At 39.7% G+C, this 552,555-nt stretch overlaps 2 protein-coding genes, 1 long non-coding RNA gene and 3 pseudogenes across 15 annotated transcripts; 3 read left to right on the top strand and 3 right to left on the bottom strand.

Moving 5' to 3' along the window:
• The first annotated feature begins 31,206 nt into the window (after positions 1-31,206).
• Positions 31,207-43,670, top strand: LOC147825238 (glutamine synthetase-like; annotated as a pseudogene). The gene has a single exon (XR_015440812.1). The product of XR_015440812.1 is annotated as a glutamine synthetase-like (transcript).
• Positions 43,671-76,081: 32,411 nt separating this feature from the next.
• On the bottom strand, positions 76,082-159,539 carry Bfsp2 (beaded filament structural protein 2). The gene is made up of 6 exons (XM_004834247.2): positions 157,770-159,539; positions 121,255-121,337; positions 115,307-115,463; positions 114,196-114,357; positions 88,807-88,938; positions 76,082-76,306 (listed from the first exon to the last, which is right to left on the bottom strand). The coding sequence occupies exons 1-6, from the start codon at positions 158,256-158,258 to the stop codon at positions 76,082-76,084; spliced, it is 1,248 nt and encodes a 415-aa protein (XP_004834304.2). The 5' UTR covers positions 158,259-159,539.
• On the top strand, positions 76,246-81,003 carry LOC106009010 (uncharacterized). The gene is made up of 3 exons (XR_001183189.3): positions 76,246-76,424; positions 78,277-78,393; positions 80,512-81,003. It is a non-coding gene; the product is annotated as an uncharacterized LOC106009010 (long non-coding RNA).
• Positions 159,540-160,462: 923 nt separating the features above from the next.
• Positions 160,463-526,359, bottom strand: Tmem108 (transmembrane protein 108). 12 transcript variants are annotated; one of them, XM_087186158.1, is made up of 7 exons: positions 526,191-526,359; positions 519,379-519,497; positions 319,853-319,938; positions 178,965-179,032; positions 177,647-177,858; positions 168,221-168,372; positions 160,463-162,341 (listed from the first exon to the last, which is right to left on the bottom strand). In XM_087186158.1, exons 5-7 carry the CDS (start codon positions 177,696-177,698, stop codon positions 162,219-162,221), a joined length of 327 nt encoding a protein of 108 aa, XP_087042284.1. In that variant the 5' UTR covers positions 177,699-177,858; positions 178,965-179,032; positions 319,853-319,938; positions 519,379-519,497; positions 526,191-526,359; the 3' UTR covers positions 160,463-162,218. The 12 variants fall into 12 exon arrangements, with proteins under 12 accessions (XP_087042284.1, XP_087042285.1, XP_087042286.1 ...); XM_087186159.1 differs by having other exon boundaries at positions 177,647-177,835; XM_087186160.1 differs by having other exon boundaries at positions 319,853-319,934; positions 526,191-526,346.
• On the bottom strand, positions 210,476-214,931 carry LOC147825237 (adhesion G protein-coupled receptor F5 pseudogene; annotated as a pseudogene).
• LOC147825236 (ATP synthase F(0) complex subunit k, mitochondrial pseudogene) lies at positions 472,461-472,940 on the top strand (annotated as a pseudogene).
• Positions 526,360-552,555: the final 26,196 nt, after the last annotated feature.

The following is a 552,555-nucleotide window of genomic DNA, read 5'->3' as shown; positions in this document are numbered from 1 at the left end:
TTGCATGTTTGTTTGTTTGTTTGTTTTCCACTCTGAGTTAGCTTCAGGGAATCTGGAAGTCTTGGTTAGGGCCACTGACTCCTGCATTCTGGGTCCTTTCCAAGCATTCCATGAACCCTCCTCTTATATGAGAAGCAGGACCTCAAGGATGTCACCATGCTTGTTTCCTCCTAAGCCCTGGAGAGCCTGATGACGTTGACAGCTCAGTTAATATTCTAGGTCCACCTGTCCAGAAAGTGTCTGGAGAGCAACTTGAAATAGTGGGAAACCATGGCTCCTGGAGTGAGACAGATCTAAATTCAGCTTGGCTTTGCCATTCAGTAGTTAGACGTTGGGCAAATTCTGAAGATTCTTTGAATTCTGCCTTCCTTGTGTGAAAAATAGGGAAAAACAAAACCTACTTCAAAGTGATCTTGGGGTGTTTAAATGAGATAATATATGGGTCTGGCATATTTATCACATTTCAGTGGATATGAAAGTGTGGCCCCCTCATCCCAGCTTGTTAAAAATGCAGATTCTTTAGCTCGCTAGACCTGTTAAATCAGTAACTGTGGGCTAGGACATAGCTCAGTGGTAGAGCACTTGCCCAGCATGTATGAGGCCCTGTGCTTGACTCCTAGCAACTCCTCTTCCCCTGCAAAAGAAAAGAAGCTCTGGGAGTGAGAGCCCAGGAATCTACGTTTTAATAAACCTTCTACTCTAGGTGATTCTGATGGCCACTGCATGAGCTACTCTTTTTTTGTTTAAGATGGTCTTGCTATACGTTATAGCCCAGGCTGTCCTCAAACTCTCAACCCTCCTGCCTCAGCCTCCCGAACGCTGGAATTACAAGCATGCACCACCACAGCTGGGCAGAGTAGACATTATTTAGCACACGGTAGAAACTCAATATATTCTAGTTTTCTGTCATTATATTTTCTAGCTATTCTTCCAGCTTATTATTGGCACTTACAATAATTAAATTCTTTAAGAGTTGAGATTCTCTCTGTCTAATCTTTTTTTCTTTCTCTCTTGAAAGCATTCTAGTGAGTGCTGGCATTGTATAGGAATTTAGAGAAATTAACTGCATTTCCATGTGCCACATAGGGCCAGAATTTGTCCTTTACTTAGGTGTTTGACTTGCACAGCAGCTTGCCTGACTTGAGTGTTTGGCAGATGAAGGGCTCTGTGGCTCCCACAGTGAAATCTAACCTTGCTCTGATCTCAGGGACATCGGGAGTGTGATGTCCTCCCTCCTTCAGGCTCAGCTGGGCCCCAGTAAATGTAAAGGCCTGAGCAATGTCATAGACCATTTAGTCCCGATTTAAAAAATGCAGTAAAACTTCATCAGTTCAAGCACCTGGAGTGGATGAGCAAGGAGAGTAAAAACCAATAAATAAATGAATGGAAATATTGAGTTGTACAGAAAATTCTTTTATTTAAAAAAATACAGTCTTATTTTCATTGCACTTTATGCTGTAAGAAATGAAGTTGGAGGTGTAGCTCAGTGGTACTAATATAGGAGAGCCTCAGCAATGCAAAAACCAAAAATGGTCCCCCTCAAACACCTAAAAGTCATGTACCTGTAATCCTAGCTATGCAGATAGCTGAGGCAGGACAATTGCTTGAGATCCCATATAAGGACTGCTGTCAGAAATGAATAATTTTCAATAATATTCTAAACATGCTGATGATATTATTAAATTATTACTAGTAGTAAGTAGGTGATAGATGTTTTCGTTTTTGTTTTTTGGGGTACTGGGGATTGAACTCAGGACCTTGCACTTGCCCGGCAGGCACAGCACCCCTGAGCTAAATCCCTGGTCCTGGTAGGTGATAGTTGAATGTTGAGTAGATAAATGTCTAATTGAATGAGGGATTCGTTGAGCAAACTATCAACTTGATCACAGCTTTATTTTTTTCAGTGCAAAAGCAAGTTTCAGGGAATGTTATTCATCTAGAAGTATGTGAGCCCCATAACCCTTGTTGAAGCCTTAATACATACAACTGAAACTTTAAAAAAAGAGATTTATGCATAATAGTCAAAAACTAGGAAACACTCAAATGCCTATCAGAATGTTAACACAGAGACCAGTACATCCTTACAAAGAAATAATGCTAAGCAATGAAAAGGAATGGATTATTGATACACAACACAACTGGATGAATCTCAGAATTCATTGTGCTAAACAAAAGAAGCCAGACGCAAGGGGTATGGACTATTAGATGTTAACATAGTATTCTAGAGAAGGCTGGGTTAATCTATAGTTAGAAGGCACATCTGTAGTTGCCTGAGACCAGGAATGAGGGGTAGGATTAACTCACAGGGACCCGTGGGAATCTTTCAAGGTAATGAAAAAGGCCTGAATCTTTTTTTTTTTCTTTCTTTCTTTCTTTCTGGTACTAGAGATTGAGCCCAGGGTCTTTGCACTAAGCTATTTCCCCAGACCTTTTTGTATTTTTTATTTTTGAGACAAAGTCTTACTAAGTCACTAAATGCCCAGGCTGGGCTTGAACTTGCAATCCTCTTGCCTTAGTTTGCCAGTGTGCTGGGATTATAGGCCTGCAACATCCATCACACCGGCCGGAAGTTCTAAGTCTCGATTCTGGAGGCGGTGGTAGCAAGAGTGCACACATTTGTTGAAACCCATAAAATATACACGCTGCAAACAGTTGTTTGTTGTCTGTAAATTACACCTCAATAAAGTTGATTGGAAAACAGGAAGGAACTAGTCAATCTCTCCTCCCAAGGCCTGGGAGGCCGGCGTTTGGGGCAAGTGGAGCCAGAGCTGGAGTGCGATGAAGAGAAGGCCGGGAGAGCCGTGGTCCAGCTGCCCTGGCCGGAGGGCCAGGCCCGGTCTAGGCAATAGGGCTGAACTCCCTGGGGAGGTCACAGCGGTGGAGGACTGCGTGGCCCAAAATGAAGTTGTTGCAGCAAGCAGAGCATATATTTGAAGCACGCTTCTCAGGCCCACTCCTATTTTGCTCTTAAACTAAATGTGAGCCTCTAATTTCAGCACCGACCTGGCACGTATCCAAAGCGCATTTAAATTCAATGCCCCGAGCCCCACAGGAACCATCCAGGGGCCCCAAACAATCTTAACCACTCGTGTCACCTTGAAAGGCTACCTTCCAAGCCATTTTCCAGACTGTGACAATCACAGACATCCCGTGTGCGCTCCAGACTCCTGAAGTGGAATTACGGCAGACTCACCCCGAAAGAATCTGGACGGAAGTCAAGGAGAGAACAGGCGTGTGGACGGGCTGCTCCTGTCTCCCAGCTACCGTCCGTTTATCCATTCATCTAGATCTTTCTCAAATAACATTTCACAATCAAATATCAAAATCAAAACATAGTTATTTGCCTCACTTGAAGCATATGAATAAGCATACACCTTCAGGCATGCACATGCCTGCAATCCCTGCTACTTGGAAGGCTGAGGCGGGAAGATCAGAAGTTCAAACCTGGACTGATCATAAACTTAGTGAGGCCTTCTCTTAAAATTAATTTAGAAAAAAAGGGCTGAGGATGTAGGGCAGGGTCAAAGTGCTTGCCTAGTATGCATGAGGCCCTGAGTTTCATCTCCAGCACTGTAGAAAAAAGAAAGCAAAACAAAACACAAACGCAGATAAAAATCACTATAAACAGCTGGTTAACATTTTGGCCTAAGTGTCTGTCCCTCTCCCCTACCAGGACACACACATTTATTTAAAATAAAAATATGATATATTTTTTTAACATTTTCATATTTTATTGGTACATTTTAGGTATACAATATAATGACATTCATCATTGGAAATTTGCACCTTTACATAATCTCTCTTGGTTCTTATTTTTCCCCTTTCCCCTGCCCTCCATTCAACTCCTCCATCCCTCCCTATATACAAAGACTTTGTTTCCATTTTTTCACTTTCTCATATTAATTCCATTCCCTTCTTTCCTTTCCCCTACCCCTCCCACTTCCCCTTCCCCTGTGCCCCTTTTCTTCCTATTTCACATTATCTATTATACCTTTTAGTCCTTATTTACACTTTCAGTTTTTCACACTAGAAAAACTATTCAGTATTTACACGTGTTTCTTGTTTATTTCACTTAAGAGTAGTGCCTCAGTGTGCATCCATTTAGCTATAAATGTCTCTAGTTTCTCATTTTTTTTCCGCATTAAGTTTATTGGTACATTTTAGGTATAAAATACATTTACATACATCATTGGGATCTTGTATCATTACATGAGTATCTTGGTTCCTATTTTTTTCCCCTTCCCCTGCCCTCCCTTCACCCCCTCCACCCTTCCCTATTTGCAAAGATTTTGTTTCCATTTTTTTTCTTTTCTTATATTTTTTCTTTTCCTTTCTTTCCTTTCTCCTACCCCTCCCACTTCCCCTGCTCCTTTAGACCTTTACTTCCTATTACACAATATCAATTATACATTTTTAAAATTAAAATATCAAGACCTAGGAGACATTATCACAGATTTTATAGAATTTAAAAGGATATAGAAAGCATATTTCAAAAATGTTTTGAAATAAATTTGACAACTTCTAAGAAGTACCTTGGAAGACAAATTAATGAAACTAACTGGAGGAAATGTAAAATTTGAATAGAACCTATTAAAGAAAGTATATTCCTAGCTTGAAAACCTACCTATATGACAACAACAGGGTTGTATACATTTTAACTGATGAATTATATCAAACATTGAAAACAGAAAAAAGAAGGAACACTTCTCCCCTCATTTTTGGAAATCAACATTGTGCTAATCCTAAATCTGGATAAAGATAATAGAAGAAAAAAGTATGAACATAGGTAAAATTTTGTTTAACAGAGCAAACTATTAGAAGTCAGATCTGGCAGGATGTAGAAAGTGGTTTTATTATAGGGATGGCAGTGTTGGTTCAGCATTGGAAGATCCACCCCCAAAAGTCATCATTTTAACAGAGAAAAGGAAAAAGCCATACGATCCTGTCACTAGTTGGACAAAAAGTATTGGACAAAATTCCATATATGTTCATGGTAAAAGCTATCAGGAGACTAGAAGTAGAACAGAACCTTCTCAACAGATAAAAGACATGTACTCTATACTTCTAGCGAAAATGCCTTATATGAATGGAGAAGATACAATGCTTTCTCCTTAAGGTGGGGAACAAGGGCAGATATGCTTACTCTTCATCTGTTCATTAAACTTTGAAACATAGGCCCAAACCAAAATAGTCTGGCAATAAAATGACTCAATTAGGATAGGATTGGCAAAGTAGAAGCAAAATCTTTATATGTAGATGAAATGATCATCTACAGAGAAAATACTAAGAAATCTCTAGGAGCCCCTAGAACTTGTATTTGAATTTAGCAGGATTAGAAAACACAAGGTATATATAAAAATTCAGGTCTATGTATACTTGCTATAAATGAAGAATTGGATGTTGAAATTTAAAAGTTATGTAGGAGTACAAAGGACCTAAAAAGTAAAAAAAAAAAAAGAAAAAAACAGTGTTGGAAGATGTTTAGTACCTAATTTTAAGACTTTCTCTAAATCTACAGTAATCAAGGCAGTGTTGGTATAAGGAAAGACATATAGATCATTGGAATAAAACAGAGAATCTAGAAATAGAACCACACATATATGGTCCACTGAGTTTTAAAAGATTATTTAACATTAACATTTTATAGAATATAAACTCAATTCAAGAGCTGAGGAAAAGATAGTGTTTTCAGCAAACGGCACTAGAACACCTGGTATCCGTATATAAAAAAAATTAACCTCAACCCTTTATTTCCATACATGAAAATAACTTGAAGGGATCTATGAACTTAAATATGAAAGCCTAAAAGTATAAAAATTTAAGAAGAAATTATAAGAGAAAATGTTTATGAATTTAGGGTAGGCAAGAACTACCTAGGATACACAAAACATGATGTATAAAAGAAAAAAATTGATAAATGAGATTCCATCAAAATTTAGAACTTTAAATGACATCATTAAAATGAAAAGTAGTCCTTAAACAGACCATATTTACAATGCATATAACCTATGACCAGAATATATAAAGAATTTTTAGAGCTCATTAATAGACAACCCAATTAAAAAGTAGACATAAGAAGATGATAAATAGCCAGTATAGCACAAGTAAAGGTGTGCAACTCTAGAATCAGAAAAATACTAATCATTAAAATAACAAGATTGAATTATACACTCATTAGGGAGATGAAGTTAAAAGTTTTAAAAGCCTTGTCATGACATTTTCTTTTTGTTGGATTCTTCCCCTTTGCGTTTACTTTGTCACACCCAAAGGATTTATTCTGCTGGGCTTCCTGGGGTTGTGATCCTTATTGTCTTTTCCTAGGATATTGTGTAAAATTTTTTGGAGTGCTGGTTTGGTATTCATGAAGTCCCTAAGGTGCTCTTTATCATGAAAGTATCTTATTTCTCCATCAATTTTGAAAGATAGTTTTGCAGGGTACATCAATCTGGGTTGGAGGCTGTTTTCCTTTAGGCCTTGAAATACATCACTCCAAGCTCTTCTTGCCTTGAGGGTTTTTGCATTGAGAAGTCTGCTGTGATTCTGATGGGCTTTCCTTTGTATATGATTTGTTTCTTTTCTCTCACTGCTTGTAGAATTTTGTTCTTCTGTTGGATTTCTGGAAACCTAACTGTTATATGCCTATGTGTAGATTTTTTTTGATCAAGGCTAGCTGGAGTCCTATATGCCTCACTTATCTGTATGTCAAGTTCTTTTCCCCTCCTTGGGAAGTTTTCTGCCATCACTTCTGTGAACATTTTTTTTATGTCATCTGCACTCTCTCCTGTTTCTTCATTGACTCCAATCAGTCTTATGTTATTCTTCTTTGCATCATCTAGCAGCTGCTGGATTGATTTCTCGTGGTCCCTAAAAATTTTAAAGAATTTTTTCTCTTCCTGGTCACTAATTGCAATCTTATCTTCTATATGTGAAATTCTATCCTCACATTGGTTCATTCTGCTGCACAGACTTTCGATGGAGTTTGTAATCTCCTGGAAATCTGTTTGCATCTGCTTTATGGATTCCATTTGTTTCCTATGTTGGGATTCCATAATGTTCCTCACGTCCTCTGTTTTTTTATGTGTGTCCTCTCCACATTTATTAATCATGTCTTGCACTATGAGCACAATCTTTGCTGTTATCTGAGTAATTATTTCTGATTTCATTTTTCCAAGATCCTCTTTTGTTTCCAGTTCAGAGAATCCAGGTGGTTGAGTTTCAGATTGTTCCATCTTATTTCCCTTTGGGGTTGCTGTAGGTAATCTGGAAGTCTATTTTTGAGGCTTGGTTACATGTCTTCTCATGTCCACAGGGGTGGGTGCTTCTGTTGCCCACGTGGCTCACCTTCTGTGCCCTAGGAGTGTGGAATGGCGGCTGGGGAGCCTCCCTCTGGGTTCTGGGAATGGCTCACCCTCTCTGCCCTAGGAGCATGGAATGGAGGCCGGAGAGCCTCCCTCCAGGTGCTGGGACTGGCTCACCTTCTCTGCCCTAGGAGTGAGGAATGGTGGTGGGGAGTTTCTCATTTTTTATAGCTGAATAGTACTCCACTTTATTAAAAACACACATTTTCTTTATCCAGTCTCCAGTTGATGGGCAATTGGGCTTCTTCCAAATTTTAGCTATTATGAACTGTGCTGCTATGAATGTGGGTGCCCATATATCACTGTGGTATGATTCTTTTTAATTCTTTGGGGAAGATACCCAGCAGGGGAATAGCTGGGTCAAATGGGACTTCCAGTCCTAGTTCTTGGAGGTATCTCCATACTGATTTCCACAGTGGTTGCACCAGTCTACACTCCCACCAGCAGTGGAGCAGTGTTCCTCTTTCCCCACAGCCCCGCCAGCATTTGTTATTGGTTGATTTCATGATAACAGCCATTCTTTCTGGAGTGAGGTGGAATCTCAGCTTTGTTCTCATTTGCATCTCTCAAATGACCAGTGATGTTGAACAGTTTTTCATATGTTTATTTGCTATTTCTACTTCTTTGTCTGAGAAATGTCTGTTCATTTCAGATGCCTATTTTTTGGATTGGGTCTTTAAATATTGAAGGTCTGATTTTTTTAAGTTCTTTATAGATTCTAGATAGTAGACCTTTGTCTGAGGAGAGCACGAAAATATTTTCTCACATTTAGGGTTGTGTATTCACTGTTTTGGTGGTTTCTCTTGCTGTGCAGAAACTTTTTAGTAAGAAGAGAGCCCACTTGTTGATTGTTTATGCTAGTTCATCGGCAACTGAGGTTTTGTTCATAAAATCTTTTCCTATACCAGTGTCTTCAAAAGTTCTATCTAACCTCTATTCCAGCTGATTCAGCATTTCTGTTTTAATATTTAGATCTTTAATCCATTTTGATTTTTGTTTAGTGAATGGTGAGAGATATAGGTCTAGTTTTTTTCTTTGGCAAGTAGAAACCCAATTTTTCCAGCACCATTTATTAAAGAAGCTATCTTTCCTCCAGTGAGGGTGTTTGGGTCCTTTGTTGAAGATGAGGTGGCTGAGTGTGTTTGGAGGTTTTTCTGCATCTTCTAATCTGTTCCACTGGTCCTCAGGTCTGTTTCTTTGCCAGTACCATGCTGTTTTTATCACAGTAGCTTTGTAGTATAGTTTCAAATTGGGGGTTGTAATACCCCCACCACGTCTCTGTTACCTAGAATTGCTTTTGCTATTCTGGGTCTCTTCTTGTTCCAATAATTTTTTGGATTGTTTTCTCAAGGTCAGTGAAGTATGCTGCTGGAATTTCAATTGGGATTGCACTGAATCTACATAGCAGTTTTGGAAGTATGGCCATTTTCACTACATTGAGCCTTCCTACCCAGGAGCAGGGCATGTCTTTCCATTTTCTGATATCATCTTCAATCTCTCTTTTCAGAATGCTATCATTTTCAGAGAAGAGGTCTTTGATTTCTTTCATTAGGTTGATTCCTAGGTATTTCAGTTTTTTTGGATGCTATTGTGAAAGGAATTGTTTCCCCTATTTCTCTCTCAGTGAGAGTGCTATAGTTTTCAGAGAGGAGGTCTTTGCTTTCTTTTGTTAGGTTGATTCCTAGGTATTTCAGTTTCTTGGATACTATTGTGAAAGGAATTGTTTGCCCTATTTCTGTCTCAATGAGTCTGTTGTTCGTCTACAGAAAAGCTATTGATTTTTGTGTGTTGATCTATCCAGCTACTTGACTGAATTTGGTTATTAAGTCTAGAAGACTTTTGGTGGAGCTCTTGGGGTCTTTGATATAGAGTATCATGTCATCTGCAAATAATGATAATTTGACTTCTTCATTTCCTATCTTTATTCTTTTTATTTCTTTCTCTTGTCTAATTGCTGTGGCTAATGTTTCCAAAACTATATTGAACAGGATGGGTGATAGTGGACATCCTTGTCTTGTTCCTGATTTTAGTGTGAAGGATTTCAGTTTTTGACCATTTAGTATGATATTGGCTGTTGGTTTTTCATAGATGGCTTTTATCAGATTGAGGTAGAGACCATCTATTCCAATTTTTTGTATGGTTTTTATCATAAATGCATGTTGGATTTTTGTCAAATGCTTTTTCTACATCTATTGAGATGATCATATGGTTTCTGTCCTTAGCTCCATTGATATAGTGTATTACATTGATTGATTTGCATATGTTGAACCATCTCTGCATCCCTGGGATGAATCCCACTTGGTCAGGGTATATGATCTTCTTGATGATCTTCTACATTCTATTTGCCAGTATCTTATTAAGGATTTTTGGTTCTATATTCATTAGTGAGATTGGCCTATAGTTCTCTTTTTCAGTTGGGTCTTTCTCTGCTTTGGGGATCAAGGTGATGCTTGCTTCCAGGAATGAATTCAGGAGTATTGTTTCCCTTTCAATTTCAAAGAAGAGTTTAAAGAGTAGTGGCAGTAGTTCCTCTCTAAATGTCTTGTAGAATTCAGCTGTGAAGCCATCAGGACCCGGGCTTTCCTTAGTTGGTAAGTTTTTAATTGCATTTTCCATTTTATCGATTGATATTGGGTTGTTTAGAATTTTTAGGTCTTCTTCATTCAACTTTGGTAATTCATATGTATCTAGGAATCTGTCCATTTCTTTTGTGTTTTCCATCTTATTGGCATATAGGTTCTCCAAGTAGGTATTGATGATTCTCTGGGTTTCTTCTGGGCCCGTTGTAATTTTACCCTTTTCATTCCTAATTGCCTGGATTTGGGCCTTTTATTTCCTTTTTCTCATAAGGTTGGCTAAGAGTTTGTCAATTTTGTTTATTCTTTTGAAGAACCAACTCTTGGTTTCATTGATTTTTTTGTATCATTCTCTTAGTCTCCATTACATTGATTTCTGCTCTGATCTTTATAATTTCTCCCTTGTATGAGCTTTGGGTTTGTCCTGCTCTTCTTTTTCTAGAAGCTTGAGGTTTAGCATCAGATTGTTTAATTGGGCTTGCTCTGTTTTCCTAATATGTGTATTCACTGCTATGAATTTCCCTCGTAAGACTGCTTTCATTGTTTCCTATAGATTCCGATATGTTGTGTTGTCATTGTCATTTATTTGAAGGAACTGTCTGATTTCTTCTTTAATTTCCTCTGTGACCCATTGGTTATTCAGAAGTGTGTAGTTCAATTTCCACGTGAGTATGAAATTCTTGCCTTTTCTTTTACTATGGATCTCCAATTTCATCGCACTGTGGTCTGATAATATACGGGGGATAATTTCAATTCCTTTGCACTTACTTAAATATGTTCTATGAGTGGGTGTGTGTTCTATTTTGGAGAACGACCTGTGTACAGCTACAAAGTATGTGTGTAATCTGATTTTATGGGATGGAACACTATGCAAACATATGTTAAGTTCATTTGTTCAAGAGTTTGATTGAGTTCTAGTATTTCATGCGTATTTTTTTGTCTAGTTGATCTATTTGTGACAGTGGGCTATTGAGGTCCCTCACTACTATTGTATTAGTGCTTATATGATTTTTCATGTCTGTTAGTATTTGTTTTATATAGTTGAGGGAACTAGTGTTTGGTGCATAGATATTTACGATTGTCATCTCTTCCTCTTGGATCGTTCCCTTTACAAGGATGTAGTGTCCTTGTCTCCCTTAATCAGTGTTGGTTTGAAATTCACTTGATCTGAAAGAGGATAGCTACTCCTGCTGTTTTCCAGGTTCCTGTCACATGGAATATTGTTTTCCACTAACTTTTAGTCTATGAATTTCTTTTTGAATCAAGTGTGTTTCTTGTATGCAGCATGTTGTTGGATTTTGCTTCTTGTCCCATTCTGCCAGTCTATTTCTCTTGATTGGTGAATTGAAACCATTAACATTGATGGTAATAACTGATACATATTGACTTATCATTGTCATGACTTTTTCTTTTTTTGGATTCTCCCCCTTTGCATTTAATTTCTTTTTTTTTGGTACTGGGGATCCAACTTGGAACCTTGCACTTGCAAGGCAGGCACCAGAACCACTGAGCTAAATCCCCAGCCCTGCATTTAATTTCTTGTTGTGCCTGATGGATTCATTCTGCTGGGCTTCCTGAGGTTGTGATCCTCATTGTCTTCTCCTAGGATATTGTCTAAAATTCTTTGGAGTGCTGTTTTGGTATTCATGAAGGTCCTAAGGTGCTCTTTGTCATGAAAGTATCTTATTTCTCCATCAATTTTGAATGATAGTTTTGCAGGCTACATCAATCTGGGTTGGAGGCTATTTTCCTTTAGGGATTGGAATACATCACTCCAAACTCTTCTTACCTTGAGGGTTTGCACTGAGAAGTCTGCTGTGATTCTGATGGGCTTTCCTTTGTATGTGATTTGTTTCTTTTCTCTAACTGCTTGTAGAATTTTGTTCTTCTGTTGGATTTCTGGAATCCTAACTATTATTTGCCTATGTGTAGATTTTTTTTGATCAAGGGTAGCTGGAGGCCTATATGCCTCACTTATCTGTATGTCAAGTTGTTTTCCCCTCCTTGGGAAGTTTTCTGCCATCCCTTCTGTGAACAGTTTTTTTTTTTTATGTCATCTGCACTCTCTCCTGTTTCTTCATTGACTGTGATCAGTCTTATGTTATTCTTCTTTGCATCATCTAGCAGGTGCTGGATTGATTTCTCATGGTCCCTTAGTATTTTAAAGAAATTTTTCTTTTCCTGGTCACTAATTGCAATCTTATCTTCTATATCTGAAATTCTGTCCTCACATTGGTTCAGTGGAGTTTTTAATCTCCTGGCAATCTGTTTGCATCTGTTTTATGGATTCCATTTGTTTCCTATTTTGGGATTCCATCATGTTCTTCAGTTCCTCTCTAGATTTATTAATCATATCTTGCACTGTGGGGACTATCTCTGCTGTTATCTGAGAAATTATTTCTGATTTCATGTTTTCCAGGTCCTCTTTTGTTGCCAGTCCAGGTGGTTGAGTCTCAGATTGTTCCATCTTGTTTCCCTTTGGGGTTGCTCTAGGTGATCTGGGTGCCTGGTTTTCAGGCTTGTTTACATGTCTTCTCATTTGGACGGGGGAGGGGGGGAGCTGCTGGCACCCAAGCGGCTCACCTCCTCTGCACTGGGAGCAGTGGTACATTAGCCTGGAAACCTCCTCTTCTGTGCTGGGAGCAGTGGCACCTAAAATAAAAATATGATCTTACCATGCAAGTGTTGGTTATCTGCTCTTCTACCACTTACTAACTTATTGGAAACATTTTCCAATGCTATTAAATAGTCCCAGTTAACCCTTCTGTTCAAAAGGATCACTGCATACTAAACAACTGCAAAGCTGCAGGATACCATCTGTGCCACTTAGGTGCTGATGGGTCAGTGTGGGTCACTCTGCCCCTCCCTCTCCATCTTAAAGCAGGCTGGTTCTGTCATGGTCTGAGCATGAGGGGAAAATGACAACGGGACACATGCAGGTGACACACTGCAAACCTCTACTGGTTTCATGTCTGTTCACATTCCAGGGCCTAGAGCAAGTCCTGTGTGTAAGCTGGAAACCAAGGAATAAAAGAAACTCCACTATTTGGGGATGAGGAGAATCAAAGGGTTACATGGGACAGGAAATGGGTGCAGGAAGATGGTTAAAATGGGGGCCAATTGCTGGGTGTGGTGGCTCATGCCTGTAGTCCCACACACAGGAGGCTGAGGCAGGAGGATCACTGTGAGTTCAAAGGTAGCCTGGGGTACATAGTGAGACCCTATCTCAAAAAAAAAAAAAAAAAAAGGAGAGAGGTGATGTGAGCAACAATGGACAATGCAACCCATAAACCCATAACAAAGCTTGTTTTCAATGCCAAGCTCCCATAGATGTTTGCAAATTTATTTATTTACTAATCATAAGGTGCTACATGCCAGCTAATATTCTCAGCACTTTATAGATGTTTAGTTTCCAAAAAAACCCTATAAAGACTAGTATTAACTCCATTTTACAGATGAAGAAGCTGAGGCCTCAAGAGGTTAAACAACTTGCCCACAGGGGCCCAGCTAGTAAGTGGAGGAGCGAGGATCAGCATCTAAGCTGCGACTGATGAATAGCACCTTACTGGACTCCTCTATTGAACTGTCTAATATCCCCCTCCCCATATCAGACTGTGACCAAGGATAAAGCACCTCGGCAGCCTGGCCCTGCAAGCACCAGTACATGTTTATTGAGTGAATTTAGTAATTATCCCATTGCTTGATATTTAAGTTGGTACTAATGTTTTCAGCTATTACATAGTTACAGGATTAATTCATATGTTGAAGCCTTATACCCCATTATCTCAGAATGTGATTCTATTTGGAGATAGGGCCTCTGACAGGGGATTAAATTAAAATGAAGCCTTTAGGGTAGGTCCTAGTCCAGTCTGATTGGTGACCTTCTAAGAAGTGCACATTGGTACATCCAGATTGACACCAGGGGCTGAGTACACAGAGGGATGAGCTTGTGAGGACAAAGCAGCAAGAGGGTGCTGTCACCTAGTGAACTGAGAGGCCTCAGAGGAATCTAGCCCTGCCAGCACCCTGACCTTGGGCTTCCAGCTTCCAGAATTACCAGGAAACCATTTCTGTTGTTGGAATCACCCAGTCAATGCCACTTTGCTGTGGCAGCCATAGCACACTAATATATAGGCTATTCTGTCAGAAACATTTTAGGTTTGTATATTCATCTAAATATGTTCATATACTGATCACCACTTGGGAGTCAGCCATGCCCATAGTGGGAGAGTATGTTCTTATTTAATGGAAAATGAATATCTATTTTCTCCATAAAACCACGTGCTGTGACAAGGACCATGGGATACATGTCTGTATTTTGAATGACTCTGGAATATTTGAGACATACTGCACATTCAGTAAACATCTGTTGCAGGAATTAACAGAGCCACACTTTCTTCTTCCTTTCACTTCAGCCAAAGCCAAGGCAACAAACTTACCAGGGGCTGCTGGTCAGAATGGATAGAGAGAAGTGAAGCTAAGGACTAAGAAAATCAGTCTACAGTCAGGTTTTCTGCTTATATAGCTCAAGTTAGAATAGTAGGCTTCCTGTCTATTTCTTCTAAGAGTGCCATGATTAACTAACCAGTGCCATAGTTATAAATGGTAACCATGTCCACCTTGCCTGTGAGAGTTCAGTGCTGCCACTTGGGCCCTGGCATCCTGGGATCCAATTACTTCCATCACATATATGTTTTTCAATTGAATAACTGTAGTTTCCAGTTATATTAGTCTATATCTATTGTTATAATTAAATAACTGAGGCTGGGTTCTTAATTTTTAAAAATGAGGTTTATTGATCTCATAGTTTGGAAGACTGAAAGTCCAAGATTGGGCAGCCCCATTGATTGGCCTCTGGTGAGGCTATTGTCAGATGGAATCATGGTGGGAGTGACTGTTTTGTTTTGTGCTACTAAGGGTGGTATGTGGGATGCTCTACCACTGAGCTACATCCCCAGACTTTTTTGGGGGGGAGATAGGTCTTACTAAGATGACCAGGCTGGCCTCAAACCTCCACTTCTCCTTCCTTAGCCTCCTGAACAGCTGAAATATACCATAGCACCTAGCCATGGCAGGGACAAGGGTGGTGGTTGTCGTGGTGTGTGGAGCATGTGTGAATGGGAGGGATGACAGGCATGACAGGAAGTCTGAGGCAGGCTGGAGTCCCATGAGAATACATTAATCCCTTCTTGGGAAAGGGCCCCAGTGACCTCCACTAGGCTCCACCTCTTAAAGGTCCCACCACCTCTTAACATTGCCCTGTTGAAAACCAGGCTTCCAACATATGAACCACTGGGGGAAAATCCACATGAAAACCATAGCTCTGGAAGTCCCAGTCCACAGAGAAGAGCTATCATGGAGCTCTTCAGATGTTGAGGCTCCCCTCACTAACTATTTCTCAAAATATTGGTGAAAGGTATGTCATGGATCCTCCCAGAGGGTGAGTAATAGTCTTAAGTGACAAATCCATACTCACATTCCAGTCTCTCTAAGTTTGAATCTCCTCTATGCTAAACCAAGGGAGAGCAAGAATCTCTAACTTACTCATGGTATTTTAGTTACTTTTCTTGTTGCTGAGACAAAGTACCCAACACTCACAAGTTAAGAAGGAAAAGTTTATTTTGGCTCACAGTTTGTAGAGGTTTCAGTCCATAATTGACTGGCTCCAAGGCAGGGTGGCATGGCAGACAGGAATTGCAGAGGAGAAACTGTTCATGGCAGGCAGAAGGCAGCAAAGCAAAAAAATAGCAAAGAAACAATAAGCAACAAGCCTTTCTGTCCCCTATATCTTATCCACCCTTAATCCTAACACCCTTAATCCTAGCATTGCACCATGAGTAAAATCCCAGTGTCACACATTCTAGATTTAACCACCTCTGAAAAAAATCCATCTATGACTGCATGAGGCTGTAGGGAGACCATCTTGACACAAACTGTAACAGTGAGCTGTGTTTTGGTCCATGTTTCAACCAGCCAACACATCAAACTATTAAAGCCTGTTCTAACTTCCCAAGTTATAACATTAAACACAGAATTTCTGCTTAGTGGGCTCACGGCAATAAATCTTGTCTGATTCAACTTTATGTTCCTCCTTCCATTATCCCACACTATTAATATCCATTCCCAAGGCACTGGGGATATAGCTCCATGGTAGAGTGCTTTGCCAAGCATGCTCCAGGCTCTAGATTAATTCCTCAGTAACACACACACACAAAAATTAATTCCCACTCATGTTACCCAGATTTCTGCTTGTAGAAATAAAACTCACAGTTCTGTTGGAGTGCAGTACACTTCCTTGTATGTTATTGTATGCACCTTTTAACAATAGATACCGGGGCAAGGGTAGGAGTTCAGCTGTTGTTGAAATTTAACCAATCACATGAACATTTGTGTATGACTTTCTGAAATTTCAGCCCTGTAACTAATGGACATAGAATTCTCAGAAGACTCCTGGGAGTTTGTAGATCATACACACTTTGCTTGAGCTGGAAATTCTAATCCCTGAGCTCATCTTTTTCTCTCATCATGTTGTCCAGCAATATAGGAGGAACCAACCAATGTCATTATATTTCTTAGTTTTCACAAATTTTTGAAAGTATCATATACAGAGTCACTAAAATCCTTGCCTCTTTTAAGTGATTGATCAGGAATATCCAGGGCAGATATTTTGTGAATCTCTATAAATGGCTCATACCATGGCCTATCATTACTCTCTGTCCTGCTGGAAATACAGTCCTTAGCATTTGTAAATACAATCAGATTAGAGAGTCAATTCTAGAAATCATAAAACCAATTTTAGGAAGCTCTTGCTTAAAATTCTGTTCCTCTAGAACTACTCCTGATACCCAAATTTGTATTAATTAGGGTTTTCCAGAGAAAGGGAACCAATGGGATAGATGCACTGCTTAATGACAGGGATAAGTTCTGATAAATATATCATTCAGTGATTTTGCTGTGTATCTCCTTACCCTACCATAACTTCTTACAGTTTGTTGTTGTTGGTTCTTTTTTTTTTTTTTTTGGTACTGGAAAGTGAACTCATGACCTTTGCATTAAGCTACATCCCCAGCTTTTTGTAGTTTTTTATTTTGAGACAGTGTCTTCCTAAGTCACTAAGATGCCCAGGCTGGGCTCAAAGTTGTGATCCTCTGGCCTCAGCCTCCCAGAGTGCTGGGATTACAGGCATGAGGCACCACATCCAGCTATAACTTTTTTACTTATAAACTTAAAATTGAAAACACTTTTGACTTGTAACATTTAGCTTTTCACATACATTGTGCAGCAGTACAAAAATTATTTTTTATTAGTGATTCTATAAGCTTTTTTCTATTTAATTTTTAAACTTTTTTTGCTATTAGTTTTTAACAAACACACATATTAGCCTAGGCCCACATAGGGTCAGGATCTTCAGTATCATTGTCTCCACCTCCATGCCTTGTCTCACTGGAAGGTCTTGGAGGCAATAATACCCCTGGAGCTGCCACCTCCTTTAATAACACTGTCTCCAGAAATCCATCCTGAAGGATCTACCTGAGGCTGTTTTAGAGGATAACTCTTTAAAATAATGGTTAAAAGTACAGTACAGTAAGATACAACCCATAACATGGTCATTTATTATCACTATCAGGTATTATGTACTGTGACTAATTGTACATGCTATACTTTTTTCATGCTATACTTTTATAGCACAGAAGGTTTGTTTATATCAGCAGCACCACAAACACATGAATAATATCTTGTCCTATGACATATGATGGTTGCATCACTAGGTGATAGAAATATTTATGTGTGTTCTATGCTGGGATTGAACCCTTGCACATGTGAAACAAGTTACTATGGAGTGAAAGCCTTGACCCCTTGTATCTTTACTTGTGTGTGTATGATAGGAGTGTTTCAACTCCATTTTAATCTATAGGACCACAGTTGTCTATGTAACACATCACTGACTAAAACATTGTTACGCAGTGCATGACTGCATATAGATACTTGAGGGAGGGGGCTTCCCGACCACCATCCGTCCTGCCACTCCCAGCCCAGAGGAAGGGGCTTCCAGGCCACTGTCCATCCCACTGTTCCCAGCCCAGAAGAAGGGGCTTCTGAGCTGCAGTCCCAACTCTCCCAGCTCAGAGGAGGTGAGCTGCATGGGCACCAACAACACACACCACCCCCCTGGTCCATTGAAATGAGAAGATATGTAAATAAGTCTCAAAACCAGACTTCCAGATCACCTACAGCAACCCCAATGGGAAATAAGATGGAACACTTGGATGCTTAATCACCCGGACCCACTGAACTGGCAACAAAAGAGGATCTGGAAAAAGTGAAAACAGAAATAATTTCTCAGATAACAGTGGAGATTGTGCTCATAGTGCAAGACATGATTAGTAAATCTAGAGAGAAGCTGAGGAACATGATGGAATCCAACATAGGAAACAAATAGAATCCATAAAACAGATGCAAATAGATTTCCAGGAGATGAAAAACTCCATTGAAAGTCTATATAGCAGAATGAGCCAATGTGAGGACAGAATTTCAGATATAGAAGATAAGATTGCAATTAGTGACCAGGAAAAGAAAAATTGCTTAAAAATTGTAAGGGAATACAAGAAATCAATCCAGCAGCTGTGAGATGATGCAAAGAAGAATAACCTAAGACTGACTGGAGTCAAAGAAGAAACAGGAGAGAGTGCAGACAACATCAAAAAACTCTTCAAGGAAGTGATGGCAGAAAACTTCCCAAGCAGGGGAAAACAACTTGACATACAGATAAGTGAGGCATATAGGACTCCAAATAGCCTTGATCAAAAAAAATCTACACATAGGCATATAATTGTTAAGATTCCAGAAACCCAAGAGAAGAACAAAGTTCTACAAGCAGTTAGAGAAAAGAAACAAATCACATACAAAGGAAAGCCCATCAAAGTCACAGCAGACTTCTCAATGCAAACCCTCAAGGCAAGAAGAGCTTGGAGTTATGTATTTCAAGGCCTAAAGGAAAACAGACTCCAACCCAGATTGATGTACTCTGCAAAATTATCTTTCAAAATTGATGAAGAAATAAGATACTTTCATGACAAAGAGCACCTTAGGACCTTCATGAATACCAAACCAACACTCCAAAAAATTTTAGACAATATCCTAGGAACAGACATTGAGGATCACAACCCCAGGAAGCCCAGCAAAATGAATCCACCAGGCATGATAAGAAATTAAAAGCAAAGAGGGAGAATGCAACAAAAACAAAAAGTCATGACAAGGATAAATCAATATGTATGAGTTATAACCATCAAGGGTAATGGTCTCCATTCATGACTCAAAAGAAACAGACTGGTAGAATGGGTCAAGAAGCAAGATCCAACAATATGCTGCATACAAGAAACACATTTAATTCAAAAGGAAACTCATAGACTGAAAGTTAAAGGGTGGAAAACAATACTCCATGCGACAGCAACCCCCAAAAAAGCAGGAGTAGCTATTCTCTTTGAAGATCAAGTAGATTTCAAACCAACACTGATTAAGAGAGACAAAGAAGGACACTACATCCTTGTAAAGGGAACAATCCAAGAGGAAGAGATGACAATCATAAATATCTATGCACCAAACGCTAGTGCACCCAACTATACAAAACAAATACTAATGGACATGAAAAGTCATATATGCACAAATACAATTGTAATGGGGGACCTCAATGCCCCATATCACAAAGAGACTGATCAACTAGACAAAAAATAAGTAATGAAATACTAGAACTGAAGCGAACTCTTGAACAAATGAACTTAACAGATGTTTATAGAGTCTTCCACCCCACAAAATCAGAATACACATTCTTCTCAGCTGCACATGGGTCATTCTCCAAAATAGACCACATACTTGCGCATAGAACATGTTTAAGTAAGTGTAAAGGAATTGAAGTTATCCCCTGTATATTATCAGATCATAGCACGATGAAATTGGAGATCCATAGCAAAAGAAACTGGAAAAAAATTTATAAAGACGTGGAAATTGACCCACACACTTCTGAATAACCAATGGGTCAAAGAAGAAATCAGACATTTCCTTCAAATAAATGACAATGACAGTACAACATATCGGAATCTATGGAACACAATGAAAGCAGTCTTACGAAGGAAATTCATAGCAGTGAATATGCATATTAGGAAAACAGAACATGCCCAAGTAAACAACCTGATGCTGAACCTCAAGCTTCTAGCAAAAGAAGAACAGGACAAACGCAAAACTCATACAAAGCTCATACAAGGCAGGTAATTATAAAGATCAGAAGAGAAATCAATGCAATGGAGACTAAGAGAACGATACAAAAAATCAATGAAGTCAAGAGTTGGTTCTTGGAAAGAATCAACAAAATTGACAAACCCTTAGCCAAACTTATCAGAAAATGGAAAGAAAAGGCCCAAATCCATGCAATTAGGAATGAAAAGGGTGAAATTACAACAGACCCAGCAGAAATCCAGAGGATCATCAATACCTACTTCCAGAACCTATACACCAATAAGATGGAAAACACAGAAGAAATGAACAGATTGCTAGATACATATGAATTACCAAAGTTGAATGAAGAAGACCTAGAAATTCTAAACAACCCAATATCAACCAATGAAATTGAAAATGTAATTAAAAACTTATCAACTAAGAAAAGCCCGGGCCCTGATGGCTTCAGTGCTGAATTCTACAAGACATTTAGAGCGGAACTACTGCCACTACTCTTTAAACTCTTCATTGAAATTGAAAGGGAAGCAATACTCCCAAATTCATTCCTGGAAGCAAGCATCACCTTGATCCCCAAAGTAGAGAAAGACCCAACCGAAAAGGAGAAGTATAGGCCAATCTCACTGATGAACATAGATGCAAAAATCCTCAATAAGATACTGGCAGCTGGGGATTTAGCTCAGTGGTTTCGCTGCCTGCTGCTGAAGGGCAAGGACCCAAGTTTGATCCTCGGTACCAAAAAAAAAAAAAAAAAAAAAAAAAGAATATCCTACACCCTGATCAAGTGGGATTCATCCCAGGGATGCAGGGATGGTACAACATAAGCAAATCAATCAATGTAATACACTATATCAACAGAGCCAAGTACAAAAACCATATGATTATCTCCATAGACACAGAAATCCAAAAAACTGAAATACCTAGGAATCAACCTAACGAAAGAAATCAAAAACCTCTTCTCTGAAAACTATAGCACTCTGAAAAGGGAGATTGAAGACGGTATCAGAAAATGGACAGACATCCTCTGCTCTTGGGTAGGAAGGCTCAATATAGTGAAAATGGCCATACTTCCAAAACTGCTATATAGATTCAATGCAATTCCAATTGAGATCCCAGCAGCATACTTCACTGACCTTGAGAAAAAAAATTCCAAAAATTCATTTGGAACAAGAAGAGACCCAGAATAGCAAAAGCAATTCTAGGTAACAGAGACATGGCAGGGAGTATTACAACCTCCAACTGAAACTATACTACAAAGCTACTATGATAAAAACAGCATGGTACTGGCAAAGAAACAGACCTGAAGACCAGTGGAACAGATTAGAAGATGCAGAAACAACGCCAGACACACTCAGCCATCTCATCTTTGATAAAGGAGCCAAACACCCTCACTGGAGGAAAGATAGTCTCTTTAATAAATGGTGCTGGAAAAATTGGGTTTCAACTTGCCAAAGACAAAAACTAGACCTATATCTCTCACCATGCACTAATCTAAAATTGAAATGGATTAAAGATCTAAATATTAAAATAGAAACACTGAACCAGTTGGAACAGAGGTTAGGTAGAACTCTTGAAGACGTTGGTATAGGAAAAGATTTTATGAACAAAACCTCAGTTGCCCATGAACTGGCACAAACAATCAACAAGTGGAATCTCTTCTTATTAAAAAGCTTCTGCACAGCAAGAGAAACCACCAGCAGTGTGAAGAGACAACCCACAATGTGGGAAAAAATCTTCACCTGCTTTTCCTCAGACAAAGGTCTCTATCTCAAATCTATAAAGAACTTAGACAGATCAGACCTCCCTAATTTAAAGACCCAACCTGAAAATTGGCATCTGAAATGAACAGATATTTCTCAGACAAAGAAGGAGAAATAGCAAATAAATACATGAAAAAATGTTCAGCATCACTGGTCATTTGAGAGATGCAAATGAGAACAAAGCTGAGATTCCACCTCACTCCAGAAAGAATGGCTGCTATCATGAAATCAACCAACAACAAATGCTGGTGGGGCTGTGGGGAAGGAGGAACGCTGCTCCACTGCTGGTGGCAGTGTAGACTGGTGCAAGCACTGTGGAAATCAGTATGGAAATACCTCGAAGACTAGGAATGGAAGTCCCATTTGACCCTGCTATTCCACTGCTGGGGATCTTCCCCAAAGAATTAAAAGAATCATACCACAGTGATATATATGCATCCGTGTTCATAGCAGCACAGTTTGTGATAGCTAAAACTTGGAAACAGCCCAAATGCCCATCAACTAGAGACTGGATAAAGAAAATGTGTGTTTTAAAAAAAAATAAAATGGAGTACTACTCAGCCATAAAAAATGAGAAAGTATAGACATTTATAGCTAAGTGGATGCACATTGAGGTGATACTCTTAAGTGAAATAAATAGGACACACATGTATAAATACTGAATAGTTTCTCTGGTATGAGAAACTGAAAGTTTAAATAAGGACTGAAATGTATAATAGGTAATGTGAAATAGGAAGAAAAGGGGCAAAGGGGAAGGAAGTGGGAACAGTAGGGGAAAGGAAAGAAGGGCATGGAATTAATGTGAGAAAATGGAAAAATAGGAACAAAATCTTTGTAAATAGGGAGGAATGGAGGGGTTGAAGGGAGGGCTGGGCAAGGGTGAAAAATAAGAACCAAGAGACATTATGTAAAGGTGCAAATCTCCAATAATGAATGTCATTATATTGTATACCTAAAATGTACCAATGATTAGAATGAATAATCAGTAATGCAAAATAGGAAGAAAAGGTCCAAAGGGGTAGGGGTAGTGGGAGGGGCAGGGGAAATGAAAGAAGGAAAAGGAAAAATGATGAGAAACGGAAAAAAATGGAAATAAAATCTTTGTAAATAGGGAAGGGTGGAGGGGGTGAAGGGAGGGCTAGGAATGGGGAAAAAATAACTAATATCCATCATGTAAAGGTACAAGTTCCCGATGAGAAATGTAAATGTGTTGTATACCTAAAATGTATGAATAAAAGAATTTACATTAAAAAAAAGAATCATACCACAGTGATATATGTGCACCTGTGTTTATAGCAGCACAATTTGTAATAGTTAAAACTTGGAAACAGCCCTAATGCCCATCAACTGGAGACTGGATAAAGAAAATGTAGTTTGTTTTTTTATAAAATGGAGTACTACTCAACCATAAAAAATGAGAAATTAGAGACATTTATAGCTAAATGGATGCACATTGAGGCTCTACTCTTAAGTGAAATAAATAGGACACACACGTATAAATACCAAATAGTTTCTCTAGTGTGAGAAACTGAAAGTGTAAATAAGGACAAAAGTTATAATAGATAATGTGAAATAGGAAGAAAAGGGGCACAGGGGAAGGGGAAGTGGGAAGGTAGGGGAAAGGATAGAAGGGAATGGAATTAATATGAGAAAATGAAGAAATGGAAACAAAATCTTTGTTAATAGGGAGGGATGGAGGGGTTGAAAGGAGGGCTGGGCAAGGGTGAAAAATAAGAACCAAGAGACATTATGTAAAGGTGCAAATCTCCAATGATGAATGTCATTATATTGTATACCTAAAATGTACCAATGATTAGAATGAATAATCAGTAATGCAAAATAGGAAGAAAAGGTCCAAAGGGGTAGGGTTAGTGGGAGGGGCAGGAGAAAGGAAAGAAGGGAAAGGAAAAATGCTGAGAAATGGAAAAAATGGAAACAAAGTCTTTTTAAATAGGGAAGGGTGGAGGGTGTGAAGGGAGGGAAATGGGGGAAAAATAAGAACCAAGATGCATCATGTAAAGGTACAATTCCCAATGAGAAATGTAAATGTGATGTATACCTACAATGTACCAATAAAAGAATTTAAGTAGTAAAAAAGAAAATACTTGAGGGAAGATTTGTTAGGGAAATTGGCTTATGCAGTTGTAGAAGCGGAGACATCCCACAATAGGCCATCTGCAAGCTGGAGAACCAGGAAGCCAGGACATGGCTCAGTCCAAGTCCAAAGGCTTGAAAATCAAGGCACCCAGCTGTGTACCTCTCAATCTGAGGCCCAAGGCCTGAGGACCCAGAGCTCTGATGCCCAATGGCAGAAGATGGATATGGCAGCTCCAGAGGAGCATGCAATTCATCTTTTCTCTCCTTTCTGTTTTTTCTAGAACCTCAACCAATTGCTGATGCCTTCCCTCAGTGGGTAAGGACAGATCTTCCTTCCTCAACTCTTGATCCAAATGCCAAATTCCTTCCAGAAACACCCTTACAAACACACCAGAAATAATGCTTCACCAGCTACCTAGATAGCCCCTAGTCACACGACACTAAAACTAACCATCACACTACCCATGACCCATTCAGCTATGGCACAGGTCACTGAGGACCAAGTGGCTCCCAGGCCCATCTCTGCAGGTGGTTCTTGGGGGTGGAGGGGGAGTGAGGCCAGCTACACTGACATTCCAGAAGGTGTTTTCCACAATGTGCAATAGTGAAGTGTCAACTGAAGTCTTGAATTTTAAAATCTTTCAAGTAATCTGGCATCATATAAGGTGAAGAACAGTAAATACCATGAATTCAAGTGAAATTCCTAAACCAACAAGGATAAATAAACATAAAGGACTGTGCAGTAGAGTGTGGTTAACAAATACCGCATTAGGGGATTAAGTAATTGAATCTTGTGAGATTTCTGTAGTCAGTTTAACTAAGAGAAAGAAGGAATATTCAAATTTAGGGAATCAAGCAGGGGGCCCAGAAAAGTATTTGAAAGCTGTGAAAAGAAAAAAAAGCAGAGAAATAGAACATGAGAACTCTCCAGGTGGGAGTCAGCATGGAGGAACAAGAGAGGGCCTGGGACTCCTGTCTGGGGTGTCGATTGTCCCTGTGCATCTCCTGATTTTGCTACACACAACCATTCTATTTGGATAATCAGGCAGCCTTCCAGAGAAGGGTAATTCCTTTCCATTTCAGTTCAAGAATTTCCCAGAAAGCTTCTGGACTGCTGGAATTTCTGTTATGAAAATCAGAAATCCCAACAAGTTGGGGGCAACATAGTTATTAACCTCATAACACATGACTAACATAAACTGGAATATATCATTTAAAAAACAAGATCATCAGAAAAAGAGAAAGATAATGATTATAATTCCAGGTTAGTCTTTCTCGTGAAGGTATCAAAGGAAGCTAAATGTGTTTGTGTTACCCTTTTGTGTGTGTGTATGTGTGTGTGTGTGTGTGTGTGTGTATGTGTGTGTATGTGGTGCTAGGGATTTAACCCAAGGCACACTAGACAAGTGCTGTACTTGAATCCATTGCTTTTAGAGATTGCCGGTAACTAAGCTAAGATAGCTACCCAGAAAGAGATCAAAAAAAGAACAGTGAGTTTAAGGTTGCCATTCCACAAGACTCCAGATGGTTCTCAAAATATGGTCTGAGGTTGGGTTTGTGGGTGCCTACCTATAATCTCAGTGCTCTAAAAGGCTGAGGCAAGTTTGAGCCTAGCCTGGAAAGCTTAGCAAGAGCTTGTCTCAAAATTAAAAAGGCTGAGGATTTAGCTCAGTGCAAAGGCTCTGCACACACACACACACACACACACACACACACACACACACACACAAAAGAAAAAGAGAAAGAAAGGGATAAAAGATCCAAGAAACTCTGGTGAAGAGTGCTATCCCAAGGGTTTTTAAGGGAATCAATGATATTAAACTCTTTTTCATAGTAATTCTAAGACCTGCTTTGCCCTTTCCATTATATGTATATTTGTACTAATGGTGTAAAAGCACTGTTGGTTAATCAAGAGAATGATTAATCAAGACAGTGGCACCAACTGTCCTATGGTTCCAGTGGTCATTAGTGCTTTCCCAACATGCACTTGCAGTGGAGAGAAATGTTAGTTACACTTAAAGATTCTTGAGGAGCATTAAAAGTTATCGGTGCATTTAAATCCAAACCCCTGGGCCCTGCACTGTGGCTGGTGTGGGTGTGGAGATCCAGGACAAACATTGCAAGTTGATGCCTGTGTTCCAGATGTTAACACGGTCAGAAGCTTAACTTCTGTGTGGATTGTGAACTTTAATGATTTGGAGACCATCTTCTGTGAATTCTACTAGCTGAGGGCTGCATGGGAAGCACCCTAGGAGACCCTCAAGCCATGCAATGAGGGAGAAATGCACTGGTGGAACAGAATGGTAGTTGCTATGATCTCCAGGGACAGCATAGGATTCTGCTCCCTTGAGAGTCTTTCTATAGACAACAGATGATGAGTGACTCCTGTCCAAGGATGTGCCATAACCCTGGAGAGAGTGCTTGGTTGGCACCATTCTGGGAAAGGGTTGATTGAATTTGGGACACAGAGAAGCTGCAGGATGGCTTCACTTCAGGGTTTCCAGTATTACCCTCCCACAATGACTGGGTGAGACAGCTATGGGTGGTCAGGGAGTGGGATGGAAAGAGACCCTCTGAGGGGTTTGAGCTAATGGATATAGGTCTCACTCTCCATGGACAGAGGTCAGATACAGCCTTAGTTGCTATGGATTTGAAAGTCTCAGCTTTGGAGCCCTTGCCTTGCTTCTACTGCCTGCTGGTGCCTGCATCCAGCATGGATCTGGGGTCTGATCTATCTTTATCTACCAACATGAGCAGAGACATGTCCTGCTTTGGACACTGCCACAGCCTGGGAAAAGCAGAGGGATCTTGGTGAAGAACAAGAATTGCTAGACCCCCAAATTATTGTAGATCCCAGAAGAAAACCATGTATTCAAAATCACAAAGAAATTTCTTTTGCTTTTTTCCCTTTGTTTTGTGTGTGTGTGTGTGTGTGTGTGTGTGTGTGTGTGTGTGTAATTTTTTCTTTTCTTTCTCTTTCTTCTTCACTAGTTCATTGGGGTTTAGGGAATTTTCCTTTGTCCTTTTTCCTTGCTTCTTTTTAAAATTTTTTATTTCTTTACTTTTTCCTCTTCTCCATTTTAATTTTTCTGTCTATTTTTATTCTCCATATAATTTCTTATTTCTCTTTTCTTATTTTTCTTTTATCTTCTATTTCTCAACAGTTTTTTTTCTGTTACCTTTATCTAATTCTATAAACATCCTTCTCCTCAATAGGATCCTTTGTTCTATTTCTCTATCCTCCTCACATCCTACAGTGTAAGGTTCAAATTTTTCTTATATTTGCTCATTCCCAACCTCTTATATCTTTAATACTATAACCATTAAGATTTATTAATCTTTAGGTAGTTAATTCTATAAAATTACTGTTGAGTTCTTTTCTAACAGCGGAGATATAGCTGTTGTATTTAGTACATATTATCTGTAAGTCAATACTGGGTTCTCTTACTGTTTACATTGTAATTGTGGATTTCTTTTCTAGGGTTAAATGAGGCACATAATTGGTCCTCATGGTATGTTAATATCCAGTTTGTTATGGATGATATATTGTGGCTGATTTGCTTGCTGTTGCCAGGATCACATAATTGTTGCTATTAATGGATTTTCTCCACAAACTAACACCTAGAGTACCTTTGTGACATTAACAATACTATGGTGCATTCCCGGAGAATTCAATGCTGAGCCAGTTGCTCTACATCCTCCCCTTCCAAATTAACCAAGATGGTGGGATCTTAGGGCAGAGGCAAAGGACTGTAGCTAGCAACACCCAAAGTATATCACTGAAAAGCAACTAACTAAAGAAATCTTTATACTAGCAACAAAGTATTTTCACTGTACATCAACAAACCTCAGCACAAAACAAAAAATAATAGAAACAAGGGAAGACAAGGCAACAAAATGCCTCCCCAAACTCCCAACTTCTGCCAAGCCAATCCATTAAGGATATAGAACCCCAAATAGCCATGACCAAAACAGAACCTCTTCATGCTACATCATAATCAGTACCAGAGGTCCTTCACAGGGACAAATCTTAAAAGATGTTAGAGAAAAGCAGTGAATCACATATAAAGGTAAACCCATTAGAATCACAGCAGACTTCTCAACACAAACCTTAAAGGCCAAGGAGGGCTTGGAGTGAAGGGTTTCAAACCCCAAAAGATAAAAACTTCCAACCCTAACTTATATATCCTGCAAGACTTTCCTTCAAAATTGATGGAAAATTCCATGATAAGGAGCACCTCAGGAAATTCATGACTGCCAAAGTGGCATTACAAAAATTCTTAAGGATCTTGTAGAAAGAGACAGTGAAGCCAGCAATGCCAATAAGGCGAATAGAATGAATACACCTGGCAAGATGAGCAGCTAAGCAGAAGGAAAAAAAAAAGGAAGACAGTGACAGGACAGAAATATAATGCAATGATAGGAATAAGTCAATACCTTTCAGTGGTAACTCTCATTGCGAATGGTCTCAATTCTCAATCAAAAAACAGATTGGCAGAATGGATAAAGAAACAAAGTCCAACAACATGCAGTACACAAGGAAGATATTTCATTAAGAAAAGAATTTCACAGATTAAAAATTAAAGGATAGAATAAAATATTCCATGCAACAAGAACCCGGAAAAATGTAGGAGTAGCTGTCCTGATTTCAGACAAAGTGGATTTCAAGCCAAAACTGATTAGAAGAGACAAAGAAGATCACAATATATTTGTTAAGAGAACAATTCAACAGGAAAAAATAACAATTATAAACATATATGTATCAAGTACCGCCACAGCCAACTTCATAAAACAAATATTAATGGACATAAAAATTAGATATAATTGTAATTGGGGACCTCAATATCACACTGTCACAAATAGATCAAGTAGCTAAAAAACAACAAAGTATATCAGAGTTGAACCAAACTTTTGAACAAATGGACTTAATAGATATCTAAAGAGTGTTCCAGCCCAAAACAGCAGAATACACACACATTCTTCTCAGGAACACTTGGGATTTTCTCCAAAGTGGACCACATGCTGGTTCATAAAGCATGCTTAAGTAAGTGCAAAAAATAGTAGTTACTAAACCAGATCCAAAATTTAGATCAAGCTGGTCATGGTGGCACATGCCTGGAGTCTCAGCTACTCAGGAGGCTGAGGCAGGAGGATCACTGGAGCCTATAGTTTGAAACTACTCTGGGGAACATAATCAGACCTATCTCAAAAAAATAATTATAATAAAAAGTTTTTTTGGTACTGGGGATTGAACTCGGGACCTTGCACTTGTAAGGCAGACGGCAGAACCACTGAGCTAAATCCCCAGCCCCTAAAATTTTTGAAATAAATAAAAATTTACAATAAAGGCTAAAAGTAGAGGCAGATTTTTAAAATGCCAATCAAGCAATGTAAATATGCTACCTGGATGATTTTAAGTCACTCTGACTAGACAACAGACTTTATCTAGTTTTCATTATTTTAAACTTTCATTTATTTGTGTATTTCCTTAATTTAGAACACTGTTATATATTATGTGGGGGTTTTTCATTTTGTTTTGGTTTTGGTTTTATTGTGTGCATGCTTGGGATCAAACCCAGGGCATCATGCTGCTAGGCAAATGCTCCACCACTCAGTTACATCCCCAGTACTTGTTTTAATATTTTGAGGTGCTTCAATCCATTTTTTTAGGAGTTTGTGGGCTATAAATTACAAAGAAATAAAAAGGAGCAATATATTTAATCCTCCTGACATTCCTGTAACTGGCTGACAGGGCCAGGGATTCATGTTTTGCCAACTGTGAAACTTGCGCAGCCTGCTGCTATAGAAAAAACGTGAGAATTGGAGATAGATGTACTGAGGTTCAAATCTAACCTCTATCACTTCCCAGTGGAACAATTTAGGGCAGGCCATTTAATCTCCCTGAGCCTGTCTGCCATCTGCAGCACAATGAGGTATAGCCCTTACCCTGCAGACTGCTGTAAGGACAAAATGAGGTCATGCATGTAAGAATTTAGCACAATGCCTGGCTGTCATGGCTTGTGTCTCGATATCTCCCCAAAGACTCATGCAGTCATAGGTGGGGCTTTTTCAGAGGTGGCTGGACCTAGAGTATGTGACTGATTCATGGTGCCATGCTAGGATTAAAGGTGCTAAGATTAAAGGTGTGTGATTACTAACTCAGTCCACTGATTGGTTTGGCACACTTGCCTAGATAGAAAGAATATAAAAGGGCAGAAAAAAGCTGCTACTGTCCCTTGCTTGCTTGCTTTTGCTGTCTTCTGCCTGCCACAAGCTGTTTCTCCTCTGCGATGCGCCTCTACCATGCCACTCTGCCTTGGAGCCAGCTGATTATGGACTGAGACCCTCTACAAACTGTGAGCCAAAATAAACCTTTCCTCCCTTAACTTGTTTGAGTATCTTGTCTCAGTAATGAGAAAAGTTAACAAAGACACTGGCACAGTTGTACTTATCCTAGGAACATTAAAGAATTAGAAGGGTCGCCTGGGCTTCTCTAGTAACTTGGTGAGGGAAATAGGATTCTAAAACTCAGCTTCAGGAAAATAATGCATTCACTGAAGATGTGAATGCAAGTCCCAACCTTTTTGGGCATGAAGATGACCTTTGTTTTGTTTTGTTTTTAGACAGGCTTTCTCTAGGTGGATCAGGCTGGTCTTGAACTCACAATGATCCTCCTGCCTCAGCCTCCGAAGTGATAGGATTACAGGAGTGAGCCCCCAGCCTGGCTAAAGATGGCCTTCCAATGTCAAAATTTCCATGAGGGCCTCCTCTCTACCCACAACTGTCACACTTATGGCCTAAAGACAGGCCATGTAATTGCTCAGCTCTGGAGTCCCTGGAATTCTGAAATTAAAGGCTGAAAGGAACATTTCATGACATTGGATGGAGACATCCCCGAATAAAGAGGCTAACACATCATTATATATTCTCGAATTATGCTGAGGAGGTGACTTTCCTCCTACATTTGAGGATGAGCCCTGGTAATGAAAGCAGCATGTAACCTTTTTCACTAGGACTTTCCGACAACTAGCTGTACAACCAAAGCCCAGACAATTTACAGTGGAGGACACTGAGCTCAGAAAAGGACACTCAAGACACTCAGAAAAGTGAGCTTGACAAGAGCAACCAAAGCTAGGCCCTCGATCTGCCAGTTCTGAGCCCTTCCTACTATGCCATAATCCTTACCTTTGTGAGTGTGTTTTTTATTTATATATTTTTTTATTATCAGTATGTGTTTGTGATACATAATAATTACATTCTGGGGAACTGGTACATGTACATACAGCATCTTGATTATTTTTACTTTCTTCCTTCTCCCATCCTCCAAATCCCTTACCCATCTCCGCAAAGCCTACCTCCCTGTTTCCTACCATCTCTCTTTTATTTTGCTCTTTAAATTATTTATAGTTTGGGTTTCTCACATAAGAGAAACCATGTGATATTTACCTTCTGTGCTTGATTTATTTCACTTAGCATTATGGATTCAAGTTGCATCCGTTGTCCTATAAGTAACTCAAAATTATCCTTTTAATACCTGAGTAGTATTCCATTATGTGTATATACAACATTAGTTTTGTTTTTATTTTGGTACCAAGGATCGAACTCAGATCCTTGCGCTTGTGAGGCAGGCGGCAGAACCACTGAGCTAAATCCCCAGCCCTACAACATTAGTTTTATCCATTCATTCTATTGATGAGCATATAGGCTGCTTCCATAATTTAGCTACTGTGAATTGTGCTGCTATAAACATAGGTATGTGTGTATTATGTAACATGATGACTAACTCAGGAAGATACCCAAATGAGGGTATAGCTGGGTCAAATGGAATTTCTCTTTTTAGTGTTTTGGGGAATCTTCATACCAATTTTCATAGTGGTTGTACTAGTTAGCTTATATTTCCCACGTACAATATAGAAGGGTTTCTTTTTCTCCAAAACTTTACCGGCATTTGTTGTTTTTTGAGTCTTTGATGATGACCATTCTTTCTGGATTAAGATGGGATCTCAGTGTTTTGATTTGCATTTCTCTAATGCCAAAGGTGCTGAACATTGTGCCCTTTTCTTCTTGATTTTCCCCATTATCTGAGCCCTATGCTTACAGCCTGGATTTTGCAGCTTCTTGGTCTGAACTTCTTTGATTTGAGAGTGTTTTCTTTCCCACAGCCATGCATCCCTCCCTGGAGGCGTGTGCCCGCTTAGCATTTACTACTGCTCTTGGGTACCCAGTGTTAGTCTGGGCTTTGACTATCAGGGGCCCCCCTAAGTGAAGGTTATGTGCCCTCTTCATCATCAAAACTGGTCCCTAACTGTAGAAGGAAAGCCAGCCCCTCAGTTTTACTTGACATCATCAAATACTCAGTGTCTTTGTTTAGTATCTTTGTCTGAAGTCTTACAGATTCAGAGTGACTTAAAATCATCCAGGTAGCATATTTACATTGCCTGATTAGCATTTAAAAAACCTGCCTCTACTTTCAGCCTTTATTTTAATTTTTGATTTATTTTTAAAATTGTATTATAATTATGTTTTTGAGATAGGTCTGGCTATGTTCCCCAGGGTAGTTTCTAACTATAGCCTCCAGTGATCCTCCTGCCTCAGCCTCCTGAGTAGCTGAGACTCCAGGCATGTGCCACCATGTCCAGCTTGGTCTGCATTTTGGATCTGCTTTAGTAACTGTTATTTTTCTGTCTAGTCTTCTTGACATTCACATTTTTCCCTATCATGCAGTTTAGGGAACCCAAAGAAAGGCTTATGTTTGATTAATCAAGAAGAAAATAGGTATGTGCAGCCCTAGGAGACTGAGAGGTTCCTGGGCTCATGCATTTTCCTAAGCATGTTTTCCTGCCCTGTCTTAAGACCTGCTGAAGAAGGATGACAAGTCCAGACTTATTCAAGACAAAATCATATAAAATCAAAGTTCTTGCCATATTCTTTCCAGGAAGCAAATGCCTTTAAATACTAAATCAAACCCTGGCATCTTCTTTCCAAAGTAACACACATTTCCTTTTCATGTTATTTCAGTGGTTAAACAGACATAAATCTGACAGTTATTGGGTTGGACATATTTATGTTGGCTCATGTCCCTATCCTGTCCTTGTACTCAGGACCTTTATTAAATGGTCTTATAAAGGAGTGCAGGGTTTTTTTTAAAGCTGTGGGACACAATATATCGAGGGGTCACAAATTCTATATATTTGGCTGTGAGCAGCATTTTACTCAATGAAATAGACCCAAATAAAATAGAGTAGAAAATATCATGTGCAAATTACCTGTGTAGTTAGGATAAACACTGCTGCATGAAACTTTTGACTCAGTTCTGTATGTGTGGTATGTATTGCATATCCTTACTGCAGTGTGCTACAAAAGTTATTCATTTATTTTTATTTTTGAGACTGGGTCTCACTGTGTAATTCAGGCTGGCCTTGAACTCACTATGTAGCCCAGGCTGGCCTCGAACTTGTGGCGATCCTGCTGCCTCAGCCTTCATAGTGCTGGGATTACAGGCTTGCTCCACTATGACTGGTTATTCATTTATTTTTTTTATGGGTCATAAAAAATGTTTAAAGAACACTGATGTAGCAGTCAAGAGCATAATCTTTGGAACTGCGTAGCATGAATTCAAATCCTGGCTCTGCCACTATCTTGATATAGGACGGTGAGACAAGTTACTTAAATTTTCTGTGAAATAGGTATCATGATAGAATTGACCCAGGGCCAATTCATCCATGAGTCCCTGGAGGCAATGGGCAAGTGACTAAAGCCTGAGATATTTTTTAGAGATCTACTGAAATGTTTTAATGCTCTTTAACATAGAAGGAAAAAATGAAACTTTAGCATTGAAGGAGGTGCTTTGATTTTTTTTTTCACAAAATGAATTTTATAGGGCCCAAAAAAATTTATGACAGGTTTGGGGGAGGCAGATAAGAGAGGTCTTGTGTGCTGAGTCAGGAAGGCCAAACTCTGTCCTGAGGGCCATTGGGAGCATCTGAAGATTTGAGGTGGGGCAGTGGAACGTGATCTGAACTTACAGAACTGTCTGTTGCTCAGTCATGGGTATGCACTCTGAGGGGACTCACAGAGGAATGGTTGGAGTTTTGAAGCCGTAGGATAAATGGAAGATTATTTCCTATATGAAACTGAAGCACTGGGGGAGGAAAAGTTAATTATATCTAGGAAGCAACTTAAAATTTACTCTTATCCTAGAACAAGCATACATTTAGTACACAGTAAGACAGAAATAATGATAATCTAGGGCTGGGGATTTAGCTCAGTGGTTCTGCCGTCTGCCTCACAAGCACAAGGTCCTGAGTTCTATCCCCGGTGCCAAAAAAAAAGAGAAAAAAGAAATAATGATAATCTTCAGGATACTGATAATAATGGCTAAGAAATTATGAGTCTGGCTGGGCTCCTTTGCACTAGGATCCCAGTCCTCTTGAGTCCAGTCAAGGATATTTCCTTAAAATTAGGGGGGTTTTGGTGGAAAAGTTGAAAGCTCTGGAGCAAGCAGGGCACCAGGACAAAATCTTCACCATGTTGGCCTCACAGTGCCTGGGCCCCCTTTGAATTGAAAAGTTTTTTCACTGGCAGTGCCCTTCTGAGGGCAAGTCGTGAGGAATATACTTATCGAAATATGCTGTGCTGGATTGTTCTATTGTCAACTTGGTTGAACTGGGAACTACATTTCCAGAATGCCTTTTCTTGTATGGCTTCAGATTAGAGTTGGCCAAAAAAGTAACCTGCACAAAATAGGTGGAGGAGAAGCAGCAGGCTCCAGTCTCGTGGTTCGTCATGGCCAGATGCAGTGAGATGCAGAGGGGCCCAGCAGGCCCCAGCTTGTCATGCACTCTCTTCATGTGCTGGCCCTGAAGACCAGCAAAGCTTCAGGCCCACCCCCAGATGCTTGGCTGTGCACCCACAACCAGTCCCGTCAACTGCTTCTGACAGATTTCTCTACCAACTTGACTTTGACACAAGGATATACTTCTCAGACCAATAGGATACTCACTCTTCTTCAACCTTCTCTTCCAAGCTCCTCCTACCATTGTGTAAGGCAGTGACAGCAAAACTTCTAGAGATGAGTGCCCCAACTGCAAGCCCAAACCCACTTCTCTATCACAAAGTCCCAACACTGCAATGAAACCTGAGTGCTCAGCTGCTGGGATGATGATGGGGTAACTTGGCTTGAATGCCAACAGAGAGGGCAGTGTGTGTCTGCTGCGGCACGAGAGCCATAGGTTTCCCACCACCGGGGTAGGGTCTAATTCCAAATCTCTTTTCTCTGAGCTCCTTGTATTCTGCTTCTTGGATTAAGCCTGGATGGACAGAAATAATTTCCGCGGGGGGGGGGGGGGCGGCGCAGGGCCGCCGTTAAAGGCAGCGGGCTGCGGGCAGCCTGCAGAGCGGAGAATGGGAGAAGCGCAGGGCTTGTGAGCAAGACATCAGCCTCGCTCCGCTCACCTCGCTCTCGCGGCTGCTGTGCTCCTGCTCACCGCCAGGCGCCTCCTGGTCCGACCGCTCCGAGTACCCGAGTACCCCACTCCGAAGCGCTCACCCGGAACGGTTCAGTGTTTGGACCGGAGAGAACCCGAGAGCGAGAAGCACGAACTCGGCTCTAAAAAGAGGAGCGCTAGAGAGGGCAACCCTAACAGTACGGTTCACTCTCTGAACTCTCTGTGGCTGGGAACATCTTCCACTATGGCCACCTCGGCAAGTTCCCACTTGAACAAAGGTGTCAAGCATGTGTACATGTCCCTGCCTCAGGGGGACAAAGTCCAAGCCATGTATATTTGGATTGATGGTAGCAGGAGGACTGCACTGCAAGAGCCGCACCCTGGACTGTGAGCCCAAGTGTGTAGAAGAGTTGCCTGGGTGGAATTTTGATGGGTCTAGCACATTCCAGTCTGAAGGCTCCAACAGTGACATGTACCTTATCCCTGTTGCCATGTTTCAGGACCCCTTCTGCAAAGACCCCAATAAACTGGTGTTCTGTGAAGTTTTCAAGTGTAACTGGAAACCTGCAGAGACAAATTTAAGACACACCTGTAAATGGATAATGGACATGGTGTGCAACCAGCACCCCTGGTTCAGAATGGGGCAGGAATATACTCTGATGGGGACTGATGGCCACCCCTTTTGTTGGCTTTCCAGCGGCTTTCCTGGGCTCCAAGGTCCATATTACCATGGTGTGGGAGCAGAGAATGCCTATGTTGGAGATGCTGTGGAGGCTCATTATCGGGCCTGCTCGTACGCAGGAGTCAAGATTACGAGGAGGAACGCTGAAGTCATGCCTGCCCAGTGGGAATTCCAAGTAGGACCCTCTGAAGGAATCTCCATGGGAGACCATTTGTGGGAGGCCCGTTTCATCTCGCATTGTGTATGTGAAGACTTTGGAGTGATGGCAACCTTTGATCCTAAGCCCATTCCAGGGAACTGGAATGGTGCTGGCTGCCACACCAACTTCAGCATGAAAGCCATGTGGGAAGAGAATGGTCTGAAGTCCATTGAGGAGGCCATCAAGAAACTAAGCAAGCGGCACTAGAACCACATTTGTGCCTATGATCCCAAGGGGGCCTGGACAATGCCCGGCACCTAACTGGATTCCATGAAACCTCCAACATCAACGACTTTTCTGCTGGTGTAGCCAACTATAGCGCCAGCATCTGAATTCCTCAGACTGTTGTCCAGGAGAAGAAGGGTGACTTTGAAGACCGTCGCCCTTCTGCCAGTTGTGACCCCTTTGCTGTGACAGAAGCCCTTATCTGCACATCTTCTCAGTGAGACTGGCGATGAGCCTTTCCAGCACAAAAACTAAGTGGACTGGACTTGCAGCCGTCGAGCCCCTCCTAGTTCTCTGCCTTCCTCCAGCTCTTCCCCGTCTTCCAGTTGTCCTACTTGTCCCCATTGTAACTCAAAGGGTGTAATATCAAGGTCTTTTTTTATCCCTCATGCTCAGTTAATCTTGCTTTCTTTGGCCAGGATAAGAGAGGTCAAGTTCTTAATCTTTTCACACACCCCTTCCTCTGTCCCTATCACGGAAATGTTCTAATGCATTAGTTGGGACACAGCTAAGGAAACTAACCACTTTCCCCCTCAAGTATGCTTGTCCAGTAGGTGCTCCAGACGGAGCAGATATGTTCGTGAAACAGCAGGGGAGGAGATTTTTATTCTTCAGGGTAGCTGAAAGGGGAAAAACCTGATATGGGTTAAGTGAGGATCTCTCTTGATGGGAAGCTCTATTTTCAAAGATATAAGTAGAAATTAGAGAAGGAAGAGCGGTTGGGGATCAGGGAGGAATGCCCTTCCTTGGTTTCTTGCTGCAATGCTCCCCTATTGGGGCTCCCCCTGCCACCTCATGAACACAAAGCTAAGTAAACTGACGGATATCCCTACCTTCAAAGAAGAAAAGGTCCTTACCACTTGGTCCTCCATTTATAACACAAAGAGTATTATTTTTATATTTAAATGTAAAAGCAAAAAAGTATATATGGGTATGTGGATATGTGTGGGTTTTTTCTAAAAGGAGGAAATCATCCTGGTCACTAGGTACCAAATTGGGTTTAGAAATAAGGATCTCCTTTAGGGTAGGGGTGGTTAATGTGGCTCTTAGTCCTTCCTCATCAAGCGAGGTTGTTCCCGCCCTGCCCACCTTCAGCAGAAGGAAGACACTGGACAGTTAGACCCTTGTGGCTGTATAACTGTTCACAGCTGAGTTTAGAAGTGTAAGTTGGCTGGTCAACTTGAGCATGTCACTGATGGACAGGTACAGGAGTTCTGTTCTGGTGGGGCTAGCATGTCACTAAAACAGGCCTTTTGATATATTAAATTTTTTAAAAAGCAAAACAAAGTGTAGATTTTAATCAAATTTCTAGGGGTTTTAAGTGTAATTTTACAGAATTGCCTGTTTGCTTCTACTATCTCCTTCCATTCTGCTCTTGGAGTTGGGGACAGGACTAGAGTTAAAACACTTGTAATTTTGTATCCTAATGTCTTTTCTCCCAGTGCAGAATATTCTTGTTTCTTAGGAGTTGTTTCTTTTAAAGTAAACCCCACCTCCATTCCAAAAAAAAAAAAAAGAAAAAGAAAAAGAAATAATTTCTTTTTGATGCTGCATTCATCCTTGAGGAAAGAGACTGTTAGAAAATACAAAGAGCAGTTAATTTTAAAGTGGTGGCTGGGTTTGAGAAGGCAAGCCTCCCTCCTGAATAGCAGTGGGAGTTAATAAGCCCAGAAAGCAGTGTGTACTATGGGTCGGGAAATCTAAGGGTGCAGAGAAGCCGGAGAGCCATCAAAGGGAAAATACTTTCTTCTCTCTGCTTTCTCCAGGACTGCCTCCGAGGACAGCTTACGCATTCTCTTCTAGCTGTTAGGATGGGTTGTAGAACAAAGCCCTGAATGAGCTAATCCTTTCATCCCCAAGAGAGAAACAGAATTAGAGAAAAAGTCCAAAGGCCCTGGAAAGTAGAGTGAGAAGAAAATACCACAATGGGTTCATTAGTGTAGACAGGACTTTAAAGATTTCCTCTTGTCACATTGACTTTATAGGACTATATCTTGCTTTAATGTCTTCTTATTTGAGACTATAGAAGAAACACTAACATGTAAATTTCTCCTTATTTTTTGTTAAAATGATTACTGAGAATTTTGCCTGTTCCATTATTCATGATCCCATAGATAAAGATCTATATACAAATTGTCCTTTTATAAATCAAAGAGAGGAAGAAATTTTGAGTTTTCTAATACTTTAGGATACATTCCTTTAAAAATCATTCCCCTGGGCCTTCATCCGGAGCTTCTCTCTACCTGAGGCTCCTCTGCTGTGTTCCTGTTCCTGTCCACAGCACAGTGAGGTCCCTGGAGCAGCTTGGAGCCCCGCCTTCATCTGGTGCTCTGCCTGCAAGGCCCAATTCCATCCCCCTGCCCCCGCCCACCTTACAGCTCTTCTACTACCTAGTCTCTCACTACAGAGGCACAGGGGATTATACTTCACGTAGTTAAATGTGATAGATGAATAACTACCACAAATTGTCATTTTCTAAGCTGCGCTTGATGCTATGGTATTGCTGATTGTAACATCTGGCCTAACCTGTTGTGATTGCTCTAATCAGTTTTCCTTCCTGGTATAAGGAAAATAAAATAGCCTCAGAGTCATTAGAGCTTCAAAACCTAAACACAAGCCATATCTGGAAGACACCTCTGAAAAGTAATCATTCCACAAGGGTTTTAAACACAAGCAACAAAGATAACTGCATTAAGCAATTTTGAAATATCAACCCAGGAATTAAACCAAGGACAGTACTAAAAACAAAAATGAGAAGACATTTAAGCAAGGCAGAAACGCAGGTTTCCACCTCACAAAAATGAAATTCTGGGGGAAATGAGATGGAAAAGTTGGATAATCAACCACCTGGACACCCTGAACTGATAGCACAGGAAGTAACAAAGCAGATACATGATGCTCTAGAAAAATTCAAAGCAGGAATACTCTCCCAGATAAATACAGAGATGGTGAGTAGAGTGAAAGACATGATTAGAGGCTCTAGAGCAGAAACAGATAAGAAAATAGATGAGATCAGAAACATGCTGGAAGCCATGAGTGCCCAGCATAAGAAAGAAATGGAATCCATGAAACAGATTCAAACAGATATTCAGGAAATTAAAAGCTCCACTGAAAGCATGCAGAGCAGCCTAAGAGAATCTGAAGACAGAATATCAGATATAGAAGACAGGATCACAGTTAAGGACCATGAAAACAGAGATTTCTTAAAGATAGTAAGGAACCATGAGAAATCAATACAACAGCTGCTAGATGATGCAAAGAAGAATAACATAAGACTGATAGGAGTCCACGAAAAAACAGGAGAAAGTACAATTGACATAAAAAAAAACTGTTCACAGAAGTAATAGTAGAAAACTTCCCAGACAGAGGTGGAGAATTGGACACACAGATAAGTGAGGCATATAGAACTCCACCCAGTCATGATCAAAAAAAATCTACACCTAGGCGTATAATAGTCAAGATCCCAGAAACCCAACAGAAGAACAAAATTCTACAGGCAGTTAGAGAAAAGAAACAAATCATCTACAAAGGAAAGCCTATCAGAATCACGGCATATTTCTCAACACAAACCCTCAACTCAAGGAGAGCCTGGAGCGAAGTATTTCAAGCCCTGAAAGAAAATGACTTCCAACCTAGACTGTTGTAATCTGAAAAATTATCTCTCAAAATCGATGAGGAAATTAGATACTTTCATGACAAAGAACACCTGAGAAATTTCATGAACACCAAACCAGCACTCCAAACAATTTTATGCAATATCCTAGAAAAAGACAATGAAGGTCACAACTCCATGAGGGCCAACAGAGAGAAGACACCACCCAAGGTAAGGCACTAAAGGGAAAGGGGGAAAATTAAGAAAAGAGCCAACAACAATAAAACACCATGGCAAGAATGAGTCAATATCTCTCAATTATAACTATCAATGTTAATGGCCTCAATTCACCAAAGAAAAGAAAAACACTGACAGAATGGATTAAAAAGCAAAACCCAGCAATATGCTGTATACAAGAAACACACCTAACTCAAAAGGAAATTCATAGACTAAAGGTAAAAGGATGGAAAACAGTTCTCCACATAACAGGATCCTAGAAAAAAGCAGGGGTAGCAATCCTATTTGCAGACAAAATAGATTTCAAACCAAAACAAATTAAAAGATGGTCACTACATCCTTCTGAAGGGAACAATCCAAGAGGAAGAGATGACAATCCTAAATATTTATGCCCCAAATATGAGTGCTCCCAACTATACAAAACAAATATTAATGGACATGAAAAACCAAATAAACAATAACATAATTGTAGTGGGGTACCTCAACACCCCTCTATCACAAATAGACAGATCATCTAGGAAAAAAATTACAAATGAAATTCTAGAACTGAATCAAACTATTGAACAAATGGACTTAATAGATGTTTATAGAGTGTTCCACCCCATAAAATCAGAGTACACATTCTTTTCAGCTGCACATGGGTCATTCTCTGAAATAGATCACATGCTAGCTCATGAGGCAAATCTAAATAAATATAAAAGAATTCAAGTTATCCCCTGTATTTTATCAGACCATAGTGCAATAAAATTGGAGATCAATAACATAAGAAACCACAGAACACCCACAAACACATGGAAATTGAATAACACTCTGCTGAACAACCAATGGGTCACAGAGGAAATTAAAGAAGAAATTAGACAGTTTCTACAAGTAAATGATAATGCCAGTACAACATACAGGAATCTGTGGGGCACAATGAAAGCAGTTCTATGTGGGAAATTCATAGCAGTGAATGCCTGTATTAGGACAACAGAGAGAACTCAGTTAAATAACCTAATGCAGAACCTCAACCTCCTAGAAAAAGAAGAGCATAACAAACCCAAAGCTTGTACAAGAAAGGGAATTATAAAGATCTGAGCAGAAATCAATGCAATGGAGACTAAGAGTATGATACAAAAAAAATCAATGAATTGAAGAGCTGGTTTTTTGAAAGAATAAATAAAATCGATAAACCTTTAGCCAACCTTATCAAAAAAAAAGGAAAGAAAAGGCTCAAATCCATGCAATTAAGAATGAAAAAGGTGAAGCCACAACAGATCCAGCAGAAACTCAGAGAATCATCAATACCTATTTTGAGAACCTGTACTCTAATAAAATGGAAAACACAGAATAAATGGACAGATTCCTAGATACATACAAATGGCCAAAGTTAAATGAAGAAGATATAGAAATTCTAAACACTCCAATAACAATGAGTGAGATTGAAAATGTAATAAAAAATTAACCAACAAAGAAACGCCCAGGTCCTGATGGGTTCACTGCTGAATTCTACAAGACATTTAAAGAAGAACTATTGCCATTACTCTTTAAACTCATCAAGGAAATTGAAAGGGAAGCAAGGCTTCTTTCCTGGAAGCAAGTGTTACTTTGATTCCAAAATCAGGGAAAGACCCAACCCAAGAAGAGAACTACAGACCAATCTCCCTAATGAACATAGATGCAAAAATCCTCGATAAGATACTGGCAAACAGAATACAGAGGGTCATCAAGAAGATCATACACCCTGTCCAAGTTGGATTTATCCCAGGGATGCAAGGGTGGTTCAACATCCATAAATCAATAAATGTAATACACTATATTAACAGAGTCAAGGACAAAAACCATATGATCATCTCAATAGATGCAGAAAAGGCATTTGACAAAATCCAACACCCATTCATGATAAAAACACTACAGAAAATTGGAATAGAAGGTCTTTATCTCAACCTGATTAAGGCTATCTATGGAAAAACCGACAGCCAACATCATACTAAATGGTCAAAAACTGAAAACTTTCACGCTAAAATCAGGAACAAGACAAGGATGCCCACTATCACCACTCCTGTTCAATATTGTTCTGGAAACATTAGCCATAGCAATTAGACAAGAGAAAGAAATAAAAGGAATAAAGATAGGAAAGGAAGAAGTGAAACTGTCATTATTTGCTGATGATATGATACTTTACATAGAAGACCCAAAAAACTCAGTCAAAAGTCTTCTAGACCTAATTGACAGATTCAGTAGAGTAGCTGGATATAATAAGGTCAACACTCAAAAAACAATAGCCTTCTTATATGCAAATAGCAGAGCCATTGAGAGAGAAATTTGGGAAATAATTCCTTTTACAATAGAATCTAAAAAATGAAATATCTAGGAATCAACCTAACAAAGGAAGCAAAACACCTCTACACTGAAAACTACAGCACTCTGAAGAAGGAGATTGAAGAGGATATAAGAAAATGGAAAGATATCCCTTGTTCCTGGGTAGAAAGAATGAATATAGTGAAAATGGCTATACTTCCAAAACTACGATATAGATTTAATTCAATACTGATTGAAATTCCAACAATATACTTCACAGAACTAGAGAAAACAATCCAAAAATTCATTTGGAAACAGAAGAGACCTAGAATAGCAAAAGCAATTCTAGGCAACAGAGACATGGCTGTGGGTATCACAATCCCCAACTTGAAACTATACTACAAAGCTACTCTGATAAAAACAGCATGGTATTGGGAAAGAAACAGACCTGAGGATCAGTGGAATAGATTAGAAGAGGCAGAAACAACTCCATACATACTCAGCCACCTCATCTTTGACAAAGGAGCCAATCACCCTCATTGGAGAAAAGATAGCCTATTTAATAAATGGTGTTGGAAAAACTGGATTTCAACCTTGCAAAGATTAAAACTAGACCCATACCTATCACTGTGCACTAAACTAAGATGGAAGTGGATTAAAGAGCTAAATATCAATACAGAAACAGTAAACTTGCTGGAAGATAAGTTAGGTAGAACTCTCAATGACATTGGCATCGGAAAAGACTTTATGAACAAAACTTCAGTAGCACAGGAACTAGCACAAAGAATCAACAACTGGGACTTCATTTTATTAAAAAGCTTCTGCACTGCAAGAGAAACTACCAACAGAGCTAAGAGACAACCTACAATATGGGAAGAAATTTTTAGCAGCTGTACCTCAGACAAAGGTCTACTATCTAGAATATAAAAAGAATTGAAAGGAGTTCTGCATGACTCGCGACCTCAGAGGGTCTGACTGGACCTGCAGAAGACGGAGGATGATTCTCCAGGGGTGATCGACAGGGAGTGTAGATTCTGGGTCATCTTAATATCCCCAGTGTATCTCAAAATAATGAAGGAGAAGGGGGCAGAGAAGCTCAGCCGGTCCCAGCACCTGGAAGGAAGCTCCCCCGCCTCCATCCCAGGCTCATAGGGCAGAGAAGGCTCCTAGGGCAGAGAAGCTCAGCTGGTCCCAGCACCCGGAAGGAAGCTCCCCACCTCCATCCCAGGCTCCTAGGGCAGAGAAGCTGAGCCAGTCCCAGAACCCGGAAGGAAGCTTCCCCACTGCCATCCCAAGCTCCTAGGGCAGAGAAGGTGAGCCGCGTGGGTGCCAGAAGCACCCCTTCCCGTGGAAATGAGAAGACATGTAAACAAGTCTCAAAAACAGACTTCTGGATCACCTACAGCAAGCTCAGAGGGAAATGAGATGGAACATTCTGATACTCAACCACCTGGACTCTCTGAACTGGCAACAAAAGAAGATCTGGGAAAAATGAAATCAGAATGACTCAGATAACAGCAAAGATTGTGCTCATGGTGCAAGACATGATTAATAAATCTAGAGAGGACACAGATGAAAAAATAGAGGATCTGAGGAACAGGATGGAATCCCAACATAGGAAACAAACAGAATCCATAAAACAGATGCAAACAGATTTCCAAGAGATTAAAAACTCCATCGAAAGTCTGCACAGCAGAATGAACCAATGTGAGGATAGAATTTCAGATATAGAAGATAAGATTGCAATTAGTGACCAGCAAAAGAAAAATTGCTTTAAAATTGTAAAGAAACATGAGAAATCAATCCAGCAGCTGCTAGACTATGCAAAGAAGAATAACATTAGACTGATTGGAGTCAATGAAGAAACAGGAGAGAGTGCAGATGACATAAAAAATGTGTTCACAGAAGTGATGGCAGAAAACTTCCCACAGAGGGGAAAAGAACTTGACATACAGATAAGTGAGGCATATAGGACTCCAGCTAGCCTTGATCAAAAAAAATCTACACATAGGCATATAATAGTTAGGATTCCAGAAATCCAACAGAAGAACAAAATTCTACAAGCAGTGAGAGAAAAGAAACAAATCACATACAAAGGAAAGCCCATCAGAATCACAGCAGACTTCTCAATGCAAAAACCCTCAAGGCAAGAAGAGCTTGGAGTGATGTATTTCAAGGCCTAAAGGAAAACAGCCTCCAACCCAGATTGTTTTCCCCTGCAAAACTATCTTTCAAAATTGATGGAGAAATAAGATACTTTCATGACAAAAAGCACCTCAGGAACTTCATGAATACCAAACTGGCACTCCAAAAAATTTTAGACAATACCCTAGGAAAAGACAATGAGGATCACAAACCCAGGAAACCCAGCAGAATGAATCCACTGGGGGTGACAAATTAAACGCAAAGGGGGAGAATCCACCAAAAAGAAAAAGTCATGACAAGACTTCTAAAACTTTTAACTTCATCTCCCTAATGAGTGTATGATTCAATCTTATTATTGTACTGATTAGTATTTTTCTGATTCTAGAGTTGTCCACCATTCCTTGTGCTATACTGGCTATTTATTATCTTCTTATATCTGCGTTTTAATTGGGTTGTCTATTAGTGAACTCTAAGAATTCTTTATATATTCTGGTCATAGGTTATATGCATTGTAAATATGGTCTGTTTAAGGACTACTTTTCATTTTAATGTTGTCATTTAAAGTTCTAAATTTTGATGGAATCTCATTTATCAATTTTTTTCTTTTATACATCATGCTTTTTGTATCCTAGGTAGTTCTTGCCTACCCTAAATTCATAAACATTTTCCCTTATAATTTCTTCTTAAAGTTTTATACTTTTAGGCTTTCTTATTTAGGTTCATATATTCCTTCAAGTTATTTTCATGTATGGAAATAAAGGGTTGAGGTTAATTTTTTATATACAGATACCAGGTGTTCTAGTGCCATTTGCTGAAAACACTATCTTTTCCTTGGCTCTTGAATTGAGTTTATATCCTATAAAATGTTAATGTTAAATAATCTTTCAAAACTCAGTGGACCATATATGTGTGGTACTATTTCTAGATTCTCTGTTGTATTCAAATGATCTATATGTCTTTCCTTACACCAACACTGCCTTGATTACTGTAGCTTTAGAAAAAGTCTTAAAATTAGGTACTAAACGTCTTTCAACAATGTAACAATGTTTTTTCCTTTTTCTTTGTACTTTTCTAGGTCCTTTGTACTCCTGCATAACTTTTAAATTTCAGTTTCTAATTCTTCATTTATAGCAAGTATACATACACCTGAATTTTTATACCTACCTTGTGTTTTCTAATCCTGCTAAATTCAAATACAAGTTCTAGGGGCTCCTAGAGATTTCTTAGTATTTTCTCTGTAGCTGATCATTTCATCTACACATAAAGATTTTGCTTCTGCCTTGCCAATCCTATCCTAGTTGTGTCATTTTATTGCCAGACTATTTTGGTGGGGCCTAGGTTTCAAAGTTTAATGGACAGATAAGGAGTAAGCATATCGGCCCTTGTTCCCCACCTTAATTAGAAAGCATTGTATCTTCTCCATTCATATAAGGCATTTTCGCTGGAAGTATGGAGTACATGTCTTTAATCTGTTGAGAAGTTTCTGTTCTACTTCTAGGCTCCTGATAACTTTCACCATGAACAGCTATGGAATTTAGTCCAATACTTTTTCTCCAACTAGTGACAGGATCATATGGTTTTTTCCTTTCCTCTATTAAAATGATGACTTTTGGGGGTGGATCTTCCAATGCTGAACCAACACTGCCATCCCTATAACAAAACCACTTTCTACATCCTGCCAGATTTGACTTCTAAGAGTTTGTTTTGTTAAACAAATTTCTATCTATGTTCATACTTTTTTCTTCTATTATCTTTATCCAGATTTAGGATTAGCACAATGTTGATTTCCAAAAATGAGGAGAGAAGTGTTCCTTCTTTTTTCTGCTTTAATTGTTTGATATAATTTATCAGTTAAAATATATATGAGCCTGCTGTTGTCATATAGGTAGGTTTTCAAGCTAGGAATATACTTTCTTTAATAGGTGCTATTCAAATTTTATATTTCCTCCAGAGTTAGTTTCATTAATTTGTCTTCAAAGGTGGTTCTTAGAAGTTGTCAAATTTATTTCAAAAAACATTTTTGTAATATGCTTTCTATATCCTTTTAAATTCTATAAAATCTGTGGTAATGTCTCCTAGATCTTAATATTGTAATTTAAAAAATGTATAACTGATATTGTGTAACAAGAAGAAAAGGTCTAAAAGAGCAGGGGAATTGGGAGGGGTAGGGGAAGGGAAAAAAGGGAAAAGAAAAAATATGAGAAGAGGAAAAAAATGAAATGGAAAGAAGGTCTTTGCAAATAAGGAAGGGTGGAGGGGGTGAAGGGAGGGCAAGGGAAGGGGAAAAAAAATAAGAACCAAGATACTCATGTAAAGGTACAAGATCCCAATGATGAATGTAACTGTGTTTTATACCGAAAATGTACCAATAAACTTAATGGGAAAAAAAATTGAAAAAAATCAGACCCCCAAATTCAAAGACCCAAATCAAAAATGGGCATCCAAAATGAACAGACATTTGTCAGACAAAGAAGTAAAAGCAGCAAATAAACAGATGAAAAAATGTTCAACATCACTGGTCATTCGAGAGATGCAGATGAAAACAACTCTGAGATTCCACCTCACCCCACAAAGAATGGCTGCTATCAAGAAATCAACCAATAACAAATGCTCGTGGGGTGTGGAGAGAAAGGAACCCTTCTCCTTTGTTGGTGGGAGTGCAGACTGGTGCAACCACTGTGGAAATCCATATGGAGATACCTCAAAGAACTTGGACTAGAGGTCCCATTTGACCCAGCTATTCCCCTACTGGTTATCTTCCCCAAAGAATTAATAGAACTATACCACAGTGATATATGTGCACCTATGTTTATAGCAGCACAGTTTGTAGTAGCTAAAGCTTGGAAACAGCCCAGGTGCCCATCAACTGGAAACTGGATAAAGAAGATGTGGGTTTTTTTAATAAAATGGAGTACTACTCAGACATAAAGAATGAGAAACTAGAGTCATTTATAGCTAAATGGATACATATTGAGGCCATCCTCTTAAGTGAAATAAATAGGACACACATGTGTAAATACTGAATAGTATCTCTAGTATGAGAAACTGAAAGTGTAAATCAGGATGAAAATGATTAAAATGAATATTTGATAATTTGAAATAGGAAAAGGTCCAAAGGTGGAAGGGTGGTGGGAGGGGAAGGGGAAAGGGAAGAAAGGAAAGGAAAAATTAGAGAAAGAAAAAAAATGGAAACAAAGTCTATGTAAATAGGGAAGGGTGGTGGGGGTGAAGGGTGCATAGGTAATGGGGAAAAAAATAAGAACTAAGATACATCATGTTCAGGTACAAACACCCAATGATAAATGTAAATGTATCCCTAAAATGTACCAATTAATATATAAATTAAAAAAACAAAAACAAAAACAAAAAAATCATTGCCCTGGCTGACAGGAGACCCAGGGATATATTTTCTGCCAGGAATACAGGGGCGTTCTTTAGTTCAAGCTGATATTATCATTCTGTACTTGATTCCTTTGAGTTTGTAACATTCTTTGGAAAAGTCCCTTTGTGGCTGCCCAAGGAAATTTTGTCTTTTATGAATTAGCTTTTGTTTTGAAAACATCCTAGAGAGAAAATATTTTATTTCTGAAGGTTGACATCATTTTTTCCCATCCCATCCAAGAAACCAACATGAATCTTGACTAGGAGGAAGATGAATGAGAAGGGGGAGGTCATGTTTGCAGTTGGAACACAAATGAAATTACACTTGCACATGGACATAAAAAATACAGTTGTAGCTCAATGGTAGAGCACTTGCCCAGCACATACAAGGCTCTGGGGGTTTAAGACTTATTACCATAAGCCAGGCATGGTGACACATGCCTGTAATCCCAGCACTTTGGAGGCTGAGGCAAGAGGATTTCTGAGTTCAAAGCCAGCCTGGGCTACATAGTGAATTCAAGGTCAGTCTGAACTACATAGCAAGACCCTGTCTCCAAAAAAAAAAAAAGAAATGAAAAAAAAAAAAAAAGTTTGTTATGAAATACAACTAAAATGTGGAACCTGTTAAGGATTGTGCATTTGTATGGGGCTCTCAGAAAAAGCTCAGGAGATGGCTTCCAAACAGTCAATAAATCATTTTCAGAGTCACGATGAATCCTCTTATAGGTTACTATAAAATGCAGGGCTAGTTCTATTGGGTTCCTCAGCTTTTTTATTTTTAAGTATGGCTCAGCTACTAAAAAAACATAAAAAATACAAAAATTGTTTTCCAATAGAATCATATAGGTAATTTTATTTTTCAATTTAAAATGTAGTTATATTACTTGTGCTTAAAATTAAATTTATAAAGAAAAGTTTGTGTGACAACAAACTAAATTCCCATTTGAAAGGTTGAGGCCTATAATTTAATCACAAGGGTTCTGTCCTCAGGCTATAGAAAAGTGGACTAAAATCAAGTATGTACAATTTAATCTGAAGCCCTGAAGGGAATTCAGACTGACTAGATCACGTGAAAACAATGTCAAAGAAAATTTTTTCTTACTTTATTACAGAATGAAAAACCTGGATAGAATAGCCTAGTGCAGGGCCAGGGATGTAGCTCAGTAGTGCCACGCCTGCCTGGCAAGCACAAGGTCCTGAGTTCAGTTCAATACCCAGTACAGCAAAAAAAAAAAGAAAAAAAAAAGATATAGTATTATGTAAACATGTCCTAGTACTCCCCCACTCTATGTACGCACACATGATGTACACACATAAGCATATATACGCAACAGCACCATGAAAGCAAAGATATTTTTTATTTGGTAGTGTTGTTTGAACCCAAAACACTATCATGCAGTAGTACTTACTGAAGTATATATTGCATAAATGAATAGAATGCCAAAGGCACATAAAAATACCAATATAGAAGAAATGACCATTCTCAAGCAAGAACATATTCTTCATAAGTCTTTTGCCCTATAAGAACATACAGAATATTAATTTAATTTAAGAAGATCTATGAGATGATAAACTAAGAAAAGAGTATGGGTTGAAGGTATTATAGAACTAAAGAAAATCATTGATACCCTTCTGTAATCCCAGCACTTGGGAGGTTGAGGCAGGAGGATCGCTGTGAGGTCAAGGCCAGCCCAGGCTACATAGTGAGTTCAAGGCCAGCCTGAGCTACATAGTGAGACCCTTTCTCAAAAAAGCAAAAAAAGAAAAACATTCAAATAAATAATATAGTTAGACATTGAATAGACATGGCTGGAAGTCAAATTTTGGTGAAGAATCTTGAGATTATCACAGTTAATACAGAGAAAAGAGAGAAAATGATTTTATAAATACAGTAATTATAGAAGAGAGTGAAGACAATTCTTTGATGGTATTGAAGTAGAGACTCTAACAAATAGAACAGGAAAAAAAATCAGAGATAAACCAGGCATGATGGTGCATACCTGTAATTCCAGCATGCAGGATGATCAAAAGTTCAAGGACAGCATGGACAATACAGTGAGGCCCTGTCCCAAAAAAGAAACAAACAAAAAGTCAGAGATAAAAATTGAAAAGTTTGCTCTGAAATGAAAGGATTTCCAGGCAGAAGGGGCATATCATATATTTGGAAAAAGTGAATAAGAATGATCAAAATCAATGTTTACATGGTGATTTATTGCCCTCTCCCCTTTTTAAGACAAAGTCTCACTATGTTGCCCAGGTTGGCTTTAAACTCCTGGGCTCAAGCCATCCTCCTGCCTCAGCCTCCCAAGTAGCAGGCACTATAGGGGTACCACTGTGCCAGGATAATTAAAATTCATTTAAGAATTTGAAAAAATGAAGAAAAGTGATTCAGATGCCTGTCTAGGAAGAAGCAGTGGGATAAAGAATTAGCCTCAGATTTAAAGCCAGGAGACCATGAAGCAATGTCTGTCAAGTTCTGTGGGGGAACAGCCTACCTCAGGGTCATCATGTCTGGTCAGGTTCTTATTTAAACATAACAGAAAGACGTAACAGAAACTGGTAGACATCATAAAATATGAAAGAAGTTGGACATAGTACTCTTCACTCTTGCTTGGAAAACTCCTGAAAGATGCAAACACTTAACCAAGAGGTGCACAAAATAAAGAACCCAGGGGGGAAAAAGCAGCAATAGCATTCATAGTTCTTTTAAATGTAGACTAAGACTAAAGAACTAGAGGAATTATGGTTACAGAAAACAATATGACTATTATAAACCTTGATGAAGTAAAAATGATGAATTAAAAACAAAGATAAACAAAAAAGGGAAAACTGTAGCTGTGCTAATAGTGTTTTATAGTATAAAGAAAATTGATAGTTTAATATAACCTTAAAAGATATACTGAAAATCAGTACATAATATTCCTACCTCTTAATGGTTCTCATTTTCTTTTTCTTTTAAAATCTAGGCTCAGCACAATCTCATGGAAGCTAATATTTCCTAAGGTGAAAAAAAAAAATCAAAAGTTCAATATTTCAGCCAGGCATGGTGGCACATGATTGTAACCCCAACACTCTAGGAGGCTGAGGCAGGAGGACTGTAAGTTTGAGCCCAGCTTCAGGAGCTTAGTGACTTAGTAAGACCCTATGTCACAATTTACAATAAATAATAAAGAAAGGCAGGGGTGGGGGGGTATAGCTCAGTTAGAATGCCCTGGGTTTTTGCTCCAATACTGCCAAAAGAAGTTTAGTATTTTAATTTCATCTCGTTTTTGTGTTTTTTTAAAACTCAGAAGTCAATACTAAAACTTGGTTTTGTCAAAAGCAGCATGAGTAGCAGAAGCCTAATTGCACATAATGGTCTGTGGCTGCCTCATTCAAGATATATCTCTTCTCATGGCTCCTTGCCCCCAGAGGCTGGGAAGATGACCATCAAGCCCTCACTGGGTACTTCTGGATAATGAATCCCCTTCCCTTCCCTTTCCTTTTTCCTCTCCCCTTCCTTCTTTTTTTGCATTTCTGAGGATTGGACCTAGGGCCTTCACACTGAGCTACATTCTCAGCCCTTTTTAAACTTTTTTATTTTGACACTGTATCTTGCTAAGTTGCTAAATGGCCCAGGCTGAGCTTGAACTTGCAACCCTCCTGCCTCAGCCTCTCAGGGTGCTAGTGTAGTAGGAGGCAAGGCCATAGCAGCATGGCTGGAGCAGCTGGATGCAACCAACCGATGAGGAGTCTTATTGACCATGGGCACAGAACAGCAGCACCTGAGCCCAACATGGGCTCAAGTTGAGCCCTGCACCAGTACCAATCTTCTGATATGAGAACACACGAACCTAGCACCTCAAGTCAGTCCTCTAGCATGAGCTCAGGTGGGGCCACCTGGATCAACTTTCAGAGAAGGCATAGAAGGCGCCAGCAAGTGACTTGGGGCCACTGCTCTCTTGTTCTTGCAGTGGTCTCTTCTGCTTGCAGAACGTATCTTCTGTTTTTCCTTCAAAGTGCCCTTTTCTCCCTGAGCACTTCTTTTTCTTATTTCTACCCTAAAATAAATAGTAATCTTTGGCATCCACCAACTGTCCTGGCCAATTCATTGATGATTGTGACAAATAAAAACCTGGAAGACATAGTGGTCCCTACCTCATCGATAACACTGGAATTTCAGGCTTGCAACACCACACCTGGCTTTCACTGTTTCTTATTTTACTAAACTTTTCAGTATGGCTGAAGATTTCTATAATGAGCAAGCCTTTTAGATTTTTATTTTGAAATAATTTTAGACTTCAGAAAAGTTGCAAGAATAGTGCATAGAATTCTCATATTCTCTTTATCTAGAGATCCCAAATATTATTTTGCTGCCCTTGCTTTGTAATTCTCTGTATGTTTTCCCTTCTTTTTTCCCGAGTCCCTTGGAAGTAGGTTGCAGACATGGTGTTTCCTTTATCTTTAAATACCTCAGGTATATTTCCTAAAAGCAAGGACATTCTCTTACAAAACATAGTACAATTATCAAAATTAGTAGATAAGCATTGATACTATTATCTAACTTAAAATTTTTTAGTCAAATTCCATCATTTCAGATGCATTCTTTATAATAAATAGAAAAGATTTCTTGGTCCAGGATCCAACCAGGGGCACGAGTTGTCCCCAGCTGCCAAGTCTCTTTAGTCTGAGCAGTCCTCAGCTTCTCCTGTCTCTCATGAACATGACATGGCTCACATAGGACAGGCCAATTATTTTGTAGCTCCCCCCTTCATTTGTGCTTGTCTGATGTTTTTTCTTGATTAGAGTTAGATTTTGCATTTGGGGCAGAGATATCATAGCAGTGATGTTTGTCTTTCTCGGTGCTGCATCAGGAGACCTATGCTACCAATGTGCCTCATTACTGGAGCATGCATTATTTTCATAAAAACAATGAGGTCATTAGTCAGAAATAAAATATATGTTAAGGGTTATTTTTGCACTGCCCCAGTGACAACGCTTGCAGAGTGTAGAGACATATGCATCTGTGCTCACTACAGTAATGCCCTGCTTGGAAGGAGCCTCCTCTGCTTATGGAAACCTCCTCTGATGAGGTGTTTCTGTCTTTTATGTGAATATCTGTGAGGGGACCTGTGTCACATTCTTATGGGGTGTGTGTGTTGCACTGAACTTGGAGGAGAGTTTAATAAGTGGGTAACACACAACAATGCATGTATAGAGCCAGTCACAAGAGGCAGTGCAGCATCCCTCAGTGAGGGACAGGGGAGCTGTTACTCCCTCATTCAATGAGTGTGAGAGGAAGGAGCCATCCCTAGAACTGAGGAGGACAGAGCTGTGCAGAGAGGCGGCCTGAGTTAGGCACCTGCCAGCCTGTGGGGACTCTGCCCACCCTGCCTTCCCTCCAGTTTCTGATACAAACACACACACACACACACACACACACACACGCACACACGGGGGTGGTGGTGGGGGGCATTCTTCATTGTAGGAGAAAGCCAACTGCAAAATGTAGAGAAAATGATAAAATGATGAATTTGAAAATCATCACTTGGCAACATAATAGTAATAATAACTGTTTCAGGGAAGAATGCTAAGAATAAAACTAGTGGAGAGAAACTATGATGAGCAGTAGTTTTCACATAGCCTCAAATTATATTTGCATGAGATTCGAATTAATTCTTCTTAATTACAAAGGAAAACATTAGTCACTATGGTGGGGAAGCTTGGCACACCACCTTAACCAGGTAATCCAAGGCGACATCATCAGCAGTGGGACAGATTGGCATCGTGTGCCTCTTGAACCAAAAGGGTACAACCTGAATCTAATCTGAGGAAATACCAGAAGAATCCAAGTGGCAACACAGTCTATGGAATAACTGGTGGACTGGATTGTGTTTACCCCCAAAATATGTTGAGATCCTCATCCCCAGAACTTCAGACTGTGGACCTTACTAGAAATAGGGACGCTGCGGGTACAGTGTTCAAGTGAGGTCATATTAATTTAGGGAATGCTGTGATCCAACACAACTATGTCCTTCTTAGAAGAGGAAAGGACAGGCAGAGACTGAGGTTCTATACTGCTAACAAAGGGGCTGGAGACTGCAGGGACTGCCAGAAGCTGGGACGGAGGGGAGGAAGCCATCTGCCCACAGGACTCAGAGAGCAGGGCCCTGCCGACACATTTGGACTTCTCATCTCCAGAGAGCAAGAAGATAAGCTTCTGTGGTTTCAGGCCACCCCGTTTGTGTAATTGTTATGCTAGCCCTAGAAAACTAGTATCTGTGCCTGTCAAAATACCAGTCTCATCTGGGTGTGATGTGGTTCTGTAATCCCAGAACTCTGGGAGGCTGAGGCAAGAGGATTGAAAGTTTAAATCCAGTCTGGGCAATTTAGCAATTTAATGAAATCCTGTCTCAAAAATAAAAAAGGGAATGTAATGTAAAGGCCCTGGATTCAATCCCCAGTATTGAAAAACAAGAAGCACCAATCTTATGAAACACATATGAATAAACTGTGGCACTTTTTACACTCAAGCCATCTAACAAGACATGAAAATTGAATGTAACCCATGACTCCATTTTTCTTTTGGTCAACCGGACATTATTGAGAAATCTGATGAAATCTAAATAAAGTTTTTAGATTGGATAATTGTATTATCACTGATGTTTGTTTGTTTATTTATTTATTTATTTTGGTACCGGGGATCGAACTCGGATCCTTGCGCTTGCAAGGCAGGCAGTGGAACCACTGAGCTAAATCCTGGCCCCTATGTTAATTTATTGATTTTGCTAATTGTACTGTGGTTAAAAGAATTCTTTTCTTTTAAAGAAAAATTCGTTGAGTTATCTAGGGGGATAGGCACAACAGATCTGCAATTGACTTTCCAATGCTTCAGAAGTCCCATCTAGTTATTTTGCAGATAGCAACAAACTGATTGCAAAGGCAAAAACCCTCAGAATTGATATCACAGTACTGAAGAACAAAAACCAAAGGACTGACACTACCTGACTTCAAGACTCAATATATAGGAATCCAGATGATATGATTGGTGAAAGATCAACAAATAAATCAATGGAATGAAATAGAGTCTAAGAAATAGACCCACACAAACACAGTGAGCTTGTCATTGACAAAGGATTAAAGGGAGCACAACGGAGGACAAATTGTCCTCAACCAATGGAACCAGAACAGCTGGACATCAATATGCAAAAGAAATGAATCCAGATACAAGCCACTACCTACACCTTCCACAAAAATTAACTCAAAATAAGCCACAGACCTAAAGTATAAAACTCCAAGCCTGACTGGTGGCATATGCCTGTAATCTACTCAGGAGGCTAAGGCAGGAAGAGCACCAAAAGTTTGAGGCCAGCCTAAACTACACAACCAGACCATGTCTCAAAAAAAAAAAGCATAAAATTCCTAAAAGATATGATGGGAGAAAACCTTGGATTTAGCAATGAGTTTTTTTTAGATAAAATACAAAAAATATGATCAATGAAAGAAAAACTGGACAGCTTGGGTTTTTATTAAAATTAAAACTTCTACTCTGCAAAAACAAAACAAAAACACTGTTAAGAGAATGAAAAGACAAGCCATAGACTGGGAGAACATATGCGTAAAACATTTATAATAAAGACTTGTATCCTAAATACAGAAAGAACCCTTACAACTAGTCAATAAGAGACAACCTAGTGAAAAATGGGTCACAGATTTGAACAGTTACCTCGCCAATATATTATACATAGACTGATGGCAAATAAGCTATATAGATAGCAAATGAGCATATAAAAATGCTCAACATCATATGTTATTCAGGAATTGTAAATTAAAACAATGATATACCACTACACACTTATTAGAATGGCAAAACGAAAAATAAAATACAACAACCTATGACCCCAAACAAACAAAAAATCTGAAAACACAAATGCTAGTAAGGACATGGAGCAACAGGAAATTTTACTCATTGCTCAAGGAATACAAAAGGTATTTTGCATTGGCACTTCTCATTTGAAGACAATTTAGCAGTTTCCCTTTTTTTTTCATTGGTACATTTTATTGGTACATTTTAGGTATACAATTCGTTTACATTTATTGTTGGGTGTTTGTACCTGTACATGATGTATCTTGGTTCTTATTTTTTTCCCCATTATCTGTGCACCCTTCACTCCCTCCACTCAGAACTAGAGAAAACAATCCAAAAATTCATTTGGAACCATAAGAGACCTAGAATAGCTAAAGCAATTCTAAGCAACAGAGACATGGCTGGTTGTATCACAATCCCCAACTTGAAACTATACTACAAAGCTACTGTGATAAAATCAGCATGGTACTGGCAAAGGAACAGACCTGAGGATCAGTGGAATAGATTAGAAGATCCAGAAATTTAGCAGTTTCTTGCAAAGTTAAACTTAGTGTTGTATCTTTCAGCAATCATGCTCCTAGATATTCACTTGAATGCATTGAAAACTTATGTTTGCACAATAACCTGCACACAAATGTGGATAGCTGCTTTGTTCATAAATTTAAAACAGTGAAGATGCCCTTTAATACATGAATGGATAAAGAAACTTCAATATTGAGCTAGGCACAGTGGTGCACCCCTATCATCCCATCTACTTAGGAGGCTAAGGTGGGAGCATTGTGAGTTCAAGGCTAGCCTGGGCTACACACTGAGACCCCATCTCAGAAAACAAAATAAAACAACAACAAAAGATACTGGTACATTCATACAAAAGAATATTATTCATACATTAAAAGAAAAGCTATGAATTCACAAAGGTCTAGAAGAACCTAAGTGCATATTGCTAAGTCAAGAAGCCAGTCTGAAAAGGCTATATTCTATATTTTTCCAGCTGTATGATCGTATGCAAGAAGCTAAACTAAAGAGATCAGTGCTTGCCAGAGGTTAGAGGACTGGAAAGAAATGAATGGGGGAGAGCAGAGATTTTCAGAACAGTGAAACTGTTTTATACGATACACTCGTGGTAGGTATATGACACTATGTATTCAACAGGGCCCAGAGAACTGTACAACAGAGTGAACCTGTCTTACTTACATTTTTCCTTGCTGAGACAAAATACCTGACACCAACATTAAAGGAAGAAAGTTTTATTTCAGTTCACACTTTATAAAGGTTTTAGTTCATAATCAACTGGCTCTAAGGCAGGGTGGCATGGCAGAGGTGCATCACAGAGGAGAAACAGTTCATGGCAGGGTGAGCAGTAGACAGCAAATCTGGGAGCAGCAGCAGTGAACCTGCCTTCTTTCTGTTTCTTTATATTCCGTCCAGGCTACAAGCCTATTGACTGGTGGCCACCCACACCTGTCATCCACATTGACTTCCATTTTTAACAACCTTAATACCATTGTCACACCCTTAATCCACATTCACAGACCTTTAATACAACCACCTTCCAAACTCCTCACTTATGACTGCATGAGGCTTTGTTGGGGCATCTAGATACAAGCCATAACATAACCTTAACACAAAATATGAACTTCTGTTAATAACAATGTATCAATATTGCTTCATCAATTGCAACAAATATACTGCAGTAATACAAGGTATTAAGGGGAGAAGCAAAGGGATGAGAAAAAGAATTTAGATGTGTTATATACATGTGCCAATCCCCATGAGAAATGTAATCATTATGTACTGCAAACATGCACTAATAAAAATAAAAACTGAAAAAAAATAGTAGGGAAAACTGTACAGGAGGGGGTACATAGGAAATCTCTACACAGTCTGTTTAACTTTTCTATAAACCTAAAACTATTATAGACAGTAAAGTTTACTAATTTAAATTATTTAACTTAATGAATTTTGAATAATTTTTACATTTTAAATTTTTGTTGCAGGCAATGTCTGCCAGTCAAAATTCCTAGAGCTACATGAGTATAAAAGAAATATAAATATTTCAACTTAAAAATAATTTTTTAAAGTTTGTAGTACTTACACTTCTAAAGTAAAAAAATTTTAAAACTGCATTAAGCATTTTGGAATGGACTAGGTATCTCTTTATTGAGAATGTTAATATTTTTGTAATCTGAGTGAAGACTATATGGGAAGCCTTTGACTATTTTTCAATTCTTCTGTAAATCTGAAATTATGTACAATAAAAAGTGCAGAATAAAACATCTTGTAGCCTAGTGGATCACTGAGTTCATGGTTCATAGCAGCACACCCAAACCTGGTTTGTGTTACTTCTGAAATCAAGCTTTGAGTTTTCTTCATGGAGGCTGGTGTGAAAGACAACCTGTACCCACACTGGAAGGTCTGTCCCAGACCACTGGGCCCCCAGAGGCTCCACCTGTGTGCTCGGCCTCTGAACATTCTCAGGGTTTGTCTCCCACTCTGGCATGAAGATACTTTACTGAGGCACTAGGTGCTAGCTGCTTTGGGCTCACTGAGCTCAAACAGCACGAAGCGGGCAGGTCTTCTATGCAACCTTCCAGATTACAGTCCGACCAGTACAGACAAACTAACTCAGTCCTGATGCATGACAGTAAAGACGCTCTGTCCTGCCACCGAAGGGCCAGGAGGTGTGTTAGTCAGCTGTCTGCTACTGCAACAAATACCTGAGATAAATTAAAAGAGGAATGGCTTATTTTGGCTCAGTTTTAGTTTGTGACCGATTTGCCCCCTTGCCTTTGTCCTGAAGTGGCACAGTAGGTCACAGCAGGAGCTTGTGGCAGAGGACTACTCACCTGTGGCTGGGAATCAAGAGAGAGAAAAAGGAAGAGGATGGCACCCCGCAATCCCCTTTGAGGACATGCCCCCAGTGACCTAAAAGCTCCCAGGAGGCCCCACTCAGAGTTTCCCCCTCCTCCCAGTAGTGCCAAGCTGGACTAGGTCTTTAACACAAGGACCTGTAGAGGACCTTCCAGATCTAAACTATAACAGGAGGATCAGGGAAAAAAGCATTTTTGAGGGCAGGAGTGCCACTCCAGATGCCAGGGGCTCTGTGGGTTTGCTCCAGTAAAAAACATTGCCTCTGAAATTACTGTGATTCACCTTATGGCTTGATTGCTCTGCTAAGCTGCAGCCACTCTCTGTGGCCTCTCTGACTTACTCACTAACCAAACAGATGAGTTAATTGTGAAGATGACAGGAATTGGCACCATGCACCTTTCAAGTCTTTGGTAGTGGCACTAAGGTGGCACATTGTATGAGCCTGATACATGGTAGCTTTCATCATTGTCATTGCATTGTGTACATCCCATCTCCTTGGCACCTAACACGCATTGACATGTGACTGTTTTCCTTTTTGAAGAACATTTCATGGGTCCTAAGAAATGCATTGTTTCATACTTTTCCATCTCTGAAACCAAGATACAATAACATTTTATGATATGTTGTTATTGCTATTGAGTTGGACTAAGTTTATTCTTAGAGGATTTCTATTTGTGCCTGCCATCACTTGAGCAGAGATGGATTTACCGAAGAAATGCAAGCTTCAGAGACTCTCACTTGCAGATAGGTGTGGCTCCTGTCTGTAATCGCAACATTAGGGATACTGGGGCAGGAGGATAGCAAATTTGAGGCCAGCCTGAGCTACATAAGTGAGACCTTGTCTGAAAAAGACTTTCTCTTCCAAGGGCCTGGAAGGGCCCCAATCTCAGCTTTCCAAAATCATATGTATCTGTGAAATGTGCAAAAATAAGGCATTTCATGTTCTTTTTCTTAAAGAGAGCCCCAAATTATATAAGTTTGGGTTGTATACCTGGCAAGGAACTCAAAATAAAACGAGACTATTTTAAATGAAATTCTGTGTCTGAGTTTTGTTTGCTTATTTGTTTTTGACTGCACAAGTAGTACACACAAGTCTCCATGAGAACCAGCTTGGGATTCAAATTATCAGGAGAAATATTTTCTCTTTCTCTGCACAGTGGCAAAATAGAAACATGCAATTTTTCTTACCATTGCTCTCTGCATGTCCCTCTCATTTCTTTGTATTTTCCCTTTATCCCTGTAGGGGGAACTTTAGTGTCTCAGCATTACCTGGGGCCTAGCAGACTTTCATCTGAAGTGGTTTTGTTTCTAGCAGCCCATTCAGCAATGGCACATTATATAATCACGGATGTCTTAATTCTATGGACATAGTATGTCATGGAGTACACAGATGCTCCTTTGAGAGAAGAGACCACCCCTCCATATGGAATTGGGCAACTACAGGTTAACTGTGTTATTAGACAACTATGGGTTAACTAGGTAACTATGCTCTTTGTAGAATGTACCTGAGAAGCCGTGACAACTTCTGTACTCTGTCACCAAAGGAGCGTATGGACTCAGAAAGTCCTGCCAGAACTCTTTGCTCTCCATTTCTCCGCTGCTCTGCTTTGTGTAAATACTGCTTGCTATATTCCCAGGGAAACTTCAATGGAATTAAACCTCGTATATGTAAAAAGAGGTATATAAGAAAGTGCAAACTTCTATTTGGGTCTCTCGAGACTGACAGGAGTCACTTGCTGAGCTGCTGGTATCATTAATAGATGCTTTTGCTCCTATCTTCTTGTTAAAAGAGTTATCTGTGCTAGGGTCCTCATTCTTTCCTGCTTCACCTTCACTTACGATGGGGTTTTATTCCAATAAAGTCATCCTAAATTGGGAATATCACATATCAAAAACCTGCACCTAACCTACAGAACATTATAGCCTAGCAGTACAGTCCACTGTGGGGTCCTGGCAGTTCGCCCTCATGATCAGGTGACCGGCTGGGACCTATGGGTTACATGAAAGCATATCATTCTTCATATTGCTAGTCAAGGAAAACATCAAAATTCAAAGTTCAGATTCTACTGAATTTATATTGCTTTCACACCACATTGTAAAGCTGGTAAAGTCGAAAAACTGTGAAATTAAATCATGGGATAGTCTGTACTCTGGCTGGTTGGTGGAGTTCAAATAACACTGCCCCCTAGAGCTTCATGTTGTAATCTGAGGGTATTAGTCTGGTGATTACTGATAGGGAATTTAAAAGTTGGGAAATATTTGGGGACGTTGAAATAGATTACTGGCCTCATGCCTTTATTTGCATGCACTTGAGGAAAGAATAAGTCTTCAGCCCAGAGGTGGGGTTCCTCTTTGACTGAGGATCTGAAGTGGTTGGGAGTGGGCACTTATGAAGCCAGACTGAGGGAGGAGAAGTTCACCATGAAGAGAGAAGAAACTGGCATAGTGGTGTGCAAGCTGAGTGGGCCTCGCTGTGAGGTCATGCAAGCCTTTTGCTTCAGCTCAGCCTTTCCCAGGGATTCTGTAGTTAGGAGATTAAGGAAAGAAGGGGTTGGCATAACACCAAAGTCCTGTTATGGGAGACTCAAAATCTCTGCTGGGAATTGGGTGTGGTGGTACACACCTGTAATCTCAGCACTCTGGGAGGCTGAGGCAGGAAGATCTCAAATTCAAGCCGAGCCTGGGGAATTTATTGACTTAATGAGACCCTGTCTCAAAAAAAGAAATAAAAAAGGGCTTGTGATGTAGCTCAGTGCAAAGGCCCTGGGTTCAATCCTCAGTACTGCAAAAAAGCTTCCAAGAGTAGGTTACAAGAAGCAGTACAGTGGAGTGAGAGGACTATCCAAGCTTCGTAGGCTTGGAAAGGTGATGGAATGGTGGGTTTTTTTAGGCAGGAGCCTATCTACTAAGAATTTCAGACACACTTGGGGAGAGGAATCCTGAAAATATGATATTAATTGTTTCCATATGCTGGTCAAACCCATTGTACATCCCATCCACCCCTACTCAGCTCTAATTTGTACCATCCAAAATGGCAGCCACAGGCCACATGTAACTACTGGGCTCTTGACATATGGCTGTATGACTGAGGAACTGAATTTTTTTTTTTTGGCACTGGGGATCGAACTCAGGACCTCATGCTAGCCAGGCAGGCCCTGTGCCGCTGAGCTAAATCCCTGGCCCTGAGGAACTGAATGTTTAATGTTAGTTTTCTATAATTTAAATTTAAATTTAAATTTTAAAAACCAAAGTGGTATAAAATATTTGAAAAATAAAAATACTTGAAAGATAAAATTTGAGAAATGTGAAGTTTTTTTGTATTGAAAACTTAAAAGTTGACTTTCAATATATCCAATAGCTCTGTGAACATGTTTAGACTGAGTGGACACAGAATTAATTTGGACAGGTGTGGTTCTGAAACTAATGTGCTTTCGCTTCCAAATCAAATTAACTTCCCCCGAAACATAAACCAGTTGTGTCAATTTGGATATGAACATCAAAATAAAAAAATTTAGAAGTCCTAAATTCAGCTATTAGAACATTTTTAAGTATGCTTGGAATAATTTGGATACATAAATCTACTTTTTCAAGTATAAATTTTATAAATCTAAGTATGTACTGATCAAATAATGCTGATGACTTAGCCTATGAATTAAAATGGGCTATAAGGGTAAACATGCAAGTCAGATTTTAAGACTTACTACCACCAAGATAGAAAATATTTCATTAATAATTTAAAAATTATATTTAGGTGGGCATTATATTAAGGTTACTCATGCCTATAATCCCAGGATTTGGAAAGCAGAGCCAGGAGAACTGTGAGTTCAAGGCAAGCCTGGACTAATAACAAGATTCTGTCTCAGAAAAAAAAAAAAATCCAAAACACAGACAACCCCCCCCCAAAATTAGGATATATTGATGCAATTAAGTATAATGTTAAAATTAGTTTCATCTGCTTATTTTTTCCTTTTTAAAATGTGACTACTAGAAAACATAAAATTATGTACATTGTTTGCATTCTGTTCCTATTGCACAATGCTACTAGGTTATTTAAAGGCAGGTCTGCTCTATGTACCTTTCATCTCCATGACACTTAACAGGTATTGACATATGACAGGGGTTGCATAAATATTTATTGAGGAAGAGGATTTAATCTTGGAGGGAGTTTTCCACTAAGGCTAAATTCCCTAAATAATATTTACGTCTACCATGTCACTTCCTCAGGACAATTTATGACCCTGGATGTTTCTCTTGCCTCTTTTCTCTGGTCAGCAGGAGCTAACTGAAGAGGGCCTGCACCTACTCAGTCTATTGATTTCCTGCCTCCTCTTTTGTTTTCCTCTGAAAGCCCCCACAGCACCACTCATGACCATACAGTTGTAGCAAGTTGTCTTAATTATCTTGTCAAAATTGCCACAGTCTTTTTAGTTTAAAATTGTGAACCTTTCTGTACACTTTCCTGTCCAGAATGTCAATAACTTTAATTGCAGAAAACAAAACAGAGTACCGACGATATGTCTTGTTGAAAGAAATTTGGGAGTGTGTTGTTCATCCATTTGCAGAGCCCCTTCTAAAATGCCACGCAGCTCTTCTGTTCAATCCCAGGACGACACCGGAAGCCTGACTCCCTGTGGTGTGAATTAACTTCCACTTGCAGGAGGAGAGGGAGAAAATGGAGATTTCCTTGTGGGCCTGACAGGGAAGATTGGGTTTCTGTCACCTCCACAGCACATCCTATTGAGGCTGGGTCTGTTCCACTTCTTGCTCACTCTTTTGTTTGGAATAACCGGTCTATATGATCTCATTAAGCCAGTCCTTTCAGCGGAGAAAATAGCTTGCTTTACTTCTTCCTCCATTAGCAGATGAACTTCTTAGACATGATTGTGCCATTGTGTCAAGAGACAGTTTCTAATGAAGATTGGCTAAGGACACAGGCTGGGTTGCCTCTTCCCCTCCTTGTATGTTGGGGTATCCCAGCTGCAAGTGCCAGCCAAACCCTCCATGTATCACTTGAGGGCAGATAACTATGTAGGGAAGGTGAAGTATGGAGTATTCCTGCCTGATAATATTAAGGTTGCCAGATAATTTTTAGTATAGTTCATGTAACATGTGGGCTATACTTATATCAAAAAATTACTCAGTGTTTATGTAAAATTCAAATTAAACTGGACATCCTACTTTTTTTGTATATCCTTTTATTGGTACATTTTAGGTGTACAACGTAATGACATTCATCATTGGAGATATGCACCTTTACATACTCTCTTGGTTCTTATTTTTCTCCCTTCCCCTACCCTCCCTTCAACTCCTCCATCCCTCCCTATTTATAAAGACATTGTTTCCATTTTTTTGTTTTCTCATATTAATTCCATTCCCTTCTTTCCTTTCCCCTACCCCTCCTACTTCCCCCTCCCCTTTGCCCCTTTTCTTCCTATTTCACATTATCTATTATAACTTTTAGTCCTTATTTACACTTTCAGTTTCTCACACTCTAAACTATTTGGTACTTACACATGTGTGTCCTGTTTATTTCACTTAAGAGTATCACCTCAATGTGCATCCATTTAGCAATAAATGTCTCTAATTTCTCATTCTTTATGGCTGAGTAGTACTCCATTTTATAAAAAAACCACATTTTCTTGATCCAGGCTCCAGTTGATGGGCATTTGGGCTGTTTCCAAGTTTTAGCTATTACAAACTGTGCTGCTATGAACATGGGTGCACATATATCACTGTGGTATGACTCTTTTAATTCTTTGGGGAAGATACCTAGCAGGGGAATAGCTGGGTTGAATGGGACTTCCAGTCCTAGTTCTTTGAAGTATCTCCATACTGATTTCCACAGTGGTTGCACCAGTCTACACTCCCACCAGCAGTGGAGCAGGGTTCCTCTTTCCTCACAGCCCCACCAGCATTTGTTGTTGGTTGATTTCATAACAGCAGCCATTCTTTCTGGAGTGAGGTGGAATCTCAGCATTGTTTTCATTTGCATCTCTCAAATGACCAGCGATGTTGAACATTTTTTCGTATGTTTATTTGCCACGTCTACTTCTTTGAGAAATGTCTGTTCATTTCAGATGCCCATTTTTGGATTGGGTATTTAAATTTGGGAGGTCTGATTTTTTTTAAGTTCTTTATAGATTTGAGATAGTAGACCTTTGCCTGAGGGACCACTGGTGAAAATTTTTTCCCACATTGTGGGTTGTCTCTTCACACTGCTGGTGGTTTCACTTGCTGTGCAGAAGCTTTTTAGTAAAAAGAGATCCCATTTATTGAAACTTTTCTGCTAGTTCACGGGCAACTGAGGTTTTGTTCATAAAGTCTTTTCCTACCCCATTATCTTGAAGAGTTCTACCTAACCTCTGTTCCAGCCAGTTCAGCATTTCTGTTTTTATATTTAGATCTTTAATCCATTTCAATTTTAGATTAGTGCATGGTGAGAGATATAGGTCTAGTTTTAGTCTTTGGCAAGTTGAAACCCAATTTTTCCAGCACCATTTATTAAAGAGACTATCTTTCCTTCAGTGAGGGTGTTTGGGTCCTTTGTCAAAGATGAGGTGGGCTGAGTGTGTCTGGAGTTGTTTCTGCATCTTCTAATCTGTTCCACTGGTCTTCAGGTCTGTTTCTTTGCCAGTACTGTGCTGTTTTTATCACAGTAGCTTTGTAGTATAGTTTCAAGTTGGAGGTTGTAATACCCCCTGCCATATCTCTGTTGCCAAGGATTTCTTTTGCTATTCTGGGTCTCTTCTTGTTCCAAATGAATTTTTGGATTGTTTTCTCAAGGTCCATGAAGTATGCTGCTGGGATTTCAATTGGGATTGCATTGAATCTATAGAGCAATTTTGAAAGTATAGCTATTTTCACTATTTTGGTCCTTCCTACCCAGGAGCAAGGGATGTCTTTCCATTTTCTGATACCCCCTTCAATAACTTTTTTCAAAGTGCTATGGTTTTCAGAGAAGAGGTCTTTGATTTCTTTCATTAGGTTGATTCCTAGGTTTTTCAGCTTTTTGGATGCTATTGTGAAAGTTGTTTGCTCTATTTCTCTCAGTGACTCTGTTGCTTGTGTAGAGGAAAGCTATTGATTTTTATGTGTTGACCTTGTATCCACCTACTTTACTGAATTTGGTTATTAAGTCTAGAAGACTTTTGGTAGAGTTTTGGAGGGTCTTCTATGTAGGGTATCATGTCATCTGCAAATAATGACAATTTGACTTCTTCATTTCCTATCTTTATTCCTTTTATTTCTTTCTCTTGTCTAATTGCTGTGGCTAATGTTTCCAAAACTATATTGAACAGCAGTGGTGATAGTGGACATCCTTGTCTTGTTCCTGATTTTAGTGTGAAGGATTTCAGCTTTTGACCATTTAGTATGATATTGGCTGTTGGTTTTTCATAGATGCCTTTTATCAGATTGAGGTAGAGACCATCTATTCCAATTTTTTGTACAGTTTTTTTATCATAAATGCATGTTGGATTTTTGTCAAATGCTTTTTCTGCATCTATTGAGATGATCATATGGTTTTTGTCCTTGGCTCTATTGATATAGTGTATTACATTGATTGATTTGTGTATGATGAACCATCTCTTAATGCCTGGGATGAATCCCACTTGGTCAGGGTGTATGATCTTCTTTTTTTTTTTTTTGGTACCGGGAATCCAACTCAGGTCCTTGCGCTTGCGTAGCAGGTGGTGAAACCACTGAGCTAAATCCCCGGTCCCTGATCTTCTTAATGATCTGCATTCTGTTTGCCAGTATCTTATTAAGAAATTTTGCCTTTGTGTTCATTAGTGAGATTGGCTTATAGTTCTCTTTTTGAGTTGGGTCTTTCTCTGCTTTGGGGATCAAGGTGATATTTGCTTCCAGGAATTATTTTGGGAGTATTGCTTCCCTTTCAATTTCATTGAAGAGTTTAAACAGTAGTGGCAGCAGTTCCTCTCTAAATGTCTTATAGAATTCAGGAGTGAAGCCATCAGGACCTGGGCTTTTCTTGGTTGGTAAGTTTTTAATAACGTTTTCAATTTCATTGATTGATATTGGGTTGATTAGAATTTTTAGGTCTTCTTCATTCAACTTTGGTAATTCATACATGTCTAGGAATCTGTCCATTTGTTCTGTGTTTTCCACCTTATTGGCGTATAGGTTCTGGAAGTAGGTATTGATGATCCTCTGGATTTCTGCTGGGTCTGTTGTAATTTCACCCTTTTCATTCCTAATTGCATGGATTTGGGCCATTTCTTTCTTTTTTCTGATAAGTTTGACTAAGGCTTTGTCAGTTTTGTATATTCTTTTGAAGAACCAACTCTTGACTTCATTGATTTTTTTGTATTGTTTTCTTAGTCTCCATAGCATTGATATCTGCCCTGATCTTTATAATTTCCTGCCTTGTATGAGATTTGGGTTTGTCTTGCTCTTCTCGTTCTAGAAGCTTGAGGTGCAGCATCAGGTTGTTTACTTGGGCACGCTCTATTTTCCTAATATGCATATTCACTGCTATGAATTTACCTCATAAGACTGCTTTCATTGTGTCCCATAGATTCCGATATGTTGTATTGTCATTGTCATTTAATTGAAGGAACTGTCTGATTTCTTCTTTAATTTCCTCGGTGACTCATTGGTTATTCAGAAGTGTGTTGTTCAATTTCCATGTGTTTATGAAGTTTTTGCAGTTTCTTTTGTCATGGATCTCCAATTTCATTACACTATGATCTGATAATATACAGGGGATAAGTTCAATTCCTTTGCACTTACCTAAATGTGTTCTATGAGGGAATATGTGATCTATTTTGGAGAATGACCTGTGTGCAGCCGAAAAGAATGTGTATTCTGATTTTGTGGGGTGAAAACACTCTGTAAACGTCTGTTAGGTTCATATCTTCAATAGTTTGATTAAGTTCTAGTATTTCATTGCTTGTTTTTTGTCTAGTTGATCTATCTATTTGTGACAATGGGGTGTTGAGGTCCCCCACTACTATTGTATTAGTGCTTATATGGTTTTTCATGTCCATTAGTATTTGTTTTATATAGTTGGGTTCACTAGTGTTAGGTGCATATTTATGATAGTCATCTCTTTCTCATGGATTGTTCACTTTACAAGGATATAGTGTCCTTCTTTGTCTCTCTTAATCAGTGTGGGTTTGAAATCCACTTGGTCTGAAAAGAGGATAGTTCCTCCTGCTTTTTTTCAGGTTCTCGTCACATGGAGTATTGTTTTCCGCCCTTTAACTTTCAGTGTATGAGTTTCTTTTTGAATTAAGAGTGTTTCTTGTATGCAACATATTGTTGGATCTTGCATCTTGACCCATTCTGCCAGTCTATTTCTTTTGATTGGTGAGTTGAGACCATTAACATTGATGGTTATAACTGATATGTATTGAGTTATCATTGTCATGACTTTTTCTTTTTGTTGGGTTCTCCCCCTTTACATTTAATTTCTTGTCATACCAGATGGGTTCATTCTGCCTTGCTTCCTGGGGTTGTGATCCTCATTGTCTTTTCCTAGGATATTGTCTAAAATTTTTTGGCGTGCTGGTTTGGTATTCATGAAGGTCCTAAGGTGCTCTTGTCATGAAAGTATCTTATTTCTCCATCAATTTTGAAAGATAGTTTTGCAGGGTACATCAATCTGGGTTGGAGGCTATTTTCTTTTAGGGCTTGGAATATGTCACTCCAAGCTCTTCTTGCCTTGATGGTTTGTGTTGAGAAGTCTGCTGTGATTCTGGTGGGCTTTCCTTTGTGTGAGATTTGTTTCTTTTCTCTAACTGCTTGTAGAACTTTGTTCTTCTGTTGGGTTTCTGGAATCTTAACAATTATATGCCTATGTGTAGATTTTTTTTGCTCAAGGCTAGTAGGAGTCCTATATGCCTCACTTATCTGTATGTCCAATTCTTTTCCCCTGCTTGGGAAGTTTTCTGCCATCACTTCTTAACAGTTTTTTTTATGTCTTCTGCACTCTTTCCTGTTTCTTCATTGACTCCAATCAGTGTTATGTTATTTTTCTTTGCATCATCTAGCAGCTGCTGGATTGATTTCTTGTGGTCCCTTAAAATTTTAAAGAATTTTTTCTCTTCCTGGTCACTAATTGCAATCTTATCTTCTATATCTGAAATTCTGTCTTCACATTGGCTCATTCTGTTGCACAGACTTTCAATGGAGTTTTTCATCTCCTGGAAATCTGTTTGCATCTGTTGTATGAGTTCAATTTGTTTCCTATGTTGAGCTTCCGTCATGTTCCTCAGCTCCTCTATTTTTTTAATCTGTATCCTCTCTAGATTTATTAATCATGTCTTGCACTATGGGCACAATCTTTGCTGTTATGTGAGAAATTATTTCTGATTTCATTTTTTCCAGATCCCCTTTTGTTGCTAGTTCAGGGAGTCCAGGTGGTTGAGTATCAGAGTGTTCCATCTTATTTCCCTTTGGGGTTGCTTTAGGTGATGTGGAAGTCTGGTTCTGTGGCTTGTTTACCTGTTTTCTTGTTTTGATGTGGGGGTGGGGGGTAGGGTGGGTTTGTTGTTCCTGGCGCCTGAGCGGCTCACCTCCTCTGGGTTCAGAGCTGTGGCACACCTACCCGGAAGGCTCCTCCTGCCTGGGCCTGTGGCACATGGATCTGGAGGTCTCCTCTGGGCTTGGAGCCGTGGTACGCCTACCTGAAAGCTTCCTCTACACTTGCATCCTACATTTTTATTTGCTAAGACTGGAAACTCCAAGTAAAATCCTAGATTTACCCTTAAAGAGGCAACCCATCCTCTTTCTCTAAACAGGTGAGATGATGTAAGGCAGTGGTCGCAACCCTTAGGTGTGTTATTGCATTTTTCTTTTAAGACAAAAGATGTCAATATACAAGTTGTTTTTTCCTAAACTAAAACCTCAGTATTCAGGTTTAATCACAGTGTTGGCACTTTGCAATAAATAAGTGGCTTTTGGGTTTGTAGTTTGGCATTCAGTCTCTGAAAGGTTTGTCATCACTGATGTAGGGGTTTATAAAAGAATATCTGTGGGGCATTTTGATAGAATGAGACCAGCATGGTGCTGAATCATCTTGCTGAAAAGCAACTGAGAGTAGATCTGGATGTGTCTGTCTCCTTCCCTCCTTCCTTCCTTCCTTCCATATTCTTTTGCGTTACTAGAGGTTGGGCCCAGGGCCTCATACATGGTAGACAAGTGCTCCATCACTGAGCTACATTCTCAGTCTGTGGATATCTACCTTCATGCCTTTGATAAGAAAATGAATTACATGGAGTCAGGCAAACTATAATGTGATGCTCTACCTGTTTTGCTTTGTTTATCTTTTTCTTTTTTGATCCTTTTATATGCACATCTGGATTCCTCAGCATGACTGTAAATCCAGATGGGGAGAAATGTATCCTTTATTGGTGTCCTCCAAATCCACCAAAATGCCTTGGGAGTAGTACCTGCCAAGAAGCGCTACAGATGGCCAGGAAGATAAGATTTTTTTTTTTTTTTACTTAAATTCTTTTTGTTTGTTTGTTTGTTTGGGTACCGGGGATCAAACTTGGTACCTTGCGTTTGCAAGGCCCCAGAATCACTGAGCTAAATCCCTGGCCCTGCTTAAATTCTTTTATTGGTACATTTTAGGTATACAATACGTTTAAATTTATCATTGGGTACTTGTACCTGTACATGATGTATCTTGATTCTTATTTTTTTCCCCATTCCCTGTCCTCCCTTCACCCCCTCCACCTGTCCCTATTTACAAATACTTTGTTTCCGTTTTTTCTTTTTCTCAAAATTTTTCCTTTCCCTTCTTTCCTTTTCCCTTCCCCTCCCACTTTCCCTACCCCTTTGGACCTTTTCTTCCTGTTTCAAATGATCAATTATTCATTTTAATCATTTTCATCCTTATTTACACTTTCAGTTTCTCACACCAGAGAAACTATTCGGTATTTACATGAGTGTCCTATTTATTTCACTTAAGAGTATGGCCTCAATATGCATCCATTTAGCTATAATTGTCTCTAGTTTCTTTTTCTTTATGGCTGAGTAGTACTCCATTTTATAAAAAAAACCCCACATCTTCTTTATGCAGTCTCCAGTTGATGGGCAATTGGGCTGTTTCCAAACTTTAGCTATTACAAACTGTGCCCCTATAAACATGGGTGCACATATATCACTGTGGCATGATTCTTTTAATTCTTTTGGGAAGATACCCAGCAGGGGAATAGCTAGGTCAAATGGGACTTCTAGTCCTAGTTCTTTTTTTTTTTTTTTTTTGTAAGGGGGCTAGAACTCTGGTCCTTGCATTTGTGCAGCAGGCGGCAAAACCACTGAGCTAAATCCCCGGCCCTCTAGTCCTAGTCCTTTGAGGTATCTCCATACTGATTTCCACAGTGGTTGCACCAGTGTGCACTCCCACCAACAATGGAGAAGGGTTCCTTTCTCTCCAAACCCCTGCCAGCTTTTGTTATTGGTTGATTTCTTGATAGTAGCCATTCTTTCTGGGGTGAGGTGGAATCTCAGTGTTGTCAGGAAGATAAGACTTAAGGACACTGGTAGAAAAGAATGTGGGATCTGAAAGTCAATGGATGTTCTTAGCAACCTCACTGGGGTTCATGCTGTGTTCCAGAATGGTCAGAGGCCAGCAGAGCTGCTTGGCCTGGAAAGGGAGCCCCACTGTGCTCAGAAGAAACCCACTGGCAGCCCTCCTCTGGTCTACTCCAGAACAAATGCTCTGTCCTTGACATCAACACTAGGCAGCAGCCTCCATGCCACCTGGCAGTGAACCACTGCCAAAGTGTAATTGTACCAAGCTGTTGCAAGGAAGCCTGATTTAAATAAGGCCCTGGCAGAGTGGGGCCCAGCAAAGCCTTTTCATACCTGTTAATGAACCCTCGTTAGAAACAGCAAGAGCCTGTGCTGGGAACTGGGAGCCCCTGTCTGCCATGCTCTCCCTGCCAAAGGGTGATTAACTGAGTGACAGACAGCAGCAGCTCCGTGCAATTACCTGACCGAGGGGACTGAGGGCTTGTGGCCCTGCGCAGCAGGCTGTGCGAGAACTCAGCAGAATGTGCACATCCACGTGCCCCTGCTTCCAGGTTCTGCAGCCACAGATGCACCTCCTTTGGATAGCTGACCTTTGTGGGAGGGGAGCTCACCTTCCAGCCCTCTGGCTGGATTTAAGTTAGGGATTAGGTCTTGGCTAGGAGGCAAACAATCAATGGTTAACAAGAAAGAAAGAAAAAAATAATAAAAACAACGTACCTCTGTACCTCTGTGTCGTGGGCTCCCATGGAGCTGGAACACCGCACTTTGTCTTTTGGCTGAGTCCCTTGTACCCAGGTGGTGCAATTATGGGCAGCCTCATAGTGTGTTGCTGCAGGGAGGACTTGGCTGCTTTGCTGAAATGGAGCATTAAGGGGTGTCTTGCTTATTTCCTTGCCTCGAATAACAAACTGAATTGGTGCTGTGCAAACTGTAAATAGCTGCTCTGCCCATGTGACTTAATAACAGAATTCTTTTGATACTGCAGGCCAGAAAGGAAAACCAGTTGGAGTAGTTCCAACCAGGAGACCCCATTTCTTGCCTTGCTTCTCTTTTAAACTTTCTTAAGGATAAACAAGGTTTCTTTTGTTTGGGTCAGCCTTGGTTATTCAGAGCCTCAGCCATGGAGGTCTTCAAATGTGCCTATGTAGGATCTGTCCCCATCTGGAGTCTGGATCTGCAACTCACAAAGACAAAGACTTGGTGTGGATATGTTGATCTATGTGACTCGTAGGCTGACAGAAACTTGAGGGGAGAATTAAGAAATTAAGGCTGGGCTTCTTTTTAAAAATTAAAAAAAAAATTGTGTGTGTGTGTGTGTGTGTGTGTGCAGTTTTAGAGGCACTGAGAGCCTGTGGTGGGACACAGGTGGTAGTTTCAATTTTAATCAGAAGGCAGAGTCACCGAGCCAGAGTAGGTGGCAGATGCATGAAATATATTGGGCTGGCCTGAGATTTGAAAGGGCTGGGGAAAGGATCCTGGAAGAAAATTCGGTGACTGAAAGCAGGGTGAGCAACCACTACCTAATTAGTCCCCCACAGGCTTAAAGTGAAGTTCCCTTTATGCTGATTGAGGTGCTCTGCCAACAGCAGGTGAAATGTGTGTGTCTGCACGAAAATGCACATGCAGAGCATGTTCAAGAGGTCTTCACAGGCTGGGATGTCTGTAAATATGATGCAGATGTGATAAGGCAATAGAGCATCTCCTTCCCAGTAAAACAAAACAAAAAAATTGGCCCCATATTATGCCTGCCATGAACACAATTTTTGCCCAAGCAGCACTTGTATGATGCTAAATCCAAAAACAGTTGACCCTTGGATGACAAAGCAGATGGCATCACACTCAAAGACCCTTTCAGAAGTCTTCAGGAATGGCTTGGTGGTCTGGGCAGGGAGCATGGTGGTAGAAGGGTGCTTAGCATGCTTTAGGTTCAGGTTTCCATCCCCAGCGCCAAACCAAATGAAACCAAAGACAAAACAATTGGGAAAGGTGGCATGTGCCTGTAATCCAAGCACTCAGAATGCTGAGGCAGTAGGACCACTGTGAGTTCAAAGGCAGTCTGGATTACATAGCAAGACCCTGTCTCAAAAAATCAAACCAAGGGCTGGGGATTTAGCTCAGTGGTGCAGCTGCCTGCCTTGAAAGTGAAAGGTCCCGAGTTTGATCCCACATATCAAAAAAAACACAAAAAACAAATAAACAAGCAAGGACAACAAAATAAACAACCTGAAGGTTCCTAGAGCAAAGGCCAGGCAGAGTGATATTCAACTCCACCTGGCAGAGAGTTAAACAAGGTGAGCAGACTGGAAGCTGTGCACAAAGCATTTATTTGGATAGGGACAAGGGAGGTTGCTTAAATTACAGACTACTTAAATGAACGGCCCTCTCCACCTCAGGAAGCTTTTCCACCCCAATGGAACCAGCTGGGGAATCCAGCAGGGCCTGAAGCTCCTCAGGCAGTGTTATGGTCAGTTGGTGAAGAAGGCTGCATTTTCTTTGAGAAAAGAGGAAGTTTCTTCATTAGCTGGAAAGAAGCACATGTGAATCAGAAGCAGTACGCGAGGAAAATCAGTAAAAATATCATTAACAGGATTACTGGAAAGGCAGATGTCTCATGATAAAGAAAGTGGCCTTCGGAACAAGACAGTTTTGGATTTTAAATCCCAAAAGAAAAACGAGCCAGGTGTGGTAGTGCACACCTGTAATCCCAGCACTCTGGGAGGCTGAGGCTGAAGAATCACAAGCCCAGCCTGGGCAATTTAGCAATTTATGGAGATACACACACACACAGACATGCACACATGCACTAAGAAGAAAAGGGCCGTAGCAAGGATTTTCCTGTGGTCACTAGCTCTTAGACTAATGAGCTGCAGGTATTACCTTCTTAGCTGTGTGATCTTGGGCAAATGACTTTAGCTTTCTGAGACTGTTTCCTGCCTGTGCAAGGGGTGGGGCTGGGGGGAGGGTGAAGGCAAGCAGGAGGCGGGATTGAATACTCACTAAGCACAATAATTACCTAACTGCCTACTTTTCGTGTTTGTTTAAAGTGACTTTTGCATATTTACTCAGATGTTCATAGGCATCTGAAAGAATTAGCTTTGTTAGGAACATCTGGCTTTTATAAGCAACAGAAAGCAATTCAATAAAAAGACAGTTGGAAAGAAGCTGGATGACATGATTCTCACTTGAAAGAAGGGGGAGATGTTTCCCTGTGGCTCTCTTGCCTTTCTTCCTTCCCAAGATAGATGTTACGCTCACAGCCTGAGACCTGGGCTCCAGGCCCCATTCTCCTCCTCCATGTGTGATAGTGGACAAATCCTTCCCACCTGGGCCTCTGTACTCTCTCTGGAAGCATGAGGGGTTGGCCTACGTGATCTTAAGATGTCTCCTAGACCTGCTATCCTGTTTCTTACTCCACACATGCCAATATAGAACTATAATAAAAATAAAGGCATGAGTTTCTGGAAAGAGTTTGCAAGGCAGCTAAGCCCCAAGGCTGATGTAGATGCCTCTGAATCCCCATCTATTAAAAAAGACTGCATATATGTGCTCATATATTCATATGTGTGTACATGTGTGCATTTGTATATGGTTATGATTGACTGGCTGGCCAACCCCTCCCCTGCCTCCACTATGAAATCTGGACTAGCCAAACAGCTCCTTTCCCAGCATCCACTGCAGGTAAGTATGGTAACACAAGCAGGTTCTGGTGAATGAGATATAAGAGAAAGCTTGCTTTTCTTCACTGATTAAAGAAGAATCACTCAAGGGAAAGCCTTTTTGCTATTGACTCTTCTCTCCCTCTTCTTTTGGCCATGAAGATGTGATGTCTGGAGCTGTGGCGGGCAGTGGGTAACCATGGGTGACAAAGAAGAAGACAAAAAGCCAACATGTTGTATGTTAGGAAGATGAAAAGAAATGAGCTCGAATCTTTAATGAGATCACTAGCCTAGATCACCTATTTTTGAGACCCTGAAATAAATGTGGTTTATAATTATGCTCAAAGTGTGGTCTGTAGAAGCAGCAATGTAGGTATCACCAGAGAAATAGTCTCGTGTCCCACCTGAGACCTACTGAAGCAGAATCTGGATTTACAACAAACACAAACAAACAAACACACACACACACCCAAATCAAATAAGTGAACTAACCTGCCCAATTGTCCGAGGTGCATATTAAAGTTGGAGGTATATGGAACCATTAATTAGGTCCTATTATATGCAGCTGAAACATTGCGACAGCTATCATATGTCTTAGGTATATATATATATACGTATGTGTATACACAAATGTGCACATATCTACACTACACACCTATATATGTGTATGCGGGTAAATATGTATTATTTGTATATGGATAGAAAAATCCCAGGTCGCAGCTGGGCTGTGGGAATGAATATAGAGGGGTGGGGTGGGGAAGGAGAACTTGGGGGTGATATTCTTTCTCTCTCTGTCTCTCTCTCTCTCTCTCTTCACTTTTTGCATAGCTGGGGATTTAACCCAGGGCCTCGCTCAAGCTAGGCAAGAGCTCAACCATCTAGCCACAACACCAGCCCTCCTTTTCATCTTAATGACTTCTATACTGTTTGGAGAGAAATAATTTATTGACCCTCACAAATAAAGACCCTCTCTATAACTACCGAGGGAGGGGCGGAGCCTACCCGCTGTCAGCTCGGTCCAGCAGCGCCAAGTAGGACGCCACGTCCTTCTGCAGCTGGGCCCTGTGAGCCAGGAGGTGCGCGCGCTCGCGCTGCTGCTCCTCGGCCTCCCCGCGGACCTCGCGGAGCTCCGCCTCCAGCCTGCCCACTACGGCGCCCAGGTTCTGCAGCTCCATGTTGTGCCAGTGCTTGGCGTCGTGCAGCGAGTTCTCCAGGCCTCGTTTCTGCAAGAGAGCCAACTTGTTCACCCCAGGGCCCATGGCTGGCCCTCCAGGGAGAGGTGGGCAGAGCGGGGTCTGCAGTTTATGACAACGACGACCTCGTCTTTGCTTACATATACTGGTAGGGTTCAGGGTTGCAGGGCTCCTTGGAAAAATAAGGGCCCCTTCCCAGGAGGGAGGGTGGGGTTGGGGGAAGGTAGAGAAAGAGTGAGAGAGAAGACAAGACAGAAAAGAGAGGGGAGAGGAGAGAGAAGAGGGAAATGAGCAGAAGCCAGGAGAGAGGGGAGGGAGAGGAGTTTTTAGAGGTTTCTCACTCTGCTGGAGAGTGCCTCAGGCACCTCTTCTCATGATCTCTTCCTCCTGGGGGACCTTTACCCCTCCACTGGTGAAACACCATCTATCTTTAGGCTAAAATATAGACTCCAGACTCCAAGATCACCAGAGATCACCATAGTTGGAATGGATACTGCTGGCCCTTACATGCTCAGCACTTGTGCCCCTGGATGCGCCTGCTTCGTCTCTAGCTGGCTCAGGATTCAGTGTCCTCTAGGCTGATGGTGATTCCTGCACTGTTGCCTCCAGCACAGCTCCTTCTGGTTTTTCAAATCAAGGTGTCCAAAACGGAGCTACTGCCTTCCTTCTGAGCCAGCTGTCCCTTCCTAGTCTGTGTTTCACCTGGTAAATGTGCTGGAGGTAGAAACTGGGGAAGGATTGTCCTTGGTCTTCCTTCCCTTCCAAAGACTGTCCTCACTCTCTCTGTGTATTCTGAGTCCTGTCCCTTGTATTTCCTGTGAAGCCTTCACATTCGAGGCCTCCTCTCTAGACACAATGGCACAGGCTGGAACACTTAGCACCTTTCACCTAAAGTCAGCTCAGTGGCCTCTTAGTTCATCTCCCTGCTTCTGGTTCTCACTCTTCCCACACCCCACACAGCAAGCCCAATGCTTTGTCCAAAGTCCAATCCTGGGCCTGTATCTCCTCTGCTTAGAGTTCATCGGTAGCTCCCCGGGACCCTAGCATGGCACACAGCTTCACTCTTACCCTACAGCAGAGCCCTCAATGCTTCCAGTCTTGGAGTTTATTGGGCTCATGATGTTTCCTACACATGCACCAGCTACCATCCTTCTCTAGCCCTTCCATCACATGCACCTGGCCCACTCTTACTCATTCCCAGATCCAAGCTCAGGGACCACCTCCCCTAAGCAGGCTTTCTTGACACACTTCCACCCTACTATCACAGTGAACTATGCATGCTTAGGGGCATGTAGGAAACAAGTCTCTGTAACCTTAGTGCACCAGAAAGGACCTGTACAGAATAGGAGGTCTGGTATACATAGGTTGCCCAGGCTGAAGATGCTATGTATGGTTACATTTATTGCCCTGTCTCCCCATTAGACTGGAAACCTTTTTCTTCTCCTCTTCCCACATACCATGCCCTGAAATCTACAGTTGGTCAATAAACACCTTCAAAGACCTGTGTGCATCCATGTTTAATATTTTTACATAGTTTACATTATGGTAGACTTATATAGTTTAATGTCTGACTTTTTAATATAACATACAGACATAAAAATATTTTTCTAAATTGGATTCAATCAAATTCTGATGGAAAAAGTTTCTGTGTCCTGCTGTCCAGAAGAATTTTTTGAATCCTTTTGATCACTGTGGCTGAAATGGAGGATTCTTGGTCACGGTGCCATCTTGAATCATGGTAGGTTTGAAGCAGAGGTCATTATATTATCTTACTTAAGTCTTCTAATTCCATAGTATATGAGAATGTTAAGTCAGACTCTTAGTATAGACCATTTTAGGAGGAAAAATATCATTATTAGAAAATAAATCTAGATCAGTATATGGTCCAGGGTTATTGTTTGACTGTGGGATCTGCAAACTCCTCTATAGCAGTGAGGATGCGGAGACTTTGGGAATCATTTGTTTCAATCCTCTTGGGTCTTCTTCCTTTGTTTGTATAGGAAATTGCTTCATTTGTGAGTAGTTGTTGATGTTGGACTTATAACACTTGTGATTTGGAAACACTTCATAGAATTATGGTTGGATCTTCCGTCTATGGCTTTTGCTCCATATTTGAGGTGAGTGCTCCATGCAGCCTGAGGATTTTCCTTGATGACTTAGGACACACTGCCCATCGGGGGACTCAGGGGAACTCCTGTCAGAGGAGACATCCCACCCTTAGAGTCCACGTCTAACTTCCATACCTAAGTTCCTGATGTTCTGGCAGAAAGAAAGGATGCCTGCTTATCTAGACATGTATGAGCTTGAGTGACTGGTCAGGCTACTGCTGCAGCTCTCATAATCCTGGCCCTTTTTACATAGAGAGTATCAGCAACAAACTGAGGTCATAGGAACCCAGTTACTCCCCTGGTCTCTGGAGATTTGAAGGGGCTTTCTTGAATTGCTAAGTCCACTAGAATGTAAAATACTGATCTCCTGTGACTTCTGGGCTCAAATTCCATTTCTGATTTGATAACTAAACACAAAATTCAATAGTCTCCAAGCACCCTACTGGTGCCTGGCTTCCAAGACAACACCATAATGGCAAAGGGGGCTAAGTCAGATTGACTGTAGGAGGCTTGCATGAGCTGTGGGGGCCTCGTGTGTGCACAGCTTGCTCTGATTGAGGACCACAGAGATGCAATGTACCAAGAATGTTACCTATTCTGGCTCAGTCTGTGCTCCTCATCTTGACTGCCAGGGCCAGGAACAACAACTGTGGCTTAGTGGAACCTGCAGGGGAGCCTAACCCCGTTCTGAGTCATGAGCACAACCAGAATGCCGCTGCTCTCATCTTTTGGTTGGTTTGGTTGGTGAATTCTTTTTCCATTTGTCCCAAAAGTTAGGGTTTAAGCAAGGTGACCAGATGACTGATAATGTCAACTTGAGGTTAGTGAGCTAGTGATTAAATTTTATATGATAAATAATAATAGATGATATTATTGCCTGCTCACTCTATACCAGGAAGGGTGCTAAGGGCTTGACACACATTACCCAGTTAACCCTCCCAGGGACTTTTAAGAGGTAAATTCTATTCTGCTCTTATGGTAGATCACATTCCCAAAGGCAGCTGAAATAATTATCGCCATTCCACATGCTCTTTCTCAATGTGACCTTGCCACTGTTCCATCAAGAGGGGGAATTTATTTTCCTTCTGGTTGAATCTGGCTGGTCTTGTGATTGATTGGACCAAGAGAATGAAGTATAAGTGACATTCAGTGACTTCCAAGCCCACTTGTTAAGAGGCCTGGTTTTATAGCTTCTGTGTTCAGTCTCTGAGGGAAGCTAGATGTCACATCAGAGCTCCATTACTATGAGACTCCCTCAAAATGTGGGAATCCCAGCTGGCTATGGGGAGAGGTCACACAGGGTGTCAAAAACAGGTGCATGATTGAGGCACCACTCACATGAGTTAAAGAAGCCATTGTTGGGTGTCCCGGCCCAGGAGACACTGTGCAGAACAGGAGAAAAGTTGTCCTCACTGAACACTGCCTATATCATAGAATGAGAGAACAAATGAACCACTGTTGTCTTAAGCCACTGAGACAGCAGACAGATTTGAAAACCCAAATAGGTCCTCACTGGGACAAGTGAGAAAATGAAAGCTTAGAGGAGTCCCATAGCCAGTGAGTAGAGGAGCTAGGGTTTGAATCTGGGTACCCCATTTCCATAGGACTGCTGTGCCTAAGAGAGTAGGAGTCAGATGTAGGTTCTGAGGTGGGTGGAGCCCTTCCAGAGCCCTGTCTTCAACTCTGCCCATCTCTGGTTGCCCCTCTCCTCTGCACCCACCATAAAGTCGGCCTTGTGACTCCCACAATGGAGTGATCTCCCCACCTGCCACCTGCTTGCAGGCAGAACCATCTGGTTCCTATGGTTAAATCAACTTCTTCCTTCACTGATGTCACATGGACTCCTTGGGAGCAGGGACTATGTCTAATTACTCTTATGTCCCCAAGCACTGGGCACAGTTCTTGGAACACAGTAAGTTCTTCAGAGTGATGCAGTGGATAAGAACAACATGCTTTCAGGAATTCTCTTATCAGATCTTCACAGACACACTGAGAAATGGGGTGGACTGTGACCATCACCGCCATTTTGCAGAAGAGGAAAATGTGGTTCAGGGATTTGCCCATTGAAACAGGTGATAGACGAGCCAAGCCCTTCTGACTCTATTACTCTTGCTTTTCTCTCCTCAGATCCTTTCCTCATGCCCCCTTGCACTGCCCCAGAGCCTATCATCAGCCTCAGTGAACTCCAGATCTCAGCTGGACAAGCATCACACCAACCAACTCTTTCACACACTCTGCTGTGCACCAACAATGCTTGTGGTTAGAATGGTAGAAGTGACCTCCTTGGAGGAGACCCTAGAAGGAGTAGTGCCTCATATCTACCTAACAGACTTTTAGTCCATGCCAGAGAACAGAGGGTGGATGGCTGTATAATCATATAGTTGTCCCTTGGTGTCTGTGGAGGATCAGCTTCAGAAACCTATGGGTACCCAAACCTGGATGCCCAAGTCCCTTACAGAAAAGGGTGTAGTATTTGCATATAACCTATGCAATACTCCTGTAGAGCTCTTATAAATCTCTTTAAACTCTCTCTAGAGTGTGGATACCCAATACAATGTAAATGCTACATAAACAGTTGTATTTTTAGGGGATAACAATAAAAATATCTGTACATGTTTAGGACAGAGTAATTTTTTTCTCAAGTATTTTTAATCCAAGTTTGGTCGAACACACAGATGTGGAACCCGTGGCTATAGAGGGCTGACTGTAATTACTTTAACTAGTAATGATTAATAATTGCAAGAGACAACCTGGTTCCACACTACAAAGACGCAGAGGACACCGGACCACCAGACCACGGTACAGGGTCCTGCTGCTCCCAGCCTAGAGGTAGGGGCATCTGAGCTGCTGTCCCACTGCTCCTGGTCCAGAGGAAGGGGCTTCCTGGCCACCAAACCCTCCCGCTGCTCCCAGCCCAGAGGAAGGGGCTTCTGGGCCACCCTCCCTCCCATCACTCCCAGCCCAGAGGTAGGGGCTTCTGAGCCGCCATCCTACTGCTTCTGGTGCAGAGGAAGGAGATTCCTGGCCACCATCCCTCCCACCCAGCCCAGAGGAAAGGGCTTTTGGGCCCCCTTCTGTCCCGCCACTCCTGGCCCAGAGGAAGGGGCTTCTGGGCCACCATCCCTAGTGCCACTCCCAGCCCCTGTCCCACCTCTCCCAGCTCAGAGGAGGTGATCCTCGCGGGCACCAACAGCACCCCCCCGCCCCCCCAGTCAAAATGAGAAAACAAGTAAATAAGTCTCAAAACCAGACTTCCAGATCACCTACAGCAACCCCAAAGGGAAATGAGATGGAACACTCTGATACTCAACCACCTGGACCCACTGAACTGGCAACAAAAGGGGATCTGGAAAAAATGAAATCAGAAATAATTTCTCAGATAACAGGAGAAATTGTGCTCCTAGTGCAAGACATGATTAATAAATCTAGAGAGGAGCTGAGGAACATAATGGAATACCAACATAGGAAACAAATGGAATCCATAAAACAGATGCAAATAGATTTCTAGGAGATGAAAAACTCCACTGAAAGTCTACACAGCAGAATGAGCCAATGTGAGGACAGAATTTCAGATATAGAAGATAAGATTGCAATTAATGACCAAGAAAAGAAAAATTGCTTCAAAATTATAAGGGAACATGAGAAATCAATCCAGCAGCTGCTAGATGATGTGAAGAAGAATAACATAAGACTGATTGGGCTCAATGAAGAAACAGGAGAGAGTGCAGATGACATAAAAAAATTCTTCACAGAAGTAATGGCAGAAAACTTCCCAAGCAGGGGAAAAGAACTTGACATACAGATAAGTGAGGCATATAGGATTCCAGCTAGCCTTGATCAAAAAAAATCTACACACAGGCATATAATTGTTAAGATTCCAGAAACCCAAGAGAAGAACAAAGTTCTACAAGCAGTTAGAGAAAAGAAATCACATACAAAGGAAAGCCCATCAAAGTCACAGCAGACTTCTCAATGCAAACCCTCAAGGCAAGAAGAGCTTGGAGTTATGTATTTCAAGGCCTAAAGGAAAACAGACTCCAACCCAGATTGATGTACTCTGCAAAATTATCTTTCAAAATTGATGAAGAAATAAGACACTTTCATGACAAAGAGCACCTTAGGACCTTCATGAATACCAAACCAGTACTCCAAAAAATTTTAGACAATATCCTAGGAACAGACATTGAGGATCACAATCCCAGGAAGCCCAGCAAAATGAATCCACCAGGCATGACAAGAAATTAAATGTAAAGGGGGAGAACCCAACAAAAAGAAAAAGTCATGGCAATGGCAAGTCAATACGTTTCAGTTGTAACCATCAATGTTAATGGTCTCAATTCATCAATCAAAAGAAATAGACTGGCAGAATGGATCAAGAAGCAAATTCCAACAATATGCTGCATACAAGAAACACACTTAATTCAAAAGGAAACTCATAGACTGAAAGTTAAAGGGTGGAAAACAATACTCCATGCAACAGGAACCCGAAAAAAAGCAGGAGTAGCTATCCTCTTTGCAGATCAAGTAGATTTCAAACCAACACTGATTAAGAGAGATGAAGAAGCACACTACATCCTTGTAAAGGGAAGAATCCAAGAGGAAGAGATGACAATCATAAATATCTATGCACCAAACACTAGGGCACCCAACTATATAAAACAAATACTAACGGACATGAAAAGTCATATATGCACTAATACAATTGTAGTGGGGGACCTCAACACCCCACTGTCACAAATAGATAGATCAGCTAGGCTAAAAATAAGTACTGAAATACTAGAACTCAATCGAACTCTTGAACAAATGAACTTAACAGATGTTTATAGAGTCTTCCACTCCACAAAATCAGAATACACATTCTTCTCAGCTGCACATGGGTCTTTCTCCAAAATAGACCACATACTCACACATAGAACATGTTTAAGTAAGTGCAAAGGAATTGAAGCTATCCCCTGTATATTATCAGACCATAGTGCGATGAAATTGGAGATCCATAGCAAAAGAAACTCAAAAAATTTCATAAACATGTGGAAATTGAACAACACACTTCTGAATAACCAATGGGTCACAGAGGAAATTAAAGAAGAAATCAGACAGTTCCTTCAATAAAATGACAATGACAAAACAACACATCAGAATCTATGGGACACAATGAAAGCAGTCTTATGAGGGAAATTCATAGCAGTGAATACGCATATTAGGAAAACAGAATGAGCCCAATTAAACAACCTGATGCTGAACCTCAAACTTCTAGCAAAAGAAGAGCAGGACAAACCCAAAGCTCATTCAGGGGAGGAAATTACAAAGATCAGAGCAGAAATCAATGCAATGGAGACTAAGAGAATGATACAAAAAATCAATGAAACCAAGAGTTGGTTCTTCAAAAGAATAAAAAAAATTGACAAACCCTTAGCCAACCTTATCAGAAAAAGGAAAGAAGAGGCCCAATCCATGCAATTAGGAATGAAAAGAATGAAATTACAACAGACCCAGAAGAAACCCAGAGAATTATCAATCCCTACTTGGAGAACCTATATGCCAATAAGATGGAAAACACAGAAGAAATGGACAGATTCCTAGATACATATGAATTACCAAAGTTGAATGAAGAAGACCTAAAGATTCTAAACAACCCAATATCAATCGATGAAATTGAAAATGCAATTAAAAACTTACCAACTAAGAAAAGCCCGGGTCCTGATGGCTTCACTGCTGAATTCTACAAGACATTTAGAGAGGAACTACTGCCACTACTCTTTAAACTCTTCATTGAAATTGAAAGGGAAACAATACTCCTGAATTCATTCCTGGAAGCAAGCATCACCTTGATCCCCAAAGCAGAGAAACACCCAACCAAAAAAGAGAACTATAGGCCAATCTCACTAAAGAACATAGACCCAAAAATTCTTAATAAGATACTGGCAAATAGAATGCAGAAGATCATCAAGAAGATCATACACAGGGAGGGCAGGGGAAGGGAGAAAAAATAAGAACCAAGAGAGTATGTAAAGGTGCATATCTCCAATGATGAATGTCATTATATTGTACATCTAAAAGGTACCAATAAAAGGATATACAAAAAAACAAAAAGAAGATCATACACTCTGACCAAGTGGGATTCATCCCAGGGATGCAGGGATGGTTCAACATACACAAATCAATCAATGTAATACACTATATCAATAGAGCCAAGGAGAGAAACCATGCGATCATCTCCATAGATTCAGAAAAAGCATCTGACAAAATCCAACATGCATTTATGATAAAAAACTGTACAAAAAATTGGAATAGATGGTCTCTACCTCAATCTGATAAAAGTCATCTATGGAAAACCAACAGCCAATATCATACTAAATGGTCAAAAACTGAAATCCTTCACACTAAAATCAGGAACAAGACAAGGATGTCCACTATCACCACTCCTGTTCAATATAGTTTTGGAAACATTAGCCACAGCAATTGGAGAAGAGAAAGAAATAATAGGCATAAAGATAGGAAATGAAGAAGTCAAATTGTCATTATTTGCAGATGACATGATATATATAGAAGACCCCAAAAACTCCACCAAAAGTCTTCTAGACTTATTAACCAAATTTGGTAAAGTAGCTGGATAGAAGGTCAACACACAAAAATCAATAGCTTTCCTTTACACGAACAACAGGCTCACTGAGAGAGAAATAGGGCAAACAATTCCTTTCACAATAGCATCCAAGAAACTGAAATACCTAGGAATCAACCTAACAAAAGAAATCAAAGACTTCTTCTCTGAAAACGATAGCATTCTGAAAAGAGAGATTGAAGATGAAATTGGAAATGTAATTAAAAACTTATCAACTAAGAAAAGCCCAGGTCCTGATGGCTTCACTGCTGAATTCTACAAGACATTTAGAGAAGCAATACTCCCAATTCATTCCTGGAAGCAAGTATCACCTTGATCCCCAAACCAGAGAAAGACCCAATCGAAAAGGAGAACTATAGGTCAATCTCACTCATGAACATAGATGCAAAAATCCTTAATAAGATGCTGGCAAATAGAATGTAGAAGATCATCAAGAAGATCATACACCCTGATCAAGTGGGATTCATCCCAGGGATGCAGGGATGGTTCAATATACACAAATCAATCAATATAATACACTATATCAATAGAGCCAAGGACAAAAACCATACGATTATCTCCATAGATGCAGAAAAGGTATTTGACAAAATCCAACACACATTCATGATAAAAATACTACAGAAAATTTGAATAGAAGGTCTTTATCTCAACCTGATTAAGGCTAGCTATGAAAAACCAACAGCCAACATCATACTAAATGGTCAAAAACTGAAAACTTTCATGCTAAAATCAGGAACAAGACAGGGATGCCCACTATCACCACTCCTGTTCAATATTGTTCTGGAAACATTGGCCATAGCAATTAGACAAGAGAAAGAAATAAAAGGAATAAAGATAGGAAAGGAAGAAGTCAAACTGTCATTATTTGCTGATGATATGATACTCTATATAGAAGACCCCAAAAACTCCACCAAAAGTCTTCTAGACTTAATAACCAAATTCAGTCAAGTAGCTGGTTACAAGGTCAACACACAAAAATCAATAGCTTTCCTCTACATGAAAGACAGACTCACTGAGACAGAAATAGGGCAAAGAATTCCTATCACAATAGCATCCAAACAACTGAAATACCTAGGAATCAACCTAACGAAAGAAATCAAAGACCTCTTCTCTGAAAACTATAGCACTCTGAAAAGAGAGATTGAAGATGATATCAGAAAATGGACAGACATGCCCTGCTCCTGGGTAGGAAGGATTAATATAGTGAAAATGGCCATACTTCCAAAACTGCTATATAGATTTAATGCAATTCCAATTGAGATCCCAGCAGCATACCTCACAGACCTTGAGAAAACAACCAAAAATTCATTTGGAACAAGAAGAGACCCAGAATAGCAAAAGCAATTCTAGGTAACAGACACATGGCAGGGGGTATCACAATCCCCAACCTGCAACTATACTACAAAGCTACTGTGATAAAAACAGCATGGTACTGGCAAAGAAACAGACCTGAGGACCAGTGGAACAGATTAGAAGATGCAGAAACAACGCCAGACACACTCAGCCATCTCATCTTCGATCAAGGAGCCAAACACCCTCACTGGAGGAAAGATAGCTTCTTTAATAAATGGTGCTGGAAAAATTGGATTTCAACTTGCCAGAGATTAAAACTAGATCTATATCTCTCGCCATGCACTAAACTTAAATCAAAATGGATTAAAGATCTAAATATTAAAATAGAAACACTGAACCAGTTGGAACAGAGGTTAGGTAGACTCTTGAAGACATCGGTGTAGGAAAAGATTTTATGAACAAAACCTCAGTTGCCCGTGAACTAGCACAAACAATCAACAAGTGAGATCTCTTCTTATTAAAAAGCTTCTGCACAGCAAGAGAAATCACCAGCAGTGTGAAGACACAACCCAAAACGTAGGAAAAAATCTTCACCTGCTTTTCCTCAGACAAAGGTCTACTATCTCGAATCTATAAAGAACTTAAAAAGATCAGACCTCCCAAATTTAAAGACCCAATCCAAAAATGGACATCTGAAATGAACAGACATTTCTCAGACAAAGAAGTAGAAAGAGCAAATAAATACATGAAAAGATGTTCAACATCACTGGTCATTCGAGAGATGCAAATGAAAACAACGTTGAGATTCTACCTCATTCCAGAAAAAATGGCTGCTATCATGAAATCAACCAATAACAAATGCTGGCGGGGCTGCGGGGAAAGAGGAACCCTTCTCCACTGCTGGTGGGAGTGTAGACTGGTGCAAGCACTGTGGAAATCAGTATGGAGATACCTCAAAGAACTAGGACTGGAAATCCCACTTGACTCTGCTATTCCACTGCTGGGGATCTTCCCCAAAGAATTAAAAGAATCGTACCACAGTGATATATGTGCACCCATGTTCATAGCAGCACAGTTTGTGATAGCTAAAACTTGGAAATAGCCCAAATGCCCATCAACTGGAGCCTGGATAAAGAAAATGTGGGGTTTTTTTTTTTTTTAAATAAAATGGAGTAATACTCAGCCATAAAAAATGAGTAATTAGAGACATTTATGGCTAAGTGGATGCACGTTGAGGCAATACTCTTAAGTGAAATAAATAGGACACACATGTATAAATACCGAATAGTTTCTCTGGGGTGAGAAACTGAAAGTGTAAATAAGGACTAAAATGTATAATAGGTAATGTGAAATAGGAAGAAAAGGGACAAAGGGGAAAGAAGTGGGAGGGATAGGGGAAAGGATAGAAGAGAATGGGATTAATATGAGAAAATGGAAAACTAGGAACAAAATCTTTGTAAATAGGGAGGACTGGAGGGGTTGAAGGGAGGGCTGGGCAAGGGTGAAAAATAAGAACCAAGAGAGACTATGTAAAGGTGCAAATTTCCAATTATAAATGTCATTATATTGTATACCTAAAATGTACCAATGATTAGAATGAATAATCGATAATGCAAAATAGGAAGAAAAGGTCCATAGGGGTAGGGGTAGTGGGAGGGGCAGGGGAAAGGAAAAAAGGGAAAGGAAAAATGATGAGAAGTGGAAAAAATGGAAATAAAGTCTTTGTAAATAGGGAAGGGTGGAGGGAGTGAAGGGAGGGCTAGGAATGGGGAAAAAATAAGAACCAAGATGCATTATGTAAAGGTACAATTCCCAGTGAGAAACGTAATTGTGTTGTATACCTAAAATGTACCAATAAACGAATTTAACAACAACAACAACAACAACAAAAATAATTGCAAGAGACATGCCTGCAAGCCACCGTGAGTATGAGGAGCTTACTAGTGGGTTAGATTGGGTTCTCCAGAAGCACAGTCTGAGACAAGGATCCTGGACCTTGTAAATAATTAAGGGATTTTTTTCTCAGAAAAAGAAGAGGACAGAACCATGGAAGGTGGGAAGCAAGGATTCAATCTCCACTGGAACCAGCTACAGCTTTGGAAAGTGAACTGTTTGCTTTGAAGCAGTGGGCTAGGCCTTTAAGCTCCCTGTCAATCACTCACAGCTTGAGGGCTGCAGAGAGGAGGAGTCTGACTTCTGGGGCCAGGAGTCCTCTGTTGGGCTGAGGACAATTCTGGGGAAGTGGGGTAGCTGTAAAGGGGCAGCTGTGGGTGTCAGCAGTCAATGTTCCAGCAGTGGCCAGTAGGGGATATTTTGGTAGGGCAGTACAGTGCCTACTATACTTGTTCTGACCCAGTACCTCGTGATCCTTCGGAGTCTGTAGACATTTCAGGCCCCCAAATCATACCCTGTGGGATGGGGATCCTCTGAAAAGTATAACTTATATGAATTTGACAGTTTGAAGTTAAAATTAATACAAGAAATACCAGGGCTGCTCTTGACCCACTCACCAGAGCCCGTAGGGATTCCATCTCAGCCTGGAGGCTTTGGACTTGGCATGAGGTGTTGTGTAACTCTATTCTGAGGGCTGCAGCCAGCTTCTCTTCCTGGGTCTGGGACACGCAGGCCACCTCCGAGTCCTGCTGTGGAAAGTCAGGTCTCAGGGTGAGCAGGGATGAGCCCAGGGCCTGAACACTTTCCTTCCTTCTCAGCCTTTCTAATCTATTGTTTCTAAGCAGAGACCATGTGTCCGTCAGATTTAAAAGCCTCCCTTTTCTATAGGCCCACTCACCAACTTGCATACAAAAAGTTAACTTATTTTGGACATGCAATGCCTGCAGACATAATAACATTCAAAACGTTTCCTAAGGACTATAGAGTAGGAAATGTCCTTTCCTTCCTGTGTGCTAATAAAACAGTTGTCCTGTTTCCAGTTTCTTATACTTCCATCCAGAAATATCTCAGGTACAGTCCTGTGTTGATTAGCGATGGGGGCACGTTCTGAGAAATGTGATGCTAGGCTATTTAGTTGCTGTGTGAACAGCACAGAGTGTGCTTGTAGAAGCGAAGATGGCTAAGGTGTTGCTAAGTGACATAATCTGATGGACTACACTCCATATTCAGTCCATCACTTAACAAAACATTATGTGGTACATAGCTGTATTGATAAATAAGTATTGCTGTTGGGAGCCATTCTACATAATTTTTGGGGAAAATCATTTCATAGTTGATTTTTTTTTTTTGTACCGAGGATCAAACTTGGGACCTTGCGCTTGCAAGGCAGGTGGTGGAACCACTGAGCTAAATCCCTGGTCTCATAATTGAATTATGATTAGGGGTGTCTGAGGCCTAGTCTTCTTGCCTGCAGGCTGGCTATGGCATGCAGAAACATAACTCATTTGCCTCCAGCCACAGCTGAGGCCTTAATGGTCCCAAGATACTGTGATGCTCAAGGGCACGATTACATCAGGTGAAGACATCCTGGTTCTTTGAGAACCAAGTAGTAATAAAGAAAAGGAGAAAGGATTCACCTGGGGAGGGACTGATTAGGCTTAACTCATTCTCCCTACTGTTGTAAGAATGGTTTTACTCATCTCACCGTTTTATCAACATAAGATCCTCACTGACCTAAGAGTCTTCTCAGCATAAGGTGTGCATCAATTTAGGATTACTACCACCCTCTGAGTCATCTGATACTCCCTCCAGTTATTGTATGAACCCAATAAACAGTGGCAAGCTGGGAGTGTCTTTGTCTTTGCCTGCTCTGATGCACTGACCTGGTGGCCCGCCATGTACTTTGAAATTATGCAAGTCTCTATTGTCTTTCTTTCCTTAGCCCTTGCCATCTCCCTTTCTAGGCAGATATATCACCCCTCCCTTGCTTTGTTATAGTAATTAATGTATCTTAGTAATTGTTCTATACCAATATATAGCAATTGATTACGCTCTTTTCAGTGGGTGCATTGCATTGCCTAGCTTGGAAGCACATAATATATTTAGAAGGCCCTGGTGATGGACACTTAGGTTGTTTCTAGACTTCTCTTATTACAAACATTGTGCAGAGAATGACCTTACATCCCTCATTTCTCACTCGAGTTGTGCTTCTGAGAGTTAATTCCTGTAGTGAACCTGCTAATTTCAAAGGTAAATATTTGTAATCTTGGTGAATATTTCCAGACTGTTCTTAAGAGAACTTGTAACCCCCGCAGCACTGAAAGGTAGTACCCATTGCCCCACATCATCCTCAAACAAGGATCACAGTTAGTCTGATGGTCCCCCTTTCCTTGAAAAAACCAGTGTAGCTGCACTTGTGAAAGTCTGTGCTTTGAACCTTATCTGAGCAGATGGACAGAGGAAGATGGACAGATTCTAATTCCTCTCCAAACATTTAGGGGAGCAGGTCCTCTTTGCTGGGAAAAGGTGAAAAATGAGAGATCACTCTTTCTTCAGTGCAGTCTGATGGAATATCTCCTAGCCAATGATGTAGAAGGAAAAAGATCTGTTTTCTCTCCTAGGTTACTTGTTTTCTGAAATTACCATTTTTGCCACATATGAATATCTATTTATAGAAGAATGGAAGGGCTGGGGATTTAGCTCAGCGGTTTCACCACCTGCCTTGAAAAGCGCAAAGTCCCTAGTTCTATCCCAGGTACCAAAAAAAAAACCAAAAAACCTAAAATAGTCCAATCTAACTGACCAGCTAAGAGCCCCCAAGTCAAGAGGGTCATATCTCAGTCATAGTATTGTCAATTCTTGTTCCTTGAAGGGTGCAAACAGCTTCACAGAATGACTATAGACTTGGGAGTGGCTGCAGGAGAGCAGAAGCCCGGCCCAGCTCTGCCTGGGCCAGCATTCACCTCCCAGAGGCTCACCTGCCCACAAAACAGTCATAGCCGGCAGTGATTGGAGACTGGTAATCACAGGATGACAGCCTTCCCAGTCTACCTTCCCGGCCACTGTGTGGCAAAGCCCATGATGTGGAAGCTTTCAGAAGCTTAAAATCATGAACGCATTGCCTATATAAGTTTTTTTTCCCCCATTAAGTTTGTTGGTACATTTTAGGTATAAAATACAGTTACATTCATCGTTGGGATCTTGTACCTTTACATGAGTATCTTGGTTCTTATTTTTTTCCCCTTCCCTTGCCCTCCCTTCACCGCCTCCAACCTTCCCTATTTGCAAAGACTTTGTTTCCATTTTTTTGCTTTTCTCATATTTTTTCTTTTCCCTTCTTTCCTTTCCCCTACCCCTCCCACTTCCCCTGCTCCTTTAGACCCTTTCTTCCTATTACACAATATCAATTATACATTTTTAAAATTACAGTATCAAGATTAGGAGACATTACCACAGATTTTACAGAATTTAAAAGGATATAGAAAGCATATTAAAAAAATCTTTTTTGAAATAAATTTGACAACTTCTAAGAAGTACCTTGGAAGACAAATTAATGAAACTAACTCTGGAGGAAATATAAAATTTGAATAGCACTCATTAAAGAAAGTATATTCCTAGCTTGAAAACCTACCTATATGACAACAACAGGGTTGTATACATTTTAACTGATGAATTATATCAAACATATAAAGCAGAAAAAAGAAGGAACACTTCTCTCCTCATTTTTGGAAATCAACATTGTGCTAATCCTAAATCTGGATAAAGATAATAGAAGAAAAAAGTATGAACATAGATAGAAATTTGTTTAACAAAACAAACTATTAGAAGTCAGATCTGGCAGGATGTAGAAAGTGGTTTTGTTATAGGGATGGCAGTGTTGGTTCAGCATTGGAAGATCCACCCCCAAAAGTCATCATTTTAACAGAGGAAAGGAAAAAGTCATATGATCCTGTCACTAGTTGGAGAAAAAGTATTGGACTAAATTCTACAGATGTTCATTGTAAAAGCTATCAGGAGACTAGAAGTAGAACAGAACCCTCTCAACAGATGAAAGACATGTACTCCATACTTCCAGCGAGAATGCCTTATATGAATGGAGAAGATACAATGCTTTCTCCTTAAGGTGGGGAACAAGGGCAGATATACTTACTCTTTATCTGTCCATTAAACTTTGAAACCTAGGCCCAACCAAAATAGTCTGGCAATAAAATGACACAACTAGGATAGGATTGGCAAGGTAGAAGCAAAATCTTTATATGTAGATGAAATGATCATCTACAGAGAAAATACTAAGAAATCTCTAGGAGCCCCTAGAACTTGTACTTGAATTTAGCAGGATTAGAAAACACAAGGTATGTATAAAAATTCAGGTCTATGTATACTTGCTATAAATGAAGAATTGGATATTGAAATTTACAAGTTACGTAGGAGTACAAAGAATCTAGAAACGTTAAAAAACAAACAAACCAGTGTTGGAAGACATTTAGTACCTAATTTTAAGACTTCTTCTAAAGCTACAGTAATCAAGGCAGTGTTGGTGTAAGGAAACACATACAGATCATTTGAACAAAACAGAGAATCTAGAAATAGAACCACACATATATGGTCCACTGAGTTTTGAAAAATTGTTTAACATTAGCATTTTATAGAATATAAACTCAACTGAAGAGCCAAGGAAGAGATAGTGTTTTCAGCAAATGGCACTAGAATGCCTGGTATCCCTCTATAAAAAATTAACCTCAACCCTTTATTTCCATACATGAAAATAACTTGAAGGGATCTATGAACCTAAATATGAAAGCCTAAAAGTGTAAAACTTTAAGAAGAAATTATAAGGGAAAATATTTATGAATTCAGGGTAGGCAAGAACTACCTAGGATACAAAAAACATGAGGTATAAAAGAAAAAAATTGATAAATGAGATTCCATCAAAATTTAGAACTTTAAATGACATCATTAAAATGAAAAGTAGTCCTTAAACAGACCATATTTACAATGCATATAACCTATGACCAGAATATATAAAGAACTCTTACAGCTCATTAATAGACAACCCAATTAAAAAGTAGACATAAGAAGATGATAAATAGCCAGTATAGCACAAGGAAAGGTGTGCAACTCCAGAATCAGAAAAATACTAATCAGTACAATAATAAGATTGAATGATACACTCATTAGGGAGATGAACTCAAAAGTTTTAAAAGCCTTGTCATGACTTTTTCTTTTTGTTGGATTCTTCCCCTTTGCATTTAATTTGTCACACCCAATGGATTCATTCTGCTGGGCTTCCTGGGGTTGTGATCCTCATTGTCTTTTCCTAGGGTATTGTCTAAAATTTTTTGGAGTGTTGGTTTGGTATTCCTGAAGTTCTCTTTTATCATGAAAGTATCTTATTTCTCCATCCATTTTGAAAGATAGTTTTACAGGGTACATCACTCTGGGTTGGAGGCTGTTTTCCTTTAGGGCTTGAAATACATCACTCCAAGCTCTTCTTGCCTTGAGGGTTTGCATTGAGAAATCTGCTGTGATTCTGATGGGCTTTCCTTTGTATGTGATTTGTTTCTTTTCTCTCACTGCTTGTAGAATTTTGTTCTTCTGTTGGATTTCTGGAATCCTAACTATTATATGCCTATGTGTAGATTTTTTTTTTATCAAGGCTAGCTGGAGTCCTATATGCCTCACTTACCTGTATGTCAAATTCTTTTCCCCTGCTTGGGAAATTTTCTGCCATCACTTCTATGAACAGATTTTTTTAATGTCATCTGCACTCTCTCCTCTTTCTTCATTGACTCCAATCAGTCTTATGTTATTCTTCTTTGCATCATCTAGCAGCTGCTGGATTGATTTCTCATGTTCCCTTACAATTTTAAAGCAATTTTTCTTTTCCTGGTCACTAATTGCAATCTTATCTTCTATATCTGAAGTTCCATCCTCCCATTGGTTTATTCTGCTGTGCAGACTTTCGATGAAGTTTTTAATCTCCTGGAAATCTGTTTGCATCTGTTTTATGGATTCCATTTGTTTCCTATGTTGGGATTCCATCCTGTTCCTCAGATCCTCTATTTTTTTATCTGTGTCCTCTCTAGATTTATTAATCATGTCTTGCACCATGAGTAAAATCTTTGCTGTTCTCTGAGTAATTATTTCTGATTTCATTTTTCCCAGATCCTACTTTGTTGGCAGTTCAGAGTCCAGGTGGTTGAGTATCAGATTGTTCCATCTCATTTCCCTTTGGGGTTGCTGTAGGTGATCTGGAAGTCTGTTTTTGAGGCTTGTTTATGTGTCTTCTCATTTCCATGGGGGGTGGGGGGGCTTCACCTTCTCTGCCCTAGGAGCATGGGATGGTGGCGGGGGAGCTTCCTTCTGGGTGCTGGGAGCAGCTCAGCTTCTCTGCCCTAGGAGCATGGGATGGTGGTGGGGGAGCTTCCTTCCAGGTTCTGGGACCAGCTTAGCTTCTCTGCCCTAGGAGTGTGGGATGGCAGCAGGAGAGCTTCCTTCTGGGTGCTGGGACTGGCTCAGCTTCTCTCCTATAAGTTTTTATATGTTAAAAATAGTGGCCAACAAATGAGTTTGTAAAAGCCATTAGGAGTTGGATACTACTAACACAATTAATGTGTATTAGGCATTTACTCTGATCCAAGCACCATGTTAAGAGCTTTAAGTCCATTTTCTCCTTTAATCTTTATAACATATGAAGCAAATGTCATCATTAACCTTGTTGTACATGAGAAGACTGTGGCACAGAGACTGAGGGATTTGCTGAAGATCATGAGGCTGAGGCTGGGATAAATGCCCAGAAGTAGACCCAGAGCTGCACTCTTAGCCAGGGCACAATGTGGTCACCTCCTCCCTGCCACCCATTTAAGACTCCTGAAGTTGGAGGTAACTTCCCCTAAATTTAGGTGGATCACTTCGTTCTCAGGCATTAATGTGCATCAGCATTATTTTACATGGGGATCTTGTGAAAGTGCAGGCTCTGACGTTGGGGATACTGAGAGGGGCCCAGGAATCTGCATTTCCCACTCCCAGATCATGCCTGGTTCTTGGAAGAAAAATTCTAGATTGCTACAGAAACTTACAAAATCACCTCGCTTGCCACAGATAGAGGATAACTGAAAAATTAATAAAATTATAACAAATCAACATTAAAAAATTCTAGCAACTGTTGCCTGCCAAGCTGCCAAGTCTCCCATTTTGTTTTCTCTTTGTTGAGAGGTGAGATTAATAAGAATAATAGAATTGTTAAAGACCCATCAACACCAAGTAGAGGCTTCCTTCTAGTTTAAAATTGGAAGAGAAAAAGAAATTCATTGGACCACTGTGAGTTCCCGTATCATTTAATATTTTATTCTTTCTTAAATCAGTTTGGCACACGCATTACTTGCCAGTCAGTATCTTTAACTCACCTAAAGTATTACACATCCTTTCCAATGGCTTTTGAGATTTATGCTTTCTGGTTATTATGATAACTCTATTTCTATTTCCATTTCAATCCACTGCCTCCAGATTTCTCCTCACAGACCAAATTACATGCCCTGAGGATAAGTAGGTAGGACTGTGTTTTGATGCTCAGTAGTTGTAGGGTGTGTGATGAGATTCAAATATATTGGTCCCCAGGGTTTAAAATCTGCTTGAATCTTGGCTTTACTGTGGAGGAGCTGAGCATCTCATATTTGCACTTTACCTATATTTCTGGGGCAGGAGGGTATGTTGACATTTAGAAATATGAGAAAGATTTTCAAATTTCAATATCAAGTCATAGCCACTTATTTGAGAGTGTAGCTGTTGGGAGTACAAATAGAAGAAGAAAAAGGGAAAGAGCCATCTCCAAATCTGACCTGCTTTGCTCATTATCATTGGCATTCCTGCAAAAAGCCTTGGCCATGACCCTGACCTTGTACTGTGAGAGGAGAGTGGGCTCCTAGGAGCAGGCAGACTGTGGAAAGAGTAACCATGCTCCCTGGTCTTTGAAATAGCAGGCATATCTTGAAAGATGATGTATCCCCCCTTCCTTTCTCCATCCCTCCTTCTCTCCTTCCCCCTCCCCCAAGTACTGGAGATTGAACCCAGGGAGCACTGGGCTACATCCCCAGCCCTTTATTTATTATTTATTTATTTTGGTACTGGGATCAAACTCAGGACCTTGCGCTTGCCAGGAAGGCGTGGCACTACTGAGCAGAATCCCTGGCTCAACCTTTATATTTCATCTTGAGACAAGGCCTCACTATGTAGCCGAGGCTGGCCTTGAACTCCTAATTCTCTTGCCTCAGCCTCCTGACTGCTGGGATTCTGGGCGTGTGACACCATGCCCAGCTCTAGTTCTGCTACTTTCTAAATGTGTGACCTTGAATAAGCTACCTAATCTGTCTATCCTTCAATTTCTGCCTCTGTACAGTGGGTAAAATCATAATACTTATCTAGATGAAATGAGAACATACCTGTGAAGTGCTTAGAACATATGTGGTAAGTGCTTACATGTGTGACTGGGACTGCTTTTCTGGCATGTCTCATTCTTCCTTGTAGAACAGTGGCCTTTATCTATTCCTGCCTCCTGCTTCCATTGACCAACCTCCACATTAGACTCTAGGCGCCTTGTGTGCAGGGACAGCTTCTTCTTTTACCCAACTCAACACGGCTTTTTATATCCAGAACATGCTCAACAACATTTGTGAAGGTTGAGCGTGTACCAGGCACATGCTCAGGACTCTAGAAGAAGAGGAAGATCTACTGGGAATGGAATTAGACCAAATCTCCCTTTCATTAGCAAAATCAACTACCATTATTATTATTACATTATTACTATTACTATTATTATTATAGTGGTTGTAAATCACTTTACAGTCACAGTGTCACGTGCTATTTAGTTGAGGAGACCTTTTTTTTTTTTTGGTACTGGGGATCGAACTCAGGTCCTTGTGCTTGCGCAGCAGGAGGGTGAAACCACTGAGCTAAATCCCTGGCCCTGAGGAGAGCTTTTGACAGGCAGCACACACACTCCCTGATCGTGCCTGGCCTGATGCAGGGTTTATTTGGAAGAAGCCTGGATGCCATTCAGCCTGTGACATGAGGCCTCCTGAGTGGGAATTACAAAGCGCATGTCTCTCTCACAATCTGAAACTTCAACACTGGCAGGATAGCTGGCCTGGCTGGGCAAGGCCAAGTTTCTCCCTGGGTTTATACAAGAACTGCCTGTCTGTTGAAGCTGCTCCCTTTCAGGCAGAAGACCAAATCCCAGCCTCTGTCAAAGGCAGAGGAAAACACAGATAAGCAAATGGCTTTGTGGACTCCTGCCCGCCTTGGTTGAAACTAAACACACTCTGTTGACAAAAGCAGCAGAAGCAGCTCAGCTATATGTTTAATTTTGGGGAGAAAAATAGATTTTTCTTCTTAAAGTGATTATTGGAGAGTCTAAATTATAATATTTTTGTTCCGGTTTATTGAAATCATCCTGTCCCAAAGAAAAAGGAACTCACCAGCTTCATCTCATTCTAGACTAGTAATTGTGGAACGTGAACCATCCCACTGGCATTCCTCAGGGATTTCAGTTGTTTTGTCTTTGAAAATCTATTTTAGAAGTAGAGTCCCTGTACTTTTTTGAATGTGTGGTATTAGGAATTGAACCCAGGGCTGTCACAATGAGCTACATCCTTAGCCCTTTAAATAAAAAATAATAATAATAATAATTTAGAGACAGAGTCTTGGTAAGTTACTAAGTTGCCCAGGCTGGGCTTGAACTAGGGATCCTCCTGCCTCCACCTCCTAGAGTGCTGGAATTACTGACACCACTACACTTGACTGTGTCCTTACACTTTTTGTGGGAAGGATAAAAGACATCTAAGAGGGCCGGGGATTTAGCTTAGTGGTTCTGCCACCTGCCTCAAAAGCACAAGGTCCTGAGTTTGATCCCCGGTACCAAAAAAAATATCTAAGATAAGCTTTGAGAGCCATAGAATCAGGGAGCCAGGGAAGACCATCCTTTGAAGCCAAGAACTTTGTATCCTCAGCATCAAAGCTGGCCCTCACCTCTGCTTTGTGTTTGACAAATGGATTTTGAATAAACAAGAGCGGAGCATCTTTGGTTGAAGGTGTAAGAAGGAGGCTGCAATGCTGGGTGATCCCCTGTGTAGGCACCCCCATAGATGCTGGTTGTTGACCAGTTGAGAGTTTGAAAACACAATACAGAGGAGGAGAGCCTGAGAGTGCCCTCTACAATGTCTGTGTGTTGTCTTCAGTAGAGTAAGGAACTGGGCAGAGAACAGGCAATACCCACCTCCACAAGAAAGTCTGTTCACATTCCGCTTTAAAAACAGCTCTGCCTCGCCCCACACCACCCCAGCTGCACGAATGGGGCTGCAGCACCGAGCAAACAGTGACTATAGCCATACACTGGCCTAGCTGCCTCCCGTAACAAATAACTCCATCTCAAAATAAATAAATATAAAAATTAAAAAATGTAAAAGGGCTGGGGATGTAGCTCAGTGGCACCACACCTACCTGGCAAGCACAAGGCCCCGAGTTTGATCCCCAGTACTGGGAAAACAAAAACAAAACAAAAAAAACCCCAAATAACTCCATCTCTCTGGCTAACGATGTGTTTTGAAAGCTCCCTAGAATTACCATAAATTAATCAAGACAGGAGACAATCTAGGAGCACATGTGAAACTTACATTGAGAGAGAGAGAGTGAGAGAGTGAGAGAGGACTCAATGCACAGAGCCACTACAAACCATTACAAAAACATTTAAAATCTAATAAAAATGGGCAAAAGATATGACCTGGTAGTATACACAGAAGCCAGTCTATGTGAGATCATCATAAAAATATGATAAGCTTATATTCTTATAATATGAGAAATGCAAAATAGAGCTATACTTTATTTTTAAACTAAAATATAAGTAAAGAGCACAGAGTATTGGGAGGATGTGGGGAAAAGGGAGTTTCAGATATTTCCAAAAGGACTGTAAATTGTTGCAACACTTATTAAGGATAATTTGGCAATTTTTTTCAAAGTTACTAAGCATATCCTTTACAGGCCAGTAATTCCATGTCTAGGAGTTTATCTAACAGACAGATTTCAATATTTGGAAGTGAGGGATATACAAATCCAGTGGTTACAATATTAATATTAGGTGATTGAGAGCCACCTAAATGCTCATCAACAATCCACAGGCTGAATAAATTCAGGGGCATCCATGAGCTAGAATGAGGGCTAGCAAGCTAAAGGATCAGCTAGTATTTCAGGCTTAGCAAGCTGTGTGGTCTCTGTCACCACTGGGCAACTCTGCTGATACAGTGCAAATGCAGGCATAGATAACGGGTAAAGGAATGGTCGCAGTTGTGTTCCAATAAAATTTTATTTGCAAAAACATGCAGTGGGCCATTGTTTTCTGCTCCTTGTGGTATAATATCATGCAGCTCTAAAGCATTATGTTCTTAACAGTATGAGAAAGCGCAAGAGAGAGAATATATACATATTTCCTTGTATATAGGCATAAAATATCACTAAAAGGATATATTAAAAAATAACATTAATTCACCCCAAAGCAAAGAACTAGGTGACTGGGACATGGGTTTGGTGTCACTTTTTACTTTTACATATTTTGAATTTTGAACAAAGTAAATGTATTATCTATTAAAAATAAAATAAAAGTAAATAAAAAAAGATCGAAGCAAACTTGTCTTTTTGGTAGAGCCCTCTCTGTGATGTGTGGAAATATGGAAATGCTAGGTGATTCCCTTATTTCCCGGAAGAGCCAGCCCACCTGCACACTGGGAGAGCTGGATTACAGACATAGCGAGGGCTTCTGTCCTTTCTATCTTCCTTGAAAGGAGCCCTCCCAGTTGGCTCACATTAGGCTGCCTTGCAGACTAGAGTTAGAGTAGCAGAAAAACCCATTTTAACCAAACTGCATAGATCCTAGAAAATATTCACTCTTTTTGGTAAAAGCAAGCCAGGAAAGGCATAGATAAAATAAATTATATGAAATATTTGCCTTTATAGGGCAAATTATTATATGTGAGTATGGATAACAGAAATGTGCTCTCCAATATTTCTAGTGTCTTCACAGGTAAATCTAGACCTATGCTATCTAATATGATGGCCACTAGTCGTACCTAGCTTCTAAAATAAAAATTAAATAAAATTAGATAAAGTCAAAAGTTCAGTTCCAGCCACATTTCAAGTGCTATATGACTGCATATGGCCAGTATCTGCATTCCTGATTACTGCACAGACTGTGGAAAATTTCCATCTTGCAGAAATTTTTAGTACACGGCTCTGCTATCAACAATCAGAAACATTGCCATTCATTTCAATCTACTGAACCCTCTTCATACTTAATAGTCTGTCCCTGAGACTGGTGAAGGCACAATGTAGCTCAGATACAGTTCCTGACCTCAGATGCCTCAAGCTGCCCTGCTGCATGTATGAACCTCCAGTGAGAGCCACAGCAAGGGAGAGAGCTGTTTGTCACAGAGTTCCTGCCCCTTCGGGACTATTCAGGGGGACTGTTCTCTCTTAACCATGTGGCCACTAGTTTGTGCTGTTAACTGAATAAGGCTTTTGTGGTGGCACAAGCATCCAACCACAGCAAGCAAGGGAGAAATGATAGAGGCTTTGAGAAACGGGACCTGAAGGGAGCTTTGGCAAAGAGCAATGAGAAGAGCATTGCAGAGAGGAGTTTAGGAAGGCAAAACAGAGCTTGCCCTGCTGAAAGCCAACCAGGAAGGATTAGGGCAAAGGAGCAAAGGCTTCTTCAAGCCAGGCTGGGAAATAGGACAAGGAGGAAAGATCTGTCGTGCCCTGGAGGAGATGGGCTGAGGTGGAGCAGATTCCTATCAGAGGGGTTTGATGGCAGGAGGTCGGGAGGGAGGCCATTTGAGTTCTCTGCTTTGGTACTGGGGCCTGGTGTGGTGGGCAGTCTTCTGAGACAGCCCCACAACCTATCCCCTTTGGTATCATCCTGAGGTTAGTTATGTTACATGACATGGGTGAAGGGATGGTGAAAATGTAATTCTGGTTCTAAGTTAGTTTTGACTTGATCAAAAGGGAAAGCATTGGGTAGACCTGAATTAATCAGATTAAAGGCTCTTCCATTGGCCTTGCAGGAGTAAACTGCCTGTGGTGGGGGTGTTTAGTCCAACAGCCATAAGGACTGATTTCTGCTGACAACTTGAGTGGGCTCAGAAGATGTGAAAGACTTGACTGTGTACTGTAAGGCCCCAAGCAGAAGACCCTGCCAGCCACGCCCAGACCACCAACCCAGGAAACCATGAGATCTAAAATGTGTGCAGTTTTAAGTCCTTAAATTCTCAGTAATTTGTTACAAGCAGTAGACAACTATCACAACTTACTACCTTGGAGGTCACTCCAGGGCCATCGATCGGCAAACACAAGTGGGACAGGTCAACCTTTTGAATTCCAAAAAGCTTCATTCTGAAACTTTGGAAGCCTTTCAATTATAGGGTAGCTTATTTCCAGAGGTTCACACATTACAAGAAAAAGGTCAGTTGGAAGGAAATATTAGGTTTTGGCTGGGGATTTAGCTCAGTGGTGTTGCCGCCTGCCTTGCAAGCAGGAGGTCCTGAGTTCGATCCCTGGTACCAAAAAAGAAAAAAAAAATTAGGTTCTTATCATGGACTTGTTCTGACATGAGAGAGAATCAGTACATAATAGTCATGAAGTGGCTTTTGGCTACCCAGAACATCATTCTTTTGTGGATCAAAATGGCTGCGTTCTGTGAAAGAAAAACTTAGCAGGAATAGTGGGGAAACTAGAAATCTTCTCTTTTTATTTCCTTGTTCTTGTCCTTCCCTCCCTCCCTTCCTTCCTTCTTTCCTTCCTTCCTTCCATCCTTTTCATCCCATTAAATATATCTGTAAAATGGGAGTCAAAATAGCTAAAAATAGCTGCTTTTTTTGGTGGTGCTAGGAATCAAACCCAGGGGGTGATGCACACTAGGCAGGCACTCCACATCCTCAGCCCAAGCTGATACTTTCGAGGTCATGGTGAGTACTGGCTGACTAGAAAGAATGTCAAAGGCTGGTGCCTTGAGGCAGGAAGGTCACAAGTTTTACCCCAGCCCAGGCAACTCAGTGATGTAGTGAGACCCTGTCTTAAATTAAAAAGCAGACTGGGGATGCAGTTCAGTATGAAACCCCTGAGTCCAATCTCCAGTAGAGGAGGAAGAGGAGAAGGAGGAGGAAAATCAGGAGGAGGAGATGAAGAAGAAGAAGAGGAGGAAGGAGAAGGAGGAGGAGGAGGAGGAAGAGGAGGAGAAAGAGAAGGAGAAGAAGCAGGAGGAGAAGGAGAAGAAGACAGGTCTACTGTCCTCACTAGGTTATCAGCTTTACTTTCGAATTTTAGGCCTTTTAATAATGATTGATGGGGTGGTTTCACTTGGAAGAAAGGCTCTAAGATAAGGAAATATGGCCAAAAGCAGGGCAGAGTGTAATTGTGTCAGGAATACTCTTTTATTGGTACTTCCACAGAATGGAAACACTGTGGCATCTGAGTCCTAGGAAACAGAGTAATGACAGCAGACCCCTCAGTGACTTTCCAAGGTAGCCTTTTTAAAGTCAGCTGGTGGCTCTCCTTGGGTCAGCCAAGCAGCGTGAAGCTCCTAGGCTGTGTTCTGGTTCCTGCGCATGGCACGGTGAGGTCCCGGGAGCGGCTTGGAGCCCCGCCTTCATCTGATGCTCCACTTAGCCACCTGGGCACCTGCAAGGCCCAATTCCACCCCCACCCCCACCCCCGCCTTCTGGTTCTTCTGCTACCTGGTCCCACACTACAGAGGCACAGGGGATTATACTTCACATAGCTAAATGTGATAGATTAATAATTACCACAAATTGTCATTTTCTAAGCTGTGCTTGATGCTATGGTATTGCTGATTGTAACATTTGGCATAACATGTTGTGATTGATCTAATCAGTTTTCCTTCCTGGTATAAGGAAAATAAAATAGCCTCAGAGTCATTAGAGCCTCAAAACCTAAACACAAGCCATATTTGGAAGACACCTCTGGAAAGCAATCATTCCACAAGTGTTTTAAACACAAGGAACAAAGATACTTGCATTAAGCAATTTTGAAATATCAACCTAGGAATTAAACCAAGGACAGTACCAAAAACAAAAATGAGAAGGCATTTAAGCAAGGCACAAATGCAGGCTTCCATGCCACAAAAAGGAAATTCTGGGGGAAATGAGGTGGAAAAGTCAGATACTCAACCACCTGGACACCCTGAACTGATAGCACAGTAAGTAACAAAGCAGATACATGAGGCTCTAAAAAAATTCAAAGCAGAAATATTCTCCCAGATAAATACAGAGATGGTGAGTAGAGTGAAAGACATGATTAGAGGCTCTAGAGCAGAAACAGATAAGAAAATAGATGAGATCAGAAACATGCTGGAAGCCATGAGTGCCCAGCATAAGAAAGAAATGGAATCCATGAAACAGATTCAAACAGATATTCAGGAAATTAAAAGCTCCACTGAAAGCATGCAGAGCAGCCTAAGAGAATCTGAAGACAGAATATCAGATATAGAAGACAGGATCACAGTTAAGGACCATGAAAACAGAGATTTCTTAAAGATAGTAAGGGACTATGAGAAATCAATACAACAGCTGCTAGATGATGCAAAGAAGAATAACATAAGACTGATAGGAGTCCACGAAAAAACAGGAGAAAGTACAATTGACATAAAAAAAAACTATTCACAGAAGTAATAGTAGAAAACTTCCCAGACAGAGGTGGAGAATTGGACACACAGATAAGTGAGGCATATAGAACTCCACCCAGTCATGATCAAAAAAAATCTACACCTAGGCGTATAATAGTCAAGATCCCAGAAACCCAACAGAAGAACAAAATTCTACAGGCAGTTAGAGAAAAGAAACAAATCATCTACAAAGGAAAGCCTATCAGAATCACGGCATATTTCTCAACACAAACCCTCAACTCAAGGAGAGCCTGGAGCGAAGTATTTCAAGCCCTGAAAGAAAATGACTTCCAACCTAGACTGTTGTAATCTGAAAAATTATCTCTCAAAATCGATGAGGAAATTAGATACTTTCATGACAAAGAACACCTGAGAAATTTCATGAACACCAAACCAGCACTCCAAACAATTTTATGCAATATCCTAGAAAAAGACAATGAAGGTCACAACTCCATGAGGGCCAACAGAGAGAAGACACCACCCAAGGTAAGGCACTAAAGGGAAAGGGGGAAAAATAAGAAAAGAGCCAACAACAATAAAACACCATGGCAAGAATGAGTCAATATCTCTCAATTATAACTATCAATGTTAATGGCCTCAATTCACCAAAGAAAAGAAAAACACTGACAGAATGGATTAAAAAGCAAAACCCAGCAATATGCTGTATACAAGAAACACACCTAACTCAAAAGGAAATTCATAGACTAAAGGTAAAAGGATGGAAAACAGTTCTCCACATAACAGGATCCTAGAAAAAAGCAGGGGTAGCAATCTTATTTGCAGACAAAATAGATTTCAAACCAAAACAAATTAAAAGAGACAAAGATGGTCACTACATCCTTCTGAAGGGAACAATCCAAGAGGAAGAGATGACAATCCTAAATATTTATGCCCCAAATATGAGTGCTCCCAACTATACAAAACAAATATTAATGGACATGAAAAACCAAATAAACAATAACATAATTGTAGTGGGGGACCTCAACACCCCTCTATCACAAATAGACAGGTCATCTAGGAAAAAAATTAACAATGAAATTTTAGAACTGAACCAAGCTATTGAATGATAGGTCTTCCACTACCTCAGCAGCCATTATGTATAGTAGCTGCCCTCTTCCTATGGTGCCTTGCCCCCTCCCCTGTGTGACATCATGCCAAGATGGTTGCTCCCACCAAAGAACAAACCCTTCTTCCCAGCATGCCCCTGGTCCCACCTAGAGAGTAACCTAATACTCGCTCACCTCCTACCACCTAGTAACGTCACCAGCTCCTCCACTCCCTGATCACTACCTCACTCAACCCCACCTCAGCCCGTATGAACCACACCCCTGCCTCTATAAAAAACTCTCCCTGCCCCGGCCATGTTGCTTTTGTCTCTCCTTTGTTCAGAGACAGCCCGGCAGATCTATTCCCCTAATAAAGGCTTGTTGTGGCCTGGTCTGGTCTTGGTCTTCGGCACTTTTACCTGACATTGAACAAATGGACTTAATAGATGTTTATAGAGTGTTCCATCCCATAAAATCAGAGTACACATTCTTTTCAGCTGCACATGGGTCATTCTCCAAAATAGATCACATCCTAGCTCATAAGGTAAATCTAAGTAAATGTAAAAGAATTCAAGTTATCCCCTGTATTTTATCAGACCATAGTGCAATAAAATTGGAGATCAATAACATAAGAAACCACAGAACACCCACAAACACATGGAAATTGAATAACACTCTGCTGAACAACCAATGGGTCACAGAGGAAATTAAAGAAGAAATTAGACAGTTTCTACAAGTAAATGATAATGCCAGTACAACATACAGGAATCTGTGGGACACAATGAAAGCAGTTCTATGTGGGAAATTCATAGCAGTGAATGCCTGTATTAGGACAACAGAGAGAACTCAGTTAAATAACCTAATGCAGAACCTCAACCTCCTAGAAAAAGAAGAGCATAACAAACCCAAAGCTCATACAAGAAAGGAAATTATGAAGATCCCAGGAGAAATCAATGCAATGGAGACTAAGAGAACGATACAAAAAATCAATGAATAGAAGAGCTGGTTTTCAGAAAGAATAAATAAAATTGATAAACCTTTAGCCAACCTTATCAAAAAAAGGAAAGAAAAGGTTCAAATCCATGAAATTAAGAACAAAAAAGGGGAAGTCACAACAGAACCAGCAGAAATCCAGAGGATCATCAGTACCTACTTTGAGAGCCTGTACTCTAATAAAATGGAAAACACAGAAAAAATGGACAGACTCCTAGATACATACAAATTGCCAAAGTTAAATGAAGACGATATAGAAATTCTAAACACCCCAATAACAATGAGTGAAATTGAAAATATAATAAAAAATTTACAAACAAAGAAACGCCCAGGTCCTGATGGGTTCACTGCCGAATTCTACAAGACATTTAAAGAAGAACTATAACCATTACTCTTTAAACTCATCAAGGAAATTGAAAGGGGAGCAAGTCTTCCAAATTCTTTCCTGGAAGCAAGTGTTACTTTGATTCCAAAATCAGGGAAAGACCCAACCCAAGAAGAGAACTACAGACCAATCTCCCTAATGAACATAGATGCAAAAATCCTCGATAAGATACTGGCAAACAGAATACAGAGGGTCATCAAGAAGATCATACACCCTGACCAAGTCGGATTTATCCCAGGGATGCAAGGATGGTTCAACATCCATAAATCAATAAATGTAATACACTATATTAACAGGGTCAAGGACAAAAACCATATGATCATCTCAATAGATGCAGAAAAGGCATTTGACAAAATCCAACACCCATTCATGATAAAAACACTACAGAAAATTGGAATAGAAGGTCTTTATCTCAACCTGATTAAGGCTATCTATGGAAAAACCGACAGCCAACATCATACTAAATGGTCAAAAACTGAAAACTTTCACGCTAAAATCAGGAACAAGACAAGGATGCCCACTATCACCACTCCTGTTCAATATTGTTCTGGAAACATTAGCCATAGCAATTAGACAAGAGAAAGAAATAAAAGGAATAAAGATAGGAAAGGAGGAAGTGAAACTGTCATTATTTGCTGATGATATGATACTTTACATAGAAGACCCAAAAAACTCAGTCAAAAGTCTTCTAGACCTAATTGACAGATTCAGTAGAGTAGCTGGATATAAGGTCAACACTCAAAAAACAATAGCCTTCTTATACGCAAATAGCAGAGCCATTGAGAGAGAAATTTGGGAAATAATTCCTTTTACAATAGAATCTAAAAAATGAAATATCTAGGAATCAACCTAACAAAGGAAGCAAAACACCTCTACACTGAAAACTACAGCACTCTGAAGAAGGAGATCGAAGAGGATATAAGAAAATGGAAAGATATCCCTTGTTCCTGGGTAGGAAGAATCAATATAGTGAAAATGGCCATACTTCCAAAACTACTATATAGATTTAATGCAATACCAATTGAAATTCCAACAATATACTTCACAGAACTAGAGAAAACAATCCAGAAATTCATTTGGAAGCAGAAGAAACCTAGAATACCAAAAGCAATTCTAGGCAACAGAGACATGGCTGGGGGTATCACAATCCCCACCCTGAAAGTATACTACAAAGCTACTGTGATAAAACAGCATGGTACTGGCAAAGAAACAGACCCGAGGATCAGTGGAATAGATTAGAAGAGGCAGAAACAACTCCATACATACTCAGCCACCTCATCTTTGACAAAGGAGCCAATCACCCTCATTGGAGAAAAGATAGCCTGTTCAATAAATGGTGTTAGAAAAACTGGATTTCAACCTGCCAAAGATTGAAACCAGACCCATACCTATCACTGTGCACTAAACTAAGATCAAAGTAGATTAAAGAGCTAAATATCAATACAGAAACAGTAAACTTGCTGGAAGATAAGTTAGGTAGAACTCTCAATGACATTGGCATAGGAAGAGACTTTATGAACACAACTTCAGTAGCACGGGAGCTAACACAAAGAATCAACAACTGGGACTTCATTTTATTAAAAAGCTTCTGCACTGCAAGAGAAACCACCAACAGAGCTAAGAGACAACCTACAATATGGGAAGAAATTTTTAGCAGCTGTACCTCAGACAAAGGTCTACTATCTAGAATATAGAAAGAATTGAAAAAAATTAGACCCCCCAAATTCAAAGACCCAATTCAAAAATGGGCATCCAAAATGAACAGACATTTGTCAGACAAAGAAGTAAAAACAGAAAATAAATATATGAAAAAAATGTTCAACATCACTGGTCATTCAAGAGATGCAGATGAAAACAACACTGAGATTCCACCTCACCCCAGAAAGAATGGCTGCTCTCAAGAAATCAACCATAACAAATGCTGGTGGGGTGTGGGGAGAAAGGAACCCTTCTCCTTTGTTGGTGGGAGCGCAGGCTGGTGCAACCACTGTGGAAATTCATATGGAGATACCTCAAAGAACTAGGACTACAGGTCCCATTTGACCCAGCTATCCCCCTACTGGGAATCTTCCCCAAAGAATTAAAAGAATCATACCACAGTGATATATGTGCACCTATGTTTATAGGGGCACAGTTTGTAATAGCTAAGGTTTGGAAACAGCCCAAGTGCCCATCAACTGGAAACTGGATAAAGAAGATGTGGGTTTTTAATAAAATGGAGTACTACTCAGCCATAAAGAATGAGAAACTAGAGTCATTTATAGCTAAATGGATGCATATTGAGGCCATACTCTTAAGTGAAATAAATAGGACACTCGTGTAAATACCAAATAGTTTCTCTAGTGTGAGAAATTGAAAGTGTAAATAAGGATGAAAATGATTAAAATGAATAATTCATAATTTGAAATAGGAAAAGGTCCAAAGGGGTAAAGTGGTAGGAGGGGAAGGGGAAAGGGAAGAAAGGAAAGGAAAAATCATGAGAAAAAAAAAAGGAAACACAGTCTATGTAAATAGGGAAGGATTGTGGGGGTGAAGAGCGCATAGGTAATGGGGGAAAAATATGAACTAAGATACATCATGTTCAGGTACAAGCACCCAATGATAAATGTAAATGTATTGTATACCTAAAATGTACCAATTAATATATAAATAAATAAATAAAGTCAGCTGGTGGGCTGGGGAGGTAGTTCAGCGGTACAGCACTTGCCTAGTTTGTGTGTGGCCCTGGCTTCCATCCCCAATGCAGCAAAACAAAACAAAACATTAAGGTTAACTGGTTGTAGACTGGGGAATGTGTTCCATGGTGTGCTACTGTGACATAACAAAAGTATATATTTTATGTATTTGGTCTTTGCTCTGGTTCCTAGTCAGAGCTCCTAAAATTTTTGTAATTTCCTAAGTGATAAGAGCCATAGGAGCTTTCACTATAATTGGTTTGTGTCTCCAACTCCTGAAATAGCTTCAGAGTGAAAAAAAGTGAAGGAGTGTGTCTTTTCTGGTCATTTATACAAACCCCTTTCAAGCACACCTGAGTTGATGTGAAGGAGGTGTCTTTAGGAACACCTGTATGGATGAAGAATTGGTTGCTAGGGGAACTCACTCACTGTGTGACCTGGGAGGCAAGAGGGACTGAATCGATTAAAGCAGACTTAATCTTCGCTGGTGATTCAATTAGTCATGTCTAGGAAATAATGATTGTATGCACCCCTGCAGGATGAGGCATGAAGAGCCTCCAGGAGGGGGAAACAGGTGGAGGTTCTGGGAGGGGGGTACCCCCCAGGGGGAAGGGAATGCTGTACCCTTCTCAACACCTCACCTTATATATCTCTTCCATTGGCTGTTCTGACTTGTATCCTTTATAATGAACAAGTAAAAATAAGTAAAGTCCTTCCCTGAATTCTGTGAGCCATTCTAGCAAGTTATGGCATTTGAGGAGGGGGTTGTGAACAACTCCAATTTACAGGCAGTGGGTCAGATTTATGGAGGGGCCAGACTTGAGATTGTCATCATAAGGACAGTCTTGTTGGACTGAACCCTTCACTTATGAGATTCGATGATAACTCCAGGTAGATGGTGCCAGAATTGAACTGAATTTTAGGATACCCAGTTGACATTTGGATATCTGCTTGATGTGGAAGAGACCTACACATTTAGTGTGTTAGATAAAAATTATAGGCAGTCATTGTTTTGCAGCAAACTGCTACACTGGGCCTCAGCAGATCAAGTTAAAAATCAAAATGGAGTCACTCATGCTAACAATTCCACATCATCACCAAGCTGAGGCTAAGATGTTTGACTCTCTGAGAAATTAGGATTAGAGGGCTAATGACCAAATTTTTCATAGAGGTAATCAATTGGCCTGATAATAATGGCCCCTTAGCTTTAATCCTTACACAAAAAAGATCATCTGAAGTACCTGATGCTTACCAACTAGTTACAGTACTTTTTTTTTTTGGTACCGGGGACTGAACTTGGGACCTTGCGCTTGCGAGGCAGGCACCAGAACCACTGAGCTAAATCCCCAGCCTTAGTTACAGTACTTTTATATTGCTCTGTCTCCCTGTCCTGACTTTACAAGGAAAATAATTTTGAAATTACCAATCTGCTTTTTTGCTTTTGTTTCTGCTTTCTTCAACTCTTTTCAGTCTATAAAACCAACCTCTTCTGCTTATTGTAACACTTACTCTGTTTCACAGAATAATGTATTGCCCGATTCTGGAATAGAAAAGACAACTAGGATCACTATACTAAATTATAATTTTGTTCTTTGACAGGGGTAGTGCTAGAAGTGTGTGAGAGCATAGAAAAATAAATAGTTTTCTTGCGTTTGTTTTTTTTCCTCTTTTACATGGCTAACCAGGAGGTCCAGAGAGTGGCAGGACATGGTCTGAATTTGTGAAGCCTCCCTAAATACCCTGCATTAGGTAACCACAACAATTACCCAAGAAAGAGCCATATTTTAAGGTACTCAGGATCAGCCTCGCCCTCCAACCACTGAGCCACTGAGCTGTGCAACTCTGGAGACTAAAACACCTGGAGCTCCGAGGATCCTGACATCCAGAACATCTTGGCTGGAGAGAATATGGTTATAGATGGACCCTAGCCAGAACCTCTGGATAATCCTTTAATGATTACGAACATGAAGAGTTGGCAGATAAGTTGTCGCAGGTGCTGATGGTACCTGCTTCCATCCTTTAGGCCTTCAAAGTACTATCGCGCTCCTTCCCAGATTCCACATATCTGCCTGAGAGCTTTCCCTGCAACCCGAGAAAGGTCACTCTGCTAGCAGACGGCCGAGGACCTATGGGGCTTGGTGTTAATACGGGAGCTCCCTCACCTGGTGCCTCTGCATTCTATGCCTTTTCCAGAACGCCCCTGGGCTTACAACCCCCCCACCCCTCTTGCCCAGGGGTAGCTGCTTTCATAATGCACGCTGTGTCGATTCTCTTCTTGGCTTTCCCCGTACTGGCATTTTCTTGGTCCTCCCATCCCCTCCCCACCCCACCCAAATAAAACACTTCCACTCCAATATTTGCCTCAAGACCTGCTTCTGGAGGAACCTAAACTAAGACATAAGTTAATTATGTTAATTAATTTCCAGCCTCCTTGGGCTGAAAGGTAATTAAATGCATGTTTGCATTTTCTTTACAAAAGCTTTTGAAAGCAGTTTAGGTGTCAAGCCATTTCCTATTTATGCTTTGCTGCCAAGAAACAGACAAGAGATGCTCAGGACAGACAAATGTCAGCCCCCAAGGGCACAACTGCATCTGACAAAACTATTTATTGAAGGAATTCTGGTCATCAGTTCTGATCTCTGTTGATGATCAGAGGAATTCACTCATTCTGCAAATATTTTCTGAGCTCTTTCTCTCTGCAAGAGGCCCAGACAGCACTGGCCAAACTAAAACAAGTACTGTCTGTTTCTCTGAGATGTAGCTTTCAGATTACACTATTGAAAACACACTAATGAATCTGTTGAGAATTAATGTTTGAGTTACTGTGGGGCTGGTGATGATTCTCAAAGGGGTGAGGGGTGAATATTAATGATCAGGTTTTTTTCACACTGTGCAAGATTTCTTTCTGGTAATTAGAATGTCCCAACCCCTTCCCAAAGAAATGATTACTACAGTGTGGTATACCCACCAACAAGGTTGCCAACCAGTGGGCCACTGGGATTAACTTTGAGCACAGGGGTAGGAAAGAAATAATGTAGTCCAATTTCAGAAAAAGGTCCTTAGACCAACAGCCAGGAGAATTGAACTTGGTGCTACCCAACAGCTGTGTGAACTTGGGAAGACAATTGTCATCCCTGAGTCTCACTTTCTATCCCTTTAAAATGAGGAAATAAGGTTAGATGGTATTCAGTGCTGTTAAATATTCAGAAGTCTCTTCAAAAAGAGTCAAAGTCAGAAACTCAGCCCAGTGAGTTGGTGGATGCCTGTAATCCCAGCACTCTGGGAAGCTGAGGCAGGAAGATCGCCAAATTTGAACCCAGCCTGGGTAACTTAGTGACTTAATGAGACCTTATCTCAAATTTTTAAAAATTTAAAAAGACCAGTGGACATAGCTTAGTACAAAGGCCATGTGTTCAATCCCTAGTACTAGGGAAAAAATAAGACAAAATCAAATCTATGGCTTGGCTTCACTTCACCTTTGTGTCACTCTACCTCCCACCATCTTGGGTGGAGAGGGGAATTCATTTTGTTAACTTACTTACTAGGCACCACTTGCTATAAAAAAGTGTAGTGATCTGTCTTAAGGAATTGATGATTACAAAGAAAAAACTTATTGAAAGGGTACAGTGGATGGAAAAATGGGAGAGTAAAAGATCTTTTATGGACTGGTGGAAGTTGGGGTCTAGAGTTGGGGAGGGCCCTGCAAGGATGGTCCCTGCTAGTGCTTAGGGGGCAGGGGATTGAAGGACATGGTAGAAGAAAGCACAGAAAAGGCTGTACTATTTCCTTTGGTAGCTTTATGACTGTCATGGCTCTCCAGCCTGGCTGTACATTAGAATCACCCAGAGACCTTAAAAAAAATCACAAAGTTCCCGTGCTCCTCTGACTTCAGTAGTCTGGAATGGAGCCTGGGCACTGGCATTTTGGAAAATGCTCTGAGATCATTCCGATGTACAGCTAGGATTGAGAACCACTTACTGACAACCAAGAGCTTAGAAGCAACCCTGTTGCCTTTTCTCAAAGGTCTACCTTATTTTCTTCACTTCTTCACATTCTTCTTCCTCTTCTACCCCATTCATCCTCTACCTTAAAATTCCAGAGCCATGAATGGGTGGTAGATGGGGAAAGGAAGAATAGATCCTCTGGATTCTGTTTTCCAGTAATTCCTTTGTTAATTATGAGGTTTAGTGAATGTTGTTTGTTCTCCCTGTGAACATAATTTATACTACAGTACTTAAGAAAAACTTGAGAGATACTTAAATACCCCACTGTACATATGAGGAGTTGGCAAACTACAGCTCTAAGGTCTAATCTAGCTCACCTTCTGTTTCTCTAAATAAAATTTTATTGCAGTAACACTCATTTGCTCCCTGTTATCTCTGGCTGTTTCACACTGCAGTTGGGAGAGCTGAGTGTGCAACGAGACCATCTGGCCTCTAAAGTCTAAAATATTTACTGTGTGATCCTTCACAAAAAAAGCCTTTGGTCTCTGGTATATACCATTCTACCATCATTTCCCACCTTTTAGCATGAGCATTTCCCCATGTTATTGTAAATGCTTCATAAATGTCATTTCTAATGGCTGTTTTATATTTTATTGAACATAGTATAATTAGGTTGTACCTTACTCCTTTTCCTAATACTAAATATTTATATATTTTTGCCCCCCAGGTTTTTTGCTCTTATAATACCTCAGTGTGTATATGTGGATATAACCATTTGTATTTTCTTTTCCCTTTTTTTATTGTAGTGCTGGGGATGGGACCTAGGCCTTGTTCATACTAGGCAAGTGTTCTACCACTGAGCTACATCCCCAACCTTTGCATTTTAATTCCCCCTTTAGGATATTGTCCAGATTATTCAACTAGTAGGTAGGGGCATTTTAACACTCTTGATACATACCACCAAGTTCTGTATTCAAAGGTGCTGTACTAGTTTGTGCTCCTCAGTAACACAGTCAAGAATCTACTTTTCTACTTGCTGGCCAGCAGCATCCTTTTAAACATTTTCTGCTTTCAGATAGGTAAACATAAGGTTATTATTTTAATTTGCATTTCATCCATGTCTAACAAAATTGACCTTGTTATTAAATAGTTACATTTCCTCTTTTGCACAATGACTGCTCTTGTCTTTGTTTGTCTTCTTCTGTGTAGGGCAGGGTGTGGGATGCTGGTCCTGCTTCTTACCTTGGCTTGGAGCAAAGCTCCTGTCTCTGCCTGGTTTTTTTCCACATCTCTTTCCCACTGAATTCTGATTGTTTCAAGGATGTCATCCAGACCGGTGCCAATGGGAACATCCATTTGTTCCAGCTCAGACCCTGCCAGCTGTTTGTACAACATCTTCACATCCTGAAAACAACAATACACACCTTAGGTGAGTTCTGAAAATACACAGACATTGAGCCAGCTGAAGGCCAGCTCAGTGGGCAATAACTGGGGTTCTCATTCTGCTACTGTCGAGTATGGGCTCACAGAGACTGGCCGCGTCCCTGATCCTCTTCCTGGCATGGATGCTAGATTCTCTTTTTCCAAGGATGCATTTCTTAGGTTGGTTTTCACAAGCCCTGGCCCAAAGCAAAAATCAAAATAAACAAATAAAAACAAAAATAAAGTAAGCAACAACAGCAAACCAAACTTGGGTATCAGATCAAGCTAGGCTAAAAGAGATTTAAGATAATTTTGGAGTCCCTGAAGGGTTACTGCTAATAGAGATAGGGAAGAGGAGGAAGTGGGCTCACATATGTTGGTTAGCTGAAGGGCAGATACAAGGAGGAACTTCTGGAAGCATTGTTGAGTGGGTTTTGGCTCTTTCAGTTAGAAGCACATTAGACAACAGCACATGTGAAGTGGGTTAGAATCAGTGCAGTCCTGCGGGGAACTACCATGTGACTGTGAAGGAGTCTTTCAGTCATGTTACCCAGGGATCTAACCTAACTGCATTGATGAGTGTGTGGAAACCATAGCTTTGGTCTGCATGCAGTTATTCTGTTCATCCTATACAGAGCTAAAGAAAAGGTAGAATGCCTTTGGGAGGGAGAGACTCCTTCCAACCCAACACAGGATCCACCACTCACTTCTGCTCAGACCTGTTGCTGCCCCCTGAGGTTCCAGCCCATCTGAGTTGGAGACTTCTGGACCCACTACAAGGGCTTGAGAATATTTTGCTGGCATTTTTCCCTGAAGGTCTCAGCAAGGAATGAAGAGAGGTTGAGAGGATCCCATAGCCTATGTTGGGAAGGAGAGCCAGACAGAGGAGCACTCACTCATGTGGCCACCCAGCAAGCCCCATACCACCCACCTCTTCATAGCTCCTTGACAGAAAGTCATGTTCTTCTTTCAGACTTTCTATTTGACCCTCCAGATCTGTTTTTGTCAAATTAGTTTCATCAATGACTTTATACAGAGAGCTAATTTCCTCTTCCATTGCCTTTCGAAATGGCTGCTCATTTTCATATCTGCATAATAAAGGAACTTAATCAGCATAGGTGGGTAACACAAAAGGAAAAAAAATCAGATTATAAATGTTACCAAAAGGCCAATATTTTGGTAGGCAATGAACATTAAGTCACTGTTCCAGTAGCTTTGAGGGCTGCAGTTTGTCACAGTACTGCAATTGTCACAGGTTGATTTATTAACAGGAAAGTGATTGTAATAAGCTTCTGATAAACTGACTTCATGGGTGCAGCCTCCTGGGGCACTGGGAACACACTGCTCTAAGGAAGCCTTCTCCAGGAGTTCAGATCCAGGTCAGGGGATCCAGCATCTTCATCACTATCCTAAATTGTCCTGCTTTTCACCTGAGGACCCTTTAACAATCATTACTAGGGACCTAGCTAAGTGCCAGCTGGGGATCCCAAAACAGGGAATGTGTTGGAATTCCAGACTGCAAACCCGAATGCCTTCAGAGACCACTTGGGGAATGTAGGTGAGGGGCCAGGGCAGGGTCTGGGCTACAGGGAGGCTTGGGGATGGAAGCACATGATAGAGCTCATACTTCATCTATAGGAGGTGCTGCTGCTTGACTCCTACTCATTACTACTCTGTGGGAAGGACTTAGACCAGGGGGCCAGTTCTCTTTAAGAGAAATGGGAAGCATGGATTTGTATTTGAAATATCTGGAGTTTAAAGTATTTACAACTTTTGAAGAGATTAAAAATGGTGGAGTAAAGTCCAGCAGCAAAATATAGCCTCTCTGGGATCTGGAATGGAGACACCTGGAAAACAACAACCTGGTGAATAAAAAAAGAAGTAGGTCTCCAGAAATTGGGAGGGAGATGACAGGAAAACTAGAAACAGAGAAGCTGGAGAAACAGTACAATACAGAGAAAGGAACAAAGCAGTTGAAATGCTAACCCTGGCTTCCAGAGAGGGCAATCAGCTCTGTTACACAAGGTAAGCCTGGAGAGAGTCAGCAACCAGGGAAAAACAGACCAGGATGGCAGTACTACCCCTAAGTAAAGCCCATGGTTACTATAAACTGCAAAAGGTCATGGAGTTTTACTATGAAAGTAATTCCCACAAGGCACACTAGTGTTGGGAAAGAAATCCAGTGCAGTGCCTTCCCTATTTGAGAGTATTTAATCAGGAGCCATTTTGGGAAGTGGTTGTTTAAAACTGAGCTACAGAATAACTACAGAACAGCTACACTTCAGGGTTTCTGGGGCCCCCCTTCCACAGTGACTGGGTGGAAGATGGCCACAAGAGAGAGTTGTGGAGAAGGCATGACTAGACATAGACTCCCTGAGAAGTTTAAGCTTAGACAAGGAAGGACATGGGGTCTTGCTTTGTGTGGTGAGAAGTGAGGCTGATCATGGTGGTTTTTGGAGGGGGCTGGATCTGAAATTACTGACATTAAGTCCAGTGGCCTGCTTGACACCCTCTCCCCAGCCCTGATACCTACACCCAACACAGTTCAGTGGTCTATTTGTTTCCCCACCTGCCAACATGATCAAGGATACACCTCAGCCTGAACAGTTGACAGCTGACACAGTCTGGGGTGTACAGACAGAAGGGCCTCTGGAGTGTGTGTGTGTGTGTGTGTGTGTGTGTGTGTGCGTGCATGCGTGTACCTCACAAACCCACAGGTCATAAAGTTAGGTGGAGAAAGCTGTGATTTGGGGCCCACAGAGGGACACAGAAACAGGAAGCAGCTGGAATGAATACAGCCCTAGGGCAGACACCATTGACAGGAGAGGCAGGGCAAGATTCAGCATTCACATTAAAAAATGTGAGTGTCAGGGCTGAGGATTTACCTCAGTGGTTCCCCAGCCTGACTTGCAAGTGCAAGGTCACGAGTTCAATCCCCATACTGAAAAAAAAAAAAAAATTGTGAGTGTGGGAACAAAATAGGTCTTGGTAGTGATTCACTATCCCTCCCTCATATCTGGTAGATTCCAATAATGCAGATTCTGGAAAGAGACCACTCATTCAAACACATGGAGGAAATTTTTTCAGACTCATTTCTTTTTTATCATTTGTTTTTGGGGGGATTGGTTTTTCCTTTTATTTCACTTTCTGTTTTTTCTTTTTTCTCTTGCTTGTTCTTTTCTGTTACTTTTATTTAGTTCTATTGATTTTTTTTTACTCCTTAATAAGATCCTTTATCTCACTTTTCTCTTCTCTTTTCTTTATTTTTCAAATTTTACTTTCATTTCCCCTTCTCCACCCCTCCATTTTTACTAGTATTACTTTATTTTTTTTTGGTACCAAGGATCAAACTCGGGTTCTTGAGCTTGCAAGACAGGCAGCCAAACCACTGAGCTAAATCCCCAGCCCTACTATTATTACTATTAAACTTTATTATTTTTAGATAATTGGTTGACTTTGTGCTATTATTGTAGAATTCTTTTCTATTGTGAATGGTGATATAGTTGTTGTACTTACTAGATATTTATGGTATGTCAATATTTGATTATTGCTGAAGATCTTTTTCTGTAGTAAAGGTGGTACAGTGGTAGCTTTTATTGATTCTTGCAGTATATCAATATTTAGTTTGTCTTTGACTATATTATTTTTGCTGATTTCCTTACTATTGTCAGATGGCATAGTTGTCGCTATTAATTGGTTTTTACTGTATGCCAATATCTGGTTTGTCTTTGTCTCACCAACAATACTGCAGTTCATTTTCAGAGAATTGGGTGCTGGGCTAATTATACTGTACTCTGCCCTTCCCAAATTAAGGAAGTAGTCAGATTTTGGAACAGAGGCAAAGGCCTATAGTTAGTCATGCCTAGAGTATATCACTGGAAAGCAGATACTAATTAAAGAGAACTCCATACTAGCAAAAAAGTCTTTCCACTATAATCAACCCTCAACTCTCAGCATGTGCATACACACACACAGCCTGATAGAAACACAGGAAAAGAAGACAACAAAATGCTTCCAAAAACTCAAAGCTGATTCATGGGGCAGCAACAGAGAAGAAATTAAAAAAAGCCAAAATGGGGCTGGGATTTAGCTCAGTGGTTCCTGTGCCTGCTGCGCAAGTGCAAGGTCCTGAGTTTGATCCCCGGTACCAAAAAAAAGCCAAACAGCTGAATTATATGAAGTGATAAAAGAGGAGGGAAAAGAGCTCAAAGATGATATAACTAAATAGATAATGGAGTTATCCTCTTTCTTCAAAAATAAGACCTAGCTGGAAAACAATCAGTCTTGACAACTAGAGACCAAAAAATGCCAACCCCTATCAGCCTATTTTTGCTTTACCTGATAACACTATTCTCTTACTCAGTGGCTATTCTGTAAGGCAGGTAAGGCAAGGGTATTAAGGAGTATTAAGGGTATTTAGAAAAGGCTATTACTTTTATTAGGAATAATAGGTAAGACAGGGCTGACATTTTGATCTCTAGTTTTCAAGGGTCATTGCTTTCTGCCTAGGTCTTATTTGGGGGGAAACATGGAAGTCAACACAATGATCAGTGAGCTTACAGAAGATACTAATAAAAAGCTGGTTGAGCCAAACAAAATGACACAAATAAAATGAATGACCAGTTTAGCAAGGAATTAGAGTTTATGAAGAAGTACCAAACTGAAACCTAAGAGATAATTCTATTGGAAGTATGGGCAGCACAAGTGACCACTGTGGGGACTGAGAGTCAGAACTAGAAGACAGCTGAGGCAAGTGACCATCTACTCAGAGATACCTTAAAAATAACAAGAGAACAGGAAAAATGGATGCAACAGCTGCCAGAAGGCACAAAGAAGACTAATCTAAGATTAACTGGAATTACTGAAAGTCAGAAGACAGCATGAGTGGCATAAGAACCTGTTTATAGAAAATAGCAGAAAACTTTCCAAGTATGGGGAAAGAATTTAACACACAGCTCATCAAGGCATGTACAGCCATGATCAGAAAGAGCTTCTATGATACATCATAACCAAAATCCCAGAAATCCAACACAAGAACAGAAACGCAACAAATCACTTATACAAGTAAGCCTGTTAGAATTACAGCAGATTTCTCAACACAAACGTTCAAGCCCAGTGAAGTTTCAAGTCCTAAGAGAAAACAGCTTCTAACCCAGACTGATATATCCTGCAAAACTAACTTTCAAAATTGTTGGAGAAATAGGTCTTCACATGACAAAAAGCACCTTTTTGACCTTTAAACCAGCACTCCAAAAAATTCTCGAAGATATCCTAGAAAGAGAATGAAGTCAACATGCCAAAAAGTCTAGTGGAATGAATATACTACATATGGTGAGCAGTGAAGTAGAAGAGGGAAAAAGGAATCAGCAATAGAAAAATAATGCAATGACAGAAATAAACTGATATCTTTCAGTAATAACTCTCAATGTAAATGATGTCACCTCTCGAGTCATGATACAGATTGGCAGATTGCATCAAAACCCAAAATCCAATGGCATGCTGTATATAATAAGAAATACATTTAATTCAAAAAGAAATTCATAGACTAATAATCAAAGGATCAGAAACAACATTCCATGAAATGAGAGCCTGAAAACAAGCAGGAGTACCCATCTTATTTTCACACAAGGTGAACTTCAAGCCAAAACTGATCAGAAGAAACAAAGAAGGTCATTACATATTGGTTAAGGAAACAATTCAACAGAAAACAAAAACAAATATATATATATATATAGAACACCAGCACACTCAACTTCGCAACACAAACACTAGTGGACATAAAAGATCAAATAAACACCAGCAAAATCAGTGGATGACCGCAATACCCCATTATCACAAAGAGATCAACTAAACAAAAAATTAACAAAGAAATACCAGAGCTGAACCATCCTTTCAAACAAATGGACTTAATAGACATCTACAGAGTGTTCTATTCTACTAGTATAGGACACACTTACTTCCCAGCAACACAAGGAACTTTCTTCAAAATACCCTTACATACTAGTCATAAAGACTACTTAAATAATACAAAAGAATCAAAATCATCCCATGTATACTTTCAGATCACTTAAACTGGATAACATTTGCAAAAGAAGCCAGATAAATTTTACCTGGTTATTAACACATTCCTGAACACTCAGAATAAATCAAGAAAGAAATTAAACAATTCCTAGAACCAAACAATAATGACAATACAACATACCAAAACCTATAGGCCACAAGGAAAGCAGTTGTAAAAGGGAAGTTGATACCTGTGAGTTGATTCAATCCTAGTCTGCAAAATCTCTAGTTTGCAACAGGATGTTCTTTCTAGGAACTCCTTGACATCTTGACCAATTGTTACTGGAGCCATTCCTTTCCTTCCTTGGCTGTGTCACTCAGCCAAACTCCACAGCTTACCATCATCAATCCATGAAAGGGAGCGACCTCAAACCTCTCATTCCAGGAAGTATCTTCAAGTCTTAGAATTATAAGGGACTTTAGAATTTAATATTTAACTTGTACCCTTCCCTGGTCTCTGCTTGCATATTTCCAGTGCCCGTAACCTCGTCCTTTTCAAAGCCACCATTCCATTTCTGGAATGCTCTAATTATCTAAATTTCTTCCTTCAAGAGTTTAAGTCTCCATTTCTGGAAAAGTCTGAGTTCCAGCCTCTGGAATACCCCAGCGGCAGTCTAATCATTCCTCTGGCAACCCTATAAATGTCTACAGTGCCACCTCCATCCATAAGCCTTCACTTTCTCACGTAAACATTTTCATTCCCAGACTCGCCTTTCACGAGGTGTAGGTGAATGACGCAGACTGTGGGACACTGCACTGTGGGCCTTGCCCAGGAGTCTGGGGGTGTGAGGGGTTGTCCCTGCTGGTGAAGATCATTACCTCTCTTTAAAGTCATCTGCTTCTGCCTGGATGGTCTCTGTCTGCAGCATGAGCCGAGCGTTCTCCAAGACAGCCTCACCCACCTGGAATGACACCAAGGAGAAAGGTTGCTCATTTGCCACTGTCACTTGTGCTAGACACAGACACAGTGGAGCTGAAGGCATCTTTTACACACAAGTATTTTTAGAATTAGTCTCCCTCTTGGAAAAGGGGGAGGGGAAGGAGATTAAAAGGTATACGATTTGAAGATCTTTTAAGAGATTTTAGGGTTAGAATTTTGGAACAAAATTGCTATTAAAATACAGATCTGTTCATAGCCTCTGTCACAGCTATGAGCTCTTGACAATCCAGGAATGATTTGTGACTCCTTAAATGAAGTTTCATTGGCTTTACTTAGCAGACTGGAACACATTCTGGTCATGGACGCCTTTGAAGCTGTTCAAGTCTAGACTAATGGTGTCTGGTAGAACTTCCTGTGACGACGGAAATGTCCTTTGTCTATGCTGCCATCTGACACAGGCCATGCATGGCTGCTGAGCCTGTGAGATGGGGCAAAGAGGACTGAGGAACTGAAAATTTGATTTCATTTAACTGCCATTAATTTACATTTAAATGTCTACCACTTACCATATTGGACAGTGTGGTTCTAGAATTTCATCTACCCTCCAATGTCCATGTAAATATAAACATTGTACATATAATTTAGGGATTTCATAGAGACTTGAAGAGTGGTTTTCAAACTTGGCTCCCCAAGCCCCTTGGGATCTGCCACAAGTGGGGGTTGGTAGAGATTCTCTTGTCAACACACACACACACGCACACACACACACACGAAATTTTAAAAAAAATTTAAAATTATTTATTTTTATTTTTGGTGGTATTGGGCATCAAACCCAGAGGCCTCACACTAAACAAATGCTGTACCACTGAGCGATATCCCCAGACCTTTTTAAAAATTTTTATTTTGAGATAGGATTGCTTTGGCTAAGTTGGCCAGGCTGGGCTCAAACTTACAATTAATTCCTCTGCCTCAGTCTCCTAGGTAGCTGGGATTACAGCATCTACCATCATGCCCAGCAAAATTTTATTTTTAATTGATAAATAACAATTATATATATTTAGGGGTTATAATCCAATGTTCTTAATACACATTTTACATTGTAGAATGATTAAATCAAGTTAACTAACATACTCAAAATCACTAATCATCAGGGAAATGCAATTTAAAAGCACAATGACATATCATCTCACATAGGATGGCTCTTATCAAAGACATGAAAGATAACAAGTGCTGGTGAGGATGTGGATAAAAGCAAACCCTTGTATACTGTTGGTGAGCATATAAATTAGTTATAGCTGCAATGGAAAATAATATGAAAGCCCCTCAAAAAACTAAAAATATAACTACCGTTAAGATCCAGCAACCCCACTCTTGGGTATATAACTACAGCTGCATGTTCTTTATCAACCAGGAGGAGGTCTACACGCACCAGAGATGAAAGACAGGAATGTCATGGGAGAGGGAGAGACCCTACCTTGCCTGGTCCCCAGTGTGCCACAGGGCCAGGCTGGAGCAAAGATGAGTTTTGCTAGTTGGAAATTCAAGGAAATGAAACAAAATTAGGATGATCACTTTGGAACAAGGGGAAAGGTAATTGCTACTTTTCCCAAAAGTGGGACTTAGCTCCACTGCTGTGCTTCCTGGCTTTCCCCCATCAGAACCTTTATCCCACTGTTTTGAGACAACCTCACCCCAACTCCACCTCCCACCCACCCCACCCCAGCCAAGGGGCAGCAGATCTTCCATTGCTGTGCCCCTGAGGCCTGGCTGGTTTTAAACATTCCTTAAATATCTGTTGAAAGAGTGCATGAATAAATGAAAGACTTGACCATGAGTGACTAGTTCCCAGCTTTCCCCCGGCCCAGATCAGGAGGCTATTTCCCAGAAACCATCAAGAAGGGACTTTAAAAATGGATCCATGATCTTATTTGTATTCAGACATGGTGAGGCCAACAGATTAGGGGTAACTGACTTACGAACTAGTTCCCTTCTGGGAGAATGTTCAGAAGCAGATATGTTCACAAGTCCTACAAAGTGAGTCTTATGGGAACCCTGTGAAAGTTCGCAACTCGTGGGGATTTAACATTCATTACATTTTCCTAGAAGGCGGTGCACTACACCACACTGTCCACAGGGGGCAGCAGCAGGCTGGTCAGGAGGCTAAAGGAGGGAGCGGAACATGCGCACAGAAGCCTTGACTGTGTATTTCACGGAAGGAGTGCCTGAAGGAGGGTAAGTTTCTAAACAGGTTTAGGATTGGCTTGTTTGAATAAGTGCAGAAGCCTCTGGGCTGTAGGAGTGATCCCGAGTTCTCAGCTGCTTGATTCGGCCATGATGAAGGCCGAGGAATGTCGCTCAGAAGAGGAGGTAGGGTGGGAGCAGGGCCTCAGGACTGGTTATTTTGCATATTAAAGGTGCACACAGGCAGGTGGTTTGCGTTCTTTAGGAATTAGCTAAATTCCTAATTCTGGGACCAAATTCTGAGGTCCCTGATACCAGAATATCAAGAACACAGCAGATCAGTAAATCTAATTAGTAGAGTTGAGTATAATTACTACGAAGAGTTCCCATCACACATGGCCTTCCTTCTTGAGGCCTGGCTGGGCCTCCTCTCCTCCTGTTTTACAGAGCTGCCCCAACCACAGTCAGAAGCCCCCTCTGCCCCAATCTTTCAGCAGTGCCACTTTGTCCACAGTGACACTCTTGACAAATTAATTCTCCACCCAAGCATTGGTTCCTGGGTCATAGCCAGTGTCCAGATTGTAGGATCAAAAACCACACTGTGCAGAAAACTGCTTCAAAGCGACATAGACTAGGAGCCCTGAAAGGGAAGTACAGGCAGATGTGGGGCCCTAGTTTAATGAAATTCCAGAGGACCCCCCTCCTCCCCAGTCGGGGATCAAACTCAGGATCTTGCACTTGCAAGGCAGGCGCAGTGCCACTGAGCTAAATCCTCGGCCCTCCAGAGACCCCTTTTAAGAAAAATAGATAACAACCAAAATCAAATTAGCGACTGGGCCTTGGACAGAGTATTGCAGGTGAGGGACCCTGAAGCTTTAAGTTATCCACTTTGGTATGGATTAGTTTTATTTACTTGTTTCTACTTTTTAAACTCGGGACCCAAGCAGTAGACAGAAAAAAAAATACCCAACCTAACCCAACTCCGGGGTGTGTGTAGGATGCAGCTCCAGAAAGGCAGAGTGGATATGCAGCTATGCAGGTCCTGCCTTGCAGAGTCAACGTGGCCACCATTTGGATCAACTTCCTTTGGGGCTGTGCTCCCAGAAAGCTCTGGCATTGCTTTGTCCAGCTGCAAGGACATGGAGTGTGTGATTTTGTAGCATTTTCTCAGTTGACTGCAAATGCTTAATAAATAAGAGGATGCCTTGAGCAATCTGTGAAGGGGCTGGGCAGGAATTGCAGAGTGCCCGAAGGTGAGATGAGGCGAGGGGCCCTACTTCAGTGGCCTTGCTCCTCCCTGACCTCTGAGTGCTCTTCTGGGAGGAGACAGAGCAACTTTTGGGGTAATCTGGATGTTGTCCATAGATAAGGTGGCTCTGTCCAAGTATCTGTCCTCAGAGGCCTGTGCAGCCCCGGGTTGGGGGAAGCTGGAGGTTGTCCTGCTTTTGCTGTTGTTTAGTAACAAGCAGGGGTTTATTCCACCCTCAAGCAGGGACTAATTATAGGTCCTGACTTGTGAAAGTACAGCTTGCTGGGCCTGCTTTCCCATCATCTTTCCAGGCAGGGATCTGAAAATAAACCAATAGCCCCCACTATTCAGCCCGGGACAGTTTCTCTGTTCCCTTGCTGTCCCCAGCCAGGCAGGGGCAACCCTTGTTCTGGGGTCTGTGGTCCTTCAGGTCCCCAGCTGGGAGAAGGCAAGGCAGGCGGCCTGGGGAGGGCTCAGGTCTTCAAGGAGGTGACTGGGGACTGGGATGGCAGCCCAGGGCACTCAGGTCAGAAGTAAAGCATAGAGCCTGCAGAGGACAAAGAACATCTTTGTCTCTGCCTAGGAAAACTTTCATGAACTCCTCCGCAGGGCGAGGAAAGGAAAAGAAGAGGGAAGGGAAGTCTTCTTTAGGAACCACCTACTGATGGGCGACATGCTTAGGCTGGCTTGCCCTGGCTTGAGAGAGTGGATTGTGAGCTAGTCATTAAGCACAGCCACCATGGAAAATTACATGGTGTGAGTTTACAATTAAATAAATTATTTTAAAAACAAAGCTAAAAAATACTCAAAATACAAAGGTAATAAATTCTCATCACTAGGGCCAGGGATTTAGCTCAGTGGCACTGGTGCCTGCCTCGAAAGCGCAAGGTCTTGAGTTCGATCCCTGGTACAAAAAAAATACTCATCACTTAGAATTGTTTTGGTATGTTTGAGTGTTATCTCCGCTTTTGACATCATTTTCAACTGTATGGTAGAAACCCTATATAATACTGTGCTCTGCACATCTCTCCTCACCCTGCATTCGGTGACAACATATTAGTAGCTTGATGTCAGCCATGGTGAGAGTTTTCATACCAGGGAAGTTGGCAAACACTATAAACTGAGATTTTTATTCATGGAGAACAATTGATGAGCAGATACAAGCTCACCATGCACCATATCGAACTAGATACCCCTACTTAACATTCATGACTTTACAGAGTGTTTGTTGCACCCCTCTTAAGCTGCTGTCAACACTTCCACTTGACCTTCAAGAACATTGAGGCTCAGAGAGCTTAAGTAAATTGTCCAAATCTCATAGCTGGGAAGTGGCAGAACCAGAATGTCAACCCACGTAAATGTGGCTTAGAAGTGTGAACACTTTTGTCCTTAGCTTTGAGAGCTGAAAGGCACATCAGAATCAAGAGAGAGACTCTGTGGGGGATTGTTTTCTGTTTCTCTGCAGTACAGAACAGTCAGATTTTCTGCTTCCTATTTGAGCTGCATCTTGAGGATAGAGATATGTTCTTCCTTACAGAATGCGAGGATGCTGACCAGACCAAACCATACCACACCAACACTGGTTCCCATTTCAAATCCTTCTGTTTTCATTTCACATCCCTGTAAGCTGAGGAAAGCTGGGGGCAGATCTGTGGGTCCAACCAGGAGGGCCCAGAGGGCTTGTGGTGCTGTGTACTTCACTTTCAAGCCCCAGAGAAGAAAGAACATTTGTATTTTAAATGCTAGAGATGCACATTAACTATCTGGTCCTCTCTGATTTACAACTGACGCAGATGCAAATTAACTTTGCCTCCTGGGTCAGTGAGAATCTTTTTCCAGGGGAGGCTATGCAAATGCTACATGTTATGATGCACATCACTCTCTGATGCTGTGAATACAAGATTTTTTTTTTCCAGCACTGGCACTCGAACCCAGGGACTTGGCACTGAGCTGCAGCCCCAGCTTTTTTTTTTTAACCTTTTATTTTAAGACAGGGTTTCCCTAAGTTGCTGAGTTACCGAGACTAGACTAGGCTCAAATTTGCAATTCTTCTACCTCAGCCTCCCAAAGTGCTGGGATTATAGGTGAAAGACCCTAGTTAGCAAGACAGACTCCATATTGCTGCTTGACCCACCTGCCTGCCTTTTAGATGAACTCAGAAGGAGGAAGCTTAGAAACCTCCTCCCCTTAAAAGGTCCCTTTAGAAATAACAATTAATCAGCTATTGTTTTACAAATGTTCTAACAGCCGGACATTCTGCTTCTGTACCTTTTGCTTGCTTTACTAGTTCTATCCCATGGGGGGCCTAGAAACTGCTGGCCTCAAAGGTGTATAAAACATGTTTGTCAACCCCCAGTCGAGGCTCGAGTCCGATGCTCAGCTCGGGTCCCGGCCGGTAATAAACTCCTGTGTGGATTTAATATCGGTTTCTGGTTGGTTCTCTCTCACTGGGTGCAACAATAGGTATGTGCTAACATACTTGGCTAAAACACGTGAGTCTTTACTCATGACCCTAGAATCATTCTTGCCCTCCTCTTAGTGGGAAAAAGTGTAAGTGAAAGTATTAGTGGCCTCAGGGGTAGTCACTGGAAGGTGGGCAGGCTGGCAGCATGTCCTGAGGAGTGCTTTGAGGTCCACCAGGAAAAGCCTTCTCTTCCGACTCTCCTTTTGCACAGAGTCTGAAACACCACCATCACAGCTACACAGTTTAATGCCAGGCCTCTGTTAAAAAGAGACTTGGAGCAGCATTAGTGTGAATTGCTATGTGACATCAGGTGGCCTTGAAAGAACAGAACTCAGGACCAGTAAGTTTTGACGGAGAGAGAAACAAGAGATATTTCCAAAGCATAGCATGCTGTCCAGGGCAGACACCCTGGCTGGAGCTCAGGGGAGTGGGTGTCGAGTTGTGGCAGGGGTGGTGCAGGAACGGGGAAGAGGCAGCTGGAGCTCGGGTCCCCTGCTCCTCCACAGGAGGCCTACTTTACAGCGGTGGTTCTCAAAGAGTGCTCCCTGGAACTGGGGAGAAGCACAAGCGCCAGGCCCATCTCAGATGCACGGATCAGGGTTTCTTGGGGGCGGGGAGGGGTCCCAACTAAGAACTGCTTTGTACAAAGATATAGAACAATATAGCAGCTACCACTCACTGAATACTTTTCGCCAGGCAGTCTGCGGGGCAGGAGCTTCCGGCACACTCCAGCCTGAGGCCTGATGCTTTCCCGAGGCCTGTCTCCAGGCCCGCCCACCACAGTGCGCAGCCGCCCTGGCCCTGCCTCATTCCACCACCTCACACCCCTTCCCTTGCTGCCGAGAAGTCCCCCTGTACTTTCTTGTTTATCTCAAATGTGGCTTCCTCTGTAAAGCTTCACTCTCCTTCCTTTCATGCCCTCATCTCTTCTGCCTGGAGTCATTGCTTACTGAATGGCAGGCTTCGTGCTGGTTGTTGGGGGATTAGCAGCTTTTGGAGGAGATGAGGTAGGCAAGGGCCAGACCCTGGCAGGAAGCCTGGGAGACGATGGGAAGAAGGCGGGACTCACTAGGAAGCCCGTGAAAGGTTTGGGTCAGGGCACAGACCCGCCCTCTGTGTTAAGTGAGCTTCTCTGACCCAGGGTAGGGGAGGACTTAGGGAGCCCGGCTCTTCCCTGCGAGGGGAGCATAGGGAAGGCCAGAGAAGCAGGTAGGTTTGACCTATGCGGGGGTGGGACAGACAGTTCTTGAGGATGGAGTAGTTGTGGGGACAGTGAAGGAAAAGAATTGAAATAACCCTTAGGTGTTCAGACCGAGCTACTGGAAGCATGGTGCAGCCTTTGCTGATTCTCCAGCCTGCTCATCCCAGCATCTGAGTTACACCCCACCCTGTGGCTTGTTATCTTCATCTTACCATGCTAGTGTAAACACTTTGTTGGCAATGACAATGTTTCTTCCTCCTCCTCCTTCTGGTTTTGTGTTTTGTTTTGTTTTGTGTGGTACTGGAAACTGAATCCAGAACCTTCACACTGAGCCATGTATATATACATACTTTTTTTTTTTGAGCGTCTCACTAAGTCACTAAGTTGTTTAGGCTGGCTTCAAACTTGACATCCTCCTGCTTCAGCCTCCCAGAGTCCTGCTATTATAGGTGTGTACCACCATGCCCTCCATATTTCCTTATTCTTGAAACCAGCTCCTCCATTCACCATCTTGGCTCAGTTCCTTGGAGCAGGTAACACTAAGATTTGGGTTCCTCATCCTTAGAATGAGGATCATAACACTCCCTATCTCCTGGGGCAGTTGTGAGAATTCAATGAGCCAGTTTACAGAAAACACTCAGCAGACTGCCTGGCACAAGAAGTCCATGAATGGTAGCCATTATTGTTATTGTTGTTTGTCTTAGTACAAAGCAGTTGTTCAATGAATGTTGGATGAATTAGATTGGTTTATGTGGTCTGGTACTGTTCCCATTCCTTTTTTCATTCTCCTTTCTTTATTTTTTTTTGGCTGGGGGAGGAAGAGGATATAACTTGCTTACACAAGGCCCATGCTCTGCGCTGAGCTACAGCCCCAGCTCCCCACTCCACTTTTTCTGAATGCACAGGTGGTTGAATGAAGACTTCCATCTAGTGGCTTGATATGTATTTTTTTCAGTTTTCTCTGTTCATAGTCATTTGAGAAACACTGGTCATTTGTGTTATGATGAGGATTATATCTCTTCCTTCTGCTGTCTGCATTGGGGATGTATTTATTAAAATAAATGGAGCTGGTGGTAACAGACGAGGGATTTGACCATTATTGTGTTTGAAAAAGGCAAAGTCAAGCAGCATTTTAAAAAAGGTTATCATTTAGGCCCCAGAGTACAATTAATGCTTTACTTGGAGTTAAAGATATTGGCATCCAGTGGCTAGAGCTCAGGCTTGAAGAGGAGGTGGGCAGGACTGGGCTCCTGGGAAATTAAACTCAGCTGGAGCAGTGGCAAGATGTGAGATTCCCTTGGGAACCCTTCTCACATTTATTTGACTTTCAAGTTGAGAATGGATGCTCAGCATGACTTGCTTCCAGCAATAAATGAGCAAGGAGCCACTGTCTGTCCCTAGCACCCCAGTGACACTGCTGTTACCATGATGGCAGAGACTGTCACATTGCCACACCACGGATGCTTCCCTGCACTCACCTTGACACTCCAGGTGAATTTGCCATAGAAAATGCACTTTTCTCTCTCAGCTTCCGTGACACCACTCTCACTATTTTACTGGTTATTTTGTATCACCATTCTGTTTCACTAGGCTGTCTCTCTTAACAGACCTTTAAATGTGTGAATGTTTCAAGTTTGGGTCTTAGGCTTCTTCCTATTTCTCAGTGACCCAATCTATTCACGTGGATTTAAATGCCACTGTATGTGCATGACTCCCACCTTTCGATGGCGCTAGCTCTGAACTCCAGATTTGCAAACCCACTGTCTCTTTGGGATCTTCACTTGGCTGTTTCACAGACATTACAAACAACATGTCCCCCAAATGGAAATCTAGAGTTTCGTCCTCAAATCTTTCCTTTCGCCAGCTCCCCTGACTCCTCTCCATCTCAGCAAACTGCACCAACACCTTGGCCTCTCACTTTCTCTCGTCTCCACATTGAATCTGAGTCCAGTCTGTTCTAGTCCACAGTGCATTTCAGACACTTCTACTTCTCTCCACCTCCTCTGATGGCACCATCACCCTCTCCTATGCACCATCCTTCTAACGCCCTCTTCTAGTCTTCTCTCCTCTAGTGTATTTTACAGCTTACTTCCAGGATGATTTTCTTACCTCCCCAGATCACATCATGTCACTGTGATTAACCCAGCTTTTCAGAGATGTCTCTTTTTTTTTCTTTTCTGGTACCGGGGATCGAACTTGGGACCTTGAGCTTTTAAGGCAGGCGCTGGAACCACTGAGCTAAATCCCTGGCCCTCAGAGGTGTCTCTTATACTTGGAGTAGACCTAGGCTTCTGATACGCTTGTCTACCTTCCTATTACTCACAAGGCTCCAGCCATACTGGTCTCTGGGCTTTCTAGATCACAGTTGTCTCCTTCCTGCCTCAAGGCCCTAGCATCTGCCAAGTTTCTCTGCATGAGTAACTCCTTCATCCTGATCACCTTAGCCAAAGTAGAGCTTCCTTTGCTCTGCCCCTCTCTGTCTTGTTGGTGTTCCTTAAAACATTTACTATGGCTTGTAATTATCATTAGTTCTTGTTTGTTGATTGACTTGGGAAACTTTTTTCTGTCCTGTTTGTTATTCCAGACACTAGCAGAGTGTCTGGTACAGTGGGTATAATTAAGGATTCAGCAATAGTGGTGCCTCTTTTTGGAGAACCAAAGTAAGGAAGACCTGGTTCCTGCCCTTAGCTAACACCCAGGTCCAAGGAGGAAGACCTGTGGGCTAAGGCTGGGGCTCACTCTGGAAGGCTGGAGACATGGACACTTCTGAGCCTGGACTGCAGTGAGCCTTGTCCTGCTCATCACGATGTGCTCTGTCCCTTGGAGAAGGGATCAGGGGAGCCTGGACGGGAGGAGGCAGAACTGTTGGACAGTGTCTTTTGCCATTGTCAGGCAAACAGGAACATGTTGGTCCCTAGGAGTTGCCCTCTGTCATGATGAGGCCAGAATTCTGTTACCCTCACACTCCCTGGAGCTCACTAGGCACCCCACCTCCAGTCACCTAGGAAGCAAAGCACCAGAGCTGGGCGCTGAAGAGGTTTACCTAGCACTGCGAATTTACAACCTGGTCCTGGATGCATAAGTCAGGAGAGCTTATTGGGAGCCAACTTTCCATTTTCTGCAGATGTCCCAACTAAATTTAAGTTTTGAGTACAAGGCCTACCAAGATCCTGGGGTGTCTTTTTGGACAGCCAGGTGGCCTTGCCTACGACCCCTCTCTCTCTGCTTTTCAGCCCCCATCTCCCTACTGGAGTGTACTTATAAGACACAGATTTGAAGTTACAGTTTATTCAGAGGTGTGCTCCCAAATAAATCCTTTCATGTCTCCAGGGGCCTGTGAATTCTTTAGCCTGGTTTTCAAAGCCATGTGCAATTGAAGCTGTGGTCTTGACTCACATTTTCTCTCTTTATCACTCCCCCGGACATGAACTAAACCAATTTTCTGCATAGGCCCAGCTTTCAGCTTCCAGAACTTGACTCGTGATGCTGCCTCTGTGTGCTGTGACCTAAGCTCTCACCCTGCCTCTGTGCCTTCCTCTGCCAGATTAGCACCTGTTCCTCCTGCACAACCCAGCGTAGGTTACCCCAGAACCCTCTGACCTGCCCACACCTCCTGGGGGTACAGCTCAGTCTCTGCAGTCATCATGCTATGTTTTATTATGATCTTTTTCTGTCTTTATCCACCATTGGCCTTTGTGTCCTTGGATCAGGAACAATCTCATTTCTGCCTTCTCAGCACCCAGTTCAGTGCCTGGCATATAGCTACTCAATAAAGGTTAACTGAATTGATGAAGCAGGGTAACTAAAGAGAGAAAATTAATGCAAAATTACCACAAACATAAGACAGAATTTAATTAAAAATATAGAACTGAATATAAGATGCCTCAGCAGCAGAACAAACTTTTAGGGTCAAATTTTCTTTGTAAAATCTAAAGTAGAAATCCAACAAATCAAACCCAAATTCTTGAAAGGACTTACTACATATTCTGTGTAGTAAGCTCTACATGGGTGTGATGTCATTGAATCCCTACACTTGCTGTAAGTGGTTGCACAAAATGAGCCCACAGCAATTATTTCCATTATGCAGATGGGGAAAGTGAGGCCCCGGGAGGCTAAGTCACTTGCTCACATTATGAAGTGGCTCATCTAGAACTTGACCCACATCTGTCTGACTTCACGCTTCATGCTCTATTTAATTTTTTAAAGAAACCTTTTTATTATGGGGAATTTCAAACACATGTTTAGCATATTAAAATAAATAAAGACTAGAATAATGACCCCCCCCTTTCCATTGAGATCTCATGTTTAATTTTTAAAATCTCTATACTAACCAACCTTTACCCCATCTCAGAGACTTTTGTGCACGTATCCCTTGGAATATATGCAAATATTTTGGCAGTTCTTGGTTACTTTCTTGTTTTTCTATTTTAATTTAAAAATCATCAAAATGAGACATACACTTGATTTTAAAAACTCATAAAAAGAAACATTTCCCTGTCAGGCCCCTTCCCTTCCCCACGTCCTGCTCCCAGCTTTTGTGGCTTCTCTTCTCCCTGGAGCCCAGCCCTGTTTCTCCATCTTTCCAACTGCTCCAAGTATTAGCTCTGGGCATCATTTGCTGCCTCCTGGCTGACAAACGCAGATCTAGCTCAGCCCTGGGCCACCTCCCTTCCTCTTTTGTTGTACCAGTTATACAGTTTTTTTCTCACACACTCTGTCTCTTTTATAATCAAGAGATGTTTTATTTTCTAAGGTCAAAAGGGAAGACAGAAAACCAGCTTAATTACTAAACTACTGCACTGATGCCTCTGTGAAATATAGGTCCTTTCTGCCAAGAATTATGATTTAGGTGCCCCTGGCTGTCAGAGCTTTGGGCAGATAGCCAAACTGTTATTTTACTTCCCAATGGGGCATCCTTAGGTCTGTAGAATAATGCCAGCCATTTGATTATTTTTCCCAGTGCTCCACCTCCAGGCCCAGCCTCAAAATCCATGCTCAGCCATCTTGGCTTACCACCACACTTAAATCATGAGTCTCACGGTAAATAGCTCCAATTCTTCTCTTGTAAAATGGAGCACCTTTATATCAGTTCTACCTGGTGCATACTAATCCCTTAGTAGATACTTGTTAAATCAATGAGTAAGTGATATATGCTTAAAGAGCCAAATACGTGAAACAACAAGAAACCAATTTTTAAGCATCAGATTGGCAAACCCTTTAAAGGCAAACAAGACCAAGGGAGATGAGAATACAAAAAACATAGAGTTCCCACACCTTGTTCCTGGGAAGGGAGAGTTGTGTAGCCATTTGGGAGGGTAACTGGGCAAAGCCATATAAAAGCTGTGGGTTCTACTATATACTAACCTAGAGCAGGATTAGAAACCTCTCTAACAAGGGCCAGACAGTGAATATTTTAGGATTTGTGGGCCATACATCTCTGTTGCAACTACACAGCTCTGCCTTTTCAATGTGAAAGCAGCCCCAGACAGTTAGGAGGCCAGTGGGCAGGACTGTGCTCTAATAAAACTCTATTTACGAAGTAGAGGCACCTTCTGGGGCCTGGCCCACTTTGGAGCTAATCTCTATATATGTGCATGAAAAAAGAAAATTTGTGCCTCCTCCTACTTGAGATAGAGCAAAGTGGAAGCTACCTAAGCCTATCCACAGAAAAATTCATACCCAATGGTGTGTACACAACAAAATGCTACCTTTTATTAACGTGGATGAATCCCAAAACCAGAAAGAATAAAGAAAGCAAGTTGCAGAAAGAAATAGTATGGGACGGTCAATCTTACATGGCAACCTGACTGGGCTACGGTGACCAGACACTTCTGGATGCTTCTCTGAGGGTGTTTTTGCATGAGATTAACATCTACACCAATGGGTTTTGAGTAAAGCAGATTGCCCTACATCATGTGAGTTGGCCTTATCCCATCAGGTGTAGTCTGGGCTAGAATAGAGACTGAGGTTCCCAAGGAAAACTGGAATTCTGCCAGCAGACACCCTTCAGAGTGAACTGCATCAGCTTTGTACTGGCCTCCCACCCAACTGACACCTTGATTTTGGGCTTCTAGCCACCATAATTGTGTGAACCAGTTCCTTAAGGTAAATATCTTCCTCCCTTGAAATGTAAACACACACATTCTATTGATTCTGTTTCTCTGGAGAACTCTGATTAATACATAGCATAATAGACTTTATAGAAGCTTCAAATCACACAAAGTAATCCTATACATTTATAGTAAAACTGGAACGACACTCATGGGAATGAAAAGTGCCAATTTTAGACCAGCTAGGACCTCAATGGAGGGGAAGTGAATCAGGATAGAGCACAAAGGGGTTTCAGTTGTATTGACAATCTTTGAATTCAGGATAAAATAAAGTCTGTAGCATATAACATGAAGAGTCGACAATGCTGAGTGTTAGGTACCCTCTCTCTATGTCAAAATATTTCATAATTAAGAAAAAAAATGAGGTGACATAGCAAAATCATCTGGAACAAAGAAAACTAGCACAGTCTCCTGGTATACTGAGAGAGAGCTGCTGGAACAGGGGTGTGGGAAGGGGAGACAGGCAGGAAGGAGCCAGCAGGGTGTGTGGAGCGAGGGCCTCCTAGAGCAGCAGCAGTGGAGATGGAGATTCCCATGGACTCCGGGTGGCAAAGAGAGCACAGGGTGGGTGGCTGCAGAGTTGCTGGTAGTGGACAGGTCACAGGGATGCACTGCCCTGGCTCACCAGGATGGCTTTTCTGTGTACCAAAGGTGGCCCTGCAGAAGCAGTCATCCACAACTTGCCTCTGGTAAGATTTGTTTCCTGGGCACTTGCCAATGTCAGAGGAATTTAGGCTGTGCAGAAATATGTTCTAGCTTGTTGAGACTTAAACCACATTACAAGCACTGCTTTCCCATGTCAGGCGTGGCTGTCAGAGCAGATACTGTGGGACTCTGACAGATCTTCTTGGGTTCTTTAACCATTTTTGTGTGCCCCAAGCTCTGACTGCTTTCACCTCCCATAGCCAGCACTTGGTTGAGATCAGGGTGACACTGAGGCTGAAGCTGGGACTTGGCCTGAGATGTCCCCTTGTTTGTGCCCCTCTCCTTGTCTTGCTTTCCCACTCTGTTTGTTGCAGTATTCCTGGGGTAGAGGACTGGGAAGCGCAGGAAATGTTCACTCAGTCTGTGTGAATAACGGCAACACAGAGGGGCTGCTGGGATCCAAGTACTGGATTCGGGTTGAGAACCAAGGTTCAAGACTTGACTCTGCTGTCCACCAGATACCCTATTTCTCTTCTCTGTAGGAAGGACTATTATCCTCTAATGCTTTCTCTTTGGGGAGGCTGTGAGGATTTTGGGAGACTCAGCAGAGGGGAATGTGCCAGCTTCCTTGAGCTGCTGCACAATGGTGCCTGGTGGACAGTGGCAAAGCCAGGGCATCAGGAGGACATGGGAACTGCAGTCAGGACTGCCCTTGGGAACCCTCATCCAATGCCACCATGGAGGCTTACGAGCACAGAGACAGTGCAGCTGGGCTTTCTCCAGCATGTGGACAAATTGTTTCTCTGGTTGGGCTGTAGATGACCCAGCCCAGGAGTCACGTTATCTGGAAAGTTGCTCTCTGGAGACACCAGCCCAGGGTAGTACAGCATAGCCCCTCATCCTGAGGGCACGTGGGAAATGGGCCATGTGAAGAGGAGGAGGTGAACCTGTGGCGTGCACTTCACACTCAGGGCAGTGCATGCTCTCCTAGATGGGTGGAGAGGCCAGCATGGTTAACAAGGTGGCTCCTCTCTTCCCCTGGGGGTTAGTGCAGGAGGCAGGGGCTAAGTGCTGTCACCTCTGTACAATGCTCCTCCTTAGGCTTCTAGGCTGCCTCAACACAGGGATTTTATTGTAGAGTTTCAGAGTACAGAGGGCTCTTAGACATCACGGAGGATGAGAATCAAGACAGAGGAAACTTCCCTTCCTGATCACAAGATAAAGAAAAGACATGTATTCTAAGGGGAAGTTCAGTTGCCTGGAGCAGAGACTGTGAAGTCGGCCCACTGTCCTGGGAAGGTGTGGTGCCTGACAGGCAGACCTGGGTCCACTTCCTCCTGCCAGGGCAGAACCTGAGGGAGGGGCTGGTTGATGTGGATGTCCCAACTGGGAAGTTTTTAAAGAATCCAGAAAGTGTCCTCAAGAGAAATAATCCAGTTTAGACTTTAGCCAGGTTCGGACACTGTGCCACCAACTTATTATATCTGTTAGGGGACAGTTTTTCCACCGGTCCTTTCTTCCTGCCAGACCTCAGCTGGGTTAAAGATAGCAGCAGGCAGTGGGGTGGAGAGAAGAGCAAGAGTCAGCTGACCTCACCCTCCAGACCCTGGGCCCCACCCATCTGCAGAAAGAAAGAAGCTGAGAGCTTGCTGTGTTGAAGAGTAGAGGGCCATAGCATTGTAGTCACTGAATCAAGACTGTGTCTTGGGACTTAGAGTGAGTGTGGAATTTTTAGTTAACTACTAGTGGCCAGAAAATCACGGGGCCACTCGGGTTTTCATCCAGGCCAAGGGGCATCTCTGTCTCCCACTGAGCAGGGTTGAAGGGTCTAGGGAGAGGTCCCTAACAAGCCAAAGCTGCTTTTACAACTAACCCTCATGAGCCCGCTGCTCCTGCAGCTGACTGACATCTGCTGCACCCAGCACCACCTGTGCACGTGTTGGATTCACCATCCTCCTCAACTCCCAGGGCCTGGAGCCTGAGGATTTTGACGTTTTTTTGGTTCTGCAGATTGAACCCAGAGCTTTCTCTCTGGGCTACCTTCTCAGCTCTCCCCTTACTCTTTTATAAAAGTTTTGAGACAGGGTGTTGCTAAATTGCCTAGGCTGAGCTTCAACTTGTGGTCCTCCTGCTTCAGCCTCCCAAAGTGCTGGGATTATAGGCATGTGCCACCATGCCTGGCTGAATTTTGATTCTTTAGCGTTTGAGTTCTTAATGGCACACATTGTAGACCCACATTCAGTGGCTCATGAACAGAAAAAATGAGCAGAATAAAGGTGAATTCTATGCCAGCCCCATACTAGCTACGGTGACAAATGTCACACTTTGAGGCTGCTGGTAAGGAAAGAGGCAGGGCCAACACATGCCACCAGCACTAAACATTCTGTGCTTACATGTGACACTAATTACACACACAGCTGAGGAGCTGTAGCCTAATCTCCGACAGTGACAAAGCCTTTCCCCACTCCTGTTATTTTCCTTTAAGCTTCAGAAGGGATGTCACTAAAATGGCAGGTATAATTATCTCCTTCCTTTTCAGAAGAGGAAGCTGAAGGTGGGAGAGACGCAGAATCTGGGCAGAGTGTTTGGTAATGTGAGAGAGGAACTGAGGACACTTGACCCCAAACTGAAACCCTGAACCACAATACAAAATGCAACTGAAAGTTCATTTTGAAAGCGTGTGTGTGTGTGGGCGGGGGTGGATTTCCTCTGTCACAATAGAGCCAGCAGAGAATAGGGACAGACGTGCTAGCTAATCTACGTAAAGTCTTGAGGCAGAGTGAAATTTTACGGTTGGTTTATAACCCTTGGGAAATGGGGAGCTGCTGTGGAAATTCTGACGTGAACAGAGCAACTCCAGGGTGGCCTCCCAAGATCACTATGTCTCTGGCAGTGAGGTGATTATAAGAATCCAGGACTTGACATAGATAACATTTTGGAGGGAGTGGAGCAGGTATCAGGACACGAGCTATGCAAGGTAGTTCTTGGAGCAGCCAGCAGGCGGTGCCCCTTGTCAAGATAGCCAGGTCAGAGCCTGTTCCCTGGGACTCCCCCATCTCCAGGGGACCCTCCTGAAACTCTAACTTGGCCTGGAGGCCAGTTGGGATTGCTACCCCAAAGTGTGAGGCTCTGGAGACCCATCCCTACATAGCACTGTGCAAATGCAGTTCCTTTCCCTGAGGTACTTCATATGTGGCTGGGCAGTTGGTGGCAGGAGGGCCGCACAATACATGTGGTTATTATTGTTTTAACTATTGCAAATAGTGGCACAAATTACTTCCACATGGCCAGATGCTATAATAGGTACTCTAAGTAAATTATTTAATTCCCACAACAACCCTTAGGTATGACTATTACTCCCATTTTACAGATCAGAGCATTGAGATTCAGAGAAGTTAGATTTGTTTGAGGTAAGGAGGTTGGTCAATGGCAAAGACAGAATCTGCACTCAGTCCTTCTGGACTTACAGCTTTAGCTTACAGCATTAATTAGCTTAGAGCTTACAGCATAATCCACTGGTATAATCTGCCTCAGTTTCCTTCCTTTCATCTTCCCTTACCTTCCTGCCTTTCTTATATTCCTCTTTGTGCCAGCATTGGGCTAGGCATTTGTCAGATCCAGGAATTATCAGGCCATTTCATTGCTCTTGAGGGTTCTCAGTGTGGCAGTGGTGGGTCACTGGGGCTGTGACAGTCCTGTGTCCAAGAAGGGGAAGGAGGTCTCAGTGGTATTTAGCACCAGCTACATGCTGGCACAATGCTGGGGGCTGTCCAAGTTGGGCACTCCAGCTACTTATTGCTTTAATTTAATCTGGAGTTTTGTGAACTTGGGTCAAGTCTGGGCTTTACTTACTGTCAGTGACTCCGTCTGGACAATTTCTCCCTTCACTGTCATTTAGCATCCCCTGGGATATAGGCTGGCAGTTGCAGGAGCTGACAAATTGCTCTTCATCAATGCTGGGGCCTAGGCCATCGCTTGATTCTTAGGCATGAAGAAGGTGGCCACCATGTTCTGAACATCCCCAGCCCTGGCCAGCCACCAACTAAACCACCAAGAATCAAGGAAATGGGCTCATGGGAGGCCACTTTTCTCTAGGCTTTGTTCCTTGCTTGAAGATGCCGAGTACTGGCAGAAAGGTCTGTGGCTGGAGTCCTGAGAGGTCTGAGAATTCTACTGTCTGATTTTACAGATCAGAAGAAAAAGGATTGTGTCAGGGCAGACTAGCAACCAAAAGGAGGGCCAGTAGGGAGGCAGCTGTACCAGGTCTCCTTGTGTCTACAGAGGGTCTGTCTCACTTGCCTGTCACTCATGGAAGGGAATCTGGCCTATTTCCTGGTTCTGCAGAGAGATGCCAGTGAGATCCAGTCCTTTCATTTAACTGTTGAGCAGAGAGGTGGAATAACTTGTTCAAAGATCATGCAGTAACTTAGTGACATTTACCGTGTTCCCACTGTGTGAGCAGTACTCTCCAGGGCCTTCTGATCTACGGCCTACCTTTCTGAACCCCACCTCCCCCCGTGGCTTGACAGGGATCTCATTTCAAGTGGAAAAGGAAGTGGGTTAGGTGCAAAAGTACTGGTATTTCTGGAATTTTTTTGGTGTGGCATTTCAGGTAACAGGAGAAAATATTGGAAATCAGGATTACAATGTGAAAAATAATAGCTACTGTTATGGGTAGAATTGTGTAGCACTCAAAAAATATGTTCAAGTCCTAAACCCCAGCACTGTACCTGTGAATGTGATCTTCTTTGGAAATTAGGTCTTTGCAGATGGAATTGAGTTAAGATGGATCATTAGGGTGGACCTTCCTCTAATGTGAATGATGTCCTTTGACAAGAGGGAAATCTGAATGCAGACAAGAAGAAGGGGTGAAGGCTGAGATTGGGGTGATGCCTCTACAAGCCTAGGATGGCTAGCCATTGCCAGGAGTCAGGGGAGCTGCACAGAGCAGATTCATCCTTGGCACTCTGCTGACACCTTGATTTCCAACATCAATTCTCCAGGACTGGGAGAAAATACCTGTCTGTTCTTTTAAGCCACCCAATTTGTGGTACTTTGTGCTGGCAGCCCTAGGAAGCTAATATAGCTATGTCTTACTAATTTATTATTTTGCCAAGCACTTCCATTTGTTCATTTAAGTATTGCTTATTGAGCACCTATACACGATGTGCCAGGCACCATCCTGGGTGCTAGAGAAACAGCAGGGGACTTACTTTCTAGTCCATAGGCCATGATCCTATGAAATAGGGCTTATTTTCCCTCACTTCATCGCTTACACCCACAACTACCAAATGGACTCTGAGGGGAGAGAAGGAGAAGACAGCAGAGTGAGCCCTGTTCAGCCCTTGTGAGGCCTTGGAAAGGAACAGCACAGCCTCGGTAATGGCACCTCAGCCCTGGCTCCAGGGTCCTGTGAGGTGAGAGGTCCCCAGCAGGTCAGTCCCATCTCCTCAGTCTGCCCAAGCTGTGGACAGGGAGGCAAAAGGAAGGATAAGGAAGTGGATAAGGAAGTCAAAGCATGGCCTGACGATTAGTAGCCAACAGAGAGCCCATAGTGCAGAGTATGGGCTGTAATCAGACAAGGACAACTGGAACCATGCAGGAAGGTGAGGCAAGGCACACTATGCCTACATCTGAACAGAGAGGCGAGGACGCTCTCAGCCAGACACTCAGAGTTCCTGTCTGGCTGACACAAAGCTGAATGAGGGCTGCTTCCATTTTGATGGCCACTCTGTTGCTCTAGTCCTCTTGCCTTCTGGGGAAATATTAGTAAGAGCACCAATCGCCAGGCTGCCCCCACTTCCTGTCAGCATCAAATGCAGGGCGAGCACTTACTCCCTTACACTGTGCCTAAATCACGCAGCACAGCCCCAACGCCCCCAAGAAGTCCATCCTGACCTGCCCTTCCTGAGGTGCCCCTAGCTTTCCCAGTATGCTTCTCTTTTGCTGTAGCAAGCTAACAAGCCTGACTTTGACTGCCTGTAAGTATGTTCTCTTCGGTCTTTGCTGCTGGGCTTTAACAGGCACATGCCTCACCCCATGCCCAGAACCCATGGGTGGATGGGGACTGCACCACAGTAGGTGGCCTCTCACTTCTTGCAACAAACTCTTGGGCCTCCAAGTCACCTATGGAGCTGGGTGCTAGGGCCACAGGGATGAGAGCATGGCAGCCTTTGAAATTCCTGATGTAGGTGTCACTTTGGGCAGAGGCGGCTCCCAGGCAGGCAGGTGCTCACTGCCTGAGGTGGAGTGGCCTGGGGCATCTGGAGCCACACACCATAGGGAGTCCCTGAACTCTCCTCAGATAGAAATATTCTTCCTGGAGGGCCAACTGCTCAGCACATTTTTCTGAGTGATAGAATCATTGAAAAAGAAAACTAGAAATCCCAAGGCAGCCTGCACCATTCCCTAGCAGGCAGCAAAGGTATTAAACTTTCAAGTTTCGATCTTGAGCTGTCTGAAGCCAACCCAGCCTTGAGTGTCATAGTTACAGAAGTTAGTTGCAGTCAGAGCTGCGCTTGGGTAAAGATCAATCACCCTTTCTGACAGTTTGTTCCAAATTAAAAGAGGCAGAGAAGGGGAGGAAAAGGGAGCAACATCCCCCGCCCCCGCCCCTGCCCCCGCCCCAGCCTCAGCTCCCCTTGGAGAAGGGCCTTTGCTGACTGCAATTCAGACTGCCCACCATAGACTCAGTAGGGACCACCATAGACTCAGTAGGGAAGTTCCTCGGGTTTTATCAATAAACATGGTAGGAAGTTTTTAGTATGGTTTCAGGGGTCAAAACAACATTGAATTGGTCTTGGCTGGAGATGAACTCCTGGTTGGAATTGGTCCTTGCAGGGAACAATCTCTGCAGGCCTCAGTTTCTTTGTAAAATGGGGGTTATAATATGAATTGTGTCCTCTCCCCAATTCACATATTTAAGTCTAACCCCTGAGAACTTAGACTGTGACTTTTAGGAGATAGGGTCTTTAAAGAGGTAATTAAGTTAAGATGGGGTCGTGAGGGTTGTCCCTAAACCAGTGATGGTGTCCTTGGAAGAAGAAATGAGGACACAGATAGATATGGAAGATAGGCATACATGTGAGGGCTTCGGGTGGAGGAAGCTGCCCATCTAGGAGCCCCAGAGAGGCCTCCCAGGAAACTATCCTGCTGCCACCTTGATCTCTCACCTCCAGGACAGTGAGAAAAATTTCTGTTTTGAAGGTGCCCAGTTTTGGACCTTTGCTCTCACAGCCTGGGCTGATTAAGCCCATCTTCTCAGGTGACCCCATACACTGCTGAGAGGATAAAATGACAGTCTTTGCTCTTGTTAAAACTTGCAGGTGTCCTGCAAACAGGAGGCCAGCAGATCACAGTGATGGTGTGGACAGTTTGATCCTCATGAGTCTTACCAAAGTCCAAAGTCCATGGTCCAGGGGGTGGCTAGATCTAGGAAACCACACTGGAGTTCAGGAGCCTGCTTGACCACCAGCCAAGCTGCTCGTCCGCAGGCAGGATGCTGTGGTGACTGCTGCCAGCCCCACAGACACCTGTAAACTCCCGAGACGCCCCAGGGGCTTCACCTCTTTGTCTCATTTACTCCTCACAACCACCCATGGGAGACTCTTGGTCTCCTCTTCATTATGCAGACAAACAAGCCAAGGCTCTAGGAAGTTAAAACAGGTCCACATTTCCTTAGCAAATAAGGAATAAAAAATTCACTGTTAGGTAACCTTTCTCCTCAGAGCTGGCTAGGAGCAAGAGTGAGGAATGAATATGATGAAAACAGTGAAATCTAGAGCTGACATTGATGCCTACTGTGTTCTGGCCAACTGGGCTGGGAGGAGAGGGGACTGGGGAGGGGGACTGAACTGAAGGGAGGGGAAGGGGAGGCTGGAGTAGCGAGGGAGGCTCAGGCTGGGAATGGGTAGCTTAAGTAGAGGCAGGGTACTTTGTTTTCTGGATGATTGATCCAGACCCTGCCTAACTTCATTTCTCTCTCCACTCTGCAGTATTTCCCCTAAGACTTACCCAGCTGGTTATTACTTGGCTCTTGAAATAAATAAGTAAAAATTACAAATTGTTTTCCAATAGCAGGCCAGGGTGGTGGTTTTCACTGCTTTTCATTACCTCCTCGTAACAGTTGAAATAACTTCTAATTTCTGCTGAATAATGCATTTGTGATAGTCAGCTCATCTAGCTCATTTAAAACCAGATAAATGAGCCTTTATGTGCTGTTCCCCAGCCACATGCGATAAACTGGTTTTATTTGCCTAAATTGAGTCCTCAACTCCAGCAGATAGCATAAACCCTGTGGAGCCGCCAGGGACCCTGTGCCTAGTTCTGCTGGCTTCAGCCTATCCCTCAGGGCTTCCTGGGCTTGGTCCACCACACGTGTCCTCACACTGTGCCAGCTGTCTGGATTAAGTTTTAATTGAGTTCTGGAGAGTGCGGCCTTTTATTGAGTGGGCCTGTCCTCCCACTCTGCAGTATGGATGCCTGCTTTAGCCCGGTTGTGGTTTTGAGAGGAGGCTGCTGAAATAGGTCTTCTTCCCTCCCTCCAGGAACCTCTGTGGAAGGTTGCTCTAGCTTCTCTGCAACTCAAAGGCCGCCCAGCCCCAGACCTGGCAGGAACTACCCACACCCCGCCCCTAGTGATAAGGCATTGGCCTGAGATTTATTACTATTTTATTTAAGGTAAAGTATTCTAACAGTGCTAATGTGTGTACATCCCAGAGCAAGCCTGCTGCTGCCTTGTCTCAGCTACACAGCCCTGCCCCAGAAGCACCCACTCCTACTTCCCCTGTGCATGCTTTCGGGGAGTCTCCACTCCCACCTTCATGTTTGTAAAACAGAGTAGCAGAGCACAGACAGATTTTGCAGCTTGACGTTTTTACCCAACCCTGTAGCATGGTGCTGGTTCCACAGTAGTATATAAGGAATGTCCTTGCTCTTACAGCTGCAGAGGATTGCCCCGTGACTCAGCAGTACCATGCCTTGAGGTGGTTTCTCATCTTCTGGTCTGGATTTTGGTTTCTTTTCTTTTCTTTGTGTGTGGGGGGGGGGGGGGGGTACCAGGGATCAAACTCAGGACCTTGTGCTTTCAAGGCAGGCATGGTGCTGCTGGGCTAAATCCCGGCCCACTTCTGGTCTGGATTTTAAAGAAGCTGCCTGACCCTATTTTGAGAGTGCTGAATTGAGGCCTGGAGGTGTCTGGCTTCACGTTCAGTGCTCACTGTCCAGCTATGAGTGCCCAGTCCTACTGTGTGCAGCGGTACACTGCCTGTTGCCAGGCTCTAGAAGTGGAAGTGAGCCAGACAGAACTGCAAGCCTCTTCCTCAGACTGCCCTGCAGGGGCCATGCCTCATCCTGCCCCAAACCTCAGCCTTGGTTCACTCTGGGCGCTGCCTGAAGGGCCATCCCCTGGCATGTTCTTTGGGACCCCCATTAACTGTCTACCTCCTGGGGATTCTTGCTGAGAACCAGTCAGTGCCTGGCTCCCTCTGGAAACATGTGCAGCACATGTGTTTTGAACAACTCATGAATGCAAGGAAGTAAACACAGTGGTTTCTGTTAACTACTCACTTTTTTTTTTTTTTTGTACTGGGGGTCAAACTTGGGACCTTTTGCTTGCAAGGCAGGCACTGGAACCACTGAGCTAAATCTATGGGCATCTATGAATTTTAACTGGGCACTGATTACACAACCAGGCAATTTACATACATTATTTCTTTTAATATCCATAGACCGACCCTATGAGGTAAGTCTTTTATCTTCACTTATATGACAAAAATTTCAGACATATTAGAAAGAATGGTCTAATGGACCCTCATCATCCAGCTTCAGTGATTACAAACGTGTGGTTTGTTTTGGTTATAAATGCTTTTAATAAAACACATAACTTTACAACTATGATCACATTTAAAACTTAATTCCTCAATACCATCAAATATCAACTCTCTGTTCACTTTTCCTCATTTTTTTCTAATGTGTTTTTTAACAGTTTATTTGGCTAGTGATCCAAACAATGTCCCTTTCCATGGACTAATAGGTCAGCTTGTTCTCTTGATTTATGTTTCTCCCTCTGCCTCTCTACTTTCCCTTGCAAATTTTTTTGGGGGGGTTCCAGGGTGCCTTGCAATTTTTAATTATTGAAAAATAGTGGGTCTTTTATCCTATAGTTTCTGAGAGTCTGGACTTTGCTGATTTCAGCACTGTGGTTATCCAGACCCGGTATTTTCTGTAAATTACTAGTTTTATCTTGAGGATTAATCACATTTAGTTTTAAATTCTTTGAAGATTACTTCATACATAGTGTTGCTGCTCTACCAACAGGTATATAATGTTTTCTGGTCTCCTTTTGTGATAATGGAGCCATTTGATGGTTGTTATTGCCTGGAACCATGTTTTTGTTATGGTTCTATTTTAATACTAATAGTTATAAAGATAAATTAATACTTATTCTTTCTAGTTTATCAGTTGTAATTCTTCTATACAAAGATACTTCCTGTCTTTATTTTTCTCAGCTGATGTATCTATAGGTCTTATAGGAAAGGCAAGAAAATCCTTGATTCTCTCTCATTATTTACCTGTTTTCAAAATAAGCTGGTTCCCCAGAAGATTCCAAAGGGATTAACTAGTATTTTTTAATATTATATTGAAGTCATGGATTAAAACATTTTCAATCCACTGAAGTTAAGATTGTTATTGATACTTAACCATCTTTGGATAGTGGGCACTTGTTGAAATTGGTTTCTGTGTCTTTTGACATGACCCTAGTATTCTTTATAACTTCCTTGTTGTCTGGTTGATGAAATATTTCAGCTCATCTTGTATATTGCCTGTTCCAAAACCTGGATTCAGCCATTTCTCCAAGGAGCGCTGATCTTTTGGTGAAAGATGATTTTGTCAAAATCTGAGGTAAAAAATGTTCATTGGCACTTGGTTGGCCATTGATTCTCAATGTTTTCATTGTTCATTGATCTTTCCAGTGGTCACATTTGAAGATAGGGATATATTTATTTTATGATCACGTATATGATGCATTAACACTGATAGTTCCTATTCAAATTCAGGACTAAAAAACTGTCACTGAACTAAATCTATCTTTCAACTATATCTCCTTTTACTCACACTAAAAGTCTGAGTTTTTCATAACTCAAATATAATTACTTGTTTACATTATCCTACAGCTTATATGACACATACAAACACCAGTGTCAGAATAACTGTGCCAACCCTACCACCAATAATATGACTACTGAGAATTTAAATTTTTGAGTTCTCTTATGCATCTCCACTGGGTCTGTACAGTCAAATTACTGTGGCTTAAAAAATAACTTGGAATAGTTTTCTGTATAACTATGCCATCAACTTGATATATAGTTGGATTCATTTGTTTCCTTTTATTTTTAATTTTAGGATTTTCTTAAGATTTAATTTTATCATTCTGTAAAATATTTTCACAGTTCATCTCCATCCAACATGATAAATGTAAAAACTAGTGTCCGTTCCTTCTCCCTTCCACCCCATTTCCTTCCTGCTTCTATAAGTGATCATTTAAAAACATTCTTTTCATTTTTCACTGTGAACAAATATCTATGTATATGTTCATGTCTCTTTCCCTTTCTGAGATAAATGGCAGAATGAAACACACTTCCCCACACTGCCTTTTAGCTCAGTGATATATCCTGGAGAGAGATCATCACTCCATAGTAGTTACAGAGCCATTTCTTATTCCTTTTGTGGATTATCATAGTTTACTCAACTAGGCTCTTTTGAGAGGTGTTCAGATTGTTTCCAGCCTTTTAGTTTTACAGATAGGTATGAAATGAGCAGACTTATACATATTTCTTGCTCATATTTTTGCCAATATGTCACTGGGAGAGATTCCTAGAAGTAGGATTATCAGGTCAGGTCGAATATATATATATATATATATATATATATATATATATATATATATATATATACCATTAGTGTAGATATTGCCCAAATCTTTTCCATAGGGTGGTAATATTTTCTATGAGCATTGTGTAAACATGCCTGTTTCCCCAGAGCCTCACCAGCACAATAGAGGGACACACTTAATATTTTGACAGTCTGATAGGTGCAAATGGTATTTCAGGAAGGTTTTAAAAATTTCTTTCAGTAGGGGTGCAGCTGAATATCTTTTTATGCCATTAGGAGCCATTTTCATGTCAAGTGTTCATAGCCCTAGCCTATTTAAAACTAGAGTATTGTTGGCTTTTTTTCTCAGTTTCACATTTTAAATGGTACTTATAAAATAGGATATTAACCTTTTGTATTCAGAGTTGCAAACACTGTTTCCAGCTTTTTGCTCCTCTTTTAATTTTGCTTATGGTGTTTTTGTAGTGTGAAATTTAAAAATTTTAGCAAAGGAAAAATCTTCTTACATCTAGGTTATAAAGAAATTCACCCCTCTTTCTTTTTGCATGGTTTCTTTTTAAACATTTAAATCTAGGATACATTTAGAATTGATTCTAGGGTAAAACGAGAGATAGATTCGATATTACTATATTGCTTATGACTCCTTGTTAGAATATCATTACCTCTGATTGTGTATCCACTCTTTCCTTCATTGGTTTCAAATGCTTCCTTTATCAATACTCAATTTCCATATGCCAGAGAGCCTACTTTAGATTTTCTATTCTGTTCTATTGGTTGTCCTATCTTTATTGTCCCATTACTAAATTTTTAATTATAGAAACATTAATATGTTTTAATATCTGGTAGAGTTACCCCTCTCCACCCCACTGACTCTTCTCCTTCTTGTTTAGTTTTGTTTTTCCCTGGCTCTTAGATTCCATTCTTACAAATGAAATGTATAATGAACTTTAGAAGAGAAAGATGGCATCCTAAAAACTTAGGATTGCATTAAATTTATAAATCAGGGAGAACTGCTGTCTGTATGCTATTGAGTCTATTTGGGCACATAGTATTCTTTCCATTCATAAAAGATTACTTTTGTGTCTTTCAGAAAGGTTTAATTATTGTCTCATATAGATGTTGGACATTTCTTAAGTTTATTCAGAGACATTTCATTTTATTTTATACTATTATAAATGAAATTTTCTCTTCAATTTTATTTTTTTTGCATATACGGTATATACAGTAAAATCTTGGATTGCAAGTAATTGTTCTGTGAGTATTCTGCAAGATGAGCAAACATTTCTAATAAGTTTTAACTTGATTTGATAAATGAGTGATGTCTTGCCACATGAATATTCTGTGATACTGAATGTCACATGATCATGATTGAGCCAATGATTCTTCTCTTTCTCTCACTGTGGGATTGTGGGTGATCATCTCCCAACAACAAGAGATGAGTTTTGAAGAGATCTCATCTGTACAGGAGGAGGAGAAAAAGGCAAAGGAATCCCTCACTTAAATGAGATTAGGGAGCTGTGTAAAATGTATGAAACCGTGCAAAATTTTGTAGGAAAACACCACCCAAATAAGACTGTAGCAGTGTGAGCGATGAATCTGTTGAACAATGCAATATCACATTTTCATGAAATCCTCAAAAGGAAGTATCATTGGATAGGTTCTTTGTTAATGTTGCATGAAAAGAAAGAGTCTATTGAGCCAATAGATACCATTGATTCCATTAGTGATAGTGAAAGTCATGCTGCACAATAACCCTCCTCTCCCCTGTCTTCCTCATACTAGCCATGAAGGTTTTCAAAGGTAAATACAGGATAATTTATTTTTCTTTACATTTTGTATTTTCTTTATTATTTTGAATTATATTACAGTGTTGTAATCATTTTTACTTGAATATTTCTAGGTTGTGGAACAAACCGTCTGAGTTTCTATTATTTCTTATGGGGGATTTTGCTTTGGTATACTTTGGATTATAAGCCTGTTTCCAGAATGATTTTGCTCACAAAGCAAGGTTTTACTACATATATGTACATATATCATTGATTTTTTTCCCATTAAGTTTATTGGTACATTTTCTGTATAAAATGCAGTTACATTCATCATTGGGATCTTGTACCATTACATGAGTATCTTGGTTCTTATTTTCTTTCCCTTCCCTTGCCCTCCCTTCACCCCCTCCACCCTTCCCTATTTGCAAAGACTTTGTTTCCATTTTTTTCTTTTCTCATATTACTTCTTTTCCCTTTATTCCTTTCCCCTACACCTCCCATTTCCCCTGCACCTTTAGATCTTTTCTTCCTGTTACACAATATCAATTATACATTTTTAAAATTATAATATCAAGATCTAGGAGACATTACCAAAGATTTTAAAGAATTTAAAAGGATATAGACAGCATATTTCAAAAATCCGTTTTGAAATAAATTTGACAACTTCTAAGAAGTACCTTGGAAGACAAATTAATGAAACTAACTCTGGAGGAAATATAAAATTTGAATAGCACCTATTAAAGAAAGTATATTCCTAGCTTGAAAACCTACCTATATGACAACAGCAGGCTTGTATACATTTTAACTGATAAATTATATCAAACAATTAAAGCAGAAAAAAGAAGGAACACTTCTCTCCTCATTTTTGGAAATCAACATTGTGCTAATGCTAAAACTGGATAAAGATAATAGAAGAAAAAAGTATGAACATAGATAGAAATTTGTTTAACAAAACAAACTCTTAGAAGTCAGATCTGGCAGTATGTAGAAAGTGGTTTTGTTATAGGGATGGCAGTGTTGGTTCAGCATTGGAAGATCCACCCCCAAAAGTCATCATTTTAACAGAGGAAACGAAAAAGCCATATGATCCTGTCACTAGTTGGAGAAAAAGTATTGGACTAAATTCTACAGCTGTTCATGGTAAAAGCTATCAGGAGACTAGAAGTAGAACAGAAACTTCTCAACAGATGAAAGACATATACTCCATACTTCCAGCAAGAATGCCTTATATGAATGGAGAAGATACAATGCTTTCTCCTTAAGGTGGGAAACAAGGGCAGATATGCTTATTCTTTATCTGTCCATTAAACTTTGAAACCTAGGCCCAAACCAAAATAGTCTGGCAATAAAATGACATAATTAGGATAGGATTGGCAAGGCAGAAGCAAAATCTTTATATGTAGATGAAATGATCATCTACAGAGAAAATACTAAGAAATCTCTAGGAGCCCCTAGAACTTGTATTTGAATTTAGCAGGATTAGAAAACACAAGGTAGGTATAAAAATTCAGGTGTATGTATACTTGCTATAAATGAAGAATTAGAAACTGAAATTTAAAAGTTATGCGGGAGTACAAAGGACCTAGAAAAGTACAAAGAAAAAGGAAAAAACATTGTTACATTGTTGAAAGACATTTAGTACCTAATTTTAAGACTTTTTCTAAAGCTACAGTAATCAAGGCAGTGTTGGTGTAAGGAAAGACATATAGATCATTTGAATAAAACAGAGAATCTAGAAATAGTACCACACATATATGGTCCACTGAGTTTTGAAAGATTATTTAACATTAACATTTTATAGGATATAAACTCAATTCAAGAGCCGAGGAAAAGATAGTGTTTTCAGCAAACGGCACTAGAATACCTGGTATCTGTATATAAAAAATTAACCTGAACCCTTTTTTTCCATACAGAAAAATAACTTGAAGGGATATAAGAACCTAAATAAGAAAGCCTAAAAGTATAAAACTTTAAGAAGAAAATATAAGGGAAAATGTTTATGAATTCAGGGTAGGCAAGAACTACCTAGGATACAAAAAACATGATGTATAAAAGAAAAAAATTGATAAATGAGATTCCATCAAAATTTAGAACTTTAAATGACATCATTAAAGTGAAAAGTAGTCCTTAAGCAGACCGTATTTACAATGCATATAACCTATGACCAGAATATATAAAGAATTCTTAGAGCTCATTAATGGACAACCCAATTAAAAAGTAGACATAAGAAGATGATAAATAGCCAGTACAGCACAAGGAAAGGTGTGCAACTCTAGAATCAGAAAAATACTAATCAGTACAATAACAAGATTGAATTATACACTCATTAGGGAGATGAAGTTAAAAGTTTTAAAAGCCTTGTCATGACTTTTTCTTTTTGTTGGATTCTTCCCCTTTGCGTTTAATTTGTCACGCCCAATGGATTCATTCTGCTGGGTTTCCTGGCGTTGTCATCCTCCTTGTTTTTTCCTAGGGTATTGTCTAAACTTTTTTGGAGTGCTGGTTTGGTATTCATGAAGTTCCTGAGGTGCTCTTTACCATGAAAGTCTCTTATTTCTCCATCCATTTTGAAAGATAGTTTTGCAGGGTACATCAATCTGGGTTGGAGGCTGTTTCCCTTTAGGGCTTGAAATACATCACTCCAAGCTCTTCTTGCCTTGAGGGTTTGCATTGAGAAGTCTGCTGTGATTCTGATGGGCTTTCCTTTGTATGTGATTTGTTTCTTTTCTCTCACTGCTTGTAGAATTTTGTTCTTCTGTTGGATTTCTGGAATCCTAACTATTATATGCCTATGTGTAGATTTTTTTTGATCAAGGCTAGCTGGAGTCCTATATGCCTCACTTATCTGTATGTCAAGTTCTTTTCCCCTTCTTGGGAAGTTTTCTGCCATCACTTCTGTGAATAGTTTTTTTTATGTCATCTGCACTCTCTCCTGTTTCTTCATTGACTCCAATCAGTCTTATGTTATTCTTCTTTGCATCGTCTAGCAGCTGCTGGATTGATTTCTCGTGTTTCTTTACAATTTTAAAGCAATTTTTCTTTTCCTGGTCACTAATTGCAATCTTATCTTCTATATGTGAAATTCTATCCTCACATTGGTTCATTCTGGTGTGCAGACTTTTGATGGAGTTTTTAATCTCTTGGAAATCTGTTTGCATCTGTTTCATGGATTCCATTTGTTTCCTATGTTGGGATTCCATCCTGTTCCTCAGATCCTCTATGTTTTTACCTGTGTCCTCTCTAGATTTATCAATCATGTCTTGCACCATGAGCACAATCTTTGCTGTTCTCTGAGTAATTATTTCTGATTTAATTTTTCCCAGATCCTCTTTTGTTTCCAGTTCAGAGAGTCCAGGTGGTTGAGTATCAGATTGTTCCATCTCGTTTCCCTTTGTGGTTGTTGTAGGTGATCCAGAAGTCTGTTTTTGAGGCTTGTTTATGTGTCTTCTCATTTCCACGGGTGGGGCGGGGGTGCTTCACCTTCTCTGCCCTAGGAGCATGGGATGGCATCGGGGGAGCTTCCTTCTGGGTGCTGGGACTGGCTCAGCTTCTCTGCCCTGGGAGCTTGGGATGGCGGTGTGGGAGCTTCCTTCCGGGTTCTGGGACCGGCTCTCCTTCTCTGCCCTAAGAGCTTGGGATGGTGTCAGGGGAGCTTCCTTCTGGGTGCTGGGACCGGCTCAGCTTCTCTGCCCTAGGAGCTTGGGATGGCCCATATCATTGAGTTTTGGTGTAACCTTCTAGTTTATTATCTCATTGTTTGTTGTATAGTTTTTATATTTGTCCTTCTGGGTTTTCCAGAGAGACCAAATTCTCCCTCTTTCTTTCCAATTCTTATACCAATTGCTTTCTCATGTATAATCATATAAACTGCTACCTCTGACCAATGTTACATCATAGTAGAGCTTGTGGGTCTCCTTTTCTCTTCCCTAATTTCCACATTCCTCCAGTGTGTCCTCCTTAGTGATATTTTATCATGTCAGAGCTACCTCCAAACATCTTCCTTATTCAAATGAGAAACTGAGATATGAAAGTCACTAAAAAACCTGGCTGGAGGTCATATAGTAGGCAGATGGCAGGGCTAAATTTGACCTTGGGGCTGTCTGGCTTCAAAATCTCCACTCTTTGCATCACACCTCCCTGTTTTCTATTACATGGATCTCCTGACCTCCATTTCTCAACATGGACCTTATATTTTAAGCTATTTTAAGAGATTTAAAACTGATTGTGATATATGGAAAAAGGCCCTGAGTGACAGGCACCAGTCTCTCCTGCACTTTGTTTGTTTGTTTGTTTTGGTACCTGGAATCAAATTCAGGACCTTGCCCTTGCCAGGCAGGAGTGGCACCACTGAACTATATCCCAGGCCCTCTTCTGCACTTTCTTTAGCCATTCTTCTCTTTCCCAGACACCTTCTACTCACCAAAACAAGAGCCCTGGAAAATCAGAACTGTCTTTCTTAGAAGGCAGATTAGTGCCCATCTCTAGAATGTAATCAAGACCCTCAGGAGTAGCCTCAAGCTTCCTTTCCCTTCCATGCCATACTGAAAAAAGCACTGGCTGCTTCTCTGTCCCATTTATGTGTAGCACCAAGGCAGGGGGCTGTTTCAAACAAAACTTTGTGTGGCCCATTTGAGTACAAAAGGGCCCGGTGTTGCTGCTAGAGCTTATTATCAGCATCACTCACCTGCCTGCCAAGAAAAGAGCAGAGAGAAAGGTGGAGAGGAAAATGGCCACTGCCCTCCAAGCAAGGACAGGTGCCTGAGGCCACCAGACAAGAGATTTTCCATCTGGTGTCACTGCTCAGGAGGAGAAGGGCCTGGGTAGTTGTAGCTCAGCTGGGGAGCTTAGACAGAGAAGCATGGGCTTGAGAAGGAACTTCATAGGTGTGAACCCGGGACTGGCTATGAATTTGTGGGTTCCAGTGTAAATAAAAACGCAGGGGTTCTTGTTCCAAAAGCAAGAAAACAGCACAAAGTTACTAAAACACAAGGCCTTTTCTTTTCTTCCATTCTCATTCTCATTCTGTCTCTGTCCTTCTGTCTCTGTCCCTTTGTCTCTCTATCTCTGTTTCTCTCAACTTAGTATTTCAAACTCTCTGTGCACAGGGTTCTTGGGGAGACCCTTGTAGGCACCCAGGGCTTTGTTCTATGATTCATGGCTGTGTGCAGCCCCCTACCTTCTGGGTTCCCCTTCTTGCTACCCACAGGGCTGTCTTGGTATTCCTAGGGCAGGTGGTTGGGGATGGTGACCCCTGAGAGTTGTTATATCCTCAGTGCCAACCTGTACAGGTCAACTTGTCCTGCGTCCTAGTTGCTACCATCCAAGTGGGGTTAGAAAAGGGTAGTCAGGAGGGGCCTGAGGGTTCTAGGGGAAAAGGATGGGCAGCTGAAAACCCATCCCAGGGAAACCAGAGGGAGGGGAGCCCAGGCAAGAGCCCCCGGAGCATTCTCCATTGTCCCATCAGACTTCACTTACAAAACACAAATTCAAAGATAAAACTATTGAGAATTTCAACATAGTAACTGCAGAGTATTAAATCCCAAGAGTGTCCTTTCTGAGGAGAGGCCTTATCAGGCTGTGCTGGTGGTACCCAAGGCAATAAAGGTGACCCTTGCCAGGCTCATAAACTGAAGTGGATGAGAACGAAGGATTCCCCCATCCCAAGACTGTTTCGCTCACTCTAACCTGGTGTGTGGCCTCTCGGCCCCCTGGTTTTGTGCTGCTTTCCATGTTGTAGCTTTGTGCATAATGACAGCAACTTTTCTTTGTCCCCTCTTACCCCTCTTCTTTTTTTTCCTGAAAGCCTGTTTGTCTCCTTGCAGTTGGTGGGGCACAGGAGACCTTGAGGATATTCTGGGACAGAGGTGGCCCCACTTGGTGGTCCCAGAAACTTCCTGGCTTAGCTGAGATGGGTGAGTGGGGGCAGCACTCATGAAGTGGCTGGGCAGTGGATGTGGCTTTCCTCTAGGCCTGGCAGGCAGGAAGGTTTACTGGAAAAATTATGTATTTTTCTCAAATGTAGTATGGAGAGTTTTCTTTTGTTCTGTTTGATGGAATAGAGTTTAATAATGGCTAGAAGGCTAGTCTGGGCCATACAGAAGTAATACCATTTTAAAGGTTGGTCTAACTATATCTTCAAGTCCATGTTTATTTTTGTTTGTTTGTTTGTTTTTGTTTTTTTGGCACCGGGGATCAAACTTGGGACCTTGCGCTTGCAAGGCAGGGGTGGAACCACTGAGCTAAATCCCTGGCCCCCAAGTCCATGCTTTTTAGAAAAGAAAAAATGTGTGTATTCTTTTTTTTTTTGGTACCGGGGTTCAAACTCAGGTCCTTGCACTTGCTCAGCAGGCAGCAAAACCACTGAGCTAAATCCTTGGCCCAAAAGTGTGTATTCTTATCTAGGACTTAGTTTATAGGGAAATAAGAGGAAAATGACCCTCATTTGGTATCATGACTACCAGCAGCATAGACTGAATATCTTGGGTCCAGCCTTTGTTCTGCTATTGAGGTATGTTATAGCTTTCTGGTCTGTAGTCCATTTATCTTTGGATTTTCTGGGTTTTCCAGGCATTGTTACACCCACATTGTAGATGAGGAAACGGAGACCTAAGCAGTTGAGCAAGTTGCAAACACTCCTGTAGCGAGCTGCAGCTGGAGCAAGTTGCTATCCATTGAGTACAGACTGAGTTTGTTGCTTTACTTTCTAACTCAGGCCAAGATGCCTAATTCCTCATGGCCTGTCTGTGTGCATCTGACTGCAAGCACCTGCCCAGAAGATGGTGAGATCTGGGGGTATCTAGGACATTCTGGTGGTTGAGAGGCGTTCACATTTTGCATCAGAACTTCAGTGGAGACCCCTGGAGGAATGGCTGGCCCTTAGGTTGACAGGCCTTGAGGATCTGACTGTTCTAACACAGCTGTCCCTCCCTCATAGCCCACATGGATGCAGGTGGCATGGTGGCAGCAGGAAGCCGGAGGGGACAGCATTGTACATCATGTGTGCTTCGTGGTCAGCCTTGCCTGGATGACAGTGAAGAAGCACTGTGGGATAAAACAGGGGCAGCAGGGGCCAGTGTGGAGTCCCTGCATGCATCTATTTGGCTGTCCCAGGCCCCCCCGCCCCACGAATGGTCTATTCCCTTGGGGAAGGCTGCATGCTGGACCCCAGCGGATAAAGCATCTGAATTGGCACTTCCTGTCTGCATTAGAGACTGATTTATCTCAGGGGGATCCCAAGACCAGCACTTGGAGAGGGAAGAGGGAGAGCAGCCAGCCACACATGGACAGACTAGCTGAGATGGCAAAGCTGGCAGGAGGGAGTCCAGCCTCGGGACCACAGTCTGCTGGCCAGCATGATAGATGAGCCTGGTGCTGGGACAGCAGAAAAGTAGCAGTGTCAGGCCATGAAAGGCAGAAAGATGAAGCCTCTGTATCCTGCCCTAACAGGGTAACTGCCAGCTGTGTGTGGCTATTTCAAGTAATGAAGATTAAATAAAAAATTCAATTCCTTGGTCTCATGAGTCACATGTCAAGTGCTCAATCACCATAAATGGCTGGTGGCTGCCAGATTGGACAATGCAATGTAAGACGATTCCATCACTGCAGAAAGTTCTATTTGAATCTAAGCGGTCTTGTTAATATTTTTATATTGATTGTGTGGTGAAATGGCATTTTGGATTCAGAGTATTAAGACATGGTATTAATATTAACTTCACCTGTTTCTTTTTACATTTTTTACTGTGGGTAGTAGAAACTAGTAAATTTTACTGGTGTGGTTCATATTTCTATTATAGATGGGTACTGGGATGCATCTCTATTTATTCATTGTTTTTATTTTTAAAAAATTTTTATTTTTTAAAAATTAATTTTATCGGTACATGTTAGGTATACAATATAATGACACTCATCATTGGGAATTTGCACCTTTGCATAATCTCTCTTGGTTCTTATTTTTTCCCCATTCCCCTGCCCTCCCTTCAACCCCTCCATCCCTCCCTATTTACAAAGACTTTGTTTCCATTTTTTCCTTTTCTCATATTAATTCCATTCACTTCTTTTCTTTACCCAACCCCTCTTCTTTCCCCTTTCCCTTTGCCCTTTTTCTTCCTATTTCACATTATCTATTTATGCCTTTTGATCCTTATTTACACTTTCAGTTTCTCACATCAGAGAAAATATTCAGTATTGTTCATTTTTTAAAAATACCACATCAGGGCCAGGGATTTAGCTCAGTGGTTTCACCGCCTGCTGCGCAAGTGCAAGGACCCAAGTTCGATCCCTGGTACCAAAAAAAAAAGAACTAAAAATACCACATCTATTCAGCGACATTCAGTTAGATGATGTCTGTAAAAACCTTTAGCCAGGTATGGTAACACATGCCTGTAATCCTAGCTACCCTGGAAGCTGAGGTAGGAGCATCTCAAGTTCCAGTCCATCCTGGGCAACTTAGCAAGACCCTGCCTCAAAATAAAATAAAAAGGGCTGGCGGTATAGCTCAGTGGATCACGACCCTGGTTTCAACCCTAGTACTGCAAAACACAAAACAAAACCAAACTCTTTCTCAACAGTAAAGGAGACAGAGGCAGCCCAGTTTAATGGGACAAGTACAAATTTGGAGCAGGAGAGATTCAGGTTCAAACTGCAGCTCCCTTCCCCTATTGGCTTTGTGATCTTGGAAACATTGGATGCGGTAGGTTTTCATCTGGAAAGTGTAGTTAGTGAGTGATTTGCCTCTCAGCCCTGATTTGAAGGTTACCGGAGGCAGTGTACATACTGCACTAGCCAGCTCCTGGGAATCCTCAGTCAGTGCCGGCTGCTGTTGTTCCCATTAGACCATTAGCATTTTTAGTAGGAAAGTGTAGGATGATCTGTTCTTCTACAGACCCCTCCCTTCAGCATCCCCTCCCAGCCCTCTGCCTAGCCCATGGGCCCAGCCTGGGTACTCACCTGCTGGCAGCTGCTGGCCCAGGAGGCCCGGAGGCTGCCCCAGCATCCTGAGCACTTGGCCTTGCTCTCCAGGAGAATCCGTAGTTCTGTCTCCAGCTCCTGGCTGACTTGCTCAAGGGCATGCACCTTGGCTATGTATCCCACCAGGCAGCCCCCTAGGTCCTCACCGGCAGCGTGGTCAGTATCCAGGCATGGAGCCGGCACCATGGCCAGGCCTGAGCTCCGCAGGCCCTGAAGGAAGACGCTGCTGATGCCCAGGGCCCGGCGAGTCACATGAGCACCCAGGCCACCTATGCACCCACTGGGTGCCATTCCTACATAGACCCCAGGGGCGCGGACAAGGCTGCCCACAACATTGGTTCTGGAGGCTGGGGGCCTCTCCAGAGGGGATGCTGACCGTGGGCCCCGGGAGGATGCCCTGTGCCTCTGGAGGGGCATGCTGGGGTTGGCACTGGGGAGCAAGCCCACCACCCCCCGCTGATCACTCATCACTTCTGCCTCTCTGGTGTCCAGCAGGCTTGTACAGTCCAGTGGGTTTTGGTTTCCAACCCCAGCATTCCTGTGGCCTGCTCATGGGCCTCTCTGGAAGCTCCTCCACCCCCAGTGCTCTTTGTATGCTACTTTCCATGCATTTCCATTGTTCACTGAGCCAAAAGGGAGACAGGTCCTGGCTGGGCTGTGTGCAGAGAGGCACTCATGCATCCTGTGATGCGAGGTATTATGCCCGGGCACCCAGATTGTTCTGCTGGTGTGGGGGAGGCTGGACAGTGCAGGCTGTGGGGATGGATCAACTAGGTTTGTGTATTTTACTGCCTAAGAGAGAGCAAAGTAGGCACCAAGCAGCCCCATTTCACAGATGAATAAACTGAGTCACTAGTGTGATGATCATTTTCCTCAACACTCAGATCACAAGCCAGGATCCAGTATAAGGGTTTCAGTGCTGCTCTCTGCATCCCTGTGTGTGCTGGTGTGTGTGAAAGTATGAATGTGAAGGTCATAGAGGCTGAGATGGACATGGACCAGCTGTGGCCCCAGGGACCTGAGCCTGCTGCTTCCTTCCTCTCCCTTAGCCTCTGCAGTGGTTCCAGGTTCCTCCCCAGCTCTTTTCTTCCTTTCCTTTCTCATCTCTGCCCTCTCAAACTCCGCCCTTCAGCTGCTTGACCTTGGCTGTGTCAATTCACCTCTCCAGACCTCACTTCCCTTGCTGGCCTGAGCTTGAACTCTCAGATGCAGCAGACATCAGATCCCAAGCAAGTTCAGGCCCCACACTGTTGGACATCTGCTGTGCTTTGTCCCTCACACCTCTGCTTCCCCATCTGTCAGAAAACAAATGAAAAGAAACACCCAAGAGTGTTTTTGGTAGGCTCCCCAGAATTGCGGCAAGTTAGGATTTGGTGAGACACGCTGGGTTTTAATTCCTGCCCCCTGCCTCCACTAAGTCATATTCTTAAGGGTCACACCCCCATCACTTCAGAAAGATTCCTCCAACCTCAGGATGACAACATGGACCTAAAGGTACAACATGGACTGCACGTAAGCTTTACTCCAGAGAAACCAGGCAGCCAAAATCCAGAGCTGAATATTTATCATAAATCCTGTACTGTGGGTGTGTATCTCAAACAAGAGATGGGGAAGGGAGCCAACTATGAATGAGTATTGAATCCATCCCAATGCTGTGCATGATTCTATTCTTTATTTCACTGAATTCTCAATTCAACCTCAGGAGATAGGGAAATATAGGGTTGACATTATATTGCTGTTTGGGCCGTGTACTGCACAACTTCGGAAATATTACCACATATCTCCAACTGGCTATTAACCCACTGTGTGATATAGACCTTGAGAACTGCAGTGATCCCATATCCAGAAAGTAGCTGAGATAAGGAAGCCTCTTCTGATCCTGTCCTGCACTCAACCACCCACAGAGCAGGGCACTGATCCAAGGTCACACAGGCCATATTAAAAAATCTGGTCACCTACTAGAATACTCTGTGTGTCCTTTCTTCCTGTTGATTAGGACACTACAACCCTCCCTCGCCTTTCCCCCTTTATGCATTGTCTATTTGATATGGCATAGGAGGTACTTTATAATATTAATGTGGGTTCTTTGATTAACAGATTAAGAGATCAACTAGATTAAAGTCTGATAGTAACCTGGTAAGTCTATATGTGACATCACTGCAGTGAAGAAGAATGGTACATGGTGCACTGGAGAATATGACAATAACATCCTTTTAATATAGGTGACACTGCTGGGCTGAGGATCTGCATTATGGTCAATTCCAGGATGTAGCATTCATGGCTAAATGAAGGACTCAAGCTACTCAACTGTTGGTAATGGTGTCATGCTTAAGCACTGTTATGGCACAGAATAGTAACTCAATGCTTAACTTTAGGTTTCTCCACCCAAAGATATTTACCATAAATCTACCAAACCCCGGGGACAGGGAAAATGTCTCCAAAGATCTGAAAAGAGGTGATTCTCATTTGGAGGAGTTACAAACATGTCCTAAAGGATCTGTTTCACTAAATGATAAACTGCTAGTCCTATTATCTCACCACACTCATAAAACCCAGCTTAATGTTAAATCAGATTAAAAAATACACACGGACATAAAATAGTATTGGTACTGTTTAAAAGGTGGCTTAAAAGTTATTTTAAAAATGAAAAGAAGGCAAAATGTATTAGCATCTTAATCATCTGGGTAATAAAATAAGTTTATTTATATATACATGGTAGCTGAATTCTGTGGATATGGAAAAATAAGTCATACATCCACAAATGTATATATAACATATGTATCTTTGATTACATATGTTATATATAAATTTTACTTTACAAACAGATTTCTTTCTATACTCACACATTGAAATATTCAATGCAATAGCTAACAGAAACATGATAAAGTTAAGAAGATCAGACAACAACATGTTAGAAAACAAATTTCAGCAACATTTAACCTGCTTCTTTGTGAGTTGAAGTCTTTGAAGAGAGATAACAAGAAAACTCATGTTTACTTCAGTTCATACAACAGTGAGAACACACATTTTTGAAGGCCATCTTTCTTTTTGAAAAGGAAAATATAGGAAGAAAGGAAAAATCATGGTGAGAAGACCACAGCGACAAACACAAACATACAAAGCAACATTCAAGTTTGATTCCCAATCTGACTATAAGAACATCTATATTCAAAATATACTATCAAACTATTTTTTTTAAGAGAAAAGAAGCATCAAAGCAGTTATCTTTTCTCCTAGACACTATTAGGGAAAAAATAGAGACGTGGCTGTGTCTGGAAGCCCCTCTTGTGTTGTAGGGAGTCAGACCCCTGTTGGCTGGCGGAGGCAGCCCAGTCTGGGGAGGGGACAGGAGAACAGAGCTGATGGCCAGTCCATGGGCTGACTGAGGCTGCCAGGCGGGATGGAATGGTGCTTTTCCCGAATGACTTGCTTGGGCAAACTTGTTCTTTTAAGACTGCAGGGGGAAGGTTTCAAAAATTACAGCTGTATGCTTGTTTCTGAGATAAACCATTCCTCAAAGGCACAATACCATTGCCTTTGCAGAAAGCAAAGCTAAACCTTGTAGATAAACTCTTGGCCCTTGAGGAAAGGCACACATTCTAAAGCTCTGGGGCTGGGATCTGTGTCTACACCCACCCAAGAGAAGGCATGGGGCTTCAACACAGATACGGGTATCAGAGGGGATGGAGAAAGGGGCTCTTCAAGGGAGCTCTTTAAAAATATTTTCTGCTGAAGGGGGCAGTCCTGTTGCTATTAAGGTGGCAGTCCCCTGTGAGTGATGTTAGGGGAATGCAGCTTTCAGATGCCCCACATCCCTGTGGATTCCTGAGGGCTGCCTGTTCCTGTCTGCTGGCCATAACTTATGTGGAATTGAAGCTGACAGTGTGACACTGTGAGGCTGCAGGTACTCCTCCTTGGGGGATGACATGTTCCCTTTTTCTGCTTTGAGCATCAGTCTGTGTCTTCTTTTTAGGTGGCCCAATTCCCTTCACTGTTGTGCCCAGGAGGGAGGAGATGGCCCAACACTGAATCTAGAGGAACCAGAGCTTGCAGAATCATGCAAAGGACAGTGCACTTGACCTTTTTAACTTTCAGCTTCTACAGGAAGTCCGTCTCTTCCCTCACCTGCCCTGGGCTGCTGGGGCCCCAAAGTGCTCAAGGACAGTTATTAAGAGAAGCAATCAATGCCACTGCTTTCCTTAGAAATACCTTTATTTTATAAAGCCACGGGTCATTCTGGAAAGTTTTGTTTTGTTTCATTTTTAAACCACACTTATAAAAAAGGTGTTGACAATTCTTAGGAAAAGAAGCTGAAAATGTTTCTCATTAAGTCAGGGTTACACAAAGGTTATATTTATAATATATATTTGTGTATTTATAATTTTTAAAGATGAAAAATAGGGAATGGCAAAGCGAAGGCTGCTGCAGTTAGATCTCAGACACTTGGTCATTTCCCACAAACAATGTTTCCTGACAGAAGGGGTTCACCAGGACCATCCCAGTGTCTCGGTAGTCGCCATTGGCTGGGGAGCGGGGCTCAGAGAGCTGGTCCTGCAGAGAGAGGGAGGACACCACATGAGCTGGGGAAGCTGTGAGAGGTGGCTGTTCCTAAAAAAATGCACACACAGGGACATGTATTTTGGGTTGCTTGGTCCCCATTTTCATCATCTCCATGGCCAGAGCTGAGGTGCAGTCTGCTCTGCTGTTCTTTCATGTTTTTATAGCAGCTTCCTCCCCCTGAATTACCCTGCCTTGAGTTGCTGGAGTTAGTGCTGCTGTCCTTGTTAAAGTCCAAGAGAACTTGCCCTGCAAGACACCTATAGCACGTGGTTTGCTGCCCTGCTGGGTGAAACTGGTCCACTTGGACCCCAGGTTCTACTTCCTGCCTCTTTCTCATAGATCTCTGGGAAACTCCTTTGCTTGTCCTTTCTGAACGTGCTTACAGTTCCACTTCTCTCCTTTCCTGTCACCCACGGGCCAGAGTCTGACAGACCTGTCAGACCTGAAGGTTCAATTCCCCTTCCCAAATCTTCCCCAAGCCTGTCAGAATTATTGCATTTTCTGTCACACTAGTGGTGCTGAGCTGAGTGTACTGGAATCTGTGTGACTGCACAATAGATTCAGCCTGTCTGCTCAACCTCAGGGTCAGAAGAGCCTAGAAAGTGGCAGTTCACTGCTTAGAAGCTAAGCTGGTTGCTTTGATTGAAACTACCAGGGACTGTAAGTACTTGTGGGGTGCTAAATGGCTGAACCCAGATTCAGGCAAGGTATTCATTTAAGGAAAAAAAAAAAGGAGAAAGAAAAAGCCAAGGTAGGGAAATAGAAAGGAGGGTAAATAGGAAGGAAGGTAGGTTATGAAAGAAATGGCACCTTATTCCAACACTAAGCAACTGAGGTTTCAGAATCTCCAGGACATTTCGGGACAAATGAACTCAAATCAACAACAGGCATAGTGTGCTAAATTATGCTATATTTGCTCAGAAATGCCTTCATTTTAAGAATCCATGATTAATTCTCTGAACTTTATTTCTAAGCAAAACATAGGCAAAAGATAATTTTTTTTTTTTTGGTACTGGGGATCGAACTTGGGTCCTTGTGCTTGCACAACAGGCAGCGAAACCACTGAGCTAAATCCCTGGCACAAAAGATAATTCTTGAGAAAGATTTATTGCTTTATGCCTCAAAGGAGAGAAAAGAAGATATTCCACCGTTGATAAAATGTCTTTTTAGGAGACTGGAGTTTCCTTCAAAGGCTGTCCTGAGCTTAGCACTCATGAGGAGGTGGATCTGGGGCCAGTCTTTTAACAGGGAGAAACAGGGCAGCACATCAGAGAAGGACAGAAATTCCTTTTCTCTACTGTGCACTGGGCTGAACTGTGGGGGAATTCTGGAGGCTCAAGTTGGCTTGGCTTACAGTTCTCATAAAGCAAGTGTGAGCCAAGTGAACTGCCTATGTTTCATAGCATAAAAGAGATATTTAGAAAATGAAGAAGGCAAGAAAGGAGAAAAAGAGGAAGAGGAAGAGGAAAACACAAGAGAGAAAAGTCCCTAGCAGCTCCTGGGCAGTGCCATCTTGTCTGTCCAGCCCAAGATTTGTGCTTTGCTGTTTCATCAGCACAGAAGAGTGCAGGGAACCAGAGGAACTTGCTGAGGCAAAGCACTTGGCAGCCTCTAAAGCTGGTGGCTAAAGACAGCCAATGGGCACATATCCCGGGTTGCAAAATACAGTGGCATCTGCCCCCAGGCCCTGTGGTCACCCTGAGGATGGTCAGCAGTGCAGATGTCCTCAGTCTGCATCCTGCTTCCAGGATGTTTGTCTTTGCCTGTACACAGCATGAACTCAGAGAGTTGGAACAGAGTGTAATGTTTCTCTAAATAAAGAGGAGTAGACCGCTGGGAGGCAAACAGTGCTCAACTCTACTCTGAAGTTAAGCCAAGCTATTTGTTGTGGGTCCTGTGGTGTCCTTGTCCTTCTGCTCTGGAGCCCATGCCTGGCTGGGAGCCCTTTCCACCAGGCCCTCGGCTTATGCAGGATGGCAGTCCTGGTGCGCCATCGTCCTGGAACCATGGCTGTCTGTGGTACTCTGTGAGCAAGGACTTTCACAGTGTGCCCACCAGCACTGCTTTTTGGCTTTGGCTTTCATTTATGATTTTCAAAGAAAGTATCAGTGGTGTTAAAGTGGGGCCACTCTTGCCATGTTCCAGGTTTTCACTTACTGTGCCATAACATGTGTTCTGTCTCCACTTAAGGTTAATGCTACCATGAATCCTGTTCCCTCTGACTGTCCTTTGGTTAAAGTTTTTTTTTTTTGAGGGTACCGGGGGTCGAACTCAGCACCTTGCGCTTGCAAGGCAGGCGGCGGAACCGCTGAGCTAAATCCCCAGCCCTTAAATTTTTTTTGAATGATATGCAGCAGGGGAATATCTGGTTCAAATGGAAGCTCTAATCCTAGTGTCTTTTTTTTGTTACCAGGGATTGAACTCGGGACCTTGCACTGGAAGGCAGGCACTGGAACCACTGAGCTAAATCCCCAGTCCTCTGGTTAAAATTGTTTATTTTTTAAATTTAAAAATTTTTTTTTAAAAAATTAAGAATCTACTGTGTGTTAGGCTCATTGTGGGAAATAAAATTTGTGGTTCATTCTTTTGATACACACTTACCAAGTATTTGCCATGTGTAAGGCACGGTTCTAGCTGCTGGGAATGGAGCAGGGAACACAACAAATGAGACTCCTGACCTCAGGCAGGTTATATCTGGGAAATACAGTGAATGCTTAAAGTTTAAAAAATTTATTACAGTAAAAAACACTGTTATTAATCCCCTCAAAATACTGCCCTTCACTTCAAACATGCTTATCACATCTTTCTTGCCACTTTCTGAATCAGTTCTGGAAGTCCTCTTTCATGAGTGTCTTTAGTTGCATTGTTGTGGCTGCCTTGATGCTGTGAATCTATTCAAAATATCTATATTTTGAAAAGTCATTTTGACTTTGGAGAAGAGCAAGAAGTTCCACAGTGTCAGATATGGTGAAAGACATACTATATTATTTTATGAGCCTACCTTTCTGTTGGACGGCACTTGGCAGCGGCATTCGCAGTATTTTTGATCATACCTCATAGAGACATTCATGAAAGAGGACTTCCAGAACTTCAGAAGGTAGCATGATGATAGGATAAGTGGGTTTGAAGTCAGGAGGAGTATTTTGAGAGGGATTAATGGCAATGTGTCTCTCACTATAATATTTAAAAATGAAAACAATCACTGTAATTTTTGATCACACCATGTGCTCTATCAGGAAGTTCATCAGGGGATAGAGAAGGACGCAGTATCTAGTGGTGAGAAGTGCTCTGAAGGAAAAAAAAACCTGGAGGGGATCAGAGAATGAGGCAGGGAGTTAATCAGTTTGGAGCAGTCAGGGAAGGGCAGGACGTGACGTTGGAACACAGACCTGAAGGAAGTGAGGGACTGAGGCATCCAGGAGAAAAGAATTTCTGAAAGGTGGGAGAGCAAAGCTGTGTGGGAGGAAGAGCAAAGAGGACAGCATGGCTAGGGGTGTGGAGTATTCGACAGAGAAGGGGCAGCGCCAGCTCAAGAAGAGTGTGTATGGAAAGAAGATTCGAGTTTTATTTACAGTGAAGAGGAGCCCTGTGAGAGTTCGGAGCCATGGGTGACACACTGTCTGGCTACTGTGTGGCTGTGGGGCCTTGCAGACTGAAGAGACAAGATGGTAGCCGGGAGCTCTGTGCGCAGAGCTTAGCTCAGCAGTGATGATGTGAGAGAGGAGGCTGCTCTGGACTGAGACAAAGCACTGTCTTCAGAAGAACCAATGGCATCTGCTGACAAACTGGCCACCAGGTGAGTTTTATGCCTGAGGGCGGCAGGCAGGCAGAGGGGAGTTGAGCTCATTCTTGGGCATGCTGAGGTCTGTTAGGCTCCTGCTGGGCAAGTGAGTATGGCGTTCAAGGGAGAGTCAAGGTTCCAGAGAGAAATTCAAGGCCAGCAGTGCAGATGGAATTTAAGTCATGCAGCTAAGTGGAAAGGAAAGAGGAGTCATCGTGGGACTGAGCCTGGGCATTCCAGTGATTAGAGGCTGGGGGACAACGAGGACTCAATAACTGAAATTGAGAAGGGGCTGCTGGGAGCAAGAGAACCAGAGAGGCTGGGGGCCTGCTACTGGGGTGGGGGTATGGTCGGCAATGTTGCTGTCAGGTAGAGTGCTCAGAACTGACTGCTGTGAGCAATGTGGAAGTGACTGGTTGTTCCACTGTGGAAAGAGCCATGCTGAATTATTATCAGACTGGCAGCCATGGAATCACAACCCTAATAAGCACTGTGATGAAGCAGCAGAGGGAGCTGAGGCCAGATGGCAGGAGAGCCAAGTCCAGCCCTGAGGAAGTGGCATTTAGGCTGGGCCCTGAATGATGGGTCTGGACAACACAGCAGGAGAGGAAGCAGCCCATCTACAGACCTGGAGTGGGAGTGATGTCACTTGGTGGCATGAAGGAACAAAAATAAACCCAAGGTGGCAGAAGCTTAGCAAATAAATGAGGGATAGAGAGAGGTATGATGCAAGGCCAGAATGTTGGGAGGGGATCCAGTCTGTGAAACACTCTGAACTTAACTTCAGGGCAGTGGGAAGCTGCAGAGGGCCTCTGAGCACAGGAGCGATATGACCACATTCCTGTCTGTACAAGCTCACTTCCTGGGCTGAGCTGCCCGGAGGATGGGCACAGACTCTTCTTGGCTCACCTACCTTACCTATGTCTTGGTCCTGGATCATCTCAACTGCATCGAAGTTGAACTACCTAGTTTTGGTTTGTCTTTCTGTCCAGTCACCCTTCCACCAAACCACCTTTCCTTTCCTTCCTTATCCATTCTGTGATCAATATGGAGCACCTTGACAGGCCGGGCAGCATAACCCTAAAACTACGTTGCCTAAAGTGGAGAGCTTTCAACTGACCCTTTGCTGCTCCAAGCGGCAGTCCAAACTCCCTGACACCCCATACAAGGTTGTGCCCAATCTGGCCCTGCACCCCTCTCCCTGGATCTGCCCTGCCCTGCAGCCCCTCTCCAGGAGAGAATGGAAGAGCACAGCTAGTAGTCAGGCCTGGTCCTGCAGGCCCACTCACACCTGGCCTGCCAGCCATCACAGGCAAATGGTCCTGTGTGGCTCCAGTGTCACATGCTGCCCCTGTGAGGCTACTTCCTCAATGCAGTGCCTGTGGATGCATTTATCTGCCCAGCACCTCTCCTGGGAAGGCTCCCTCCCCTGGGTTTCCAGCTCTGTGTCTGTTACTGTTCTCCATTGCCTCACATTTGTTTTCTGAGTGATGCTGGGGTCTATCTCCCAGCCACATCTGAGTATCTGAGTCTCCTGAGCAAGCTCTCAGTCACAGTCTCCTGACAGTGTTTGCCACAAAACAGGCCCTCAGTGATCAGGATTTACTTGTACCCAGACACCATAAATCCCAAGAAGAGTGCTGCCCAAACTTTAGCGTGCAGAAAGCACTTCTTGTTAAAAAGTCAACTCAAAACTGAGTGTGGTGATGTTTGAATGTAATCCCAGCATTTTGGGAGGCTGAGGCAGGAGGATCCCAAATTGGAGCCCCGTTGGGGCAATTTAGTGATCTAGTGAGACCCTGCCTCAAAATAAAAAATAAAAAGGAAAAAAAAATAAAAAGGACTGGGGACCCAGCTCAGTGTGAAGGTCCTGGGTTCAATCCTGTTACTTTCCCCCAATACAGACCCTGACTCAGGGGGCTAGGGCAGGGCCTGCAACCTCTGGCTGTTATGGCTGCTGCTGGCCCATGGACCACTGAAGTGCAGGCCTCAGAGATGAATGGACGGGCTCTGGCTCTCCTTGGGGCCTGTGTTTTTCCATGTAGCTGGGCCAGCACTTCCAGGGGGACCAAGGGCTGGGGCTCATCACCTCTGAGGTCTCCAGGGACTGGATCTCCCGTGGTAGCTCCACAGCGTGCCTGTTGAAGTAGTCCATGGTGATGGCGTTGTTCCAATAGCTCAGGTTATTCTCGGGGTTGGCTGTCTTCTTCCTCCTCATGCAGCATACTGTCAGCAAGACGGCTGTGGAGAGGAGAGGCCATGTCAGAGGAGGGCAGAGAGTGACTAGCTGAGCCAAGGTTGTGGGTGACAAGTGCAGGTCTCCAGGTGAAACTAAGGTGATACAGCATTCAGCCACTTACCCCATCATTTGTTTGTTCCTTCAACTAAATATCCCTCCACGATGATGCTTGCTTTGTGCCAGAACTATTAAAGGTGTTGGGGAGAAGAGGGCAGGAAAAAGGCCAAGCCTGCTTTGTTCCATAAACTTCCATCCTAGTGCATGTATGGGCGGGTGTGGAGGGACCAGTCAATATATAACGAAATAAACAAGGCAAATTCAGATGACCATTTGATGTAAACAAAATAGGACAACATGAGAGACAATGAGGGGAGCTGGGGAGAGATGGTTTAGAGGCATCATGGAAAGCTTCCCCGAAGGGCTGACTGCACAGCAAGGAGACTGGAATTTGAGGGAGAGCCAGCTGTGTGCAGGATGAGGGGTTGTTCCTGGAGGACAGCATGTGCACAGGGATGGGGTGGGGATGAGGAGAGGTACATGGGCAGGGCAGGAGCACCCTGGAGTGGGTATGGGGAGAAAGGGAGGAGATGAGACCAGAGTGTGTTAGGAGGCTGCCTTCAGGGGTCTCAGGGGGAAGGGATTTGCTTGGAATGGTCACTGCAGTGCTGCTCCTTCAGTTTGCACCCAGAAAAGGCCTTGCTCATGGGAGGAGGATCCCTGGAATCTGGCTACAGAGAAGGTGGGTATGCTGTGGGGTCATCTTGGCTGGAGTGGGAGGCAGAAAGAGGGGCAGGGCATAGTGAGCCTCATAAGAAGGCCCTTGACTTCCACAGAGTCTATAATGGCAGGGGCTCACTGAGCAAGATCCCTGGTTAAACAGTGTCTCTCTGGCCTGTCATCTATGTATGTGTATATGTGTGTCTGCAAAAGCTGTAGTTATACAGGACTTACGCTGCAGGCACATCAGAACTATTAATTCATTTAATTCCCCACCTAACCCCAAGGGGTCAGGACCATTAGGGTCCCTATTTTGCAGACCGGAAGCCTGAGGCTCAGAGAGGTAGTGACTTGCCTAAGGGCAACCCGGATACCTGGACTCCAAGTCTGAGCTCTTATGCATCTGTGGCTCTGCCTCAGACTGACTGAAAGCCCAGCCTGCACAGGTGGCCCGAGGACTCTCCACAGCTGGACTAAGCACACTGTGATGTGTGACTCCCTCTGTTCACCCTGACACTCACAGCTCAGGACAGAGGGCTGTGTCTGGATTTTGTTGATGAACTAGGGTGAACAGAGCACTGTCCAGGAAGCCTCCTGAGATCTGAGGTGACCTGTACAGATCACACACAGAATGGTGATGCCACAAGGTGACAGAAGCCCCTTGGGGAGAAGCAAGTGAGGATGGAGAACATCCTCCCCAGGTTCACCATCCCTGGTGATACCTGGTGTGGTGTGGGGCTGGGTGGACAGGGCTTTATCTGTGCTGGGAAACAGAGCCGAGGCCTGGCTGTTGGGAGGGGCCAGTGCCACCTACAGCAGCCTGAGTGTTTGGCCAGCATCTGGGTGCATGCTGAGGCATGGGGTAGCTGCAAAAGCTGGCACTTGTGTAGGCTGAGAGCCTAGAGCTCAGGCTCTGAGTGCTGATGGGGACATCCTTTCAGCTGTGGAAAGAAAGGAGGCAAGCAGAGGGCTGCAGAGCTCAGCTTGGAGACCTGCTCATATAGGCCACCTCCTTGTTCTGCAGGGGATACTGCCACTCAAAGTACCCAGCTGACTTGCTGCAGGTCAGAGGTTGGTGAGTGGCAGGGCCGACACAAGACCCCAAACCCCCTCTCTCCTTTTTCTCATGTCTTTATTCTTCCTTGTCACTACCTGTCACCCTGCTTCTGGGACTTGGATGGTGACATAGCTGGGGAGTTCAAGCTGGTAAGGCAAGCCATACTGAGAAGACAACATGTGGGAAGTGTGCAAAATACTGTTTCCTCAACTCCAGCTCCATTTCCTCTGTTGGGACCAAAGGGCCATTTTCCAACTAAAGCCTCTAAGAGCACCTCCCATCAGAATGCTGCCACAGACCCAAAAGCTGGGCTGGCAGGGCAAGAAAAGTCTTCCTGAGCCAGGGTGGTATAGTTTGCATACCTCTCTAAGGAAAAGCATCTCTGTGCCTCTCATCTATTGAGCAATTATAAACAAACAAAATCGATAGGCATGGTGGCATATGCTTGTAATCCTAGCACTCAGCAGGAGAATAGCTGTGAGTTGAAGGCCAGCCTGGGCTACACCAATCCAAGGCTAGTCTGAAGTATATAGCAAGACCCTGTCTCAAATAACACAAAACAAAACAACCCCCCCCCCCCCGCAAAACAAAACCATAAGAGACAAAATCAAAGTGACAGATGTGTTCTTAGGGACTGCCTATTCAATATGATGAGAGGCATGTAGAATTTGGAATCAGAGTCCAGACAATAATCTGTTACTTGAATGACCTGAGTAAATGACTTAAGCCCTGTCAGCCTCAGCGTCCTCTGGGAAGATCAGATGCAATCATGCATTTAGCAGCACTTGACACAGTTCCCTAGCACACAGTAGATGCTGAGCCAAATCATCCCTTCCTCATTCTACACCCTACTTCAGAGTAGGGAACAGAAACCTAGATGGGTGAACTTGCCCTGGGCCACACTGCTAACCTGGATGGGTAGAGGGTGCAGAATCCATGTCCTCTGACCCTCATCTGGGGATGTCTCTACAGCCCACAGAGCCCTGGCTCTGAAGCAGGGCCTGTCCAGAATGCCAGACACAGGGATCCTGCTCTTCTGGGAGGGCTGAGCCCAGTACAGGGTAACCTGGGAGGGGGAACAGGAAGCTTACCGCATACTGTATTTTTCTCAAGGAGTTTCCAGTGCTTCTCAAGCACCATCACATTTACTTACTGGAAGCCACTGTGCTACAGCAAGAGCATAGGCTTGGCATCAGAAAGATCTGTGCTCAAGTCATGGCTCAGCCTTGGAGTACACCTGGCAAGGCCTTTTGTCTCTCTGATTAATCTGACTTTATAGGATTGTTATGAAAATTGAATAGATTATGGATGCAAAATGCCAAACACAATGCCTGACACACCATAGGTGCCTAATTAATACTAGTTCTCTTCCTGTTCTTCCAGCATCCTCCACAAGAGATATAGAAAGAAAAACTGGGCTGCATGACTGTCAGGGGGCTCAAGGCCAAAGCTCTACCTGTAGTTTAGAAATTGCATTATTTTAGTGGTTTGAGCTTTCATGGAAGACAGAAAAGCACAAGTCAGAATTATAGAAACAGTAATATATCCTCAGGACCTAGGCACTTTGCAGCCTTATTTAACCCATACAATAACCATCTGGGAAAGGTACTGCTACTCTTTGCATTTAAGGAAGAGGTCACCAAAGGTTGTGGAAATTAATAACACTGATCATTATCATCCAGCTAATTACTACAATTTGAACCAAGTCTTGGTGACTTTCAAGTTAATACCCATTGTCCTATATAATCTCAAACACCGAAAGGAAGGTACATTAGGTGGAAAGAAGTTAGAAGTGGCCAAACTACACAGCTGTATGCAAACCCAGAGTGCCAGCCACTCCCCTCTCCATTTAGTAGAAAGTCTCCAATTACTCTGTGTCTCCAAAGACCACAGCCACCAGGACTCCAGAGGAAATGAATGGTTATTCCTACTTCGAGTTTTCAAACAGGGCTGAGAGTTAGGCAAGCTCTCTTAGCTTCCTAGGAATATTAATAGAAAATTGTTCATGGTTTGTCAGAAATGTAATGGGAAAGAAGAGGGAGGGTAACTGGTTTTAAGATGGAGCCCTGGGTACTGGACTCATATTCTGGGAGGGGCATGCTTTGAGGTGGACGGAAGTCACTGTGTGATGATAAATAGAAATGAAACCCCACAGGGGTGAGGATGCAACCCTTCCAAACCTGCTGAACTGCTCTCTACCCAGCTGGTTTGAGCAGGAGTTCAAATCCTAACAGCAGTAAGATATATAATGATTGCTACTCCATCACTGCCTCTTACTGAGCACAGTCTTCATGGCAGACCCTGGGATAAAATTTTACATGCATCATCTCTGATCTTTTTTTTTTTTTTTGTGGTACTGGGAATTGAACTCAGGATCTTGCACTTGCAAGGCAGGTGCGGTGGCACTGAGCTAAATCCCTGGCCTGCATCACCTCTGATCTTTACAAATTATCAAGGTGAATGCTGCAGGTATGTTGAAAACACACATCTCGCTGCATGGAGCACAGCAGAAAGAAGCCTGCATGCCAGCCCTCTGGATGCACATGTGCTGAGGCCACAGCTCCCAGGCTGACCCCACCATGCCATGACTGACTGGCAGGGCTAGTATAGCAAGCTTGGTCCCACGGGACACATGACTCCTCTGATAGTTCACATAGTTTGCAATGCAGTCTAGGACTCTTCCTCTCTGTTTTCTGCCCTTCTGTCTCTTCCCATGGGTGTCAGACCTGCACTGAGTACTCTCTGCCTACTCCAGTGCTTTCCTGGACACTTCACAGGTGTTTCCCCCAATGATTCTCTTGCATGCCCAATCCTATCTTGGTGCCTGCCTCTTGAAGGACCTGAATGGACAGTGGGCATTAGTCCCAGCTCACAGATGAGAAAGTATTGGATCAACAGTTAAGCAACTTTTCTAAGTCCCACAGCCAATGAGTGGCAAGATCTGGGGTTAAGCACAAGTGTGTTTGCATCCACCAGCCAAATATTTCTAACACAGCAGAGTGACCTTCACAGGTTAAAGTTAAGGAAGTAGTGACATATTTCAGTTTGGTTCCCTCACTTTATAAATGAGAAACCTGAGAGCACCAAGTGAAAGATTAGTCCAGGGCTTCCAATGCAAGGGCAGAGGTGGGTGTGGACTGTCATTTCCCTCCTTTGGATACTGAGGGAGGAGGCCACAGGGAAGCTGCAGAGTATGGAGTGAGCCACAGGCCTGGGGGAGCCAGGTTGGGATACTTAGTGTCTGGCTCCCCAGCCTAGCAGAGGACTAGAGAGGACCCCAGCAGGGGCACTCACTGTGGGGAGAACAGAGAAGAGCAGTCATAATGTGGGCATGACACTGTTATGGCCAGCGTGGGATCTGCTGGACACCTTGCCTTGCCTGAGGCTTCTTCCCTTTTCCTTCTATTGGCCCTTAAGCTCCCAGGAGACAACCTCCCAGCCACACTTCCTTCTGGTTCCAATCCCTCCTTTTCATTGGCAAGAGTCACTCTGACTTGTTTTCTTTTTTTAGGTACTGGGGATCGAACTCAGGTCCTTGCACTTGTGTAGCAGGCAGCGAAACCACTGAGCTAAATCCCCGGCTTATGTTTTCTTATAATTACAAAATTGTTTAGGGCCTGCCTATGAATAAAAAGTACATATATGTTTATTCAGAGCTCACTGAAGAATTAACACAGCCAAGAACCATGGGGACAATGAGGCATTATGTCTTGGAATGGTGCACCAGACATGCTCAAGAATGGATGTGATGGCACAGGAGAGTCCAAACTGATGTTCTGTGGAAACCCACAGCACTGGCTAGTAGGCAAGGATCAAAACAGTGCCAGGCCAGAGGCTTCTGGCAGTAGGTTCTGTGCATCCTGATGGTGGCAGCAGAGACCAGTGCAGGAGCCACATGGTTCCCTTGCATAGACCACTGTGGCCTGCATCCAATCAATTTCTGTTCTCAGCACATCTAAAACACTTAGCTGAGAGTGTCTGGCAGCACTCTGGAGACAAAGCATTTTTTAGCCCTGGAACAAAGATACCCTTCCAGCTACTGGGTGGGGCTTGTGATCTGGAAGGGCAGCTGGGCAGTTGACCCTCTTCTCACTCAGGCAGACCTGGGCTTTGTTATGCTTACCCTTTGCATCCACAGAAGCATGGGAATCTCACCCTGACCAGCAGCCCCAGCTGGAGAACACAGGGCTAGGGCTGGGGGGGGGGTGGTTTCTAAACAGCCAGAGGAGAAGTCTACACATGTACTTTGCAACTAGCCCAGAATACCGGAAATGTCTCGAAAGATAGCAAAGGATGGCATCTTCCTTTGAGGTCTGTAGAGTGGCTTGAACATAAATGGAGCCACTGGGTGTGCTGCAATGTGGGTTCCCAGGTCTGGAAGAGGTCTACTTGCCTGATCACTGGACAGGGCTGGGCTATGAAGGTAGCCCAAACATATGGGGATGTTTAGGGAGAGAGCATGGGGTTTTGCAGCTGGACAAGTCTTCTATTGTAATGTCCTTCTCATTAGAGCCTTCAGAGGATTCAATCTCACAGGAGTTGAGGCTACAATCAAGGCCCCAGAGCTGACGTGGAGGCAGCCAAGACCAAGGCAGGAGTGAGGAACCTCCTGTATGAGTGGTGGTGAACCTATGGCACATGTGTTGTTTTTCTTTTAAGACAAAAGATGTTAGTGTATGAGCTGTTTTTTTCTAAGCTAAAACCTCGGTATTTAGGTTTAATTGTGGTATTGGCACTTTGTGATAAATAAGTGGGTTTTGGGCTGCAGTTTGGGCACTCATCTCTAAAAGGTTTTCCATGACTATCCTATATAGATGGTAGAAATGCTAAAGGGCCCTGCAGTTCCCAAGCAGTTATAAGAGTCCAGTTTGAACAAAGTTTGTATCTTGTTTTAGAAAATAGTATCTTCTACCCTTACAGTGCCAAACACATCTTGAAGGTACAGTTCTGAACCATGTTCTTGCTCTGTCTTGGCTTACATTTGTATCCACTGTGGAGGCAGCTATTGGCCTTTCAACTTTGCAGCAAGATGTGATCTAATTTCAAACTCATCTCTCAAAAGGAATAGGGGAGAAGTAGGATTCATTTCAGAATAGACAAATCCAGGTGGCCATGGCCTGTGGGAACTGGCTAGGTTTATCCTGTGCTGTCCAGCTCAGGCAGGGCAGACCTGGGTGGATATAGGGTATGGAGAGTTGGAGGGGAGCCACAACACACGTCTGATTTCTTAGTGTCTGGCAACATGCGTGGGCACACAGTGGGCACACAGGAAATACTGTACTCCATGGAATCAAACAGATTTTGAACTTCCTGATTTGGGCTGACACGCTGTATGACTGGGCCCCTGGGCAAGTCACTTTTACCTGGTGACTTACTCCCCAGCTGTAAGGTGTGAATGTTGACCAGAGCCACCTGGCATCTTGGCCAGGGTCTGCTTGCTTGTTTCTGTTTTTATTTTCTATAGCTAGTCTGTTTCAAGAATAGAATGATGAAAAGTATTGGAAATTCTCTTTGTAAACTAGAGAATTCCATGTACATGTAAGGAACAGAAAACTAGAAAGCTATGTTTCATGTTGTTACTTCTCAAATATGACCATTATTAATAATTTATTGGCCAACTGAACTACATTTCTCATTATCATTCTTCTGCTTTAGAAGCAGGCAATCACAGTTTAAAAAAATGTTTTCATGAGAGACAGTAAAGCTGCTTTCGTTAAAGATGAGACATGCAACTTGCAAATGGATTTGCTTTTCCCGAATTGAGTCCATGAGCAGAAGCAGGCTGCCCAAGCCCAAGCATGGAAACCTTGATTTTCTCAGCAAGCTGGGAGAAGTGGCTCCTGCAAAGAATCTAGACTCCAGATTAAAAAAAGATCTGGTTAGAGAATAATGTGGAGCAGAAATCATATTAAAGGCTTAAACCTCCCATGCTAACCCATGGCACAAGGAAAGGCTGGGTGTCCTGGCTTCACAGCCTCCCTTGTGGGAAGCCTCTGGGGCTTCATTTATCTTGAGATCAGGGTGGGCCAATGGTATGACTTAAGCCAGTAGAGCCAACAGGCCTGCTGCCAGCACAGGCTGTCTGAATGTGACGAAAGGATCCACTCTGGCTTCCTCTGCCATGACCTTGCCTGTGCTGGAAACTAGACTTCCTTTTGGGCACCAGGGATAAAGTGGTGGCCATTTGCGGGTAGATGGAGCAAGACCAGGGCAATGCAGCCCTTTGAAGGAGATCTGAAGGGATAAGAAGGGCAGCTTGGAGGAGGAACACTGCCTGCTCTTGAGAGCCATTCTGCTGCTTCAGGGGTGTTAGAGGGACTAGTTTTATGTGGTTTCAGAAGGTGCAGCTTAGGACCATTGGGAGGAAATGACAAGGAGGAAACTTCAGGTCCCAAGAGAGCTGGATAAGGTCCAGGATCAAAGGAAATGGGCTGTCCAAGGAGTAAGGGGTATGGGGGAATTCCATCCCTAGCAGGGTTCAAGGAATGGCTGGATAGTGACCATCTGGGGTGTAGTGGGGCTGAGTACAGTAAGATGGCTCCAAGATTACCAGAGAAACTGAGAAAGGAGGGTCAGGTCCATGGCAAGACAAAAAGGAAGCCCTAAGGTTCTGAAAGGTTATGTCAAATTCTTTATGGGGACATCAGGGAAAATGCCTTTTGGTGCCTCACTCATAGAGGGACAGGTAACAGCAGGAGGTGCTGTTGGCCTGGGAGAGCAAAATATATGATAAAGTACACAATGCATCCAGCTTCATACCACCTAGGAACAGATAAAATGGGCTGGGGGTTGTGTGTGTGATGGGGAGGTAGCTCAGATTCACACAAGCTTCAATTTAGCTGCAAGATCTGTTCTTGCCAAGGCCAGTGGAACTTCTCACTACATAAAAAAGCTTTATATCCTCTTTCTTCTTAGGGGAAGAGGGAGGAAGAGGAGAGATGGAGGAGGAGAGAAAAGAAGACACAGAATGAACATGGAGAAGTAGGAGAGAATAGGAGGACTTTGCTAGTTGGAGGCCATAAATCTGGAGGTGTCAACTTCTACCTGTGGTGTCTTGGTGCTGTGTTGCGCTAGGCAGTGGCAGGCAGTGCTTGAGGCAGGCTGGTGTCATGACAGAAGCACTGGGCTGGAGGCCAGGGCTGAGCTCGCATCCCAGCTCTGCCTCTAATTCTGACCTATCTTTTCTCTAGCTTGACATTTCTTTCTGCAAAACGTAGGCCTGGATTAGCCCACCTATAAGGTCCTCCCCAGTCCCTGGGGTTTGGGGCTTCATGACTAGTGAACATTTCAGCCTTGGTTTGGCAGAGACTAGGACCAGGGACAAGGACAACCCAGGACTGTCCTGTTAAATTGTGTTGTAGGACTCAATGAATTTTTGTAGTCCCTTGGTGGGGACTGCTCAACTCCAGGGCACAGGAATATGGGGAAGAAGAAATGTAGACATGGTAGAGGGAAAGGAAGGAGTGATGTGAGGGGGCATAAGGAGACGGCAGGGCACTCACAGCAGGAGGAGATGGGCACACTGATGGCTAGGATCACCCAGGCAATGTCCATCTTGCTCAGGCAGATGGTGGCTCTGTGGTGGGGCTTGTCCCCTTCGGCCACATGGGAGATGTTTGCTGCTGTTCCAGGCTTCCAGGTCCCAGCAGGGACCAGGCGGTTGAGGAAGTTTCCTGTGGCTGTAGACACCACTGTGGAGAGAGGACTGGGTACCCTGTCGGTCATGAAGGGGGAGGCTGCAGCCTCCTCCTCAGCTAGAGAAACAGTGCTTTCTGAGACCCCAGGGGGATGGGCTGGGGCCTGTGGAGTTGTGGATGTTCCCTGAGGAATCCCCTGGGAAGGGGCTGAGACAGTGGCATTGAAGGCAGCCTGGCTTGGCCCTATCACAGCTGTAAAGACCTTAGAGCTGGCAGACAGAGGTCTGTTGGTGACAGAGGTGACAGTAAGCCAAGAGTCACTGAGGCTGGGGCTGTCCTGTGTGTCACTGTGGGGGTGCTGAGAAGGCACTGGGGTGGCTTGTGAACTGATAGGAGCACCTGCAGCTGCAGTGGTATTCAGCTCCCTTCCTGGGCTGGTGAAGATGGAACCACCCCCTTGGTCTGCTGTGCTAAGTCCTGGCTTGTCCTCTGCAGGTACAAGGAGGGTGGTGGGTGGCACCCATGAGGTACTTCTGGGTGCTGTGGTTGCAGCCACTGTCTGGGGCTGTGGCAAAGAGAAGTATGGGGTCCTGGGGGAAAGAGTAGAGGGATCTGACTCCAAAGAGCCTGTGAAGTTGCCCTTGTAGATCTGAAAGATTTTCCCCAATGGGCGCTTCTGCCCCAGGTGTGTGGAGCTCTGATTTCGTCCCCGCTGGCCTTCCTTCCTCCCAGAGTGGCCACCAGGTGCAGGTGGGACAGGGCGCAATGAGGCCCCAGTCCCCTTTCGGGAAGAGCCTGGGAGTCGTGGGGGCCTGCGAGTGATAGCCCGAGGGGCTGCTGTGGTGGGGTGGCTGGTGGTTCCTGTTGGCTTTGTTAGCAGGATGGTGGGGGCAGCATCCCCTGGTGGTCGGCTCTCTGAGTGGGAGGCTATGGTTGCCATAGTAACTGGAGGGGAACCTGTGGGCAGGGGGCTTTCAGAATGGGGGATATTTGCTGTCACTATGACAGTAGAAGTAGTGTTTATAGGAGGGTGCCTGTCTTGATGGGGTATTGTTGTTGCCATGGTAGCTGTGGCCTGTGAGGGTCCATCAGGAGCAGGGCCCAGTGTCACCACAGAGGAGTGTGTGGTCTGGCTGTGGGGTGCGGTCACCATGGTGCCTGGGGGACTGCCTGAGGGGAGGACCTGAAGAGATTCCGGTTCCTGAATAGCAAGTACCAGCGCTTCGGTCAGTGCCACGGTCAGGAGGAAGCCTGGAAAAGGACACAGAGAAGAGATGTGAAATACCCAGGGAGCAGCTAACAGGTAGGTTCTCCTTATCCACGACCTTGAACACTCTGGGAACTCAAGGAGGATATCAGGCACATTCTCAAGGCCCACACTGGCACCTGGCACTCTATAAGACACAGAATCTTTTGTGGAGTGGGGACATGCCTAGTAGGTTGGTGCTAGAGAGCTGGTCAGGAAGAAAAACCAGAAGAGAAGTCAGACTGGTTGGTCATGTCCTTCCCCAAATGCCTCTTGAACTCTAGAAGCCCTCCACCAAAGCACAGCTTCTCAGAGTGCAGGATGGTTGCAGCTTCTACACCTACCTCTTCTGCAACCAAGGTTGCAGGCCAGCTCATCCACAGAGGAAGTGTGAGCCACCCAAAGCCAAATGAGGAAGGCTACCCAATTCCTGTTCCCTTTTCCCAACTAGAGAAAAGTATGGAAGGTCTGACTTTCATTCATTCAGACTCACTCAGCAAACAACCAAAGGAAGTTGACCTTCTCCTCTTCCCTGGAGGATACAGAAATGAACAGGGGAGACTCCAGCCCTGGATAAGTTTGGACAAATCCACAAACAATGCTAAAATAAGGCAGAGATGTCTCAGTGTGATAGGAGAGTGGCAGGCAGAAGGGAGCATGGGTCCAGAGAAGGGCAACCAGATTTGGTGCCCTAAAACACATAGTACAGAGTCTGGATTAGCAGATGCATTCTATAGATGTCACTGGTATTTTAGTGTTTGTTGTTATTCACTGCTTTTCCTATGATATGCATGTGGCTGAAGTATGTGGAAAACTCTCATTGGACATACCCATTCTTTCTGAGTAGGAGTCCTTTTGAATATTATTAAAAGAAGAGTTTGCATGATAGTCAATGTGTGTACTTTTGTTCAGAAAATGCAAAAGGATAAAAACCTACAGATTTAAAAACACATAAACATGTATGGTTTTATTAGTCACAGCATCATGTACCAATATTTAAAAAGTACCTCACGCAAACACATGATGTAGGACTCACTCAGATCATATACTTGGAGACTGGTCATTCTAACACATGGGCTCAGAAGGGCTGGTCTGCTGAGAAGTGGCCAGACAGTGCTCTATGGCCTGGTTCTGACTTGTTTACTCCTCTTCGTTCATATGCACTGCCTTTTCTGCCATTCTCAGACTTTCCTTTGGCCCCAGTGAATCCCCAAGACTAACTCACTTAGAGCTCTTCTCCCTCATCAGATCTGAGCAGGACAAATGGCAAAAGCAGGTCCCTGGCTGGGATACCCACATACATTGTGGGATGGCCAGAAAGGCTGTTGATAGGAGAAGGCAGGGCCTTGCCTGTGACTTTCAGGATCCTGGGGAGCTTGTAGGAAGCATGATGGGGAAGAGATCTGCTGCTGGTACAGCTGTGACCCAAAGCCCAGCATCACCATTAGGTATGTAGCAGAAACTTGCAGTGACCTTGTGTCCCTCACCTGCACTTCTAAATGGTAGGGAAGCCAAGGGACTTGGGCTTGGATATATGCTGCAATGCTCACCATCTCTGGGATGAATGGCTTGTCCCAATAAATCTACTTTTCCTAAGCTTTCATCCATGAGCCAGACCACACATCGACAGTGTGCTCTGCTTATTCAAGTCAATAAAACATACTCGATTCAATACTCAGCCATTTGGCAGACTGCGAAATTGGGGCTCAGGGAGGTTAGATAACTTGTGCAAAGTCACACGATAGCGAAAGTATGTGAACCCAGGGCTGTTTCTAAAATGTGTGTTATTCCTGGTCAACTACTAACAACAATGCAAGAGGAGGAAGAGGACTCAAAATGCATTCACAGAAGGAACAGTGTGCTTTATGTTATGATCAGTTCAGGGTTATTCTAGCCCCTTTGCCCCCACACCTTGCCGCTTGGCACCACAGGGATAATCTAAGGGCTGGTGGTAGCAACCTCTGATGTCCTGAGAAATGTTCCCTTACAAGCCCATTGGTTCAATATAAATGTTGTTAAGAGTTGAAATTTGTTTGTCAGAGCCCCAACCCCAGTATCTTAGAATATGACTTTTTGGCAACAGGGCCTTCAAAGAGGTAAATAAGGTAAAAATGAGGCAATGGGGTGGGCCTTCATCCAATCTTACTGGCATCGTTCTCAGAAGAGATTTGGACGTAGACCATGACACTGGGAGCGTGGGCACATGACTTTGTACAAGAACAAATCAACAAGCAGGTAGCCATCTGCAAGGGGAGGGGAGGAGCTTTAGTGGACCCCAACCCTGCTGTCACCTTGGTCATGGACTTGTGGCCTCCAGAACTGTGAGGAAACAATTGTCAGTGGCAAACAAACACATAGATCTCATTAGGGGTTCTCTGAGAAAGAAGAGATAGAGACAAGGGCTTGTGGGTAAGAAGTTTATATTGGGAAATGATCTGAGGGTCAGCTGTGGGGTCTGAGATGAGTGAAATAGGAAGAACCAATCCAAGGGGAGCCATGAGCTGGGTGAGGTGGCTATCAAAACTCACTGGGAAGACACCATCTGCCTGAAGGTGTCCCCCTACATTTCCTAGTTTTATAGGGCTGTCAGAGAAGTGCTGGCCTGAGGTGCTGGCAGGTTATGCTTGCACCCAGCTGGTGGCTGCTGCAATGGATGGAGTGAAAACAAAGGGCCCAGAGGATCGCTGGGGTGGAGCATCAGATGTGTCCCATATAGTCAGGGCCCAGAGATGGAAGATGCAGAAGACTTTGGCAGCAGTCAAGGGTAGCGTGAAGGTTTAGAAGAGAGACCCCATCCCCTCCCAGAGACAGGTTTGTGGTGGCAGAGGTGCCACCTGAGCCTCCAGGATAACTCCTGCAGTACTCAGAGGCAGAGGGGTTTTTAAAATACTAAGAAATTTGGGCTGGGGGTTTAGCTCAGTGGTTTTGCTGCCTGCCTCAAAAGCGCAAGGTCCCGAGTTCGATCCCCGGTACCCCCAAAAAAGACAAAAACCAAAAAACAAAACTAAGAAATTCCTTTCCACTTTCCTACCTGGGGCACTGCAAATCATACCAGCTGGACCCATGAACTTACAGAGTCAGTCATCTTATCTGCCCTCTCTGCTGCTGCTGTTTATGTCTTCACTTGTTAGCATCCCTTGATGTTATTTTTTTTTTTTTCCCTAGGAGGAAATTAACCTCTCAGTCACTTCTTTAGACTTTGAAGTTAATCTTTGAAAAAATGAATGGGAACTGCCATCCTAGGTGCCATAGTTTTTACCAGCAGAAGAACATTTGGATGTCACAGCGAGAGGCCCTAAAGTTCATCTAAGCCAATCCCTTCCTTGCATAGGGACGATTGGAAGGAGTGAAGTGACTTGCTCAGAACATGCAGCTGGCTGGGGAGACAGCCTAGATCACACTGCAGCCAATATTTCAAAATAACATCATTTGTATCATAAAATTGCTACAAGGTTCACTGCTCAGACATCTCCTTCAATCTCTGTCACCTTCATTATAGAAATCAGACAATTTACCTCTCCTTGGCACAAAAGGTTAACAACAGAATGGGACGTACACTGTCACAGTAAATGTGCAAGGCCTTCAACTCTGGCTCTCCTAACACATGCAAATTTTCATTCAAGGCCTTTTGTGCTGGCCTACATACTCCCCTCCCCACAATCTGGAGCTACTGCTTCTGTGCATATTATTTGCATAAATTTGCATAACGGCCTCTGGAGGCCCCAACTTCAAACATGTATGAGAAATTAAAACTAAACTTTAGCTTGTCATACTTAAAATGTGGAAGTGACTTTTAAAACATGTCAGAATATAAGGACAAGCATGTGGGGTGGAAGCCCACAGACTGATGGGTGCCCAGATGTTGTAGGAAGGCTGCCCCATCCCCAGAATTCCAATGCATACATGATCTCAGGAGCCAAGAGAAGGAGAGGGCCTCCTCCTCCTCTTGTGTGTTTGGTGGCTGCCCACAGTCCATATTGGATATGGCATTTGCATCTGGCAAAGGCAACTGGTAAAGAAAAAATATCTAATTATTGTATAATGCACAGAACACTCTCTGTATGTCACAGGCTACTCTAAAGTCTAAATCACATATGAAATAAATCTGTAGTCCTCCTGGCAACCTGATGGGGCAGGTGCTATTATTAGATCCCTTTTGCAATTGAGGGAATGAATCCAGAGAGGCAGAAGATCCTGTCCATGGGGTGTCCTGGGTACACAGCTGGGTAATTGTAAACTGGGGTTTGAACCCAGGAAGCTGGGCCTCAGTCTACAGCCTGAACCACTTTCACTCACCATTCTGCTCTGCCACCCCTTCCCTCTGCATCCCTCCCTCCAAGGATGCTCTGCATAGTCAAGAGTCATGATCTGTAATTTTTGGGAACTGATTTTCTATTTTGGTCTCTTATCTGTTTTCTTCTATCTCTACTCCAGGGATCCTTATGACACACTTGGGGTGCTTTTCACAATTCATTAATTTATTTGCAAGTACAGTAACTTGAGGGAGGTTATAGTAGTACAATAAAAGGTCTGGAAGCACATACTTTAATTCTCTTTTTTTTGGTACTGGGGATTGAACTTGGGACCTTGTGCTTGCAAGGCAGGCAGCAGAACCACTGAGCTAAATCCCTGGCCCCTTTAATTCTCTTTTATCCCAATCCTGATATCCCATGCATACCTTTGGAAGAAGAAAAATAATATATATATATATATATATATATATTTCTTAAAGTTACTATTGTAAGTAATTTTCCTTCCACATTAAATTATGTTTCTATTGCCAGATATATGTCCATTGTCTTTTTAAACTTTTGTGACAGAGAATCACTGGTGTCTGAAACATCTGTCACTAAATAAGACACCCTGGCTATTCCAGACACTTGGTATGGTGATTTTAAGTCACATCTGCATGTTCCTGGCCTCCTCCTTCCCATGGAGTCTGTTTCCCCTTCCTTTGAGTCTATGTGGGCTTGTAACTGCCTTGAACAGACTGAGGCAGAAGTGATGCCATATTCCTCCCAAGACCAGGGCAGAAGAGACCACGTAGCTTCTCCATTTCTCTCAGAAGGTTTTGGCCTCTGTGTAAGCAGCACAGCTTCCCCGAGGCAGACACATGGAGACATCATGGAGTACATGACAGGAATGCCTGAGAAAGCCCCACCAGGTACGAGGCATGACAGAGAAGAAGCCTATGACATGACCCTGGCCCGGACCACTGTAGGACTGCAGTCATGCAAGGTACTCCAAATGCTTTGGAGCTGCTTTGCTGAGCCCAGTCAACACTAAGATTCATATATGAAATAAATCATTTTGTTATTGCTTGAAGGGTCTTTTGGATGATTTTCTTTTTTTAAACTGGAACATACTTGGTGCAATGGTTTTTTTTTTGGTCCTTGTGCTTGCGAGCCAGGCAGCAGAACCACTGAGCTAAATCCCCGGCGCTTTTGTTTTCTGAGACAGGGTCTCGCTATGTAGTTCAAGCTGACCTTGAACTCACTATGTAGCCCAGGCAAGCCTCAAACTTGTAGCAATCCTCCTGCCTCAGCCTCCTGAGTGCTGGGATTACAGGCTTGCACCACAATACCTGGCCATGGTGCAAAGGTTTGAATGTGCCCCCCCCCAAAGACAATGAATTGTTAACTGGATCCCCAGTGCAGCACTTTTAGGAGGTAGGGCCTACTGGGAGGTGTTTGGGTCAGGGGGCACAGGCCTCATGAATGGAGTAATACAGTTTTGGAAGGAGTGGGTTCATTATTATAGAAATGTGTTCTTTATAAAAGGACGAGTTGGGTTTCCTTTTGTCTCTCTCTCTCACCCTTCTGCCATAGGACGACATAGTAGCAGGCCCTCACCAGATGCCAGTCCCTTGACTTTGGAGTTCCCAGTTTCCAGAACTGTGAGGAATTAAAATATCCCATCTGTGGTTGTTATGGTTTGGGTCTGGATGTCCCCCCCAAGCCTCATGCAGTCATAGGTGGGTGAATCTAGAGAGGGTGATGCTAGGATTAAGGGGGTGTGATTACTAAACCACTACACATGAGTGACTGGTTTGGTACCATCTTAATCCCAGTAGTCTGAATAAAATAAAAGGAGCAGAAAGACTCCGTTAAGGTCTCTTGTTGCTTTTTTGCTTCCAAGAACTGTTTCCCTTGTTACCTTGGCTACCTTGTGTGCACCATGTTGTTTTTCCTCTGCCATGACTGTTGGCCATCCCTCCTTGGAGCCAGCCGATTATGGACTGAAACCTCTACAGACTGTGAGCTAAATAAACCCTTTCCCCTTTAAGTTTTGGTGCCAGGTATTTTGTCTCAGTAACGAGGGAAAAGTAACTAATACAGTGGTATTCTATTATACTAGTGCAAAATGGACTAAGACACTTAGAAATTTAGCTTCTGAAGCTGGTGCTTTAAGAACAAAAGGAAAGAAGGCTGCTAGCATACCAAATCTGGCCATCAGGGGGCTGTTGTCTACATGAGCAATAACATGCAACCTTCTAGTTTCAAGATTGTCATCTTGTAACTGGAAGGGAAGTTAGGAGTGGTATTTAATTCCTTCATCTTACAGATGAGAAGGTAAAGGTCCAAGAGAGTGAAATGATTTACCCTTGCCACACACCTCCACAGGAGTAGGGTGGAAGGGATCCAAGCCCATTCACTGCCTGACAATCCAATTTATGTCCTTAACCCTGTTATCTTTATACTTACAGTGGTCCCAATGTTCTAGTGTGCTCTGTCCTCTGAACTCCAATGATTCCTTTTGAAGATTAAATAAAAACTTCTAGTTTATCAGAAATAAATACACATCATTGACTTCAGTGTGAGCTGGGTGACTGCTCCTAAGAGGCAGCCCATGCCTGTGACTTTGGCTTTTTTATGAATCCAAGGCATTTTCAGTACAAATCTTGCAGCTTCCTTCTCCACAGGCAGTCACATTCCAAACGTTCCTTCCCATCAAGTTCTGCTCAGGCTATACCTCTAGTCACAGGCCAGAAAGTTCTGCTCTGTACTCAGAGTTAACTGGAGTCATGACCTGATGGGTTCCAGAAATGTCCAGGGGTCAGTGGTTCAACCGATGGACTGATAAGGTGCATGACTGAGAACTGTTTCCCAGAATACAATCCCTGAAGCACATGCAAGGAAGAAAACCACATGAGAGGGCCCTGTGTGCCCAGATATGGCTGTGGTCTCTGACCAACATGAATTCATCCTGTGCTGCAGCCCTGCAGACTGACAGATCATACATTCTGTTACAGACATGTGCGTGGACGTGTGCACATACATAAGCATGTGTGTGTGCACAGTCATACACTCTTGCTCTCAGTCTCTTTTGTTCCCCTACCCCCTCACAATTACACAACACAGTTCCTTTCCTGGGAGCAAGAAACAGGCAAGCATGACAAATTTGTAGCCCAAATCCCCCATAATCTCCAAGCTAATTTATGGTTAAGTCATTTGACTAAGTCTACCACATAGTGGTACCAGAGTTTAAATTCAGGCTTCTCTGATCCTGGCTGCCCAAGATATCCTGGGGTCTGAGATTTTTTTTTCAGTATTGGCAATTGAACCCATGGCCTTTGCACTGCACTACATCCCCAGCCATTTTTTTTGAAACAGAGTCTCACTAAGGTTCTAAGTTGTCCTGGCTAGGATCAAACTTGTCATCTTTCTGCCTCAGCCTCCCAGAGTGCTGGGATTACAAGTATGCACCACTAAGCCAGGCTCTGAGAAATTCTTGATCCAGAAAAATGTCCTACTTGAGCAGAGGAATGTTTGATAAAGATAATAATATTATTGTCATCATTGATAACAACTATTATTATTGATAACCACGATTTAAAAAATCTTCCCTCAAATGCAGCAATTTGCGGGGCACCTAAGCTCCCTTAATATCTTAAGCTTTAGCTTTTTTGCCTTAGTTAATTAATTCAAATTGGGACAAACATTTTTTACTTAGAACTCTTCTTTAGATGGCTTCCTGGGCCTTGAAGACCTGTGTACTTGTAACCTCTAAGCTTCCTCTTCCCTAGCTTGCATCTCTTTGGAGGAAACAGCCAGGGTCTTGTGTGTTTCCCTGTCTGCACTCTATCTAAGCTGTGAGGGCTAGGACTGTGTCAGGTTCAATGCATATTCCCATTTCTGGTCTAATATCTGACTACAACAAATATTTGCTGAAAAATAAGACACCTTCTTAAATTACTGACTGGTCAGCTGTGGCAGCTTGTACTTTCCAAAAATGACGATCACAGTAGTACATCACAACCCACTCATTCTCTCTAAATGTGACTTTGATCCTCTTATTGTCAGGTGACATCTATGTCCCTCCTCAGAAATCTGAATGGGTCTATGACTATGGCCAAAGAGATATTACCTGACTTCCGAGTCCAGGCCATCAAGGTGGTACAGCCCCTTCCTGGTTTGCCTGGTGCTTATTCCTGGAAGCCAGCTGGCATGCTTCATGCCTGAGCAACCCCCGGAGGGAACTGAGGAGGCCTCTGGCTTTCAGGCCCTGTGAACTTTCAGGTGACAGCCAGTGTCAATTTGCTGGTCGTATGAGTGAGCCATCCTGGAAGCCTCAGTTAAGTTTCCCAGCTGAGTTTGAGCAGAGCCAAGACAAGTGACCTTCTCCTCAAACTACAGATTTAAGCAAAATGAGGGATTATTATTTCAAGCTACTACATTTTAGTAACTTATCAGGCAGCAATGACAACTGGAATACCAGACATGCAGAAGTGAAATTCAAACTCTTTCAGTGACCATCCTGGATTTAAACATCGGGGACTTTTAGTGTTGGGGCTCTACAGCTGATTTTGGTTTTCTTACTGTCTCTTTCATGCTCAGACTTGAGGTAAGGAAACAGCTCAATTCTGGGCTCTTTGTACAGCACCACCTTTTCTCTGATATATAGGTATGGTTTCCACAAAGGAAGAAAGCAACAAGTATATACTAGGAGTGCCACACAGCTCCTGGCACATGGGGGACAGAAGGAATAAAGCTGGGGGCTGGTGTATGGTGTTCACAAACTGAAGGCATGGTTGCTTCTTTCGAGAAGCTGCTATTTTAGAAGGGAATAAAGTCAGCTCTGATGGGAACACATGCTCACACCATGAAGGTGTCCTCTCAAAGACTCCCCAGATAAACACAAGTGAGAGTCAGACTTAGGTGGATGAAAAGGTCAATTCAGGTTCTAATAAAAGTAACAGCATTGGCAACATTCAGGGAATATCTCTTGACAGCATAGCAAGTAACACAGGTACTCCAGGCCAGGCTGCTTGGTACTCTCCTGAACTAGCAAGAGGCTCTTAAAACTCTTTCAGAGCCAGAGAGTGGTCAGATGGGGAAAGGGGTTAGAGAGGAGGAATAAGTTCTGATGATCTATTTAGCACAGTAGAGTGACTATAGTTAATAGGGTGTGCATTTCAAAATAGCTAAAGAGAAGATTTTAAATCCTTACCATAAAGAAGTGAAATATTTAAGTTGATCAATGTTTTAACTAGCCTGATTTGATCATTCCATAACATATGTATCAGGACATCATATTGAACCCTATAAAGAAACTGTGAATCTAAAATAAAATAAAACTTCAAAGAAAACATTCCATGGGCTGAGGATGCAGCTGAGTGGTAGAGTGCTTACCTAGCCCTGAATTCTGCCCCCAGCACCAGACAGACAGACAGACAGGCATGCGCGCACACACACCCACACACCCACATGGAGTTCTATACTCTATAGTAGAGAACTTGACAAATAGTACCTTAGCCAGGAGCCAGGTGATCAAGGTCAGTATCAACTGTGGTAACATCTTGTTGGATATATATATATATATATATATATATATATCTCCATCTCTCTATATATCTCTATCAATCATCTATCTATCTATCTATCTATCTATCTATCTATCTATCTATCTATCTATGTATAGCTATAGGCACTTTACCTTTGCAGTTTTCCTCTCTCAAGCCTATAACCTCTGCATAATTATAAGAAAAATATCAGAAAAATCATAAATTGAGGCACACTTTATAAAATATTGGACTAGAAATCTTCAAAACTGTCACAGACAGCCAAGAGAAGCCAAAAGAGACATGACAACTAAATGTAATGTAGTTTCCTGGGTGGGATCCTGGGATGAGAAAATGAGGGAAATGTGAATAAAGTATGGACTTATTAATAATAATGCATCAGTATTGGTTCATTAATTGTGACAAATGTACCATAGTATATAAGATGTAAATAACAGAGGAAACTGGAGACAAGGTATCTAGAAATCCTCTGCAACTTTTCTGTAAATTTAAAACTATTCTAAAATAAGGATTTTTTTTGTTTTGTTTTGTACTGGGAATTGAACTCGGGACCTTGGGCTTTCGAGGCAGATGGCAGAACCACTGAGCTAAATCTCCGGCCCTTAAAATAAAGAAATTTAAAATAAATGGTCCATGGACAGCAGGCCCAATGTAAAGGCCATTCCATGGGCTGGTTTCTAGAAGATCTGACTTTCCCAGAGAGCTGGAGTGAGATCATATACCCACAGACGGGGCAGTCAGGGGGGAAGTGAGAACCTCACTGCCCTAATGCCACCTTCCGGCACGTCTTTCTTAACATCGTGGGTAGGTCTGATCTAAACTACTGACTGATGTGTTCTGGAGCCTACCTAGAGAAAAGAAATTTCTGCCATTACTTTTGCCACATCTACCTGTATGCCCTGATTCTTACATTTTTGATATTCTCACTTAAAGCAAATGTGTAGAGTTTGAAGATGAAATGGTTTGGAGACTAATAGCCGGAACATAGTTTTTGAATGTGTCCAAATTCCAGTTGAACAGCCAGGGTAAATGTCACCAATGTAATGCAAACACCATAATTTGGGTGCCTGCTCTCTCTGGGACACTGGCCAGCTCTCCTGGAGCACTGTGCAGGCCGCTTGATATTCTTGTTCAGTTCCCTGTCATGCTGGTTGCAAGGCTGTCTGGTTCTGCTCTCCTCAGTTGCCAAGGGTTCTCTGCCTGCTCCAGTCTGCCTGGAACAAATAGCTCAACTGGACATAGTTGTTAAATTGCCAAATTCCCCATTTCCAGGCAGGATGCTCAGACCTCAAGGTATAAATTAGGCTTTGGGCATTAGTTGAATTTCTCAACTGAATTCCAAAACTCAGCCTTTCCACCTGTGCACATTTGGGACTTAAAGCTTCTCCCCCATCTTCCCTCTTCCAGTATGCACCCCCTCCCACAGCCAATACTGACATTATCATTAAGGCTAAATGGATCACCAATGCTAAATTTCCATTTATTGAGCATCTACTTTGTGCCAAGCACTGTATTAAGTACTTTTCATTATTTCTTAAACTTTACAAAACCCTATGTGCAAATCTTAAACATCTTCCATATAATTATAGGACTATGCACCCTCTACCTTTTATATATTCCCTGCTGTGATATAAATCTTTAGATTTAGGTAGCTGAAAGATTCATCGTGGACTTGGAGTTAACTTTCTGGAGGAAATTTTGACAAAACTTATCTTACTCATGCCAAGCTGAGGAGGCAAGAACAATACACACAGTACAAGGAGAGAACAATAGAAGACAGTGTATAATTCAGGATTATGTTGGGTGGTTTTTATGAATAGTACCACAAAATCTGGAGGAACCCAGGAAGACTTCCTGGAAGGGGAGAGACCTGAGTCCTCTATTACCTCAAAATTTGCTCATTTCTTTATTCATGTATTCAACAATCATTTATTTATTTATTTATTTTGGTACCGGGGATTGAACTTGGATCCCCTTGTGCTTGTGAAGCAGGCAGTGCAACCAGTGAGCTAAATCCACGGCCCCTCAACAATCATTTATTGAGTGCTAAGCTGAGTGTAGCTTTGCGTTTTCCAGATAAACTAGTACCCTGATCTCAGCCAAGAGTAGCTGCAAACATTTCATTCCCTATTATGGGGGAATGAATATTGGGGAATGAATACTGGTTAGGAAAATTCTGGAAAGAAAAGTTTATATATGGATGGAAAACATTTTATAGTTGTTATGTTTGGAATAGGAACATTCATTATTGAGCATCTATCATGTTTGTTAATATTTTACTCCTGAAAACTAATTTAATACAAAAACTTATGTGAGGTGTCTTGTTCCCTAAAATGAAGGCTCAGAGAAGTAAAAAGATTTATTCAAGGTCACACATTTAAGGTGGAACCAACACACATATCTAAGTATATGTGCAGCATGATAAAAAACTATAGTGAACGTTTAAATTTTAAAAACATTTATTACAGTAAAAGACACATTGGTATTAATCCCCTTCAAAAACTCCCCCTCACTTCACACACAGTCATCCCATTGTAATAAAAATAAACTGCATAATGGCTTTAAGATGCTAATTTTGAGGGGTGGTTTTGTTACACAGCAAACAGAATTCCTACATATCTCATTAAATTTACATAAGAACTTCTTGTACTAGGAATTATTATCATAGTTAACTTTCACCAGACAGGGTCTAAAGAGGTTCCCAAAGTGGAGGCGAGGAACCTCAACTCACTATACCCACAGAATAAGTTCGCTGACTCCTGTTGCAGAAAAGAATTTTCATGATTAGTTTAGGAAGAGGCACAGAAAAGATGTATTTAGAAAAAACTACACACTCAGAGTGTGGGCATTCAGAGAATGAGACACATTCTCTGGGTGTCTGAGTGTGGGGCTGGGCAGATACACGGTGATTTTGGAGTGGGTCCATTCATAGGTGATAGCCACCACAGGTGATAGGGCGGGCAAAAAGGTATGGTCTATTCATGGCTCAAGAGGTCAATTTACAGGTAAAGTGGAATGGCCAAGGCTTACTGAGTCTTTAAGGACCTTAGAAATTTTTGACTGGGTTTGTGTCTTGATGCTAGAGTTTTAATTAAAAATGCAATTTAAAAATTATGATCCCAACTCAATCTTCAACACAAACAGGTTAAGTAATTTGCCTAGGATGTCATAGCTGGTGTGTGGCACTGAGCTGTAGGCTTTGAGTGCAAGCTTCGTGACTCATGCCTTAGCTAGGTGGCCACACTGTCTTCAGTGGGCCTGCTCCTTTGCCTAGAAATATCTTTTAGATTCTGCACGGACATCTGGAAGTGGAAATGACCACTAGGCCTTTTCATATATCACAGAAAAGGAGACTTATCCTTAAATGTTGCCAGTGAAGGTGGATTCTTAGGCCCAGTATGAAAAGACACAGTATGTTCATCTGGGAACAAAGAACACTGGTGGCTCTCAGTTTAGATGAGATCTCTGATGTCCTAGAACTCTGGTGGATTTTTTAGAGGTTGGCCGGTTGGCCTGTTTAAAAAAAAAAAAAGTGTTAAAAATATTGTTTTATATCAGGAAATGTGTTCTAAGGGTCAAATAGTTTCTTTTTTGCTGTTTGTCCTTTTTCTTGCAGTACTAGGATCACACCCAAGGCTTTGTGTATGGCAGACAAATGCTCTACCTCTGAGCTGTTAGTTACAACCTTCAAATAACTTCTTTATTGTTTTTTACTTTGGAGTGCAGTTCACTTGTGAGCAGGAGATAGCCCATTTGGGACAATCCTTCAAGGCTGAAATGAAGTCAGATGTGCTGCTTATAGTTTCACCAGCAGTTACACCCAAAGGGACTCTAGAGCAATACTTGGGACTGGGAAGGTCCTGGACACAGAGGGAACACCATCAGAGACAGCCCAAGGCAAGCAGGAGACAGGGTCACCCGCTACACTCACAGTGAGCAAGGGCCTCCAAGAGGGTCTCCCGACCAGTCTGTCTCCTTCTCCCCCCCTCCCCTGTGGCTTCCCTATCTACAACTGTAGTGATCCAACCCTATATCCAAATTGATTGATTAGCCTTTCCTTTTTCATTACTCCCTTCTGAGTGGCTCCAGGGGACATTCTTTAAAAATTAACTTTATTGGGCCAGGGATTTAGCTCAGTGGTTTCACCGCCTGCCTTGCAAGCGCAAGGGCCCGAGTTCAATCCCTGGTACCAAAAAAAAAAAAAAGTTAACTTTATTGAGGTATGATTTGTATGCAATAAAATTCACCATTTTAAATATAGATTGCTTAGTTTTAACAAATGTGTACATTTGTGTAGTTACTACCATAATCAAGATACACAACATTTCTATCTTCTTATAACATTTCCTTATGTCCTTTATTCTCAAATCTTCTTCACCATGACTCTAAGCAAATCTGATTTACATCACTATAGATTCATTTTGTGTGTTCTAGATTTTTACACAAATGGAAAATTAGGTCAAATGTTTTGTGTCTGGCCTTAGCATGACATCTGTGAAAGTTATCCACTTGCTGTGTGTATTAGTGGTTTATTTTTTCTTCCTGCTGAGTAGTATTCCATTACAAGGATATGCCAATCATTCATCTGGTAATAAGCACATTTGGGTTGTCCCCAGTTTAGGGCTATTATGAACGAAGCTGCCATGAGCATATGTTTTCATTTATCTTGAATATCTAGAGATAGAGCTGCTGGGACATATGGTGAGTGCACATTTAATTGTGTTAAAAACTGCCAAACTGCTTCCAAGTGATTTAACATTTTACATTTCTCTCTTAAAATTTAATCACAATGACTGACAGATTGACTAACTGATTGGGTAATAAAATGTATTAGCGTAATCTAAAAGTAAACATGCAGAATATAATATAGTGAGTTATCTCCTTCCTGGTTTCCTCTGGAGGAACTGGAGCAGTGTCACCAGTTCCTCATAGGCCTTTTCAGACACTGTTAAAACATCCCCAAACACTTAACTTACATTTCCCCTTTCTGCTTTTTATACAGATAAGCATGCCCTAGACAAACCTTGTTTTTCTCATAATAGATCTTGGATAGTGTTAGGGAGACATTTTCCAAAGCATGTTCTAAAGAGCTCTACCCCTTAGATGCTGTACAGGAAAAGGGTTCCCAGTGGAAAAGCTACTTCCTCCTTCCTCTTAGAAATTCATAGCATACATTAGCTCATTGAAGGCTCTAAGAAGTCTTGGGATTAAAAAGCACTCATATAAATCAAAAGCCACCAAACTTGTAAAGGGCCAACTAGTAAATATTTTCAGACTTTGTGGTTATGGTCCCTGTTTTAATTAATCTGTTCTTCTAGTGGGAAAGCAGACACAGACATTATATAAATGAATGAGTGTGGCTGTATTTCAAGAAAACTTTATTTACAAAAAGAGGTGGCAGGGGCCAGGGATTTAGCTCAGTGGTTCTGGCGCCCGCCTCACAAGCTGAGGACCCGAGTTCAATCCCGGTACCAAAAAAAAAAAAAAAAAAAAGAGGTGGCAAACTGTAGTTGGCAATTCCTGATCTAGAACATGGCAGGATTGGAGAAGGGCTCTGGTTAAATTTCAAGATGTTTTTCAAAGGCCTACTAGTGGTGCTGCTTTCTCGTTACATGACCCCACTTCCATCCCTACACCAACAAATCTGCCATCTCACGGTTCAGAAGAGGAATGAGAATGACAGACAGGAGTGGCAGGAAGCAAAGGAGGCTGGGGGTAGGGATGGAAGGAAAGGCAAGGGGGACTGGGGGGGTGGTGTCCCAGAGCAGAGGCCAAAGACAATAAAAATGCCAAGAGCTGAGTAAACAACTGCTCAATTTGAGACTGCTTTTCTATCCTCTTCTCTTTTTCCCTTTATGCCTAAAGTATAACCTAGAACACTAGAAAAGGGCAACATGCTTCACATTCTCATTAAATAAATGCCCCATGACTTAGGTAGAGGCTTTTGGATTCTGGGCATTAGCACTCCTATCTGTGAGACCATAGATTTCTTCAAAATGTCCTCATTCTAAGATTCCATGAAATTTTTGTTTTCCAAGTCAAACCTTAGAGGATGTGTGAACTTGTGGCTAGATAAGGGCTAGACCTATGTGATTCTGGGGGGAGAATTTTAAGAGTTCTCATCTAACAACTGGCCAACAAACGTAACAGTTACCAAGGAATACTAGCTCTTCTGTTTTAAGTAACCATATTTCATCAGACATAAGAAGCAAACAATTGTTTCATATACCAGTAAGAGAGAAAAAAATACTGCCCATTAAACTATGACACAATGCTTTCCTACATATGCAAATTTTTTGTTTTTGCACTTTATTAAATTCTTTTACTGGTACATTGTAGGTATACAACACAATTACATTTCTCATTGGGAATTGTACCTTTACATAATGCATCTTGGTTCTTATTTTTTCTCCATTCCTAGCCCTCCCTTCACCCCCTCCACCCTTCCCTATTTACAAAGACTTTATTTCCATTTTTTCCATTTCTCAGCATTTTTGCTTTCCCTTCTTTCCTTCCCCCTGCCCCTCCCACTACCCCTACCCCTTTGGACCTTTTCTTCCTATTTTGCATTATCGATTATTGATTCTAATCATTGGTACATTTTAGGTGTACAATATAATGACATTCATCATTGGAAATTTGCACCTTTCCATAGTCTCTCTTGGTTCTTATTTTTCACCCTTGCCCAGCCCTCCCTTCAACCCCTCCAGTCCTCCCTATTTACAAAGATTCTGTTCCCATTTTTCCATTTTCTCATATTAATCCCATTCCCTTCTATCCTTTCCCCTAGCCCTCCCACTTCCTTCCCCTTTGCCCCTTTTCTTCCTATTTCACATTACCTATTATACATTTTAGTCCTTATTTACACTTTCAGTTTCTCACACCACAGAAACTGTTTGGTATTTATACACGTGTGTCCTATTTATTTCACTTAAGAGTGTCATCTCAATGTGCATCCACTTAGCTATAAATATCTCTAATTTCTCATTTTTTATGGCAAAATAATATTCCATTTTATAAAAAAAACACATTTTCTTTATCTAGTCTCCAGTTGATGGGCATTTGGGTGGCTTCCAAGTTTTAGTTGTCACGAACGGTGCTGTTATGAACATGGGCACACATATACCACTGTGGTATGACTCTTTTAATTCTTTGGGGAAGATCCCCAGCAGTGGAATAGCAGGGTCAAATGGGACTTCCAGTCCTAGTTCTTTGAGGTCTCTCCATACTGATTTCCACAGTGGTTGCACCAGTCTACACTCCCACCAGCAGTGGAGCAGGGTTCCTCTTTCCCCACAGCTCCGCCAGCATTTGTTATTGGTTGATTTCATGATAGCAGCCATTCTTTCTGGAGTGAAGTGGAATCTCAATGTTGTTTTCATTTGGATCTCTCAAACGACCAGGGATGTTGAACATTTTTTCATGTATTTATTTGCTATTTCTACTTCTTTGTCTGAGAAATGTCTGTTCATTTCAGATGCCCAGTTTCAGATTGGGTCTTTAAATTTGGGAGGTCTGATCTTTTTAAGTTCTTTATAGATTCGAGATAGTAGACCTTTGTCTGAGGAAGAGCAGGTGAAGATTTTTTCCCACATTGTGGGTTGTCTCTTCACACTGCTGGTGGTTTCTCTTGCTGTGCAGAAGCCTTTTAATAAGAAGAGATCCCACTTGTTGATTGTTTGTGCTAGTTCACGGGCAACTGAGGTTTTGTTCATAAAATCTTTTCCTACACCGATGTCTTCAAGGGTTCTACCTAACCTCTGTTCCAACTGGTTCAGAGTTTCTATTTTAATATTTAGATCTTTAATCCATTTTGATTTTAGTTCAGTGCATGGCGGGAGATATAGGTCTAGTTTTAATCTTTGGCAAGTTGAAGCCCAATTTTTCCAGCACCATTTATTAAAGAGGCTATCTTTCCTCCAGTGAGGGTATTTGGTTCCTTTATCGAAGATGAGATGGCTGAGTGTGTCTGGCATTGTTTCTGCATCTTCTAATCGGTTCCACTGGTCCTCAAGTCTGTTTCTTTGCCAGTACCATGCTGTTTTTATCACAGTAGCTTTGTAGTATAGTTTCAAGTTGGGGGTTGTAATTCTCCCTGCCATGTCTCTGTTACCTAGAATTGCTTTTGCTATTCTGGATCTCTTCTTGTTCCAAATGAATTTTTGGATTGTTTTCTCAAGGTCCATGAAGTATGCTGCTGGGATCTCAATTGGAATTGCATTAAATCTATATAGCAGTTTTGGAAGTATGGCCATTTTCACTATATTAATCCTTCCTACCCAGGAGCAGGGGATGTCTGTCCATTTTCTGATATCATCTTCAATCTCTCTTTTCAGAATGCCATAGTTTTCAGAGAAGAGGTCTTTGATTTCTTTCGTTAGGTTGATTCCTAGGTATTTCAGTTTTTTGGATGTTATTGTGATAGGAATTATTTGCCCTATTTCTGTCTCAGTGAGTCTGTCATTGGTGTAGAGGAAAGCTATTGATTTTTGTGTGTTGACCTTGTAACCAGCTACTTGACTGAATTTGGTTATTAAGTCTAGAAGACTTTTGGTGGAGTTCTTGGGGTCTTCTATATAGAGTATCATGTCATCTGCAAATAATGACAATTTGACTTCTTCATTTCCTATCATTATTCTTTTTATTTCTTTCTCTTGTCTAATTGCCATGGCTGATGTTTCCAGAACTATATTGAACAAGAGTGGTGATAGTGGACATCCTTGTCTTGTTCCTGATTTAAGTGTGAAGGATTTCAGTTTTTGACCATTTAGTATGCTATTGGCTGTTGGTTTTTCATAAACGGCTTCTATCAGTTTGAGGTAGAGACCATCTATTCCAATTTTTTGTAGGGTTTTTATCATAAATGTATGTTGGGTTTTGTCAAATGCTTTTTCTGTGTCTATGGAGATAATCATATGGTTTTTGTCCTTGGCTCTATTGATATAGTGTATTACATTGATTGATTTTTGTATATTGAACCATCCCTGCATCCCTGGGATGAATCCCACTTGATCAGGGTGTATGATCTTCTTGATGATCTTCTTCATTCTGTTTGCCAGTATCTTATTAAGGATTTTTGCATCTATGTTCATTAATGAGATTGGCCTATAGTTCTTTTTCGGTTGGGTCTTTCTCTGCTTTGGGGATCAAGGTGATGCTTGCTTCCAGGAATGAATTTGGGAGTATTGCTTCCCTTCAATTTCATTGAAGAGTTTAAACAGTAGTGGCTGCAGTTCCTCTCTAAATGTCTTGTAGCATTCAGCAGTGAAGCCATCAGGGCCCAGGCTTTTCTTAGTTGATAAGTTTTTAATTACATTATCAGTTTCATTCATTGATATTAGGTTGTTCAGAAATTTTAGGTCTTCTTTGTTCAACTTTGGTAATTCATATGTATCTAGGAATCTGTCCATTTCTTCTGTGTTGTCCATCTTATTGGAGTATAGGTTCTGGAAGTAGGTATTGATGATCCTCTGGATTTCTGCTGGGTCTGTTGTAATTTCACCCTTTTCATTCCTAATTGCATGGATTTGGGCCTTTTCTTTCCTTTTTCTGATAACGTTGGCTAAGGGTTTGTCAATTTTGTTGATTCTTTCCAAGAACCAACTCTTGGCTTCATTGATTTCTTTTGTATCATTCTCTTAGTCTCCATTGCATTGATTTCTCCTCTGATCTTTATAATTTCCTCCCTTGTATGAGCTCTGGGGTTGTCCTGTTCTTCTTTTTCTAGACGCTTGAGGTGCAGCATCAGGTTGTTTAATTGGGCATGCTCTGTTTTCCTAATATGAGTATTCACTGCTATGAATTTCCCTTGTAAGACTGCTTTCATTGTGTCCCATAGATGCCGATATGTTGTATTATCATTGTCATTTAATTGAAGGAACTGTCTGATTTCTTCTTTAATTTCCTCTGTGACCCAGTGGTTATTCAGAAGTGTGTTGTTCAATTTCCACATGTTTATGAAATTTTTTGAGTTTCTTTTGCTATGGATCTCCAATTTCATCCCACTATGGTCTGATAATATACAGGGGATAACTTCAATTCCTTTGCACTTACTTAAACATGTTCTAAGTGTGAGTATGTGGTCTATTTTGGAGAATGACCCATGTGCAGCTGAGAAGAATGTGTATTCTGATTTTGTGGGGTGGAAGACTCTATAAACATCTGTTAAGTTCATTTGTTCAAGAGTTTGATTGAATTCTAGTATTTCATTACTTATTTTTTGTCTAGTTGATCTATCCATTTATGACAGTGGGGTGTTGAGGTCCCCCACTACAATTGTATTAGTGCATATATGACTTTTCATGTCCGTTAGTATTTGTTTTATATAGTTGGGTGCACTAGTGTTTGGTGCATAGATATTTATGATTGTCATCTCTTCCTCTTGGATTCTTCCCTTTACAAGGATGCAGTGTCCTTCTTCATCTCTCTTAATCAGTGTTGGTTTGAAATCTACTTGATCTGCCAAGAGGATAGCTACTCCTGCTTTTGTTCTGGTTCCTGTCACGTGCAGTATTGTTTTCCACCCTTTAACTTTCAGTCTATGAGTTTCCTTTTGAATTAAGTGTGTTTCTTGTATGCAGCATATTGTTGGATTTTGCTTCTTGACCCATTCTGCCAGTCTATTTCTTTTGATTGGTGAATTGAGACCATTAATGTTGATGGTTATAACTGAAACGTATTGACTTGTCATTGCCATGACTTTTTCTTTTTGTTGGGTTCTCCCCCTCTACATTTAATTTCTTGTTGTGCCAGATGGGTTCATTCTGCTTTACTTCTTGGGGTTGTGATCCTCAATGCCTGTTCCTAGGATACTGTGTAAAATTCTTTGGAGTGCTGGTTTGTTATTCACGAAGTTCCTAAGGTACTCTTTGTCATGAAAGTATCTTATTTCTCCATCCATTTTGAAAGATAGTTTTGCAGGGTACATCAATCTGGGTTGGAAGCTGTTTTCTTTTAGGGCTTGGAATATGTCACTCCAGGCTCTTCTTGTCTTGATTGTTTCTGTTGAGAAGTCTGCTGTGATTCTGATGGGCTTTCCTTTGTATGTGATTTGTTTCTTTTCTCTAACTGCTTGTAGAACTTTGTTCTTCTGTTTGGTTTCTGGAATCTTAACAATTATATGCCTATGTGTAGATTTTTTTTTTTCATCAAGGCTATTTGGAGTCCTATATGCCTCACTTATCTGTATGTCAATCTTTTTTCCCCTGCTTGGGAAGTTTTCTGCCATTATTTCTGTGAAGAGATTTTTTTATGTCATCTGCACTCTCTCCTGTTTCTTCATTGAGCCCAATCAGTCTTATGTTATTCTTCTTTGCATCATCTAGCAGCTGCTGGATTGATTTCTCATGTTCCTTTATAATTTTCTTTTCCTGGTCACTAATTGCAATCTCATCTTCTCTATATGAAATTCTGTCCTCACATTGGCTCATTCTGGAGTTTTTCATGTCCTGGAAATCTATTTGCATCTGTTTTATGGATTCCATTTGTTTCCCATGTTTGGATTCCATCATGTTCCTGAACTCCTCTCTAGAGTTATTAATCATGTCTTGCACTAGGGGCACAATTTCTCCTGTTATCTGAGAAATTAATTCTGATTTCATTTTTTCCAGATCCCCTTTTGTTGCCAGTTCAGTGGGTCCAGGTGTTTGAGTATCAGAGTGTTCCATCTCATTTCCCTTTGGGGTTGCTGTAGGTGATCTGGAAGTCTGGTTTTGAGACTTATTTACGTGTTTTCTCATTTCGACTGGGCGGGTGGCGCTGTTGGCACCTGCACGGATTACCTCCTCTGAGCTGGAAGAGGTGGGACAGGGGCCGGGAGCAGTGGTAGGGATGGTGGCCCAAAAGCCCTTTCCTGTGACCTGGGAGCAGCGGGAGGGTTGGTGGCTGGGAAGCCCCTTCCTCTGGACCAGGAGCAGTGGGATGGCAGCTCAGAAGCCCCTACCTCTGGGCCGGGAGCGGTGGGAGTGATGATGGCCCAGAAGCCCCTTCCTCTGGGCCAGGAGCAGTGGGACAGAAGGTGGCCCAAAAGCCCTTTCCTCTGGGCTCGGAGCAGCAGGAGGGATGGTGGCCGGGAAGCCCCTTCTTCTGTACCAGGAGCAGTGGGATGGCGGCTCAGAAGCCCCTACCTCTGGGACAGGAGCAGCGGGACTCAGTACCGTGGTCTGGTGTCCTCTGCGTCTTTGTAGTGTGGAACCAGGTGGCTGTACAGAGGAGCGGTGGTGGTGGGGGGGTCCAGTGGATTGTTGCCGGGGTGCCGGCTGATTCAGCGTGTTCCGCGCGACTCGCGACCTCAGGCATATGCAATTTTTATTCTACATTTTTTGAAAGAACTCCTGTAGATTTGTCTAGACAGTTGGTCACACATCTCTGCTGTCCTCCCTTTTAGCATGTGATGTGTAATTGCCAATCATTTTGCAAGCATCTCAGTAACAAAACACAGCTCAATTCCAGCTGCTTTGGTCCCATTTAGAACTGGTTGTTGTTTTGCAATATGGAATGGAGACAATTCTTATAATGAACATTTACTCTACAAATATACCATTTCTGGCCTGGTGCTCTGTGTTGAGGTCCTTCAGCTGACACAGCTTTTTGTTTCAAAACTGCATCACAGAGGATCTTTGTGAAGACTCTTTAAATAGCAGTTATATACACATGGCACCAATGATTCATTTCCCGCAAAAGGTGAGATGATGAGGTGAACAATTAAGGCTGTCATTTGCCCACACATTGGCCATGATAACCACATCCTAAGTGCAGTCTGGTGGAGAGTGACTGTGAGATGCATCCTGGTTTCAGAGATATTGAAATGAAAAGAAGTTTCTCTAACAACATAAACCCAGATGGACATGTGCACTTAATTAAGCAAAGTCCTGATTTTGAACTTCAGGAGGTTAAAACAAAACAACAAAGTCAAGTGACTTAAAGTAGCATGAAGTGTTTTTCTTCTTTATAACCATTCCCAAACCCTCTGCAGTCATATTCAGATACTTCCAGCTGAATGGCTGCACAGTGGAACTCATCTGGATATAAACAGATCTAATGATGGATATTTTTTGTGTGTGCTGGGGATTAAACCCAGGGCCTTGTGTATACTGCACACTTGCTCTGCACCGAATTATACCCCTAGTACCTGCTGTCCTACTTTGTTTTTGAGATGGGATCTCACTATGTTGCCCAGGTTGGAGTCAAAATCCTGGGCTCATGTGATTCTCCTGTTTCAGCCTTCCAAGTAGCTGGGACTACAGCTAGCATTAGTCTACCATGTGGACCATGTGCCACCATGCCTAGCTTTTAACTATGGAATTCTTTAGGTATAATTTCGTATGACCCATAAAACTATATTTTCACAGTTGCCTACCCTCCCTCCTATCCCATGAGCTCAAAAAGGATCTTGATTTACATAATGAATTATGCATGAGCGTGAAGTGTTGATCATTTTAAAGGAAGAAAATCAGAATTGAACTATAGCTAATTTAAAAAAAAATATGCTTAGCACATATGCCAAGAGAATGTGTAAAGAAAGAAGCCAAGTTAGAAATTTATATCCATGTTAAAAAATGGTTATATGACATTTAAAGTAAGATCCGACAAGCTCTTGCTACCAGCTAAGGATACCGCCTGGCTCCTTAAACTCTTCTCTGTGCTGGGCTTGTCATGCTCTGCTTGGCAGGGAGTGGGTGCAGGGACCCAATGGGTACACACTGGTTTGGCAGGGAAGCAATGTGCTGTTGCTGGGAGCCTCTTTCCTTGGTCATGGGTCTTGTGTCTGCTCAATTCAGATCCAGGTCTGTCTAGCCCCAAACCCCTGGTCTTCACATCTCATGCTTAGTCACAGAGGTCACGCTAGAATCTAATATGAAAGTATTTTTTTACTGAACAACTCACTGAAGTAAACAGCTTCCTGGCAAAACTCCCCTGGAGATGAGGTTGAATGATGTGATGGTCTGGATGCCAGCTCACCCTTCTTTGCCCCTGTGACGTGGCTGCAGAAAATGCTTGAGTAGGTCTTTTTGACCCACATGAGTCTGAATCTCCAGATGTGCCCGGCTGGGTAAGGTCCTCAGGGCAGAACTTCACTGGCACACACCCTATGTAGTGTCTGCCACACTCTCACTGCACACAGGCCTGACACGACAGCATTTGTTAGCGATGTCTGCCTTTCATGCTTTCAAAAAGGCCTCAGGGTATTTTATGACAGAATAGGCACCAGAATTACATCTTGTAACAGAAAGTATGATCAAGACTTTCTAGGGGAATAAGAAGACTGAAATGAGCTGCAGCAGTGATGGAAACAAGCACAGCAAAGAGAAGCAAGCATCACCAGTAGAGTTCCCTGCTGCTTGCCTTGCCTCCTATGGTCTCATTACCAAGCAGCCTGAAAGGACACCAGGGAATCTATGGACACAGCAAACAAATGCTTCTAAAATGCCAAGGAACAGGGTTTGGGAGAAAATATGCCTGCCTTGTGCTTATGAAGGAAATTTTGGGCAAACAGACTATATGATTAAACTGGATGGCAGGTAAGAACACACTATTCTTTTTAAGAAAGAGAAAAACACAATGGGGAAGATAAGGAGGTGGTTGGCTAGCTCTCAACCTGCTCCTGTGTGTATAAGTTTATGAAGTGATTATTTCTTCCCACCATTCCACCTTTCTCCCAGTTCAGAACTTACATCTCATACTTCTGTCAGTTCAGAAACATGAGAGTGATAGAACTGGGGCAAGCCACACACCCATGTCAAGTTAGGTTAAGGTCCTAATTCATTGGGTCACAGGTGGGGTGACAGTACAAGGCAGAAGCAGATGCAGCAATGCTTGGCATGGGTCTCCTGGCTTCCCTCTGGTCAGTGGGAAGGACCTTTATGGTCTCTCAATTCACACTGGATACTGTTCCTGTAGGCTCAGATTTTAACACTTTCATTTTATTTATTTATTTATTTTTTGGTTCCTGGGATCGAACTCGGACCTTGTGCTTTCGAGGCAGGCGCTGGAACCACTGAGCTAAATTCTCGGCTACACTTTCATTTTAGAAGGAGACTAAATATATATAAAATCAGTTGAAGGGATACTTACAAAGAATAGGCTTTCCTGACTCTTAAGACAAAAATCAGCACTGGACTTCTCTTCCTATTTTCAACTTCATGAGTTGAGGGTGGTGGGTGAGGGCAGGATTATCAACCCTGGTATCCCAGAACAACACCTTTATCTCCAGCTTTCTGGCATTCTGGAAGGAGATTTCCTTCCACCCTAGCACGTCATTCTGCTGCTGAAAAGTCTTATTGACTTCCTTCAATTTAAAAAGGAATTTCAATCTCAAATCACACATGTGGTAAGTGGCTGTGACACAAGAAGAAATATATACTTAATTGGCCTCTATCCCCTTTCCTCACATAGAGGTTTTCTTGGGTTGGTATACAAATGAAATGACTGGTGGGTGGGGCTCCTGGAGCACCTCAGGATGGGGGCTGGCTGTCAGGGGAAACAACCAAGTGACAGGAGGGTTGGAACTTTCAGCACTGTCCACTCAACCCCACCCACAGAGGAGAGGAGAGGTCTGGAGGTTTCTCTCAGGCTGCAAACCAAAGGTGAAATACTTTATTTCTCAGAGCTCTGGGAAAAGCAGTAAGCATTTCTGAAAGGAAATGCCAGGCCTACAGGCAAGGGAGATCATACCAGGACCAGAGAGATACTGGTGTTTTTTCCTATTGCTTATTCTTTCCACCCCAATAAAATCTCAGATCCTGTTTTACAACTCCCTCTTATCTGATTTGAGAGCTACAGTATAGTTGTGGAAAAGACACACGTTTTCTAATCAGAAGGCTTGGGGAATGCTGGATGACAATGACATTAGATCTCTCTTTTTGGTCTCCTGCTTGAGGAGTGAGTCTGGGTACCAGTATTCTGGGAGCAAGCTGAAGAAGAGGGCCAGGTTCTCAGCTGTCAGTGTATAAACTTTGTTTTATCACGTGACTTCTGGATAAAGTGACAGGTGTTCCCCATGGACCCCTGAGTTTTATCATCTGCAGACAGCAGTTGCCAGTCTACTTCGGATAAGGAAAGCATACATTCTTACCTGTGGGCAAGGTGGGAAGGCTCTGGAGATCTAACTGCTTCTTGCAGGAACTTTCAACCAATCCTCTGGCCAGCAGTCCTTTCAACCCCCATTTCCATAGATTCCTCAAATGACTGCCAATTCCCAAGTTGTGGGGCATTCTACAGTGTTAACTGAGGTTGCTTCTATTTCTTCCTCAGTCCCAATTTAGGACTCAATTTTATCAGGTTCTTCAGTTGTTTTATAGCTTCTCAAATTATATCAATATGGTTGCTCTCCTGTGGTTCACTGGTTAAAAAATTCCTTTATTATTCATTAAATTAGGCTTTGATTAAATGCTGTGCCATATTTTGCCAGCATTCAACTCTATACTTGAATGTTTCCTATATGTCCCAGTGATATAACTAAGGAAATCACTTCAACTCTAAAGACTTCAGTTTTGGTCAATTTAAAGTGGAAAAATAATATTGTTTTCATTTATTTGATTATTAGTTAAACTGGACTCTTTTCTAGAAGTTTATTGCTCATCTCTGTTCTTTTGTTTCCTTATGATCACTGCTTACCTACCCCCATAAGTACTAGTCTTTTAGAAATTTATCCATAAGCAAGTCTTATATGTGAAGGATATTTGGGTTTGATTTATTTTGTTGTGTCAAGGGGTTTTGTTCTGTGTTGTTTGTGACCAAAGGAAAGTCTGCCCTAGTCCTGGTTTTGGAAACATTTACTAATATTTTCCTGTATTTGTTCTATAATTTCATTTTTTACATTTAACCATGTAGTAGGTATGGGTGCCACTCAGACCCCTCCTCATGACTGAGACCCTTGTTCCCCAAGAGTGCTGGCTGCACTCTTCACAGCTGAATCCCTCTCCTGGAATTTTCCTCAGGCAAAGGGAACTGACTTACAAATGATTATAGCCCTAGGTATCCAGGGTAAGCTCCATGTTCAACACCTGGTCCATGCCAAGGCAGAAGGTCCTACTTTCAATTTTGGACAACTAATAAGAATTGTCCCAGTAGCAGCTCCACAGCTCTCAGGAATTCCCTGAGCTCTGAGCTTTACTGGGCTCCACCTCCTCAGGCTCACAGTACACCCGGCCACTCAGTGGTAAACCTTCTATGACAAACCCCTCCTACACCCCAGGCTTCCTGGGGGAAGCAAGAACAAACAGTTCTACCCACTTGTAATTGACTTTGATATACCATGCACGGTAAATCTCTACCTTATTTTTTCTAAATATTAAACTAAATCTCCAAAATATTGGATTACCCTTTCTGCAATTTTTGGATCAGTACTTTTGTTATATTTAAAAATTTTAGCAAAAGAAACTGCTACAATTTCATAAACACATGGAAATTGAACAACACACTTCTGAATAACCAATGGGTCACAGAGGAAATTAAAGAAGAAATCAGACAGTTCCTTCAATTAAATGACAATTGCAGTACAACATATCGGAATCTATGGGACACAATGAAAGCAGTCTTACGAGGGAAATTCATAGCAGTGAATGCACATATTAGGAAAACAGAGTGAGCCCAATGAAACAACCTGATGCTGAACCTTAAGCTTCTAGAAAAAGAAGAGCAGGACAAACCCAAAGCTCAAACAAGAGAGGAAATTATAAAGATCAGAGCAGAAATCAATGCAATGGAGACTAAGAGCATGATAAAAAAAAACAAAAAAGCCAAGAGTTGGTTCTCGAAAGAATGAACAAAACTGACAAACCTTTAGCCAACCTTGTCAGAAAAAGGAAAGAAGAGGCCCAAATCCATGCAATTAGGAATGAAAAGGGTGAAATTACAATTAACCCAGCAGAAATCCAAAGGATCATCAATACCTCCTTCCAGAACCTATATGCCAATAAGATGAAAAACACAGAAGAAATGGACAGATTCCTAGATAAGTATGAATTACCAAAGTTGAATGAAGAAGACCTAAAAATTCTAAACAACCCAATATCAATCAATGAAATTGAAAACGTAATTAAAAACTTACCAATCAAGAAAAGCCTGGGTCCTGATGGCTTCACTGCTGAATTCTAGAAGACATTTAGAGAGGAACTACTGCCACTACTGTGTAAACTCTTCAATGAAATTGAAAGGGAAGCAATACTCCTGAATTCATTCCTGGAAGCAAGCATCACCTTGATCCCCAAAGCAGAGAAAGATCCAACTGAAAAAGAGAACTATAGGCCAATCTCACTAATGAACATAGATGCAAAAATCCTTAATAAGATAACTGGCAAAGAGAATGCAGAAGATCATCAAGATGATCATACACCCTGACCAAGTGAGATTTATCCCAGGGATTAAGGGATGGTTTAACATACGCAAATCAATCAATGTAATACTCTGTATCAATAGAGCCAAGGACAAAAACCATATGATTATCTCCATAGATGCAGAAAAAGCATTTGACAAAATCCAACATGCATTTATGATAAAACCCTACAAAACACTGGAATAGATGGTCTCTACCTCAATTTGATAAAAGCCATCTATGAAAAACCAACAGTCAATATCATACTAAATGGTCAAAAACTGAAATCCTTCACACTAAAATAAGGGACAAGACAAGGATGACCACTATCAACCACTCTTGTTCAAAATAGTTTTGGAAACATTAGCCACAGCAATTAGACAAGAGAAAGAAATAAAAGGAATAAAAATAGGAAATGAAGAAGTCAAATTGTCATTATTTGCAGATGACATGATACTCTACATAGAAGACCCCAAGAACTCCACCAAAAGTCTCCTAGACTTAATAACCAAATTAAGTAAAGTAGCTGGATAGAAGGTCAACACACAAAAATCAATACCTTTCCTCTACATGTCCGCTACAGACTCACTGAGAAAGAAATAGTGCAAACAATTCTTTCACAATAGCATTCAAAAAACTGAAATACCTAGGAATCAACCTAACAAAAGAAATCAAAGACCTCTTCTCTGAAAACCATAGCACTCTCATTGAGAGAGAAATAGGGGAAACAATTCCTTTCACAATAGCATCCAAAAAACCTGAAATACCTAGGAATCAACCTAACAAAAGTTAAAGACCTCTTCTCTGAAAACTATAGCACTCTGAAAAGAGAGATTGAGGATGATATCAGAAAACAGAAAGACATCCCCTGCTCCTGCTTAGGAAGGATAAACAGTGAAAATGGCCATACTTCCAAAACTGTTATACAGATTCCATGCAATCCTAATTGAAATCCCAGCTGTATACTTCATGGACTTTGAAAAAACAATCCAAAAATTCATTTGGAACAAGATGAGAGCCAGAATAGCAAAAGCAATTCTAGGTAAGATATGGCAGGGGGTATTACAACCCCCAACTTGAACCTATACTATGAAGCTACTGTGATAAAAACAGCATGCTACTGGCAAAGAAACAGACCCAAGCATCAGTGCAATAGATTAGAAGATGCAGAAACAACTCCAGACACACTCAGCCACCTCATCTTTGACAAAGGAGCCAATCACACTCATTGGAGGAAAGATAGCTTCTTTAATAAATGGTGTTGGAAAAACTGGATTTCAACCTGCCAAAGATTAAAACTAGACCCATACCTCTCACCATTCACTAAACTAAGATCGAAGTGGATTAAAGATCTAAATATTAAGACAGAAATACTAAACTTGCTGGAAGATAAGTTAGGTAGAACTCTTGAAGACATTGGTGTAGGAAAAGACTTTATGAAGAAAACCTCAGTTGCCCCTGAACTAGCACAATCAACAAGTGGGGTCTCTTCTTATTAAAAAGCTTCTGCACAGCAAGAGAAACCACCAACAGTGTGAAAAGACAACCCATAATGTGAGAAAAAATTTTCACCTGCTGTTCCTCAGACAAAGGTCTACTATCTAGAACCTATAAAGAACCTAAAAAAATCAGACCTCCCAAATTTAAAGATACAATCCAAAAATGGGAATCTGAAATGAACAGACATTTCTGAGACAAAGAAATAGAAATAGCAAATAAACATATGAAAAAATGTTCAACATTACTGGTCATTAGAGAGTTGCAAATGAAAACAACACTGAGATTGCACCTTACCCCAATAAGAGTGGCTGCTATCATGAAATCAACCAATAACAAATGTTGGCGGGATTGTGGGGAGAAAGGAGCTCTTCTCCACTGTTGGTGGGAGTGCAGACTGGGGCAACCTCTGTGGAAGATACCTCTATGGAGATACCTCAAAGAACTAGGACTAGAGGTCCCATTTGACCCAGCTTTTCCACTGCTGGGTAGCTTCCCCAAAGAATTAGAAGAGTCATACCACAGTGATATATGGGCACCCATGTTCATAGCAGCACAGTTTGTAACAGCTAAAACTTGGAAGCAGCCCAAATGCCCATCAACTGGAGATTGGATAAAGAAAATGTGGTTTTTTAAAATAAAATGGAATACTACTCAGCCATAAAAATGAGAAATTAGAGACATTTATAGCTAAATGGATGCACATTGAGGTGATACTCTTAAGTGAAATAAATAGGACACACGTGTAAACACCGAATAGTTTCTCTAGTGTGAGAAACTGAAAGTGTAATAAGGACTAAAAGGTATAATAGATTATGTGAAATAGGAAGAAAAGGCTCAAAGAGGAAGGGGAAATGGGAGGAGCAGGGGAAAGGAAAGAAGGGAATGGAATTAATATGAGAAAATGAAAAAATGGAAACAAATTCTTTGTAAATAGAGAGGGATGTAGGGGTTGAAGGGAGGGCAGGCGAATGGGGAAAAAATAAGAACCAAGAGAGATTATGTAAAGGTGCAAATTTCCAATGATGAATGTCATTATATTGTATACCTAAAATGTGTCAATAACATAAAATTAAAAAAAATTTAAGTATACTGTAAACTATTTCGAGGCTATCTAGTCTACTACTATAATCCATGTTCTTTTTGCATCTAATATTTTAATTTTTGGCAAAGAAACTTCTCCTTACAGTACTTTAAAACATCTTTACTACCCTTGCCTGTTTATACTTCCAATTGAAGTTTGATTGCAAGTCCTGCAGAGTAATAAAAAATTCATTATTAGAATTTTGATTTTGATTTCATTAAGGCTATAATTTGGAGAATTTTTACAATACTAAATCATCCCTTGATATAGAATATGATGTCTTTCTCCATTCATTCAAATCTCTTATGTCCTTTAAGGAATTATTTGTGGTAGTCTTTATGTCTTAGCCACATGGTTAAATTTGAGCATTTTCTTGTGTTGCAATTAGAAAATAGCTTTCCTTATGTGTTCTGCATGTTCACTGTGGGTATACAAAAGAACTACTAGTTTTTTTGTAACTTATTTAGGGAAGTATAATTTGCATGCAGATTGGGAACAAGGCAAAGTGTCCCCTTTCAGTTCTAGTCAACATTGTACTGGAGGTTCTAGCCAATGGAATAAAGCAAGAAATGGAAATAAAACAGACTGAGAAGGAAGATATAAATGTCATTGTTGAAGACATGAGCTTTCAGTGTAGAAAATCCAAAAGAACTGACAAAAACTGAAAACCCAAGAAGTAATTAGCAAGGTTAATATAAAAAAGCCAAATGTTTTCCTATATACCAGCAATAAACATTTGGAATTTGAAATCGAAAAAAACTCCATTTATATTAATACTCTCTCCCACAAAAAAGAAAAAAGATAAAGGCCGATGTAGGAAATGATATCCAGCAGAATCTCTAGGAGAGACCCAGGTCTGGGGAGTCCGGGGACATGAGGATGGAGAAGGAAGTCAGGTGGTCACAGGTGCAGGAGATTCTGTCCCTGTCCATGCTGTTCACGCGGCATCCGTGGCTGTCCCAGCCCCCAGTGTTGTTGGAGAGGCTGAAGTTCCAGAAGACACAGATTATTTGCCCTCCTGCTCCGTGGTTGTTTTTAAAAGTCATGGAGATCTCGAATGGCATGGTGATGTTGTGGCTGACGGTGGTGGTCATCACTAAACTGTTTGCAAAAGGCTTTTTCTGAGCGTCTTGAACCAGGATGGCTTTGAGCACTGGGAAAGCCACAGTGACCACCGAGGACTCTGGATGCAGGTTTCCCAGCTGACGCTTTTCAATGGTCACGTTGGCCCAGAGGTCGGACTCTGGGAAGTGAAAATTCCGCCGGTAGATGTGGGACTTCCCGGGTTTTACAACCATGCTTCCAATCTCCACGTTAGGGTGGTGGAGGACCACCAAGGAGCTGTCCCCTGGCCGCAGGGCTTTGGAAAACCGCTCCACTGAATGCAGCAGCTGTGAGCTCTGGCTGGTCTGGTCCTGCTGCAGAGCCTCCCAGGAGCCCAGAACAGACTTGCCCAAGATGACATTCACAGTGGCCAGCACGTCCTTCATCATCTCTGGGTCCCCGTGCGACGGAACTGTCGAGAGCAGGTTGAGGATGTTGATGACGGCGCCCAGGCTCTTGGGGGACGACTGGATCTCCAGCTCCTCCTGGCCGGTGCTGACGGAAAGATTCTTCAGGTACACGGGGAGGTTTTGGTCCTGAGAGGGGCTCTTGATCAAAGCCTCCGCCTGCTGGAGCAGGCCATTGATGGGAGCGGAGATGCAGCCCTTCCGCTCCACCTGCCACTGGGAGCCCATGCATCTGTAAGTGATGGTCCCACTGATGGTGCTGTCAGGGCTCCTGGAAACATCTGAGAACTGGCACAGCTTCTGGATGACCTTCCCAGGCTCCCCAACCCCAATGGCGGGGTCTTGGCATGTGATGTTTTCCCCAGGAACCAGAGTGAGCTTCATGGAAGAGCTGTGAACCGAACTGTTGGCAGCGTTGGTAAAGTGACAGAAGACATCGACATTTTTGGGACACTGGGAAACTGAGTCTGCTGTGGAGCTGTATTTGTAGCACACTTGCTTTCCCTTCACTTCTTTGGCAGCGGGAAAGAAGGAAGACTCCATTTGGAACATCACTTTATAGTCCTCGTCCTCCTCCATGCAGCACCTGAAGTGATGGGAGCCCGTGCACAAACCACTGGCTTCCAAAGGGTCGACCATAATGTTTGGCTCCAGGGGGAGCGGATGAACAGTGACATCTTTGGTGGCCACACTGTATGTGTTCTTATATTGGAATATGCAGCGGTATGTTCCATTCCACTTCCTGGTCGATGTCTCCACCGTCAGCACTGACTCAGCTCCTTCAGGATGGCGCCGTGTGGCATAGAACATTTTGTGTATCTTAATTCCAGCAGAAGTATTCCAGTACACCTCATCATAGTTACGCACATTACTGGTGCATGTTATAGAAAAGCTTCGTCCCTCAGAAACAGAAATTGGCTCTGGGGTTATTATTAATTTGGCTGGCTGCTCCCAGGCTCTCTGGGTTGCTAGGCTGCTGCTGGTGGCACTGTGAATTGTATTCCCTTCTGTAGTGTGCCTCAAGGGCTCATGCTCTTCCCCTTTGTGGGTGGAATTATCTCCCACAGGGGTGAATGTCACTTCTGTGGCCTTGCAGACCCTGGCTCTGTAGCTGCTGAGGAACTCGCACATGTAGGTGATTGTGTCCAGGCACTGGGTCGTGTTGGCCTGCAGGATATACCTGCCACAGCCGGAGTTCAGGTCCTGGTCCTCGTGTCCTGGAACGCTCGCGTTGCCTTCCTGCTTCCACTCGATGGCTGTCCAGTTCGGTTTCTTCTCACTGCAGCAGTTCAGCGACACAGGATAGTTGTCACACTTCACGGCTGTTGTTTCATTTGCCAGGATCTGGATGGGCGTCACATTGATGTATTTTTCGGTCCCAAATTCAAAGATATCCATTACCAGTTTGCAAGCGTAGAGACCCTCATCTTCCTGGGTGAAGTTGGTGATGGTGAGCCGCGACATGGAGGTCAGCTGTACGGTGGTGTAGATGAAGTGTCTGCTGCCATTCCAGAGCCTGGCCAGGCTAGAGAGCCCTTCTCCATAGAGCCAGGACACGTTGGAGGACAGCACTTCATTTTCACACTCCAGTGTCACAGTGTCCCCTTCAAAGATGATTGCTGGCATGACAGATAACTTGGTTTCATTGTTCACCCCCTGGAAAGAGTTCTCATCTGCCTTGTAGGTCTGGTTGAGGCTCTGCAGCACCAGCTCGTTGGCCTTCTGGATTTGTCCAGCGGGGAGCATTGTAGTCTTGACTTCGAAGCTCACAACCACACTGCTGTTGCTGAACTCTGTCACAGCCACTGATCTGAAGCCTGGTAAAATCCTGTACCCCTCCTGGAACGCTCTTTCCAGGTCTGTCTTGTAGGATCAGTAGAGGGCAGAGGATGTGTTTAAGAGGTCTTCCTGAAAACTCACATTCAGTCTGACTTTCATTCTCAAGGTAAGAACTGTTGGGGGCTAGCAGAAAGGTCCCTGGGGAGGGAGTTCTTTCAGGCACCTGCAGGGATTCCCTGAGGAGACACCATCATGCTCCTGACAGCATTGTGGAGGCATCTTGCCTGAGGCCACTCATAGCCTGACTCACAGGAGCACCACACTTCATTTCCGGTGGCTGTGCAGACTGTTGTCACCTCTATGCTCAGAATGGCAGTCACTGGGTCAATGTCGGTTACTTGAATTGGAAAAGTGAGGTCGCGCAGCTGAGCTCTGAGAGACTCCAGGAAGGACACATTCTCAAAGCTGAGCTCGACATCCACAGTGTACTTGTCCACCACAGGAATGCTCAGCACATCTGGACACCTGGGGCTCAGCAGCTCCTCACTCTCTAGATCCTCTTTATAGTCCTCTTTATGGTCCTCTTCATGTAGCACCAAAGGATGAGCCATGGACTCCATGAACTCTATGGAATCCATGGTATCCAGGACCGAGCTCAGCACCCCAGAGAAACACACGACCAGGAGCACCAGGCACAGCGTGGACCTCCCTGGGGACTGCATTCTTCACGGTGGAGTTGGTGGCAGTTTGTAGAGGTTTCAGTCCACAGTTGGCTGATTCTAGGGCAGGGTGGCATGGCAGAGGGGCATGGCAGAGAAGCTGCTCATGGTATGACAGTAGGAAGCAGATCCTATTTTATGATTTTTTGGGGGGTGGTACTGGGGACTGAACCAGGACCTTTGCTCTTTGCACTGAGCTTCATTCCTAGCACCATTTTAAATTCTGAGACAGGGTTTTACTAAGTTGCTAGTTTCCCAAGCTGGGCTTGAACTTGCAATCCTCCTGCCTCAGCCTTAAGTGGTGGGATTATAAGCATGTGCCACTACCTTTGGCTTGTTATTCTGATGCTTCTTTACTCGATTGTTTTAAAATTATACTTACTGCTAATTACATTACTCTATGTATGTCAAATATGAAACTTTGAATCTCTCCTTTACCTTTCAACCAACTCCATATAAAAAAGGAAATTTATTGATGTAGGTATGTCTCACTTATTTGTTTCTAAAAAACTGTGCTTATTTAAGCAATTTGTTCCAAAGAACTACCAGTAGAAACACAAATTGATCTTCATTATTTCACTAATATTTTTAGCTGGCTCTGGTGCCAGGGACACTGTGAATTAGTGATGCTTAAAATGTCATTTAAAAATAAAACTTGAGGATAAATCAGAACCCAGTAGACTGAACTCTATTTAATTACCATGAGGTATCTTGGTCATAGTTTCTACCGTCAATGTTCCCCTTAATGACTTATAATGGTAAATCAGATTGCTTCACTACAGCTTCAGACCAGCCCAAGGAACGGGGAGAGTGACACAACTTCTCACTCAGGACCTTCATTTACCTATTTCACCTCCTCCTGCCATACAGATCTAGTCATTGTCCTCTGCTGATCCCCTGTCCACAACTTTGCACTGGCTACTTTCTTACATCCATAATGACCTTTTCCATCATAATTATTTTCTTTTAAAAAATTTTTATTTTTATTTTTTTCCCATTAAGTTTATTGGTACATTTTAGGGATAAAATACAGTTACATTCATCATTGGGATCTTGTACTATTACATGAGTATCTTGGTTCTTATTTTTTACCCCTTCCCCTGCCCTCCCTTCACCCCCTCCACCCTTCCCTATTTGCAGAGTCTTTGTTTCCATTTTTTTCCTTTTCTCATATTTTTTCTTTTTCCTTCTTTCCTTTCCCCTCCCCCTCCCACTTCTCCTGCTCCTTTAGACCTTTTCTTCCTGTTACACAATATCAATTATACATTTTTAAAATTACAATATCAAGACCTAGGAGACATTACCACAGATTTTACAGAATTTAAAAGGATACAGAAAGCATATTACAAAAATCTTTTTTGAAATAAATTTGACAACCTCTAAGAAGTACCTTGGAAGACAAATTAATGAAACTAACTCTGGAGGAAATGTAAAATTTGAATAGCACCTATTAAAGAAAGTATATTCCTAGCTTGAAAACCTACCTATATGACAACAGCAGGCTCATATGCATTTTAACTGATAAATTATATCAAATAATTAAAGCAGAAAAAAGAAGGAATACTTCTCCCCTCATTTTAGGAACTCAACATTGTGCTAATCCTAAAACTGGATAAAGATAATAGAAGAAAAAAGTATGAACATAGATAGAAATTTGTTTAACAAAACAAACTATTAGAAGTCAAATGTGGCAGTATGTAGAAAGCGGTTTTATTATAGGGATGGCAGTGTTGGTTCAGCATTGGAAGATCCATCCCCAAAAGTCATCATTTTAACAGAGGAAATTAAAAAGCCATATGATCCTGTCACTAGTCGGAGAAAAAGTATTGGATTAAATTCTACAGCTGTTAATGGTAAAAGCTATCAGGAGAAGTAGAACAGAACCTTCTCAACAGATTAAAGACATGTACTCCATACTTCCTGAGAAAAAGCCTTATATGAATGGAGAAGATACAATACTTTCTCCTTAAGGTGGGGAACAATGGCAGACAAGCTTACTCTTCATCTGTCCATTAAACTTTGAAACCTAGGCCCAAACCAAAATAGTCTGGCAATAAAATGAGACAATTAGGATAGGATTGGCAAGGTAGAAGCATAATTTTTACATGTAGATGAAATAATAATCTACAGAGAAAAATACTAAGAAATCTCTAGGAGCCCCTAGAACTTGTATTTGAATTTAGCAGGATTAGAAAACACAAGGTATATATAAAAATTCAGGTCTATGTAAACTTGCTGTAAATGAAGAATTGAATATTGAAATTTAAAAGTTATGTAGGAGTACAAAGGGCCTAGAAAAGTACAAAGAAAAAGAGAAAAAAAAAACAGTGTTGGAAGACGTTTAGTACCTAATTTTAAGACTTCTTCTAAAGCTACAGCAATCAAGGCAGTGTTGGTGTAAAGGAAAGACATATAGATCATTGAATGAAACAGAGAATCTAGAAATAGAACCACACATACATGGTCCACTGAGTTTTGAAAGATTATTTAACATTAACATTTTATAGAATATAAACTCAATTCAAGAGCAGAGGAAAAGATAGTGTTTTCAGCAAATGGCACTAGAACACTTGGTATCCGTATATGAAAATTAACCTGAACCCTTTATTTCCATACATAAAAATAACTTGAAAAGATCTATGAACCTAAATATGAAAGACTAAAACTATAAAAGTTTAAGAAGAAATTATAAAGGAAAGTGTTTATGAATTTAGATTAGACAAGAATTTCCTAGGATATAAAAAACATGATGTATAAAAGAAAAAAAATGATAATTGAGTGAATGGAGATGATCATGTCTTGCTGGGGCAGAGTTTGTTTTAAAAAAGAGAGAATGGTCTCATTTTGGCCAGAAGTTCTTTAAATAGAAACACAAAAACTGTTAGGTTATGTTCTTCCTGGATGGTAATAAAAGTTGTAAGTGTAAAAGGTTGTAATGTAGCAAGAACTGAGCTCTGTGGACCTGGAAGGCCATTGCACAGACAGCCTCACATCCAGCTGTGTTACTGTCAGGAACCTGGGAGGCTCAAGGGAGCACTGCATCATCTACCATCTTCTGGTCCACCCCATGGCTTCATATGGGATCGTGACCTCTTGAACTAATCAAATTGGGTTTTAAAGATAAACTTAGTGTCTAGGTACCTATGTATGCAGGTGCTGGTATATTTTAAGACCCTTCTGAAGAAAGAAAAAAACCTCAACCCTATACATCTTAAAGCCATTCTGTTTTAGCCATTATCAATCAGATTCAGTCTTCTTCCCATCCTTTAAGCTGATTAGTCACACTGTGCAATGTGTTCTACAACCAAAAATCTGTTAGAAAAGCAGCACAAGCGCATGGACAAGTTCTCTTCCAGTCAATACATAACTCCACAAAACATGCAAGGATGTGCTGTAGAACCTGTAGGTGGCAGCCCTCTAGGTGTGATAATGATAGCAGGACAGGTACATATTTGGGAAAGAAGAGACTAGCTTGAAGGAAAAGGCTAAAAGAAGGCATGTTAGTGATAAAGTGATAAAGATAATGAATTGGAAAAGATGAGAGATATTTAGATTTTTGACAACTTTCTATAGATAACAGTTTAGGTAGTGAGCCAAACAAAAGAACCGTCCAAAACAGACTCTTAGAGGAAAAGCTAAAAGTGAGAAACCCCATGAAAATAAACTCCTGGGCCAGAGTTTATATTAAACAGAATCAGTGGGCTGATTTTTAAATGAGAATGGGATTGTCAAGGAATACCAGTGACGCCATGTAAAAATGTACATACAACATGATCCTAAACCTCTGTAAAAGTAGTAATTTTTCAAGATGCTTGAAATTTTTTTGAAATAGTGTAAACCTAGCATTTGTGGATGTTGTTAATATGAAATTGGTAATCTGAAGATTCTAGAAAAATGAAACTAGCAAAGGAGCTTGGAATTCAACCTTTGGTTACATGAATGGGAAAGAGGGCTCTTTCATTAAAATTATTTGGAAAATGTTGGATTATATAGTCATATACTTTTTTTTGGAAAAGGGTATAGAGCAGAGCTGGCAAACAGTTTCTCTAATAAATATTTGGACTTTATGGATTGCTCCATTCAACCTCACTGATAATGTGTGAAAGCAGTCATAGATAATACACAGAAGAATTGGCATGGATGTCTTCCAGTAAAAGTTGTTTTTGTAGTGGCAGAAGGTAGGCAGGATTTGGTCTATGAGCCACTGCTTGCTGATCCCTGGCACAGGAGTAGTGCTTCCACAAAAATATTCTGTGATAATGAAAACTATTTGCACCATCCAACATGGTAGCCACTAGCTACATATGATCAAGTGAGTTGGAGGTCACTTTAAGTGTAGCTAGTGTGACTGGGGTGCTGAGCTTTTTACTTGATTAAAGCTAAATGTTTAAGCAGACATGTCCAGATGAAGGGCACCTCTCCCCCATTTGGCCAAGCAGACCAATTCCAGATGAGCAGTGCTCCTCCCCCATGCCTGCAGCACCCTTCCCCCATGGAAGCAAGCAGGCCTGTGCCAGACAAGCAGCATCTCTCTTCACAAAAGCAGACCTGCACTGGACAAGTGGCACCCAACCCCCACACATGCAAGCAGGACGGTGCTGTTCAAGTGGCAAACTCCCTTGCACATGTAAGCAGGTCCTTGCTGCACATGCAGTGCTCTCTCATGTGAGGATATGACATCTACTCCAAGCCATCTTTACATATTGTTTCCCTATGGCACCGAGCAGCAGAGGTGACAAATAACCAGCCTACCTGATCCTGAATGAGGATAACACCTAGGAAGAGAAGGGAGCAACCAGACCCCAGGAATGGGGATATTAAGTCCAACAGCCCACTCCAACCCCTGACCTGTGGCTTACATCCACCAGAGACCAGAAAGCTGATCATGTTCTCCATCTACCAATGGGAGCAAGGACATGCCTTGGCTTGGACAATAACCACAGGCTGGGGGGCGGGGAACGGACAGAGTGGCTCAGGTGCAGAGAGGGCACCTCAAAATCCCATAGGCTCTAAAGCTAGGCATAGAAAATCATGACTGGCTGGAATCTAAGACAGCAAATATTGGAAGAAAACCACTCATGCAGTAACATAGAATTTTTTTCTTTGACAATTTTTTGTTTTGATTTCTCTATTTTGTATTATTTTTATCTTTCCTTCATTGGTTTTTTTTTTGGTGGGGGAGGAGTTTGAAGTTTTTTTCTCTGCCTTTTTCCTCTTTTAGTTTCTTTTCTCTCCTTTTCTGTTTCCCTCTCAACTCTTTCTCTTTCTACTGATCTTTTATTTTTTGTTGTTGCTCTCTGCTTACCTTTTTTTTTCTTGTTTGTTCTTTCCTGTAATGGTTCTCTACCATTATTAATTTACTTTTACTCAACAGGACCCTCATCTCACTTTTCTTCTGCCTTCTCATTTCCCATTGATTAATTTTCCAAATTTGGCTTTTTTCATTCCCAAGTTCTCCATCTGGTATAACTTTACTAGTATAATAACTAAGCTTTATGAATCTGTAGGTAGCTAGTTAACCTTACACTATTGCTGTTGAATATGGTTCTATGGTTAGTAGAGGCGAAGTTGTTTCATTAGTAGATATTTACTGTAGGTCAACAGTAGGTCAATATTTGCTTTGTTTTAGTGTTCATTCTATAATTATACATCTTTCTCCCATGGTTAAGGGTGGTACTTTATTGGTTCTTAAGGTTTGTCAATATTCAGTTTGTATTTGGTTTTATAATTGATGCTGATTTTATTACTACTGCCAAGGTGATATTGGTGTTGCTATTAATTGGTCTCAACCTCCCATCTCAAGTAAATAAAGGTGGCTGGAACATGAGACAGAAGCAAAGACCACACCCAGAGGAAAAGCAGACATTAACTAAGGAGGTCTCCATATTAGAAACAAGGTTTCCCATTATAATCAAGCTATAATAAGCCTCAAGACATGCATATACACGTGTGTGCGCGCACACACACACATACACACACACACCAAATAGAAACCTGAGAAGACAAGCCAACAAAATGCCTCCCAAAACTCCCAACTCCCCCAAGCTGATCTATGGAGGACTGAAGAGGAGGAAACCAAAACCCAGACACTGAAATTACTTGAAATTATACTGGGGAGATAACAGATCAATGAGGCATTTGGCAAGCACACGGAATATGTAAGTAATAAAATACTGGGGGAAAAAAACCCCAGTGAGTCTACAGAACACACTAATTAAAAGCTAGCAGAACTAAACAAAATGATGCAAAACATGAATGACCAAAAAAACCAAAACCAAAACCAAAACAAAACATGAAAGACCAGCACAGAAAAGAATCAGAGTCCATAAAATGACTCAAATCAGAAATGTAGGAGATTAAAAATTCTATTGCAAGTATGGGAAGCAGAAGTGATCAACATAAGAACAGTGTCAGAACTAGAAGACAGGGCTATTTTCAGTGAACATTTAATGAGATATACTTTAAAAACAAGAGAACATAAAAAATAGACCAATAGTTCCTAGATGATGCAAAGAAAAGTAATCTAAGATTAATTGGAATTACTGAACAATCAGAAGACAGCACATAGCAGAAAACTTTCCCAATAAGAGAAAAGAATTTAACACACAGATAAGTGAGGCTATAGAACTCCAACTAGCCACAACCAGAAAAGAACTTCTTCACAATACATCATAGTAAAAATCCTGGAACACAATAAAATCTTAAAAGTAATTAGATGAAAGCAATGAATCACTTATAAAGGAAAACCCACTAGAATTACAGCAGACTTCTCACCACAAAACTTGAGGACCTGTAGAGCTTGGAGTGAGGTGTTTCAAACCCTAAAATGAAACAATTTCCAACAGAAAGTGATATATTCTCCAAAATCAGTTTTCAAAACTGATGGATAAGTAGGCTATTTTTATGATACAGAGTGCCTAAAGAAATTCATGACTATCAAACCAGCACTCCAAAAAATTCTCAAGGGCACCCTAGAAAGAGACAATAAAGCTAACAATGACAGAAGGTCTAACATAATGAATACATCAGGTAGGGTGAGCAGTTAAAAAGAAGGGAAGGATAGGGAATCAGCAACAGGGAAATAAAGCAATGACAGGAAAAAGTCAGTATCTACTACTCTCAATGTGAATAGTCTTAATTCATTATTCAAAAGATACAGATTGGCAAAATCATCAAGAAACAAAATCCAAGGGTATGCTATATACAAGAAACATATTCAATCCCAAAAGAAACTCATAAAAATCAAAGGATTAAAAACAATATTCCATGCAATGGGAACTCAATAAAAAGCAGGCTTAGCTACCCTATATTCAATCAAATTGGACTTCAAGCCAAAACTGATCAAAAGAAAGTCACTAAATGTTGGTTAGGGAAACAATCCATCAGGAAGAGATAACAATTATTAACATATATGCACTGAACAACAGTGCTCCCAACTTCATAAAACAAGTACTACTGGACATAAACGACCAAATGAACATTATCACAATAATAGTGGGGGACCTCAGTACTCCACTAACACAAATAGATCAACTAGACAGAAAGTCAACAAAGAAATGTCAGACTTGAACAAAACCTTTGAACAAATGGACTTAATAGATAACTACAGAATGTCTCGCCCAACAAAAACAACAGAATATACATTCTTCTCAGCAGCACATGGAACTTTCTCCAAAATAGATTACATACTAGCCAGCCAATAAAGCAAGCTTAAGTAAATGTAAGTAAAATAGACCACATATTGGCCAATAAATCAAGCTTAAGTAAATTATACCATGCATATTATCAGGTCATAATGCAATGAAGTTAGAAATCAGTGACAAAAGAAAACAATGAAATTATGTAAATGCATGGAAACTAAACAATACATTCTTAATGGGTTACAGAAGAAATCAAGGGAGAAATAAGACAGTTTCTACAACTCAACAATAATGCCAGTACAACATTTGAGAATTATGGGACATAATGAAAGTAGTCCTAAGAGGAAAGTTTATAGCTGTGATGTGAATGTTCACATCACAAAAACAGAGTGGGCCCAAATAACCTAAGGATGTGCCTCAATGTCCTAGAAAAACAAGAACAATCCAAACCCAACACTATTACAAGGAAGGAATTATAAAGACGAGAGCAGAAATCAATGAAATCAAGACAAAAAAACAAAAGAATTAATGAATTGAAAAGTTGGTTCTTTGAAAGAATAAACAAAATAGACAAACCTTAGCCAATCCAATCAAAAAAGGAGAAAAAAGACTCAAAAAAGATCCAAAACAATGCAAGTAGAAATGAAAAAGGTGGAATCACAATGGATACTGCCTAAATAAGATATTAAGAACTACTTTGCAAATCTGTATGCAAATAAATTGGAAAATTCAGAAGAAATGGAAAGATTCCTAGGTACAAATAAATTACCAAAACTGAACCAAGAAGACTTAAAAAAAACCCCTATGAATAATCCAGTAACAGGCAATGAAATTGAAACAATAAAAAACCTAACAACTGAAAAAGCTCGGGTCCAGATAGGTTCACTGCTAAATTCTACAAAAACTTCAGGGATTCCAATACTCCAAGTTTTTTTTTTAATGAAACCAAAAGGGAAGGAATAGTCCCAGTTATTGCTGGAAGCTACCATTACCCTGATTCCAAAATCAGACAAGGAAGGATTCAACTCAAAAAGAGAACTACATTTTAGTACTTATTTCCACTTTCAGTTTCTCACACCAGAGAAACAAAGAATGTTATCATTATGTATGTCTAAAATATACCAATAAATGTTTTGCTATAAAAAATAAAAAATTTCAGGGTTAAAAAAAGAACTACAGTATAGGCCAGTCCAATAAATATAGATGTAAAGATCCTCAACAAGATATTGGCAACAAATTGTCAAAGAAATCATGTATTAAGATCAAGTAGGTTTCATCCCAGGGATAAAGGATGGTTTAACATACACAAATCAATCAATGCAATATATCACATGAACAGAAGCAAGCACAAAAATCACATGATCATCTCAAAGAATGCTTCATGATAAAAACACTGAAGAAACTAGGTATAAAAGGATGTTAATCTCATAAAAGCCACTTATGACCAACCTACTGCCAACATCATATTAAATGGGGAAAAACTGAAAGCTTTCCCTTTAAAATAAGTAACAAGAAATGGATGTCCAAGATCACCACTCCTGTTCAACACAGCACTCAAAACATTAGGAAAGCAATTAGGCAAGAAAAAGAAATAAAAGGGAAATGCACAGGAAAGGAAAGGAAGAAGTCAAATTATATTATTTGCAGATAACAAGATCCACTACATAGAAGTTCCAAATACCCACCAAAAGATTCTTAGATACTTAATAACAAAATTAAGTAACATAGGGGATAAAAATCAACATACAAAAATTAATAGCATTACTATATACTAATAATGAACCCACTGAGAAAGAAATTAGCAAAAAGATGCATAATAGCACCAAGAAAAATTAAATATTTAGGAATTAACCTAAGAAAATGAAAGACCACTACAGTGAAAACTATAGCACTTTGAAAAAGGACATTGATGAGGACATCAGAAATTGGAACCATATTCCCTGTTCCTAGATAGGAAGAAACAATATAGAGAAAATGACCATACTTCCAAAATTGATATACAGATTTAATGCAATCCCAATCAGAATTCCAACAGCTTTCTTCACAGAACTGGAGAAAACATCCTAAAATTCATACAGAACCAGAAGAGACCGGAATAGCAAAAGTAATCCTGGGTATAAAAAGCAAAGCAAGAGGCATCACAATCAGAGACTTGAAGTTATATTACAAAGCTACTGTGATAAAACAGCATGGTACTGGCACAGAAACAAACATGAGGATCAATGCAACAGAACAGAGGATGCAGAAACAACCCCAAGCACTTTGAGAACTATTTGATCTTTGACACAGGGGCCAGAAACATACACTGGAGGAAAGATAGTATCTTTAATAAATGGTATTGGGAAAACTGGCTATCCACATGCAGAATAGTGAATTTAGACCAATCTTTCTATTGCACTAAACTAAAATCAAAATGGATCAAAGAACTAAATGTTAGAACAGAAACACTTAATCTGTTAGAAGACAAAATAGGTAGAACTCACAGCAGTAGGCAAGGATTTTCTGAACAGAACTCTGGTTGCACAGGAAATAGTAACAAGAATCAACAAATGGGATCATATCAAAAGGTTTCTGCACAGCAAAATAAACAACCAACAGAATGAAAAGATAACCCACAGAATGGGAAATTTGTCAGCTATCGATGAGACAGAGGACTAATATCTAGAATACATAACGAATTCAAAAAATTAGGCCCCTCAAAATAAAAGACTCAATCAAAAAATGGGCAAGTGAAATGAATAGACACTTTACAGAAGACATACAAATGGCCAATAAATACATGAAGAAATGCTCAACATCTCTGGCTATTAGAGAAATGCAAATTAAAATGACAGATTCCATCTTACTCTAGAAAGAATGGCCATAATCAAGAAATTAAATAATAAATGCTGGTGAGGCTGCAGGGAAACAGGAATCCTTCTGCACTGCTAGTGGGAGTGTAAATGAGTACAACCACTATGAAAATCATTATGGGGATTTCTCAGAAACTTGAAACTAGAATTTTCATTTGACCAGGTATTTCTCATCTAGGTATCTTCTCTAAAGAGTTAAAAACATCATTTTACAGTGATACATGCATATTCATGTTTATAGCACGACAATTTATATAATAGCTAAATCTTGGATGCAGTGTATATCTCCATCAACAGAGGAGTGGATAAAGAAAATGTGGCATTTACCCACAGTGGCATACTATGCCACAAAGAAAGATAATTTTGAGTCATTTGTAGGAAAATGAATGGCCTTGAGACCACAATGTTAAGTGAAATAAATCAGACACACAACCTTAAATATTACAATGGTTTCTCTTATATGAGAAACTCAAAGTATAGATGAATTCCCAAATAAAAGATAATAGGAAGTAGAGAGATAGATCTTTCTCAAAGGAGAAGAGGGTTAAGAGATGGAGGGAGGGGAGAGGGACAGGAGGGAATGGGGTTGAAAAAGGGATTGAAATGTGTTATGTACAGGTACTAACTCCACACAAGGAATGTAAACATGTACTGCAAACATGTACAAAAAGAAAAAGAAGGGTATCAAGAGATGGGTGGGAGGGGGAGGGAAGGAAGGGAAAAAGGATGAAAAAAAGAATTAAAATATATTATGTACATGTACCAACTCCTCACATGGAATGTGAACATTATGTACTAACAAAAAATGATCTGAAAAACTAAAACTAAATGTTCATAGCTGCATGTGACTAGTAGTCAATATTCTAGACAGTGCAGAACCTTTTAGATAGTGCAGAACTAGAGGCATGGCCTTCTACAAAAACCACCAACTCCCAGAAAAGAAAACCTCACTCAGCAAGAAGTGCTGCACACACAGACAGCATGCCAGGACTTTGCAATCAGGGCATGTTTGGCCGTTCAATTCTGGCCTTACAGGGGGTTTGATGGATTAGGGTTAGGGGACGGTAGGGTTCTGTGACAAATCCTTAGAGATGTGATGCCTGGGGTGTTACAGCAGACAGACTTTCTTGCTCAATTTATTTTCCTGAAATAGTCTGTGAAAGCGGCATTAATGGTCATCTGCTTTCCTAATGTAAAAGTGGCATTTGGCTACAGGAACATGCTGTGCAGCATGAATAATCAGCTTAAAGGCTATGAAGAAGACTGAATCCAGGTAGTTGACAATGGCTAAAATATGATAGCTTTAAGGTTTACAGGTTTATTTTTTTCTTCTCAAATTATCAGTATCTGGCTCTAGATTTAAGCTTGGGACTATATAAATTTCCTAAAAAGGCCAATTACCACAGTGTGAGAAGGATCTTGTTCTGACGTATTACATTTCCCTGCCTACTGTGAGAGTCCAAGCTGAGGTGGGTTTTTTTTTTAGTTTCTGATTTACTGCTGGTATCACCTGCCACACATTCCAACTCTCCCAGATTCCCTTTTTGGTAGCATGTTAGCTAGCCTTTAGAGCTAGCCTCTGTGGTGGGAATAGATGTGCCAATTTGTATTTGGATCTCAGGAAGTTCTCTGTTGTTTATTTTCATCATAGTTGCTGTGAGAATCAGATAGAGACTTTTCCAGATATTCAGCATCTCTTTTCAACAGGATTGCTCCCAGAGGGATTTCTAGGCTGGGTTAAATCTGTCATCTCACACCTTGTCCTTCTCGATAGAAGGAGTGGTTATTCCAGTGGCAAATTGGACACTTTGACCTCCTATATGTTCCTATATTATCTAGGAAGACCATGATCCAAATGTTCCTATATTATCTAGGAAGATCATGATCAAAAGACTCCAGCCAGGAATTGAATGCAAAGTTTCAGTAAATATTTTTTATACAAACTGACTTCTGGTCTGGCTTCTGGGTTTTTGAGACCTCCCCATCCTTCACTGCTAGAATTCCCCTGGCAAATATTAATAAGATTGCTTCTTCTGAGTTTTTGAGGTCTAATTAGGTTTATCCCCAGGGAAGTCTGTGCATCAGGGAACACAGTGGAAGTCTTGCTTGGGGAAACAAGAAGAGAAGGGTTAATCATTATGAGTCCTGGGTGTGTGTGTGTGTGAATATGTCATTTGCAATCTATAAATAGCACTGATACAGGAGCTGAGGGCACATTCTATATCCTTATGTTCTCCAGAAAGTTATGACAGACCAGGAAAGGCAATATTTTGGCTGTTCAAACCATATACTGCATAGGATGTTTTGTTACTGGTTTTACAAAATAGAGTCACTTGTCTAATTTTTCTGCCTCTATTCAAATTTTCTGTTAGGATGCTAAATTGGCCTATAAAATAATCATCAGCAGGCCCTACCTAAGTCGTGAGTCACACGGAACACGCCAAATCAGCCTGCTGCAGACAGGCAGCCACCTGGTTCGACACTACAAAGATGAAGAGGACACCAGACCACCAGACCATGGTACTGGGTCCTGCTGCTCCTGGCCCAGAGGTAGGGGCTGCTGAGCCACCGTCCTACTGCTCTTGGTCTAGAGGAAGGGGCTTCCTGGTCACCACCCCTCCTGTTGCTCCCAGCCCAAAGGAAAGGATTTTTGGGCTGCTTTCTGTCCCGCCGCACCCAGGCCAGAGGAAGGGGCTTCTGGGCCACCATCCCTACCACTGCTCTCGGCCCCTGTCCCACCTCTCCCATCTCAGAGGAGGCAATCCTCACGGGGGCCAACAGTAACCCCCCGCCCCCCCAACTGAAATGAGAAAACACGCCAATAAGTCTCAAAACCAGACTTCCAGATCACCTACAGCAACCCCAGAGGGAAATGAGATGGAACACTATGATACTCAACCACCTGGACCCACTGAACTGGCAACAAAAGGGGATCTGGAAAAAATGAAATCAGAAATAATTTCTCAGATAACAGGAGAAACTGTGCCCCTAGTGCAAGACATAATTAATAAATCTAGAGAGGAGCTGAGGAACAGGATGGAATCTCAACATAGGAAACAAATGGAATCCATAAAACAGATGCAAATAGATTTCCAGGACATGAAAAACTCCATTGAAAGTCTACACAGCAGAATGAGCCAATGTGAGGACAGAATTTCAGATATAGAAGATAAGATTGCAATTAATGACCAGGAAAAGAAAAATTGCTTCAAAATTATAAGGGAACATGAGAACTCAATCCAGCAGCTGATGGACGATGCAAAGAAGGATAACATAAGACTGACTGGAGTCAATGAAGAAACAGGAGAGAGTACAGATGACATAAAAAACTTCTTCACAGAAGTAATGGCAGAAAACTTCCCAAGCAGGGGAAAAGAACTTGACATACAGATAAGTGAGGTATATAGGACTCCAAATAGCCTTGATCAAAAAAAAATCTACACATAGGCATACAATTATTAAGATTCCAGAAACTCAACAGAAGAACAAAGTTCTACAAGCAGTTAGAGAAAAGAAACAAATCACATACAAAGGAAAGCCCATCAGAATCACAGCAGACTTCTCAATAGAAACAATCAAGGCAAGAAGAGCCTGGAGTGACATATTCCAAGCCCTAAAAGAAAACAGCTTCCAACCCAGATTGATGTATCCTGCAAAACTATCTTTAAAAATTGATGGAGAAATGAGATACTTTCATGACAAAGAGCACCTTAGGAACTTCATGAACACCAAACCAGCACTCCAAAAAATTTTACACAATATCCTAGGAACAGACATTGAGGATCACAACCCCAGGAAGCAAAGCAGAATGAACCCTTCTGGCACAACAAGAAATTAAATGTAGAGGGGGAGAACCCAACAAGAAGAAAAAGTCATGGCAATGACAAGTCAATGCGTTTCACTTATAACCATCAACATTAATGGTCTCATTTACCAATCAAAAGAAACAGACTGGAAGAATGGGTCAAGAAGCAAAATCCAACAATATGCTGCATACAAGAAACACACTTAATTCAAAAGAAAACTCATAGACTGAAAGTTAAAGGGTGGAAAACAATACTCCATGCGACAGGAACTGGAACAAAAGCAGGAGTAGCTACCCTCGGTGCAGATCAAGTAGATTTCAAACCAACACTGATTAAGAGAGATGAAGAAGGACACCACATCCTTGTAAAGGGAACAATCCAAGAGGAAGGGATGACAATCATAAATATCTATGCACCAAACACTAGTGCACCCAACTATATAAAACAAATACTAACCCACATGAAAAGTCATATATGCACTAATACAATTGTAGTGGGGGACCTCAACACCCCACTGTCTCAAATAGATAGATCAGCTAGACTAAAAATAAGTAATGAAATACTAGAACTCAATCGAGCTCTTGAACAAATGAACTTAACAGATGTTTACAGAGTCTTCCACCCCACAAAATCAGAATACATATTCTTCTCAGTTGCACATGGGTCATTCTCCAAAATAGACCACATACTCACACATAGAACATGTTTAAGTAAGTGCAAAGGAATTGAAGTTATCCCCTGTATATTAACAGACCACAGTGTGATGAAATTGGAGATCCATAGCAAAAGAAACCACAAAAATTTCATAAACACGTGGAAATTGAACAACACATTTCTGAATAACCACTGGGTCACAGAGGAAATTAAAGAAGAAATCAGAGAGTTCCTTCAATTAAATTACAAAGACAATACAACATATCAGAATCTATGGGACACAATGAAAGCAGACTTACGAGGGAAATTCATAGCAGTGAATACGCATATTAGGAAAACAGAATGAGCCCAATTAAACAACCTGATGCTGAACCTCAAGCTTCTAGAAAACAAAGACCAGGACAACCCCAGAGCTCATACAAGGGAGGAAATTATAAAGATCAGAGCAGAAATCAATGCAATGGAGACTAAGAGAATGATAAAAAAAATCAATGAAGCCAAGAGTTGGTTCTTGGAAAGAATCAACAAAATTGACAAACCCTTAGCAAATCTTATCAGAAAAATGAAAGAAAAGGCCCAAATCCATGCAATTAGGAATGAAAAGGGTGAAATTACAACTGACCCAGCAGAAATCCAGAGGATCATCAATACCTACTTCAAGAACCTATACGCCAATAAGATGGACAACACAGAAGAAATGGACAGATTCCTAGATACATATGAATTACCAAAGTTGAACAAAGAAGACCTAGAAATTCTAAACAACCCAATATCAACCAATGAAATTAAAAACATAATTAAAAACTTATCAACTAAGAAAAGCCTGGGCCCTGATGGCTTCACTGCTGAATTCTACAAGACATTTAGAGAGGAACTGCAGCCACTACTGTTTAAATTCTTCAATGAAATTGAAAGGGAAGCAATACTCCCAAATTCATTTCTGGAAGCAAGCATCACCTTGATCCCCAAAGCAGAGAAAGACCCAACCAAAAAAGAACTATAGGCCAATCTCACTAATGAACATAGATGCAAAAATCCTTAATAAGATACTGGCAAATAGAATGCAGATGATCATCAAGAAGATCATACATCCTGATCAAATGGGATTCATCCCAGGGATGCAGGGATGGTTCAATGTACACAAATCAATCAATGTAATACACTATATCAATAGAGCCAAGGACAAAAACCATATGATTATCTCCATAGACGCAGAAAAAGCATTTGACAAAATCCAACATGCATTTATGATAAAAACCCTAAGAAAAATTGGAATAGATGGTCTCTACCTCAAACTGATAAAAGCCATCTATGAAAACCCAACAGCCAATATCATACTAATTGGTCAAAACCTGAAATCCTTCACACTCAAATCAGGAACAAGACAAGGATGTCCACCATCACCACTCTTGTTCAATATAGTTCTGGAAACATTAGCCACGACAATTAGACAAGAGAAAGAAATAAAAGGAATAAAGACAGGAAATGAAGAAGTCAAACTGTCATTATTTGCAGATGCCATGATGCTGTATATAGAAGACCCTAAGAACTCCAACCAAAAATCTTCTAGACTTAATAACCAAATTCAGAAAAGTAGCTGGATAGAAGGTCAACACACAAAAATCAATACCTTTCCTCTACACAAATGACAGATTCATTGAGACAGAAATAGGGCAAATAATTCCTTTCACAATAGAATCCAAAAAACTGAAACACCCAGGAATCAACCTAACGAAAGAAATCAAAGACCTCTTCTCTGAAAACTACAGCACTCTGAAAAGAGAGATTGAAGATGATATCAGAAAATGGAAAGACATCCCCTGCTCCTGGGTAGGAAGGATTAATATAGTGTAAATGGCCATACTTCCCAAACTGCTATATAGATTTAATGCAATTCCAATTGAGATCCCACAGGCATACTTCATGGACCTTGAGAAAACAATCCAAAAATTCATTTGGAACAAGAAGAGACCCAGAATACCAAAAGAAATTCTAGGTAACAGAGACAGGGTGGGGGTATCACAATCCCCAACTTGAAACTATACTACAAAGCTACTGTGATAAAAACAGCATGGTACTGGCAAAGAAACAGACCTGAGGACCAGTGGAACAGATTAGAAGATGCAGAAACAACGCCAGACACAGTCAGCCCATCTCATCTTTGACAAAGGACCCGAACACCCTCACTGAAGGAAAGACAGTCTCTTCAATACATAGTGCTGGAAAAATTGGGTTTCAACTTGCCAAAGATTAAAACTAGACCTATATCTCTCAACATGCACTAAACTAAAATCAAAATGGATTAAAGATCTAAATATTAAAATAGAAACACTGAACCAGTTGGAACAGAGGTTAGGTAGAATTCTTGAAGACATTGGTGTAGGAAAAGATTTTATGAACAAAACCTCAGTTGCCCGTGAACTAGCACAAATAATCTACAAGTAGGATCTCTTCTTATTAAAAAGCTTCTGTACAGCAAGAGAAACCACCAGCAGTGTGAAGAGACAACCCACAATGTGGGAAAAAATCTTCACCTGCTTTTCCTCAGACAAAGGTCTACTATCTCGAATCTATAAAGAATTTAAAAAGATCAGACCTCCCAAATTTAAAGACCCAATCCAAAAATTGGCATCCAAAATGAACAGACATTTCTCAGATAAAGAAGTAGAAATAGCAAATAAATACATGAAAAAATGTTCAACATCACTGGTCATTTGAGAGATGCAAATGAAAACAACACTGAGATTCCACTTCACTCCAGAAAGAATGGCTGGTATCATGAAATCAACCAATAACAAATGCTGGTGGGGCTGTGGGGAAAGAGAAACCCTGCTCCACTGCTGGTGGGAGTGTAGACTGGTGCAAGCACTGTGGAAATCAGTATGGAGATACCTCAAAGAACTAGGACTGGAAGTCCCATTTGACCCTGCTATTCCACTGCTGGGGATCTTCCCCAAAGAATTAAAAGAATCATACCACAGTGATATATGTGTGCTCATATTCATAGCAGCACAGTTTGTGATAGCTTGGAAACAGCCCAAATGCCCATCAACTGGAGACTGGATAAAGAAAATTTGGTTTTTTTATAAAATGGAGTACTACTCAGCCATAAAAAATGAGAAATTAGAGACATTTATAGCTAAGTGGATGCACATTGAGGGGATACTCTTCAGTGAAATAAATAGGATACACATGTATAAATACCAAATAGTTTCTCTAGTGTGAGAAACTGAAAGTGTAAATAAGGACTAAAATGTATAATAGGCAATGTGAAATAGGAAGAAAAGGGGCAAAGGGGAAGGAAGTGGGAGGGCTAGGGGAAAGGATAGAAGGGAATGGGATTAATATGAGAAAATGGAAAAATAGGAACAAAATCTTTGTAAATAGGGAGGAATGGAGGGGTTGAAGAGAGGGCTGGGCAAGGGTGAAAAATAAGAACCAAGAGAGATTATGTAAAGGTGCAAATTTCCAATGATGAATGTCATTATATTGTATACCTAAAATGTACCAATGATTAGAATCAATAATCAATAATTCCAAATAGGAAGAAAAGGTCCAAAGGGGTAGGGGTAGTGGGAGGGGCAGGGGGAAGGAAAGAAGGGAAAGCAAAAATGCTGAGAAATGGAAAAAATGGAAATAAAGTCTTTGTAAATAGGGAAGGGTGGAGGGGGTGAAGGGAGGGCTAGGAATGGGGAAAAAATAAGAACCAAGATGCATTATGTAAAAGTACAATTCCCAATGAGAAATGTAATTGTGTTGTATACCTAAAATGTACCAATAAAAGAATTTAACAAAAACAATCAATAGAAGGGGCCTGTTAAGTCTAGATCAAATCCATATCCAAGCGTTTCTCTATTTCAGCATTTTTCATTAGTAGTGAGCCATTTGATGATAGTGAGGTTCTCGAAATAAACCACATACCCACACTAAATATATCTTATTAGTGAAGTGCCTTACTAGCCCACAGCCTAATTCTTTTAGGTCTATGATTTTTCTACATCTAAGGACTGAGAAACACGTGCCTAACTGTTTAACTTTTTATTATACACAAGTGTAAGCTTGTATAAAAGTAGGGAGAACAGTATTTTGAACTCTCCATGTAATAACAATTATCAACTCCCATCTACTTCCCTCCTTTCTTGCATTTTGTGAGGTAAATTCCAGATATCATCTAATTCTAACTATTCTTTAGGGGTCCCTCCCATCCCCTTTCCTGATATGTAATACTTTTAGGTAAATTCCAAGCATCATTAGGGATTCTTTCTTCCCATTAGCCTGATAATGCTTTATTATAAAATGACTTATTCACCAGTGTCAGCAGAACTTAACACATTAATTTTAAAAAAGGTATGATTTTGGCAGCACAGAAAGCATGAATTAGAATTCAGGAAGGCTAACAAAGCAAGCTCGTTCTCTAGGAAAGGCTGAGAAGACACAGTAGTTAATTTTAGTAAAAGCAATGAACAAAGCAAATATACAACTACCAACAAAAAAGAAAAAGAAAAAAAACTCAAGATACATTATACTTGACTAGATACTTTCTAAAACCAGATGGTTTTACTCCCCAAGACTGACTTCTATGTCATTCTGGAAAAAGATATTTTTTCCCCAAAGAAAACTAATTATAATCCACATATCAAATAAAACATATTGTCCCCTTTCTCTTCCTTCCTCTCTTCTCTATACACACATCCACACACACCCATACATAGCCACATATACACTTGAAGACTGTTTCCCCTGTTTAATCTTTTCTGCCAGAGAATTCAGACTCAGGAGAGGGCTTCCTCTCCACCTCTCCCTGCCCCCTTCCCAGAACCCATCTGCACCTCTCCAAACAACTGGCTGGTATCATCCCTGCACCACTGGCCACCGCACTGCAGGAGAAGCAGAACCAGCCAGAGAGAGCATTTTATCTAAAGGCAACTTACTTATTTCTAAACAGTTGTTATCATGAGCGAAGTCATCCAGCACAATTCAGTGTAGGTAAACAGCTGGAGGTATTTATAGCATGCTCTTGATTTCTTTTCCTTTCTCCTGTTGTGACAATCCCCTCCACCAAAAGCAAAACTGCCAAATGCAAAGGATGAAAAGACAGGAGGAAACTCACTCCTTACAGAACCTGTACTGCCTCTGCTTCAGCATCAAGTACCATGATGCAGGCAATTTTAGACTTAACCCTCTCTAGGTATAGAGAATGTAACCACATATTGTCCCCAACCTTTTTCCCAGGAAAGCCTGATCCCAGCCAAGAAGTGTGATTAATAAGCACCAAAGTATTCACTGTGTAGTTTGTTAGGTGAAGGATGAACAGAAGGTCCTGGGTCTTTACTTTGCAGGTGACTTTTTCTCTTGCCCTTGTGTGCCTGCAGGCTGTGATAAGAATTATCCAAACTTTTACTTTGGTTAACAATCAATTGATCAATAAGAGGAAGGCTAACTATGCAAAGGAAAGAGTAAAATCTCTTCTAAAAAATGTTCCTGTATGATTTGCAAAGCTGCTCAGAATTGAAACTTCAGGGCAAAGGAGTCATTGGAGGTTAGTTTTCTGCCACTTAAAGGATGTTCCTCCTCCTTTTCACTGGAGATTTCTTCTGACCTGAAATTCTGTCTACAGAGACAAGCCCCAGCAAAGTTCTGCCACCAGCAGCCAGGCTGCCACAGACTCTGGACACCAATGGACTTGGTGAAATGTCACTGAGGTAGGATAGAAGAAATAAAGGCAGACAGAAAGGAGACAAGGAAAATCATAATTATATTTATTATGCTTTCAAGAAAAATTGCAGCTTCAAGACACAAAGTTACCCAAAGTTACAATGCCAGGAAACTCACTCAAAAAAAAAAAAATCCTTAAGGATCTTAAAGATACAAGAAGCCTATAACTTGGGAGCCTATGCTTTTCACCTGTAAATTGAGCCTCCATCTTTTCCTTCTACAGACTTCCATCCTCAAGGAATCAGCACTGTTTGAGTACCCAAGACCAGGATGAGGTTTTTTTTTTTGGTACCAGGGATCAAACTTAGGACCTTGCACTTTCAAGGCAGGCAGCGGAACCACTGAGCTAAATCCCCAGCCCTGAAACAGCACTGTTAAGTGGGCAACATATTTCTGAATTTCAAACACATGCAGGGTCATACACTCAGGACAAATGATCACCCTTCCACTGTCTTAAACAGTTTCTTCTGACTTCATGTTAGGCTCAAACATTCAAAACGAGAGGGAAGAGAGCTCCTTGTTTGAGAAGGCACACATACAACTTTATTTCTAAGTGTAATTTTGAAATCTCCCAGGACTAGCACTCCTGGATTCCAACAGGAGACACTGCCACAAAGTCAGAGACCACCTGATAAAAGAAAACAGAAAGCTAAGATGAAAAATTAGTTTTTGATAAAGATGGTATTGTGAAAGAAGAAAAATAAGGATTCTTCAACAGATGATATTGGGATGAGTTAAGGATGTGGAAAAAAGTAAAACAAAATATGTATTTGTCTGTGTACATGTGTTATGCCTGCCTCTCTCCTACCTGCCCTTCTTCCTTCACTGGGTCTCTTGTTCTTTGTTTTCAAAATAGTTGTGGCTCTTCTCTTGCCTTCACTTGACATGACAGACTGTGGAATCGTCTGACTGCTCCTCTCTCCCAAACGTATCTGGAGATGTGGAACTTGTCTTGTGTCTGAGGGGAAGGGTTCCTGCCCCGTCTGACTCTCTGTAGCCTTGAATTTCTGAGATGGAGTAGCAAGACCATGAAGAGGGCAGAGAAGGTGTCAGTGCTCATCCTGTCCACACTGACCTTAACACCAGACTATGAGGTGGTGCTTCAAACACTTCAACAGAAGCAGCAGCCCTCAGGCCCTTCTGCTGGTGGACCTTTGCCAGGAGGACTCATGTCATAGTGCAGATGCACCTGGCAGCAGTACAAAGCAGGTGTGCAAAGCACCGTGAGGGTAGCCTGGAGAAAAGTCTGTCCTAACAAGCAGTCAGGCCCATTTGGATAATTGGTATTTTCACACTGTCTCATAATAACCCTGGTCCAGGATATTCAGGGCAGGGATGTGAATGAACCAAGAAGAAACTTTAACATGGATAGAAAATGCGGTTTGCTTCAAGGAGACCCAGGGCTACGAAAATATAAATTGGAGTTATTTTTCCTCTTGACTTTTAGCACTAGTTGGGAGTCGCTCATTACAAAATAAAATTTTTTTCTGAGTGGCATTTTTCTTCTAAGCAGGGACTTTGCTCAAAGGAGACAAAAGCACCCTCCTTCGGGCAAACTGTCCCATACTCAAGGAGCCCATCCAGGTGCTCTTGTGCAGTGAGAGACATGTATAACTGCACCTGGTGACTTCACTTCTGAAATAGCCACATTCCAAAGAGACATCCAGTCACCCCTTTCACATTCTGAGCATCAAGAGAGCACCTGAGGGTGTTGGGGGAATAAACACTGGGCATCTGAATAATTTCTTTCACTAAATGCTCTTAGTGGGCATTATAATTGTTATTTCACAGATAGAAAGGTTAAAACATTTATCAAAGGCTCCATAATTGTAAGTGATAGAGATAGAATTTGAATCCAGGACTCTTAACCACAAAATTATGTTCTTCCTATCTAACTATCCTGGCTCTGTCCCTTAGGGAGATAAACGTGATCTAGAAAACCACCAGCTACTCCCTCTAGAGACCACTTCTTCCCCTGATTCACTGCTGGGTCTTAGCAGTTCAGTCCATTTGGGAGCTCAGATACTTGGGAGGGATATTTTGGCTCAGCAAGGTGAAGGTCTTTGCTTGGGATTATGCAGCTATTAGTAGACAAGGTCAGACTTTGAATTAAGGCACAGCTGACTCCAAATACTCCTTCTTTTCATTATATCACACTGCCTCCTGGGTTCCTTGAGTGAATTAGTCCTTGGAGCTGGTAGCATACAGACTTAAGACTCAAACAGGAGTCTCTTATGGGCAGGATTCCAAAGTCCAGGTCAGCTCTACAAGTGAGGGAAGGAACAGGCACTGGCATATGTGCTTAGTCCTTGCCCTCAATCTAATGGAAGAGACAGTAACTGAGAAAGTGCAGTTAATTCCACACTCACCACTGTGGAGATTTTTCATTTGCTCCATATGGAAAATTTTAAGCATATACAAAACTGAAAAGAAAAGTACAAAATTCCTCATGAACTCAATACCTAGTTACATTAGTGATCAACATGTGGCCAATCTTGTGTATTTATATTATCTCCAATGTTTTATTCTAAAATTAATCCCAGATGGCATGCATTTCCTAGAAATGTTAGTATGTATCTTTAAAATGACTCTCTTCAGAGATCTAGGAGCCAGCTGATTGACTGTGGTCTGCTCTACACCAACCCTTCTCAGCTTGAAGCAGCTAGATTGAAACTATGTCCATTCTCCCTAACCATAGTTAGGGTTAGCTCTTTGGTGGGGGTGGGGGTGTTATAGGCAGCTAAGTTAGATAGAAATTAATACACAGTCAGAGAGGTACTGGACTCTCAAGGAAGTCAGTGAAAAATAAAGACATCAGATCTGTGGCGGGAGGGCACATCTGAAGAAGGCCAGGGCTCAAGATAGAGATACAAAGCCCAGGCCCAAATGGCTGGCTAAGGATAAACAGTAACTTGAGATTATACTGTAATTAGCACAACTTGGTCCAGAAAGACTATATAAGCATCAGTTGCCCAGGTGGGTGATCCACTAGGGCATCCAGACTCATCCCTTCTCAAAAATGTCTTTGTTCTTTCCATGTATCATGTGCTATGTGACTTGTTTCCCTATTGGATCAATATTAGTTTAACAGCTATACTTGTCATGCTATATGTTGATTGTAGCTTGACCCATGTTGTACCTACATTGTGACTTTGCTGTATAAACTATCCTTGACAAAGGGCCTCAGTGGCAACCCACTCTTGAGGGCCCTCCAGTCTCTCAGGAGCTATCAGTAAATCTTCCCCACTCATAAAAAAAAAAATGACTCTCTTCAAAAACCTAATCACAGGCCGTTACAGGGCTTTCAGCCCAGAGGAAGGGCCTTCCGGGCTGCTGTTCCACCACTACCAGCCCAGAGGAAGGGGGTTCTGGGCTGCCATTCCACTGCTCCCAGTGCACAGGAGGTGAGCTGCCCCCCACCCCCCAGTAGAAATGAAAAGTCACGTAAACAAGTCTCAAAAGCAGACTTCCAGATCACCTACAGAAACCCCACAGGGAAACGAGATGGAACAATCTGATACTCAACCACCTGGACTCCCTGAACTGGCAACAAAAGAGGATCTGGAAAAAATGAAATCAAAAATAACTTCTCAGATAACAGCAAGGATTGTGAACATAGTGCAAGACATGATTAATAAATCTAGAGAAGACACAGATAAAACAATAGAGGAGCTGAGGAACATGATGGAATCCCAACATAGGAAACAAATGAAATCCATAAAATAGATGCAAACAGATTTCCAGGAGATTAAAAACTCCATGGAAAGTCTACACAGCAGAATGAGCCAATGTGAGGACAGAATTTCAGATATAGAAGATAAGATTACAATTAGTGACCAGGAAAAGAAAAACTGCTTAAAAATTGTAAGGGAACACGAGAAATCAATCCAGCAGCTGCTAGATGATGCAAAGAAGAATAACATAAAACTAATTGAAGTCAACGAAGAAAAAGGAGAGAGTGCAGATGACATAAAAAACTGTTTAAAGAAGTAATGGCAGAAAACTTCCCAAGCAGGGGAAAAGAACTTTACATACAGATAAGTGAGGCATATAGGACTCCAACTAGTCTTGATCAAAAAAAATCTACACATAGGCATATAATTAATTGTTAAGATTCCAGAAATTCAACAGAAGAACAAAGTTCTACAAGCAGTTAAAGAAACAAAACACATACAAAGGAAAACCCATCAGAATCACAGCAGACTTCTCAATGCAAACAATCAAGGCAAGAAGAGCTTGGAGTGACATATTCCAAGCCCTAAAGGAAAACAGCCTCCAACCCAGACTGATGTGCCCTGTAAAACTATCTTTCAAAATGGATGGAGAAATAAGATACTTTCATGACAAAGAGCACCTTAGGAACTTCATGAATACCAAATCAGCACTCCAAAAAATTTTAGACAATATCCTAGGAACAGACAATGAGGATCACAACCCCATGAAGCCCAGCAGAATGAACCCATTGGGCGTGACAAGAAATTAAATGTAAAGGGGGAAAATCCAACAAAACGAAAAAGTCATGACAATGATAACTCAATATGTATCAGTTATGACCATCAATGTTAATGGTCTTAATTTACCAATCAAAAGAAACAGACTGAAAGAATGGGTCAAGAAGCAAGATGCAACAATATGCTGCATACAAGAAACACACTTACTTCAAAAATAAACTCATAGATTGAAAGTTAAAGGGTGGAAAACAATACTCCATGGGATGGGAACCCAAAAAAAAGGAGGAGTAGCTGTCTTCTTTACAGATCAAGTAGATTTCAAACCAACACTGATTAAGAGAGATGAAGAAGGACACTACATCCTTCTAAAGGGAACAATCCAACAGGAAGAGATGACAATCCTAAATATCTATGCACCAAACACTAGTGCACCCAACTATATAAAACAAATACTAACCCACATGAAAAGTCATATATGCACAAATACAGTTGTAGCGGGGGACCTCAATACCCCACTGTCACAAACAGATAGATCAACTAGACAAAAAATAAGTAATGAAATACTAGAACTCAATCAAACTCTTGAACAAATGAACTCAACAGATGTTTACAGAGTCTTCCACCCCACAAAATCAGAATACACATTCTTTTCAGCTGCACATGGGTCATTCTCCAAAATAGACTACATTCTCGTGCACAGAACATCTTTAAGTAAAAGCAAAGGAATTGAAGTTGTCCCCTATATATTATTAGACCACAGTGTGATGAAATTGGAGATCCATAGCAAAAGAAACCACAAAAATTTCATAAACACATGGAAATTGAACAGCACACTTCTGAATAACCAATGGGTCACAGAGGAAATTAAAGAAGAAATCAGACAGTTCCTTCAATTAAGTGACAATGACAATACAAATATCAGAATCTATGGGACACAATGAAAGCAGTCTTACGAGGGAAATTCATAGCAGTGAATGCACATATTAGGAAAACAGAGTGAGCCCAATTAAACAACCTGATGCTGAACCTTAAGCTTCTAGAAAAAGAAGAACAGGACAAACCCAAAGCTCAGACAAGGTAGGAAATTGTAAAGATCAGAGGAGAAATCAATGCAATGGAGACTAAGAGAATGATACAAAAAAATCAATGAAGCCAAGAGTGGGTTCTTGGAAAGAATCAACAAAATTGACAAACCCTTAGCCAACTTTATCAGAAAAAGGAAAGAAGAGGCCCAAATCCATGCAATTAGGAATGAAAAGGGTGAAATTACAACTGACCCAGCAGAAATCCAGAGGATCATCAATACCTACTTCCAGAACCTATACGCCAATAAGATAGAAAACACAGAATGGACAGATTCCTAGATATATATGAATTACCAAAGTTGAACAAAGAAGACCTAGAAATTCTAAACAACCCAATATCAACCAATGAAATTGAAAACATAATTAAAAACTTACCAACTAAGAAAAGCCTGGGTCCTGATGGTTTCACTGCTGAATTCTACAAGACATTTAGAGAGGAACTGCTGCCACTACTGTTTAAATTCTTCAATGAAATTGAAAGGGAAGCAATACTCCCAAATTCATTCCTGGAAGCAAGCATCACCTTGATCTCCAAAGTAGAGAAAGACCCAACCGAAAAAGAACTACAGGCCAATCTCACTAATGAACATAGATGCAAAAATCCTTAATGAGATAATGGCAAATAGAATGCAGATGATCATCAAGAAGATGATACACCCTGGTCAAATGGGATTCATCCCAGGGATGCAGGGATGGTTCAATATACACAAATCAATCAATGTAATACACTATATCAATAGAGCCAAGGACAAAAACCATATGATTATCTCCATAGACACAGAAAAAGCATTTGACAAAATCCAACACACATTTATGATTAAAAACCCTACAAACAATTGGAATAGGTGGAACTGAAATCCTTCACACTAAAATCAGGAACAAGATAAAGATGTCCACTATCACCACTCCTGTTCAATATAGTTTTGGAACCATTAGCCACGGCAATTAGACAAGAGAAAGAAGTAAAAGGAATAAAGATAGGAAATGAAGAAGTCAAATTGTCATTATTTGCAGATGACATGATACTCTACATAGAAGACAAGAACTCCACCAAAAGTCTTCTAGACTTAATAACCAAATTTAGTAGAGTAGGTGGATACAAGGTCAACACACAAAAATCAATAGCTTTCCTCTACACCAATGACAGACTCACTGAGAGAGAAATAGGGCAAACAATTCCTTTCACAGTAGCATCCAAAAAACTGAAATACCTAGGAATCAACCTAACAAAAGAAATCAAAGACCTCTTCTCTGAATACTATAGCACTCTGAAAAGAGAGATTGAAAATGATATAGAAAAATGGAAAGACATCCCCTGCTCCTGGGTAGGAAGGATCAATATAGTGAAAATTTTGTTCCTATTTTTCCATTTTCTCATATTAATCCCATTCCCTTCTATCCTTTCCCTGAGCCCTCCCATTTCCTTCCCCTTTGCCCCTTTTCTTCCTATTTCACATTACCTATTATACATTTAGTCCTTATTTACACTTTCAGTTTCTCACATCAGAGAAACTATTCGGAATTTATTCATGTGTGTCCTATTTATTTCACTTAAGAGTATCGCCTCAATGTGCATCCACTTAGCTATAAATGTCTCTAATTTCTCATTTTTTTTTCGCTGAGTAGTACTCCATTTTATAAAAAAACCAAATTTTCTTTATCCAGTCTCCAGTTGATGGGCATTTGGGCTGTTTCCAAGTTTTAGCTATCACAAACTGTGCTGCTATGAACATGGGTGCACATATATCACTGTGGTATGATTCCTTTAATTCTTTGGGGAAGATCCCCAGCAGTGGAATAGCGGGGTCAAATGGGACTTCCAGTCCTAGTTCTTTGAGGTATCTCCATACTGGAGAATCTCATTTCTTATAAAAATCACACTATTCATACCTGCCAAGATCTTCAAGAGTTGGCAAAAACCTTCTTTGGGAATAATGTTTATTGCTTCCTTAGCAAAGGTGGTAAAAGCAATGGTGATAAAAGGTGGTATTTCTGCTGAGAGCCTGTGAAGCATTTGAATTATGGGAATGGTACACATATTTAAAAACACCCCTCATCATAGTAAGTGGTAACAACAGTGCTTTTATTCCTGGGGAATATGAATCCCTTTCAATTTCCCTATTGTAGGATCATATGGGTAATAATAGGGCTGTAAAGAAAATTAGTCCAGGTAGTCAAAACATCTTTCAATCACTCAATAACATGGCTGTAGTTCCCATTGGAATAAATCCTCTCTCTGACTGCTCAAAGGGGTTTACAAATCTTCCTATCCCAGTCACAATGGCATCTTCAGTGTGTGCCTCTCATCATCTATGCCAAACACTGCTCCAGATCCCTCTTTCCACACAGGGAATTTTCTCCAGCCCATAATTTGACCTCCCTAGACTCTGTTTTCCAGCTTGGTATCCAGCTGTTTCTCCACTGTTTGTGCCAGCTTGCTTGGACAGTCTGTCTGGTTTTTTGATTTGGCATCTTCCCAGCACCCTTCCTTTTGGCTCTCCCCTTGATCTTGCACACTGCCAACCATGGGCCAAGTATGTCCACCTCAGGTCTGATTCAGTCCCTGGGGACCTTGCCAACTGGGCCTTGTATTACAGGAGGAAACATCTGACACTGGGACTCTGGCTCATGCTCAAATCATTCTAGAGGTACTGGTAAGGCACAGGGTTTGAGCACAGGGTTGTGTATGTCTTTACTGACAATGATGTTTGTATATTAAAAAACTTTTTTCTCAACCCCTACCCCTTATCTTATAATGGCAAATCCTCAGTTCCTAATGTGAGACCTCTTTAGAGGCTAAGTACCAGACACAGTAATGTCAGCTGATAGCTTAGCACTCTCTCACTAGGATGGAATAAACCTAATGGCCACAGGTCCCTAAGTGATGATGCCAGAGATGCAGGCTCTTCAGTGTATACCTTTATAACTGGTACCCAATTTTTAAAATAGATTTTTTAAAAAGTGCCTTCCTTAATTTTCACTGTAAGATACATTCTTATAAATATGGATGGAGGACACCTATAGAAAGAAGAAGCACTGAAATGATTACGCACAATCCCACCACTCAAAGGCAACTATTCAACACTTTGGTATACTTCTTTCAGTCTTTAATTTTTCTGGTAAAAATGTGAGAAGCATATTTCTTCTAAAATTTTTTTCAGTTCTTTTCTCCACCTCCTCCATACATATGTTTCTTTTTATTCTCCCTGTTTTGTGTGGTTCATGGAACACTAATTAAAATGGGGACTCCTCCAAACAGGCGATTATCAGAAGCAATATTAATCCTTTCACTGGCCTCTCTTTTCATCATTTGTGTGAGTTATAGGAAAAGCTACTGAGCTCTATGCTGTCCCCTAAGCTTAATAGTAGGGAAGTCTACTCTGGGGACATGTGCTAGCTAAAGCTGTAGATCATATGTGTAGTCTTTTAAATCTCTGCCTAGATTGATGATATCATCAATCTTTACTCAATTGTGTATGTTTTCATTTTATCTTTATGTGTAATATAAAACTGAAAGTGATCTTACAAACAAATGTTCATTTCCAAAAGCTCTGAAATTAATCCTGCTCTCAGCTACTCCCTGGCTCCTTCTTTCTTTCTTTCTTTCTTTCTTTCTTTCTTTCTTTCTTTCTTTCTTTCTTTCTTTCTTTCTTTCTTTCTTTCTTTCTTTTTTGTATTGGGGATTGAACTCAGGACCTTGTACTTGAGAGGCAGGTGGCAGCACCACTGAGCTAGATCTCCAGCCTTACTGGCTCCTTATTTCTGAGAGAGACCTACCTCTCTGCTTTTGAGACAGCCACTGTGGCTGTTTGGTTTGGTGGAACCAGCACATTATTGAGATTTCCCACTAGTGCAGATAGGAGTCTGGAAGACCGGACAATGAGGTTGTGTGACTCATGCTCCCATCTTGACTGATTCATCAAATCTGTTTCTGGAAGCTACCATAGACCCAAGTACTAGTGGGTCTAGAGGCTCAGGTGACCAGGCAAAATATTTCTTTTGGGAGATACTTTGGCACATGCCTTGCTCCATAAATCCAAGTAAAATCCTCAGGGATGTCAATGCTTCAAAATCATTAACATGATGACATGCTCAAAAGACTAGAAGAAGGACCTTGTCCAGAGACCTAAAACAGGATTCAAAGGCTCAGATTGGCTTCTCTTTGTTATGGTTGCCTATCAGTTATTGTGTGACCAAAAGAAATTCACTGAACCACTGGCTTCTACTTCTTCACCCATCAAAACAGCATATTAATTCATGCCTTTGCCTGTCTCAGTAGAACATAGGATGAGGACAACAATACTTAACTTCTGTTAAACATTTTGTGCCAGACACTGTCCTAAGCATTTAATCAATATTACCTCATTTAGTTCTTACAACCTATGAATAAGGTGCCATTATTATTTCCACACTACAGATGGGGAAACTGAGGCACAGCAAGATTAAGCAAATTTAAGATTATATAGTAAGAATATGGTGATGCCAAGTTGTCACTACTGCCTTATAAGGGATAGCTCCAAGAGTACCTTAAAAGGGCAAAAGACTATGGAAACCTAGACTGTTACTGTCATCAGTATTTTTCACAGAGAGATATATCAATAGTAATAAGTGTTGGGGTTGAGCTGAGCCATTTATAAGCACCTGATCATTCCAAATCCTAAATTGATGCTATGTGTCCTTGCCCCATGGACTTATAAGCAAAGCTATCCATCTACTAATTACCAAGATGGATTTCATGCTAGAAAGCACCAGTAAATTCCTATTAGTAACAGACCTCTTGGGACTAGGTGGGGAAATGGCTTTAGTGTGCATATTATAGCTCTCTTTTTACCTGGAAAATGCTTATCACTTCAGAATCAAAGGTGACTCTAGAATTGAGGACCTGCTGTACAACCACTCTTCCCCAAAGGAGATATGTTACTTGGGAAGTATCAGTCTGAGAACTAGAGATGAGTCTAGAAATTTCATTCCTTTATTGAAATCATAGTTAATAATTTGAAAGTGTTTTTGAAAGCAACTGATTATCCTATTTGGTTGTGCCTTCAATTAGTATTTACATAATTTAATAACAAAGCTGTCATCCTCTCCTATTAACTGGATGCTGAGATACTGATGGGAGTTGGCATGCATTTGGATTTATCATCATTCTTATTTTCCCAAGCTATTAAAAATATTTTTTTCTCCAAGTACAGTATTACTCTTTTCCAATAAAGTCTGAGCTATTTCTTTCCTTTCAAACAGTTCATTTATCTTGATTTGATGGAATAGAAAAAAAATCTTTAAAAATTCTTACAGGAACACAGATCCATCCATTTATTCATGAATGAACATGGCAGGGATCAAATCAGGGAAGTCTTTGACTGGAGATATTAATAGAACAGCATAAAGAAGTCAATCTTGTATTAGAATATGGTGAATAAGAAAACTGATATCCAGTTGGTAGTAGCTTTCTCTAATTCTAATCATCCACGCATTGGGGAAAAGCCTTAAATACACACTGAAAAGGTCTTCAGGCTTTAATGCCATTATAAATGCTGTCTTCACAGTGGGTAGAAATTACTTGTAGTGCTGAAGGGGAGGGGCAATTCTACAGGGACACTGAAAAAAATCTAAACATCCCATCCAAAAAGAAAGCAGACAAGAAATTCAAGGAGGAAATTCTAACTACATAGTGGAGAAATCGAACATCATCTTGATTGGGCAATGAAAATAAACATCAATGAGGGGCAGATGGACAGCATGTGTCTGCAGAAGTGTAGCCCTGAGAAGGACACACTACTACTTATGTGGTCTTCAGACCTGGGAAGCACAACATGAATGCAATCAGGAAGAAACATCACATGAATAAAAAGCAAAGAACATTTACATGTCTTTTCAACTAATTATATAATAAATTTATGCACTTAGTGAAAGTTTCTGAAATTTTTTTGGAAAATATATTTTCAAAACTGTCAATGTTACAAAAGGCAAAGAAAGGCTAAGATGCATTTCTGATTAAAGAGAAATGTCAAATAAGTAAAGTGTATGATCCCAGACTGTATCCTGTCCAAGAGGAAAATATACTGTAAAGGACATTCAAATTTATAAAATAGGAATATGGAAAACTGAGATGATAGCATTATAACAAGGTTAAATATAGTGAAGCTGGTAAGTCTACTATGTTTATGTAGGAGAATATCATTCTTAGGAAATGCACACTGAGGTATTTAGAGGGTAAAGAACATGACATATGGAGCTCATTCTCAAGTGGTTTAGAGATAATTATACATACACATTAATTAGGAAAATGAGCAAAATGTTAGCATTCAGTAAATGAATAATGGGTAGGACAAATATTGCATGATTCCATTTAACTGAGAAATCTAAAAACAATTAAACTGAGAACCAGACAGTAGAATGGGGCTAGAAATACAGGAAATGGGGAGTTGTCAACTCATGGGCATAAAGTTTCAATTACGCAAGGCAAATAAGTGGTGGACTCTGCTGTATAACATTGTACCTATAGCTAACAATACTATATTGTGCACTTAAAATTTTATTAAAAGAGTAGATCTCATATTAAATGTTCTTACTATGATACATTTAAAAAATGGATATATGTCTATTCTTTGTACTATTTTGTAACTTTTCTATAAAGTTGAAATTATTTACACATAAAAAGCTGTTTTAAAAAGTCACTTGATTAAGATATTAACTGTCCCCAAACTGACTTATAAGTTTAATGAAACTCCTATCCAAATTCTAGTAGGCTTTTAAAGTAGAAATTGATAAGCTGACTCTAACATTGAAGTAGAGATACAAGGGACATAGAATAGCCAAAACAATTCTGAAAAAGAACAAATTATGACTTATACTACTGAATTTCAAAACATATTATATAATTAAGATTACATGGTATCAGTGTATTGGTTGACATACAGATAATGAAACAGAGTTGAGGGTCCCAAATAAATCCTTATATTTATGGTCAGTTTATTTTTGACAAAGATATTGACAACTCAATGGGGAAGAGGAAATAGTCTTTTCAACAAACGCTGCTGAGGCAGTTAGATAACAACATACAAAAATAATGAACTTAGATTCTTACTTCACACATTGCATAAAAATTAACACTAAATGTTAAGAGTTAAAACTGTAAGACTTTTGGAAGAAAATGGGAGAAGTTTTTTGTGGCTTTGGGTTCTGCAGAGATTTCTCAAAAATGACACCAAAAGTATAGCCTACCAAAGAAAAAACTCAATTACTTGGATCTTATCAAAATTTAAAACTTTTGTTGCTTTAAAAGGCACCACTAACAAAATGAAACTATAAGGTACAGGTGAAAATACTTGTATAATATAGATTTGATAAAGACCTATACATAGAATATATATAGAACTCTTGTAACTTAAGGATAGAAAAACAAACAACCAATTTAAATATGTGCAAGGGATATGAACAGACATTTCATCATAGAAGATGTATGAATGGCAAATAACTACTACAGGAAAAGATACTCATTATTATTCATTAGGGAAATGCAAATTAAGACCACAGTAAAAAATAACTTCACATCCCATAGAATAGTTATAATAATGAAAACATTACAAGTTGGTGGTGATATAGAGAAACTGGAATACTCACACATTGCTAGTGAGAATGTCAAATGGTACTGGCAACCTGGAAAACAATCTAGTGATTTTAAGACATTAACCACAGACTTACCATTCCTTAATTTCATTCCTAGGACTCTCCTTAGAAACTGAAAATATGTGTCCACAAAAAGTTATCTTCATAAATGTTCACAGCAGCATTATTCTTAATAGCAAAAAACTGGACATAATCCAAATTTCCATCACCTGGTTATGGATGAATCATATGTGGTCTATCTGTACAATATAATGAATGAAATATAGATAGAGGTTTCAACATGGATGAACCTCTAAACTTTACACATAAGAAGCCAGATAGAAGAGATTGTATGTATTATAAAATTCCATTATTTAAATGTGAAGAAGAGGTAAATTTATATAAAAAACAAATAGTTCAGTGATTGCCTAGTGTTCAAGGTGGGATTGAGGTACTATAAATGGGCATAAGGCAACTTTTTGGGGTGACTGGAATTTGTAAGAGGACTGTGGTGATGGCTGTACAACCACTGAAAAATCACTGATTTGTGTACCTGTGATAGGTGAATCTTAAACATGTAATTTATACTTCAATAAAGCTGTTTAAAATGTCAGTGTAACTAAATTTGGAAGAAAAGCATGACACCATATGAGGGTTCCTGTCAGGCCATTCTTGCATGATAGTAGCTAATAAGGATGTCAACCATGGCTATGGAGCGAAATGACCACAGTCCTTTTATCACATGTGGGAAAGGTGAGGAATTGAGTGTTTCTTGAACTTTTATTTATGCACCAGGTATTATGCTGATTCTTATATATTATTCTATTTAATCATGGTGATATCCATTAAGTTGGGAAGGATTCCCATTTTGTACATTTGGCCTCAGAGACGTTGTTAGGATGGCACAGCCATATTAATATGGCTTGCTAAAACTGAAACTCATAGCATGAGCTGGAAATGAAAATGACAGGTTCCACATGGCTCTGCCGAGATATGTAACATTAGCCCAGGAAAAGTAAAGTCTAGTGGAGACAAGAATACTTATAAAGTCAGAAAATATATCAATAGAAAGAGACTTCAATTTCTTGTTCAGGCAAGTTACAGCAACTACTCTATTAACCATTTCCAGTAGAATAGAAAAAAATCTATGACAAAGTAAATTAAAACTGAATGCCTTTGATAGCTCATGATAGCAGAAAGTTTTCATGATTTCATGAGATCTGATCTACATAAATTAACATTGGGTTAGTAACAGTATTAATTTTATAAGAGTATGTATGTGGATGTGTTTTATGAGTAGGGCAGGCTTTCATTTTTCATGAAGACTGCATAATGAATGAATAATGAATAAATAATGACTAGTCTCCCTCAGTGCTTAAGTTTCTCAATTTTAGAAGAACATTAGAAGGGTACTGATTCAGCAACTTATTCAATTACACTTTATTTTCTACATGTAGTGACAAGTTGAGGAGGCCACCAGAAGAAAGTTGCTTATGGCATTCTTTGATAAGATTCACTGCCCATGATATCTGTTGTCATTATGAAACATCCCTTTTTTATTAGTGGTATGTTCGCGATACATAACAAATACATTCATAGTGGGGAATTGTTACATATACATTCCACATCTTGATCCCTTTTATTTCCTCTCCTCTCTCTCCCATGTATCCCCAGCACTCCCTTTGAAAGATGCCAAACTGGCCCCTTTCTACCCTTTCAGTGCCATCTGTCCCCTCTAGTAACCCTGACTAATATGGCTGATCTATGGCAGAGTATGGCATTAGCATATAAGTTCTCAAAGAATGGTGGTTACCATCACACCAACAGTATTTTGAAAATGACAACTCTAAGTAAAATATAATCATGTAGAATGATTATTCTTAAGCTATATGCTACCACTATTGGCTCTAAAGAATATCTTTTTTGACATTTAAGAGTTATATTATAAATCAAAGATAACTGTCATAGAAGAATTGCCTATAGAATAACTTTATTGTCAAATAGGCCTTTGGATGGGCCAGGGATGTGGCTCAGTGCCGGGTGTGGCTGTCTGGCAAGTGCAAGGTTCTGAGTTTGATCCCCAGTATCAGGAAAAAAATAGGCCTTTGGTTATGATCATATTTCTAGGACCACTCCAGCACTTACTAGCAGAAATCAGCAAGAGGCAGCTTAGAAACCAGGCAGATAATGTGACCATCTTCAACCACACTCCAAAGTTTGGGTCTATTAAGGAGCACAAATCTTATTACCATACACCTCACCTTGAGAACAGGCATGATGCATGTGTGGGAGTGCTCTGGATATATCCAAATGATCTAGAGGGTGCATATTAATTAAAAATTGGTATAAAACTCTAATATTAAATATGGATTACAACAGAAAATTCAGATTTTTAAGGAGTGTTTTAAAAAATATGTCTCCAGTCTTCTGTGTATGTGTGCATACAAGCTGCTGTGGTCCCACTGATGTGTCAGTTTGAGTTTTAGTAAGATAAGCAGAGATGCCTGAAATCATACATTCAAAATTCAGATGGTGAAAGTGGCAAGATAGTGAGTTAATTGGAGTTAAGAGCCAGGACCTTATAGTGTTCTTGTTCCCTTGGTAGCCTCCATCCTCAGCCATTTGACAGCTGAGAACACAGAGGCCCAGGAATGCAGTGAAGTTCTGGGACTCATCTATTGCTTCAGAGACACAGCCATGCAGAGCCAGGTCTGTCTTCCTCATGGTGACTGGGTGGATGTGCTCAGGCTCCTGAACTGCCCACATGCTGTGTACAAATCAAGACAATAAAAGGCAATGACAACAGAGGAAGAGCACATAATGCAAATCCTCAACCATGGTTTTACCTAACATTTGTGCACTTGTGATGGGCTTTGCACATTAGGACTATGGAATCAAATGCAATAATGATGAAGTTAGTAGGCTTACGGAGACTATGAAACTGAAAGGGAGTATGTTAAATGCTTTTCTATTCCTTGTCTTTCCCCCTAATCCCACCCAAATCATCACTTTTATCAGTAAATATGAATTGTTAAGAATCCCCCAAAGTAATTATTAACAAGTGAGCCAGTGGGTGCTTGTAAACCATTTTACAAATACAAAGGCTCTGCAAATGTTTATTCTCATTACTGAAACTAATTCAACAACAGCACAATACAGTATTCCCAGATAATGGTTTCTAGCAATGCTCACTGCACATGAAAAGAAATGACACATTGCATGCCTGAACTCTGGTAAGCCTGTGAAGTGAGCCGAGAAAAATGTATTTCATCTTTTCTGTGCCGAGACAATCAAAATGACCAGATAAAAGTTCTGTACTGCATGGAGTTATTCTCTCAAGCCTGTGTCTCATGGGCTACATGCTGCTACTATACAAAGTGCTTCAATGTTTGAAAGAAGAGGCTTTTCCTATGAGGTGAGGCATCACACTTGGCATTACACCTGATCATAGGCTTGTGTGCTGTGTACCTGGCAACAAAGAGATATGAAATAAGAGATAGGAGATCCTTCTAATGGTACTCTTTAAGGTTCCTTACTCCCGTGAAAACCAGCCCCCAAACATAGATACTTCTCGTGTCACAAGACAGACAGTGGACCTTTTGCTTGTATGTGTGTGTTGAAGTCTATATTAATTATATTTTATTTTTTTGATATTCTTTTGCTTTGCATTTGGGGCCTTCTGAACTTGGGAAAGGACTGCCCCTTTCAGGGTTAATTTATTCCTAGAGATAGTAAACTTAACTACAAGGACATCTTTGATGCCCAAACTAACCAATCTTTAGTCTACACTCCCATCCACCTTTTATTGGCTCCAGAAGGATGAGACACTGTCAGCCTTGTCACCGGGCAACTGGAACCACCCCATAACATAGAGTCCACTAAAACTATTCACACTACACCTTCTCCCCTGCTTACTTTAACTCACACATTCCTTCTCAATGAAAACCTCTCTTTCTCCTTGTTCCCTCTGTTTCCTGAATGACCCTGGTGCTCCCCATGTGGCCTTGCATGGCATGTGGCACTTCCTGCTCCTGAGGATCTATGAGTAAAAATTCGTCCCTCCATGGCAATCTTTTCCATGTCTGTATATCCTACCATATGCTATAGTTTAGATCTGGAATGTCACTAAAATTCTCATGTGTTCAGAGGTGGGGTTTTTGGAAGGTGATTGGATCATGGGAGTGCTACACTCATGACTGGATCGATCCATTGGTGAATTCATAACTAAATGCACTGTTAGGAAGTGGGGGCTGGTTGAACAGGTGTGTTATTAGCGATATACCTCTAGAAGGTATATCTCCCTTCCTAGCTCCTCCTTTCTCTCTGCTTCCTGCATGCCATGAGGTGAGCTGCTTTCTCTTAGCAAGCCTTTCCATCATGATGTTCCTGCCTTGAGACAGTCAAGCAGAGCCTGAATCCTCTGAAAACTGTGAGCTAAAATAAACCTCTCCTTTAAGTTGTGGGTGTCAGGTACTGTGGCTCAGTGGTGAGAAAGCTAACATACCATATCTGATTAAAACAGATTCCAGGCACATTTTAGAAATAAGTCCCTTATCCAGTTTATCCAGAATCAACAAACGAGGGTAAGGATAGCAAAGCCGATTCTTCTGAACACATTCTCAATTTCCCTTTTTGCCTGGGACTTTTGCTCCAAGTCTAGCTGTAGGTTGCCAGGCAACACCATTAGTTATACTGTAAATAGACGTTAGACATTAATTTCTTAGTTTCAAGTCTTATTTATTTAGGTATTATATATTCTTAAAATGTAGTCAGAATCACACTCACTCCCCAACCCCCCCCCCCCCCAAATTCTTGCTTTTTTGAACAAACACATGGAAGCTTTCAATGGCTTGATAAATGGTACAGTAAGCTACTAAGCAAAGGAAAGTGTGCACCTGTGAAGTATTCTAACTATGCCATTAACACACTTTGTTGAAGCCTCTTTGGCTCATTGCAATTTCCCTGAACACTTCAGAGGAGGACTCAGCTATTTCTATTTTCTTCTCACTCTGACATTCCACCTTTCTCATCTTTGGTTTTCAGATTCATCATTTCTACGTGATGTGAAGACAGTTTTAATAAAATGTGCTAATGGGATATGATAATGACATTTATAATTGGGGAAAATGGAAACAGATGTGTCGCTGTTAAAATTGGGATGGTCTAGGAGAGAAAATATGTGTCATAAGGAGAGGTATATGACCTAGCTTTCTCAAATGGAAATCATCTTTGGTTTTTGATATTGTTACCATCCTAGACAAAGAACAGGGTACCTGATCAATATATAAGAAAAAGCAAAGAAATACTATATGAGTCACTAAGGCCTCTAATAGTTTTGGTACTCAAAAAGTTATCCAAAAACCTTAAGCACGATTTAACAGATACAATCATGGACCAAGGGGGATCAGGAGCATAATCTCCATGAGTTCCTTCAAGCCAAGCCATCTTTTAAACAAACGTGCCACAGAAGGAAAAACCTATGTTTGCTATGCAAACATGATGGATATCAAGACAAGACTCCCTCTCCAGGAGGACTGCCAACCCCAACCCCACCTATGCAGAAACTGTGGAGAATAAGTCTTGGTTCCAAAGAAACTTCTGCGTTTAGGATGTCAAAACATTCAGGCTGAATAAGAATGACAATCTCATTAGGTGGTTGGTTAATTTTGCCACTAAAAAGTTATGCTGTTTTTATTTCTATGCTGTAATAAATAAAAAATAATTTGTTTCTTCTGTTTAAAGAGTAGCTTTATGACTGCCAGATCAACTAGGAGACATCAACTGAGTACCAGAAGGCTGCAGGATGTCAGTCTAGCATCTTCACTATACTGTGAGCTTTGTAATTTTCCCCTTGTTGTTCCCTGAGTACCCTGGTCATGAATTAAGCACTAATGAACTCATGAGAAAGTGTCCTTTCTGCCTATAATGTAGGCATTTCTCTTGGAAACCTATTCTAAACAAATAATCCAAAAGAATGAAAGTCATGGGCAATAAGATAGTCTTTGTAGTCTTTGGGCAGATTACTTAATCTCCCTGAGATCTGATTTCCTCACCTGTAATATGGGCATAATAGAGTAGCTAGGAGTATGAAGTGAATTTTATATTTATAAAAATCATGAGGACCAAATGAGTAAATATTATAATACTTACATACTTGATACACAGGGAGCTCTATTTAAGTATTTGGATATTATTTAAGTATTTGATAAACAAAGCTTTTCTAGATGAAGAATTTTGTAATTTATAAAGACCATTATCAAGGCTTTACAGCAATAAGAAAAATGCTTGTAATATAAAAGTTTCCATGAAAGTCCTAAGTAATCTATGTAAAATATAAATGTGGAAATTGATTGAGGGACTCAACAAAACGACACTAGTTATGCTGGGATTGAGGGATTATTCTGTTTTCCAGATATTTTTTATAACATTTGTAAATTTCAAAGAAGTTTTGTGGGGCTTGGAGAGGGCTTATGGTAGGGGTAGGAGGAAATGTTCTTCCTGGGCTTTTAACTGAGAATGAGAATGGTCCTTCCAGAAGAGCTTAGAGAGTTGTCTGATTTACCTAGAGTTAACAGAAACCTACTTAAAAGAGCACCCTCAAAGAGGGAGAGAGGGAGGCAGAGGTTCCACAGCCAGAGTCAAGAAGAGGCACTGAAATCAGAGGGGCTGGCCCTTCCTCTCCTCCTGCCTTAATAGTCATATGGACCATCAGGATGGAAACCTAAGAGTACGCTGGCAGGGTAGATGGCCAGAGAAAAAAAAGATAAAAGAGGTCAACACATTTGAGATAAGATGGGGATGAAATTCTCTCATTCCTCAGGGAGCTGGGCACAAACAGTGAAATAAGTAACCCCAGGGAAAAAAAGCTGTATCAATGCTAATGTCAACACCAACAGCCACATCAAGCACTCCCTCCTTTCTCAGTTCTCTGATCTATTTTATCAGCCTTCCCCAGGATGGTTGCTTCTTCCTCAGATAAAGCAACCACATGGATACAGGGGTATGGGCTGTCTTCATACAGTCCCTCTCTCCACTTTCTCCCTCCTTTTTTCCTTCATTCTTATATGTCTTAGGGATAAAAAGAAAATGTAACATCAAGAGCCTCCAGCTGGAATAACTGGACAGTGTAACCCAGGAAGTTTAAATGAGGTCCACGGAAGCAGTTTTTGGGTGGGGCCAAGAATTCTTCATTTTTAATCTCTCCTCACCCCTAAAGTGAATCCACATTATTTGTGGGAATCATAAATTAGCTGCATCATTTTTAATAAGAGGAAATGATTGGTCCAAACCCTGCTATATTTCTTTAATTCTTCGTCACTTTCTATTTTTTTCTTTACCTTCACACTATTTCCCCTACCTCCCTCAAAAATCTCTCCCTATCTTTCTGAGCTGGAACTCACATTTTAACTACAGAAATGAAAACTTCAGTTGAGAGAAAGGAGGCTGGTAATCTTCTGTCACAAATAAACATGCTGGCATTGTTCCAGCATGGTCCAATATCCTGACATTTGTCTCAGACAGAGAGAAGTATGCCTGAGCCATGCACACATCTGTCCTGGCAACTGCAGCAGGGACACAAATGAAACACTCTAACTTAAATTCGAATGAGCAATAAGCCTAATGAGCATTATTAGTGTATCTGCATGTATTTAAGAAAAAGCCACTGTTAGCCTGATATTGTTCTGACCTCCTTCAGAGAGTTAGAAAATCTGAGAATTTAAGCTCAAATTTGGTCCTTGTTCTGTTGTCTTCATCAGATATCTGAGAACTAGACACCACTTCTCAAAAAGTAGGGATAGGGCCAGGGATTTAGCTCAGTGGTTCTGCTGCCTGCCCCACAAACGCAAAGACCCGCATTTGATCCCCGGTACCAAAAAAAAAAAAAAAAAAAGGAGGGATAGCTGACATCCCTGGGGACCACATTCTTGTTGGCTCATACTCTTTATTCTTCCTCCAACCTGATGAGAAAGCCATGTGCATCAATATTGTAACTTTGAATCAGCTCATCACACTTTGCATTCAAATTTTCTGACAGTCATGCTGGACACTCCTGCCAGGTTTGCTCCTGACCTTTCTGTGCCATCTTGCTGCCCCTCTGTCCAACAATGACCCTGAATCACCCCTGTCCTGCCCTACCAGCCCTTTTTTAATGGGTCACTTTGGCTCAGGTATGCTCTTCTAACATGTCCTTCTCCCCATGAAGGGTGGGACCAGATTTGGAGTATCATTAAGCCCAATGAAAAACATTATTCTATTAGTTTTTTTTTTTGCAGCCTAGCAACCTAGTATTATTAGCTTAATATTTACATGATACATCTTGGTTATCCTGGCTACTTGATATTTTTTATTGTGGAAGCAGGCAGAAATATGTGATTTCTTTGTGTAGATAGAAATCTCCATGAGAGTTCTAAGCAGTGCACTGTGTGTGTGTGTGTGTGGGTGTGTGTGTGTAATTTCTGCTTAAGTGATGAAAGTTATTTCATACTTAATGAACTCAAAAATGCAAGGGCAAAAAAATTGCAAGGGCTTTGGAGGCAGATGCTCTGAGATTTAAATCCTGACTCCAATGCACTGAGAACTTTAATGTTTTTTATTACTTTAGCTTAGTTTTTTTTTGGGGGGGGGTGCCAGGAATTGAACTCGGGACCTTGAGCTTTCGAGGCAGGCAGTGGAACCACTGAGCTAAATCCCCAGCCCCTACTTTAGCTTAGTTTTAAGGCATTTTTAACATTTACTAAAATTATTTTGAAAAACTTAAGAGAAAACCAAGAAAAAGTGGTTTTTGTTAATAGCCATTAAGGCTGAATGCATATATTAGACATGCTATGCTAGGAACAGCAGGAGTGAAGACAAGACCAAGAATTTTGAGGGAGATAGTTAACTCGGACAAGAGTCCTTCTCAGTCTTAAAATTCTGTTTAGTTCTTTCACTTTAATAATGAGAAATTTTTCCTCTAAAAAGCCCCATTATCCTTTGGGCACCACAATGTGTTTTGATTCAGAGGCATTGGTGAAGTGTGTATCTATACACATGGTTTTCTCCTCCTTAGGGGCCCTGATACAATCCTGGTACTGCTCAGCATTGAGTGATAGTTCCAACCATCACTTTGGCTTGTAATTATTATTTCCTATGTAACAGACAAGGTAAAGTGGTATAGCTTAGTTGTACACTCTGCTTTCATCCAAAAAATGAAGAGGCTTTTCTATATACCAGTAATAATAATAATAATTGATGTTGACATTAGACTTTACATTTCACAAGATACTTTCAGGGCATTTCATTTCATGCTCACAACTTTCCAGGCCGGCAAGTGAGTTATCACCATCTCCATTTTCAGATAAGGAAACTGGGAGCCAAGGAGTTACCTAATGGGCCCACAGTAACATGGCCACACAATGCTACACAATGCTGAGTGGGAAAAAGACCAGAGCTCGGGATGCTCAGGTCCCTGTTCTGTGTACTTCCCTATCCCTCCCCCTAGAGAAGCTGTTCTTCTAGATCTCAGTGCCATGTTCTCAAGGTTCTGGGCTGTCTAGTTTATACAACAAAAATTGTACATGACTTTACCAATCTCTAAACTTGTTCTTTTAAGGAAACAAACATTAGAAAAGAGCTTATGATCTATATATTAATAATACATGATCTTAGAATCTTAAGTTTTATTTAGCTCATCATTTTACCATAATTTGTTACCAAAAAAATAAAAGTCTAGCAGCAAGGTGCTACTTTATGAATTAGTGGTTGGACACAGCCTTCAAATTGCTTGATAGATAAATCTCAAATGCTTTTCCTCATAGTAATACTCCTAGGATTTGTGAAATTTGACTTTGACAAGGAATGTATATTAGTAGGGTGGTTCTGTTCTTATTAAATTGAAATGGCACATATATTTGTTTATTTAAAAATTCCTGGTGGCACATGCTTGTAATCCCAGCACTTGGGAGGCTGAGGCAGGAGGATCACCAGGTATTTGAGGACAGTCTGGATTCCATAGTGAGTTCCATAGTGAGTTCAAGGCTAGCCTGAACTACACAGTGAGACCCTATCTCAAAAAAAAAAAAAGAAAAGAAAGAAACAATTCCTAAGGAAAGAGTACAGACATACAGACACTTAAGATCTCATAAATTTGAAACTGCTACAATTGTGAATGAGTCAACATTGCTAAAGGAAATGGGCTGGCCTACCATTTCCTAAACTTCCCTGCCTCAGTAGCAGCCATTTAATAAAAATTGATGAGCATTAAGTTTTAATTAGTTTCCATAGTGATAGAGATTTAAAAAAATCATCAAGCAAGCTGATAAAAATACACCTCAATATTGCTACTTGGGAATTAGATTGAATCTATCTGTAGATAAGTAAATGATCACAGGAAGCAAATCTCTCATTTTTAGAATACTTATTCCAATATTTAAATTAAATTGCCTGGTTTCAAATAATTATATTTGAAGAAAATAGAGAAAACATCCTGAGATGAATCATCATGGGTGATGGCTCTGTGACATAAAGCTGTATGTTTTTATGGTCTTACAGTTTTAACTTTTCAACTCTAAATTAATTTTTAAGAATGTAAAACAACAAAAAACACAAAAACAGTGGCTTTACTTTATAACCATGTTTTTATTAGATATTCAAAGAAATTTAGAGCCATGTTGCTACCAGTGCCAAACAGCCCTAAGAAATGTTCTCGCTGGACAATAAAACTTTTCTTTCTTATGTTTAATACTGTCACTTTTCATCTGACTAAAGATGGCCCACATTTTTATAAGAGGACAAATACTAATGCTTATTAAACAAAAAGGCACTTCTAGTAAATTAAATTCATTCAAAGCATATCAAATAAGGCACAGAGGAGCAAACACTCCAGAGAGTGGGAAGTTAATATTCAAACATAACAAATCTAAGACCTTCTGCATACTAGTCTAATCTATCTTTAGCAAAGGATGGCAGCATTCCAATCTGTAGCTTATCTTGGTACTGTACAGAATCTGATTTCCATGTTGCCAGCTGCTGTTGGAAGCAATTCTAAAATTCAAGTTGACAGTCTTAGCTCTTTTGCTGTATTCTAATTGAGGTGATGGGCCCTGCTTCCAACCTGAACCAGACCAGAACACTGTGATATAAGAAGAATCTTTAGTTACATAAAATTCTCCCATAATCGAGATTTGGGCATGTCCTGCTCTCATTCTATTTAAGTGGAGAATGAGGAAATAGTCTCAAGCTATACAAAAGATGCTCAGGCTTGATGGGCTGGCTAGTGAAACCACTCAACATCCTTCTCAGGAAGGAACTAAAAATAAAAGGTCCTAATTTGTTGGGTGCTTGAAATCTGGCTCTGGCTAAAGGCAGGAAGTTGGCAAGATGAATCCTCAAGATTCATTCCAACTCAGGAATGTGTATTAAGCTAATCTTTGGCCTGAAATATATGTACTCAAAGCTGGACTGTGTCCAACCTTGTTCATTTACTAGCCAACATTTGTCAAAGACTTCCTATGTGCCAGGCCCTATGTTAAGCTTAGAGACAGATACAAGGAAGAAGGTTTCTGTCCTGGAGTGCTATAAGGACTTTCAGGGAGGGAAGTGCTACATTCAAAGGGAGGAGCCCAAAAGAAGTTATGAATGACTTAATCTGTGGTCTCACTGCTGAAGAAAGTTGAAGGTTAGGTCCTTTGATGAATGGCAGATGGACAGATGTAAACTCTGCCAATAAGAGTTAAGATGTCCTAAAAGTTACCTACTAGCAAATTGATTGTTCTTTGTGGCTCAGAAAAAGCAACTTGCCTTACATCCTTAAATTATGCAAGATTCTTTTTCCTTCTTGTTCTTAAGAAACACTCTGCTTATAGTATATAATAGTTTTAACAAAGCTCTATTCACATAAAATCTCACCCATTATTCCTGTCTGCAGAAAGTAAAACATACTCTCATACCAATTTTATAGGAAGGAAAACTTAGACCTAAAGAGTGTTGCATTTAGCCAAATTATTTGATGTACTTTAAGCAAGAAACAAGGATTGGAAGCCAGGTGCCACTGATTCCAAGCCTACAGCTCTCCACAAAGCTCTGCTTCATCAAACTGATGGTAAGCACAGAATTCCACAGCAAGGAGTTGTGGCTAGGGCACAGGTCCAATAAAAGAAGGAGAGGACTTTGGTGCCTTAAAATTTGGGACAGATGCTTAAAAAAAACTTGACGAAACTACTCCCAGGCTTCCCATAGTAGGCAGGCTAAAAACAAAACCACACAAACCCATAGCTAACTGCAAGGCATTTGGGATTGGGTTCCTCCTGATTGACATTTTTAAGGGCCTGAGTTCCAAGTTCCAGCTATATTGTTTTTCTTCTGATGGTAATCTGTGCCAAAGCAAAGAACAAACAGGGGTAACTGTGGTAGGATCAAAGAAAAACAGACCAACCCAAACTCTAGTGCTGAGCCTAATGAGGATTGGGCAAAGACTCATCACCTGGTAAGGCTGAAACAACAGCTGGTCTGGGAGCTCAGCAGTGCAACCTTCAAAGAAATCGTAAGAACACATATTTATAAAACATCTGTTTCTTCACTCAAGTGCTTTCGAGGAACTGACTGAAAACCTGTACTCCACTGAACCTGCCATACACTCCCTCACTCATATTATATTCCATGTGTAAAAGCACTATAGTTTTCCCTTTGCCATTCTGCTAAACTAGTCACCCTTCAAGAATAGCACCAAATGTTTTCTAACACACATTTGTGGACCTCATTCTAAATGTACAGTGTAGAATTCTGTTGTTATCCAGCTCCTGGGGAAATTCAGATATACACTCAGGCCTGGAAACTACTGCAGATCCTGCCCTGCCAAATGCCTTCAAGGATGATTTACAGTAGGATTAGCTCTGAGGTTTTTTGGGAAGGGAAAAGATGGTATGGAGAAAATCTAAGTCAGCACCTTGTTGAGAGCCAGAGCTGGGAAAGAACAAGACAGAAAGGAAAAGCCAAGACAGAAAGAGCTCCAGGTCTCGCCGGGAACCCTATCTGTGAACTGAAGTGGAAGATCTGGGTTTGATGGCTTCATTAGGGGTTCATTAGGGTTTGATGGCTTACTAGATTAGGAAGCAAGAAAACAGGCTGAGGTGGACAGGACATCTAAGGGGTTTATAATCAACAAATCTTCTAATTTTCTCAGGGGTGAGGATCAGGGAAAATCCACAGCTCAGGGAAATCCATAAAGGTCATAGTTATCTCATAAAAAAAAATCAGAGGTGGTAATTTAAACATTTTCTCCTTCTGATATTTCCACTTACAAGGTTTTCCAAGGGCACCAGAAAGAAAACCCACTGCTTGTTTTTACTGATGCTTCTAATCGCTATTAACATTTTCATTATTGGTGTTTGTATGTTACACATGGTTCAATTTAAAAAAACCTCTTAGCCCTGTACTCCCATCTTCATAAACTATCCTATACAGGTGCAAAATACTGTTTAGTTGTTATTGTGTGAGCAGCTAGTGCTGATAAAATGTGGACTCCATTTAAGACATCTAAGCATTTTACCTAGTGTCATTTAGCATCTGGACTCCTGATAATACAACTTATTTGGAAAAATCTGCAGGCCCTTCTTCATTTTCCATTGTACCTGAGGTACAGTACTGAGCTGGTGAGTTTATTTACCTCTGTTCCTTCACCTTCCAAGTTCATGTTCCACTGAGTAAAATAAAATAAGGTAAACCACAGAGAATAAGTTACACACCATTTTTCTTTTGCTTGTCTATTATCTGATGTAGACCATGACTCATCAATTTTCTATTTGTTGTATAACTTTCAGGTTCTGTTTCTGAATTGGTTTATTCCTTTTTTTTTTTTTCATCAAGAGATAGCTAAGTGGAGAGAAGGTAAGCCAGTTCCAGTGCCCAGGAGGAGGCTTCCCTGCTGCCATGCCACGCTCCTAGGGCAGAGAAGGTGAGCCAGTCCCAGCGCCCAGGAGGAGGCTCCCCTGCCACCATTCCGGGCTCCTAGGGCAGAGAAGGTGAGCCACGTGGGCGCCAGAAGCACCCCCCCCCCCGTGGATATAAGAAGACAAGTAAACAAGCCTCAAAAACAGACTTCTGGATCACCTACAGCAACCACAAAGGGAAAAGAGATGGAACAATCTGATACTCAACTACCTGGACTCTCTGAACTGGCAACAAAAGAGGAACTGGAAAAAATGAAATCAGAAATAATTTCTCAGATAACAGCAAGGATTGTGCACATAGTGCAAGACATGATTAATAAATCTAGAGAGGATACAGATAAAAAAAATAGAGGATCTGAAGAACACGATGGAATCCCAACATAGGAAACAAATGGAATCCATAAAATAGACGCAAACAGATTTCCAGGAGATTAAAAACTCCATCGAAAGTCTACACAGCAGAATGAACCAATGTAAGGATAGAATTTCACATATAGAAGATAAGATTGCAATTAGTGACCAGGAAAAGAAAAATTGCTTTAAAATTGTAAGGGAACACGAGAAATCAATCCAGCAGCTGCTAGACGATGCAAAGAAGAATAACATAAGACTGATTGGAGTCAATGAAGAAAGAGGAGAGAGTGCAGATGACCTAAAAAAAACCTGTTCACAGAAGTGATGGCAGAAAACTTCCCAAGCAGGGGAAAAGAACTTGACATATAGATAAGTGAGGCATATAGGAGTCCAACTAGCCTTGATCAAAAAAAATCTACACATAGGCATATAATAGTTAGGATTCCAGAAATCCAACAGAAGAACAAAGCTCTACAAGCAGTTAGAGAAAAGAAACAAGTCACATACAAAGGAAAGCCCATCAGAATCACAGCAGACTTCTCAATGCAAACCCTCAAGGCAAGAAGAGCTTGGAGTGACATATTCCAAGCCCTAAAGGAAAACAGCCTCCAACCCAGACTGATGTACCCTGCAAAACTATCTTTCAAAATTGATGTAGAAATAAGAGACTTTCATGGCAAAGAGCACCTCAGGAACTTCATGAATACCAAACCAGCACTCCAAAAAAGTTTAGACAATATCCCAGGAAAAGACAATGAGGATCACAACCCCAGGAAGCCCGCAGAATGAATCCATTGGGCATGACAAATTAAATGCAAAGGGGGAGAATCCAACAAAAAGAAAAAGTCATGGCAAGGCTTTTAAAACTTTTAACTTCATCTCCCTAATGAGTGTATAATTCAATCTTACTATTGTACTGATTAGTATTTTTCTGATTCTAGAGTTGCACACCTTTCCTTGTGCCATACTATTTATCATCTTCTTATGTCTACATTTTAATTGGGTTGTCTATTAATGAGCTCTAAGAATTCTTTATATATTCTGCTCATAGGCTACATGCATTGTAAATATGGTCTGTTTAAGGACTACTTTTAATTTTAGTGATGTCATTTAAAGTTCTAAATTTTGATGGAATCTCATTCATCAATTTTTTTCTTTTATACATCATGTTTTTTGTATCCCAGGTAGTTCTTGTTTACCCTAAATTCATAAACATTTTCCCTTATAATTTCTTCTTAAAGTTTTATACTTTTAGGCTTTCTTATTTAGATTCATAGATCATTTCAAATTATTTTTATGTATGGAAATAAAGGGTTGAGATTAAGTTTTTATATACAGATACCAGGTGTTCTAGTGCTGTTTGCTGAAAACACTATCTTCCTCTGCTCTTGAATTGAGTTTATATCCTATAAAATGTTTATGTTAAGTAATCTTTCAAAACTCAGTGGACCATATATGTGTGGTTCTATTTCTAGATTCTCTGTTGAGAAGGTTCTGTTCTACTTCTAGTCTCCTGATAGCTTTTACTATGAACAGCTGTAGAATTTACTCCAATACTTGTTGTCCAACTAGTGACAGTATCATATGGCTTTTTCCTTTCCTCTGTTAAAATGATGACTTTTGGGGGTGGATCTTCCAGTGCTGAACCAACATTGCCATCCCTATAATAAAACCACTTTCTATAATAAAAACACTGCTAGATTTGACTTCTATTAGTTTGCTTTGTTAAAAAAATTTCTATCTATGTTCATACTTTTTTCTTCTCTTATCTTTATCCAGTTTTAGGATTAGCATAATGTTGATTTCCTAAAATGAGGGGAGAAGTGTTCCTTTTTTTTCTGCTTTAAATGTTTGATATAATTTATCAGTTAAAATGTATATAAGCCTGTTGTTGTCATAGAGGTAAGTTTTCAAGCTAGGAATATACTTTCATTAATAGGTGCTATTCAAATTTTATATTTCCTCCAGAGTTAGTTTCATTAATTTGTCTTCCAAGGTACTTTTTAGAAGTTGTCAAATTTATTTCAAAACATTTTTGAAATATGCTTTCTATATCCTTTTAAATTTTTTAAAATCTGTGGTAATGTCTCCTAGGTCTTGATATTTTAATTTAAAAATGTATAACTGATATTGTGTAATAGGAAGTAAAGGTCTAAAGGAGCAGGGGAAGTGGGAGGGGTAGGGGAAAGGAAAGAAGGGAAAAGAAAAAATATGAGAAAAGGAAATAAATGGAAACAAGGTCTTTGCAAATAGGGAAGGGTGGAGGGGATAAAGGGAGGGCAGGGGAAGGGGAAAAAAATAGGAACCAAGATACTCATGTAATGGTACAAGATCCCAATGATGTATGTAAATGTATTTTATACCTAAAATGTACCAATAAACTTAATGGGGGGGGGAAGAGATAGCTAAGTGGCTGGTATTTCCTTTGCCTCTTTCTTTTTTAAATTCCCTTGCCTCCGTTTTTACCAGACTGTCACTTTAGTGAGGCCTTTCCTGGCCACTTGGGCTAAAACTTCACCTCCTCCCTGCCTAGTATGGTTTGGATCTTAAACATCCCGCAAGGACCCATGTTAAAGGCTTGGTGCCTGATGGTACTACTAAGAGGTAGTGGAACCTTAGTAGGTGGGGCTTTGTGGGCCCCTGGCTCTGCCTGTTTTTTTCTGCTTCCAACCTGCCATGAGGTGAGCAGCTTTGTTTTGCCATAGGCTCCCCGCATGATGCCTTGTACTGACACAGGCCAAAAGCAATGCAGCCAACAGACATGGGCCTAAACCTCTGTTAATTGTGAGCCAAAATAAATCTTTCCTCCTTTATAAGTTCATTACATAAGGCATTACATTTTATCACAGCAACAGAAAGATAACACATGCCCCCACCCATTCCTGTCCCCCTAGACTGTCTTTGTCCCCCCTTTTGTTTTTGGTACCAGGGATCGAACTCAGGACTTTGCACTTGCAAGGCAGGGACCGGAACCACTGAGCTAAATCCCCGGCCCTGTCCCCTTCTTAACCCTTATCATAACCCAGGATAATGCATGTGCCTTGTTCATCCTGTCTACTATCTGTCTTCCCCAGCAGCAGCCTCATCAGGACAGAATCTGGTCTGCCTTGTTCACTTCTGTACTCAAGTGTAGTATGATGCCTGGAACAGTGAGTGCTGAACACATACTGGATGAGTGGATGAATGTTTTGCTTTTAAAGAACAGGCTGAGCTAGCTCAGGGAACAGATATTCAGAAGTTTCATGTTTTAGCTTCTATACCTTAGGCAGAACCAAACACTTGATTCACAGGTCACTTAGGTTCAAAGAAACTTAAGAAAAAATTATGCCCTAACGATTTAGTAGCCACTTGAAAAATATATAGAAATTACAAATTTTTTTTACTTTTGTAATTATTTTCTAATGTTCTATGAACACTGATTTGCACTGCACAATTTCTCAAACCTCAGCATCAGATGTGACACCACAGCTCTCAGTTCTGGTTTCACACTTGTATTTTACATGGTGCTTGGTTTTAAAATCACAAGTGCTGAAAACCCACCTTCCCAAAGACATCCTACCTCAAGGAAAGCAGTGTGATCTACATGGAAACTCTGAACTTCTGCTAGTAGTTCATGTGGTGTCTGACTGATGTCTATTTTGCTGCACTGTGTCCTGTAGCATCACATATAGCTCACTGTGGTATCCTCAGAACCTTGGTACAGTTTCAGAACCATAGGTGTGATGGCTGAATGGATAACATCCTTTGGAGTTGGGTGAAATTTCACAATGCAAGAAAAAGAAAATAATAGTGCCTACATCAGTTTTTGTTTTGCTTTTGATTATGAGGAAATTTCAAAATATATAAAAGTACTCAGAATAAAACAATCAATCCTATACCCCATCACTAAGCCCATGAACCATTAAGTCATGGTCATCCTTGCCTCAATCATATCCCCATATACTTCAATCATATAACTGGGACATACACCCTAGATATCCCCTGTAAATATTCCTATATGTAAAATATGTAAAAATTTAATAGTAAAAACACTTCTTAGAGTTTTCCTTGAGAATTACAGGAGTTAATGTATATAAGGCATTTAACACAGTGCTGAGCAACCTGGAGTATTAGGTGTTATGTGTAAACACTCAATGCCTCTTCTCCAGGGATGCTTCATCACACAGGCAGAAGGTGATGGGTTTCATGTTCACCTTGCCTAAAACATAGCCATGACCACATGGATCAGGTGTGGTTCCTGTACACACTGCCAGCAATGAGCACACCACCACTGTATAGTCAATCCTCAGTGTCGTTGAGAATTGAGTGCAGGACTATTTCCCCCATTCCAACATCCAAGGATGTTCAAGTCTCTTCTGTAAAGTGGCATAGTACAGTGGTAGTGGTTCATGAACACTTCTGTTTATAAATAATTTGGTTTGCAAACAGAAGTGTTTGGCAAAATTTTTTGTGTGAATTCTGCATCGGATGATGAACGATTGCCAGCCATCTTTCCTGCATAAACATGAACGTGGACACCTTTTCCAGAATTGTGGAAGGAATTGAGTTCGTGAACCAAGGTACCACTGTATTTGCATATACATACATCCTTCCGATGCTTTGAATCATTCCTGGATTATTTATATCTAATACAAAGTAACTGTGATATAAATAGCTATCCTCTATTGTTTAGATAATAGTAACAAGAAAAAAGTCTGTACATGTTCAGTATACAAATTTTTTTGTACACTGAAATATTTGAATATTTGAAATATTTTTAATCTGAGGTTGGTTTAAGCCATGATAAGAAACCTGTGGATATAGAGCTAATTGTATTTTGGCAAGCATTCTCTCCACAAGGAGCTTCTATTTATCCATCTTAGATAATACATGATTTTCAAATAGCATTGGTTTATTTTATTTTAAATAAACAATCAGGGCCAGGGATTTAGCTCAGTGGTGCCACTGCCTGCCTTGCAAACACAAGGTCCTGAGTTTGAGCCCCAGTACCAAAAACAAACGAACAAACAAACAAACAACCAGGCCACATCAAATTTAGCTTGCTTTCTTTGTTGTGGGTAAAAATATTCTTTGGGTATGGGGGAAACTGAAGGGTATGTTTCTCTTCCCTCCTGGCCCTTTGGATATGGTGTTTTTCTTAAGTGTATCAATGTTGCTTATGTGTTACAGAACAATCTTGGAAGGTATAGGAAAGATGACTTTGGGGCAGGAGGTCCAGCCTGAGACTGCTCTGTGTACATATTTGTGCCATAGCTACTAATTTATCCAGTTGTTCAGGCATGAAATATACATGGGGCCAAAGACAATTGTTATTTTCTATTAAGTATTTCAAATAATTCTCCCTTCCCCCCTGGGGCTTGATTAAAATGTGACTTAAACTGTTCCTGTCCTGGAGTCTCTGGGTCCATCATCCTGAACCCAAGCTAAGTGCCCTGGTGAGAGTGAGATGATGATGGGAATATTAAGCACGCCTCTGACTTTCATGCTATGGCAGCAAATTTCTCCATTCAGCAGTCTTAAATTTGTCTGCTCTTGAACCTAAGTGATTAGGTTTGTTCAACAAAGTTAGCAAATTATCGATCTGTATATTTAGAATGTTTGGTTTGCTAATCTGAGAGAAGCCCTAAATAAAATTCTTTGAGTTTCATTTAGCCCAAGGGCAAAATTTACAATTAAATCACCTAAAGCAAACATCTACTTCTTTAAGCTGATAAATATATCTTAGACTGGGAAATTGTTTTGAAATCTTATCAATCTAATCTTTTCTCTAGCATTCATTTTGTAATCATCTGTCATTAGTGTTACTTCCATGTAGCTCCTCCTAAAGATGACTACCAAGTTTATACAAAGAAGCAAAGGAAAATATTCTGGCAAACAGAGTAAACTGACTAGAAGTAACTCTGTTAACCTCCATGACAACTTACAGAAGGTAGGCACTCAATAAAATCACATTTATCAATAGCTTGTTCAGGGTATAAATTCACACATGATACAGTATTATCTCCTTGTACTCCACAGTGCTTTGTTTAAACAATTTTTACTGGGTTAATAGAATCACTGACTGAGTCAGTCATACCCATAGAGATACAGTCAGCTTTGATTAATATTTTAAAATGCTTTACAAATAAGATTTTGGGAGAATTTTTGTTTTTTTTGTACCAGGGATCAAATTTGGGACCTTGCACTTTCGAGGCAGGCGGCGGCACCACTGAGCTAAATCCCCAGCCTGGTTTTGGGAGAATTTTAAACCATGTCTTTCTCAGTGATCTGCTCATGAATTCCTGAACCTACATAAAATTGTCTAGGACAAGTTAGTTATTAAAAAAACCCATGAACCTTCTTGCCAGCCACACTCAATTCTAGTAGAAGTACTTTGAGCCTCTTACTTGTCTAACTTCCCTGCTTCTTGTTGTTTTTCTTTTTCAGTGCTGGGGATAGAAACTGGGCCTCATGCATGCCTGGAAAGTGCTCTGCCACTGAACTATGCCTCCTGCCTGTTTTAAAGTAAAGAAAAGCACAGTATTCAACTGCTGGAAGTAGAAACAGAATACTCATATGTGGGTATTAAGCAGATGCACATCCAAGAAAAATACAAGTTCAGAAAAGCAGACGGCAGAGACTACATAAAAATCAATCTAATCCTATTCATATCGGGTCTGCCTCTTGTTATCCTGGTAAGAAAAGCTTTTTCAATTATGGAGACTATGGGATTTAGTGACAAGATCTACCTGAGTGTTCACTTGATATATAAGCAAGCTCAGGGCCATTTAGTGGCCAATGTCCCGAAGATTTCACAACTGCTACCTCTGCTGCTATTCTAATGTAGCCTCAAGCTATACAGGTGGAAACGTGGATTACATTTGGGAGTACCTTTCACTTTTGTTAAAACACCAGGTATGATAATTACAGGTGACCACAAACTCTTTGCTACCCCTTCCTTTGAAAGGTGATGTCTAATTCCCTTCCCCCTCAAATCTGTGCTGGTCTTAATGACTTTCTGGACCAAGAAAACACAATAAAAGTGACTTCTGAGGCTGGGTCATAAGATGCTCTGCAGTTTCTGCTTGGCTGTCTTGGGACAGTCTCTCTGGGGCTCTGATCTGCTATGTATGAGAACCCACTAACCTGAGACCAGTGTGTAGGAGAGGCTGCATCCAGGTGATCCAGCTGACAGGCAGTTCCAACTGGGCTGTCTTCCCATCATCAGTTGCAGACATCAGGTATGTGAGTGATGTCATTCTGGAACTTCCAGCCAGAGCAGCCCATCTGCCAGCTGAATACTGCCAAGTGTTCTCAGGCAATGTCATAGGAGCAGAGGCAGCATGGCTGTATCCTGCCTCCCCACCCCCAACCCATTAAACTATGAGATAGAGTAAAATAGTTGTTGTTTAAGCTGCCAAGTTTTAGGATGGTTTGTTACACAGCAGTTGTGAGAGTGATTTGTGGTGTCAATTTGAATAGATTAAGAAATGCCTATCAGATTAGTGGAGCACAGTTCTGGGTGTGTCTGGATGACTGGCTTGTAAGCCAAAAATTAAAGAAGGAAGACCCACTCTAGATGTGGGCAGCATCAACCAATCGTAGTCTGGATGGAATAAAAAGGAAAAGAATGACATCTCCCATTTTGCCTCGTTAGAGGAGCTCTGGTCTTTACAACTGCCTTTGGATGTTTGTCTCAAGTTCCTTCAGCCTTCCAATGAAGAGCCTTTGGCTTTCTGATAAGGACTCATACTTGATTCTGCAGTGAGCTCTAGGCCTTCAACGTTGCACTGGATCCTCTGGATCTCCAGCGTGCAGATGGCCCTTTTGCATGCTTCCACCCTTGATTACACAGGCAGCTGCTGTACACCTATTTTGTAAATCAATCAATCTCTCTCTCTCTCTTTCTGTATTTTTCTCTTCCTCTAGTGAACCATAACTGATACAGGCAGTCAGTAACTGGAACACCAGATATATCACTTTGCAGCACCAGAGAAGACTACCACTTCTAGAATTAGAGCCAACTGGTCACAAAGGAGAATGGCCAGTGTACTGCTAAATGGTTAGTGAAATGGGGCAACCAAGGGTTATCAGAGTTATAGTTGCCTGGAGAAGACCAGTGAAATAATGATGTGTTTCTCATCTTTTTTTTTTCCCCCATTAACTTTATTGGTACATTTTAGGTATAAAATACAGTTACATTCATCATTGAGATTTTGTACCATTACATGAGTCTCTTGGTTCTTATTTTTTTTCCCCTTCCCTTGCCCTCCCTTCACCCCCTCCACCCTTCCCTATTTGCAAAGACCTTGTTTCCATTTTTTCCCTCTTCTCATATTTTTTCCTTTCCCATTTTTCCCTTCCCCTACCCCTCCCAATTCCCCTGCTCTTTTAGACCTTTTCTTCCTGTTACACAATATCAGTTATACATTTTTAAAATTACAATATTAAGATCTAGGAGACATTACCACAGATTTTACAGAATTTAAAAGGATATAGAAAGCATATTACAAAAATCTGTTTTGAAATAAATTTGACAACTTCTAAGAAGTTCCTTGGAAGACAAATTAATGAAACTAACTCTGGAGGAAATATAAAATTTGAATAGCACCTATTAAAGAAAGTATATTCCTAGCTTGAAAACCTACCTATATGACAACAGCAGGCTCATATACATTTTAACTGATAAATTATATCAAACAAAGCAGAAAAAAGAAGGAACACTTCTCCTCTCATTTTAGGAACTCAACATTGTGCTAATCCTAAAACTGGATAAAGATAATAGAAGAAAAAAATATGAACATAGATAGAAATTTGTTTAACAAAACAAAGTATTAGAAGTCAGATCTGGCAGGATGTAGAAAGTGGTTTTGTTATAGGGATGGCAGTGTTGGTTCAGTACTGGAAGATCCACCCCCAAAAGTCATCATTTTAACAGAAGAAAGGAAGAAGCCATATGATCCTGTCACTAGTCGGAGAAAAAGTATTGGATTAAATTCTACAGCTGTTCATGGTAAAAGCTATCAGGAGCCTAGAAGTAGAACAGAACCTTCTCAACAGATTAAAGACATGTACTTCATACTTCCAGCAAGAACGCCTTATATGAGTGGAGAAGACACAATGCTTTCTCCTTAAGGTGGGGAACAAGGGCAGATATGCTTACTCTTCATCTGTCCATTAAACTTTGAAACCTAGGCCCCATCAAAATAGTCTGGCAATGAAATGACACAACTAGGATAGGATTGGCAAGGTAGAAGCAAAATCTTTATATGTAGATGAAATGATCATCTACAGAGAAAATACTAAGAAATCTCTAGGAGCCCCTAGAACTTGTACTTGAATTTAGCAGGATTAGAAAACACAAGGTATATATAAAAATTCAGGTCTGTGTATACTTGCTATAAATGAAGAATTGGATATTGAAATTTAAAAGTTATGTAGGAGTACAAAGGACCTAGAAAAGTTAAAAGCAAAAACAAAAACAAAAACAGTGTTGGAAGACATTTAGTACCTAATTTTAAGACTTCTTCTAAAGCTACAGTAATCAAGGCAGTGTTGGTGTAAAGGAAAGACATATAGATCATTTGAATAAAACAGAGAATCTAGAAATAGAACCACACATATATGGTCCACCGAGTTTTGAAAGATTATTTAACATTAGCATTTTATAGAATATAAACTCAATTTAAGAGCTGAGGAACAGATAGTGTTTTCAGCAAATGGCATCAGAACACCTGGTATCTGTATATAAAAAGTTAACCTCAACCCTTTATTTCCATACATTAAAATAACTTGAAGGGATCTATGAACCTAAAAAAGAAAGCCTAAAAGTATAAAACTTTAAGAAGAAATTATAAGGGAAAATATTTATGAATTCAGGGTAGGCAAGAACTACCTAGGATACAAAAGACATGATGTATAAAAGAAAAAAATTGATAAATGAGATTCCAGGCAAGAACTACCTAGGATACAAAAAACATGATGTATAAAAGAAAAAAATTGATAAATGAGATTCCATCAAAATTTAGAACTTTAAATGACATCATTAAAATGAAAAGTAGTCCTTAAACAGACCATATTTACAATGGATATAACCTATGACCAGAATATATAAAGAATTCTTAGAGCTCATTAATAGACAACCCAATTAAAAATTAGACACAAGAAGATGATAAATAGCCAGTATAGCACAAGGAAAGGTGTGCAACTCTAGAATCAGAAAAATACTAATCAGTACAATAACAAGATTGAATTATACACTCATTAGGGAGATGAAGTTAAAAGTTTTAAAAGCCTTGTCATGACTTTTTCTTTTTGTTGGATTCTCCCCCTTTGCATTTAATTTGTCACGCCCAATGGATTCATTCTGCTGGGTTTCCTGGGATTGTGATCCTCATTGTCTTTTCCTAGGGTATTGTCTAAAAATTTTTTTGGAGTGCTGGTTTGGTATTCATGAAGTTCCTGAGGCACTCTTTATCATGAAAGTATCTTATTTCTCTATCAATTTTGAAAGATAGTTTTGCAGGGTACATCAATCTGGGTTGGAGGCTGTTTTCCTTTAGGGCTTGAAATACATCACTCCAAGCTCTTCTGGCCTTGAGGGTTTGCATTGAGAAGTCTGCTGTGATTCTGATGGGCTTTCCTTTGTATGTGATTGGTTTCTTTTCTCTCACTGCTTATAGAATTTTGTTCTTCTGTTGGATTTCTGGAATCCTAACTATTATATGCCTATGTGTAGATTTTTTTTGATCAAGGCTAGCTGGAGTCCTATATGCCTCACTTATCTGTAGGTCAAGTTCTTTTCCCCTCCTTGGGAAATTTTCTGCCATCACTTCTGTGAACAGTTTTTTTATGTCATCTGCACTCTCTCCTGTTTCTTCATTGACTCCAATCAGTCTTGTTATTGTTCTTTGCATCGTCTAGCAGCTGCTGGATTGATTTCTCATGTTCCCTTACAATTTTAAAGCAATTTTTCTTTTCCTGGTCACTAACTGCAATCTTATCTTCTATATCTGAAATTCTATCCTCACATTGGTTCATTCTGTTGTGCACTTTCGATGGAGTTTTTGATCGCCTGGAAATCTGTTTGCATCTGTTTTATGGATTCCATTTGTTTCCTATGTTGGGATTCCATCATGTTCCTCAGATCCTCTATTTTTTTTTTATCTGTGTCCTCTCTAGATTTATTAATCATGTCTTGCACTATGAGCAAAATCTTTGCTGTTATCTGAGTAATTATTTCTGATTTAATTTTTCCTAGATCCTCTTTTGTTGCCAGTTCAGAGAGTCCAGGTAGTTGAGTATCAGATTCCTCCATCTCGTTTCACTTTGGGGTTGGTGTAGGTGATCCAAAAGTCTGTTTTTGAGTCTTCTCATTTTCCCAGGGGGGCGGTTCTTCTGGCGCCCATGTGGCTCACCTTCTTTACCCTAGGAGCTTGGGATGGCGGTGGGGGAGCTTCCTTCCAGGTGCTGAGACCAGCTCACCTTCCCTGCCCTAGGAGCTTGGGATGGCGGCACGGGAGCTTCCTTCCAAGTGCTGGGACGGGCTCATCTTCTCTGCCCTAGGAGCTTGGGATGGTGGCAGGGGAGCTTCCTTCTGAGTGCTGGGACTGGCTCACCTTCCCTGCCCTAGGTGCTCGAGATGGTGGCAGGGGAGCTTCCTTCCAGCCTAATTTCCGTCAGCACACAGCTGTAGTCTCTACCAACCTCTATCTTAACGCAGCTCCACACTGCACTCATTTAATTCTGAGATGCTGAGTTTCCTGTGTACCTGAAGGCACCAGATATAAGGCACATGGGTTATAATTTTCAAAAACAGAGAATGCAACATCAGACATCACTCATCATTTTATCTTTCTTTGATATTTCCAAAGTCACATTAGGAACTTGCAGTATCTCATTACTATCATTATAAACATCAGTTATTAGCAGACGGTACTATAATTGTTGAAGGTGTAAGAAATTAAGCTTCATCTGTACTGACCCTGTGACAGAGCTTGAAAGATATTTTTTGGAAGGGTTCCCTGGTTTTAGTCTTATCTGTCTCTCTTTCAAAAAGCAGACTATAGAGGAAAGGTCCTGATTAAGTGAAGCTTTCTGGTTGGCCAGATTCTGAAAAAATAGTACTTTCCTGTAATTAAACTATAAGGAGTCAACTGTAATTAAATTGCAGAGTATATGAAAAATCTGTCTCTTCTCAGAAATAGCTGAGGATGAAACTGAAATTACAGTATAATTAGAACCTGAAATGTGGAGGTTTTCAGGTGGTTCTTGTACAAGTTGGAATACACGGGTTTATATTTCCTCACCTCTTTGTTGTACTATATTTCCTCACAGCCAGTGGGTCAGAGAAATTAATATATCTCCACACACAGAATACTGGGTTATTAATCTGAGAAAGAAAGAATTTTTCTCCTTACCTTTTATTTGCTTATATACAGACATGAATACAAATCAACACTACTTCATTCTTAACAAAAATCATATTTAAGTTTTGTAATTCCCACAAATGACTATATTTTTAATATTAAAAATCCAAATAATACAGAAAAAACAAAAATTCTTGCTACTTCTCCTATCTTTTCCATCACTTCTGTTGGTAGAGAAAACCACTGCTCTTCATGTATGTGTCCTTTCAGAGCATTTTTAATTTATCCATATCTTTTGGGAAATATTTCATGTTAATATTGATAAGTTTTACTCCTTTTAACTGCCATACAGTATTCCCTTGAATAGGTTTTTTAATAAGCCTTTCCTCCTTCCATGGGCATTTTGTTTTGTCTCACTTCATTATTACAAATAATGCTGCAATGTACTTCACCTTTAAAAAAAAAGGCATGGAGATGGGGCAGTAAATGTATCCTTTTTTTTTTTTTTGGTACCAGGGATCAAACTCGGGTCCTTGGGCTTGCACAGCAGGCAGCAAACCCACTAAGCTACATCAAGCTACCCTAAGTTGGGAAACTCCTTGCCTAGGGAGCAGGGATCCCTACAATCTCCCTAGGAAATGCCTTTGAACAACTGGTTTTGGATAGTGTTGGTCACTATCATTTTTAAATTTAAAATAATTATTTCAGAAAAGTTACAAGAATAGCACAATGAACTTCCGCATCTTTTACACAGATTCACCAGTAATGAACATGTGCCACATTTTTTTGTGCATGTGTGAAAGTACTATTTTTTCTGAACCATATGAAACAACAACAAAAAACTCTTTATATTTAAAAACTAGGAACAAAGGCATTTCTTACATAACTGCAGTACAATTATGATCAGGGTTACAATGTCATTTTAACAATGACATAACTACTGAGAAATAAATGACCTATATTCAAATTTCATCAGTTGTCTCAATGTCCTTTATAGAGACTTATTTTCTGACCCAAGGTTCAACCCAGGGTCACAGTGTGCTACTGCTTGTCACATCCTGTTAGTCTCCTTTCTTCTCGAACAGTTCCTCAGTTGGGATGCTGCCGCCGCCTTATCATCACAGCACCAATGCAAAGGATGGCACTCGAGTTCTTGGGAGCCTGGGTGGACTTTGTGAAATGAGTGGCTAACCTGGCTCCACACTACAAAGATGCAGAGGACACTGGACCACCAGACCACTGTACTGGGTAAGTTGGAGTCATCTTCACCTCCCATAAGGACCGGGTCTATCTTCAGGGAAAGGGAAGCTGGAACCTGCAATACAACTCTGCAGAGTTCAACCCTACAGGAGGACAGGGAGCTCAACTTGGGACTTGCAGCCAGAAATCTGCCTGAATCTCATGGGTCTGTGACTAGCTTGCTGAGACTCATTGACTTGTATCTGCACACTGCTACCCACATTGTCTGTTGCGACAGTAGAAACATACCCTGAAAGAGGCTCTACATCTTCATTTTTTATTCCTAAAATTAGTATTATTAGTTTTTTTCTCTTTTCTTTTGCTCCTCTTATCTTTAATTTTTTCCTACTCTTTGCAAATATTTGTTTTTCTCTCCCTTTTTTCTTTTCTTTTCTTCTATCTTTTCTCTTTCCTTTCTCTCTTACACTCACTCTCTTGCTCTCCCACATTATTCATCTTCCCTTTTTGTCCCTGTTTTGGTCCTCATTTGGAGTTCTTTATTTTACTATTCTTCTCTTTTTCCTTCTCATTGGTGTCCTCTGTCCACACTGCTAACCTTCCCCTATCCTTCTTCCCATCTGTCCCTCCCTCCCCAACCTCTTCTAACTCCCCATCCCAAAGGGTAAAGTTGTTATATTGAAGAGTTTATTCACTATATGTTGGATTGTTCCTCAATCTTGATTTAATTCACACAGCTAAAGGTGATAGATAAATAACTATCACAAAATGTCATTTTCAAAGATGTACTTGATGCAATGGTGTTGCTGATTGTATCACTTGGGCTAAGGTGTGGGTATTGATCTAGTCAATGAATCTTCCTAGTATAAGGAAAATGAGATAGCCTTAGAGTCATTAGAGACTCAAAACTTAAAGACCAGCTATATCTGGAAGACACCTCTGAGAAGCAATCATTCCATAAGGGTTCTAATTACAAGCAACATACCTACAATAAGCAATTTCAAACTATCAACCCAGGAGTTAAACCAAGGATGGTACTAAAAACAAAAATGAGAAGACATTTAAGCAAGGCACAAACTCAGAATTTCACCTCACCCAGAGTAAATCCTGCGGGAAATGAGATGGAAAAGTCCCATAACCAACCACCTGGATACCGTGAACTGATAGCACAGGAAGTAACAAAACAGATGAATGAGGCTCTAGAAAAATTCAAAGCAGAAATAATCAACCAGATATCTACAGAGATGGTGAGCAGAGTGAAAGACATGATTAGAAGATCTAGAACAGAAACAGAATAAAAAAATAGATGAGCTCAGAAACATGCTGGAAGCCATGAATACCCAGCATAAGAAAGAAATGGAAGGTCCTGAGTCGCGCAGAAGATGCCTAATCACCCCGCTGCAGACAGGCAGGTCTACCCACACCTTACCGAGGTCCCCGGTTGCGTGGAACATACGCCGAATCAGCCCACTGGAGACAGGCAGGTCTGTGCACACTCTACGGAGGTCCTCAGTCCCGTGGAAGATGCCTAATCACCCCGCTGCAGACAGGCAGGTCTGCCCACACCCTATCGAGGTCCCAAGTTGAGTGGAACATGCCGAACCAGCCTGCTGCAGACAGGCAGGTCTGTGCACACCCTACCGAGGTCCTGAATCATGCAGAAGACACAGAATCACCCCGCTGAAGACAGGCAGCCACCTGATTCCACAATACAAAGACGCAGAGGACACCAGACCACCAGACAAAGGTACTGAGTCCCACTGTTCCTGGCCAAGAGGTAGGGGCTTTTGAGCCGTCGTCCCACTGCTCCTGGTCCAGAGGAAGGGGCTTTGCAGTCACCATCTCTCCGGCTGCTTCCAGCCCAGAGGAAAGGGCTTTTGGGCCACCTTCTGTCCCGCTGCTCCTGGCCCAGAGGAAGGGGCTTCTGAGCCACCATCCCACTGCTCCTGGTCCAGAGGAAGGGGTTTCCCGGCCACCATCTGTCCGGCTGCTCCCAGCCTACAGGAAAGGGCTTTTGGGTTACCATCCCTACCGCTGCTTGCCGTCACTGTTCCACCTCACCCAGCTCAGAGGAGGTAAGCTGTGCAGGCGCTAACAGCCCCCTGCCCCAGTCAAAATGAGAAAACACGCCAATAAGTATCAAAACCAGACTTCCAGATCACCTACAGCAACCCCAGAGGGAAATGAGATGGAACACTATGATACTCAACCACCTGGACCCACTGAACTGGCAACAAAAGGGGATCTGGAAAAAATGAAATCAGAAATAATTTCTCACATAACAGGAGAAATTGTGCTCCTAGTGCAAGACATGATTAATAAATCTAGAGAGGACCTGAGGAACATGATGGAATCTCAACACAGGAAACAAATGGAATCCATAAAACAGATGCAAATAGATTTCCAGGAGATGAAAAACTCCACTGAAAGTCTACACAGCAGAATGAGCCAAAGTGAGGACAGAATTTCAGATACAGAAGATAAAATTGCAATTAGTGACCAGGAAAAGAAAAATTGCTCAAAATTATAAGGGAACATGAGAAATCAATCCAGCAGCTGCTAGATGATGCAAAGAAGAATAACATAAGACTGATTGGGCTCAATGAAGAAACAGGAGAGAGTGGAGATGACATAAAAAAACCTCTTCACAGAAATAATGGCAGAAAACTTCCCAAGCAGGGGAAAAGAGCTTGACATACAGATAAGTGAGGCATACAGGACTCCAAATAGCCTTGATCAAAAAAAATCTACACATAGGCATATAATTATTAAGATTCCAGAAACACAACAGAAGAACAAAGTTCTCCAAGCAGTCAGAGAAAAGAAACAAATCACGTACAAAGGAAAGCCCATCAGAATCACAGCAGGCTTCTCAACACAAACCATCAAGGCAAGAAGAGCTTGGAGTGACATATTCCAAGCCCTAAAAGAAAACAGCCTCCAACCCAGATTCATGTACCCTGCAAAACTATCTTTCAAAATGGATGGAGAAATAAGATACTTTCATGACAAAGAGCACCTTAGGAACTTTGTGACTACCAAACCAGCACTCCAAAGAATTTTACACAATATCTTAGGAACAGACATGGAGGATCACAACCCCAGGAAGCAAAGCAGAATGAACCCATCTAGCATGACAAGAAATTAAATGTAAAGGGGGAGAACCCAACAAAAAGAAAAAGTCATGGCAATGACAAGTCAATGCGTTTCAGTTATAACCATCAATGTTAATGGTCTCAATTCACCAATCAAAAGAAATAGACTGGCAGAATGGGTCAAGAAGCAAAATCCAACAATATGCTGCATACAAGAAACACACTTAATTCAAAAGGAAACTCATAGATTGAAAGTTAAAGGGAGGTTGGAAAACAATATTCCATGCGACAGGAACCCGAAAAAAAGCAGGAGTAGCTATCCTCTTGGCAGATCAAGTAGATTGCAAACCAACACTGATGAAGAGAGACAAAGAAGGACACTACATCCTTGTAAAGGGAACAATCCAAGAGGAAGAGATGACAATCATAAATATCTATGCACCAAACACTAGTGCACCCAACTATATAAAACAAATACTAACGGACATGAAAAGTCATATATGCACTAATACAATTGTAGTGGGGGACCTCAACACCCCACTGTCACAAATAGATAGATCAACTAGACTAAAAAATAATGAAATACTAGAACTCAATCAAACTCTTGAACAAATGAACTTAACAGATATTTACAGAGTGTTCCACTCCCACAAAATCAGAATACACATTCTTCTCAGCTGCACATAGGTCATTCTCCAAAATAGACTACATACTCACACATAGAACATGTTTAAGTGCAAAGGAATTGAAGTTATCCCCTGTATATTAACAGACTATAGTGCGATGAAATTGGAGATCAAGAGCAAAACAAACCGCAAGTATTTCATAAACACGTGGAAATTGAACAACACACTTCTGAATAACCACTGGGTCACAGAGGAAATTAAAGAAGAAATCAGACAGTTCCTTCAATTAAATGACAATGACAATACAACATATCGGAATCTATGGGACACAATGAAAGCAGTCTTACGAGGGAAATTCATAGCAGTGAATACGCATATTAGGAAAACAGAATGAGCCCAATTAAACAACCTGATGCTGCACCACAAGCTTCTAGAAAAAGAAGAGCAGGCCAACCCCAAAGCTCATACAAGGGAAGAAATTATAAAGATCAGAGCAGAAATCAATGCAATGGAGACTAAGAGAATGATACAAAAAAATCAAGGAAGGCAAGAGTTGATTCTTGGAAAGAATCAACAAAATTGACAGACCCTTAGCCAACCTTATCAGAAAAAGGAAAGAAAAAGCCCAAATCCATGCAATTAGGAATGAAAAGGGTGAAATTACAACAGACGCAGCAGAAATTGAGAGGATCATCAATACCTACTTCCAGAACCTATACGCCAATAAGATGGACAACACAGAAAAAATGGACAGATTCCTAGATACATACGAATTACCAAAGTTGAATGAAGAAGACTTAAAATTTCTGAACAACCCAATATCAATGAATGAAATTGAAAATGTAATTAAAAACTTATCAACTAAGAAAAGCCCGGGCCCTGATGGCTTCACTGCTGACTTCTACAAGACATTTAGAGAGGAACTGCTGCCACTACTGTTTAAACACTTCAATGAAATTGAAAGGGAAGCAATACTCCCAAATTCATTCCTGGAAGCAAGCATCACTTTGATCCCCAAAGCAGAGAAAGACCCAACTGAAAAAGAACTATAGGCCAATCTCACTAGTGAACATAGATGCAAAAATCCTTAACAAGATAATGGCAAAGAGAATGCAGAAGATCATCAAGAAGATCATATGTCCTGATCAAGTGGGATTCATCCCAGGGATGCAGGGATGGTTCAATATACGAAAATCAATTAATGTAATACACTATATCAATAGAGCCAAGGACAAAAACCATATGATTATCTCCATAGATGCAGAAAAAGCATTTGACAAAACCCAACATGCATTTATGATAAAAACCCTACAAAAAATTGGAATAGATGGTCTCTACCTCAAACTGATAAAAGCCATCTATGAAAAACCAACAGCCAATAGCATACTAAATGGCCGAAAACTGAAATCCTTCACACTAAAATCAGGAGCAAGACAAGGGTGTCCACTATCACCACTCTTGTTCAACATAGTTCTGGAAACATCAGCCATGGCAATTAGACAAGAGAAAGAAATGAAAGGAATAAAGACAGGAAATGAAGAAGTCAAACTGTCATTATTTGCAGATGACATGATACTCTATATAGAAGACCCCAAGAACTCCACCAAAAGTCTTCTAGATTTAATAACCAAATTCAGTCAAGTAGCTGGTTACAAGGTCAACACACAAAAATCAATAGCTTTCCTCTATACAAATGACAGACTCACTGAGAGAGAAATAGGGAAAATAATTACTTTCACAATAGCATCCAGAAAACTGAAATACCTAGGAATCAACCTAATGAAAGAAATCAAAGACCTCTTCTCTGATAACTATGGCACTCTGAAAAGAGAGATTGAAGATGATATCAGAAAATGGACAGACATCCCCTGCTCTTGGGTAGGAAGGATTAATATAGTGAAAATGGCCATACTTCCAAAACTGCTCTATAGATTTAATGAAATTCCAATTGAGATCCCAGCAGCATACTTCATGGACCTTGAGAAAACAATCCAAAAATTCATTTGGAACAAGAAGAGACTCAGAATAGCAAAAGCAATTCTAGGTAACAGAGACATGGCAGGGGGTATCACAATCCCCAACCTGCAACTCTACTACAAAGCTTCTGTGATAAAAACAGCATGGTACTGGCAAAGAAACAGACTTGAGGATCAGTGGAACAGATTAGAAGATGCAGAAACAATGCCAGACACACTCAGCCATCTCATCTTCGATAAAGGAGCCAAATACCCTCACTGGAGGAAAGATAGCCTCTTTAATAAATGGTGCTGGAAAAATTGGGCTTCAACTTGCCAAAGATTAAAATTAGACCTATATCTCCCACCATGCACTAAACTAAAATCAAAATGGATTAAAGATCTAAATATTAAAATAGAAACTCTGAACCAGTTGGAACAGAGGTTAGGTAGAACCCTTGAAGACATCGGTGTAGGAAAAGATTTTATGAACAAAAGCTCAGTTGCCCGTGAACTAGCACAACCAATCAACAAGTGGGATCTCTTCTTATTAAAAGGCTTCTGCACAGCAAGAGAAACCACCAGCAGTGTGAAAAGACAACACAAAATGTGGGAAAAAATCTTCACCTGCTCTTCCTCAGACAAAGGTGTACTATCTCGAATCTATAAAGAACTTAAAAAGACCAGACCTCCCAAATTTAAAGGCCCAATTGAACAATGAGCATCTGAAATGAACAGACATTTCTCAGACAAAGAAGTAGAAATAGCAAACAAATACATGAAAAAATGTTCAACATCACTGGTCATTCGAGAGATGCAAATGAAAACAATGCTGAGATTCCACTTCACTCCAGAAAGAATGGCTGGTATCATGAAATGAACCAATAACAAACGCTGGCAGGGCTGTGGGGAAAGAGGAACCCTGCTCCACTGCTGGTGGGAGTGTAGACTGGTGCAACCACTATAGAAATCACTATGGAGAGACCTCAAAGAACTAGGACTGGAAGTCCCATTTGACCCCGCTATTCCACTGCTGAGGATTTTCTCCAAAGAATTAAAAGAATCACACCACAGTGATATATGTGCACCCATGTTCATAGCAGCACAGTTTGTGATAGCTAAAACTTGGAAACAGCCCAAATGCCCATCAACTGGAGACTGGATAAAGAAAATGTGTCTTTTTTAATAAAATGGAGTACTACTCAGCCATAAAAAATGAGAAATTAGAGACATTTATAGCTAAGTGGATGCACATTGAGATGACACTCTTAAGTGAAATAAATAGGACACACGTGTATAAATACCAAATAGTTTCTGTGGTGTGAGAAACTGAAAGTGTAAATAAGGACTAAAATGTATAATAGGTAATGTGAAATAGGAAGAAAAGGGGCAAAGGGGAAGGAAGTGGGAGGGCTAGGGGAAAGGATAGAAGGGAATGGGATTAATATGAGAAAATGGAAAAATGGGAACAGAATCTTTGTAAATAGGGAGGAATGGAGGGGTTGAAGGGAGGGCTGGGCAAGGGTGAAAAATAAGAACCAAGAGAGACTATGGAAAGGTGAAAATTTCCAATGATGAATGTCAGTATATTGTATACCTAAAATATACCAATGATTAGAATGAATAATCGATAATGTAAAATAGGAAGAAAAGGTCCAAAGGGGTAGAGGTAGTGGGAGGCACAGGGGAAAGGAAAGAAGGGAAAGGAAAAAATGCTGAGAAATGGAAAAAATGGAAATAAAGCCTTTGTAAACAGGGAAGGGTGGAGGGGGTGAAGGGAGGGCTAGGAATGGAGAAAAAATAAGAACCAAGATGCATTATGTAAAGGTACAATTCCCAATGAGAAATGTAATTGTGTTGTATACCTACAATGTACCAATAAAAGAATTTAATACAAAAAAAAAAAAAAGAACCAAGATGCATTATGTAAAGGTACAATTCCCAAAGAGAAATGTAATTGTGTTCTATACCTAAAATGTACCAACAAAAGAATTTGATAAAAAATAGTGACATTAAAAGTATCATTCTTTGCAGATGTATTTTGTTTCCCTAACTAGATTATGAATAATGAGGGCAGAGACTACAATTTACACTTCTTTATAACTCTCACTGGCTCTAATGCATTCATTATACATAATAAATAAATGTGGACTGGTTATATTGTTGCTGTCAGTTTTTGTTTCTATACTGTTATATGTCTTTATTCTGAATCAAATATAAAATTGGTAGTGCTGGGCATGGTGGTGCACACCTATAATTCTGGCACTCTTGGAGGCTGAGGCAAGAGGATCACAAGTTTGAGCCAAGAGTAGGCAACTTAATGCAATTGTCTCAAAATAGAAAATAAAATTTTAAAAAAAGTTGAGATATAGCTCAGTGCAAAGGCCCTGGATTTAATCTCTAGTACTGAAAACAATTAAAAAAAATAATATGAAGAAAGGAGAAAGGAGGTATATTTAGTTGTATTTTCTTTACTTATGGCCACAGAAAGTTCCTGCAGTTGGTGGGTAAGCTTGTCTAGGAGGGCCTGCTACTCTCATTTCCTCTGATCATATTTCCCAACAAGTGTAGCTTCATCAGCCTTTAATTTTTGAAGAGTGGTTTTATTTTCATCTATTGCCTGTTTTAACTGAATACATCTTTGGTAAATATCTTGGCTTTTATTAGGTTCTAGAGCTCCTTTGGTTTTCAGAAAACAAACCATCAACCTGTAGCTTCAGCTCCTGGCTGCGGCACCGCACCACCTGCAGGGGATCTCAAGGCTGCCAGGCTAGCATCTCCCTGGCCACTACACCTGGCCCGTGGTTGCCCTGATACTCATGTTTATTGCAGTATAATTCACTTTAGTAAAGATGTGGAACCAGCCTAGGTGCCCATCAACAGATGAGTAAAGAAAATGTGATATCTATATATCTAGATATATAGATATAATAAAGTATTATTCAGAGATAAAAAAAGAACAAAATTCTGCAATTTATGGGAAAATGGATATATCTGGAAACTATTGTTTTCAGTGAAATAAACCAGACTCAAGAGAGGTCAAATTTACATGTTCTCCGTAAAGTGTGGAATCCATAATAGATGACAAGAAAGTAGAAGGCAGGTGATTATTAGATGAGAAGAAAGGGAAAGGAAGAGAGAGGAAGTGTAAGAGTGTATAATGGGGGGTGCTTTGGTTAATATCTAGATGTTTCCCCAAAGCCTCATGTCCTTATAGATGGGGCTTCTGAGAGGTGACTGGATCACAGAAGTATGATACTCATCAGTGGATTAGTCCATCGATGAGCTTATAGCTAAATATGCTATAGAAAGGTAAAGTTTATTTGGAGGAATGGGTCACTGAGGTTGTGGCCTGGAATGGTATAACTTCCTCCCTCCTCCTTTGATCCTTCTCTCTGCTTCCTTATACCATGTCATAAGCAAGCCTTCTCTGCCATGCTACCCTTCCTTGGTGCTAACCAACTATGAACTGAAACCTCTGTAAACTGAACCAAAATGAAACTTTCTCCCTTTAAATTGTGGGTGGTGGTCATTGTGTATCATGACAAGGTAAGTCACTAAGACAGACTTTGGTACTAGAGAAGTGGCATCATCTCTGTGGCTACCTGGTTATGTGGGCAAAAACTTTTGGAAGTAGTTTGCTGGAGGAGTTGGAAAGGTTTGGAAATGTCATCTAGACAAGAAACCCTAGAATGCTGTAAACTTGAACTCGATGGGAGATTCTGGTCAGATCTCAGAAGTCCAGAATGCAGATAAAAAGGCAAAGTATAAAGACCAGGCTCAGGAGGGTTCAGTTGGAAATACGGACTCCATTGGCTGCTGGACTCCATATCATGTGTGCTATGCTTTGGCAGAAAATGTCTACATTTTGTTCATGTCCTGCGACTTTGTGGGAGAATGAGATTAAGGGTGGCAGACTAATTAATCTGGCAGAAGAAATTTCAAGGCAGCCAGACATTCAGGATATGGCATGGGTACTATTGTGAACTTTTGGCCTGTTTTACCTTGAGAATTGAGAGCAAAAGGCACAGCTCAATGATTTTCAAAATTTTGAGTTTTGCCAGAAAGGAAGCTCCAGTAAAGTCAGAGCCTACAAAAGATGTAGAGGACAACTTGGTTGCTAAAAAGATGAGCACTAAAAAGAAGCCAAGTACTTTGGATCTGGACAATACAAAGGATGCCATGAGGGCATGGAAAGAATCCAAAAGACCCCACACTTTGGCAGACTCAAGGGTGGAAAAGTGAAAGACTTTGCTTTGAGAAGAGAGCCCCAGGGCACAATGCTCCAGAATGGCAGCAGCTTATGGAATGGGAATTGATTCCTCAGGATGCAATGCATGGTGCTCAGCCATGCAGACACTCAGAGGCCTTAAATCTCACAGAGATTTTGGACTTGGACTTTTTAGCAAAACTGAAACTGTTGGAGACTTTGGTAACACTTAGAAATGGACTAAATGCATTTTGCATACAGGGATGCATATGAGTCTTTTGAGGACAGGAGTGGAATTTTATGGTTTATATCTAGATGTCCCTTCTAAAGCCTCATGTACTCACAGGTGGAAATTTTGGGAGGGGATTGGATCATGAGGGCATGATACTCATCAATGAATTATTCCACTGATGACTTTATAGCTAAATGTGATGTTGGGAGACAAAGCCTGGTTGGAGGAGGTGGGTCATTAGGATGTGGTTTGGAAAGGCATATCTCCCTTTTGCCTCCCTTGATCTTTCTCTCTGCTTCCTGCTGCCATGTCATAAGCAAGCCTCCTTTGCTATGGTTCCCTGCCTTGGAGCCAGCTGACTATGGACTGAAACCTCTATAACTGTGAGCCAAAATAAACCTTTCCTCATTTAGATTGTGGGTGTCAGGTATTTTGCCTCACTGATGAGAAAAGTAACTAAAATGGGGATAGATATGAACAAAATACATGCATTAAAAATGAGTGTCGGGCAAGGGGGGATGGGGTGAAAACTATCAAAGTATTTTAGATTCTTGTATGAATCTGCCATTAATTTGTATAACCAATTAAAAAGAGTAAAAAAGTAAATAATGAGAAAAAGAGAAGAGAGTCTATCTTTATGCATTATATTCTCTGCAGTGGCTTCATAGGAAGTGCTTATTAAATGCCCATAAAAATTTGCTTTGGAAAAGGATAGCTTTTCAATGCAGTCCTTTTCTGGGAATTTAAGATTTGATTTGTTTGCTTGATTTTAAAAAGATATGCCCAAGATCTAGCACAGTGCCCAGCACATATAGGCACTCAAATATTTGTTGAATGAATGAAATCAATATATATCTCTATATGTTAATCTCATTCAGTGACCGTTTGGGTTACAGAATGGCAAATAATGAACTGGCTGAGATCCAATAAACTCACCAGCTCACTAGACATCTCAGGAGGATTACACAAGTCAAAGATTAGACTTCAAATTAAGTAAAACTAAGAAGGAGACAAAATCCAAGCAATGATACAGGGATATGCTATATTATTTTTAGGTTAGTAAGTAGCTCAATGTCAAACAATTCTACTTGTAAAGATGACATAAAATAGGGTGAAAAAAGAAAAAGAATATTAAGTGTTGAGAAGATGGAAAAAATTTTAAAGACATCCTTCCTTCTATAGTTAAAAATCATAATAATGCTTTAAAAACACTATCTTTGGGGCCGGGGATTTAGCTCAGTGGTTCTGCTACCTGCCTCGCAAGCGCCAGGACCCGAGTTCGATCACCAGTCCCAGAAAAACAAACCAAAAAACCCCCACTATCTTTGCTATTCAGTACAACCCACATAATAAAAGTCCCCCAAAGCATATTTTCAAATTGAAAATATGCAGCTGTATCATGTGATTTTCAAAAATACTTCATGATCCTAATGATTAACATGAAGCTGGTCTCTGTTACTTGAACAAGCGGACTTGCTAATATTGACAAAAAAACCACATTAGAAGTTTATCATCATGTAGAACAATCCTGACTAGAACTAACCAGAGCTCTACATTACTGGATTATTAGGTACTTCTCTCCTCACACTCCAAGAAAGCATAATTTTTGAAGCTTGAAAAATATATGTAACTGAAGAGGACCTCAGAACTGCATGCCTTGCCCCACGGCCCTGAGCTCTCCACAGCACAGGACATCAGAGGTGACAGCCAACACTGACCTGATTGAAGAAGAGACCAACACTCAGGAGAACAGTTTCACTTCATCACTTCACCGCAGAGACCGGGTGAGAGAGATAGCCTTGGGAGATAGGCTTGCAGAGGATGAGACCAAAATAGGCATCTCCTGAGATGCTCTGGGAGACCTGGGCTCAGACCAGTAAGATCATGTGCCTGTATTCTATTATGGGAGGCCAGGATTGGTGGGAGTAATCATTGGAGGGGGCAGTCCTGAAGAAGAAGGTATGTAGTCTAGGGGTATGTTTGAGCTCCTATAGTGCTGCCGGTGTCCAAGAGAAATTAGTGGTCTGAATTACTATAGGTCAATATAAGGATGACCTAATTGTTTTCACTAAAATCATAGTCCTCTTTGATTTGGTTAAAGGTTATTTATAAATGGTTCCCAGGGATTGTCAAAATCCAATTGGAATTTGATGCCACTGTTATCACTGAATTTACCACTGTAGCTAAGGCAATGTATTAGTGATTGGCAACTGATTTTCTTTCTGTGCCGATACCTGGATTGCCTGGGGTTCTTAAACAATTTTGTCCCTGCAAACCCAGCACAAAAAAGAAATAGAAACATTAAAAGATAAGGCAACAAAATGCCTCTGAAAACTCTCAACTCCCTTAAAACCTGTTCAGGGGCATTGAAAAAGAGGAAATCATAAAGTACAGAGCAGATGGGTCTGAAAGAGTATCATTGGAGGTAAAACAGTTCAATAAGGTGCTTATTTAAAGAAGATATAACTAATCAGATAATGACCCTAATGAAACAAATGATCAATGAGTCTAGAGAAGACACTACAGAACAGCTAGTGAATGAAAGAAAGAGACACAAAACATTAATGTTCAGCATAGAAAAGGATGGCAGTCCACAAGAAAGTTCCAAACAAAAATCCAGCAAATTAAAAACATGAGTAAAAGTATGGGCAACAAAAATGATCAACATGAAGACATAGTGATAGACCTAAAGCATAGGACTGTGGTCAATGATTACTTAATTAGAGATACCTTGAAAAGAACAAGGGAACATGAAAAATGGATCCCAGCTTCTAAATGACTCAAAGAGGACTAATGTTCAACATCACTAGTCATTTGAGAAATGCAAATTAAAATAACACTGAGATTCCATCTCACTCCAGAAAGAAATGACTATCATCAAGAAATCAACCAATAGATTCAACAGAGAGCTTGCTGAAAGAATGCAGGGGAAGAGAGGTGGGCACTGTAACACAAGGGAGGAAGGGAAGCTTCAAAACAGATTTAACATTGAGAAGCACACAGACAAGTGTGCTAGTGGACGAAGCAGAACCCGGACCCAGTTTGCCTTCGGGTTCGCATGTCCCTCCTGGTTGCTGGCGGACTGGCTTTTTCTCCTCTGCTCACAGCCACCTGGAAGGCCGGAGACCGGGGTCTGGGATGCTCAAACCAGACAACTGCAAGATGCTGTCACAAATGTGGAGAAGCATTTTGGGGAGCTGTGCCAAATCTTTGCTGCTTATGTGTGGAAAACTGCCAGACTGAGAGACAAAGCAGACCTCCTGGTGAGTGAAATTAACATGTATGCCTCTACAGAGGCCTCAAATTTAAAGCAAGGCCTGAAAAACTTCGCTGATGAGTTTGCCAAGCTTCAGGATTATCGACAAGCAGAGGTTGAAAGACTTGAAGCCAAAGTGGTTGAACCTTTGAAAGCTTATGGAGCAATTGTAAAACTGAAACGGGATGACCTCAAAGCAGTGTTAACAGCAAGAAATAGAGAAGCTAAGCAGTTAACTCAGTTAGAAAGAACCCAGCAATGAAACCCGTCTGATCGACATGTAATTGTATCCTTTGATGTTTGGTCTTTAAAAAGTTTTGTAAGGTAACTGCTCAACTCAACCAGAAACCACATGAGGACTGGCACATTTAGGGGCATTTGAGGTTCCAGAACACCTCCGCTCCTGAGGGGAATCCCTTGAACAATGATTTGGGGCTAGGCCAATTGCCTGGTCTACCTTTGGACCAAAGGCAGAAGCTGAATTACACATAGCTTCAACAGATGTTACCCAAACAATTTGTCATCTGGAGAAAACTGTTGACAATTTTGAAAAGCAGAAAATAAAGGATATCAAGAATATATTTTCAGAATTTATCACAATTGAAATGTTATTTCATGGCAAAGCTTTAGAGGTAAAGCTGCTGCCTACCAAAATATACAAAAGATTGATGAGGATGAAGATTTAGAGGTTTTCCGAAATTCTCTGTATCTACTAGATTATCCATCTCATTTAGATACTGTAAAAGCAAATTCAAAGTCACTTCTTCAGAGATCACTGTCAGCTAAGGGTGTATCTGGAACAGGACAGGTATCTACCTGTCTATTAAGAAAAGATCAACATGCAGAAGATGATGAAGATGAAGAGGTAGACTTTACAGAAGGAAATTAATTTTAAGTTAATTTCCACATGTCCATTTTCATCTTAAATGACTTGAAAACTTTATACTCACTTGATAAGGAAAACCTCAAAACAAAATCCTCCCATAAATGCAAAAATGAAGGAAATTTATGCTGACCAAAAAAAAAGAAAAAAAAAAAAGAAATCAACCAATAACAAATGTAGGCAAGGCTCTGGGGAAAAAGGAACCACTCTCCACTGGTGGTGGGAGTGTAAATTAGTACGATCAATATGAAAGTCAGTATGGAGATTCCTTTAAAAATTAAAAATAGAGGTTTCATTTGACCTAGCTATTCCTCTTTTTGGTATCTTTCCAAAAGAGTTAAAAGCATCATATCGCAGCAATATATGCACATTCATATTTATAGCAGCTCAATTTGTAATAGCTAAATCTTGGAAACAGCTCAGATGCCCATCAATGGATGAACAGATAAAGAAAATGTGGTTTATATGTACAGTGGAGTACTACCTTGCCATAAAGGAGGATAAATGAGACAGCTGTAGGCAAATGTAAGCACCTTGACACCATACTTTTAAGTGAAACAAACCAGACACACGTTTAAATATCACATTGTTTCTCTTGTGTGAGAAACCAAAAGCATAAATAAGGACCAAAATGGATAGATATTGGGAAGGAGGAAGAAAATGTTCAAATGGGAAGGGATACAAGGGAGGGGAGAGGGCAAGGGAAGGACGGGAAAAGAAAAAAAGAGAATAGAAGGAAAAAATGGAAACAAAACTTTTGTACATAAAGAGAGGAAGAAGTATTAGAGGGAGAGGGGGGAATGGGGAAAAATGAAGAATCAAGATATATTATATATGGGTGCAAATTCCCTATGATGAATGTGATCACTATGTATATCAAAAGAATACTAATAAAATTAATTTAAAAAGTAATTGGAAAATAAGAAAACAGCATAAAGGGCATGAAATTCTGTTTATACAAGTAATAGAAAAATTTTTAGACATACAGATAAATGAGGCATATAGAACCCCAAATAGTTATGATCAGGAAAAAAACCACTCCATGCCACATAATAATTAATACATCAGAAATACAACACAAGAACAGAATCTTAAAGACTGCTAGAGAAAAAGAACAAATCACCTATAAAGGAAGACCATCAGAATTATAACAGATGTCTCAACAGAAACCTTAAAGGCAAGGAAAGCATGGAATGAAGTGTTTCAAGCTCTTAAAGAAAACAACTTCCAATGCAGACTATTATATCCTGCAAAATTATCTTTCAAAATTGATGGAGAAAGAAAATATTTTCATAATAAACAAAACCTAAAGAAATGCAAGACCACTAAACCAAGACTCCAAAAAATTCCTATATCTTATAGAAGGAGAGAATAGAGCTAATAATGCCAAAATGTCCAATAAAATCAGTGCATCATGTAGGGCTAGCACTTAAGTAAAAGAGGAAGAAACTAAAACAGTAACAAGAAAATGATACAATGACAGAAATAAGTTGATATATATCAATTATAACTATCAATGTAAATGGACTCAATTTGCCCATCAAAAGATACAGATTAGCAGAATGAATCAAGAAACAAAATCCAATGGTATGCTATATATCAGAAACACATTTGACACACATACAAAATTCAAAGACTAAAAATCAAAGAATGAAAAACAATTTTCCATGTAACAGGAACATGAAAACAATGAGAAATAGCTATCCTTTTTTCAGGCAAAGTGGACTTCAAGCCACAGCTGATCACAAGTGGGGAAGAAAGATATTACTTATTGATTTATGGAACCATTCAACAAGAAGATATAACAATTATAAATATATATGCACCAAACCACAGTACACTCAACTTGATAAATTATAATGGACATAAAAAATCAGATAAACATCAATAGAATAACTGGGAGATTTCAATACCCTACTATCACAAATAGGTCAACTAAACAAAAAAATCAACAAAGAGATCTCAGAGTTGGACCAAACCTTTGAACAAACAGACTTAATAGATATATACAGAGTGTATCAGCCAATAACAACTGGATATACATTCATTTCAACTGTACATGGTACTTTCTCCAAAGTAGACCACATACTAGCTAATAAAGCATGCCTAAGTAAATGCAAAAGAATTAAATTTTTGCCATGCACATTATTAGACTACAGTGTAATGAAACTAGAAACCAACAGGAAAAAAGCCACAGAAACTATGCAAACACATGGAAACTAAACAACACACACTCTTGAATAATCAATGGGCCACAGAGGAAATTAGGGAAGAAATTTAGGAAAAAAGACAGTTCCTAGAATTAAGTGGTAATTCCAGTGCAACACAACAGAACTTATGGGACACAATGAAAGCAGTCCAATGAGGGAAGTTTATAGCTATGAGTGCCTACATCAGAAAAACAGAATGAGTCCAAACAAATAACCTAATGATACATATCAAGGTCTCAGAAAGAAAAACACAATTGAAACCCAGAGAATATACACAGAAGTAAATTACAAAGATCAGAGCAGAAATTAATGGAGACTACCCCCAAACAAACAAACCCCAAATAATCAGTGAATCAAAGAGCTAGTTCTTTGAAAGAATAAATAAAATAGACAAGCCCTTAGCCAATCTTACTAAAAATAAAAAGACAGAAATTAATGAAATTAGAAATGAAAAAAGGTGAAATTAGAAATGAAAAAAGTTAAAATCACATGGACAGTGCAGAAATCCAGAAAATTACTAGCAACATACTTAAACATATGCCAAACAATTGGAGAGCTTGAAGAATTGATGTTCCTAGATATATATGAATTGCCAAAACTGAGCCAAGACTTAATAATCTTGAACATCACAATAATAGGCAATGAAATTGAAGCAGTAAAACACACAAATGAACAAACAACAAACAAAGGCCCAGGATGGATTCACAGCCGAATTCTACAAGAACTTCAAAGAAGACCTAACACCAATACTCTTCAAACTTTTTTGATGAAATTGAGAGGGAAGGAGTACTTCCAAGTCCTGTTCTCCAAACTGGACAAAGATCGAACCAAAAAAGAGGACTCCAGGCCAGTTTCTCTAACAGACATAGATGCAAAAATCCTTAACAAGATACTGGCTAACAAAATCCAATAAATTATTAAAAAGATCATACACCATCACCAGGTAGGCTTCATTCCAGGGATGCAAAGATAGATCAACATACAAAATTCATTAAATGTAATTCATCATATAAACAGAAGGACAAAAATCACAATAGATGCAGAAAAAGCCTCTAACAAAATCCAATATTCATTAATCATAAAAATTCAGAAAATAGGTATAGAAGGTCTTTATCTTAATATGGTAAAAACTATTTATGACAAACAATGTCAACATCATATTAAATGGGGAGAAACTTCAAGACTTTCCTCTAAAACCAGGAATGAAACCAGGATGCCCATTACCATCATTCCTGTTCAACACAGTCCATGAAAAACATTAGCCAGATCAACCAAGCAAGAAAAATAAAAGGGATATATATAGGATAAGATTATGTGAAAATATCATTATATGTAGATGACATGATCCTTTACTTATAAGACTCAAAAAACTCCACTAGGGCTGGAGATTTAGCTCAGTGGTTCCATCGCCTGCCTTGCAAGCACAAGGTCCCAAGTTCGATCCCCGGTACCAAAAAACCCCAAAAAACAAAAAACAAAACTCCACCAAAAGACTCCTAGAATTAACAGTGTAGCAGGATACAAAATAAACACACACACACAAAATCAATAGTGTTTCAAAACACTAATAAAGAACTCACTGAAAAAGCAATCAGGAAAACAGTAACACTTACAAAGCACTATAAAAATTAAATACAATGGCATCTTGGTTTATGCACTTAATTTTTATTTATGATTTTAGGGAAGATGGGTGCATTTGTGTTTGTGTGGGGAAGATGGCCATGGTTGTGTTTGTCACTGGATGTGGAGTTTGCAAATGGAAGTAAAATCTTGCCAAATAGTTTTGTTTGCACACAGAAGTGTTTATGAGCTGAGGTATTACTGTACTTAGGTATTAACTTAACTAAGGAAGTGAAAGACCTGCACAATAAAAATCACATCACTGTGAAAAAGGAAATTGAGGACATCAGAAAATGGAAAAATACGGTGTGTTCCTGGATAGGCAGAATGAATACAATAAAAAAGGCTATACAATGGCACCATGGTCTACAAACTTAATTTGTTTTATGGTTTTGGGGAAGATGGGTGCATTTGTGTTTGTGTGGAGAAGATGGCCATGGTTGTGTTTGTCACTTGATGTGGTGTTTGCAAATGGAAGCAAAATTTTGCTGAATGCTTTTGTTTGCAAACTGAATTGTTCACAAACAGAAGTGTTCATGAACTGAGGTATTACTATACCTCCAAAACTGATTTACAGATTTAATGCAATCCCAATTAAAGTACCAACACAATTTCTCACACAGCTAGAGAAAGCAAGCCTAAAATGTATATGGAATCAGAAGAGATCCAGAATAGTACAAGCAATCCTGGGTAACAAAAGTAAAGTGGAGTCCATCATAATCCTAGACTTGAAGTTATACTGTAAAGCTGCAGTGATTAAAACAGCATGGTACTGGCACAAAAGGGCTTGTGGTTCAATGAAACAGAATAAAAGAAGCAGAAACACCACCAGGTATAATAAATGGTGGTGGGAAAATTGGATATCTACACACAGAAGATTGAGTGTAGACCCAAATATCTCACCAAGTACTAAACTAAAAGCAAAATGGATTAAAAATCTAAATGTTAAAACAGAAATTATCTGCTAGAAGATAAAATAGGTACAACTCTTGAAGATATGGGTGTAGGAGAAGACTTTCTGAACAGAATCACAGTGGGACAAGAAATAATACCCAAAATCAACAAATGGGATTATATCTAATTAAAAAGTTTCTGTGGAACAAAGGAAACAAGCAACAGAGTGAAGAAATAATCTACAGAATGAGAAAAATAATTTTGCCAGCTATCTCAGACAAGTAACTAACATCACGATTACACAAAGAACGTTAAAAAGTTAGACCCCCCTAAAAAAAAAAGTCCAATCAAAGAACGGACAATACAAATGAACACACTTCTCAAAAGAAGTACTAATGGCCAGTAAATACATGAAAAGCTGTTTATCATCACTGGCCATCAGAGAACTACAAAATATAACTACACTGAGGTACCATCTTACCCCAGAAAGTATGTCTATGATCAAAAAAATCTAATAATAACAAATGCTAGAGAGGATGTGGGGGAAAAGGAACTCTTCTGCATTGTTGGTGGGAATGTACACTAGCTAGTACAACCACTACGGAAACCAGTGCGGAAATGTCTCCAAAAATTAAAAATAGAAATTTCATTTGACCCCACTATTCCCCTTCTAGGTATCTTTCCCAAAGAGTCAACATTATCATATTATAGGGATATATGCATGCCCACGTTTATAGCAGCACAATTTATAATAGGCAGATGTTGGAAAGAGGATACCATACAGGTCCATCAACAGATGAATAGATAAGGAAAATGTGGTATTTATACACAATGGAGTACCATTGTGTTCCATAAAGATAAACTTGAGGTATTTGTAGGTAAATGAATGTACCTTGAGAATATAACATTAAATGAAATAATACACAAGTCCAAATAGCGGATGGTTCCTTTTAAATGAGAAACACACACACACACACACACACACACACACACACACACACACAAAGAGCAAAGCAGAAGAGAGATAAATAGGAAATAGGGAGAAGTTCAAATACTTCCCCAAATTATATATTCCATTGTTTTAAAAAATAATTCAATATATATGCTAATTTGTTTTATTTATACTACTAGTTTATCTTAGTTCACTAAAAAGAATGTTTTGTGTTATTATCTATTTCTTTTTGGTAAGAGTCTTTTTGGTTTATGTCTTGTATTCTGAGTACAATGAGCAGATTCATTAATGACTTTTGGAGTCAGCAAATATAACAATCTTTGGTATTCAACTGACAGTCTGATGCTCATTTGATTCACTTTAAGCTTTTTGTTATCTTTCACTTCTTAGGATATCTTTGGCTTTTGATACTCACTGGGTGTCCTGCTGAAATTCACCCCAACAGTCCCCTTATGCAGTTAGCCAAAACAGCCTTAGTGATCAATCAATGGGATTTCGTGAGATATTTGCAAATCATCAATTGCCAAGCCACTGAGATTTTTCAGACAACTATATAATTGACTTGAGGACTTCTGCTCTGTTACAGAAATTGTATCAAATAGCAAATAAAAAAGACACTGTTATGATGTTTAACTGTGGGACTGGGGGTGGCTCAAAAAATTCTCTGTTCTCTGAACTCTAATTTTTTCTTTCTCTTCCTCTTTCATCTCCCTCTCTAACCTTCTACTTCCTTGATCTAATTTCCTAGTATCATCTTTCCAACTCCGGATTCAACTATGACCCCTTTTCTGATTCTTTATTCTCTTTGCCTGTATTTCTTAATTATTTACCATGAGACCTTAGGCTCCTTCAAGATGGTTTTTTTAAAAAAAAATCTTTTCCTTTCTGGCTCATTGAGCCATACTATCCTTCTCATGGGTAAACAAAATAAAAATAAAACAAAACAACAACAAAGCCCCAAACAGAATTTTCACCAGACCCATAACCATATTTTATATTTTTTCTCTGGAAGTATTGTAAATACTATAGAAAGTGTAGCTATGTTGGATGGGCTTGGGAGCAGGGCATGGTGTCTCTTCAGCAATGAACAATGTGAAAGAAGAGCCAAGAAAGTACAAGAGGTGAGGCTGGAGGAAACTAACCTGGCTGCAGACAATGTAACTATTGACAACTTGGTAAATTCAACCATGATGTCTACAAGGGTGTGGAATATTAAGACTTCAGTTGTAGTCTGAGTCTAAGCTTAGACAAAACATAAAAATTCAGACACAAGTCTGCTTCTCTGTGATAGCTCTAGGTGACCAGCCTGTGAAGGGACACCTTCAGTGCTGAGAGCTTATGAAAAGAAAATTCAGTTCCCTTGGGGAAGACATTGTCAGGGACTCAGCAGGCAATCCTAAGGTAAACTCAACAGTACAGTTCTAATGTTCACAGAAAACTGGAGTGCTAAATGGAGAAACCAAGGCAGAAGTCTGATGCAGCCCTTGAATATACTGTACTGTTATCCTAGGGAAGGCCTCAGAGACGTATGTGAGGAGGGATCACTGCTGTAGGACCCAGGTGCGGCAGTGAAACTTCAGTTTACATCATTTCTGCTCAGAGTGGTCCCCACTCTAGTTTATTTTACAACCCCTTCAGAACCTTTTCTATAATTAACCATAGCATGACAGAAACAGTTGAAAGGCTAATAGTCTTTCTCCTTCACTGTGCTGATGCACCCCAATGGCTTGCCATGGTTATTTACTTAATTCCTTGCCACCGCCCCCCGATACACAGTGAAGTTGCCCCATTACTGTCTCATCATATCAGGTTGAATGAGGCTTGAGTTCCATGACTAGAATATCAGACTCAATACAAATTGTTGATATTTCATTTGATGTTGTGAACGAGATGGCAGTTACACATGTTTCCTATGTGGCCTTCCCCACTCAACCTTCCCAGGCCCAGATGGTATCCAGAATAAGCTGGATGAAGAGGAGGCCCATCAGCAACCTGAATCAGCTCTGTTCATCTGATAGCCCCTTCAGCAACCATGCATGGGTAGGAGCCTTCAATCAGGAGCAGGAGAAGATACAGTCTCCTTTGAGGGCTGGATGAAGACAAATTTAATTCAAGAAACAATTAAGTGGATGTTATGTTGGGAGCCAAATTTCTTTCCTCATTCTTTTTCACAGTTGCTATAATAATCTATGACTTCTAAAAATATAGCCATAAGGATGGCACAACCAGAGCTTGCTAACCAAAAAATAATGAGACTAAATGAACTGCAGATTCATCAATTTATAAAAGGAACGGCCTGATGCCTTTGGGTTGTAACACTGCTTTCCCAAATAATATCCAGCCAATATCTGACTTGAGAGCCAATACCCCTATCCTGCTACTGTTTGTTTCATTTCTTGAAACAGATTGGGCAGAGGGAGAGGGTGGAACAACAATCAAAACTACTAAAACAAAATAAGGCACATGGTAAGGGGAGGCTGGAGGAGTGCACTGGCTGAAGTTGCAAAAGATCCAAGAAGAAACTGATGGCACAAGTGTTTTGAGGGGGTCGTGCCATCTTCCAACTGCAAGCATTGTGACTTGGGTGAAACAAGGGAGGCTACAGGGCTCTGGAAAAGGCACTGGACTTAGAGTAAGAAGACTTGGGCCCAACTTCCAAATTTCTAGGATCCTGAGCATGAATCTTGGTGTTTGGGATTGGATTTCCATAGCCTTGGGGGTATCATGGCAAATTTTTGAAAAGGCATATTATGGGGCTGTGTAATGCCTACATTTACTTTTTAGGAGTATTTCTATTGAAGAATTATTAATTTTAATTTTATGAGTTTTATTATATTAAACAATGTGTACTTAACAGGAAAATAAAATATCAATAAAATATTAACTTTTTAATATGTAATGAGTGTATAGAATAAACATCAACATTTTCAACATCAACTGTTTACCTGTTTACAAGATCTAAAAAATAACAGCAGAAATAAATTCCTATGTGAATTACAATGCTATACCACATAAATAATCTTTGGTTCAATTATCACATCTAAGGCAGTCTCCACTCATGACAACAGCATATTGCATACAAAAGTCTCGCTTACATTGATAGCACTGTGCTTAGCTTTCCTTTCTTGTTTGGCAGATCATGCTTGTCACCTCTCTTGTCTTCCTCTTTTGTCAGAAGCTTCCTATTATTTTATACAATATCCACTTAGCAGGAAAATGAAAAATCAATAAAATAAAATATCAAATATATACTGAGTGTTTAGAATAAACATAAACATTTTCTATATCAACTGTTTGCTTGGTAAATCCAAAAAATAACAGCAGAAATAAATTCCTATGTGAACTACAATGAAAACACAAATAAAACTTTACCAGGGCTGGGGATTTAGCTCAGTGGTTCTGCCGCCTGCCTCACAAGCGCAAGGTCCCGAGTTTGATCCCCGGTACCAAAAAAAAAAAAAAAAAATCTTTACCAGAAAAATATTTACTTCAATTTTCATATGAAGGCAGTTTACACACATGGGAACAGCATGTTCCATACACAAGTATTGGTTACATTGATAGCACATGTATTTTGTTTTCCTCTCTTCTTTGGTAGGACATACTTGACATCTTACTGGTCTTCCTGTTTTCATAAGAGGTTCTTGTGATGTTTCAATTGTCTCTTCATCAGTGTAGTTTTTTTGGCAGATACATAGTGTTCTTCCTCTGTTGTAATTGATCATTTATCAATTCCAGTCCCAATCCTCTAAGAAAATTTCTCCATATTTTGTGCTTGTTATTTTCTTTGTAAACTATGAAACTATTTATGCCTAACATGTTTAGGATCAAGTAAAATACATCCATTGTCCAACACTTTGTGTTTTAAGTGACATCATAGTTGGTGCATAACTTATCAACATCTACTCTGTCTTTCATTTTATTATAAAATGTGACCATTTCTGGCTTCATTTGTGCTGAGGATTCGCTATCAGTCTTGGTCTGTTTGTTTGATTGTTTTGAGACAAGGTCTTGCTATATAGTCTACGCTAGCCTTGAACTCACTATGAAGCAGACTGACCTTGAATTTAGAGGATCCTTCTTTAGTCTCCTGAGTGCTGAGATTACAGGCATGCACCACCATGCCCAGCCTCACTATCAATCTTATCACGGTGCAATGTTGATATTACTTTGTTTTTTCTTTCCTATATAGCAGGCCAACGTTATGTCTTTCTGAAATCCAAAGATTGCACTATACGTTTCTCTATTGTGAATTTGAAACATTTTTTTCAGGAATCTTGGCTTTGTTCTTGCTAATAGCTCCTGCACTGGCCAAATGTAACATCAGTGGGTAACTAAATGAACCAATTGTTGAATGTAACATTTGGGCTACTTTTTGAATTAGTGCAACAAGTCTGTTCATAAAGTCATATGGTTTATTACTGCAAAACTTTAAGACCTATTGGCTGAGTTCCACGATAAATTTCTAAATTCAAGGTGTAAAATATCTTCCTATCTACCAGGGTATATATTTTTATAAGATATTTGTAAGGTTTACTTGGCAAATATTGCTGAAAGCTTCAACAACTACAAAATGATGCATGTTGATTGTCAATTGTCATGTATTCAGATGGTGTATAAATTGCCTGACAGTTTGAAGCAAAGCTTTCAAAAGATGAGTGAATAGTAGTCAAATTGTCGGATTTTTTTCTTCCTTAGCAGATCTTTTTGTCTTCAAAATGTAGGCAATTTTGAAGGAAACCAAATCTCTTGAATGACATTATTGTTCTAAAAATCTCAATGCCACATCACTTTTTCATAAATCGTTTAGATTCTGACAATTAGATGATAAAGTCCTGCTATCAAGGCTTTTAGTTCAGATAATGAGGTATCATGATAAATATATTTTTAAGTATTAATACTGATGTTAATGGAAAGTTTTCTTGTATTTCATTATTAGTGTATTTCAAAACATCTTGTAGCCTATCATCTGTTACAAACAATTTCCCACACTGAATCGCAGTGTTGACATTCTGTCCAATAGGTATCACCCCTACTAAGAACCTAACGAGATTTTATGGCCTAGTTCTAACATTGGATCACTCAGGTATACATGACCATTTTGTAGCATTTTGACTAGTGAAATATTCATTTATATTACTGTTTTCTTCCTTATCTGAATCAAGGTCTTTATTCTATATTTCTCTGTCATATCTGTCATATACTGCTAACTTCTTTGGCTTACATGATCGAAGTCATCATTGGTAGCCAAGTCACCTGATGACTCACTTTCAGCCCTCTCCCAAAGTTGTAAAAGTGGATTTCTTTGCAACATTGTACTGAATTGGAATAACTCTACAAAAAAAATCAAAAGAAAACATTTAGTAAAACAAATTATAAACACACAAAAATGTAACAGTGCATGTGGGTTAAGCTCACCCATTTACACTTTGACACACATGTACACATCTTGCTCTTTGTCCTATCAAGTCAAGTGGGTGACACAAAGATTGCTTCCTGTATTCTCCCAGTGCAGCTACTGAGATGCACAGCTGGGTACCATTATGCTAAAGTACATATATTCATTAGAAAAGTATACTGTGGGCATATGTGACCCAGAATGAAAAATTGAGTTAATAGTAACATGGTGTTAAAATGATGCCTATCACCTGGGTTGTTAGCCATCACTGGCATACAGGATGGGAAGTAACTTTATAAAGAATAAAAACCTTGTTATTGCCACCCTCCTTTGGTTGTCATGTTAATTGTTGGGAAAGATCCTTGCCTTTCTCCAAGTCTGGAATCAGTTAAAACATACATAGAGGAATCATAAAGTAGATCAAAATACTATCTTTATTACAAGATAAGTTATGTTTAAGAATACAGTTTGACCTGTAATACTGCAGTTTAGATCTGGATGTCCCTCCCAAAGCTCCACACATTCACTGGTGGGAGGTGATCAGATCATGGAAGCATGATACTCATCAGTGGATTCATATCAGTGGATTCATCCACTGATGACTTTATAGTTAAATGTGATGTTGGGAGGTTAAGCTCGGTCAGACGAGGTGGGTCACTGCGGGCATGGCCTGGGAAGGTATATCTCCCTTGCTCCCCCTCTCTTCTTCCTGCCATGCCACCTTCCTTTGGAGCCAGCGACTATGGATTGAAACCTCTACAAACTGTGAACCAAAATAAATATTTCTTCATTTAAGTTGTGGCTGTTAGGTATTGTGTCAAGTATTTAGAAACAATAATCAGACATAAGAATTATGAGAAAGTAATTAAGACAAGTGGCTTATTATATCCTAAAAATACTGTCCTTTTTCCATATTCTGTACTTGTTTTCATGATTATGTTATGAGCTTCCAAAGAGCAGAAATAACTGTATCCTGAGAGTTTTCCCAGAACCAAACATACATCTGGAAGCAGAGCTCATGTCTTTTCATTCCTAGCATAATGCTGGGCACACAGTAGTTTCTTTTTAAAAGTGTGTTGAAAGGTATCAAATAGCTTGGTGCCACTGAAGGGTTATAGAGAGGGATTTAAAGTATGGCCATCTTCCTTTCTTAAGAGCTTGCTCATTTGGGAAAGAGTTCTACCTGCAAATTATTGTAACTGAAAGTTTTACTTGAGGTAAGTTTCCCCTTGATAAAATTCAGCTTTTGTTTCTTTGTTAGGCCTCTTGGCTATCTGAGTATTTGTGCCCTGGATATCTCAATTAGAGTTACTGCTAATGGCCTTAGCAGAGAAGCTGTCACTTAGTAATTAACTGAGAGGCATGACGGAAGCCTGTGACATCTGATGTTTCAGAACATAGTTTTAACCCTTGTTTTTCTCTCAAGGGACACATACATCATGGAACAATTGTTTTGGAGTTGCTGATAGTTCACAGCATGGTATCCAGGATGAGACGGCATGTAGGGATCTTCTGAAGGAGTGAGGACTTCAAGCCTCTTCCAAGAATGCTCTTCCTTCACTCAGGGATTTGGGAATGATCTGAGCAAGCCAGTCCTCCTATGCACAGAGGCTTGTGTTGTATGTCTGTCAAACAGCACTGACTTAAACCATTCTAATTCTAATTAGAGATTCTAATTCTCTCTAGTAGAGTCTCACCTGACAAAGTGGACCACAACTTTCCCTCTCTTCCTCTGTCCAGTTAATCCGACTTTAATGCCATGCTTGTTGCCAGGCACTTTGTGTGTGTGGTACTGGGATAGAACCTCAGGCCTTCATACTGAACTACATCACCAGCTCTTTTTCTTTCTTTCTTTTTTTTCAATTTTTTGAGGCCAGGTTGCCCAGGCTGGGCTCAACTTCAGCCTGCCAGAGTGCTGAGGTTAAAATCATGCACCAGTAAACACTATTGTAGTCTAGAAATACAGTGTGCTGGCTCTTAGCTGAATTCCACAGGGACATGTAGGCAATATATGAAGTGCAAGGAAAAACATCAGGTAACCCTGCAAGCTATACAGATATTAAACAAGGGAAATGTGATGTGCAGGGTGGGTGGTGTGCAGTGCTGGGTGGGAGGGAAACTGTAGGAGGAGGCTGTGAGGCTGGGATGGGAACAGCAGGGGCCAAGCTAGCCCATCTGGTGGAACAACCAGCCAAAGGAAGAAGAGATTGAAGTGTTTCAGAAAAGAAAAGAAACTAAGAGTAATGGAATGCAAGCTGGGTAGAAGGCAGGCGGAGAGGACATGGTGGCAGGCAGATCGACTAGGGGACTGCAGACATGTGTTTAAGCCTCTTCCCTGTCTTCAGCTGGGTTTAGATCTTGGCCACATGCCTTATCCACTCAGAATGGTATCCATTTCTTCATCTTTTAAATGCAGTAGCAAGTACTAAAGGATCGTCCTTTCAGCTCTGAAATATATGATTTTATGACTTCTCCATATAGTCTAAGGAATACAAATCCTGTCCTATACAATGAAAGAAACATGATGCAAATGGCAACAGTAGCCACAGGAAAGTAATACACATGCTTATGTTATGGAAGGGAAACCAATGAAAATGACAGGGAAGAAATGAATAGCTAGGCCAGCCACAGCTTACAGGGCTTCCTGGGTCATATTCTGATACAGACAGAGAAAAGGCAAGAAATTCACCTGCATTTAGGACCCTTGCAGTTGATAAAGGATCTCTAACTGGGAGGAGAGAGATTCAAAAACTTCTGTGGGAGGGGCAATGAGAAGAACAAGCCAGCCGATGGACATGACCAAAAGAAAGGGAAGGGAAGTGGACTTTAAAAATTCTGTTCAACCTTCTCTTATTCAAAAAAGTCTCCCAGAATTTTACCAGATCCTGCCAAGCAAGACAATACACTTATGTTTATTATTATTATTATTATTATTGTTATTGGTACTGGAGATCAAACTTGGGTCCTTCTGCTTTCGAGGAAGGCGGTGGAACAACTGAGCTAAATCTCCAGCCCTACACTTATGTTTATTAATGTGCTTTCTACTTGGTAAGGACATTTAGATTACTGTTCACACTTTTTCCTTATTTTAAAAATAAGAGCTGGGCATGGTGGTGCACATTTGCAATCCTAGCACTCAGGAGGCTGAGGCAGGATGATTGTTGCAAGTTCAAGGCCAGCCTGGGCTACACAATGACTCCAAGGCCAATCAGAACTGCATATGAGACCTTGCCTCAAAAAAACCAATAAGTTGGGCTGGGGATTTAGCTCAGTGGTTTCGACCTGAGTTCGATCCCTGGTACCAAAAAAACCACAAAAAACAAAAACCCAATAAGTAAGTAAATAAATAAAAGAGTTGTTATGCTAGGAGTGTTGGCACATGCTTATAAATCCCAACACTCTGGAGTCCGAGGCAGGAAGATCGCTTCAGAGTTTGAGGCCAGGCCTGGGCTATACAGTAAGACTCAAAAACAAATAAGAGTTACTAAACAAACAAGAAATAAGTTAAAGACAGAATTAAAACAACAACCCATATTTGAAAGACATTTTACATATAAAATATTTTTGTATCTTTCTCACAGTTCTCATGGTAGCTATTATTCTCATCATCTACATGTTGCAGTTGAGGAAAAAGAGGCAGCTCTGGGAGCGAAATTACTCTATACAGACACATAATGAGTAAGAGAAGAGAGGAGAGTTCAAAGCACATCCTTTAAGTTCAACACTTATGTTCCCTCCCATCATAGTTTCAGCACAAGTACTTTCATACAGAAAACTGGATTTACTCATTAATAGTTAACATTTAGATTTGCGTAAGTGAATAGCTCTCTTAAATGTGAGCATGACTTCCCTCATCAACACTTCCTGCCAACCGTGTAATAGAATGTACTCAAAGTCATAAAACTGAATTCCTCTAAAATATGTTATTCTTCAGTCTTTACTGGCATTGCTTACAATGAGAATGTCTTATTAAGGCTTTATCTGCAAGGGAACTATTGACTTATGCAAATTCAAAACTGCAACCTAAAATGTATAAGGCATTAGATTGACATGACACCTTTAGAGACCTGTATGCCTAAATTTCCTAGGCTATGGTCACATTTCAAAGTCTTACTTCCTCATATCTTCTGCATGAATTACTTTCCCTCACGACTACGAGGCCTACTCTCCCTAGAGAACATTTGCAAATCTTTTCATAATGGGGGGGAAAAAATCTAGCCTTCAATTTTTGATCTGCAAAAATCAGAACCAAACAAAACTCTACATACAAAAAAACCTTACCTAGCATGAAGTGAGGAAGAAATAGTCTTATAAAGTCAAGTACTAAATAAAATGCAGTGAATGATCAAGGCTAATAGTTATTCTTGTCTTTTACCTCTGCAGCCTGACCCCTCTTTGTGTCCTCATTCTCAAAGCAGAGTGAAAACTAACTCTCCAGTGTGCCTTGAAGAATAACTGGAAACTCAAGCTCTAACAGTTTCTAATTCCACAATATTTGTTAATGATTTTGCTGTCTCCTTCCCCAGAACCTTCTCTCCTTCCTAATTGACCCTGCTTTTACTCCCAGAAGTACCTCTCCACCTTGCAGCCCATGATGCAGGGAGGTTGAAAGCATCCCTTATTCCAGGACAGCCTTTCAAAGTCTGAGACAGTAATTCTGAAAGTGTAGTCTCTGGTCCAATGTTTAGCATCACTGGAAACCCAAAAATGTAAATTCCTGGCCTCATCCCAGATACACTGCATCAGAAACTCAGGGAGTGGATCCAGCAGTCAGTGTTTAAAGAAGCTCTTCAGGTGATTCTGCACACTAAAGTTTAAGCACGCATGTAAGTCAGTGGTTCTCAGCTCCAGATGCACATCAGAATTACCAGATACCCTGGGCTCATGCCCAAAGACTGTGATTTAATTGACTGGGGTTGGGGCAGGGCAAAGAGCAAAGCTTGTCAGGTGATTCTGATTTACAGCCAGGTTTAAGAAATGCTCATCAAAGCCAATCAGACCAATCCATCTAAAACACCAAAGTGTAGTATCCATGAAATGGATGTCTCTCATTTGCAAAATACCAATGGATGACCGATGTGTCATTACCATAATTATGGGCTGATGAATTGGTTTTTGCTACTAAACGGATCATGCTCTTATTTTCTCTAAAGCAAGAAGTCCTTAGTGGCCTCAAGAGTAATGAATTTGCGAGCGGGGAAAGGCAGCCCAACAGCAGTTTGGCAGTGAAGGCATAGTCAAATAGGTATGTTTTGTATGAAAATAGATGACAATTACTTGAAAAAGCTAGGATTTGAATCAAGCAGTCTTAATCCAGAATCCAAAGCCTTAGCCATAGCTGCCACATTGCTATCTCCATGAAGGTTACAACCAGACTGTGTAAAAGGCAAAGGATGATAGTTATTCAAGTAGGATAGTTATTCCTCCTTTCAAAGGAGGGATTCGTCTCATCACCAGTTCAGACTGGGGAGGTTCACCTGAGATTCAGACAGCCTAAGAGACACAGAATTGCGGACTTGATTAAACACCTTTTATGCAGCTGCTTATCTGTTTAGCTGCTCTTGTGACTCCAGCTACTATATACTCATGGCAGTGCCCTGGCCCAGCCTGCCCAGGCTCCCAGTAGTCACTGGCTGGTTAGTCTCCCTTCTTGCAGCAGTCTTCAGCTACACAGTTTATACTTATACCAAAACACACAATAGTAGCCATGTGCCAGCAACGACCTTGTTTACATGTTATTTACACCAGCCAGCATTGATCTTGGCTGTATCAGTTATTTACAGAGGCTGACGAGATGTGCTTATGCTGAAATCTTGCTTGACTTGAGCTTAATGTCTACCAAAAACCATCCTGCCTGAACCAAAGTGTAGCTATCTTGTGCTTTCTCATTTCCCTATACAGTAGATGAACTGTATAGTACATGAACATGAACATGAAGAAAGGTGAAGCTCCCTCATCTCCTCAACCTAGGAAATGTCCCTTTCCCCAAAGAATGACAGTATTTTTATGATTGTCTATATCTAAAAAGGCATTCATTTCTGGAGTCAACATTTATTTGCACTGAGATACCAAGTCAGTTACAATTTATATCAATTGTCCCTATTTAATCTTAAGGAAAATTTCCTCTCACTTATTAAGAGAAACAAACCAGGGAGACAGACTATAGGAGCCAACCTCAGTTAATGATGGCTAGCTCCTCTGATCTGTTTTCAGCTTCCAAAATGAAATATCTTTATTTCATGGGGCCCACCTGGAGTGGGAGGTGGGGCTACAAATGGATTTGCTGAGTCTTGATCCTCATGGAGAATTTAGTGGCAGAGACTCAGGAACTTTATCACCCATCTAGCCATGATCCAGCCATCAATTGTGTATTTTATCCATGCATATGTTTCCATATCGTAAGATGTGCCCAGTGGTGTGTGATAATCTAAGCAACATTTTTCTTTCTTAGCAGTTCAAAAAATAACAGAGTATCTTACTGAGGTAGAAGATGAGGGTGTTGCAAACCAGCTGAGCAAATGGATGTGACGTGTCAGTCACAGAGACATAAAACACATCCTCAGATCACAATTTTTAAGCCATGTACCTGGGACCAATCAGAAAGTGATATCTTCACTTCTTCTGGCATGAAATCAAGCAGGTTTTTGATAGGAAGGCCAAAAAACACACTGGCCACTATGAGCTTCTCTCAGTGGCCACTTCTCACTACCTTACTACCTTTTTTCATGTGTCTTGTCCAATTCTTTTTTCAGGATACCAAGAACCTGGAAAGGACATCTGGACACCAGAATCTGGTAACAACAGAATTAATGACATCTTGGATTTGATGAAATATGGTACATTGAATTAAACATTTACTGAATCCCATTATGAGTCAACTTCTAGATTTAGACTAGAGACAAAGGAATAGATGATAAAATGGAGACCTCATGCCTCCATGATGACTGCATGGAATATGAAGATAAGAAAGCAAGCACATACTTACTCAGAGCTAAATATTTCATGGGGGAATCTAATGCCAGTTATGATGGTTGAAATACATGTGGCTATCTACTAGGTGGAGGTGTGCACGTGATTTAAAATGAGGAAGAGATGAGAGAGGGGCTGGAAAGCTAGTGGGGGACCAGGTTGTTAAATGCTAACCTAAGGAATTAAAAGTTTTTCCTTTAGGTCAGTGTTTTCAAACATTTAATGACCCTTTTATATTCTTAAATTTTATTGAGGACTCCAAAAAGCTTTTATTTGGATTATAAAGCAGGGAAACAAAAAAAAATATTAATTCATTAAAAATAACAAAAAACTCAATACATGTTAGTAACATGCTTTTCATGAAAAATAACCATAATTTTCTTATAAAAATAGGTGGAATGCCACTGTGACCTCAGCTACTTAGGAGGTTGAGGTGGAAGGATAACAAGTTTGAAGCCAGACTGGGTAACTTAGAGAGACCTTGTTTAAAAAGGTGGTGGTGGTGGGGCTGGGGATGTAGCTCAGTGGGACATTTGCTTAGCATGTGTGAGGCCCTAAATTCAATTTCAAGCACTGAAAAAAAATGGCATTGTTTTATATTTTTGTAAAACTCTTTAATGTGTGGCTTATGAAAGGACAGCTGGATCTTACACCAGCTGTCACATTCAGTCTGTTGAGATATGTTGTTTTGGTTGAAGTATATGAAAAAAAAATTAGGCTTCATAAAGATGGATAGTTCTTGAAAAAGGAAGGGCTTCAGACTTCTTGAAAAGGTCTCGGGGATCCTCATCGGTCCTTGGACCTCATCATGAGAACTGCTATTTTCAATAATGCAAAACCACTGCAAGATTATCAGCAGATGGCAGGCAGCTAATTTTGCTGCAATTCTAGGATGAATTAGAAGGAGGGGGCCTGAGACCAGGACAATAAGCAGGGACGAACACAGGAAATCCCTGTCCAAAGCAGAAATAATGAGGAAGCAGAGAACTGAATGGATTCACGTTAGAGTCAGCAGGAACTGATAATGGAAATGTAACCAGGATAGGGCAGAAAGCAAGTTAAGCATGACTTCAGGTATTGGGGGTTGGGAAATCCACAAGAATAGGGATGAGACAAGAGGGCATATAAGCCATGAGAAGATGGTTTCTGGTGTTAGATGGACAAAGAGGAAGGAAATGAGCCAAAATAATAAATAATCTGGAGTCCAGACCTATAACTCAGGGAAACCTAGACAAATGGACAGGCCTTAAGAAACACTGCCTGTTTAAACTGCTGTTGATGTGGCTGTTTAAAATAATAGAAAAATAATTTTGCATTAAAAAGGTAAAATTAATCTCCTTAAATTGCAAATATCCTTGAGAGTTAAGAGAGGAGCTCCTTAACTCTTCCCAACCAATGAGCACACTTTGGCATTAATTAGTTCAATCAAATTGCCTTCCATCTTCATGGAACATAAGATAACTTCAGATCACAGACCACAGTAGGACAACTGGCCTGGGAAGGTACTGTGTTGAGGACCTTGGCTCTACTAAAGAATAGAATAAGCATGGAGGAAAAACAGAAGATATTAATCCCTTGTGGATGATATTATAACATGGATATTTCTAGTGTAAAAAGTGGCTGGAAGGAACAAAACCACTGAGTAGCTGGTGGGCCAGGTGCCCCTAGTATAGGGCAGGGTGTGGTGGCATACACCTGTAATCCCACCACTCAGGAGGCTGAGGCAGGAGGACCACCACAAGTTCAAGGCTAGCCTGAACTACACAGTGAGACCCTGTCTCAAAAAAACTAAAAAGAAGGGATAGTGTTGAAAAAGTACCAATGATAGTTTTCCCCCTTTAACACATTCACGATGAGGCCATAATTTGTATGTCTCACTGCCAGGCAGCTCTGAACCATCAGTGGTACATGCATGACTGTCCCATTGGGTGGTATTTCAAGCTGGCAGAAGCGTGCTAAAATATTTTCAAGGGTTTCTGCTCAGTTCTAGAGATTAGGTGAGAAGCAGATTACAGAAAACAGGTTCCAAGTGGAAATGACCTCTACACCCAATTAATTTCTCTTTATGCCTTGAAGAGACTACAGAGGCAGATAATACGGGTGTGTTTGTGTGCACATGCATATGCATAATTCAAATCTGAGGCTGAGACAATCTTCATGTCTCAGATAACAATAACAGGAAAGGGGGTACACTTTTCTTTTTAAATTCTACAAGGTAGGGGCCCAATCCACACCAGGAGGTTCTTTTCTCCTTCTCCTCCTGAGTGAGTCAGGGACCTTCAGGCACTTCTCTGACTGAGCAGAGGGTTATTTTACATGGTCAACAAAGAGCAATATACACAGAGCATGCATCAGTGAACAAATAGGATACATTAATAATAATACAGAGCATAATTAAGAAATTCAAATGTTTGGGCATAGAGCAAACATTTAAGTTACTAAATGTAATTATTCCCTAACTCTAAGTATTCAACTCTGATATGAACAGACATTGGTACACAAAGACTTTGTAATTTTCATAAGATCATAATTATTGTCTTAGTTTTAACAATGAAGTAATAAAAAATTTCCGTACATAGTAAATACAAACTGTGCTCACTCACGACCCAGACTAAGTGCCTTCTGGAGAGTGACATGTTCTTATAGGTTTGCAAGAATGTGCCTTTCCATTACTACTTTTTTAAAAAACAAAATGGTGATATGGCCTGGGAAAGGCGGGCTGGATTGTGTTGATTCCAACCTCTGTAAAATGCAGTCAATAATAATTAATGCCCCACTTGCCTCATAAGGTTATTGTGGGGATCAAAGGACAGGAAGATGCTTCATGACCCAGACGATCCCATATAAATGCATCCATCACTTCCAGACAGGAAGGCCAACAAGGGAACTGGTGTGAGACCTGGGTGACTCCATTTTAAAATTTGGCCCCTTCTTAGAGTAAGGTGGCCTGGACATAAATTCTAGTTCCAAGAAAAACCACAAGATGTACTTTGGCCACCTGCCTGTGATAATGTTCAGCAGTTCCCTAGCAACTAGCCTAGCAACAGCTAATCAGTAGCTGCCTCAATGTCCCAGATGCTCTTCTCGATGGCATGCAACAGCTAATCAGTAGCTGCCTCAATGTCCCAGATGCTCTTCTCGATGGCCTGCAACAGCTAATCATTAGTTGCTCCAATACCCCAGTATCCCAGATGTTCTTTTCGATGACTTGAGCAGCCGTTTGCAGTTCAGCGTGCAAGGCCCAACCAATTAGGTTTAAACTTTCAAAACTTGATAAATGCTAGCCAATTGTGTGATTTGCGTGTGATTTGAAACCCCGCACCTTTTTGAAACTCCGCGCCTTGCTGTGACCTCTATAAAAACCCCTGGTGTTTTAGAGTCGGGGCTCTCAATCCTGACCCACTGCACTGGTGTCGGATGAGAGTCCCTGCTCGAGCTTGAATAAATGACCCTCGTGTGTTTGCATCGGAATCGGCTCCTAGGTGGTCTTTGGGGACCTAGCGATCTGGGCACAACATTTGGGGGCTCATCCGGGATCCCCAAGACCCCAGGATCCCCGTACCGGAGGGTCGACGCCGGCCGGTGATTGTCTGGTGTCTGTTTGTCTGCAATTTGGTGGGCCCAATTCTGCATAGGTCGGCAGATGGACTAGGCGGACGCGCTGCGAGGGCCGCCGACCCGGGATTCCTGGAAGATGTTCCAGATCCGTCTGGAGGGGGCAGAAGTGCCCCATGAGTATGAGTCTGTGAGACTCCTAGGGGGACAGTGCGGGTCGCTCCCGCAGTACGGCGTGAGGCCGTCGTCCCATTTTTGGTGTTGGCTCCAATCGGTCGGAGGACGGTTTTATCTTGCTTTTTGTTCTGCTGTTGTGTTTGTTTGTCTGTTTATTGTGGTGACTTGGACTGTGACGATGGGGCAGACTGCGACCACCCCCCTGTCCCTCATGACAGACCATTTTAGAGAGGTTAGAGAGCGTGCTCATAGTCTAAATCTAGAAATAAAAAGTCTAGACTTGTCATTCTGTGTAGCTCGGAGTGGCCTTCCTTTGAGAGGGGATGGCCCCCCAAGGGTACTTTTGATTTACAGATCACACGGAGGGTCCATGGAGCTGTTTTCCATCCCTACACCAGACATCCTGATCAGGTTCCCTACATTGTCACTTGGGAGAGTCTAATCTGCGACCCACCCCCATGGGTCAAGCCCTTTTTGCCTCCACAGAAAGAGCAGCCAGAGGTAATCCTGACAACTTGTGAAAAGACTCCCAGAGAGCGCGATGGAAAAAGGCAAACTGAAACTGAGCCGACCACGCCACTCTACCCAGTCCTCCAGGGAGGAACTGAGGAAGATCTCCTCCCCCCCTTACTCTCTCCCTTCTCCCTCACGACAACAGGCAGAAAAAGAAGACCCGGCCCCAGCCAGAATTGGGGAGGGAGGCCCAGCTCCGGGTGCCGGCAGCGGGGATGGCCCCACCCAGAACACTCGCCACCAGCTTGCCGTCTCACCGGCAGGGCCGGAGGACTCTACCATTTTCCCGCTGAGAGCGATAGGGCCCCCTGATGAGCATGGTAACCAGCCTCATCATTACTGGCCCTTTGCCACCAGTGACCTTTATAACTGGCGTACTCAACAGGCCAAATTCTCTGATAACCCTAGGGATTTGATTAACCTATTAGAAACTGTTTTGTTTACTCATCAGCCCACTTGGGATGACTGTCAGCAACTCCTCCAGATCCTGTTTATCACAGAGAAGCGAGAGAGAATCCAAAATGAAGCCAGGAAATTGGTTCCTGGTGACAATGGTCAACCCACCACTAATGTTGACACTATCAACACTTCTTTTCCTTTGTCCCGGCCCAATTGGGACTTCGACACAGCAGAAGGTAAGGAGAGGCTCCGGGTCTATCACCAGGCTCTGTTGAGAGGTCTCAAAGCAAACCAATTTGGCTAAGATAGGGGATGTACAACAGGGACCAAACGAGAGCCCTGCAGCTTTCCTAGAAAGAATTCAGGAAGCATTCCATAGGTATACTCCTATGGACCCAGAAGCAAATGAGACAAAGGCAGCCGTAATAATACATTTTGTCAACCAGGCGGCACTAGATATTAAGAGAAAGTTACAGAAAGTAGACAGTTTAGGGGAAAAGAGTATTCAGGACTTAGTGGCAGTGGCAGAGAGAGTGTATAACAACTGGGAAACCACAGAGGAAAGACAGGTGAGAACTGACAACCACCAGACCTGAAACCTGGCTCAGATCCTTCTGGCTGCCACAGCGGGAGAGACGAGGGAACGTGAACGTCACCTGAAAAAAAAATTGGAGGGGAAGGAGGAGGTAAGGGGGAAGGCAGAGAGTGCCCCCAGTTGAGGAGAAATCAATGTGCTTACTGCAAAGAGGAAGGCCACTGGGCTAAGGAGTGCCCCAAAAGACGACAGGGAGGCCACTCAAAGGCCTCCACCCTCGCCATGGACGAAATAAGTGATTAGGGGGGATGGGGCTCGGAGCCCCTCCCCGAGCCCAGGGTAACCCTTAAAGTGGAGGGGGATCCCATTGAGTTCCTGGTAGATACCAGCGCTCAACATTCAGTCCTGCTTAAACCACATGGCCACATATCTGACAAAACCTCCTGGGTCCAAGGAGCCACAGGCATGAAAAAATATTCATGGACTACCCGAAGAACGGTAGACTTGGGAGTGGGCCGGGTAACCCACTCATTTATTTATGATTATACCAGATTGCCCCTATCCTCTACCTGGAAGAGACTTGCTCACTAAATTAGGAGCCCAAATCCATTTTCAGCCCTGGGGCGCAGAGGTCCTTAACCAGGAGGAAAAGCCCATCCAAGTGTTGACCATGAGCCTAGAGGACGAGTATCTGCTGCATCAGAAACAGTCCCCTCCTGATCCTGGCATGGAACAATGGCTTGCCATGTTTCCGTGAGTATAGGCTGAGACTGGGGGCATGGGGCTGGCCGCACACAGGACACCTGTGTTCGTAGAGATAAAGCCAGGAGCAGACCCTGCATGAGTTCACCAATATTCCATGTCCCTAGAGGCCTGCAAAGAAATAACTCCACACATCAGGAGGTTGCTTGCTCAGGGTATTCTAAGGCCCTGTCAATCGGCCTGGAACACCCCCTTCTTGCTGGTGTGGAAACCCCACTTGGATGACTATCGACCAGTGCAGTACCTCCGTGAGCCTTCCGCTGGCACCCAAAAGCCAGCACATCTTCGCGTTTGAATGGAGCGACCCTGAGCAGGGCATCAACAGACAGCTGACCTGGACCCGACTTCCTCAAGGATTTAAAAAGCTCCCCCACCATTTTTGATGAAGCTTTGCATGAGGACTTGGGCTGGACAGAGGCTTTCCCCACCAAGCACGAAACTGCACAGACTATGGCCAAATAGCTTTTAGATGACATCTTACCAAGGTATGGTTTTCCTGTTATGTTAAGATCAGACAATAGACCTGCTTTTGTCTCTAAGGTGAGTCAGAGTTTAGTGCAGGTCCTGGGGGCAAATTGGAAATTACATTGTGCATACAGACCCCAGAGCTCAGGACAGGTTGAGAAAATAAACAGGACCCTAAAAGAGACCTTAACTAAATTAGCTTTAGAGACTGGCGGTGACTGGGTGGCTCTCCTTCCCTTTGCCCTCTATAGGGTACGCAATTCAGCCTATAAGATGGGACTGACTCCCTTTAAAATTATGTTTGGGGTGCACCCTCCCATTATCCCTAACCTCCAGTCTGAAGTGCTCACTGAGCTTGCTGATCAAGAGCTGTTATTTTCTTTAAGAGGTATTCAACTGATTCACAAGGACCCAGGACAGGACCAGAACCCAGACGAACCACTCTGGAAACTCATGGTCCAAACTTTCCAAACCCTAAATGCCTCTCAACCTGATCTTACTCAATCTTGTTGGTTATGTTATGATATTAAGCCCCCTTACTATGAAGGGATAGCCTTTCTGGGGAATTTTACTGAATCAGATAGTCCTAGCCAATGCAGATGGCAGCAGAAGGGTTCAGCTAGATTAACCCTGCAGTCGGTGGTTGGATGAGGCACATGTCTAGGTGATGTGCCTCTCACCCACCAACAACTGTGTAGCCAGACTCATTCAATGTCCTCAGAAAAATATTTCGTACCCCCTTCAGATGGTTGGTGGGCATGTTCTACTGGGCTCACCCCATGTGTACATGGAGGAGTACTCAATCAGACTAAGGACGTTCGTGTGCTGGTGCAATTAGTACCTAGACTGCTGTATCATTCAGAGGAGGAAGTTTATGCTCACCTAGCTCATTTAGTGGGGGCCCCCAGTCAGGTAAAAAGGGAGCCCATAACAGCAATCACCCTGACAGTTCTCCTAGGCCTGGGCTTGGCAGGAGCAGGAACTGGGGTCTCCTCTTTAGTCTTACAAAACAAGCATTATAATGATCTGAGGGCTGCCATAGATATTGATATAGAGAGACTTGAAAACTCCATCACACACCTTCAAGAGTCATTAACCTCCCTAGCAGAAGTGGTGCTCCAGAATAAAAGAGGCCTAGATTTAATCTTCCTACAACAGGGAGGGCTCTGTGCTGCCCTGGGGGAAGAATGTCGTTTCTACATAGATCATTCAGGTGTGATCAAAGAGTCCATGGCAAAGGTTCGAGAGGGCCTTGCCAAGCTCAAACAGGAGCGTGAGCAAGCCCAAGGGTGGTTTAAATCACTGTTTAACTCTTCTCCATAACTGACCACCCTAATTTCCACACTGTTAGGTCCCCTGCTTATTTTGCTGCTTTTTTTGATATTTGGACCTTGCTTACTTAACCAACTGGCTTCATTCATTAAAGAACATGTCAGTACAGTACAAGTATTGGCTCTCAGGTCACAGTATCAGCTTATATCAGAAAACCCAATAGAGTTAACCCTCCGAGACCCATGATTGGGCCTTGATAGTCTCATGAGAAGGGGGGAATGTGAGACCTGGGTGACTCCATTTTAAAATGTGGCCCCATCTTAGAGTAAGGTGGCCTGGACATAAATTCTAATTCCAAGAAAAACCACAAGATGCACTTTGGCCACCTGGCCTGTGATAATGTTCAGCAGTCCCCTAGCAACTAGCCTAGCAACAGCTAATCAGTAGCTGCCTCAATGTCCCAGATGCTCTTGATGGCCTGCAACAGCTATTCAGTAGTTGCCCCAATACCCCAGTATCCCAGATGTTCTTTTCGATGACTTGAGCAGCCATTTGCAGTTCAGTGCGCAAGGCCCAACCAATTAGGTTTAAACTTTCAAAACTTGCTAAATGCTAGCCAATTGTGTGATTTGCATGTGATTTGAAACCCTGCGCCTTGCTGTAACCTCTATAAAAACCCCTGGTGTTTTAGAGTCGGGGCTCTCAATCCTGACCCACTGCGCTGGTGTCGTATGAGAGTCCCTGCTCGAGCTTGAATAAATGACCCTCGTGTGTTTGCATCAGAATCAGCTCCTAGGTGGTCTTTGGGGACCTCGCGATCTGGGCACAACACTGGCACTCCCTGTAGTCTTCTATATGCCCTGTATCTCACCCTATACTACCATAAAATGGCCAAGTCCTGTCCCATTTTACGTCAGAGGTTCCCTAAGGTTAAATAACTCACCTAAAGTAAGTTACCTAGAACGTGGTGGGGTTAGGATTTGAACTCTGGGCTCCTGGTTTGAGAACCCATGTTATTAGCACTAGCTTCACACCTAACTGATTATATGGTTCTTTAAAGAAAAATGAAAGACATCATTTTGTTTTTAAATATCCATGAAGGTTCTTATTGCCAGTCTCATCCCCAAGCTTCAGTTGTTCCAAGGTATCATATAAAATGTATTAATCTTCCCCAGAGGGCTAAAGCTGGTGGAATGAAATGCTCAAAACTGTGGAGTGGAGCCCACAAAATGAAAACAGGCACAGAGTCAGTTCTAATAAAGGGTTTTTTTCAGTCCTGGGATTTAACCCAATAAAAATAAAATATTAAAATCTCACTTGCCCATGTGTGCCAAAGACTATATCCCTCAGCCCTCTACTGACACACAGCCATAATGACTATTAACTATGACACTGATCCAGAGAGAGGCTGGGTTGTTTTTTAAAGTTTCATCTAATAACAATAAAAGCATGTAAAATTTACTGATAATGGGTTAGAGCCATCCCTACCAGCCAAAAGGCGTGGCCATTCCTTTGATTTTTCTTGTATGTGCTGGGGACACCATGACAGGATGAAAAAAAGGGCATATAGGCAAGGGTCAGAGTAGCCTGGATGTGAACTACAGCTCCATCACTCATTGCATGGGTACCCCGAGCCAGACCTTAACCAATTCATCTGGAACACTTCTTCACTCTGAAGCTCAAAGCACTGGAACAAATGAGATGACTCATGGAAACAGATCAGCAAGCACTTGTGAGCACAGGAGGTCCTCAAGAGAGAGGGGCTTCTATGCCTATTCATGACAACTCACAAACTGGCTAATGTTAACTAGTAATTGTCTTTTTTTTGAGCAGAGATATTTTCTGTGGTAGATTACAGATAATTACAAATTGTCACTACTCCTTCCTTAGAGAGGTGGAGGTTAATTCCTTTCACACTGAATCAAGGCTGATCTTAGCAAATTCCTTGGCCAGTACAATGTGGTATATAAGGAATTGCTGTGGTTTGGCTGTGATTTGAGTGTTCCCTAAAGTTTCACATATCGAAATTTAATCCCTACTGTGAGGTACTGAGAGGATGAGAACTTAATCTGGCTGTGATATTTCCAGGTAAAACTTTTGAAAAGTGATTCAGGTTAGATAAAACCATTAGGGTGAAGCCCCCAGGACTGAATGCTGGTAACTTTGTAAGAAGAGGGAAAGAAACCATACCCACACACACACCTTCCTTGTCTCACCATGTCATGCTTTGTGTTACTCTGGGACTCTGCCAGCAAGAAGGGCATCCCCAGATGTGGCCCCTACACCTTGCATTTCCATAAGAATGAGACCAAACAGTCTTTATAAAGTTGGACTGCCTCAAGGATTTCATTATAGTGATAAAAAGCTCACTAATGTCATATTGTTTGTTCTAGAACCTTCAACCTAGCCTCATAGTGGCAAGCTGCCTTGTTAAGAAGTCTGGCTGCCTGGAGGTCAGCATTCTGTGAGAAACCTTAAACTTTACATGTGAGAAGGCCTCAGGGAAAGAAACCCTGGGCCAGCCCCAGGTGTTCCAATCCCCGGCTGCTGGAGTCATTCCAACCTGGGTCCCAGATGCTGTATAGCAGATAGGGGTGTCTTCCAAGCCCTGCCCAAGCAGCAGGTTCATGAGCATAATAAATGGTTGTTATTTATTGCTTAAGCCATGCAGTTTTAGAGTGGTTTGTCACATAACAATGAACAACCGGAATAGTCAGGGGTTTTTTTCTAAATTAAAAAAATTTTTGAATTATTTATAATAGCATATTAGATTTGTATTGATTCTTTAGTTTTCAAGTCTGTTTTGGAGATGACAGAAACACTGTCTTTGTGGACAATGTTAATATAGGTATAACATAATAATTAGCTGCCAATAAAACACTTGAGTTATTACATTATGTATGCATGCCAGTACTCAGGGTGATTTAGTGAGGGTTGCTACCTATCTCCTAACCAGCAAAGAACTACCTACTATGAGCTATGTGCATATCCCAGCAAGCTTTACAAACAAGGAAATGAAATATACTTGATTTCTATAGCTGTTTCCAGCTCTTCTGATGTTTGGAATCCTTTCAACTTTTATAGTTGTTCAGTTTAGAAGATGGACCTTGCCATACTATAAAACTTATCTCTGAGCTTTAAAATAACTCACCCAATGCCTCTCAAATAATAGATGACCTTAAAACATTATACAAACTTTGGGGTACACAGTCAGCATAGGTGAACTTAACAAACATTTTGCTGTCTCCCAAATGTTCTATGCTGTTTTATCATTTCTTGTTTCTCTGACCACAAAGCCTGCCTTTCTTTCTCTGAAGGGTATGCGCATGTGAGAAATTCTATTTATCCTTCAAATGTCCCCTCTCCCATCAAGGCAGAGTTATCATTCCTTTATGACACTGCTTCTTCAATCTGTAAAGCTTTTTCACTAACAAACAAGCTTATTGTAAAAAAAAAGGCAGCAAACCCACAGTCCTATAGAGCACATGGAAAAAGAACATAAGAGGGTCTCCAGAACTCTTGGAGACTTTCTACTACGCTGAAATAGCCTGACGTGATCTGTGTTTCAGGGATTAGAATTCAGCCGAAGAAATGAGTCAATTAAAACACTGAGTTAGAATGCTATCTGTAGATAAAGTGCTTTGCACCAGAGGTACAACAATACAACCTGAATTACTATATTTAAAGGGCTGACTAGATGGTGATTTGCATATCAATCTCTTTTCATTTTCCTTTCTCAGTAAAAGTTAACAGGGTGCTGCTTACTCTAAGAAAGATAGCTCTCAATTTACTTTAGCAGGTAGACAAACACAATAGGCTTCACGTTTCCAAATCCATAGCTTTGGTATGACCTGGAGTTGTCAATCTTTATTGTTCCAAGTGGGTCAATAGGAACATTAAACTCACAAATCACTATTGGTTTTTACATCTGTTCGATGACAATTCCAATCCCAAAGGCTGTATAGACAATACAATCTCCTACCATGTTAGCAACATGTAGAAAGTCATAAACTCTCACTTTACTCTCATTTACCATTTTACTCTCAAATATGAAATGAAATCACATTTCAACCACTCATTACTTGAGAATAGCTGTGTATAACATTTCAAGCCATAGGTTGTATAGTTACAGAATGATAACAGGTTCTATGTGACAAAATGCAATGTACAGTTTCTTCTTCATAAGCCACCCTACAGAAGTTCATACTGGAAGACCCTGTATTCTACTATAAAACCAAGAGCAAGAACATTTCTGACAGGCATTTTCAAGTTAACTATGCTCAATGCATCATGTTAGAATTATTATAATGGAATCTATATTGCAACTGATGTTCAACACATTAGAATGACTTAATGCTTGGTATTCTATCCAGATGAAGCAGAGGGAAAATTTACTGTTCTTTTTCACTGACTCAAGCCTGGTCTTCTTCCAGAAAGTGTATATTTCTAGCACTTTGCAAGCAGTAACACTGGTATATTCTAGGAAAGAAAACATGTTATGAACTTACTTAACAGTTGGCAATAGAGGGCCTGTAAACTTCTCTTCATGGTATCATCTGGTCCTGCTTATTGTCCAGTTTATTCATGATTCTGTCTAGGAAAACAGGAGAAGAAAATTGTTACATCCAGGGAACAGAATTTATAATCAGAAAGATCTCCACTCAACATGAGCCTGGTTGTAAAGCCTAAAACACTTTCATCTGGGGCAGAAAAGTCTTGAGATAGATACACCACAATCAGTTTAATTTACAATGGTCTACATTATAAAATTACCACTGATCAATTGGTCACATCCTGAAAGCATACATTGCCCAGAAGGAAGCTCGTGCACAGGTACTGAGTGAGACTCTGGCTTGGGAAGTGTTGAGGTCTTTCCCCAAATCTCTTCAGAATCTCTAGATTTAAAAGGAAAAACAACAAATTTCTTTTCTAATTGATATCTGCAAAGATGGTCACAAAAATAAAAACAAAAGAACTGGAAAGCTTCACCATACTTGAAATTGTATTATTTAAAACAACTTTTAATTATTTTTTGATTACAAAACATACAACTGGTATGGAATACTTAGAAAATAATAATAGAAAAAATATATAAGAATAAACAAAAAAGTACAAATTACCAATTATCCTGCCAATAGGAGACAACGATTGCTCAGATTTCAGAGTGCATCTCTCTAGCCTTGGGAATGTGCACTTTATTAGTCTGTGTCATTTTATGTATTGTACATTTCATTTTTCTCTAGCAGCAAAAACATCTGTATTGTTACTGTTGTTTTACCAACCTTATTTTAAATGGCAAACTATTTAAGTTCCTAGAAATGGAAATACAAGGATACATTTTACATCTTTTGAAATAAATATACTGCCAAATTTCCCCCATCAACAGCTGTATATTAGAATAATTATTTAGACTACACTCTACCCAATGATGGAAATTATTATTTCTTTTCATCTTTACCAGGAAAATAGGTAAATATTCCATCTCATTGCTTTAATTTGTAGTTTATATGTTTATCAGTCAGTTATATAAAAAAATTAATTTATATTCTGTGATCATTCTCTTCTGACATGGCAGGTTTTCTTATGACAAAAGTGGAACTGATGAATCTTTAAAAAATTTTAGAGACATAATTCACATATCATAAAATTTAACCTTTCAGGTATAGAACGCTCATTGGTAGTACATTCAAGTTGTTCAACTATATCACCACCTAATACCAGAACATGTTCATAACTCTTTAATGCTAATTAGTAGTCACTCTCCCATTTCCCTCTCAATCATTAACCTAGTGCCTATCTTTATGAATTTGCTTATTCTGGGTAGTTTATACAAATAGAATTATTCTTGTCTAGCACTTTTTTAAACTTAGCATAATGTTCTCAGGTTCATCTATGTTGTATAACATGCTGGATTTAATTTTAAAAAAATAGAGATGCTACACACCCTCTCCCCTCTTATCTCTTTCATGGCTAGAAATGTCTTCTTTACAAATACTTGCTGCATTTTCTTCTGGTATTTTTACTTTCATTTATTACATTCTAAATCCTTTTATATTCTTAAACTTGTTTCTGGACTTTGTGTTATACTTTATTTCTGTTTGCTCATTCCTCCATTAGAACAGTAAATGTTTAAACTCTTCATAGTTGGTTTTCCATTATTTCTCTTCTTTTTAGAGTTGTCTTGTTTCAGGTTTCATTATACCACAAGTTAACTTTAAAGGGGCCGAGGATTTAGCTCAGTGGTTCTGCTGCCTGCCTTGCAAGCACAAGGACCGGAGTTCGATCCCCGGTACCACTACCCCCCAAAAACAACAAAAAAACCCCAAATTAATTTTAAAGATCATTTTATTAAGTTACAGAAAAAAATCATCGTGATTATAGTTGGATTTGTATTTTCTTCTGGGGTAGTCAAGGACTTAAAAACCATTTTTGCTATAAACCATGACCCTTCCCTTAGGCCTACATGTGTCTAATAGGTAACTAAAAGCAGAAAAAAGTTTAATTTTTTTTATATCTTTTGTTACTGTGAATCTTGGGTCAAATTTCTTCTCAGCTTTTCATAGGGGTATGTTGATTATTTAGGGAGTGTTTTTCTAGGACCTGGCAAGACAGGATTGATTAGTCCTGAAATTATGGATCTTGTTCTCTTTCAAGACTGAGGACACCAAGATAAGAGGTTTAGAGGGATATTCAGCTATACCTAGAAATCTCCAGCCATTGTCCAAAACCTGTGATTGTTGCAGAAATCTCGGAAAGAAATACACAGACACACAGAATTTGGATAAAATAATAAAATTTCTTCTCGCAAGCAGGCAGGAATGTCAGAAACCAGTCTGGTCAGTATCCACGCCCTGTTTGTTCAGCATTTCCCTTTTTATATCCTTTTTAGCCATTATCTCAGCCCTAGTGGTCTTTGATATGTAAATACAATTCCAGTTCCTATTTACAAGTCACAGGCACAAGAGAGGCCATATACATTGTAAATTCACCCTGGCTTGGTAACTTTGTTAGGTTAATGAAGTTACTGGTTAGAGTCAGATAATCCTCACCTTAAACAAGGAGTTAAGGGAAAAGCAAATCTTAAAAAACCACATTACTTATTTTGCTTTTACAACTACCTTAATATTCAATTTATTAAGTTATCTAAAACTTTTCCATATCATGATCACCTGGATTTCAGGGAAGACAGAGTCTCACATGACTGAGACCATCACAGACAGAGACAATCCTTTCCTGGGAAGGAAACCAGCCCTCAGCAATCAAGATTCCAGAACTCTGATACCACGACTGGGATAATGATCAACTGGACACCAGTCCATCAGCTAGTCCTTAAATGCTGGCCTCCTGCCTTCATGAGTTGGCCATTCTCAACCCCTGTATCAGGGTGTGCCCCCACAGCTACCTAAGCCTGAGTCCTTTCCTATTATCCCTCTAACTTCCCAATGAAAGCTTTTTTCCCTGTAAAATTATGCTTTCTTTTTAATTTCCATTTTTATTAAAACAAGGACCCAAAGCTAACCAGCAACAGTAACAAAAGAACAAAACAATAATTGTAGTTTATTTTATTTAAGGGGAACATGAGCTCCTCTATCATCTATGGAAACGCTTAGAAGTTTTTGAAAAAGTGATATTTTCCACAATACATTTGAGCCTTTAAATCTGGAGGACTTAGGATCATTTGGGTTACTAAAGGCTATCCCAACTAGAAGCATGATATGGTCTACTATTTATTCAAAATTCATCTTTATTTAGATCCTTCTCTGGCTTTTTGTAGTAGCTTTCTTTCACTTAAATTCTACACATTTATCAAGTTCATTCCTAGGAATTTTATATTTATTTTTGCCACTGTGATGGAACTTCTGTTTCTGTTATATTTTCTACTTCTCTCCATATGAAAATGACTGAGCTTTGTATATTCATTTTGTGATCTAAATAAACTCACTCTTTTTGTAAGGCTTTCTTAGCTGAGTTTTTTGGGTCAACTGTGCTGCATTGAAAAGGCAGTGGGCCATAATTAGATGATATCAAAAGCCCCTTTTCAAACATATAGCAGGAAACATTAACTGCATCAGTATGGACCCCTCAGGAAATACTTGAAAAGTTCTAAGGATTATAAGTAGTTTCTGGAATGAAGAAAAAACAAGCCAGTTTTACAGAACCAGGCCCTTACTACTTACTTATAATCCTTGGAACTTTTCAATTATTCCCCATCCCAAACCCCCCAGGACTCAGACACCAAGGCTACCCACCTCTTGGTTCACACACCAGGCCAGATTGCCCAAGAATTCTAGCAGTGTGCCTTCCCACAGACCACACCTGGATGGCCTGCCCAAAATCTCTGCACAGACGGGTGAAGCGCTTTCCCAAAGAAAGATAATTGCAAAATGTAGAGGAATAACCTCATTTCATCAAACATGCAGATACCATACACAGCAACAAGGACAGGAACCATCAGAGAAACATGATACCATCAAACAACAAAGCACAAGAAATGACTCTAAAAATGGAACTTTATGAACTACATGACAAATACCTCAAATAATTACTTTAGCTAAACATGACAGACTTCATAAAAATTTAGAAAAAAAAAGAAATCATGAAAACACTAATGGTCAAAATGAGAACTTAATAGGATGAAGTTCTAAAAAATTCTAGAGCTTAATAATATGATGGATGAAATGAAAAAATGCAACAGATTATCAACAGCAGAACTCACTGGGTAAACAAAAGAATTTGTGAACTTTACAGATGATTTGAAAATATAGCAAGGGAGGAAAAAGAGAAAAAAGAATGAAAAGAAATGAAGATGTGTGTATGGGGAGTATAAAAAATTCTCAAATTATAGGAGCGTAAGAAGAAAGGAGAGACAAAGGAACAAAATACTTATTTTTTTTTGAATATCCTCTTATTGGTACATTTTAGGTGTACAATATAATGACATTCATCATTGGAAATATGCACCTTTACATACTCTCTTGGTTCTTATTTTTTCTCCCTTCCCCTGCCCTCCCTTCAACCCCTCCATCCCTCCCTATTTACAAAGACTTTGTTTCCCTTTCTTCATTTTCTCATATTAATTCCATTCCCTTCTTTCCTTTCCCCTACTGCTCCCACTTCCCCCTCCCCTTTGCCCCTTTTCTTCCTATTTCACATTATCTATTATAACTTTTAGTCCTTATTTACACTTTCAGTTTCTCACACTAGAGAAACTATTCGGTATTTACACATGTGTGTCCTATTTATTTCTCTTAAGAGTATCACCTCAATGTGCATCCATTTAGCTATAAATGTCTCTAGTTTCTCGTTTTTGATGTCTGAGTAGTACTCACTTTATAAAAAAAACCATTTTCTTTATCCAGTCTCCAGTTAATGGGCATTTGAGCTGTTTCGAAGTTTTAGCTATTACAAACTGTGCTGCTATGAACATGGGTGCACATATATCACTGTGGTATGATTCTTTTAATTCTTTGGGGAAGATACTTAACAGGGTATAGCTGGGTCAAATGGGACTTCCAGTCCTAGTTCTTTGAGGTATCTCCATATGGAACAAAATACTTATGACTTAAAGGAAGAATAGAAACATTTCCGACTCTGAGTAAAGATATAAATGAAAATGAAAGACAGAGAGGATACTGTAAATATCGAAAGAAACAAATCACATATAAAGATATTCTAATAAGGTTAACACCAAGTTTCTCAGTAGAAACACAGGTTAGATAACAATGGGATGATATATTCAAACTACTGAAGGGAAAAAAGTATGTCAGCCAAGTATATTATTCTTAACAAAGATATCCTTCAAAAATGAAGGTGAGATAAAGACTTTCCCAGGCAAAATCTAAGGGAGCTCATTGCTATCAAACTTTTCTTATGAGAAATGCTAAAAATAATTCTCAAATTAAAAGAAAATAATGCTACTTAGTACTCAGAAAACATACGAAAGTGTATGTGAAAATCACTTACATCTTTAGTATGAAGATTAAAAGACAAACATTTAAGAATAATAGCTACAATAATTTGTTAAGAGATATACAATATAAAAAGACATAAATTGTGACGTCAAAAAGTAAAATGTAGAGGGAGATTAAAAGTGTAGATTTTTTTATAGGATCAAAATTAAATTGTTATTAGGCCAAAATAATCTATTATAATTATAAGATGTTTTATGTAAGCTTCATGGTAACTAAAATGCAAAAACCCATAGCAGCTACACAAAAGACAAAAGTAAGAAATCAAAGCATACCACCAATACATATTAACTAGTCACAAAAGAAGGTAAGAGAGGAAGGAGGAACAAATCATCTATAAAACAGCCAGAAAACAATAAAATGTCGATCGTAGTTCTGTGAAAGAAAGGTATAATAGATAATGTGAAATAGGAAGAAAAAGGGCAAAGGGGAAGGGGTAGGGGAAAGGAAAGAAGGGAATGGAATTAATATGAGAAAATAAAAAAGGAAACAAAGTCTCTGTAAATAGGGAGGTATGGAGGGGTTGAGGGGAAGACAGGGTAAGAGGGAAAAAATAAAAACCAAGAGAGTATGTAAAGGTGCAAATTTCCAATGATGAATGTCATTATATTGTATACCTAAAATGTACCAATAAAAGGACATATAGTTAAAAAAAAGAGAAATATATATATTGCTCTCTTACCCAGTTTCTGAAACAAAGCTTCTAAAACTTGCAATTTCTTTTCTTTTTCCTTAAATTCTTTTATTGGTACATTTTAGGTATCCAATATATTTACATTTAGCATTGGGTACTTCTACCTGTACGTGATGTATCTTAGTTCTTATTTTTTCCCCATTCCCTACCCTCAACTTCCCATCCACTCTTCCCTATTTACAAAGACTTTGTTTCCATTTTTTCCTTATCTAATAATTTTTCCTTATCCTTCTTTTCTTTCCCCCTTCCCCTCCCACTTCCCCTACCACTCTGGACCTTTTCTATCTATTTCAAATTATCAGCTATTCAATTTAATCATTTTAATCCTTATTTACACTTTCAGGGTCTCACTCTAGTCCTATTTATTTCACTTAAGAGTATCACCTCAATATGTATCCATTTAGATATGTCTCTAGTTTCTCATTCTTTATGGATGAGTAGTACTCCATTTAATAAAAAAAAAAAAAACCCACATCTTCTTTATCCAGTCTCTAGTTGATGGGCATTTGGGCTGTTTCCAAGTTTTAGCTATTACAAACTATGCTGCTGTGAACATGGGTAGACATATATCACTGTGGTATGATTCTTTTAATTCTTTTGGGAAGATACCCAGCAGGGGAATAGCTATTCAAATGGGACCTCTAGCCCTAGTTCTTTGAGGAATCTCCATACTGATTTCCACAGTGGTTGCAGCAGTCTGCACTCCTACCAACAATGGAGAAGGGTTCCTTTCTCCCCACAGCCCAGGCAGCATTTGTTACTGTTTGATTTCTTAATAGCAGCCATTCTTTCTGGGGTGAAGTGGAATCTCAGTGTTGTTTTCATCTGCATCTCTCAAATGACCAGTGATGTTGAATATTTTTTCATGTATTTGCTGCTTTTATTTTTATTTTTTATTTATTTATTGTTTTGGTACCAGGGATTGAACTTGGGTCCTTGCGCTTGTGGAGCAGGCAGTGAAACCACTGAGATAAATCCCTGGCCCTATTTGCTGCTTTTAATTCTTTGTCCGAGAAATGTCTGTTCACTTCAGATGCCCATTTTTGAATTGGGTCTTTATATTTGGGGGGTATGATTTTTTTTCAGTTCTTTATATATTCTAGATAGTAGACCTTTGTCTGAGGAAGAGCTGGTAAAATTTTTTCCCACATTGTTGGTTGATTCTTAGCTCTGTTGGTCGTTTCTCTTGCAGTGCAGAAGCTTTTTAATAAGATGAGATCCCACTTGTTGATTCTTTGTGCTAGTTCCTGTGCTACTGAGGTTTTGTTCATAAAGTCTTTTCCTATGCCAATATCTTCAAGAGTTCTACCTAACTTATCTTCCAGCAGGTTTAGTGTTTCTGTTTTAATATTCAGATTTTTAATCCACTTTGATCTTAGTTTAGTGCATGGTGATAGATATGGGTCTACATTTAATCTTTGGCAGGTTGAAATCCAGTTTTTCCAACACCATTTATTAAAGAGGCTATCTTTCCTCCAGTGAGGGTGGTTGGCTCCTTTGTTGAAGATGAAGTGGCTGAGTATGTCTGGAGTTGTTTCTGCATCTTCTAATCTATTCCACTGATCCTCGGGTCTGTTTCTTTGCAAGTACCATGCTGTTTTTATCACAGCAGCTTTGTAGTATAGTTTCAAGTTGGGGAAACTGCCATGTCTGTTGCCTAGAATTGCTTTTGCTATTCTAGGTCTCTTCTGATTCCAAATGAAATTTTGGATTGTTTGCTCTAGTTCTGTGAAATATATTGTTGGGATTTCAATTGGCATTGCATTAGATCTATATAGCAGTTTTAGAAGTATGGCCATTTTCATTATATTGGTTCTTCCTACCCAGGAACAAGGGATATCTTTCCATTTTCTTATATACTTTTCCATCTCTTTTTTCATAGCGTTGAAGTATTCAGTGTAGAGGTCTTTTGCTTCCTTTGTTAGACTGATTCCAAGGTATTTCATTTTTTTGAATGCTACTGTAAAAGGAATTATTTCCCTAATTTGTCTCTCAGTGAGTCCGTTATTTGTGTACAAGAAGGCTACTGTTTTTTGAGTGTTGACCTTGTATCCAGCTACTGTACTGAATCTGTCAATTAAGTCTTGAAGTCTTTTGGTGGAGTTTTTTGGGTCTTCTCTTTACAGTATCATATTGTCAGCAAATAATGACAGTTTAACTTCTTCCTTTCCTATCTTTATTCCTTTTATTTCTTTCTCTTTTCTAATTGCTGTGGCTAATGTTTTCAGAACTATATTGAACTGGAGTGGTGATTGTGGGCATCCCTGTCTTTTTCCTGATTTCACCATGAAAGTTTTCAGTTTTTGACCATTTAGTATGATGTTGGCTGTTGGTTTTTCATAGATAGCCTTAATCAGGTTGAGATAAAGACCTTCTACTCCAATTTTCTATAGGGTTTTTTATCATGAATGGGTGTTGAATTTTGTCAAATGCTTTTTCTGCATCTATTGAGATGATCATTTGTTCTTGGCTCTGTTAATACAGTTTATTACATTTATTGATTTATGTATGTTCAACCATCCTTGGACCCCTGGGATAATTCCAGCCCCGCCCCCTAGTGACCCTCAAGCAGATGGTGAGGACCTCAGCATCATGGATTGGGGCTCTCTCCCATCCAAGCCCCGCCCCCCAGTGACCAGCTTAGCCACGGGGGCACCTGCAGCAACCCCACCACCACCACCACCTCTGGCTTCCTAGCTGTGCTGGTACCTGGTTCCACGCTACAGAGGCACAACGGTCATAAAGACCATTGTCCTGGGCTCTGGAAGATAGAGCAGAAGTGAACAACAGAAAGAGGGCCTTTCTCAGGCTCCTTGATGAAAACTGAAGTCCCCTGGAAAAGTGAAGAGAATCTCTGCAATAAAAGGCACATCAGACCACCTTACTTGGTAAGTTGGAGGGATCATCACCTCCCATTGGAACCTGGACTATCTTCAGGGGAAGAGCAGCTGGAACCTGCAGTAGAACTTCACAGAGTTCAACCCTGCAGGAGGACAGGGACCTCAACTTGGAATTTGCAGCCAGAAATCTGTCTGAAACTCATGGGTCTGCTACTGGCTTGCTGAGTATAAGTCATTGACTTATATCTGCACATTGCTACCCATGTTGTCCATTGTAACAGCAGAGACATACCCTGAAGGGGGCCCTTCATTTTTATTTTTTTATTTGTTATTTTCAAAATTACTTTTTTTGCTCTTATTTTTATTTCTTTCTACTTTTCAAATTTTTCTTTTTTCTTGTTTTTTGTCTTCTCTTCTCTCTCTCTCTCTCTCTCTCTCTCTCTCTCTCTCTCTCTCTCTCTCTCTCTCCCATTCTCTTGCTGGCCCACATCGTTCTTCATCTCTCTTTTTGTTCCTGTTCTGGTATTACTTTGGATTTCTTATTTATTTTTCTTTTCTTTTCTCCATTATCATTAGGTTTAAAGGAAAGGAAATACAGTTTCTAGCCTCCCTATTGCTGTTAGGTTGTTCTGTTCTCATCTTTGTTCTTTCATTTTGTCTTTTCCTCTTGTCTTTAACAGTTTCTTAAGAGTTTGTGTGATCTTCCTGTGTCCTTTGGCCTTACTGCTAACCTTTCCCTATCCTTCTACCTACCTGTCCCTCCCTCCCCAACTCCTTCTAACTTCCCATCCCAAAGGGTAAAGTTGCTATATTCACGAGTCTATTCACGATAAACATATGTTGGGCTAGTCCTCGATTTTCATTTAATTCACACACTTAAAGGTGATAGATTATTAACTACCACAAACTTTCATTCTCTAAGCTGTGTTTGATGCTATGGTGTTGCTGATTGTATCACTTGGGCTAAGGTGTTGGGATTGATCTAATCAGTTGTACTTGCTGGTATAATGAAAATGAGATAGCCTCACAGTCATTAGAGACTCAAAGCACTCTGAACAGCAATCATTCCATAAGGGTTCTAAATACAAGCAACAAAGATACTTACAATAAGCATTTTCAAAGTATCAGCCCAGGAATTAAACCAAGGACAGTACCAAAAACAAAAATGAGAAGACATTTAAGCAAGGCACAAACCCAGACTTCCCTCCTACCAAAGGCAAACTCTGGGGGAAACGAGGTAGAAAAGTCTGATAATCAACCACCTATACCCCCTAAACTGATAGCATAGAAAGTAACAAAACAGATGAATGAGGCTTTAGAAAAATTCAAAACAGAAATAATTTCCCAGATAACTACAGAGATGATGAACAGAGTGAAAGACATGATTAGAGGCTTTAGAACAGAAACAGATAAAAAAATAGATGAGCTCAGGACCATGCTGGATGCCATGAATGCCCAGCATAAGAAAGAAATGGAAACCATGATCACTCAACATAGGAAAGAAATGGAATCCATGAAACAGACTCAAACAGATATCCAGGAGATTAAAAACTCCACTGAAAGTATTCACAGCAGATTAAGTGAATGTGAAGATAGAATATGAGATATAGAAGACAGGATTGCCCTGAATGACCATGAAAACAGAGATTTCTTAAAAATAGTAAGGGACCATGAGAAATCTATCCAGCAGCTGCTAGATAATGCAAAGAAGAATAACATAAGACAGATAGGAGTCCACAGAAAAGCATGAGAAAGTACAAATCACATAAAAAAACCTGTTCACTGAAGTAATAATAGAAAACTTCCCAGACAGAGGTAGAGAATTTGACATACAGATAAGTGAGGCATATAGAACTCCAACTAGCCATGATCAAAAAAAATCTACACTTAGACATACAATAGTCAAGATGTCAGAAACCCAAAAGAAGAACAAAATCCTACAATTAAGTTATAGAAAAGAAACAAATCACCTACAAAGGAAAGCCCATAAGAATTACAGCAGACTTCTTAACACAAACCCTCAAGTCAAGGAGAGCCTGCAGTGAAGTATTTCAAGCCATAAACGAAAATAACTTCCAACCTAGACTGTTGTATCCTGCAAAATTATCTTTCAAAATCAATGGGGAAATTAGATACTTCCATGACAAAGAACACTTGAGAAATTTCATTAACACCAAACCAGCACTCCAAATTCTAAACAATATCCTAGAAAAAGACAATGAAGACCACAACTCCAGGAGGCCCAACAGAAGGAAGTCACCAAGCAAGGCAAGAAACTAAAGGGAAAGGGGTAAAAATAAAAAAAGAGCCAACAACAGTAAAACATCATGACAAGGATGAACAATATCTATGAATTATAATCATCAATGTTAATGGCCTCCATTCACCAATCAAAAGAAATAGACTGGCAGAATGGATTAAGAAGCAAAATCCAACAGTATGCTCTAAGCAAGAAACACACTAACTCAAAAAGAAATTCATAGGCTAAAAGTAAAAGGATGGAAAACAGTTCTCCACGTGACAGGAACCTGGAAAAAAGCAGGGGTAGCAATCTTATTTGCAGATAAAGTAGATTTCAAACCAAGACTAATTAAGAGAGACAAAGATGGTCACTACATCCTTGTGAAGGGCACAATCCAAGAGGAAGAGATGACAATCCTAAATATACGTGCACCAAATATGAATGCCCCTAACTATACAAAACAAATATTAGTGGACATGAAAAACCAAATAAACACTAATACAATTGTAGTGGGGGAACCTCAATACTTCACTATCATAAACAGACTGATCATCTAGACAAAAAAAATCAACAACAAAATTCTAGAACTGAACCAAGGTACTGAACAAATGGACTTAACAGATGTCTACAGAATGTTTCACACCACAAAATCAGAATATACATTCTTTTCAGCTGCACACAGATCATTCTCCAAAATAGACCACATGCTAGCTCATAGGACATGTTTAAGTAAAAGAATTAAAGTTACCCCCTGTATATTATCAGACCACAGTGCAATAAAATTGGAGATCAATAACATAAGAAACCACAAACCCCCACAAACACATGGAAATTGAATAACACCCTCCTGAACAACCAATGGGCCACAGAGGAAATTAAAGAAGAAATTAGACAGTATCTACAAGTAAATGACAATCCCAGTACAAGACACAGGAATCTATGGGACATAATGAAAGCAGTTCTAGGAGGGAAATTCATAGTAGTGAATATCCATATTAGGAAAACAGAGAGAGTTCAAATAAACAACCTCAAGTTCCTAGAAAAAGAAGAGCATGAGAAACCCAAAGGTCGTACAAGAGAGGAAATTATAAAGATCAGAGCAGAAATCAAGGCAATGCAGACTAAGAGAATGATACAAAAAAACCCAACGAATCAAAGAGTTGGTTTTTTCCAAAGAATAAATAAAATCAATAAACCTTTAGCCAACCTTATCAAAAAAAGTAAAGAAAAGGCTCAAATCCATGCAATTAAGAATGAAAAAGGTGAAATCACAACAGATCCAGCAGAAATCCAGAGGATCATCAATAACTACTTCCAGAATCTGTAGTCTAATAAAATGGAAAACACAGAAGAAATGGACAGATTCCTAGATACATATGAACTGCCAAAGTTAAATGAGGACCTAAAAATTCTAAACACCCCAATTACAATCAGTGAAATTGAAAACATAATTAAAAATTTACCAACAAAGAAAAGCCCAGGTCCTGATGGCTTCACTGCTGAATTCTACAAGACTTTCAGAGAAGAACTATTGCCATTACTTTATAACTCATCAATGAAATTGAAAGGGAAGCAATACTTGCAAATTCATTCCTGGAAGCAAGTGTTACTTTGATTCCAAAACCAGAGCAAGGCCCAACCAAAAAAGAGAACTACAGGCCAATCTCCCTAATGAACATAGATACAAAAATCCTCATCAAGATACTGGCAAACAGAACACAGAGGGTCATCAAGAAGATCATAAACCCTGACCAAAATTTGCAATTTCTTCTGTGACAGAGGTGCTAGGAGAATCTTCTGTTCTAATAGCTGGTTTCTGCACCAGTTCATAACATAGAACTCCTAAGACGTGTAATTTCCAGAGCATTAGGGATATTTGACACAGAGCTCTTAAATCCCCTGGAATTTCCTAGGTGACAGGAATTTCTTTTGCTATAAGAGGTGACATTTGGTAGGCTCCTGAATGTGGCTTGGTCACCAGAGAGACCAAGTCATGATTACAAACTTGGTGCTTTCAACTCTACCCTCTACTTTTTTTTCCAGTACCAGGCATCAAACTCAGGACCTTGTGATTGTCAGGCAGGCATGGTGCCACTGACCTAAATCCCCAGCCCTACTCTCCATTCTTCAGAGAGAAGAAAGTGGCTGTAAATGAAATTAATAAGTGATCATTCCTATGTGATGAAGGCCTGAACTATGGGGTTTGGTAAGGTCCTAGGCAGGCAAACACAAACACACACTGAAATGTTGGCTTACTCCTACACTTGGACCCTTTGAGACCACAATTTATGTGGTGTAATCAAAATATATGATACATGTTTAAATTTAAAAAATTTATTACAGTAAGACACATTGCCACATTGCCATTAACCCTCCACACAAAATAATCCTCCTTGGTGTTAACATACTTAGCCCATAATTTTTACCACTTATGGTAGCAGTTCTGAAAGTTCTCTTCATGATAGTCTTTGTGAGGTATGACCAAAAATATGGTGAATGTGGCTACCATGTGCTATCCAATGAAAAGGCAGGAATAAAAAAAATATTACAGTGTGTCCTCATTTACCTTGTTTACTGGATTTGGCATGGTGCAAATGCTGGCACTTCATCAAAGTCAAAATGACCGTGATAGGTAAATGTTTTGAATTAATTCAGGACATCAAGGTATCCACAACAGTACAACTAAAGACACTCATAAAAGATGATTTCCAGAATTGTTTCAGGAAGTGGCAAGAATAAAAAGCTTCTGCTCAGCAAAGGAAACCACCAAAAGAATGAAGACACAACCTGTAGAATGGGAAAAAATTTTTGCTAGCTGCTTCTCAGAAAAAGGACTAACATCCAGAATATATAAAGAACTAAAAAAAACTAGATTCCTCAAAATTAAAGATCTAATTAAAAACTGGGCATCTGAAATGAATGGACACTTCTTTGATGAAGAAATATAAATGGCCAATAAATACATGAAAAAAATGTTCAACATTGGCAGCTACTGGAGAAATGAAAATTAAAACAACACTGAGATTCCTTCTCACTCCAGAAAGAAAATGGCTATCATCAAGAAATCAATCAATAACAAATGTTGGTGAGGCTGTAGGGACAAAGGAACATTTCTTCATTGTTGGTGGGACTGTAAATAAATACAATCACCATGGAAATCAGTAAGGAGATTCCTCAAAAAACTAAAGATAGACATTCCATTTGACCCAGCTATTCCCCTTCTAGGTATTTTCCCCAAAGAGCTGAAGACACCATACCACAGTGATGTGTGAATACTCACATTTACAGCAGAACAATTCATAATAGCACTGCCATTTGTATTCCACTCTGCCATAAGGAAGAATAAACTTGAGTCATTTGTAGGAAAATGGATGTACCTTAAAACCATAATGTTAAGTGAAGTAACTCAGACACAGAAGCCTAGATATGGCATGGTTTCCTTTATCATATAGATAGATAGATATAGATAGAAAATAGAAAAAAGAGAGAAAGACAAGGTATTGTGGACAATGTATCTAAACGTGTACCTTTACTTAGTATAATTGTATTAGATATTTTATTTGTTCTTTGGCCTATTAGTCTGGTTTTCAATCTTTATATATCACAATTAACTTCAAAAAGTCTTGTAAGATAAATTACAAGTGGATCTAACAAAGATATATAGAACATTCTATCCAGCAGAAGCAGAATATACTTTTGGGGGTGGTAATGGGGATTGAACTCAGGGACTTCATACTGAGCTATACCTCCAGCACTCTTTTTTTTAATTTTAATTTTTATTTTGAGACAAGGTCTGCTAATTAGTTAAGTTGCCCATCTTGGTCCTGAACTTGTGATCCACTTAGTCAAAACTAAAATGTAATTTGTCAGTGTTCTTTTACTGACAAGAGTTCTGGGATTATAGGCATGCCCCTTTGAGGCCTGTAGTCTAACCTCTGATTTGTCCTGGAGAAGGTACCATATATGCTTGAGAAGAATATGTGTTCTGCACACATAGAATCTTCTCCAGGAAAGATAAGGGGTTAGGCTACAAATCAAGTGTGAACAATTTCACAAGACTAAAATCATATCAAGTATATTGTCTGACCTCAATGATATTAAACTAGAAATCAGTAACAGGATAAAATTCAGGAAATTTACAAGTATAATTGTTTACAATTAAACAGCATGGTCCTGAACAATGAGTCAAAGAAGAAGTTAAAAGGAAATCAAAATCTATCTTCAGAAAAATGAAAATGGGCATATAATATACCAAAACTTACGAGATAAAGCAAACGAAGTATTAGAAGGGAAATTTAGGTACATTCTAGATGACTGAATAAAGGTACCCAGCACTCACCTCCTCCATAAAGAAGCACCGGAGGTACAGGTGGATAGCTGCATTTCCAGGCAAGTAACCATGGAAAAACCCTAGAAATCAACAAGAGAGACTGGAACCTTGTAAGATTTAGAGACCTGGGACATCAGCATAGTAAGAGATACAAAGTTCTGTAATATTTGAAAACCTGCCTCCACAGCCTGAGGAGGAGGAAGAGTCTCCCTTTTGCAAGGATAAAGGTGAAACGGATATTTCATTATACTTTATCAGTATAGATGCTAGCAATACTAGCTACTGGAAAGTTTTACAATCCTCTTACAGAATTCTTAGATAAGTAACCTAAAATCTTCACAGTAGCAAACCAACATCTCAAAAATCTATCTTCAAAGCAACTGCTTTACTAAGGACATGCCACAAAAATGGTAGCGATACCTGATCCATCAGATGCACAAATCAAAAGCTCAATGAGATCTAAGAGAATAAAGATAATAGCTAACATTATAACTATCAGTATTGTTATAATGTTGAGCCTCATACATGGTAAGCAAGAGCTTTACCACTTAGCTACATCTGTAACCCAGAAAAACAGGTGAAATTAATGCAAGATATGAATAAGAAATTCCACAGAGAAAGAGTCTGAAAATTAACCAAACAGAAATTTTGGAAATGAAGAGCTCAAAAAGTAAAATGAGAAATATAGTTGAAAAACCTCAACAATAGACTAAATCAAGGTGGAAGTAAGAATATCTGAACTTGAAAGTTGGTCTTTTGAAAGAACCCAGGAGGGAGAGAGAGGGAAAGAGAGGGAAAGAGAGGGAAAGAAAGGGAAAGAGAGGGAGAGAGAGAGGGAGAGAGGGATATCAAGATCTATAGGGCATTCTGATGGCTTCACTGCTGAATTCTACAAGACATTTAGAGAAGAAGGCTGCCACTACTGTTTAAACACTTCAATGAAATTGAAAGGGAAGCAATACTCTCAAATTCATTCCTGGAAGCAAGCATCACCTTGATCCCCAAAGCAGAGAAAGACCCAACTGAAAAAGAAAACTATAGGCCAAACTCACTAATGAACATAGATGCAAAAATCCTTAATAAGATACTGGCAAACAGAATGCAGAAGATCATCAAGAAGATCATACACCCTGATCAAGTGGGATTCATCCCAGGGATGCAGGGATGGTTCAATATATGCAAATCAATCAATGTAATACACTATATCAATAGAGCCAAGGACAAAAACCATATGATTATCTCCATAGACGCAGAAAAAGCATTTGACAAAATCCAACATGCATTTATGATAAAAACCCTACAAAAAATTGGAATAGATGGTCTCTACCTAAAACTGATAGAAGCCGTTTATGAAAAACCAACAGCCAATAGTATACTAAATGGTCAAAAACTGAAATCCTTCACACTAAAATCAGGAACAAGACAAGGGTGTCCACTATCACCACTCTTGTTCAATATAGTTCTGGAAACATTAGCCACAGCAATTAAACAAGAGAAAGAAATAAAAGGAATAAAGATAGGCAATGAAGAAGTCAAATTGTCATTATTTGCAGATGACATGATACTCTATATAGAAGACCCCAAGAACTCCACCAAAAGTCTTCTAGACTTAATAACCAAATTCAGTCAAGTAGCTGGTTACAAGGTCAACACACAAAAATCAATAGCTTTCCTCTACACCAATGACAGACTCACTGAGAGAGAAATAGGGCAAATAATTCCTTTCACAATAGCATCCAAAAAACTGAAATACCTAGGAATCATCCTAATGAAAGAAATCAAAGACCTCTTCTCTGAAAACTATGGCACTCTGAAAAGAGAGATTGAAGATGATATCAGAAAATGGACAGACATCCCCTGCTTCTGGGTAGGAAGGATTAATATAGTGAAAATGGCCATACTTCCAAAACTGCTATATAGATTTAATGCAATTCCAATTGAGATCCCAGCAGCATACTTCATGGACCTTGAGAAAACAATCCAAAAATTCATTTGGAAAAAGATGAGACCCAGAATAGCAAACGCAATTCTAGGTAACAGAGACATGGCAGGGGGTATCACAATCCCCAACCTGCAACTCTACTACAAAGCTACTGTGATAAAAACAGCATGGTACTGGCAAAGAAACAGACTTGAGGACCAGTGGAACAGATTAGAAGATGCAGAAACAACGCCAGACACACTCAGCCATCTCATCTTCAACAAAGGAGCCAAACACCCTCACTGGAGGAAAGATAGCCTCTTTAATAAATGGTGCTGGAAAAATTGGGCTTCAACTTGCCAAAGATTAAAACTAGACTTATATCTCTCACCATGCACTAAACTAAAATCAAAATGGATTAAAGATCTAAATATTAAAATAGAAACTCTGAACCAGTTGGAACAGAGGTTAGGCAGAACCCTTGAAGGCATTGGTGTAGGAAAAGATTTTATGAACAAAACCTCAGTTGCCCGTGAACTAGCACAACCAATCAACAAATGGGATCTCTTCTTATTAAAAGGCTTCTGCACAGCAAGAGAAACCACCAGCAGTGTGAAGAGACAACCCACAATGTGGGAAAAAAATCTTCACCTGCTCTTCCTTAAAGGTCTACTATCTCGAATCTATAAAGAACTTAAAAAGATCAGACCTCCCAAATTTAAAGACCCAATCCAAAAATGGGCATCTGAAATGAACAGACATTTCTCAGACAAAGAAGTAGAAAGAGCAAATAAATACATGAAAAAATGTTCAACATCACTGGTCATTTGAGAGGTGCAAATGAAAACAACACTGAGATTCCACTTCACTCCAGAAAGAATGGATGCTATCATGAAATCAACCAATAACAAATGCTGGCGGGGCTGTGGGGAAAGAGGAACCCTGCTCCACTGCTGGTGGGAGTGTAGACTGGTGCAACCACTGTGGAAATCAGTATGGAGATACTTCAAAGAACTAGGACTGGAAGTCCCATTTGACCCCGCTATTCCACTGCTGGGGATCTTCCCCAAAGAATTAAAAGAGTCATACCACAGTGATATATGTGTGCCCATGTTCATAACAGCACCGTTCGTAACAACTAAAACTTGGAAGCCACCCAAATGCCCATCAACTGGAGACTAGATAAAGAAAATGTGTTTTTTTAATAAAATGGAATACTATTCTGCCATAAAAAATGAGAAATTAGAGATATTTATCGCTAAGTGGATGCACATTGAGATGACACTCTTAAGTGAAATAAATAGGACACACGTGTATAAATACCAAATAGTTTCTGTGGTGTGAGAAACTGAAAGTGTAAATAAGGACTAAATGTATAATAGGTAATGTGAAATAGGAAGAAGAGGGGCAAAGGGGAAGGAAGTGGGAGGGCTAGGGGAAAGGATAGAAGGGAATGGGATTAATATGAGAAAATGGAAAAATGGCAACAGAATCTTTGTAAATAGGGAGGACTGGAGGGGTTGAAGGGAGGGCTGGGCAAGGGTGAAAAATAAGAACCAAGAGAGACTATGGAAAGGTGCAAATTTCCAATGATGAATGTCATTATATTGTATATCTAAAATGTGCCAATTATTAGAATGAATAATTGATAATGCCAAATAGGAAGAAAAGGTCCAAAGGGGTAGGGGTAGTGGGAGGGGCAGGGGAAAGGAAAGAAGGGAAAGGAAAAATGACGAGAAATGGAAAAAATGGAAATAAAGTCTTTGTAAATAGGGAAGGGTGGAGGGCATGAAGGGAGGGCTAGGAATGGGGAAAAAATAAGAACCAAGATGCATTATATAAAGGTACAATTCCCAAGGAGAAATGTAATTGTGTTGTATACCTACAATGTACCAATAAAAGAATTTAATACAAAAAACAAAAAAGATCTATAGGGCATCATTAAATGAACAAATGTCCATATCTTCAGAATTTCCAAGAGTGAAGTGGAAAAAAATAAGGGAATAAAAAATTAATTTAATGAAATAATATCAGAAGTATTAACCAATCTTGAGAAAGATACAGATATCTCTATATAGGAGGTTTATAAGGCCCCAAATAAACATGACCTGAAAAGGTCTTCACTGTGGCACATTATAATCAAATTGTCAAACTATCAAAATACACAACCAATAAAAAATTCTAAAATCTTCAAAGGAAAAGTACCAAGCCAATTTTTCTATAAAGTATCCCCATTAGACTAACTGCAGATTTCTCATCAGAAACTGTTTATGTCTTTAGAAAAAAAAATGACTGTTAAGCAAAAATACTATATCCAGTAAGGGTATTATTCAGAAATAAAGTGTTTCCAAGACAAATAAAAACTGAAAGAACTCATTATCATCAAACCAGCCTCACAAAAGATATGTAAGAGATTCCTATATTCAGAAGTAAAAGGAAGATAACTATCACTATGAAAGCACATGGAAGCATAAATCCATTAGAAGAGATACTCAAAAGAGAAATAGAAAAGAATCAAATATTATCAATACAGTAAACCATCAAACCACAATGATGAACAAGAGAGGAAGAATAGAACAAAAAATATTCAAAACAACCAGAACAAAATCATTAAAATGACCAGACTCTTTACCTATCAATAATAACCTTGAATGTAAACAGACTAAATACTCTAAATGAATAATGATACAGGTTGATTAAATGGATAAAAAGAAAACAAAAATTCAACAATATGCCTACAAGAAACCTACCTGACCAGTAAATACACACACACACACACACACACACACACACACACACACACACACACTGAATGAAAGTAAGGATTAAAAATGATATTCCAACAGATAGATATGCAAGCAAGCAGAAATATAGCATCTGACAAAGTAGACTTCCAGATAAAAACTATAAAAAAAGAAGAAAGAGGGCAATATATAATTATCAAGGATAAATTCAACACTCAACAAGAAGATATAATGATTCCAAATCTATGCATACCTAGTCAGAACACCCAAATTTATAAAATAAACACATTAGATCTAAAGAGAAAGATAGGCTCCAATACAGTGATAGTAGGTGATTTTAATGTTCCACTTTCACCAAAAGGTAGATCATCCAGTATACATTTGTAGAACATTCCATCCAACAATTGCAGACAACACATTTTCTTGATCTGCACATGGAACTTTCTCTAGAGTAGGCCATATATTTTTGTGGTTTACCACAAAACAAGTATTAATTCTAAAAACTGAAATCACACCATGTACTATTTCTGGCTATGGAGTAAAGTGAGAAGTCAACAACAATAGAACTTTTAGAAATTATACAAGTGCAGGAGACACTATAACTCACTTCTGAACAAACAGTGGGTCACCAAGAAAGTCAGATTGAAAATTTGAGGACATTAAAACAAATTAAAATGGAAAACCAACCTACCAAAATTTGTAGGATGCACCAAAAGCAGTACTAAGAAGGAAGTTTGTAGTGGTTAGTACCTACATAAAAAAGATTTCAAATAAATAACCCAATGATGCAGCTCATCTTAAAGACTTTTTAAAAAGCAAGAATTAACTAACTACAAAGTTAGTAGGAGGAAAAAAAATCAGAGCAGAAAAAAAAAATAAGAGAGTTAAAAATAATACAAAAGATCAAGGAGTTGGTTCTTTAAAAAGATAAATAAAATAGACAAACTTTTAGCTAATTAGCCATTAAAAAAGAGATGACCCAAATAAATGAAATTTGAGATGAAAAAGAAACCATTACAATTATGATTCCAAAGAAATACAGAGGGTCATTAGAGATTGTTATGAAAAATTATATGACAACAAATTGGAAAACACAGAAGATATGGCCAAATTTTTGGACACATATGACTAACCAAAATTGTACTACAAGGACACAAAAATGTGAACAAATAACAAGTAATGAGATTCCATCAGTAATAAAAAGTCCAGTGCCAGATGGCGTCACTGCTGAATTTTTAGCAAACATTTAAAGAACTAATACCAGTTCTTCTCAACCTATTCCATAGCACTGAAAGGGAGAAAAGCCCTTCAAACTGATTCTATGAGGCTGTCATTACATTGTTACCAAAACCAGACAAGAATACATAATAAAAGAAAACTATAGACCAATATCCCTGATGAAGATAGATGCAAAGATTCTTAACAAACACTAGAAAACAGAATCCAACACACATCAAAAAGACTATTTACTGTGAACAAATCGGTTTCATCTCAGGGATGCAAGGATAATTAAACATATGCAAATCAATACATATAATACACTGTCATCAACAGAATGAAGGATAAAAATACCTTGATACAGAAAAAAACATTTAATAAAAATAAAATTCCCATCATGATAAGTCATGAACAAATTAGATATAGAAGGAACACACCTCCATGTGAGAAAGGCTACATATGACAAATCTATAGCCAAGATCACACTAAATGGAGAAAAGCTAAAAGCATTTTCTCTAAGATCAGAAAGAAATCGAGGCTGTACACTCTCATTTCTCTTATTCAATATAGTACTAGACATTTTAGAGCAATTATGCAAGAAGAAATAAAAGCCATCCAAATAAGGAAGAAGTCAAATTATACCTATTTGCAGATATGATTCTATACAGAAATTTAAAAAGACTCCACCAAAAGAAAGATAAATTTAGTAAAGTAGGATGATATACAATTAATGTCCCCAAAACAGTAACTTTTCTATGCACTGATAACAAATTTGATGAGAAAGGAGTCATGAAAGTGATCCCATTAACAACTGACACACACACACACACACACACACACACACACACAAACACACCCCCAGGAATAAACAGCCAAGGAAGAGAGAGACCTCTCCAATGAAAATTACCAAATATTGATGAAAGAAATGAAGACATAAAAAATGGAAAGACCTTGAGCAAAGAGAACAAAGCTGGAGGATCACAATACCTGACTTCAAGATATACTGCAGAGCTACAAGGACCAAAACAGCATGGTACTGGCATAAAAACAGATGTGTAGACTAATGGAACAGAATACAGATATCAGAAATAAACCCACTTATGCCTTTGCAGCTATGTAAGGTGCAAAAAAGCATACACTGCAGGGCCAGGTATTTAGCTCAGTGGCACCATACCTACCTTGCAAGCGCAAGGTCCTGAATTTGATCTCTGGTACTGCAAAAAAAAAAAAAAAAAGCCTCTTCAATAGATGGTGCTGGAAAAACTAGGTGTACATGCATAATATTGAAACTAGACACCCAGACTCATCTCTCTTACACTTCATAAAAATCAACTTAACATGGGTCAAAGACCTAAACTTTTAACCTAAAATTGTGAAACGATTTGAACAAAATGTAGGGGAACTATGTTAAGACACTACTAAAGGCAATGGTTTTCTGGTAGGATCCTAAAAGTACAGGAAATAAAACAAAAATTGATTAATAGGATTACATCAAACTGAAAAGCTTTCTCACAGCAAAGGAAACAAGTGACAGAATGAAGAGACAACCTACAGAATGGGAGAAAATAACTTCCAACTATGCATCTGACAGGAAGTTATTATCTAGAATAAATAAGAACTAAAAAAATCCAAGTAATCCAACTAAAATCAGAACTGATCTGAATAGACACTTCTCAAAGGAAGGACTACATAAGGCCAACAACATACAAAAAATGCTATCACTAACCATCAGGGAAATGCAAATCAAAACTATAATGAGATACCATCTCACCCCATTTACAATGGCTACATTCAAAAAACCTAACAAATGCTGGGAAGGATGTGGAGAAAAACAATCACATATACAGTAATACCTTGGTTCTGTTTGCAAACAATTTGGTTCATGAACAGAAACATTAAGCAAAATTTTGCTTTTATTGGTAAACTCTGCATTGGACGACAAACATGACTGCGGCCATCTTCCCTGCACAAACATGAATGGGGTCATCTTTCCGGTTCTGATGTGGTTGTGGCTTTCTCTAGCTGACTTTGTAGTCACAGACAGACCTGTGTACATTTTCTGGGTTGCTTTTTTGTGTGCTTTTCAGCACACAGAATAATGTACTGTATTATTCAATCCAGCATGTCTCCAAAGAAAGTACAGTGCAAGTATGGTGGTAAAAAGAAAGTGCAGAGTGGTAATGAAAGTAATCAGAATGTGCAGAGTAATAATGAAGGTAACAAAAAAGTGCAAAGCAAGAATGGAAAGAAGGTTTTGAAGAAAATAACCATTGAATTAAAGAAGGAAATTGTAGCAAAGCATTAGTGTATTATTTGTATGACTGATCTGGTCTCAGAGTACAAGATGGCAAAGTCGACAATCTCAACTATTTTGAAGAATAAAGATACCACCAAAGGAGTAACAAATGGAGTAACAATGTTAACCAAGTAGAGGACACAAGTGCTGGAAGAGGTAGAAAAACTTTCTTGTGGGGTTAAATGAAAAACACAGCTAACAGGTGACAGTGTTAGTGAAGGTATGATCTGTGAAAAAGCCAGGAAATTGCAGCGATTTACTGCAAGAAAACCCTTCTACATTCATGGAACAGAGTATGAGCAAGGCCAGACTGCCTGACATGTGGAGGGCCAATGCAAATGTCACAAGGCGTTTGTTCATGGAATGGCTGCATGAGGTGTTTACCATTAAGAAATATCTTTCTGACAACTAACTGCCTGAAAGTTACCTTCTTCTGATGGACAATGCCCCAAGACACTCTCCAGCATTAGTGGATGATATGGACACTGAGTATGACTTCATAAAGGTCAAGTTCCTCCCTTGCAACATGACACCTGTTCTGCAGCCCATGGACTAGCAAGTGATCTGCAACTTCAAGAAGCTGCACACAAAAGTACTCTTTACCAGGTGTTTCAATGTCACTAAAGAGGCATCCTTGATTCTGAAAGAGTTCTGAAAGTGATAGGGAAAAGTTTTAAAGTAAGGTTAGTAGATTAGCTATTAAAGTAGTTGTGAAAGCAAAATAGATAGTATATCCCTTTAAAAGCTTGCCTTAGCCCATTGCTTTTGTTGTTTAAAGTGAAGGTTATATAGCTCCTTTGATGTGTAGCTCCACTATAGATAACATCCTAGCTCTGAAGAACAAAGTGGGAATCTTTGAACAAACTTGTGATGTATGTGCCTTAACTGTCATGTGTTTAGGACTGTAATCAGTGACAGAAACCACCTGTGTCTAACCATTAAACAGGAATTGGAACTTTATTTACTTAACAAAGACCACTAGAGATGAGATAATGACTGACCAAAGTATAAAAGGTGATGGACAAAGAACACAGGGCGCAGACTCCGACCAGACAAGTTTCTGGCAGTCCTGCCTGCTCGCGAGTAAATTTTTATTTTACCCAACTTCTGTGTCTCTGTGCATTTCTTTCCACAATTCTGGAACAGAAGAAACATCCCAATGTCCTCCACTGTATCAACCTCACTGACAAAGCATAGGAAGATGTCACATACCAGACCTTAAACTCAGCCCGGAAGAAAATCTGGCCAGAATGTGTCACTGAACATGACTTTGAAGGGTCTGATGCACAGTGAGTGGAGGAGATTGTATCCATGGGCAAGAGTAGGGTCTGGAGATTGACGGTGCAGACTCAGAGGAGTTTGTTGAGGACCACAAAGAGGAGCTGATGATGGAAGAACTTGCTGAACTCCAGAGTGAGCAGCAAAAGGCACTTGTTGAGGAGCATTCCACTGAGGAAGAGGAAGGCAGGGAGGTTAACAGTGATGAGATAGAATCCATCATGGAAAAATGGAATGAGTGCTAGGGTTTCTTTGATAAGCACTACCCTGACATAACTGTAGTGAATAAAGTGTTGAATCTGATGAATGATAATGTGGTCTCTCACTTCGGGAGGCTTATGCAGTTAAAAAAAAACAAGGGACATTAGACAGATTTTTTTTGTCAAAATTGACTGCAGCTAAGAGACAAGAGGAAATCCCTGAAGATCTCCCCAATGTCCTTATGGAGGGCAACTCTCCCTCCATACAATAACTTGCTCCCCACCCACCTTCCTGTCTTCCATACCAGAAGTCGCCTCATGCAAAGTTAGTATTTTCTCTCTTCATACTGTACTGTACTGTACTTTGTTTCATATTTTTGTGGTTAAAAATATATATGATTTAGAAAGGATTAATCTTATTTATATTGAAACTTACGAGAAAATCTGATTTGGCTTGTGACTAAAATTGGTTCATGACCATGTTCATAGAGGTCAGAATAGATTAACCACATTTACATTGATGCTGATGGGGAACTTTGATTTGGTTTTTGACCAATTTGGTTTGTATCCATAATTGTGGAACAAATGAAGCTCATGAACTGAGGTACCACTGTACACTGTTGACAGGAATATCAATTAGTATAGTTACTATGGAGAAGAGTATGGGGGTTCCTCAAAAAAACTAAAAAGACCTACTATATGATTTGGCCATCCCATTTCTGGGTATATATACAAAAAATAAACAAATAAATATCACATGTGTGCTCATGTTTATTGTGACATTATCCACAATAGCTAAGATATGAAATCAGCCTAGGTGTCCATAAATAAATGACTTGATAAAGAAAATCTGTGTATATACACTGTGAAATATTATTCAACCCAGAAAGAATGAAATTTTGCCATTTTCAGCAAAATGGATGGAACTGGAGGATATCATATTAAGTGAAATAAGCCAGACATCACCACATATTCTGTCATACATGGAAGCTAAAAGCATTGACTTGAAAATAGGGTAGTGATTACTAGAGATTGGAAAGGGTATGTATGGGGGGAGGGTGGAAAACGGAGGTTAGCTTTTATCAGTACATATTATATGCATGAATGCAAATAATATGTGTTAATAAAAATGAAGAAAGTTCATAGCAATAAACGCCTACATCAAAAATGAAAATCTCAAATAAATAACATTACACTTAAAGGAACTTGAAAAAGAATAATGTAAACCTAAATTTAGCAATAGGAAGGAAATAAAGATTAGAAAGGAGATGAACAATTAAATACAATAAATTGGATAGAAATGGATAAATTCCTAGACATATACAACTTACCAAGATGAATCATGAAAAAATAGAAAATTTGAACAGAACAATAGTAAGGGGATTTAATTATCAACAAAAATTCCCATGAAAGAAAAGTCCAGGACTTGATGACTTCATTTCTCAATTCTACCAAACATTTAAGGAAAAACTAATACCAGCCCTTGTTAAACTCTTCCAAAAAAATGAAGAAAAGAGAAGACTTCCAAACTAATTTTTTAACTCAGATCCCAAGGCAGACTAGGACATTAAAGGAAAAGAAAACTATAGGGCAATATCCCTGATGAACCCCCAAGTCTTCAATAAAATACTTGCAAATCAAATTCAGTAGCATATAAAAAGGATTACTCTTCAAAATCATATAGAATTTAACCGAGAGATGTAAGGATAATTCAATATATATAAATATATACATGTGATGCACACAAACCAGAATTAAGGATTAAAATGTACATATAGAAAAAGCATTCAACAGCATCTTATGACAAAACCCTCAATAAGGAATATGAGAAATATACTCAACAGAATAAAAGCTATATATGATAAACCTATAGTATCATACTTAGTGAGGAAAAACTAAAAGCATTTTCTCTAAAACCAGAAACAAGGATGCCAATTCTTACCACTTCCATTCAATACAGTACTGGAAGTCCTAGTTAGAGCAATTAGGCAAGAGAGAAAAATAAAACGGATGCCAATCAGAAGGAAAGAAGCTAAATTATAGATGTCTATAAATGACATAATTCTAGATATAAGGAACCCTAAAGATTATACCAAAACACTGTTAGAATAAATAAATGAATTCAGTACAGTTGCAATTACTGATCTTTGCAATACACAAAAATCAGTTGCTTTTCCATACACTAACAATGACCTATCCAAAATAGAAATCAAGAAAACAAGTCAATTGTAATAGTTACCAAAAAGAAAGCTTTCATGGTACATTGTGAACATGCTGAATAGCAAAATTTTTTATCAACCAGTGCAAACTTACCCAGATGAAGATGAACAAAATGACCAAGGTGATGTCCTGCCTTGTTTCAGCTCTTACACTGTACAGAAATGTTTTTTATTTCTGTGTGCTTTTATTGTTGATTTTGCCATTAAAAATGGCTCCTAAGCATCGTGCTAAGGTGCTATCTAAAGTTCCTAAGCACAAGAAGGCTGTGATATGTCTTATAGGAAAAATATGCACATCAGATAAGCTTTGTTTAGGCATAAGCTATAGTGCTGCTGGCTCTGAATTCAATGGTAATGAACAAACAATGAGTATTAATCAAGATGTCTTTAAACAGAAGCACATATAAAACAAGGTTATGTGTTGATCAGCTGACAAAATTGTGAGAGGCTTACAGGAACCAAACCCTGTCTTTCCCTTATGAGAAATCGTTCAGTATTTGCTAAGTTAGTGTTCACAGTGACTTTACAAAACATAATTACCAAGAGTAAGGAGAATATAATATATTTAAGTTGAGCTTTAAAATATTTTTGCAGGCAAGGAATGATGATCAGCAATCTAGGCCAATGGCTAGACCTGGACAAAACAGAGCACTGGCCCTCTATCTCCCCGGGACAAGTCTGATTAAGCTGGTGGCCAACATGTTTTGGAATGCCACAGGGAAAATAAATGAAAAAGAGAGGGGCTAGCATCTTGTTCTTTAAAGGGGTGGGAGGCAAAGTGGCATACATCATAGAGCTGTGAGGAAGTCTGTGGAGGAGCATACTCCTCTGTTTTAGAGGTGGGGACACAGACATCAGGACATTAAGGCCTTGGGTTAAGATCAACATGACCAGCTATCCTTGAGCTAATTCTTGGCTTTCCTGATGCTTGGGTTCCTTCTTTACAAAGGGGTTAAAAATGATACTAGATATCCTTGCTGCAAAGATTTAGGCAAGGCACATAAAGCCCTTGGTCCAGTGCCCAGCACACAGTAAGTGCTCACTGTGGGTTAGCAACTGTCACTGAATAGCAGAATGTAGATGTAACAGATCAGGCCGGAGGCACCAACTGTTGCTTTATTTTGCTTTTCATGAGTCAGAAGTGAACATAAGGTTTTGGGCCATATCCCAAATAGTCCCTTTTGTTAAATCCAGTGTCTTATTTAAATTTGATTTATAAATTACTCTTAGGGGTATAAATTAAACATTAACCTTGTTTATAATTTATAGCTTTGTCTTTAAAGGGGAAAAGAGGTATGAAGCAGTTTACAACTAGATACAACTTTTATAATAGAATTTTAAACATGTCAAAGCACAATTTTATATACATATATATATATATATAGAGAGAGAGAGATCCAAAATTATGTGGAAAAGGGCGATTAATTTCATCTTAAAAACAAATGGAACAATGTGCTTTCCTTTATTTTTTCTAAAATTGAAGGCAAAAGGATAGCTAGCATAATTTATTTCAGGCTATAAAAACACAAATGCATTTTGATTTTGTTCATAAATACAAACCTTTTCTATCACTAATTTTGAACAAAAATCATTAGATCTTTTGATAATTGCATCCTCAGTAGTAACTGTATAGAATATGAACAGAATATTCTTGTTATGGCTACTCCTTATCTACTCACAATATAAGCTAAGGTCATTGGGTCACACAGTAATTCAGAGAAGGTATCTCAATGAGGGGAAGAAGTGAGAAAAACAAAGCAGGTTACCACCTAGTAGACTTGTTGTGTGACCTGAGCAGAGTTACTTAATTTCTTTCAACTTTCTCACCTATAAATGGGGTTGATACTTAAAACAGGAGGATTGCTTGGAGAATGAAATGAAGCAAGATGTTTTCAGGTGCCTGATATACTGTGTGTCTCTCCTTCTCCTGAACTAATGGTGTATGGGTATGGTGCTTTTGGTTATGTGAGGGTGGGGAGAACTGGGAAAATAGAAGGAAAAGATATTCTGCAAGTTACCCCAGCCTTTAGCATCTTGTCATATCATGAGCAATGAATTACTGCAGGAAGGCAGAAAGCTTCTCAGGGTCACTTACAGCAGAAGCCATACACGAATGTGGCATGTATCCCTAGAGCAGAGCTTGGTTGTAATGGCATTTTTAGTCAAATTCTTATATAGCTGCTTCACATATTAACACAGGAACATCCTTCACTTCCACACAGAAATAGGTGTTCTCTCTTCTTCTTGAAATCTGAGTCCTCCTCTCTTTCAAATTTTTGTACAAGAAATATTTCACTTTCCTCCAAACCTATGATCAACCATGTAGACACAATTATAGTGACTGTCCCTTTGCCTCAGTTATGGTAGTGTTAGGGAGTAGTGAGGACTATGGTGAGCTAGAAAGTAATAGGAATGTAGTTTTTGTGGTTCCAGTCAACTGTTAGTTGGAAAATAGATTTTTTTTTCTTATTTTCTTAAAGTCATGAAAAATTCTTCCAAAATTTTCCCCTAAATTTTTAAGAGAAGAAATCCACCTAGACATTTAGACAGAACCTCCTATTTTAAAAGTCCAGATAAAGGGGGTGTGTAGTCTCTGACTTAAAGAGGTCTCCTGCTGCAGAACCTGCAAGGGTGCTTTCCCAGCACTGAGGAGCAGAATATGTGCCAGTGGAGTAACAGCACTGAGGGAGGAAGCATTCCTGAGTCCTCTGGCCACACTGGTCCCACCTCTCCAATAATACACTTAAAGGAAAGAGAACATCTTCAGCAGAGCTCTTTCCCTCTGTCCCCTTCATGTTTCCCTCTCTGAAAGACAGAACATAGAGGAAGCTGTCAGGTCCACTGAGATGCTGAATTCCAAACAGCAAGGCAAAAACTGTTCATCTTCTGCTACGGAAAAGCCTATAAAAGGGAGTCAATTAATGCGAATTGTGCTGGAGGACCGAGAAGTAATTGCTTCAAGAAGGGGGATGAAGTCTATTTGCATTTGCTTGGGGAGGGTGCTCTGCTGTCCATAGTCACTGAAGTCAGCAATGGGTAAAAATAGTATCAGGAGTTGGAGGCTTATTAGAATGACACAAACCTTCTTCTGGCATTAAAGTGTATTAGGACCATTTATCTCAATTGAGAAGACAGGAAAGTGCTTATGTGAGGTAAAGCATATGTAGTACACTTCCTCTTTTATGGTTTTGGTGATACAGACTGAATATTGAGGTCAGGGAATTAAATGATATTGTAGAAATGCCAAATACTAAAGAAGTCTGCTCTATCATCTTGACTTCAGTGTTTATGGAAAAGATTACTTCTTGTCCACAGCAACTTACTCATTTTTCTCTTACAGTGCCTGAAAAATATCTTCAGAAATTGAATTCAGGGACCTAAAAATGTTTTTCCTTTAAGGGGTAGGCATTTGTTCTGAAAGATATGCTGATGTTTTCACAGCAGAAAGGGAGGAAAGGCCACATAAAATAGGCAAAACTCTTACTAGAATGTTTTACATATGGAAGGAAGAAACCCAAGAGATGTGCTCTGAAGAAGTAATACATTTTAGTGTGTGAACTTATTCACAATATCATAGTCATTGGTCAATTTTAATTGTGACCCTTAACCTCAGACTCTCTACTCTCCTTTTCCCCTCTCATCCTACTTGCATCCATATACAGGATTCTTTAGTTCCTGAACTAGGATGAAGATACTTAATTTGTGGTCTTACTTTAATCTTTCAAATTTCATAATTTACCTGAAGTTGTTCTACAGGAGAGTGGTCTGTGGAATAAATAGCTGGAATAAAAAGAGTGTAATAAAATGAAAAAAATCTGGCCAATAGTGGTTTGAGCCAATATGAACAATTACAGCCATCACCTGAAGAGTCTGAAGTAAGCATTGGTTAGACCTGTGCAGAAAAGCTCAGTCCCCACAGTGAAGTTCGTGATGCTTCAGGCATTTCTTATGCATTTCATTTTTATGTCTTGTGCCAGGAGAGAAGAATAAAGTAATACATTTAACTGCAGTTGTGAAGGCTTAAATGGCTTTAAATGATTAGGTTAATAATTCTACCTTGCTTTGATGACTGGACCAACTAGAAGAAATACCAAGAAGTATGAAGACTGATAGTTCTACAAACTGGCTGATAGTCAGAATCTATTTTTAAAATAGATCCTAGATCTTTCCCTCAAGAATTTAAATTTCCAAGTTCTGGGATGGGGCAATTTTGCCATTATTATCAGCCAGCCTTAGAAACCAAAGGATGGGGCAATTTTGCCATTATTATCAGCCAGCCTTAGAAACCAAAAATAGAATCTAGATGTTCTAAGTGAACATCAGAACACAGGAGGATCACACCAATGTCCATGTCACACCTCTTCCTAAATCAAGAAAACTATTTTCAGAATGAAGGAGAGAAACTTCCAAGTGAGTTGGCTGTGCAGCTGGGTGAAGAACCTACGTACCTGGTCCATTCTCAGAGTACTAGAGCTGTAGTGAGGCCAGACTCACATTTATTCTCTTTCCTGAAAATGGCAGTTTGATGAGAGATGGGGGAAGTAGGATGAGAAATGAAATCACATTTGCATGTTATATTCAAAACAGAAAAGGAGTGAGTCAGTGTTTCTCAAATATTTAGATTCACTGTCTCTCCTGCAATTTCAGTTTCTAGCAACATGAGCTCCTGGTGGTTTCTCACCCAACCTCTAACTCTGATGATCCTCTTACTGTCCCTGCTCCTGGCTTCACAGGAACATGTGGAAGAGTGAGGTCATAATGACTGACAGGGAGAGAGACGGGTTCAGGGAGAGAGAAGACTGCGTGGGAAGCCAAACACAGACTGAGAGCTTGGCATGAACTAAAGCCACAAAGCTTCAAATTGCTTATCCAGAAGGTAGAATGAAAGCTCCTTTCTATAAAGACTACATTGTGAGGGACATAGACTGTGGAGCTGAGGCTGCCTATCTCAGTGAAAGCAGCAAGGGAGAGCATCCCTTGCCCTGCCATGGACCACAGCCAATATACAGATAGAGCAGAGAAGGGAGCTACAGTACATACAACAGTGAGCCAGGAGGTCAACTTCTTTGAAAAATACTGAGTGCTGCAACATAACAAGCACCATGCCAGTAGCAGGGACTAGTTCTGTGGACAAAAACAAGTGAGACATGATCTTTGTCCTCAAAGAGCTTAGTTTAGCAGGAGGAGAGACTATCTTGTCAAAAATCACACTACAGCTAGCTTTGGCCCTAGTACCTGTATTAGAAAACTACTGTTATTGCAAATTATATTAGAACAAATTAGAAGATGTGTTTGCTCCTGGAGTCTCCCTATTTGAAAATATAGGTGTAATTCATATGCTGCAGGGTAGTTCTAAGAATGAAAGGATACCACCACACGGAGCACTACATGTACAGCAGAGTAGAAGTGCAATAAACTTGTCCCACCTCTTCTGAAGAAGGAAAAATGATGTATCCTGGAGAGTGGCAGGACAAGGTTTTTGAAGGAGATGGAATCTGAGCTAAGACATGAAGGTTATGGGGGATTCTGACAGGTGGAAATGGAAAATATAAAAGCAGAAGGAGGACAGTGAGGCAGGAGGGTGAGGATGAGTATATGAAACATATGATGTCCCACTGGCTGCTATAAATCCCTCAACAGTGCAACTTGGGATGTAATGTTACTGGCTCTCTGGGCAAAGTTCTCGTTTGCTGGGGGAGGGTAGGATATATGCAGGAGAGGACAAGACCAGCAGGGAAGCCTCAGGTAGTTGGGAAGCAGGGAGATGAACCCTGGGCCCCCAAAACTCAATCTCCCCAGATCTATATAACAAAATGTCTACTAACCATGAGATAGCTGGAGAGCTACTATTTCAGAAGACCTACCCTGCTGCAGGACTCAGAATCATCTCCATGGATTACATAGTGTTATACTGTCACCGCTAGGTGGCGCCAACCCCAAATTTAGACCTAGATAGGTTTGCAGTTGCAGCTGTATCCTCAGAACTTGAGGTGGCTACGCTAGCAGAGCCCTCATCATTTCCTTAACTTCACAGCAATGTGAGCACATGGTTTATATCAGTGGTTCTCAAAGTATGGTCTTCACACCTCTAGCAGCACCAGGAACTTGCCAAAAATGCAAATTATCAGGCTTTCCACATCCACAGTCAGAAACTCTAGGGGTGGGAAGTAGAAATCTGTGCTCCTACAAGGCCCTCCCTCAGATACATGATAAAGGTGCAAACCCCTGCTATATGCATGAATTTCTGGGCCCCATTTTTTCTGGTATGGAAATGTTTTACTGCACAACTGTGACCTTGGACATACCATTTACCTCTTCAGAGGACCAATAAAATGAGGAAAGGGGTAAATGGAAAAGAAATACTTACCTCCAAGATATTTTTAAAAAGTATAATGTAGTATAATTTATCAGTTCACCAGTGGAGCACGTTTATAGTTCATTAGTTCAAACAGATTGGTGGTGCTGGCATTCATTGCTTTTATTGAGAGTATTTAGTGTGGCATGCTGAATTATCATGGCTAATTTAGAAATGTCACTCATCTTTACAATTTGACTTCTTTCCTTTCCTCCTTTCCTTCTGTTCCCTGCTTCTTCCCTTCTTTTTTCCTTCTTCCCTTTCTCTTTCTCTCTTCCTACCCTCTCCTCTCTCCAGATTGAACCCAGGGTCATTTCTTTTTCCTTTTTTCTTTCAGACAGGGTCTTGCTAGGCTGTTCAGGATAGGCTCTAACTTGAGATCTTTCTGCCTAAGCCTTCCAGAGTGCTGGGATTTTAGGCATGTGGCACCACACCTGCCTTGATTTGATTCTTATGCGAGTAATATTAATGCTCTATGAGTAATCTCTCTGTGCATGTATGTGTGGAGAATTAAACACAGAATCTGTGGGAAGAAAATCAACAAAATGACTCCAGTGTACTTTTTGTCTCTATTGTGGTAAGACACAACCAGTAAGAACTAGGCCTTTTACTGAATTAAAATTCCAAACATAGGAAACCAGAACTCATTTAAACAATTTAATCCTAGAACCACTTTCAAATAAACTTCTTATTCAGAACCTAAAAGATTTAACAATGACAATCAATACAGGTAAATCAAATGAGTAAGACATTTCTGCACTGGCACATCAGCAGTCTAAAATTTGGGAGTGTATAAGGTGAAAAATAAAGAGTTATGCCTCAAGGAAATCAGACTGGTGAAGAGCCAGGAAGTTTAAAAACAATTAGTCATGTGTCTTCAGTGTTTTCAGTGCTGTTCCTCCTTAAGCCACTGATACATACTGACATTTAGAAGCAGGGTTCGTAAATTAAAATGTAAATAAAATTTTATTATTGTATGTTTGTAATGCATAGTGATTACATTCATCTTGGGGCACTGATACATTTACATATCACATCTTGATCATTTCTATTCCTCCTACCCCCAACCATTCCCTTAAAATGTAGGTTTTGGGAAGGCAGAAAGAATTTTTGCCTGTCTCAACTGTGAAGGTGTCTCTAATGCTTGGAGTAGGGTCAGACATATGGTAGCTATTTAGCATAAATGCATGAAAAAACTGACATAGGTGGTGCTGTCCAACAGAACTTTCTGGGATGACAGAAATGTTCTATAAGTTGTATTCTCCAGTACAGCAGCTACAAGTTACAGGAGGCTACTGAGAACTTAAAATATAGCTGGTTTAACCAGTAACTAAACTTTAAATTTTAATTAATTTCACTTTAAACAGCTACATGTGGCCAGTGAGTGTCATATTGAACAGTACAGTTAATAGAGGCTGTGGAAAATGTGTATGTGGGGAAAAACAACAAAGTAAAGTAAAAACAATAGTGAATGTGGAATGCAGAGAACGGACCTATCATCTCTGACCCTGGAAATTGGCTCTGATAAGAGCATATTGGTGGGCAATGCTGGATTCAACTCCCTAGAGGCTGTGGCCACAGCTGCTGAGCCAGAGAGGATTGAGTTTCATATTCAAGAGGCTGTAAAATACTAGGACTCCTCTTTCATCTGAGCTTGCTTTCTGGGTTGTGCTATCTATTCAATTATTTTTATCCATTCAAATATTTTCCATAGATAAGTACCAGCTCATTTTCATTTTTTAGAGAACTTTATATCAAAGATTGATTACTGGGATTAAGTTAGGCTTTAAGGTTCCAGGGGTTTCCCCAAACAGATGAAATCTTAGGGGAAAGGACATGCCTTGAAAAATGCAATGATTAAATGAGGGCCACTTAATTTTAATTTTAAAATCTGCCTTTTCTTCTTTAGCCAAACTAGTGAAGACTATTTGTCTTAAGGCCTGGAGTGCCGACATCTGGTAAAATCAGGAGAGTCTCAAATGGTCTAACAACAAGTTCTCTTTCTTACGCTTCTCCACGGATAAGATCCTCTAGCCAAACTGTTTATCAAAGGGAACAGGCACAGTTCCTGCTAGCCACTGGGATTATTCACAAAAGCCAACTGCATCCTCCTGAGGGAGCCAGGGGCACCTGGTCTTCTTGATACTGCAGAACTTGCTACCCACAGCTCCTGGTCATTCTTGCTGTTCCCAAGGGTAACTCCCATGGGGCCTGCGTAATGCACAGAGCCATTCTCCTTGAGCTGTGGGTATGTGTCACTAACCAATGGCAGTGGCCTTATCTATCCAGTGTCCAGTCTGCGTTGGTGGTATAGTGGTAAGCATAGCTGCCTTCCAGTGTCAAGTGTGTCATGTTTGGTCATCCCCACCCCCATGAGCTTCATAACCCCTCCCTCACCAATGGGGCAAACTGGAAGTAACTTAAACAAGTTATACTTTTCTTTCTTTTTTTTCCTGGCAGTACTGGGGATTGAAATTAGAGCTTTCACATCAAACTACATACAACCCCAACCTTTTTTTATTTTTTATCTTGAGACAGAGTCTCAGTAAGCCACTAAATTACCCAGCCTGGGCTCAAATGTGAGATCCTCCTGCCTCAGCCTTCTGCAGTGCTAGGATTACAGGTATGTCCCACCACACTTAGCTTACATGGTTTTATAGACTCTGTATAAACAGTTCATCAGTAGCTGATGGGCCATTCTTTAGGTATATGTAGGACTATCCCACCCTTCTGAGCTCTCACCTGCACTTCAAGGGCACTACATTGCTCAGAGGCCCTGTCCATCAAGATTGTTATTAGATCTTACCAATGGGAACCACTTGCAGGATGTCTGAAAGATGAAAGAGAAAAAGTAAGCCATCATTCTTATATAGAAGCTGAGGGACAGTGGTAGACAAGAGATGGAAGGTTTTGCCAGAGGTTCCTAGGACCACTAACGAACCACCCACATCAGTGCTACTGGCAGGTGAGGCTTTTAGCAACCACTCCTCTATGAATCTTCTATGTTGAAAACAGTGAAATTTCCCGCAGCAGATATTCCTATGCCCTGGCGTGTGTCCCGGTGCCACTTCTGATTTCAAGCCGTACTACATAGGTTCATCAGCCTCAACTCAACATCATGCAGGTAGCATCCCAGCTCAGGTGCAAGCTACACATTTCCACTCCTGTTCTAGGGTTCCTCTAACATTGCAGACACAGTGGGAATCAGGTGGGTTCACACATGTGTGCACTCAAATGCAGGGAGTTAATATTCTTAGGAGCAGCTCTTGGAGCCCAATAGGTAGATCTTCCTTATCTTTTACATTTTGGAAAGACAATTTTAGAATCTGCTTCTCAGCAGATTCTTATAGGATCAAGCTTCTACTTTCCTAATGCAATATACCCTTCCATTGGCCACTCCTCCTTTCCTCATTCTCTTATTGCTGATCCCTACTATCATTTTCCAATAAACTCCCTGCTGTCTCTGCCTCAGGCTCAGCTTTGGGAGGATTCAAGCTAAGATAGTGGCCTTCCAGGCTATCATTCATCCAGCTTCCAAAAGTTGCATGAACCTTTGCGTCTTATACTAAAATATTTCCTATTCCTCATACCTAGAGTGGTTTCTCTTTTCCTGACAAAATTATAATACAGTTCTATGACATTCTGTATCATTTTTATATTATCTATGGCTCTGTGGATGGATACCCAGGCCTCCATCATTTTACTTTGCTATGATCAGTATAATGATTACTATGGAAGACAGTACTAGTTGTCTCACCAATAACTATTTTCTCAATTTCCCTTAGTAACAAAATCCAACTTTGGTTAACTGGGCAAATGTATGTAATCCAAATCTTAATTTCCCAGTCTCCCCTGAAGTTAGGGTAGACATTGTTTTGGCTAAAGAGCAAAAAGTAGAAGTTCATATGGGATGTCTGGATAAGTTTTGTCTCTCTTCCTTGGCTCTTTCTGTTTTTCTAGAACAATGATAGGTGATACATTTGCTATCCTACAACCACAAGGAGACAGTGAGGACCAAAGTCACTGAAAAAGCCTGGGACATCAGTGGCACCACAGAACTGTCTTAGTAGTCCTGAGTGTTGGTATACACGCATCCTGTTACATAAGGATAAATGACTATGTATTTTGTCACTGTTGTAATGATTTCTATAACATGCTGAGTCTAACTCCCTACCTCATATACAGCATTTTTATTTTAACTTTAGAATTATTTCCTCTGACTAGACTCTCAAAAGGAAATCACCATCAAAAGAGGTGCAAACATACATAAATTTATAACACATGTTGCAAAATTACTTTCCAAAAGGAATTCATTAATCTATGTGGCCACATTATCCTTTGAAACTAACTGTATATTATGGAAAGGGGCCTTTCTAATTATCTTGCTAACTGGTTTCCACTTTGATTAGTCATCTAATATACTGCCGGTAGGTTCCAAGCTCATAGGCTACACAGTGGTAAGAAGCTTTGTGGGGGCCCTGCTCAAAATAACTCAAGTATTTTGTCCACTCAGAAAAGCAGTACATAGGATGATATCCCTACAGTGACTGCGTCACAGGCTGATGACTAAGATAGTCTCCTTCAGAAATAATTTTGTTGCTCCAACCAGACTACAGTGGTCAGGAAGACACAGGGACACAAGGATGCAAAACAGTGAAAAGATGACAAGACCACTACTGTGACCAATGGCCTACCAACAGCAAAAGGATTGGCTGGGTGAAGAGTACCTCATCACTCCAATTAAAGGAGAACTATTAGGTAGCAAAAGACAAGGAAACAGTTCTGATAGCTCCAAAGCCACTGTAGCCTGAGAAGAGAAACTAAAGAAACAGTGGTAAGGAGAAACCCCAGCAAAACATGGTAGAACCTATGCTTCTGTGTTCTAAGCTCAGTACCAGCTTATATCTGAGCTCCTTTCATCCCTCAACGGCCAACTCAAAGGAAGAAAAGTCCTTGGCTGAGTCATCATCTGAGCCATCCTCTCTTCATGTCAGGGACTCCTCACTGTTCCACCAATCATTCACTGTTATTAGTTGATTCATTCACTCAATTACACTTTTTCTGCATGCCATCTCCCCAAAAGTGGTATGATGTACCCCCTGGAAGAATCAAAGACCTTACCATCTAGGAGTGGTAATGTTTGTGAAGGGCTAAGAAAGTTTGGGTTACTTTAAGATCATAAAGCTAGCTGGTGGCAAAGCCTTCATTCTGACTTCAGGACTTTGACCGCTAAATTCATGGCCCTTCTATGAAACCATGCTGCTTCCCTCTAGATAAAAAGAGATTCAGAATTTCCTAAAAATTAGTTTTGAAAACTCAAACCTACCAAATGTTCATATAATTGATAATCATACAGGCTCCTGGTGAATGCCTTTCATTCACTGAATGGTCTATGAAGATTTGTTTCTTCTGGGTCTCTATATAGCGGCTGAAAAGAACATCTTTCTTTGATTTAATTGATTTTTTTTAACTTTAGGGGCAAGAACATATATTCAAAAACATTTTAATATTTGATTTGACAAAATTTTACCTCTTCTTTAGCTTCCCACTCTAGAGATCAAATCCGCAGGTTTATTTCCTTTATCATACAAAAGGAAATATTACTTTGCATAGCAAAGTTCAAACCCTTTCTAGAAAGGGCTCTTAGTTCAGGCACGCATTCTACTCTGAGACCAAGTAACCCTTCAGGTATGGATTCCTGAGAAAAATTTCTCACTGATTTTTTACCTTTCTGCTGAGGCTACTGACTTTTTTCTGATGACAACACACATATACACACACACATACACACACACGGAGCATAAAATTCCTTTTCAATAATCTAGACAAGCTTCTTTTTACCTACTATATCAAACTTCCTTAGCATGGTCCCATTTCATCTTCTATTGCTTTCCAACATATTACATTCTTCTTCCTCATCAAGCTGGCATCCTTCACTACTTTTTTCCCACTCACTGCTCACTTCTACTTCAGTATTAATGCCCTTCAGGGAATGTCCTTTTTCCTTTCTTCTAGCCATTCCAATATACAGTCTCCTCTGATACCCACTGGATCAGGATCCACTTCAGGTGCCAAAATCCATGGATGCTCAACTCCCTTATGTAAAGTGGCAGAGTATTTACATATAACCTACACACTTCCTTCTGAATGTTTCAAGTAATCTCTAAAGTACTTATACTATTAAATACAAGATAAATAGTTGATATACTGTATTTTTTAGATAATAATGACAAGGAAAAGGGCCTGCACACGTTCAGCATTTTTCTGGATATTTTCCATCCACAATTGACTGAATTTCCAGATATGGAATCAGTGGACACAGACGGCCAATTGTATGTCCTTCTAGACTTACTTCCTCCAAAGCCTGTTTTATTCCTTCTAAGCCTACACCCCTCAACAATCATATGTATATTCTTTATAGATTTGAAAACCCTAGAGTTGCATGGGGCTTTAGAGCACCTAACTTAACTCTGACCAGGATGATGCAGGAGTCCTCTGCATAGCACTTAAAACTGGACCCTCCCCCTCCCCCAAAAAAAGATAGGTTGGGGAAAAGTTCATCATATTAGCAAAGACAGACATAAAAACAAATTATTACAATGTGTGTGTGTGTGTGTGTGTGTGTGTGTGTGTGTACTTTAATCCCTCCACTCCCACCACCCAAACCAATTTTCATGTCTTTTGGGCTAAAACCACTCTATTGAGAGTAATGTACACAGTATATAACAAAGATGATATCAGTGCCTTGCCATAATGACACAGAGGAGAAGCAAATATATGGAATGTTTTAAAGACCGTGAACTCTGTCACAAGGGACAGTGTCACTGTGCACTGAAGGAGCAATCTTACCTGTGGATCTAATAAAATGCCACAGCTTCTGTAGCATTTCACTTTCCAAACAAATTTCCCAAAGCACCATACTTTTTAGTGTATTATTTTGTCATTTTTTCCCCTTTACTACCTCTTAGTCATTCTTGCCTATATTGCACTTTTGTTTTAAAGTCTGAGTCACTCTACCATCATTCTAACCACAAGCACAATAGCTTGACCCTTTTTATTTCATGATAAGGAAAATAAATTTCAAGAGGGTGTATTTAATCTTTGTGCCTTTTCAGATGAAATTAAACTACATTGGGTCCTCCCTTCCTAACTATCCACTGTGTCTAGTTTCCTGGGTCTTTTTTTTTTCTTCCATAAATTCTTTTATTGGTACATTTTAGGTATACAATACATTTACATTTATCATTGTGTGCTTGTACCTGTACATGATGTATCTTGGTTCTTATTTTTTTCCCTATTATCTGTGCGCCCTTCACATAGACTTCGTTTCCATTTTTTTCTTTTCTTATAATTTTTCCTTTCCCCTTCCCATCCCACCACCCCTACACCTTTAGACCTTTTCTTCCTATTTCAAATGATCAATTATTCATTTTAATCATTTTAATCCTTATTTACACTTTCAGTTTCTCACACTAGAGAAACTATACGGTATTTACACACGTGTCCTATTTATTTCACTTAAGAGTATGGCCTCAATATGCATCCATTTAGCTATACATGTCTCTAGTTTCTTGTTCTTTATAGCTGAGTAGTACCCCATTTTATTAAAAAAACACATCTTCTTTATCCAGTTTCCAGCTGATGGCCACTTGGGCTGTTTCCAAGCTTTAGCTATTACAAACTGTGCCGCTATAAACAAGGGTGCACATGTATCTCTATGGTATGATTCTTTTAATTCTTTTGGGAAGATACCCAGCAGGGGAATAGCTGTTCAAATGGGACCTCTAGCCCTAGTTCTTTGAGGTATCTCCATACTGATTTTCACAGTGGTTGCACCAGTTTGCACTCCCACAAACAATGGAGAAGGGTTCCTTTCCACCCTACCCCCGCCAGCATTTGTTATTGGTGGATTTCGTGATAGCAGTCATTCTTTCTGGGGTGAGGTGGAATCTCAGCATTGTTTTCTTCTGCATCTCTCCAATGAGATGTTGAACATTTTATCATGTATTTATTTCCTGCTTTTACTTCTTTGTCTGAGAAAAGTCTGTTCATTTCAGATGCCCATTTTTGAATTGGGTCTTTGAATTTGAGGGGTCTAATTTTTTTCAATTCTTTATATATTCTAGGTAATAGTCCTCTGTCTGAGGTACAGCTGCTAAAATTTTTTCCTCATATTGTAGATTGTCTCTTACCTCTGTTTGTGGTTTCTCTTGCAGTGCAGAAGCTTTTTAATAAGATGAGATCCCAGTTGTTGATTATTTGTGCTAGTTCTCGTGCTACTGACGTTTTGTTCATAAAGTCTTTTCCTATGCCAATGTCTTCAACAGTTCTACTTAACTTATCTTCCAGCAAGTTTAGTCTTTCTCTCTTAATATTTAGATCTTTAATCCACTTAGATCTTAGTGTAGTGCATGGTGATAGCTATGGGTCTAGTTTTAATCTTTGGCAGGTTGAAATCCAGTTTTTCCAACACCATTTCTTAAATAGGTTAACTTTCCTCCAATGAGGATGGTTGGCTCCTTTATCAAAGATGAGGCTGCTGAGTATGTCTGAAGTTGTTTCTACATTTTCTAATCTATTCCATTGATCCTTGGGTGTGTTTCTTTGCCAGTACCATGCTGTTTTTATCACAGTAGCTTTGTAGTATGGTTTCAAGTTGGGTATTGTGATACCCCCAGCCATGTCTCTGTTGCCTAGAATTGCTTTTGCGATTCTAGGTCTCTTCTGGTTCCAAATGAATGTTTGGATTGTTTTCTCTAGTTCTGTGAAGTATATTGTTGGGATTTCAATCAGCATTGCATTAAATCTACACAGTAGTTTTGGAAGTATGGCCATTTTCACTATATTGATTCTTCCTACCCAGGAACAAGGGATGTCTTTCCATTTTCTTATACCCTCCTCAATCTCCTTCTTTAGAGTGCTATAGTTTTCAGTGTAGAGGTCTTTTGCTTCCTTTGTTAGACTGATTCCTAGATATTTCATTTTTTTGGATACTGTTATAAAAGGAATTGTTTCCCTAATTTCTCTCTCAGTGAGTCTGCTATTTGTGTATAAGGAGGCTATTGTTTTCTGAGTGTTGGCCTTATATCCAGCTACTCTACTGAATCTGTCAATTAAGTTTAGAAGTCTTTTGGCTGAGTTTTTTGGGTCTTCTATGTAAAGTATCATATCATCAGCAAATAATGACAGTTTCACTTCTTCCTTTCCTATCTTTATTTCTTAACTAAAGTTCTTTCTCTTTTCTAATTGCTGTGGCTAATGTTTCCAGAATTATATTGAACAGGAGTGGTGATAGTGGGAATCCTTGTATTGTTCCTGCTTTCAGCATGAAAGTTTTCAGTTTTTGATCATTTAGTATGATGCTGTCTGTTGGTTTTTCATAGATAAACTTAATCAGGTTGAGATAACGACCTTCCATTCCATTTTTCTGTAGGGTGAAACTCAATTTTTCCAGCGCCATTTTTTAAAGAGGCTACCTTTCCTCCAGTAAGAGTGTTTGGCTCCTTCGTTGAAGATGAGGGGGCTGAGTGTGTCTGGAGTTGTTTCTGCATCTTCTAGTCTGTTCCACTGATCCTTAGGTCTGTTTCTTTACCAGTACCATGCTGTTTTTATCACAGTGGCTTTGTAGTATAGTTTCAAATTTGGGGTTGTGATACCCTCAGCCATGTCTCTGTTGCCTAGAATTGCTTTTGCGATTCTAGGTCTCTTCTGGTTCCAAATGAATTTTTGGATTGTTTTCTCTAGGTCTGTGAAGTATGCTGCTGGGATTTCAATTGGGATTGCCTGACTCTATATAGCAGTTTTGGAAGTATGGCCATTTTCACTATATTGATTCTTCCTACCCAGGAACAAGGGATGTCTTTCCATTTTCTGGTATCATCTTTAATCTCTCTTTTCAGAGTGCTATAGTTTTCAGAGAAGAGGCCTCTGATTTCTTTCGTTAGGCTGATTCCTAGGTATTTCAATTTTTTTGGATGCTATTGTGACATGAACTGTTTGCCCTATTTCTCTCTCAGTGAGTCTTTTATTCATGTAGAGGAAAGCTATTGAGTTTTGGGTGTTGACCTTGTATCCAGCTACTTTACTGAATTTGGTTATTAAGTCTAGAAGACTTTTGGTGCAGTTCTTTGGGTCTTCTATATACAGTATCATGTCATCTGCAAATAATGACTGTTTGACTTCCTCATTTACTATCTTTATTCCTTTTATTTCTTTCTCTTGTCTAATTGCTGTGGCTAATGGTTCCAAAACTATATTGACCAGGAGTGGTGATAGTGGACTTCCTTGTCTTTTTCCTGATTTTAGTGTGAAGGATTTCAGTTTTTGACCATTTAGTATACTATTGGCTGTTGGTTTTTCATAGATGGCTTTTATCAGATTGAGGTAGAGACCATCTATTCCAACTTTTTGCAGGATTTTTATCATAAATGAGTGCTGGATTTTGTCAAATGGTTTTTCTGCATCTATAGAGATGATCATATGGTTTCTGTCCTTGGCGCAACTGATACAGTGTATTACATTGATTGATTTGCATAAGTTGAACCATCCCTACATCCCTGGGATGAATCTCACTTGGTAAGTGTGTATGATCTTCTTGATGATCTTCTGCATTCTATTTGCTAGTATCTTATTAAGGATTTTTGCATCTATATTCATTAGTGTGACTGGCCTACAGTTCTCTTTTTTGGTTGGGTCTTTCTCTGCTTTGGGGATCAAGGTGATACTTGCTTCCATGAATGAATTTGGGAGTATTGCTTCCTTTTGAATTTCATTGAAGAGTTTAAACAGTAGTGGCAGAAGTTCCTCTCTAAATGTCTTGTAGAATTCAGCAGTGAAGACATCAGGACCTGGGCTTTTTTTAGTTGGCAAGTTTTTTTTTTTTTTTTTTTTTTTTGGTACTGTGGATCGAACTTGGGACCTTGCTCTTGCAAGGCAGGCACTGGAACCACTGAGCTAAATCCCCAGCCTGGAGTTGGCAAGTTTTTAATTACATTTTCAATTTCATTGGTAGATATTGGGTTGTTTAGAATTTTAAGGTCTTCTTCATTCAACTTTGGTAATTCATACATATCTAGGAATCTGTGCATTTCTTCTTTATTTTCTATCTTATTTGCATATAGGTTCTAAAAGTAGGTATTGATGATCCTCTGGGTCTGTTGTAATTTCACCCTTTTCATTCATGATTGTATGGATTTGGGCCTTTTCTTTCCTTTTTCTGATAAGGATGGCTAAGGGTTTATCAGTTTTGTTTATTCTTTTGAAGAACCAACTCTTACCTTCATTGATTTTTTTGTATCATTCTCTTAGTCTCCATTACATTGATTTCTGCTCTGATGTTTATAATTTCCTCCCTCGTATGAGCTTTGGGTTTATCCTGCTCTTCTTTTTCTAGACGCTTGAGGTTCAGCATCAGGTTGTTTAGTTGGGTTCACTCTATTTTCCTAATATGAGTATTCAGTGCTCTGAATTTCCCTTGTAAGACTGTTTTCATTGTGTCCCATAGATTCCAATATGTTGTACTGTCATTGTCATTTAATTGTAAGAACTGTCTCATTTTTTCTTTACTTTCTTCTTTGACCCATTGGTTATTCTGAAGTGTGTTGTTCAATTTCCAAATGTTTATGAAATTCTTGCAGTTTCTTTTGGTATTGATCTTCAATTTCATCACAGTATGGTCTGATAATATACTGGGGATAACTTCAGTTCCTTTGCACTTACTTAAACATGTTCTACCAGCAAGTATATGGTCTACTTTGGAGAATGACTCATATGCAGCTGAAAAGGATGTGTATTTTGATTTTGTCAGGGGGAACACTCTGTAAACACCTGTTAAGTTCATTTGTTCAAGAGTTTGACTGAGTTATAGCATTTCGTTGCTTATTTGTTGTTTATTTGCGACAGTGGGGTATTGAGGTCGCCCAGTACTACTGTGTTAGTGCTTATTTGATTTTTCATGTCTCTATTTGTTTTATATGGTTGGGCACACTAGTGTTTGTTGCATATATATTAATGACTGTCATCTCTTCCTCTTGGATTGTTCACTTTACAAGGGTGTAGTGTCCTTTTTTTTCTTTTTGGTACCGGGGATCGTACTCAGGACCTTGAGCTTGTGAGGCAGGCACCAGAACCACTGAGCTAAATCCCCGGCCTCTTCTTTGCCTGTCTTAATCAGGATTTGTTTGACATCCACTTGATCTGCAAAGTGGATAGCTGCTCTTGCTTTTTTTTTTTTGGTTACTGTCACATAATGTACTGTTTTCAACCCTTTCACATTGAGTTTATGAGTTTCTTTTTGAACTAAGCATGTTTCTTGTATGCAGCATATTGTTGGATCGTGCTTCTTGACAGATTCTGCCAGTCTATGTCTTTTGATTGGTGAACTGAGACCATTAACATTGATGGTTATATCTGATACATATCGACTTATCCTTGTCATGACTTTTTCTTTTTGTTGGATTCTCCCCCTTTGCATTTAATTTCTTGTCTTGCCTGATGGATTCATTCTGCTTGGCTTCCTGAGGTTGTGATCCTTGTTGCCTTTTCCTAGGATAGTGTCTAAAATTTTTTGGAGTGCTGGTTTGGTATTCATGAAGTTCTTAAGGTGCTTTTGTCAAGAAAGTATCTTATTTCTCCATCAATTTTGAAAGATATTTTTGCAGGGTACATCAGTGTGGGTTGGAGGCTGTTTTCCTTTCGGGCTTGCAATACATCACTTCATGCTCTTCTTGCCTTGAGGGCTTGTGTTGAGAAGTTTGGTGTGATTCTGATGGGCTTTCCTTTGTTTCTTTTCTCAAACTCCTTGTAGAATTTTGTTCTGTTGGGTTTCTGGAATCTTAACTAATATATGCCTATGTGTAGTTTTTATTTTGATCACGGGTAGTTGGAGTCCTACATGCCCCACTTACCTGTATGTCAAGTTCTTTCCCCTTGCTTGGGAAGTTTTCTGCCATCACTTCTGTGAACAGTTTTTTAATGTTGTCTGCACTCTCTGCTGTTTCTTCATTGACCCCGATCAGTTTTATGTTATTCTTCTTTGAATCATCTAGCAGCTGCTGGATTGATTTCTCATGGTCCCTTACTATTTTAAAGCAATTTTTCTTTTCCTGGTCACTAACTGCAATCTTATCTTCTATATCTGAAGTTCCGTCTTCCCATTGGTTCATTCTGCTGTGTAAACTTTCAATAGAATTTTTAATCTCCTGGAAATCTGTTTGTATCTGTTTTATGGATTCCATTTGTTTCCTATGTTGGGATTCCATCATGTTCCTCAGCTCCTCTATTTTTTTAATCTGTGTCCTCTCTAGATTTATTAATCATGTCTTGCACTATGGGCACAATCTCTGCTGTTATCTGAGAAATTATTTCTGATTTCATTTTTTTCAGATCCTCTTTTGTTGCCAGTTCAGGGAGTCCAGGTGGTTGAGTCCCAGTTTGTTCTATTTAGTTTCCCTTTGGGGTTGGTTTAGGTCATCTGCAAGTGTGGTTTTGAGATTTGTTTACATGTCTTCTCATTTCAGTGAGGGTGTGTGTGGGTGGGTAGGTGTGCTACTGGTGCCCATGTGGCTCACCTTCTCAATACTTCAGGCAGTGGTATGGCGGCCCAGAAGACTCACCTCCTCCTTGGCACTGGGGGCAGCTCTCTTCTTTTTATTCTATAAATTTTCTCTCTTGGCGATTCCTTCAAACTTTCACATTGTAGTTACCTCTATCCCAGTTATGTCTGTAGCTGTGGATATCTTCCCAAGCATCCCACTTGCCTGCTGGACAACTCCTCAGAGAACTCCTGCTCAAACTTCAAACACAATCAACATAAGATTAATATGCTAGTTTTAATATTTCAACCACCTCCCTGAGTTCTCCACCTTGGTAGTGGACTTTTGCTCTTAATAATCCAAGCTAAAACCCTCCTGTTCTGTACATTATCAGGTAACAACTTTTAATGTGTCCTTCTTTTGCTGCTGTAGCAGTCTCCTCATGCTTCTTTGACTAAGCACTAGTTCTTCAATCTTGTAGAGCTTGTCAGTCTTGGCTGTGGGATATGCATGGATCTTAGCAAAATAGCCATGTGGAGAGAGGAAGAAACTGGGGCAGAGTGGAATGGGGTGGGGTTGGAAAATGAATCTGATTGGAAAGTGGTTAGGCCATTGTGGTGTGTCACCACATGGACATATTCAAGTAGGCTGGGGACATCAGTAATCAGATTTTAAACAAAAGAGCTGCAGCATGATTTCATCCATCAGTTTATTCATGGCAGGGTCTGAGTCCAGCAGTAAGGCAGTTGTAATAGTCCCCAACTGGTTTCCTGCTATCTCTTCATTTAAAAAGTCAAATCTGGTCTCTATACTATCACACCTGACATTCTTCTGTGGCTCCCCATTGGCAATGACAAGGGTACCACTCTTGGCCAGGTAGAAGCAGAAAGATGGGAAGGAAACTTTAATGCCAGTGCATCACTAATAAGGGAATTTTTTCCCCCTGTACCACAAACCTGGCAGAGTTCCAGAATGATAATGTCAGCCTAAGTCTCAGAGTAAAGGTGACATCCAGCATTGCTGCAACCCCTCCTTGTTAGCATGCAGCATGAATGAGAGAGACACTAGTATATTTGTCACCTACTGCTGCTTTGTGGGTGGCTGTTACTCCTACATCCATCAGCCTACCAGCAGATCAGTGAGGTCTAAAAACATTTCTATTTCATAAAAAATCTGTTTGCTTACTAAACAAAGACAGTGAATAGTGGTAGCAAGAACTTTGGCAAATTTGATATCCAGAAAATTAAAGCTCTGTAGATGTTTGTGCTTTGTTAAAACTAAATTCCTTCTCTCATTTACCTCCCCTCACATTTTCTTTTAAAGAACTATCTTGACATGGCAGTCTTGCTTATAGAACTCCCTAACCCAATCCTCAAGTCCCATTCACAACGGTACTTCTCAAAAATGTATGCTGTCACTTCCTCCAATTAATTTTAAATGCAAAGCGACTTAATGTTAACCTCTTAGAATAAAAATGAACCAGACTGGTACTTTTAGGACTCATTGTTCTTTGCAAAGATCTACTGTTTAATTGAAACACCAGCTCCTTCAACAGCCCTGACAGAAACATAACCTATCTGTCGTCAGTATTCACACAGTGTGTAAACTTTTAGTTTAAATCCTTGCGTAGAAGCAGAAGTGACTACTCTAATAACACTCAGCATGAGCCAACATGCTTCTGTATTCATGAGATCCATGAAGAAAACCCTCAAGCAGCTAGCATGGTGCCCAGCACAGAGAGTATGACTAGCAAGCATTAGGTCTTCTCTTGTGTCAGCCTCTGCCCTGCTCCTATATGGAAGAGATTTGGTCAAACTTACTGTCTTAGTGTTAGAGGAGAGCTGGAAAGTGATTTCTCCACATCATTGCTCAGACAAGAAGCTCTGCTGGCTACACCAAGGCCATCAAGTATCCCTTACAGTAAGGGTCTCCACACCCTAGTCCATGGTCTGTTAGGAACCAGGCTGCAAAAAGGTGAGTTGTGGGCAAGTAAAAACAGCTTCATCTGTGTTTACAGCTGGTCCCCATCCCTTGCATCAACACCTGAACTTCACCTTCTGTCAGATCAGCTGTGACATTAGATTGTCATAGGAGTGCAAACCATACTGTAAACTGTTCATGCTAGGCATCTAGGTTGCACACTTCTTTGAATCATCCCCAAACCATCTTCCCCAACCTACCCTTATCAGTGGAAAAATTGTCCTCCATGAAACACATCTGTCATCACCAAAAGGATGAGGACTACTGCCTTATAGAACTGAGCCTACCATCTGAGGAGGGTTAATGACAAGAAGGAAGTCACTGACTTAGCAAGAAAGAAGACATCAAACAGAGGTTAATTTAGCTTTCCAGTCCACTTCTAGGGGTCTGGCAATATTCAGTAAGCTCAACAAATGAAATTTCTTAGCCTTCTACCCTTAAGGCACCTCTGGCATAAAAAAATAAGGTCATGTTCTTGGCAGGAATATGATATCTTGCATGATCTGTCTCTTCTTGCCTTCATGTAAAGAAAATTAGGGTTGACATATTAAAGTCCTAAAGGCCTTCACCATGGACATTAGCTCTTTGGCACAGATGCTCTAACAAAACCGTGTTATCAGAGGTCATTCCCACATTCACAAAATTGAGATCCTTAAGCATGGAGGAAAATAATTTCCTTTTTATGTGATATCAAGTTAAAAGTTGAGATCTGTTGCCATGGAGATGAGATTCCTTTGACAGTACTAGCCTTTTCCTGGCAGATGAAGTCAGTACTATAATCAATAAGAAAGCAATACTTTATTTTCTACATCCTTCTTAGGGTATAGGATTCCAACCAAAATTTTATAGAACCTTTTTGTTTTGTTTTGTTTTTTTGAGACAGGGTCTCACTATATAGTTCAGGATGGCTAGAACCAGTTTTAATGGGCCCAAAATGTCCACGTATGGAAATTTTCCCTGTGAAAGATTTGCATATTCAATAAAAATGCCAATCTATGCCCTCACTATTTTAGTTGAAGTATCTACTAAACATTTAAGTATACAAACTAAAACCCATGTACATGTAAAACCCTTGTCCTGCTGGTTCCAGATCAGTATTTCTCTTTTTGTTTTTTTAGAAGGTACTAGAGATTGAACACAGGGGTTGGTGGAAGACAAGCATTCTACCACTGGGCTATATTCCCAACCTTCTAAATAGCTTCATAATCAAGAACCAGCTTGAGCTGAGATTTCCTTACACCATGAACTTTGGGATAAGGTCCAGGAGGCAAGTAAATCTCTTTAGAACACTGAGACTCAAATTTGTGTCAAGTAAAGTTGTGTTATTAGACATCCTGATAATAATTTCATTATCATTAAGATGAAACTCTCTTCCTTTTTCTTTTGATTATTTAGTCATTTTCTGGCCACCTGAAAGCCCTAGCTTAGATTGTCACAGGAACACATTTCTTTCCTTTCCAATATAGGAACAACTTGCTAGAGTGCAAATCCATCAAAACTTTTTGCAGTACGATGGATGAATGGATGACATCCCTTCTTGCTACCCATGCATAAATGGTGAACAATCATCATCTGCTTCCTGAAGAACTCTACTTAAAGCTATGGTGACTGAAGTAAGATTTGTATTTCCACATGTTTACCCTTGACAGTAGGAAAGTACTCTTCTATGTATAAATGTTATGTCCCTCCAGAAAAAAGCTACTGGAATGAAAAGAAAAAGAAAGATGTTTCTAGATTCATCAAATTGAATGCCATGGTGAAACCACAGGTAGTTTATCCAAGGACTAGGGACAACATATACTGTTACTGATCACAAAAGAAAAGCGAACCAAGCTATAGTGAATACACAGGCTCATCAAACTCATTTCCTCCTTCCTTTGATCATAGAGCTAAAGTACATTTCCAAAGCCCTCATGTGACTGAGCTCTAGTTACTGGCCTGGAAGATTATCTTTCCCTATTCTACATGGTTTTCTACAACCTTTCCCTCCTAGGTAGGTACAGAGGATTCAGCAAAGGGATGTGGAGTTTTAGAAGATAGTGGACCTACCTTATACGTGAATTCTGGGTTCCTAAATGACTATGATACAGGACCCTTCTCCATCTTGCATCCTGCCAACATGCATTGGGCCAGGATGTGAATGGTAAATTCATTATTATGTCAAACCACTAAGATTTTGTCTTTTTTTTTAGGGGCACTAGCATTTCCTACCCTGATGAAAATAAGCTAACTAGATCTGGAAATATTATTCCTTCTGTGGGCTCAGTTTACTTTACAAAGTCAAAGTGTCCTGAACTAATCCTATTTCATTTTAGGAATTTGAAGCAACACTTGCCAGATGAACAGTGTTTATCAATGCTTTGGTTCAAGGACCAGGAAACAATATTCTTGACAGTACAAATGTGGAGTTCTGTGGTCAAAAACACAAATAAAAATCTTTCCCACTTACTTCCTCAAATGTTTCATTCCTATTAAGAAAGGAACAAAATAAATGAGACCTGATGTACCATATCTGAAAGCTGGAATCCACAAATTATTTTAGGGTAGGGTTGGGAAGGACAAGGGAAGGAGAAAGGAAGAGCTAAAATATCCAATCTTTTTCAAAGTATTCACTCATCATTTTTACAAGATTATCCTACTACAACACCCCTTTTGATTTTGCAAATACATAGTGTGCAGACTTGCTTGGTTTGATGGGTAAGGTTTCCAAGAAAATTAGATGTCAAGGCTGCTTGGCTTATTGGTTTTGTTCTCTATAAATTCCCTTTTAAATTTGGCTTTGAATAATAACATTCCTTAGTGTCAATGTCACAAATTAGCTTCAATCTTAATGGGGTGTGAGAATTGAGAAAAGAAGTGAGGAGTAGCTGTGGTTCTTATCCTAGCAGGGCAGAAATAGAGAATTAAGTTTAATGACAGTCTGGAAAAGAAGTGGCACATGAGGTATCAAGAATATATATATATATCCCCTATTGAATGTTAATTTCTCTTTTTTCCTTTTCCAACAACTGATATATGTAAAGCCTAAAGTAAGGCTGGATGTTCTCCTGAAAGTAGATGGGAACTGGGAAGCCAGTCAAGTGGTCCAGCTAGATCACATCCAAGACCACTCCTTATGCTAATGAGGCAGTGACAGCCTTGGAGACTGGGGCCCATAATTTCTCCTCCCTATCTTTCAACTCTGTAGGAACTCTGTGTAATCCCATTCTACTATAAATTCCTCCCCAAGATGTCTAAATATTGGAGTTGGTAGTGGTGGGTAGGTGATTGTGAGGATCAAGTTTAGGTAGATGCAATGTTTAACTCTCCATTCATATATATTAAAACATAACAAAAAGTTGAAAGACTAGTCCTTGTGCATGTATGATCATTATTCCCAGCTCTTAGTGATAAAACTGTAGTCTATGTTAACTGCATATCCAGGGCAAAAAATATGAATATGGACTCAAAATTCTTTCCCAGTGGGATAAAAGTATGTTACAACTGTGAAGGGCTTAAAATAAAATATAGCACAAGTTCTTCACATTAAAATTTGAGAAAATAGGAACAGAAAGGATGAGTGACTTGCCGAAGGTCTGGTTCTCTGATATGACTGACAGATTTGATGTGACAGAATGTACACACTCACATACATATTCACATATACAGGGAGGGAGAAGAGAAATGATATATAGTAATTTGCATGCTAAAACCTCAGATGCCTGGAGGCAGTATGATGATATTTAAAATATATCCTTAAAGCATGCATCATGCAGTGAAATTATTCTTAAAGATTGGAAATTTAGGATTAGAAAAGCTTTTGCCAAGGTTTTATCAAAAGGGAGTTTAAATTGGGAAGACTTATTTCCTTATATGCTCTTTCAAGGGATAACTGCACAAATCAAAGGAGAATACATTTCTCGGAGATTTGTCAAAATATGGTCTCAACTGACATTTCTGTCTCTACAGAACGGGTTACATTTTAAACTGGGTTTTAATATGTAAGCCTTTCAGGATATTAAAAATAGACTAACACAGTAGCTGATGTTATGCCCTTTTACAATCATTTTGCATTACACAGCTTTATAGGCAGAGTTCAGAGCTACTAGGACAATAAGGAGTAAACCACTGTTTGTTTATAATAGGAATAGAAACACTAATATCAGTTCAAATAGTTTAAAGGTTTACCAACCTCTGTTCTCCAATACCTGGAAAGTAAAATTCAAGAATGTGCCACAGATGGCACTGATACTCTGAAATCACCCTTAACAGGTCCCAATGAAGTGAACTATGTTGGCTTTACAGAAAACAATGTCAAAATGAAGAAAACAAGCAAATTAATAAACAAACAAATGAAAAAGGGGTTATTTCCCTTGGTCACCCAGCCTGGAGAGGATATCAACTTTGTCCTAGGGACTGCATCCTCTGACTGATTGAAAATGCAGGAGCCTCAATTCTTTGGCCAAAGGGAGGGGAGGCAGTTCCTCACTACAGCTGGATAATTCAAAGAGCATCAGTGAAGTTCTACTCCCTCTGTACCCCTTATGCCAGAAGTTCACTGTCTGTAGGGATTTTGGTTCAGCAAACCAATAGGTAGACATATACAGACAGAATGCCAAGGGATAGCTTACCAACTCTCCCTTCAGTCTGCTTCACTGCAGACTCAGGTGGCCACAGAGTTGAGGTTAGTTTCTCCATAGGTGAATAGTGCCCTAGCATGGAGCAAGAGAAGCTGCATGGCACTAGATATGCAATGTTTAAACAGGAACACTTTCAGAGATAGGCAGAAGTGGAGGTAGGGTAAGTCAGGAAGAAATGTAATAAACTAAAAACACCCATGTGTTCATTCAGTGGAGAAAACACAGTCTCTAGCTTGGATTCTGGTCAGGAAGTTAGTTTTCCACTCAAAGTAGCTTCAACCTTTCCTATTTAGTGTATAGTCAGTACAGAGGAGGAACTGTACTAAAAGAGGACACAGATTAGAGGAATACAGACAGAGCCAGAGCAACACAGACAAGTCAAACCTGGGTTAAGTGGCAGAGAAAACTGTTGTGATTCTGTAGAATTTGTGGCAGGAAGCAAATTTCCTTACACATATAGCAATGAAGATTGTATTTTAATGATTTTTGAGAGGGTGCAAAAGTAGAAACTAGGATAAACTCCATATGGCTAATTCATGGTTAGCCCTGTATACTCATGGTTTGGTTAATTTATTACAGAATAAATGTAAAGGATTTGCAAAGTTAAGCAACTAAACGCAATTTAAAAAATGTTATTTGTAACATGATATTCCTTTGAATCTCTCATCTGCTGTTAGAAAATGTTACACTAATTATTCACACTCTTAACCAACCTGTATTTAATCAACTTGCTGAACAAACCAGTACCTCCCATTCCTTCTGTATATCATTCTGATTGCCCTTGTATTCTGCAAAGGTTTCTCTCTGGGATGTCTCTACATTGTCTGCTTTCAGGAGTCAGTTTTGTCTCCAAATATGTTTACATTCATTTTCTATTCATAAGTTGATGTCACTTTAATTACATAATATAATTAAGTATACATACTGCAAAATGAGACAAAAGACTGACAGGAAAGAACTGTCTGTGCAAACTTAATTAAGATAAGTTTCTTTTAACAACACTTCAATTAGATGTCAAAGCAACTATAAAATTTTTTAAATGTAGAAATTTAAGATTCTACATGCAAATTTCTTTGGAAGCATCTCAAAGAGTTCTTGATCCAGAAAAGAAAATAGAACTAGAAATTGCAGCTAATGTATTGGAGGGGTGATTTATGCAAGAAATAAGCAGAACTCTAATTGGAAGACCAATATACAAAGAAAAGGTCTTGGCCCTGAACTAAAAGATTGCTAATGTACATTTACATTAAATTGAAATACAATGTTTAAGATATATTTGTGCATAGCAATTATTTGATTCTGTTTTTAACTACTTAAGAATGGGTTCTGATCATATCTGATGAAACAGCTTTTACTGTAACTGTCTAATCTAGCTTAAAATTTAATCCAATGCAATAATTTAAAAAGTCACTTTAGAAAATACTCAGACTCCATGATAGCTTCCCCCTTCCCTATAACGGTGTCCAGGTCCCCCCAGTGTCTGGTGGTGCATGGAGGAATCAGGTACTGTGCCTATGCTTTTCATTTGTGCAGCCTGGGACCCACTGGTCTGCAGCAAGATCCTTTTTCTTGTCACCCAGTGCCTTTCTGGTCACTGACTGTAAAAATACCAGGCTACCCCTTTCATTTGCAACAATGTCCCCAGATACACTGGCCATTTCCTCCTTGCTGGTTCAATTTTGCTTCAGCTCCGGCTGGCTGCAGATCCTGAAGTCTGTGACATGTATCATGCAACCTGGGACCAATGGTCCATGCCACATGTGTGTCACTGCTGCTGCTCACTGGGCATCCCTGCTATGTGTTAACTGAGCTGCTTCACACTGGCTTGGGGGGCCTCTGCCCAGTGCCCCTGCCTACTCCTCAGTCCCAGCAGAATTGCGAGGTGAAATCTTTCACCTGTAGGGCTTCCATAGTTCCTCAGTCTCAAACACCAAACCTCACAGAAAACAGCAGAGATGCTCCTTGTGTCCACTTTTGTTTCTCACACTTTTTTCATTTTTCTTCTTGCTACCTTTTCCCTGACCAAGACATAGGGAGACCTTTCTTTCTTTTATTTCTCTTAGAGTATATTGTCTTTTTTCCTGACATGAATCTTTTCCTAATTGTAGGAGACACCTCCAGGCTGTATTCTCCTGTGTTCTCTACACCTAAAGAGCAAACAAAGGAATTTAAGGGCAAGAAGTCCATTGTGCCTTAGAAATGATGTGCCTCATGAATAACAAGATTTTAAGGGAAGTGGAGGGGTGTGCAGTATTGAATATCCCTATTTTCATTTACAAATCTACTCACCATTCCAGAGTGAGGATTCACACATTCCCAGTGAATGCTTTTGTCATTATTATAAAGTCTTCTCTACCTCCAGGTCAAGATTAATACTTGCTACTAACTATACAGTACATCAGTGTCTGGGCTGGACTGTACAGTGATGCTGGTGCCAGAGAGGACAAAACGAAGTCAAGCACATCTCTGCCAGAAGCATTATCTTCTCAAGACATATTTTGGTCTTGGTGCTATTACACAAGAGGTATTTTCCTTGCTTCTAGAGGGTTCACTACAGGACAGGTGATTCTACCACACCTCTACCTTGGCCTTATGTTCCTGGGAGGAAGGGGAGAACAAGGTTTGCTGGCTGCAGCAATTTCTCTGGCACATGCTAGGCAAACACATATAGAAATGTGTTGAAGGCTATAAGACCACTAAGACACAAAAGGAAAATGCCTTGTCATGAACTATCAAGTGAGTGGAGATAAAAATCCCATGGCAACACTATACTACTACCTAATGACCCTAGAATGACCAGGATGTTCTAATGCTTAGATGTGCTCAATGATAAATCCATACTGGAATCTCAGGCTGTTCTCTCCAAAGGTTGATAATCCCCAGCAGGTCTTTTAAAAAAGCCTTCCCACATTTACACTCAGGCTCTTTTGAGAGAAATCAAACTTATGTATTTTCCTAGATAAAGGCAAAATTTCATTCTTTCTATTCTGTTTGGGACTGTCAGTCCTGAAGGGAAAAAGTTAACCTTCCCTGCCCTCAATGCAGTGCAGTTAATGGATCTACCACTGGGAAGAAAGGACTCTGCTTCTACTGACTGAAACAAAAAGCCAGCATGCAGAAATGATTAGACCTTGATGTATGTGACAGATAAACGGCAACTAGGTGACAGATCAAGCTAGGTGGGATGGCCCAGACAGGGTAAAACTATAAGGTAGATTTCTGGATGGGAGATTTGGAATTTAAAGGCAGTCTGTTGATAAAGGTCCACTGTGGCTTAAAATATCTGTGACTCAATACTCTGGGCAAATAACTAACTTTGAATATAGTGGTCTCAGTTTATGAACTTAATTTATTTTATAATTTTTGGGAAAGATGGCTGTATTTGTGTTTGTGTGGGGAGGATGAATAGCTGTCACCCAACGCTGAGTTTGCGAACAGAAGCAAAATTTTGCCAAATGCTTCTGTTTGCTAACCGAAGTGTTCATGAACTGAAGTATCACTGCATTTAGATTCTGTTTCAATTGAAAACATCTTCTACTTTTCAGAGCCTGACACGTAAAAGCTGAAATTTAATTTTGAACACTGTCAAGCTACTTAGTTATCATGTGCAGATCAGACTCAGCATTAAGTTGACTAACTGGCTAATCTCTTCTCCAATTACAGAGTCTAAGCTTAATAGAATGATAATGAATAACCTCCTTCCCTCTGTATAACGCAGATTTATGCTTCTGGATTCAGTCTGTTGAACTTAATATTCTTGGATCACAATAAGTTTTTCCTATTTTTAAAAAGCTTCTTTATGTTCCATTTAAATGCGCCTGAAAATGTTTCTTTGTAATGTGGTCTCTTCCTAAGAGGGCAATCAGCATGTGGGCCCAGGCTGAAGGTGACTTCAGAGATGAAGTGGCCCCAAATATTGTGTAAGATTTTAGAATCCATATAGATTTTGTCCTCACAAGGCACAGAACTGAAGAAGGACACTGTCAACCAGAGGGGAATTAAATACAATTTCCTGTTATAAAAGCAAAGTTCAGAGCAGTCACAAGAGGCCTGCAGCCCCTGAATGATGGCTGGCAAGAGGTTCTCTCTTTTCTTATGATGAAGAAAAAGAAATTTGGAATGATGGGCACAGGTAAGGATTCTTGGGTTAGGGAGACTCTATTAAATCCTTCTTGACACCCAATATCATCAACTTTGTCTGGTTGCCAACATCCTGTGCCAATAACTAGACTGATAACAGCTTTCCAGCACAGAAGTTATCTATTTTGTCTTTATCTGAAGACAATTGGAAAAAAGCTCATTAACTCCAAAGAAAAAAATGAGTAATAAATTAAGTGCTTTTTTGAGTACAGCTTTTTGGATAAAGCTGCTATACAATATCCGTTATTTTACATAAGATGTTCACAGCACAAATCATAATAAAAATCATTTTTAAAAATCTACCTCAGGGCTTTATTTCCTTTATTACCAAATAGCACCTACCATGTCATTACTGTCTACTTCTATCAGATCCTCCTTTGTTAATTGTTGATTGTATGAATCCAGCAGTTCTCCAACATCCCTTCCAATGATTTTGTGAATGCTGTCCTTGTAAACAGTAAATGTTTCACAATTTCTGTGATGACCAATAAGAAAAGATTTTGTTGAGAGCAGGACTCCGGCGCAAGATTACCCAGGTTCAGTCTTGGTTCTGTGATCTGCAAGCTAAATGCCATTGTGAAAATTATTTACCTTACTGTGAGTTTGTTTTCTTACCTGTAAAATGGGAAAATGGAGAAAAGTGTATCTCATACAGGTGTCATGAGGGTTAAATGCAAAGAACTCAGAACAGTGTCTGACACATGAAAAGAGTATGTAGGTACTGACCACCACCACCACCACCACCACCACCACCACCATCATCATCATCAGCAGCAGCAGCAGCAGCATCAAAGTTGAATCTTTAGTAGCAAGAGTACACGTATGTATAAATCACCAGAATTTTTCACACCAGAAGTGAACATGACACTAAAGGAGGTAAATGGGGAAGCTCATGGTTCTCTATCAGAAAATGAGAATCTAGCTGTCTGCATCTGTTTAAAGTATTTTCTAAATGTTGACTCTTCATAAATAGAATAATTAGTGATTTATGCTTGGCTCATTTAAGGTTTTTTTAGAAAGTTATAGAATCCCTTCATAACTGTAACTGAATGGACACCTATTTAACTAATTTTATGCTATTTTTGTGGCAGCCCCATATGCAGTGGCTCACAAAGCTTTTCACAGAAGAACCTCTCATAGAAGATGAGATAACTAAGGCAAATCACCCCACTTCCACCCCAGACCTACATTTTGGAGTCTTGAGTTCAATGGGAACTGGCTTCTTTCAGCAGGAAATTTCCTTACTGTCTCTTATTTCATTTTTAAAAACCAGGCATACTCTGCTTTAGAGTTTATGACATATAATATCATTTTAATATAAAAATAATTGAAAAATTGTTTATCACCAATAAAACTTGTTTGCATTCTTTTTGTCTCCAATATCCTCAAGTAAAATTGATACAGTACCTCTGAAAGCACATAGCCTTATCCATCTAGCCTACAACTTTGCTAACTTCTTTCCTATATCTGAGATCTGTAGGCACTGCAATGTGGACATGCAGGTCCATGGAAAGTCAGCTACCACCACCACCACCACCTGTTAAGGTTTATATATGATGTCCCCCCAAAGCTTTCTGCGCTCAATGGTGGGACCTCTGGAAGGCAACTGAATTCCAGGGGCATTATAGCTGATTTGCTATTAGGAGGTGGGGCCTGGTTGGAAGAGGTTGGTCACTGTGAGTGTGACTGGAAGATTACAACTCCTTTCTGGATCCTCTCTTGATTTTTTGTGCTCCCTTATCATTAAGCTGTGAGCATCTCTGCTCTGCCATGTCGCTCAGGAATGCTCTCCTGCCAGCAGATTATGGACTGAAATGTTAGCCAAAACAAACCTCTCCTTCCTTAAATTGTGAATGTCACCCCTTCCCTGATGTGAATTCTAAGAGAGAAGGGCCTTCTTCTACCTGTTCAGTGTTCTGACTTAGGAGCTAATACTGTGTTGATGTGTTGAGCACACCATGGTTACTCAATATAGGCAGAGGAGGTGAGCCACCCCCAGCGCCCAGGAGGAGGCTTCCAGGCTGCTGTACTACCCTACTCAGAGTAGAGGAGGTGAGCTGCACAGGTGCCAGCAACAACCCCCACCCCCCACCCCCACCCTGGTAAAAGTGAGAAGACATGTAAACAAGTCTCAAACCCAGACTTCCAGATCACCTAAAGCAATCCCAAAGAGAAACAAGATAGAACACTCTGATACTCAACCACCTGGATTCCCTGAACTGGCAACAAGAGAGGATCTGGAAAAAATGAAATCAGAAATAATTTCTCAGACAACAGCAGAGATTGTGCCCGTAGTGCAAGACATGATTAATAAATCTAGAGAGGACACAGATAAAAAAATAGAGGAGCTGAGGAACATGATGGAATCCCAACATAGGAAACAAATGGAATCCATAAAAAACAGATGCAAACAGATTTCCAGGAGATTAAAAACTCCATTGAAAGCTTATGCAGCAGAATGGGCCAATGTGAGGACAGAATTTCAGACATAGAAGATAAGATTGCAATTAGTGACCAGGAAAAGAAAAATTGCTTTCAAGTAGTTAGGGATCACAAAAAATCAATCCAGAAGCTGCTAGAAGATGCAAAGAATAACATAAGACTGATCAGAGTCAATAAAGAAACAGCAGAGAGTGCAGATGACATAAAAAAACTGTTCACAGAAGTGATGGCAGAAAACTTCCCAAGGAGGGGAAAAGAACTCGACACACAGATAAGTGAGGCATGTAGGACTCCAAATAGCCTTGATCAAAAAAAATCTATACATAGGCATATAATAGTTAGGATTCCAGAAATCCAACAGAAGAACAAAATTCTAGAAGCAGTTAGAGAAAAGAAACAAATCACATACAAAGGAAAGCCCATCAGAATCACAGTACACTTCTCAACGCAAACCCTCAAGGCAAGAAGAGCTTGGAGTGATGTATTTCAAGTCCAAAAGGAGAACAACCTCCAACCCAGACTGATGTACCCTGGAAAACTATCTTTCAAAACTGATGGAGAAATAAGATACTTTCATGACAAAGCACCTTAGGAACTTCATGAATACAAAACCAGCACTCCAAAAAATTTTAGACAATATGCTAGGAAAAGACAACCAGGATCACAACCCCAGGAAGCCCAGCAGAATGAATCCATTGGGCGTGACAAGAAATTAAATGCAAATGGAGAGAATCCAACAAAAATAAAATGTCATGACAAAAAAAAGCAGGAGTAGCTATCCTCTTTGCAGATCAAGTGGATTTCAAACCAAAATCTGAAACACTCCTGGTCCCAATAATTTCAGATAAGGGATAGTCAACTTGTATGTACAAATCTATTGTGAACATGTGTTTTCATTCCTCTTAAGTAAAAACTTAAGAACAGAACTGTTGGTTCTTAACAGTAATACAAGAAATTTCTACACTGTTTTCCAAAATGGTTTTATCATTTTACATTCACATAAGCAGTATTAGAAAATTCTAACTGGTTCACACCTAAGCTGACATTTTTTTTTAAACTTTTAACTTCATCTCCCTAATGAATGTATAATACAATCTTGTTATTGCACTGATTACTATTTTTCTGATTCTGGTGTTGTACACATTTCCTTGTGGTGTACTGGCTATTTATCATCTTCTGGTGTCTACTTTTTAATTGGGTTGTCTATTAATGACCTGTAAGAGTTCTTTATATATACTGGTCATAGGTTATATGTATTATGAACATGGTCTGTTTAAGGACTACTTTTTATTTTCTTAATGATGTCATTTAAAGTTGTAAATTTTCATGGAATCTCATTTATCAATTTTTTTCTTTTATACATTTTTTTATCATAGGAAATTCTTGCCTGCCTTAAATTCATGAACATTTTCCTTTGTAATTTCATCCTAAAGTCTTATAGTTTTAGTCTTTCATATTTAGGTTCATAGATCCTTTCAAGTTATTTTTATGTATGGAAATAAAGGGTTAAGTTTAATTTTTTACATATGGATAACAGGTGTTCTAGTACAATTTACAGCAAATACTATCTTTTCCTCGGCTCTTGAATTGAGTTTATGTTCTATAAAATGTTAATGTTAAATAATCTTTCAAAACTCAGTGGACCATGTATGTGTGGTTCTATTTCTAGATTCTCTGTTTTATTCCAATATTCTATATGTCTTTCCTTACAACAACACTGCCTTGATTACTGTAGCTTTATAAGTCTTAAAATTAGGTACTAAATGTCTTCCAACACTGTTTTGTTTTCTTTTCACCTTTCTAGGTCCTTTGTACTCCTGCATAACTTTTGAATTTCAATATCCAATTCGTCATTTATAGCAAGTATACATAGACCTGAATTTTTATATATACCTTGTGTTTTCTAATTCTGCTAAATTCAGATACAAGTTCTAGGGGCTCCTAGAGATTTCTTAGTATTTTCTCTGTAGATGATCATTTTATCTACATATAAAGATTTTACTTCTACCTTGCCAATCCTATCCTAATTGTGTCATTTTATTGCCAGACTATTTTGGGTTGGGCCTAGGATTCAAAGATTAATAGACAGATGAAGAGCAGGCATATCTGCTCTTGTTCCCCACCTTAGGGAGAAACCATTGTATCTTCTCCATTCATATAAGGCATTTGTGCTGGAAGTATGGAGTACATGTCTTATCTGTTGAGAAGGTTCTGTGCTACTTCTGGTCTCCTGATAACTTTTACCATGAACAGCTGTCGAATTTAGTTCAATATTTTTTGTCCAACTAGTGACAGGATCATATGGCTTTTTCCTTTCCTCTGTTAAAATGATGACTTTGGGGGTGGATCTTCCAATGCTAAACCAACACTGTCATCCCTGTAATAAAACTTCTTTCTACACACTACCAGATCTGACTTCTAATTGTTTTATTAAACAAATTTTTATCTGTGTTCATACTTTTTTCTTCTATTATCTTTATTCAGTTTTAGGATTAGTACAATGTTCATTTCCTAAAATGAGGGAAGAATTGTTCCTTCTTTTTTCTGCTTTAACTGTTTGATATAATTTATCAGTTAAAATGTATATGAGCCTGCTATTGTCATATAGGTAGGTTTTCAAGCTAGGAATATACTTTCTTTAATAGGTGCTATTCAAATTTTGTATTTCCTCCAGAGTTAGTTTCATTAATTTGTCTTCCAAGGTACTTCTTAGAAGTTGTTGCATTTATTTCAAAAAACATTTTTGTTATATGCTTTCTATATCCTTTAAGATTCTGTGAAATCTGTGGTAATGTCCTCTAAATTTTGATATTGTAATTAAAACAAAGTATAATTGATATTGTGTAATAGGAAGTAAAGATGTAAAGGAGTATGGGAAGTGGGAGAGGTAGGGGAAAGGAAGGAAGGGAAAAGAAAAAATATGAGAAAAGGAAAAAATGGAAACAAAGTCTTTGAAAATAGGGAAGGGTGGAGGGAGTGAAGGGAGAGCAGGGGAAGGGGAAAAAACAAGAACCAAGATACATCATGTAAAGGTACAAGATCCCATGATGAATGTAACTGTATTTTATACCTAAAATGCATCAATAAACCTAATGGAAAAAAATTGTGAATGTCAAATAATTTGTCCTAGCAGTTAGGGAATTAACTAAGACACCAACTATCTGGTGGAGATCATCTAAGTGTCAAGAGAGAGGAGTTATCTAGAGCCAAAGATCTCAGGCTCAAAAATGAATAGATAAAATAATAATATGAAAAATTAACTCATGAACAAGCTATCTTACTGAGTTGTGCTAATAACACTTACTGTTTTTAGTTGCCCAATCCTCATCACTTGCCTAAATGTTAGGAATATGGGCCAGGGCAATATGAGGTTTAACTGTTGATTAGCTGGGGGGTCAGATCAGAATAATTATGTCTAAAAGGTATGCTTAGATAGTGCATTTATCACAAAGAAAAAAATAAAATTCAGCAACAATATCTACATCTGTGAAGATGTCCATTATTAAAAATACATATATATTAACTGATATAATCATTTATCATGCCTTAAAGATACCTCTTTTCCTCCATAAAAAAGTAGTGTGTGTGAGGGCCAGGGATTTAGCTCAATGGCACCATGCTTGCCTCGCAAGTGCAAGGTCCTGAGTTTGATCCCTGATACTTGGAAAAAAAAGGGCAGTGTGTGTGTATGTGTGTGTGTGTGTGTGTGTGTGTGTGTATAGAGACAAAATGAATACATCAAGAAAAAAACTTGTGTAAATATTTTAATACTAAATTTATTGAAACTATGAGATTAATACAAGTTACATTTGGCCTCTACAATTACAAAGTGGTGGTCATTAGCTTCCAGAGATTTATTAATACAGTGAACTGCTGAAGTGTGAATACATTTTTTGAGGGAGACTCTATATCTGTATCTGTATATTTATTAGTACATGTTTGCAGTATATAATGTTTACATTCCTTGTGTGGAGTTGGTACACGTATATAATACACCTTATTTCCTTTTCTCATCCCCTTTCCCTTCCCTCACTCTCTACTCCACCCACCTCTGGATTCTCTTCCTTCAGCCATTTTTGGAAAATGGATGCATTTTGAGACCATAATGTTAAGTGAAATAAATCAGACACACAAGCTTAAATATTGCATGGTTTTGTTATGAGAAACAAAGTATAAACAAAGAGCAAAATAATGGATAATAGGAAGTAGAGAGATAGATCTTTCTTAAAGGGAAAGGCAATCAAGAAATGGGAGGGGTGTAAATGAGGACCAAAATGTAAAATAGATAATGTGAAATAGGAAGAAAAGGGCCAAAGGGGAAAGGAAAGTAGGGAGGGGGTGGGGGAAAGGAATGTAGGGAAAGAAAAAAATATGAGAAAAGAAGGAAAAAACAGAAACAAAGCTTTTGTAAACAGGGAGGTGTGGAGGGGTGGGAGAGAAGGGGAATGGGAAAAAAATCAAGAATCAAGATATATCATGTACAGGTACAAATTCTCAATGATGAATGTGATCATAATGAATATCTAAAATGTACCAATAAACTTAATGGATTAAAAAAAAAAGAAAAGATATGGGAAGGGCAGGGAGGGGAGGGATATGGGATGAAAAGGGGAATTAAGATGTGCTATGTACACGTACCAACTCCACACAAGGAATATAGATATTATGTATTACAAACATGTATAGAAATATGTATAAAAAGCAGCATATTTTAACTGAATTTGATCTTTTAAAAACTTTACTTGTAATATTTTGAGCATTTCTTTGCTGAAGAAGTAAAATAGTGTTTGGTGCTTGTATTATATCCATACTTAAATGCTTCTGGATGATGTTTTAGAATGATAATGTGTTTCTAAATACTAGATACATTTTAAACCAAATTATTTACAATTAAATTGTTTGTTTTGATACTGGGGATCAAACTCAAGACCTTGCGCTTGCAAGGCAGGCATGGTGCCACTGAGCTAAATCCCCAGCCCTACAATTAAATTTTTTATACTATATATTATTAGTTTTGGTTTAACCATGATTTTTATGGTCATTCTTCGGTCCATTCTGACCTTAGTAAAGAGAGAGTTAGAAGATTCTACAGTTTGTAGCAGGGTTTGTTTGTTTGTTTTTTTAAATAAGGTAGCATCTTAGAAAGTTTTTTCTGCTTTCTCTCTCTCTCTGCCTCTCTGAACAAAACGGGTAGCCCAAAATATTTGGGTAGCCTGGACTATCTTTCATTTTTTAAATACAAAATACTCCTATGTATGCATATCTGAATAGAGTGAATATGTTTTCTTATAATAGTCATAAACTGAGCTTTAAAATGCTTAGTTTGGAATTCTTTTCTTTACAACTGAAAGGAAAATAACATTAAGTCATCTCTTACCATAAAAATTTTAAGAAGGGTGTCATTTTAATAAAAATAAGAATGCAGTGGTATAAAAGTTAGTCCTCTCTTCTTATCTTTCTACTGTTAACATCAGGGCAGTATTGAAATAATGAATGCATTGTTAATGAACCCAAGAAAATAAAACTGTTAGTTATCTGATCCCACCCTTGTTTCCAGTACATCTGCTGAGAGGGCCTGTTGTTTTTCAACCAGCTAATCATCATCTTTTGTTCAAATCACTGTGTTTTTACTCATGGCTGGGGCTAATTTCCACAGCCATCTGGTATTTGATAGATAATTGCCTTTTCCCACTCCCAGGAGCCTGAAAGGCATCTCAGGAGAAAGTGAACTAGACACTCTTACCAGGTAGACCAACAACTGGAGCTAACATGAAAGAGAGTTAAAGGGACAATGTTCAACTGGAGCACAGACTCTGTCTCATATCTCATGAACCTGGAATTTATGTACAATAGTCTGAGAATGCCCTTCAGGATGACTTCCTCTAGAATCTGCTTCCACTTTCCCTGAGAGCCTCATCTACTACCACAGCAGCTGAGCTGGCATCTCCAAAGAAAATCTACAGCTCTCTCAGATGACTATGAAGCACAGTCCAGGTACTGGGGATAAAATAAGGAACACACAGTTTCTTTCCTGCTGAAAAAATATTTTAAGATTTTGTTTATAATAATTTTTTAAGTACCAAAAAAATCTCTAGAAAGATTAGAAAGTACAAAAATGTCCAAAGGTGAGTGCAGAAACACATCTCCAACAATAATCAGTCAGTATTGTTTGCAAACTCACACATACTTCTTCTTCCAAAAAGTGAGATCTGTGCAGGAGAGTCCAGAGTCTTTTTCCCCTTCACTTACCAATATGTCACAAGGAGTTTTTAATGAAACACTGTCTTTTTATGGACCTGTAAACTACCTTATAGTACATGACTGTAAAGTGCTTCTCTCAGTCACTTTGGATCCTCTAACATTTAATGCATCTAATCTATGCCCTTATCTCCCTTTGGTATTAGTCCCTCAGGAGGACCCAAAGGCTGCCTTTTGGGCTCTAAAGGAGCAAATACAGTAATCCTCCATAAGCCCCTCCTTCTCTGTGAAAGGGTGATCTTAAAACTGTCCTCAATCCATCCTTCTAGCCACTCTGCTATCCTGCTCTTTTGATTCTTTCTGGAGAGATACAGAAATATGCTGTGTACATAGAAATGTTTCTTTAAAAACCTGCCATCTTCAATGAGAACAAAAAAATGGCTTCTAAATGAATAAAATAGTGTCATACAGTTTGTTTTAATAAGTATATCCCTTGTATTAACCATAGTTGTAGGAGACCAGATAATAAGGATCAAGGCTTAACTGACCTTCTCTGTAAGCACAAATGAGAAAACCACTAAGCTGTTCCTTCTTTGGCAACATGTAGGCAAGCTGGCACGTTGCAAGTTCCAGAGAAGAGTCAATACAGCTGAGATCTGCATGTTTACCTGGGTACATGCTACAGGTAACAAGAGGCAGATGAATCTTTCATTAACCTAACAGCTTGATCCCTTGTCTAAGTGAATAAAAGTGAGGTGAGCCAAATGCTCAGGGCTCTCTGTCCACTAGAGGCAAGAGCCCCCTCCCTCATTCAATCATCTCTCTGTCTGTGTCTTTAATCTCCATTTGCCCCTCCGGTTAGTCATTCCTAGCAGGCTGGTCTCTTGCACATAGTAATGTTTTTATACTTTGCTATTATGTATATAAATGTGTAAATGTTTTTCTGTCTCATGATGTGCATTCCTCATCAACAAAGCTATGTAGTTTTTCAATATGGTACCCTAGTTGGATAACTTAATGTTGTCCCATGTGGACTTTATATATGTTACGAATGTTATTTTCAGTAAAACTGATGCCTATATTGCAAAAATTTAAAGTTCACAAAACAAGTGACTTTCATTATCTCTTTCAAAACTCACAAGCATCCCCTAATATAGACAAGTGTAAGGCTTTGACACACTGACAATTGTATCAGCAATGCCAAGAACAGTGCCTATTACGGAGGAGTCAATAACAGTTGAACAATACCAAGTTAAGTGTCTTGACTACATCCTGGGACCAGTAATTGGCAAAGATGCTCCCAAACCCAGAAGCCTAAATTCAGTGTCCCTTCTACTGTGCCACACTGCCTCCTGCTGGCCACTCAAGTGCCAATACCAGAACATTTTCTTCATTCCCCACCCGTTACAGGTACTGGGTGTTCCACGTCCAACTCAAAGACCCTCTCCTTGTCCAAGGTGTCAGGCTTCCATTCATAACTTGAGAGACATGCTGAGCCAAGAACTGCATTAAAATTGGTGTATGTTTCATTGCCTGAAGAATTAGCCTTTGTTGAAGGTGATTGGTGAAGTCAAAGAGAAATCCTGGCCCCTGTCATCCCTGGTGTGATCTGACACTTGGTCTTAATGCTGAGATGGATAAAGTAATTCTTTCTGAATAGAAAAGGGCATTCAGCAGATCCCCTGCAAAAGCAGGCACATAAGGAAGGCTGCAGTTCCTACTCTGTAATTAATCTGATTTAAGAGCCAACTCTATTCCTAAGGAATAAAAAGAGGGTTAGGAAGAGGTAATCAAACTTTGCCTCTGACAGGAAGTTACAAAGTAAAACCTAAGTAAAGGGAGTTAGACTGTCTCTAAGATCCTAGCTTGGAATAGTGAAAAACTGAAAATTAAGAACTTTAGACAGAACCACATACCTGTCAGAGAGCAAATTCCTATTGTGGGACCAACTCAGGCCACTGTCAGTAGTCTGAGTAGTCCCATGGCCCACTTCACTGCAGAACAGAAAGATTAGAGTACAGGGGATGCTCCACCACCTGGCAAAATTTTCTGTAGGCTCACAGATCCAGGACACCAAACACATCTACCCTTTCACTCTGCCATGAAGCAATGGTTGAAATATTCTCTCTCAATATTGCCTTCAAGACTGCAGCTACAGTCCACTTAAACCTGATTTCTAGTACAGAAAGGCTCAAAGAATGGGAGGAGACAATGTGAAACCCTGAATGACTGAATCTAGGGCAGAGTCCCAATGCTGGGCCACGGAAAGTAGGAACATCTCTCTCTCACCTCTCTACCATCAACCACAACAGCCAGTATCACTTATAATTCTGATCTCTTTGTCCCACCCTCCTTTGTGCCTAGGGCTGAGGTATATTTGGGCAGCATACCCATCGTGATGTAAGTGGGGTTGGGAAACCCACACTATGCCAGAGAAACATGTGTGGCTTCTGCATCTCTCTTAGCTACTGCCTTCCACACTGTTCAGCCTCTTCTCCACTGGAGGGAGAAGATAATAGCTACTTTATCTGTTAATTTCCTCTAAGGGAAAAGGATACAGGAAGAGGAAAGCCAGACAAGAAGCCAAAAGCTCATCTTGAAAAAAGGGTTCCCCAACCTCACCCTTCTGAATCTCTGTCCCTCATGAATATTTATATTATCCCTTTCCCTTGGCATGATCTGGAGGCTCAAGACTGTGGCAGTGGAAAAAGGGAGAACTGACAGGAATGTACAGGATTGAAAAGCTGGCAACAGATAATAAACACAGGTTCCTCAGTTGCAGAGTTCTATCAAAATCTCCATGGGATGGGAGAAAAATACAGCCCCAGATGTTACTTTCATGTACACCTTGCCTTTTAGAAACCACTCTCCCAGTGAACTACTTTATATGCTGCCATAAATAGACAGAATGCCACTGGGAGCTCTGAGCTGTGCTACTCGGCAAATCATTTAACTGCATACAAATGATAGCTATTATACAGCCGGGATCCCCTAGGGAAATAATTTCTATTCTCAACTCCACTCATAACCTGATGAGTCAGTTGAAGTCAGCTTGGAGCAGTGTGCTGATGAATCCAAGGGCTCAGGAAAGATGCTCTGGTAGGCCTGGAGATGCTGTGGAGTAAAGCTCTGCTTCCCCAAACTACATCCTGTAATCTTAAGCATGTGCCCTGCAAATGCATCCTGGGCATAAGGGAGCTGCACTGGTGGCTCTGGGAGTCAGAACCCAATTCTGGAGAAACAGTTCAGGGAGATGACATAACCTGCCCCTCACTTTAGGAAACAAGGTCCCTGTTTTGATGACATAGAGATTACTTCACCTTAGTCTGCTTGTATTATGCCAAGGGTATCACATTCTTTATCTCTAGCAGAGATAGCTTTCTGATCAGCAATAGTTAAAAAAATAATAATGCAAATTAATAATTACATCTAATTATAGGCAATAAGGTTCTAAGTAAAGAGCTATGGAGGGAACACAAGGCTTTAATGTATTGGCTTTGTGACTGCAGAAATCTACTTTGGGTTCAAAGCTTTGTGGCAGGACACAGAAATTAGATCTATCTTCCCTATATTAAAAAAAACACACCTAAGATTCACTGCTCCTCAAGTATGGTATTTGCTACAGTTAAATATAATCTTAAATACCATTCAGTTTAGAACTAAAATCTTTAGTTTCCTTTTTTATTTTTGGTACCATGTGGAGCAGTTATGAAAATTGAGTATTACTAGTCTCACCTAGGAATCAGGAAAGAATCAGGATGAAATGGAACCTTAATTACATTAAGTGCTCATCTTTCTGTTTTTATCTAATACAATTAATAATAATAGCTAACATTTGTTGAGCACTTAGTATGTGTTACTCATTCGTTCAATAAATTTCAACTGAACACCTTTGTCATTCCAGGCACTACTCTAGGCACTGTAGGCACAACAGACCACAGGTCATAAAAAAACCCCTGCCTCATGAAGCTGATGTTCTAATGGAAGCAGAGTGGTAAGAGACAAACTAGAGGTCTGGGAGATTACAGAATGCCTCTGGAGGATGTTAGCTTAGATCTGACGGTGGGGTAGACAGCCTCGTGATGATCAGTGGACAAACCTTCAAGAAAACAGAAACACTTGTACAGAAATGCTGATGCAGGTACTTGGCATGTTAAAGCAAGAAGGGCAGTGTGGTTGAATCAAAAGGGCAAGATTGGTATAAAATGATACCCAAGGCAAAGGCAGGGACCTGATCAAGCAGGGCCAGACAGGCTTGGATGAGAATCTTGGTTTTAACCAATATTCTGAAAATTGAGAAGTCACTAGAGGATTTTAAGCAAAGAAGTGACATGATTGAACTTTCATTTTTAAAAGATCATAGAAAATTGTGTTGTAATGGATAGGGGAGGATAAAAACAGGAGGGCCATTTAGGAAACCACTACAGGGTGACAGTGTCAGGAATGTCAGATCCCATGCTCAGCATCACATCCTCAGGTGGTACCGTGAGGAGGTGTATGAAACTGCACAAGGACAAGGGCTTGGAATAAGAACAGTGCTGGACTGATCCAGATGCATAAGAAGTGGGTGGAACTGTTGGACTTGCAAAGACAGGCAAATAGGTCCTCAAGCAGCAGAGGTCTGAAGGCATGATCAGGTTATCAGGGACAACAATCTGTGGTCAGATGATGAGATCCACCCTGTGAGACGCTCTATTCCAGTAGTGGTAAAACTATGGCAAGGGCCACAGTGTCTGTTATCAATGAAAGCTCTAAAAGGTTTACTATAACTGCTGTATTTACTCTTCTATAAATGGGAAGCACTTGAGGGTGGGAAGCCCAGCCACATCCTGATTCTGGGAACCTGCCCCCAGGGTCCAGGGCTAAACTATTTTTAACCTAAACCTGGAGAAGCAGCATTCAAACTCTTAGGAATACCTTCTAGAGCTTGGTGCCTTCTAGGAATGCAATATGGAAACTAGGCCTTGCTTGGTTCCTGATGGCAGAATGAGAGCATTATGAGGACTCAAGGCAACTCTTCAGGTGTGGCTATGGTGTGAGAACTGGGAACACATTTCTGCTCTCTCAGGTGCATGCTCACAGACTCTAAGCAAGGCAGCACAGTGGCTGCTTCCAAATGTGATTCCCCTGCATGCAGTCAGTTCCTTTACTCCAACCAGTGCAGCTTTCTAGAACCAGCTTCTCTTTCATCATGAGTGCTGAGACTCCTGACCCTGGCAGCAAAAAACATTAAGAGCCCTGCATGGCAGGCCTTCATAGAGTCAGACTTTGCTTGATCTGAGGAACAGTGGCCTCTAACCCAGATGATACTTTCTGCCTCAGGAGGCCAGAAAACAGCCAGTCCCCTCACAAGCATGCCACAGGAGACTGCTGCCATCCCCAATGGTAACCAACAAAGAAAATGATCTGTTTGCTGTCTGCTCCTCCCACTCCCTCACATACCTCACCCCACCCTATTCCCACTTCCCTCCTCTCAACCTGCACTCTTATTTGAGAACTATTCCCCTTCCAGTAGTCCCTGAAGTTTTTTTGGGGTTTTTTTGGTGGTGGTGGTGGTAGGGGCATTGAACCTGGGACCTTGTACTTGCGAGACAGGCGGTGGCACCACTGAGTTAAATCCCTGGCCCAGTGCCTGAAGTTTCTTGATGAAGAAGGGCTGGACATTATTTCAGTAAGTGAGCAATCTTGAGAGAGTCATCACAAGGCTGGCGCCCCTGATTACTGTCTCCTGTTGACCTTTCCCAGAGCTGGCTAATGTCAGCCAGCTGCTAATCAAGGCTTGAGAAAAGTTGGCTAATACAGCAGAGTTACAGCTCAGCCCCAGATATATTCACCAGGCTATAGAAATTCTGCCCACCTTTCTCAGCCAGGGAGAATTAGGCTGTATCTGCTGGTATGTAAATACAGTAAAATACTTGATAAGAAAGAGAGAAAGGCATGACTGGTTTGAGGCAAACATCTTTTTTTTTTTGGAAAAGTGGAGCTTAAAAATATACCAAACAGGAAGGGTGGAGGGGGTGAAGGGAGGACAGGGAATGGGGGGAAAAAAGCCAAACACATGAATTCCAGTATGCACCAGATAGAACCAATATAACATATCTAGAACCTGAATATACCAACACTCAAGTAGTATTAGGGATGAATGATGCACAGCCAGAGAGTGCTAGGAGATTACATTGCAGTAACCATCAACCACATGTCACCACTTCAACATGACAAATTCAGTTCTTGTCAAGCTCCATACTCAACATCAGTGAACTGTGGGTTTTACTCATTATGTCCACTCAAGGAGCCCAGGATGATGAAGGCTGGATACTGCTTTCATAATCACAGTGGAAGAGACAGAAGGAAAAGTGGTGTCTCACTCATAGGGTCTTAAAAGCTTTTAACTCGAAGTGACAAATGTCCACTTGGGTCCATGTTTCATTGGCCAGAGTGGGTGACTTGGCCAGATAAGTGCAAGTCTGCTACTTTATTGCTAGGGAGAACATAGGGATGCTCCATTTGGAGATGTCCTCTAGATGCCACCTGCCTTTACAGGAACAAGGTTCCACAGATACATGTGACTGACTGCACATGCTTCCCTTTTTCACCACATTTAACCATGCTGAATGCTACTCATAATGCATCATTCTCCCTATCCTCATCCCTTCCATCCATTTGCCTTTGTTTTGACAGGGAAAGCCCCTCTTTGTGAATCCACTAAAAGGTATTTTACCATCATAAAGTCATTTGGATAGATTCCCCCAAGGAGAATTCCTTCTGAAAACAATGGAATGAATGCAGAACTCCTGCCAGAGCAACACTGGGAGGCTCAAAAGCTAACAGCGTGATCAGCACCAGACTCAGAACAAAAAGCAGAGGTGCTATGTTAAACTTGGTTCCCTGACAGTTTCTCCAATCTGGTTTTTTTTTTGGTACCAGGGATCGAACTCAGGTCCTTGCGTTTGCAAGGGAGGTGACAGAACCACTGAGCTAAATCCCTGGCCCGCCAATCTGTCTTAATCTAACTGCAGGTTATAGTGTTTATGGTATGCTGCTTCACTTCCCTCTTTACAAAAGTGAGGTCATAAATAACAGTGCTTGTTTCATATGGTTGCTTTGGATATTAAATAATGCAATAAAAACACATGGCAAACACTCACTAAATGTTATAGTTATTACTTTGTTTTGAATTTTGCCAAATGCTTCCACTTGAGTCAAATTGAACTCAAATATTAACATATAATTAAATTTTAGGGCTGGAAGGGACTTTGGAATCCACCTACTCCAGAGAAATTCCAGGTCTTTGTCTGGGATCACACAGTTTATGATGAAGTCAGGATGGACCTGGGTCTCCTGACTGCTAGTCTCCTGTAATTTAATGGCTAGTAGGAACATCTTGTTTAGAATGGTGTTTGATGAAATAATCTACTTAATTCTGTGCAAATCAAGGTTAATTTCCTTTGGTTAGTTCTAATTTCTTCTGAAAAATTTACTTAAGGCACAGAGAACACAGTCAATTCCCAATACTGTTAAAAATCTGGTCTGAGCACAAAAGGAAACAAGGCTAAATACTGAATCAAAGCATTCTGCAGCCTAGAGGTAGGACTCCAGTCTGAAATTAGTTCTATTTTGCTCACCAGGTTAACGATATTGTCAGTTGTTTTTAAATAAGTTGGTCTAAACTGCTACATTGAATGAATTTTAAGGGCTAGGGAAAATGCTCGCTGTGTTCCAATGTATTTTAAAGTGAAAAAAATTTGAATTGGTTCTTCTTTAAAGGGCTTAGATAGGGCATTTCAGAAAACACCTTGGAAGTGTTTTTCCAGGGAATAAGGGCCTGGAAATCCCAGCAAGCTTCTATGCTTTCTAGGCTCTGAGAGTTAAGTTTTTATTCTTCCAAAGGATGCCACTGAATTTTCCTGTAAAACAGAAATGGTTACCAGTGTAACCAAGGGGAAAGATGTGGAGGACCCACGGACAAAGGCATTACACAAATAGATGACAGCAATTTCTGAAACAAGATAGAATTTTTTTAGTTTTTCTTTCCAGAATCAAGTCATTATTCAATGGAGAGGCAGATGTGCCATTCTAGCTTCTCCTCTGCCTTTATGAAGATTCACTGGAGATAGCTCTTGACCAAAAAATGGGAGGTGACCTAAAGTCAGTATGTTGCCATTACACTGAAGGGGAAAAAAGAAATGCTGCCTCTTTCTGAAGAGAGAGCCTGGCTTGAAACAGTGATGTGAATTCCCAGGAGACCAACTGTTTGCACAAGAATATGCTATTGCTGTTCCTTAGCAACCAATGCTGTTCTTCAGAGACATTGTGGGTGAAGAGCTAAGTAGCTTCTTCTACCCCTTTGATCTAAACTCTATCCTGAGATTTTGATGAAAATGAATCTTCTGCTGCCATCTTGGAAGGATTCAGCTGACAAATCCTGTCCATGGAGTTGAGAAGCCAGATACTATTTTGGTCAATGGAAAATTTAAAGCAACCAAATAATTACATCATTACTCCACTGTGCTAAAATAGTATCTGCTCTATTCTGGTTGGCATTTACCCTGACATTTAACTCTTCATGGCCTTACCCAGCCCCCTTTTCTGCTACTGAAAGAAAGAAGTATGAGGTAACCAGAATATCATTATGCTGTGGACTGTTTAATCAAATACTATAAATCTCTACTGTACTTAATTTAATGTGACAATATACCACATATATACTAACATCCTGTAATTAAAAATATTTAGGAACTGTTCATAGTTGTTCTATTGCTATTCAAACAAATACAAAAGAAAGATGTGTCACTCAAACCATTAACTTTGGCCATAAACTATAAATCTGGTTTAGTTACAATACAATAGGCTCTTTGTTACTGGCTTTTATTTCCAGAATTTAAATTCTGGGTTTAATGCCAGTGATTCCTGTTCCCCCCAGTTTCTATGAGACCTTCTTACTGTCAGAGGGTTTCTTGGTATGTGTAACAAAATGATCCTGCAAAGGAAATTTATGCTTATAGTGTATGTGGATTGTAATTTGATTTCCATGGTGATTTTCCCACTGAAAAAAATCTCTGGAGTGGAATTTGGAGTTTCCTTAGTATCCTGGTTCAGATTCAATATTACTCATTTATGTATTCAATATTACTCATTTATTCAGCAAATATTTATTGGGCATCTTGGTACACTGAATTGGGATACAGGCTAGGGAGGCAACAAGACAAACATGCCCCCCAGCCTCAAGTTTATAGTCACAAGAGGACCACAGACAATTAAAACAAAGTACAGTATAACACAGCAATGCTAATAATGGGGAGGATAAATGCTAAAGGGAGTACCTGGCAAGGTCTCCTCACCAAGACCCACAGGACTTAAGGAAATAGTGATAGAAGGAAGGGAGGAGTAACAAAGGGTTCTGGAAAGAAGCAGTAGCAGGTACACAGACCAGGGCATGGCAAGTACAAGAAATTGAGACAAACTCACACCCCATAGAGTTGGGATGAGATAATGAGGTAAAGGGTGAAAACCGGGGCCAAATCAGAAAACTTGTGTAAACCAAGCAAAGGTGCTTGACTTTATATGCTAAGTAGAAGGGGAAGCATTAAAGAGTTCTCAAGAGAAAAGTGAGGGTGTCCTTCAGAGTACAACCTGGTCCTCTTGCCATTTGGTACCTGCTGGAGTGTTGGTCACCAAAAGTCTTGTGTTTACAGATGGGGATTTTAGAAGGTGATTGGATCATGGGGGTGCTATATTCATCAGAAGATTAATTCATTTATGATTTCACATGCTGTTAGGAGGTGGAGCTTGGTTGGGGGTGGGTCTCTGGGGGGTCATCAATGGGAAAGGTGTATTCTTGTCCCCAGATACTCCTTTCTTCCTTTCTGTTTCCCAGTGGCCATGAGTTGAGCATCTTTCTTATACCATGCCCTTCTTCCATGCTGTTTCTGTCTTTGAGCCAGCCAGCCATGAATTGAACCCACTAAAATCATGAGCCAAAATAAATCTTTCTTCCTTTAAATTGTATGTGGTATTTTGTCCCAGCAATGGGAAAGTGACTAACACAGTCACTATATTCCTGGACCATCTCTCCTCACAGATGATACTGCTAATCCCACCTACTTAGGAAATATTCTGTACACATCACAACCACTCAACAGCTCATTTTTTTTGTATAAAATAACACTTACGTAACGAAGCTAAGCTCTCTAGGTTTTTTATTTAAAAAGGACTTTAAAAATCATGTCCCTTTAACTCCTCTAACTTTTTAGGTAAGTAGAGGTTAAGAAAGGTAAGCTGTGCCGTTATGAATATGACTCCAAAATCACAGGCAATGAAAGCAAAAATAAAGAAATGGAAGAGCTTCTCACACCAATGAAACAACCAACAGAATGAAAAAGCAACCTACAGAATGGGAGAAAATATCTGCAAACCATCTATCAGACAGGAAGCTAATATTCAAAATATATGAGGGATTCCTACAATTCACTAGCAAAAAGACCCTGATTTAAAAAATGGTCAAAGAACTTGAATACACATTTCTTCCAAAGAAGATACACAAATAGCCAATAGACATGTTAAAAGATGTTCAACATCTCTAATCACCAGAGAAATACAAATCAAAACCAGAGTAAGATAACATCTTATACTTGTTAGGAAATCTATTACTAAAATGTCAAGGGATGGTGAGGGTATGGGGAAAAGTGAACCCTTGTACACAGTTAGTGGAAATGTAAACTGGTACAGACATTATGGAAAAGAATGTGGATTTCCTTAAAAAAAAACCCTAAAAATAAAATTACTACTTGACCTAGGCATCTCATTTCTAGGTATATACCCAAAAGAAATGAAATCAGTATCTCAAAGTGATATCTGCAGTCTTGTGTTCATTGCAGTATTATTCATAATAGCCAAGATATGGAAACAACCCATGTACCCATCAAGGAACAGGAGGATAATGAAAACATGGAATACAAGTATATATGTAATGGGATATTATTCAGACTTTAAAAAGAAGGAAATCCTGCCATTTGTGGCAAAGTGGATAAATCTGAGGACATTATGTTAAGTGAAGACAAATGCAGAAAGATTAATACTATAAATCTTATATAGAGAGTCTAAAGAAGTTGAACACACAGGAAGAGAGTAGAATGATGGCTGTCAAGGGCTAGGGTTGGAGAAAATGGGAAATTTAGGTCAAATGGTACAAACTCTCAGTTGCAAGGTGAACGAGTTCTAGAGATCAAATGTACAACATAGTGATCATGGTTAATAATAAGTTATTGAATATTTGAAATTTACTTAGATATATCCTGTTATCATACCCACAAAAATGATAAGTAGGTGAGATGATGCATATATTAATTAGCTTATATGTGGTAATAACTTCAGAATATATTTATATGTCAAACCATGGCATTATAGACTTTAAGTGTTTACTTTTTACTTGTCAATGATACCTTTAAGTCTGAGGGGAAGTGTGGACAAAGGTGAATAGTTTCACTTCAAGTCCTTCAGGGTGCTGAGGGTTGAGCAAAGCCTAAACCCACCTCCTGAGGGCACTCCTCTCTGTGTCAGCAGTTGGAAGAATAAAGTTTAATTTGATTTAGACATTTTTTTTCTCTTATGATATACACTGGGCTAAATGACTTTTTAAAAACCTTACCTAACTATTGGAAAGCTGAGAAGCCCTCCTGAATGACTTCTATCTGGAATATTATTTGAGAAAAACCTATGATGGAGTTCTGTTAATAATATGGATTTATATTTTAAATGCATAGAAGACCTTTAAAAGAAACCTGGAATTGTTTCCAGTGTTAGCATGATCTTAATTAAAACATAATGATATGATGCAAGCAGTATCCTCATAGAAGATAATTTCTTTAAAAATCAATGTGCCTAGAAACAAAATGAACACAACACTATCAGACTCTGGCTCCTAAGTTATCCTGTGCATTTCCCCACTACCCCAAGAAAAACAGCTACTAAATACAATTTAATTGGTACTTTCAAATGTTTTATAAAAAACCTAATAATAGCCACAAACTTTCAGGTAACATACACCCGACAGGACAACTGCTGCTTCATAACCTTAGAAAATATTTGACTACGAATTCCAACATGCAATGTAATCATTCTTCAAATCTTCACTTGGGACTTACAAGGCCTTGAAGTTAGGGAAACATGGGCAGATACTACATTCTATTTTATCTGTAGTGAAATAATAAACTATGACTCACATCTGTTCTATGACTCACAAAATGTTCTACAGTTTCCTTTATGAGCATAGTTGAGAAAATGGTGCCCTGTTTATTTACAAACCACCTACCAAAGAGCTTAACTCACCTTCACAGTAAGGTATGATTATTTGAGAAATTGTTTTAAGAATAAACAAAAATGTCCAAATTTGCAAGCAATGGATATTTACTCAGCTTATTTTAATAACATCTCAATTTTCTCCATTATTTTATGCACATCTGCTAATCTATTCATTAAAGAATATGTTTTAAGAGAGTTACATTTGCAACCAAGGTTACAAATAGATTTTTTTCTGTAATGTTTATACAATAATAGGATAATATACATACTTGAAAGAGCATGCTTGCTAGTTAAAATGTAAGTAAGTAGACTGTGGTTCTCTGGAATTTGTAAATGCAAGTGGTAGAGAAGTGGAAAACAAGAAAAATGCAGGAAGGAATTTTAATTCTATTTTGAAATAATTTAAACTAATCCGAGGGTTGTAAAGATAGTACAGTATATTTGCCAAGTATATCCTATACCCAGCTTCTTCCAATTGTTAAGGTCTTACATAACCATCACACATTAATAAGCTAAGAAATTAATATTGGGATGTTACTATTAATAGTAGTTATTTTTGTTTTTACTTTGTTCTGGGGATTGAACCCAGGGCCTTGTACATGCCAGGCAAGTGCTCTATCACCAAGCTACATCCCAGGGACAGTATTACTAACTAAATTACAGACTTGTGATGGTTAATGATTCCCAGCTTCATCGGATTAAGGAACACCTAGCAGATTGGTAAGGCACATGCATGGGTGAGATTCCGGAGATTACTGGAAATTACAGAGATTACAGTCATCAGCGTACTAATAGGGAAGATTCACCCTGATGTGGGTGGCACCATCCAACAGCTTGCAGCCCAGATGGAATGAAATGGAAGAAGGAAGAAGTCATCCTGTGTTTGAAATTTCCATTCTGCTTGAGTATTCTTTACTGCTCCCCCACCTATGAATGTCAGACTTTACTCTTTCAACACAGACACACACCAGTGACTCTCCAGGAAGCTTCCTGTCCTACGGCCTTGACCTGATGCTGCATCCTTGATTTTTCTTGTTCTGTAGCCTTCAGCTTCTTAGACTAAGCAGCTACTGGATCTTCTGGCTCTCCAGTGCACAGATGGCCACTGTGGACTCTCCCACCTCTGATTTGATAAGCCAATCTGGTAAATTCCCTTGTATAATTGTGTGCGTGTATGTGCACGTGTGTCTGTATGTAAAATTGCTTCTGTTCCTTTAGAGAACCCTATAACCAATACAAAGCTTTATTCAAATTTCCCCATTTTTTCTACTGTCCTTTTCCCATTCCTAATCTAATCCAGGATCTTACATTTAGTCATCATATCTCCTTAGTCTCTTTCACTCCATAACAGTTTCTTGGTCTTTCCATGTCTTCATTTTTTCATGAGCATGGTACTTTTGAGGAGCTAGGCAGGCATTTTGCAGAGTATTCTTGATTTATGGTTATGAATATTTGGCAGAATTACATCATACTGTCATGATTTACTGGTGGTGTTCACTTAATCATATGATTAAGGTGGCATTTGCTGGGTGTCTCTACTGTAAAGTGAATTCATTTTCCCTTTCCACTCTATATTCACTAGAAGTGAGTTACTAATTCCAAACCATGTTCACAGGAAGAGGATGAAGCTTCACTCATGCATGGGGAAATACTGAAGAAATGTCACCATACGTTAAAAGTGTCATAATAGTAACTATTTTAGGGGAGATACTTTGAATCTACAGAAATAAACCTTTCTCAAAGTTTTGCTCTAATTTCAGCATTTATCAATTGATCTTTCCTGTGGTAATTTACTGTGATGTTCTAAAGATGATTTTATATTTCCCTCTTTCCTTTTACATTTAATAACTGGAATTCTTAAGGAATATCTATGCCTCCTCTACATTTATTTACATTGATGTGGCCTCATGGATATTTATTTTATCCTTGAGCTGTAAGCCAACACTACATTAATTTTTTTTGTTGCTAAAGTTTCAGTAGCTTTGACAACTGGAAGTTTTTCAGATGTGCTTTTGCGGTGTCCTTCTGACATGGTCTCTCCCCCACCCCCACACACAAACACTACCTCCCTCCCTCCCACTTTGAGCATTTCCTTACTACCTGGCACTACAAACTACTCAGGGTTCATTATGTGTTTTCCTCTCTCAGCCCTAGAATCAGCCATTTCTATAAGAGCCCTGGTTCACTTTATTGGAAAACATTTAGAAACCAAGATTTGGGTACTTCTCATGGCTAAAAGTATTCTCATGGCTTTCAGGGAAAACAGCTAGAAAAAATACTTATGTATATTAATTTAGGTAAACATATATATCTATATTTATTTCTGTCTCTATCTCCATATGCATTAAAGTAAGTCTTACCAGCATCTCTAACTGTAATTCAGTATCACAGGAGTCTTTCAAGCATTCAGGGCAGGACAGTTTTTTAATTAGAGACACATTTTAATCAAAGAAAGTATTTCTTAAAACAGGTGTGTCTTAGGTCAGACTGAGAGAGGAAAATACTAAAATGGTCAATAATCAAGTTTCTTCAAATAAACTGTTCTCAGCAGTAGGTAGTGGGCTATACAGGTGAGAAAGTGGATGTTCCAGACAGGTCTTTCTAGAAGTTGCCAGTAACTAACATCTTGATAAGAGGTAAGGCTTCCTCTCCCATGTAGTATATTCAGAACTTCAAGTATCAAAGAACAGGAAGCACTGCAGACCAGGGAGATGTGGTGAGTGAAGGCAGAGAAGGGTGAGCTGGGAGCTGGCACACAACAGCCAGGCTGAGGAAAATCATGGAGTCTCTGGGAGGTAACCAACCATGCTGGCCATTTGGCCTCCCTCTCCAATTCAATGCAGCAGACTTGGGGTCTACCCAGGGGGGTTAGGGGGCTTACACCTAAATGCTGTTTCTGCCTTGTTGTATAATTGGCTTCATCCCTGGTTTTTCATCTGTAAAACAGGATTACTATATCTTTACCACACAAAGCAATAATAAAAAGTAAATGAGTGAAAACATTAATGCATGCTCCTCTGCTTCATAAGCAATTTTGCTCCTGAAGCTGTTATCAGGATGAAGTTCAAAGATGCAATTGAAAATGAAGTATACACACACAAGGCGCTTTTTTTTTTACCAGCTCCAGATGAATGTACTATACTTTCATATCATTGAGAGCATGAATTGAATACATTAGCATATAAATCTGGAAATAAGACAAATCAAGTCTTACTTAAAATTATTTAGAGAAAAACAAGACATATTCCTAACACTAAACACATCTAAGCAATTTGGGCAGTACTAGTTCCAAACACAGAGTTTTTTTTCAATTCAGCCCTGTGTTGCAAACTCCTTGAAGAGAGGCCCATGCTTTAGGCAGCTTTCCGGATTCCCCAGAAATTATGCGTATAAATCAGTATTCACTTTAGCACCACACACATTTTCTTTTCTCTGTAGCTTTTTGTTAGCTGAGTTACATATGACCATTTCATTTGCATAAGTAGAAATGGAGTAAAGCATATATTAAAAGCACAGACTCTGGAGCTAGACCATGTGGACTGAGATTTTGTTTAGGCCACTTATAAATTACATAATCTTGGGCACTGAATCAATGTGTGACCTCTCTATGCCTCAATTTTCTCCTCTGTACAATCAAGAAATATGAAAAATCCCTACAGTTAGGGTTGTTATGAAAATAAATGAACTGACACCTGAAAAGCATTTAAGAATAGTTCCCAGAATATGCTGAGAATTTAGTAAATGATAGATATAATCACACTACACTAATAATCTTAGCTGACAGTTACTAATGAGAGGATTGGGGCTGTAAGTTTCAAGTACTGGCAGATATTTCATTATCACAATCAATCATACAAGGACAGGGGAGAGTAGAATCACACTGTACCTGTAAGGGCAAGGCTCTAAGCCAGAGGCTTTTGCTGTCAGACACACTTGCACTTGCTCCCTGGCTGAGCTGCCCTCCCATCTCTCCTCCACATGTTGACTGTTGTCTATCCTTGAGATCTGTTCTATTCCTGGCTCCTTTTCAGCACCTTTCCTGGTTATCAGCCAACTCTGACCTCTGATTTTAATTCTTTCTCTATATATGAGGTAATATAGTGAATGACGGAAGGGCATGGTGGAGGAAAGTTGTTCAACTCGTGTCAGCCGGGGAGCAGAGACAGCAGGAAGATAGCTGGAAAGGAAAGACCTAGGGACCAGATACAGTCTGCAAAGCCATTCCCCCATGATCCACCCAGATACACCCAGTTGTGTGCTTTACTAATCTTGTAGGCACCTATCAAGCCAATCAAGCTGATAATCAAGATTAACCATCCCAAGCATGCATGCTACTGGCCTCTGGTCCACAGAAACCAGAGATGATGCTAAACACTATGCAATATATAGGACAGCCTGTTCCCCCACTCCCGTAACAAAGAATTATCTGGTGGAAAGTGTTCATTGCATCAAGGTTGAAAAATCCTGCCTAACAATATCCAGGACCATGGAAAATTTAGATTTATTCTAATTGTATGATTTCCTCCTATAGTATCTCAATAGACCAATCACTGAGTCTCAACTTTCATTTAAAGTCATATCCACTAACCCTTGGTTATCTTTTTATTATCAGCTATATCATTAACAGGAATAACCATATAAATAAAAAGGAATGTTTTGTTTTTGTATTTATTTGGGCCTTGTGTTATTGGTGCTGCTCTTGGCAACACCAGCAGCAATGATTGCTCAAATCTCTTTAAGAAAAAAAGACAATAACATCTTGGTACCATGAAGACCACTCAGGTCAGTCCCTGGCTTCTTCCTCACCCAGCTGTGTACTCTGAAGGCCTTTGACCAGTAGGATTATCCTGAGTTATTTACCTGACTATTAAAGGCCCATCCCATGGACAGGTAATGTGTAAGGTTGATTTTCCTGCTCTTGCCCAGGTTTATCTATGGTGATCAGAGCAGACCTCTGGGTACTCACTTGCCTATTAAGTTGCAGCTCTTTTGCCAACCTTACCAGACCTGAAAAGTTCCCATTAAAGGAGCTTTACATCTAGGCTCACAGGTGGGCTTTAGGGTGCCCTACAGTTCAGATCTTTTCCCCTACCTCTGGTTCTCAGCAAACTCCACTGTCTAGAGGATAGGTCTTGCACTCAGGATCCTAGTCACTGTCTATGCACCAGATTCAACCACAGTGGTGCTACAGCACTACAGTTCCTAAACAACCTGACCATCAGAGAGGTCTCTGCCTGTCTCCTTCAGCAGGTTAGACTACCTGCACTCAAGGCCCTCCTCACTATCAACTATGTGCTCTCTGGTGTTATTACATCAACTTGTTTTAAATGCTTCAGATTTACAAAATATTCAAGCAGTGCCACTTTGATTTGGGGAGCTGGATCCTTTAGAAAAAAACCCTTACACTCAGTACCTCTTGGCCACTCAATTCTGGCATGCACAGCCCATTTCACTGCTGAGATGGAGCTTATGATTGGTACATGCAAAACTGAGAGGGAGGGGCATATGCAAATACTTTAAAAAATTTGATATCACATATATAATTACAGAAAGATTTTTTAAAAATAACTTTTGTCTAGAATTATGACAAGTTGCTATCCCAGTCTCATAACTAGATTTCATTTTAATTCTGTACCTCCTGGAACTGTGATATATTTCTACCACTCACGCATAATTAAAGCTCAAGACTTCTTTAGTAGTGCAGAGACTAGAAATGGATAAATGAAAGGAATAGCATGAGATCGTGGTAGTCAATTTTATACTTAATTCCTGTTTTGTGAGGATGCTTTTAAAAGATGCTCTACCACTCCTTAGCTGTATCCTGCCTAGATTTTTTTCTTAAAACAAAACCTTTTAAGCTATCAGGGAGATTATAGCACAAAGCTGCCCAGCAGATAATATTCTTCCCAATCAATCTATCTTCTCAATTACAAAATCAATGTAAATTCTACCATTCACAGGATAATACTATTGATATGATCTTTCAAATTACCAATAGATTGGGAGAAAACACACACAACTGATTGTGTTATTAAGCCAATATGGCTTAAGGCCAAGTCACAGTAAAATGCACCTGCAGGGCTCAAAGGTAGTAACTGAAGAGAACTGAGTTTGCAACAACTATAATGTCTATGTAGTATTTGAAGTCATATATAATTGTATAAAAGGTTTTGGGAAAAAACTTTATAATAAATGAAGAATGGGAGAAATTTCTAGAATGGCTGTATGAGGTGCTCAGAAAATCTGTCCAAGATGCAGTGATAATACTAGACAAAGATGTCAAAAACAACCATTTAGGGCTGGGGATTTAGCTCAGTGGTGCCGCTGCCTGCCTCGAAAGCGCAAGGTCCTGAGTTTGATCCCCGGTACCAAAAAACAAAACAAAACAAAAACACCCATTTAAAGATTCTGAAAATTGACCAAAGGCATACCACAAATTGAGAAGGATTTACTGAAGAAAACCTGCTGAATCTCAGGAAAAATAGAGGGAGTCTGCGACATCTTAGACTGGGACTGCCCCTAGTCACCTCCTCACCTCAGTTCCATCACCTAGAAGTTCTACCCTAACCTTAGCAGATGATGAGGAAGACTGTGAGGATGGGTAGGCAGGCTGCTCTCAGGAGGGGGATGATTTTATTTGGAGTAGGACATGGGAACCTGCATACTCAGAGCACTGTCAGGAATAACATATCTCAGTGGCAAATAATCAGGAGGGGCTAATATCAAGGCTAGCCTAGGTCGTGATCATGCTTGGGACAAGCACAGATGGCGGAAATTTCATAGGGAGATCCAAGAAAGGAAACAGCCAAAGGGAGCCTTGGTAAAATCTCCCTCATCTCTAAAGGTCTCAAGGCTGTGCACGTGGGCAAGCGTGTGCATACTCAGAAGAGATGAGACAGGGCTCCAGACAGCTGCTTGTCCTCAACTAATTTTCCTAATCATTGTATATCTAGTACATCAAATTATAACTGAACTCATTTATACCTACCTACATGTCATACAACAGTACAAGTCATTTATATTCCCTCTTTTATTACACAACTGGGAAAACCAAAGCCCCGGAGCACTGTAAGAATAAAAGTCTTCTAAAATGTTACCAAAAAGTCAATAGAAATTGGTAATAATAGCTCCTGGAGTTTTGCCAAAATCTATTTACTTGCAAAAAGGTGGCATAAAATTAATAAACAGAAACTGGTCAAGTAAGTTTGAACTATCTACAAGTGGGCATGCTCTTCCTCAATCCTGGTCTTATATGTAGGCTCCTTTCTCTTACTCCTGAGAAGTCTTTTAAAGGTACTGAAAATAATATGGTCTCTCCAGGAAGTCATTCTTTGTGGGTTCTCAGACCCTTAATTCCTGTCCCATGAATACTCACCCATGGTATCATCAGTGCTCTTCCCTAATTTACTTTCTTTTTTTATTTTCTTTTTCATGATTTCTGACTCCTGGTTCTAGCTCTTCACATTATTTGCTGTGTAGGTGATAACTTGTACCCCAAATATTATTTTCACTGGACATCTGTAATTTCCAGGGAAAATGACTGTGGCATAGATTAAGCTCTAGTTTTAATTGCCATTCCAAATTTTTAAGTAATAACATTTTCATGTGTGAGACACAGCTCCTCTCCATAATAAAAGGTGCTACCTATTCATATTTTCCAACCATCTTACTGTAAATTCTGCTTGTTCAAGTAAGTGATTGTAAGATCTCCTGGAAACAACAGAACACTCCATGTGCTTTAAAGGCATTCTTTTTCCAAGCTTTGTAGAATGTAGGAAGCCACTTCAGGTTGGGAACAAGGAAACCTACACCAAGACAACCTTTATATGTTTCTGCCATTCCTGATGGCTTGACATTTGCTTCATCCTTGGCAATTATTCAATTTTAAATCATTAGGAAAAATAAAGAACAAATCCCTGTATTTATACAGCTGACATCTTTGCTACTCAGAAACCTTGTGTAATCTGCCCATGTGATAAGGACAGCCAGAAATCACTGACAAATTCAAGAAAGGGTTCAGAGGAAAATGCAACAAGGATGACTGCTGCACTGGGAAATGGATCCCTTCTTCAAGTGTTTTCCTTCTTTTGCTCCTCAAAGACAGCACCTGGGTGAGAGGCTGGGTGCCTAGGGCAGGCATGGAAGGATGGGAGTGCTCTCAAAGGAGAACACCTGGCTGAGACTAAATCATCATGGAAGCCACATCTGCTCTCTCAAGTGAGAAAAAGATAAACACAGAAACGTGCCTGGAGGTTGTATGTTGTGGATTTTGCCACCAATTATACCCAGGTTTGAACTGTGGCAAAAATGTACCTGCTCAATGACCCCAAGCAGCTTCCTTAGCCTCTCTGAGCATCTTCAATTTCCTTAACTGGCACAACAGACTAAGTAAAATGTCCAGCATTGTTTATATTTGTTCATACATCTGACTCCCTCTCACCCTTTGCCTTACCACTGCCAACCAGAAGTAGGTTCTAATAAACTGATTCTATGCAGGAATATATCTCCTTGCTGTAACTAATTTCTAAACACAACTACAGAAATTTTAGGTCCTATTCTGCAATTTAACAATTCAAATTCTACTTCTCAGCCAAGATGATGGGGTTTATTTTTTTCCCTGTTATTTCTTTGATCAAATATTTTAGCAACAGCTAATAGCCTCCCCTGCCCCCCGTGCGGGTGCTCTCTGTCACACACATTCACACACACACACACACACAGAGTGGGATTGATTGTTTCAGATCATGATGCTGCTGGACAGAGTACAACTCTTCAAATTAAACACTTTATGATACAAGATACTTAAAATTTTTTCCAAAACTCCCTGGCTAGCTCCTTTTCCTTGTTAAGAGATGCCTGGATGTAATAAGATCCTCTTCCTGCTAGAATACTCCATGATGATACCAGGAAAAAAGTGAGGAGCCACTGTTCCAGCTCAGACAATAGACTATACTACCTGGCAAAGCTGCTTCTCACCGCAGTAGCAGACTCTCCTTTCTACTCTCACCAATGCCCATTGCAGTTATTACATGTGAGTGAGCAATAAGTCATCCAGTCACAGCAATGACTCATGCATCTTAAAGAAAGCCCTCCTCTGGGCTCATAGGCCAGGAGGCAATCTCCAGGGGAGAATCTGATCTTGCTAGCTAAAAACAGCAGGTAGGAAGCATAAGTCCTGCAGATACATTTTTAATTAAATGGAAGATTTTTTCCCTCCCCTCTTTTCTTGCTCTCCCTCTGCTTTCCTTCTCTCCTGCCTTACCAGATGCTCTGAGATACCACTCTGGGTCAGGTCTACCAGCCTGAGTGCTAAAGCAAAAACAGACCAAAAAAAGTATCCCCCCTCTCCAGCTAAAAGCAATCACTGCTCCACAGCCATAATTTTGCAAGGAAAAATGACAAAGTACTACATTTCAAATTCCTAACCTAGAACTTCAATTACAATCCAACTATTAATTACATTTATTTATTGGTTAAAATAGACCTTTTACATCCTGAAGCAGGGACTTACATTCTAATTCAGAAAGTAAAGACTCATGACCACAACAACCAACTATAATCAGAAAATACTACTGAGTTCTCAGCAGGTATCTCTAATACCTTAAATATTGATTCTTCTAAAATAAACACATCATTTGTCCTGAAAGCATACAAAGTTTTTCACAAACTAGATTAATTCTCTTTCCTCCCTGTACTAGTACCTTTCCTTCACCCCCAAACATGAACACCCTCTTCAGTGCTTATGATCTTGCCAGTCCTCTAGATTAGTTTCTTGGTCCAGGGATTTAGCTCAGTGGTTCATCCACCTGCCTCACAAGCACAAGGTCCCGAGTTTGATCCCTCGTACCAAAAAACACCCCCAAAAACTGAAAAACAAACAACAACAACAACAACAACAAAAACCCCAGAGTTTCTGGACTACCTTCTCCAAAATTCTCTGCTTTAAATCTGCTTAATAGCTTTTGTCTTATGAATGTCTTAACATTTCATCTCTTCTCATTAACCTTGCTTTGCCTTCATGTAGTTACTCAGCCTCCTCCCAGCTGACTACTAGGTTCTCCATGCAGACTCTCAATGCAGTCAACATTTTCCTCCTATCTAATCACACCACTCCTGTGCTTAAACCTCTCCCAACCAATTTGTTATTTAAGACTCTTCACAACCTATCAGCTAACTTATCTCTCCAGCTCCATCTGACACCAACCTGTGCCTAAGCTCTGGCCCAGAGAGCTGAACAATCTTCCCTGAACATACTTGCAGCCTTCCATAATGTTATACACATTTGCAGTAGTCCCTGAGATGCCCCTCTGTACTCTTCACACTGAGCCTCCCCTCTCCGTATTCTCAATGCTTCATCCTAACCTCCAATAGTGTAGGTAAATTACACTGCAACTGTGTATATCATGGGAGTCTATCTTACCTCTGTATCACTGATGTGTAAGAGATTTTGTTTTTGTTTTTGTTTTGGTACCGGGGATCGAACTTGGGACCTTGCACTTGCGAGGCACCGGAACCACTGAGCTAAATCCCCAGCCCCACTGATGTGTAATATAGGGTTTGCTATTTAAAAATAAAGAGTCACTAAAGGAAATTCTAAAATACACACTTCAGGAAGAAGGAAAATGATTACAGATGTAAACCCTGAGATGGACAAAAGTAACAATGAAAGAAGATACTAGTAAATAGACATTATTTTTAAATGTGCAATTTTTGGAGGAAAAAAGAGGGAAGCCAGAGAGATAGAAGTCTGAATTTTGGAGCATGAGAAGTAACATATTCATTCAACAGAGATTTAAAAAAATATGTATGTAGATTCTTCTTGACATGCCTGCAGCTATCTTGAGTTTTAACCACCAGAACTGCCTCAGAGTAATCCTAGTCAGTTTGTCCTGCAGTTTTCCAGTGACCTATAAGTATAAAAAAAATTAGCATGGTATGTGGGGCCTTACCCAGACCAGGGAGCCGGGAATGTGTCTGACTCTTTGATATTAGCTTAAGACATTCTAGGTACATTCTGGCTTGGATGAAGTCACTTTTGTCCTAACCAATATGTACACCCCACCTTCTGACCCAACTTTTGAGGAAGAATCCACTTGGTCTCAATAAATCTGGCAATCCAAGATCTGTCTGCCTCTCTTTGTGTTTGCCAATCTCACAGCACCTTAGAGCTGGTTCTCATACATTGGGATTGGGTTGCTCAAGAATGGTATGTGTATTAAAATAGCAAGAGCAACTTCTATGGGAGCAGTCACAAAGTCTAAGGTCCTCCAAACAAGTAGGGAAAGAAAATGCAATAAGGAAAAAAAAATACCAATTCAAAAGACAGCAAGAAGAGAGGACAAAAAGAAAGCAATAAAAATATTAAAATTGTGACATGATAAATCAAAATATATTACTAATTACAATAAGTCCAAATACAGGCAAAAATTTTTAGGTTGAATAAATGAAGACCTAGCTATATGTTAGTGGTAAGACACACCTTAAACACAGGAGAAATCAATTGTAAATCTGCATGCACCCATTAATACTATTCTCAAAACATACAAAACAAAAATTAACATAGTAAAACAAAAACTTTTTCCTGTACTCTTACAATAATTCTGACAACCAATGAGTGGGGTTTTTATTTTCTTACCAAATGATTCTGCAATTACTTGGAAAAATCAATTGAGTGTCCTAACAATTCTATTCCATTCCAACACTGTCAACCTGGAGTTAGTGTCAGATTCCACAGGCTCATCCTAATAGACTGTCTCTATTTCAAATGTCAAACACAAGCTCCACCTATACTTCTGACCAAACAGTTATAAACTTGGGGGTTCCCTCAACCCCTTCCTCAGGTTTTGTACTTTGCTAGAACACCTCACAGAACTTGGGAAGGAATCTTAGAGTAACCAGTTTATTAATAAAGAATACAACTAAGGAAGAGCCAAACTGAGGACATGCATAGGGCAAGGAAAGGGAGTGTGTTCTTGTGAGGCTCTCTTTCAGTGTGCCACCCCCGTAGCATCTGGATGTGTGAAGCTTGTGGAACTTCCATGCTGTAGGGAAATTTACATAGGCTTCATCACATATGCATATAATCACTTATTAACTCAATCTCCAGACTCTCTCTCCTCCCCAGAGAATGGGAGGTGGGGCTGACAGTTTCAAGCTTCTAATAACATTTTAGTCTTTGCATCCTGAAGCTACTCAGAAACCCACAAAGGGCTGCCTCATTAAATAAAAGAATGCTTCTATCACCCAGGAAATCAAGGGATTTAGAAGCTTTCTGTCAAATTCTTCTATCATCCCTATTACTCAGGAAATCACAAATGTTTTAGGAGTTTTATGTCAGAAACCAAGGCCAAAGTCCAAATATTAGAACAAAAGATGCGCCTGGCACCCTATTACTTGGGAAACTACAAGAATTCTAAGGGTTCCATGCCAGGAGCTGGGGGATAGGCCAAATATATATATATATATATATATATATATATATATATATATATATATATACACACACACATACATACATACATATACACATACATATATATACATACATATGCATGTATATATACACATACATATGTACGTGTATACATAATTTCTTAACTGCATCACACATGGAAATTTGAAAAAATGGACAAATTCATCAACAGGGAGAAAATACAGTACAACTTTCCTAGTAACTGACAGCTTCAATCATTAAAAAAAGCCCATTGGGGCTGGGGATTTAGTTCAGTGGTTCTGGCATCTGCCACACAAGCGCAAGGTCCCGAGTTCGATCCCCAGTACCCCCCCCGCAAAAAAAGCCCATTAAGGATAAAGACTTAAAACACATAATTAATATATTTTTAAATATGGACAATATATACAGAACGTTGAAGATAACAGTTAGTGAAATATTTTTAATTTATGCAGTATTTATTGATGTTAAAATTAGTGAAACATTTTTGTTTTGTTTTGTTTCATTTTTTTGGGTTTTTTTCAGTACAGGGGATCGAACTTGGAACCTTGGGCTTGCAAGACAGGTGCTGGAACCACTGAGCTAAATCCCCAGCACCAAAAATTAGTGAAATGTTGAACAATTCTGAAAACTGCAGAAGCTATAAAGATAGCCTCAATAAATTTCAAAGGGCTAGTATACAGATAACATTTTCTTTCTTTTTTTTTTGATACCGGGGATTGAACTTGGGCCCTTGAGCTTGCCAGGCAGGCAGCGGAACCACTGAGCTAAATCCCCGGCCCGAGATAACATTTTCTTATAATGCAATTAAATATTAAAAATGTTTTTAAAGATAACTACAATGTATAAAGAAAATGTGATATATTCATAGTGGAATACTATTCAGCCTTAAAAAGGAAATCCTGTCATTTGTGACAACATGGATGAACCCGAAAGATGTTAAGTAAAATGTCTAGCATAGAAAGACAAGTACTCTATTATTTCACTCACACGTCGAATCTCATTTGAACTCATAGGAGCAGAAAATAGAACAGTGGCTACCAGGGGCAGAAGCAAGTCCAAAGGTGTTAGGGAGATGTTAATCATAGGATACAAAATTTCAGCTACACAGGAGTTCAAGAGATCTTTTGTATAGCATAATGACTACAGTTAATAACAATGTACTGTATTCTTAATTATCACTATGAGTAGATTTTAAGGATCCTGATCACAGAAAATATGTGAAGTAATATGTTAATTAGCTGAGTTTAAATATTGCATAATACATATTTTAAAGAATCATATTGCACATTATATGTATATTCATTTTTGTCAATTAAAACAAAAATAAATAGAATTAATAATTTCCCACAGGTATTTAAAGAAACACACATCTCAAAACAACTACAGCCAAAGAAGCAAAAATAGAAACTAGAAAATTCTTACAACTGAACAATAAATTTCCACATTGAAACTTGAGGAACAGAGTCAAATCAATAATTAAAAGGAAATTAATAACCTTAGATGTTTATATTTAAAAAGGAAAGTTCATAATTAATGAGGTAGGCCTCCAATTTAAAATCCAGTCTTTGGATAAAGAAAATGTGTTTTTCTTGTAAAATGGAGTACTACTCAGCCATAAAAAATGAGAAATTAGAACCATTTATTGCTAAATGGATGCACATTGAGGCAATACTCTTAAGTGAAATAAATAGGATACACATGTATAAATACCAAATAGTTTCTCTGGTGTGAGAAACTGAGTGTAAGTAAATAAGGACTAAAATGTATAATAGGTAATGTGAAATAGGAAGAAAAGGGGCAAAGGGGAAGGAAGTGGGAGGGCTAGGGGAAAGGATAGAAGGGAATGGGATTAATATGAGAAAATGGAAATATAGGAACAAAATCTTTGTAAATAGGGAGGGATGGGGGCGTTGAAGGGAGGTCTGGGCAAGGGTGAAAAATAAGAACCAAGAGAGATTATGTAAAGGCGTAAATTTCCAATGATGACAGTCATTATATTGTATACCTAAAATGTACCAATGATTAGAATGAATAATCGATAATGCAAAAGAGGAAGAAAAGCTAAAAAGGGGTAGGGGTATTGCGAGGGGCAGGGGAAAGGAAAGAAGGGAAAGGAAAAATGATGAGAAATGGAAAAAATGGAAATAAAGTCTTTGTAAATAGGGAAGGGTGGAGGGGATGAAGGGAGGGCTAGGAATGGGGAAAAAATAAGAACCAAGATGCATCACGTAAAGGTACAAGTTCCCAATGAGGAATGTAAATGTGTTGTATACCTACAATGTACCAATAAAAGAATTTAAGTAAAAAAAAATAAATAAAAAACAATTTAAAAATCCAGTCTTACAGAAGATAGAGAAAAGAGAATATTCCCCAACTCTTAACCTGAATACAAACTAACAGAATGACAGAATGAGAAGGGAATATTATAGGTCAATCTTACACAGCTCCAATCTCACACAGATTACTAACAAACAAAATTGAATGATGACCAAAGTAGGCTTATCATAGGAAGGGAAAGTAGGTGTACCATTAAACTGGTAAATGTCATTCACCCAATGACAAATTAGAAGAAAAATCGTAAGACCAAATCATTAGCTCTAGAAAAATACTTGATAAAACTCAACATTCATTCACAATTTCAAAAACTCAACAAACTAATAATCCCTTGATCTGATAAAGGGAACATACCAGAATAAAAATAAAATCAAAACCCACAGTAAACATCATATACTTAATTATTAAAATTAAAAGTTTTCTTTTAAAATCGTAAGAAAAGTTTTCTTTTACAAGTTTTCTTTTAAAATCATAAGAACACAAAAATGTCAATTTTCACTGCATCTGTTTAACATTGTCCTGGAGCAGGATATAAATATAATAAAAAGAAACAAAAGATATAAAAATTAGAAAAGAAGATATAAAACTGTTATTTATAGCCATGTTTCTGTAGAAATTCCAAAATAATCTAAAGATAATTTATTTTATCAGTTATCCAAAATGCTTTGGTCCAGAAGTATTTTAAATTTCAGATTATTTTTCAGATTTTCAAATATCTGCATACTCAAAATGAGAATTATGGGAATGGGACCCAAGTTTAGGCAGGTAATTAATTTGTCTTATCTATGCTTCCTATAGTTTGGATCTGGAATGTCTCCCCAAGTCCCATGTGTTAAAGATTAGGGCTCCATCCTGTAGCTCTGTAGCTCTACTGGGAGGAGGTAGAACCTTTAAGAGGTGGGGCTTAGAGAGAGGCTTTAAGTGATTGGGAGAGTGCCCTGGAAGAAGACTGTGGGACCTTGGTCTCTCCCTCTCTCTTCTTGCACCTGGCCAAGAGGCAAATGGGCTTTCTCTGCCCTATGCTCCTGCCATGATGTACTGTGCCAGTGCTGGCCCCAAGAAATGGGACTAATTGGTCAAAGGCTAAAACTTCTGAACTGCGAGCCAGAATAAACCTTTCTGCTTAAAAAGTTGATTAGCTCAGGTATTGGTTAAAATAATTGAAAGCTGATGAACACAATACCTTATACACAGAACCTGAAGTTAATTTTACACAAAATTTTTAGCACAGCTGCATTTTGACCACAAGCTGTCACATGAGCTCAGATGTGGAATTTTCCACTTGTGGTATCATGACATCACTCAAAAAGTTTCAAATTTTGGAGCATTTCAGATTCTGGATTTTTTATTAGGAATGTTCAAATTAGCAAATTTAACTGTTATGAAACCAATTTGGAGAAATCAATTGCATGTATATGGTTAGCAATAATCACTTAGAAAAGTAATTAAAAGACACCATTATCAACAGCAGCAAAAATACAAAGTACCTATGAATACATTTTGCAAAAGATGTGCAAACGTTTTATGTGAAAAAAATTTTTGAAGCAGTTGGTGTTGGGGATTAAACCCAGGACCTCATGTGCTCTATCACTGAGCTACAACCCCAGCCCTGAAAAGATTTAAATGAACTGTAAAGCATTGTATGAAGCTTTAAAAAAAGTATTTTATCACTATAAAGGAAAAAAAGAAGACAACACAAAAGCCAGGAAAGTTTGACCTCTAGGGTGGAGCATTAGGGAAGATGACAGTTTATTTTTTAACTTGGATATGTATATAAATATTCCGGTTTTTAACTTTTCAAAGTAAACTTGTAATTTTTATATTTTATCTTATACACATGAAATATTTTACAGTTTCAGAAAAGGTCTTGGACAAATGTAACCAAATCAATGCCCAAAGTACCTTAATCTATTGTGTCATAACAGAATTCCCAAGTTCTAAAAATAGAGTATGAAAGAAGATATTAACTTTCCAAACTTTGAGAAACATGTCTTGAATAATCATTTCATTTCTAGAAGAGAAGACAACAGTGACTATAAAATGCTGGAACAACCCTTTCAAAAACCATTCAATTTTTTTTTTAGCATTTACATTTTATTAGGTGTGGTAAGTAATCTAGGGATGATTTAAGGCACAAGGATTATATGCATATAGAGTGTAAATACTACACCATTCTACATGAGGGATTTGATCATTTATGGATGCTGTTATCCTGGGGTGTCCTGGAACCAATCCTCCACAAAAAACATTCAATCTTAAATGCAACTGTCTTCACTTTTTACTTTTAAATGAAAAGGTTTCTATCAAAGCAGTTTACCCAAATATTCAGTTATTTACCTCTGCATACAAGATAGAAAATCAGAAATCCAATCACAAGTCAGGAACATTTAAACAGGAATCAGCTCAAAATGATGAAAAATTTAGAGTAAATCTTAACTATCCATCTCATAAGCCTAATGTACTGGTGTCTCATGTCATTTGTTTTTAACGGTAAATAGAATGCCAAATATTCGCAGATGATTTACTAATCTGAAAAGTACAAATGACAGTGGATTAAATTATAGTGGAATAAATTATATTCCATTTGCATGCCAATGGGTGTGAGAAAAAAGGCTCAGAGATGCATCTGGTTTCTAGCATTTACCCTACAGCCTGGCTTATCTTGGTGGCAGTGTGTGTTTCTCAAAAATGAACATTTCAAGGCTCTACCAGAAACTTTCCACTTTCCTGTCAAGAGGTAGAATCTACTTCCTCTCTCACTGAACTTGAACAGCCTGTATAAATGCTTTAATGAATAGAATACAGTGGAGTGATGCCATCTGATTTCCTAGGATGGGCCACAAATGATAACATTTCTTCCTGCTTTTGTTTCTCTTGGTTGTACACTGGATTGGTATGGAAGTTTGGTGATCCTGAAGCCAGCACGCTGGAAAGATGACAAAGAAAGAGACATCTGAGGAGCCAGCTGCTCTAGACTCCCCAGCTCAGGCTCCAGACACACAGTGACTAGCTTCAAATGATGCATCCTCTAACCTCTCAGCCAACACAACAAAGGTCTAGGGGAGCAGAGATGAGCTGGCCCTGCTGATCCCCAGCCAAATGCATACACAAGAGTCAAATAAACATAGCTGTGGCTTTAAGACATTAAGTGTTGGAGTGGTTTGTTATGCTGTACTAAATAACTAGCACAGCTGCTGTATCTATGGAAAAGACACTGAATGCCAATGTCATGCCCTCATGTGCCCAAAGACAAAAGATTTAAAACCATCAGTTCATACAGCATGGTTTCTTAAAAAGCAAAATAATGGCACTGTATTTGACCCCAAAAGACTAAGCATTATCCTTGAAAGTTAAATTCCATTTAGGATTCATACACCTTTTGCAATTGACCAACAATCCCAATTAGTAGTTAAGTTTATAAATATATTATTTGCAAAAAAAATTCTCCAATATTTTCATTTTACATCTTTGAAGGATTCTGAGGTATAGGTTAACAACCTCTGCTTATAAATGAAATTTACTCAATTACTGTATCTACCTTCCATTTTAGTCTGTGGAAGTTATGTTGGTACCTATAGTATAAGATCAGATGTCTTCCAAGTCAGTTAAACCAAAAGAATAACACCAGGTTCTACATACTGTCATCTGCTATCAAATTTTAGTGTAAAGTAACCAGACTTTAGAGCTAAGTAAAATTCTTCCTTACTTACTGTGTGACACTAATCAAGTTACATAACTTTAGTGAACACTTTCATTGATCTACAAAATGGAAATAATGCCCATCTGCCTTGCAGAGTGGTTACAGAATTAAATGAGTCACTATATCTAAAATATTTAGTATATCTGGTACTTAGGCAATCAGTAAGATGCCACTCCTTGGCATTTTGGCCTTTTAGCAGAATGACAAGCTAAAGGACTTCAAGGCCACAGGGTTTGCCCAGCTGAAGAAGACTTCCTAAGGAATTCAGGCCTGGGTTTCTATCTGTGATGTTCCAGGAGGGGAAAGTGGGCCTACAATCTACACTTGGAATTTCAACAAAATCAGCTACCAGGACCCGCTGATTTGTTTTGCTCTGTTTATTGCAGTTGTTTTCATGAAAAATATTTGAGCAAATTTAACACTGCATTCTAGCTACTGCCTTCTCCTTTGTTACCATGCATCTTAATCAGCAAAGTACCAGTTTTGGTTTGTTTTCATTTAGAGGTCACTGGAAAACTTTATAACATAAAGATATCAGAGCTCAATTTTGACCAGTTATATTAAACAGATTTTAGAGATTTAGCTACCAACCTCAAAATATGACCAAAACAAATGATGATGTGGGAAGAACACAGAACCAGCCATTTTTCTGGATATTTTTGTTTTGTTGAAGCTCAACCTCCAAGTGCACAGTGAAGATTCTTGGATGGCAAAGTAGGACCCTGTGAGACTAGAATCTTGCCTCCCTCTTGTAATGAGATCTTAGCGGGTGACTTTTGCAGGCCTTCATTTGTGATAACTGATATGCCTCAAGATCATCTGGTCTTGACAGGTGAGAGCAGCTGTCTCTCCTGATGTCACAGCTTTTGTGGTGGACAGACTTGTGATTGCTATCTAAGGTGTTCAGGCTATCACTGATACTCATTCCACAATGCTTAGCTGGCTCTAAAATGAATTGATTCTGATGGTACTGAGAAAGGGGTATGATATGCATTTCTATTAAGGTTAGTTAAAAACAATTCCACAGGTCTCATATTTATTTCCCAATTTCCAAGCTCTCCTGACAACAGTGTCTTGGACAAGAACCCATGCCTAGGTTGAGATCTTCATTCTCTGGACTTGGAAGAACTCTTTAAATGTTTTTCACTTGATACATTCCAGGATCTGGTGGATGAATTCTAACTATCGTTGGTGCTATCCCTTGGAAGTGACATGTACCCTACAGGAAATGACAGACTTCTGTGCTTTATAATCTATTGATGACAGAGTCACTATTATCTTCTGTGCCAAATGTGTCAGGTCCAAACAAGATGTGGGTCAAAAATAGAATTTGAATTAGTTCCCCTAATGAACGTGACCTAAAAATTTCAAACCTTTGGGCCAGGGATGCTCAGTGGCACTGCACCTGCCCTGCAAGCGCAAGGTCCTAAGTTTGCTCCCCAGTACCACACACACAAAAAATTCAAATCTTTGATCTAAACCATACTGACAGACAATGAAGCCAGTTACCACCAGCACCAGCACCTGCACCGTGGGATCTTACATCACTCCCTCCCCCAGAAAGTGTAAAGTAAACACAGCATCCATGCTTACACATTCCAGAGAGGCAGGGACATCTATCCCCTCCATTTTCAGAGCTGGGTGATGGATTAATTACAGAGAAGGTAAACAACACATTTAAGGTTCAACATTTGCTAAAAGCCACTATTTCCATTCAGACCTTAAATGATCATTTTGGAAACTGCCATCAAATGCACAAGTGTTTGTTAATGGGACAGTAAGCCCATCTCAGAATACCTACAAAACTTCAGACCAGTAGTATTCTAGTCAACTGTGCTTTTCCCCCTTATAAATCAGAATTTGATAAATGGAACAGTATAATTCATGAACAAATTTTTAACTTTTATCTTTGCTTTATGAACTAAAGATATAAGCTGACATAATATTTACATACATATAATAAGTTAAGTATCTTCTTCCACTAAATTGCATTATTTTAAGTCTCTATTTTAAATCTGGGTTTATCACAGAGTCTAATTAGAATTTTCCTTGACTTAATTCTGGATTGTAAATTCTCCAAGTCTCAGGTCTTCAGAATAGCAGAAAAGCTCCTCGTGTAATTTTCTTGAGTTAATCTACTCATTCTTCTCTTCCTGATTTTAAATTCACATGGCATTTAGGATCTCATCTGCTCAGGTTGTTTACCTCTTCATAGAATGCACTGTCCTTTTCCCACCCTTTCCCCCAAAGAACCTTGGGCTTTGTTTGCTCCTCCCTGTGGCTTACCTCTGCTCCACCACTCACTCTGGAGTCCCATTCCCGACCAGAAAGAGCCATGGATGCTGCTGTCTTGCTCTCCCCACTTGTCTTGTTCCAATCAGAGAAACAATCCTATGGCAACTAACATGCAACACCATCTCACTCCTCTTCCCTGAAAGTTCCCTGTTTGTGTGGCAGACGTTTGGCAAGGACACTGAATTACTTTAACTTGCCTAGCAACTAGCGGCCTGTTCCAGTTCCTTTGAAAGAGGTTGGCTTTTTTCTTTTCTTTTAAAACACTTTCAGGGGCTGGCTGGCTAGCTGTAGAAAGGACAGCTGCCAAATCAGCCTCACTGGGCACTAGCATGGAGCACATACAACTACTGGGGAAACTGAAGCCTTCTCTGGCTCCCAGGTGAAAGAATGTCCACATGCTCAAGACAACAGCTTGGGCCGGTGATTTAGCTCAGTGGTTCCAGTGCCTGCCTAGCAAGCGCAAGGTCCAGAGTTTGATCCCTGGTACCGAAAAAAGAAAGAAAGACAACATCTTGAGAGCAGACAGTTTTAAGGTGCTCAACCTGGGCTGACTCCAGGGGAATTTCAGTGTTTAGAGAACCTCAGTCTACTCAGCTATAAAAAGGAGTCAAATTATCAATAGTTGGATTTATTCTGGATGCCAGTTTTATCTATCCATTATGCTGTGTATTTCAGACCTTCCTATTTTTACTTAACAGTTTGCAAAGAGATATTTCAATTTATAGATTGTACTTTATTCATGGAGTTTACTTTGGTAACAAGAACCAACATAGACCAAATGACTGATGCTGCTGTCCATATTTTTACCCCCACGGTGAATTCTAAAGAAATATTCAAAGTGTCTCTAATCTAATTTGGGTGCTCTAAAATGAAGTGCCTCTGCTGAAAATCTATACAGGTGGAGATATTTAAAACAATGAATAGTTTATCAAGCCACTGGGGTGCTCTGCTGAAGGATTCCATGCATGCCTGGTGCCTTTTAGAACAAAAGCCTATGGTGGGTGCTTGCTCTGAAAACAACTGATGAAATAATAGAACCAGGTACTAGAGAAAAACAGAAGCTACTGGACAAGCATTTCTACTGCTAGCTGCAGCCAACTGCCTTCCACAAGGAAAACAAGGTCACTGCTGCAGAAAGAGAGAACTGCCAATGTAGGCCCAGAAGAGAATCTAGAGTGAATGTTACTGTACACCATCCATCCTTTGTTAGACAATCACTTCCACTGCTAGGGAACAAAAGACCCACTGTTCTATACTTTCAAGCTTTAATTTCCTTAAAAAAGGCTTCTTGGTCATTTCCATGGCTTTTGAAGGACAAAGACAATTTTTAGTCCTAGATCCTGTTCTAATGATGATATACAGCAAGTGGTCAGTAAGCATTTACTAAAACAAAACCTTAGATAAAACAACTAAAAATGCAAATTAACATTTTTGATACTATTTTACCTATCATATTTACAAACTAAAATTTTTGTCATACTCAGTGTTGACAAGGGTATGGAGAAACATGACCTTATATACCATAGACAGAAGTATATATTAGTGCAGTTATTTTGTAGGCCAGCTTGGTATCAATTTTAGGGATGCTACAGATGCACATAGTTTTTCACCAGTAATCCAAGTCCCTTACTTTTTTCCCAGTCATTTGTTTCCTACAAATAAGTTTACAAAACTGCAAAAAGATATGTCCAGGGATACTTATTGCAACATTGTTTGCAACAGAATAAAACTGGAAAAAATGTAAATGTTGATAATCAGAAGATGTATTAAATTATGGCATGCAAACAAAATGGAATACTATATAGCCCATACAAAATGAGGTGGATTTATACATACTGATAAGGGCAGATGTCCAAGATACATTGCTAAGAAAATATACTGCACAATAGAATCTACATAGGTATCCATATGTACATTTACATAAGGATAGATGCATCTTATATGTGTATATATTTATGTATACATGTGTGTTCTTGCACATGAATAGAACATGAGTTCATTTCTGGTAGATACGTAGAAATTTAACAGTGGACATCTATCAGGAATGATACTGAGGAATAGGAATAGAAAGAAATATTCTTATTTTCACTTTGTAGTTTTTAAAAACATTATCAAAACAAAAATGTTTTAGTCATTCTTTAAAAACATGTTAATTCCTACTTGCTTTTGTCTCAATAGTTTTTAAAAATGAAGACAGTAGGTCATTTCTATCATTTCAGGTGGCCCTATATAACCTGTACAGTGGCTTCTAAAATCATGTGCAGCTCCCACAGGAAGTGAGAAGCTACAGAAGTGAAAGAGCAGCTCACACGAACTGTGTGCTTTTAATGTGTTGGACACAGTGACTATATCAGAACTTTATTAGAAATTTAAGAGTCATATTAGGTCTATATAAATTAAGATAAAAGTTCTGGAGACACACAAACACATATACAACAAGTAAGCTAAAAATTAACATTTCTTCCAAATTCTTGAGTCATTTTTTTAAGAGGAGGAAGCAGAGAAACATACCCTGTTGCTAAATTAAGATGCCCTAAGCCCCCAAAGCTCTGTACACGCACTGTATACATATTCCTTTAAAAAGTATAAATGTGTCTTTGGAGGGTGTTACTTAACATGCAGAGAGATCTCAAGAGAAATTGTCCTGAGTCATTATCAAATCAATAATTCAATAACAAAATAATGGGAACCATAGCATAAAATAATCTTTTCAACTTCCAAAGGTTAGAAAGAACACTCTACTTTAAAAATGGAATATTAAGGTTCATTTCCACATTACTCCCAAGCTCCCAAATACTCCTCCTACCTTTTTCTTTAAAAATCAAGAGAAAAAATTTCCCTTGTTGCTCATTATGCGCTTGACTTTGCCATTTAAACTGCCTATTGTTCTCCTAACTCCAGGAAATCTCTGAAAACCAGACATAATGATTGTTGTGACGGCTTTCAGTAACAAGAAATGAAGCTTTCTGTCAAAAGAAAAGCTCTCTCCATTTGCATCACATGTAAAACAAGCTGGTTCCATGAGAATCTTCATAGACATAGGAGCTTCTTTGAAATTCTGAAAATGTTCTACAAAAAATGAAAGAATAAATAAAATGACAGATAAATTTATAGGAGTTTCCCCCTTTTTGATATAGCAAACTTTTAATTTATTTCCTAATTAGTACTGATTCTATGGTTGGAGACCTGATTTCTTGCTCCAGAACTGTTAAGGACAAACCTCAGACATTAATTCAACAAAGGAGCAGAAATAAATTGAGAATTGGTGCTTGTTTTGAATTCCCTAAAGGAGAGAACATATAAAATATTCTTAGAAGAGTGTCTGGTTCCAATAGAGCAAACATGCAAAAAATATTAGTGATTACATTGGATACAAAGCTACTTTCATTTAGAGCTGGGGATTCCTAGTACTGCATAGACTCTAGATATGACAGAACTCTAACATACCATGAAAAATTAGACACAAACATAAAGCAAGGATCAGGTATACCCATAGTGCCTGTCTTAAATCAGGGGCTGAGTCAGGCACAAACAACCACAAAATAATGGCTGGGACTCCACTTGGAAGTACACAAGCAATTTGAAGGACAGTGGAACAAAAGACTGCATCAGTCTCTCTGTTGAAGTGCTGGGAGTGATATACTGTAGATCACTATGGCCTACCTCACCTCCTCCTGCAGAGGGCGTGGTGGAGCAAGGCCTGGTGGAGAAGAGGACAATCTTCCTTCCCACCCATTCTGGAGAGAAATATCAAGCATTATCTCCTGAAGACCCTAGCCATTCTCCCTGTTCCAATCAGGCATCCCCTTTCTGTTTCCTTATCTACATTATAAATAAAGAAGCCAAGCTTTTTGTCTCATCAGGATAAAGAGTTTCCACTTGGCCTCAGCTATGTAAACTTTACTGTCCTCTTTATCTTATTCTTTAAGTTTCTTAATCTGTCTGTGAACCCTTCAGCCACTGAAGGTTAAGTGGCTTGTACGCTAAATGGGAGCTATGCAGGGACTTCCTCTCCTCTCTAAACATGGCCAGTCCACAGCAGGTGCCCACTCCACCTATCATTTGAAAGATGGCTAGATAGATGGACAGGATGAACACAGGTAGAGCTCTCAATACAACAGTCTTGCAGAGTTTCTATAATAATATAGAAGGCTTGATAGTAAAAGATAATCTACCTGAAACAAAAAGGAAAATCTAACAGAGACACATGCAGACATCCCTTAATTCATCTAGTATTTACTCGGGTTTCACTACAGGTGGACCACCATTACTGAAGTTGTTTTGTGAATAAAGTTTAGTTTAGGTAATTACAGAAATCTAACCAAGTTTTCAGGGAGAAGCAGTTGGCCTCTATCTTGTACCAGTGTCTGATCATAGTGGAGATAATGAAATATATTCCTCCTTAGTTGGTTCCTTATAGACAAACTCTTCTCTGCGTCCAACCTCAGTGATACTATTTAAGTACCAGGACATTTTTATCTTAAGAAACTGAAAGAAAAGAGAAAATTTACTCAAAAGGATATAATTGTGCCAGACAACATCTAAGGGTTTGAGGGGCATATAACTAATTACAATAATACCTTACCACAAATACATATTGTTAGAAGGAAGATATGTGTGACAATATTGAATTACGGATGAGTTCTTAAAAAATGGGGTATTGGAGGAATTGAAATTAAATGCTAATAATACCAAGTAGCAATCCTCCTAGGACTACTTTAAAGGCTAAAATCACTAATAGGCAGTACATAGTTAGGATGCAAATAGATGCAAAGAAGGCATTTGAAAGCAGATATTCCTCTCAAGCAGGTTGACATGTTTCCTAGCAAACATGTTTACATTCTTCATTTGCTCTGTGGGCTTCCTCTTCATAGATAAAACAAAGTAAGCTGAAGAATTACCCTAGAGAAATTACCAAGGACCATGAATTAATGGAGTACAAATGAACTGCATTTCTGAAGAAAGAGGGCTCTGTCAGATGGCTGCAGCCAACTGCATCTGGGTGTATTTTTAAATGAGTGTTTATACTCCACTGTTCATCTACATTATCACAAGAGGCTCTGTCTTTGCATACAAAGTAGGGAAGAACTGCTGAATGAAGTCAGTGTGCTGAATGGAGCTGAGAGTGGGTGGAGGGGAGTGTCTGCCCCTTTTTTGCTTTGTTAATTTTCTTTCCCCTCCTATCTGGTACTCGACTCTGAAAGCTTTTTCAAACTGAAATGACTGACCAAGATAGGCTTGACCACTTAGTGTCAGGAAAAGGACATTGGAAACTTTTTTCAGCCTATGTATGCTCTTCAGTTGTCAGTGAATGGAACTATTCCATTTCCAAAGCACTTTAGAGACTGTTGATAGTGACAAGCATTACCCCATTTGATTCAACTACCTGTGAGACAGGGTAAGCAGGTGTCTTTATTTTACAGGAAAGAGGGAAATGATGGGATCCAGGCCTTGCTGCTAGAAAATGATAGAACTCAGCATGAAGTCCAACCTTCCTACACTCGGAAGTAAATGGCAAGGCCTTTTACCCACTCCTACCATGAACTGAGAGCCCCCCCCCCCGCCCCGCCCCTTGTATCTGATCCCCTTACGTCTGTATGAAACAGAACACTGGATAAAAAAAAAAATGCATGTATGGTTCTACCCTTGGCTTCACTATGATTTCACAAGGGACTTACTAGGTTCTGGGACAGCAACTTTCTAGATGTCAAGTGCAGTTTTATCTGTATCTGCTCCTCTCATTGTTTTGAATTTTGATTTCTTAGTAAATTTGAGATATTCATTAAGGGCAGGACTGGGTAGGCTGGTAAGGATAAATGGCAGGCAACTGAAACATATTTTGTAAACACAGGACTTAATTAAATTACCTCCAAGACTTTGGATGTTATTTCCCTTCCTTCTGAAAAGAATGATTCCATTTACAGGCTAATGCTACTCTGTAACCATAAATAATGTATTAATATGAAGGAGGTGGGATTTTTACATGGAAAAAATAATCTAATAAATTATAGTATCAGTTTAGATTTGAGGAAACCTAGTATAAGCAAGGTCCTGGAACCAAACCAAACCAAAACAAAATGAAAGCACTAGGTCACACTCGTGGGACATGATTCTCTGGAACATTAGACTAAGTTACAATCTCACTTCTTCCATTTGGGACCAACATTTGTTTTCTGCAATACTTTATCTTGGGAGTAAACTATCAGCTTATGAAATGGTCTGAATACACTTAAATGATTTCCCGCATATGAAGCCAAAATGAGTATTGCTAGAATTAAAATACAGATATATTTTCCTTTGAATGCACTAAGAGCACTTGGCAGAATGTTCTGAGTTATACTGAACCCAAGTCAGTTTATCATTTGACTGAATTTGATGATGAAAGAGGTGAATGCCTCCAAATTGGGAGGAATCTTGAAAATAAGTTTGTCCATCTTCATAGCTAGGATGTAAAGAAATACATGTAATATGACCTATTTATTTTCATTCATATTCATCTAAAAACACACACATATAAAATAACAGTGTATGTTGCAGTTTTAACCCTATCAATAGAACTGTGGATAATTTTCTTTTTTTCATTGATTGACTGACTTCCAGTACTGGGGGGATTGAACTCAACGGTGCTTTACTACTGAGCTACATCCCCACCCTTTTTCATATGTTTTTATTTTCACTAAATTGACCAGGCTGGTCTCAAACTTGCAATCATCCTGCTTCAGCCCCCCAAGCAGCTGAAATTATGGATGTGCAGTGTGCATGGGTCTGTGTCTGTCTTTCTCCTTCCCTCCCTCTCTTCCTTCCTCCAGGAAAGAAAAGAGTTAACCATTATCCTCATTTTATGACACATTCTTTTCATTGCAAAATTCTCTCTTGCTTTATCTATTTATGGTTCACTTTTTTATCCCCACTCCCCCTCCTCCCTCATATAACCCTCACACCATTCTGATGTGTTCACAAAGTACAGTATCTCTTTTGTGTGTGCTCTTATAAAATGGGTATCATTTTGTATGCATGATTTTTTATACATATATCTTAGCCTGAGGAAAGAGTTCTTCACATCTCATTGTTTTTTTCACTTGGGACTATGCCCTTGAGATCCATCCATATTGATTTACATTCATCTAATCAACTGTTTCTACCTGCTTCACAGTATGCTTTATGTTCATTCATCAAATCTGAATTACCCATTTTCTTAGTAAAGAACATTCAGATTACTCCCAACCACCTCTTATCACAATAAACCTGTCTGTATGTTTTATGTCCTAGTATAGTGTCACACACACACACACCCACACACACACGAGACTTTTATACATTTCATAAGAGTATAACTATTAGGTTATATGATACTATTAGAGGCCCTAATTTGAGCAAATGAGGCCAAATGACTCTCCAAAATGATGGCATCAGTCTATGCTCCTACTAGTGATACACAAGGGGCCCCACGGCCTGAGAAATACTAAATATGCTATACAATAATATATCATTATTGATTTAAAATGCATTTCTCTTATTGCTAGTAATTTAGAAGATGTTTTCTAATGCTTGATAGCCTTTTGAGTTTCTTTCTCTGTAGACTGCCTGTTGAAATCCTCTGCCCAAATTTTCTACAAATAAAATGTATTGCTTTAAAAATAAACACTCGCCCCCAGTGAAATCAGCTGAATAAGACAGGCAACAAGAAAAATCCACACATGAGAACAGATGGCAATGAATGCATCTTCTGAAAATTGCAGTGACTCGAAAGTCAACAGTGAATTTGAGGATGGTGCAAAAACAGTACCAGGGACAGCAACTAATGATGGTATGTGAAAATCACCTGTTACTGTTCCAGGGGGGCTATAGATGGTCACTAAACACCTCTTCTTTCCCCCATCTTCTAAGATTATCCAAAATATTGTGAGAGAGGAAAACCATGTATTATTTTTATTAAATAATATGGTAATATTCCTTTTGTATGGCCATTTTCACTATGTTGATCCTTCCTACCCAGGAGCAAGGGATGTCTTTCCATTTTCTGATATCATCTTCAATATCTCTTTTCAGAGTGCTACAGTTTTCAGAGAAGAGGTTTTTTATTCCTTTCGTTAGGTTGATCCCTAGGTATTCCAATTTTTTGGATGCTACTGTGAAAGGAATTCTTTGCCCTATTTCTCTCTCAGTGAGTCTGTTGTTTGTGTAGAGGAAAGCTATTGATTTTTGTGTGTTGACCTTGTATCCAGCTACTCTACTGAATTTGGTTATTAAGTCTAGAAGACTTTTGGTGGAGTTCCTGGGGTTTTCAATAGAGTATTGTGTCATCTGCAAATAATGACACTTTGACTTCTTCATTTCCTATCTTTATTCCTTTTATTTCTTTCTCTTGTCTAATTGCCGTGGCTAATGTTTCCTGAATGATATTGAACAAGAGTGGTGATAGTGGACATCCTTTTAGTGTGAAGTATTTCAGTGTGAAGGATTTCAGTTTTTGACCATTTAGTATGATATTGGTTGTTGGTTTTTCATAGCTTTTATTCGATTGAGGTAGAGACCATCTATTCCAATTTTTTCAAGGTTATCATAAATGCATGTTGGATTTTGTCAAATGCTTTTTCTGCATCTATTGAGATGATCATATGGTTTTTGTCCTTGGCTCTAATGATAAAGTGTATTATATTGATTGATTTGTGTATGTTGGACCATCCCTGCATCCCTGGGATGAATCTCACTTGGTCAGGGTGTATGATCTTCTAGATGATCTTCTGCATTCTGTTTGCCATTATCTTATTAAGGATTTTTGCATCTATGTTCATTAGTGAGATTGGCCTGTAGTTTTCTTTTTCAGTTGGGTCTTTCTCTGCTTTGGGGATCAAGGTGATGTTTGCTTCCAGGAATGAATTTGGGGGTATTGCTTCCCTTTCAATTTTGTTGAAGAGTTTAAACAGTAGTGGTAGTAGTTCCTCTCTAAATGTCTTGTAGAATTAAGTGGTAAAGCCATCAGGACCTGGGCTTTTCTTGGTAAATTGTTAATTACATTTTCAATTTTATTGATATTGGGTTGTTTAGAATTTTTAGGTCTTCTTCGTTCAATTTTGGTAATTCATACATGTCTAGGAATCTGTTCATTTCTTCTGTGTTGTCCATCTTATTGGCGTATAGGTTCTTGAAGCAGGTATTGATGATTCTCTGGATTTCTGCTGGGTCTGTTGTAATTTCACCCTTTTCATTCCTAACTGGATGGATTTGAGCCCTTTCTTTTTCTGATAAATTTGGCGAAGGGTTTGTCAATTTTGTTGATTCTTTTGAAGAAACAACTCTCAGCTTCATTGAGTTGTGTTGTTTTCTTAGTCTCCATTGCATTGATTTCTGTCCTGAACTTTATAATTTCCTCCTTTCTATGGGCTTTAGGTTTGTCCTGCTCTTCTTTTTCTAGAAGCTTGACATTCAGCATCAGGTTATTTAATTGAGCTCACTCTCTTTTCTTAATATGAGTAATCACTGCTATGAATTTCCCTCATAAGACTTTGTGTCCCATAGATTCTGATATGTTGTACTGTTATTGTCATTTAATGGAAGGAACTGTCTGATTTCTTAATTTACTCTGTGACCCATTGGTTATTCAGAAGTGTGCTGTTCAATTTCCATGTGTTTATGAAATTTTTGTGGTTTCTTTTGCTATTGATCTCCAATTTCATCACACTATGGTCTGATAATATACAGGGGATAACTTCAATTCCTTTGCACTTACTTAAACATGCTCTATGAATGAGTATGTGGTCTATTTTAGAGAACAATCCATGTCCAGCTGAAAAGAATGTATTCTGATTTTGTGAGGTGAAAAACTCTATAAACATCTATTAAGTTCATTTGTTCAAGAGTTTGATTGAGTTCTAGTATTTTGTTGTTCATTTTTTGTCTTGTACATCTATCTGTTTGTGAGAGTGGGGTATTAAGGTCCCCCACTACTATTGTATTAGTGCTTATATGATTTTTCATGTCTGTTAGTATTTGTTTTATATAGTTGGGCAGACTAGTGTTTGGTGTATATATATTAATGCTTGGCATCTCTTCCTCTTGGATTGTTCCCTTTACAAGGATGTATTGTTCTTCTTTGTTTCTCTTACTCAGTTTTGGTTTGAAATCCACTTGATCTGCAAAGAGGATAGCTACTCCTGTTTTTTTTTCAGGTTCCTGTCACATGGAGTATAGTTTTCCACCCTTTAACTTTCAGTCTATGAGTTTCTTTTTTATTTAAGTGTGTTTCCTGTATGCAGCATATTGTTGGATTTTGTTTCTTGACCCATTCTGTCAGTCTATTTGTTTTGATTGGTGAATTGAGACCATTAACATTGATGGTTATAATTGATATGTATTGACTTATCCTTATGAGTTTTTCTTTTTGTTGGATTCTTCCCCTTTGCATTTAATTTCTTGTTGTGCCTGATGGATTCATTCTGCAGGGCTTCCTGTGTTGTGATCTTTGTTGCTTGTTCCTAGGATATTGTTTAAAATTTTTTGGAGTGCTGGTTTTGCATTCTTGAAGTTCCTAAGGTGCTCTTTGTCATGAAAGTATCTTATTTCTCCATCAATTTTGAAAGATAGTTTTGCAGGGTATATCAATCTGGGTTGGAGGCTGTTTTCCTTTAGGGCTTGAAATATGTCACTACAAGCTCTTCTTACCTTGAGGGTTTGTGTTGAGAAGTCTGCTGTGATTCTGATGGGCATTCTGTTGTATGTGATTTGTTTCCTTTTTGTAACTTCTTGTAGAATTTTGTTCTTGTGTTGGCTTTCTGGGATCTTAACTATTATATCCCTATGTGTAGAATTTTTTTTTTTATCATGGCCAGTTGGAGTCCTATATGCCTCACTTATCTGTATGTCAAGTTCTTTTCCCCTGCTTGGGAAGTTTTCTGCCATCACTCCTTTTTTATGTCGTCTTCACTTTTTAATGTCATTTTTATGTCATTTTTTAATGTCATCTGTACTCTCTCCTGTTTCTTCATTGACTCTTATGTTATTATTATTATTTTTTTGCATTATCTAGCAGCTGCTGGATTAGTTTCGTGCGGTCCTTTACTACTTTTATGAAATTTTTCTTTTCCTGGTCACTAATTGCATTCCCATCTTCTATATGTTAAATTCTATCCTCGAACTGGCTCATTCTGCTGCGTAAACTTTCAATGGAGTTTTTAATCTCCTAGAAATCTGTTTGCATCTGTTTTTGGATTCCATTTGTTTCCTATGTTGGGATTCCATCATATTTCTCAGCTCCTCTATTTTTTTATCTGTGTCCACTGTAGATTTATTAATCATGTCTTGTACTGTGGGCATAATCACTGCTGTTATCTGAGAAATTATTTCTGAGTTCATTTTTTCCAGGTCTCCTTTCATTGCTAGTTCAGGGAGTTCGGGTAGTTGAGTATCAGATCGTTCCATCTCGTCGCCCTTTGGGGTTCTGTTAGGTGATTCAGAAGTCTGGTTTTCCGTCTTATTTACGTGTTTTCTCATTTCAACAGATGCCACCTGCTGTGTCTTTGTTGAGGTGACCTTTTTCCTCACACAGTGGTCTTGAATTCTCAGCAAGCCACCAAGCAGCCTTTACTCTACTGCTCACCAGTACACCAATTCCTAGGTTCAGAGTGGTGGCCTTCTAGATCCCTGAGCTGACCTGTTGTCTGGGCAGGCTTCTGGCTGGGGCCTGAGCACAATTTAGATGGTATCTAGGCATGCCTTTTGCTGGGGCCCCTATGTAGCTATTGTCTGGGAGGGCCTTTGGTTGGGGGCTGTGCACCCCAGTTTCGGTTGTCTGCACAGGCTTTGGCTAGGGTCTCCTCGCACTTACCAATGGTATCGGGGTAAGCCTCTGGGTATTGCTTGTGTACCTGTATAGCTCTTCTCCAGGCAGGTCCTTGGCTGTGGCCCATGGTATGGTGAGCCTCTGGTGGGATCCTGTGTGCCCGTGCAGCTCCTCTCTGGGCAGGCTCCTGGCCTGGGTGGGGGGGATGCCAGAGCCTCTGGTGTTGGGGCAGAGCCCCTGCTGGGATCTGCCTGCAGTTGCACTGGTCTGGGCCACACACCTGCTCCCTGGGGTCTGCCCGCACTTAGGGATGGAATCCTGAGAATATCATTTTGACTGTGCTTTTCCTAGATATGATTCTTATGTGTTTTTTTTGTTCCTGGTACCAGAGATCAAACTCGGGACCTTGCAAGGCAGGCATGGTGCCAATGAGCTAAATCCCCAGCCCAATGAGTCCTCTGAAATACAGGCTGAAAAATGAACAGCTACTTCTTTCTCCATGTGGATTCTCTCTTCTTCCCAAAGTTGGCCTGTAAAGGTAGAATGCTCAAACACTCCCAAAATTAACCACTAAAAATTCTGCTTGCAAAATCTGCTCAGAAATGTCTAGTATATGTGGCCATATCCTGAAGTCAACAGACAAGATCTTGGGAACTGATTTGAGACCCAGAACAAATGGATACATATATTTACTTCACCAAATAACACACAGCCAATTCAACAGCTACCTCCTCAGGCTATAAAGGAAAATAATCAGGGAGAAAATGAAGAACATCCAATCATCAGTGACTCAGATCCCACTCAAGTCTCAAGGGTAGGGGTTGGGGTGGGTGAGAACATCTCATCATGACAAGGCTATTTTGATACATGAGAGATGTTTATGTGGCCAAAAAACACCAGTAATTATTTGTTTTCTGGGACTGGGAGACTTTATTTTTGTTTTCAAATGTTATTTTAAATTACACAAGATATAGGATATAAATATATATAGGATAGCCATCCTTATATTACTCTTCAACAGGTATTTTTTTTAAAAGGTGGAGGGAAAGGTCCACTGGTCTTCTGAAAATTGACTGATAAAGTTAATTCTGCTGTAATGCTTATTTTGAAACCACAGATTTGTTTCTATGCAATTAATACATTAGAAAACAACTTAAGTATACTGCAAATTGTGTGCTAATGAGTGGTCTCATCCCTGAGAAACACCAAGTAACTGCAGAAAACCACATCTAGCTAAAGGAAGACCTGCCTGTGAAACCTACCAGCCCCCAGCTCACAGTATTATGAGCCTTATTCACATCTGTTACAGCTCTCCTGATGTCACAAGACTCCTTCCACCACTTCATGGCAATCAAAGCTGCAATCTTTTCAATGCCCACTTCCACAAGCAAACTTAAGTTTTTTTTCTCCAGTAAAAGTGCCATACTCCTATTTATACATCCTTAAGCATTTACACATGTTAACAGTATTACCATTTTTAATCTGCTTCTATATTTTTAATATATCACTGACAAAAGTTTTAAGTATTGTGTCACTAGCTCCATTTACTCCATAAGCCTTATGGTTTTTGTTGCACAATTTTCCATAGTATAGGGACTTTCAGGACTATATGGCAATTAATAGCAGAACAAACTGCATCCTTCTCCAAAGTAAGCTCTCTGATTTTTCTCTTAAGGCTGCAATGGTCATATTAACTTACTTTCAACTGATAAACAGAAATGATAGCTGGACAGCTCTGTCTTTCAGAGGCCCCTGAAAAACATTAATCTTTGACTAGTCATTGTGTATGTATGGGGTTAGAAGGATGGGTACTGCTTCACTTCTGTAATGATCCTTATTCTTGGCTCCAGATGGCATAAGGACTCTGACTATCCTTTCATATACATGCCATTAAATATTGGGAAGTATCTTTATGATAACAGGACAGGTTGGCACAACTGAGACCCCTTAGAAGCTGATCAGCTGTCACAGATGTTTAACAAATATCTTTATTATGTTCTTCTGATAGAAAAGGTCCTACATACCTATAAAACAAAGTGAAGAAAAAAGTCAAAATGCCATCTAACCAGGAAGCAGATTCGGCAATGCAGTAAGAGTCAATGGCACATTCTGTCACATTATTTGATCATTTAAAACAAATGACTTTATTTTTTTGCAGTTATTTTTTTCTTGATGGTTCCTATGATTTTTCTTATCACCATTCTTCCTGAAATCCACTTGTTTCAATACAGCCTTAAGCAACAGATGCCAGAATTTGTATTTTCAGTTTTTGTTGTTTTTTTCCTCTCAGGGTGTGAGTGGGTGGGTAAGCACCCACCAAGCGAAAGAAAAGCCTACATTGTTATTAATGTGGACAGAGTATACAAAAATCCTCACTGTAGTATGATCTCAAAGTCTTCCGGGCTTTTTCTTCCTTTCAGCAGATGAATATGTCAGTAGAGATCTGTCAACTGCCTCCCACCAGAGCTAAATAATGTCCATATCTCCTCCTTTATATAGAGGTACTGGGTGGAGGCAGTTAAAATAAGAAAAGGCAGTTTCTACTTTTCTTACTGATGACAGTCAAGGACATAGATAAAACCTAGTATAACTCCTTAGCTATCAAAAAGACATTTTCTTAGACTTGATGCAATGTATGGAGGAAAACCCAGCTCGTGCATGAAAGAACAATGTCTGTATGCATGTGTTCACCATACTTGTGGGGTATATGAGTATTCCTTCCTCTATTCCTAACTGCTTTAGGGAAGCTTGCAAAGATGCATATTGCATAGCATGATAAAATAAATGCAAAATATTAAGTGAAGCAAATGAGCACATATTTATATGTGAATACACATTATATTCAAGTCATAATTCAAACTTGAATTAAGGAGAGCTGTCATAATGAAGAAACAGTAGTGAAAATCTTCAGTTCAAAAGAAACTTAAGGAGAAAGAGAGATGTAGTGAAGAAAAATCAGGGGCCGAAGGCAGAGTCCTGGGTTCAAACAACAACTATGCTATTTACTTCCTGGACAAGTAATTTAAACTTCTTGTGTTTCAGTTTCTTATAGATAAAAGTGAGAATATTCTCCACCTAAGATTGTTGTTTTCAAGATTAAGTGACAATTTTTCAGAGGTAACAGGAGATTAGCAATTTTGCCCTACATCTTTGGCTTCAAACTGTGTTCAGAAATTCAGACTGGATGAGTACCCAAGAGTCTAGACATAGCCTTAGTTGTCTGAGGCACTACTGATCTGATGGGCAGGATATGAGCACACACCCACGACCCCAGAGCCAAGGACGCCAGGTCAGAGAAGAGCTGAGCCAACAGAACAATAAAACTGAGAAATGTCAGAAGGTCTACTGCCTCATTTCAAACTCTACCATGTTGGGAGCGACCTTAGGACAGCAGTTCTCAAAATTCGGTCCCTAGATCAACAGTATCAATGTCAGTAGTACCTGAGAACTTGTTTGTAAGGTAAACTTTGGGTTTTCCTGCACACTTACTCAACCAAAAACCTCCAGAACCAGGTGGTACAACAGTAGATTTTAACAAACCCTCCAGGCGATTCTGATACTTAAAAAAGTTTAAGAACTACAATTCAAGAGACAGTTTTGCTTCACTATCTGTTTCAAGTCAGAATTTCATGTCAGAGTTTAAAAAAGGTCTGATGTAGTTCAAGAATCCCAGTATCCTCTTGGTAATATTCTACAACTTAGATTAGTGATGAGTTCACATCACCCTCTGGCCATGTGACAGCAAGATGCTGATCACCCAGCAACACCTGATACTTCCTTAGCCTATCAGAGGTCATGGCTAACTCCCGATCCAACCAGGTATGTCACAAACATGTCTTTCAAGTGACATACAGGATTCATGGACAGAAAGCAATGGCAGATATTATCCTCTTAGAATAAAAGGAGTGAGAAAAAGGGAAAAATCTATTAGAGTAAACAGGGTCCACAGTAGAAAGACTGATATAGAAATGCTTTCTTTCAAATACCCAGCATCCACTGATTTCCCTTTGTCACCCATGTCTGAGGTTGTAGTTGCATGATCAAACAGGGCAAGCTGCTGTACTGGTGACCACCTTCCCTTCCTCCCATACTCCATACTTAAATCAATTCTGGAAGCACCAGAATTTGACTTTATATTGCTCTCACACGACCTAAGCTCCTTGATTTTCTTCTTCTTTACTTCTCTGCTTGCTCAGTTGAGTATATTTTCATTGATCCTCTGCAGGAAGGGGAAAAAACTAGGCAAAACAGTTAAACCTAAAGAAGCAATTCCAGTAGAAGCTAAAATAGAGAATTTATGGTTAATTAGTAGATTCCAGGTCCTTCAAGGGTTCTGTAAGGATCCCTGTCACCACTTACAAGCTTGAAAAGAAAATCTATGATAGCTACAAACTACAATTCCCAAGTACCCTATTTCGTGTGTATGTTAAGAAGATGCTATAAAATCATAATAATTGATTAAAATTATAATTATTAAACAGAATATAAGGCACACCAAACAATACCTATGGTACAGACTAACTCGTTTATGTACCATTAGCACACCACGATGGTAGCCTGTCTAATTTTTTCCACTATATCCTTTATGAGTCTTAGAAATGAAAAAATTCTTAACAATTACAAAGGGCTACACATCTCATACAGAAACTTTGGAAAACTAAGTTAGCAAATGGATATTTATTGTGTCTAATAACAATGCATGGAGCTCCTAAGGAACATCTTTAGTTGTAATATTTGTTCCACTCCTCTTAAAAATAGAGTCAGCTTATCACTCTAAACTCTCCCTAGAGATATCTCAATTTTGATGAAGATACTATTCCATAAAAGAATCACAAGTCATGGAATGTTATTTAGAAAGAACCTTAGCAAGCATCTACTCCAACTTTCCATCACTTTGCAGACAAGAAAACTGTGACCCAGGGGAATCAATGACTTGCCCAAGATCACACAGCTGTTACCAGCATAGTAAGAACTAGCCCTTTCAGCTTAAGATTCTCCAATCTACTGTTCTTTCCACTGTATCATTCTGCCTTAGGCTCCAAGCAGAGCCAATCAGGCATGACAGGCTCTGTGATCACCTGCAGGACTAAGCAATACTCAAAAGTCATTTCGGAGACAAAGTTTCTGTAGAAGACCACCGACGATTAGAAAGGTTAAGAAACAAAACCAAAACAAATAAAAAACACCAAAGCCCTCTACTGCTTGGAAAAACACATCTTACATGGTTTCATCACATGGACCTTTCCAAAAGGATGCTTGAGTGTCCTCAAGATAACAACAGCAGTCTTCCCTCAGAACAAGAGGCCCAGAAAAGCAAGGTGTAATGTCTATTATGATCAAGCCTCAGAACTACACCTTATCATTTCTGCAATATTCCATTTGTTAAGCAGGCCAGCTCTACAGCACAGGAGGGGGCCACAGAAAGGTGTGAATACCAGTAGGTGGGGATTGTGGGAGCCACAGTGGAAGTTACTTCACATTGCCATTAATGCCTCTCAAAATACTCCCTCTTACATAAAACATCCTACCATTCTTGCCACCTTTTTATCATTAAGTTAGTTTATTGGTACAATTTAGATATACATAATGAAATTATACTACAGGGCTACTGTGACAAAACAGCATGGTACTGGCAACAAAACAGACCCAAGAATCAATGGAACAGAATAGAAGATGCAGAAACAACTCCAAACACACTCAGCCACTTACCTCCGACAAAGGGGCCAAACATCTTCACTGGAAGAAAGATAGCCTCTTTAATAAATGGTGCTGGAAAAATCTTGCCACTTTCTGAAGCAGTTCAGAATGGTGCCATCCAACAAAAAGGCAGGCTGATAAAAACATTATATTGTGTCTTCATCACCTTATTCACCAGATCAGGCACCATGCAATGTATAGCTCTTCTCCACAGTCAAAATGGCCACATAAGGTAAATGTTTTAAATCAATTCAGGACATACAGGCCCTCAAGAGAGTATATCTAAAGACACTCACAAAAGAAGACTTCCAGAACTCCTTCAGGGAGTGGCAAAAATGATGGGATAAGTGTTTTTGAAGTGAAGGGGAGTATTTTGAAGGCGGTATGTCTTTTACAAATAAAGTTCTGTTTTGCTTTTTCAAATCTGTGGCTGAATTATAACAGTCAAACATAAATGACATTTATTAAGCAGTTACTATTTGCAACAAGCCACACTTCACCTGTATCCTATGATTTAATATTTATAATAATATTTGAAGCTTGCTTTATCATTAGTACATTTTACATGTAGAGAAATCAAAGCTAAGAGAAGTTTTTAAAAAGCCCAAAATGGCAGATTGCAGAATCATGTATCTACCTACTAGTAGCTTTTCCTTGAATTCCTTGCTGAGAAGGTATGGGAGAGATGGTATACTAGTAGGGGCATTTTAATTAATTCTTGTGTGATTATTCTGTTTGTAGGATCACTTTTTTGTTTGTTTGTTTGTTTGTTTTTGGTACCAGGGATCGAACTTGGGAACTTGCGCTTGCTAGGCAGGCAGCAGAACCACAAAGCTAAATCCCTGGCCCCATAGGATCACTTCTATGAATTCTTTAATTTCAAAAAAGTTAACAGCAACCATTACATATATTGAAGGTATACTGTGCATCAAGCATTTCTAAGTAGTTTTCATAGATTATATTTTATAGATAAGAAAAGTAAGGACCTGACTTGTAACACACTTCTTTCACTGACTTACAATGGACCAACACCTGGATTAACAAATATTCTCCATTTTCCCTGCAAGACAGGCTCACTGATACCCAGGCCAAGCAGAACATGTTCAGCCTGAAGGAGTCTCTCTGGCAGTCCAGGGACTTCTGTTTCTTTCATTTCAGAAACACAATCACTTATGTCAGTTCAGAGCAAGAGTTAGGGCCAAGATTTAAAACCAAGGACCATGACTCCAGTCTGTGTTCTAACCACATGATTGCACAATCTTCCCATACTGAGCCACCCTTAGGACTTGGAAGTTAAAAATAATTATGGCATTGGAGACCCAGAGCAGAGAATAATATGATATAATAAATATATGAATATATATTTATATATAAAACAAATTTTCAAAGTGACTTCATTTATGTTATTACCTCATTTAGCTCATACAATGGAGATATTCTCATATCATTTTACAGGTGAAAGAAAGAAACTCTATGAAGTATGAAATATTTTATAATTTGATCCTTTCAAATACCAGCAGTGTTATTTTTCTAGTTCCTTCAAAAAATGATGCAGCTTAGAGGGTCATGAACATGCAGAGTGCCTGAAACTGCAAATCAACTCACTGACTTGGTAAAAAGACCAGGGTTGGGTTACTGTGAACTCCCTTTCGAGTGTACTTAAGCACAGAACCACAATAAATGCCTCCTAGAATTGCCACAGTAAGAAAATTAACACATTAGAAAATGGTCATGTTTGTGCCATCAGAAATCTAAACCATGATAATCTACTCCTTTCAAATCTGTCTACTTAAGTCTCAAGTGTACTTGGAATACATTAACCACTAAAGAACATTGTTAAGATTTTTCTTTGAATAAAAGATGTTTGATTCTTTAAATACCAAACACCACAGATGCAGAGCTATTAACCTTGTGTGTGTGCCTTTCTAAACACTGTACCATTGTAGAGACACATCAAAAACTGTTATCTACTCCTACAATGATTCATGGTCATAGCCTCTACAGAATTTCAACATTACTGGAAAGACCAATTTAACTACTTTCAGTCAAATTTAACCCACTTATACAAAATGTTTCCAAAACTGAAAAGGGAAGAGATATTTGTGGAATATAAACAAATGGCTGTCTTCCACCAAGACATCTAGATATTTACTCTTGGGCAATTATTCCAGGTAGGTCTAGTCTTGTCCTGGTTTCTTGGCTGCTATATTTGCAAACCTCCATTTTCTCAACACAATCCATTTATTCAGTGCACTCATGATACTCTGCTGGACACTGTATCAAATTAGTTAGCTATACTTGGTCCTCTAGAATGTAATAAATATAACCCACAGAAAATACATAGTGACTGAATTAAATGAGAGTAATAGACACAAAACAAGGAGGACTTCAGAATTTGTGTTGCTTTTTACCATGTATATGCACACAGGAAAGGCACAAGGCATGGTGGTGCATGAGGCAGAACCATCAGGATTGAATGTCTGGATGAGATAAGGCCATTCAGCATGTAATCTGAAGAGACAAGAAAGTCTGTGTTGTTCATTAGCAGATAGATCCTAAGAGTCTCCCAGTTTCTATATTGTACTGAAAAATACCACCACTGCCCTCAAGAGTGCACATGTATGAGTCTGTGAACACTGTTTTCTGTGCTCCAGAGTCTGTGAAAGAGGTTAAGATGACCCGATCTTTATCCTTTAGGAGACTCCCAGATAACCTTCATTCTTCAAAAGCAGATTAAAGGCCGGATGGCAAAAATTAAAAAACTGCAGTTGAATGAGAAGAATATTTCCAAGGGAATAAAGAAATGACAGCTGGCTATCAGTTTTGCTGCAATTATTAAATGCTCCATGGAGAGTTTTTGTTTTGCCTAATAACTTAAAAGTTAATACATGTAAATCAGATCAGCTTTTTTATAGGCTGAGAGCTGTTACCTGTATGGTTGGGGAATCCTCCTGACTACATGCATCCAAACATCCAATACCCTCTTCTAGTCCATTATCTGAAATGTACACCACTAAAGAGTCCTGCCTTGGAAGTTGCTATTAAAACACAAATTTCTTTTTCAGTGGAAACATATCAGACTATCAGCCATTAATAACCTCATTAACTAATCAGAAATAGAAAGCTATATAGAAAAGTCCCGAGGGGATGACCAGAAAAGCAGGATTTATGTATTGGGGATCTACATTGAACAATTGAAGGCCTCTAACTAAACAGTGTATTACCAAGTGGGAATATAATGAATTAATCCACTAAGTATCTCTTTCATTCACTTGTTCATTCATTGAACAGATATATCAGGCATTAGGATACAAATTCTGCCCTCAACAGGGCTCTAATCCAGTAGAGCAGAAAATATTTTTATGTACAAAGGAAGAAATACTATAATGAAATAGAAACAAGATAAGTGCTGTGGGAAGTTAATAGGTAGAACTGAGGAGATCAGTGGACTTCTGGAGAAAGCATCTAACCTGAGTACTGAAGGATGATAGCTAGATGATGAACAAGACAAGCAGGAGAGGTGGCTAAGAAAAGGGTATCCAACTGCTAACCTATTGTTGGAAGGAGTCAGGCTAGCAGGAGGCAGCAGGAGTCTCCTAGGTGCCAGATACTCCGGAGCAGCCAATGATAAAGTGCAGAAGGGAAGAAGGAACTCCACAAGCAATCAGCATGTCTTACTCTTCCATGTGGCAAGCCTGCATGTATTTATGCATCAGGCTTTACTCTTCCAAAAGAACAATTTTATGGATCGTGGAGATTCTCTATAGTCAAAGCCCTCATTTTACAGAAGAGAAAACAAGGGTTTCACATACTCTTCAAGACAACAGAACTAGCAGGGGGTTGATCTGAGACTATAGGTTGAGTAGCCCTGAAATAAATGACTCTAGCACTCTTTCCATTTGTACTAAGAATTATAATCCTGGCCATAAGTGTCACATGTGTGTGTGTGTGTGTGTGTGTACTTAATGTACACAAGAGTGGAGTAAAGAAAGATAGTGACTGACACTGAGGTTTTTCAGGAGCAATACAAGTTATAAGAGGGTAAAGAAATACAGACCTGCATATTTATCTACCATGAGCAAAATTTCCTTTCGAAACAAGGAACTGAAGAATTGAACTACAATGTTAGTCATTTATACAGGAGCTGGCCAGTGAACTATAACAACTTAAGCTTCAGAAATCTTGTTAGCTACCCAGGTGGCTGCTTCATGCATCAACTCCCCTCACTGTCATCCCTATTGTTATTAAATGCAAATGACAGGTTCCTGGATGTCCAGGGATTGGCTTCTCAGCAGGAAAATATAATACCAGCAGAAAAAGAATCATAGCCATCCACCAAGACAACACTTGAGCTTTCAATGATCAATAAGCATCTCCACTTATAGCTAGGTTTCCAAACAACAAAGATATGCTGCATTAACAGCTAGCATGAAACACCAGTAATGGCATGAATATGTTTTACAGCAATGTCAAACATTGAGCCTTCTATCCATCCACATTGGGAAATTTTTGGTCCCCATCTGAATGAAGTAATCATATTAATTTCCCAAAATTCTAGGACACTCAAAGAAGTTCTGAGCAGACAGGACACCTATGAATCTGAGAATTAGAGGATGTTGGGAATTATCCTAGACATTATCTAATGTGATGCCTCTGCTTTTATATACAATGGAAGCAGCTCAGAAAAACAAAGTAATGACCAAGATCATATTTATAATAATGACAGAGAACCAATGCTAGAAGCAGGCTTTCTCTGGACCTTCTGCCGACCCATCTAGGATGCAGGGTATAAAAAAACTAGCCAGGTGAGAGGAGGCTTCAACCCTCTCCTCCCAAGAGTGCTGTGTGCCCAATCCTCCAGCTGTAAGCAGGGACAATTTCAGCTCCTGACATCAGGTATGGCTTCAGTTCTAACTTTTCAAATGCTTACCTACAAATGTACAATTTTTCTTTTTCGGTACCGGGGATCGAACTCCGGTCCTTGCGTTTGCGAGGCAGGCAGTGAAACCACTGAGCTAAATCTTGGGCCCCAAATGTACAATATTAAAAGTGGGATTATCTTATTCCTCCTAAGCCACTGACATGACAGCATAATTTTTTGCATTACAACAAAGTGAACTGTTTTAGATGATCACACAGTCTCATGCTATATTTTAAAATCTGCTTTTCACTTTCAAGTATTTGACACTTCTATGAATGAATGCATCATTGTGTAAATATAGTTTCATTTGTAGCTTCTGTGAATGAATACATTATAATATAAATAAATGAATTAGAAGCTATGGACATGTCTTACAACAGAAAATGGCTAAGTAGTTATACTCATGTGATAGAAAATGAGTTTATTGCTGTTAATATTATCAAGTCTATACTGAGTTAGGAAAGTCCTTTAGTATTAAATGTTAAGTGGGAAAATCCAAGTTATAATAATATAATTATGATCATACTTTATAAAACCATCTTTTTAAAAAAATTAAAAATTAAAGTAACAATATGGCCATTGTGTCATAGTCACTGTATTACAGAGGAAGAAAAAATTAAAATTCTGAGAAATGAACGATATATTTTAATATATTTTAAATTTACCAACTAAAATGCAGTATTTTTTCTTGGTTCTGAGGATCAAACCCAAGGCCTATTCACAAGATAAGTAACTGCTCTCCCTGAGCTATATCTCTAATCCCTTAAATTTAAAATTTGACCATAAGAAAACTATTGAATACCAGTTCGATAAAACAGGCTAGAGGAAAACATTAGCTACAGTTACAAAACACTGGAATTTGGGAAAAACTGGAGATATTTCACATCACTCTGGGTATTGCAACTAATCAGAAGAACTAATGCAGAAGAATATTCTAGGAATATGCTTCTTTTGCTAGCTGATTTATTGCCAATCTGAATCTGAAACAGACAAGTCTGACATATATCTATATCTGTATCTGTGTCTATATCTATGTCTTATTTATTTATAAATTCAAAACTCAAATGATGCACTGCTTCCTCCTTGATTACCTCCCTACCACCTGAACAGAGAAGAGTGCTCCAGTGTTGGTAGGTAAAGGAAAACCTGTATGCCCCCCCCCAAGGCCAAGTTTCAAAATTCCGAAGCTCCAAGTACTCAAGCACCAAGTAATAATGTATATTCTCCAAGGGGTTCCAAAGAAGCATGAAGCATTACTGTTCTTATGCAACCACGATGGTTTTAGAAGTCTCCCAAACCAAAGAAGTACAAATGCTCCTCAATTAGCATGGAGTTATGTTCTGATAAATCCATCATAAATTTAAAATATTGGAAGTGGAAATGCATTTAATATACCTAACCTACCAAACATCATAGCACAGCAACACAGTCTACTGCAGGACATCAGTTGTTTTTCCCATGGGGTCATAGGCCTGACTGTAAGCTGTACTTTGCTGCAGCCACCCAGCAGCAAAAGAGTATCACACTATGTATCACTCTCCCAGGAAAAAAATTAAAGCTCAAAATGCTAAGCTTGGTTTCTAGTGAATGCATATCACTTTTACACCCTCATAAAATTGAAAAATCAAACATAAAAGTATTGTGAGTGGGCGGTTCTCTCATTTGTATCTCATCGTCAGTTAATTTTCCACCATTAAGCAAACTCTAATTAAACTAATCTGAAAGAGGCAGTAGAAAAATGTAAATAAAGTTCTATGCTGCCACATCTAATTCAGTTAGACTGCCTATGACAGAAAATGGACTTCATGACTTCTCAGTCTTTCTCAAGGCAATAATTTGAATAAGGAGCTAGTAAATGAGTAGTATTTAACTTAGCAAAAATTAGTTTTAAAGTATGATACTAACAAGTTTGGAAATTCATAAGAAAAACTATTCCATCGATCAGATAATTTCCCCAATGATTTACTAAACCACATTATGCCCCATAATTAATGTCAGGGAAGAATAAAGTACAGAAAGTTATGATGGACATGCATTAAGTAGACATAAAAGCCACTGACCTAATCAACTAATCTATAAGAATAGCTGTTTCTTTGCCAGGTTTGTGGTTAAACCATGACTACATTGCTCATGCTCACTGGGGAAGCCTGTCTGTTGAAATGATTGCTTTGTAATGAGAAGAATAAGTCAAAACAACAGTAAATATATTATATCTATACAGAAAAGCTCATTTTCTTAAGTAATCAAAGAAATAAAATTGAAATGTGTTATATTTTATCTATGAATATAAAAAGCAATATTTTAACAGTAAAAGCGTTGGTAGAGGATAATGAAACATATTCTGACATACTTTTTCTAGAGGAAAAATAAACTAGAATCAGCTTTTGGGAAGTATTCTGGCAATATTTATTAAGAGTATGTATATTTAAACTAATAAATTTTACTTATAGTAATTTATTCTAAAAAATGTACAAACACCAGCCTAATATGCAAGGATGACCAATATTTTTATAAAAGTACATAACTATTTAATAAGAGGAATATTAATAAATCCTAAAAATTTATATTTTAAAAGAATATTTATTATATTATACATTATATGATGTGTGAAAATGTAGGATATAAACACTTATATACAGTATGATCCTAACTTTACAAAATAAAAAGATATATCCTTATATGCATATAAATTATCCTGGAAGAAAAATCCAAACTGTTAACAAATGGATTTCCCTGGATGTGACTTCATGGAAGATTGCCTCTTCACACTCTGACAATGCAACTTAGCCATTTCCTGCAGAACCAATATAAGAATGGTAATACATTAACTTCTGAAGGTCTACTTAGCAATGTATGAGTGTATCATTTTTTATATGGTGGGAAATAACATATTGATGGCTCTGTCCCAAAGGCGTACTGTCCACAGCTGAGACAGAAAAGAATGGAGGGACCTTACCCCTTTACACTGGATTCTGAGAAAACAGGAATTCTAGGACGTTTCCCTTTAAAATTAAAGAAGAATTGTTATATTTATCAAGCAAGAAGAATTCCATCAATGCCTTGAAATGCCAGACCTTTCAGAAATGCTCACTCAAAATCCTCTGCCTAGCTTCAGGGGGTTTGTATGAGGGACTCCAGGGAAATTGTATTTGTTGTATTATATCTTGTTTGTTTAACGGGTGAAAATCTACATATTCTAAAGCAAGGATCTCCCTTGTGGGCAATGCCATGTTTTGCAGTTAGGCACTTGGCACAGGTTCTTTCAGCTTCAGCAACATGCCTCTTAAGACCCACTGGCCACCACCTGCCATTCCTGCCGCTCTTCATTACTGCTGGACTCATTTTCATATGTTGCTATACTCAACCCATAAAGGTTGTATAAGCATTTGCCTCTAAATTCTGTGAGTTGAGCCTTTCATTTTTGTACACTTTAGGAATTAATTCTACATATTGAACACATGCTAAAATGACATTGAATTGAATTTGGAACTTTTACCAAATGCTAGTATGCAGCCAGCAGACAAATCCATTTGCAGTCTATTCAAGATAATCAGACCTACCCTCAGCAGGTCAGATTATGAATGCATCAGACTTTAAAGCAGACAGTGGGCACTATTTTCTAAAAGTCAGGAAGAGAAAAATAGCTTGTATCTCTGACCCATGTGGTCTGGTACAAGTTTGGGATTAAGGAATGTAGACATTTATTAAGCTAGCCTCTTTCCTGCTTCTGAGACTCTCCTCTTCCTTTCCTTGTCCAGTCCATTGCCTATTTGGTCACAATGTGAAGTGACAACCTATACTGATATAACCAAACTCACTGACCACAGAGTACCAAAAGAGTCCATAAGGTGCTGGTCGCAGTAGCTCATACTGGTAATCCCAGGACTTCAGGAGGCTGAGGCAGGAGGATCCAAGTTCAAGTCAAACCCATGTAACTGAGCAAGACCTCATTTTGACATAAATTAAAAAAGAAAAAGAAAAGGGGAGTAGGAACATAGCTCAGTGGTAAAGTATCTGTAGGTTTGATTTGTAGTACCATAAAAAAAACAAATAACAAACAAACAAACCAGCAAGTGAAGTGCATTCAGTTTAAAGTGGCCCAAAGAAGCTATCAAAACTTAGCTAGGTGCATGCCTATAATCCCTGCTACTTGGGAGGCTAAGACAGAAGGATTACTTGAGTCTAGATGTTCAAGCCCAGCATGGTCAATGTAACAAGAACTTGTCTCGAAAAATTAATTATAGCACAATTTTAAGAATTTTATGTGTTTTATTTAAAAGAACAAAATAAAAGTAAAATACAATGATATGTTAAAATTATTAAAAAGCTGTAAAAGCAAATGGGTAAATTGATCAAACACCTGACATCACTCTAGTGGTGGCTCTTCTATGCATCAATGTGCAGTAACCAGGGCTCCAGGCATTGAACAACTACATATGTCATTTTGGCTATGATTCAGCCAGTCTTAAATGACAGAGTAAGCTTCCCTTGTTGGTCCCAAACAACAATGCTAAAGCTGTCAAAATATTCAAGAGCAATGCCACAGCTCTGAGAGTCAACTTAGCAAGCAGCTATTCAAATGTCTATTATCAATCAGAAATGACCTTAAAAAGTTAATGCCTATATTTATTCCAAGTTAAACATTCAAATTGAATGTGAATGTACTGCTTTGTACATGAATCACTCAAGAACCTTTCTTTCTGTGATTAACTGCTAGCACAGACCTATAAAAATGAATTAGAATTGGTTTAGGAGGGGAACACAAGGTGGCTTAAACTTTGCTATTGAAAAGAACAGCCTCAACAGCAACTTTCTCCCACAGTGGCCCTCTTCTCAGCATCACTCTGTTCCTATACACTGCTAATCTCCCATCGCCTTCAACAGCAACATTCTCTCTTACCTCCGAATCCCTTACACCTGCATTTATTGTAATCTATGGCTGATAACAAATTAATCTTTCTCAATTTATCCACCATTATGTTGTCTTACCTTCTCTCCACTCCAGCCCAATTTTCCTACTCAGTTCAAATATATCCTGCACATTAGCTTTATAATTCCTTCGTCTCCTCTATGAAAGCCTTCCTCTCTGACTTTACACATCCTCTCATTTGGAGAGGCTAAACTGAAGACCTCATGTTCTACCACCTCTACAAGGCCTTTCCTGCCCTTCTGCCACTCTTACACTCCAGAATGCCTGCCCCAGGGCATGCTTGTCAGGCTCCCTGGCATTGTGGGTTAACTACTCTGGGCCTTCTCTAATAGGATTCCAGATTTCTTGAGAACAAGAACCATGGCCATCTTCCCTCCTTGAAAAGGGAGGGGTCAGTATTGTCATCTTTCTATTGTGTATAGTGGCAGAAGCCAGAGAAGAGCCATGGGTTTATCTTTCTGGTTGTTTTGTCTTGGTTCTGTTTTTCTTGCCTAGCTATCACCTGGTCCCAAACTCAATCACAAAGACTGCCATAATGCCACAGCTTTGTGACATTTTTAAAAGACCAGTTTTGTTTTTTTTTTGAAGCAAGCAAGGAAACGAGCAGAAAGAACAAAAAAGATACTCCCTTGTTTAACTCCAGGACAGGGGAAGCCAGGCTCTGTCTGACCCCCCAGGGCTGGGGAAGAGAACAAGCTGCCACCACCTGTGATTATAAGGCAAAGATCCTGGGGGACTGTTGCAAAGGCTTGTGCTGCAAGGATGCCACATTTGATCAGAGCAGGACAAAAAAGGTCATTGAGTGTGGGACCCTAAGGTACAAAGGATCTCCTATAGCAACATTCATAATTCACCGAGCTTCTACCCAGCCCAGAGGCCTGGAAAGTAAGAAGCGGGTCAAGAAGAGGCACAACTAATTCACAGCTGGAGACTACAGCAAGTACAATGAGGGAGGAGCCCAGGAAGACGAAGACCAGGGTGAGTCTCATGTACTGCCATCAGGGCTGTGGTTGGCTGCTGGTGACCATCCGGAGAGAAAGGCAAGCACAGGCAGAATCTAAGTTTGAACATTCCTCCCTATGGATTCATGACATTTTAAATTTACAAGATAGGTGTTAAAGTTTCTACGACAAGTACAAGGGTCTCTAAACACCTGCATTTTTTTCCTAATTATTTTGTAATTTAAAAACAACAGGAAATTGGTTTTCTACAGACACAGAAGTGGGATGTGGAACTGTGTGGCTAATCCACAGCAATGTCCACCAAACTGTAAAGGACAAAAAACAAACCTTCTGCTAATAGGGTCTCTTCATGGGTTTGGGCTAATGTGATTTTTTTTATTTCATTAAGTTTATTGGTACATTTTAGGTATACAATGCAGTTACATTCATCACTGGGATCTTATACCTTTACATAATGTGTTCCCCATTCCCCTGCCCTCCTTTACCCCCTCCACCTTTCCCTATTAACGAAGACTTTGTTTCCATTTTTTCATTTCCTCATATTTTTTCTTTTCTCTTTCTTTCCCCTACCCCTCCCACTTTGCCTACTCCTTTAGACCATTTCTTCCTATTTCACATTATCAATTATACATTTTGAACCTTATTTACATTTGTAGTTTTTCACACCAGAGAAACTATTCAGTATTTACACATATGTGCCCTATGTATTTCACTTATGACTATGGCCTCAGTGTTCATCCATTTAGCTATAAATGTCTCCAGTTTCTCTTTCTTTATGGCTGACTAGTACTCCACTTATAGAAAAACCACATCTTCTTTATCCAGTCTCCACTTGATGGACAGTTGGGCTTTTTCCCAAGTTTTAGCTCTTACAAACTATACCACCATAAACATGGGTGCCCATATATTGCTGTGGTATGATTCTTTTAATTCTTTTGGGAAGATACCCAGCAGAGGAATAGCTGTGTCAAATGGGACCACTAATCCTAGTTTTTGCGGTTTCTCCATATTGATTTCCACAGTGGTTGTACTAGTCTGCACTCCCACCAAAAATGGAGAAGGGTTCCTTTCTCCCCACAACCCTGCCAGCATTTGTTATTGGTTGATTTCTTGATAGCAGCCATTCCTTCTAGGGTGAGGTGGAATCTCAGTGTTGTTTTCACCTGCATCTCTAGAATGACCAGTGATGTTGAACATTTTTTCATACATTTATTTGCTGCTTCTACTTCTTTGTCTGAGAAATGTCTGTTCATTTCAGATGCCCATTTTTGAACTGAGTCTTTGAATTTGGAGGGGTCTGTTTTTTAGTTCTTGATACGTTCTAGATAGTAGACTTTTGTCTGAGGAATAGCTGATGAAATTTTTTGCCCACATTGTAGGTTATCTCTTAGCTGTGTTGGTGGTTTCTCTTGCAGTGAAGAAACTTTTTAAAAAGATGAGATCCCAGTTGTTGATTCTTTGTACTAGTTCCCGTGCTACTGAGCATTTGTTCATAAAGTCTTTATGCCAATGTCTTCGAGAGTTCTACCTATCTTCCCCCAAGTTTAGTGTTTCTGCTTTAATATTTAAATCATTAATCCACTTTGATTTTAGTTTAGTGCATGGTGAAATATAGGGGTCTAGTTTTAATCTTTGGCAGGTTGAAATCCAGTTTTTCTAACACCAGTTATTAAAGAGGCTATCTTTCCTCCAGTGAGGGTGGTTGGCTCCTTTGTCAAAGAAGAGGTGGCTGACTATGTCTGGAGTTGTTTCTGCATCTTCTAATCTATTCCACTGATCCTCGGGTCTGTTTCTTTGCCAGTATCATGCTGTTTTTATCACAGTGGCTTTGTAGTAGAGTTTCAAGTTGGAGATTGTGATATACGCCCCCGTCATGTCTCTGTTGCCTAAAATTGCTTTTGCTATTCCAGGTCTCTTCTGGCTCCAAATGAAGTTTTGGATTGTTTTCTCTAGTTCTGTGAAATATACTGTTGGGATTTCAATCGGGATTGCATTCAATCTATATAGCAGTTTTGGAAGTATAGCCATTATCATTATGTTAGTTCTTCCTACCCAGGAGAAAGGTATTTCTTTCCATTTTTTTATATCCTCTTTGATCTCTTTTTTTCAGAGTGCTGTGGATTTCAATGTAGAGATTTTTTGCTTCCTTCGTTAGATTGATTCCTAGATATTTCATTTTTTTGGATCCTATTGTGAAAGGAATTGTTTTCCTAATTTCTCTCTCAGTGAGTCTGTTATTGGTGTACAAAAAGGCTACTGATTTTTGAGTGTTGACCTTGTGTCCAACTACTGTACTAAATCTGTCCATTAAGTCTACAAGTCTTTTGGCAGAGTGTTTTGGGTCTTCTGTGTAAAGTATCATATCATCAGCAAATAATGACATTTTAAATTCTTCCTTTCCTATCTTTATTCCTTTTAGTTCTTTCTCATCTAATTGCTATGACTAATGTTTCCAGAACTATATTGAACGGGAGTGGTGATAATGGGCATCCTTGTCTTGTTCCTGATTTTAGCATGAAGATTTTCAGTTTTTGACCATTTAGTATGATATTGGCTGTTGGTTTTTCATAGATAGCTTTTATCAAGTTGAGATAAAGACCATCTATTCCAATTTTCTGTAGGGTTTTTATTACGAACGAATGCTGAATTTTGTTGAATGCTTTTTCTGCATCTATTGAGATGATCACATGGTTTTGGTTCTTGGCTCTGTTAATATAGTGTATTACTTTTTTTTTTTTTTTTGGTATCAGGGCTTGAACTCAGGACCTTGCACTTGCAAGGCAGGCATGTATTACATTTATTGACTAACATTTGTTGAACTACCTTGCATCCCTGGGAAAAATCTGACTTGGTCAGGGTGTAAGATCTTGATGATCCTCTGTATTGTTTGCCAGTATCTTATTGGGGATTTTTGCATTCTATGTTCATTAGGGAGATTGGCCTGTAGTTCTCTTTTGTTTGGGCCTTGCCTTGGTTTTGGAATCAAAGTAACAATTGCTTCCACGAATGAATTTGGAAGTATTGGTTCCCTTTCAATTTCACAGAAGAGTTTAAAGAGTAGTGGCAATAGTTCTTCTCTAAGTGTCTTGTAGAATTCAGCAGTGAAGCCATCAGGGCTTGGGCTTTTCTTTGTTGGTAAAGTTTTAATTACATTTTTAATTTCACTGATGGTAATTGGGTTGTTTGGAATTTTTATATCCTCTTTGTTCAAATTTGGTAATCCATATGTATCTAGGAGTCTGTCCATTTCTGTGTTTTCCATTTTATTAGAGTACAGGTTCTCCAAGTAGGTATTGATGATCCTCTGAATTTCTGCTGCATCTGTTGTGACTTCAACTTTTTTGTTCCTAATTGCATGAATCTGAGCCTTTTCTTTCCTTTTTTTGGTAAGGTTGGCTAAGGGTTTATTGATTTTATTTATTCTTTCAAAAAACCAACTCTGTTTTTTTTTTGTATATCCTTTTATTGGTACATTTTAGGTGTACAATATAATCACATTCATCATTGGAGATATGCACCTTTACATACTCTCTTGGTTCTTATTTTTTCCCCCTTCCCCTGCCCTCCATTCAACCCCTCCATCCCTTTCTATTTATAAAGACTTTGTTTCCATTTTTTCATTTCCTCATATCAATTCCATTCCCTTCTTTCCTTTCCCCACACCTCCCACTTCCCCCTCCCCTTTGCCCCTTTTCTTCCTATTTCACATTATCTATTATACCTTTTAGTCCTTATTTACACTTTCACTTTCTCACACTAGAGAAACTATTTGGTATTTACACATGTGTCCTGTTTATTTCACTTAAGAGTATCACCTCAATGTGCATCCATTTAGCAATAAATGTCTCTAATTTCTCATTCTTTATTGCTGAGTAGTACTCCATTTTATAAAAAAAACCACATTTTCTTGATCCAGTCTCCAGGTGATGGGCATTTGGGCTGTTTCCAAGTTTTAGCTATTACAAAACTGTGCTGCTATGAACATAGGCACACATAGATCACTGTGATATGATTCTTTTAGTTCTTTAGGGAAGATACCCAGCAGGGGAATAGCTGGGCCAAATGGGACTTCCAGTCCTAGTTTTTTGAGGTATCTCCATACTGATTTCCACAGCGGTTGGACCAGTCTACACTTCTACCAGCAGTGGAGCAGTCCAACTCTTTGATTTGTTGATTTTTTGTATTGTTCTTTTAGTCTCCATTGCACTGATTTCTGCTCTGATCTTTATAATTTCCTCCCTTGTATGAGCTTTGGGTTTGTCTTGCTCTTCTTTTTCTAGGAGCTTAAGGTTCAGCATTAGGTTATTTGAGCTCGCTCTGTTTTCCTATTATGGGCATTCACTGCTATGAATTTCCCTTGCAGAACTCCTTTCACTGTGTCCCACAGATTCCTGTATGTTGTACTGGCATTATCATTTAATTGTAGAAACTGTCTAATTTCTTCTTTAATTTTCTCTAACCCATTGGTTATTCAAGAGTGTGTTATTCAATTTCCACATTTGTGGAGTTCTTGCAGTTTCTTATGCTATTGATCCTCAGTTTAATTGCACTATGGTCTGATAACATACATGGGATAACTTCAATTCTTTTGCATTTACTTGAATATGTTCTATGAGCTAGCATGTGGTCTATTTTGGAGAATGACCTGTGTGTAGCCAAAAAGAATGTATATTCTGATTTTGCACAGTGGAGCACTCTGTAGACATCTATTAAGTCCATTTGTTCAAAAACTTGGTTCAGTTCTGGTATTTTGTTGATTTTTTTGTCTAGATGATCTATTTATGATAGTGGGTTATTGAGGTCCCCCATTATAATTGTTAGTGCTTTTTTGGTTTTTCATGTCCATTAATACTTGTTTTGTATAGTTGGGGGCATCAGTATTTGGTGCATATATATTTATGATTATCATCTCTTTCTCTTGGATTGTTCCCTTTAAAAGGATATAGTGACCTTCTTTGTCTTAGTTTTGGTTTGAAATTTACTTTCCTGCAAATAAAATAGCTAACTCCACTTTTTTTCTGGGCTCCTGTTGCACAGAGAACTGTTTTCCATCCTTTTACTTTCAGCCTATGAATTTCTTTTTGAGAAAAAGAAAATTATTAGGTGTGTTTCCTGTATACAGCATATTGTTGGATTTTGCTTCTTAATCCATTCTGCCAGTCTATTTCTTTTGATTGGTGTATTGAGGCCATTAATATTGATGGTTATAACTGATATTTACTGACTTACTCTTGTCATGTTATTTTCCTGTTGTTGACTCTTTTATTTTCTCCCTCTCCCTTTCATTTCTTGCCTTGCCTGGTGAAATTGCTCTGTTGGGCTTCATGGAGTTGTGACCCTCATTGTCTTTTTCTAGGATATTGTTTAGAATTGTTTGGAGTGCTGGTTTGGTATTCATGAAGTTTCTCAGGTGTTCTTTGTCGTGGAAGTATCTTATTTCCCTATCAATTTTGAAAGATAGTTTTGCAGGGTACATCAGTCTAGGTTGGAGGAGGTTGTTTTCTTTTACACCTTGAAATACCTCACTTTAGGCTCTCCTTGACTTGAGGGCTGTGTTGAAAAGTCTGCTGTGATTCTGATTGACTTTCTTTGCATGTGATTTGTTTCTTTTCTCTAACTGCTTGTATTATTTTGTTCTTCTGTTGGGTTTCTGGGATCTTAATTATTATATGTCTAGGTTTAGATTTTTTTTGACTGTGGCTAGTTGCAGTCCTATATGCCTTATCTGTATGTCAAATTTTTTTCACTCTGTTTGGGAAGTTTTCTGTCATTAATTCTGTGAACAGGTTTTTTTATGTCATTTGTACTTTCTCCTGCTTTATCGTGGATCCCTATTGGTCTTATATTATTCTTGTTTGTATCATCTAGGAGCTGCTGGATCAATTTCTCATGGTCCCTTACTATTTTTAAGAGATCTCTCTTTTCATGGTCACTGACCACAATCCTGTCTTCTATATCTGATATTCTGTCTTCACTTTGGCTCATTCTGCTGCGAATGCTTTCAACTGGTTTTTTAATATCCTGTATATCTGTTTGAATCTGTTTCATGGATTCTATTTTTTTCCTATGTTAGGCATTCATGGTTTCCATTTCTTTCCTATGCTGGGCACTCATGGCTTCCTGAGCTCATTTTTTTTTTTATCTTTTTCTGTTCTAGAGTCTCTAATCATGTCTTTCATTCTGCTTACCATTTCTGTAGTTATCTGGGAAATTATTTCTGTTTTGAATCTTTCCAGAGCCTCATTCACCTGTTTTGTTAATTCCTGTGCTATCAGTTTATGGTGTCCAGATGGCTGATCAACAGAATTTTCCAACTCATTTTTCCCAGAATTTGTCTTTGGTGAGCTGGAAATCTGAGTTTGTGCCTTGCTTAGGTGTCTTCTGATTTCTATTTTTGCTGTTAGTACTGTTTTTGGTTTAATTCCTGGGTTGATACTTCAATATTGCTTATTGTAATATCTTTGTTGCTTGTATTTAGAACTCTTTTGGAATAATTACTTCTCAGAGGTGTCTTCCAGATATAGCTGGTCTTTAGGTTTTGAGTCTCTAATGACTCTTAGTGGGCCAATGTTAATTTAGCTAAATGAAATATCATCTTGCTTTCCCATGTGACCTCTGGCATTGCAGCATGCTGTAGCATCATCAGCTCTGTGAAAGTAGAGCTGTGTCTTGCTCGCCATGGGTATGGCTTATCTAACAGGGAAGAAAAGCCTGTTTCAGAGAGATGGTGTTGAAAAAAATTTTCATCTCATAAGTTTACTAAACTGTTCAATTATTTTATGCAGTTTTCATATTTGTCTTACATTTATCAATTTTAAAAAATCATTACATAAGATAGACATATATCCTGCATGTGTGCTGTGGTCTGGTTTATCTTCTCCAAAAAAGTCTGTGGAAACTTAATTCCTCAAATCCTAATGGTGTTTCTAGATGGGGCCTCTGGAAGGTAAGTAGGGTCAAACAAGATCATGAAAGTGGGGCCTGGCATTCATGCCTTTACATGAAGAGGCAGAGCTCTGAGCTGATGCCTGCTGTTACCTCGCCATGTGGTACCCAGGGTCATGTTATGATGAAGCAGCAGGAAGACTCTCACAGGATGCTTTCCAGTCTCTGGAACCATGAGCCAAAGAAACTTCTATTCTTTATAAATTACTCAATCTATGGCACTCAGTTACAGAAACAAAAAGTGTACTGAGACAATGTATAAATAAATATAATAAAAGGTAGAAAGTAGGCAACTATTGAACTTGTGCTATTACCTCTGTTTCTGTGCTTACATTGTATAGTTTTCATTTAATCCTCACTCAATTTTACAAGGGCAAGTTTTTGCTTCACTTAAAAGATAAAAGCCATTAATAAGCAAAAACAACAAAAAAGGCTTAAATGCTTCAGAGATTAAGTAAGAAGCAGAGACTCTAGGCATACCTGGCCCTGAAGTGAAGTGCTTTTTCCTCTAGCCAGCCTTGGATAGATTGGGGGTAGGGGTGCAGAGGGATAGGGAGAGGCTCTGGACATGAAGATTGGAGAAGGGCAAGGACAGCCACCCCTCGAACATATGATCCTTCTGCCCACTATGTGGACAAGGTCATGTCTGAGAATACTTCCTGATTCTATGCAAATAAAATCTCTGTAGTAAGCAATATCAGTATCAGTGTTTCTTTTTTTAAATATGGCTCAGTAGTCAGAGAAATTAGTGGAAAAGTTGAAAAGAGAAAAAATAAAATTAGTAAAAAATGGAAACTCTTGATTTAGAAAACATAAATCCCATTTCTAAAATAAGGCTCCACACTAAAAATAATGCTCTTGAAGGGTGAATTAAAAAAAAAATCCCAAATGGCATATTCATCAAACTAAAAGCTTTCAAGTTTTTGCAAAGGACACTAATATCTATCTAACCTAAACTATTCCTTCTACTGTTACACAAAGAAAAAATTGTAAAAGCAATTATTACAAAAAAGAAAAATCTATCACGAAGGTACAATATGATATCTTATTGGAACATCTTATTTTCACAGAAAGTAAGAAAGATTAGACTAACAGGGTTATGTCCAAAGGACATAGAAATCACACTGAAGAGACTTCTAGTGGCCAAATTTGGTCCAAATAATAATAATGACTATTACTCATTATAAAATATTGAATAGATAAAAACCCCTGAGAATGGAGCAACACGCATTATAAATAGAGGGAAAAAGGGAATTTCTTATAACTCAATCTTATTCTCATCTCTTCTTGCAGCCTCTGATTGAGAATCAGCGATCTGTTTCAGTGTTCCTTTCTCATTGAAGTTGTGCTTTGTACATGCTTTTTCCACTAAGTAAAATAAGGACATGAATAAGCACCACAGTGGACAATGCCTTCAGTAGCAGAGAAAAAAATTATCCTTCAGACATAAATCACTTTTTTGAGGCTATAAAGTGGAAGAAATGGAAAAAAGAATAAAAGCAATCCATTTTATGTTGGGAATTTCAATAAGGAGTCAAGAGACTCTTCTTGTAACTGTACATTATCTTTGTACCATGTTGAAAATGGCCAAGTTCTATAAATTGCAGAGATAAGATAAAAAAGAAAACAAAGAAGTATTGCTTTTTATTTCTAAAAGGCACTGATAGTAAGACAAGATTCATGAAGTGGATATGGCCATGAAGAAGAGTGCACAGTATCACATCAGGCTCCTGGAGGGCAATCTCAGCCCTGCCACACACCAGCAGTATGTCCTGGGACACCCCTCTGCCTCTTGCACTATAGCTCCTTTTCAAAATGAGTTGATCTCAATGACCTTCACCCCTAAAGGTCTGTGAATATGTGAATTTCCCTATGCCCCCAGTTTCTCATCTGTAAAATGGGAATAGTAACAGTTCTTTTTTTTTTTTTTTTTTTTTTTTGGTACCGGGGATCAAACTCGGATCCTTGCACTTGCAAAGTAATAGTTCTTACACATCACTGGGTTGCTATGAAAATGAGTTAAATAATATATTTAAAGTGCTTAGAACAGTGTATGGCTCAGAGTAAGCATGCCAAAACTGTTATCTATTATTATCAAAATAAAAATTACAATTATTCTTATTTCATCACCTACCCAACAATGTCTCCAAAAGCTAACAATTATTTAAGGACAAGCTCTGGTACCTTCACCATACCAAAGAAATCTCTTCTATCTGCCTCACGTGTTCTCTTACAACACAGTGTCTTTTGATAGCTCCTGAACCTCCACACCATTTCAGGAGGAGACATTCTTACAGAAATACCTTATCCCAAACCATAGCAGGATGCCATTTTTTCTCTGGAGTAAGGAAGAAAAGGAAACAGTGGTTGGAATCAGTCTAAAAGATTCTTTTTTTCCCCAGAAGAATACAAGGATTTTATCCAAAGAGAAAATCCAACATTGAAAAAAACCCCAATTGACCAGAGTACCTAGTATTCATGGGGTAGGCAAGCATGGTAGTTCAACTGATAAAAAATGGATAAAGCTGAACTTGGATACACATGATTCATGACAATGTTCTCTTTGGTTTTTATCTAGCTGAAGGTTTTCTAGTCACTTTTTAAAAAATTCATAAAAATAGATGAAGGTTGAAAATAAATATCCTCTATGATATTGTGGTGTGCATTGTGTTAGAAGAACAAAAGCTTCCTGGTTAAAGAATAACTTGGATGCTTTCCTTTGTCCCCTAGAACTATGTCAAGAAGTTTCATCTTCAGTATCTTAAGAAATTTTATATGGAACATCTCAGCTACACCTACAAAGGGAGCACCAAAAGCTTTTAGAACTGATTGCTATAGGCCTCTTTTTATATAGGCCTTGGGACTATGTTAGAAGAGAGGGAAAGCAACACAATCAATGTGGAAAAAATACCTATATTTCCCAATTACCTAATTATACCATCCCTGTCAAAGTCCAAAACTGCAAAATGTGCTTTTCAAAAAAATTCTATACTCTTTTATAAAAAAAAAAAAAAACACCTTAGAAATATTACTGTCTTTGGAATGCCCTCTGGGTTAGAACTCTCTAAAAATAAAACATTACTTCAGGGACATGAAAAGAAACATAAATTGCCCAGTGGGTATGATGCCACAAAGAGAATTAAAACAAAGAACTATGGAATACGTTTCTTTCAAAGATGCCCATTTTTAGTTCATAGTCCTCAATTTGGTAGGTCTGAGAACAATATTAGGCAAAAGGGAGAAGTAAGTAACCTCTGAAGGATAGACAAGGGCAAAAACACCTAAAAAGGAGCAAAATGACTCATGGAAGGTCCTCTTCCAGCTTAACCATCTATGTGCTGTACTTAGACGATTTTGTGGAGACATTTGTTAAGAGATTCACTGAGCTCTTAGGGTGCATGAGGTGCTGGAAGTGTTGACCAATTGGGGGGAGTGAGTCTCTTCAGTGCCCTCAGTGCACTACAACAGAGGTAAAGGGTCACCCAGGACACCTTCCAGCCAGACTGAGGGATGGGGCAGGGTAGAGGAGTTGGCTTTCCCAAGAAAAGGGCGGCAGATGCCTCATGGCCGAAAGCAGAGGACCAGGAGAACTGCTGTGTCCTTGGCAAGTTATCCAATCTCTGCTTCCTTCTTACATTGGAACATTGGTTGAAACAGTTACTGCTTCAAAGGTTTATGGGCATTAAGATGAGTGTTTTATATAAAATGGTTAGAGAAGTATTTGGCAAATGACCATTTGACATACTGTCCGAACTGGGACATTTTGAGCACAAAGGCAAGTGATACTAATAATTACACTGGGACAAAAGGAGACAACTAGAGCTGTCCAAGACAAATCACGAAATTATATATATGCTCATGGTCTTTGTTACTGAAAGATGTCAGCCAAGTGACGTAGCACAGAAAGGATGTTATGCTGGAACAATATGTGCTTAGATAGAGGGCAAGAAACTGATGAATTCAAGGACTTCAGGGTATTTTTGGTCATCCACTACTATGGAATGATCTTCCTTTTCCTTCAGTGCACTAGTTATGCAGCCATATATCACTGAAAATGTTTAACATTCATTTCCCCATTAGACTATAAGCTGCAGAGAAGCCTGGTTTTTCTCACCAAGCTTGATTATAGACACAAAGTAGACACTCAGATGTCAGTGGGATGGCTATTGATGAACTTGGTCTGGCAAGAAGAGAAAACAAAGCAGACTTTGATGACCATAAAGTATGCTGATGAAATTTACTTTCTAGAGAGAATCTGCCCATGGCATACATTACCTGGCAACTCCTTGCTAGGGTTATCTTCAGGATATGCCTTGGCTTCCAAGTGAGGGTTATGTTCTCCTCAGGAAGCTGCAGCATACAGCTGGCCAAGACTCTCTACTCACAACTGGGGACTCCTCTATAGATGAGCTTTGCACCAAAGCTCTGTGTCAGGTGGTCAAGATTCACTCAGGGCTCACTGCAGTCCAAGGCTCTTCTTACCCAACTGTCTCTCATTGTTCCTTCCTTTTCACAGGTATCAGCCTAACATCTCAAACTAAAGCTTTCCTGTCTATTTCTCTCCCTCTCCTCATTATCTTTCTCAGACATTCTACCCAGTTAATCTATTGCACTTTCAATCCTGTGTTGGTGTCTCTGCTTCCTGGAGGAACCAATTCACATGAAGGCAGAGAGAGAAAACACTGAAGCATTAATAGGTATGAGAGCCCCAAGTATTATACTAAGAAATCAGAATTTTATTCTGGACTGCAAGCTAGTATTGACAAATCTATATTCCATACACAGGAAGTTAATTTATATTCCGTAAACAGGATGGCTTTAAAGAATATCACCAGCATTGCTAAGGACTGAATTGTGACCCTAAACAAAACTCACATCTTAAAGCCCTAATGCGATGGTGTCTGGAAATCCTTTGGTAATAAGGGGGAGTCCCTCATGATGAGAACAAAATTGTAAGGGAGGGAAGATCGAAAATGAACAAGTTCTCTGACTTATTGAAAGAGATGTCAGAGAACTTGTTCATTTTCAATCTTCCTTCCCTTAGAATTTTGTTTCTGCTATATAAAGACACATAAAGAACATAATTATTTGTTAAATAGAAAAAGAGCCCTCACCAGAACCCAACCCAGCCATGCTAGCACCACGATCTTGGACTTCCAGCATTCAAAACTGAGAAAATAAATTTCTGCTGTGTAAGCCACCTGCCCTATAGCATTTTGCTATGGCAGCCTGAGCTGACCAGTGCTCTCTTTCATCCTGTGATGGCATATCCAGATCAGCAATGAGGGTAAAGAAGAAAGCAAGTGAAACATGACAAAGCCTGACCACTGATGTGCACAGATCATGAGTTTTGGATCTAGGTCACGAAACTGTAATTATCCACATTTTGCAGCTCAGAAATGGATGCAGGGAAAGGCCGAGTAACTTGCCTAAGGATACTCACCTAGTCAACTTTAAAATCCATGTCCCTTTCACCAAATCATTTTTCCTCTAAGATAAAAGAACCCAGAGCTAAGGAGCTATAGAGGGGTACGGAAAGTTGTGCTTTATCCAATGATAAGACTCACTTAGTGACTAAAGGGAAATATAACTTTCTTACATAGGCATTAGGTCCTCGTATTTTTATAAGAACAGAGAGAATATCTAAATATTATATGCTAAGATAAAAGTACATCACATTGACAATACTGATTTGAACTGGCTTTCTTTTAATCAGCAAATGGCACTCAGTGCCTTTTTTTTTTTTTGGTACCGGGGATCGAACTCTGGACCTTGCACTTGCACAGCAGGTGCTGAAACCACTGAGGTAAATCCCCGGCCCCTCAGTGCCTACTTTTAGCTTCTAAGTATATTTTTAGTTGTGTGTGTGTGTGTGTGTGTGTGTGTGTGTGTGTGAGTGAGAGAGAGAGAAACCTGTTCGTAAGTAACTTAAAACTGAATGGAGAAAAAAGACACAAGAATAACCAAATTATGTGGTCAGGAGAGATAAAGAGCCAAGGGAAGATATATAAGATCATTAGGTTTTACTGAAGAGTTCAGGGAAGGATTATGGAGGACAAAGTGTTTTTGAGTTGGACCTTGAAGGAGGAGCAGGATTGCCTTCTCTGAAGTTACACATGTAAGGGCATGTGTGAACACCAATGGTGACCCACACATACCCTTACATGGAGATTATATGGCAAAGATGTAAATGAGTAGCTTAGATCTGGCGTCATAGTTCCATAAATTAGTTCTTTAGAAGCTCCTGGAAATTAATCACAAACCAAAGAATTTGAAATTCACCAACACATGGATTTGAGATGATTATTCCTACTTACCCCCTGCTCCCAACAATAAATGAGCATGAACAGCTGGGGCAAGGGCAGCATACAGTGAACATCTTGCTATTGTCTTCTATAGGTAATTGTCACAGGTCTTGGGAATTAAAATGAACAGTCTGGAATCTGAATTCTCCTTTGGGGCCTCTGTGTGATATACAGGGAAACTTCTTTAGCATATAGAGCTCTATATCAATTAACTTTCTTGGACAAACGGCAAGTGATAATGTATGGACAACCTACTTCTGGTTATTCATGGCCTTGGTGTGCAGCAAGAAACACCTATGCCAAACTCAGGTCTCACACCCTAGGCACTGTAGCTATAGAGAAAAAGCATTCAGGCTGCCTTCCGAGGCTCTGAATGATGAGGCCCTGCCTTAAAGAGAAGGTACATCTAGAAAGTCCAGCTCAGCAGGTAAGTAAGATGCCAGCTGGGACAGGTACACTTCTGCACTTTCAAGTTTTATGCATGTCCCATCTGTCATTCTCTTTACAATAATACTTTGCTGGGTCCCCTTTGGATTTAAAATACCCATCAGCCTTTCTGATCTGCAGTTATCTGCTGCTATAAACTTCAGTGTTTGTGCTCCCAACCCCAAAATTCATATGCTGAAACCTAATCCCCAACATAATGGTACTTGGAAGCAGGCCTTTGGGAAGTGATTAAATAATGAGGCTCTGACCTCATGAGATTAGTACTTGCATAAAAAAGGCCATGAAGAACTTTCTTGCCCTTTCTACCATGTGAGCAGACAGCAAAAAAATCTGGTATTCTACCAGATACCAAATTTGCTAGCACTTTGATCTCAGACTTCTAGCTTCTAGAATTGTGAGAAATAAATTTCTGCTATTTATAAGTCACCCAGCCTCTGGTATTCTGTTACATCAGCCCAAAAGGACTACAGCACCTGCAAAGGAAAGATAATGAGAGTGCCTCAACAATCCCCAAGAGGCAATGAGAGGATTTGCAAGACTGCTTTTGGAAGGTCCATTCTCAGCACAAAGCTGCAGATAAATGAAGTATGTATTGCACACTTCGTCTCTCCTTGGAAGATGTGAAGGCCCTATTTACACATGGGGAACAAATCCAGGGGAAAACAAATGATTTGATAAAATGTAGTCGCTGAGTTCTCGCCCCTTTATAAGTGGTAGATTTGTGCCATTCTTCTAGGAAGTAATTATATGCTACTGGCGCTTCTCGTTGTCTTCAGTAGTTCTATAAGTATTATTTTATTTTTCAAATTCAACTTCTCTTCTCAATTTAACTGCAAAAGTTTTTGAAAGCCAAGATCAGCCTTAAGCATCTTAACACCCTCATACTTTTGAGCCTTGCATATACACAAATTAAGATTACAATATTTACTTTCTGGATAAATCATTTTGAAACTATTAGTCTTTTTGAAGTTTTTCTAAAAGATTCAAGTATAATAAAGTGTGTGTGTGTGTGTGTGTGTATGAAGAAGACTTCACACTTGGTAAATTAATAATTGTCTTATTTAGTGCAATTATTATTGAAGAGATAAATTCCAATCATAAAACTCCTCCAGATAAACATATCTGAAATTTCTAATTATTCCCTGCTAAGTTATATTTCAGTTAATTAGCCACTTAAATTCAGTCATTATTAATAAAATTAAAATAAAAATATCACAAGTAATTCTGTGGCTTTTCAGAAGGTCATATATGGGGCTTTAATATTTTCTAGGTTCTGCTCTGGCCCTGCTTAAACTAACCTCAGCTCTAAAGAGAAGCTTTGCAGAGTCTCACTTGATTGCTGCAAGGAGATCAGATACTGCCTGTTTAGGGGGAACCAGTTGGCTAATATTGGAGAGCTGGAGAGGAAGACTAGAGCTATCTTTCTGGTGACAGTAGTGAGTGGATATCTCAAAGGATTGAGGAAGGATTATGTGCCCTGTAACCCACAAGAAGCGACTCAGAAACACATATATGAGTGGTTAAAAACAGACAGACATATTATATGGTCCACAAACTCCAGCAGTTTTCACCAAGGTACACAGATGAGACTGCTTTGTGCCTCCCCCATTTCTGCTATATGTTTCTGTATTTAGGGAGCTTTTTCTTCAAAGGCTGATTTTAGATTGTATAAAAGTCTTAGTGAAGGAGACAAAACCAGGCTGATTGCTTCAAATGCCCCTAGGGATACTTAGGAAGGACAGATACCATCTGCACCTTTAGAACCAGCAAAACTGAGTCTACCTGGGAGCAAGAAGAATTCTGGCTTTGTTCATGTTCATTCTACACAAAGAGGACAAGGATCAGAGAACCCTGGCAGTGCAAATGTATTTGGGGGAACAAAAGAAAAGTTGAAATGCTTTCACTTCTGCATTCTCATTTTGAGAAACTTGGAGGGTACCCTCAAAGAGGAAATGTGACCCAAACATTCCTCTTGGAAACAGTTTGCCTTAGCTTTTGTTTGGGATTTCACAACACATCACTCATCCCAAGAAGCAGTTGGGGAGAAGCGAATGTGACCTTCCTGGGAAGGACAACTCCTAAGAACCAGTATTCCGGCACCATGCCCTTCTGCACACTACTCTGGGTGCACCTGGGTGGCCTGGATACTCTGCCTTGCTCCCTGCTACTCAGCATCTCTTTGGGAACTATTGATTGCTTCCTCACTAAAAACCACTGCAATCACCACAATAAAAAAGGAAAGAAAGAGTAGGCACAGTTGGGTAGGCACTTTTTCTCTCTGCAGAAATAGTCTAAGGCCATTTTTTAAAAAATCATTTTTAAAACATCGACATTCTTCCTTGCTTAGCCCCAGCTCAGTCACAAGTGGCCAGGCACCCATCTGCTCACTTTTCTTGTCCCTTGTCCAAGTCTTCATCTGGCCCAGCCAAGGAATGAGTAACAGTGGGAGCTTCAGGCTTCCACATCATGGACTCTGGTGTTGTGGATGTCTGCTTCTTGGGCTCTAGCATGTCACATGCAGAAACAAAGCCATGACCCAGGCTTCTGAGCTCTGAATGCTGTCATTCCCTGCTTGGATGTGTAGCAACTTGATTCTGATTTTGTGGCCCAGATTTGATGTCTTTTCCTTTCACAGCCTTCTCCTTAAATCTGCATCTGTTTCTGACCTGATCCTGACACAGCTAGCCCTGTAACAGTGTCTCAGCCCCTCCTATTTGTAGAGATCTGCCAAGCAGGGCCTGCTACCCACTGCCAAGGGCCTCTTACAGCTCATCCTGGAATACTGTCTTTTAGTATCTGGCCAAAAGATGGCTAGGCTAGAACACAGGTAATTAGTTCTACCATTCTGCTAGTACAATTATACTAGCAAAATGCAAGGAACAATTTAAAGTGGAAAATTATAGGATATAAATTTTATGGGCAGCATAGCTTACTTTTTTCTTACATATTGCTTCTGCAGTTTTCTCTTCCTTTTACCTCTCTTTTGCTTTCTCCCTTTGTAACCCCAGTCATCACTTTGTCCTAGGGTCTCCAACTCCAATCTCCAACATGTGACAGAAATAAGCAACAAGCTATTCAAAAGCAAAGTTCAGGCTCAGCTTCCAGGAGACCTCAAAGAAGGGTCTCTCTTCATCTATATCTCAGCCTATCTATCTATATATAGTACATGATAAGGAGAGTGGTACTAACCCTGACTTCTCAGAGTACAAAAAGTATACTAAACTGTGAAATAACACACATATGTAAGGGATTATTACTACTGTTACCTGCCTTTATGGGAAAATACCTTTTTTATGTTTTAGCTTTATTGAGATATATTAAAAATATCTATGTATACACATGTAAATGTGTATATACATTTTTAAAAATGTATACATTTTAGTGAATTTGGATGTCTGCATGTACCCATAATACCATCACCACAAACAATGTGCTCAAAATATACATCACCTCCAAAAATTTCTGTGTGTTCCTTGTGTGTTCGGAGAGTTACGAATAAATAACAAAAATGTATCTTCTTACTAAATTTTAAAGTGTACCATACCATATTGTTAACCATAGATATTTATTATTCAACAAATCTCTAAACTTACTCATCTTGCATAACAGAAATTTTATATCCATCAAAGAACTCTCCATTTCTCCCAACCCCTAGAAACCAAGGGCAGAATTTTTGCTTCTATGAGTTTTAAACTGCTTTAGATAGGTCATATAGTGGAATCATTTCATATTTCTCCCCCCCACTGGTTCATTTCACTTAGTATAATGTGCTCTGTATTCATCCATGTTGTTATAAATGGCAGAATTTCCTTCCTTTAAAAGAATTATGTGCATATATTATAATCCCTACCAAAACTCCAAAATTCCAATGGCCTTTTTTTTAACAGAAATAGGAAAGTAACACTAAAATTCATATGGAACTATAAAAGCCCAATATCCACAGCAATCTTTTTTTTAAATTTATATCTTTATTGGTACATTTTAGGTATATAATACATTTACATTTATCATTGGGTGTTTGTATCTGAACATGATGTATGATGTATCTTAGTGCTTATTTTTCCCCCATTACCTGTGCGCCCTTCACCCCCTCCACTCTTCCCTATTTACATAGACTTTGTTTCCATTTTTTTCTCTTTCCCATAATTTTTCCTTTCTCTTCTTCCCTCTCCCCTTCCCCTCCCACCACCTCTACACCTTTGGACCTTTTCCTATTTCAAATTATCAATTATTAATTTTAATCATTTTCATCCTTATTTATACTCCCAGTTTCTCACACTAGAAAAACTATATGGTATTTACTCATGTGTGTCTTATTTATTTCACTTAAGAGTATGGCCTCAATATGCATCCATTTAGCTATACATGTCTCTAGTTTCTCGTTCTTTATGGCTGAGTAGTACTCCATTTTATAAAAAAAAAACACATCTTCTTTACTCAGTTTCCAGTTGATGGGCACTTGGGCTGTTTCCAAGCTTTAGCTATTACAAACTGTGCCGCTATAAACATAGGTGCACATATGTTGCTGTGGTATGATTCTTTTAATTCTTTGGGGAAGATATCCAGTAGGGGAATAGCTGGGTCAAATGGGACCTGTAGTCCTAGTTCTTTGAGGTATCTCCATACTGATTTCCACAGTGGTTGCTTCAGTCTGCACTCCCACCAACAATGGACAAGGGTTCCTTCCTCTCCACACCCCCACCACCATTTGTTATTGGTTGATTTCTTGATAGCAGCCATTCTTTGTGGGGTGAAGTGGAATCTCAGCGTTGTTTTCATCTGCATCTCTCGAATGACCAGTGATGTTGAACATTTTTTCATATATTTATTTGCTGCTTCTACTTCTTTGTCTGAGAAATGTCTGTTCATTTCAGATGCCCATTTTTGAATTGAGTCTTTGAATTTGGGAGGTCTGATTTTTTCAATTCTTTATATATTCTCGATAGTAGAATTGTCTACCTATTGTCTGAGGTACAGCTGCTAAAAATTTCTTCCCACATTGTAGTTTGTCTCTTACTTCTGTTGGTAGTTTCTCTTGCAGTGCAGAAGCTTTTTAATACGATGAGATCCCAGTTGTTCATTCTTTATGTTAGCTCCCGTGCTCCTGAAGATTTGTTCATAAAGTATTTTCCTATGCCAATGTCTTCAAGAGTTCTACCTAACTTATCTTCCAGCAAGTTAGTGTTTCTGTCTTAATATTTAGATCTTTAATCCACTTCGATCTTAGTTTAGTGCATGGTGATAGGTATGGGTCTAGTTTTAATCTTTGGCAGGTTGAAATCCAGTTTTTCCAACACCATTTATTAAATAGGCTATCTTTCCTCCAGTGAGGGTAGTTGGCTCCTTTGTCAAAGATGAGATGGCTGAGTATGTCTGGAGTTGTTTCTGCATCTTCTAATCTATTTCACTGATCTTTGGGTCTGTTTCTTTGCCAGTACTATGCTGTTTTTATCACAGTAGCTTTGTAGTATAGTTTCAAGTTGGGGACTGTGATACCCCCAGCCATGTCTCTGTTGCCTAGAATTGCTTTTGCTATTCTAGGTCTCTTCTTGTTCTATTGTTTTCTCTAGTTCTGTGAAGTATGTTGTTGAAATTTCAATCGGCATTGCATTAAATCTATATAGTAGTTTTGGAAGTATGGCCATTTTCACTATATTGGTTCTTTCTACCCAGGAACAAGGGATATCTTTCCATTTTCTTATATCCTCTTCAATCTCTTTCTTCAAAGTGCTGTAGTTTTCATTGTAGACATCTTTTGCTTCCCTTGTTAGGTTGATTCCTAGATATTTCATTTTTTTAGATGCTATTGTAAAAGGAATTATTTCCTGGATTTCTCTCTCAGTGGGTCTGCTATTTGCATATAAGAAGGCTATTATTTTTTGAGTGTTGACTTTGTATCCAACTACTCTACTGAATCTGTCAACTAGATCTAGAAGACTTTTGATTGAGTTTTTTGGGTCTTCTATGTAAAGTATCATATCATCAGCAAATAATGACAGTTTCACTTCTTCCTTTCCTATCTTTATTCCTTTTCTTTCTCTTTTCTAATTGCTCAGCCACAGCAATCTTAAGAAAGAAGAACAAACCTGGAGGCATCTTATTTCCTGAACTCAAAATTTTTACAAAGCTACAGTAATTAAAATAGTAGGGTATTGTCATAAGTGTGTGTGTGTGTGTGTGTGTGTGTGTGAAGAGAAAAAATATATATATAGAAAATGGAACAGAAAAAGAGCATTGAGAAGTAAATCCACCTATCTACATATCTACTGTCAACAGATCTTCAATAATGGTGCCAAGAATAGACATTGGGGAAAGGACAGTCTCTTTAACAAAAGACATCAAGGAAACTGGCTACTAATCTTACAACACACACATATCCCATACAAACTCAAAATGGATTAAAGACTTAAATGTGAGACCTGAAGCTATAAAACTACTAAAAGAAAACATAGAGGAGACATTTAACATTAGTCTTAGCAATGACTTCTTGAATTTGACACCAAAAGCACAGGCAACAAAACCAAATATAGACAAGACAAAATCAAATTAAAATGTTTCTCAATAGAATGACATTCTATAGAATGAGCAAAAATATTTTCCACACATCACCTGACAAAGAATTAATATTCTAAATATTTAATAATCTCTCCAAATTCAATAGCAAAATATCCAGCAACTCAATTTAAAAATAGAAAAAGCAGGGCCAGGGGTTTAGCTCAGTAGTTCTGCTGCCTGCCTCACAAGCATAAGGTCCTGGGTTTGATCCCCAGTAACAAAAAAAAAAAAAAAAAAAAAAAACCAATCAAAGAACCCACAAATAAAAAAAAATAGGAAAAGGACTTCAATGGAAAGTTTATTTCAGCCTGCTTTATTTAAGGCTATTTCAATTTAACTTTTATGAGTATCAATGCCTTCTCTCTGTTTCCTATCCATAAGGATTACTTTCATCCCTTTTCTGATTATAACTTGCTTTCCATCTTAACCTTTCACTCTGGCTCTCAGTTTAGCTCTTAAATACCTAGCTAAACTTTTGAAGACTTAAAACTAGGAAACCCTGACAAGAAAAGGTACAAAGTAAGGGAAATTCAGAGATTCTGGCTAAGAGCAGAGCAACAGGCTTTACAGGCTGTCTGATACACATAGATATAATTCACTAAGGTCTTGGTGAGTCAGTGCAGTTCCCCTTAGCTCCTCTCATCTACCATTCCTGATCCTCAAAACCAAGAGCAAATAATTCAGAAAGCAGTTGTTTGCAGAGTCCCTAGCCTGAAAGATATTGAGGGGAAGGCAAAACAAATGATGTAGAGACAATGATATGGCCATGAAGTCTCAGAAATGGTAACATGGACCACTGTTGCTCTGGGTTGTTTCTATGACTGGTCTCTTACATTTCATCATCTTTGACCTGTCCATCCGTTCCTTTGGAGATGAGATCCTCAATCCTACCCTCTCCTTCTCCATCCCTTCTGCATCCATACTTCCAATCACCATTAGCTACTGATGCTGACCAGAGTGTATTTCGGCCTGCTACTTTGGAGTAGCCACACAACTTCAGTACATATGGTAAATGTGTCTACGAGTCTCTTTCCTGACTCAGATTTTCTAAAGATATTAAAAGCTTGGCTCATCCTATAAGTCCTCTGGGGGACTGACATCATAACTTTCAGATTAGTTTTGTAGAGTACACTTTATACACAAGGTCAAGTACATGTATTGAAAACTACATATATTTTGCTAGATGTATTATACTTAAAAGTCCATGTATGTTTAAAACCTAGACCCTGAAATTCTCTACCTTTTTCTCTTCCCAAATGTCATGAGCCTTCCTCTTTATGCCACATTGCCCAGAGCTATATTCTATTCTAGGTCATCTTTCTTCCCTTTGGACCTCGAGAAGGCCCACCTGACCCTTTTGCTAGCAACTTGTCTCATATGTCCTCACTCTTTCAACCTCTCTCATTTACTTCCCTTTCACTCTGTTTTTTAAAGGAATATTACTCATGTGGTTCTGTGAATTTGTCCTCACCCTTCAAACCATCTGCTACTGCCTGTGACTCACTGCTTGGCATAAAATAGGCAAAATCTTATTTCCCACAGCAACAAAACTGAGAGTGGACTAAATAATTTCCTATCTCAGAAAGGATAAGGTGCAAAGGTCGGAGAATTATGGCTAGAGAAAGAAAAACCAGGGGATGTGCTAGGTTCGAGGAATGATAAAGGGAAAGCTAAGAGAGAAACAGCAATGAGTTAGACCCCTTGAGAATTAGAACAACACTGTTCAATGGGCCAGAAATAATAGCAAGAGATGGCAAAAACACTGGCTGTCAAAAAAACAAAACAAAACAGATTTCACTTTATTTGTAGTAGGCTAGCAAAAAATTGAAGAGTAGATAATGCCAAGCATTGGTGGGGATGTGGAAAAACATGAACCCTCCAAGAACTGCTAAAAGAAGGACATGCTGGTAGAGCTATTCTACATAGCAATTCACGTTAAGCAGTCTAGCAATTTCAGGCTGATGAAACACACACACAGACACCAGGAAATGCTCAAAATCCACAAAAAGAGGCTGTTGGTAGAAGTATTCTTTGTGGAGAAGTGGAGCTGGAGGCAATCTGGGTAAGTATCACCAGCTAGATAGATGGATAAAACATGGTGGATATGCCACAAAGAAGCAGAGATATGCAGAAAGTTTTATGTACACACAGCAACACTAAAGGATCCTAAAAACACAAGGCTAAGCAAGGAAAAAAAATGACACAAGATATGTTATGTGAGAGGGGAGAGATCAAAATTGATCAAAAAATGATATATACACACCAGCTCCCCAAAACAAATGTAACTATTATATATCACAAAAACACACTAATTTTAAAAATATTTACTATTATTCACAAATACAAAACAATACAAATTTTATGATAGCATGCATATAAAATATACATTAAATAAATTTAAATGATTGCCTGTGAAGAGGAATGCAGTACAAAGCTAAAATAAATGCATAAATAAATATCAAGAGAGGGGGACTTGTACAAGCAATGCTGGTAATATGTATAAAGGAGCAGGGCTAACTCAACTCTCTGTATTTATGATTTAAAATAAAACTGCTTACCTTTGGAAGACAGCTATGTGGACTTTCTAATTATATTACTTAGGACAAGTTGATTAATCTCTATGAATTTCAGCAACAAACAAACAAACAAACAAATAGAAACCAATTTAAAAATAGGCAAAGAGAGCCAAGGAGAGCACAGGAGGAGGCTCCCCGACCACCATTCTACCGCTCCCAGGGCAGAGCAGGTGAGCCAATCCCAGCACCCAGAGGAGGTTCACTGGCTGCCATTCCATCACTCCCAGGGCAGAAGAGGTGAGCCAATCCCAGTGTCCAGGAGGAAGCTCCCAAGCCGCCATTCCACTGCTCCCAGGGCAGAAGGTGAGCCAATCCTAGCACCCAGGAGGAGGCTCTCCAGCCACCATTCCACTGCTCCCAGGGCAAAGAAGGTGAGCCAATCCCAGCACCCAGGAGGAGGCTCCCCAGACACCATTCTACCACTCCCAGGGCAGAGGAGGAGAGCTGCGCAGATGCCAGCAGCACCCCCCGCCATGGAAATGAGAAGACACGTAAACAAGCTTCAAAAACAGACTTCCAGATCACCTACAGCAACCTCAAAGGGAAACGAGATGGAACAATCTGATACTCAACCACCTGGACTCCCTGAACTGGCAACAAAAGAGGATCTGAAAAAATGAAATCAGAAATAATTTCTCAGATAACAGTAGAGATTGTCCCCATAGCGCAAGACATGATTAATAAATCTAGACAGGACACAGTTAAAAAAATAGAGGATCTGAGGAACATGATGGAATCCCAACATAGGAAACAAATGGAGCCCATAAAACAGATCCAAACAGATTTCCAGGACATGAAAAACTCCCACTAAAGTCTACGCAGCAGAATGAACCAATGTGAGGACAAAATTTCAGATATAGAAGATAAGGTTGCAATTAGTGACTAGGAAAAGAAAAATTGCTTTAAAATTGTAAGGGACCACGAGAAATCAATCCAGCAGCTGCTAGATGATACAAAGAAGAATGACATAAGACTGATCGGAGGCAATGAAGAAAGAGGAGAGAGTGCACATGACATAAAAAAACTGTTCACAGAAATGATGGCAGAAAACTTCCCAAGGAGGGGAAAAGAACTTGACATACAGATAAGTGAGGCATATAGGACTCCAGCTAGCCTTGATCAAAAAAAAACTACACATAGGCATATAATAGTTAGGATTCCAGAAACCCAACAGAAGAACAAAATTCTACAAGCAGTGAGAGAAAAGAAACAAATCACATACAAAGGAAAGCTCATCAGAATCACAGCAGACTTCTCAATGCAAACCCTCATGGCAAGAAAAGCTTGGAGTGACGTATTTCAAGCCCTAAAGGAAAACAGCCTCCAAGCCAGATTGATGTACCCTGCAAAACTATCTTTCAAAATTGATGGAGAAATAAGATACTTTCATGACAAAGAGCACCTCAGGACCTTCATGAATACCAAACCAGCACTGCAAAAATTTTAGATAATATCCTAGGAAAAGACAATGAGGATCACAACCCCAGGAAGACCAGTAGAATGAATCCACTGGGGATGACAAATTAAATGCAAAGGGGGAGAATCCAACAAAAAGAAAAAGTCATGACAAGGCTTTTAAAACTTTTAACTTCATTTCCCTAATGAGTGAATAATTCAATCTTGTTATTGTACTGGTTAGTATTTTTCTGATTCTAGTGTTGCACACCTTTCCTTGTGCTGTACTGGTTATTTATCATCTTCTTGTGTCTACTTTTTAATTGGGTTGTCTATTAATGAGCTGTAAGAGTTCTTTATATATTCTGGTCATAGGTTATTGTATTGTAAATATGGTCTGTTTAAGGACTACTTTTCATTTTAACGATATCATTTAAAGTTCTAGACTTTAGTTGTGTACGTTGAAGGAGGTCAGCTGTGGAATTTATGGCTCTGGTGAGATTGAAATCATGGCAGGTCCAGAAGCCGACGCCCAGTACCAGTTCACTGGCATCAAAAAATATTTCAACTCTTACACTCTCACAGGTAGAATGAATTGTGTACTGGCCACATATGGAAGCATTGCTCTGATGATCTTGTATTTCAAGTTAAGGTCTAAAAAAACAAAAACGGCAGCTGTGAAAGCAACAGAAGTGGATTTTACAGTATCTGACTTCATCTGTGAAGTTCCAGCGCCTGGAAGAGCTGTCACTCATCATGTAATACTCAGTTTATACAATAAAGTATGAACCTGGAAAATAAAATAAAATAAAATAAAGTTCTAAATTTTGATGGAATCTCATTTATCAATTTTTTTCTTTTATACATCATGTTTTTTGTATCCTAGGAAGTTCTTGTCTACCCTAAATTCATAAACATTTTCCCTTATAATTTCTTCTTAAAGTTTTATACTTTTAGGCTTTCTTATTTAGGTTCTTATATCCCTTCAAGTTATTTTTATGTATGGAAAAAAAGGGTTCAGGTTAATTTTTTATATACGGATACCAGGTATTCTAGTGCCGTTTGCTGAAAACACTATCTTTTCCTCGGCTCTTGAATTGAGTTTATATCCTATAAAATGTTAATGTTAAATAATCTTTCAAAACTCAGTGGACCATATATGTGTGGTACTATTTCTAGATTCTCTGTTTTATTCAAATGATCTATATGTCTTTCCTTACACCAACACTGCCTTGATTACTGTAGCTTTAGAAGAAGTCTTAAAATTAGGTACTAAACGTCTTTCAACAATGTAACAATGTTTTTTCCTTTTTCTTTGTACTTTTCTAGGTCCTTTGTACTCCTGCATAACTTTTAAATTTCAGTTTCTAATTCTTCATTTATAGCAAGTATACATACACCTGAATTTTTATACCTACCTTGTGTTTTCTAATCCTGCTAAATTCAAATACAAGTTCTAGGGGCTACTAGAGATTTCTTAGTATTTTCTCTGTAGATGATCATTTCATCTACATATAAAGATTTTGCTTCTACCTTGCCAATCCTATCCTAATTGTCTCATTTTATTGCCAGACTATTTTGGTTTGGGCCTAGGTTTCAAAGTTTAATGGACAGATGAAGAGTAGGCATATCTGCCCTTGTTCCCCACCTTAGGGAGAAAGCATTGTATCTTCTCCATTCATATAAGGCGTTTTTGCTGCAAGTATGGAGTACATGTCTTTGATCTATTGAGAAGGTTCTGTTCTACTTCTAGGCTCCTGATAGCTTTTACCATGAACAGCTGTAGAATTTAGTCCAATACTTTTTCTCCAACTAGTGACAGGATCATATGGCTTTTTCCTTTCCTCTGTTAAAATGATGACTTTTGGGGGTGGATCTTCCAATGCTGAACCAGCACTGCCATCCCTATAACAAAACCACTTTCTGCATACTGCCAGATCTGACTTCTAATAGTTTGTTTTGTTAAACAAATTTCTATCTATGTTCATACTTTTTTCTTCTATTATCTTTATCCAGTTTTAGGATTAGCACAATGTTGAGTTCCTAAAATGAGGGGAGAATTATTCCTTCTTTTTTCTGCTTTAATTTGTTTGATATAATTTATCAGTTAAAATGTTTATGAGCCTACTGTTGTCATATTGGTAGGTTTTCAAGCTAGGAATATACTTTCTTTAATATTCAAATTTTATATTTCCTCCAGAGTTAGTTTCATTAATTTGTCTTCCAAGGTACTTCTTAGAAGTTGTCAAATTTATTTCAAAAAATATTTTTGTTATATGCTTTCTATATCCTTTCAAATTGTGTAAAATCTGTGGTAATGTCTCCTAGATCTTGATATTGTAATTTAAAAAATGTATAATTGATATCGTGTAACAGGAAGAAAAGGTCTAAAGGAGTAGGGGATGTGGGAGGGGTAGGGGAAGGGAAAGAAGGGAAAAGAAAAAATATGAGAAAAGGAAAAAAAATGGAAACAAAGTCTTTGCAAATAGGGAAAGGTGGAGGGGGGGAAGAGCAAAAAAAATAAGAACCAAGATGCTCATGTAATGGTACAAGATCCCACTGATGAATGTAACTATATTTTATACTCAAAATGTACCAATAAACTTAATGGGAAAAAAAATAAAAATAGTCAAAGAGCCGGGGATTTAGGTCAGTGTTTCTGCCACCTGACTTGCAAGCACAAGGTCCCGAGTTTGATCTCCGGTACCAAAATAAAAATAAAAATAGGCAAAGGACCTGAACAGACATTTCTCATTAAACATATACAAATAGCCAAAAGGTACATGACACTATGTTGAACATTACTAGTTACCAGGGAAATACAGATCAAAACCACAATGAAGAATCTCACCCCTGGTAGAATGACTAGTATCAAAAAGATGAAAGCCAAGTGCTGGTGAGAGTGTGAAGAAAAGTGAATTTCTGAACATTGTTGGTAGGAATATAAATCAGTACAGCCACTACGGAAAACAGTGTGAAGGTTCCTCTAAAAATTAAAAGTAGAAGTACAACATGATCCAGCAATCTCATGTCTTGGTATTTGTATCTATAAGAAATGCACTTTCAGGTACACTGCAGCACTATTCACAACAGCCAAGATATGGAATAGACCCACGTATTCATCAACAGATGAATGCACAAAGAAAATGTAATACATATATACCCAATGGAGTACTATTCAGCCTTAAAAAATGAGAAAATTCTTTCCTTTGAAACAATATGGACAAACCTAGGGGATATTATGTTGTGAAGTAAGCCAGATCTAAAAAAGACAAATACCACGATGTCACTTATGTGGAGTCTAGAAACTTTGAAGGCACAGAAGCAGAGAGTAGAATGGTGATTACCAGGGGCTTAGGGAGAGTTGGAGGGATATACCTAGAGAGATGCTGAGTTGGACAAATGATGCAAGTTTCAATTAAATAGGAGGAATAAGTTGAAGAGATCTGTTGTTCACCAGAGTGACCAGAGTAATAACAAAATAGTATGTACTTTAAAATTGCTGAGAGTACATTTTAAGTACTCTTGCCACAAATAAATAATAAATCCATGAGGTAATGCATACATTAATTAGTCTGATGTAGCTACTTCACAAAGTATATGTTTCCAAACATCATGGTGTATATACCATAAATATCTATAACTGTTTACCTATCAGTTTAAATAAGTGAATAAATATGTAGGGATAAATTATCGATACATATTACCTAAATATGTATGAACTTTGAGCCAGGCACCAAAGGCCAATACCAAATGACTAAATTTACACAAAACATTCAGAATACACAAATCCATGGAAAACAAAAATGCTAATGTTTGGCAGAGACTGGGGGTGGGGAACTATGAATGCTAACAGGCATGCCGGTGATGAAAATGTTCTAAAATTGGTAGTGAATGTTATACAAATCTCTGCATATACTAAAAACCACTGAATTGTACATTTCAAAAAGGTGAATTGTATGGTATGTGAATTATATCTCAGTGAAGCTTTTGTTATTTTTTTAAAAGGAAGTCTATTTAAAAAACAAAGCATACCTGGCTTTCTGTATCGGTAAGTTCTGCATGAGTAGACTGAACTGACGGCAAATTTTAAAATCTCTGCCAAAACATGTATCTAAAAGTTCATACTGAACATATATACACTTTTTTCTTGTCCTTCTTCCCTAAAGGATATGGGATAGTAAGTATTTGCAAAGCATTTACGTAGTAATAGATATCATAAGTAATCTATAGATGATTTAGAGGATATGTATAGGTTATGTGCAAATACTACACTATTTTTTTTACAAAGGACTGAAGCATCTGCAGATTTGGTATCTGGGGCCTGGGGCATACCCTGGAACCAATCCCCCATGAATGCAGAACCTGTGGAAACAGAAGGCAGACTGCATCTTTAGAAGCTATTTGGTGGGATCCTTTTCATAAAAGTCACCCAGACTCTCCTAATGATCTGGTAAGTTCAGAAAGTATGTATTTACATTGGAATAGAATAGAGAGATACAAAAATACATCTCCTATAAGTAGCCAAACAAGTGGGTACCAAGCCCACTCAATGAGGAAAGGATGATCTCTTCAACAAATGGTGTTGGAAAAAATGGGTGCCAAAATGTAAAAAATAAAATTAGACCATTACCTTATGCACCAAATACATAAATCAATTTAAAATGGATTAAAGACCTAAAACTATAAAACTCCTAGAGGAAAACAAGGGAAAATTTCATGACATTGGATTTGGCAATGATTTCTTGGATACCACTTCAAAAGCAGAGGCAGCAAAAGCAAAGACAGACAAGTGGGACTATACCAAATGTTAAAAACCTAGTACATTAGAAGACAAACAATAGTGAAAAAACAACCAATAGAATGGAAGGCAATATTTGCAAGTTATATATCCAATAAGGGGTTAATATTCAGAATATATATTATAAAAATTCTTACAACTCAACAACAAAAAAGTCAACCCAATTATTTAAAATAGGCAAAGAACTTGAAGAGACATTTCTCTAAATATGATATACAAGTGTCCAAAAAGCATAAGAAAAGATGTTCACTATCACTAATTATCAAATGATATAATGTGTTAAAAAGTAAGTCTGGATGCTATAGGCTGAATTGAGTTCCTCCTCCCCAAATTCATATGTTGAAGTGTTAACCCCTAGGACCTCAGAATGACTCTATATTTGGAGATAGAATCTTTAAAGAAGTAATTAGGTTAATATGAGGTCACTGGAATAAGCCCTAACCCAGTGGTGGCAAACCTATGGCATGCGTGTTACAAGGTTTTTCTTGTAAGACAAAAGATGTTAATGAATGAGTTGTTTTTTCTAAACTAAAGCCTCACTCTTTAGGCTTAATTGCAGTGCTAGCACTTTGTGATAAGTAAGTGTGTTTTGGGTTGCAGTCAGAGCATTCAGTCTCTAAAAGGTTCACTATCACTGCCCTAAACCAGTACAACTGGTATTGTTGTAAAATGAGGAAATTTGGACACAGACACAGAGGGAAGACCATGTGAAGGCAATGGGAGAAGACAGCATCTACAAGCCAAGAGGAAACTTCCTCAGAAGAAACCAACTCTGTCAACACTTTGATCTCAGACTTATAACCTCTAGAATTATGAGAAAATAAACTTCTATTGCTGAAGTCACCCAATCTTTGGTGCTTTGGTTAGCAGTTTTAGCAAACATACTGAATAAAAGGTATATGGGTGTTCTCCATACTACGTTGCAATTTATCTAAATTTTAAATTGTTTCCAAACAACAACACCAACAACAAAAGCAAATTCCTACTGAACACCTTCTGCACACTAGACATTGTACAGGAACTGGTAACAAAAAGAAGGACTATCAAGAATTCCTGTGTCCCTACCTTAATGGAGATCAGACCTGCACTGGCTGGTTCTCTAGTGTTCTCATCTCTTCAATGTGAGTTCCCTGAGAGCACTAAATTTTGAATTAAAAAGGAAAAAAAGAGGCAACAGAACATTCAGAGTTGCTGCAATAGCCTGGCTCTCCTATGCCCATCTCCAGCTCAGAACACGGTTCATCTCTAATAACAAGTGGTTACTAAATGAACAAGAATAGAGAAAGCATTCACTGCAGAGAGCTCAGTGTACTTAGATCAACAAAATGCTTTTTTTATGGGTTGCCTGCCAGAACATGGACAATACTTTGTTATAGGGAATGAGTCCATGTAATAAAATGTTATAATGAGATTTAAATCATTCTCTCTTCTCAATAAACATTCTTCAGAGTTCATTATGTGTTTCCCTTACATTTGTATTCATAGCACTTGCTCAGAAGTTGCATGAAGGTTCTGAGCCTTTTCCAGAGGAAAATCTAACTTTATTTTCTTCAGCTTTTCCACCTCACTGTCCCTCAGGGGAGGCAAGAAGGGGTAGTAGTGGCTGATTCTCTGCAGCCCTGAAACTGCCAAGGCTGAACTGCTTAATGCCAGGCGAGACCTGGGGAAGCCCGTCCTGCACTCCAGACTGAGCTCCTCTGACTCCTCTTCTCCCAAGGTCACAGGCTTCTCAGAGAACTGCAGCAATATCGCACACACACCAGATACTCTGAGAGTGTCTCAGAATCTGTGGTTATGGTAAGCTTCACAATGGTCTGAGTCTCCTGAAGAGGGGGAAGGCTGGTGATGGCCCACAAAGATTATTATAGAGGTGGTGCTGTATAATCAGTACCACAGCAGAAGGAAGAGCATCAAGCACTCTGCACCATTTGGGGCCTCCAGTGCCATCTCCTTAATGCTCACTGGGATGCTGGTGGGTGATGCTGAGCCACAAAGGAAAAATGGGCAAAACTGGTTCTGGGAGGGCTAGATAGCATTAAAGAAAAGTCCACTTTCTTGGAAAAGGTAAATTTATCGGGCTTTGCAAGTAAAAACAGGACATACTAAATCAACAAATTTAAAAGAATACACACACATACAAGCTACTGTGAAAATACACACAAGGGGGTGAATTACATCATATTCTTGAGAGCATAACAGTGAGGAGTATCAATTATATAGTTGGACTTTGATCAGACAGACAAGACCAGACAGACTATGCACCACTCCTGATTCAGTATGCTGTGGTAAAGTGAAAGCCAGAAGGAAATGATTCTAGGATGCAACATTCTGTGGCATAACTACTTCCACCATAAGGAGTCCTGAGAAAGAGTTTGGGGTTAATAAAGGATGAGATACAGTGGGGAAGGTTTGCATTGTAAGAGGAGGGTTTGTACTGTAAGAGAACTTGTATTGAAATGGATTTTAATACCTACAGGGCAATGGACCTAACTCAATTCTAATAAATCTAAATAAATAAATCTTCCAGATGCACATGGCCTCAACCATTTCTTTCACATATTGCTGAAGTGAAGCAATACTGAGAGTGTAAGGTTAAGTGCCCTTATCTTATTAGCTAGATATGTGTTTGTATAGGTATCTTAGGTTATTTAAAGAGAAAAAGAAGTTGTTTCTTCTATATAAAGACTCAATGTGCAAGCTAAATCAACCAAGTGACTTAGAAGAGAAAGACCTATAAGAAATTAATGCAGGACCAACAAAATAAGTCTGCAGTCACAAATAATGGTGCTGTTTGTAAAGAAATTGTATTCCAAATAAAATCTAAACCAGAGCTATCAGCTCCATCATCACAAAGATGTGAATGGTGTGTCTATATATACTCTAGAAATGGAGCTGTCTTTGGCGAGGAGAGTTCATTCAAGAGCTTTTTCAGTCTGGCAAGTTCCCCTCTTTCTCTATTCACCTTCCAGCTCTCCTCTGTTCTCTCCAAACTGGGATGCAGATCATTTTATGTTCCTAGGAGGAATGCTTTCCCTATTTCCTGCTACTTCTACTCATTTTTCCAGGCCCACAATGGCTCTTACAGCTGCCCCTTTTCTGATTGTTCCAACCCACAACACTCCACACCCCTTCTAAACATCTAGTGCATGGATGTATTCTTTATACGGCTTGCTTGGCAATTAGCACTATCTTTTTCTCATGTTCTTTACCACCCTAAGTGAGTGTGAACTTCTGCAGGGTAAGAGCTACAGCTTGTCCCTCATAGCTAACAGGTGCCCTGACTGAATGTGTATAAGTTTATGATATTTTTAAATGCCATTACTGCCCCTCACTCTAGTCTTTAGATATCAGCAAATTTTACTGTCAAACTTCTAGGTCTTTGTCACTCCCCGCCCCCACACACACCTGCTCCCCATTTCAAACCTTTCATCAGCTTTATGTTGCACTTAGGTACAAATCCATACTCCTTACCCAGTCTAGAAGAGCTGTCTCTTAATCTCAACTCCATCTCTCCAAACCACAATCTCTCTTCCAGCCATTACTGACTTTTTATAACTCCCACACATGCTGGGTTTTATCCTGCCTGGAGTTCCTTGCCCTTCCTGTTCTCTCTCTGTCTGCAGTGCTGTCTCCTCTCCTCCCAACCAACAAATCACCCCACATATAATTAATTAGTCAGAGCTAAATCCCGTCCCCAGTCCTGCCTCAGCTAATTTCACTTGCCTAAGAGGCCTTCCTTGAACATTTGCACAGGCTTCATCATCTCAGCACCTTGTGTTTCCTTCACAGCATTTTAATTTATCATTTTGCTACAAACCTATTGACCCTTATCATCCTCACAAGACAAAGAAATTCTCTGAAAGCAAAGTCCATATTTTGCATAAAAACCAGGTACACTGTCAAGTAATTATTTATGTATTGAGTTGAGAAATCTATAACTGAAGACATTTGAAAATGTGTTCTGAATTATTTTTAAATAGTTTTGAGAAATTATAATTGTATATAATGATGGATACATGGTGATAATATGACATATGTATACTGTGTGGAATGACTCAAGCTAACATAGCCACTTTAAAAACTTATCTATTTCTCCTAACTTCAGCTTTGTACTAGTTGACCAACTAACTCCCTATTCCCCATTCCTTCTACTCCTTTGTAATCACCATTATGCTCTCTACTTCTATGACTTCCATTGTTTTAGATTTTCCATGTAAGTGAGATCATGCAGTTTTTACTTGCATCTTATTTCACTAAGCATAATGTCCTTTAGATTCATCCATGTTCCCGCAAATACTACCAGGATTTTCTTCTTTTTATAACTGGATTGTATTCCATTGTGTATATATACCATTTTCTTTATCTATTCATCTGAATAGACACTGATGTTGATTCTCTATCTTGGCTGTTATAAATAATGTTGCAATGAATAAGGGCATGTAAATATATTTTCAACATACTGTTTTCAAATCCTCAGTACAGCAAGCAAGATGTGGGATTACTGGGTTACGTTGTAGTTCTATTTTTAGTTGTTGAGGAACCTCCATTTAGTTTTCCATTAATGGCTGCACTAATTTACATTTCCACCAACAGTGTTCAAGGGTTCCCTTTGCTGGACATCCTTGCCAATACTTACCTTTCATCTTTTTAATAATAGCCTTTTTGACATGCGTCACATGATATTTTACTGAGGTTTTAATTTGCATTTCCCTAATGATTAGTGATATTGAACAGTTTTTCATATCTGTTGCTTTTCATGTATCTTTTGAGAAATGACTATCCCAGTCAAGTATTTTAAATATTAACATCTTATCAGATGTACTGTGTAAAATATTTTCTCTCAGTCTATATGGTGTCTCTGCATTCTGCTGTTTCCTTTGCTGTGCACAGCTTTTTAGTTTGATGGCTGTTGTTCTACTTTTGCTTTTGTTGCCCAAGCTTTTAGGTTAAATTTTTTTTAAAAAATCATTGTCCAGGCCAATGCTGAATAGTTTTTTCATCTAAGCTGTCTTCTACTTTTAAAGTCTCAGGTCTTAGTCTAACATATTTTGAACTACTGCCTGAATGTCATGTTAAGATAAAAATCTTAATTTTATTCTTCTACATGTGGCTATTCAGCTTTCTCAACTCCATTTATTGACATGATGGTACTTTTCCCACCATGTGTTCTTGTCATCTTTGTGGAAAATCAATGAAGCACAAATAAATAGGTTCGTATCTGGACTCTCTAATTTGCTTCATTGGACATTGTTTCTACTTTTTATGCCAGTGCCATATTTTGATTACTATACTTTTGTGGTATATTTTAAAGCCAGGTAACATGATGCTTTCAGCTTTATTGCCTTTGCTTAAGATTGCTGTGACTGTTTGGGTAGTTTTGGTGTGTGTGTGTGTGTGTGTGTGTGTGTGTGTGTGTGTGAAGTTCTATACAAATTTTAGGATATTTTTCTGTTTCTGTGAAAAATGACATTGATTTATGTGTTGAATTAATTGAGAAAATGGAAATGGAAGATATGTGAGAACAAGTCCTAAATTTTCAACCTAAGGGAGTGGTAGCAGATGAACATGCAGAGAGATGAAGCAGGTAAGATAGTTATTCTTTGGATAAACATCATGCAGAAAGACTTCAGGGATGAAAGAGAAGTTGAGAAGAAGTATTTAGTAGATGAGAAGAACAGGAAATTCACTATTGCTAGGACTTCTGACCTGGCAGTACCTTTGTAAAGAATACACCAGTCACCCACCACATGGGTAAATGTTAAAAAATTAGACAATACCAAGGATGATGGAGATGTAAAACACAAGATCTACCATTATACTAGTGGAAAAGTAAGGTGGTATGACCATTTTGGAAAACAATCTGGCATTATTTAGTAAAGCTGAATGTGTGCAGACCTTATGACACAACAATCTGATAATTACATTTCCTAGAGAAAGTCTCATATGTGTACCTCTGGAAAACATACACAAGGGAGACATGTACTAAAAATTACAAGAAAACTACTAGTACCATTGATTGTTAAAATGGTATTCATAAATAGTATACATTCACATGCATAAAAATGAATGAATTATAGGTACAAACTTCAATATGGATAAATCTCAAACAATGTTGAGTACAAGAAGTAAAGATCACAAAAGAATGTGCACACTTTCATTTTTGCTTAAGGATATGTAAATAGATATAAAACTTAAGAATGGTAAAGCATACTTGCAAATTTAAGGGTACTAAATACATCTAGTAGGGAAAAGGGAAAGGAATGCAATAGGAAAAGGGCATGTTGAGGGCTTCAAAGGAAGTGTTAATTTTTCATTTTTAAGCTAGGCAGAAGGCACATTATAACTACTCTTCTATGCATGATTAACTCTTTAAAGATTAACAAACATTGATCAAATGATATAAGAGGGAGTGTAAGTGGTTTGTTCTAATACTCAGGATACTGAGTAAAGGAATAGAGAGCCCTTCGAAATGGCTACTATGAATCCCCAAAGTTCATATGGGTTCCCTCTCAAGACAAGAATATCAGTCCCAACAGTCTGTAATTTTCAAAGTTTGATTCTACATTCTATTTTTATGACCCTATCACCTTTTCTCTTTTTTCCTTCCTTTCACTCAAATTTTAAGTTGTTACATTTTATGCATCTCTGTGAACCATCTTAAGTCCTCTACCTCTGAGCAAGAAGCAGTATAAGTGAGGTATACATCGGAAATAGTATAAAACAAAACAGATTGAAGAGATAATATCCTAACCAGGCACCTAAACCCAGATAGCAACACCATTAATTAAATTTCAAGCTCCAGGGAAGTCCTCATTTTATAGAAAAGATGAGTTTAAGAAAATCAATGGAGGGCTGGGGATTCAGCTCAGTGGTTCCACCACCTGCCTCGCAAGCACAAGGTCCTGAGTTCTTGGTACCAAAAAACAAAAACAAAACAAAAAAAAAAACAAAGGGAATCTAGTGAGGAATGTCATTTTCAGGCTGCCAAATATAGTAAAGTATTGGAATGTAAGTATACATGAAACTAAGTGTTACGGTTTATATCTAAATGTCCCTCAAAAGTCTCATGTGCTTATCAGCAGGCTTTTGAAAAGTGATTAGATCATAGGAGTACTCTACTCACTCATTAGTGGATTAGTCCACTGATGAGTTTATAGCTAAATGTGTTGGGGGGGGGGGCTGGTTGGAAGAGGTTGGTCACTGGAGATATGGCCTGCTCCCCCATACTCTCTCTGTTTCCTGTCCACCATGCCATAAGCAGCTCTCTCCACAAGCTCTTCTGCCATGCTGTTCTGCCCAGGAGCCAGCCAACTATTGTCTAAAACGTGAGCCAAAAGATCTCCTCCTTTAAGCTGTGGGTGTTGGATATTGTGAGTCAGTGGCAACAAGAACACGAATAAGACATAATGAAGCAAAGAAAAGGGGAACTTTATGTAGCTTTTATGGTTGTTTTGAATCCTTACATTGACCTTACAAAATACACTTACCTATCACAGAAGAACCTCCAGGACAGTCTATTTTGTTGCCTTGCATCAATAACCCCACAATTACACGAAAAATTCTGATGTGTGATCCCACCCAATTTAAGCCTTAAGAATAGTGGAACTATATAAAAATAGGCTTCTGCTAGTATTGCAATTTTGATTTTGAAATGTATTTTTATTCCTAGAATCCTAGGTACAAATAACCATATATGGATGTGTAATCATTTTTTAATTTTAAAAAATTGGCCCTGTCATAAATAAAACAACTTGCTGAAAACAAAGCAAAGGAGCTAACAGTTAAATGTAGGCCGTAAGTTTTAATTAAGAAACACGTACCCTATGTTGAGGTCCTTTTATTTTTTTCAGTAAGAAAAAGCCTGTTTCTGGAGCATGAAAAAATTGGGTGTCTTCTGTACCAACTAGAACTAGAACCAGTATCAAACTAGTCACAGATTGAGATCAGGTTTAAGCCACCAGAAGCAGATAAAATGCCATATTCTCCTTCCAGAGTACTGTGATTTTATGATTTCCTAAGACAAATTTAGTTGTTTCCTCTACAAGGCAAAATATTAAAAACTGGCAAAATGCAATTACATGTACAGTAAAATCCACTTACCTACCATCGCTGAGAAGTGCAACATTCCGGCTGACAACCAAGCTAACCAGGAATCAGGGAGTCTCTCTGTGTACCACTGTGTATGGGTGTATTTACATGTCAATTTCTACATCTCTGCACACAACTATAACTTCCAGATTCCATGGAATTATAAAAGAATACACAGGAGTAAACACAGTGACAATTTAATTATACATATATATATATCATATATATATATATATATCTTATATCCATATTCAGGGATCATGTCATTGCAGCTTTGTCATTGAGGACACCTCAAAGTATGAGATCATTTCCCTAAAGTCACTGTGTAAGACAAAGGATTGCCCCTGCCTTCTAGAATTTACCGCTTAGAAGGGATCTGATTTCACTTTGCTGTCTCAGGACTTTCAGGTCTTCCAAGAGACTACACAATGATCCTGACTTTTCATAGCTGGGAGAAAGTTTTAGTGCAGAGTTCTGGCTAGAAAAAACTCCAGTAAACTGACTTTGGCTATGTTTATTACATATTGTGTAGGTGATCTCCTAGGACAGCCTTCTTGGTAAAAAGTAAGGAGCACCTTTAAGAACATGATTTCATCAACACCAATTCTATTTCACTCCATCTCTGACACCTCTACCACATTCTGGAATTTTCTATAAAAAATATTTGTATAACCACCATGTATATTCACACTTACTCCTTCCTTCAGTTTGTTTTGACAACTACATTCACATCTGAGAGGTCCCCTTACACATACAGCTGATCTTTAAAAAAGTGAATGGCTTTATAACAACTCACATGTTTCATAAAGTGACATTTCTGTATATATCTCTGTGAAAGGAGGAGGATTCTGGAAAGAAGAATTAAAGTTAGGTCTCATTGGTAAATCCTGAATCTCTCTCCTTTTTGTTGTTGTTTTTATTTTGTTTTGTTTTGTTTTTTTGAGACAGGGTCTTGCTGTACAGTTCAGGCTGGCTTTGAACTCACCATGTAGTCTAGGCTGGCCTTGAACTCATGGCAATTCTCCTGCCTCAGCCTCCCAAGTGCTGGGATTACAGGCGTGTACCACCACGCCCAGCTTGAATCTATTTATAAGAGCATTTTAGGTCAACAGACTATGATGAAGAGAGTAAAGACAGTAGCATCTGTCTACAGGGAGCCAGTGAGGTCTCATCATGGACTTCACTATGAATTTTAAATCCCAGTGCTCACAAAGAGTTAAACACAAATTAATTTCCCCAAAGTAGATAATGTACAGATCACTTTATAAGTTTAGTTTCTTTTTGCTTGCACTATGGAATGTCTTCTAGATTGAGCAGAAGATGGAATCAAAGGATTTTAGTTGACAGAAGTGATGTCTGGTTTTAGACCAAATACCTTCTCATAGACAATACTGTGAGTAGTGATATCCTACAGCAGTGACGATGAACCTTTTAGACAGAATGCCCAAACTAATCCAGAACCCACTAATTTACTGAAAAGTGCCAATACTACAATTACACTGACTACTGAGGTTTTAGCTTAGAAAAAAACAACTCATACATTAACCTCTTTTGTCTTAGAAGAAAAACACAATAACATGTGTACCAAAGGTTCGCCACCACTGTCCTATAGGGTACCATCATGCATGCTCTGCTCTCACAGCTTTCATCTGTCCAGACACAGGAAATACGGATAAGTGGGAAGGAAAGAACCAAGATATAAAGAAAGTCTCTTCATCAAGCAAGAGTAATCAGCAGAAATATGGCACAAAGGAGATGCTCTCTATGTAGTGAAATATGTGATATGATGTGATGTGATCCATAGAGTTGTAAAAAGCAGGAGAGCTTTCCATGATCTCTGCTGCTCTTTACAATTCCCTCGGCAGAATGAGGATGAGCTATAAGTACTTGGAATTAAGACAACTCCTCCCTGGTTGGCGTTAAGCAGGAGCCCTACGTATTCTGTATAAGACTACCCCTCAGATAGGAATCCAGTTGGAGACCCCAAACCATGAGTGCTGCCCTTCCTTATCCTTCTACCTAAACCCACAGCCTCAGGAATACCTGGCTCTAAGCACATCATACCTTTCATCTCTGTCAACAACACACACACAGGGAGAAGCCTAGGACTAGGGGGCTGTGCCCTTCAAAACCCTCAGGCAGTCATCAGCAAGGTCCCCTATGCCTATGGTGGTGGACCTATAGCATGCATGCAGCAGTGGGATGTTTGTTATCACAGAAAGCTCTAAAAGGTTTGCCATCACTGCACTTTGCCCTTGGCTGCTTCTCTGTATGCTCCCTCCCTTTTCCTATTCTAACTGAATCCTAGCTCTTCCTTGAGGACACTGCTCACCGCCCCCACTCAGCCCACTTAAGTGGTAACTATTTTCTCCCTACAATCCCTGAACTTTGGGGTTTAGGGGTGGAGTGGGTGTCTTCACTGCTTCTTTTTAGCACATTTAGACCGTTTCTCCTCCCATCCTCTTATGCAAAATTCTGAGCTCTGAATCATACAAAATCAGTCTGTACTCCCCAGTTCCCTTCATTCTGGAAGACATGAGTTCCTGGCTCCTTGTCACTCTTAACCACTTCTCTGACCATGAATGTTGCTGAGTTCAGTATCACACAGAGGATCCTTTTACACTATGGCTTCTCAGTCCTTGTTCTGAACCTCAACTCCAAGGTCACATGTTAGTCCTTAACTCAAATTCTTCCTTACTACTCTCCAGCTACCACCTCTTCTCTGCCAGTCTGCCTCTCATAGCTCAACTTCTGAAACTCTGACCCCAGTGAGACCCGTGATCCACAATTTACCATTTCCCACTGTTTCTCATCTTCCTATCTGGCCTCTTCTCTTGTTAGTTTAGGTCCCAAAGTCAATTGTCACAACTACCCCCTTCCGCATACATTGAACTCTTTCCCCACCCTATTGAGGATCTACTCACTTGGCAAAACCACAACCTTCCCATGCAGGCCTAGAAGGAGAAAAAAATACACAACTTTGTTGAATTTTTTCACTCCAAATCCATGGTTTGGAACCACTATGTACTCCAAACATTCCCTAGGCAATTGGCAAAAATCCCCAAAAATGTTGCCTTCACAATTTCCCCTGTTCTTCTCTCTTAAACACACAGGAGTAGTTCATTCTTTGTAGAAGTGAACTAACATTAAATAACATCATTGGACTTTGGACTACAGCAAATTTAATTCTATAAAAGTAAATTTTATATGAGACTTGCTTCCAATTTCTAAGGTGGTATATAAGTCCTATGTGACAATATTCTTCCAAAAATTTCCCTTAGCACACGTTCTTATGTGGGGCACATATTCCTACAAATGGCTTATGGATGGAAGCAGAGTACACTACCAATTTCAGCTCACTACCCAATTTCCTTTAAACCTACCCCAATTTTTAGACTATGAACTCATAGATACCAGCCCAAAAGAATGTTCATTAGCTGAAGACAGATGTTTTCATTCTCAGAGCCTAAAGAAAATTAAGACAATTTAAAATAATAGGATGCTAGAGAAAAATCAACAAAATTATCAAAAACTAAGAAGTCAAAAAAAAAAAACAAAAAAAAAACAAAACTGAGAAGTCTTCCTGGTTTGCCCATTGGGTCAATAGGTTATGATTATTTATTTCCAAAAAAATAACATACTACTGCTAGAGAAAAATATCCACACCAGAAAAACAGGACTAAGGAATGACTAAGCACTAATTTTATTTGCAAAGCTAGTAGGTGACCTTTTCTCCTGGAAAATGCATTCTCTGACTCTTTGTCCAGCACTGCCATGCAGAAGTCTTGGTGGCCATGCTATCAGATTTAAATTGTAGAATTTTAGGACATCTAATGAACTGCTAATGAATGAAACTGCTAGTTCCTTTTAAACATAAATCCCCAAACTGGTAGCAATGCTCAGTTAAATGGTACTAGAAACCCACAAATCAGGCCAAAATTTTTCCTGCAGTGTGAAGCACTCACTGATGTTCTTTTCATATCTGGGTAAATACTGAAGGTGAAGTGATAAATTTGAATACACACGTCAAACCTCCCCTCATCAGGTGCTTACATATTCCACACTACAGCTGTTTGGATGTGTTCTCTTTGAATTATTCTAGACTTTAAGATTCTTGGGAAGAAGGACACTCCTCAGAGATCGTGTAACAGTGTCACATGATATACACAGTTGAATTTAATAAATGCTCTATAAAACCAATGTTCAGTCCTCTCCACTCAAACTCTGCCTTATTTTAAATGATTATACTGTGCTCGCTTTGGCAGCACATATATTACATGATGATACTGTGTGCTTTATGAAGATACAAGAGAGTCGCTCAAAGTTCCAAACATTAAAAACATGATAGGGAGAGGGAAATGCTAATCACTTAGATGTGATCAGCACAAACTGTATGCATGTGCTGAAATATCACTCTAAAGACACTTTAAAACAAAGGATGCTGCAAATACTGGGTTAGTAGGGCTTGGCATATTCTAGATACTTTTTTTGCTTTTCAGAATGAACCATTTTTATTGTGCAAACATTCAAACTACACAGCAAAATACTAAAATAAAAATTAAAATCACTTGGAAAGAAACACTGCTAAGATTCTGTTAGATATTCCTTGTATGTTTACATACATATATGCACTTCAAAATAATATAAATTGATGAGTACTTGTTTATGATGTTTTATCAGAATTGTTTTATCTAAGTAATACATCATGAATATCTTCCCATTAAAAATGAAGAACCACTGCATCATTTTAATGGATAGACAGTATTCCATACACACTCTCTATTTAATAACGACCATCCTAGTTCTTTCCTACCAAATATAAACCTTCAATGAGTATTCCTATGCATCCCTCTTTTCACAGCCATGTAATTATCTCCTCTAGACATACACTGAAGTTGAATTGCTGGGTCAAAGTGCATGGACATTTTTATACCGTCAAATTGCCATTCACTTATAACAACATAGAATCAGCCAACCACACTGCTGTCTAGGCCCCTACTCTTGCCAACACAATTATGTTGAACTTTATAATTACTGCCAATGTATTTATTTCTCCCTCTAGTCTGAGACATTAACTAACATACTCTATTTTTCAGTTAGCCACATCTTTTAATCTTATTTATAGTGATTTTAGTACATATAAACTTATAATTATTATACTGTAAAACAGGAATTTTAAAGTTCCTCATTTTCATTACATTTGTGGGAAGAATCCATCACTTCAAACTTTTAAAAATCCTCAATATTTTCTACTAGTACCATTACTCTTAACTTTGAGGGAATGGTACTAGGGAGTGAACCCAGGATCTTTGCACTGAACTACATCAGTTGACCAGTCTGGGCTCCAACTTGCGATCCTTCTGCCTCAACTTCCCAGACTGCTGAGATTACAGGTGTGTACCACCATGCCTGGCTTACTCTTAACTTTTATATGATCAGAAACCTCTATTAGATTCTGATGAAATCAGAAGCACTCAGAAAAATGCTCTTTTTAATTTTTTAACAAATGCAATTTATTAAAAATTTAATGGACTGGGCCGGGGATTTAGCTCAGTGGTTTCGCCGCCTGCTGCACAAGCGCAAGGACCCGAGTTCGATCCCCGGTACCGAAAAAAAAAAAAAAATTTAATGGACAGAAGGAACAGAAGCCTGTCTTGGCCAGCAGCAACACAGGATTTCTAGACTGGAGAAGAGGATGGGACCTGTATACTATGCTAGACAAAGGTATGTATGTGGGCTTTGTCACATCAGAGGTCAGTTAAGAAACAGTCCAGGCATCAACGGCTGGCAGCAGATGCTCAACTGTCTTCAGGATTTTATGGTTCAGGGTTTAGAATGCAAGCCAGTAACCTGTTGGGCAAGATGGTGGTTATCACCAAGATGCAAAGCCAGAAGATTCTAAGGTTTCTTCCCTTAAATACAGTGATACAATTATTTACAGAGTTCACAAAAGTGCTCTTAAATGTAAAAAATTTTGTAGGCAATTTCATACAGCTCAAAAAATTCATTAACCAAATTAATGAGACTGATAAGTAAGACATCCTTACATAGGATTTTGGGCAAATCATATTTTCTGTATCTGTTATATTTCTGTGCAAATTAATACAGAATAAGAGTTCTGTCTGATAGAATTATCTGAAGTATGATATAAAATGCTATCTCTACAGGGTAAGCCATCTCCCTTCCAATGTCTTCCCTCTTGTAGACTCTATCCCCACTACATTGCTCCTTTACACGTGCATATTATATGAACAAATGTGAGTAACCTATGAAGAGTTGTCTTTAGTTTTTCCCAGTTGGCATGTCTAGCTGAGCCCACATACTTTTATAAAGAGGTCTGAAGTCTTAGGAAAGAATGACAAAAATATCCCTTTCCATTTTCAAATGGTTTTCTCTGAGCTCATCTCAGACAGCGTCTGAGGTTCATTCTATATTTTTAAATTTTTATTAAGGTTCTGCCTTACTCATCACTTATCTTTTGGCCACTCTTGATTTTTCTACATTCTGGGTCTTTAATTTTTATCACTCTGTAGGAAAAAGTTTAAAATAAAATCCTAGGGAGTTATAGAGAATTGAAAAATATTAAGCTTATAAAGGACAAACTATCATAGGCCTGAGAGAACTAACAAATGGAGACCCAGTAACTATTCTAGAAGGAGGTAAAGTACTAGAACATTTTATATTACTTCATAAGTAGCAAGGAAGGAAAAAAAAATCATTATCAAAACTTAACCACTAAGTACTTTTTATCCAAGTCAGTGTGGGCTTATATAACAAAGCACAACAGACTTGGCTAAAAACAGAAATTTCTTATGGATCTAGAGACTAGAAATCCACAGTCAAGATGTTACCTGGCCAGGTTCTGGTAAGGGCCCTCTTCCAGGCTGGAGACTGCTGACTTCTCAACATAGTTTCATGTGATGGAAAGAGGGCAAGGTGGCTTTCTAGCCTCTGATTGCAGGAGCACAGTAACCTCATTCACAAGCCTCCATTCCTCCCAAAGCTCCCATCTTTGAATATCATCACACTGGGGATTAGATTTCAGCATATGAGTTTGGGAGGGGACAAGCAGTGCATGACAATTATCAAAATGTGTGCTATTCATGGAATAGCTAAACCATACGACCCAATGGGATTCAAGATTATCAAAGTACTTCAGTGATGAGTGTTTTTACAGTTTCCCCACAAAACTCATAAATGGTCCCAGGATAGGGTAGAAATCTGAGTTCCAGGCTATGCTCCTCTATTCAAGAGCCACTAACTAGCCTTGGACAAGTTCCTTCCTTCTCTCACAGATAATCATCAGCCTAAATATCACATCCTCATAAAAACCTTCCTAGGGCCTAAGGCAGCTCTCCATTATGTGTTTCTGTAACTCTCATCAGATTTGTAATTATTTGTTCACTGTCTACATTCTCCACTTGATGGTAAACTCTGAACCTATGTTCACCCTAGACCCTCACTCCTTACACAGTGGCTGGCACAGAAGTGATAAAGAACAGGAAGGAGAGGAAAGATGAATTAATAAACTGATGATCAAAACCTGAGGTGGTGAACCAGAACACCTTTAGTGTATGTTTAGATGCTAATATACTAAGAATATTTTTTTCCTATTGAATTCTATAAATTCTTGGGCCTAACTAGGTTAAAACATTTAGGATCACCTTGACCCTTACCCTTGGTCTACAAGGAAAAAAAAAAAGACTGGCCAAGGATACATGAGAATCAGGTCTTGAAGTGCCTCAAAGAAATAAATCTGGCTAGGAAAAGAAATGCATTAAACAACTAGGACAAAAGAATAGAACACGTTTAATGAAAGCAATGACTTTACCACTGTGATGGAGAACCCAAGTAACCAAGTGAGTGGTCTCAGAAAAGAAGTTACAGTAGACAATCTTTCTGATTATGAGTCTCAATCACATTTTCTAAGTGAGAACACACTACACAGATAATGTGACCTGCCTGTCTGCAGCCACACAACTAATGTGATACCTGGTAGAAAGAACTTAGGCCCCTCCCACTCCCTTACTAAAAGGAAAGAAGCACTTCAAGTCCCAAGGTTATAAGATAGGAAAGGTTAAAATTCAGCCCAACAGATAAAGTCAGATAAGTCAAAATGAAGCCCAACGCAGACTGCTTTGGAGGCATGCAGAATTTGGACCCTTCCAGAAAAATAGCACTGCAAGGAAAGCCAAGAAAGTCATTACTGATATACATACATACATACATATATATATACTGTGCAACAGAACTCTAAGAACTAAGAACTTGAGAAATAAATAAGAAGTTTCTGCTGTTTATAAGCCACCCAGTTTTTATATTTTGTGATAACGGCCCTAAAACAACTACAATGAATAATTACAGTATTAAGGCACTGAAATCCCACAATAGGAACTCCTGTTAGGGATCTCCCACAGTGCAGGCAAAGCAAAGAATGTAAAAGTGCCCACAGCAAGGTCCAGGCCATCAAGGGCTTCACAATCTGTGGAAACAAACTGTGTAACTGAGCAAGGAAAATTCCAGTAACAAAGTCCTGCTCCTTAGAAAAAAAGAACCATGATCATAGAAGCCTAGAGGAGAAGTGTGAAAGGACTTTTCCCTTGGCCCCTTTTAGTCCCCTCTAGGTGGGCATCAAACCCCCAGGGGCAGCCCCCAACCCTTCTGCCCTGGAGAAGAGGGCTGGAAGGATGAAGGAGCAGCAACAGTACATAGTAGCCTGTCTCATAGTCAAACAACAGGAAGGGACCCTCAGACAGAAAAGCCACGACTGACAGTGCAGCTCACTACACAGGATTCTGATACTAGACAGGGTATAAGGTTAGCCAGAGACATGCAGAGGAGGAAAGTGAGTCCTCTGACTTTCACAGGAGTGAACTCTTTGGGGCTGTCAGTCCTCCCCAGGCAGGCCCAATACCATCGGCTCTCATCCTAAATACTTTATTTTTACACTTTTAAAAAAAATTTTGAGACAATATCTCGTTAAGTCACAAAATTACCCACGGTGAGCTCAAACTTGATTCTCCTGCCTCAGCTTCCCAGAATGCTGGGATTACAGGTGTACACCACCACATCAAGCTACCTCTCCTAAATTTGGAGGTAAAAGGAAAAAATGTCCAAGAGCAGGAGAAAAGTTCCTATCCACGAAACAGGCAGGACGCAGAAGGATTTGAAAATGAAGGGGCAGGGACCTGGATGGAAGGTCAGTGGTAGAGTGCTTTCCTAGTATGTGAGAGGCCCCAAGGCCCAGGTTCCAACCCCCAAATGACAAAAATGGGGGTGGCAGGGTGGGGGTGTTATCGGATAGCTCCTTCTAAACATGGCTTGCCAAATAAACGTTATTACGTTTTGGGTTGTTCTTCTCTCCTTCTGGAGTTAGATTTCAGGTTCTTCTCATCCTGAACAAAGAATTGAATGAAATAGCAAAAAGCAGTAGCAAAGTTTAGTTGAAAAGCAAAAGTGAAGAGTGAGAGAGAAACAGAACAAGCTTGAGCCTAGTAAAAGAGGAAAAGGCAAGAAAAAGGTATACCCTGGAGGAAGCAGGGCGGATTATCATGAGGAAAGCCACCATATCAAGCACTTCTTGGTGTCTGTGTCCTTCATGCTGTTCAAATTTCAAGAAATCCCTAAAGAACTTCTACATATGGGTCCATGCCCCAGGCTGCTGTCAGGTCTAGGCATCCTGTTGAAAACCTCCTTCAGTTCTTATGAGAAGTCTATATGCATGGCTTTGGGAACTCTTCTGCTTGTGTTCTGGGATCTTTTAATCAACAAGTCACACCTACTTCTCCAGCCAGCTTTGCCATGCCTTAATTTCCTATGTCAGCAGGACTAGGAATGTAGCTCAATGCAAAGGATCCAGGTTCAATTTCTATTACTAGAAAAAACAATTACCTTAACTCTTCTCCAAAAGATGAAGCTGAGAAAATAGTGTGGAATTTTTTCACACCCCAGTAGTCCAGTGGCCTTTTATGTATTTCGCTTAAGACCCTGAGGTGCAAATAAAAACCACCAAATTTTAGACAACCTGTAAGGGATCCATTACCTATATATGGAACTAGCCAAAGAACATGTAAGACTCAATCCAAAGAGTTCTATTTATGTCCTCTTATAACCCAAACTACAAAATGGAACTTTAAAAGTTAGATATTTTTCTTTTTTTAAAATTAATTTTATTGGTACACTTGACATACCTAATGATCATATTCAGCATAAGGAATTTGTATGTGCACATAATATATCTTAATTTTTCCCCATTCCCCTCCCTTCCCTTCAATCCTTCTTCCCCTCTCCCTTTACAATACTTTGTTTCTATTGTTTTCCTTCCATTCTTTTTTAAAATTCCTATTCCCTGTTTCCCCTTTCCGCTCCCCCCAGCCCTTTCATTCCCCTCCCCATTTGAACATTACTTCCTACTTACCCCAAAAATCTATCATCCATTTTTGGTCCTTATTTACTCTTTGGGTTTCTCATACAAGAGAAACCATGCAATATTTAAACATGTGTGTCCAATTTATTTCACTTAATAGCATGATCTCAAGGTGTATCCATTTATCTAGAAATGTTGTTTATCCTTCTTTACAGCATTGTAGTACTCTTGTATACAAAAAACATATTTCATTTATCCATTCATCTGGTGATGGGGATGTGGACTGTTTCCAAGATTTAGCTATTACAAATTGTGCTGCTATAAATATGGGTGTGCGTATATTGCTGTAGTATGATGCTTTTAATTATTTTGGGAATATACCAAGAAGAGGAATAGCTGGATCAAATAGAACCTCTAGTTTTAGTTTTTTGAGGAATCTCCACACTGATTTCGACAGTGGTTGTACCAGTCTATACTCCCACAAACAGTGGAGAAAGGTTCATTTTTCCCTATGGTCTCTCCAATATTTGTTATTGGTTCATTTCTCATTTTTTGTATTAAATTCTCTTATTGGTACGTAGGTATACAACACAATTACATTTCTAATTAGGAATTGTACCTTTACATAATGCATCTTGGCTCTTATTTTTTCCCCATTCCTACCCCACCCTTCATGCCCTCCACCCTTCCCTATTTACAAACACTTTATTTCCATTTTTTCCATTTCTCAGCATTTTTCCTTTCCCTTCTTTCCTTTCCCCTGCCCCTCCCACTACCCCTACCCCTTTGGACCTTTTCTTCCTATTTTACATTATCGATTATTCATTCTAATCATTGGTACATTTTAGGTATACAATATAATGACATTCATCATTGGAAATTTGCACCTTTCCATAGTCTCTCTTGGTTCTTATTTTTCACCCTTGCCCAGCCCTCCCTACAACCCCTCCAGTCCTCCCTATTTACAAAGATTTTGTTCCTAGTTTTCCATTTTCTCATATTAATCCCATTCCCTTCTATCCCTTCCCCGAGCCCTCCCACTTCCTTCCCCTTTGCCCCTTTTCTTCCTATTTCACATTACCTATTATACATTTAGTCCTTATTTACACTTTCAGTTTCTCACACCAGAGAAACTATTCGGTATTTATACATGTGTGTCCTATTTATTTCACTTAAGAGTATTGCCTCAGTGTGCATCCACTTAGCTATAAATGTCTCTAATTTCTCATTTTTTATGGCTGAGTAGTACTCCATTTTATAAAAAAACCACATTTTCTTTATCCAGTCTCCAGTTGATGGGCATTTGGATGGCTTCCAAGTTTTAGCTATTACAAACTGTGCTGCTATGAACATGGGCGCACATATATCACTGTGGTATGATTCTTTTAATTCTCTGGGGAAGATCCCCAGCAGTGGAATAGCGGGGTCAAATGGGACTTTCAGTCCTAGTTCTTTGAGGTATCTCCATACTGATTTCCACAGTGCTTGCACCAGTCTACACTCCCACCAGCACTAGAGCAGGGATCTTCTTTCCCCACAGCCCTGCCAGCATTTGTTATTGGTTGATTTCATGATAGCAGCCATGCTTTCTGGAGTGAAGTGGAATCTCAGCATTGTTTTCATTTGCATCTCTCGAATGACCAGTGATGTTAAACATTTTTTCATGTATTTATTTGCTATTTCTACTTCTTTGTCTGAGAAATGTCTGTTCATTTCAGATGCCCATTTTTCGATTGGGTCTTTAAATTTGGGAGGTCTGATCTTTTTAAGTTCTTTATAGATTCGAGATAGTACACCTTTGTCTGAGGAAGAGCAGGTGAAGATTCTTTCCCACATTGTGGGTTGTCTCTTCACACTGCTGGTGGTTTCTCTTGCTGTGCAGAAGCCTTTTAATAAGAAGAGATCCCACTTGTTGATTGTTTGTGCTAGTTCACGGGCAACTGAGGTTTTGTTCATAAAATCTTTTCCTACACCAATGCCTTCAAGGGTTCTACCTAACCTCTGTTCCAACTGGTTCAGAGTTTCTATTTTAATATTTAGATCTTTAATCCATTTTGATTTTAGTTTAGTGCATGGTGAGAGATATAGGTCTGGTTTTAACGTTTGGCAAGTTGAAGCCCAATTTTTCCAGCACCATTTATTAAAGAGGCTATCTTTCCTCCAGTGAGGGTGTTTGGCTCCTTTGTCGAAGATGAGATGGCTGAGTGCGTCTGGAGTTGTTTCTGCATCTTCTAATCTGTTCCACTGGTCCTCAAGTCTGTTTCTTTGCCAGTACCATGCTGTTTTTATCACAGTAGCTTTGTAGTAGGGTTGCAGGTTGGGGATTATGATACCCCCTGCCATGTCTCTGTTACCTAGAATTGCTTTTGCTCTTGTGGGTCTCTTCTTGTTCCAAATGAATTTTTGGATTGTTTTCTCTAGGTCTATGAAGTATGCTGCTGGGATCTCAATTGGAATTGCATTAAATCTATATAGCAGTTTTGGAAGTATGGCCATTTTCACTCTATTAATCCTTCCTACCCAGGAGCAGGGGATGTCTGTCCATTTTCTGATATCATCTTCAATCTCTCTTTTCAGAGTGCCATAGTTTTCAGAGAAGAGGTCTTTGATTTCTTTTGTTAGGATGATTCCTAGGTATTTCAGTTTTTTGGATGCTATTGTGAAAGGAATTATTTGCCCTATTTCTCTCTCAGTGAGTCTGTCTTTGGTGTAGAGGAAAGCTATTGATTTTGTGTGTTGACCTTGTAACCAGCTACTTGACTGAATTTGGTTATTAAGTCTAGAAGAATTTTGGTGGAGTTCTTGGGGTCTTCTATATAGAGTATCATGTCATCTGCAAATAATGACAATTTGACTTCTTCGTTTCCTATCACTATTCCTTTTATTTCTTTCTCTTGTCTAATTGCCATGGGTAATGTTTCCAGAACTATATTGAACAATAGTGGTGATAGTGGACATCCTTGTCTTGTTCCTGATTTGAGTGTGAAGGATTTGTTTTTGACCATTTAGTATGATATTGGCTCTTGGTTTTTCATAGATGGCTTCTATCAGTTTGAGGTAGAGACCATCTATTCCAATTTTTTGTAGGGTTTTTATCATAAATGCATGTTGGATTTTGTCAAATGCTTTTGCTGCATCTATGGAGATAATCATATGGTTTTTGTCCTTGGCTCTATTGATATAGTGTATTACATTGATTGATTTGCACATATTGAACCATCCCTGCATCCCTGGGATGAATCCCACTTGATCAGGGTGTATGATCTTCTTGATGATCTTCTGCATTCTGTTTGCCAGTATCTTAAGGATTTTTGCATCTATGTTCATTAGTGAGATTGGCCTATAGTTCTCTTTTTCAGTTGGGTCTTTCTTTGCTTTGGGGATCAAGGTGATGCTTGCTTCCAGGAATGAATTTGGGAGTACTGCTTCCCTTTCAATTTCATTGAAGAGTTTAAACAGTAGTGGCAGCAGTTCCTCTCTAAATGTCTTGTAGAATTCAGCAGTGAAGCCATCAGGGCCCGGGCTTTTCTTAGGTGATAAGTTTTTAATTGCATTTTCAATTTTATTGGTTGATATTGGGTTGTTCAGGATTTTTAGGTCTTCTTTGTTCAACTTTGGTAATTCATATGTATCTAGGAATCTGTCCATTTCTTCTGTGTTGTCCATCTTATTGGCGTATAGGTTCTGGAAGTAGGTATTGATGATCCTCTGGATTTCTGCTGGGTCAGTTGTACTTTCACCCTTTTCATTCCTAATTGCATGGATTTGGGCCTTTTCTTTCCTTTTTCTGACAAGGTTGGCTAAAGGTTTGTCAGTTTTGTTGATTCCTTTGAAGAACCAACTCTTGGCTTCATTGATTTTTTTGTATCGTTCTCTTAGTCTCCATTGCACTGATTTCTCCTCTGATCTTTATAATTTCCGCCACTGTATGAGCTTTGGGGTTGTCCTGCTCTTCTTTTTCTAGAAGCTTGAGGTTCAGCATCAAGTTGTTTAATTGGGCTCATTCTGTTTTCTTAATATGGGTATTCACTGCTATGAATTTCCCTCGTAAGACTGCTTTCATTGTGTCCAACAGATTCCCATATGTTGTACTGTCATTGTCATTTAATTGAAGGAACTCTCTGATTTCTTCTTTAATTTCCTCTGTGACCCATTGGTTATTCAGAAGTCTGTTGTTCAATTTCCACATGTTTATGAAATTTTTTGAGTTTCTTTTGCTATGGATCTCCAATTTCATCACATTGTGGTCTGTTAATATACAGGGGATAACTTCAATTCCTTTGCACTTACTTAAACATGTTCTGTGTGTGAGTATGTGGTCTATTTTGGAGAATGACCCATTTACAGCTGAGAAGAATGTGTATTCTGATTTTGTGGGGTGGAACACTCTGTAAACATCTGTTAAGTTCATTTGTTCAAGAGTACGATTGAGTTCTAGTAATTCATTACTTATTTTTAGTCTAGCTGATCTATTTATTTGAGACAGTGGGGTGTTGAGGTCCCCCACTACAATCGTATTAGTGCATATATGACTTTTCATGTCCGTTAGTATTTGTTTTATATAGTTGGGTGCACTAGTGTTTGGTGCATAGATATTTATGATTGTCATCCCTTCCTCTTGGATTGTTCCCGTTACAGGGATGTAGTGTCCTTCTTCATCTCTCTTAATCAGTGTTGGTTTGGAATCTACTTGATCTGCAAAGAGGATAGCTACTCCTACTTTTGTTCAGGTTCCCGTCACGTGGAGTATGGTTTTCCACCCTTTAACTTTCAGTCTATGAGTTTCCTTTTGAATTAAGTGTGTTTCTTGTATGCAGCATATTGTTGGATTTTGCTTCTTGACCCATTCCACAAGTCTGTTTCTTTTGATTGGTAAATTGAGACCATTAACATTGATGGTTATAACTGAAACGCATTGACTTGTCATTGCCATGACTTTTTCTTCTTGTTGGGTTCTCCCCCTCTATATTTAATTTCTTGTCATGCCAGAAGGGTTCAGTCTGCTTTGCTTCCTGGGGTTGTGATCCTCAATGTCTGTTCCTAGGATACTGTGTAAAAGTTTTTGGAGTGCTGGTTTGGTGTTCATGAAGTTCCTAAGGTGCTCTTTGTCATGAAGGTATCTCATTTCTCCATCCATTTTGAAAGATAGTTTTGCAGGATACATCAATCTGGGTTGGAAGCTCTTTTCTTTTAGGGCTTGGAATATGTCACTCCAGGCTCTTCTTGCCTTGATTGTTTGTGTTGAGAAGTCTGCTGTGATTCTGATGGGCTTTCCTTTGTATGTGATTTGTTTCTTTTCTCTAACTGCTTGTAGAACTTTGTTCTTCTGTTGTGTTTCTGGAATCTTAACAATTATATGCCTATGTGTAGATTTTTTTGATCAAGGCTATTTGGAGTCCTATATGCCTCACTTATCTGGATGTCAAGTTCTTTTCCCCTGCTTGGGAAGTTTTCTGCCATTATTTCTGTGAAGAATTTTTTTATGTCATCTGTACTCCTGTTTCTTCATTGACTCCAGTCAGTCTTATGTTATCCTTCTTTGCATCGTCCAGCAGCTGCTGGATTGATTTCTCGTGTTCCCTTATAATTTTGAAGCAATTTTTCTTTTCCTGGTCACTAATTGCAATCTTATCTTCTACATCTGAAATTCTGTCCTCACATTGGCTCATTCTGCTGTGTACTTTCAATGGAGTTTTTCATATCCTGGAAATCTGTTTTATGGATTCCATTTGTTTCTTATGTTGGGATTCCATCATGTTCCTCAGCGCCTCTCTAGATTTATTAATCATGTCTTGCACTAGGGGCACAATTTCTCCTGTTATCTGAGAAATTATTTCTGATTTCATTTTTTCCAGATCCCCTTTTGTTGCCAGTTCAGTGGGTCCAGGTGGTTGAGTATCAGAGGGTTCCATCTCATTTCCCTTTGGGGTTGCTATGGGTGATCTGGAAGTCTGGTTTTGAGACTTATTTACATGTTTTCTCATTTCGACTGGGGCGGGGGGCTGTTAGCGCCTGCACGGATTACCTCCTCTGAGCTGGGTGAGGTGGGACAGGGGCCAGGAGCAGCGGTAGGGATGGTGACCCAAAAGCCCTTTCCTGTGGGCTGGGAGCAGCTGGAGGGATGGTGGCCGGGAAGCCCCTTCCTCTGGACCAGGAGCAGTGGTTTGGAGGCTCAGAAGCCCCTCCCACTGGGCCAGGAGTGGTGGAAGGGATGGTGGCCCAGAAGCCCCTTCCTCTGGGCCAGGAGCAGCGGGACAGAAGGTGGCCCAAAAGCCCTTTCTTCTGGGCTGGGAGCAGTGGGAGGGATGGTGACTGGGAAGCCCCTTCCTCTGGACCAGGAGCAGTGGGACAATGGCTTAGAAGCCCCTACCTCTGGGCCGGGAACAGCGGGACTCAGTATCTTGGTCTGGTGGTCTGGTGTCCTCTGCATCTTTGTAGTGTGGAACCAGGTGGCTGCCTGTATGCAGCAGGCTGATTTGGTGTCTTCCGCGTGACTCAGGACCTCGGTAGGGTATGCACAGACCTGCCTGTCTGCAGCGGGGTGATTCGGAGTCTTCTGTGGGACTGGGGACCTCGGTAGGGCGTGGGCAGACATGCCTGTCTACAGCAGGCTGATTCAGCGTGTTCTGTTGGACTCAGGACCTCGGTAGGGGGTGCACAGACCTGCCTGTCTCATTGGTTCATTTCTTGATGACAGCCATTCTTTCTGAAATGAGATGGAATCTCAGTGTTGTTTTAATTTGCATTTCTTGAATGACCAGTAATGCTGAACATCTTTTCATACATTTATTTGCTGTCTGTACTTCATCTGAGAAGGGTCTGCATTTCCGATTACCATTTTTGGATTGGGTCTTTAAATTTGAGGTTCTAAGTTTTCTGAGTTCTTTATATATTCTAGATATTAGTCCTTGGAGGAATATAAGGTAAAAATATTTTTCCATTCAGTGTGTTCTCTTCACTCTGTTGGTAGTTTCTTTTGCTGTGCAAAAGCTTTTTTTTAAATTTTTTTGTTTTGTTTTGTTTTGTTTTTTTCTGCTACTGGAGATAGAACTCAGGACCTTGGGCTTGCAAGGCAGGCGCAGTGCCACTGAGCTAAATCCCCAGCCCTATGCGAAAGCTTTTTAATATGAGATCCCAGTTGTTAATCCTTTGTAATATTTCCTGTGATTGGTTTTTTTTTTTTCGTACCAGGGATCGAACTCAGGACCTTGTGCTTGCAAGGAAGGCAGCAGCACCACTGAGCTAAATCCCTGGCCCCTGGGGGTTTCATTCATAAAGTATTCACCTACACTTGTCTTCAAGAGTTTTACCTATTCTATCATCCAGTAGATTAAGTGTGTGTTTTAACATTTAGATCTCTGATCCATTTTGATTCTAGTTTAGTGCATAGTGAGAGATACGCATCTTGGTTTAATCTTCAACATGTGGCAAGCCAATTTTCCCAGAATCATTTATTAAACAGGCTTTCTCCCAGTGAAGGTGTTTTGCCCCTTTGTCAAAGACAAGCTGGCTGAGTGTGCTTGTAGTTGTTTCTGCATATTCTATTCTGTTCCACTGGTCCTTGGGTCTTTTTGACAGTACCATGCTATTTTTATCACTGTAGCATTATAGTATAATTTCAAGTTGGGGATTGTGATGCCCCCTACTTGCATGTGTTGCTCAGAACTGCTTTTGCTATTCTAGGTTTCTTCTGGTTCCAAATGAATTTAGGACTATTTTCTCTAGTTCTGTGAGGTATGCTATTGGTATTTTGATCTAGATTGCACTAAATCTGTATAACACTTTGGAAGTATGGCCATTTTTACTATATTAGTTCTGCCTGTCCAAGAACAAGGGATTCTTTCCATTTTTTGATATATTCTTCAGTTGCCTTTTTCAGCATATTGTAGTTTTCAATGTAAAGGTCTTTTACTTCTCTCATTAGACTGATGCCTAAGTAATTCATTTTTGGGGGATGCTATTGTGAAAGGTGTGGTTTCCTAAATTCCTTCTCAGTGTGTTTGTTCTTTGTATACAGGATTGCTATTGATTTTTGATTGTTGACTTGCTACTGAATTTGGTTATTATTTCTAGGAATCTTTTGGTGGAGTTTTGGGGGTCATCTACTTTCATGTCATCCCCAAATAATGATAATTTAACTTCTTCCTTTCCTATCCATATTCCTTTATTTATTTCTCTTGTCTAATTGTTCTGTCTAATTTTTTCAGAACTATAGTGAATAGGAGTAATGGTAATGGGCATCCTTGTCTTATCCCTGATTTTAGAGTGAAAGCTTTCAGTTTTCAACCATTTAGTATTATGTTGGCTATTAGCTTGTCATGGATGGCTTTTATCAGACTGAGATGAAGACATTTTATTCCAATTTTCTTTAGGGTTTTTATCATGAACAGATGTTGGACTTTGTCAAATGCTTTTTCTCCATCTACTGAGATGGTCACTTCTTTTTTGTCTTTGGTTCTGTTAATATAGTGTATTACATTTATTGATTTGCACATGTTGAACCATCCCTGTATCCCTGGGATGAATCCTACTTGGTCATGGTATATAATGTTTCCTAGTATCTTATCAAGGATTTTAAAATCTATGTCCATTAAGGAAATTGGCTTATAGTACTCTTTTTTGCTTGGATCCTTCTCTGGTTTTAGTATCAGGGTAATGCTTGCTTCCAGGAATGAGTTTGAGAGTACTGCTTCACATTCAATTTCATTAAAGATTTTGAGGAGTACTGGCATTAGATCTTCTCTAAATTTCTTGTAGAATTCAGCAGTGAATCCATCAGGAACTGGGCTTTTCTTTGTTGGTAGTTTTTAAATTACTTCTTCAATTTCTTTGACTGATAGTGGGTTAAAATTTTTGTATCTTGATTCAGCTTTCATAATTCATATGTATCAAGGAATCTGTCCATTTCTTCTGCATTTTCCATCTTATTGGAATACAAGTTCTCAAAGTAGGTATTGATTATCTCCTGGATTTCTTTGGGATGTTATGATTTCACCCTTTTCATTCCTACTTGCATGGACTTGAGTCTTTTATAAGGTTGGCTAAGGGTTTGTCTATTTTGTCTGTCAAAGAATCAACTTTTTGAATCATGATTCTTTGCATTATCTTCTTAGTCTCAACTGCATTAATTTCTGTTCTGATCTTTATAGATCTTTATAATTTCCTCCCTACTATGCACTTTGGGTTTAACTTGCTCTTTTTTTTCTAGAAGCCCAAGGTTCAATACTAGGCTATTTGAGCTCACTCTGTTTAACTGATGTGGAAATTCACCACTACAAATTTTCCTCATGGGACTGCTTTCATTGCATCCCATTCCGGTATGTCATATTGGCATTATCGTTTAATTGTAGAAACTGTCTAATTTCTTCTTTAATTTCATCTGTGACCCACTGGTTGTTGAGGAGGGTGTTATGTAATTTCCATGAGTTTATGGAGTTTTTGTCATTTCTTTTGCCACTGATTTTCAATTTCATCATACTGTGTAATGAATACATGATAATATGCATGGGATAATTTTAATTCCTTTGCATTCATTTAAGTGTATTCTATGAGCTAGTATGTGGTCTATTTTGGAGAAAGCCCCATGTGCAGCTGAGAAGAAAGTGTATTCTGTTGTGCAGTGGAAAACTCTGTAGATACCTAAGTCCATTTGTTCAAAAGGTTTGGTTCCACTGATATTTCTTTGTTGATTTTTGCCTATTGATCTATATGTGACAGTGGGGTATTGCAGTCTCGTATTACAATTGTATTAGTGTTTATCTGATTTTTTATATCCACTAATGTTTGTTTCATATAGTTGAGTGTGCTGGTGTCTGGTGCATATATATTTATGATTATTGCTTCCTCTTGGATTGTTTCCTTAACAACTACGTAGTGATCTTTTCTGTCTCTTCTGATCAGTCTTCGCTTGAAATCCACGTTGTCTGCAGAAAGAATAGCTACCCCTGCTTTTTTTCAGATTCCTGCTGCATGGAGTATTGTTTTCCAACATTTAACTTTCAGTCTATGAATTTCTTTTTTATTTAAATATGTTCCATGTATGTAGCATATTGTTGGATCTTTAATCTTTTTTTTTTTCTTGAGACAGGATCTCACTATGCAGTTGTGGCTGGCCTTGAACTCATTATGTAGCCAAGGCTGGCCTTGAACTCACAATGATCCTCCTGCCTCAGCCTCCCAAGTACTGGGGTTATAGATGTGCACACCCATGCCCAGCCCTAGATTTTGTTTCTTGATCTATCTGCCAATCTGTTTCTTTTTATTGATGAGTTGAGTCCATTTACACTGATGGCTATAACTGATATATCTTGACTTATCCTTGTCATATTATTTTCCTGTTATTGGTTCCTCTTCTTTCCCCTCTGTTTAATTGCATGCCTTGCTTAGCCTAGTGGATTCAATCTACTGGGATTCATGGAACTGTTGTCTTTGCTATAATTTTCTGGAATATCCTTCAGAACTTTTTGGAGTGCTGGCTTGGAGGTATGAATTTCTTTAGGTGTTCTTTTTTTTTTTGTACCGGGGATTGAACTCAGGACTTTGCACTTGCGAGGCAGGCGGCGGAACCACTGAGCTAAATCCTTGGCCCTTCTTTAGGTGTTCTTTACCATAGATGTACCTTATTTCTCCATCAATTTTGGAAGATAATTTTGCAGGCTCCATCAATCTGGGTTGGAGGTTGTTTTCTTTTAGGGCTTGAAATACTGCACTCCAAGCTCTCCTCAACTTAAGGGTTTGTATTGAAAAGTCTGCTGCGATTCTGATGAGTTTTCCTCTATAGGTGATTTGTTTCTCTTCTTGAACAGCTTTTAATATTCTGTTCTTCTGTTGAATTTCTGGAATCTTGACTATTATATTCTTTGGTGTAGTTTTTTTGTGATTGTGGCTAACTGGAGTTCTACATGCCTTACTTATCTGTATGTAAAATTATTTTTCCATGCTGCCAGTCTGTTTTATGGAACCCAGTTCTTTCCTATGTTGAGCATTCATGGTTTCCACCACTTTCCTAAGATCCTCTATTTTTTTTTAAATTTGCATCTGCTCTAGATTCACTAACCATGTCCTTCATTATGTTCACAGTCTCTTAGTTACCTGATTTTTTTTCCCAAGGACTCATTCATCTGCTTTGTAGCTTCTGCTGCTACAATTTCAAAAAGTTTGGCTGAGTGGCTTTTGATTTCTTCTACCCCGATGCCCTCTGGATTTACCTTGGGCAAGCTGGAGATCTGAGAGTGCACCTTGCTTCCATGTTTTCTCATTTTCTATTTTTTTTTTTTGTTTCTGTATTGATGCTTGTAAATTGCTTATAGTTTGCAGCTTTATTAAGAGTATTGAGACCTCTTTAGGAAATGACTAAGCTTCAGAAATGTCTTCTAGGTGTAGCTGTTTTTTGAGTCTGTCCCAAGCTCTTGCCTCTTCAATTTATCAGGGATGGCAGGTTGCTGCCTTCTCACCTACTACACAGTCCTTTGGTACTGGATTACGGTATTGTTTATGACCCCTAGACAGTCTTGGTATTGGCATACAGGAAGAACAACTGATCACAACTATAGTATCTTGGCTAAAGTAGTACAATCAGTAATAACAATAGCATCAAGTCTAGAAAATGACAGTGATAATTGTTAATTTGTCGCCTTTTACCATAGGTACAAAATTTATGGTTATATAACAATTCTAAAACAAATTAGAAAATTATATACAGTAAATATCCCCTCAATAGAGCTAGTTTACCCTCAGGGAAGAAAATTTAAAAGGGATAAGAGGAAAAAATAGAGAAATAACAGAAGAGGAAGAGATTAGAAGCAAGACTGAAGGACAAAGGAAGATTACCCAAGCTTTGGGAAACTGGTGAATAAGATGGGGGAAAGAAAAAAGGAAAAAACCAGAAAGAAGAACAAAATAAAACTAAACTAAAAACAATGTTCACACTCATGAAAAACAAAAAGAAACAAACAAGAAAGAAAAATAAAACAAAATTAAAGAAAAAATATTTCTCTGTGATTTCAAGCCCGTGGTTATCTTCTGGAGTCTTCAGTTTTGTGGTAGTGTCCAATTCTGCTGTCACTGGTAGACAAAGAAGGCAGACAGCCCAGATCAATGCTGGATGATTCTAGCAAGCCTGCAATAGGAATAGGGTGGGGTGCCAAATGTGGTGCTTTCACTCCACTGTTTAGGGTGATCCTGGCCTCTGGTTGTGGGGCTGGAGCCTAAGTTGTTCAGTGTACAACACTATGGGAGTCTCTTGCCAGCCTGATCTCAGCTCTATGACCCTGGATGTCTCCCGAGGTTGTTTGTCCTGGGATCCCTGAGATGAAGCCAACCCACAGCTGCTAGAGTCCTGAGTTCAGTTAGCCCCTCCCTAAAATGTCATCTGGCCAAGCCTCTCCAGAGGACAGGGCAATTGCTTGGACTGGAGTCACTCACCAGCTGTTGTAGCTCATTGCATCCACTCCTCTGTTCCACTGGTGGAATGGCCCCTGCAGGCCTCTGGAGTCACCTACCCTCACTCTGTCTCTGTAGATTCAAGCATCCTCTCTCTTGCTTCGAGCCAGGAGCCAGGCAGAAAGTCCAGTTTGCCACCTCTTTCTGCACTGAGGTCTGTCTCTTCACTTTCTCTGTGGGATCTAATTTTCCCTTCAGATCCTTCCTGGGACCTGGGGATCCACCTCCCTCCTTTTCCTCTGAGAGTTGTTGTATTCCATTGTCTGGATTCTGAATCTCAGATAGGTTGATTTGTTGCTATTTACTGGTCCGACATCTTCTGATATTTTTCTTTTAGTGACAGCAATTTCTCCAAACTTCTTCCTGTTCAGCATATAACAGACACTCCCTCCTCTCCTCAGCCCCAAAGCAGTGACAGAATATGCAGATGTTAGCCCCTAGAGGCCAGAGCCTGGTTTCCTTTCCATTAGAAAGAGGAGGATGAGCTGAAGATGGCTTGAAGTGATAAAGCAAGTATAGAGATCTGTATTGTCTCTCTGTGCTCCCCCTACCCGCTGTTCCTTATTGTAAAAGATCCTTGCCCACCTGTACACTGGGAGATGGTGATTTGAGGCAAATGGACCCCTCTATCTTCTCGGAGAGACCTAGCCTTGAATAAATCCTTTTTCCTTTTTACCAAAATATATGACTCCTCTGATTTATCAGCAGGGAGCAAATGAACCTGAGCATAAAAACCAAAGTGGCCAGTAACACTCTTACCAATAAACTCACAAGCAAAAAGAGACAAACTTAATTAAATCAGGCCCATACACACATATATGAAATTGGTAGCACATATTAGTAACTGAAATTGTGAGACCTGAGTAACTCCATTTTAAAATTTGGCCCCACCTTAGAGTAAGGTGGCCTGGACATAAATTCTAGTTCCAAGAAAAACCACAAGATGTACTTTGGCCACCTGCCTGTGATAATGTTCAGCAGTCCCCTAGCAACTAGCCTAGCAACAGCTAATCAGTAGCTGCCTCAATGTCCCAGATGCTCTTCTTGATGGCCTGCAACAGCTAATCAGTAGTTACCCCAATACCCCAGTATCCCAGATGTTCTTTTCGATGACTTGAGCAGCCGTTTGCAGTTCAGCGCGCAAGGCCCAACCAATTAGGTTTAAACTTTCAAAACTTGCTAAACGCTAGCCAACTGTGTGATTTGAGTGTGATTTGAAACCCCGCGCCTTTTTGAAACCCAGCGCCTTGCTGTAACCTCTATAAAAACCGCCGGTGTTTTAGAGTCGAGGCTCTCAATCCTGACCCGCTGCGTCGGTGTCGGATGAGAGTCCCTGCTCGAGCTTGAATAAACGACCCTCGTGTGTTTGCATTGGAATCGGCTCCTTGGTGGTCTTTGGGGACCTCGTGATCTGGGCACAACAAAATCAAAAGATCAAACAAAAATATTACAAGCACTTAAGGTCCTCCTACTTGGAGTAGAAAAAAATTTAAACCTCTAGCTTGGTACATAAGACAATAAAGAATATAGAGGAAAGAAGACAGAAAGCCAAGAGGCAAAGGGGGCATGTTTGGAGAAAATGAAATTCACAGCCTTTACCCACAGCTTATCTGAGAAAGAAGTTGAAGACAATGTTGTAAATAGCACGAACAAAAGCAACATAGATGTGCTTTCTTCTGGACAGTGAGAGAAGGGCAACTCTGCCAGGAGGGCATCACCATCATCTGAAAATACTGAGAATACAGGTTTATACAGCTAAATGAGTTATAATTGAGAATCAATCTGGAATAGTCTGCTTAAATAAACTCAAGGGCTTGGCTTGCCCAAATAACCCTGTTAATGTCATGCTGCCTTCTGTTAAATGACACTTAGCATAAAGGGTCTGTTGGAAAATTGGGCCTTATAAAATTTTGTTTTAAAGAAGTATTTGTTGTGATAATAGCTACAATCACAGTATTTGGTTGTCAAAATAAATCTCACCTTCCATGAGAAGAAACATACTGAGAAAACGAATCTATGCTCAAGGTTCTAAATCTATACAGCAGCTGTGAAAGTGCTGTCAGTTTCTGCTGTGGGCACACATAGCAGGACACCATCAGAGTCTAGAAACATCATTTTCACAATCACTGGTAGAGGAAAGAGAATGCATCTGTAGGAGCTTTCTGATAGGGCTGGGGTAGTGGGGACCCATCAAGGAGAGATGTGATTAGAGAAGATGTGAAAGAATAGGGATACATTGGCTAATCAAGAATTCAGACTGGCCTTGAAATTCTGATACTCAGTAACCTCATCAGCAAGCTCATATGCAGAGTGCTCTACTAGATAGGCAGGAAAAAGATGCAGGCAGGAGAGGTACTCTGAGTACCATGCTCATAAGCGTCCTAGAAAGTAAGTATTATGTTTCCCATTCTAAAAGTAAGAAAATTGAGGCTGAGAGACATTACGTATTTTGCACAAAGTCATATTTCTACAAACTAATTAAGACAGGATGGAAATGCAGATCCATTTGGTTACTATGCCAAAGTCTATCAATGATACAAATGGCCACTGAGAAGAACAAAAGGAGACTCTATGTAGGGAGAAAATGGGGCCAAGAATCAAGCTGAATAAAGGATGAGCTCATGCATAGAAAGAAATCAGAAAGGAAAGCTGGAGTCAGCCTGCAGATAGTCTTCAGGCCTACTCAGAAGCATCTGGCCTGGAACCACCTAGGAACCACAGAACTCCAGAAATGAGAGAAAGACCTAGGAAAGGAGAAAGTGAGTATCAATTACCTAACTAAGGTAATAAGGTTATCAGAAGGAAGGAAAAGATCAAGGGGCATGTGGACAAACTCCAAAAGAAACAAAGTTAAAAACCAAGACTGATGTGATTTGTGTCTCTCAATATATAAACATTATTTTCTAAGTTGAGAGTTTCAAGTAACATCCTACATAATTTAATGCTTGACAATTATTGTACTAATGCCAATAATTTAGTATTTCAGAAATGATCCTATAAGTTCTTTCCAAACGAAATGGGACAGCTTTTAATAGCTAAAGGGAAGCATGCTCCTTCATGTCTGCCTTTTTTCCTGGCCAAGACAGGCACTCTGAGGGGTGTGCTGATGAGAATAAGTCACCTTCACAAAAGTATCAGCCATAGTCTCATTTCTCTGAAAAGTGAAGGCCAAGATTCTGTGTTGGGCTTGGGAGGGAAAGGAATGAGAAGTATTGTTCCTTCCTGTGGCTCACAGTAGGAACAGTCACTCAGGTATGGGAGTTCCAGTTGTAGGCTCTCAAGCATATGCACCCAAATTCCTTCCTCCCTCCAGGCACATTTTTCCCCCAAGAACCTCTGGCAACACTAGATTAAAAGATGGGATCATGGGCACTTGGCCACCTTTCAGAATCTCCTTAAATCCTGGAGAGAGATGTCTTTACTGTTGCTCCAGAGTCTTTGAGGGGCTGCAAATTAGTTCCTGATTTAATGAGAGCTAACATAATTTTTATTAAAAAATTTCATATACACAAATTTGAGTTACTTTATCTTTACAGTGTAAGATTAAAGCTTCCTTAAAATTTAAATGGAAGATTTTAATCATCTGGCAATGCAAATATCTATATAAATTGTTTTGTTCAGAACAAACATGGGTATATATTAAAATTAACTGGATACAATTCTATATTTTCCCTTCAGATTTTTAAAATTTTCAATAGAGAGGACAGAGACCTTCCCAGAGTCAGAAGAGAAACTGGAGCAAATGATTCATCTCTGCTCTTTTCACCCTCAGCAGTCAGCAGCTGGGGGAGAAAGCTGATTCCTATTGCCTTTCAGTAAGAAGCTGCATTTTTTTCCTCAACCAGCAGTTCAAGAAGCCCTGTTGAACTCCTTTTCTTTAGACTCTCTTTCAACAAAAGCTGTGTTCCTTTAAGGAAATACTGAGTCTCTGTATGTGGTGCCTCCGTAATCCAGCTCCCGTGATCCAGCTACTTGAGGAGAAATGTTAAGAGTTTTAAATGAATTCAATGAAATTATGAGCTATTTGTTCAGCCCTGGATTACTCCACTCACAGCTGTGTGGTCCAAATGGAGCTAGGACCATCATTTTTGTTCTGACACACAATCATAAATAAAGACAGAGCCTTCTGCAATATCAGAATGCATTCTCTTGTAAAGTCACTCAATCACTGGAGCAAATGAAACTAGTGCTCCAAGGTCAGGGGCAGGGAAATGAATAAAACACACCATAAACATTTTAAAGTTCATTTTAGTAAGGCATTAATTCCCAAATACATATGAAATTCACTTCCAGGGTAATAAGCCCAGTTGTTTTCCTTTATCAGGACTAGAATCTTACAAACCTAGCTGTTGAAAAACACCTGTCAAAGATGTCAAAACGACTTTCAACATTTAGACAGTCACCTAGGCATTATTCCCATGGGATACATTGTTGGCTGAGAGACTCATATTTGACAGATGCAGAAAATGAGATATCCATGTGGAAACTACAACTCCCATTTCCCCATCATCTAACCCAGAAAGAAATTTCCCCACCATTTGGCACTGGGATATAGTGAGATGTCCCCTAAGGAAAAGAACAGATTCATGCTTCTTCACAATCACTACTAAACAGGCAAGGTTCACAGATACTCTTCCAATTTTTTTATTACATCAGTAACTCACAAACAGTGTTTACATTGATTCTAGGAATTAAGAACTCGCCTTCTACGAACTAGAGAGGACTTCATGCTCTATCAGCCCACCTTACCATTGCACCCTTCTAGGGAAACTGTCAGGACCATAGTTCCTATTGAAGCAAGCAGTTCTGTGTCACAGCTATTTGTACCAGGAGAGAACATCAGTACCTCTAAGACTGCCTGGTATGAGAGTTCTAACCAGTGGGGATGATAGTTACTAAGAACAATTGTGCTCCTTTTCTTTTTTCATGTTATTTTCGGAGTTGGTTCTTACACAGGCCATCCATTAGATTATGAGAAGAAGAAAGGAGGAGGGCAGAAACAGAAGGACCTAAGAAGAGAATCCAAAATGATGCTGAGCCATGTTAACAGTCAAGAAATGAATACAAATCGACTAACTACAGTTAGTGCAGACACACACTGGAGCTGCAAGAGATCAAGAATAATTTTCCTATGCCTGAGATAGGTCTTGTCTCCATGAGGTCTGGCCAGACCACTCTTTCACTCTTAGAGGTCAGTGGCCTTTTATCTAACTCTATTGACTTCTCCCTTCCTACACACACACACACACACACACACACACACACACACACACACACCCTAAACTCATCTCTTTGGGAGTTTTATTCTTAATCACTGGTATTTGAATATGTGGGGAGACACCCTGATTGACACAGTTACTTGCTTAGAGTAATTCTGGCATTTAGTGATCTGGGTTGCTAAACATCCTACAGTGGACAGGAAACATCAACACAACAACTAATCATTTCATAGCAATGACAGCAGAAAATCCCTTGAGAAAACTGGGCCCTCTACAACATCCAAGGTAGACAAAACTAGGTAAGAAAGGCAAAGGAACAAATGCAGTACAGTGGAGCAAAGAGTATAACAAATGTAACCAGAACAACAAAATATGCCCCCCAAAAAGAATTTGAACACAGACCTTCTACCCTTTACAAAATGAATCACAGACCTAAATGTAAAACACAAAACAATGACACTCACAGAAGAAAACCCAGATGATCATGGGTATGGCAATAACTTTTAAATTTCACCAAAGGCCTATCCATGAAAGAAATAACTAGTAACCTGGACTTCATTAAAATTAAAAATTCTGCTCTCTGAAATACATTGTCAAGTGAATGAGAAGGCAACCCAGAGACTGCAATAAAATATCTGCAAAAAACACATACGATAAAAGACTGTTATCCAAAATATACAACAAAAACCACTTAAAATTCAAAAATAAAAAAATCACCAACCTAACTTTAAAAAGTGGGCCACAAACCTCATCAATAAAAGATATATAAATTGTAAATATACATCTGATATGGTGTTCCATATCATATATTAACAGGGAAATGCAAATTAAACAGCAACAAGATACCACTACATACTACTGGAATGCCCAAATTCCAGAACACTGACAACAAATGCTAGTGAAGATGTGGAGCACTGAAGCTCTTACTCATTGCTGATGGGAATGCAAAATGGTACAGAAGACTGAGAAGACAATTTGGCAGTTTCTTACAAAACAAATTTACTCTTACCATATGATCCAGCAATCATGCTCCTTGGTATTCATCCAAGGAGGTGAAAATTCATGTCCACACAAAAAGCTGCATACAGATGTTTGCAACAGCTTTATCCATAGCTGTCAAAACTTGGAAGCAACCAAGATGTCCTTGAGTAGGTGGATGGATAAACTGAGATAGCTGGATAATAGAATATAACTCAGTACTAAAAATAAAAGAGCTATCAAGTGAAAAGACATGGAGGAAATTTAAAATGGACATTATTAAGTGAGAGAAGCCAATCAAAAAGACTACATACTATGATTCCAACTGCATGACATTCTGGAGAAAAAAACCCTACGAAAATAATAAAAGATCAGTGATTTTATTGGGTTTGATGGGGAGCAAGAGGGAAAGAAAATATGAACAGACAAAACACAGGATTTTTAGGGCAGCATTATGATGCTATAATAGTAGACACATGTCATTATACATTGGTCTAAATCCAAAGAATGTACAACACTGAGAGTGAGCTATAATATAAACTATGATCTTTGGGCAATTATGCTGTGCCAATACAGACTACTCAATTGTAATAAATGTGCCATTCTGGTGGGGTATGTTGAAAATAGGGAAGGCTATGCATGTGTAGGAGCAGGGAAATCTCTATCTTCCTCTTGATTTTGTTTGAGCCTAAAATTGCACATGCAGGTATACATGCACACAGAGTACTTTTTTAAAAGGACAGAAAAAGGGAGCCAGGCATGGTAATGTGTGCCTGCAGCTACATGGGAGAATGAGGCAGGAGGACCCAGTAGTTCGAGTCCAGCACAGCAAGACCCTGCCCCCCTCCATACAGATATACATACACACATGTACACGCACACACACACACACACAGACACACACACAAGACAGAAAAAGAAGGCAGTTAAAACAAGCAACAATGTACCCCATCAGAAGTGAATCAGTTGAGTTAAAGCTGTCAAGGATTAATTCTAGTCCCCATTCCCTTAACCTCCAGGATTGATATCAATAGCAAATCAACTCCTTATTCTCATTATTTCTACTCTGCAAAACACTTTTGGGCTCAGTTAGCTTTACATTATTATTACTATTATTTTGGTGTTTTGAGACAGGATCTCACTGTGTATCTCAGGCCAGGCTCAAATTCATGATCCTTGTGCCTCAACTTTCCAAGTGCTGGGATTACAGGTATATGCCACCATGCTCATCTTAAATTATATCTTTTAAAAAATGTATCTTTATTTCCTTATCTTTTTGTTTGTTCTAATAAGGACAATTCCTGAGTAACTAATATTAGAAATAGATAATATCAACGGAAAATTCTTCCAGGTTGCTAAAGGACTTAATTACTGAATTTGTGCTATAATAGCCCTGTTAGAAAATTTGCTATGGAGACTCATTCTTCAGGGGATAACTCCTCAGAGGTTAAGCTTGTGAATTAATACTCTCTTATGAAACACTTTTTTGAGCCAAGTTAATTCTTGGAAGAGGAGAGGTGAAAATTCTCTAGTTATTTCTTCCAGACTCTTTGTAAAGCTCCAGGCAATATCAAAAGAGACATCCTGTACAAACAAGCCTCGCCACTGAGGGTCAGGCCATGGAAAGACCAAATGGAAAGAGACAGCTCAGCAGCCTTGGATTAAAGGCCAAATATTTTAGAGAGAGTGCATTTGATTATGTCAAATGGACTCATGGCACTTTCTGTAGCAGAAAGACATTGCAGAAAGGTAAAAAGGTCACCAAGATGTACTCACAGGGTGAAAGTCTCCCCAGGATGGAGATGTCTCTTAAAAGAATTTTGTTTTAAATGAGTTAAGGTCTTGTTATAACAAAAGTACAGTATCACCACCAATGTGGATTTCTGGGAAAGAAGGATCTTTACAGACTAAAGTAGGGCCATCTAACAAAACTTTCTCTGACAACGGGCATGCTTCACATCTTCGTGATCCAAATGGAAGCTAGTTAGACATACATGACTGTAGAGTATTTGAAATGTGGCTGATGCAACTGAAGAACTGAATTTTAATTTCAATGATTTTAAATAAAAATAGCCACATGTGTCTAGTGGCTACTATACCGGATAATGCAGGAAAAGGCTTAGACCATGGTTTGGAAAAATGACCCAAGAGGCTATCACAAGAAAATCTTGCATATAATATTCTGATCAGCTGGGAAAACACTTTCTCAGTACCTTCCCCATAATAAACATAGACACAATTTGTAAGCTATCACTACATCAGAAACCATTAGATAATGTAGTACTTCTCCAATTTTAGCACCTATCAGAATTACCTACGGATCTTGATAAAATACAGATTATTACTGAGATTCTGATGCAGTAGGTCTGTAAATTTCTTTCTTTTTTTTTTTTTTGTACCGGGGCTCAAACTCGGGACCTTTAGCTTTCAAGGCAGGCAGCGGAACCACTGAGCTAAATCCCCGACCCTATAAATTTCTAACAAACATCCAGTAATTCTGATGCTACTTGTCCAGGGAGCACACTTTTTCTGTCAGACTAGAAAATAACTTCAGCATCAAACACCAGCCTACTCCTACCAAAGCAAAGCTTCTCTCACTTCTCACCTTTCCACATGGAAGGATCTCTTTCTCCAAGGTACACAGAATCCTCAAGCATGTTTACAAGTTTTGCTTAACACCTAGGATTATTAGTATGTGGCGGAATGCAAATAAACAAGGCCTTCTATAATGGCTTCTCCACATTTTAGAATCCAGCTAGAGTGTAGCTGATGCAAATTTGTAAGCAAGTCTAATAATCACTGGGACTGGAAACATACAGGGAGGGAGGAACTCAAACCTGCCAGGACAGTTTATATCTAATCCCTTCACTGAGCCTCTCAGAGTGGAGCTGAGGCTCTCTACTAAAATAATGTAGATTACTTCAGGTCTAGGCTATAGTTATAACCCTCTTCACTATTCCAATATGCAGTACTAGAAGAATAGCAAAAGAACACATGCCATATTAAAAGCATTTTAGTTTTCTACTCCGAGGGCATATATTGGAGATAATCTATTTCTACATTCTCAAAGAAAAGAACAAACCATAAGGGTTCTATAACAAAAGCAGATTTCTCTAATCATTCTCTGGCCCTTATTATAGTATTTGCAAAAATGTGTCGAGATCAGCAGTTATTTGTGAGGATATCTTTCTTTTAGAGATTACTTCTTTATGCCCTTTGGTCTAACTACTCATGACTTACTTTAAAATTAAGAGATCATCCTGTCAAACGCAATTTGCCTGACTGCTCTTCTGAACAGTCTTCCTCACTGAACAGCCTTATCCACTCTTCTTAACTTTGCAAAGGCAAGCCTTCATCCACAATATAGTGTTCCAATGAACTAGAACAAGAACCTTCAAAATGAACTCAGAATCCAGTACTATTTATTATTTCCTTCACTATTAACCCTTTGCCCTTTTTCAAACTGCTACTGTTCCCAACTACTGCCATCACAAGGATTAGGAGTAATTTTCAGGTCCTGAAAATTTGAGGAGACCATTATAGTTTAGCATTTATGGAGCCTCCAAGTGGTCACACAGTACTATGTACATTACTTCCATAGGTTATTGATTTATTAAGAAAGATCTATTTTACAGGTAGGAAAACTGAAGCAGGAAGAAAGTTAAATGATTAAAATAAAGCCCCAGAGGAACTTAGAGCAAGTTAAAATCACTGTACTCCTTTAACCGTGGTCCTCAGCCAGGGGCAACTTTGTCTCTAAGGAAATATTCAGCAGTGTCTGGAGATATTTTTGATAGCCATAATTGTTGGGGGAGGTATGAGCATTTAGTGAGTAGAGGCTAGGAATAGTGCTAAACATCCTACAATGCACAGGACAGCCTACACAAGAACTGCCTGATTCAAAATACTTCCAATGTTGAGAAACCCTGGTCCACTGGCATCTAGCATTGCTTTCTTTGGCCCTTATCAATAAAGAATGGTTCCCTCTATACTGTAATTTGGTCCTTATATAATATTTACACAGAAACATGCAAGTTGAGTCTATTTCTGGCATGCTGTATTCTTTAATTATTTTTGAAATGGAAGATATATGGGAGCCACAGAGGAAACCGAGAGAGGCCAGCAAATCCCACCTTCTTTCTTATAACAAGAAAACCTAGCAAAGACCAATTTCTCCCATTAGCAACCTCCAGGCCCTGAGCTATGGTCTGCATTGGGCTGCTCACCTGGACTATGCTTGCAGATCCCTTTCCCTGTTTTGCTTATCTCTAAGCATGTGCATCATTCCAGAGCAGTAATGATGTGTATTTATGGGAATCTACAGAGATCTGTAGCCCTTAATTGTCTATTTTGTTCAGTAAATTGTGCTCATTACTGAGCCACATGAGGTACCTAAGTACATCAGCCTTTGTGGGTGCCCTCTGAGCCAGGGTAATGGGACATTAGCTAGCAAGGGCTTCACAGTATTGAACCTGGCTGCTTAAACCATACCTATATCCAGCTTTTCAGCTGATTACTTTTTTTCTTCACCTCTTGTCCCTTTTTCTTAACTTTCCTTACCTCTGCTTACATTAATATTAATCCTACTTTTCTCTTCAAGGAGTTTAGTTTAAGCTCTAGAAGTTGAAATGTTCAGAAAAGAACTGATGTCCTTTCCACCTCTCCTTTCTAGCCCACCTGGATTCTAAGAAAGGTGCACCAAAAAGTAAATTTCTCCTGCTGGTCTTGAAAATCTTAGGCACAAACACAAATTCAAAGCCAGCTTTGAGATGTTCCCAACACCCACAGGCACTACACACAGATAAGGAGTGAATAAGCATGTGACTTCCAGTGGCACTGGATGAAATAAAATGGAATGGACAGAACTACATGCTTTACTATTGCTATTATCCACCAAACCAGGCAACTTCAACCCCCATCAAGGTATTTCCTTCATTTAAAAAAGTGACTAGTAAAGGAAAAATTAAGGAGAGTCATCCATAGAGGATGAGGATAGTGGGAAAAGAAAATATGAGGTATCAAAGCTAACAATATGATATGGCTTCAAGAAAAAGTCATCAGGCCCCATTTCCTCTTTTACAGTATACCGGGGGAAGGCCCAACAATCTTTTCCATATGAATTACATCCTTTGCAAACTCACTAAAATTTCTGAGTTGAGATATTTTCATGTACAGACTCCATCCCATCATCTTTACTAATTTGCATGGTATCTATGAGCCAAATCAGTAAAGCTTTGGAAGATTTTAACAGACAGGGGTTCCTACTGCACTGACTCCAAGAGGTACGTGAGACAAAGATGGAAAAACAATGGCAGGGAATGCCTTTGCCTTACCCTGGAGTAGAGGGTGTGGAAGCCTTCAAACGCACTCACATCCTCATCACCTATCAGTTCCATTGCTTTGCACCACTTGCTCACTTCTGCATGTTGAACCACAACTGGCTGATCACCAACTGCCAAAAACAAAAATTGAATGAATGCATTAGGGCAAAGGACTTACAACTTCAAGGCTCAAGCCACTGTTCAAGTGAATTTATTAGAGTAGACTAAGTGCTTAACACAGAGACTCAAACCTCTATAATGGTTGAAACTGGATAAAAGTTCATTTCTGGCTCCTGAATGGATACTGGACAGTGGAAGGTCAGTCAGTGGGGTGGGCCTGATGTAAGTCCTGCATCTTTAAAACTAATTTCCAAGGTTTCTTTAGGGGCCCTTTCCATTCCACCCAGCTGGAATGGAATACAGCATGGAGGAACTCACCTGGGTGGGGGATGTTGGTGTGTCCATGTGCACTTTTTCTCCCAAAAGTGGTTCACAACATCTTCCCACTTCCTGTCACATTGGCAGGCTAAAACACAATCATACAGCCACAACTGCCCTCATGGGCTTGGCAGCTAGCACTCTTTATCTTATAAGGCTGACTTCAGTCAGCTCAACCAAGAAGACATCATTAGGTTTACAGCAGAGAGTTCTGGGTGACCTACTAGCAAATAATCTTGACTTAGTTAATTAACAACACTAGGTCTCAGTCTCCACATCTGCAAAATACCCTGCCTCTCTCACAGGGTCAACATAAGATTCAAAACGAAGCAAAGAAACACTTCTCAGATATCAGTGTGCAAGTATATCATCTAAGCACCTTTTTTTTTTTTGGTACTGGGGATCAAACTCAGGGACCTTGTGCTTGCAAGGCAGGTGGCACCACCACTGAGCCCCTCATCTAAGCATCTTGAGAAAGTCCAGACTCTTGACTTGGTAGTCTAGGAGAGACCTGAGATTCTGCATTTCTAATATGCTTTCAGGCCTTATCCATGCTGTGGGCCTGTGCCTCTACTCTGAGTAGAAAAGAGATCCAAGATTAAAGAACATTTTTATAAACTTTGCACACAATAATTTGCAGATATAAAGAATTCTTATATTAGCACTCATTTTGATTATAAATGAGTTCCCGACTAGCCAGTATTTTAAAAATACAATCAAGATACCAGATAGAATTTCATAGAGTCACAGGATTTTGGAGCAAGAAAGAACTTAGGTGGTCTTTGTTTTCTTCCCTTATTTTCAGACAAAGAAATAAACTCAGAAGTAGTTGATGTCACTCCCTTCCCCAATTTTCATAATAACTTAGCAATGTGCTGGGACTAAAATCTAGAAATTTGACTTTTTTATTATATGAATTCAATCAATAACCTTATAAAGAAGAAAAGGTAATTTTTATTCTGCTAAAGCAAGAACAGATATTACTCTGGCCTAATAGTGCCAGAAGATCACATATACCAGCATGGGTCATCACAGTACTGAGAGTAGCGAAAATATCAAAGAACACTAATCAAAACATTTTTCAAGTACATGTCCTTTACAATGCAGTGATTCTCCACCAAAGTTATCTCTCGTGGGTCAGAAATGGGAATGGAACACAAAATAACTTCTGTATGCCTTCTGGCAAAAGCAAGAATTTTTACTTCCAATATATACAAACTCTGAGTTACTCCTACTTAAGGATAATTTTCAAAAGAGAAATCTTGGAATTGCAAATAGTGAAGGGAGATAAATAATTAGCCAAGAAGGTGCAATGATTTTCCATGGTATACCTTGAGTACAAATAAAAGAACCTATAGAATTTTTTTAAATCCTTAGCATGTAAATTATTTTGTATCTCTCAGATACTAGTGGGTCCTGGGTACCTACAGTAGAACATGAGATGTACTACACTAGAAGTAAAAGATGAGAGTCAAAACTCTAAATTATAAATCAGAACATACTGATATGTGGAAATCAAATTAGACTGTGGGAGACAGGAGCACACCATCACCAACAGAGGAACTTGAACTTGAAAGTGTTCTGGTGAAATTAGGAAAGTACTTATTGAGCAAGGAACAATAAATGGAAATCAATACATACATATACATTATTTAAAATGGCTAAAATGCTGTTCTGAGCCTCTTCATTTTGTAAGCAATTTTAAATATTGTAATAAAGGTAAAATGTTCCTAAGAACTTCCAAAGGCATATTCCTATACTTCATCCCCAAACCTTTCTACCATGATATCATTAGTTCCTCAATCAAGAATTTTTCCATCTTGGCAATTTTCCAGAAACTATCCTACAATTGTTCCCTTATTTTTATGTCACAGACCCCTCTGGTAGGCTGTTGAAGCCTAAGGACTCCATAAAATCTTAATGTATAAAAGATATAGTGCTTAAAATTACAAAGGAAGTAAATCATACGCAAATAATCTCCTATCCAGACTCAGGACCCAATGTAAGAATATTTGATTGGGAAATGACTATTTTAGGACAATACAAGTTTTTCTTACAGAAAACAGTATGTAGAAAAGTTTTTAAAACTCAGTGATGTACACCAAAGAACCCTGCTCAGGGTCACTCAGTGAAGAAACAGCTGCAAAGAAAAGTTTGACTTGAATTTCTGCCCATGCCAAAGCTATTCGTGCTGTGGCTGTAAAAGTCTACATCAAGGAACGTTCTTGGCCCAGCCCTGCAGACACTGAATTTTCTTTTCCCTGACAGCAGGTGAAGGAGGTAGTATTGGGGAAGAGAAGACCACAGTGGGCCCCAAGTTTGGTGCCTAGTTCTTCAATAAATTCTCAACCACTAATGTATTCTCTTCCACTACTAGCTTAGCTAAATCACTCAGCTGTGAGTTCAAACTCCTTATGAAAAAATGAGGTTAAATTAGGCCATCTGTAGAATTTCTTCTAACCCCGAACTATGAGTATCTTAAGACAATGCACCAACATTTCTCTGGGAAGAAATATTAGGAAGATTTATTTTTACCTTAAGTATACTTATAGTATGAAAAATATCTTCTCAATGAAAACTTTCCAGAGACTTCAGACATACCTTATGAGACTAACCTAACCATAGAACTATAGACTTGGAAGGAATTTTAAGAGATACTAATCTCACCAAACCCAGTAAACAGGTAAGAAAAATGAGGGTTAGAAAAGCAAAGGGATTTATTTGTGGTCACATAATAAGGCAATGTTAACGGACCACTGTAACAGTCTAGTACCTGTAGGATTTCAGGGTTTGGCACTGGTACTAAAAATTAGTTCATTCCTGCACTTGAAAGAGACAAGAATAAACCTCAAATGAGCTGAGGCATAAGATGGAACTGTACATGGGGCAATGGTACCCTAAAACAGTACATTGTATCTCAGACAGGGTCGAGAACTGAGGTCCCCTTTCTACTCTATGACCTCCCCATTACTGGCAAAAGCATCCACTTCCCTCAAATATTATGTCCACAAATCCAAATCAAGGAACTGTCCATATCAGTCAAATAACAAAGAATAATTATCTCAAGACTGGGAGATGGCTGAAGAAACCCTGTATAATAATGTCAATAAAACCAAAGTTCAAGTTTTTTGTGGTTAATACAATCTTGAAAGATCAACATTAGTTAAGAAAATCTAAAAGCACTTGTTAGAAATTTTATTTTGACCTATCCTCTATGGTCATTTCTGGAGTTGGTGATTAATCAACATTATTTTCATTAGAACTCTCACTGCTATCTTCAGAATATGCAACTACTGAATACTGATCAGATTTTACAGTCTACATATATGTAAAATATATATGTATATTTTCATAATTCCAACTATGTGTAGAGTAGCTTTACATACCAATAATTAGAAACAATGAAAGTTGTTGGACAAACTGAACCAATCATGGTCAAGACATCATACTGAGTTAACCAACATGTTTGCCAAATGCCTTTAAGGCTTATGCTATACTTGTCATTTACTGTTTCCTTCTCCCCTCAGAAACACACATGCAAAATAATCCACAAACACACTTCATTCCGCACAACACACATTATTTCTGCCTTACATAGTTATATCTATCCGTACTATTGTCTTTGAGATTCTCTTGGAGAACTGATAATAGCCTTCAAAACTTTGAGACTAGAGGCTCCACACGTCTAGTTTGACAGCTCTGGTGATCATTTCCTCCAGGAATTCCCAGAGGCAGCAGCGCCATCTACCGGTAGGGAGGGTACAACTTGTTTTGGGAAGCCTGCGGACGACAGGTGCCAAAGACCCCAAACAACAGTAACCTAGATTTGCGACTTTGTGAGGCTTTCTTTTCCAAAGCACATTGCAGTGTAACTGCCACTTACAGCCCAAGACATGAGGCCTCCATAGGAGCCTCCCCACAAGAACCGCAGGTCCTCTGGAAGCCATAGAAAGCCCATCCACTTTAGCCAATGAGGAGGCTCTGCCTGGAAATGCCACCTCCAGGCTCCAAAGGCAAGCTGCAGACTCACTGGATTAAACATTTCCTGGCTTTCCTCTTTCCAAGTGCTTCCCTATCAGATTATCTCACCCAGTGTCCCCACCTGTGGCAGTGCTACCCAGCTTTATCTTCTGGCACACACCAAACGTAAGGAAGGTACACTGACATCTTTCAATGTGAAGGCTCTTAGATTTACACAATGTGACACAGATCCTCCTCAAAGGACATGGCTGCTTAGGTATGCAGCTCGGACTCTAATCTCTCTCATTCAGTCTTCATCCTCCCTGTCCCTGACCCAGGGGACAGAAATGACAGAAAGGAAATGATTTTGCTGTTGCCTTGAAAACAACACTATGGGCTTTTATTGACTCAGAGGATAAAACCTTGTTCTATGGGTCACTGAGGTACACGGCTTCCCTCAAGTTGATCTAAGCCTGCCAATCATCCAACTGGCCTGCATAACCTACTCAGTGTTTTTCAACCTTTTCAGAACCCCTACCTCCCTTCCACAGGCTAAACGAACAGTGCAAGCCTTTTCTGCAGTTTATAAACAAAATCACAATTTTTCTCTAAAAATAAAAGCACGTTCCTTTCTCAAACTGGGCCACCTACTTTACCTTCAGAGTCCGTTCTTCCTCCTCACTACCCAGCAGTTCAAAAAAATAATCATTGACAAAATTTGAAATTATTCCCATTAATTTGCTTTGTGTTCCAATCTATCAGGTAACAACCTATATTTCACTTATTAGGGTCATTTGTGACATTCCCAGTGAGTTTTCACGGCAACTTGTTCTTTTACTTTCATTCATCTCAGAAAACCACCCAAAGTTGACTTACTACAGCTGATAAATCTGAGTTTTTGAGTCCCCCTAACAAATAAATATTGCTTCCTTAAAAAAAAAAATTTGTGAACTTCCCTCATAAACTGTTTTCTCAGCAAATGCACACATTTTACAAACCTGGCTTGTGTTTTAGATGTCTGAATATCAGATTGTTTCCTAAAGAAACACAACTTATAGTACAGGGAATAAGGAGTACTGAAAGAGTTTTGAAGTGATATCAGGATATCTCTGAATCTGGTAGAGATCTTTGTTCATCTCATACAGATGAACATACAGAATATAATAAAACCTTCATAATAACTGTTAGTTGAACCCATTTTTTACTGAGCAGATTACCAGGTACCTCCAACAAATTAACAAACGAAAAACTGAAGAGACTGTTTATGTCTCACTGAAGATGTATGGTATGGTATGCCCTGGCTATTCTGGGTCTGGGGAAATGGAGGTGAGGCAGGAGATATCCTGCCCAGTTTAATCAGCTCTTAAACTCCTAGGCACACCCTCCCCCTTTTAAAGTATGCTCTAAAGGAGACATCTCCCCCTCAGAGATACACCCCTCTCTCGGCAGCCAAACGGTCTTTTTAAAACGCACACTTTTCAAAGAATTAAGGAGGTCTGAACAGGTTCAACTTAGACCCTGCCTTCCCTCTCTCTACTGCCCATTAACATGGTGAAAATAAGCACCCACCCCGGCAGCCCTAGAAATTACCAAACCTCCCCCCTTCTTATCTTCTTGAAGAAGAATTTCAGTGTGATGGTCTGGTCTGCAGTTCACTGCAGGCATTTCCCTCCTCACCATTTACCAGGCATCAGTTACGCTGTATCTGTAATTCCTTTTTGTGGCCTCTGATTGAGACCTGCTCCACCGGTGCCAAACTGCTATTTAAAAAAAAAAAATTTTTTTTTGAGCCTCTTAATGGATCTCTGGCTTCCTCGGGCTGGCTGGGAGTGTTGAAGATTTCGGCGAACTCTGGGGCGAGCGCGGCACGCAGGTCCTGCGGGCAGGGCACTCCTCGGGCCGCCCGGGTCTGGTCCCCGCGACGCCCCCACCAGCGCGTCGAGGCAGGAGAGCTCCCCGCACAGCTGCGCTAGGAATTCGGCTTAGCTCGCAGCCGCCGGATTAGTTCGGGTCCGCGGGCTCGGCCAGAGCGACACCACGTTTTCCCCCTTCGTCCCCGAGTCACAGGTCCAGCCGTGTGAAGCCACCTCCCCCAGCCCAGGTCCAGCGCCCGAGGCCGCTCCCGCTCCGCCGCCCGCACGCTGCACCTGGGGAGGGGGGCACCGTCAGCTTCCCCTCCCGGAAGGAGACAAAGGCGGAGGCCAGGCTGCCAGGTGGGCAGAACCGTCGCCGCGGTGGGGAGGATGGGGGGGGGTGCATCCGCGGGCACGAAAAGGGATACCGAGGCAGGGAGGGGGGCAGCTGGGCTGCAACCTCCCCAAAGAGAGCGTCCTGGGGCAGGCCAGACCTACCCTCGCCCATCCCTGCCCAGCCCGCTTGCCAGGGCTAGGCATGGGGGGGACTGGGGACGGACGAGGCTCGCTTACCTCAGTAGAAGCGCTCCGGATCTCTCCGACGGCTCCGGATCTCTCCGACGGCTCCGGAGAAAGCCCCTCCGCTCGCACACGCGCACTCCCGCTCCCGCTCGCGCGCCTTAGCCCCTATGGCCCTGCGCGCGCCCCGCCGACCGGGCTCTGGCCCGCCCCGGCCCTGTCTGTCAGCGTCAGCGAGAGCCAATCCGGTCTCACAGACGGCCTAGCACCGATCACGTGGCCAGGCGAGCCAATCACCAAATTGCCCTCGGCAGCGCCCGCTCCGATATCCCTGCGGGTTCGGTTGCTACCTGGCAGTGCGGATGCAAGGCGGGCACAAAGGGCTGAGTCTCTGTTTTCCGGGCTAAGTGGCGCTAAATTGGTCAGTTAATAGATTGACTGATTTCTCAAATTCTAATTGAAATAAGAAAGACCTGAGCATCTTTTAAAATGCGGATTCTGAGTCAAAAAGTCTGGGGCAGGGACCTGAGAATCTGAATTTCTAACGCACCCCAGGTAGTGATGTCGCTCAGATCTGAGGACCACGCTTTGAGGCGCACCTGTAGGAAAATGATGGTTATAGGCCCTGCTCCATGATACTCCAAAGTTTCTCGACCTTTCTTGTCCTTCCTCCAGTGATGGAAAGCGTTCTAGTGACTAAACATGGAGTGCCTTGATAACGCCAATAAGTTGGGCATCTGCTAAGGGAAGGTGTGTTTAATTTCCACATAACCTACCCATAGATTATAGAGTAGCAACCTGTGCCTACTTGGTGACTGGAGTGTGGAAACTACAAGCAGGGATAGATCGCTCCTTGAAGAGAACGGTAGGTCTTCATGCATCATGAGGTATCAGGTTCTTGGCCAGAGAACAGAAGCCATATAAGTAGTCTCTGCTTTCTCCCCACCGTGGCGAAAATTTGACACTCTTTCATGGAACTGCACAGGCAAGCTCAGAACGGAGCATATAGAAAACCATTCAGGGACCCAACAGTCAAGCACACTGAACAATTCAGACAAATCAGAGAAGTGGTAAAATAAGCTACCTTGGGGGCTATAAACTATTCTCCTGTCCCTAATTCTGGACTCAGGAAACCCAGAACCTCTGCCATCTCTCAAACTTACCTAAACATCAGTGTTTTCAGACTGCACAGCAAGAACATTTTTTTATCTGCATGCCACGCTCTTATTACCCAACAGGGTCCCAAGGTTGTTCAAGAGTCCTAAGTACTAAATTCTCCAAACCATCTTCCAGGCGCTCTGCAGGCCAGGTGGTATGACACTGCTTCAGGCAGTTATAACTCACTATTCATCAAGGTGATCAAACTGCCTCTTAGAGATAAATTCGCCCTCATTAACATGTCTGCTGCCTGTTTCTCTAGTTTCTCAGCCCAGGAACTGAAGCCCACTTAGCAACCTCAGACATTGTTCATCACATTGTCCCTCATCAGCGATGGTACTGTACAAAATTCAGTTTCAGGGAGCACATTAAGTCTACCATAACAATGATTCTGGCTACAATAGGAGCAAAGAAATAGAAAATTTGGTTTAAAATTTCAAAGAAATATTCATCTGCTATCATTAAACCAGGGATTCTTTACCCTGGCTCCATGTTCTTTAGGGGACTAAATCAAGAGCTCTGTGCTGGGAGGAGGAAGGACAACTATAGGTTTGACAAGTTGTGCAGGTGATTAGATATCCAGCAGTGGTTGAGACTGCCTGTTTAAGCTGCTAGATTAAGGAATTCATTCATTAACAAGGTAAAAATCAACTCTGCAACACAAATCACTAAGGGTATAAATGCTCTATAGAGGAAAGTTTCCACATAGTGTTGAAAATAGACTATTAAAAGGCCAACAAATAATTCATAGGTAATAAATACTCCAAAGACTATTCAGTAGAACAATCTAGGACCACAACTAAGTTTAATTCCAGTGCACTGACTAAATGTTTCAGATGGGTTCTATTGTTTCACTTCTTTCATGGCCTTAACTAAAAAATTATATGTGAACATTATGAGCTATACTCAGGCTTTTTCCAAACTGTGCCACAGGATTACCCAACAGCACTTGTTAAATGCAGATTATAGAACCCAACCCAGAATCTCCTCCAGCTAGCATTTTTTCCCCCCAGGGAGTCAATAAGTTAGATTGAATTTTATTTTTTTTAAAAAAAATATATATATATATATATTTTCTCCCATTAAGTTTATTGGTACATTTTTGGTATACAATACAGTTATATTCATCATTGGGATCTTGTACCATTAAATGAGTCTCTTGGTTCTTATTTTTTTTGCCCTTCCCTTGCCCTCCCTTCACCCCCTCCACCCTTCCCTATTTGCAAAGACCTTGTTTCCATTTTTTTCCTCTTCTCATATTTTTTCATTTCTCTTTTTTGCCTTCCCCTACCCCTCCCAATTCCCCTGCTCTTTTAGACCTTTTCTTCGTGTTACATAATATCAGTTATACATTTTTTAAATTACAATATCAAGATCTAGGAGACATTACCACAGATTTTACAGAATTTAAAAGGATATAGACAGCATATTACAAAAATCTTTTTTGAAATAAATTTGACAACTTCTAAGAAGTACCTTGGAAGACAAATTAATGAAACTAACTCTGGAGGAAATATAAAATTTGAATAGCAAACATTAAAGAAAGTATATTCCTAGCTTGAAAACCTACCTATATGACAACAGCAGGCTCATATACATTTTAACTGATAAATTATATCAAACAAAGCAAAAAAAAGAAGGAACACTTCTCCTCTCATTTTAGGAACTCAACATTGTGCTAATCCCAAAACTGGATAAAGATAATAGAAGAAAAAAGTATGAACATAGATAGAAATTTGTTTAACAAAACAATTAGAAGTCAGATCTGGCAGTATGTGGAAAGTGGTTTTGTTATAGGGATGGCAGTGTTGGTTCAGCATTGGAAGATCCATCCCCAAAAGTCATCATTTTAACAGAGGAAAGGAAAAAGCCATATGATCCTGTCACTAGTTGGAGAAAAAGTATTGGACTAAATTCTAGACCTGTTCATGGTAAAAGCTATCAGGAGCCTAGAAGTAGAACAGAAACTTCTCAACAGATTAAAGACATGTACTCCATACTTCCAGCAAGAATGCCTTATATGAATGGAGAAGATATAATGCTTTCTCCTTAAGGTGGGGAACAAGGGCAGATGTGCTTACTCTTTATCTGTCCATTAAACTTTGAAACCTAGTCGCCACCAAAATAGCCTGGCAATAAAATGATACAACTAGGATAGGATTGGCAAGGTAGAAGCAAAATCTTTATATGTAGATGAAATGATCATCTACAGAGAAAATACTAAGAAATCTCTAGGAGCCCCTAGAACTTGTACTTGAATTTAGCAGAATTAGAAAACACAAAGTATATATAAAAATTCAGGTCTGTGTATACTTGCTATAAATGAAGAACTGGATGTTGAAATTTAAAAGTTATGTAGGAGTACAAAGGACCTAGAAAAGTTTTTTAAAAAAACAGTGTTGGAAGATGCTTAGTACCTAATTTTAAGACTTCTTCTAAAGCTACAGTAATCAAGGCAGTGTTGGTGTAAGGAAAAACATATAGATCATTTGAATAAAACAGAGAATCTAGAAATAGAACCACACATATATGGTCCACTGAGTTTTGAAAGATTATTTAACATTAGCGTTTTATAGAATATAAACTCAATTCAAGAGCCAAGGAAGAGATAGTGTTTTCAGCAAATGGCACTAGAACACCTGGTATCTGTATATAAAAAATTAACCTCAACCCTTTTTTCCATACATAAAAATAACTTGAAGGGATCTATGAACCTAAATAAGAAAGCCTAAAAGTATAAAACTTTAAGAAGAAATTATAAGGGAAAATATTTATGAATTCAGGGTAAGCAAGAACTACCTAGGATACACAAAACATGTATAAAAGAAAAAAATTGATAAATGAGATTCCATCAAAATTTAGAACTTTAAATGACACCATTAAAATGAAAAGTAGTCCTCAAACAGACCATATTTACAATGCATATAACCTATGACCAGAATATATAAAGAATTCTTAGAGTTCACTAATAGACAACCCAATTAAAATGTAGACATAAGATGATAAATAGCCAGTATAGCACAAGGAATGGTGTGCAACTCTAGAATCAGAAAAATACTATTCAGTACAATAATAAGATTGAATTATACACTCGTTAGGAAGATGAAGTTAAAAGTTTTAAAAGCCTTGTCATGACTTTTTCTTTTTGTTGGATTCTCCCCCTTTGTGTTTAATTTGTCACACCCAATGGATTCATTCTGCTAGGTTTCCTGAGGTTGTGATCCTCATTGTCTTTTCCTAGGGTATTGTCTAAAATTTTTGCCGGTTTGGTATTCGTGAAGTTCCTGAGGTGCTCTTTATCATGAAAGTATCTTATTTCTCCATCAATTTTGAAAGATAGTTTTGCAGGGTACATCAATCTGGGTTGGAGGCTGTTTTCCTTTAGGGCTTGAAATACATCAGTCCAAGCTCTTCTTGCCCTGAGGGTTTGCATTGAGAAGTCTGCTGTGATTCTGATGGGCTTTCCTTTGTATGTGATTTGTTTCTTTTCTCTCACTGCTTATAGAATTTTGTTCTTCTGTTGGATTTCTGGAATCCTAACTATTATATGCCTATGTGTAGATTTTTTTTTCTCAAGGCTAGCTGGAGTCCTATATGCCTCACTTATCTGTATGTCAAGTTCTTTTCCCCTCCTTGGGAAGTTTTCTGCCATCACTTCTATGAACAGATTTTTTATGTCATCTGCACTCTCTCCTGTTTCTTCATTGACTCCAATCAGTCTTATGTTATTCTTCTTTGCATCATCTAGCAGCTGCTGGATTGATTTCTCATGTTCCCTTACAATTTTAAAGCAATTTTTCTCTTCCTGGTCACTAATTGCAATCTTACCTTCTATATGTGAAATTCTATCCTCACAGTGGTTCATTCTGCTGTGCAGACTTTCAATGGAGTTTTTAATCTCTTGGAAATCTGTTTGTATCTGTTTTATGGATTCCATTTGTTTCCTATGTTGGGATTCCATCATGTTCCTCAGATCCTCTATTTTTTTATCTGTGTCCTCTCTAGATTTATTAATCACGTCTTGCACCATGAGCACAATCTTTGCTGTTATCTGAGTAATTATTTCTGATTTCATTTTTCCCAGATCCTCTTTTGTTTCCAGTTCAGAGAGTCCAGGTGGTTGAGTATCAGATTGTTCCATCTCGTTTCCCTTTGAGGTTGCTGTAGGTGATCTGGAAGTCTGTTTTTGAGGCTTGCTTATGTGTTTTCTCATTTCCATGGCAGGGGGTTGCTTCTGGCACCCATGTGGCTCACCTTCCCTAGGGAGCTTCCTTCTGGGTGCTGGGACTGACTGAGCGTCTCTGCCCTAGGAGCCTGGGATGGAGGTGGGGAGCTTCCTTCTGGGTGCTGGGAACGGCTGAGCTTCTTTGCCCTAGGAGCCTGGGATGGAGTTGGGGAGCTTCCTTCCAGGTTCTGGGACCTGCTGAGCTTCTCTGTCCTAGGAGCCTGGGATGGAGGCGGGGACCTTCCTTCTGGGTTCTGGGACCTGCTGACCTTCTCTGCCCTTTGGGCCAGGAGCGGCGGGACTCGGTATGGTGGTCTGGTGGTCCAGTGACCTCTGCGTCTTTGTAATGTGGAACCAGGTGGCTGTACAGAGGAGTGTGTGTGTGTGTGGGGGGGTGTCCAGTTGATTGTTGCCAGGGCGTGGGCTGATTCGGCATGTTCCGTGTGACCCGTGACCTCCGTAGGGCGTGCGCAGACCAGCTAGCATTTTTTTCTAGTGTGAAAATTCTCAACCAGTACTTGTTACATCTCTGAGTCAGATTTGTACATCCTGGTACAGAACATCTACCTACAGGCAAAGCCTCTAGTAAAATAGTTGTGCTATTAGTTAAGATTGTCACGCCAGCTAAGTAAAGGAGTTGAGTACAAGACAGTCTCAATTCTCTTTACTGGAGTTATACCAAATTGTTTACTTTGTAAAACAAGGTGATTAGTTACTGGATCTTGGAGCAAAATTGTTACACAGATTTTCTATTGAGCAATAATTGCTGTAGTGGGGTATGACTTAGTTTTAAATGAATTACTGAGATTCCCTCAGAATTCTCTACCAACAACAACCATCTTGCTGAAAGGTGCCTCTATTTCCAACACCAGAAATATGGAAGCCCTATGTGTGAGGTTGTAAACTAGCTTCCCTCCTCTGACACTTTTAAAAATATATTTCACAGCAACCAAATGGGGAGGAAATTTTTTTCACCTTGCAAACTTGTAGAATTATCCATTGGGGAAAATAAGAATAGTTTTTACTGACACTTAACTAGCATGAATCATGTAAATTTTTAACAAGAGAAAAGGATTTATTTTTCTCCTTGTGGATATCATGACAGTTTGTGGATACCATGACAGTTTGTGGATACCATGACAGAGACACAGGAAGCAAAGAGATTCTTGCTTGAGGATGTGAATTGGAAAAAAAAAAAGAACATCCAGACTGTCATTCATTCTGTTTCTCAGCTTCCTTGCTTCATGTACATAACCTGGCAATCCTGTCTCAGGAAATGGATATGTTATGATCTGATATGAGTTAGCTCAAGCAATGTTTTCTCGCCAGAAAAATTGCTTATCAGGAGATTTAGATATATTTGAAAATAAAAGAGATAAGATATAAACCACCTCATCAATTTTCCAACTCCTAGAAATCCACCATTGCTCTATTGTAAGCAGAACCCCCATAGACTTCTTTATAATCACTAATTGCACTTTTATCTTTCTAAGAATAAATAGCCTCTCTAAACTTAATTGATCTCATTCATAATGGCCCACAGACTACCCAAGATTCGAGTCACCATCTGTCATATAAATCCAGCCAGAATAACATTTTATATCTAAGTATCTATGTTATAATAACTAGTACTTTTTTCACATTTAGTTGACTGTGTACAGATTTAATCTAACACGCAAGGCATTTTTGAATAAAAGTTGGTTTTTTTATATTCTTTACAGATGGAATAAAGAATGTAAACATTCCCTTTGATATTTTATTAATATTTTAGATGTTAAAGACAAGTAAGGAATATATGTTCCTCTACTTGCCTCAGCTTAAGAAATAAAACGTTGTAGAGTTGAAGCCTCCATGTTCTTGTCCCAACAAGTTGATTTGTTAGATGAAGGTTTCACACCTTAGCAATCTTAGCCATGAAAGAGAAAGAAGTTTATGGAAGGGATTGGCTTATTATGTGCCTGTTATAAACATAAGAGCAAATGGGCAAAATTCTTACTGAATAAACTGTATGGAAGTTCCAAACTGATATAAGAAAAAAAAACAGAGACAGCTAAAATGCCCTGTGGTCCAACATTTACCAGTATATTTTAGTTACAAATTTGGACCCAGAAAGCAGGTAACTTTTAGGAAAACAATACATATATGTAGTTAGAAATAGAGATGAAATAAGAAATCAGATCTCATTTGTTCAATATACACTCGATGAGCTCATTTTATAGTTCATTTTAGTCGATGTAAGCTATCACAATCAAAAGAAAAAGTTATATGTTACAAGTGAGGCATCTAGCATTATAAAAAAGTACATGGGAGAAGCACCAATTCTGATTGATCAAATCAAGGAAGACTTTCTATAAGAAGTGATGCCTGAACTGAATTCCAAACAACTTGAAAGAGTTAGTCAGCTATTATGGACTGAATATTTGTATCCCTCAAAATGCATATGTTGGAACTCTAAAATTCCCCAATGGGTTACTATTGGAAGTTAGGGTCTTTGAGAGAGAATTAGGATTGGATGAGGTTGTGAGTAAGGAGCCTATAAACGGGCTTACTGACTGTATTAAAGTCACCAGAGGCTTGCTTCTATTCTCCATTCTCTGTCACATGATGATACAAGAAGTAGACAGTCTGCAACCCAGAAAAGGACTTCTGTGAGAACTTGTTCTTGCAACCTGATCTCCAGCCTCCAGTCCTGCAAGAAATACATTTCTATTGTTGATAAGCCATTGGTCTATGGTATTTTGTTATGGTAACCTGAAAGGACTAAGATATTAGAAAAGATCAAAAGGAAGGATGATATAGGACTAGGGAATAGTCCATACCAAACACAAGAGCATAGAGCATTGGGAAGACAGAGTAGTTTAACCTGACTGAATAAGAGAGGGGAAGGGAGAGAAATGATTTAAAGAGAGGTCAAGGTGGGCATGATGGTGCACACCTATAATCACAGCACTCTGGAAAGCTGAGACAGATCACAACAAGTCTGAAGGCAGTCGAGGAAACTTAGTGAAAACCTGTCCTGGGGGTTAGGGGGAGTAACTCAGTACAGATGCCTTGTGTTCAGTCTCCAGTATCATGGGGGAGGCCACTGTTAAAGGATAACAAATGCACAATCTGCCATTCCTCCTTTTTTCTATATAAATGGCAAGCTTACTCAATCATGGTATTAAACTCTACTGAGGTGATTATGAGTAGAATCTAGGGCCCTGTGGTCTGGATTACACTCATATCCTCCACTTGTCAGCTGTGCAAATATAGACAATTTGGCTTTTGGAAGATACAGTTTTCCTCTCTGTGAAATGGGAATAGTGGCAATATAAGTACTTCTCTCTTACAGTTGTTGATGAGTTATAAATAATATAGTTTTAAAGCAATGTTAGCTATTATCAATATACTCCTGAACCTGCCTGGATGTGGCCTCAGACTCCTCAACATAATATGAATCTCCCCCCATTTCTACCAATGAGAAGTGTTATCCAGGGAACTGACTGATCACTAGTAGTGCCTGACACAATTCTGATTTAGAGTTCATCCTAGTACCATCCACCTGTACTACTTCCAGGCTGAAAAGCTCTGTTAGCTCTGAGGCCTGAGGCAGTACTGTTGGTGTAACCAACAGTAACCAAGTTACTGTGGGTTTCTTTTGCTAGCTCTGTGCACCCATTCCTCAGCCTCTGTTCCATTAGTTGTAATCCTCAGAGGATCTTCTTTGACACAGGAGCCACTTGACCTGGATGGAGAAACAAACATGCCTGAGAATGCATTCTCCTGGTAAGTACCCCCAGCCAACTAGTACCAGGTTTACATGCACAAAACCCCAGCTCCTTTTTTTCAAAATGGGATAAAATCTGAGCTTAATTTATATTAGAAAGTTCCCTGAATGATCAGGCTGAGTCTCTTGCCCTTATTCAGCTCTTATGAGTGCCTCTCTACAAATCACTTGCACCTGAGTGCTTGGTTTGGCGTCTGCTCCTGGGAGAACTCAACATATGGCCACACATTTGCTAATTATTAATGAGTAGCATTTATGACACCATATTTACTTAATCTAAATTATATTGAAACTCTGTATTGTATGTTGTAGAAAGACAGAGACTATTATTCATACATCTTTGAATTACTCCAAGCCATGACACATAGCTGAAGATTAGTAAATCCCTGGATTAATTTGAACTGAAATTTCTCAGGTGTGTTTCATATCATTCCCACCCTCACCAGGCACTTCTCCATCTTGCTGCCCCTTGATAACTGAGCACTGGACCTCTTAACTTTTCCTCAAATACACTACACCCCTTCTTGTCTCTGCCTGGAATACTCTGTCCCCTCCTCCTTGCATCTGCTGGACCCTCCCTCCCTGTCCAAATTCAGGTCTCTGTTCAAAAGATTTCTTGCTAGGGAGGCCTTCTCTGGTCATGTGATCCAAAGGACCACTCCCTCCCACAACTGTTACTCTCAACCAGGCTTCCTTAAGATAACCAAGCCCTATAGATAATGACTTCAGCACTGTTTTCTTGAGTCTCCTGAAGATGGTACACAATTGTTATCATCTAGTTACAGAGGACAGAAATTCATTCCGTAATAAGGATGCCCTGAAACATTAGACTTGAATTCTGTAGTAGAACTGGAAGAGAAAGGTTGCTCTAACCTCTTATCCTACTTTTTTTTTTTTTGTACCGGGGATCGAACTTGGGAACTTATACTTGCGAGGCAGGCAGCGGCACCACTAAGTTAAATCCCTGGCCCCCTCTTATCCTACTTCTTAAGAAATTCAACAAATTTTGTTCGTTGTCTCCCTACCCCACCCTTCTCTAGAAGATAAGCATATGGAGTTTGTTTCTGATTCCCACTTATCCACAGAATCTGCTACTTGGCTAACCCTCAAAAATATTTCTTAATGATGAATGAATAAAGAAGATCTGGACTTTTTCAGCCATAATGAAGGATAAAATTGAGACAGAATGGATGCGCCTAGAGACTACTCTTCAGTGAAATAAGTCAGATACACATGCATAAATTTTGCAGTTACTCTGGTATGAGAAACTGAAAGCATAAATAAGGACCAAAACGTATAATAGATATGGTGAACTAGGAAGAAAATGTTCAGATGAGAAGGGGTACAAGGGAAGAGAAAGAGGGAAATGAAAGAAGGGAAAAGAAAAAAATGAGAAAAGATAAAATAGAAGCAAAGCTTTTGTAAATAAGAAGGGGAAGAAGGTTAGAAGGAAGAGGAGGAGGGGAATGGAAAAAATATGAATCGAGATATATCATGTAAAGGTACAAATTTCATGAGATTAATGTGATTATGTATATCTAAATTGTACCAGTAAACTTAACAATAAAAAATTATTGAATGAAATGTACAAGTCTCATCTGTGTTATAAGGTCTTATAACTTTTCAATTGTTAAAATTCTTCATCCAGAAAAAGGTATATTATGGATTACTCAGGAGGAATGATGACAGAAAATGTTAAATGGAATTGGGAAGGGTGAAAAAAAATGTCCAGATAATAATGAAAGCCTTGAATTATCCAAACACAAAGTGATGAACTACTCCATGGATGAAACGGTATGGGAGGACTGCTTTCTAAATTCCACAAGAATGAAAAATGCAGGAAATTTTCATCTTAAACAGCATCAGCAACAAACCCAAGAGAGTGCTGTGGGCAAACCACTAAGTAAAAAACTATTAACATAATTAAATTATACAACCTCACGGGACGGGGGAAAAAAACCAAGAAACAAATCACACACATTTTAGGTTTCTTAAAAGGGAAATATGATAAGTATAAACCCCATTTGGCAGACAATTGAAAAGAAAGACTTTAAAAAGTCAATAACCCACAAGGAAAATCTATTTACTCTGTTATTTGCTTTCCATAAAAAACAAGGAATAAAAAAATAGCAAATATTATGAATAAGAGCTGAAAACAGAATTGCTAGAACATAAATTATCAGAGAAAAAAGATAGTATCTCCCCCCAAAGTGATAGTTCTTGTGAAGAAAACAAAGAAACCTAATCAATTATAAATGAGGAGAGCAATAACTACAACAAAAAGACTAAGAGCACCTAGCAGTTATCTACAAAGCCAATAGAAGAGATGATTTTTAACATGTCTGAGGGATGAAGTTACTCAAAGAATAGTAGCATATTTTGATCTTGGTGGGATTTAAAGCATTTGCTGAAGTGTAGAAGGGAGCATATTTCACATGCTGAATTATTTGCTCCAAATTAAGAGATTAAAAAACAATATAAAGTCTTTTTCCCAGTGATATTCTGAAAGATGGGTCAGTGAGAATTACTTGATTTTTGTTACATGTTCTACTTGTCAGTGTACTTTGCTTGCAAGCCTGAACAAAATCCATGTGAAAGAGCCATTAGGGCACACTTTTACTCAATAAGCAAAAGAATAAATGAGTAAAAGTACTCTCAGAGTCTTGCCTTGACTTCTAGGGGGATCTCCGCTTATTCACTTCTGAACTGGGGAATTACCATTAGCTAATAGTAGCATCTATCAACATTCCTTTACGTTTCTTTATCTTTGGGGCCTCTTTGTTTTCTCTGCTAATATGTGCATGTGTAAATATTTAAATTTCCTCTGAGGTTAAATTCACTTCTGCATTACCAAATTTCTTCCATTCCCCCTTGCTAATTTTAGTAAGATCATCAAACTGAGACAGTACTACTTTAAATATGAACAACTGACCCTTTGCACACACTGCCAGTATTGTATCAATAACTGTGTATCCTAACAAGCAATAAACAATACAGCAAGATATTCTTGATATGTCATCCCTTTGCATTCCAATTTTACTAACAAGTAGAATGTTCCTTTATTGTGAGTTTTTAAGCACCATGTCTCATTTACACACCAAAAATATCAGTAGATTTCAACTTGAAGGTGAATCACAATCACCTGGAAAATTTATAAAAACAGTAAAGCTACTGATTCAATAGATTTGGGGCAAGGATTGGGAATATACATTTTAAATAAATTTTCAGGTAATAACAATGCTTTTGCCTAAGGTACTTTAGAATTACTATACTGTGAAAATGGCACACTATTTAAATAGCAAACTAACAATGTAAGAGAAAATAATCCAAACTCTACATACAAAAGGAATTGCTCTCTATGATTGGTTGTATGTCACTCCTGGATGTCAGTCCAGTATGGTACTACACCTCAAATAGTCTGTCAGATGTTGGACATAATTCAAAAGAAATATATTTTTCTTTGTAATAAAACTTTGCGTACTTCTGGTTACTGAAATTCAAGAAAGTTGCAATGGCCTTGAAAAAATGCTATGAATGGCAGCTGGGCTGATGGAAATCAAGAGATCCACTGGGACAAAGCTACCTAATAAGGCCAAAGAAGGTAGAAGGGTTTTGTTTTGTTTTGTTTTGCTTTGGGGATTTTTGTTGTTGTTATTGTTTGGGGTTTGTTTGTTTGGTTTTTGGTTTGTTTGTTTGGCTTTTGGTTTGTTTGTCTTGTTTTGTTTGAGAATGGTAGAAGCTAAAACATGAGTCACTCAAAATATTTAACATCAAGAAAGATAGATTAATCATCTGGTTCTGAATGCAGGAGTTACTTTGAAACTTGAATTTAGGGAAGTTTATGAAGAAAGTACTACTATCATTCAATGGGCATAATTGTGATATTCATAATCCTCAAGGATGATGTAAGGATAATAAAGATAATCAAAATACATCTGTCAAGTAGATGAATGATAAAACAATAAACTGTTTAAAATTTTAAAAAGAAATAGTCCATAACAAAGAATTAAGGACTACTTACTGCTCGGTCACATATGTTCTAGTGCTGTCTTTGAGTTTTGTTTTGTAATTAAGTTCTAACCCTTACTTGAGCAATCTAAGACTTTTATATTTATATGGTCCATCTTCCCTAGAAATATAGCCTGTGATCAAAGTTCAGGGCCAATAACTCAAAATACTAATACACAATAATCCCATTTACTCATTCACTTAGTCAACTTTGAGATAGCCCTCCCTGGGTATGATATTTAGACAATCTGATAACTTTTTAGTTTTATATCACTTCTGTTTCCCAAAGCTGAGCCACAGAAAGATAAAACATGGCACAAGACACAGTAAAAGAAAAGAGTAAAAGACATAGATTATGGTTTAAGGCTGGATTTCTAATACAGATGTCTACTGGGTGAGGCAGAGGGGAGCAAAGAGGAAAGCAACCAGTGATAAGACAATAAGAAGAACTGGAAACTGTTAGTTCCTGAGTTTTAGCCTTTTGTTGTGCTATAAGAGTGCAAGACCAGTCACCTCTCATGTTTCTAAAAGAAATCTAGAAATCTAGGTTTTTATCAGAATTTATATAGGGTACTGATTGTCAATTTGACTGGATTAAGAGATTCTTGGAGAGGTTGATGGATCGTGATGAGTTGATAGCTGAATGGACTATTAAGAGGTGGGTGCTAATTGAAAGAAGTGAGCTATGCAGTGTGTGATCCTGGGGACTATATCTGGTTCCTGCCCCTTTGCTCTCTGTCTCTTTTCAAACAAGACTGCTTCCTGGCCACCATGAGTTCAGCAATTTTCCTCTGCCATAATATTCCATCATATGTTTTTGCCTGGAAGCCAGATGGCCATGGACTGAAGCTCTGAAACTATGAGACAAAATAAACCTTTCCTTTTTAAATTACCAATGTCAGGTGTTTGGTTCCAGAAATGAAAATCTGACATTAACTGTATTAACATCTGTGTTAACATTTAGTTTTTAAAAAGAAATGCCTAAAGTTCAAACAGAACACATCTGTAAATCCAATATGACCCTCAGCTAAAAGGATCAATTCACCATCTTAACATCTCCCAAACTCCTCAGTACTGTGGCACATGGTCACTACTAGGTGCAAGGGAAATTGGAAAGTATAGTTTTTGGCAAAGAATGTTGTTGTCATGAATAAAATGTGGAGTCAACAGAATTTCACAAATATCTACCTTTTAATTAATCTCCTTTCTTCCTGCTTTTGAATGATCCTTAGAGGCCTCTGAATCAAGTCATTAGCCTGAATATAATATGACATACTCCTTATTTTGTAACTACCTGAAATTAAAGGACAGTAGTCACTGTGTCAAATTCAATATATTATAATCCACATAAAGCAGACAAGAGGGATAAGGAAGATACATTCATTTGTATTAGGTGCACAAATTAAAACTTGAATCCCTTCCTTTGCTAGGACTTTCATGATTTGATAGATATACTTCTCCTGTCATTGCCCTAGTCTCAAGACAACCAAATGCCTGAGAAGTCATTAGATTTAAATTACTTGGGGAAGGATCCTTGAAGTCAAAGGGTGTATGGACCAAGTACACATTTCTCCTTTAATGCCAGGGCTGTCTTATTTGATAAGTCAATTGTACTGATTTTTAAGCCCAGAAAAAGAAGAAAATAATCTATTATAATGACAAAATGGGCATGGTGTGGATTGATTAAGCCTTCGGGACTGCTTACCATTTTTCTGATTTTAGATTTGCTGGAGTTCACCTTAAACTGCATAGGTATAATGCAACTAATTTGGACATTAGGTACAGCCAGTTTTAGGATTTTTGTGGTCTCAAGAGATCCGGATTTACTGTCCATTTTCCTTAGAATTCATTTTCTTCCCAATTTATGATGATCAAGGGTGAACTTAATGTAATGTTTCTATTCACCCAGAAGAAAGGGGAACAGTTTGCTTCCATTTTTTAACTTTTTATTCATTACTTAGTATTTTCACTTGCTTTTATGTTTTGTGTATGGGAGAGGGTTGGTACCAAGAATGAACTCTTCTTGATTTAACATCTCTATTCATCAAGATTTTCTAGAGCTAATGATGTCTGAATGGCCTGGCTACAGCAACACTAATCCATATTTGAACACTCAATCCCTGGTGCTATAATTGTTTACTCTGGGACATGCTGGTCGGCTCTTCATGTGCCTTCATCTTTTTCATCAAAGAAAGCTCCTAGCATTTGTAGAGCCAATATTTTTTTTTCAATCTAGCCATGTCTCTTCAGAGTTCATCGTTCATTAGTTTTCTCGTGAGAAATGTCAAGGCCTTGTCCTTTCCTGTGGCTTTAGGGAATGACTATTCCTCGTCATATTATTCCTAACAGAAATCAAATGGGAACTGTTTTTTTCTTGTCAATTCAGAAGTTTCACTTATATTGCATTTGCCCTTAGTAACGCAAAGTAAATCTTGTGACTCAATCCTTAATTCAGACTTTTAAACTCACAATTCATGGTATGAAACATCCCTCTGTTTGGTACAGATATTGCTTTGGACTAGATAATATGAGAAATTCAGCTCTGTGGCTTGTCCAAAATTTATTTTAATCTTCTCTTGTAAAAAGAAGTCCTGAGGTAGGGTGGTACAGTGGCTGCACAAGATCATTGTTGCAGGTCACTTTCCCTTGGAAAGCAAACTCCATCATGGGGACTGCATGTATGAAGTTTATGGGGGAGAGCTCTCAGGATCAAGATCTATGGGGTCAGGAAAGGCAATCGGATTGGGTAAGAGGGAGAACTTGGGCAGTGGTATGGTCACAAGGCCTTAGCCAATCAAGTGTGGAGCTCTGAAGCTGGCCTTTCTGTTGGAGCTGGAGAATGGCCTTTATTCCCCTTTCTCAAACTTAATCAGTCATTAAATGTTGGCTCCCTGCCAGGTAGAAGGCATGACTTTGGGGGGGCTGTCTGTCTTCAGCTGAGGGCAGTTTCCAGGGAAAACTGACAGCTGAGGGACTTCAGCCATCAACAGGCCTAGAGATTGTGATCAAAGACCAGTCCTGAAGGGGATTAGGCAATTTAGCACAGTGCTCATGACAGTTCTCAATGTTCAGACTTTTTCCACCTTTTTGATGTGCCATTCTTAGCCTGGGACTTTTATGCTCATAGTTGCTTCATGAGCTCAAGATGATTTGATACCCAGCTTTATTTCTGCATTCTGGACATGAAAGAGAAAAAACAAGAAAGAAGTAGCATGTATGTCAGGAAAGAAAGTAGTAGCCAGAAATGTCCAGCAATCTTCCATTTGTGTCTCATTGGGTGAACTTGTCACACAACTTGTTCTAGCTGCAAGAGATGCTAGGAAATACATATTTTACCCAAAGACATTGCTGTCTTTGCCAAAATCTGATTCAGAGTTTTTAAAGATAAAGAAGAAAATGGGATGGCATTAGCAGCTAGAAGTTCTCCTGAACTATCTCATTTTCAAAGAATTAACTCTTTGACAAAGAGTTGGTGAATCTGTAGGCCATGAATTCCTGACCCCTGAGTCACTGACTGAATTGCCTGTTAGGATCCAGGCTGCATAGCAGAAGGTGAGCCCTGGGCTGGCAAACTTCATCTCTATTTACAGCCACTCCTCATCATTTGGATTACAGCCTGAGTTCCACCTTAGGTCAGGTCAGCTGTGGCATTAGATTTGCCTAGGAGCATGAACGCTACCGTGAACTGTGCATGAGAGGGATCTGAGTTGTGGATTCCTCTGAATGGTACCCCACCCCCAGTCCATGGAAAATTTGTCTTCCATAAAACCAGTCCCTAGTGCCAGAAAGTCTGGGGACTGCTGTTATAAACTTTGAGCATTTCTTCCTACTTTGTTTCCAGGAGTCACTTCACTATCTTAATTGTACACTAGTTGTACTGCTGTATTGGTCACTGAGGGTTGGATTCACTTTCTAGTAGTCATGTTTATGTCAAAATAACAATCTTGAACTTCTTTCAGAATGATGCATCATCTCTCTTTTGCCCTTTCTCTATCACACACATGTACATACACAGACATACATGATTTCACTATTCCTAGTAATAACAGATGGTCCTTGTCTACTGTAAAGGGAGACCAATGTCAAAAGAACAGTACAGAGAACAGAAATACAGTAAGTCCCAGGTAGGGAATCTGGCTGAAATAAGTTGATTAGGAGTACTGTTGCCAGATTCAGTAACTCAAAGTTGAGGATTTCAGTTAAATTTGAATTTCAGATAACATAATTTTAGTAAAACCGAACATATTTATGCAAATTTCATGGGATATAATGATTCTAAAATTTGTTTATTTGAAATTCATATTTAACTAGGTATCCTATATTTCACTTCGTCACCCCTACTGGGAGGAATAGTATTCATACTACCATAGAGTTAGACAACAACATTGCATTCATTTCTGCAGCTACTGTGTTCAGTCACTGGAGTTTTCCACAAAGCTCTCGTCTGAGAACAGTTGTCCACTATTTTTGGAGATGCATCAATCAATGCAGCTACAGCTGAAGAATTTTTTGGTAACAAATTATATTTTTAATATTTCTTGGAGTACAGACCACCCTGGGGTACATGAATAAGTTTTAAGTAGGTCTCCTAATCCACTGAAACTGTGAAAAATTTTGTGCATATGGGCTTATGCACATTTTTCTGGAAAGGAGACCTATAGCTTTCATCTCATTCTAAAAAGAGATGATGGGGCTGGGGATTTAGCTCAGTGGTTCCGCCTCCTGCCTCATAAGCGCAAGGTCCCGAGTTCAATCCCTGGTACCAAAAAATAAAAATAAAAAGTAAAAAGAGATGATGGCTTTAAAAACTCATTCCTAAGCAAAGGACACTAAAGAGACACAAGGCAACCTATTGTTATATCTTGGTTATTTTGTATAGGGATAGAGGTAGAAATACCAGTCATAGAACAAATGCTTTAGATTTGTTCTTGTAAGGAAATTTGGAGCAAGTATGAGAAGAAATTATTTTATTTATCAGTGCAAAATCAGTTATAGAGCCAGACATTACTCAGAAGCATTTTTCAACAGACTCTTAATCACAGAGATCATCCACACTGTTTTTTCAGCAACTCTGTGGGTGGGGTTTCTTCACATTTACCCACCATACTCCCTTACTCAACCCTGGCTTTGGAGGGGCAAACTGAGAGATGTATCTGTGGTGAAGTTCTGTGGATATGACCTTGTCACTACTTCTTTCCCTTAAGTGTCCATTCATGCTGTTTGACAGTGAGGACTTCCAATTACAATGCTTCACTTCTCATCTGGGGTTCTGGTCTCTTATAGGAAATGCTACAAAGTGGTAAGCTAGGAACAGTCTCATAATCAATGTAAGAAGTGGACTATCCCAGACTTCATGCTGTCTTTAGTTCCCAGTACACTGGAGTGGTCTAGCTCTTAAAGCACAGTGCTCTCCTGACAACAGTGTCTTGAACCCATGTACTCTTAATGCCACACTCATTGTACCATGGCAAATCATTAGGAAAGCCCCCAGTCGTGACTGCAGGATTCTCAGAGTCCTTGAAATCATACCCTTTACTACATACTATAGTGAATTATGTCCAGTATACTATGAGCATTTTGAAGGAATCACATGTTATTTCATACCCCCAACTGGTTTAGTACCTTGAATATAACAGGGAACAATAAATATTTGTTGAATAATGGGATGGATGGATGGACAATGAATAAGTGAATGAAAACTGTGTAGGATAACAAGGAGCAGGCTTACAATAGCTTGTTCAGAGGTTAATATTAACCTCCCCTCTTCTGTATGCTTCCTCCTCTCTTGAGAACTCAGAATGAAGAATCACTCTATTCTTCCTCAGCCTCTAGAAAAAAGGAAACAGACTTAGAAGTATATTGTACTCCTGAGGAATTTAATCTTTTATTTTGACTGTTCTGGTGAATTGACTTCAGAAAAGGAAAAAAAAGATTCCAAAGTCTTATTTATTCATCTTAAAAGCAGCCCATCAGAGTCACTAACCAGAACTAGGGGGCAGAGCAGATTTCTAAAAAGCAGTGTTTCCTAAGTAGAGACCACCCACAAGAATAGGGATTTGTTAAATAAATGGCACAGAGAGTGTTGGGACACACGTATCCCATATGTAGGCACCATAGCCCAAGGGTGGGAGGCATCTTGGCACATTTGAGACAGATTAAGTTATAAACCAAACTGCAAACCATCTTTTTTCGCTCTAGCAAGTTCCTACCCTCCATGCCCATCCCAGGCTTGCCTCAGAGGGGGCCTGCCTCAGAGGGCCTATGCTTTGGAGACCTTTCACAAGATTTTCTAATCCCTCTTTGGTATTGTGGGTATAGCAGTGACATCTGGGCGGGACACACAGAGCTTCATCTGGGACCTGTATGGACTTCAGTTCTTCCTTTCAATCTACTCCATGTGTGGGGTCAAACAGATGCCCTAGGCAGCTCCAGAAATCAAGCAGTGAGGTTGTCTTGGGGCCCTAGGGTCAGAATCTGGACAAGGAATGACAGTCTAGCAAGGGGATTGCTCCTGCTGGCAGGTATAGTACTTCTCATATGGGATCACATAAGACTGGGCCATTGTTTGGGGCTGATCTGCTAATTTTAGATGATTCAAACTTCTTTTATAGATAGGAGCCCTGCCAGATATATTTGCTCAGTTCTGCATATCCTATGGGTGGCTTTGCTAAGGAATTTAGATCTTTATCCCAACAGTAAGAGGAATGCTCAAACTTTATTATTCAAAAGGTCATTTTTGTCAAAATCTGCTTTTTTCAATTAAAATTCATTTATTACAGTAAAATGCCATGTAAATGTAAATACCATGAAAGTTACCATTTTACCATTTTTAAGTATACAGTTTAATGGCATTGACACTGTTGTGTAACCATCAAACTCTTTAGATACAAGAGACAATAAAATATGGTGAATATTTAAATTAAAAAATTTATTATAGTGAGACACATTGCCATTAATCCCCCTCACAATGCTCTCCCTCTCACTGTACAACTTCTGATTCTTCCCCAAGATCACAATGACCATGAATAGTAAAGGTTTTAAATCAGGGAAGCCAAAACAGAGCAACTAAAGACACCCAGGAAAGAAGATTTACAGAACTACTCAGAGAGTGGCAAGAACAGTGGTGTAAGTGTATGTGAAGTGAGGGGAGTATTTTGAAGGGGATTAACAGCAATATGTCTTTTATTGTAATAAAAATTTTAAATTTGAACATTCTTTTTTTTTTTTAATCACACCTCCTATTAAGGAACTAAGGCTTGGAGAGGCCAACTGATGTGTTGAACTCACTGGGGCGATTAGTGCAGGAGCTGTGCCCTGAGCCTTCAAGGCTTTCTCCTTGTTTCAGTTCAGTGGATAAAGAAACAGTCCTGAAAGGCAGTTGGAGTTGACCAAGTCGGGACTCAGGGAGGTGAGTAAGGCTCTGCTGTCTCTGCCTCAGTATTTCAGGCTGCCCTAACCTCCCTCCCTCACATCTTTCTTCTCTAGTTCTTTCAACCAGAAATTGTAGGCTTCCTTGCTCCACAATGTAGGTTTCACACAGCCAATTATCACCTAAAATGATTTTCTAAATCAGTGCTTGGGGGAAGTGTCAAATCCATTGGCTGCAATATGTCTTCACACCAGACTTCAATAGTTTGCCAGTTATGGATGAAAAACTACTCGCCACCATTTCTCATCACTGCTGAAATTCTTCATGCATCACTTTTGGCAGCAAGTCAAGTTTAAGGAATCCAAGGAAAACTTTAGATTATTTCCAATATGTTATGTACATTAGGACTAGTTTTCTTGTGTATGTGACCACTTAATAATGTGGGGCACATAGTAAGTGGCCAACAAATATTTGTTGAGTATATGAATACAGGTATTACTCATTGAATATTTTCATTTAAAAATTAAGTAATTTACATACAATAAAACTCCTTTAGCTATACAGTTCTGAAAGTTTTGACAAATGTTTATAGTCATGTAACACCCACTGCAATCAAGATATAGATAAGCTCTATCATCCCCAAAATTATCCTCTACCCCTATTTAGTTCAGTCCTCCCTCTACCCTCAGCCCCTGGCAGTCACCAAGTTGTTTGCTGTCTATATAGGTTTGCCTTTGCAAGAACATTAAATAAGTGGAACCATACAGTATGTGACCATTTGAGTAAGGCTTACTTCATTTAACGTAATATGTTTGGGGTTCTTCTATGTTGATTCATTCATCCCTCATGAGCTGAATGTACAGCAACCTTACCCAAATATCTGAAATATGAAATGCTCTAAATCTAAACCTTTTTGAGAATCAATAAGATAACACAATTGGAAAATTCTACAATGTGACAAGTCCCAGTTAAAATGCAGGTGCATCCCAAATACTGTATGAAATTATCTTCAGGGTATGTATATAAGGTGTATATGAGACATAAATGAATTTTGCATTTAAACATAGGCCCCATCCCCAAGATATCTCATTATGTATTGCAAGCATTCTAAAATAAAAAACTGAAACATTTTGTTCCAAGCATTTTTGATAGGGTATACTCAACCTGTAGTTTATTCTTTATTGTACCAAAGTTTGTTTATTTGTTCCTCAATTGAAAGGTATTTTGTGGTTCCTTCCAGATGTTATCATGCACTGAATTTTAATTTCAAGGTTTACTTCTTTAAAGGCCTGTCAGCCATTGGGACTACAGGAAGAAGGTATGTTCGAACACTTAGTTCATATTAGTTCACTTGTTTGTATGATCTTTTCTGAAACTGGTAAAGATATCAGAATTAAAGCAAAGTGTGAGTCTACTTTCCTGACAGCAAAGCAAGTGGTGCAGCACAAAGCATAAACAGACTTTGAATGAGGTTGGACTGGTCAGGATCTGGGTCTGGACCCTCATCCTGGCTCTGCTTTGGGATCTTGATAGGTACATTAGTCATGGTTTTCCTGAGAGACAAAACCAATGGGATAAAGAGCAGAGACAGAGAGAAGTGACTTACAAGGGAATTGACTAACATGATTATGGAGGCTCAGAAGTCACTGGAGAGGCTCTGTGCAAGTTGGAGATTCCAGGAGGAAAGTCTCAGAACCAGGGAGGCCCACGATGTAACTCTCAATCCGAGGTCAAAGGCTTGCGAAATCCAGGGTTTTCCAGTGTACAAGTCCTGAAATTCAAAGGCCAAAGACCCTGTAATCTGATGTCCAAAGACCAGAGAAAAAGGGTGTCCCAGAGAGAAGGGAAGAATTTTGCCTTTCTTCTGCCTTTTTAGTTCTCACAGTGTTCCCAGTTGTTGCAGTTGAGAACAGTGCTATCTCAGCAGAAAGGATCAGTGGCTGAGATTCCTCCTAGTGTTTTTACTATCTGTGGAACTGATAAACATTCCTGACCTCTTTATAGGTAACTGTTGAAGGTTTTCCCTGCATCACACACAATTTTCTCTTTTGAGAATCTTCCAAAGAAATTGTACTCAAGTTTCATGAATTTTTGGGCTTCCCCAACAGATGCATTTTTATCTTACTGGTGTCATAAGTCATGTAATCCATTTGATGATATTTCTATTTTTTTTCTTAGTCCCTATAGAGAGTAGAGCCAAATATGCCACCCAACTTTAACAAATGCATAGTCCTTAAGACATATTTTATATTCCAAATTTACTCATACGTTCACTTATTTTTCTACTTTTTAAAAATCCCCATTCCAGATTCCCATACTTTAAAATGTTTATATAATGATAAAAAAGAAATATTACCTCACCACCCAGGTAACTCTAAAATAAATAGATAATTATGTGGAAAATTCAAACATACAGAAAGGTACAAAATAAAAATGAAAGTTTTCTACCACTTCTCAAAGATAACCACATTTCCTTTTAGAAAAGATATACACCTGTTTAGCATATATTTAATTTTATTTTATTGGTACATTTTAGGTATACAATATAATGACATTCATCATTGGAAATTTGCACCTTTACATAATCTTTCTTGGTTCTTATTTTTCCCTCTTCCCCTACCCTCCCTTCAACCCCTCCACCCCTCCCTATTTACAAAGACTTTGTTTCCATTTTTTCATTTTCTCATATTTAAAGTCATCTTTATTTAAATTTACACAGAGACCATAGTCCACAAAATTTTCTGCATTTTTCCCGTGATAATATCTCACCGATCTTTTGGTATCAAGACATAGAGAAGGCACACTTCTTTTTAAATATTTTCACCATCTTCCATCTTATTAATGTATCAAAAATTTAATTAACTGATCTCCTGAGTGATTGGCCCTTTGATTTTTTTCTTTTTTCATTTTACAAACATTTTATAATGAGTATTTCTAGATTTGTATCATAGTGAATTTTTGCAAATAAATCCCTAGCAGTGAAATTGCTAAACAAATTGGTACAGGACTTCATAGATATTACTAAATTGCCCTCCAGGAAATTGGCACCAATTTTCATTCCTATGAGTGTTGTATCAGCATTACCGTGTCCACATATCTCATCATCACTGAAGATCAGCAATCTTTTAAACTTTTGCCAGTAGGGAAGAATAGTACCTCAAATGTGTTTTGATTTTCACTTATGTAATTATAATTTTCAGGGTTTAAAAAAGACTTTGGACCAAATATTTTTTGGACTCCATTGCAAGGCCTTTTTAAAATTAATGTAGACTATAAACATTTCAACATATTGCATATATTTAATGCATTTGAAAATTGGCTATCCTGCCTCTACATCAGTAATTCTCCAGCCTGGCTACACATTTGAAACACCTGGCATGCTTTTTAAAACTATCCTTTCCTGGGTTTCATCCTAGACCAATTAAGTCAAAATCTCTGGAGGTGAGGCTTGGCCTTGATGTTTTAAAAAAAGCTCTTCAGGTGATTCATAAATGCAGCCAAGATTGAGAATCACTGCTCTAAATGCATTATAAAGGATGCTACAAATAGTACACTTAAGAGGTTTAAGGCTCCAGTTCAGGATGGCATCAGCTTAATGTATAAAAGTGCAACATTTTCCAAGCTGTTTTTTCTTTTAAGCAAGAGCCTAACATATTCATGCTAGTGAAATGACAGCCCCTTTGCTCAGTCACCATCCTCCTTCTCCTCCACTCGACTATACAACCAATCTGTGCAGCCAGCATTGCAGTAAAAAATGACAAACTCGCACTTTACAAATTAATAATTGATATGATGAAACTAAAGATAGTCACCAGCAGAATGGGGATTAATCTTTTTATGATCAAAGGTGTAGGAGACTTTTCTGTAGCAGTATGACTGTAATTGGCTAAAACTCCAGTGAAGAAAAGGAAAAGATTATCATACAGCAGGAAAGCCACTCCCATACCCCTCCTTGTGAAAGAGGTTCTTTAAAGTTTGCCTCTCATTCTTCAGCTTCCCTGAGTCCCGTGACAAGTATGTCACAGGCTGTCACAGACTGTCATTTCATTCATTGGAGCTAAACCATGATGGATTTTCCTGCCAAATCAGAAAATATCTAATAGGAGAAAAACTAGCTGAGAAATGATCCAGTTTATTAATTCAACTTGAATTTTCCACGATATCAGAAAAGGATCAGATAAAGCAGCCGCAACAACTTCTTACAAGATTTCTGAATGTATTTGCATGTTTACACTCTTACTTATTTTATTTTTAGGTTAAATCAGCCTATGTTTATATATTTAAAATTAAAACATAATAATTGTACATATTTATGTAATATGGTGTGATCATTTGATACATGTATACAATGTGGAATGATCAAATTGGGAAAATTAGCATTTCCTTCTCCTTCAACTTTTATCACTTATCATTTTGATGTTTTGGGAAGTTTCGCAACCTCTCATCTACTTCTTTACAAAATATATAACAAATTGTTGTAAACTACAGTCACTCTGGTATGCTATAGAGTATATTAGTATCTTAAAATATACAAAAAGTAATATGAGTGGAAAAATAAGATTTTAATTCATATAATTCAATTGCCTTTGACTTCTTGATGCATATAAATGCTTCATGTCTTCCATGTTCTCAGGGAAATAGATTAAAATTTTAAGCATAAGTTGTTAATAGGCAAGAATTAGAACATAGAAATTGTGTAAAAATACATTAAAGAACCAAGAACTAAAATGTTTCCACTAATTAACAAGTCAGCTCTAACATAATTTTTGAAAGAGAATATTTGGAATTTTACCTTCTTTAATGAAATTTATTGTGGTATCATTTAGGCACAATAAGCTGCATATATTTAAATTGTACAAGTCAATGAGTTTATGCAGCTATATACTCTCCTGAAAGCAATATAATCAAGATAAAGAATGTCTCCATTACCCCTCAAATTCCTCATGTACCTTTGCAGTCCTACTTTCTATGTTTAGCATCCAGAAAACTTCTGATCTGCTTTCTTTTGTGATTAACCTACATTTTTTTATGAATGAACTTATATGACACATACTGTTGTATAACTTCTTTTGTTCAGTGTAATGTCTGTAAAAATATGCCTGGGTTATGGCATGTACTAGTACTCCATTCCTTTCTATTGCACAGAACTATTCTATTGCACAGCACTATTCTATTGCATGGATGTACTCCAGTTTGTTATCCATTCACCTGTTGATGAGCTTTTGGATAGTTTAGTCTTGGGCTACTATGAATACTGCCAAGAACATTCTTGTATAAGTGTTTGTGGGAACATAAAGCAATGCATTTGAAAGTGTTGTTAGTGTATATATAGTTTAAAACCTAACGTACATAGTTTTGTTTGGGGGTCATTTTATAAAACTTACATACTATGATTTTCTGTGGCAGATGAGATGGCTCTTTACTCACTCAACAACTTTCAAATTGTATATGCATAGCTCTATTGGGTGCCATTTACATCATGAAGCACCATCTGCTCAACCGCATATGGCAATTTAAATCCTTAAATAGTTCTCTTTTTAAAAATTTTATTAGTACATGTTTGTAGTACATGATGTTTACATTAATCTTAGGGAGTGGTACATGTACTTGGCATATCTTAATTCTTTTTATTACCCTTTCCCTCCCCCTCTGCTCCCTCCCTCTCCCTTCACTTCTAGATCCCCTCTTTTTTTAAGTTCATGTTTGTGACACATAATGATTACATTCATTGTAATTGGTACATGTGAATAGCACATCTCAAATTCTTTAATGTCTCCTTTCCCTCCCTAACTTTCCTCACCCTTGGACTCTTGGTTCCCTTCCCATTTGTTAAAGGTCTATCTCCCTATTTCCTTTTATCAATCTTTATTTTGTTTTTCACTTTGGTCTT

This window comes from Heterocephalus glaber, unplaced genomic scaffold (assembly GCF_053883595.1).
Source record: "Heterocephalus glaber isolate CG9 unplaced genomic scaffold, H.glaber_assembly_v1.0 deba00001504, whole genome shotgun sequence".
Taxonomy (NCBI): Eukaryota; Metazoa; Chordata; class Mammalia; order Rodentia; family Bathyergidae; genus Heterocephalus; species Heterocephalus glaber.
The sequence above is the reverse complement of the archived record's forward strand: the minus strand, read 5'-3'. Positions and strand labels throughout refer to the sequence as shown.

Excerpts from the sequence above, each read along its gene's own strand:
- Tmem108 (XM_087186164.1), bottom strand. The coding sequence starts at position 186,177 with ATGTGGTTTTCTTCCTTGCATGTGCTTCAGGGATTGTATTCTGGGAAA. Across the intron at positions 168,373-177,646 it reads TGTGCCCATCTCCTCCTGCT|CCGTCTTGCTGACAGTATGC; the intron begins GTGAGTGCCCTG and ends TCCTCTCCACAG. Across the intron at positions 162,342-168,220 it reads AGTCCCTGGAGACCTCAGAG|GACCAGCTCTCTGAGCCCCG; the intron begins GTGATGAGCCCC and ends CTCTCTCTGCAG.
- Bfsp2 (XM_004834247.2), bottom strand. The coding sequence starts at position 158,258 with ATGAGTGATCAGCGGGGGGTGGTGGGCTTGCTCCCCAGTGCCAACCCC. Across the intron at positions 115,464-121,254 it reads GCAGATGACTTTAAAGAGAG|ATATGAAAATGAGCAGCCAT; the intron begins GTAATGATCTTC and ends TTTATTATGCAG. Across the intron at positions 88,939-114,195 it reads GAGCTTTGCTCCAAGCCAAG|CAGGACTCGGAGGTGGCCTG; the intron begins GTAAGAAGCAGG and ends GACTTTCCACAG.